The sequence below is a fragment of the Lepisosteus oculatus genome, chromosome 2, assembly GCF_040954835.1.
Source record: "Lepisosteus oculatus isolate fLepOcu1 chromosome 2, fLepOcu1.hap2, whole genome shotgun sequence".
In the NCBI taxonomy this organism is placed as follows: domain Eukaryota; kingdom Metazoa; phylum Chordata; class Actinopteri; order Semionotiformes; family Lepisosteidae; genus Lepisosteus; species Lepisosteus oculatus.
The window spans coordinates 74,999,266-75,494,468 of NC_090697.1; the positions used below are offsets into that span (position 1 = coordinate 74,999,266).

Genomic DNA, 495,203 nt, shown 5'->3' on the forward strand with positions numbered 1-495,203 from the left:
GTGAACGAAATCACATTGCTGTCACTCACAATGCTGGAAAGAGTAAGCACATGGACGGGTATCTAGTGTCATAGAAACAGGTTTATTCCATGCTGAAGGGAAAGGAAGAAAGACAAGCCAAAACATTGTCTCTCTTTTTCAGCCTGGAATAAACCTTTACCTGTTCCTTTGCATCTTACGCATGCTGACACATCTCCCTACTCAAACTTCTTCATCTAATGTCTTCGATGACCTTCATATACTGAAGACACAATGCATTTTTAATAATGGGACAAATAGGAATGCAGACATGACATGCAAAATAAAGGAGGACTGCTTAAACATTTGGGGTTTGTTACAGTATGTCGTATTCACACAGCACGCAACAGAGGCTGTAGGACAGTATTTTTTCTCCACCATGCTGTTTCACCAGGAAAGAAGTGGCTTGCGCTTAATTTAACATGCCAAAAGATGATAAAGATCTCAAGCACATTTCTGAGAAATGTCGAACTGCTAATGTTTTGCTCGGCTGAAATTTCCACTCATCTCTATGGCCCAATAAGAGATTGTGTGTGCACAAAGCTCACAGTGGACCCCGAGGTGCTCAAAGATATTTGCTCTCCATGGCGTATCCCCACCTCTCTCTCTCTCTCCCGAGTCTCCCTGCCCCCTCCCTCTCTGCCCCTCATTCATTCACACACACATCCCTGTCTGGAGGAACGAATGCGGTATGAGCCGTTAATAACCGTAATAAAAACAAAGCTGACACTGATTGCAGAGCAGGGTTGCCCTGTGTCACAGCGCTGTCACTTCACTTCTCTCTCTCTCTCTGGTTCTCTTACACACACGCACCCTCCATCGCTCCCATACACACTCAGACATGGATACTGGGAGAGCCGATGGATCACAGAGGTGTGCTGACCCACAGGCGCCGCGTGCTCAGAGACTCAGATTGACACAAGCCTGCACACACTCACAGCCCACAGCCCGCTGCCGGCTGAGGAGGGACTGTAGTTCTGTAACAGGATTACAAGTGCTCCTCTCCCAGGCTGGCTGCACTAAATGGGATCACAGGCAGATTTCTCCCATGTTAATAGCATTGCATTGAGCAGCCATTCCTATGCACATGCAAGTGTGTGCGTGAGAGAGAAGGCACAGCCTCCCGGCTCTGAGCCACACTGACTCCAGCCAGGCCTCAGGACAGCTCCAAAACCACATCACAGCACAACCCAAATAATACTACCTCCCCCACTGGGACGCGCACAAGCCGGAAAGAGTACTGGGACCTAAAAAGACAATACATACCACTGACCGGGATACTTATGAAGTACAGGCCTGGCTGCCCAGAGAGCACAGGCTCAGTGATCAGAGAAAGAAACTAGGAGACACAAGCAGACCTGGCTGTCCAGAGAGGACAGGCTCAGTGATCAGAGAAAGAAACTGGGCAACACAGGCAGACCTGGCTGTCCAGAGAGGACAGGCTCAGTGATCAGAGAAAGAAACTAGGAGACACAGGCAGACCTGGCTGTCCAGAGAGGACAGGCTCAGTGATCAGAGAAAGAAACTAGGAGACACAGGCAGACCTGGCTGCCCAGAGAGGACAGGCTCAGTGATCAGAGAAAGAAACTAGGAGACACAGGCAGACCTGGCTGCCCCGAGAGGACAGCTGGGAGAAGCAGAGACAGAGACGCACTTTCCGCTGCACTGTAAGAAATACTCGGGGGATTAGACAAACAGTCTTCCCCAAGATAACAAATCTAATCCCAGAATTCCCACCCCTGACAGAATCGGAACAGCTCCCCATCCTACTGGGGGAGGAAACTCAATAGAGCTGCAGCCCAGTGTATCACCTCCTGTCACAGCCCGAGGGACGGAGAGCGAGCCTCTAAAAAAATAGTATCTTATTGTTATAAATGTTTAGAAATATCTTTATAATTGTCATTGCTCTGGAAACATTCAACAAACCGATCCGTCACGCTAATAAACCCTTTAAATTTGCGCACATGCGTACTGTGTAATTGCAGATGGGAGCGGTGCAGTCTACGAGTCTGGGCGATTGTGTGTGTGTCTTCGCACGGGCATGCATGAGCGTGTGAGAGAGGAGAGCACGGGGACGTCTGAAAAAAATCTGACCTTGGCACGCACGTGCCAGGGGATTTCAGTAAACCGAGAGAGAAGGAACAAAAGAGAGAGAAACAGCAAAATGGGCTGGAGCTTTTGAAAAGCGGCCTGAGGTGATGAGAGAGAGAAGCCAGAGGAAGGTGGCGGTGGAGGAGGGGAGGAACACGGAGAAGGAGATGGGGATGAGATCTCTCCGTCCTTGCTATCCAAAATAATGAGTGAAAAAATAATGCATGAAGAGGCGGAGAATTGGAGGAGTGGATTCAGGGGGCTAGAGAGAAAAAGAATCACAGGAAGAGAAATGTGTAGGAAATGGAGCCCGGGTTCTCACAATATAACCAGTGACGCTCATTATTTATTTACAGCTCAGAAGAGAAGGAGAGCATAAATATCTGCAACTTGCGAGCATGTGGTGGCCGTGAGCTCTGCAATATCTGAACTGCTCCTACTGCACACCACACAGAGCGCAATACGACTCTGACACACCTGGCCAGAAGCTCAAGCGCGAGGCCTTCGACAGGGGGCATGTCTAAATCTCAGGTGTGCAGTCCAGAAGACGTATAAATACTGTATGTCACGTAGGCAGCTGCATCAGCGTGCGCAGGCTGCAAAGGAACAGGTTTATTCCCTGCTGAAAAGAGAAGAAAGGAAACACAACGTTTTCGGCTTTTTAGGCTTTTTCGGGGTCATACCCCATATGTAAAACAGTACAGACACATAAATATGTCTCAGGTATACGGTACAGACACATACTGTATAAATATGTCTCAGGTATACAGTACAGACACGTATAAATATGTCTCAGGTATAGAGCACAGACGCATACTGTATAAATATGTCTCAGATGTACAGACACGTATAAATATGTCTCAGGTATAGAGCACAGACACATACTGTATAAATATGTCTCAGGTATACAGTACAGACACGTATAAATATGTCTCAGGTATACAGTACAGACACATAGAAATATGTCTCAGGTATACAGTACAGACACATATAAATGTGTCTCAGGTAACAGTACAGACACATACTGTATAAATATGTCTCAGGTATAGAGCACAGACACATACTGTATAAATATGTCTCAGGTATACAGTACAGACACGTATAAATATGTCTCAGGTATACAGTACAGACACATATAAATATGTCTCAGGTATAGAGCACAGACACATATAAATATGTCTCAGGTATACAGTACAGACACATATAAATATGTCTCAGGTATAGAGCACAGACACATATAAATATGTCTCAGGTATAGAGCACAGACACATATAAATATGTCTCAGGTATACAGTACAGACACATATAAATATGTCTCAGGTATAGAGCGCAGACACATACTGTATAAATATGCCTCAGGTATACAGTACAGACACATATAAATATGTCTCAGGTATACAGTACAGACACATATTGTATAAATATGTCTCAGGTATACAGTACAGACACATATAAATATGTCTCAGGTATACAGTACAGACATACTGTATATAAATATGTCTCAGGTGCCAGTGCAGACACTGTAGAGACTACTGCCACAAACAGAATCTTTATGTGGGTTTAGACACTGTATACAGGTCACATGCTGCACGCCCCTGCAGAAGCCCTGGTTATTCATACGAGCCCTTCTGAGAACTTTTGAAACCATATACTGGCCTTATCGAGAAGCCCTGACCCTGTATAAAGCTCCGTGGGGAACCCCGTGTCAAAACAGGGGCTTGAGAAAACACACATTCTAAACACCGGAGGGAGGGGGGTGCACTGTAGCTCATGCAGCCGAACCCTCGTGCAATTCCGTACCGGTGCTGTATCTCGCACGGTATCGATTCTTAATCTGAACAGATCCTTATTGCAGAGTGGATCAATAGGAGCAGTAATGACAGCCTAGGGATAACCCTTTCCACTCAATAAAGCAATGAAAGAAAACTGCACTGCCTCATTATCAGCCACTGCGGCAGGGGAACTAGTGTGCTATCGGCTCTGCATCAGAGAGCCCTTGATGGGGAGGATGTCTGGGGGAAAAGAGCAGAGCTCATCTGGGCAGCTTGCTCCTGACTCCATAGGCCAGGGCAGACAGGAGAGCAGGGATGTCCGGCTCGTCTGGTGAAACGGAGCCAGTCAGCCGTGTTCCCTCCTGTGGCTGTAAGAGCCTGGCCATGAGGACCAGCAAGGATGTTGGGACAGAAAAAAAGGAGGAGATGTTGTTCATGAACACTCTTCCAAAAATCCATAGAGCTGAACCACAGGACATCAGTGATGCACGTACCCAGGAGGAGAAAGGAAGAAAGAGAAATACCCAGATCAGCAACCCAGCTGAAACTGCAGTAAATAAAATGCAATCTTGCATTAAAAGCTACAGTGAAAAGATCTTAAGACAGAATTACAAATGCCAAGTCTCTAATGGTCTTGGGCGACAGGTTCCACAGGTGTGGTGCTGCACATGAGATGACTAACAAAATTGTGTGGAGTCTGGTCTTCAGCAGAGTGAGAAGACTCTGTCACACTGTGTGGAGTCTGGTCTTCAGCACAGTGAAGAGGCTCTGTCACACTGTGTGGAGTCTGGTCTTCAGCACAATGAGAAGACTCTGTCACACTGTGTGGAGTCTGGTCCTCAGCACAGTGAGAAGACTCTGTCACACTGTGTGGAGTCTGGTCTTCAGCAGAGTGAGAAGACTCTGTCACACTGTGTGGAGTCTGGTCCTCAGCACAGTGAGAAGACTCTGTCACACTGTGTGGAGTCTGGTCTTCAGCAGAGTGAGAAGACTCTGTCACACTGTGTGGAGTCTGGTCTTCAGCAGAGTGAGAAGACTCTGTCACACTGTGTGGAGTCTGGTCTTCAGCAGAGTGAGAAGACTCTGTCACACTGTGTGGAGTCTGGTCTTCAGCAGAGTGAGAAGACTCTGTCACACTGTGTGGAGCCTGGTCTTCAGCAGAGTGAGAAGACTCTGTCACACTGTGTGGAGCCTGGTCTTCAGCAGAGTGAGAAGACTCTGTCACACTGTGTGGAGCCTGGTCTTCAGCAGAGTGAGAAGACTCTGTCACACTGTGTGGAGTCTGGTCTTCAGCACAGTGAGAAAACTCTGTCACACTGTATGGAGTCTGGTCTTCAGCACAGTGAGAAGACTCTGTCACACTGTGTGGAGTCTGGTCTTCAGCACAGTGAAGAGGCTCTGTCACACTGTGTGGAGCCTGGTGTACAGTCCCAGTCATCATGTACATTGTGAAGTTTGTCAGGTGGAACTTCAGGATGAATAAACTCAGCAATTTTAATATCTGTAGGTGATTTTTCTCCCGTTGAGGGGAAGAGGGGGAGAGAGAGAAAGAGCTGTAAATCTCTTTGTCCAGTCCACAGTCTGTGCCAGTCTCCTCACCACTGCGAACAGCAGCTGTCAGGTCCTGAATTCAGGGAATGAGGGCGAGCCCATTTACTCCCACTGAGAAGCCGTCTTCATTAGCAGCTGGCTGCTCACACCAGTGTAATTGGGTCTAACAGGAGCAGTGGAAAACGGTGGAGAATTAAACTCTCTGTCAGACGGAGCAGGAAAGAGAATCTTCAGCACGTCAGCCGGGAGAGAGAGAAAGAGAGTGGGAGGAAGGCAGGAGAGAGGGAGGTCCCTTCCACACTCTACAGGGTCCAGCTGCACAGAAGACATCTCTCACTCCCAGAGGTGTCGCACAGAGCAGCTCAGCACGCACTCCAGAGAGCAGGGATTCATGCGTCATGTTTAACGCAGGTGTGTTCTGCAGCCAGTCCCAGCAGGCACTGCTGTAGGAGGGAGGCACACTCAACACTGGGCTGTAAGTGCAGACACTCCTTCACACACCTGAACAGGGAGAGAGCAGAGAGAGAGGGAGGCACACTCAACACTGGGCTGTAAGTGCAGACACTCCTTCACACACCTGAACATGGAGAGAGCAGAGAGAGAGAGGGAGGCACACTCAACACTGGCCTGTAAGTGCAGACACTCCTTCACACACCTGAACAGTGAGAGAGCAGAGAGAAAGGGAGGCACACTCAACACTGGGCTGTAAGTGCAGACACTCCTTCACACACCTGAACAGGGAGAGAGCAGAGAGAGAGGGAGGCACACTCAACACTGGCCTGTAGGTGCAGACACTCCTTCACACACCTGAACATGGAGAGAGCAGAAAGAGAGAGGGAGGCACACTCAACACTGGGCTGTAAGTGCAGACACTCCTTCACACACCTGAACAGGGAGAGAGCAGAGAGAAAGGGAGGCACACTCAACACTGGCCTGTAGGTGCAGACACTCCTTCACACACCTGAACAGGGAGAGAGCAGAGAGAAAGGGAGGCACACTCAACACTGGCCTGTAGGTGCAGACACTCCTTCACACACCTGAACAGGGAGAGAGCAGAGAGAAAGGGAGGCACACTCAACACTGGCCTGTAGGTGTAGACACTCCTTCACACACCTGAACAGGGAGAGAGCAGAGAGAAAGGGAGGCACACTCAACACTGGGCTGTAAGTGCAGACACTCCTTCACACACCTGAACAGGGAGAGAGCAGAGAGAAAGGGAGGCACACTCAACACTGGCCTGTAGGTGCAGACACTCCTTCACACACCTGAACAGGGAGAGAGCAGAGAGAAAGGGAGGCACACTCAACACTGGCCTGTAGGTGCAGACACTCCTTCACACACCTGAACAGGGAGAGAGCAGAGAGAAAGGGAGGCACACTCAACACTGGCCTGTAGGTGCAGACACTCCTTCACACACCTGAACAGGGAGAGAGCAGAGAGAGAGGGAGGCACACTCAACACTGGCCTGTAGGTGCAGACACTCCTTCACACACCTGAACATGGAGAGAGCAGAGAGAGAGAGGGAGGCACACTCAACACTGGCCTGTAGGTGCAGACACTCCTTCACACACCTGAACAGGGAGAGAGCAGAGAGAGAGGGAGGCACACTCAACACTGGCCTGTAGGTGCAGACACTCCTTCACACACCTGAACATGGAGAGAGCAGAGAGAGCGAGGGAGGCACACTCAACACTGGGCTGTAAGTGCAGACACTCCTTCACACACCTGAACAGGGAGAGAGCAGAGAGAGAGAGGGAGGCACACTCAACACTGGGCTGTAAGTGCAGACACTCCTACCGCTGGATTATCAATCTTATTTAAGTGGTTGGTGCCACAAGCCAAGGACACTTCTACGGGGCTGCAAGGGGCAGAATGCGGTGGTTTGTGTAGAAGCGGGTTGTTACAGACACACACACCAGACTGTAGACTCTAACACGCAGACACAGAGATGCCTACACTGCCTCCCACACACACACGCTCACACACAGGGGGTGCAGCAGGGCCTGTTTGTGTTGGAGGTGCTGTGCCCCCAGGCAGTTGGAGATCAATACCTCATTAGACAGCCCTCATTTCCACACTGGCACCAAGCCCAGCTCAGCTGCAGTTAACCCCTTCCCTCCCTCCCTCTCTCTCTTCCTCTGTCCCCATCCCTCCTTCTCTCCATCTCCCTCCCTCTCGGTCTCTGCCTCCCTCTCTCCAGGAGGAAGTGAGAACAATCAGCAGGAAAGGGGGTCACTGCAGTCAAGGGAAGGAGAAAGATTGAGATCACAATAGAGGAGGAGGGAGACAGAGAGACGGAGAAGGACAGAGGGGGAAAGGAGAAACGGGGCAGGGAAAAGGGAGACGGAGAAAGGGGAAGAGAGCTGGGGGATGGGAGATGTGGTGAAATTAATTTGTAAGCCTGCTGTAGTGGCACAGCCCAGTGTTGCACAGAGCTGACAGACTAATGGAGCATCAAACAGCCCAGATCTCTCCCCACAACGCACACTGTACACAGACCCCACATGTAATACAAACAGGACATTAAAGCAGAGTGCTGCAGACAGAGGGGGCTCCCACGTGGCTCAACCTGTAAGTACAGAACACAGCTGTGGGCCCTAGAAGTCCAAAGTTCACTGGCCTGCATGTGGACTGCGCTGCTTGCTCTCTGCTCTCCAGGTGACGCAGGTGAGTGTGAGGCTGTAGGTGCAGACTTAAACAGATACTGATGGGCTGACAGTGTTTGTTTTAGAGAACATCTGTGGTTCATCTGTACAATGTGCGGAACATTAAGGGTAGCATGCAGGCACACTCAACGCTGTCCTCGAATGGAGGGGTTTCCTTGGCAACTGCAGCCAGCTGCCAAAATGACACTTCTAGACTCTCCCACACTCCTCACTGTTACCCCACACTACAGTACCGCTCTCCCACACTCCTGTTACCCCACACTACAGTACCGCTCTCCCACACTCCTCACTGTTACCCCACACTACAGTACCGCTCTCCCACACTCCTGTTACCCCACACTACAGTACCGCTCTCCCAGACTCCTCACTGTTACCCCACACTACAGTACCGCTCTCCCACACTCCTCACTGTTACCCCACACTACAGTACCGCTCTCCCACACTCCTGTTACCCCACACTACAGTACCGCTCTCCCACACTCCTCACTGTTACCCCACACTACAGTACCGCTCTCCCACACTCCTGTTACCCCACACTACAGTACCGCTCTCCCACACTCCTCACTGTTACCCCACACTACAGTACCGCTCTCCCACACTCCTCACTGTTACCCCACACTACAGTACCGCTCTCCCACACTCCTCACTGTTACCCCACACTACAGTACCGCTCTCCCACACTCCTCACTGTTACCCCACACTACAGTACCGCTCTCCCACACTCCTGTTACCCCACACTACAGTACCGCTCTCCCACACTCCTCACTGTTACCCCACACTACAGTACCGCTCTCCCACACTCCTCACTGTTACCCCACACTACAGTACCGCTCTCCCACACTCCTCACTGTTACCCCACACTACAGTACCGCTCTCCCACACTCCTCACTGTTACCCCACACTACAGTACCGCTCTCCCACACTCCTCACTGTTACCCCACACTACAGTACCGCTCTCCCAGACTCCTCACTGTTACCCCACACTACAGTACCGCTCTCCCACACTCCTCACTGTTACCCCACACTACAGTACCGCTCTCCCACACTCCTCACTGTTACCCCACACTACAGTACCGCTCTCCCACACTCCTCACTGTTACCCCACACTACAGTACCGCTCTCCCACACTCCTCACTGTTACCCCACACTACAGTACCGCTCTCCCACACTCCTCACTGTTACCCCACACTACAGTACAGCTCTCCCACACTCCTCACTGTTACCCCACACTACAGTACCGCTCTCCCACACTCCTGTTACCCCACACTACAGTACCGCTCTCCCACACTCCTCACTGTTACCCCACACTACAGTACCGCTCTCCCACACTCCTGTTACCCCACACTACAGTACCGCTCTCCCACACTCCTCACTGTTACCCCACACTACAGTACCGCTCTCCCACACTCCTGTTACCCCACACTACAGTACCGCTCTCCCACACTCCTGTTACCCCACACTACAGTACCGCTCTCCCACACTCCTCACTGTTACCCCACACTACAGTACCGCTCTCCCACACTCCTCACTGTTACCCCACACTACAGTACCGCTCTCCCAGACTCCTCACTGTTACCCCACACTACAGTACCGCTCTCCCACACTCCTGTTACCCCACACTACAGTACCGCTCTCCCACACTCCTCACTGTTACCCCACACTACAGTACCGCTCTCCCACACTCTTCACTGTTACCCCACACTACAGTACCGCTCTCCCACACTCCTCACTGTTACCCCACACTACAGTACCGCTCTCCCACACTCCTCACTGTTACCCCACACTACAGTACCGCTCTCCCACACTCTTCACTGTTACCCCACACTACAGTACCGCTCTCCCACACTCCTCACTGTTACCCCACACTACAGTACCGCTCTCCCACACTCCTCACTGTTACCCCACACTACAGTACCGCTCTCCCACACTCCTCACTGTTACCCCACACTACAGTACCGCTCTCCCACACTCCTGTTACCCCACACTACAGTACCGCTCTCCCACACTCCCCACTGTTACCCCACACTACAGTACCGCTCTCCCACACTCCTCACTGTTACCCCACACTACAGTACCGCTCTCCCACACTCCTCACTGTTACCCCACACTACAGTACCGCTCTCCCACACTCCTCACTGTTACCCCACACTACAGTACCGCTCTCCCAGACTCCTCACTGTTACCCCACACTACAGTACCGCTCTCCCACACTCCTGTTACCCCACACTACAGTACCGCTCTCCCACACTCCTCACTGTTACCCCACACTACAGTACCGCTCTCCCACACTCCTCACTGTTACCCCACACTACAGTACCGCTCTCCCACACTCCTGTTACCCCACACTACAGTACCGCTCTCCCACACTCCTCACTGTTACCCCACACTACAGTACCGCTCTCCCAGACTCCTCACTGTTACCCCACACTACAGTACCGCTCTCCCACACTCCTGTTACCCCACACTACAGTACCGCTCTCCCAGACTCCTCACTGTTACCCCACACTACAGTACCGCTCTCCCACACTCCTGTTACCCCACACTACAGTACCGCTCTCCCACACTCCTCACTGTTACCCCACACTACAGTACCGCTCTCCCACACTCTTCACTGTTACCCCACACTACAGTACCGCTCTCCCACACTCCTCACTGTTACCCCACACTACAGTACCGCTCTCCCACACTCCTCACTGTTACCCCACACTACAGTACCGCTCTCCCACACTCCTCACTGTTACCCCACACTACAGTACCGCTCTCCCACACTCCTCACTGTTACCCCACACTACAGTACCGCTCTCCCACACTCCTCACTGTTACCCCACACTACAGTACCGCTCTCCCACACTCCTGTTACCCCACACTACAGTACCGCTCTCCCACACTCCTCACTGTTACCCCACACTACAGTACCGCTCTCCCACACTCCTCACTGTTACCCCACACTACAGTACAGCTCTCCCACACTCCTCACTGTTACCCCACACTACAGTACCGCTCTCCCACACTCCTGTTACCCCACACTACAGTACCGCTCTCCCACACTCCTCACTGTTACCCCACACTACAGTACCGCTCTCCCACACTCCTCACTGTTACCCCACACTACAGTACCGCTCTCCCACACTCCTCACTGTTACCCCACACTACAGTACCGCTCTCCCACACTCCTCACTGTTACCCCACACTACAGTACCGCTCTCCCACACTCCTCACTGTTACCCCACACTACAGTACAGCTCTCCCACACTCCTCACTGTTACCCCACACTACAGTACCGCTCTCCCACACTCCTGTTACCCCACACTACAGTACCGCTCTCCCACACTCCTCACTGTTACCCCACACTACAGTACCGCTCTCCCACACTCCTGTTACCCCACACTACAGTACCGCTCTCCCACACTCCTCACTGTTACCCCACACTACAGTACCGCTCTCCCACACTCCTGTTACCCCACACTACAGTACCGCTCTCCCACACTCCTGTTACCCCACACTACAGTACCGCTCTCCCACACTCCTCACTGTTACCCCACACTACAGTACCGCTCTCCCACACTCCTCACTGTTACCCCACACTACAGTACCGCTCTCCCAGACTCCTCACTGTTACCCCACACTACAGTACCGCTCTCCCACACTCCTGTTACCCCACACTACAGTACCGCTCTCCCACACTCCTCACTGTTACCCCACACTACAGTACCGCTCTCCCACACTCTTCACTGTTACCCCACACTACAGTACCGCTCTCCCACACTCCTCACTGTTACCCCACACTACAGTACCGCTCTCCCACACTCCTCACTGTTACCCCACACTACAGTACCGCTCTCCCACACTCTTCACTGTTACCCCACACTACAGTACCGCTCTCCCACACTCCTCACTGTTACCCCACACTACAGTACCGCTCTCCCACACTCCTCACTGTTACCCCACACTACAGTACCGCTCTCCCACACTCCTCACTGTTACCCCACACTACAGTACCGCTCTCCCACACTCCTGTTACCCCACACTACAGTACCGCTCTCCCACACTCCCCACTGTTACCCCACACTACAGTACCGCTCTCCCACACTCCTCACTGTTACCCCACACTACAGTACCGCTCTCCCACACTCCTCACTGTTACCCCACACTACAGTACCGCTCTCCCACACTCCTCACTGTTACCCCACACTACAGTACCGCTCTCCCAGACTCCTCACTGTTACCCCACACTACAGTACCGCTCTCCCACACTCCTGTTACCCCACACTACAGTACCGCTCTCCCACACTCCTCACTGTTACCCCACACTACAGTACCGCTCTCCCACACTCCTCACTGTTACCCCACACTACAGTACCGCTCTCCCACACTCCTGTTACCCCACACTACAGTACCGCTCTCCCACACTCCTCACTGTTACCCCACACTACAGTACCGCTCTCCCAGACTCCTCACTGTTACCCCACACTACAGTACCGCTCTCCCACACTCCTGTTACCCCACACTACAGTACCGCTCTCCCAGACTCCTCACTGTTACCCCACACTACAGTACCGCTCTCCCACACTCCTGTTACCCCACACTACAGTACCGCTCTCCCACACTCCTCACTGTTACCCCACACTACAGTACCGCTCTCCCACACTCTTCACTGTTACCCCACACTACAGTACCGCTCTCCCACACTCCTCACTGTTACCCCACACTACAGTACCGCTCTCCCACACTCCTCACTGTTACCCCACACTACAGTACCGCTCTCCCACACTCCTCACTGTTACCCCACACTACAGTACCGCTCTCCCACACTCCTCACTGTTACCCCACACTACAGTACCGCTCTCCCACACTCCTCACTGTTACCCCACACTACAGTACCGCTCTCCCACACTCCTGTTACCCCACACTACAGTACCGCTCTCCCACACTCCTCACTGTTACCCCACACTACAGTACCGCTCTCCCACACTCCTCACTGTTACCCCACACTACAGTACAGCTCTCCCACACTCCTCACTGTTACCCCACACTACAGTACCGCTCTCCCACACTCCTGTTACCCCACACTACAGTACCGCTCTCCCACACTCCTCACTGTTACCCCACACTACAGTACCGCTCTCCCACACTCCTCACTGTTACCCCACACTACAGTACCGCTCTCCCACACTCTGACCCCAGACTACTACAGTGCTTTAATATTATCCCCACACTATAATGTTTTGCCATTTATGGGGTTCTATCTGCAGTTGTGGTCAACAATATAATACAAAGATGTAACATAAAGCAGGATCATATCCGTAATAAAGTGCACTGCCAGATGATATTCATTCCTAAGAGTCTGAGCAGCTCAAATTGTTTTAGCCCAGCACCCGATTTCCACGAACCTCTTGCGTCTGACCCGGCTGACCTCACCCATGCCCGTCAATCAGTAAAGACATCATCATGCCCTCTCTTCTTCTCTTCACACCACAGCTCTTTGTGGATCTTATAAACACATTACACCATGGCTTAATTACAGTGCTTGCTCGTCTCGTCTCGGACGATTCACACAACACGCACGTTTTGGGAGTCCTGCTTGAGTAAAAAACCTATTCTTAGGAAAACAAGAACGTGGCAAAACAATTCATCAGGGCGCTGCGCTACGACACGCACAGCAGATCCTCCGCACGTCCGCCGGCCTTCTTCATGCGAGATCGGAAGTGTGGCGTATCCACTGTGCGCCTGCACATCACAGCCGGCTTGCATGACCCCACAGGAGGCCCGGCCGCAGCGTGCTCTGCATGCTAATGAGCCGCGGCCCGCCCTGCAGATGCCTCCACACCACCGCATTCCTGAGCTCCGGCGGCAGCTGCCATCGCCCGCCACGACACCGCCAGCTGGCGCCGCGATCTCAGCGCCTTTCCGCAGGCTTTAACAGGGGGGAGCACCTACAGGGCCCGGTCTGCACCCCCATACCTTCCAAAAACTGTATTCGTTTAGAAAACGGAACAGAACCCCAAACAGCAGGAGCCCACAGTGGAAAACGAGAGGGGTCGGGGGGGTGGTTTGGTTGGTGCTCCGGTGCAGGAGGCTCTGCGAAGGTCTTGTACTCTCCCATCTGGTCGCTGTGTCACGGCAGGGCAGCCGTTGCTGTGACACTGATGTAATGAGTCTGTCGTCATGCTGTCAACACACTGCGGTGACAGCTCTCTCACTCCGGCAGGATCAATTATTCACTGCGCAGGGGGGCAGAGGCAGGCCAGCGCGGGTTCAGAAGGGTATCTGTCTCACTCAGACAGGCAGGGGAGGCAGGGATGGAGAGAGAGAGAGAGAGAGAGAGAGAGGAGAGAGGAGAGAGGAGAGAGAGAGAGAAGGTAGAGTCAGAGCACGACCTCCTATTTCGCCCCTTTTAAGGTCTGTGCAGAATGAAACAGGTCTCTTCTCCCGGTCACTGGCTGGTGACCTGCGGGGCCAGCCTCACTGTCTCACTGAGCCTGCCTGTGCATCAGCGAGTCACTATCAGCTCGCCTGCGTTTTGTAAATCTGTTTGACTGTCTGCCTCTGTCTTTCAGAATGAATTGCTATTGATCCTCCAACCCCACAGAAACCGGCACTGTTGAGGGGTGACTGCACAGCCTTCAGCAGTGATAGATGGAGCATGGCAGACTTCCTGCTTCCTATATTTCGAGGTTGTGTGTTAGTGCTTTAGATGGGCGGGTGAAAAATTACTTTTAACTTTTAACAGACTGTAGAGGAAATACCATTCATTACCTAACAAAGACCACAGCAAACACACCAATGTTACAGTACTGGCTATAGCTTCCCACCATGCATTATGTGGGGCCTGACACAGATGCTGTCTTCTATGCCAGAGATGCAGAAGTATTAATAGGCAGACTGGACAATTACATTAAGTCTTATCTTGAGAGTAACTAAGTTACTCTGCTTTTTGCTCCAGTTCTGAACCGTGAAACAGGGTTACTTTGCATTTTTTTTGGTTAAAGACAATTCTAAATTTCCCGCGCCGAGTTCTGCTGCAGACATCGCTGGCGGCGCCTTTCAGACTGGCACGTTATTAACGCACGTGCCTCAGAGACAGCAGGGAGTGAGCCTCGCACCTTCAGCACATCGCGGTGAATCTGAAGCAATATTTAAAAGGGACGCGTCTTCAGGAGGAAAAAAAAAAAGAAGTTCTAAACCGATGTGTCATTTCTGGTACAAAAACCCTGCAAACACAAACTGATAAAACGATTGTAGGTAGATAGGCGCAGGGGGGTCTGTTCTATATTTAGAGACTGGCTCATGCAGGAGAGTGAAACCAGCTCCTCTCTCTCTCGATCCTCCTCTGAGAGATGCAGTAATTAAAGGAGGGAAGCTGTGGACAGAGAATGAACACCTGTCTCCAGCAGAAAGACAAGAGGGAGATGGGGAGAAAGAGGAGAGGACAGAAGGAGGGCAAGAGGGGGGAGATCTATTATTGCCAGAGTGAGGTTCACCTCCAGCAGACAGAGTACAGGACCCGCAGACAGAGGAAGGTGGATCTGAACGGGGAGAGAGAGAGATTCGGGGGTCACGGGGAAGAGCTGCCACACCCTGACCGCCAGAGGAGCGCCAGACAGGGAAGCAGCCGGCGCGAGGGGAGGGAGAGGAGGGGCGAGAGAAGGGAAGGAGACAAAGGGTCACCTTGAAGCCTGGAGAATGAAAAGTAAAACAGAAGGAAAAGGCCATATGGAGGAGTGTCACCTTGGATACCGAGAGATGTTGGGAGAAGATGAAAGGGCCGACAGGAAACTGGGTGAGGGAGAATCTCGCTAGTCACCGCAACAAAAACAACAGAGACAGAAGCGTTCGCACTGCCATTACTTCAGTGCGCCGGTTTTTAAAATTCCTCATTTCTTTTTATTTTTAGCACGCACATTTTGCATGGATCAATCGGTTTTATTCCTCTTTGCTTTCTCGTGCTGTGCAATGTCTCGCACGAGGCTGCTTCCTGGGAGCCCAGCGGGTGGGTTTAGAGTGAAGCACCGCACTCGCACAGCAGGCCCACGATCCACAGCCACGAGCGCGGAGACGAGGTGAGCTGTGGCAGCACGGCCCGTTCCTACGGGGACAGGGACAGAGGGACCTTGATCTGGTGCCCCGCGGCTCACGCAGGGCGATGCCCACCAGACACACAGGCAGATGTGGGCCTTGAGCTGGAAACTGCTTTTCATAAGCCCCTTACCTGGCCAGAACAAGGCCACACCCTCTCATGCCCTTGTCTAGACGGCTGAATTTTATTCCCCAAGCTTGGGTACGGCTGAGCCATTCCTCGGCTTAAATCCTAATCAGTTTTGTAACCCAGTAGGGGAAAATGAAATGGCTTCAAACCGAACTCCTGCTGCACTTGTGTGCCTTGCATGATGATTTCTGATCGGCCCTTGAACAGCCACACAATCGCTGCAGGAATATTGGCAGAAGTACTGTAAGCAGTGAAAGCTGCTCGATTAGAAAAACATGGTGGCAATTAACAGAAAGTATCGCCGGTGATAACTGCCAACGCAGATCTGCCTTGGGTGGGCAAGGGGCAGTTACTAGTGCAATACTCGCCCTTGGAAACTGCTGCTCATTCCCTGCCAAACAGCTGCCTCCACTGCATTTGCACATTAATTGCTGACAATATGGCTGTAGGAATTTCAGGGCAATTCTGTTGGGTTTTTTTTAACTGAGAAAATCAGTAAATTGGCTGATTTTTCTCCCCTTACCCTTCTCAACAACAACAAAAAAAAAAGTACAGCCTGGACATCTCACAAACTTCCACGGCCACTCCGGGTCATTGGGCGGTGTGGCCAACGTCACCGCCCGCCGTCTGCGCCCAGAGAGCGGGCCTGCAGGCGGAATGTGCTGGAAAAAGAAGAAAAAAAACCAACCTCCCGACCAGCTCGGAAAGGGGGCCCGTGGCTTCTGCTGGAGGAGCAGGCCGACAGCAGAAGGCCTCTGCTGCCCGCGGGCGCCGGCCGTGCCCGAGGAGACGCACACACAGGCGAAGCAAAGAGCTCGCCCCAGCGGCACGTACTTCTGACTGCAGACGTGAGGAGGGAGCAAACCACAGCCCCCCCCCACTCTCCCCCTCTGCCCACGGACGTGAGCTGCAGTGTCAATAATGAATGTAAAACTCTGCAGCCCAAGCTTCTTAAATCTGAGTCCCCCAAGACACCACCTCCTCCCCTCTCCTCCCCGGACTCCCCCACCCCCCCTCCTTCCAGCAAGACATTAGGGAGACATTTCTCTCTAAATCAAAGCAGGCAGGCTCAGGAGTCAGGACGGGATTTTTGTACAACGTGGTTGAAATTACAAATCGCATGGAAAAAAAAAAACCTCAGCAGAAGGTGAGGCAGTGAAATTCAATCCAGGCAGATACAGGTTTGAGTCACAGGCGGGGAGCCGAACTGCCCAGGAGCTGTGCTCTTTCAGAGAGTAAGCATGGCTCTTGAATTTGGAGCAGCCCCATTCCTGAAGCCCGTCCCCTCGTCACTGGTCACATTTCTCATAAACACGACTCTTGGGAGATCCCCAGAGCTCGGCCGAACACCAACACATCCACTCCGCAGGCGCTGTAAAGACACCAGCCTGTGCACAAAGTCTTCCCATCGCGTCTCTGAACGTCTGGAAGATTAAAATTGGAAGACAGGTCTTATGATGAGAGCAGGCCACTCCGCCCATCACAGCTTTCCCACACTGCTCACTCTGACGGGGCCCAGTCAGGCTCCATCAGCTTCCACAGTCTCCCTGATCACTCTCGGTGCAGTACACTCCTCTCCCCCGGTTCGCCTGCACCTTGACTTATCTCAAGTGCAACAGAAAAGCAGGTAAACATGAGACACCATTGCTCCAAGGCAGTCTAATTCTTTTCAGCTCCATTTAGGGGGAAAAAAAAAACAGCAGGGACTTCGTATTCCCAACCCTTCTCCGTGTTTTGCGGTCTTTTCCCTTATCGATGGACATCGAGTTAAATGAACTTGAAACATTTCTGCTATGCTTTGCCCAAGAACATGCATCTCACGGTATTGAACAGGGCAATGGGACAGGGTGGGAGCCCAAGGCGTTTCCCTGGAAAGAAGTGAGCAAAACGCAGCACAGCACCCACCACTCTCTGCGTAAAGAAGCGCGTCCAGTCCATCGAGACATGCCAGTATGCCTGCAGTCAAACTCCACCCCTGGTTGTGGGGTCTCTGGCTTTCAACCCAACCAGGCTCCCAGCTCCTTGACTGACTTAACTGATCTAGTTATTGTCTCAGTTGCACACATTGGAAAAACAAATCTAACAATTACAAGGTCCTGTGCACGGTAGCGAATACAAAAAAAACTAAGATGCTCCTTGTTTTCGGGGATTTCCAGCTAGGAACCCAGTGTAAGGCCAGGAGAGTGAGGGGCGTGAAGTCTGAACAGTGGATGTATCTCCGCTCCTTCAGTGCCAGGCTGGACAGACCTGCAGTCCGGTCACTCAATGCACCTGGAGGAGCGTCGGTGTCCACTGGGGCTCAGCCCGCCCGCTGACCTTGCCAGGCCGATTGCGGTATTTAACCTCTCTGGACGACCGGACTAACCTGAAGGCGCAGGCGCCCGCCGTGGTAAGAAGCCCCCCGCACAGCTGCAGCGTCTCGCATCGAGCGCGGAAAGTCTGAAAAACCGGAGGACCCCTGGGACCCCGTCAAGCCTCGTCAGACCGATCCTCCCAGCTGGTGGGACACCCGAGGGCCCGGCCGGTCTCCTAGCTGTAGGCGAGGTGGTACACACTGTGACCCAGTTCTTACCCAGGGGGGCCTCAGTCCAGGCTTCACACCTTTATTCCTCCCCAAGACCTCAGACACAAACCAGGAGCTGGCCGCAGACGGGCGAGAGGAAGGCCGCCCCACCTCCGGGTCTTAGGGTCTTACTGATCCGCTCTCGCCAAGGGGTTTCTCCAGGAATCCCCAAGATCCGGCTCCTCCTGAAATGCCCCCCCCGCCGGCTGCAAAACCCTCTCCCGTCTGCAGTCTCCCGCCTCAGCGTGCAGCCCGAACCCTGATCGTGCATTCTGAGAGCGAGCAAGAGCTTCCCCGTCCTGACCCGCGCGCGGCTACGTCCACACCACAGGTCCTCATCAGTCCTCTGTATCCCCCCGCAAAAGTTCAATTAAAACAAAATATAACGGGATTATTTTCCCCCCCATTTACCGCCGTGCAGCTTGACATTTGTTTGGGTAACGATTGGATATTTGACATTTAATTTCCCGGACTCGGCCGTTCAAGGCTGGAGATGTACAGTCATGTAAGCCCTGCCAAGGAGCCGTCTTCTCTGGGCGGGGGGGGTTAACAGGAAGGAAATGAAGCCCCCCGTCACAGCTGCAGCCCCGTCTGATTGAAAACCGGGCCGCTGACGAACCGGGCTGCGTCCTCGGAGCCGGCGCTGGGCGGCCAGAGCTCGCGCAGATAAGGACCCCGCTGCCCGGCCGCGGCATACTCGCGCGCAGACGTCCCGGCAAGAATGCGTCATCTTTTAAACTGTACGTCTGTCCATTATTTAAGAATGTTAACTAAACCAACGAGCTTGAAAGATCAAGATGCCTGGTGAGTTATAAGAATACAGATCTGGATCTTACTGCTTTCCCATGAAGGCCTCATCCAGTTCTCCGCGCCGTCTTCCCTCAAGCGGAATATATTTACACAGCAATGAGGCGCCCAGCGTAGAAAAGTCCAGCAGCTTGGGCCGGCCTGTGGCTTCCTGCTCACGATAGAGCCCAGAACGCGCCGAGCTGTTGTGCATTGCAAGCCTTTCTTCTAGACCCGCGTGCCAGACAGCTGGGGAAAGAAATGGCACTTATTGACGATTGAGGGGCAGGCCAGTGGTATCGTAAGCTAATCCAAAGGTGTGGATACATGATTCAGTCATCCCCAGAACTAGGTGGGCTAGAACCCATTGGGGCTCAGTGCAGGAGACAGGCCTCTGAGCGTGCTCGCGGTGGCCGCAGACAGAGTTCGGGCTTCGGGAGGGCCCCCCCGGACAGCAGCCTGAGCCCCCCCAGCCACGGACGGAGCAGAGCAGACAGCAGACAACAGGCCGCACTGCCCGCAGCCAGCCCCTCCCCATGCCTCACGCAAGCCCCCCAGCCCCGCTGACGGCCTGACACACGCAGCAGCGGCGCTTGATCACTCACTCACTCCCTCCTAACGACAGCCAGGAGCTGTTCCTCCCACCAGGAGATCTCGGAGCACCGTATGTCACTTTACAAGCACCGAAGCAGACATGCACACGCATGAGTGATACAGGTGCGCTGGGAGGGTGGAGCGGAGATATGGAGTATTGTTTTTCCTGTCATAATTTTATGTATTTATTCCATTTTTATTTCCAAGATCCTGGGGCACTCAAAATTCACTTCCCCTTCATTACAGGGATAGCACAGTTCCCGCTGGCTTTGCCTCAGTGTGAGCAGACAGTGGTGAAGTGCCGTGTCCCTGGGCTAGACTTCATTAGCTGCGGGCAACAGCACAGTGCAGTGCCTATCAGCTAGAGCCAGGTGTCTGCAAGCAGCATGTGTCGGCTGGGCCTTTATAGCTACAACGAAAAAGACAAAGAACATCTGTTGATAGCAGCTCAAGACCAGTACAGTACCCACAGGCTATGTCACAGTAAATAGAAATTGGTACAGTCCCATTGGCAATATTGCCGCACCTATAGACATCAGGATAAAGGACATTAATATCTTAGTTCCTATAGCAACAGCACACTACAGTAATTTCTGCTTACATCTCAGTGCCTGCAGATGATAAAACAGTACCAGCTGGTTATACCTCAGCAGCTATGGATAACCGAGTGAAATAATTATTTCATGTGCCTCATGATAAGAGCTACTGGATACCTTAGTGCCTATAGGTAACAAAGGCAGCAAAGTATGATAGGAGAGATTAAAAACACGTCTGTCAGTACTTAATAACCAGGAGGATTGCAAAAGAATAATTCGGTTCTAATTTACCTTCATTTAAATGAACAAAATGGATCATTTATAGGGGTCAAGATTGAACACGACTGTGAAACCTGGACTGAGCCGGTCCAGGGATGGAGACTGTAGCTGTTGATAAAAGCACAGTAACACATTACCACTATAACACGGTACTTCTAGACAGTAACACACCACTGCAGCAGCTCTTCACTAGGATATGGCCTTCCAGGTTTTCAAGGTTAGTCCGCACCAGAACTGCTTGCTTTCAAGTGTCTCCTTCTCTCTAAAACAAACCGATCCACTAGAGAGATTGTCTCTGAAGAGCCTCTTCATTCTGTACAGAAGAAAGAGGAGTGACGGGCTCATTATTTTCTTGCAGAGTCCCTGCTATGCGTCGCCCGCTTGCCAGTGGAACACCAGCATTTTAAATCAGACACAATTAACACATCTGATTGTTCCTTGTCCATTCCAGCCATTTCCATCTGCCTACCCCAACAATGGGCGCGTCTCAGGAGAGAGGGTCTTTATCTTATTAGGAGCATTGTGTCGAGTGGGGCAGCACACTGATTACACCCTCCTAACAGCCAGCGTAACACCATCTCTCCCCTTTGAAGAACGCAGAGCAGATTTCAACACATTTCATCACCAGGTATCTGTAATTAAATTACGGAACGGAGGCGTTTTAACAAGGCTAATTAAACCTTTGAAGGGAGAGAGAAGGGGGTAGGAATAAACAGACACAGCCAGCTCTCGGCACTCCTCGGTACACCAGGCAGAAGAGAACTGATACACACAGTAAAATGCAGTGCAGACAGTAGTGGGGCTCCAAACACCTACAGTACATCGCAGGACACTCATTCAAGATTACCTTAAACTTGTGCCAGCAGCCTCCCCAGCTGGCAGCCCACTGGAGCTCAGCAGGAGCGAGCCTGGCCAGTAGCTGGACAGGAAATCTCCTGGTAAAGCTGAGGCTGCTGCTGGGAGGTGTTAGTGGGGCCAGTAGGGGGCACTGTGGTCTGTGTGGGTCCTAATGCCCCAGTACGGTGACGGGGACACTGCACTGTAAAAAGGCGCTATCCTTCAGATGAGACATAAAACCAAGGTCCTGACTCGGTGGTTATTAAAAATGGCCTACACACTAAGAGAACAGCACCTTAATGTCACTGGCGTGTTGGAGCCCAGTTCACTTCTGTGGTGACCATCCTGATGGACTCCAGTGAGACAGTGTGGCACAGACTGGCAGAACAGGACACTGGGGACAGCAGCCCAGTCCAGAGGGAGCTACAGGTGTGATGGACACCAGTGAGACTGACAGAACAGGACACTGGACACAGCAGCCCAGTCCAGAGGGAGCTCCAGCTCTGGTGGACACAGTGAGACTGTCAGAACAGGACACTGGACACAGCAGCCCAGTCCAGAGGGAGCTCCAGCTGTGGTGGACAGGCAGCAGTTGCTGGTGGCTACAGATCTCTGCCTGTAGGGACTGATGGGGTCCTTAGTGCTGGTGCTGCAGTGCTCAGGGACTGTGGGCTCCTCCTGCCCGTCCGCTCTGCTGCAGGACCACACTCATCCTCGTGCCCCTCGAGCAGCAGCAGCAGCTGTCCCGGCGGGCGATGGGGTGTCCTTGCCAGGCTCGAGCCCCTGTGAGCGCGTGTGGGCTGAGCCAGGGCAGTGAACAGGCACAGGCTGGTCCCGGCTGGGGGAGAGGAAGGGGACAGAACCCCACCAGCCAGCGGTCGCACCCCCGCTGCGGAGCAGGAGCCCCAGACGTGCGGCGTCACCGCGTCCGGCCGTGTCCACACCTGTTACTGACCCGGGACTCACAGCAGAGCCCCCGTAGACGAATATGAATCAGCGCGGTCCGCCCGCGTCAGGACTGCTCCTCAGCATGTCAGTTCGCCTGCGATACAGTGTGAAATTCTGAGGAGGTTATGAATCTTTTATTTTTAATAAGACGTCTCCGTGTGTCATCCCCAGCTGCGCCTGATCCGATTTTTACCAGTTTCTCCCGGGTCTCCCGCAGTAGCCGAGCGAAAACGAACCCCCGGTTTCGGAACACGGACGCGAAACCAGAACCTGGCTGACAGGCGGGACAGCGGGGCAGGTCCCGGCGCTCTCCGCCCCCCTCCGTCTCATCCACTGCGGCACTTCGGTACCGCGGCTTTAATTATTGGACCGAGTCAATTCATCATCAATTGGATAATTGGGGAGTGGGTTGGCGTGAAACTGCGCAATGGGGTATATGGGAGGGCCTGCAGGTTGTTATAATACAGCCCCCCATGCTACGCGCAGTCCACAGTATCGGATGATGCGTTTATGTGCCTTGATTCAATTTCCCCTCTGTTTTACAAGACTGTGGTGTACCGTACTGAGGCATAATCGCATTTCAACCTGCTCTGCTGACGACTATTTTTTTTTTTTTCCCGTGCGCCGCTGTTTAATTACTGCCGATGCGTACTGTAGGAGTCTGCGTGTCGATGTTGATAATCTCATCACGCGCCGCGGCGGGAGGGTACGGATTCCCGAGCTCGGGCCGGGCTCCCCGGCGCGCGAACGCCACAGCTGTGTCAGCAAACTGCACGCCTGCAACCCAATCCGATTGCACTGCCACACCGCGCATCGGCTCCTGCAGCCGCTCCGATCGTGCAGTGCGTTTGTGCTCAGCTATGCAACATATTGATTAGATTGTATGCCGCCGTTCCTCAGACCGGTCCCAATCAATATCATACTCTATAAACTTCCCTACACGTTTAGGTGAGAAATGACTTGCAGATAATGCAATTATCCTGGGCAAAGACATCAGCTGAATTAATTCGTTTCAACCCCAAAGTGCAAACAGTTTAATTCCAGACGCCCCGGGTCAGACTCGCGGGGCACTCCCGGGTGCCAGCGAGCTAAATTCACTTTCATTGCAACTCCGTTGGAAAAAAAAACGGACACTTCACCTTAAAACTGAGCTTGTTTTAAAAAAAAAATGCATCTACCTTGTCATGAGCTAGCTTTGGGAAAAGAGCAGGAACAGAGCCAGCGATCTGTGCGTGACTGTTACCCCAGGAAGGCTCGGAGAAAAGCACAGAGCTTTCTCCGGGTCCGGCGGAGGGGAGCTGCAGCCGGGCTCGACAGCGGGTCCCGGCCGGTGTTCGTTGTGAATGGACCGGCCCGTACAGACCCAGGCTGTTCCTTACAGCTCTAGCGATGCCGGTTCAAGTTCAGGAGGAATGACAAACACCCAAGATGAAAGCGTCGTGGAGCGAAATTGTGGCTTAACCCGCTTCGCATAGGGCTGACCTCCTGACCAGAGGGACAAGGAGACCAGGCCCCCCATGCAGGGTGACCAAGGGGCAGCTGCAGAGGTGGAGGTAGGATACACGAGACGTGCAAGAGAGAGAGAGTTGGGGATCTCCTAGATATTTATAGCGTTTGGGAGAGGAATGGATTGTCAGGAGCGATGCTCATTACTGACAGCTGAGTCTGATTGAGCTGGGCTGTTGTCATGCCTCCAGAACATTTGTTAAAAAACGCCATTTAATTGTTACTGTTAAAAGCCCTTAGCTGCTGGAATCTCTGTGCTTGAGCCCGCAGGCCTTGGAAAAGTCCACCACACACAGTATCACCTGAAGACAAGGGCCAATCGTTCGTGTCAGGATAATTTTTTCGTGTCGCTTCTCATATCAGGTGAACGGTCCTCAACATAAATAGCAAAACGGGTGGGTAGTGGGGTCAGCAGGGGTAGGCTGCAAAGGAACAAGTAACAGGTTTATCTCAGGCTGAAGAGAGAAGAAAGACAACACAACGTTTCGGCTGTGGAGCCTTCTTCGGGTGTTGTTTTTCTTCTCTTTACAGCCCTGAATAAACCTCTTGTTCCATAAATAGCAATTCCACGCCGAGACAGACCCCAGAAGAAGGCTCTACAGTAAACATGCTGTTTCTCCTTTATTGTTCGGTGTGGAATGAACCTATACTTGTTTCTTTGTAGCCAACGCATGCTCACACAGCTCCCTACCCGAACGTCGTCAATAGAAATGCCCTTGTCTGTGTTAAAACAGGATCTGTTAACCCTGAGCAAACCTGTGTTTCATTTTAACACCGACACTAGGGTGACACTTAAAGACAGTGTTGACAAGTGCGAAAGGAGGGATATTTCTGCCAGGAGAATGAGAGAAATGCCGAACAAATAGAGGGAGGACATCTTGGTCACTTGGGATGAGACGCCTTCGCTCACCTGCAGGTTTAGTACCAAAAAAGAGGAAAAAAATAAGAAGAATGGGAAAACATGTGTTACAGTGACACCTTGTGGCTGTAGCGAGTTTATCACCCTTTGGATGAAATCAAACCTGTGCATAGGAGAGCCTGGTTGTTTCGAGAGATCACTTTATTGGCCATATACAATTTCTTGTATTAGGAATTCATCTTTTTCACATACCCCAACTTGCTCTCCATGAGACACACAGACAGGGAGGGAAGCTTGGGGTCAGAGTGCAGGGTCACCCATTTATACAGCACCCCTGGAGCAGTTGGGGTGAAGGGTCTTGCTCAGGGGCCCAACGGAGTAGGATTCCTGTGCCAGCTAGCCACGGGATTCAAACTGGCAACCTCCCAGCCACAGGTGCAGATCCTCAGCCACAGAGCTGCTGCTCTACCCATGCGGTGTTTGTTTGTGTTTGTGTTTGTTTGCTTTTATCACAAAGACAGATAAGCAGGCAGGAGCAACTGTCAGCAGCTTACACCTCTTTGGCGACAGCTTGTCTCCCATGGTAACGACTCAGAAAGCTCCAAAGCTCGGACAGGGAGGCCCGGCACTAACCCAGCAGCCTGGTCAGTACCTGGATGGGAGACCTCCTGGGAGAAACTAAGACTGATGCTGGAAGAGGTGTTAGAGGGACCAGTAGGGGGCGCTCACCCTGCGGTCTGTGTGGGTCCTAATGCCCCAGTATAGTGACGGGGACACTAGACTGTTAACAGGCGCCGTCCTTCGGATGAGACGTAAAACTGAGGTCCTGACTCTCTGTGGTCATTAAAAATCCCAGGGCGTTTCTCAAAGAGTAGGGGTGTTACCCCAGTGTCCTGGCCAAATTCCCCCCCTGGCCTTTACCAATCATGGCCTCCTGATAACCCCCCCTCTCTGAACTGGCCTCATCACTCTGCTCTCCTCCCCACTGAGAGCTGGTGTGTGGGGAGAGGACTGGAGCATCATCCAGGTGGGGCTGCACACTGGTGGTGGTGGAGGGGACCCCCATTACCTGTACAGCGTTTTGAGTGGATATCCAGCAAAAGTGCTATATAAGTGTAGGGAATTGTTAATATTATTATTAACCCAGAACAGCGCCGCTGACCCCTGCAGGTCTGTGGTAAAGAAGCCCCAGCTGAAGTCTGAATGACAGGGGTGAAGCTGTCACAGCACAGGTGGGGTACAAGGGCAGGGCTGGCACCCCTCACCCCTACAGTGAGAAGACTCTGTCACACACTGTGTGGAGTCTGGTCTTCAGCAGAGTGAGAAGCCTCTGTCACACTGCGTGGAGTCTGGTCTTCAGCACAGTGAGAAGACTCTGTCACACTGTGTGGAGCCTGGTCTTCAGCAGAGTGAGAAGACTCTGTCACACTGTGTGGAGCCTGGTCTTCAGCAGAGTGAGAAGACTCTGTCACACTGTGTGGAGTCTGGTGTACAGCACAGTGAGAAGACTGTCATCCTGTGTGGAGTCTGGTCTTCAGCACAGTGAGAAGACTGTCACACTGTGTGGAGTCTGGTCTTCAGCACATAGGACTATACTGATGCATTAAGTCCTTAAAATAATGCAGAGTTTTATCTTTTAGGTGTTATACATTAGAAGATGTCCTTAAAACCCTCTCTAATAAAAGCAAAAAAAATAACATAACAAGGAGAGGAGTGAGAGAAGAGTCATTCAGGAAACTTTCGCATTTTATTTGCCTTTCAAGAAAAATGCCATTCCTCAGCTCACAGCTCCGGGCGTCACAACGAGCTATGTCACCGTCGTCCATGCAAACCGCTGCTGTCCAGGTGTACAAAAATAATCCCCCGTGCCCCACCCACCTCCCTCCTGGATCTGTCTTCGTTATTCTGCGTTTAAAATTCCCCACGAGTCATTCAAAACAAAAACAAAAAAAATCTTCAGAATCAAAACTGTACATGTGTATTTAGAACTATATACATGCACCGCACAGCCAGACAAATCCCATGTCACCTGTGCACTGCGCTCCGGGCCTTCAGGAGCCCGGCCCACACGGGCCACAGGCACAGCTGGTGAGCACAGCGCTCCGCTGAGAGGAGGGGAAGCACGTTCTGGCAGTCAGGGAGCCAGACACAAGGGACAGGGTCACCTCACACACAGCCTGAGCTCCGGCTGCACTGTCAGGGTGGTGAACCGAGCACCTCCCCATAACCAGACACTGAACAGCTGAAGTCTGCATTGCCCCTCCCAGCTGTACACCAAGTATAAATTCTCTAATATATTAAACTTGTCGACCTCTTCATTTATCTATATATATACACACACGGACAGGTGTAAAAGAGACTACATGGGTGCCTGAAGGAATCCAGTTGCTCCAGGCACTCCTCCTGCTTGAGCGAAAGAAGACGGATCAATCCTGAAACGTTCACGGGCCGGGGCTCCCAGCCCTGGGCTCGGACACGGCGGGGGGCAGGGCGGGCAGGTGATCGACAGGTGAGGCAGGTGTGCCCGGCGGGTAGCCGCGGACACGGGGGGCACCTGGAGCACGCTGCCCGACCAGCTGGGCAACGCGGACGTGCCTGGAGCCCGCTGGCCTCGCGCGCGAGCTCAGGTGCGAGGGCCTCACGCCACGCCGCCCCCTCCAGGCCCCTGACTGGAGTCCAGGGCCAGCAGGAGCTTCTCCTTGCTGGGCCTGAGCCAGGGCCCTGGCAGCAGGGTGCCCCTGGGCTTGAACCTGCCCTCCGACGGCCTGGCACCCTCCTCCCCCCACGCCCTCGCCCCGTCTGGCTCTGGAGCCTCCGGGGCCCGGGGCAGGAGGAAGGAGAAAGGCTCTCTCTCCGGGGCCTGGGGGCCGGTCTGCGCTGGGGCCGGAGACGGGGGGGAGCCCCTCTGCTCGGGCTCCGGCAGGGCCTGCGCGCTGGGCAGTCCCTCGGCGGGGATGGGGAGGCTGTGGCCTCTCCGCTTGCCCCTCTCCTCCCCCTCCCTCTTCCTCCCCTGCTCCTCTTCGCCCCTCTGTCCCCTCCTGCCCTCCCTGCCCTCGCTCCAGCTGCGCCCCCCTGCCCTCTCCCCCCTGCTCTCTCTCCCCCTGCCCCTCTCTGGCTCTGCACCCTCCTCATCCCGGGCCGGGATCCGAGCGCTGTCCCTAGATGGTGACCTCTGACCCCTGCGCCCTCCCTTCCCTTGGAGTGCGCCGTCCAGGGAGTCCGTCTCGGGGCACAGGGACCCCTCTTCCCGCCGCCTCCCGCCTCCCCTGTTCCCTCTCCGCCCGTGGCCCCCCGATGTCTTCTCCCCGTCCTCCTCCTGCTCCCCCTGCTCCTCCTTGACCTTCGACCTCCTGCTGGACCGGGGGCGGTCGGCGTCCCTTACTGCAGCCAGACCCTGCTCCTTGTGCAGCACTGCGGGGGAGGGCGACTGACCTCTGAACTCAGGGCCTGCGACAAGAGACAGAGGGGGAAAGGGGGAGTGGGGGGGGGGAGACAGTTAGGGTTCACACAAGGCCGCACATCCCTGCGCCTGCCTGTAGGAGGCGCTGAACGCGCTCTCGCCTGGAGATCTGTGACGATGAGGCTCATGGGAAGGATCTGAGGTGACTGCGTGCGGCCTGCTCTCGGCGCGCTGCGGTTGAAGGCTGCGTGTGTGTGTGTGAGTGTGAGAGAGTGTGTGTGTGTGTGTGCTGGGGGGGAGGCAGCTCAGTAAAGATGGGGCTCACTCCTCCAGCTCCAGGCCGGCCCTGAAGACACCGAGACAGATCACCCAGCCGGCGGCAGCATCCTCAGGGGCATAGCACAGGCAAGAACAACAGTTCCATGCTGTCAGGAATGCACGTGTCGTGCCTGCAGGCTCTCGCTGTGTCGGACAGCAAGTCCCTCTTCTCAAGCGCCTGGGCTCAGAGCTGCCCTGAGGGTGGGTCTGCCGCCGGGCCGCAGGGGCACAGGGGTGAGAGACCCCCCGAGGACCTAACAGGGCAGGGGACTCCTGCAGGGAGGACAAGAGCGGTCTGAGGGGCGCACACCGGCCTCTCCGGCAAGGCGCCAAGTGCATTATTCTACAGTAGGTGTCTTTCAAACCACTTTCTCAAAATACAAACGAATAAATGGAGGTACACCTGGAGCCCGGAGGAGGACGTGTGAGGTGGACAGTCAGCTGCCATCGGGGCTACAGGAGGCCTGGGGGAGTCAGACAGGTACAGCTCACATCACTGGCAGGGAGATCAGGAGCTGTGCAGCCACTGTCGGGACTGTAGCCCCTATTGTAACAGGACTGTTCTACTGTACTGGGACTGTAGCCCCTATTGTAACAGGACTGTTCTACTGTACTGGGACTGTAGCCCCTACTGTAACAGGACTGTTCTACTGTACTGGGACTGTAGCCCCTACTGTAACAGGACTGTTCTACTGTACTGGGACTGTAGCTCCTACTGTAACAGGACTGTTCTACTGTACTGGGACTGTAGCCCCTGTTGTAACAGACTGTTCTACTGTACTGGGACTGTAGCCCCTGTTGTAACAGGACTGTTCTACTGTACTAGGACTGTAGCTCCTATTGTAACAGGACTGTTCTACTGTACTGGGACTGTAGCTCCTATTGTAACAGGACTGTTCTACTGTACTGGGACTGTAGCCCCTATTGTAACAGGACTGTTCTACTGTACTGGGACTGTAGCTCCTATTGTAACAGACTGTTCTACTGTACTGGGACTGTAGCCCCTGTTGTAACAGGACTGTTCTACTGTACTAGGACTGTAGCCCCTATTGTAACAGGACTGTTCTACTGTACTGGGACTGTAGCCCCTATTGTAACAGGACTGTTCCACTGTACTGGGACTGTAGCCCCTATTGTAACAGGACTGTTCTACTGTACTGGGACTGTAGCCCCTATTGTTACAGGACTGTTCTACTGTACTGGGACTGTAGCTCCTATTGTAACAGGGCTGTTCTACTGTACTGGGACTGTAGCCCCTATTGTAACAGGGCTGTTCTACTGTACTGGGACTGTAGCCCCTATTGTAACAGGACTGTTCTTCTGTACTGGGACTGTAGCCCCTATTGTAACAGGGCTGTTCTACTGTACTGGGACTGTAGCCCCTATTGTAACAGGGCTGTTCTACTGTACTGGGACTGTAGCCCCTATTGTAACAGGACTGTTCTTCTGTACTGGGACTGTAGCCCCTATTGTAACAGGGCTGTTCTACTGTACTGGGACTGTAGCCCCTATTGTAACAGGACTGTTCCACTGTACTGGGACTGTAGCTCCTACTGTAACAGGACTGTTCTACTGTACTGGGATTGTAGCCCCTATTGTAACAGGACTGTTCTACTGTACTGGGACTGTAGCTCCTATTATAACTGGGCTGTTCTACTGTACTGGGACTGTAGCCCCTATTGTAACAGGACTGTTCTACTGTACTGGGACTGTAGCCCCTATTGTAACAGGACTGTTCTACTGTACTGGGACTGTAGCTCCTATTGTAACAGGACTGTTCTACTGTACTGGGACTGTAGCCCCTATTGTTACAGGACTGTTACACTACGGCCCATTGTGAAGCGTGTTTGCAGTCGGTGCACCACCAGGTAGCGGCGTTTCGATACAGTAATTCCTGAGGGGCTGATATGAAGGTGGTGCTGTGAGAAGAAAAAAGCAAAAGGAGAGCAATGAAAAGAGATGAAGAAAAAACAAAAAACAAACTAACAGGAACTATTACCAACCGCGTATTCTCAGTACGTCCAATCACATAGAAGCATGGCTCTCCCAGCTTAGAGTTGGTCATGCAGAGAGAGAGACTGGAGAGCTCCACTGCACACCACACAGAGAGGGAGAGAGGAGGAGGAGAGAGGGAGAGAGAGGAGGAGAGAGAGGAGGAGGAGAGAGGGAGAGAGGGAGAGAGAGGAGGAGAGAGGGAGAGAGGAGGAGGAGAGAGGGAAGAGAGGATAGAGAGGAGGAGGAGAGAGGAGGAGAGAGGGAGAGAGGAGGAGAGAGGGAGAGAGGGAGAGAGGGAGAGAGGAGGAGGAGAGAGGGAAGAGAGAGAGGAGAGAGGGAGAGAGAGGGAGAGAGAGGGAGAGAGAGGAGGAGGAGGAGAGAGAGAGAGAGGAGGAGAGAGAGGAGGAGGAGAGAGGGAGAGAGGGAGAGAGAGGAGGAGAGAGGGAGAGAGGAGGAGGAGAGAGGGAAGAGAGGATAGAGAGGAGGAGGAGAGAGGAGGAGAGAGGGAGAGAGGAGGAGGAGAGAGGAGGAGAGAGGGAGAGAGAGGAGGAGAGAGAGGAGGAGGAGAGAGGGAGAGAGAGGAGGAGAGAGGGAGAGAGGAGGAGGAGAGAGGGAAGAGAGGAGGATAGAGAGGAGGAGGAGAGAGGAGGAGAGAGGGAGAGAGGAGGAGGAGAGAGGGAAGAGAGAGGGAAGAGAGAGGAGGAGAGAGGGAGAGAGGGAGAGAGGAGGAGGAGAGAGGGAAGAGAGAGGGAAGAGAGGAGGAGAGAGGGAGAGAGAGGGAGAGAGAGGGAGAGAGAGGGAGAGGAGGAGGAGGAGAGAGAGGAGGAGGAGGAGAGAGAGAGAGAGGGGGCAGTGAGGACGGGAGAAGAGGGGGGAGCAGTGGGGAACAGTGGGGACAGGAGGGAGAGAGAGAGGGGGCAGTGGGGAGAGAGAGGACAGTGAGGACAGGGGGATGGGACGCAGAAGAGAGAGGGCACACAGACAGAGTGAGAGAGCAGCAAGGGTAGGGTGGGAGGAGAAAGGGATCACAGGAACAAAAAAAAGAAAGAGAAAACGAATAAAGAAGCAGAGAGGTTAGTGCACCAGCCGGAAGGAAAAACAAAAACAATCTACAGCACAAAAAGAGCCAGAGAACAACTGAACAGTGCACAGGACCGGGCAGCCCCAGGGAGAGAGAGGCTGCTGGACAGACCAGCCAGCTCTCACTGGGCCAAGGCCACACGAAAAGGCACATGCCTTGGACAGGCTCGCCTCCCTGACTAAGCAGAACAGTATTCAGAACAGGAGGCACCTCTTTACACAAAGAGTTGTGAGGTCTGGAGCACGTTGCCCAGCCAGGATTAATCAACTACAGAAGGAACCAGACAGGCTCTATCAGCCGAGCGACCTTCAGTTTCTTACAAGCAGTGCCACTGCTGCAGTGCCAGTCCCGTAAGCAGACAGCAGCAGACTGGCTGTGAGGCCCGCTGGATTGAATCCAGTATGCACAAAATTTCCCCCAGTTTCTGGGGAGCCCCTGGGCTGCCTCTGGGGACCCGGGGGTCTCGCACGGCTGGCTGAAGTGCTTCCCGGGCCGGACGGCTCCTCTCTGTAACTGCTCCCGCGTTCCTCCCGAGTGGAGGAGGGATATAGGAGAGCCTGGGCTGAGGACGGGACACCCGTCCAACACACACACACACACACACAAGGGCCGATTTTCCCAGAAGCCAATTAACCTTCCAGTATGTTTTTAGACGGTGGGAGAAAGCTGTCGCACCTGGAGGAAACTCACACAAATACAGGGAGAACATGACAGCTCCACACACACAGACAGCACCCCAGGTCCGGAACCGAACCCAGCGCCCCAGAACTGCGCCACCGTGCATCCGCTTCTGCACTCAGAGATGCCCAATATAATATTCCAACAGAGGAGGCATAATACTGCGGCTGTTGTCCTACTTTACCCAGAACCCCTCAGGCACGACGACAGTAACTCAGAACCCAGTCCGGCGCGCTCACCGTAATCGGGCACGTAGCCGTTGCCCCTCTTCAGCACCAGGTGGATGCGGCTGCCGCCCTGGCGGATCTGGTCCACCGCCTGGCTGTGGGTCATGCCCCCCGTGCTGTCGCCGTTGATCTCCACCAGCTGGTCGCTCACCTGCGGGAGGCACACAGGAGGGGTTGGACCTCTCTCTGAAACCCTGGCAGCCTGGGCGGGGGGAGGGGTAGGGGTCAGCCGCTGTCCAGCAGCAGTGGGTTCCTGGCACCACCCCTGTGCGCCGGGGCTGTGTGGGCCGCCTGTCGGCTGGTTACGCCACGGGCTCCACGCCACCTCACAGAGGAGCACTGAGCACTGAAGCACAGACACACGGCCGCCCAGACTCTGCAGGACCCCCACACGCAGACACACGGCCGCCCAGACTCTGCAGGACCCCCACACTCAGACACACGGCCGCCCAGACTCTGCAGGACCCCCACACTCAGACACACGGTCGCCCAGACTCTGCAGGACCCCCACACACAGGCACACGGCCGCCCAGACCCTGCAGGACCCCCACACTCAGACACACGGTCGCCCAGACTCTGCAGGACCCCCACACACAGGCACACGGTCGCCCAGACTCTGCAGGACCCCCACACACAGACACACGGTCGCCCAGACTCTGCAGGACCCCCACACACAGGCACACGGTCGCCCAGACTCTGCAGGACCCCCACACTCAGACACACGGCCGCCCAGACTCTGCAGGACCCCCACACTCAGACACACGGTCGCCCAGACCCTGCAGGACCCCCACACACAGACACACAATCGCCCAGACTCTGCAGGACCCCCACACGCAGACACACAATCGCCCAGACTCTGCAGGACCCCCACACGCAGACACACAATCGCCCAAACTCTGCAGGACCCCCACACGCAGACACACGGCCGCCCAGACTCTGCAGGACCCCCACACGCAGACACACGGCCGCCCAGACTCTGCAGGACCCCCACACTCAGACACACGGCCGCCCAGACTCTGCAGGACCCCCACACTCAGACACACGGTCGCCCAGACTCTGCAGGACCCCCACACACAGGCACACGGCCGCCCAGACCCTGCAGGACCCCCACACTCAGACACACGGTCGCCCAGACTCTGCAGGACCCCCACACACAGGCACACGGTCGCCCAGACTCTGCAGGACCCCCACACACAGACACACGGTCGCCCAGACTCTGCAGGACCCCCACACACAGGCACACGGTCGCCCAGACTCTGCAGGACCCCCACACTCAGACACACGGCCGCCCAGACTCTGCAGGACTCCCACACGCAGGCACACGGTCGCCCAGACTCTGCAGGACCCCCACACTCAGACACACGGTCGCCCAGACCCTGCAGGACCCCCACACACAGACACACAGTCGCCCAGACTCTGCAGGACCCCCACACACAGGCACACGGTCGCCCAGACTCTGCAGGACCCCCACACTCAGACACACGGTCGCCCAGACTCTGCAGGACCCCCACACGCAGGCACACGGTCGCCCAGACTCTGCAGGACCCCCACACTCAGACACACGGTCGCCCAGACCCTGCAGGACCCCCACACACAGACACACAGTCGCCCAGACTCTGCAGGACCCCCACACTCAGACACACGGTCGCCCAGACTCTGCAGGACCCCCACACTCAGACACACGGTCGCCCAGACCCTGCAGGACCCCCACACACAGACACACAGTCGCCCAGACTCTGCAGGACCCCCACACACAGACACACGGCCGCCCAGACTCTGCAGGACCCCCACACTCAGGCACATGGCCGCCCAGACTCTGCAGGACCCCCACACTCAGACACATGGTCGCCCAGACTCTGCAGGACCCCCACACGCAGGCACACGGCCGCCCAGACTCTGCAGGACCCCCACACTCAGGCACATGGCCGCCCAGACTCTGCAGGACCCCCACACTCAGACACATGGTCGCCCAGACTCTGCAAGACCCCCACGCGCAGGCACACGGCCGCCAGGACCCTGCAGGACCCCCACACACAGGCACACTGAGGGCCTGGCATCCAGCCACAGGGGAGAAAGGGACAGGAGGGAGGGGGGCCGGAGAAATCGTGGGGTGCCTTGCCTGTATCTTGTGGCTGCGTGAGGCGGGGCCCCCTTCCATCAGGCCCAGCACGTACAGGCCCATGTTGTACTCGCTGCCCCCTCGCAGGCTGAACCCGAAGCCGGTGGGACCCCTCTCCAGATCCACACTGTAGTACCGCGCGTCCTGCAGGGTCACAGAGGCCCCAGTTAGTGGGCTTTCGGGGAACATGTGTGCGTTAGGGCTGAGAACAGAGCACAGTCATAAACTAACGCAGGGGTTACGTTCCTGAGCCTCCTGAGTTCTTCCTATTTTTACAGTGTAGTATAAAGGGTTTCAATATGTACAGAGCCAAACACCTACAGTTACCCTATGCGTGCATTAAAGAAACGATTTGATGTGTTTATAATGTACTTTAATTACTATATTATCTAATACAGCACTATATTATTATCAGTTGCACTTTATAGGGAGTTAGTAACATGTGTAGCAATACAGTATGTAACTGAATAACCACCTGCACACATAAAGTACACACAAACTGAGGTGCTGTAATTAGCGGAGTTCCCCAAGGGTCTGTACTAGGACCTCTCTTCTTAATTTAAATCAATGATCTAGACTCAGGCATAGTTTGCAGCATGAAGTGAGAGAAAAGGGAGGGAGCAGAGAAAGAGGGAGAGAGTGAAGAACAACGGGATCAAAATCTTTGCTGAAGAGACAGATGTACAGAAAAACTCGCGTACCTTGTGCCGTGACCTGTGACCCTTCCTTACTCGGGACTCAGTGTCCACCTCTGTAGGCTCTGATAGGTTGGAGTCTGCAAAAGAAAGCCATGCTCTCAGATTCCTCTAGGTTCACAAACACTGCTGTAGGCTCAAGAACTCTCCTGTTTGCTCATGAACACTCCTGTAGGTTCATGAACACTGCTGTTGATGACTGAACACTCCTGTAGGTTCATGAACATTCATGAGGCTGAGAGGAGAGTGGGGGGAGAGTCGAGGCTGTGAGGACAGTGGGGGGGGGGGAGAGTCGAGGCTGTGAGGACAGTGGGGGGGGGGGAGTGTCGAGGCTGTGAGGACAGTGGGGGGAGAGTCGAGGCTGTGAGGACAGTGGGGGGAGAGTCGAGGCTGCGAGGACAGTGGGGGGGGGAGAGTCGAGGCTGCGAGGACAGTGAGAAGAGGAGGAGTCGAGGCTGCGAGGACAGTGAGAAGAGGAGGAGTCGAGGCTGTGAGGACAGTGAGAAGAGGAGGAGTCGAGGCTGTGAGGACAGTGAGAAGAGGAGGAGTCGAGGCTGCGAGGACAGTGAGAAGAGGAGGAGTCGAGGCTGTGAGGACAGTGAGAAGAGGAGGAGTCGAGGCTGTGAGGACAGTGAGAGGAGGAGGAGTCGAGGCTGTGAGGACAGTGAGAGGAGGAGGAGTCGAGGCTGTGAGGACAGTGAGAGGAGGAGGAGTCGAGGCTGCGAGGACAGTGGGGGGAGAGTCGAGGCTGTGAGGACAGTGAGAGGAGGAGGAGTCGAGGCTGTGAGGACAGTGAGAGGAGGAGGAGTCGAGGCTGCGAGGACAGTGAGAAGAGGAGGAGTCGAGGCTGTGAGGACAGTGAGAGGAGGAGGAGTCGAGGCTGTGAGGACAGTGAGAAGAGGAGGAGTCGAGGCTGCGAGGACAGTGAGAGGAGGAGGAGTCGAGGCTGTGAGGACAGTGGGGGAGAGGAGGAGTCGAGGCTGCGAGGACAGTGAGAGGAGGAGGAGTCGAGGCTGTGAGGACAGTGAGAGGAGGAGGAGTCGAGGCTGTGAGGACAGTGAGAGGAGGAGGAGTCGAGGCTGCGAGGACAGTGGAGGGCGCGAGCGGGCTGTCTCTCACTGGTGCTGCTGCGCGGGACGATCCGCAGCCGGATGGTGTTCCCGGCGCGGCGGAAGATCTCGGCCAGCTCGCGGTGCGGCAGGGAGAGCACAGACTGCCCGTTGATCCCCTCCAGCCGGTCTCCAGGGTGGATCCGCTCGCTGCGGTCCGCGGGGCTGCCTCGCCGGATCTGGATGAACTTGTGAGGCAGCAGGGAGGCGGCTAGTGTGAGGCAGGGAGAGGGAGGGGGACAGAGGAGGGGAGAAGGGGGAGAGGGATGCAGACAGAAAAGTAAGAGGGAGGAAAAGTGAGTACAGTCTCACTAGCTGTCTGACAGCATGGCTTAAATGGAACAGACAGTGCTGCTCCTGTGAGGAGTCCGGAGGAGCAGCTGCTGTCTCTGACGGCGCTGCGTCCAGAGAGGGGAAGATTACAGAGAGATTTTATCTTTGTTCTTCTTTTCAATTTGTCTTACTCTGAGAGATAAACGCACAGCGACACAGGGAACGACATGAAGTCATCAGAGTGAAGAGGCAGTTCAGAACAGCAGCTTCTGACACCAATCCCCCAGTGTGTTTGCACACTGATGCACACACACACTCATCCACACACACACTCATCCACACACACCGATCCCTACACACACTCATCCACACACACACTCATCCACACACAACGATCCCTACACACACACTGATGCACACACACCAATCCACACACACACTCATCCACACACACACTCATCCACACACACCAATCCCTACACACACACTGATGCACACACACCAATCCCTACACACACCGATCCCTACACACACACTGATGTACACACACGCAGATCCCTACACACACAGATCCCTACACACTCACTGATGCACACACACCAATCCCTACACACACTGATGTACACACACACACAGATCCCCACACACACAGATCCCTACACACACAGATCCCTACACACACAGATCTACACACAAACACACACATAGGGTCATGGATGTCAGAAGGAACAAGCCGTGGAATGGCAGGAGTGCGAAAAAAGACCCTATGCGTAGCGGCGTGATGGGGGTTAGCCCGGGTTTCTAAATGCCGTATAGAAACCTGTGTCCTCAGGCCACGGACAGGAGCGACCTGGTGCTAGGCAGGACTCAGGACATCCGAACAACAAGCGAGGGGCAGAGCAGACACAGGAAATAAATAGGCTACACAACAAGACATGAATAATCACAGGGAACTAGGAACAGGGCAGAGGAGCAGTGCCCTCTAGGTGTACTGGGCGTGACACACAGATCCCTACACACACCCCAATTCACCGCCCAGCCCCCTCCTCTCCTCCTCTTTTCCTCTATCCCCTCCTCTCCCCCTTTCTCTCCTCTTTTCCTCTTTATCTCCCCCCTTTTCTCCTCCTCTACTCCTCTTTCTCTACTTCTCCTCCTCTCCCCAGTTTTCTCCCCCTTTCTCTCCTCCACTCCTCTCTCTCCTCCTCTTTCTCTCCCCCTCTTTTTCTCCTCTTCTCCCTCTCTTTTTCTCCTCCTCTCCCCCTCTTTCTCCCCCCCCCCCTCCCCTCACTCCCCCTTGTCTCCTCCTCTCCTGGTGTGTCCTTGTGTTCCCCGATGTGCATCCCAGCAGCAGGATCAATATTAGCAGTTCCATTAGACCCCAGGGTTCAGCAGTACACTGGCCTGCTGTGACCTATTTACAGAGAGTGCGCACCAGTCAGGTATGTGTGGCTCTGTGTGCGCAAGCACACACACGCACACACACGGTCCATTTTCCCACTACCCTCCCTCCCCCGTGGTGTAAACATCATGTTTGCCCTCTACATGTGCATACCTGTGCCTATTCTGTATACCCATGTGTGCACAGATGTGTATCTGTGTATATATACTGTATGCACGTGCACACGTGTGTAACTGCAGAATGTCACAGTGAAATTAAATGAAAGATAAACCTCATTGATTCACATTATCCACGGCTGACGGTGCCCCAGAGCCCCAGTGTGCACGAGGCCTGGAACAGTTAGAATATTCTAACCACCTTTCAATTTATTTTCTTCTTTCTTTATTAGGGTGTAGACCTATGAAACCTTTAGGTTTACGAGGGTGTGGGGCTCCAGGCTGACCAGATTCTGTGATGACTGACCTCTGCAACACAAGCACACCCACAGCACACCTGGATCTGTGAGCCACAGCTGGAGTCGTCCAATCACAGCGGCCTCCTCGCAGGTCTATTATCTCTTGAGTTGAGCGTGCTCATTTTAATATGGCAGGGGCCCTGACAGAATCAACCAGTGCCATAGGTGAATGAGGTCTAGAAACAGCGTCTACCTGTCTGCCCGCCTACCTAACTACCTGTCTACAGGGAGAGTCGCGCAGGGTCATGGCGATTTCAAGAGGAAGCAGATGTTTACGTGATGTCAGAGGCTGAAGGTCAGTGGGGAATGACCTGCCATCCCCAGACACATGACCAACTGCAGGAACACTATTGGTCAGGTGACATTTTAGACCAGGAAGCAGAGGGAGATAGGAAAGAAAGGAGGGAACACTGGAAGGATGGACAAATGGACAGACGAGCTCAGGGACGTAAAGCACGAGTTTTTGGAAGAGCCTCTGAGGATTGTTCGGAGACGAGTGTCCAGGAGAGCCTTCATTATGAAAAGGACAAGCTGTTACGCAGCCTGGCGGTGTTGCTTGAGTAGGAGTCAAGAAAGTGCAGTCACTGCTCAGACGAGCTAGGCTTCCTTTTGGTTTACTGTGCTGATTTTTTACTTTGCTGGGTACTGGGCACTGAATTTGTTACCATACGGTGTGTTTGTTTCGATACATCCAGCTCCACACATTTCATAGCTGGTTGATCAGCGAAATCAATATGGCAATTAGCTGGCTGTATCAACATCCTGGAATGGAGCGGACTGGAAGGCCTGCAAGTTGAGTAGCACAGCACAACAGGTTAACTCCCCTCCACCAGTGAATTCTTTTTGGCTGACTGGAAGGACTGGGGTAAAGAATCTTGGTCAAGGATACTACAGGAACGTCCACACTGAGCACTTGAACCCACAACCACCTGCCACCAGGTAGAGGTTATCCCAGGATAAATCCCACACAGCATTCCCAGGGAGTCCCTCAGAAGGACAACCCTCTCAATAAGACCACAAGAGACTGGGACAGAGTTGGTCCAGGCTAGACAAAACCATTTACTCATTGTCCTTTACCCCGGGTAAGAGCTGGACTCCTGATGCACAGCAGTTAGATCCATGTGGATTAACTGTGCTGTAACATCACATTTATGAGTACTTCTGTTTGGGATAAAAGTAAGGAGCCTGTGGCTCATAGTAAAATACTGAATGGATCAAAACGCTGAGCAACGGGAGCCTGATCGCTCTTTTCCTGTCACCATCTCTTGCTTTTTCCCCGTAAACAAAGGATCAGAAGCACCTCGTCAACCCCAGGAAGCACATGAGAAACATCCCGCCAGTCCAAGCACACACAAAGTCTCTCCTGCGTGCTGCCCTCCACAAACTTGCCGCATTGCTGAACGGAGGTGGCCTGACTTGATCCACTAACAGGCTAAATAGAAGGGGTGTTACCCTGGCGTCCTGGCCAAATTTCTCCCTGGTCTTTACCAGTCATGGCCTCCTAATAACCCCCCTCTCTGAACTGGCTTCATCACTCTGCTCTCCTCCCCACTGAGGGCTGCTGTGTGGGGAGAGGACTGGAGCATCGTCCAGGTGGGGCTGCCCACTGGTGGGGGTGAGGGGACCCCCATGACCTGTAGAAGCGCTGGGAGTGGGGTCATTACGGTGACCAGTGAGCAGGAAGGGCTGCATCACGTCTCAGTTCGTGGGAACTTGAATGTTTGTTTGCGACAATATGGAGACTCATGGTACTTTCACAAAGCTCACGATTTTGTACTTAATTTGAAATTTGTAATTTGCTTCTGTAACGTCGATGAATTAATTTGCTACTGAGATTTCAATTGGGACTGCAGTTTCCCTTTAAAATCTCACCTCTCTCACATTCCTGCTCTGAACTCTGTTAGCCATTAACCACTGAACAAACCCACTGCAAATTCCACTACTGCAGATACTCTCAGACTACAGCACAACCCCACACTCCTCTCATCTGTCCCACACACACCTGCCCAAACCAAGGGGGGCTGACTGAGTTTCTGCACTCACTGCTGTCCCACTACAGACCCCATAAACCAGTCTGCACTCACTGCTGTCCCTGTACAGACTCTACAAACCAGTCTGCACTCACTGCTGTCCCAGTACAGACCCTGTAAGCCAGTCTGCACTCACTGCTGTCCCAGTACAGACTCTACAAACCAGTCTGCACTCACTGCTGTCCCAGTACACTGTACACTAGACCTGCACACCACACCAGACTGCACATAACTCATTCAACCAGAGAATTAAACACAACAGTAATTCCTGTGCTGCTACTGATTCACAGCACAAGACTGTCTGTAACAGTTACGGTTACAAAATGACAATAGTATATTCAGAAGAATATTACACAACCAAAACATGTATTGTAATATTCATAAAAACATTGTAATCACAGCGATACTGGTAAAAAGATGACAATAAACATATTGACAGTAATGATTATCTACTGAGGGGTAGTCAGGGCAAAGTCAACACACACAGACATTACACAACCGCAGGGACTCCAGGTGCTAGCTGTTCAGACACTGAACAAACTTCCCAACAAGCAAAGACCCCCAACACCAACACGAGCTGCAAGAGAGCAGTAAAATATACTTTCTCATCCTTTTTCTCCACAAGAGGACTGCAGCCCCCACAAAATCAGTTCACTGAACGCTCCACATTACAGGTGTCACAATGTAGCCCGCCATTAGGTACAAGATTCAGGTACTGTTTGGATTATCGACTGAACTCCTTCGTTTTGGCGATAATCACAAAGCAGAGCGCCCAACAGACATCCTTTCACAGGAGCTACTTGAAAAGAGAAAATCACACAAAGGTTTATGTAACTGGCACCAGCATGCAGAAGTGCAGCGTCGAGGGGAGAGAGAGAGACGAGGAGGTCAGCCTCACGACGTGGGCAGCGGTAATCCACACACACACACGCAGACAGGCTGACTCCGACACGCAACGCTCCATCACTTCACCGACCGACCGTCCTAACAGTGAGGCGCACGGCTGCCACAACACAGACTGAGCACTGAGCTCCGAGCGCGGAGAAGCGGTACGATAATTACGTCTGGAGTCCTTCACGGTCTTCAGGGCAGACTGCAGTTTCTCCAGCATGGCTCGGTGTGTGCGTTGTCCTGCGGGCTTGTGCGCGTGTGTGCAGTGTCCGGTTCCCCTCCCGTGCGGTCACTTTCAACCCCGAGTGTCGCGGAGATGACGAAGGGCTGGACTGGACTCTCTCTCAGACTCCCCCCCCCTCTCTCTCTCTCTCTCTCTGTCTCTCTCTCTCTCTCTCAATCGCCAGGATAGCAGGGCTCGGCGCCAGACCCGCTCCAGTGGCTGATGGGCTGAGAGAGCGCTGCCGGCACGTTAATCCACCCGCTGAGCCTGGGCGGCAGCGAGGGAGGGGAGAGAGAGAGAGGGGAGGGGGCTGAGCCCAGCTGAGAGAGAAAGATGGAGAGGGTATTGGGCAGGAGTGGGTGGGAGTCCGAGATGGTGATTGACCAGCACTGTGCTGGGATGTACAGCAGGCCAGTGTGTGAAAGCAGGCCAGTTAAGGGAGGTGTTTTCCGTGCTTGTATTCGTTTTCTAAACCGCTTCTCCCAGTTCAGGGTCGCGGGGGAGCGGGGGAGCGGGAGCCTGTCCCAGCAAGCAGCGGGCGCAAGGCGGGGTACACCCTGTACGGGCCGTCAGTCCATCACAGGGCGCCCACACAGACACAGACACAGATTCACACACACACACACACACACCTCCCTGCATGTCCCTGCAGAGCACCTGGAGAGAACCCACGCAAACTCCTCGCAGACAGCACCCCAGGAATTGAGCCCCAGGGCCCCAGTGCTCAGAAGCAGCAAGGCCAACTACTGCGCCGCTGTGCCGCCCAGGCAATATTTTAGGATGAATTATTGCTTCCTTGCTTAGAAGACCAATCCCCTTCCGTCTAGGGTATGACCCGTGTCAGGTGTCTAATGGTATTGCATTATTCTCATGAAATGTGAGGACAAGGAACAGTTGTGCAGGTATGGTGAGGTAAATCACTGAATAAAATCACAATAAGGTCAGCAACACTTTAACACAGGGGACAGAATGAGCCTGGAAAGTGACCTTTCTGTGTCTCGAGCTGCGCGCTATCCAGCCACACGTGAGCTGTCCCACCGCACACAGGGGCAATAAGACAGTGTCCTGCTGTTTTAGGAAGACTAATTAAGAGATCTGTTTTCAGTCTCACACTGCAGGTGTTTTGTATATCCAGAGTTTAACATAACTACCCCCCGCCCACAACGGTGCATCAACTACAGAGACCTGGTGTAGCAATCGAGACATCAGACTCTCGCTCCTGGTTTGGAAACAAACACCTGTAGCCCAGCGCAGAAGCTGGAAGGGGTGAATCTGCTGTGGAATGGGAGACTGATTTTATGTCTTCCTTGCAGCAAAAAACGCTATTAATCCTAGAGGCAGAGGGAGCCAGGTGAGGCTGGGCCGGAGCGCACAGGTCTGTGAGAATGTAGTTCAGGCGGGTGGCCGCGTCGGCACGCGTAGGCTGCAAAAGAACAAGTAAAGGTTTATTCCGTGCTGGAAAGAGAAGAAAGAAAACGCAACGTTTCGGCTGCGGAGCCTTCTTCAGGTGTCGCCACCTGAAACGTGGTGTTTTCTTTCTTCTCTTTTCAGCCTGGAATGAACCTTTACTTGGTCTGTGAGGACGCCTGCATAAATATTTCAGGAGGAGAGAGCGTGCGTGTCTGGGGCTGTCTGTGTGCAGCAAAGCGGAGAACAGCGTCTGACGGCTCGTTCCTCTCTCTCTCTCTCTCTCTCTCTCTCCTCGTCTCTGCGGCCGCCCTCTCGCCTCCCCTCCCCGCCCTGCCCTGTGCGGCTTCGCCCTCCACCCTCCTCCTCCTCTTCCCCCTACCTCGGCCGCTCTCCGCGTCCTGCGAGGCGATGACGAAGCCGAAGCCCTCGCCCGCCCTCCGGCGCAGCTCCACCTCCACGGTGCGGGACACCAGGGCGCCGTGCCAGTCCCCCTGCCCGCCCGCCGCCCCCCGGCCCCCCTCCTCGGGGCTCAGCCAGTCGCGGGGCTCCAGGGTGAGGGTGACGGGCACCGAGTCCAGGAAGCTGGTGCTCTGCACCAGGGAGGTCGGCGAGGGGATGAGGTCGGGGGTCGCGGCGGGGGCGAGGTCGGGGGCCCCACCCGTCGTGCCCGGCTGGGGGGCAGAGCCCTCGGGGGAGGGCAGCAACGCCGCGCCACCACCAGGGGGGGCACCGTTCTGGGGGGCGAGCGGCTGTAAGAGATGGGGGGTCCTTTTAGGTATCCCGGGAGACAGCGGGGATCGCAGGGACCCTAGGGTGGGGGGGGGGGGGAGAGAGAGAGAAAAGCTGGTAGATGATAACCAGTAGCTCTCACAGACCGAAGGACCCCATCGCGCAGATGTGAGGACGGAGCTCACCTCCCCTGTAGACCAGCAGGACCACCTCCCCCTGATGCGTGTGCTCCTGCAGGACCCTCTGCACCTGGGCGAAGCTCAGGCTCTGCACGTCGGCCCCGTTGATCTTCAGTATGGCGTCCCCCGGCTGCAGGGAGGGGCACTGCCGCCGGTCCCAAACCCTCTTCACCACCGCCAGCCGGCCCCCCTGGCCCCCCGCGGTCACGCTGAAGCCCATCCCCTGCTCGCTGCGCCCCACGGCCACCGGGACCAGCTCCCCCCCACCTCCTCCTCCTCCTCCTCCCGCGGCCCCCGGAGAGAGGCCGCCGCCAGTCCCCGCGCCCCCGCCGGGGCTGGCGCCGTTGGTGCTGATGCTGTTGCCGGGGCAACCGTCGAAGCCACACTGGGGCTGTGCCTGCTGCTGCTGCTGCTGGTCTCTGTAGCTCACTGCAGCCGGGGGGGGCAATAAGAGAGGGTTCGGGGGCTTCGCCAGCCTCGTGTTCGCCCCCCCCGCACCCCCTGCCCCCGTGGCGGCTGCTGCCCCTGACCCCCCCAGGTCAGCAGGCTTGGGCACAGGGTGTTTGCCCGCAGTGGGGGGTACGGCTGCCGACTGGGCTCCCCCCTCTAAGCCCTGACGGGGGGGCCCTCGCACGGAGTTGTTGTTCTGGTTGTGGATCATGGCCGCCCTGCGGAGAAGAGAGAGAGAGAGAGCGAGGGTGAGGGTGAGGCAGGGCTCTTGCCTCGCTCTTCCTCCCAACGCGCGCCTCCAGGCCCTGACCTCTGCTGGCCGTCGCTCTGCGAGGACGTGGTCCGCTCCGGGGGGGCGGGGGGGGGCTGACGGCCCGCGGCGGGGGGGGCGGCGGCGGCGGCAGGGGCGGGGGGGGCGGCGGCGTTCCCGTTGGCGTCCAGGCCCGGGCCGGGCGCGCCGCAGTAGGCGTTCCCGTTGAGGTGCGGCGGGATGCCGTGGTGGGGCAGGAGCGCGTCGGGGTCCTCGTCGGGGGGGGGCGGGGGGCCCGGCTGGGCGGGGAGGGGCGGGTCCACGCGCAGCTTGGGGCAGCCGTCCGGGTTGTACAGCATGGGGTACCCCCTGCGCAGGACCACGTCGACGCTCTGGCCCACCGGCACCGACTTCAGCATCTCCACCGCCTCCTTGTGGGACAGCCCCAGGACGCAGGCGTCGTTGATGAACACCAGGATGTCGGCTACGGACAGAGAGAGGGAGTCAGCAGCGGGAAAGGGGAAAGAGCAGAGGGAGGAAGAGGGGATCGTGGGAAAGGCAGACAGAGAGAGTGAAGGGAGAGAAGGAGAGAGGCAGAGAGACACATTAAGCTGATTGCCATCAATACGGCCGCTTACAGAAGTACAGGACCGCCGATACTTACAGCCCTGCTGCTACAGCCATGGCCATCCATCAGGCCGCTGGGACTGCAGCTATTATTCTGAACGACCTGACTGGGGGAGGCGGGGACACGCGCCGTCCCGCTGGAAAGGATTCTGACATTCATGACGTCGGCGGCCATCTTCAAAACCAGGACCCCAGCTCACGGGAGCACAGGAAAGGTCAGGGAGAGGTCAGATGCTGAAAAAAGTTGGGGGGGCCCAGCTGGGCGGGGAGGGGTGGGTCCACGCGCAGGTAGCCCATGCTGTACAAGCCGGTACAACCCAGAGCACGAGCCCTCAGGCTCGCGGGGGGGGGCGCGTGCCACCGATACCCAGATTACACCGCAAAGCCGCCAGGATCAGAGGGATTGGGAGATCCGCTTAATGGGGGATGGAGGCGGATTACTCCCGCCGGCTCCGCGGCCTCCGTGGGAGCGCGCAGGGGGAGAGGGCAGACGGAGCGAGCGAGACAGAGGGAGCGGGAGAGGAGGCCGGGGCAGACAGTCGCACCCCAGTACCCCGTGGTGCAGGAAGAGCCGAGTCCAGCTCATTGAAGCACAGAGAGGAAACGGCCAGCGGCTGTGTCCCCCTGCAGCTCCCAGCTGGCAGCCCACTGGAGCTCAGCAGTGTGAGCCTGGCCAGTACCTGGATGGGAGACCTCCTGGGAAAAACTAAGGTTGCTGGGGGGGCCAACAGGGAGCGCTCACCCTGTGGTCTGTGTGGGTCCTAATGCCCCAGTATAGTGACGGGGACACTACAATGTAAAAAGCCGCCCTCCTTCTGATGAGACGTAAAACTGAGGTCCTGACTCTCTGTGGTCATTAAAAATCCCAGGGTGTTTCTCAAAAAGAGTAGGGGTGTTACCCCAGTGTCCTGGCCAAATTCCCCCCCCTGGCCTTTACCAATCATGGCCTCCTAATACCCCCCCTCTCTGAACTGGCTTCATCACTCTGCTCTCCTCCCCACTGAGAGCTGCTGTGTGGGGAGAGGACTGGAGCATCATCCAGGTGGGGCTGCACACTGGTGGGGGTGTAGGGGATCCCCATTACCTGTACAGCACTTTGAGTAGAGTGTCCAGAAATGCAATATATAAGTGTTAGCAATTTTTATTATAATTATTATAACAGCATCTGGAAATGGCATGTTTAAAACCGCCAACTGCTGAAAACTACAGCAGAAGCACAGAAACACCCTGGCAAAGCTACACAAACACTCTGCCAGTGCAGTGTGCTCTCCTGCACAGTGGTGAGAGGTCTTGGGTTCGAATCCCAGGTGGGGCACAGCTGCTGGACTCTAGAGACTGTCCCAGGGAAGGGAAGGGCCCAACTGAGCCAGCGGGTCTCCAGGGCGTGCCTGCAGATCAGCGGCTGCTCTGCTTTGGCCCACCTGGGCAAATACAGGGTCAGGTGACTGGATTACTGAACAGCCCCCGGCGTCAGCTGCTCAGAGAGGGGCAGAGAAAAGCTCTCTGCATCGAAGAAACATCTTCCTCTCAGAACAGCCGTATGAAAGTCAGCCCCTCTCATCACAAAACTCCACACCGGTTTTCGGAGACTGCTTAACTGCAGGGTCACCTGAGTGTGGGAGGCTTGCGCCCCCTGGTGGTGATGGTAGACAGAGCGCTGGAGACTTTTGATGTGCATTAAAAAAAACTTTCAGAAAAGTTTTTGATGTATTCTGTTTTAACCCTTTTTTTTAAATAGCTTATAAAAAAACACTGTATACACAATTTCTCTGAGAACATAAGACAACTGTGACTCTACTGTAACGGGACTGTTCTACTGTACTGGGACTGTAGCTCCTATTGTAACAGGACTGTTCTACTGTACTGGGACTGTAGCTCCTATTGTAACAGACTGTTCTACTGTACTGGGACTATAGCTCCTATTGTAACAGGACTGTTCTACTGTACTGGGACTATAGCTCCTATTGTAACAGGACTGTTCTACTGTACTGGGACTGTAGCTCCTATTGTAACAGGACTGTTCTACTGTACTGGGACTGTAGCCCCTATTGTAACGGGACTGTTCTACTGTACTGGGACTGTAGCCCCTATTGTAACTGGACTGTTCTACTGTACTGGGACTATAGCTACTATTGTAACAGGACTGTTCTACTGTACTGGGACTGTAGCTCCTATTGTAACAGGACTGTTCTACTGTACTGGGACTGTAGCCCCTATTGTTACAGGACTGTTCTACTGTACTGGGACTGTAGCTCCTATAGTAACAGGACTGTTCTACTGTACTGGGACTGTAGCTCCTATTGTAACAGGACTGTTCTACTGTACTGGGACTGTACCCCTTGTTTTACCACAGCAGCACCCTGTTCAAACTGGGTGGGCTCTAAGTATAGATGAACCCCTCCCCAGCGCTGTGGTACCTGTGCGCAGTGCAGCTGGGCCCCCAGGGGTGACGCTGTACACTTGCAGGAACTCCCGCGGCCGGCTGCCTCCCACGATGTTGAAGCCGAATCCCCGCGGACCCTTGGAGAGGCGGGTGTGGATGGAGTAGCCCTTCAGCTGGCTGGGCTGGTCTGTGAACACCGGCGTCTCTGACAGGGGAGGGCAGGGAGGGACAGGGGGGGACGGGGGGGGGGCAGGGAGGACAGGGAGGGACAGGGAGGGACGGGGGGAGGCAGGGAGGACAGGGAGGGGACGTGGAGGCAGGGAGGGATGAGAGGAGAGATTGAGTGAGGAGAGGAGAGATGGAGGGGGAAGAGGATAGAGGGAGGAGAGGAGAGAAGAGATGGACGGAGGAGAGGAGAGATGGGAGAAAGGCAGGGAGGGAGGAGAGGAGAGATTGAGTGAGGAGAGGAGAGATGGAGGGGGAAGAGGATAGAGGGAGGAGTGGAGAGATGGACGGAGGAGAGGAGAGATGGGAGAAAGGCAGGAAAAGTGGGAGGAAAAGAATAATGATGAGGGTTGAGGGAAAGAGGGGAGAAGGAAGAGAGTTAGAGCCACGTTGAGACACACAGACTCATGTGACAGACAGACAAGTCAGTCTCAGAATAGCCCAGAGACAAAATACAAAACACAGGCCAGCGGGGCACAACAGGCCTGCAGACACACCGCCTGAGGGAGGAGAGGGAGAAAGAGAGAGGGATATTACATTAACAGTGTCAGGGCGGAACAGAGAGTTGTGTGGAGATCTTGAATTAAAAGTGTCAGACTGGAACAATCCCTAGTGCTGCTGATCAATCAATACTTATCAATTCCACAGAGAGAAAGGACCCCAGTGAAACCATCCCTAGTGATGGTCAGTCGGAAGCCAGTGCCCACACAGGGAGAATCCGGGACTGGGCCTGCCCCTGTCCCAGTGCTGTACGGGAAAGTGTGAGCCCTTCTCCCTGGAGACAGGAGGACTGAGGCCCCTGTCCCGAGAGACAGGAGGACTGACGCTCCACTTCTGCACTCATCAGCCCATCCTCAGTCCCTGCTCGCTTCCGAATTCCAGGCTGCCCCTATCGTTTTAGTGTGGGAAAACTGAGATCTGGTGGGCATCGAGGCCCGGCTCCATGGTTTGTAGGACAGTGCCTTCCGGAGTCGCCGTCTCTCTCCTCTGAGGGAGGAGTGGCGCGGGGAGCTCATGCATCTGAGTCCAGAATGTCATTAATCCCCAGAGACAGAGATGACAGGCCAGCAGCAGAGAGAGGAGAGAGAGAGACACAGATGTGCAGGCAGGACAGGCTGTGCTCCCGTGGTCGGCAGGGAGAAGCAAAGACGGAAATGCACTTTCTGCCGCGCTGTGAGAAATACTCTGGGGTTAGAGAAAGCTTCTTCCCTAGAATAACAAACCTCGTCCCAGAATTCCCACACCTGCTAGAACGGCTCCCAGTCCTAGAGGGGGGGGGGACTCAACAGAGCTGCTGCCGGTGTGTTATCTCCTGTCCCAGCCTGAGGAACAGGGACTGGGACTCTCAAATACTTCCTTCTGTAAGCGGGGCACCATGGGGAGACAGTGGTCAGCACTGCTGACTGGTCTGTTGTGGCCCTGGGGTGCTGTCTGTGTGGAGACTGTACGTTCTACATGTGTTCGCAATGGATTCCTCCAGGTGCTCTGGTTTCCACACACTTTCCAAAGACATGCTGGCGGGTGAATTGGCTTCTGGGAAAACTGGCCCTGGTGCGAGTGTGTGTGTGTGTTTGTGTCTGTGTGTGCCCGGTGATGGAGAGGCGCACCCTGCCTGCACCCATTGCTTTCTGGGATAGTCTCTGACTCCTCTGTGACCCTGAACTGTAAGAAGTAGTTAGAGAAGGGATGGATGTCTATCAACCTTGTGTTAACTGTATCTGCTTTGGCGAGGCTGTAATCCATCTGTCACGCCAATAAAGTTCTTGGATTCTGACGGGCAGAGAGGAGAGAGGAAGAGACAGCAGAGAGGGGCCTTCACATTTCAGCGGAGAGCACTGCATGTGCCTGTGTTTCACACTTCAGCACACAGGAGCAGGAGAGAGGGAGGGTGAGAGATGAAAGAGGACAGCAAGTCTTCCTGCTGAGCAAACTTCCAGAAAAAAACAGAGGGAGGAGAAGTAACTTAATAAAGAGAGAGAACAGAGAACAGGCACATTCTCGAGACATGACAGTGTTTCTCAGTCAGTGTGACTGCACCTTCTTCACAGATCTTACAGACATGTAAACGTACGTTACAGGTTATACGCAGGGCTTGTAAGAGTGAGTCAGAAAAGTGGACAATGTAAGGGGGAAGAGTCTGTGAGCAATGCAGGTAAGCGTTTTGCTCTTGCTCTGCAGCGGTTGTGAAGGCAGTGAGCGGTGCAGGCGCGCGGGTCAGAGGTCAGCGAGTCACACAGCCGGCGGCGGCCTCTCTTACTCTCAGGCTTGGGCACAGACTCCCTGTTCTGCGTTCGCGGATCCAGCCAGCTGGTCGTCCTGGAGGTGTGACTGCAGTGGAACGATAAGAAAGTCAGTTTGCGAGACGGTTCTCAAGAAGCTGCGTGCAGAGACCTGCAGGTACCTGCTGCTGCAGACCCAGCAGGACCTCAGTAAGACACCTCAAGCGTTCAAAGCTCAGGACCAGACACACTGGCTAAGTGCAGAGCCAAAACGTCCTGGGTAACAAGTTCTTTATCTTAACGCTAAATGGCCTTTGAACAGTTATATCTATAGTATCTCAGTTTACTATACTGCGCTGTACTGTGTGGAGCTGTACTCTGCTGTACTGTACCATATCTCAGTTTACTATAGTGCACTGTACTGTATGGAACTATACTCCACTGTTCTGTACTATATCTCAGTTTACTACAGTGCGCTGTACTGTGTTGAGCTATAGTCCGCTGTACTGTACCATATCTCAGTTTACTATAGTGCGCTGTACTGTATGGAGCTATACTCCGCTGTACTTTACTATATCACAGTTTACTACAGTGCGCTGTACTGTGTTGAGCTATAGTCCGCTGTACTGTACCATATCTCAGTTTACTATAGTGCGCTGTACTGTATGGAGCTATACTCCGCTGTACTTTATTATATCACAGTTTACTATAGTGCACTGTACTGTATGGAGCTCTACTCCGCTGTACTTTACTATATCACAGTTTACTATAGTGCACTGTACTGTATGGAGCTCTACTCCGCTGTACTTTACTATATCACAGTTTACTATAGTGCACTGTACTGTATGGAGCTCTACTCCGCTGTACTTTACTATATCACAGTTTACTACAGTGCGCAGTACTGTGTGGAGCTATAGTCCGCTGTACTGTACCGTATGGTAAGGTAACATACTGCACTGCAGTGCAGACAGCAAGGCCACACTCACTCAATGTAATAGGGTTCCCCACTGTCGCTGAAGGCCATCTCCCAGTTTTCGGGGAGACCTGCCCCCCCATTCTCCATGGTGCTGCCGTCGCCCCCGCTGGAGTCGCGCGACTGGCTGGGCGAGAGGCCGGGAGGAGCCCCGCTGCTCACCCCGAGAGAGCCTCCTGCGCAGACACAGGGAGCAGGCACGCGAGTCACTGGGATTGCATCTCCTCCCTCCCCCTGCTCTTCCTCACCCCCCTCTCCCTCTACATCCTCTACTCTTCCTCACTCCCCTCTCCCCCTACTTCCTCCTCTTCCTCTCCCTCCTCTTACTGACAATCCATCACCTCTCCTCCCTTTCCCTCCTCTTCCTCACTCCCCTCTCCCTCCCCTTCCTCAATATCCCCCTCGCTCCTCTTTCTCCCTTCCCTCTCTCCTCTTCCTCCTTATCTCTCCCCCTCTCCACTTCATCCTCCTTCCCTCCCCCCTCTTCCTCACTATCCCTCTCCCTCCTCTTCCTCCCTATCCCTCCCCCTCTCTCCTTCATCCTCCTTCCCTCCCTCCTCTTCCTCCCTCTCCCTCCTCTTCCTCCCTATCCCTCCCTCCTCTTCCTCACTATCCCTCTCCCTCCTCTTCCTCACTATCCCTCCCTCCCTCCTCTTCCTCACTATCCCTCTAATTCTTCCTCCCTATCCCTCCCCCTCTCCCCTTCATCCTCCTTCCCTCCCTCCTCTTCCTCCCTATCCCTCTCCCTCCTCTTCCTCACTCCCCTCTCCCTCCTCTTACTCCCTGTCCTACCTGACAGTCCCGAGTCCTCCTCGCTGTTCTCCCCCTCCTCTCCGGTCTTCTCCAGGTTGCTCAGCGACTTGCTCCGGGTGCGGAAGTTCCTCAGCAGGTTGCGGTGCTCCTGGTAGGTGATGGGGGGGCTCTCTGGGCCGATGTGCACAGGGCGGGGGGTCCCGTAATAATTCCCTGAGTGACACAGGGGAGACATAGACACGAGCCTGTAGGTTTGAGGACTGGACTGGACTGGACTGGGTTACTCTGGAATGGACTGGAGTTGACTGGAGAGGGCTGATCCAGACACGCAGGACACATGTGGTGACCAGGATTCTCCCAGCAACAGTCGGATTTCCTCGCCTGCTGGGGCACACTGGGGCAGCAGGGGGAGGGGGGGTTCATCGGTCAGCCCGAGTGATTAAAACTCTCCGACTGCAGGCGGCCGCGCGGACATGAGGGGTGTGTGGCGGGGAGCACGCTCGAGGGGACAGGTGCAGCCCTCCAGCTGTCCGTACATCTGTCTGAAACACCAGCAACGCGACTCACGGGGCTTCGCAGGCTTAGCAACGGCCAGAGATGAGGGTTCAGTCCCTGCTGACAGAAACTCCACTGCAATAGGGCTGAGGGACAAGGCTGAGCTACACAGGCCCTGTGGTTAAGTCAGCCATCGGCACACACACACACCTGCACTTTCACACACACTCACACACATTCACAAACACACACACACCTGCACTTTCACACACACCCACCCTTTCACACACATTCACACACACCTGCACTTACACACACACACCTGCACTTTCACACACATTCACACACACCTGTACTTACACACACACACCTGCACTTTCACACACACTCACACACACCTGCACTTTCACACAAACACATTCAAACACTCACACACACTTTCACACACTCACAAACACCTGCAATTTCACAAACACTCACACACATTCACACTCACATACACCTGCACTTTCACACTCACACACATTCACACTCACAAACACCTGCACTTTCACGCACACCTGCACTTTCACAAACACTCACACATACCTGCACTTTCACAGACACACATTCACATACTCGCACACACACTTGCATACACATTCACACACGTTCACACACATGCACATACACTCACATGCTCACACACAGTAAGTGTGGGCAGAAAAGCCCCTGTGGGGATTCTGGTTTTCATCTATTTTCGTGTTCCTTTCTGTAATTCCTGCTGTCGAACAAGAGACTCTAACCCCTGATCTCCAGGAGGACACAGGAGATTACTGAGAAAAGCAGCTTTTCTCCAGGAAATGAACCCAACAAGTAAAACACAAACAAGCACAACACACACAAGCACAACACAAGTAAAGCACAAACAAGCACAACACACACAAGCACAACACAAGTAAAGCACAAACAAGCACAAATCACACACAAAGCACAACACAAGTAAAGAACAAACAAGCACAACACAACAAGCAGAACAAGCGCAAGCACAACACTAACAAGCACAGCGCCACAAGCACAACACTAACAAGCACAGCACTAACAAGCACAGCACGAACAAGCACAACACTAACAAGCACAGCACTAACAAGCACAGCACTAACAAGCACAGCACTAACAAGCACAACACTAACAAGCACAACACTAACAAGCACAACACTAACAAGCACAGCACTAACAAGCACAGCACGGACAAGCACAACACTAACAAGCACAGCACGAACAAGCACAACACTAACAAGCACAGCACTAACAAGCACAGCACTAACAAGCACAGCTCAACAAGCACAGCACGAACAAGAACATGCAAACTCTCCCTGGGGGGCTCCCCGACACAGACTTCCTGTGTCACATCTTTCACAAAAACAGGCCTTATGGATGCTGATCTGCAGTGTCAGTATTCGGCCGTATGTAGGAGCGTCTGCATCAGGGCCTACAGAGTATGTCCACTGGAGGAACAAGATGGGAAGGCAACTCACATGCACTTGTGAAGCAAATGTCTTTACACCAACCTGAAATGTCAAGATTCCCAGGATGGGCTCTGGGCTACCGTGAAACTGAACTGGATAAGAGGTTAATGAAAGTGATGTGATAATGTGAAGATTTCTTTTCACATTTCTTTGTGTGTCTTTGTGTGTCTCTCTCTCACACACACACACACACATTTGATTTCCAAACTGTGTGAACGGGCTCTGTTCCCCGCCGTGGCTCTCACACCAGCACAAGGGCACTGCGACAACACGCACTGTCCACGCCATGTGTCTCCTACAGGACAGGGGAGGAGAGCAGCAGCTCTCAACACCGACACCGAGAGGCTGCCGGCCCCCAGCCGGCCACCAGGGGTCACTGCTGCCCAGCGCTCCGACCAGCCGACCCGACAGGCCGGCCCCTCCCTCGGCACACACGCGCTCTGTCCTCTAGGGGGAGTCCTGCTCCCCTCCGGGTAGGCACACTGGCCAGACCGAAACCCAGCAGTGAGGTCCAGCTCTGCCCTGCGCCCACCTTTGAACTTGCCGCTCTCCAGCAGGGCTCCGGACTCCTCCAGGGAGAAGAACTCCTCGACGGAGACGAAGTTGTAGTCCACGCCCGAGATCTCCCCGTCCCGCGGCAGCCGGGTCGTGCCTGCGGCCAGGAGAGGAGGAAACTTCAGCGCCGAGGCCGGCGGGGACACAGGCGCTCATCGGTGCGTGGGAGAGTGAGCACTGATTCGGCTCAGACCTGTCCTTGTAGACCTCCTGACTTCCCAGAGCCGTTAGTGAAAACAAAGAACACTCCACCCGGAGACATACCCAGAGGACATTTGACTGAGAGGACAGGACTGTCCACACCTGGACTGCGGCTCCAGAGAGGACAGGACTGCCCACACCTGGACTGCGGCTCCAGAGAGGACAGGACTGTCCACACCTGGATTGCGGCTCCAGAGAGGACAGGACTGTCCACACCTGGACTAGCTCTAGAAAGGACAAGACTGCCCACACCTGGGAGGGGGCTCCAGAGCAGACAGGACTGTCCACACCTGGACTAACTCCAGAGAGGACAGGACTGTCCACACCTGGGCAGTGGCTCCAGAGCAGACTGGACTGTCCACACCTGGACTGCGACTCCAGAGGGTCGGGGGAAACACAAACGACACAGTGGTGACATGGGATGTGATGTCACAAACAGGATATGATGTCACAAGCATCCCTACAGTATGTCAGAATGGCCACTGTGTGCCTCCCAGGTGGGGCTGCTGGTGCAGAATGACCGCTGTTTGTCTCCGAGGTGAGTCTGCTGGTGCAGAATGACTGCTGTGTGTCTCCCAGGTGGGGCTGCTGGTGCAAAATGGCCACTGTGTGCCTCCCAGGTGGGTCTGCACTTCAGTAAGGAATATCTACTGTTTGTGGAAAGCTCTTTAGATCCTTGAAGATAAAAAGCTTCATATAAATCCACAAAAGTTAACACTAGTTCTTCATTTCTTTTTTGCCTGTGTATTTCACTTGTTTACTTACTGTATTATTTATTTATCTCTGAAAATCAAAAACATGCCCACCAACTGCTTATTACATAATGTACTGCTTGGTTTTCAGCTCTGAAACTACTTTGGCAACAATGCAAATGTGAGGTTGTGCCAAAGAAGCAGATTTGAACAGGACTGACTTGGGTGAGACAGACTAAGAGTTACAGTCAACTAAACAACAGAACAGTTACAAAATTCCTGAGGCAGAATCAAATCCCAGAATAAAAATGAACGGCTCTCTTCAGTCTATTGCACTGTTTTTAAGCTTGATGGCCACACAGTGACCACTCTGACCAGTCTGTAGTCTCATACCCCAGTCTAAGAGCATCACAGTGACCACTCTGTACAGTCTGTAGTCTCCTGCTTCAGTCTGAGGGCCTCACAGTGACCACTCTGTCCTGTCCGTGGCTGCTGTCCTAGCCTGAGGGCCACACAGTGACAAAACTTTCTCCAGTTTGTAGTCTGCTCCAGTCTGGGGCCCTCACAGTGTCCACACTGACCAGTCTGTAGTCTCCTGCTCCAGTCTGAGGGCATCACAGTGACCACTCTGTCCAGTCTGTGCCTGCTCTCCCAGTCTGAGGGCCTCACAGTGACCACTCTGTCCAGTCTGTGGCTGCTCTCCCAGTCTGAGGGCTCCATAGGAGCTGAGCTGTGTTCTATAATTTACGTACTGTATTAATTACATATGCTCAACATTATTTTCCTGATTTTTATTATCGTATACTGCTGTTATTTTACCTTATTCATAATGTGTGATTTCAACTTTTGATTCTACCATGGTGCTGCTTTTCAGTCTGCCTTTAATGTATTTCTTTGATCACTTTGCAAGGAGCTACTCAGTGTGCTTGCTGGTCTGAAGAAACGGTCACGATGTTAACATGGAATGTGCTGTTGAGAGTATTGCATAACCACTCTGGCAACACAACTACAGCACATTATCCTGCCAGTAAAGGAGCGTTCAGGGAGAGTGGAGGGGAAGAGAGACTGGGGCCGAGGCAGTGAGAGAGCTGGAGAGAGAGGGGAGGAGGAGAAAGAGAGAGAGGCAGAGAGGCAGAGAGGTCGAGGGAGGTAGAGGGTGAGAGAGAGGAAGAGGGAGGGAGAGACAGCGGGATAAAGGGAGAGAGGGAGAGACAGTGAGGGAGAGAGAGAAGGATAGGGAGAAAGAGATGGGGAGAAGGAAAGACAGAGGGAGGGATGGAGGGAGAGAGAGACAGAGGGAGAGGGAGGGATGGAGGGAGAAAGGGAGAAGGAGAGACAGAGGGAGGGATAGAGGGAGAGATGAGGCAGAAGAAATAGAAGGAGAGAGGGAGGGTGGAGGGAGAGAGTGATAGAGGGAGAGGGAGAGATGGAGGGAGAAAGGGATGGGGAGAAGCAGAGATGGAGGGATAGAAGGAGAGATGAGGCAGGAGAGACAGAAGGAGAGAGGGAGGGTGGAGGGAGAGGGTGATAGAGGGAGAGGGAGAGATGGAGGGAGAAAGCTGCCACTCTCATTAAAAGAACAGCATGGTACACTAGTAGGTTGCTATGGAAACGGTCCAATGCATCCAGCCAAGAGCAGCTCCCTCTTCCAGCTGAACTTTCGACTTGTGAAGAGATCTGGTTTGGCTTACAGGCCAGGATGACGGATTGCTCTGTTTATGACCTCCCCTGTAACTCTGCTCACACCTTCAGCAAACAGACACACTCAGACACGCAGCTTCTCACGGGGCTGCACCTGACACAGAGCAGATCGCCAGAGCACTTGACTTTCCAGCCAACTGCACCTACAACCCCCTTTACTCTGCTAACAGCAGACGGTGCTGCACCCCCGCACAGGGTGACAGTATGTTCAGTGCCGATGGCTCTGTGGTACAGTTGGTCACTCACTGCCCTGCGCTGTCCACTCACATGGCACGGCCCGCAGGTACAGGTTCTCCCGGATGACTTGCTGGAGCTGGCTGTCCATGGACCCAGGGGTGAAGCACTTACTGAGGTACAGCCGCAGGTCCTTGCATAGAGTGGAGCCTGTAGGACACACGGACACAGGCAGGTATTACTTACACAGCACTGAGCACAGGGCAGAGAGAGTCTGGAGTCCAGCAACAGACATTACACACAGCACTGAGCACAGGGCAGAGAGAGTCTGGAGTCCAGCAACAGACTTTACACACAGCACTGAGCACAGGGCAGAGAGAGAGGGCAGGGCTACAATACACACAGAATGTCTGCTGCTGAATACACCTGGGCAGGCAGCTGTACCAGAGTCCAGTATCTTGGGCTACTTCAGCACAGACAGAGCTGGCAAGATCTTCTGTTAGATAGAGAGGACAACCATACAACTTCACAAGTCTAAAGAATAAACAACGAGGATACTTAATCTGAACCAGCCTGTGAATAAAGAGCAATGCAGATTGTGAGTAAAGTGAAAAAGAGAAGGAAGCACCAAAAAATGTGAAAACACTCCTAAGCCTAGATATAGATAAAGCACAAGACCCTACAATAAACAGACTGAAGCTCTTATAGTTTTTCAGAGACCTGGAAATAAACCTAGCCTCCCATCTGCCCACCTCCTTCTCAAGAAGACTGACACACAAGCTCTTTCTCTGAAGAGTAAAGTCCGTCACACCACTGCCTGGCACAGACACCCGCGTCTCGCCAGCTCCACACCTCTGCAGGGCCCGGTCTGCACAGTGAGGCCCACTTCCACCCGGTCCGGTCCTCCTTTTACCCAGCATGCCTCCCTGCTCCTCTGCCACCCTGTCTGTTGCTCCTTTTACCCAGCATGCCTCTCTGTTCCTCCGGCCATCCCTCTGCCACCCTGTCAGGTAACTCCTTTTACCCAGCATGCCTCCCTGTTCCTCTGCCACCCTGTCCGGTCCTCCTTTTACCCAGCATGCCTCCCTGTTCCTCTGCCACCCTGTCTGTTGCTCCTTTTACCCAGCATGCCTCCCTGTTCCTCTGCCACCCTGTCTGGTAACTCCTTTTACCCAGCATGCACCTGACTGCTCCCTGTTCCTCTGCCGTGCCACCTCCGCCTGGTACCCGCAGGCTCTGGCATAGCGATGACGCCAATGCTGCTCGTTAGCTGTCCCACAGAGCTCGGGACACAGCTGTCCTAGTGAGGGAATCCCACTGCAGCACAGTACAGAGTGCAGCGTGCGCACACACATGAGTACAGTTGTGCGAGGGCTCCACTGTAGGCCTAGGATCCTGCACTGCTTTTACCCAGCAGAATATTCTGAGCTTGAACTGCATTTCTTTTCCTGTTGCTGTTAACTGAAGTTACTTGGGGGAGCCCAAAGTTAATTGAATCCACGTGCAGCTTGTTAATGAACAGAGCACAAGCCCCGTTAATTAAGCCTCAACGTCAAGCACGCGAGGTTGGTGCTGGGAAGGCTGTCTGTGTTTGGAGACCAAAGAGTGCTGGTGAGTTTACAGTAGAGGGTTTCCAAGTTTTCTTTAGGTTTAATACTTGTCCTTTTTTAACGGACAGGCGACTCGGAATTCACAGTGAAGACAGAGGCCTCACAACCTGACATTTTGGTGAAAAATTCACCTTTGCTTAAAGGCACCTGTGTTGTTAGAGGGACAAGAGGGGATTTTCTTTTTTTCTTTTTTTGGGGGACAAGTCTCAGAAAGCCTGACGACTGTGGTGACCAGGCCTCCGAGGTGCCACGACACACGGACATGTACACACACCTGGGAGCTCTGGGCCCTGTGCAGCTGTTTCATCAGGATCATACTGACTGCTTCAACGTCCGATGCTGAGTGCCTGATTCATGCACTTATAACATCCAGGACAGCCTGCTCCTGGCCCCTCATTCCATCTGTATAAACTTGTCTGCTCTTGTTTGGTTTTTTTTCACTTGTCCTTTTTTGGGTCTTTTTCTTTAATGCTACTGTATGTACAGTGTCCCTGGGTTTGAAAAGGTGCTTTATAAATATGTCATCATTATGTGCACCGGGGTACTGGAGTACCGGGGCTCCCCGGCAGTTCCTCTTCTGCTCGGAGCCCCCAGAGAAAAAGGAGGTAGAGAAAGAGAGCTGATGTCTCTCTTTCTCCACCTGCTTCTGCTGAGCTCTGCAAACACCCAGCTGTCAGCCAGCTGCCAGACATGAGGTCATTCTGCAGAATGGACAACTGGACAGGCACACAACCAGACACAATACAATACAAAATCAAATTAATTCGCTTTTCTGTACCATTTCAGTTTTTTTGGAACCCATCGGATTAGCTTCCCTAGGTCTGTGTGCGGCACATTGCTGCCTTGCAGCACTGGGGGCCTGGGTTCGATTCCTGAGGTGCTGTCTGTGTGGAGTTTGCATGTTCTCCCTGTGTTTGTGTGGGTTTCCTCCCACAGTCCAAAGACATGCCTGTGTACCTATCAAATATCCCTCTCAGATGCTGCTGGTTAACCGAACAGTGTGAACTGCTGAAGCACTGCCTGGTTGTCTTCACAGGAGGTGACAGAATTACCTGGAGAGACAGTCTTGATGCGGATGGGGTGCGGACAGCTGTTAAGCACTCCTCGAACATCGCCCAGCGTCATCCCCAGCACAGGCGTCCCCCCAATCTCTAGGATTACGTCGCCCACGTTGGTCCCTCCTCCCTGCACGGACGTGACGAACGGGAACTCTCCGTAGTCAGCCCCTCCTCCTATGGACACGCCCAGCTCCCCCGAGGCCCCGCCCAGAGGAACGAAGCTCTCCTGCACCTTGGAGCGCCAGTGCAGCTTCTTCACCGCTGCCTTAGACATCGTCAGCAGGCTGGGAGACACAGGGGGAGAGAGAGGGAGGGGGCGACTCACACCACTGCACAGCCGCTCCGCACGGATGCAGAGAGACACAGAAAAGTGTGAGCAAGTGACTTCACAAATCTGCCTTACCATGACAGAGCTGACAGAGAGATCACTGCTCAGGCAGTATGGGGCAGGCTTTTTTTCTTTACAGTCACGTTTTGCGCTGCTCTGCGAAAAGCTCGGGTGATACTCAAGTCACAGAAATGAAGCAGCAGTAATAATTCCCTACACTTATATAGCACTTTTCTGGACACTCCACTCAAAGCGCTGTACGGGTAATGGGGATCCCCTCCACCCCCACCAGTGTGCAGCCCCACCTGGATGATGCTCCAGTCCTCTCCCCACACAGCGGCTCTCAGTGGGGAGGAGAGCAGAGTGATGAAGCCAGTTCAGAGAGGGGGATTCCGGCAGCTCTGTGGCTGAGGATCTGTGGCTGGAAGGTTGCTTGTTCGTATCCCGTGGCTGACAGAGGAATCCTACTCCGTTGGGCCCCCGAGCAAGGCCTTTCACCCCAACTGCTCCAGGGGTGCTGTATAAATGTCCGACCCCGTGCTCTGACCCCCAGCTTCTCTCTCACTGTCTGTGTGTCTCATGGAGAGCAAGCTGGGGTCTGTGAAAAGACAAATTCCTAATACAAGAAATTGTATATGGCCAATAAAGTGATCTTATTAAGAGGCCATGATTGGTAAAGACCAGAGTAAGACCAGACATTTGGCCAGGACACCAGGGGTATCCCCTCTGTTCTTTTTAAGAAACACCCTGGGATTTTTAATGACCACGGAGAGTCAAGACCTCGGTTTTACGTCTCATCCAAAGGACGGAGCCTTTATTACAGTACAGTGTCCTCATCCCTATACTGAGGCATTAGGACTCACACAGACCACAAGGTGAGCACCCCCTACTGGTCCCACTAACACCTCTTCCAGCAGCAACCTTAGTTAGAGGTCTCCCATCCAGGTACTGGCCAGGCTCACTCCTGCTGAGCTCCAGTGGGCGCCCGAAGTGACAAAGCAGCAGAAGAGGGGGAGTCGCACTGAATTTGGCCCCAGGCAGCTGGATGCCGGCCTCTTTCCCTACCTCCTTCTGCTGCAGCCTGTGCCTGTCTCTGTCCCTCTCTCTTCTTGTCCACCTCTCTCACCATCCATCCTCTAACCAATTCATCCAACTCAGGGTGGCGGGGGAGCCGGGCAACGAGTGCAAGGCAGGATACACCCTGGATGGGACGCCAGTCCACTGCAGAACCTCTCTCACCCCTTGTACTGTTTGTCTTCTCCTCCTTGGCCACTGCAGTCCCTGGCAGAGGGAGAAATGCACAGGGGCCCTTGGGCACTTCAACATAAGGAGAGGAAGGGACTGGCAGCACTGTACTGCACACTGAAAGCCAACAGGAAGAGTGAACCCCTCTCTCCCTTCCAATATGCGCACGCTTGTCTAAATCAGACTGATGACAGGATTCAAATTCTAAACGCCTCCCGGTTTTCAGAACAAAAGTTTCGCTGCAGCTGTAAATGAGGTGAGAAAACCTTGCACGGTCCAGGATACAAACCTCTATATTTCTTCTTCCCGGCGTGTTTCAAACTCCCTGCGTTATAAGCACGTCGTCCGACGCTCACCCGGAAACCTAATCATCTCTCCAGCTGCTGACGGGAGTCTCCTCAGGCCAGCTCACGCCTGGAACACACACACAGATTAGAGTTAGCCCCCTCAGCACAAACACCAGGCACACAAAGGAGCAGACTCCAACACCACTGTGGGCCCCACATGGACATTCCTCAGAAACAGAAACACAGTTAACTGTGTGTGTGTGTGGAGGCAAGTTATTAGTATGTGACAAGTGCTCTTTAATTAGAGTGAATCTTGTTTCTCATTTAAAAACTGTTCATAATTAGGATTTTTAATTAAACGTTTGCTATGGTGTGTCCTTTGGGGTTTTCTGTCAAGAGAGAACCCAGACTCCTGAAAGAAGTCCTGTTTAAACAGGTACAATGTGAGCCAGGGAAACAAAGAGGAGTCAAAATAAAATAGCTGTCTCTGTCTCTGGACCTGTCTGTCCAGAGAGGACACGTTGTGCTCCCATTGCCAGCGGAGAGCAACACAGTCGGAGATGCACCTTCTGCGGCACTGTGAGAAATACTCTGGGATTAGACAAACTTTTTTTTCCCCACAATAAGAAATCTAATCCCCAAATCCCCACACCTGTCGGAATGCAGCCCAGTATCCTGTCTCACAGTCGAGCTGTCTGTTTGATGTGATGTCTGTAAGTGTCTGTAAATGTTCATGTAAGAGTTGCCTGTATCTGCTTTGGCAACACTGTCATTCACCAATCATGCCAATAAAGCTCTTTGAAGCTGAATTTCAATACTGGAGACAGTGAGGGTGAAAGTGGGAGACAGAGGGAAAGTTAGAGAATGAAAGCAAGAGACAGGGAGTGAAAGTGTGAGATAGAGAGTGAAAGTGGGAGACAGAGAGAGTGAAAGTGGGAGAGTGAAAGTGGGAGACAGAGAGAGTGAAAGTGTGAGATAGAGAGTGAAAGTGGGAGACAGAGAGAGTGAAAGTGTGAGATAGAGAGTGAAAGTGGGAGACAGAGAGAGTGAAAGTGGGAGACAGAGAGAGTGAAAGTGGGAGAGTGAAAGTGGGAGATAGAGAGTGAAAGTGGGAGACAGAGAGAGTGAAAGTGGGAGACAGAATGAAAGTTAGAGAGTGAGAGTGAAAGTTAGGGAGAGATTGAGAGTGAAAGTGAGAGAGTGAAAGTGGAGAGTGAAAGTTAGGGAGAGGGTGAGTGTGAAAGTGGGGAACAGTGATTGAAAGAGGGAAAGAGAGAGAGAACAAGGAGGCCGAGGGAGAAAGTGTGTGAGAGACAGAGGGAGAGAAGCAGAGGAACACGTTTCACACAAGAGTACTAAGCACCAGCCTAGCGTATGGGACTTTTCAGAACATGAGGAAAGCACACACACACACACACAGCCCTCATCTCTGCTCCCTCTCTCATCCCTGCTCACCCTGGGGCTTTTCCACACCAGGGCGTGTCGGGCTGACACAGTACACTCCTGACACCCCCTGCTGAGCAGCGCTTGAGCACAAGACACACGGGTTCTGGTCGGGAAGAATATCCAGTAGGGGTGCAGCTGAGACATCAGACGGCACCAGGTCTGCGCACAGCTCCGTCACACTGGAGCACGGATTCATTTAACACGTACTCACATACTCACGCTGGAATCTACTGTCCCAGCCCCAGGGATGCTGGAAGCAAATAAAATGGCACAGCCTGACACCTGTAACACCAGGAATAGGAATCTTGAACGATCCTGCCTTGTGAATCTCTGTCACGGCCTACAGCACGGTGAATCCCTATCACACTGCAGCTTGCCGTCCCGCGGGCTCACAGGAACGTAGGTAAGACAGTAAGTAACTTTATTGCCCATATACAATTTCTTTTATTAGGCATTTGTCTTTTCACAGACCCCAGCTTGCTCTCCAGGAGACACACAGGCAGGGAGAGAAGCTCAGGGTCAGCCATTTATACAGCACCCCTGGAGCAGCAGGGGTGAAGGGCCTTGCTCAGGGGCCCAACGGAGTAGGATTCCTCTGCCGGCCGCGGGATTCGAACCGGCAACCTTCCAGCCACAGAGCCGCCGCTCCGCCCAGGAAGCTCTGAACTTCCTGGCCCGTCTCCCCCCCCTCCAGGCCAGAGGTGCTTCAGCCGCGGGGTGAAACGGGCGGGGTGGGGAACTCGGTGTGGGAGCACACGGCCGTGCCAGTCTGTGCCATGAAAAGAGCTGAGGGTGCAGTCTCAAGCCGGCTGCGGTTTCCCGTTTTCATGGATCAGCCCTTGTTTCCCACTTCTCCTCCTTCTGTAATTTCACACTGGGAGACGTGGGCAGAGGAGCACACTGTGGAGAGTGGGTATTTTTGCAGAGGTCAGTCCGATTAGAGGTCAGTTTCTACTGCCTCTGGTGACTGGAAATAGATCTGGGCTGCAAGGTCACTTTAAAAGTAGGATTACTTGGGCATCTTATTACCCCCTTCCTCCAAAAAAAAGGAACAACGCTGAAATTTCTGATCGGGTGGATTTCTATGGGACAGTCAAAGAGCTGCTGGGTGAGAATTCAAGGCCCTGACGAAAAGAGAATGCATAAGCGACACAACACCAGGCACAAAACACAGCAGACCCCAACACTGCAGTGCCTCTCACAGCTCGGTCTGACACATACCTGCATGCACAGGGAGCAGAATTCTCAGTGTGGGAAAACTGGAAAATCCTGTTTAGGTGCTACGGTCTACGCAGTGGGGTCAGATTTTCCCGGTGTACTAACTGTACACAAACCACTGTTCTAATTCATTGACCATGGGAAGGGGCAGTTAGCCCAGAGGGAAAATAAGGGCCCTTATCTCCAGAGCACACAGCGTGAGCACTTCTGTTTTCAGGTATCCAGAGAAGAGGTGGCACTCGGAACAGCACTGGACTGAGGTAATGTGGGCAACAGACACAGCCAGAGGAGAGGACACAGCCGTAGAGCAGCAACGCAGGATATGTAGGATTTGTAATATTGCACAAATAGGGAAATGTGTTAAGCACTGAGAACAGGAGCGGCCCCTTTACACAAAGGGTTGGCGGAGAATGGAACAAGCTTTCTTTCAGGAAGCAGCTGGATGAGATTAGCCTTGCCACCTTTCCAAGATGAAAGGGGGAAACAAAAAAGAGCTTTTCGCCACCCGCAGACAGGGTGTGCGCCCCGCCACGGTGTTGGGGTACCCGTGCCAGAACTACTACGGAGATGAGGGACCCCTCGCTTGTGTCGGGGCCTGCGCCCCACTTCTTTTAACAGTCGTTTTAGCACCTGCAACCAGCGGGGGCACGAAGCCAGCAGGCCGAGCAGCAACCCAGGACAAGCTCCTCGGGCCCCATCGCCACCCAAGACTTCTCCTGCTCAGAACCCGTCTCGTGTTCTGACGGAGCCCGGCTGGGCCCGGTGTGGGTGAGCTGCCTCTTCGCCTGCAGGCTTTCAGCAGCGGGTTGGCTGGAGAGCAAGGCAAGAGTGCTCTCGCTAAATCTTCACACGACACAACAGACACGTGGGACTCCGGCTGGGAGCTCGTCTACGGCTCCTCGTCGTCTCTGGGCCCTGGATATTTCAGTCTGGTACCCCCAATCTGAATGGGCGTGAGCAGACAGAGCCAATCGGCACAAAAGCCTGGGGTGGTCGGTTGTGTTTCGTTTCACAACAGACGCCGCAAGTTGTTTATAGGCCGAAACCTATAAAAATCGATTGTTTCATTCGCTGGGAATGGCAGCCCGTAGTCATTCACCACACGAGCGCGAAACGAACAGAGATGCAAGACGAGAGGGATTCTCAGTCACTTGAATTCATTCAGCCTCAAGATCCTGCCACAGTGGATCTGCTTTCATTATTTTTTCATTGATTGATGAATCTTGCAACGGCATTTCTGAACAGCTGGCTCTGTCTTCACAAAGGCCTGTAGTGAAACAGATCTGTATGTTCGGTACTCTGGAGCCCCTCCAAAACAACAGTAGAAACCTTCTAGTGAGAGAGCGGTACGACCATCCAATCACTCCATCATCACTGGTGGTTCAAATTCAATGTTTGATGGCCAGATCTTTCCAGGTTCAAGTAGGCTGGTCACTTTGCAAACGGCTAAGGCTCATTCAAGATTCGGGGTTCAGTCTGTAACCTCTGGACTGCAGGGATTCATCCTGGACTGGTACCCCCTGTGACCTCCAGTCTGCAGGAGCTCATTCTGGACTGGTACCCCCTGTGACCTCCAGTCTGCAGGGGATCATCCTGGACTTGTACCCCCTGTGACCTCCAGTCTGCAGGGGCTCATCCTGGACTGGTACCCCCTGTGACCTCCAGTCTGCAGGGGCTCATCCTGGACTGGTACCCCCTGTGATCTCCAGTCTGCAGGGGATCGTCCTGGACTGGACTGGAAACCAGTCCTGTAATGGATGATGAGGAGTCAGGCAGGGCCCCCTCTTCCCACTTCGCAGGAGAGACTCAGTGGAGCCAGGCTGTAATCTGAGCGTGCCGTATCCGGGGCTGTGCTGACACAGACAGGACGGGACAGCAAGGTGACCCGAACAGTGCAGAGTCCCGGTCTACACTCGATATCCCCCGATCCCATCCCCACCTTCAGGTTGATTCTGTGTCAAACACTGCCCACCTTCCAGATCCACGCTTTTTCTTCTTCTTCTTCTTCTTCTTCGTCTTATTATTATTATTATTATTATTATTATTATTATTATAGTGCAACACTGTACAAGCCTGGACACAGAAGCGACTATCTTCTTAACGGAGTTTTAAAGCAGCACAGCCAATGTTTCGAGCCAGTGTCCTCTTTGGTGTGAAAGGCACAGCGAGTGGCACCAGTGTGACATCCCGCTGAGACAATCGGATCGCTGTGAAGCCATCTGGAGGATAAAAACTTTCTCAGAGTCTTGTCTCCAGCAGCACCCCTGACAACACGGGTCTGCCACGAGCTCTGAGAGCTGACCAGCCCGAAGAGGCGAATCTCGCGCTCAACAAAAACCTTTTTTTGAAAAATATACAGTATATACTGTATATAAAAATAAAAACAGACACATATAAACACAGAGGGGAAAAAAAAGTTCCTCTGATGATGATGATGATTTTACACAAGTATATGTATGAAATTAAAAAATAAATGAATTGGTTTTGATTTCCGGTCCGGTCTGGCTAATGCAATGAGGCCCGGCTGAATTAAAATCAGATCCGTCTATTTTCTGACCACGTCTATTAATTCAGGGTCGCAGGGGAGCTGGGGCACAAGGCAGGGTACACCCTGGACGGGACGCCAGTCCATCACAGGGCAGACAGACATAGACACACACGCACTCTTACCAGCACCCATCAGCCAACCAGCATGTGTTTGGACTGTGGGAGGAAACCCACACAAACACGGGGAGAACATGCAGACTCCACACAGACAGCACCCCAGGTCTGAAATTGGACTCAGGGCCCGAGTGCTACAATGCAGCAAAGCTGACCCCTGCGCCACCGAATTAAAATTATTTTAAAGAAATACAATGAAATACTCTAGTACTGTTTCTAGTGCTACTGCCAGTGCAGAACCAATAAGAACACTGCAGAGTCCCCCAAAACAGGACAATTTAACCAGCTTTTCATAAATCACTTCCGCACCTCAGTGGTACAAATACAGCATCAGACATCTGCACGAGATCCTGCCAAACCTGCACAAGCCCAAGGTGCCCCAGGCAGCCCTGTGTCTGTGTCAGCTCCTCGTTGAGGCTGGTGCTGTGTATCAGTGGTACTGTCTCGGTATCAGGGCAGCGTGTTTAATGAAGGGGAGGACTCTGGGCGGTCTCCGATGATCCTGATGGAAGTGACAAGAGCTCAAAAAAGACAAACGTCAAGCGCCTGCCCCCCTTAAACCAGCAATAGCAGAGTCCCCCAGAGATCCGAGTCAAACCAATGTGGGTGCACTGCACCACACACACGTCCAGGAGACGCTACCCAATGGGCACAGCGAGCAGGCCATGGGTCTGGGATCAGGCGACCGCTGTCTGTCCTCATCACACACAGCCTCATTAGGGATCTGTGGGAGGCAGCGGGGCTGAGCTGGGGACAGTCAAAAAGAAAGGCTAGCAGCCAGTCCAGTTTTTTTTTTTCCCCATCAGGAAGAACACCACCATGTCGGGCGGTCATGAGTCAACCTGTATAAAGGGGGACACATGGGTTCCAATCTCCACATAAGTTTAGATCCCTGTCAGGAAAACACCGGGAACACCTCTGATCGACCCATCACTTGTCTGGAAGAACGACCTGCTTTCTCTTGGAAATCCTACTAGGCAACCCACTGAGCTAGAAACACGCTGAGCCTACCCCATGAGCACCTCGAAAAAGATCATTTTCAATGCTTAATAAACGTCACTTTCAGTTTTTCAGACTAGAGGATCGCTCTTCATTTACGCAGGTTTCTGTCCGTGGCAGTTAATGATTCAACATCCACCGTGTTGTAAAACCACCTCATAAAACACGGTATGGCTCTGGGTAATCGGTAATCGCAGATGCAACACTGTCTCCCTGTACTGTCAGGCAAACGGGCTCAGCTGTGGCTCGTTTAAATAGCTTTCAGGGTGGCCCGGCGGAAACAAAAGCATTATCCGGTCACCACGGACGGTAAATTAAAAACATATCGCAGTATAGGAGGTACCACACCTTGGTGTACCCCGATAAATACCGTTTTACTGACAGATGTGTACAGAGCTACACTCCCCTTTTCGTTAATGTGACAAACCCTAGTGCTGGTCTGTCTCCTTACTAGTAAATGAGCCGGGAAATCTGCGGAGTTAATTACAGTGTAGCTACCCCGTCCTTTTCCACGGTTTATTACGGCTAAATTGTGTTGTTGTTGTTTTTTTTCAACGCGGCATTGGTAACGAGCCCGGGTCCTCAGTTAAGGGAAGCAGTGAGATTTGACACACAGAAATACACCAATCGTCTTGACAGTAGAGGGTAGAAAAAAAAACGCCGAATGCTAATGACTTGGGATGTTTTTATTTTTTATCAGAGAATTTGAGATACGACGAATCTCCTCACAACCTCACACAGATCAGACGCCACACACACCAGATTGCGAAAAAAAAACATAATCGCTGCGTTCGTGAAAAAAAAAAATGAAACTGAACACGGTATTATTCTTCCAAACTGACTATTTCACACACTCCAGCGGACACACCGCATTACGTTATTAGCAAGACATCCTCGTAGACGTATACATGACAGATCCGTGTAGGAAATTTACTCATCCTTACGACACAGGCGTGTGAAATGCACGACCACATCGTGTATGTTGTATACGGCAAGCCGACAAAATCAAACACTTGCGTTAAAAAAACCCACTCCGCCTCGGCAACTGTCCTGGCCCGTCTCACACGTCGGACAGGCTTGTATAAGCGGTTTGGGCGCCCAAACGAAAGGCAGTTTATCCAAATAAATAAATAACACGTCCATATATTAATATTCTACTGTACATCGACCTGACCCGAGCGGTTGACCCCGATCAGTAACGCAGCGGGTCCCTATCGGGGATGAGACTAAATGGATTATTTTTAACCCCCCGTCCCTCTCTCCCTCTGTTTGTGTGTGTTGATTTATTTAAAAAAAAACACAGGCCGTGTATATAACAGTGGATTATTACTATATAATATTAATTTCACACTTGGAAGTCGCGGACAGCCGACGACCCGCTCTTTTCCCAACGGCGGAGCGCGAGACGCGTGACTGAATTTGGGGGGGGGGGGCGGTCGAAACAAACGCGTCCGTTTGACATAATTCGTTTAACAAATCGGTCCCCGTCCCCGTATAAAAAACAAAAACAAAACATCTTTATCGTCACCCCGCTATGAGAAAATGACAACAAATAATGTCGGTAAGAAGAAATCAAAAAATATCTTTAACAAAAAAAAAAACCTTACCTTCATCGTTCCTGCGCCTTCACAACCTATTCCCTCGTCTCGGTTCCGTACTTCTCCAGATATTACTTAAATATTCACATTCACATGCGGCTGTGATGCTCCTTAGCGCCGTTTTTGTATCATAATGATCATGCTCGGATTAGACACGGGCGGCGGTGCTACTGTTTTGAGAGAAAGGTGTTCACTCTCCTGCTCCTGCGGCAGGTCGCCATGCCTGAGACGGGCGATAGGACACAGGTCAGAAATTGCATTACATTTCATTACAGTCTACAATAAACAGCGGCGGCGATAATGAGAGAAACAGAAGAAGAGGAAAAAACGGAGACCCGCCTGTACGGGCAAGGGATTGGACGAGGCTGGTGTACTGTATGTGTGCTGGCTCTGTGTGTGTGTGTACAGATCTACAACCGCACCGCTTCGCTTTAAAATCTCTTGCCTCCAAACACGTCCAATTAATCCCCGTCCAGTGATAACGGTGGGCAGCGGGAGAGGGAACCAAGGAGCTCGGCTTTTAAATGAACACACACACACAAAAAAAACCCAAAACTTTTATTTTTTACAGTACAGAACAGCGATAAAACCGACACAATGAATGCGAGGGGGGGAACTGAAGGTCAAACGCGCTTGTAACGAAGAATAAATTCATACATTCAAGACAAACGACGCCAGTACGTGTTCTTGACCTGACCTACATAAAGCGATAATAAAAATATTATCCTCATTTGTATACCTACTAATTTCCGCCGCATGCCTTAGTGAATATTTTTTCGTACTCTGGCAAATTGGGGCCTGTTTTCTCTTTTAATTCATTAAATCAAACCTTCAAAATATAATAATGTGGGCATAGTTGAATTATTTCGGGTATTTCGCTTGTTATTCTATAAGCAGATGCGTTAAGCGACAGATAAAAAAAAACTGTGCTTCAAAAAGGCAACATGACTATGGAGCTGTGCGTTTATTTTCTAAATACAATATATGACAAAAATATATAATGACTGTAACTGTAATCGTTTTAAACTGAAACGATTCTGTTTCCAGTAGACTGGAAATAGTCAGCGCTAAGAAAAATCCAACAACCTGGTTAGTCTCCATAGTGATAGTCTGCTGTGACCTTGCGTGACCCGAAAAACTAAGGCTGCATTGTAGGAGTTGTAGTCCCTGGTGTCGATAACGTTCATTACCGTGCACGCCTGAGCAGGATGAAAAGGACTACATTCGCCAGGGGCACCCGCGAGCTGGCTGCCGGCTTGTCGCGGCTCGGGACCCGAGGAGGAAGAAATGGCGGACCCCGACAAACTACGAAGTGATGCCGGCGAGAAACACGGGGAAGTCGGAAATGGGAGCAAAAAAAGGGAGGCCGCCGCCGGCCCCGTGTCTTTTGGCTTCAGCAAAACCGTCAGCAAGTTCAGAGTTCAGAGCTCCGCCGAAAAAGTGGAGGAGAAAGACTACCTGACCGGTGTAGAAGGAAAGGAGTTAAAGAGGTATGGCCGAGAGTAGCGCTCTACATAGGGTACCGGGGTCTCAAAGACTTTCAAAACTTAACCTCGGGGTGCAAAATTTATTGTAGTGTTGAAGTGTAGTAATTTCGCTTTTTGTTTCTTTCTGGTTGTATGTCTTGCCTCTCTTGTGTTGACTTGATTCGGGGTGTTCTGGTGTCTTTTCCTGCCTGCTTTTGACTCTGCATCTCGGTGCGCTTGGGTTCGGGCGTGTCGTCTGCGCTTCTGCGTCCAGCACCAGACCAGCGGAGAAGCCCAAGGAGCTGGTCATCCCGCTGATCCACAAGAACCGGTGGTACAAGGGCGAAGGGGCCAGCAGGACGGCCAGCGAGACCTGTCCGCAGCCGCCCAGGGAGGAGGATGCTGTGGAGTCGCAGGCCGTCAAGGAGCTGATTGAGGGTACGTGCATCAGGCTCTCCCGGCGTAGCCCACTGGACCGTTTCGGGTTTCACCAGCTTCAAGGCTGTTGCGCGCGTAAACACAGCTGGGCGGCACGGTAGCAGTTCCGGGGTCCTGGGTTAATTCCTGCAGGCTGTCTGTGTGGAGTTTGCACGTTCTTCCACGTTCATGTGGGCTTCCTCTGGATGCTCCAGTTTTTGGAGTCCAGTTTTCTGGGAAAATTGGTCCTGGTGTGGGTGTGTGTGTACGGCAGTGTTTTTGTGCCCTGCCATGGACTGGCATGCCGTCCAGGGTGTAACCCACCGTGCGCCTGTTGCTTCCTGGGATGATACCCACCTCCCCCGGACTTGAATCGGACGAAACAGTTGGAAAATGGATTGATGGGTGAATGCTCTAGTTTGTGTTTCGGTGTTCATCCTGTTGAAGTCCACTGGGTTGACTCTGTCAATGCCTTTGAAGATTTTGAATACTTTAATAGGGTCCCCTGGTAGTCTCTGTTCAAGACTACAAGAAAAACTGCACTTCCTTTAACCTCTCAGTGTAGTAAGTTGGTACAATTCACTCCACCAGTAACCAGCCAGTGCACAAGAACCCACTGCTTGTTCGAAGACTGAAGTTGCTCCGTCAGCTGAGCACCAATCTTGTTTCTGTCCCCTGCTGTTCTTCGGGTTATTCTCCTCCCAGTTCTCCTGTTACACCCTGATCTTCTTCTTCCCTGACCGCTGCTAGAACTCCTCATTTGATGTTATCATTAAAGTGCTTTCTTTCCAAGGGGCATTGCTGGGAACTTAAAATGCATGGTAAACTGTCAGCCTAATTTTAATAGTCTGTTAATATATAAATGCGTGCATCTGGTAGCATTAACAGAAACCTGTTTAGAAGAGATTCAAAGAGGTTTCTTACAACCATTGTTTTAGTTTCTTTAATTACTCCTGTTGAATGGAAAAGCATTATGTGTCACTGTCTCACGGACACCATGTTTGTGAAGGGATGTGCTCTTCTTTAAATAAAATGACGCATCCAGGCTGTTATTGGAATCTTTTACTAAAATGTTTTTTTTTTATGGTGATTTATAAAAGCACTTTAATCCTGTAGCTGCCTGGGTCTCTCCAGAGTTACACCATTTTGCAGTTAGTGTAGGAATGGAAAGATTTCCACTGCACTGACGTTGGTCTGAGTTGCTAATCTGAGTTTTACGAGCTCCAGGCTCTGCTATGTAAACCAACACCAGCCAGCCTGGCCTGCACCTCCCCGGTCCTGAAACGAACGAGGCTCCTGTCCAGTGGGAGAGTCTTATTGTCTTATTTCCACCCCGTCTTATTGTCTCTCTCTCTCCTCAGAGTCCCAGCGGCAGCAGGAGTTGTGGAAAAATGGCGGAGCGGCTGACCTGAACCTGTCCATCCCGCTGCTGATGCAGAACAAGGCTCCCGAGGGCTACGAGGACGGAGACAAGATCCAAGTGGACCTGCGGCCCGAGTCTGTGAGTCGCCGCCCCAGCCCCTGCTTCACAGAGCAGAACCAACTAACTCAGCATTTGATAACCATTAAAAATATTGTCATTCCTGGGGACTGTCATTCTCTGAGTTTCCCACAAATTGATTTATCCTCTCCTGCGGCTGTAACAGTTAAATGCTTTCACTGTGCACTAGTGCAGTTTAATTTTCTGACCTTTTTTTTTTTGGTATTGATTAATTATTTTCCCCAGTGCCATTTTAATTAAGAGTTGGAAGGGACCGCCATTGTTAATGTAGGATTTTAGGCGCAATTAGGAGATTAAATGTGCTTTTCAGATCCTCTGGTGATTACGTGGCTGTATATGTTGCACCTAGTGCGTTTATATATATCCAGTAGGTAGAGGGAGATAATTGGGTAACTGGACAGGCATCTATTGCCTGTGCTCTTCATACTGTCTAAATGGCTGCACAGTTCATTAGCAGAATAAAAGAGCTGCCAGTTCTTCAGTGTCTTACGAGCACAGGCTCCTTGCTGCTGGAAAACTGTCCACAGTGTTCCTCGGTCTGTACAGAACATGGGTGCGCAGGCATGTGTGCGTCCATGATACGTGTGTGAATGTGTACTACATGTATTAATCTAGGGTTTGTTTCCCCTTTTTGTCCTCTTGTCTTGCCTGACGGGGTTCAGGATGAGATTCTCTGGCGCGGGGAGCACGCGTCTGGACAGGAGGGTGCAGAGATAGAGAGCTCACCCCACTGCTTGCGCTCGCCCTACTGTGTGAGTGGAGGTAGATGGACTGGTTGTCGAAGAGCCCCTTGCCCATGTTGTCCTGTTGTTCTGGCCCTGGGGGTGCAAGGGTTCTCACTGCCCTCACAGACCGATATCAAGCACCTTCGGGTGCTGCTTTTGTTCCGTCTGCCACCAAACCGAGACGAAAAAAACATGAAAATCCGGAAAACATCACACAGAGCAGCAAGGCAGTGAGCCTGAGGGTGCCCGACCGCAGCGGGGCGGTGCCGTGTGAACTCCTGCACCCCCCAGCCGGGCGGACTTGTTCGCTCCGGGGCGGGGGAGGGGGGGCTGCTGACATCGGCACGCGCTGGCAGCCAGGCAGGACTGCAGGGCTGCAGGCTGCTGCGGCTCTGGGCTCGGCCGAGCCATGGGGAGCCGGCGCACGTCCGCTCCCAGGATCCGCAGCACCGACAAGAGTTCTGCTCTGTTCTCGAGGTCGGAGAGCTACGGCCCTCATGCAGCGTCACAGAAACTCCTGAAGTTACATCCCTCCTCCGTTCTGCCCTAAATTGTTCCTTGGGTTTCTGGGTTTTGCCCACACCGAGCTGCTGTGCACATGGCCAACGCCCACTCTAAGAGATAAGAGACTTTTAACCCTCAAACTGTGAAATACCCAAGGCAGCTCCTGGGGCCATCCCCCGCCCTTCTCACTTTCTCTCCCAGCTGTTGTGCGAGTGCTGTAGCCTCTTAGACACAGATGCTGGCTCTTTCTGGGCAGAAGGGAACATGGCATTAGTTTTACGTCGGAGTTCCCTGTTCCACCAGACATTCAGTGTGCTGCTAAATCCCAGTCTTGCGCTGGTACACGAAACAGCTCCGAGAGACAAACAGCTGGTGTGCAGCAGGGTAAGCCACGTCAGGTTTTCAGCAGGTGATGCTCACTTTATTTGGAGCGAAAGTCTTGAAAAACCTGGAGCTGCAGGAATATTAAACGTGTTCACTGTTCGGCTGCGCCACTGCTGGGACGGTGATGCGTCGGCCGGATACAATGTTTTATTTTTTGGGTAGCTGCAGGAGCCTTCAGCGCACAGTAAATCCCAAAATGGCTGAGCACCGGGAGTCCTGACTTCTATTCCTGCATTATACACGCACATCCTTATGTAGAGAAGCAGGACTCAGTGCTTTTCAGCTGAAGATTTGATCAGTCCGGCACTAGTGCGGCAGGAGAATAATTTCCAGCTCGGTTGTGTGAATATGAACCGCGTTTGGGGGGCTTTCGCCTCAGAACTTTAGGGGGAGCTTCTGCAGACAGTCATACTCTTCAAGCTACAGCTGGATAGTGACATGAAAGTGGTTTGAGGTAAGAGGCAATAACAAGCCTGTTCTTGGGAGGTCGGCTTTAGGTTTTGTAAATTTGCTGCTAGCAAAACATTAATTGTAGCTTGTTTGTCTCACCACTGAGGTGGCTCAGCTGAGGGTATATGTTTTTGCTTATTATGTAAAGGAGGGCTGTTGCAACTTAAAAATGACTCGGCACTTCAGTTGTGATTATTCGTGAGGGTGATGCCCAGGAAGCAGGATACTTCATTCATCTGATAAAAGAGCAATTGCCACAACAAAGGTACCAGGGACAGGGGTGTTGTAGGTGGAAATCCCCTGGAGGTGTAGCCCTCCAGAAGCTGCTCAGGCCTCATTGTGCGGTGCCGAGGGAGTCACAAGGATCCCTGTGTGTGCTTTAGTCCACAGAGGCGGACTATGACAACGTCCCAGTGGAGGCCTATGGGATGGCCATGCTGAAAGGAATGGGCTGGAAGCAGGGACAAGGAATCGGCCGGACCTTCAAACAGTGAGTGTTGCCCACATCAGCTGGATTTTATGTTTCATGTTTTTGGCATTTCACGGACTTTCAGCCTCGTGCAGTTAGGATAATATTCGCTTGCCTGGGTTGGTAGTTTCAACGTGAACTTGAATGACTGGGTCGTCCCTTGCTCTGGCTGGGAGCTTCTCTGCTGTCCACTCATCGACGCCTCACGAATTCAGTTCTTTTACATCGACACCCTTATATAGAGCAACTTACATTTGTACCCTTTCATACAGCCGGGTCATTTTACTAAACCGATTTGAGAGAAGCAAGGTGATTGAGGGCTCGGAGCAGGAGTGCTCCAAACAGAATCTGAACCCGCAACCTTCCCAGTCACGAGTCCGATGCCCTGACGTCACCGCACAAGCTGCAGTGTGAGCTTCTAATAACGAGGTCTGCAGCCGGACAGACTCATTTTTGGCGTGACCGGGCCCCAGGCTGGCCTACGGTCCTGCCTCTCCTCCCAGCTCCACCTGGGAGAAGTTCGAGCCCGGATCAGCCTCAGGCGTGATGACGCGTGCCTGTGGCTTCTGCCCAGTGTGGTCCCTCTTGCCTGTGACTTCACGCCCCACTTCCCTGCTTGGAGGTACGGGCGCACAAGGCCGAGCCGTCCACATCCATTAAGAACACGAGACACGCTAGCTGCCTGTGACCGGGGTCCTCTGAGTGGTGGCTGTGACTGGTACCTCACTGCCAAGGCAGTGTGGGTGCCAGGCGACCAGGGTCCCATCAGCGGCTGGCAAAACAGGGACTCCTGTGTCAAGCTGGCCTCCTGGAGGCCTGCAGTGCCACTGGCGAGAGACGCATGGTCCTGCTGTGCTAACCCCATAGCGTAGGGCACACTGGGCATGTCGGGGAACCTGTCCTCCGGCCCTCTTTCTCTCCTGTGCTGTCCCGCAATCGCAGATTCAAACAATTGGCGTCACCGCATTTGGTGGGCACATAATAAAAGATCACATGAGTCTGTGAATGTGATGTCGTTCTCTGTACCAGTGTGCACCTAGTATAAACCCGTACTGTCACCAGATTGTACTGAGAGCTTTGGGATGGTGCTGGGTAAAGGCATTACAACGAATTAGAGTGCTGATTGATAGATGATTATTGATTGAGTGATGGGCTGCAGTCTTGTTACAGGTGAGTCAGCACAGATGTTTGTAACTGGATGTGTACGATAAGGTCCCACCATATTAAAGTGTGTAGTTTCCCCAAAACACACTAGATTACTGTGTTAATGTGCCCCCGTCTGGACGTCACAGAGATCTCTCTGTCGATTAAACAAGCCCTTGTCTCTCTCGTCTCTCCCCTGCCTGCGTCAGAGATGTGAAGCCTATCGAGCACCAGCTGCGCCCCAAGGGCCTGGGGCTGGGGGCAGACCGCTCGGCCATCAGCGACCTAGACCCCAGCCGCCCCACCCGGCCCCCGAAACCGGGCGAGGAGCGTGCCGACGAGGAGCCGCGGGAGCTGGTGACGGGGGCCTGTGTGCTGGTGGAGACGGGGCCCCACAAGGACCTTTATGGCAAGGTAGGCCGGTTGGGAGGGGGGAATAGGGCTGCTATTGCCTAGTGGTACGATCCATGTCATGCTCCATCCAGGCCAGGTTTTACCACTTACCGCCCACCCATGTACGAGTTCATTTACTTTCAAGAGAGTGTAACTGCCAAGCTCAACGATCGCTAGACGGGAGGAGGTTTCTTTGGTGTCTTACTTGGTGCGATTGCAGGTGGTGGTGGTCTCTCTGGCTGCCCGGGGAAAAGGAAAACAAACAACCGTTGATTTTAAATTATAAAGCGTGTCCCGTGTCTGTGCGCTTGAACTCGCGTTTCACGTCTCGTACAAGTTTCAGACGTCAAGCATGAAATATCCAGCAGCAGATGCACGAGAGCCTGCAGCCCGAAAAGACTGGGAGTGGCTCAAAGTGCTGTGCAGTGGGGGACTAACTGGAGGGCAGGACACGGCGAGAGAGTAGCGATTCTTCCTGTGTGCCCCATGCTGTGGCTCTCTCTGCTTCAGGTCGAGGGGGTGGACCCCGACAATGCACGGGTCATGGTGAAGCTCGCCATCGGTGGGAAGACCGTGACAATCAGCCAGTACTCCCTGCACCTGGTCGGCCGGAAAGAGTACGACAAGTACAGCAGGGACCTCAGTAAGTCTCGGCAGTTGGCTCCGCTCCGGTTTTCTTGTGAACGTGGTCGCTGCGTCGGTCTGGCGGTGTTTGCACTGGAAGGTTGATTCTTAGATTCCTTCCAACATACCAACCAGTATGTCTTTGGACTGTGGGAGGAAACCGGAGCACCCAGTGGAAACCCACACAAACATGGGGAGAACATAAACGCTCCACACAGACAGCACCCCAAGAACTGAACCCCATTGCCTGTAAAGCACTTTGAGTGGAGTGTCCAGAAATGGGCAATGTAAGTGTAAGAATTATTTTATAAATATAGTAATACCTAAACAGCTGCGAATAGTAAATGTCATTTACAAAGATGTGAAGACTCCATGCTCTTCTTCATGCTGTAGAAGCTGTACAAGAGGGAGCCTCCCCTACAGGTGATTATGCAGTTACAACTTGCAAGCGCAGTTTGAGCATCAGTGCAGTACTGAACTGGAAGCCAATACAGGGTGTGGAGGACAGGAGTGATCCTGCGTCCTGTGAGCAGTGTGTTCCCACGAGCACTCCGGCCAGTGGTCTTGGGTCCTAAGGGAGGAGCGGGGTTCGTCAGATCCGATGTGAGCGATCGAGTACTTAGTGTAACAGAGTAACAGGATCTGGCGTGTCAGTACAGGGGTTAAACCGCAGCGGCCTCCGGAGCAGCACGGGGTCACGCGCAGCCATCCCTCCGTAACGGCCTGCTCCCTCTGACCCAGGCCGCCTTGGCAAAGCCCACAAGGAGAAGGAGAGAGCGGAGGAGGCGGCCAGGCGGAGTAACGGGCAGGACGGCGCCGAGGGCAGGGGCACGGACAGGGAGAGCCGGGAACCGGAGGCCCGCGCGGGCAGGGAGCACGACCGCGGCAAAGACCGGGAGAAGGAGCAGCGCAAGAGGAAGCACCGCGACTCCAGCCGTGACAGGTGGGTCAGAGCCCGGGCTGCCCGGTTGGCTATTCCGATTGGCTCGCGAGCGGGAGCTCAGCGTGGTCGCCGGGGGGCCAGTGGGCGCATGGATGGTTCCTGCGCGTTGTTTGCCGTTATGATGGTGGATGGTAGGGGCTTTGTGTGAACCTCCCCTGCTGGCATGAAAATGAGACACACCTGGCCTCATGGGTTAATTCAGTGAGAAGATAATTCCACAACTGGGGGAAAAAAATGTGTTTGATTGGCCCTGTGGGTAATTCACCACTCCTGTGGGTTCATGTAGTTAGTATTACTAATAAATATAGTACTTATTAGGATCTTTGCCATGATCTTCTCCACTCCTGTGGGTTAAAAATGTAGTTAATATTGACGTGCAGCTGGCTGCCTGACTAGCCGAGGCCGAACCACAAACTACTCCCGAGCCACCTGAACACGTGTCCGTTTGAGTGTGTTCCGTCTTGCGGACAGCAACCCTCTGGGCTTCTGCTAAATATATTATGTATTATTAACTCCAAGACTCCATGTATTTTATAAGGACCCCAAAACAGCAGCTGGGCCCACCTCGTTCCTTCCTGAAGCCAGCGCACTGCTGCTCTGGCCCAGAGCCCACAGCTGGTTTCTGAGACTAATCCCCTCATGGGAAATACAGTCTCGAGTAAGGGGAAACTGAAGCTCGCCTGCCTTGAGTTTGCATGTAGCTCCGCTTGAAAGAAACAGCGGCCTCTTTTGTTTGGTAGCGCTTGACTTTTTTTTTTTCTGCAAGACGATTTAGATTCTGGAAGGCATCTCGGAGCAGGAAAAGAAAACTACATGTTTACATGTCAAATTAGAATCCAGCAAGTAAATCAGAGATTCAAATTAAAAGCAGAAATGAAACAATCCACAAGATGGTTTGAGGCGTGTGAACAGTGCTAGAAACAGGCGCTATTTCATGGGATGCAGGACAGAGCGTGTGGTGCTGTCCCTGATCGAGTCCTTTCCTCCCACAGAGAGAAGCCCCACCCGCCGCCCCCTGGTGCCCTCTCCTGGCTGCAGAGGGACCTGCGCGTCCGCTTCATCGACAAGAAGTTCAAGGAAGGGAAATACTATAACTCCAAGGTACACATGCCACCCCACCAGTCAGCACGGCCGTGTCATGGACTGGACTGGGGCTCCACATCAGTGTTTCCTAACCTTTTCTGCACCAGGGACTCGTTCCCTCAGCTGCACCTCGTACCAGGACTGCTTGGGCAGAGCGGCTGTAAGGGGGTGAGGGTGCAGTTCGGCCAGTAGAGGCACTAGGCCATAGACAGCACCGGGTCACCTCAGCAGTGCCCTGGACCGCCCGGACCGGCGCTTCCGTTACAGCTGATTGGCTCTTTCTCCTCCAGATGATCATCGAGGACGTCCTGACCCCCGAGTCCTGTGTGTGCCGGACGGACGAGGGCAGGCTGCTGGAGGGTGAGTCTTCGCAAGTCCCGCTCGTCCTGCTGGGGGGCGCTGTGCGGCACGGCGACACCCAGACCCGCCGAGACTGACGCCCGGTCCGCTCTGTCCATCTGTCCCTGTGCTCGGCACCTCTGACTCCAGCATGGGATTGGACGTCCTGCTAGAAAAGCGCCTCCTACTGACGCCCATTTTAATATTGCAGTAGACTGAGCTGTCGGTGTTGGTGGTTGACCTAAAAGCATGTGAGGTGCAGAGACTCGATTTGTAACGAGTTCGGTTTGCTGTGGAAAGGGAGTCTTTTTTTTTTCTTCCCCAGCGGTACACTAAATTACATCCCCAGTCGAACCCTGGGCTGCCTGCCCAACCCCGTGCAGAAGGGACAGTGGTGCCCAGACATATGTCCCCGTGGTTGGCCGCCGCGTGATTTATATTTTATAACTTCCAGATGTGAAGCAGACGATGCTGGAGACCATCGTCCCGAAGTCGGAGTCGGACTCCATCATGGTGGTGCTGGGGAAACACAGGGGACAGGTAAGGAGGAGGAGAGCAGCCGGCAGCAGACGGAGGAGCGTGTATGTGAGGTGCAGAGACTCGTTTTGTAACGAGTTCGGTTTGCTGTGGAAAGGGAGTCGGTTTAAAGCCCAGCGGCGTGCACGTGGCGCGGGTGTGCAGATGGAGCACTGGGAAGCTGCAGGTGTTGGTGTCCGGGCACGAGCGAGCAGGTCTGCTCTCCTGCTCCCAGCTTTGATTGCTGCCACCAGCTGGACCGTTCTTGAAACGTTCCTGACATCGTTCGCCACACCCCAGCAGCAGCTCTCATCCTGGGGGGCAGGGGGGCCTGGCTGTCCCCCTCCCTTTCTCATTGCAGCAGTCTCACTCTGTCTCACTCCGTCTCCAGGGGCACTCTGCAACACCCCCAGCTCCCGAGCAGAGGGCACCCGAGTCGTGGGCTACCTTGGCCATGTTGCCTTCTGCTAATAAACAGCTGGTTGAAGTCAGTCAGATACTAGCAACCCAGTGAGCAACATGAGCAGAAGAGCCTCTTCTCGTTTGTAACCCTTTCATGTTCTTGCTGCAGTGGTTTTGAGTGTTATTTGTAGAGTCAGCATTCAAACCGTTAATGGTATTTTGAGTCTGGTTTATGTACGTTCCTACTTGGAGCGCTGTGCTCCGAAGGGGGATCCCGAGGAGCGTGCTGGCCCGTTGTAATCTGTGGGGGGGGGGGGGGTGTGTCACAGGTGGGCCATATTCTCCAGCGGGACAAGGAGAAGTGCAGGGCGCTGGTTCAGCTGGAGAGGTACGAGGAGCAGGTCTTCAAGCTGGACTACGATGCCATCTGCCATTACGTGGGAGGAACGGATGTGTGACCTTGACATGACCAACCCCCTGCCCACACTTCCTCCGCCACCTCCTTCGCACCAGGGACCAGCGGGGTAGGGAGAGAGCAGGCAGGGGGGGGCGGAGCTGAGACTCTGCAAGAGTGAACTGACAGCAGACCTGCCATGTGGAGGAAGACTGGGGTGAGGCAGTGCTCACAGTGTGTTCCCCTGGTGGGTGTGCCGCTGGTGTAAAAGCCAGGCAGGCAGGCTCTGCAGGGAGACAGAGCACAGATCCTCGTGTACATAAAGTAGTCCAAGCCGCTCTGGACCTCACTGACTGGCCGGAACTGTTACGTTCACACTCACAGAGCTGAAAACTCTGCCCCAGGCTGCGTCATCACCTACGAGGGAGACGGATCACCCCACTGTGGGTGAGCTGCCCGAGTCTCTGGTAACTGACTGCAGGGTTACATCTGACACTCCCGGATTGCACCAGAAAGCCCTGGAACGTCGTTGGAGAGCTTACTGTGCAAGAGGACCTCGGGGAAGTGTCAGGTTTCAGGAGGGCGTACAAGGTGGATATAATGTACAGTTTGTTTTTAAAAGTTTTTTTTTTTAATGGTAACTTGTGAAAGTACATGTATCATACATATATAAACGAAGTCTTCAAGAATTAATCAAGCTTCCTGCGATTTTCCCTGACTATTGTGTTAACCCACCTGAGTAGTGGAGTGGGGGGGGGGATTTTCTAAAACAGGCAAAAGCTGGGAGAAAGAGAAGAGATGGACAGCATGACCGGCCGGCAACTTTAACATGGTGTTTTATTGGAAATCACGCAGAGCTGTGTTCCAGGGCAGAGTAAGACAGCTGGTAAGGTTTACAGTCACTATAAGAACTGTGAGAAGATAACGCCACACTCCTGAACCAATGATGTAGCCCAGGCTGACCCCTTCCCCACAGCTGGGCTCTTCACAACCCCAACTACTGATTGGCTACAGCGGAGGAGCTCTTGGGGTGCTGCCGATTTAAGGGGACGTGGAAACCCGGGGGCCTGTGGCTCTTCAGAACTGGAGCGGGGCTACGGGTGATGTAGACACTGTAGAAAAACAAATTCTCCCTCCTGCTGCAGGGAGTCTGGGTGACAGACTGAGCAGCTGTGTACAGGAGAGGACCCAGTGTCTTAACCTAGATGCAAGTACTGCCCACGGGAAGGGTACAGGATCTGGGATCAGAACCGAGCCTCCTTACTCATGTGTTGTTTTACACCTTCTCTTCAGACTGCAGGTGACCCTCTAGGAATGCAGAAGATATTATTATAGAAAAGATCAGTCTGCAGTTCGTTTTCAGTAAAAGAGGCTCTGTTAATATATTTATATATTACTGGTTGAAGAAATGGATTTTGCAGCTCCTGAGTATCCAATGTTTTAAAATAAAAAGTGTAATGTTTTAAACTTTTTAATTTGGACTTGTCCAATACTTTTTTTTTTTTACTCCTTAATTTCAAATGGCCACATAGAATTACCAATCTATTTTTTCAGTAGATAATGGAAACACTTATCTTGTGTATTTTACTGTAACCCTGTGTTCAAAGTGTTGTCTTCTGTGCGTGAGATGTGCTCATTACACACCTTGAGATGAGAGCTTTGCTGTTAAACGTTAGGAGAGCTTCTCCCTTTTCTGAAACGCACAAATTAAAGACACTGAGCATAAAAAATGTATAATTTAATCACGTGGCCAATCAATGTCTCATTTAGTGGCTATGCATATAGACACTGGCTATATCAGTCATGAATAATCATTTAATTAATAGGACACCAAAAATATTTAATCCGTATCCAAAATCTGAATACTTTATTTTTCTACAAAACAAACATAAATAAGCGATGTGTCTTCTGAAGTGTATATTCAACACACCTAACTCAGAGATTTGATCATTCTTTAAAAATTATCAAAATAGAAAAGAATATACAGCAAACAGTACAGGGTTTGTATCTTAAGCCGAGCCAATTGCATCCAAGTATAATTTGCGGATCACATTAAATTGCTAGTCACACATTTTAAGATGATACACGCATTTGGTTAGGGGGTGTTTAGCGTAAATCCTAGATTACCAGCCTGCTAACCAAGGGTGTCTCCTGGGACACAGATTCCCAGATCCTGCTTCTCATTTCTTCTTCCTAAATGAATCTTGCTCTAAGCAGGACTCATGTAGGGTGCAGACAGGATTCAGCTGCCCCCTTGATGAAGGTCCAGGGCCCAGCGGGGAGCCCCTCACACAGACGCAGACAAACCCGAGAGCATGCAGAGTACCCCACCGGGACACTCGCTCCTGACGGGCTGTGTGGCAAAGCTCTCCTGCAGGCAGGCAGGCTCCTGGATGCAGGGAGGCTCTGAAGGGGAGCTTTACCAGAGGCACCGTCCCGATTATCATCTTTGTTGTTACGACGGTATGGATGGGGTATTTTCAAAAACACACCAACGAGAAAACGGTGGACAGAATGACCAGCGGAGAGCCTGCATTCTGCAGAGCAGTGACAGCTGATCCAACGCTGTGTGGAATTAGTTCAGTTAACCAATAAAAAACCAGGAAGCAGAAACCCGGGCAGACGCACTCCCCGCGGGGTTGTCGCGGTGCAGGGCAGCTCACTCCTTGGCCCGGGTGGCCTCGGCGCAGGGCAGCTCACTCCTTGGCCCGGGTGGCCTCGGCGTTGGCGCGGAGCACGGCGCCCGGGCTGGGGTACGGCCTCTGCTGGAACAGGGGGCCGGCGGCCGTGGTGTCGGCCCCCGTCTTCGCCTCGTTCCGCTTGGGCAGGCCGGTCGACCACGTGCCCCTGCAGGAGAGAGACGGGGGGAGGTCCTGGTGAACGGGCAGTGAGGGAGGTACAGAGGGGGGTCCTGGTGAACGGGCAGTGAGGGAGGTACAGAGGGGGGTCCTGGTGAACGGGCAGTGAGGGAGGTGCAGGGGGGGAGGTCCTGGTGAACGGGCAGTGAGGGAGGTACAGAGGGGGGTCCTGGTGAACGGGCAGTGAGGGAGGTGCAGGGGGGGGTCCTGGTGAACGGGCAGTGAGGGAGGTGCAGGGGGGGGTCCTGGTGAACGGGCAGTGAGGGAGGTGCAGGGGGGGGTCCTGGTGAACGGGCAGTGAGGGAGGTGCAGGGGGGGGTCCTGGTGAACGGGCAGTGAGGGAGGTACAGGGGGGGGTCCTGGTGAATGGGCAGTGAGGGAGGTACAGAGGGGGAGTCCTGGTGAACGGGCAGTGAGGGAGGTGCAGGGGGGGAGAGAGGGGGAGGTCCTGGTGAATGGGCAGTGAGGGAGGTGCAGGGGGAGGAGGGAGGCGGGGTCACTCACCTGGGGGCATCTGAGTAAGCACTGGGGTCCATGGGATCCATCTCCTCGTCCTTCCGCTCTCTCCCTGCAGACACAGGAGAAACATCCTCTCAGATACAGTGGGAGGTGGGAGAGCTCCCCATTCCCACTCAACAGGTGCAGCTCTGGACTGTTACTCTCCACACTCCACACTCTCCCCACTGCCTGTGTGTCCGTACCTCTCTTCAACTTGCTGTAGGGGGCGATGTCCTCCCTGCGGTGCTGCCTCTTCTCTCTAACCTCCTCCCATTCCACCCTCTCCTCGACCTCTGCAGGGAACAACAGAACAGGATTTGGAGACATAGCGAGAGGCACCTGGCTCTCCACAGCCCCACCCTCCAGCCCAGGCCCCGCCCCTGGGGCCATGAGTGACACCTGGCTCTCCACAGCCCCACCCTCCAGCCCAGGCCCCACCCCTAGGGCCATGAGTGACACCTGGCTCTCCAGAGCCCCACCCTCCAGCCCAGGCCCCGCCCCTAGGGCCATGAGTGACACCTGGCTCTCCACAGCCCCGCCCTCCAGCCCAAGCCCCGCCCCTAGGGCCATGAGTGACACCTGGCTCTCCACAGCCCCGCCCTCCAGCCCAAGCCCCGCCCCTGGGGCCATGAGTGACACCTGGCTCTCCACAGCCCCACCCTCCAGCCCAAGCCCTGCCCCTGGGACCATGAGAGACAGCTGTCTCTCCACAGCCCCGCCCTCCAGCCCAAGCCCCGCCCCTGGAGCCATGAGAGACTGCTGGCTCTCCACAGCCCCGCCCTCCAGCCCAAGCCCCGCCCCTGGGGACATGAGAGACTGCTGGCTCTCCACAGCCTCGCCCTCCAGCAGGGGGCGACCCACTGGCGCTCCAGGCCAGCACCCGATCGATTCCTTTCACAGCTCTGCTGGTTAGTGGACACTAGCGAGGAAAAGAAGCCACACTGTAAAGAGTAAAGCACGACAGCAAACCCAACCCCCTCCCCCGGCGCGTGTGCGATGGGAGAGCAGGCCTGCGACTTGCTGTCTGACTGTAGCTCTGCGGCGGTACCTTTGAGCTTCTTGGCCGCTTTGGAGATGACGGCATTGGGGTCGTTGGGGGACAGCCAGGACACCAGGTCAGTTTCCACATTCCAGTAATACGGCAGACCGCTGCGGGGCGGCAGAGAAAGCGTTTCAAGAGATAATTACTACTGCTTGGGCTGACGCTCTTATCCAAGGTGGCCCACATGTGTACCCATGAGTCTTTGACCAGAGCAGTGTGGGTGAAGAGCCTTGCTCAAGGGCACAGCAGCCTGGGATTTGAACCCAGGACCCCGCCCCCGAACCCCAGGCTGAAGGCCCGACAGCGGAGGAAGAGAGGGAAGCAGAGGACTCTGGGAAGGACCGAGAGGCAGTAAGAGATGGAGACTGCTGGCTGGGGCAGGCAATTCCACTCCCTCCGGTTTTCACCCCAGGCCGGAACGTCCTTGCTTTACTGACTGAACTAAGTATTTGGCCTGTTTTGTTTTCCTTCAGTTTGCCGATTAAAAGAGCCTCTAAATCCCACAGGAGCCCAGATCCTCGAGGACTGGGATCGCGTATCCCCGCTGCGGGGGGTCCGGAAGAGAGAAGGTGACGGAGAAGAGGTTTCTACATCAGAAGGGATGTTGTGTTTTTACGTCTAGCCAGCCCAATCCGCAGCTGGGCTGGGCGAGGGCGGTGAACTGGTGACGAGGGGCGGACTCCTCACCAGGCAGGGTCGAACACCTTGTACCAGCTGGGCGGCAGGTTCTCCACGCGGGTGGCCTCGTAATCCACGTTGTTGTCGTCGTAGTCCTCGGCGATGATCTCCTCCTCGGCCTCTGGAGGGAAGACGACAGAGGACCGTGAGAAAGCAGGGAAACACCTGGCCGCACACCTGTCCACCTGGAATGTCAGCTCCTAGACAGCGCGCTTGTCCCGGCAGCATGTTCTTGGAGTGGGCTCGCCTACACAGGCTCTGCTTTCAATCTTTAATGATTAAAATATTAGCATCTGATAATTATACATCCGTGCCTGGACTAGCCAGTAGCACTGTAAAGCAGACTGTGCTGTATCGTACAAAGAACTGTGTGCTGGGCTGCGCTTTACTGTATAGCCATGTTCATATTCAGATATGCGATAAGATCCAAAATTTGCAGCGCTGTGTTAATATCCAGGCTGGGCTGGGCTGTGTTAATATCCAGGCTGGGCTGGGCTGGGCTGTGTTGGGCTGCGCTGGTCTGTGCTGTGTTGTATTGTGTTAATATCAATGCTGGGCTGGGCTGTGTTGTGTTAATATCCAGGCAGGCTGGGCTGCGCCAGGCTGTGTTAATATCTAGGTTGGGTTGTGTTGTGTTAATATCTAGGCTGGGCTGTGTTGGGTTGTGTTAATATCCAGGCAGGTTGTGCTGCGCTGGGCTGTGTTGGGTTTTGTTCATATCCAGACAGGTTGTGCTGCGCTGGGCTGTGTTGTATTAATATCCAGGCTGGGCTGGGAGACTCACCATGCTCCGTCTGTTTAAGAATTCCTCTCTTGGCCAGACGAGCCAGTAAGGCAGGAGGGAGGGGCATCCTTGATCCTGGGACATACAGGACACAATCAGCACACAGCACTGTACCGTATAATACTGTACCTAGAACTACACAGCCCTGTACTGTATAATACTGTACCCAGAACTACACAGTCCTGTACTGTATAATACTGTACCAAGAGAACTACACAGCCCTGTACCGTATAATACTGTACTGAGAGAACTACACAGCCCTGTACCGTATAATACTGTATTGAGAGAACTACACAGCCCTGTACTGTATAATACTGTATTGAGAGAACTACACAGCACTGCACTATATAATACTGTACTGAGAGAACACAGCCCTGTACCGTATAATACTGTATTGAGAGAACTACACAGCACTGCACTATATAATACTGTACCGAGAGAACTACACAGCCCCGTACCGTATAATACTGTACTGAGAGAACTACAGCACTGCACTATATAATACTGTACTGAGAGAACTACACAGCCCTGTACTGTATAATACTGTACTGAGAGAACTACACAGCCCTGTACTGTATAATACTGTACCGAGAACTACACAGCCCTGTACTGTATAATACTGTACCGAGAACTACACAGCCCTGTACCGTATAATACTGTATTGAGAGAACTACAGCACTGCACTATATAATACTGTACCGAGAGAACTACACAGCCCTGTACTGTATAATACTGTACCGAGAGAACTACACAGCCCTGTACTGTATAATACTGTACCGAGAGAACTACACAGCACTGCACTATATAACACTGTACTGAGAGAACTACAGTCTGCACACAGCACTGTACACCTCTACACAGAGAGAAAGACACTGTGCGAAGGAGCTGCCTAATTTCATCAAGGGTTACTCTGCTATAAGGCCTCAGAGGTGGTTTTCCCACTTTGAACACTGAAAGCACTTCTGCATCGTGTGCACAGAGAGCGGGTCGTGGGAGAGTGACTGCACAGCCATATTGCCGGACCCCAGCGCCGCGGCTCTTTCCGAGAGGCGGCTGGAGCGGTTAGCTGCTAGCCCCTGGAAGAGCTACAGGAGACGACCGCGTCCGCCCGTCACCTATATGGCGCGTCTGTCTAACAATCTGGATGTGCCGCTCACGACAGCAGCCTGCTTACCTTTGAGTACCGCGCACAAACCAGTCAGGCGGACCAGCGACACCACCTCTGAATCTCCAACCCCCTTTTTATCTCAAATATACAGCACACCTCCGTTTTCCGACTCGCGGTGCCCTCTTATCCAACACATGCGCTTCTAACCCGCACTGATGTTCACACAGGCTTGATTTTAATAATGTAATCTCCAATTTCTCGCCGCAAATTAAGACACCGGCCACAGGCAAGCGACGACAATGTCGCGTAAGTGACGTGTCACACAGACGCGCGCGCATACGCATTCACGTGACGAACGTTCAGTCGCCAAGGTGATAAAAAGGCACGAGAAGATTACGTCATTGAGGTTGTGTAGTCGGATCGCCATCTTAGTGGAGTGCAGAGAATACTTGATAGCATAACGAGTCTTTTCTTGAAAACCGTTTAAATCTTAAGCCATCAGCTGGTGTAATAAGGTTAAAACATTTTCTGATAAACTTTCTGTTATTAAAGGAACAAATAACAGGTTTATTCCATGCTGAAAAGAGAAGAGAGAAAACAACGTTTCGGCTGTGAAGCCTTCTGCAGATGTTAGTGATATTTGGTTTCTTGTGCTCATTATCTGCATTTACATCATATAAAGCATATTGATAGATGTCCACTCAAACAGATCAACCACCTGTCATATTAACGACAGGTTCGTGCAGTCTCCTCGCATTGCTGCTATTGCATAGTGGGCTGTATCCGTTTTATAGATTTTGATGTGTCTACTAAATAACACAAAGACAAGTTGTATATATAATGCATTCACCGCTACAGTGGTACATTAATATTGTACATGTTTTATATCCCAGCTCCTGAAATTCAGTTTATAAAATTTCTACAGACCCATATTGTTTCCTATGGAGCGTCTAGAACATTGCGCTGCGATTTCTACTTGCCTAACGAGGACTGAATTTCAAGCTCTACTAATATGGCCGCCTGCTGCGCATACAACTGAGCCAGACGTGGAAACGTTCTATATTTTCAACAATGAGGGGCTGTGCACTCCTGTCACATGACACGTGCTTTCTTCGCTTGCCCTTGCCGGCTTCGTACGTCATCAGCCCCCAGTGTTGTGTTTGTGTGGTTAAGATGGAGGAGTACGCTCGAGAGCCCTGGTAATGTACAGCCCAGTGGAGAGCTAGCTTTTAAAATGCTGCAGGAGATAATAAAAACGTTTTTAGCTTCGTGTTTTATGACCTTTTTAATACCGAGTCTATTTGGCTTTTAGCCACACGAAATGTTTGTTTTTACTCATGTCAAGTTGAGCTTGTTTAGTTATGTAACTGAACGATAGTCCTAATCTATATAATACCGATTTGGCTGCTTGGAAATATCAGGTCAAATCTCAAATAAACTTCAGTATTCTTCACGCAGGTTGTTTAAAAAATCGTTGACGTATTACGTGTTTCACGACCTTTTGTGAACAGTAATAGTTGCTGCGTTTCAAATGTTTTCCTTACAGTTTCTCTTCGACCTGTAGTATCAGGGTTTCGTCTGTGTTTTGAATACGCGGATAGGCTGTATACGTTATTGATCTTAATTTTATTAACAATTGTGCGGTGCGTACGTTTGCAAAACACAGTGCAGGATTGACAGTAGTGTATTTCAGTGTGATTTGCTTTTGGTTATTTTTAAACACTTCGCTGATGTGTTCTTACTGTAAAATATGTTGATTTTGTCGGTTGTGGTTTTCTGTGATTGACTAGTATTCCTTCCAGGATTTGTGTGTGTGTCCTGTGTTGGACTGGTGTCCTGTCCGGGGTGGGTGTGTCTCCTGTGAGGGACTGGTGTCCTGTCCGGGGTGTGTGTGTCTCCTGTGAGGGACTGGTGTCCTGTCCAGGGTGTAGTGTAGCCGAGCCCTATAGTTCTGGAATAGGCTCTGAGTTTCCATGGCCCCTACTAGGATTACGAGACTTTGGGATACTGGTTGGATGGGTTGTTAATAGCTCTTTTTTATTTCTCCCCATATTTCTCTCATCCTTTTCTTTCCTCCATCTCTTAATCTGTCCTTCGACTCTGCCCTTCTCCCTCTCCATCTCCCTCTCCCTGCCCTTCTCCCTCTCGTTCCCCTGCCCTCCCTCTCTTTCCGATCTCCCTTTTCCTTCCCAACGTTCCTCCTCTTCTCCCCTGGCCTTCCACTCCCTGTCCCTCTTCTTCCCTGTAACACTCCCTGATCCCCCCTCCGCCCCCTCTGTCTCCCTCTGCAGTCCGTGGAGGATAGTGGATGACTGTGGGGGGGCATTCACGATGGGGGCAATAGGAGGGGGCATCTTTCAGGCCGTCAAAGGCTTCCGCAACGCCCCTGTGGTGAGTAGAGGAAGACTCTCACCTGCTCTGCACGGTGGAGCTCATTTAACTGTTTAACAGCTGCTCCAGGAAAGAGCTTCAATTTAACTGTCTTCGGTTGTCAGGTAGGATTGCCGTTAACTCTCCAGGACCACAGCAGCCTGTTCTGGCTTTTCTCTGAGCGCTGCTGTTCATACTGCGTGCCAGTCCTTGTCCAGCACCTCAGCAGATAACCGCTGGGCGAGGAGAAAGTGCTGTACGAGCACTGCACTGCAGTCAGAGCTTCCACTGTTCTTGCGGTGCATATACACAGTGTTTCTGAGATCAAGGCCACGGGGGACTCCCAGTACGGTACCGTGTGGTCTTGTCTCTGAGGGGAAACCGCAGCTAACAGAGAGGCGTTTCTCTGTGCAGGGCATGCGACACAGGCTGAGGGGCAGCGCCAAAGCCGTCAGAATCCGGGCGCCCCAAATCGGAGGTGAGTGTCACCCCTCAGTCTGCTTTACGCAGCTGCGGTTAGGCTGTTTCTGGTTTCTGGTTTTTATAACACACTGTTATATGCAGAGATCTGGCACACTAAGAGCTGCAACACAGAGACACGATAAACACGCGCTGTCAACATTTGTGATGTATGCACCTTAAATTTCTAAATTCCTATTCATTAACTCAATATATTAATAAAAACCAAGCACGACAGTGCCCGTGTGTGTGTGACCATTGTGTATTGAGTAGCCTATCAAGATAGCTGGTGCTGTTTTGCAGACTTTAAAGACAGGACGTTTCTCACATCACTATGTCTCTACTATGGCCTGTAGTAACATAACTGTCCACAAGGGGTCCTCAGACCACAAGTTGTGAGCTGGTGCATTCAGGACTTTAGATCATGGGGTTTCAGGTCTGTATAGTACTGTATTTAATATTAATTGATTTGTAAATTACAAGGTGAGATGTTCACCTTCAGATACCAGAATATCCTGGTAAGATATTCAGTTTTTTTCTAGATTTTGTGCACAATTGTATAAAGTACGTACTTTTCAGGTCACGCACAGTGTAATACACAGTATTAAAGTTACGCTATGGTACAAAAAGTAGGCCATTCTCACACAAGTCTATAATACAACACAACGCAAAACATTATACAAAAAAGCGAAACAAATCACGATAAAGACAGTTCAAACAAATGAGATGCATTTTTGCAGTATAGCGAAGCAGGTTTATTGTGCTGTCTCTTTGCATGTGTGAAGCATGACAGAGCATATCAAACTCCAGTCTATCAGTGCACCTTTGCCCCCAGTTAAGGAAGACGTGCAGACTCCCCCGCCAGTGTCTGCTGTTGGCTTGCAATACGCTAGCCCCCTGTGAAACTTGAAGGTTTCCTGTGACCTGCTCAGTGAGCCGCTCCGGGGTGACGCCCTGCGGTGTGTGTGTGTGTGTGTGTGTCTTGCCAGGCAGCTTCGCGGTGTGGGGCGGGCTCTTCTCCACGATCGACTGCAGCCTGGTGAAGCTGCGGGGCAAGGAGGACCCCTGGAACTCCATCACCAGCGGCGCCATGACGGGGGCCGTGCTGGCCGCACGCAGTGAGTGACCGCGCCGCCGCGCCAGCAGCACGGGGACACCAGGCACCAGGCACCAGGCACCAGTCAGCCAGCTCGCCGGGAAAAGCAGTCGGCTAGCTCGCCGGGAAAAGCAGTCGGCTAGCTCGCCGGGAAAAGCAGTCGGCTAGCTCGCCGGGAAAAGCAGTCGGCTAGCTCGCCGGGAAAAGCAGTCGGCTAGCTCGCCGGGAAAGGCAGTCGGCTAGCTCGCCGGGAAAGGCAGTCGGCTAGCTCGCCGGGAAAGGCAGTCGGCTAGCTCGCCGGGAAAGGCAGTCGGCTAGCTCGCCGGGAAAGGCAGTCGGCTAGCTCGCCGGGAAAGGCAGTCGGCTAGCTCGCCGGGAAAGGCAGTCGGCTAGCTCGCCGGGAAAGGCAGTCGGCTAGCTCGCCGGGAAAGGCAGTCGGCTAGCTCGCCGGGAAAGGCAGTCGGCTAGCTCGCCGGGAAAGGCAGTCGGCTAGCTCGCCGGGAAAGGCAGTCGGCTAGCTCGCCGGGAAAGGCAGTCGGCTAGCTCGCCGGGAAAGGCAGTCGGCTAGCTCGCCGGGAAAAGCAGTCGGCTAGCTCGCCGGGAAAAGCAGTCGGCTAGCTCGCCGGGAAAAGCAGTCGGCTAGCTCGCCGGGAAAAGCAGTCGGCTAGCTCGCCGGGAAGACACTCCCCGGAACAACTAGTCAACTAGCTCACCATAAAATGCAAAAAAACAGTGCAGCTGGTAAACTAGGTCACCTTAAAACATTCACCAGGAAAATTAGTAAATTAGCTCGCCATAAAACACTCAGCAGGAAAAACAAGTTAACTAGGTTTGAGATCTTTTAAGTCCTTAGGTTCTTGAGCAGAATGTGCTCCAGAGGTCGAATCAGTGGCCAGTTAACCAGACACGTCTGTCTGTTTCATAAGGGGACGAGTTTCAGATCCACCCTGTCCCGCAGCCCGGTCACTATGCAGTGAGCCCCTGTGCCAGGCAGCAAGGCTGACATCTTTTTGTGTTTGTGTGTGTGTGTGTCCTCTCTCAGGCGGCCCGCTGGCCATGGTGGGCTCAGCCATGATGGGAGGGGTCCTTCTGGCTCTGATTGAGGGCTTCGGCATCCTGCTCACCAGATACACCGCCCAGCAGTTCCAGAACCGTGAGTACCCCCCCCCTGCCCAACTCCGCCTGCTCGCTCGCTCGCATCGAGAGTTTCCTGCTCGTCGTGGGAGAGCCGGTGCCATCTCACGCTCGGCGCTTGCCTGTGTGTCTCTCCTGCAGCGAGCCCGTTCGTCGAAGACCCAAGCCAGCTTCCCCCGAAGGACCCGAGCCAGCAGCAGGGGTACCGCGGGTTTGGACAGTACCAGTAGGGCCGAGAACCGGACCTTGGGCAGCAGGCACTCTCACTGTGACCCGGGTAGACAGACCAACAGGAGGAGAGAGGGAGAGACAGACGGCCAGGAAGCTGCTCTGGGACACTGGCAGGGCCTTCCCCCAGAGCACGCTGGGAGATTCCCTTTACAGGCCTGAAACAGTGTCGCACGCAGGGAGGGAATTTAGACTTGGAGCAGAACAAATCAGATTCGGATCGATCCCCGCTCTCTGAGAAACAAAAGACAAACTGTCAGGCTTCGCATCTCCATCGCTTAGATTCTGCGTTTCTATGCCTTTTGGATAAACTGCAAGTTGAAGAGGCCTGTCAGAGGGCCTGGAAAAGCTCGTTTTGGACTCTGGGAGTAAGAAAAATAACCGGAGCAGAACTCGATCCCGTTTGCACGCCCGGAGTTCGCTCTTCTGAGCGTGAACGCACCACTCGCGCGTAGCGAGAGTGCGCTGGCGTTTCGCCCGGCTGGCGCTGTTCCTACGCAGCGCTTGTGCCCCGCCGCAGCCCGCCGCAGCCCGTGAAGCGGTCCGGTCTGGTCCTGCACCGTGAGTCACGGGCCGTGAGGGGGCAGGACCAGCCGAACAAGCGGTCGGAGTGCGGTTGGTGCTGCAGGCCCGGGCCTGGAGGTTGAGCAGCCCTGCTTTTCAGCCTGCAGCCCACAGGTCCAGGTGCGTCGAACCCAGGACAGTCATTAATATCTACATATGTATGAAGAAGCACGTGTTAAATTGGTGCTACTGGGGGTTAATGAGAACCCCATACTGAAAGCGCAGTTCCTACTGTCAGTACTGCAACTCAGGGGTCATGTCAGATTTGGGACTGTTGATCCTGCTTTATTTTTCATACCTGCATGCACTTGTCCCAGCAGGCTGTACTGTCTCGCTCCTGATGGGCTGTTCTGAAAGTCTGTGCTCTCTCTCCTGATAGGTTTTCCCCACAGTCTGTGCTCTGTCTCCTGTCGATCTGTCCTGAGAGTCTCTGCTCTCTCTTTCTTCATGATCTGTCCCGACAGGCTCTGCTCTCTCTCTCTCTCTCTCGACAGGCTGTGCTCTCTCCCTCTCCCTCTCCCGATCCCGATCCCGACGGGCTGTCCCGACAGGCTCTGCTCTCTCTCTTTCTCTCTCTCTCTCCTGACGGGCTCTGCTCTCTCTCTCCCGACAGGCTGTGCTCTCTCTCTCCTGACGGGCTGTCCCAACAGGCTATGCTGTGTTCTCTCTCTGTCCTCCAGCTCTGCTGTTTACAGCCCACAGTGGACACAACACCAGTCACAAAGTGGCTGTGCCTCTGTGGCAGGAGGAGCAGTAGGGCTCTTTAACTGACAACCTTGAGACAGTAGCACTAACACATATGCAGCAGCAGAGGCTGTTTAAGCAGACAGTTTGGGAAACGGGATGAAAAATGGCATTTTTGCAGAATAAACAAAAATTGCAAATAGTTCACATGGGGTTTCAGGGGGATTTTTTTACCTTGTGGCGAAGTGATTCACAGCCCCATCTGCATCCTGGCACTGAGCTGCCTAGCAGGGAACTGATAAGGGTGGCGTTGACAGGCAGGCCCCTCGAGGCCCTGCGCTCCAGCTGAAACACTCGACACCCGCGTCATAGACAGGGACACGTCTGTCACTGCCTTCCCCACAGCTCCACAGAGAGGAGACGGTTTTTTATTTTTGCCTCTGCCGTGCAGCACCACGCGTACGAAGCTAGGCCGAGTGAGCCACCTCACGGTTGCAAGTGCTGGTCGGTGTTTTTTACAGGGATCAAAAGCCGTGTGTAAGCTAAGACCCGCCAGCAGGTGGAGCTGTAAGCCCCGATCTGCTTCCCTGGAGAGGACGGTGAGGATGGCGTTGCCCGGCCTGGTCCTCAGGAGCGCCTGGGTCTCTTCGTTTTCCGTTTTGAACCCAGCCCTTCAGCGGAGGGTCGAGACGGGAGACTGGAGGGGAAGTTCACATGGTGCATTTCTGAGGCACCACAGAGCTGGGGGTATCCTGGAGCACAGCTGGCCGTCTGGGACCTGCAGTTCACAGAGTCGGTGCTGTTTGTCCCCAATTTCCTGTCCCCTCCTTTATCCCCAAGGCTAGCGTGTAGCTCAGTTATAGGTGAGACAGGCGTGGAAAGGGAAACGGCGTTGATTTCACAGGACTGTGCTGCATTATGAAGCCTCCATTTTGAAAAGAATGTAATAGCTGCACTGAAAAGAGAGAGCATGACGTTTTGATTGATTAATCAATCAACTAAATACAGTTACAGCACTTGCAAGAAAGGACGTCCAGCATTGATGTTTTTTAAGCTCATTTCAATTAGCCGTTTATTGAAAATGCTGTTCTTAGACCATCATTTGTCACTATAGAGACTTGTAGTGCTTTTTAATTATACTGTTTAAGTGTTACTGCAAGGAGCCTCATTTTTATTTATAGTTGGCATTGAGCAGTGACAATTGATACTACAATGTGATGCTAATTTGTCGATGTAATGTCTTCGGCTTGTATCAAGACGGTGAGGGGGATCGTGGAATAAATATCACGTTATGATGTGGGATTGTGCATTCTTAAGCCAACCCAATATGTATTTTTTGTACTGCTCCCCAAAAATGGTATGAATCGTGCACCCTCAATTTAAATTCAGCACTGTTCTGTCGTACACCACCCCCCTCTCTCCCTCCTCATCTCCACCTTCTGTCTCTTGTAAAAAAGTGTTTGCATAAAAGGCGTTAGGGGGTTTGTAAACTTGTGTTTTTGTTTTTAGGGCTTAAAAATGGAAGCATAAAGACAATTCTTGTAGTTTTCTGAACAGATTTTATTTATAACGCTGAAAAAAGTTTTTAAATTTTTAAATAAAGTATTTTGTGGTTGAATCATACCGATGTTGCCTCACCGGTTGAAAAACATTTTGTTGGGGGGGACGTCTTTGTCAGCATCAGCAAACTGTTTCCACAGGGCTAATCTCAGGGTCTTGTACTACAAATGTCACCCCTGTTGTCCCATGAACAGCTGTAGAAGTAAAGCCTGGAGGCCTGTGCCCACTGTTGACAGCATTGTCATCGTCCGTCAGCAAAGCTGTGCTTTTCTGTTTCAGTGGGGGCCCGGCCCAGCCCAGTCCCGAGGCCCAGGATAAGTCTGATGTGTTAAGACCTCCTGTGTCACTTGACCTGCCTGATCTTTCATCATGCCAGTTCAGCAGGGAAGGAGTCTCTGGCGTGGAGTTCACCCTCTGACCCCCCGGCTGTCTTCCATAGTCCTCCCGAGAGCCCCGTCGCGTCTCCCAGATGATTTGTGCCAACATAACAGCCACCTTTGTTTCATATAGCGTCTTTCACGGCACTGTACAGGAAAACAACAGTGAGAGCTACACACGTCCAAGCACGTAAATTAAACAGAATGAAAAGCCGCGGTCTGTGAGTGATTTTGAGACGGGTTTTGAAAGTGCGGACTGACCGGGAGATCACTCCACAGTCCTGGAGCGACAGAACAGGAAGCCTGGTGTCGCAGGGTCTCCCAGGGTCCAGAGCCTCGTACTGGGAACTGAAAATGGAAAGCCTGTTGTCCCAGGGTCTCCACAGTCTCCCAGGGTCCGGAGCCTCATACTGGGAACTGAAAACGGGAAGCCTGGTGTCCCAGTTGCAGACGCCTTTGCTTTCTCTGTTCTTCGTGCTGCAGGAGCCTCGGGGACACCGAAGCGCTCAGTCGTTCGGATTGAGGGCTTGACTGTCAGAGACCAGGCCAGGGCCGGATCAGAACCAGCAGTCCAGCTGGCTCTCTCGCCGGAGGCTGGCACCTTGAGTGCTGCCTGGCTCCTCTCTGCCGGTGGTGTGGCTCACCCGCCTCCTGCTGCTCCCCTGCTGGCTGTATCGATCCGATAGTCCAGAGAGCAGCACAGGGCTCTGGATCCATATCCCACCCGAGACCTCTGCTGGTGTACTGCTGAGAGTGCCGTTTCCGACAAACTGGTCCAGTAACGTGGCCCAGAGTATAAATGGGTGGAAATGCGAGTTGTGTTGGACAGAACGTCTGCCCAGTGGGTCAGGAATGGCCAGCTGTGCGGTCAGGAGCACCTCCTGGGCCCGAAGGGCTATGTGTGTCCTGGTTTTCCACCAGGAAAGTTTCTAATCCTTCCAGATAATTGCTTTTAGAGAGATCGTTCAAACTGTCTTGGGCTGAATTGATTGGATCATCAGAAAGCCCTGTCTTGTCCAGGTCTCCAGGACCTCCTGCCTCCCACTTATTCTGGCTACAGGTTCTGGTTTTTTAGTCCCCTAAAATCTGTGGTGGCAGCAGATATGTCCTGGAGTCCTGGAGACTGGGGGCTCAGCGCCCCTGAAGCGCGACGATTATAACACTCCCCCAGGGCAATGCTGCCTCCACCTGCAGTTCCCCCTGCTCAGAGCACCCCACCCCCACCCCCCGTAGAGCCCCTCTCTGCCCTCTCGGTTCTGTCCACGCTCCGGGAATCCCAGGCAATCTCCAAGGGTCTCGACCCTCACTCCCCCCGCGGCGGGGAGCCCCAGGAACGCGGGAGAGAGCGGACCGGGACCTACCGGAACCTTTCAGAGCTGTGGGTGGATCTGTGCAAAACAGACAAACAGAGGAGCGTTACGAGCTGTCTAAAGCGATGAACCAGTGTGGGATCTAGGTGTGGAGACCTTACAGCCGTGGCTCCAGTTCCCTTTCACTGCTCCGGAGCTCATCGGTTCCTGAAGCACCTGAGCCAGGCAGCTGGGAAGGTTGTCCCGGACAGCTGCTCAGCAGTGGAATAAGGCGCCCCCTGTCTAAGCCCTCATTACGGCAGCATCCTCCTCTGCCTGCTGGGATCTGACACGAGGGCTTCCTCAGGCACCTGGAGCTTCCGAAATCAGTTTGCAGCCTCCGGATTCACCTGGTTCACCTCTCACGCCCCCTTTCCGGCTGGGAAAGCGGACGGCCAGCAGGAGCGTGCCGGATTGTCCCAGCGGGTGAGGGTGTGCCGGAGGGCTGTGAAGCCTGCCGGGCGAAAGTATCCAGGCTCCGGTAATAAGGGGGGGAGCTGGGATCGCTGGCGGCTCCCAGGCGCCAGGCTGGTCACTTGTGTGGTGTGTGTGTGTGTGTGTGTGTGTGTGTGTGTGGGTGGGGGGGCCAAACCCGGTAGCCCAGTAGGAGGCACTAGACCTCCTGTATCTGGATGGCGCTGCAGGGCCCAGTGGGCTGGAGGAGCCTGTCTGATCTTCCTCGTTCTCACTGCCACGAGCCGGGAGGTACAGACGCTCCTGGTGGATCCATCTGGAGCGGGAATGTGATCCCGGTTGGTTTTTCGGGAGGATCACATGCCCGGCCGAAAGGGCGGGGCGGGTCGGAGGAGCTCGGTCTGTCGTGAGACCGTCTGGGGCTGGGTGTGCGCTACAGGTAGACCCACCGCAGCAGGTGACGGCGGATGAGTCCGTGCACCGCGCTTGCAGGGAGAGGGAGGGCAGCTGTCACACGCGCAGGAGCGAAAGTGCCGTCTCCGACACCTCCGCAGCGGAAACGGGGAACGCGAACGAGCCCGAAGACAACGACACGTCCTTGCCCTCGAGACGCAGCCCGAGCTGCAGGCGTTGGGAACCGGTGGCGGCGAGGAGCCAGTCGGCACGCAAGGTGCTAACGAGATTGCCAATGCAGCGCTCAGAGAGGAAGGTGGCTGGAACTGGAACTGGGTCTCTCTCTTCTTTTGAAAGAGGAGCAATAATGCAACCCCACTTGCAGGCCTGTACTGCCCCCCGTTTCTGCTTAAAATGAGCACTGTGCACAGTCCATATGCGTCTGTGCTCTGCTTTCTGTGTTAAACCTCATGAACTAATGGGGGGTTCTGGGTAGGAGGATCTGAAACGCCTCTGCTGTCACTAGCGCTGTGTTTAAAAGGTCTTGGCTGCGTCACAGCTGTAAGGACTGCAGTGGGACTGCCGTATTGATGTGGCAAGTGCAATACATCCAATACATCTGTGGGCGTGCAATTAAATACATCTCTTCCCCCTGTGGCTCACCGGCTGGGCTCAGACAAAAAAACACATTGTGCATTTAAAAATCGATATGTCAAAATTCTGTGGGAGTCCCCAGCGCTCTTCCTGCGTCTCGGCACGCTCGTACGGCTCAGGAGAGATATGGGGGAGCCGCGCAGTGGGGTGCAGGGGACTGGCTGGGGGGGTAGGACACTGAGCGGTGGGGTGAGTGGGTTTGGGGTTTAAGGGAGTGCGTTACGAGATGAAGGGGAGCGGGGTAGGGGTGTAAGGGAGACGAATGGAGGGATTCAGCACTGGGGTGCAGGTTGGACAGAAATGGAATATGGGGTGCAGTTGAGTGGGAAGAGGGATAGGATAGTGGGGTGCTGTGTGTAAGACAGTGGGGTACAGGGTGTAGTTGAGAGCAGTGGCCAGCAGTGAGTAATGATGACAGTCAGACCTTGGTGGTTTTGATGCGATTGCCTGTGGAGCACATCCAGCCCGAATTATCAGGCAGGGTCTTGCACTCCTCGCCCTCCAGACACGGCTCCATCTCGCACCACCACTTCCCCGTCACGATGGAGGCTGGGGGAGAGAGAGAGGGGGGGTGAGGGGGTGAGGGGGTGAGGGGCTGGACTGGCCCGCCAGCTCCCACGTTCTCCTCCAGAACAGAGCGCATCCCAGCATGCCCACCCCTGCCAGGCCCAGGACCCCCTCCAGCCCCACGAGAACAGGGGCTCCGTACGCGATCCCCTGTCACAGCCTGAGGGGCTCTCCAATACCAACAGGGCTTTCTGCTGCAAGAGCCTCTGATTGCTTTGGCAACGCTGCCGCGGTCGGTCAGGGAGACAGCGTGTGTGAGAGTGTCTAATCAGATGTTTGTGTTGAGAACGTCTGTAAATGATTTTGCTCATTGTTATTACTTCGGGGACACTGTAATTCACTAATCACGGCAATAAAGCTCCTTGAATTTCAGTTTGGGAGAGAGTGAGGAATTTACAGGAAGGTGGGAGACTTCTCCCATAACATTTCCGTAGGCTGCTCCTTGTGCTAAAACGTGAGTATTATTTAGTATTTCTGTGCTCGCCAGCTCTGCCGGTTGCCGTGTTGTGTCTGTGTGTGTTGTCGCTGTGACAGCTGTTGCTCTCTGGAGTGGTGTGTGCCGGTTACCGTCGACGCAGGAGGGCCGGTTCCGTGTGGTGCCGGCCACTTTCCCCGGCAGACAGGAGCACTTGATGGTCTGGGAGCGCTCCTCGATCCGATTCCTGTTACAGCAGCGGTGAGCAGCGATGACCTCACACTTCCCCCCACCTGCAGACCGGAGAGAGGAGGAGGAGGAAGATTATATGGCACAGGGGTATAGTGAATGTAGCGCATGGAGTATAGTTAATACAGTGGAGAGAACACAGTTAATATAGCACAGAGAGAGTATTGACAATTCAGTACGGAGAGCACTGTTAATATAGCACAGAGAGTATAGTTAATACAGTGGAGAGAACACTGTTAATAAAGCACCGTGAGAGTATTGACAATTCAGTACGGAGAGCACTGTTAATATAGCACAGAGAGTATCTTAATACAGTGGAGAGAACAGTTAATATACCATAGAGAGTATCGTGATTACAGTGCAGAGAACACTGTTAATATAGCACAGGGGTTATAGTTAACATTATACAGAAATTATTGTTAATACGGTGGATAGAACACTGTTAATATAGCACATAGTGTACAGTTAATACAGTGGAGAGAGCAATATTGCACAGTTAATATTGCACAGAAGGTATAGTTAATATAGTAGAGAGAAGACTGTTAATATTACACAGAGAGAGCATCGACAATACAGTGTGGAGAGCAATGTCAGTGCAGCAAAGGGTACAGTTAATATGGTAGAGAGAGCAGTGTTTCTACAGCAAAAAGAGTATTGATAATACAACAAAGAGAACACTGTAATACAGCACAGATGTCATAGTTAATACAGTGGAGAGAACACAGTTAATATATTACAGAGGACATATTTAATACACAGTAGTGGAGAGAACACAGTTAATATAGCACAGATGGCATAGTTCATATAGTGGAGAGAGGACTATATTGCACAGAGACTATAGTTAATACAATGGAGAGAGAATTGTTAATATAGCTCTCTGTATGTTAAAATCTAAATGCACTTTATCCATTAGAGGCTCACAGGGGACCTGAGCCTATCCTGGCCAGCACTGGGCGTGAGTCCCCAGTCCACCGCAGGTCAGACACAGACTCAAACACACACGCCCTCACACCAGGGCCAATGAATCTACCAGCACAGGAGGAAACCCACACAAACCCCAGGCCTACAGACCCCCAGGGCCGGAGCCCAAGGCCCCAGTGCAGATTGTCTGGTTGAGGGTGTGCCGATAATGGCAGCGTGGGCAGAAAGGAGGGTGTCTTCTCAAGGCAGACTCCTGTGCTAGTGTGAAAGACCGTGCTCTGATCGGAGAGTGAGTCTGAAAGCTCAGGTATCCCCATGCTGAACGCCTATTCTCTCATTGGGGGGGTTGGAAAGCCAGATAATGGACTGCAGTCTCCAGGGAAATCCACCCAGACACGGGGAGAGAACAAAAGCACTTTAAAAGAAAAGAAAATGCAAAAAAAATGTTCAACTACTAAGCTACTGTCTGAAGAGCTTTTACACTCCCCCTTATTCCTCATCCCTTCACTGGCACGGCCGTTTGATAACTGTGTTGCCAAAGCAGTAAAATCCATAACCATTTCCAAACATTCAGGACAATGACATACTATTATTGTTGTTATTATTATTATTTTAGGGACTGTGCCTCAGGCTGTGACAGGAGATCACCGGGCTGCAGCTCTATTGAGTTTCCTCCCCCAGCAGGATCAGTAAGTGTTCTGATTCTGACGGGTGTGGAAATTCTAGGATTAGATTTGTTATTTTAGGGAAGCATGTTTTTCTAATCCCCCGAGTATTTCTCACCGTGCAGTAGGAAGTGCACCTCTGTCTTTGCTTCTCCCTGCTGGCAGTGGGAGCACAGACTGTCCTCTCTGGGCAGCCAGGTCTGCCTGTGTCCAGTTTCTATGTCCAGGCTGTGGTCACTGAGCCTGTCCTCTCTGGACAGCCAGGTCTGCCTGTGTCTCCTAGTTTCTTTCTCTGATCACTGAGCCTGTCCTCTCTGGACAGCCAGGTCTGCCTGTGTTGCCCAGTTTCTATGGCCAGGCTGTGATCACAGAGTGTCTCTCACCCTGGTCAGATACTTTGCTAGTGTGTATTGTCTGTTTACAGTCCTCTAGCTTTCCAGTTTGTGTTGTGTTTGTGTTCCAGTGGGTGAGGTAGTGTTGTTTGGGTTGTGTTTGTGTGTTTGTGTTCCAGTGGGTGAGGTAGTGTTGTTTGGGTTGTGCTGTGATTTGGTTGACTTTATTTCGTGTTGTTTCTGCTGTCCTGAGGCTGGTTGATGTTAGCTGGTCTCTCACCCTCCTCTCTCCTCCTTTCACCCTCTTCTCTCAGTCTCACTCTCACTCCCCTCTTCTGCCTCTCCTAATAATTCCTTACACTTCTATAGCGCTTTTCCTGACATCCCACTCAAAACGCTGTACAGGTCATGGGGATCCCCTCCACCCCCACCAGTGTGCAGCCCCACCTGGACGATGCACCAGTCCTCTCCCCACACTCCAGCTCTCAGTGGGGAGGAGTGCAGAGTGATGAGGCCAGTTCAGAGAGGGGGGTTATTAGGAGGCCAAGACTGGACTCTGGGGTAACACCCCTACACTTTTTGAGAAATGCCCTGGCATGTTTAATGACCACAGATTTTACATCTCATCCGAAGGATGGCGCCCTTTTACAGTACAATGTACTGGTCACAGTACTGGGGCATTAGAACCCCAGACTGTTGGGTGAGCGCCCCCTGCTGGTCACACTAACACCTCTTCCAGCAGCAGCCTTAGTTTTTCCCAGGAGGTCTCCCATCCAGGTACTGGCCAGGCTCCCACCTGCTGAGCTCCAGTGGGCTGCCTGCTGGGAGCTGCAGGGGGACACCGCTCGTCTGTCTCTCCTGCCTCCTGTCAGTGGGAGCCACACTGACAGCTGGAACAGCAGAGCACTCAGCTAGGCATTAAAAATCAATGAGCAGCACTGCGCTGTCATCCATTAGGGCTGCAGAGACAGGGGAGACAGAGAGATGGGGAGGGTATCCAGGGTAAGGAGACGAGCTGGGGAAGAGTGGGAGGGGGGCATCAGGGAGACAGAGGGGCCAGGAGAGAGGAAGAGATACAGAGAGAAGAGGGGTAACTCAGGCAGAGAGCCAAGACTCCTCCAAGGGATACAGTCAGTTTAGACACCTGCTGATTGCCTCCTGACTGGGTCTAACCACAGTGGTGGGAAACTTCTCGGCGCAAAGAGCCGTTGATTAATGAGCTCTTGGTGAATTTGTACATCTGTGCACGTGTTTTGTCAGGGGGGGTAAAAGTAAAGTTAAATCTGCCTCAAGTCAATTTAGTCACAGCTGAAGGGATGTGTCTCTTTAACTGTTGGAAAAACCGTAATTCATCTTCACTCATCCTTTAATTAATTCAGATCCATTCAGGAAGTGTGACGGCTGTGACCTGCAGTGCACAAATGCACACATACACAGTCAGATGCACAATTACACACACACTAATGTACACACATACAGAGCTGCGTGCACAAATGCACAAACTTGCACACGCACATTTCATCCATGCACACACACAGTGACATACAAATACACACAGGCACGTACACACACACGCACACACGAGCACCCACGCACACACTCCGGCTCTTATTTCTAGCTGAGTCCTTCCTCTCGAGCCGTTACTCTCGGCCTCTGTGTCTGGGCTGCGGTCTCAGGGCAGCCCCAGGGGTACCCCCAGCGCGGGCAGGCAGGTTGGCAATGCTGCCAGGATTTCAGGCAGCTCCCACTTGTCTCTGAGCTGAATAGACAGCCGGGAATATCTCTCTGTCCTCCAGAGTATGACATCATTTTCTATCAAGCTCTGAAAGACCTGTGCAACAGTAATAACAAACATCATTTTATTTCTGAAACAATCAAGAATACGGTGAATGTTGATGAGAGAAAACGGCTGATTGCTTTCTGGGTCTGGGTCTAAACCACAGTGGGGGCATGAGGGCCCTCAAGTTGTTGAGGGGTGACAGTCATCCACATGCTCACGGAGGAAGAAGTCAGCAACACGCCTCAGGATGAGGCAGACAGTTCATTATTAAGTAATAATAATAATAATAATAATAATAATAATAATAATAATAATAATAATAAGTAATAGGTTTATTCCCTGCTGAAAAGAGAAGAAAGAAAACAAAACGTTTCAGCCGTGGAGCGTTCTTCAGGTGTCAGGTCGAAACGTTGTGTTGTCTTTCTCCTCTTTTCAGCCTGGAATAAACCTTTACTTGTTCCTTTGCAGCCCACGCCTGCTGACGCAGCTCCCTACTTGAACTGCTATCATAATAATAGTACCAGCGTAGGAGAGGCAGCTGTGTTAGAGACACTGGAAACACTAGAAACAAATGCCCAGTGCCTGATGGAGCACGCGATGGCCCTTAAGAAAACACCTTATTCATGCACTGTGGACAAAACTCTTCCGAGACGGGAGGACTACCCACTGGGAGGCAGATTGCAAATGTTGCACCTATCCAGAAACAGGGTGACAAATCTGAGCCAAGCAGTTATAGAGCAGTAAGTCAGACTTCGATCTGTCTCATGGAAGGCTAATTGGAACAGGGGGATCATCTGTACAGCAGCAGAACTCTAGGAGGCGAGGGTTCAGAACAGGCAGATCTTGCTTGTTTCTCCTGTTGCAATTCTTTAAACAAGCAGCAGCTGTCATGGACAGGAACGGAGCCTATGACCAAGTATATTTATATTTAGGAAGATGTTTGATAAAGATAAAAGAACTTTATCAACAATATTTGAGAAAGTTTTATTCTTTAGGCAATTTGCATAATAGTTAATTACTTCTTTATAATCAACAATGAAAAGTACCAGAGGACAGGTGCTAAAACTATGGCAAAGTACAATTTAAACTGAAAACAGGAGGCACAGCTTTATACAAAGGGTGGTGGGAGTGGGGAACAAGCTGCCCAGCCTCATTGCTGAACCCGATACCCTATCTTCTTTCAAGAAACAGGTGGATGAGGTCGTCCTGTCGGGACAGGAGGCGCTTCTGTACACAAAGGGTGGTGGGGATGTGGAACAAGCTGTACAGATACGTTGTTGAAGCCGATACCCTGGCTTGTTTCAAGAAACAACGGGTTAAGATCCTGGGATCAACTACCTGCTGACGATCAAAGTCGCTAGACGGGCTGAGAGGCCTTGTCTCCTCTGGTGCTTCTGAGCCACTGGCCGGAGTGCTGTGTCTGTCGGGCCTGGCCATGCTCTGTAATTAAATTCTCACGGCCTCTGTGTTCAGCCTTCGCCTCCGACCCCCACAACAACGACATGCTCATCAGCTCACTCCGTTTTCCAGCTCCCTTTCCATGAAAACAAAGTGCTCTGGAATGACACATCCCTGGTGCTCCAGACAGGTCTGGGATCGTCGGCTCTCCATCGCCCCGCGGATTCCCTCCCTGCCAGCTGCCTCGGCTTCATGCCTCACACTGGAGGTATGGAGGAAACGTGGAGGCCGCCCTGCGGCCACCTCCGCGCCCTCGGCTCTCACAGCTGAGCCCAGGGCTCTGGTGCCCTCTGCCACAGGCTTGCAGGGACCTGGCTTCGCCATGGGGGGGCCCTGTTTGGCGGCTGTGCCAGGAAACCCTGGGCCAGCCACTCCAAGCAGACCCAAACCCAGCCTCGCTCGTCCCAGTAACCCGCTTAAAATTCACAGCGACCAGGCAAGAATCCGGCTCGGGACCATGGACAGCGGGAGAGGGAGGGGGGGAGGAGACAGCCTCTTGCCCTCTGACTCTGGGGCCTGGGGGAGGAAGGCGGGTCTCAGGTGCTTTATTCCAGTGGCGTCTGTCTGTTTCTTTCTTCGCTGAGCTCTTCTGCTTGCGGTCCTCTCCTGGCCTGGCCTCAGGGCCAGGCGGAGACTCTGCTGCCACGACAGTCTGTTTCACACCTCCGCCTGCTTCTTCTCTCCATCCCAGCCATCCAGAAAAGCGCTATATAAGTGTGAGGAATTATCCCTCCTTCCTTCTCTGTCTGCTCCACTGCCTGTCCTTCAGCCGGCTGTCTGCCAGCTCCCCTCTCTCCCACGGCCCTGCTCCAGCGAGCTCACTCCACAGGGTGTTATTGATGTGGGTACTTCTGCTCCTGTTAGTGCTGCTGCTGCTCTCTCGGGTCTGGGAGGGGTGCGATGTGAGACAGGGAGGCTGATGGGGGGGGGGGGTTGGGGATACAGAGAGAGGATTTGGGAATACAGGTAAGGGATTGGGGAGTACAGAGGGAGGGAGGGGTGAAAAACCATGTTCAAAGATTTTCCCTCGATGCTAATAGCATACCGCTCATACGCAGGTCCCATCGCTACCCAGTGCACTCAGCCGGCGTGTCTTGGGGTCATCAGCCTGACCCCCCAGTAACCTCAACACCTGCATGTAAGACAGGCCTGTTTAAAGGGGACCTGAAGTCCTGCTCTGCAGTTCCATAGGTCACTTCAAGTCCAATGAATACATCCAGGGCTGAGGCTGGCTGAAATCCAGTGAGCACTGTGACTTCACCACTGTGTGCCCATGACACGAGAATCAGACCCCTGGCAGCCTTACTGCCATGAGTTAATGCCCAAGGTGCGAACTGCTCCTTCGCTCGGTCGATACCGAGGCCTGAGCTCAAACCCCAGTTCTGGCCCAGACTGGGGCGACCCCACGCTCAGTGTCAGAGGATGTTTCTCTGATGTGTGTGCTGGGGGTGGGAGCCAGGTGGGTATTGTCGCCACGACTCCCTTCAGAAGAAGCCAGAGGACATGTTCGAGCTCTGCTCCATTTCTGCCCATTTCAAAGGCGGCAAGCCTGCAGGAAAAAGACTCTCGCTCTGCTCTACAGACGTGCCCGGGGATGAGGAACATGTTGAGTACTGCAGAAGTGCATGGCAGAGGAAGGATCTCCTGAAGCCCACCCTGGGGTTTCCTGGACGGAGAATTAGGAGCTCTCCTGTCCCGATCGCTGGAGCAAAGCAAGGCCAGACACAGCAGGCTCCAACAGCACAGGGGCAAAAGGAAGGTCGCAGGCGAGAGAGGGGGGGACTTGATTCGCTCCTGGCCCAGCATGCACCTCGGCGGAGCTATAGCTCCAGGTGGAGCTGGGCTAAAGGCTCAGGAGCGCCACCTGCAGGACACCGCCAGCTGCATCCTGTTACACACTGGAATAACTCTGGATTCAACAAGCTGACCTCCTGGGGGTGCTCTTCAGCAGCAAGAGAGAGCTGGGGGTCAGGGGCCTACAATAATACACCTCTCAGTGTACCCCTGGGGCTGGGGCAGCTCCTCCCCTTCTCAGTGTACCCCGGGGCATCTCCTCCCCCCTCTCAGTGTATCCCTGGGGCAGCTCCTCCCCTTCTCAGTGTACCCCTGGGGCATCTCCTCCCCCCTCTCAGTGTATCCCTGGGGCAGCTCCTCCCCCCTCTCAGAGTACCCCTGGGGTATCTGTGGTATTGCATGATCGCAGTTCAGAGAGGTGTCCTGACAGGTGACCTCCAGTCCAAGTCCCAGAGAGCCAAAACGCTTCAGACTTTATAGGACAAGCATCTTAATTAGCTGCTAAAGATAATCTTGCTAATCTTGTCCATGAGGCCAACAACTGATCCAGTTACACTTCTCGGATCTTGGCAGGAATGAAGGCCAGAGGAGCCCGTGTCCGTGCAGGAGCGAGGCAGGAGATCTCTGGTCTGGAACATCGCTCTCATCTTCGGGATTAATCTCCCTGACACTGAACTGTACCCCCTTTTCCACAGGCCCACTCATCTGTGACCCCGTCTCCCCTCTTCCTCTTTCTTGGTCCACCAGCCTCCTCTTCTTCAAGCTCCTCTCTTCATCGAACTGCTCTCTTCCTGTGACTCTCTCTCTCTCTCTCCGCTGGGCAGGTGGTCTCTCACGTCTCAGACCCCTTGCAGGTCAGTTAGAGAGGAGTAATACAGCCGCCCTCGTTCACTGCCTGCAATCCTGTGGCTGGGAGGGACGTCTCTTGGCTCTCAGAGAGGGGAAGCCCCACCTCTGAAAGTCTGGGCACTGATTCAGTCTTAAATAAGACTCCACTGGGATTGTCAAAAGTTGTCGTCTTGTTGTAGGCATCTGTTTGTGTGGGTTAACTACCTCTGTGAAGACTTTGTCTTTGAACGTAATAGAAATGCACACATCCTTACACACACGTACATTCACACAACAGATACACAAACATGCATAGCCATACTGACAGACACACACTCACAGACTAACACACACTCACAGACTAACACACACACACATGAAAGCCTCCGGGAGGTTTGCTCCCAGTCGGGGAGGAAGACGCCTGCAGCGTCTCAGCTGGGAGACAGGCCAGCTCTGCTGAAACAGAAGTACCTCCAGCGTGACCGGCTCGGGACGGGGGAGGGGGGGCGAGGGAGACGGAGATCTGGGCCGAGGAGGCAGAGAGCGGTCTGGAACGCGCCGCGGGAGAAAGGTGCCCAAGGGCGCGGCCAGCGGGTCAGCGGCGGACTGGTGCCATGGGGGCCGAGGTCCTAGCCCGGCCGATCGGGCTCAGGCAGGGAGAGACGCCGCAGTGCCGCAGGGCAGTTACGGCACAGGGAAGCACAGATCACGAGCTTCTGCAGGGCAGGAGACGCAGCGCGGTTTCGCCTGTTTCTGCTACAGCATAACGCCAAACCCCTTCGCTCCACAGGACAGAGCCCAGCTCTCTTTCTCTCGCCAGAGTTCAGAACATAAGAAAGCTGAGAGGTGAGAGGAGCCGTTCAGCCAGATTAAGCTCTTCGGCTGCTACAAGCCAATCGGTCCAAGGATCTCATCCAGCTGGTTCATGAAGGAAGTCAGGCTTCCCAGCTGGGCTTCTCGTTCCACACTCCCACCACCCTGTGCGTAAATGCATGGCCCTTTAGTTTAACAGTGCAGTCTGGCTAGAAACAGAGAGCAAGAGAAATGATGGGAGTTTGTCTCACTTCTGAAATCTAAGTTTAAAGTAAAAAGGATATATAGCAGGTGCCACAGCGCCAACAGCCAAGCTCAGGCTTCCAACAGAAGGCCTGACGCAGCTCTCTCTGACTGTAACACTGCTCTCAGTCAGCCACTGGGGGGCGCTGTTTGTTTGCCTAGTCTGCTTTTAAAATAACAAAAAGACGCTTTGAAAGACGGTTTGAAAAGACAGGTGTGGACACGGAACAAAATCAACCAGTTCTCAAACAGAACACGTCCCTTTCGAAGAAGAGGAGGGAGTTGTTTTTTTTTGCTGAAGACCGTAAAAGGAAAGAAACCCCACCTGTTCTGTGAGGTGTGATGTTTGTAGCTCACGGTGCGAACGTGCCCGGGTGTCTGTTCTCAGCTGCGTCATGCTTCAGGGGGGCTGTGTGTGTGTGTGAGAGAGTGTGTGTTCTGTCGGTGTAGCTCTCCTGTGCCAGGAGACAGAGTGCGAATCTCACTGCCTCGGGGTGACAGGTGATGCTGTGGTGTTAACGAGCCACCTTCCCCATCACACTGCCAAACAACAACTTCAGCTGCGAGCCACTTATCCCATGAGCCCTCTGTACCCCCATTTTATTCCCTCTCGCCCCTGTTTCTGTATCTTTCTACCTCCAGTATTGCTGCTCACCCTGCCTCTCTCTGTGTGTCTGTCCCTGCCTGAAGAGCTTCAGAAAGGACAGGAATGACAGAAGGCCACTCGGCCCCGAGCTCGCTGACCTCAGGGTCTCTTCCAGCCATTTCCCGAAAGACGCTGGCTGGGCAGCTCGTTCCAGACTCCCCCTCTGCCCAGAGAAAGGGCACCCAGACACATCCTGGGGCTGCGGCTTCTGTCCTACAGTGACAGGCTGGAGGAGCCAAACCTCCGCGGTCAGGAGGGGAAAAGACTACGAGGAGACCTGATTCAAGGACAAACTGCTCAGAGGCATCAACAGACGAGCGTCTTCGGAGACACATACCAACGGACACAAGAGGAACCCACGCAGGAGTCCCCTTAAAACGGAGAACAGAAGGCAGTTCTTTGCACAAAGAGCTGTGGGGGGCTGGAACAAGCTGCCCTGCCATGTTGTTTACACCCTGGCATCCTTCGAGGAATGCTGGGAGAGCCCAGTCCCAGCCCCCTCATGGGTGCCGTCCTGTTGACCGTCCTCTAGCTCCTGACCTGACGGCGCAGGCTCATCCCAGCAGCACCAGCGCTCACACTGAGGCGGCTGCCTTCTCCCCCTTGGCCCTCCTTGCCAGGAGGTCTCGCCAGGGCTGCACCGGGCCCACTGGTGTCCGGTCTGCAAGCCCCCGCCCGAGGCCCACAGTGGGGCCCCACAGCTGGCAGACGGCGTGGGCCAGGCTTGAGCCGGCAGCGCCAGGGCCACAGAAACCAGCTGGCGCTCCTGGTCTGCGTGCCAGCTCCCGGGCTGCAGGTAAGCCGAGTCGCGGCGCAATCAGGAGGAAGAGGAAGAGGAAGAAGAGGGCAGACTCACTGATGACGGGCACCACCCTCTCCGGGTGCTGGTAGTGGTGCTGGTGGTGGTGCCAGTGGGGGTGCAGGTACAGCTGGCTGGTGCAGGACTGCTGGCACAGCAGGGAGACACACAGCGTCAGGTACAGAGGGCGCAGGCCGGGCATGGCGACAGCACTGCACAGAGACAGGCAGCATGAGAGGGGGGGCACAGGGGTGACTGAGACTTCAACCCTCCCCTCGCCCCGACACGCGCACACAGATCCCGAAACATCTGAAGGTGTAGTCCGACCCCTGGAAGTGTGGGGTTCACTCACGCTCAGATCAGGGTGAAGCTCAACTGTGACAGACACCCCACAGGAGCCCTGCACAGGGAGTTCTGTACAATATTGGCTACACAGAGACCAGAGCTCCAACTACCACAAGGCCCTGCTGAGTAAAGCACAGCTACAACACACGAATCATAGTCAAACAAATCACAGCACAGACCAAGCAACTCTACCTCACCCACTGGAACACAAACACACAAACACAACACAAACTGGAATGCTAGAGGTCTCTAAACTGACAATGCACTCTAGCTGAATATCTGACCTGGGTGAGAGGCAGCAAAGAGGAGCAGACCCTGATGAAGGACAGGCTCAGTGACCACAGCCTGGCCATAGAGACTGGACACAGGCAGACCTGGCTGCCCAGAGAGGACAGGCTCAGTGACCACAGCCTGGCCATAGAGACTGGACACAGGCAGACCTGGCTGCCCAGAGAGGACAGGCTCAGTGACCACAGCCTGGCCATAGAGACTGGACACAGGCAGACCTGGCTGCCCAGAGACGACAGGCTCAGTGCCCACAGCCTGGCCATAGAGACTGGACACAGGCAGACCTGGCTGCCCAGAGAGGACAAGCTCAGTGACCACAGCCTGGCCATAGAGACTGGACACAGGCAGACCTGGCTGTCCAGAGAGGACAGGCTCAGTGACCACAGCCTGGCCATAGAGACTGGACACAGGCAGACCTGGCTGTCCAGAGAGGACAGGCTCAGTGTTAGGGTACCGATATGATGGGACAGGGAGGAAAATGGGTTTCCCAAGGACACACCTGAGAGAGAGTGCTCTTCTCTGACCGCGCTGCTGTCTCCTCCCAGGACAGGGCACTAGTGCTGTCCCCAAGGACACACCTGAGAGAGAGTGCTCTTCTCTGCCAGTGCTGCTGTCTCCTCCCAGGACAGAACACTAGTGCTGTCCCCAAGGACACACCCCACTCCCACTGGGGCAGGTGGACACCCAGGGGGTGTGTCACCTCTATGAGCAAGAAATGGCGCAACACTTCCCCAAGGTGCAGACCTATACACCGGCCACAGCCCTGCCACACAGAGAGACACATGCGTGCCTGGTGAGCCCCTCTGGGTGAAGTCACTCTGAACTAATAATCGGACCACAATCCTCTGGATGTGCCGTGGCAGGACGAGAACAAGAAAACACGCACCCTTTCATATCGCCCCCGCGGGGAAATCAAATCAGAAAAACAGTTCTTTTTGGAAAACGTGCGACTGCACTTCCCTATGTCAATCATTGCGGGCCGGTGCCAGGAACTGACAGAAATAAAGTCTGAAAAAATAACAATATCAAATTCTACCCACTTAGCGTAACAGAAGGGGAACGGGATGAATTACATCTCTGGGCTTAGTAATGAGACAGCATTATTCACTCACACACGAGCACACATACTGTACACACACTCCTCACGCACACAAGCCTACTCGTGCACACACACATTCACAGCGCACACTCGCACATACGTGCAGGCGTGCACACACACGTACACACACATTCACAGCACACACACGCACATACGTGAAAGGCATGCACACACACGTACACAAGCAGAAGTGCACAATCCCACACACGGGTATGCCTGCATCCATGCAGATATGCACACACTCATACTCGCACACTAACACACGTGTGCACAAGCGCACACTCACTCCCACACACACACACAGGCTCACACACACTCACACAGCTGCACCAGCGCTGGGCGGGCCGAGGTGTAAATCACAGGTCCAGTTGAATCTCGGAGGCTGGGACAGTGCCTCTATCTCAGAGGCTGGGACAGTGACTCTATCTCAGTTGAGGGACAGTGCCTCTAGCTCGGAGGCAGGGACAGTGACTCTATCTCAGTTGAGGGACAGTGTCTCTATCTCGGAGGCTGGGACAGTGACTCTATCTCAGTTGAGGGACAGTGCCTCTAGCTCAGAGGCAGGGACAGTGCCTCTATCTCGGAGGCTGGGACAGTGACTCTATCTCAGTTGAGGGACAGTGCCTCTAGCTCGGAGGCTGGGACAGTGACTCTATCTCAGTTGAGGGACAGTGCCTCTATCTCGGAGGCTGGGACAGTGACTCTATCTCAGTTGAGGGACAGTGCCTCTATCTCGGAGGCTGGGACAGTGACTCTATCTCAGTTGAGGGACAGTGCCTCTATCTCGGAGGCTGGGACAGTGACTCTATCTCAGTTGAGGGACAGTGCCTCTATCTCGGAGGCTGGGACAGTGACTCTATCTCAGTTGAGGGACAGTGCCTCTATCTCGGAGGCTGGGACAGTGCCTCTATCTCAGTTGAGGGACAGTGTCTCTAGCTCCGAGGCTGGGACAGTGTTCCTGGAAGACAGCCATTGGACGGAGCCACCATATCCCATTGCCTGTCCCTGTGGATCCCAGAGACTGAGGGCAATAACTTCCTTTGAGTGCCTGTGACCAGGGATAGATATCTGTGGGCAACATAGTAAAAACTCCTCTCAGGGGATCCAGAATAGTCTACTCTCCTTAAGTTCTCCCTAATGGTCAGATCTGCAGAGGGAACCCTTACTGCACACGGACAGACTGAATTACGAGAGCAGAGGAGCTGAACATGTGCGTGTGCGCTGGACTTCCCGTCCGCGACCGTCCCTCAGGACAGCAGAGGACAGCAGAGGACAGCACACGGAGTGGACAGTCCGTTACAGCAGGGGGCTCCAGTCAGCGCCCAACCAGAGCGAGAAACAGGTGGTAGCTGGTGTCAGGAGCGCAGGGGGCCGCACCCTGAGCTGTTATTAAGCCAAGTGGTCTGTGCTGTCATAGTAATTCATTTAAGATAAGATCACTTTCTTGGCCATATACTGTACAATTGTATCAGGAATCTGTCTTTTCACAGACCCCAGCTTGCTCTCCAGGAGACACACAGACAAGGAGAGAAGCTGGGGGTCAGAGCGCAGGGTCAGCCATTTATACGGCACCCCTGGAGCAGTTGGGGTGAAGGGCCTTGCTCAGTTTATCAATTTAGCAGTCGGGTTTAAAAAATACATTGAATACTTGTATACCTCTGGAGCAAAACCTTCGCTCGAGCTACAGCCCTGTCCTCACCGGGATGTGAGCCCCACAATCTTCCAGGCCTGGTGACCCCAGCTGTCACTCATCCACACCCACGTCCCCGAGCGAGCGAGCGAGCGCGCACTCCAGGACGGCGGCGCGCTGTGAGCGCGAGATGGGCGTGGCGGAGGGGGGGGGGATCGGTCGCTGAGATCGCTGCCGTGCTGAACACCTCCCTCCCCGATCCCTCGCGCAGCACCCAGCGCCTCGAGGACAGGTAACCGCGACGGGCACGAGCCGCGCGCGGTTATCCTCTGCGTCCACATGGCCGCGCGGTAACAATATCAGGACGCAGACAGAGCTCGGCCCGTCTTTGTGAAACAGCAGCCCACACTAGGTGCTGAACCCTGAACGTTGCCGAGACCAGTAAGAAACGTTTCTTTTCTCCCCTGGTAGGTTGGCTCTAAAGTGATAACTGAGTCACATGTTTCTGCTCGCCGGATCTCCGAGACCCGGGCTGATCTTGGAGATCCAGTCCCAGAACCGACCCACTTATCATTTAACGTCTCGGGGAGATCGCAACTACGGGCACGGAAAAATTGGAAAGATTTGGAAGATCCTTCTAAACAGAAAAGTTCAGCTGGGCCATTTGAACACGTCTTTCATTTATCAGTCCCGTTGCGACGTGCGGTTTGTATATGCGAGCGTCCCCGCCCCCCACCGCCCTCAGCGCTCCGAGCGGCGGGGAGAGTCGCCACTTACCTCCGGGGTAGGAACCGCCGACAGGGGGCTCCACTGTGTCGAAGCGTCGGAGTCCTGCTGTCCCGGGACGAGCGCGAGCTGGCCTTCTGCGTGCGGAGCGGAACGGTCCGGCCGGCTCGAGGACCGGAGCGAGAGAGCCCCCGTGCGCTCGGTCTGAAGCGGTCCAGCCGGCTCGAGGACCGGAGCGAGAGAGCCCCCGTGCGCTTCGGTGTGGAAGAGCCCAGCTGTCCCGAGCACAGGCACGAGCTAGCCTGCCCGTCCCCGCGCGCTGGAGAGCAGACCTGCCGCGCCTGTCACTTCACAGCCTTCACAATCAGTGGGCTTGCGGGTTTTTTCGAGCGTTTGTCGTTGTCAGGGCAAGAGCAAAGCAAAGCGCGCTAAAGCACAATCCGTTTGCAGGAGGAACTGTGTTAACGTTTTATTTTTTGATGTCCAACACAAGAGAAATACAGCCCCTCAAGAAAGTATCCTGGTGCGGCGCATCGCTCATGAAATGTCTCTCTCTGGCGGGGGAACCGCGCGCAGTTGGTGAGAAAAAGTCCCGGAGTCCGGTCCCCCTGGCGCGGCCACAGTGCGCCGTACCGTCCGGAGAGACGCGTCCCCACGCCGGCCCCTCCGCAGCGGAGCCGCTCTCCCAGCTGAGCCGCAGCACCGGCCCGGCCGCCCCCGGCTCTGCGGGGAGGCGGGTCCGAGGGGCGGAGCCGAGAGGGATCTGGCGGCGCGGGTGCTGGGAGCGGTCCGTGCAGCCGCCCGCTCGTGCTCACGGCTGCCTCGCTGCCGCTCCAGGCGGCTCCCTCTCCGGCTGCCTCTCCCCCGTCATGTCGGAAACCCCTTCCAGCGCCTCCCGCCGGACTCCCTCTCCCTCCTCCCGCCGGCCCTTCTGCACCCTCGCCGTCAGGCTCTCGGCTCCAGGTGCGGTGCTGTTCTCCTGATGCAACGTGTTCAGGTGCGAATGACAGAACAAACAAGCGACGCGCGCTTCCCTGTCGGGGAGTTCACGAGCCCCCCCCCCTCACACAGCCCTACCTGTGCTCCTCTCCTCTTCCTCCTCTCTCTCTCCTACTCCTCTCCCTCTCCCTCTCCCTGCTCCTCCTCTCTGTCCCTGTCTTCTCCTCTCAGATCCACATTGAGAGAGATCTGTCGGCCTGATCCATGAATCACAGTGTTGCCAAAGCAGGTGTAATTGCTGAAACACGGTAACATAGATTTACAATAAAAACATTATTCTTCGACATTTAGACCAAAAATCTAAGTCATTATCTGAGAGTCTCTCACGCTGCACCTCGGGCTGCGACAGGAGATCACCCACTGGGCTGCAGCTCTGCTGTTTCCTCCCCCAGTAGGACTGGGGGCTGTTCCGGTTTCTGGGATGAGATTCCTTATTTTATTCCTTGTTCTGCGTGTCTCTCTCTCTCTCTCTCTCTCTCCCTCTGCTCGGATAGCTCTCGTCTGAGGCTGGCTGAACTTGTGACGTCTGCTGCATTTTGACACGACCAGCCCGGAGGAGCCCAGACCAGGCTGGATTCTCGAGACGGAGCGTGGGATCCTGTAGAAGTGGCTGTTGCTCCTATCCGTGTATCCACCAGAGCACAGCACCCCTGGCACGCTGGCCAGGACTCCCGGTCAGCTCCCTGCTGGGGCTTGCCTGTCCCGTCAGTGCAGGCCAGTGTCCAGTCCACTGCAGCCCGCTCCTTAAGTGCTCCGTTGACAATCGGCATGGGCAGGGAAGGACTGCCGGACCAGGCATGTCGAAGTACTGGAGCAGACTGGAAGGGCTCCAATCCCAGCAGCCCTGCACTGGAGATGTCCCCTGCCTCTCGCCCTCCCCCCCGGAGGAGCCCCTGCCCCTCGCCCTCCCCCCCGGAGGAGCCCCTGCCCCTCCCCCCCCCCCCCGGAGGAGCAGTTGTCGAGCACAGGGAGTTCAGGGATCGCGATCTTTGCGTGGTTAATGAGTGCGTTTGAAGATGGTTTTCGCCTGCTGGGATGCGCTGCTTGTGTTGACAGGAGAGAGGCGGACTTTGTATTTTTTTCCTGTCCTGAATTTCTGCTCTACTTTTAGCCCCGCTGGTTAGAGTGGGGTGCCGGGTCGCTGGACTCGTCCGCGCGGGCAGGCGCGTGGAGGGACGTGTAGACACTGAGGGAGAGGGAATTTTAATTGGCTCGGGACAACTGAGTTCTAGATCTGGGATTGACATTCACATTCCCATAGTCCATAGTGACTGCTTACTCTGAAAAAGCACCATGACCCTAAAGGTGCTTCTGATTAGACAGAAATGCAGACAAGTGTCTAAAAAAGTGAAAACATGGACCTACGGACAGACAAATTAGACAGTCAGATTAGATAAGAAACAGACAGATTAGACAGTTAGGCAGATCACATAGGTAGACAGACAGAACTGCTGGTCTCTACCAGCAGAATCTGTGATTCCTTGGAACACTGGGATCTTGCGACCTGACAGTTCTCCAGAATCCCTGGACTGGGCTGCGGCCCGACAGCCCCTCCTCCTGCCACGAGCCGCAGTATTTTTATCCCTGATTACCTCCTTCCCAATTAGTGCGTCTTGTAACTGACACCCTTGCAGCTGTAGATTGCACAATTAACAGGGTCTCATACCTGAGAAGGCAGAAGAAGTGAACTGAGGCTCAGGGGGCTGAGGGGAAGTGTGCGTGTTACCTGTCATCACCTGCACTGCTCCGGTGGCACCAACTCAGCACAATCCACTCTGCTGGAGTTTGGGCAGGCTTGTCGGTTTGGAAACTCGGCTGTTTGTACTCGAGCAAACATCTCTTTAGAGACCCTCCGAGTGTGTCTGCTTTTGAAACGCCTTTGTATTAGAACCGAGCAGAAAGTTCTTTTAATCCAGAGTCACTCCCAGAACCCAGGGGCTGAACGCTGGCATCGTTGTGTCATCAAGAGCAGAGCCCTGGTCTGATGGCTCACCAGAAGGACAGAGCACAGGGTCAGTGTTTCTAGAACCCACAAGAGTGCACAGGCAGGCTCGGTCTCCCTGTGTTCTAGAACTCAAAGGAGTGCACAGGCTCTGTGCTCTAGAACCCACAAGAGCGCACAGGCAAGCTCAGCCCCCCGGTGTTCTAGAACCCACAAGAGTGCACAGGCAGGCTCGGTCTCCCTGTGTTCTAGAACTCAAAGGAGTGCACAGGCAGGCTCAGTCTCCCTTTGTTCTAGAACCCACAGGCGCGCGCGCAGGTGCTGTGTTCTAGAACCCACAGACGAGCACATGCTCTGTTCTAGAACCCACAGGAGTGCACATGCACTGTGTTCTAGAACCCACAAGAGCTCACAGACAGGCTCAGTCTCCCTGTGTTCTAGAACTCACAAGAGTGCACAGGCAGGCTCGGTCTCCCTGTGTCCTAGAACCCACAGGAGTGCACAGGCAGGCTCTGTCTCTCCCTGAGTTCTAGAGCTCAAAGCAGGTCAGTGAAACAAATCAGAAAGCTCAGGAACAGAGAACAAGAACCGAGCCAGCAGCTCGCAACAGATTCCCACACTGCTCCCTGCTCAGCAGTGAAATAGCAGGGACAGTGCTGGCCTCACCAGAGCGTGCATGGTAGCACTCAATCTGCATGTAGAGAATTACTGGCAGCGACAGAAGGACGAATTCGTGACAATCCCCCGGCTGCTTCCCTGTTTGCTGTATCTGAAAGCAGAGGAGGGGAAGAATCGCCTTCTCACATTAGCAAAGGAAACGTTTTTTTTATCCCCGGAAACATTAGCCAGGCAAGTATGATCGTGCCCAGGTGTGCCAGGAGAGTCCCCTCAAAGCAGTGCTGTGACCGCGGCCTGTCAGCTCCTGTCACGTGGAAGGAGTTGTGCTGATGAGGCAGGACCTCTGTACATCGGGCTGCTACAGGGACCTGAGCTACAGGCCGGGCGTCTGAGTCAGGCCCCCGCGTGCCTCACAGGGCGGAGCCGTGTTTGTGTCTGCTCCGCGTTGTGCCCGGTGCTGTGCCAGGGCTGCTGCTCTCGGGCGGGGCCAGCCGTCACCGGCCTCGGGGCTGCATGTCCAGAAACGCCGCAAAGCCGCAGGCCCGGTTCCAGTGAGGCCGGCCGGTGACACACGGTGACCAGGCCGCGAATCCCAAACCAGCTGAACGTTCGAAATCCTTTAATTCCTCTTGCTGGGGCTTGTCAGTGCTCCGCAGTTCCCTACATCATATTCTTATATTCTCAGCATGCGCAGGCAGGGTCACTGGTGCAGAAAGGCCACTGTGTGTCTCCCAGGTGGGGTTACTGGTGCAGAATGGCCGCTGTGTGTCTCCCAGGTGGACTGCTGGTGCAGAATGGCCACTGTGGCAGTGTATTGTGTCAGTGTCGTGTGTGCTAGTGTGTGTGTCAGTGCGTGTGTGTGTCAGTGTAGTGTGTTAGTACGTGTGTCAGTGCATTTGTGCCAGTGTGTCAGTGCGTGTGTCAGTGTAGTGTGTAAGTGTGAACCAGTGTGTGTGTCAGTGTGTGTCTGCTGTGATCAGTGCTCTCGGGGATGAAGCTGACTGGAAGAGATGGCCGGTGTCAGACTGAGAGTCTTTAACACAACAGACGCAGAGCTGCGCTTCCCAGCTGGCTGATAACATTAAACTCATTTAACTCCTCTCTCCCTCTCTCCCCTGCGCCTCTCTGTTTCTGTCTCTCATTTAAACTCTTAAACTCCCTTAACTCCTCTCTCCCTCTCTCCCCCCTCCCTCCTCCTCCTCCTCCTCCTCTCCTCGCTCTCTGCCTTCTCTCTTCCCTCCTTCCCTCCTGCCCCCTCCTCCTCTGCCTGCCCCTCTCTCAGACGGCCGCGGAGTGAGACAGTCTCCGAGTCTTTCTGCGCCTTCCCTCTTGTGGTCGGATTTCCAGTCGCGACGGGGGCTGGCGTCCGTGTGGAGGAGGAAAAGCCGGTTTGAGCCCCAGCCTGTTCACGGAAAAGCGCCTGATTAATAATGGACCGTACAGGATTTTTCCCCCCTCGCAGGGCCGTAATGAGGTTCTGAGAGGAACAGCCCACAGAGGTGGCGCTGTGCTCGGCGGGGCTGCGGGTGACGTGCTCCTTTCATATGCAAGAGCTCCCCCTGGGACCAGCGTGAGGCCTTCAGCTCCGCCAAATTAAAAGGCTTTTAAGCGGCGCTGGAGAAGTCGGGGCTGCCCGAGCCCCGTCACGCGGCCTGCCCGCTATTGTTCAAGGCGGCTGGCTTTCTGGGGCTGCTCCTGCCCTGCCCTGCTTGGGGGCGCACGAACCAGCGCTCGGGGAGACAGCCCAGCAGCTCGGGGGGCTCGGCGAAGTCGGTAGCGCAGTGGTTAGGGGTGCTGCCTCGCGGGGCTGGGGCCCTGTGTTCAGTCCCGGATGTGGGGTGCTCTCTCTGTGCAGTCTGTGTGTTCTCCCGGTGTCTGTGATTGGGGGGTCCACTGGGGGCTCTGGTTTCCTCCCACAGTCCAAAGACATGTTGGTTGGAGAATTAGCCTTTGGGAGAATCAGCCCTGGTGTGGGAGTGACTGCTGGTGGACTGGCCAGGGGCTGTCGCTTGCTGGGATAGGCACTGGTTCTGCCATGAGCCAGAACTGGAAGCCGCAGTTAGGGAGAGGAAGGGTGGATGGCGACACACTAGAAAGGTTCCAGAGGAGAGGAGGGCTCCCGGCTTCTTTTCTGGCGCACCCATTTGCTAAAAGCTGATTGATCCCAGGATCTCATCCAGCAGTTTCTCAGAACAAGCCTGAAAATTGGTTTCAACAAGAGCAAGGCTGACTCTCCTCCTGGAACTGGATTTCACTGACGGTGCCTCCTCTCCCAGCCCTGCGCTGTGTGGTCAGTGTGTCGTGTCCACCCTGTCCACCCTGTGTCTCTCAGGCTGTGTCCCTCTCTCGACCCTGCGCTGTGTGGTCAGTGTGTCGTGTCCACCCTGTGTCTCTCAGGCTGTGTCCCTCTCTCAGTCCTGCGCTGTGGTCAGTGTGTCGTGTCCCTCTCTCAGCCCTGCGCTGTGTGGTCAGTGTGTCGTGTCCACCCTGTGTCTCTCAGGCTGTGTCCCTCTCTCAGCCCTGTGCTGTGGTCAGTGTCGTGTCCCTCTGTCGACCCTGTGCTGTGTGGTCAGTGTGTGGTGTCCACCCTCTGTCTCTCACGCTGTGTCCCTCTCTCAGTCCTGCGCTGTGGTCAGTGTCGTGTCCCTCTCTCAGCCCTGCGCTGTGTGGTCAGTGTGTCGTGTCCACCCTGTGTCTCTCAGGCTGTGTCCCTCTCTCAGCCCTGTGCTGTGGTCAGTGTCGTGTCCCTCTGTCGACCCTGTGCTGTGTGGTCAGTGTGTGGTGTCCACCCTCTGTCTCTCAGGCTGTGTCCCTCTCTCAGTCCTGCGCTGTGGTCAGTGTCGTGTCCCTTTCTCAGCCCTGCGCTGTGGTCAGTGTGTCATGTCCACCCTGTGTCTCTCAGGCTGTGTCCCTCTCTCAGCCCTGTGCTGTGTGGTCAGTGTGACGTGTCCAACCCTTGTCTCTCAGGCTGTGTCCCTCTCTCAGCCCTGCGCTGTGGTCAGTGTGTTGTGTCTCAGCTCTGAGTATGTACTTCTCTCTCTCCCTCTCTGTTGGAGTGGAATTCTGTTCCCTGTCAGTAATACCTCTGCAGGTTTTCCATTAGCAGTTCTGTGACATGTTGCTGCATAGTAATTACTTTTTCATAATGTTTCATCAGGAGTGCCATTTAAAAAGTCTTCCATCTGCTCGTGATATTGATCAATGAGCCCTTTAACACAGGAAAAACAAAGCAAGCAAGCTCGATATCACAGCATGTCTCCACGGAGAGTCCTGGGGCCAAAATACATACAGCACCCTGAACATAATGTGGAATATGCTGTGTCTAAGATCACTTTATTGGCCATATACAGTTTCTTGCATTAGGAATTTGTCTTTTCACAGACCCCAGCTTGCTCTCCATGAGACACACAGACAAGGAGAGAAGCTTTGGGTCAGAACACAGGGTCAGCCATTTATACAGCACCCCTGGCGTAGCTGAGGTGAAGGGCCTTGCTCAGGGGCCCAACAGAGTAGGATTCCTCTGCCAGCTGTGGGATTTGAACTGGCAACCATCCAGCCACAGGCGCAGATCCTGAGCCACAGAGCCACCACTCCACCCCTGCAGCACTACACAGCACTGGGGTATATTCTGTAGTGTCCTACAACACTACACAGCACTGGGGTATATTCTGTAGTGTCCTACAGCACTACACAGCACTGGGGTATATTCTGTAGTGTCCTACAGCACTACACAGCACTGGGGTATATTCTGTAGTGTCCTATAGCACTACACTGTCCTGGGGTATATTCTGTAGTGTCCTACAGCACTACACAGCACTGGGGTATATTCTGTAGTGTCCTACAACACTACACAGCACTGGGGTATATTCTGTAGTGTCCTACAGCACTACACAGCACTGGGGTATATTCTGTAGTGTCCTACAGCACTACACAGCACTGGGGTATATTCTGTAGTGTCCTATAGCACTACACTGTCCTGGGGTATATTCTGTAGTGTCCTACAGCACTACACAGCACTGGGGTATATTCTGTAGTGTCCTACAACACTACACAGCACTGGGGTATATTCTGTAGTATCCTATAGCACTACACAGCACTGGGGTATATTCTGTAGTGTCCTACAGCACTACACAGCACTGGGGTATATTCTGTAGTGTCCTACAGCACTACACAGCACTGGGGTATATTCTGTAGTGTCCTATAGCACTACACTGTCCTGGGGTATATTCTGTAGTGTCCTACAGCACTACACTGTCCTGGGGTATATTCTGTAGTGTCCTACAGCACTACACAGCACTGGGGTATATTCTGTAGTGTCCTACAACACTACACAGCACTGGGGTATATTCTGTAGTGTCCTACAGCACTACACAGCACTGGGGTATATTCTGTAGTGTCCTACAGCACTACACAGCACTGGGGTATATTCTGTAGTGTCCTACAACACTACACAGCACTGGGGTATATTCTGTAGTGTCCTACAGCACTACACAGCACTGGGGTATATTCTGTAGTGTCCTACAGCACTACATAGCACTGGGGTATATTCTGTAGTGTCCTACAGCACTACACAGCACTGGGGTATATTCTGTAGTGTCCTACAACACTACACAGCACTGGGGTATATTCTGTAGTGTCCTACAGCACTACATAGCACTGGGGTATATTCTGTAGTGTCCTACAGCACTACATAGCACTGGGGTATATTCTGTAGTGTCCTACAGCACTACACTGACTACCACAATGCTGTAGCCTCAGTCGCTCCCCCAGTGCCCACAGCTCAGAGACCAGTGACTGGAGGAGCGATGCAGCTCTCTCTGACAGCGCTGACAGCAGTAGGTGGCTCTCTTGGCACAATTTTGGTGACTGGGGACAATGTTCTGTAGGAGGCTCTGTGATTTGGGTGAGGTGCTAATCTGAGCTCCGGACTGGATCGTAATCACAGATGCCAGGGCACTACTTGTATGAGTACTTCAGTGTCCTGGCACAAACCCTCTTTATGCTTGAGTGATCTTGTCTGCCTGAGGTCTCCCCCAATTTAACTGAGCGAGGGAACTGCTCAGTGCTCTCCTTGACCTGCTGTGCCAGGGGGCTTCGTGTCATACAGAGGGGGCTACACCCTCCTGTTTGGGAAGGCCTTTGCCTTTACTTAGGGATGAAATGTTTTAAATTTAAAAGACAAGGACTAACTGTTAGAATTTGCTGCCAGTTAATTCCGTGTCACGTGTCGTCGGCATGCTTGAAGATCTGGGCTTGAAGGTGAAGCGAGTATGTTTTACTCCACTGCAAAACCAAAACAGGTTTGGGCTCGACGTGCTGCAGGAACTTCGCAGCATGCGGCCGCACTAGTAAACTCATTGCGATTTCCTCCCAGCCCTGGGCTCTCTCTCTCTCTCTGGTGTCTGTCGTGTTAGTAGCACGCCTGCGTTTGTGTTAAAAGAGCCCAGAGAACTTCAGCTCCACATGAATGAGCACAGTGCAGCTAAATGCCATTCCTGTTTTCACCACGCATCTGCTCTCAGTGATTTCATAAGGGATAACAGCTGAGTTTACATCAGCTTCCATTAGATTATTCAATTAGTCCCTGGGACTGCTGGAGTGTGTCTGCACACCCCCCACTGTTCTCTCCCTCCCTCTCCCAGTGCCTCAGCTCTCACCACTAGCCCACACTGCCTCCCACCCTCTCTCTCCCAGTGCCTCAGCTCTCACCACTAGCCCACACTGCCTCCCTCTCTCTCTCCCAGTGCCTCAGCTCTCACCACTAGCCCACACTGCCTCCCACCCTCTCTCTCCCAGTGCCTCAACTCTAACCACTAGCCCACACTGCCTCCATCTCTCCCACCCAGTGCCTCAGCTCTCACCACTAGCCCACACTGCCTCCCACCCTCTCTCTCCCAGTGCCTCAGCTCTCACCACTAGCCCACACTGCCTCCCTCTCTCTCTCCCAGTGCCTCAGCTCTCACCACTAGCCCACACTGCCTCCATCTCTCCCACCCAGTGCCTCAGCTCTCACCACTAGCCCACACTGCCTCCCACCCTCTCTCCCAGTGCAGCTCTCACTGCTAGCCTGCGGGGGCATTAAGTGGTGTACTGTCAGTGATGCAAGTTCAGGGTCCTTCTGGTGCATCTTCAAGACTCCCGCCAGCGCCCAGTGAAAAAAAACAGGGAGAATTGACTAATTACCGATTCATTTGTCTTACACTTTTTTCCAAAGCTTCTTGCATTTGCATGCATTTGTAGAGCTGGGCACACGCGGACACACTGTGGGAGTGCACTTAAGACAGGACAGAAATGGAACTGATGTGAAAGAGAGTCCTTGCAGAACAAAAATCAGTTCAGTGAAGTGAGCCTTGGACTCAATAACGTGTCTCACAGAGGGACATTTCATTCATCTTGAACAAAAGATCTTAGATGACCCCTCTCGTCCACGCTTTTAAGAATATACTCCCCTGCCCTCTGAGAGGAGGTACCAGTCCCCTGTATAAGAGAGAATTTGCTTCCTTTCCACCTGAAAGCCCTCAACTGTTGAACAAGGACAAACATTGTTTGCAGCTGAGGATCTTATAATGTTGATTTAGACTCCTCACCAGCTAATTGTCTGTTTTCTTTGAGTCTTACTGAGAGAGCTCTGATTGAGCGATGTTGTTGAATGTTTCTGTGCATTACGGTATTGTAATGTTGTATTGTACTATCGTCGTGTATGTTACATGTTTCTGGGCTCTTGATGTGCAAGACAAGTTCCCTTCAGGGCAATAAAGGTTATTTCCAACGGGAGTGTGGGACAAGCTGCCCAGCCGCGTAGCTGAAGCTGGTACCCTGGCCTCTGTCAGAAGCAGCTGGGTGAGATCCTGGGATCAGTAAGCTTCCAAGCGCCAGAAGGTCTGTAACCTTTTCTTCGGTTCTTATGTTCTCTCGTTCTTATTCCAGCCCCTCTCCTGCTGCTTTCCTCTCCTCTCCTCTCCCTCTCTCTGCCTCTCTCCCCCGCCTGGGCCAACACCAGGCACACAGCAGAGCAGACACACCGACGTCATGCAGGGCCTGATGCAGACGCTCACGCGCGGAGGGAGCCGATATACCTGTCGCTGGCCTCACAGAGGCAGACGGGGCTGCTGTGACGATGGCATCTCCTGAAGATCCCCACAGGGCTGCTGGAGCTCATTGGCACGCTTGACATCTTGTTGGGGACGATTTTAGCACACAGCTGTGGCAGTGTTGGTAAAGCAGGACAATCCAATTATATTTAAAAACATTTATTTTAATATATATATTTCAAGCAGGCTTTTGTCTGGATGCCCTGGACTGTCTCCCTCTCTTGCTCTCTCTCTCCCTGTTTCTCTTTCATCTCTCCCAGTGTTAATCGCTGCTCTATAATTATAAAATGATCAACTTTTTTTCAGAATGACAATTTATTAACCAGGACTCATGCAAATGCATTCCAGCCCCCTCGTTCGCTTGGTCAGTGGTGATTAATTAAGCTCGTTGAATTACTCTGGCTTCTAATTAAAAGTGTGGGTCCTGGGTTCCTCGCAGTCAGACTTCATTACAGATAAGAGCACAGAGATGGAGGGATGAGAGAGAGCTGGGTGAGAGACAGGAGGAGGAGAGGGAATAGAGGAGGAGAGATGGAGGGAGGAGAAGAGCGAGGAAAAAGGGGTGACAGAAGGAGGGACTTGGAGAGAGAGAGGTGGATGGCGGGAGGGAGAAGGATGAGGAGTGAAGGAAGAAGAAAATGATCGAGAGATTGAAATAAGGTGGGAGAGAGAGAGAAAGAGCTCCCTTCTTCATCTGTTTAACACCAGGTTGACCACAGAACAAATCACACACACAGGCACATACATATACCTACACAGGGATACACACACAGGGAAACACAAATACACAGACACAGACATACAATGGCAAACACATACAGTACCTCACACAAGTATATACACAGGCTTGAACACACAGACATACACAAGCACATACACAGGGATACACACACCTACATGCAAATATATACACAGGCATGCACACGCATAACTACACACGCAGATACATACACAGGCACGCACAAACACCTACACACACATACACAGGCAGGCACACCTACACATGCACAGACAACTACACACACATACACACACCCACACCTACAGTACACACATGCACACACACCCACACACGCAGTGTGGCCTGTTGAGTACAGGCTGTATTAGGGGTGTCTTGGAGGAGGCTGCTTTGGGCCAGTCTGATCTGAACCAACTGGAGCCATCCCACACCTCGCTGAGCTCCTCAGACACAGAGCCCTTCCCTCCCTGTCCAGTTCAGGCACTGTGGACCCCTCAGCACACACTCTGCAGAGCACACAGTGGTACTCTGACAGGGTACACTGCTGGGGAGTGATTCCTGTCACCAGGAATACACTGCTTGTGAACGGTGTGTGAGTGTGGTACCAGAGAACAAGCTTGACAAAGGTGGATTAAGAGGATTGGAGAGTCATCTGAGCAATGAGCACACCCGTAACAGTTCACTGCATGGTTGAAACAGGTCAGAGCACAGGGAGACACAGGGCAGTCATTTTCCAGGACACTCAGTTCCAGCAATTTCATTTCAGAAGCGAAAGCGATTAGGTTCTGTGACGCCTGTGTGGTACTGTTACAATTCCATTTTAAAGGGCTGTAACATGATATAACAGCATTCACAGCCATTCTGTCAAAAGACATAACAAGACATTTTCACACATAAACACAGAGTCCCAGACCCACACAAACACAGCCATACACACACACATAGAGACCCAGACACCCAGACTGGACAGAGAGACAGATGCAGTAGAAACACTTTTATTTTCTGTGTCTGGTGTGCGTGATGGCAGCCCTGTCTCCCAGCCCCCCACACACAGCTCTTCTGACTGAACGCCGGCCAGGTCACCTCTCTCCCCGGTCCAGCCGGGCCAGGGCTGCGGTCCTGAGCAGTACCAGAATCCTCCTGCAGCCCTGGAGGGCTCTGAGTGATGCTGGTGCCTGCTGAGGGGCAGATGCAGGTGTGACACGCAGGTAACAGAAACACCAGCTATAAATACGACACGAGAAGCACGCAGCTTGAAGAGGCTGCTTCTGAGGTGTCTACGCTGACACGTCTTCACTTCCAGGCGCTGCAAGGAAGCAGCGCAGAGAATGTCAGGATACAGAGCATGAAAAATCAACGCCAATCAGGGGGTGTGATATCAAAACTGTTTAACACGCTTAAACAATGCTGAAACAGTTTAGAATAGTGTGTATTATTCTGGTCGCCACCTTATAGAAAAAGCAATTGCTGCTCTGGAATCAGACCAGAGAAGAGAATCTAGAGACATTTGAGAGGGAAAGGGAATATCCTTCACCGACAGCCTGAAGGAGCTGAGCCTTCTCAGCCTTGAACAGAGAAACTGTCAAGGGGACCCGATGCCAGTATTCACAATCCTCCCAGGCACTGACAGAGTCAGTGGAACACAGATCAGGGGACACCAGTGCGCACTACATCAAAGTGCATCTGAAACTGAGAACAGGCGGCCTTTCTTTACACAAAGGGGTGTGGGAGTGTGGAACAAGCTGCTCAGCCATGCTGTTGGACCAGGTTTCTTTGAGGAAGCAGCTGGGTGAGATCCGGAGATCCGTTCCTGCAGCGGCTAGCTATTAAGCAGGCCAGATGGGCCGATGGGCTCCTCTTGCCTGTCTCTGTCGTAGCGTTTTATGACTCCAGCTACAGGGAGAAGTGCAACAGGGCTCGTGCACAGAGCCACTCACAGGAGTGATGTCACCCCCTCTGAAAGCCACACAGTGTGAAACCGTGCCAGAGCCCTGGTGTTGCGGCTCAGCGGAATTCCCCATGGGCTAGAGTGTCACTGTGTGGCTCTGGGACCACCAGTGACTCTGATAAAATCCTGGCAGGAACAGGACCACCCTAGTTACTGGTGTCCAGCTGATTTCTCCTGTGGTGGACAAGTTGAGCCTGTCTAAGCAGCGGTGCTGGGTCACCTATCATATGGCCAGCAGCCATATCACCCTGCAGTTCCCAGCTGGCTGTCCACTGGAGCTCAGCAGGAGTGAGCCTGGCCGGTACCTGGAGGGGAGACCTCCTGGGAGAAACTAAGACTGCTGCTGGAAGAGGTGTTAGTGGGGCCAGTAGGGGGATTCACCCTGCGGTCTGTGTGGGTCCTAATGCCCCAGTATAGTGATGTGGATGCTATACTGTAAAAAAGGTGCTGTCCTTTGGATGAAATTTAAAACTGACGTCCTGACTCTCTGTGATTAAAAATTGTTATCAAAAAGAGTACAGGTGTTACACTGGTGTCCTGTCCAGATTTTGCATTGGCCTTTACCCATCATGACCTCCTAATAACCCCCCTCTCTGAAGTGGCTTCATCACTCTCCTCCCCACTGAGAGCTGGTGTGTGGGGTGAGCGTACTTGTGCACTCTGGCTGCTGTCACATCATCCAGGTGGGTGTGGAGGGGGAGTCCCCATTACCTGTGAAGTGCTTTGAGTGGAGTGTCCAGAAAGGCGCCATATATGTTTAAGCAATTATTATTATCATTATTATTAAATAAATCAGAGCGCGACCAGGATCGAATCCAGGCAGGAGCAGGGAGGACGAGCGCCATCCGAGGCTGAAATCCTTCTCTGTTAATTCTCTGGCGCCCCCTTGCGGACATAAGCGGCAATGTTATGTTACGTTATTACATGTTACTGTTATTGCTATTGTGTAACTGTCTATTGTCTTATCTTCTGTCCTATTTATATACTGCACCTGAGTGACTAATGAGAAACACTTTTCATTATACTATGCACCTGTGTAAGTTTAATGACAATAAAGTTGAATTGAATGGAATTGAATTGAATTGCACAGAACCCAATGTCTACAACTGGATCCGGAGAATCGCCACGGAGATTGAAAATATTTCAGTAAAAAAATAATAATTTATGTAGAAAGAAAGTGTATTTTTTATAACATATATATTATAAAATAATATATATTATTTAAATAATAAAACATTTCAAAATGAATACGTGAATGGATACATAAATATATAAATAATATGTAATTAAACATTTTATTTATTTGTTATATCCACATTCTTTCATTCCAGGATCTTAGTATCATTTTTACATGAGATATCCTCTGCAATAACTGCTAACACAGTGATGGTAACAGGAGAGGGGTTAACTCCGGACAACACCAGGGTTCAGTCTTCCTTCTACGTGGGCATCGCATTTAAAACCGAGAACAGGAGGCGCTTCTTTACACAGAGGGTGGTGGGGGTGTGGAACACGTTTGCCCGGCCATGGTGTTGAAGCCGATACCTTGGCTTCTTTCAAGAAACAGCTGGATGAGACTCAATTACCAGACTGGTCAGATGGACTGAAAGGCCTCCTCTCAGTTGCACTTTTATTTCACGTTCTCAGGTAGGTGTTTCATGAGAGAAACATTTCCTCCTTTCGGAACACCATTTACACTAAAACTCAGTCTTTCTCAGGTATATAATCGTGAGGCTTGTGCGGTGGTTCATTTAACATACTATAAAATACTACTGCTATGATGACAACAATTCTTAATTCTTTCCGTCATCTTTTGCACTACGGAGACGTACCACCATCACCGACAACCTGCATCCTCCGCTGAGTTCATCTTTTGTTAAGCAGCAGGAACCGTTGTGGACTCTGGGAAATGTAGTCCCGCAGGACGCCACTCTGCCCCTCCCTCGGGGTGCGCTCTGGGAGCTGTAGTCAGTTCCTCCCGACAGTCTCGCTGATCCAAGATGGCCGACGTTCAGCCTCCTCCTCTGCGGAGCCTGGATGATTTCATTTTGGGCTCGGCTCGGTTCGCGGTGCCGGATGTTAGGGACCTGCAGCGATGGAACAACCGCATCATCAACAACCTGCTATACTACCAGTCCAACTATTTCGTCTCTGCGTTGGTGGTTCTGTTCATCGTTGGGTAAGGAAACTGCATTCGTATACAGAATTTTGTACAGGGGTAGATTGCATCTACATGACAGCTCATATTAACCGCTAGACAAACACTGGTTCGCTGCCGTCATGCACGGGAAAACATACTTTCTGAAACCCCGTTAGAGGTAACGTTAAACGCTTGCTTGCTCCGATGCTGTAGGAATGCAGCTCGCTTGATCTCCCCTGTTCTCTCGCTGTTTCTAATGGCAGAAGCCTCGCCTCTGGTGCGTTCTGTCCGTGGGCCGGACAGCCCTGGGCGTGGGCGTGTGCGACGCATAAATAAGGCCAAGAGGCAGACCCTGCCTGGCGGTGCATCAGCACAAACCTTCCCCCTCTTCCCGTGCGATGGCGGCATCACAATGTCCACCCCACCCCACCCCACCCAAAAAAAAAAACAATGCAAAATGCGAAATATTGGGATTGTCCCGTTAACCCACATCCTGTGCTATAAATATGGACCCGCTGCACAATGGCTGATTTTCAGCCGCACCAGACGACGCAGTGTTGGGGTGTGCTCCGTTCTGTGCCTGGCATTGTGTTGCTGACCACGTTGGCGGTTCTTTCTGTGTGTAACTGTTAACACCGTGTGGCGAGTCAGCGGTGCAGGTCTGTGTGGGAGGGTGATTGTCATCGTACGTCTCTCTGCTCCTGCTCTGCAGACAGTCCGCGACTCGTCTGTCTCCTCTGTTTTGCCTGTAGTTATTTCCAACCCCTGCAGCTGCTGCTAGGGGGCGCTGTAGTGACCCTGGTTTTCCTGGGCTTCGTGTGGGCAGCTGAGAACCAGAGCGCCGTGCGGCGTTTCCGTAGGAACCACCCCTCGGTGGCTGTGATGGCCATCATGGGGGCCAGCTACTTCCTGCTGAGTGTGCTGGGTGGGGTTGCGGTGTTCCTCCTCGGCATCACCCTCCCCATCCTGGGTGAGGATCTCTCTCGCTGCGTCCCTCTGTCTCTGTCTCGCTGTCTCTCCCCCCCGTCTCTCTCTCCCCCCTCTGTCTCTGTCTCGCTGTCTCTCTCCCCCCGTCTCTCTCTTCCCCCTCTGTCTCTGTCTCGCTGTCTCAGTCTCTCCACCCTCTGTCTCTGTCTCAAATTCAAACAACTTTACTGGCATGACCAATGAATTGCAGTCTTGACAAAGCACATACAATCAACACAATGTCTACAGACATTAACAATACAGACACACCACTGGACTGTTACATACAACATATAACACATGGAGCATGATTGGGAGACAGGCTCACTGTTCCTCAGGCTGGGACAGGCGATCACATACCAGGCTGCCAGTTCAACTGAGCTCCCTCCTCCTTCCTCCCTCTCCCAGTAGGATTGGGACCTTTTGTGATTCTGGCAGGTGTGGGAATTCTGGGATTAGGTTTGTACATTTGGGGAAGAATGTTTCTCTAATCCCAGTGCAGCCTGTCCTCTCTGAACAGCCAGGTCTGCCTGTGTCCAGTCTCTATGGCCAGACTGTGGTCACTGAGCCTGTCCTCTCTGAACAGCCAGGTCTGCCTGTGTCCAGTGTCTATGGCCAGACTGTGGTCACTGAGTCTGTCCTTTCTGGACAGCCAGGTCTGCCCGTGTCCAGTGTCTATGGCCAGGCTGTGGTCACTGAGCCTGTCCTCTCTGGACAGCCAGGTCTGCCCGTGTCCAGTGTCTATGGCCAGGTTGTGGTCACTGAGCCTGTACTTCGTGAGCCTGTACGCTGTGTCTCTCTCCCTCTGTCTGTCTGGCTGAAACCAGACCCCTCTGTGTCCCCTTGCTCTGTCCCACAGTGGTCCTGATCCACGCCTCCCTGCGCCTGAGGAACCTCAAGAACAAGCTGGAGAACAAGATCGAGAGCATCGGGCTCAAGAGGACCCCCATGGGGCTGCTGCTGGAGGCACTGGGGCAGGAGCAGGAGGCAGGCTCCTAGACAGGGGGCAGGACGGAGGGGGGGAGGATGAAGAGGGCAGGATGGAGGGGGATGAAAACAGGGGGGAGGATGAAGAGGGCAGGAGCAGGAGGCAGGCTCCTGGACAGGGGGCAGGACAGAGTGGGGGGAGGATGAAGAGGGCAGGATGGAGGGGTATGAAGGCAGGACGGAGGGGGAGGAAAGGGGGGAGCAGAAGGGAGTGTTTGTGGCTCAGAGCAGGAGAGGAGATTTTCGCCCGACAGGCGGATGGGGAAAACTTCAAACTGACTGAATGGCATTCCAGCTGTCACCTGGCCAGTCCGTTTCCACACACCTGTGTTTGTCGTAGGCGTGTTTGCTGTTTCCCCACTATTATGTGCTGCTCCAAGCACGGAGGGCTGGTACCTCTTGTTTAGAGGTAAATGTCTGGGGGGCTGAGGGGGTGGGACACGATACTTCTGACATTTCGACACCCTAACAGACACAGCTGCAGGTGGCAGAACCGTCACGGCATCTAAAACAAGGCTGTTTTTTGCAATAAATATTGTTTATTAACCTCAGCTTTAGCCGCCCCTGGGATGATCGAACACGCCTTCGTTCAGGCAAATTGTCCTGTTGAGTTCATCCTTTGACGCCCCAGAATGCTAATACCTATTTCAGCTCCTGCATGTGGGGCCGGTTAAGGCCCGGACGCTTGTAAATTAAACAGCTAGCTGCAATTAAAAGGCCTGAAGAACGACCCTCAAAGCTTTTTCGCGCCAGGGCAGTGCTTTACAAAACTTTGCAGAGCCGTGCATCAGTCATGTTCAGACTGCCACTCTTTGAAAACCTCCCCGCTGTCACCAGTAAGGAGATACCCCTTTAAGAAGAGTGGGACAGAGCAATTACTCTGCCGGCCTGGGGCCTGCAGCCAGTTTTATTTTGCAAAGGTCCGTAATTGAAAATAAATTGTTACCTGTGAGAGTTACTGGACCTGTTCAAACAGCCACCGTGTGAAACCCGTGTCCTGCGGAGAGGGGAGCTTTGAGGAACTGGTTCTCACTGACCGATTTCCTTGTTTCGGGAACTAAGGTTAGGTTTAAGTGCATTCCAAAATCCTCAGAGAGCTTTAAACCAGACCAGACAGGGGAGGTGGGGGGGGTCGGGAGAGACCACACAGCGCAGGGTTAACGGTGCCGGACAGCATCTGAGTTTGCTCTCTGTCCTCCTTGACGTACACAACAGCTGCACGCGCGTGTGGGTGACACAAACTGCGCCTACGCCTCCCTGTCTGCGGTCCTGTGTCCAGCGTGACTTTCCCCCCCGCCTCTGGTGTTGTGGGCGAAGCTGGGGCTCTCTCCCATCATGCTCCGCTCCCGAGCGCCTGCTGCTCCAGGCCGGGATGCCCGCATATGGTGCCCTCTCCCTGAATTATGAGGACTCTGCCGTTTTGTTTTATTTTTATACCTTTGTTACTATTTTGTTCCTTGTTGCTGCGCGGCGCTGTACTGATGGAACGGGAGGGGGATCAGAACTCGGGGCGCCGCGGTTCCGGGCTGGGACCTCACTGTGCCGACGTTCCGAGCGGAGGAGCCCGGGACGCCTGGGGATCGACGAGGCGCTGCGGCCTTTGCGTTTAGCGGCCCTGTCGTCGGATCCGAGAGGCACACGCCGAGAGCTCGACGGACACTGCGCTCATATCCACGGGCACGTTGGAGAAACGTTGGAGAAACGTTCCCGTTTTCCCGTCCGAAGTCCGTCGCCGAAGTTAAAAGAAGTTTTCGTTTCGAGCGCAGGCACAGAGATGTGCGTTTTCCTCAGCGTGATTAAACTGGAACAGTCCTTTTCCATCGCACTTCCCCGTGCTGATCCGGCTGGCAGCATTCCAAGATCACGCTCATCTTCCTCCCCCCTATCTGCCTCTTAACACAACTTGTTCCTTTCGTAGTGTGTAATTCTATACCGTTCTACAGGAACGCACAGGAGCCCTTGTGTCCAGCATTCTCCCAATCCAGTGCTGCACATCCACCTTATAAAATACCGCAGCTTCAGCGGGAAAGGTCTGTACACGGTTCACAGAGACCCTCTCGACAGACCTTACCGCGCCAGTCCGCCGCGGTCCACACGCTGAAGCGTTGATGCGGACGTCACATCGTGCGCAGCCGAGTTGGAACGACTCTTCCTCCTGTGATTCCGCAGCAGGCAGCCGATCTGTCCGACCTCTTCCCTCTGACAGGGCGCCCCGAGCTCGGGGCGCAGCAGCAGCACCGCGAGTCTGCCCCAGGCCCACGGTGGAGGGCTGAAGGGGGATCTGCCCGCGGGCCCCACTCACTGCTGGAGCCTCGCGATCAGCTCATTTCAAAACCGCACCGCGCGTCACTGCAGAACGAACCAGAGGACTCGGGTGCAGGCTGTGTGGAAGTGCATTTCAGGCCGGGACAGGAGGCAACTCTTAACCCCAAGGGTGGTAGGAGTAGGGAACAGTCCGCCCAGCCGTGTCATTGAAGCCGATACCCTGCTTTCTGTCAAGAAACGCGTGGACGAGGTCCTGGGGTCAGTGCCGTATTCACAACCAAATGGGCTGAATGGCTCCTCTCGTTGGCAAACGTTTGGTGTGGTCTTGTCAAATCCTTCCTGCGCTGCTGGACGAAGTAGTGTTGGGAGCACTCTGCCGCCACCTGGTGGACATGCTGGTACAGGAAGTGGAAGAACAGCTGGCGTCGCACTGTAGGGAGCGGAGAGCGCCGCTGCAATGCCGCGGACGACCAGAGGAGGGCGCCGCTGGAAGGTGGTCGGCGTATCAAAGGCGAAAGCCGACGGTCAAGCCAGCCCCTCCCGTTTCCTCTCGCTCGTGTTCGGAGTCTGGTGTTCGAGCAAACCCCAGCAGGACTGGGTCCGGGGCACACTAGCCCAGATTAACCTGGAGCCCGTCTTCGTCCAGTGGTAGCGGAGCCATCGGCACAGTGAGGGCACCAGAACCGGGGCCTGATCAGGCAGTCACACCGGGCCACCCCCTCCCGGAGAGGGTGGGCAGAGAGTGAAATTGCTGAATTAAAAGCATGCGTTTCAGACATCAATAAAACTGCCGTCCTGAAAATCAGAAGTGTCTGTCATCAGTTACCTGTCTGGTAGTCTTACTATCCAGCTGTCTGTCTTTCTGTCCATCACTACTAATATTCACATGTTCATCATAGGGCAGTACGTGGAGTTTTAGGTGTAGTTACACACGTCTACCACTAGATGGGAGAGAAACATCTGACTTATCAGCTCCTCAGGGTGTTTTGACCTGGCAGTGAAGGCACTGAGGAAGAGGGCACTACGCAATACGAAAGAGGCTATTCAGCATCAAGCCTCCCACAGGAAACTGAATATTTGCAAGATATTTGCAAATATCCATAAGAAAGTGAATATTTGCAAGTGTAATCCAACCCTTTGCCCTATACAGCAGTGAAAAACAATGTATGCAGGGCTGAATTAGACCAATATTCACTGCTGTTCAACATATGTCTGAAACATACAGAAAACAGTAATATAGAATTGGCTACATGTAAAAAGCAACGAGCAAAACTCCTATCAACATAAGACCCTGCTTAGCCCAGAGAAGAGCCCTCTGAGCCAGCTGGTCCTGAGGCTCACTGGCCTGAGCCACACTGACACCAGCCAGCCTCTAGACAGCACTGCTAGAGCACCACAACACAGTCATAGAAATCATATTCTGCACTGGGCTTGTGTGTCACCATTAATCGGACCAGTTAAATAGTTTCTCTCAGCTCTTCTAAAAGATGCTTAACCTGGAGACACACTGATTCTCCTGGACCAGACTGGACCCCCTGCAGACACGCACTGACCCTGCGGGACCAGACTGGACCCCCTGCAGACACACACTGACCGATTTCCTGGACCAGACTGGACCCCCTGCAGACACACTGACCCTGCGGGACCAGACTGGACCCCCTGCAGACACACACTGACCCTACAGAACTAGACTGAACCCCCTGCAGACACACACTGACCCTACAGAACTAGACTGGACCTCCTGCAGACACACACTGACCCTGCAGGACCAGACTGGACCCCCTGCAGACACACACTGACCCTGGGGGACCAGACTGGACACCCCTGCAAACACACCGACCCTACCGAACTAGAAAACTGAAGACTGCTTAACGTATCTGTGTATGACCGCTGGAATGAGCGACAGAAACGACACCTTTGACGCTTCTGCTACAAACTGTGTCCGAGTCGGTGCCAGGGTGTGTCCTGCCTCGCGCCTGTGGCTTGCTGGGAAAGGCCCCGGCTGCCTCGCGACCCCGTGCTGGATACAGAGGTTGGAAAAACAGACGGAGGGATATCTCCAGCCAGAAGTGACTGCCGATGGGTGCATCGCACGTCAAAGTCAAAGGTTAAGAGTTGCTTTTGAGAGATTATCGCAATAATATTCAGGGGGGCGTTCTTGTAGCATAATTCCCGTTAATCATCGGGTAGGTCAGGTGTGCAGGGCTGCACTGAGCCTCTCCAGAAAATTCCGTCGAAGGAATATCTCCTTTAATGCCTCTCTGCCCCTTTAATAAAGTCCCGGGTTGACATCCCCTTTAAGCGAATCAATTTGTCTCTAATCCCGAGTTGAGTGTTTAGCGGCCGAGGCGCACTGACGGCGTTACAGAGAAAGAGGGAAGGAAAGGTTGTTTCATTTAAAAGGGGGGAAAACACATATCTGCGTGATGCTCTGCTAACAAGGAACTCTCGATTATTATCATTAAGATTTAATTGAAAGCAATTATGTTAATGAAGCAAGTAATAACTACCCCTTAAGTTCAACGAGAGATCGCCAACGCTCACGGCCGCTCTGAAAGCGCCATCAGGAACAGGTTTAACGTTCTGGACTGAAACGACGATGAGCGTCCGGGAAGGATGGTCTAACTCTGCTCGGAGCCTCGGGTGACAGGACTCGAGTTTTAAAAATACCCGGGGCGACACGAGCAAAAAAAAAAAAAATGTCTTCGTGAGGGAGAGCCGTCGGACCGAACTGCGACATGCACCAGGAGAACGGCGGAGGTAAGCGACCCGCTTGCGCCGGGGCTGGTGCCGACGGGGGTGCCGGCCGGGGGGGACTGGCGCCCTCCCCGGGGTCACCTGCCCTGCACGCGAGAGAGCGCTGGCCGTCTCACCTGCCGTCGGACCCGGCTCCGCGGGAGCGCAGTCCGGCAGTGACCTGCTTTCAATTATTTGTCTTTTATTCCCCTTTATTCCAGCGGCTTCGGACAGATGTTGTTTCACGAGTCCCTGCGTAATTTCCCTCCCCCCTAATTAGCTGATTTAATTAAGGAGTTAACGAGATAAGGCAGCCGGCTTGCGCCGAAATGTGCAAAGTATTTTAATTTGACCGGAAGCGAGCTCGTCGCGGCGCTGGTCTTTCAAGTTTCAAGGTTTTAGTTCAATTCATCACTAATACTCGAGGTACGCGAGTGCCGATAACGTTTCTAATTAAATCGAAGAAATGAACTGTGAAAATGTGCTTTACTGTGGCGTGGAACTACAGTTCGTACATCCGACTTCTTTGAACTGTGCTTTTATGTCTTATAAGCATGTCATGGGGGGGGGCAGGTTCCGGGGGGTCTGGGATGGAGCCGCGCACTTTCACCTCAGCCTCGTGCGCTCTTGCGTCTGGGCAGGGGTCGCAGGTGACGGGGGGGCGCCATTCACCCCAAACAGCGGCGTGGCAGGGGCTGATAGCTGGAGCCCCGCTTTTAGTGCCCAATCGCCTCTATGTTCCAGTCGCAGGGTGACTTTTCAGCGAGGCGCTGTCCTGCCTGGGCAGCGAGCCTCTGTAATGAAGGAGCTCCCGTGTCTCCGGGTGTAGAGTGGCGGGGGGTGGTCGGAGACTGATCATATAGCCAGTGGTCTGCAGCTCCGAGCCGCTAAGGGGGTTTAGTACAGTTTTCTCGCTGACTCTTACCGGTCACGCCAAGACCCCAAGAAGAGATTCTGGCCCGTAGAGAAGAAGTTCTGTCGAGCCCAGATGCGAGAACGTTACCGTGCAAATCGACCCGGAGGTTTAAACGAGTATTTTCCACCGTGGAAAGTAGTGTCATCCAGCCTGTCGCACCCCCACTCCACGCGCGGTCGACGCGCATCTCGCGGCCAAATCACGACCCGCGCGGCTTTTCACACGTGTCGCTCCTCCGTGGGGCGCTTGACTCGCATCGTCATCGCGCGAAAGACTTCACCGGTTACCGGGATCATTCACTCGCAAGCGCTGGGATACTAGAGGACTGAGGATAACGGCATCTGAGCGACATCCCATTGTGCTCATTTAACTCTTACTGTCTTGGTGTTCATGTGCACTTTAAACGCAGCAGACTGCCTTTGTTTTGTAAGGTATTTTTGTAAGGAATATTTTTTTGCAAAGTTAAATGTAAAGTGGCTGTAAGTACGGACTCTGTGCTCTGACCTCTGACCTCTGAACTCAGCCTCTCCCAAGCTGCCTACCCGGGCTGCATGTGCACGTGGGGGCAGGGGCTGGGGTACAGTACAAACACGCCCACACCCCCAAAAACAAGCCCCAGAGACATGCCTATACACTGCACCCCACAAACATGCCCCAGACACACGACTACACACCCCACACCCCCGTGTGCTTCTAGCCAGGCTGCAGCGATGGAGCGCACCCCAAACCCCAAACCCCACCCTCCCTCTACCCCCTCTTCCTGGAAAACCCGGTTGGAGCCTCCTGGGCCGGCGCTGTCCGGAGTCCGGACCGCTGCCGTAGGCCGGCCACACAGCGCCCCGTCCCAGAGATTCCTGAGCGGACGGGGGTTTTTCTTCACCCCGTGTCCTTGACCCCCCTCGGCCCGGGCTGGGGGGTCACCTGGGCTCGTTGTCTCCCCCCCTCCCCCCCGCCGCAGGTGATGGGCCGGAGCAGTTCCCGGCGGGCGGCGAGGACGGGCCGCCCTGGCAGGACCCGGACGGGCCGGAGGGGCTGGAGGGGCCGGGCGGCGGGGGGCCGAGGAGCGGCACGGACACGCTGAACTCCACCGCCAGCTCCGCGGGCGCGCACCGCAAGAAGCCGCAGTACGGCAAGAACAAGGCCCAGGGCAGCACCGCCGCCAATCGCGCCCCTCGCGCCCTCTTCTGCCTGCGCCTCAACAACCCCATCCGCCGCGCCGCCGTCTCCATCGTCGAGTGGAAGTATCCTTCTGGTCGCCGGACTGGGGGACCCCCCCAGCGGATTGAAGGGGACCCCCTGTCTCGGCTGGCGTTGAGATTTCCCTCCCCAGGGCTCACTACTGTCTCTCTCTGGACTCTGGGACTGGAGCCCCTTGTCTGCGCTGTCAGCACACAGGCCTGTACCCCGCCTCTGTGCCCCCCGTTTCTAACCCGGCGGCCCCCCAGCGGGGCGTCGGTCAGGCCCTGCAGGTGAGATTTCTGGGCAACACACCTGAGTGAGACTCAGACAGGGTTCATACCCATCGCAACTCCCAGTGGGCTTTTCAGGAGCTGCACGCCAGTTTAAAACTGAAATCACTCGGCCTGTGAGGAGGAACTCAGGTGGGGTACAACCCAGCTGTGACAGGGGTCCCCCAGGGACCAGGGCTGGGAACCCCTGTGCTGTAGGACAGGTGGCCCTGCGCCTGAGGGTTTCAGCACCTGGTTCTGGATCCTCTGCACAGGGAGACACACACAGTTCCCTGTGGGGTGGTGTACAATGTTGGGGCTCCCTGTAGCTCTGGGGTTTGGTGTCGTTTCTGGCAGGCTTGGAGTTTTGAGCGTGTGGCGTCGTCAGACGCGCAGTAGAGGAGACTGGCCGTGAGCTGTGACGCCCTCTTCTGGAAACACGGGGGAAGTATTTCTGTGGGTTAGGGGAAGTGTGTGTGTGTGTGTGTGTGTGTGTGTGTGTGTGGTGGCGGGGGGGGGGGGAACGCCATCCCGCTGCTTTTCCTTCACCCCGCCGCCCGCAGGCCCTTCGACGTGTTCATCCTGCTGGCCATCTTCGCCAACTGCGTGGCCCTGGGGGTCTCCATCCCCTTCCCGGAGGACGACTCCAACTCCACCAACCACGACCTGGTGAGTGTGTCCACCCACGCCCCCACCCCCACCCCTGTGCCTCGCGCTTCCTCTCCTGCCCTGGAGCCTCCCTCCAGCAGGGGGCGCTGTGCACGCACCCAAGCCCCTTGGCCCCCGCTTGGTCATGTCTCCCAGTTGCACTGTGGGAAGGAAAAGCAAAAAGCCCAAATCTGATAACACCTGACTGAACAGGCTTCTGATCTGAAGGGCCAGTGTATTATTATTATTATTATTATTATTATTATTATTATTGTCCTTGATTGCCAGCCAATGGTTTCACCCTGGCAAAGGTATTTTTATATAGCGCTTTTCTAACACCTCTAACCTGGAAGAGGTGTTAGTGGGGCCAGCAGGGGGCGCTCACCCTGTGGTCCATGTGGGTCCTAATGCCCCAGTATAGTGACGGGGAGACGTCAAACCGAGGTCCTGACTCTGTGGTCATTAAAAATCCCAGGGCGTTTCTCGAAAAGAGTAGGGGTGTAACCCCGGCGTCCTGGCCAAATTTCCCATTGGCCCTCACCAATCATGGCCTCCTAATAATCCCCCTCTCTGAACTGGCTTCATTACTCTGCTCTCCTCCCCACTGAGAGCTGGTGTGTGGTGAGCGTTCTGGTGCACTATGGCTGCCGTCGCATCATCCAGGTGGGGCTGCACATTGGTGGTGGTGGAGGGGATCCCCATTACCTGTAAAGCGCTTTGAGTGGAATGTCCAGAAAAGCGCTGTACAAGTGTAAGTAATTATTATTTACAAAAAATGCAGCGTATTGTAATTCCAGTTACAATATTGACCATCTTTGCTTCAATGAACCTTTGAAGATTAGCAGTTGAAACGCAGAAAGTTTTATTTTCAGGCCTCTCTGCTAGGCCCAGGGTCTTATGCCTGCACCCAGAATGTGAAACAGAGCCCGGTTAATGAGAAACATGAACCTGGTAAGGTTTTCGTATTCGCTGCATTCAAGAGTCTGATGTGAATTGCACTGCACAGCCAAAGGGCCTGTTTTCTAGCCCTGTGGTCAGTGCCCAGTTCATCTTCGGTCAAGGCAGTGTGCAGAGGGCGGACACTCAGTGCAGGACTGGTTTTGTCCACTTCATTTTTCCAATTCTCAGCCTTGTGCAAACTACTTGGTGAATAGCGCAGAAGAAAAAGCAGTTATTTTTAACATCTTGCAGGGAATTGCATTTAAACAGTGAGAATAGGAGAAACCTCTTTTACACGAAGAGTGGTTGGAGTCTGCAACAATTCGCACAGTCGCTTTGTTGAAGCCGTTACCCCTACTTCCTTCAAGAAAGAGCAGGATGAGATCCTCGGATTCATGGCCTCCTCTTGATTTGTAACTGTATTTACATTTCTTATATTGTCAAATATTTGGTAGCTCTTTTCAGAATGTGGCTTTCATGTCAAACTCATGGGGGACAGAAGTTCATGTGAATAGCTTGTGGATGTGAGCCTGGCCAGTACCTGGATGGGAGACCTCCTGGGGAAAAACTAAGGCTGCTGCTGGGAGAGGTGTTAGTGGGGCCAGCAGGGGACGCTCACCCTGGGGTCCATGTGGGTCCTAATGCCCCAGTATAGTGACAGTTTGTTTGCCTGAGAACTAAAACCAAGGTCCTGACTCTCCGTGGTCATTAAAATTTCCAGGGTGTCTCTCGAAAAGAGTAAGAGATCGCTATTAGCCATATATGATTTCTTGCATTAGGAATTCGGGTGTTATCCTGGCGTCCAGGCCAAATTTCCTCCTGTCCTTTACCAATCATGGCCTCCTAATAACCCCCCTCTCTGAACTGGCTTCATCACTCTGCTCTCCTCCCCACTGAGAGCTGCTGTGTGGGGAGAGGACTGGTGCATCATCCAGGTGGGGCTGCACACTGGTGGGGGTGGAGGGGACCCCCATGACTTGTACAGAGCTTTGAGGAGAGTGTCCAGCAAAAGTGCTATATAAGTGTAAGGAATGATATTCCTTTACTCTATTAAAATATGGACTTGGACTGCCAAGCGCTGCCAGTGCTGGAGGTCGAAGGTCAGAGTTCAGAGGTCAGGGTAAAGGAACCCACAGCGGGCTGCCCTGTGCGGGGAGCCCAGTAGGCCGACCTGGCAGGAAGCGCACAGCGGCTCCCTGCTCCGGGTTGGGAACTTACGGAAGCCAGCGGGAAGAGTCTCTTCGTATCCGAAGAGGTGTTGGCAAACAAGTGCTTTGAGGACCCCCCCTCTGGTCCCCCAGGTCTTCCTGCATCCCAGTTTGCAATCTTGTCCACTTGTTCGTCTCTGGACCCTGTAACCCGTCTTTGGAAAAGATGGAGGAGGGAGGGAGCAGGTGGCAGAGAGAGGGAGAAGATGCACGTCTGTGTTTCCCCCCCGATGCTCTTCCAAGTTGCTGTCCCGGAGAGAATAGGATGGAGGGAGCGGTCCAGCCCGGCTCAGTCCAGACACCGGGTAACAGCAGCAGGCCTGCCGGGCTCAGCTGTGCTGTAAGGGGCTTATTCCACATCCCCTGATTAGCACTAATCCCCCGCTTGGCCGAGTGAACTCCGCTCGGGCCTGTGCACGGCGGAAAGGGCTGGGTTCCCACGCACAGCGCTTTCAATCCGTTTCGGGTTCCATCGGTGAATAGCACTGGGAGAAAAGTGTGCTAGAAACGCAAGGAATTATCAGTACACTACACAGGCCTCTTTATTTGACCCCATGATTCCTTAATTTGGTCATTTTGCTCATTCCGAACTCACCTGAATGACCAGCGAACAGCTGTGGCCTGAGGGTCCCAGCCGATCGTGTCCACACCCCCGGGGGAGAGCGGAGAGGGTTCTTTCGGCAGCCGTGTCTGCTGCTGTGGTTACGGAGTGTGGAGGGTGGACGCTGGTGGACGGCCTTCGTGGTTTTCAGCTTCGCAGGCCGTCAGCCGAGTTGCCTTTCTCCAGACCTGCTCCTTCAGGTCAGCGGGTCCTGAGTCTGCCCCTCTGCTCTCCTGCTGTATTCTAAACCCTGATTGTAACTGTGTCCTTCTGCTCTCTCCCTTCATTATGTGCTTTTTTTGTATTCTTTTTAAGGTGCTGTAAAGCGCCTTGAGAAGCCACTTTTAATGGTGCTATGTAAAAAAAAATGTAAACATTCTCATGCCCCTCCCCGGCACCTTGAATCTTCTAACTTAACGTCTCCAGTCCTGATTCTAGATGCTCTCCCCTGTGCCCCTCGTATCTCCCAAGTGTCTCCTCCGACTTACACCACCACAGCCAAATCGGGGAGCTGTAGCTGTAGGGTCCATAGGGGTGACCCCACATGCACTCCCTGGGGGGTCCATGCCCACTGATGCCCCCGCCCCTGTTCCGTCTCCCATCGCGCCAGCGGGAGCCCTGGACCGATCTGCATCGGGATTCTCCCGGAGGAATCCCGTCTGTGCCAGTGGGCAGCTGCCCAAGGAGGGCAGGGGCTTGGTACGGGATAGGGCCCATGGCTGCACTGATCACGCAGGGAGGGCCTCTCTCGGCTCAGCCCCGGCGTGGCTGTGGCGTGTGTGCTGGCTCGCGCGCTGGGGTCAGCGACGGACGGGCTCCCCTTGAGCCTGTGTCGAAGGCAGGGCTCCTGTGCTGCAGCTCGTCTTCAATGACCAGGGTCGCGTGCAGCACCTGGGCTCATCAAACAATTAAGGTCCAGTCCAGGGCCCAGGGATTGACCAGTCCTGGTCTGAGAGGCTCCCCAGTGCCCGGTGTTGAAGCACCAGCAGTGGCTTCTGCTGGGTTGGGGGCCAGTTAGCGCTTGATTAACAAAGCGTGGTGGCTCAGAGGGCAAGGGCGCCTAGCTCCTGACCGGAAGGTCCAGGGTTCAATCCTAGGTAGGGGACAGCGATGGGGCTTCCTCTTATTCCCTCTGGACGGCTCTCAGGTCCACTCAGCCTGAGCTCTAAGTGAGTACCGGGGGTTAATCCTTCTGGGGGTGATAGACCACATCACCTCCACCTCCGGTGTTGGATGGTCAAGAAAAATGGTGTCCCTTTCCCCCCTTTCCCCATGGGCCTTGATGGCCTGAGAAGGGACCTCCCTACCTTTCCAGCATGTCCTCCCGCGCCTATGGGCAGTTTGAAGGTATTCCTGTGCTCGTCTTGGTGTGCTTTTTGGGTCGAGACGTGGAGAGGAGGCCTGGGAGCTGGGGGAGGGGGGGATACTTAAAGTCCTGTTGATGTTCTTGCGGAAACAAGAATGAAGGAGCGTCTCTGCTGCTGGTGCTTTATGAATACGGCCGTGCAGGTAGGGGGGGCAGGGAAGGGACAGGCGGAGAGAGGGGTACAGGAGCAGTGGGGGGTTGGAGTGCATAGGTTGTAGCTGTTGGATCATTCTTCTGCTGTAAAAGCTCTGTCCTTGATAAGCGGCTTATCTCCTCCTCTCTCTCTCACACACACACACACACGCTCTAACGCGGAGAGAGTGTCTGTGTGTGTCGGGGGGGGCAGGGGGGAGGGGAGGCAGCTGGGGCGTCTGTGCCGATCTGGAGGGACAGACAGCGGAGAGAAAGGGATGATTCCAGACGCGTAATCCTGTGAAAGGCTGGCGAATTCCCTTTGCCGGTTTGAACTCTGCGGTGTCCTGCTAATGGAGGGGAGGGGGTGTTGTTGGTGGGGGCCGCAGAGCAGTCACAGCACTGACCCCACCCCCCCCAGGGCTGTGCTGCTTCTCTGGGCAAACTTGGGGTGCCAGGGGTCCCCACTGTGAGAGACCAACCCGGCTCTAGTGGCCCGTACCCATGTCCGGAGTTTTCTTCCTAATGAGTGTCTGTCCTGGGCCGGACCCACCCGGCCACCCCTCCCTCTGCCCGCAGGAGCAAGTGGAGTACGTGTTCCTCATCATCTTCACCATCGAGACCTTCCTCAAGATCCTGGCCTACGGGCTGGTGATGCACCCGAGCTCCTACATCCGCAACGGCTGGAACCTGCTGGACTTCGTCATCGTCATCGTGGGGTAGATCTCTCCGCGCCTCCTGCAATCCCGCTGCCGTGTCTCCGGAGCGATCCGCTGCTTCTCCTGGGGGGTCTTGTCAGGAGAGCTGGACTGAGTCTGGATACAGTATGGGCTCCAGGTGTAAAATAAAAAGAGGGATTTGAAAGGTTCAGGAGGGGAAAGCTGGGATATTCCAGAATTTTTTTAGTTATTCTGGGAGTTCTGCGTGGTTTCCTCCCTCTTGGACTACGGTGGCTCTGCTCACTGGCTCCTCCTGTCTCTGTGCTGAAGTATCCTGAGGATCTGCGGCACAGGCTCTGCTCCGTCTCCACTCCCTCCTCCCTTCTGTGACCAGCAGCTGTATCGCCCTGCAGCTCCCAGCTGGCAGCCCATTAAAACAAAGCAGGAGTGAGCCTGGCCAGTACCTGGATGGGAGACCTCCTGGGAAAGCTCAGGCTGCTGCTGGAAGAGGTGTTAGTGGGGCCAGTAGGGGGTGCTCACCCTGCGGTGTGTGTGGGTCCCAATGCCCCAGTATAGGGACGGGGACACTAGACTGTAAAAAGGCGCCGTCCTAAAAATCCAGGGCGTTTCTCAAAAAGAGTAGGGGTGTTACCCCAGTGTCCTGGCCAAATTTCCCCCCTGGCCTTTACCAATCATGGCCTCCTGATAACTCCCCTCTCTGAACTGGCTTCATCACTCTGCTCTCCTCCCCACTGAGAGCTGGTGTGTGGGGAGAGGACTGGTGCATCATCCAGGTGGGGCTGCACACTGGTAGGGGTGAAGGGGAGTTAATAGTGTGAGGATATTATTGTTAATTTTTATTCCCCTGGCATAAATCTGGCTCTGGTGCTGCTGGCCCTCTGGCGGCCTGACCCGGACCCCCTGGCTCGGTCTCGGTCTCCTCCTCCCTGCTGCCCCGAGACTCCCGGGCCCAGTGGAGGAGAAGCCCGGCTCTCCCTTGTCCTCTGCACAGAGCGGCCCGGCCCGCTTCCCCAGGTGCTGGGAGAGGGGGGCAGTGTTCCCCTGTTCCTGGCGGGGATACCCGTGGGGGGGCTGTAGTGAGATTTACAGCCGGGCAGCAGCAGATGATGATGAGGAGGATGATGATGATGAGGCAGATGTGGCGCTGCACACCTGGAGACTGGGCTTCCTGCAGAGCCCTGCCATATTAAAATGAGCACCACACCACCCCCCTGACGTGCATTACAGCAGCCCAGTCCACACACGGAGCCTGCCCCAGTCTGGTTCAGGGTTTTGTAGTTCACTTTAGGGTTGGGGGTAGACAGTGTTGAGTCTGTTAGAGGTTTCCTGTTTAAGTGCGTCTGAAGAACCTCCAGTCGTTCAGCATGGGGGCCGGGGGGCTGCTGGTGTGTGTCCCAGCGCGGCTCTTGACTTAATGGATCGCTTAATTGAGCTCACAGATTTCTTTTCCTGTGTGAAAGTTGGAGATTTTAAGCCTCTTACGAAACACAATACATAAAAGGCAGCGTGATTAAGAGCTGGAAACACTGAGAGAGCTCGCATTAATCCTTTTATTAGGTCCACTGAGGGTGGGGGGGTGTAACCGAGAGCTCTGCAGGAACGATGCCCCCCCAACAGGTGTGCGATGACCACGGAGATCGGCAGGACGATGACCACGTCGCTGTCCTGCTCCAAAGTTGCTGCGCTCTTGTCCCCTGGTCCTGGTCCCCCTGGTGGGGAGGGAGGGAGGGAGTTTGGGGGGGGGTCCAGTGGTGTTTTGGGGGAGAAGCTGGGGCTCGGGCCCTGACCCCCGTGTCTGTGTCCCCCCCGCAGGCTGTTCAGTGTGGTCCTGGAGCAGGTGACCCACAAGCCCGGCGAGGTCCACCACATGGGCGGCAAGCCAGGAGGCCTGGACGTCAAGGCCCTGCGAGCCTTCAGGGTGCTGCGGCCCCTGCGGCTGGTGTCCGGAGTGCCCAGTGAGTCCGCAGGCCCCCCCGTTATCGGACTCTGACTGTCCTGAGTGCGCCCGTCTCTCTGACCCTGTCCCTCTGACCCTGTCCCTCTGACTCTGGCCTGAGTGCGCCTGTCCCTCTGACCCTGTCCCTCTGACTCTGGCCTGAGTGCGCCCGTCCCTCTGACCCTGTCCCTCTGACTCTGGCCTGAGTGCGCCCGTCCCTCTGACTCTGTCCCTCTGACTCTGGCCTGAGTGCGCCCGTCCCTCTGACTCTGTCCCTCTGACTCTGGCCTGAGTGCGCCCGTCCCTCTGACCCTGTCCCTCTGACCCTGTCCCTCTGACTCTGGCCTGAGTGCGCCTGTCCCTCTGACTCTGGCCTGAGTGTGCCCGTCCCTCTGACCCTGTCCCTCTGACCCTGTCCCTCTGACCCTGTCCCTCTGACTCTGGCCTGAGTGCGCCTGTCCCTCTGACTCTGGCCTGAGTGTGCCCGTCCCTCTGACCCTGTCCCTCTGACTCTGTCCCTCTGACTCTGGCCTGAGTGCGCCTGTCTCTCTGGCTCTGTCCCAAATATGCCTGTCTCTCCGATTCTCTCTCTGACTCTGTCCTGAGCATGCCTGTCTCTCTAAATCTGCCCCTCTGACTCTGTCCTGAGCATGCCTGTCTCTCTGTCTGTCCCGAGTGTGGGTCTGTGTGCCAGACTCTGCCCTGTTGTGTGTGTCTGACCCTGCTCTCTGTGTCCAGGCCTACAGATTGTGCTGAACTCCATTATGAAGGCCATGGTGCCCCTCCTCCACATTGCCCTGCTGGTCCTCTTCGTCATCATCATCTACGCCATCATCGGCCTGGAGCTCTTTATCGGCAAGATGCACAAAACCTGTTTCTACGTTGGCACCGGTCAGCACTAAGCCTCCTCACTCCCCCTTGTCAGGGTTTACCGTGGTGGATTATAGTATTACCACGGTATAGTATAGTACAGCACGTCAGGGACATGTGAAGGCAGAATCAGGCCTCCTGATTGAGTGTGTCTGTTGTTTGGAGCTTGAGCCCTGCCCCTGCAGGTTAGACAGCTGGGTCTCCTTAGAGAAACGGATATGGGGAGTGGCTGCAGGACGGAGGAGAATCTTTGTGCCCCTGAGTCTGTGTGTGGATGGCCGTGTCGCATGGCTGTGTGCCCCCTTATATTCAGTTTCTGTATTCAGATTACATTGGGTTCCCACCTCTGGAGCAAGGCCGTTCTGTTTTTCTGTGCTCATCTGGGTGGCTTTGCGTGTGTGTGTGCACGTGCCAGCGCGTGTGTGCACATGGCAGTGCATGTCGGTGTCTGTGTGTGTCTGCCCACATCGGTGTCTGTGTGTGTCTGCGCACGTCGGTGTCTGCGCACGTTGATGTCTGCATGTGTCTGCACATCGGTGTCTGCGCACGTCGGTGTCTGCGCATTGCTGCGCACATCGGTGTCTGCGCACGTCGGTGTCTGCGCATTGCTGCGCACATCGGTGTCTGCGCGCATTGCTGCGCACATCGGTGTCTGCGCGCATTGCTGCGCACATCGGTGTCTGCGCGCATTGCTGCGCACATCGGTGTCTGCGCATTGCTGCGCACATCAGTGTCTGCGCGCATTGCTGCGCACATCGGTGTCTGCGCGCATTGCTGCGCACATCGGTGTCTGCGCGCATTGCTGCGCACATCGGTGTCTGCGCGCATCGGTGTCTGCGCACTGCTGCACGTGTCGGTGTCTGCGTGTGTCTGCGCACATCGGTGTCTGCGTGTGTCTGCGCATTGCTGCACCTGTCGGTGTCTGCGTGTGTCTGCGCATTGCTGCGCACGTCGGTGTCTGTGCACATCAGTGTCTGCGCAGCAGTGTGCGTGCGTGTGCGTGACGCGGTCTCGCCCGGTGCTCACGCCCTGCCCCGCTCCCTCCCGCTGGCCAGACATCAACGTGGAGGACGACCCCGCCCCCTGCGCCTTCGCGGGCCACGGCCGGCAGTGCCTGCTCAACGGGACCGAGTGCCGCGGCAGGTGGGACGGGCCCAACGGCGGCATCACCAACTTCGACAACTTCTTCTTCGCCATGCTGACGGTGTTCCAGTGCATCACCATGGAGGGCTGGACCGACGTGCTGTACTGGGTGAGGCTCCGACCGCGCCGGGTCTGCAGACGGCGCGTTCGGGTTTGTGAATCCCAGGACCTCGCCGGGGTCTCGGCTGCAGTGGGCTGGCGGGCTGGCTCGTCCCCCCCCCCTCACAGCCCCTCGGTGAAGAAGCGCCTCCGCTTGCCGGTGTTCAGCGGCACCGTGACCTTCCCTCGGCTCCCTCTTCCCCTGCCTCTCTGCGCTGCTGGCCCAGTTTTTAAAATAAGCCCGCCGCGGCGCAGGGTGGACTCCTCCAAGGGCGGCGTGCGGAATGTGGGACAGTTCCGCGTTCCAGAAAGCTGCGGCAGGAACGTGGCTCCTTGCACCTGCGGCGTGAGGCGTGTGGGGGTTTTAAACGGGGGAAGGATGCTCCCGAGGAGAGAGGAGCACAGAGGAGGCACTGGGGTGGCTTGTGGTTTCCCTGGCAACAAGAGAGGGTGCTCCATTGCCAGGGAAACCTCCAGCCTGAAGCCCGGCCTCGTCCCTCCTCCCTGCTGTGGCACGGGGCCGGGAGAGCCCTGGATCGGCAGGGTTCGTGGCTCACCTCTGTGACCCTTTAAGTGGCCCTTTAAGCTTTTCGGCAAGTGAAATTTCAGACGGGGGGGGGAGTGGGCAAGCTAATCAGTCAAGGTGATTTTCGAGATGACTTGGAAGTAAAATCTGACTGCCTCACTCTCACTGCCTCACTCTCACACGCCCGCTCCCCTCGCTGCCTCCCTGCCTCGCTCTGACTGCCTCACTCTCACACCCCCGCTCCCCTCGCTGCCTCCCTGCCTCGCTCTGACTGCCTCACTCTCACACGCCCGCTCCCCTCGCTGCCTCCCTGCCTCGCTCTGACTGCCTCGCTCTCACACCCCCGCTCCCCTCGCTGCCTCCCTGCCTCCCTCTGACTGCCTCACTCTCACACCCCCGCTCCCCTCGCTGCCTCCCTGCCTCGCTCTGACTGCCTCACTCTCACACCCCCGCTCCCCTCGCCGCCTCCCTGCCTCGCTCTGACTGCCTCACTCTCACACCCCCGCTCCCCTCGCCGCCTCCCTGCCTCGCTCTGACTGCCTCACTCTCACACCCCCGCTCCCCTCGCCGCCTCCCTGCCTCGCTCTGACTGCCTCACTCTCACACCCCCGCTCCCCTCGCCGCCTCCCTGCCTCGCTCTGACTGCCTCACTCTCGCACCCCCGCTCCCCTCGCCGCCTCCCTGCCTCGCTCTGACTGCCTCACTCTCGCACCCCCGCTCCCCTCGCCGCCTCCCTGCCTCGCTCTGACTGCCTCACTCTCGCACCCCCGCTCCCCTCGCCGCCTCCCTGCCTCGCTCTGACTGCCTCACTCTCAAACCCCCGCTCCCCTCGCCGCCTCCCTGCCTCGCTCTCACTGCCTCACTCTCAAACCCCCGCTCCCCTCGCCGCCTCCCTGCCTCGCTCTCACTGCCTCACTCTCACACCCCCGCTCCCCTCGCCGCCTCCCTGCCTCGCTCTGACTGCCTCACTCTCGCACCCCCGCTCCCCTCGCTGCCTCCCTGCCTCGCTCTCACTGCCTCACTCTCACCCCCCCGCTCCCCTCGCTGCCTCCCTGCCTCGCTCTGACTGCCTCACTCTCACACCCCCGCTCCCCTCGCTGCCTCCCTGCCTCGCTCTGACTGCCTCACTCTCACCCCCCCGCTCCCCTCGCTGCCTCCCTGCCTCGCTCTCACTGCCTCACTCTCACACGCCCGCTCCCCTCGCTGCCTCCCTGCCTCGCTCTGACTGCCTCGCTCTCACCCCCCCGCTCCCCTCGCTGCCTCCCTGCCTCGCTCTCACTGCCTCACTCTCACACGCCCGCTCCCCTCGCTGCCTCCCTGCCTCGCTCTGACTGCCTCGCTCTCACACCCCCGCTCCCCTCGCTGCCTCCCTGCCTCGCTCTCACTGCCTCACTCTCACACGCCCGCTCCCCTCGCTGCCTCCCTGCCTCGCTCTGACTGCCTCGCTCTCACACCCCCGCTCCCCTCGCTGCCTCCCTGCCTCGCTCTGACTGCCTCGCTCTCACACCCCCGCTCCCCTCGCTGCCTCCCTGCCTCGCTCTGACTGCCTCACTCTCACACCCCCGCTCCCCTCGCGGCCTCCCTGCCTCGCTCTGACTGCCTCTCTCTGTGTGTCCCTGTCTGTGCAGATGAACGATGCCATGGGCTACGAGCTGCCCTGGGTTTACTTCGTCAGCCTCGTCATCTTCGGGTCCTTCTTCGTCCTCAACCTCGTCTTGGGTGTCCTGAGTGGGTCGGTGTCCCCCCTTCTCAGTGCTTCCTGTGTGTCTGAGAGACTGAGCCTCAGAGTTTCTGGGTCTTTCAGGCCATTTGCTTGAGTTTGTTTGATGTTTTCCTGCTTTATCCTGTCCTCTTCGTCTCTCACCTTTCCCTGTCTCTCTGATCTCCTATCGCCATCTCTCTCTCTCTGATCTCCTCTCTCTCACACCTTTCCCTGTCTCTCTCTCTGATCTCCTCTCTCACCTTTCCCTGTCTCTCTCTCTGATCTCCTATCCCCATCTCTCTCTCACCGATCTCCTCTCTCTCTCCCTTTTCCCCTTCTCTCTCTCACCTCTCCCTGTCTCTCTCCAATCTCCTCTCCCTGTCTGGCCTCGTGTGGGTGTGCCCCTGCACCCTAACCCCCTGCCCTCTCCCCTCTGCCCCCAGAGAGTTCTCCAAGGAGCGAGAGAAGGCCAAGGCGCGGGGCGACTTCCAGAAGCTCCGGGAGAAGCAGCAGATGGAGGAGGACCTGACGGGCTACATGGACTGGATCACGCAGGCCGAGGACATCGACCCGGAGGACGAGGAGGACGGGGACGGCCACAGGCGTGAGCGCGGCTTCTTCGTCCTCGCCTCCCCCTCCGGGCTGGTCCGGAAGGGGAAACTCCATCATGCCGGTTTTTCATAAACGCCCAGAGGCGCCAGTCTCTCCCTGCGCTCTCTGGTGCGCTGAGAGAAGCACACCAGACAGGGCTGACGGGACTCTCTCCAGTCAGTCTCCTTGGGCAGGACCCATGTTTTATATTCCCAGCATGCATCAGCCACCTACAGTTAGCAGCTTGAGGTGGAGAGGAGGACACAGCTGGGGTGAGCATTGAGGTGTGTGGAGCGAGGTTTTGATTTTGAGCCCCGGCTCTGCTGCCTGAGTGCAGGCAGATCGCAGTGACATCAGCAGCCAGTGACCACACCAAGCTCCAGGCTCAGCAGGAAGAGGCACAGGTGTAGCCTGGCAGTGTGCCGCTTGCAGGGCCTGATGCAGACGCTCACGCAGGAGCCTAGGCACATGTGGAGGTAAAGTGGGCAATGGCACGGCATCTGACCACAGTCCGGGTGTGCGTTTGTACAAGGCAAAGCTGGGTTTAAAAACTGTAGCCTTTCCGTCGTTTTAAGGAAGCTGGGTGTCCTGTCAGGGGAGTTGACTGTGGTCATTCTTCATGAATTTGACCTCCTTCTCTCTCTCTCTCTGTCCGTGCTCTGCGGGGGCGAGCAGGCGTCACGCTGGCCGATCTCTCGGACAAGAAGAGAGGGAAGCACGGCTGGTTCAGTCACTCCAACGAGACTCACGGTACCGCTGCGCGTCCGCTGTTCTCCCTGTCCATCGCACCGCGCGGCTCTGTGTCTCTGTGTCTCTGCTGCACAGCTGGGCTTTCCGCAAACAAATTAAAACTCAGTTCAAACCTTTGCTGAACCGCTGTCCTGCACGCAAGTGTCTGGTCATTACGGTCCGTGCCCTTCCAAAAACAAACTCTCCCCCCCCTCTCCCTCCCTCGTCCATCGCCTGTCCTGGTCCAGGAGGGGCTGGCGTGTCTCTGAGTTTTCCTTCCAGCTCGGCTCCTGGCTGTTTTAAAGAGGTCTAGAAAACCTCACTGAACTCACAGACCCTCTATGACCACGACTGAGCACACATAACTTATATGGAACTCTGGTTAAACAAAATAACTTTCTGTCAGGATCGAGATTTCACCTCGCTTTTGTGCCAGTTCCCAACCGCTGTGGCGGTGCTGTGGCCTGTACAGTACTTACGCGCACGGACACTTGGGGCACAGCCAGGGCATGAAGCACTTCCGGGTCACGAGCGGTCTGCCCGGTCCAGGAGTGTTAAATCTCTTCCAGAGCGCTGGGTGACCTCTGCGCAGCACAGTAAATTTCAATCACAACTAACCCGGAGCACACGTGGGATTCTGCTTCCAAAAGATTCGGATTCGGCCGATTCATCGTTTCTTGGCCTAGCCTCTTCACATTTCCCCACAGTAGTTTTTGTGTCCAGTTTGCATTTCTGCGTGTTTTTTTGCGCCCAGCTGGTGAGCGGGTGGCAAAGCGCAGTGAAGTCATGGTGAAACGGCGCAGGGCCACGCAGTGGTGGAGGACAGCCACAGTCTCGCAGAGCTGTGCACTGTGTGTGTGGTGTTAGTGTGGCAGGACTGGGGGAAGAGTCCTGTGGAGCTTCAGGGTGTGTCTTCTCTGTCCCAGCGAGCCTCCCGGCCAGCGAGACGGCTTCCGAGAACACGGAGAACATCGAGGAGGAGCACGCGGACTGCTGCGCTCTGTGCATGTAAGTCTGAGGCCACTGCTAGGGCTCACTGTCAGAGACACTATCAGATTTCACTACCAGGGCTCACTGCAGGAGACACTGCCAGAGGCACTATCAGAGCACACTGCCAGGGCTCAATGCCAGAGCACACTGCCAGAGCACACTGCCAGGGCTCACTGTCAGAGCACACTGCCAGGGCTCAATGTCAGAGCACACTGTCAGAGCACACTGCCAGGGCTCGCTGTCAGAGCACACTGTCAGAGCACACTGCCAGGGCTCGCTGTCAGAGCACACTGCCAGGGCTCAATGTCAGAGCACACTGTCAGAGCACACTGTCAGAGCACACTGTCAGGGCTCACTGTCAGGGCTCACTGTCAGGGCTCAATGTCAGAGCACACTGTCAGAGCACACTGTCAGAGCACACTGTCAGAGCACACTGTCAGGGCTCAATGTCAGGGCTCAATGTCAGAGCACACTGTCAGAGCACACTGTCAGAGCGCACTGCCAGGGCTCGCTGTCAGAGCGCACTGCCAGGGCTCGCTGTCTGACACTGCACTTCTGTCTATTTTAGATAAAGATTTTTGCTAACTGCTTATAGCCTGATTCCTGTGAATATCCCTGCAATCCTCCCTCCCAGGACTCGGGGCCAGGGAAGGACTGCAGGCTGCTCTCTGCCTGCGGCGTGTGTAGAGCAGCCAGACTGCAGACACCTGACTGAGCTCCCGACCTTTGAACTGTCTGCCTTCTTTTCTTTTCCGACAGGGCTCAGATGATGAAGAACAAAACCTGGTAAGGCCACTACGCCTCCCTCGTCTTTCACTTAGCATGGCATCGCCTGGCACTGCCCCGTATTTGCAGTTTCTGTAGGCGCGGTCTGCCGGCATTTTATTCCTGCTGCCCTACTCGGAGTGAAGCCTCTCCTGCATTGTGTTTCTCACCCCCCCCACCCCCCCGCCGCCAGCCGGGCCTTCCGGCGCTGGAACCGGGCTTGCCGCCGGAGGTGCCGTGTGGCGGTGAAGTCGGTGACGTTCTATTGGCTGGTGCTGCTCCTGGTCTTCCTGAACACCCTGACCATCGCCTCCGAGCACTACAACCAGCCCGACTGGCTCACCCAGGTGCAGGGTACGAGGCCCCGTTCGTGGGGTGGGGGGGTGTTTCTGTGAGGGTGTGCTGGTGTTGCTCTTGTAGCTCTGTCCAGCTGTGTGTGTCCGTCAGCCTGTCCTTGTGCCCCTGTGTGTTAGGGGGAGGGAAGAGGTTGTTGTGAGGGTGTGCTGGTGCTGGTCTTGTAGCTCTGTCCAGCTGTGTGTGTCCATCAGCCTGTCCTTGTGCCCCTGTGTGTTAGGGGGAGGGAAGAGGTTGTTGTGAGGGTGTGCTGGTGCTGCTCTTGTAGCTCTGTCCAGCTGTGTGTGTCCGTCAGCCTGTCCTTGTGCCCCTGTGTGTTGGGGGGGGAGCGGAGATTGTTGTGAGAGTGTGCTGGTGCTGCTCTTGTACTGTAGCTCTGTCGAGCTCTGTCGGTCCGTCAGCCTGTCCCGTCAGCGGCTGTGTGTTTGTCCGCTGTGTGTTGGTCCAAAGTTGAATCGGGCCTCATCGGGCCCTGTGCCCCATATTCTGTCTATCATTTGTTTTTGCTACATGCATGTCAGATTAATCAACATTAAACATCATCTGCCAGGAGTTTGCCCAATCTTGAATTTATCTAAATCTTTTTGAATTTTATTTGCTGTTTTTGCTCATGCTCCTATTAAGTTATTATTTGCAGACATAACTAGTTTATTAGCTGTACTAGAATCTTAGATGGCTGACCTAAATGAAGAAGTGCAGTGTCCTCATCTTGGAAGTAGAGGTCTGGGAAAGGGGAAAGTAACGGCCTCGTTCTCTCGATCTTTTTAACCCCTCTTTCCCCAGACATCGCGAACAAGGTCCTCCTGTCCCTGTTCACCCTGGAGATGCTGCTCAAGATGTACAGCCTGGGCCTGCAGGGCTACTTCGTGGCGTTCTTCAACCGCTTCGACTGCTTCGTGGTGTGTGGGGGCATCATGGAGACCATCCTGGTGGAGTTCGGCATCATGCCGCCCCTGGGCATCTCCGTGCTGCGCTGTGTCCGCCTGCTCCGCATCTTCAAGGTCACCCGGTACCCCTCCTCTTCTTGTCCACCGAGCTGGCGCTGCGGCCCCCGGTCTGTGGGATTACCCCCCTGGCACTGACGCCGGGCACGCTGCGCTGCCTGCCTCAGTCAGGCTGATCTCTCTCCCGCAGGCACTGGACAGCCCTGTCCAACCTGGTGGCGTCTCTGCTGAACTCCATGAAGTCCATCGCCTCCCTGCTGCTGCTGCTCTTCCTCTTCATCATCATCTTCGCCCTGCTGGGGATGCAGCTGTTCGGCGGGAAGTTCAACTTCGACGAAACGCAGACGAAGAGGAGCACCTTCGACACCTTCCCCCAGGCCCTGCTCACTGTCTTCCAGGTCTCTCACTCTCTCATTCTCTCATTCTCTCATTCTCTCATTCTCTCACGCCCTCACGCCCTCACGCCCTCACTCTCTCACTCTCTCACTCCCTCACTCCCTCACTCCCTCACTCCCTCACTCCCTCACTCTCTCACTCTCTCACTCTCTCACTCTCTCTCACTCTCTCTCACTCTCTCTCACTCTCTCTCACTCTCTCTCACTCTCTCACTCTCTCACCCCCTCCCTGCTGCCCTCCAGCACTCATGGACTTGCTTCCTCGTGCGATGCTGCAGTAACGGTGCTCCCTCTCTCTCCCGGGCTCAGATCCTGACGGGAGAGGACTGGAATGCGGTAATGTACGACGGGATCATGGCGTTCGGAGGACCCTACTTCCCTGGCATGATTGTCTGCATCTACTTCATCATCCTCTTCATCTGCGGAAACTGTATCCTGCCCGTCTCTGCTCCCAGAGCTCCTTTCTGGTTCTTCCTGACGTGCCTTCTCTGCTTGGCTCTGGCTGTGTTCTGGGGGAAGGGGGGTGACACGGTGTGTTTGCTTCTTAACCTCCCTCCCCCCTCAGACATCCTGCTGAACGTGTTCTTGGCCATCGCCGTGGACAACCTGGCCGACGCCGACACTGTCAACTCCGACAAGAAGGGCAAAGGGTGATGGTCCCTGTTTCTTCTTCTGACCCCTCTGGTCGAACCCCGACAGCTCACCTGACCCCTCTGCTCTCTCTCGAACCCCGACAGCTCACCTGACCCCTCTGTTCTCTCTCTCGAACCCCGACAGCTCACCTGACCCCTCTGTTCTCTCTCTCGAACCCCGACAGCTCACCTGACCCCTCTGTTCTCTCTCTCTCGAACCCCGACAGCTCACCTGACTCCTCTGTTCTCTCTCTCGAACCCCGACAGCTCACCTGACCCCTCTGTTCTCTCTCTCGAACCCTGACAGCTCACCTGACCCCTCTGCTCTCTCTCTCGAACCCCGACAGCTCACCTGACCCCTCTGTTCTCTCTCTCGAACCCCGACAGCTCACCTGACCCCTCTGTTCTCTCTCTCGAACCCCGACAGCTCACCTGACCCCTCTGTTCTCTCTCTCGAACCCCGACAGCTCACCTGACCCCTCTGTTCTCTCTCTCGAACCCCGACAGCTCACCTGACCCCTCTGTTCTCTCTCTCGAACCCCGACAGCTCACCTGACCCCTCTGTTCTCTCTCTCGAACCCCGACAGCTCACCTGACCCCTCTGTTCTCTCTCTTGAACCCCGACAGCTCACCTGACCCCTCTGTTCTCTCTCTCTCGAACCCCGACAGCTCACCTGACCCCTCTGTTCTCTCTCTCGAACCCCGACAGCTCACCTGACCCCTCTGTTCTCTCTCTCGAACCCCGACAGCTCACCTGACCCCTCTGTTCGAACCCCGACAGCTCACCTGACCCCTCTGTTCTCTCTCTCGAACCCCGACAGCTCACCTGACCCCTCTGTTCTCTCTCTCTCGAACCCCGACAGCTCACCTGACCCCTCTGTTCTCTCTCTCGAACCCCGACAGCTCACCTGACCCCTCTGTTCTCTCTCTCGAACCCCGACAGCTCACCTGACCCCTCTGTTCTCTCTCTCAAACCCCGACAGCTCACCTGACTCCTCTGTTCTCTCTCTCTCGAACCCCGACAGCTCACCTGACCCCTCTGTTCTCTCTCTCGAACCCCGACAGCTCACCTGACCCCTCTGTTCTCTCTCTTGAACCCCGACAGCTCACCTGACTCCTCTGTTCTCTCTCTCTCGAACCCCGACAGCTCACCTGACCCCTCTGTTCTCTCTCTCTCGAACCCCGACAGCTCACCTGACCCCTCTGTTCTCTCTCTCGAACCCCGACAGCTCACCTGACTCCTCTGTTCTCTCTCTCGAACCCCGACAGCTCACCTGACCCCTCTGTTCTCTCTCTCGAACCCTGACAGCTCACCTGACCCCTCTGTTCTCTCTCTCGAACCCCGACAGCTCACCTGACCCCTCTGTTCTCTCTCTCGAACCCTGACAGCTCAGCTGGTTGCTGTGTGGTCAATGGAGCAGCACAGGGAGGTCAATGAGACTCTTGATGCTGTTGCACTCCTATTGAATAGCTGTTCGGCCCGTGCCGGGTTTTGCTGCGAGCTGTACCTGCCCAGAATATTTAACTTGCAGCGAGTCCGATGTGCAGTCGTGGGGAGGGCCGATCGAGTGGTCTTAAGAATCTGTTCCGGTGCCGTGCTCCGGCACTGAGACGGAGGGGTGCAGGATGTGTGCTGCTGCAGTTGCTAACCAGCGCTTCCTCCTCCTGTCTCTTCCAGAGAAGGGAAGGAAGAGGCGAAACAGGAAGGAGAGAACGGAGATGTGAAGGTGAGACCATCCGGAGAAATGCTTCCAGTTAAGGGAGAAACTGCTGCATCTCCTTGTCTGTCCCTCTCTCTTCCTTTCTCTCTGGGCTTCTGTTTCTCTTGCTCTCCCTGCTTTCTGTTCTTACCTCCGTTCTCTCCCCCTTCATCCTTCTGTATTCCTGTCTCTCGCAGTAAAGTCCAGTGTACGTCCGCTCCTATTCTGACCCTCCCCTGCCTCTCTCTGTCGCCCCCTGCAGGTCAACATGGATGACTATGAGGAGGAGGAGGAAGGGAGCGATGGAGGTGGTGAGCAAGCCCCCCTCGTTGAGACAAGCACACAAGCTTTGTCTAAAAAGAGACAGGGTTGACGTATGCGCTGTCAATGGAGCTCAGAAGCCTCGCTGGAGGGTAGTGTGGTCATTTCCAGGATTTTGTTCAATCTGTGCTTCTTCCCTCGAGTTCCGTTCATTTCAGATTTGCTATGAAACTTGGCAGCGTATTTCTGCCATCGTTATCGACTCATGATGCAGCGTGCTGTGGGTTGATGACGTCAGAATGTCTTGTCGTTCGTGAGGGGTGACGTCAAGATCGTCAAGTTAGAGCTCTGACCTTCACACAGCTAAAACAGACCTGCTGTGTGGCAGCTCTTCGCACTGGGTGGTTAACATGGCCTGGGGCTCCTCTGTCTTAGTTCGTTGGCTGTATTTCCTGTTGTGTGTAATGGTCTCCCATCCCAGATTCCTTTGAGAAAATATAAGAGGGTTTAGCAGGTGCATAAAATGAAATCCGGAGTGGAATTAATCCCTCCTCCCTTCCTCTCCCCCTGTACTGCTCCATGTCCCCGTCGCTGGTGAAGAGGACGCAGTTTCGGAGACCCAGTCCAGCTCCAACATCGACAAGCTGGCCGACTTCACCCCCAAGGAGAAAGTGGTCCCCATTCCCGAGGGCAGCGCCTTCTTCTGCCTGAGCAGCACCAACCCGTGAGCTGGGCGTTCTCTGCCTGCGCCCCCCGTCCCTGACTGCCTGCGCCCCCCGTCCCTGACTGCCTGCGCCCCCCGTCCCTGGCTGACTGGTCCCCCGTCCCTGGCTGCCTGCGCCCCTGTCTCTGTCTGAGCCCCCGTCTCTGGCCGACTGGCCTGCCACAGAACGCTCCCCCTGTCTCTTCCTGTCTGCCTGCAGGTTGAGAGTGGCCTGCCACAAGCTGATCCACCATCACATCTTCACCAACCTCATCCTCGTCTTCATCATCCTCAGCAGCATTTCCCTGGCCGCCGAGGACCCGATCAGGGCGCACTCCTTCAGGAACACCGTGAGTGTCGATCGCTGTGAAGGGCCGATTCCGGAGTGCTTCCTGACTGGGAATGGCCTGGCCGCGCACCCAGTGTGTGTGGTATACATCACTCCGTGGGTGGGCGTGGTCGTCCCATCCGGAGCCTTTGTTTGGTATCGTATGTGTGTCAGTCACCGGGAGGCGGGCCTATCTCAAGCTAATGACCTATCAGATTGCACAGAACAGGTGTGTTAGCCGCTGGAGGGGGAGGGGTTATCATGGGAAAGCAGCAAATCGCAGTGAGAGCTGCAGGGTGAATTCTGTCTCTGGCCTTCAGGTCCTGGGGTACGCTGACTACGCCTTCACCTCCATCTTCACCGTGGAAATCCTGCTCAAGGTATTTCTCCACCTGTCGTGTGTACGTGTGTGTGTCTGTCTGCCTGGCTCTGTGTGTAGAGGTGCGTCTGTGTAGTCATCCCTCTCTGCACACTGGGAATTCAGTCGCTTCCGGGCCCTGTTCCTGACCCTGTGCTGTCCAGCCCCTTTCTAGTGTGAAATCCCAGCTCTCATTCATTTGTCTGTGCTGTGCTCCTGTCCCCGCTGTCTCGCTCGGGTGTCCGTGCTGTGCTCCTGTCCCCACTGTCTCGCTCAGGTGTCCGTGCTGTGCTCCTGTCCCCTCTGTCTCGCTCAGGTGTCTGCGCTGTGCCCCTGTCCCCGCTGTCTCGCTCAGGTGTCTGTGCTGTGCTCCTGTCCCCGCTGTCTCGCTCAGGTGTCTGTGCTGTTTTCCAGATGACGGTTCACGGCGCTTTCCTCCACAAGGGCTCCTTCTGCCGCAACTGGTTCAACCTGCTGGACCTGCTGGTGGTCAGCGTGTCGCTCATCTCCTTTGGGATCCAGTGAGTTGGGGTCCTCTGCTTCCCCCCTGAGCAGCAGTGCTGTTCCCAGATTGGGAAGGCCGGATGTTGTCTTTTTTTCCATCTGCTGGTCGAACACGTAGTGGCTGAACAGTGCTCCAAAGACCGGTCCGTGCTTTTGTGTCGGGTCCAGCAGGGAAAAGGTGATTCCAGTGGTGGAACTATGTCTGCAGATAAGATCTCTCATACAGAGCCCCTGGAGTTCTGTCTTTAAATAATCTCTCCCAGGCAGGACAATAGAGTACGGCGTTAGGAAAAGATGTACAGTATATTGTGCCCTTCGTGCTCAGCTGTCCCTGAACAGCATGTGACTGAACTCAAACCAGCTGAGCCCCAGGCATGAGACGCCAGCCGCGTGGAAGTGCGTTCAGCAGGATCGGCTTCCCGCGGACCTGAAGGGTTAATGCCGCCGCTGGCAGGGAGGGGTGGCACCGCGCCCTGCGACCCAGGGACACGCTCGCGCTGATCCGGGGCGACGCTGCCCTGCCCGCTGGGAGCGAAGCCTCCCTGTGGCGCTCTCCCAGAGTCTGCCTGCCCGCCCGTCTGTCCGATCTGGCCATTGATCGGCGTCCGTCCAGAGCGGACGTGCTCCTGGCTGAGATCATCCCCGTCGGTCACACAGAGGAGGACGACGGACCTTTCAGCCCATCAGAAGTGCCTCTGCTCCTGCGTGCTGAGGGAGCCTCTGCAGAAATAATCCAGGTTGCCCTCGGCAGGACCCTGGGTTACCGTTCCCGAAGCCCCCTGCAGCTGGGAAGGCAGTGGATCTGTGGGAAGCTGGGGGGAAGGGGAGGAGTCTCTTAGGCCCAAACACGCAGGTGGATTGCAGTATACAGAAGCCATCAAATAGGTTGCAATTAAATCATCGCAGCACAAACGACAGAATAGGAGTATGATCACAGAATATAGAGAAGAGCGCACATAAGAGAGGGCTGAGGTCCCGCGCGCGTGCTCCTGTGGACGCAGGCGTGAGAGGGGAGACGCTGTGGCACGGGAGGTAGACGAGACGACAACGCGGGAGCGTGAGGTGGTGGGGAGGCCGGGGGGGGGTTTAAAAGTCTCTGAGGGCAGGAGCGTGCACCTGCAAGGGCGTCCCACAGCAGGGAGGGCAGTGGGCCTTTCACAGGTTGAGCGACGGGCAGGGACTGGAGCAGAGGCACACAGGGATATACTGCCCTCTGCTGGGCTGACTGGAGCAGAGGCACACAAGGGGATATACTGCCCTCTGCTGGGCTGACTGGAGCAGAGGCACACAGGGATATACTGCCCTCTGCTGGGCTGACTGGAGCAGAGGCACACAGGGATATACTGCCCTCTGCTGGGCTGACTGGAGCAGAGGCACACAAGGGGATATACTGCCCTCTGCTGGGCTGACTGGAGCAGAGGCTCACAAGGGGATATACTGCCCTCTGCTGGGCTGACTGGAGCAGAGGCACACAGGGATATAATGCCCTCTGCTGGGCTGACTGGAGCAGAGGCACACAGGGATATACTGCCCTCTGCTGGGCTGACTGGAGCAGAGGCACACAGGGATATACTGCCCTCTGCTGGGCTGACTGGAGCAGAGGCACACAGGGATATACTGCCCTCTGCTGGGCTGACTGGAGCAGAGGCACACAGGGATATACTGCCCTCTGCTGGGCTGACTGGAGCAGAGGCTCACAAGGGGATATACTGCCCTCTGCTGGGCTGACTGGAGCAGAGGCTCACAAGGGGATATACTGCCCTCTGCTGGGCTGACTGGAGCAGAGGCTCACAAGGGGATATACTGCCCTCTGCTGGGCTGACTGGAGCAGAGGCTCACAAGGGGATATACTGCCCTCTGCTGGGCTGACTGGAGCAGAGGCTCACAAGGGGATATACTGCCCTCTGCTGGGCTGACTGGAGCAGAGGCACACAGGGATATACTGCCCTCTGCTGGGCTGACTGGAGCAGAGGCACACAGGGATATACTGCCCTCTGCTGGGCTGACTGGAGCAGAGGCACACAAGGGGATATACTGCCCTCTGCTGGGCTGACTGGAGCAGAGGCTCACAAGGGGATATACTGCCCTCTGCTGGGCTGACTGGAGCAGAGGCACACAGGGATATAATGCCCTCTGCTGGGCTGACTGGAGCAGAGGCACACAGGGATATACTGCCCTCTGCTGGGCTGACTGGAGCAGAGGCACACAGGGATATACTGCCCTCTGCTGGGCTGACTGGAGCAGAGGCACACAGGGATATACTGCCCTCTGCTGGGCTGACTGGAGCAGAGGCACACAAAGGGATATACTGCCCTCTGCTGGGCTGACTGGAGCAGAGGCTCACAAAGGGATATACTGCCCTCTGCTGGGCTGACTGGAGCAGAGGCTCACAAAGGGATATACTGCCCTCTGCTGGGCTGACTGGAGCAGAGGCTCACAAAGGGATATACTGCCCTCTGCTGGGCTGATGGGCAGGAACTGCAGCAGAGGCTCACAAAGGGCAATACTGCCCTCTGCTGGGCTGACAGGCAGGGACTGGATTAGAGGTGCACACAGGAATATACTGCCCTCTGCTGGGCTGAGGAGAACAGTGCAGTGGTCCCCAATCCTGGTTCCAGTGACCCCCACACCTGCTGGTTTTCACTCCAGCCCCCCTTTAATTAGACAGCTGAGGCCTTAATGGATGTAAGCGGTTTGAGATTTAATTTATTATGTAAAGCAAAATGATTTAAAAGAGCTGGGAGCAAACAGTTCAAATAAATCTTAGTATTCTTATTAAGTCCCTGAAGGGTTTGAGGGTGTAACTGAAGGCCTGGCTGCAACACAAACCAGCAGGGGTGTGTGGGCCCCCAGGGCCAGCGCTGGGAACCACTGCGGTAGGCAGGACTGTGAACAAGCGCACTGCAGCTGTGTCATGGGCCTACAGCCCACTGGGGGACAGGGCTGCAGTGTCAGTGTAGGTGCTGGGGTTGTGTCTGACTGTGCAGCCCCTGTGACTGTGTGTGTGACTCCCCACAGCTCCAGCGCCATCTCCGTGGTGAAGATCCTCAGGGTGCTCCGTGTGCTGAGACCCCTCAGGGCCATCAACAGAGCCAAGGGGCTCAAGGTACACACAGGTCCTCTGTCTGTCTGTCTCCATGTCTCGCTCTCTGTGTCTCTGTACTCTCTCTCTCACTCTCTCTCCTTGTTTGTCTGTTCTCTCTAGCTGTCTCCATGTCTCTCTCTGTCCCTGTGTCTCTCTGTCCCTGACTCTGTCTCTCTGTCTGTCTCACTCTCTGTCCCATTGTCTCTGTCCTCTTTGTCTTTGTCCCTGGTCTCTGTGTCCTCTGTCTCTCTCTCTGGGCCCGTGTCCCTGCGCTCCTCTGACGCTGCGTGTCTCTGTCCGTGTGCACCGGCAGCACGTGGTCCAGTGTGTGTTCGTGGCCATCAGGACCATTGGGAACATCATGATCGTCACCACGCTGCTGCAGTTCATGTTCGCCTGCATCGGGGTGCAGCTCTTCAAGGTACCTGCGCCGCTGGGGGCTCGCTCCGGCTCCTTCCGACACGATGGATCCCGTGATCCGGGTGGGCTCCAGGCTGGCTAGCAGCACTGCGGCTAACCCCTCATTCTGTTACCACTCAGGGCAAGTTCTACAGCTGCACGGACGAGGCCAAGCACACGCCAGAGCAGTGCAAGTGAGTGCCCCTCCCTGTGTGGTCTGCAGAGCGGCGCGAGAGTCAGTGCTGTGTGTAAAAATACCCTGGTAGCAGCGTGGTATTATCCCAGTGCTGTTCAGTAACGTTCAGTACAGTCTATGTGTGACAAAGCTGTGGGAGGCGCAGCTGTGCTGTGCTTTTACCCAGATCTCACTGGCTTTTACTGCAGTGTACTGTGATTTATTTAATCGTGACGTTGCTGAACTTTGCTGAGCTGTACTGTGATTTTAGTCTGATTTTTCTGAAGTTAACTATGCTTTTACCCTGATCCCTATGGGCTTTAGTGCACTGTACTGCGGTTTCGTACTGTGTACTGTGCTGTGACCCCTGATCTCGCTGGGCTTTACTGGGCTGTACTGTGATTTACTGCTCTGTTCTGTGCTTTTACCCTGATCCCCCCTGGCTTTAGTGCACTGTTCTGTGATTTTGTACGCCGTACTGTGCTGTGACCCCTGATCTCGCTGGGCTCTATTGTGCCTCTTGCCCTGCTGTACTGCAGCGGGCTCTGATTAGGGGTGCTGTTGCTGTGTGGCAGGGGCACCTTCATCGTGTACAAGGACGGAGACGTGAGTCACCCCATGGTGAGGGAGAGGATCTGGCACAACAGCGACTTTAACTTCGACAACGTGCTGGGCGGCATGATGGCCCTCTTCACCGTGTCCACCTTCGAGGGCTGGCCTGCGTACGTCCGCCCCCTGTCCGCCCCCTGTCCGCCCCCTGTCCGCCCCCTGTCCGCCCCCTGTCCGCCCCCTGTCCGCCCCCTGTCCGCCCCCTGTCCGCCCCGTGTCCTCCCGTGTCTGTACATGTATCTAAGTTCAATTCAAATTTAAAGAATTTTATTGGCATGGATGATTAATTCCAGTGCTGCTTAAGCTGATGCACAGCGCGTCTGTATCTGAGTCTCTCTCTCTCTCTCGGGCCATTTCCCTGTCCCCCTCTCTCCCCATTTTCTCCTCCGTCGCTCTGTCCTTCCCTCAGGCTGCTGTACAAGGCTATAGACGCCAACGCGGAGAACGAGGGCCCCATCTACAACTACCGCGTGGAGATCTCCATCTTCTTCATCGTCTACATCATCATCATCGCCTTCTTCATGATGAACATCTTCGTCGGCTTTGTCATCATCACCTTCCGTGAGCAGGGGGAGCAGGAGTACAAGAACTGCGAGCTGGACAAGAACCAGGTATCTGTGCACAACACACTGTGGACACCCTCCCTGAGGCAGCAGCCTGGGGCTCTGTCTCAGAAACACCGCGTGTTGATAAGGAACTGAATCTCCCTTTCTCACCCCATCTCCACCTCCATCTCCTGCTCCTCCAACCCTCCTTTCCTTCTCCCATCTCCCTCCTTCTCCTTCTGTCTCCCTCCCTCTCTCTCTGTCCTCCCCCTGATCAGAGGCAGTGTGTGGAGTACGCCCTGAAGGCACAGCCCTTACGCCTCTACATCCCCAAGAACAAGCTGCAGTACAAGTTCTGGGCCACGGTGAACTCCACAGCTTTCGAGTACATCATGTTCGTGCTCATCTTGCTCAACACCATCACCCTGGCCATGCAGGTGAGGGCTCTGATGCTCAGTGACATCACCCTGGCCATGCAGGTGAGGACTCTGATGCTCAGTGACATCACCCTGGCCTACAGGTGAGGGCTCTGATGCTCAGTGACATCACCCTGGCCATGCAGGTGAGGGCTCTGATGCTCAGTGACATCACCCTGGCCATGCAGGTGAGGGCTCTGATGCTCAGTGACATCACCCTGGCCATGCAGGTGAGGGCTCTGATGCTCAGTGACATCACCCTGGCCATCCAGGTGAGGGCTCTGATGCTCCGGTATTCAGTGATGTCACCCTGGCCATGCAGGTGAGGGTGAAGGCTCCGGTATTCAGTGATATCACCCTGGCCTACAGGTGGGGGCTCTGATACTCATTGACTCTGATGCTGATGGCCATGTAGATGAGGGCCCCGACAGTCAATTATATCACAATGGTTGTGTAGGTGAGGGCACTGCTACTTAATTTCACCTCCACTCAAAGCGCTTTACAGATAATGGGGATGTGACAGCAGCCAGAGTACGCCAGTACGCCCCCCCACACACCAGCTCTCAGTGGGGAGGAGAGCAGAGTGATGAAGCCAGTTCAGAGAGGGGGGGTATTAGGAGGCCATGAGGGGTAAAGCGGAAATTTGGCCTGGATGTTTCAAGAAACGCCCTGGGATTTTTAAAATGAATGGTCCTGAGTCAGGACCTCAATTTTACGTCACATCCGAAGGACGGTGCCTTTTTTACAGTATTGTGTCCCCGTCACTATACTGGAGCAGTAGGACCCACACAAACCGCAGGGTGAGCGCCCCCTACTGGCCCCACTAACACCTCTTCCAGCAGCAGCCTGAGCTTTCCCAGGAGGTCTCCCATCCAGGTACTGACCAGGCTCACACCTGCTGAGCTTCAGTGGGGCTGCCAGCTGGGAGCTGCAGGGTGATATAGCTGCTGGCATTTCTCGACAAAGCTGTGCAAGAGAGCAAAGAATTAACGTGCCCCTAACTATACGCTCAGATACATTCTTGCAGAGGTCACTGACAAATTGGGAGGTTATGAATATTTATTTTATTATTGACTAATCCACTCGGTCAATTCCTGCTTATTTAATATTATATCAAACCGCTCTGTTTTCGTACCCCCCCACCCCCATTTGTAACAATCCGCAGGTCAGTAAGTCTCATTCTTTGCTGTGCAACAGAAGGTGAAAAATAGCCTTTGATGTTAATTACATTTCAATCAAATTAATTGGATTCCGTCTCTGTCCCCCACCACTCTGCTTGCCTGCAGCACTACGAGCAGTCGAAGCCCTTTAACTACGCCATGGACATCCTCAACATGGTGTTCACTGGGCTCTTCACCGTGGAGATGGTGCTCAAGATCCTGGCCTTCAAGCCCAAGGTGAGACTGGCCTCGCTCCGCCCTGAGCTCCGAAGCCACGTGATTATCCCCGATGTCTGGAGGTTTCACTCCAGATGAGTACTGCGTTCGAGAACTGGGCCCTGCAGTGAGTTATCAGGCTTAGTGATCACCCTTGCCATAGCTTTCAGATTGTGCAAAGCAGACCAGGTTTTTAAAGGTAACTTGGGAGTGTGCAACACATCAAGAGCAGAAGGCAGTTAGAAGGGTTGAAGGAGAAATGGAGCCGTTTAATTCGTTAGTGGTTTCAAGTGAGTGAGGTCGCAGCTGGAAGGTAACCCAGCAGGGACGAGGAGATGCTCAGCCAGCTGGAGCGCGGCTCTGCGCAGAACACTCCACCATCACGCCTGCAGGGGGCGCTCTCGCGCGTAGCCCCCGCTCTGCTCCGCCCGTCGTGCTGACATCGCTGATGGGCGCGCAGCTCGGCAGTGCAGGACCCCTGTGGTCCATGATCGTTAATGCCAGTTAATACAGTCCATGTGCTTTTTCTCCTGAACGCTTCTAACCGATGCAGCACTACTTCTGCGACGCCTGGAACTCCTTTGATGCCCTGATCGTGGTGGGCAGCGTGGTGGACATCGTGGTGACGGAGTTTAACGTGAGTGTTGCCCTTCACGCTCCAGCAGAGAGTGTCTGGTCAGTCTTGTCAGACCTCCCCAGTGCCTTGCCCTGCACCATACCAAGGGCTGTGCACCAGCAGCTTTAGCTTGAGGAGGCTGGCAGACAGCCTTGTAGCTCGGACCATGTTGGCGCTGCCATGGCTGAGCTCTGGGGTGGTCGCTGCCCGGTGCATTGTGGGAATTATTCCCAGGGCAGACAGAGAGGAGAGGACGTGCACGACAGTGGGGCACTGCTCAAGGGGTTGTGCTTTTTGAGAGTTTTATTCTTCCTATTGGTTTGAAAACTCATAGCTAAAGTAACAGCTTGGACCGTGCATCAGTCAGATTGATTGACAGCCCACGAAGGTTGTGTGTGTTGGTATTCTGACCAGGTTACAGCACTGAATCTCCCAGAGGCAAACACCCCCAAATTATTAAAGACGCATCCAGAATTTAAGAAGGTTGAAAGTGTTGATTTGTAAGGCACAAAGCAATTATCAGCATTGATCATCAGGATCCAAGTGATCAAGTCACCTACAGTATGTAGATTGCCTCGTTACGACCCCTGATTGATCACTTTGCGAGCGGATTGATTGACGGTGTGATGGAAAAGCTATTTAGGAAAGTCCATGAGGGATTATGGGAACGCTGACGTCAGAAATGAACACATGCTGTAGATTCGGTGCGGTGCAAGGTTAATTGTGTCGTGTCAATATTAATAATAAACTACTTTGTTTCCCTGCTCCTTGACCATGTGTGCGCTGGTGTCACTCTCTGATCGTTTCATCTGCTCATGCTTCAACCCTCCATCATCGCCATCGCCATCATCATCATCGTCGTCTTCTTTTCACCTTGTCAGAACGGAGGTCATGTAGGAGAGGTAAAGACAAGTGCCCGCGTTTCCCCAACTCTCTTTACTCTTCCTGTGAGTAGTGGAAACCAGTCAGAGCTGGCTGTGTCTTGCTGCTGAGCCGTAACAAGGACGCAGTTCCAGGGCCGGGACAGGGAGAAAGGGCACGGACAACAGCCAGGAGGAGGGCTTGGGCATCCTCTTTCAGTGTGCAAATCATGCCCCAGCGTCCCCTTGCTCAGACTGATCAGAGACAATCACCCTTTTTAAGAACGTCTGTAATATAGTAGAGATTGCGTGGCTTTTGAATGTGTGTGTACTTATCGTAAGATGTTTATTGTGGGGAAAAAATGTTATTGTGATAGAAACAAACAAGGACAAAACAGCTGTGCCTGGCTTCCGGCTTTGACTGTGTACCCACAGTGAGTGGAATTAGAAGGTTTTTAGGTGGTAGAAAAGGGGCAAAGAAATCTTTATGCTTAATACTCATGACAGATGCCTTGGTCTGCAGTTTCCTTTGCATGTGTGGGAAGTGAGCTCAAAGTGCTCTGTCTCCGCCCTTGTCCCCTCCCTCTCCCAGAGCTCAGAGGACAGCTCCAGGATCTCCATCACCTTCTTCCGCCTCTTCCGGGTGATGCGGCTGGTCAAGCTGCTCAGCAAGGGGGAGGGCATCCGGACGCTGCTCTGGACCTTCATCAAGTCCTTCCAGGTCGGAATGGGAGGTCAGGGGGTCGCGCGCGGGGGTCGCGCGCGGGGGTCGCGCCGGAGGCTGGTTGAGAAGACCTCGGCTGAGGCCAGCATGAAGACCAGTGGCTGGGGTTGTGGTTCTCCCTGCTTCTCCCTGAAGGGGGGCTGCTGGGAATAGCTTCGGCTCGGCACGCGACAGCATGGCGAAACCGGCTTTCTTGACACTCTCTCTCTCTGTCTCTCTCTCTGTCTCTCTCTCTGTCTCTCTCTCTGTCTCTCTCTCTGTCTCTCTCTCTGTCTCTCTCTCCTCTCTCCTCTCTCCTCTCTCCTCTCTCCTCTCTCCTCTCTCCTCTCTCCTCTCTCCTCTCTCCCTCTCCAGGCTCTGCCGTATGTCGCCCTGCTCATCGCCATGATCTTCTTCATCTACGCCGTCATCGGCATGCAGGTGACTGTCTCTCTCTCTCTCCCCGCGCCACTCTTCACCTGCGCACTGCCTCTCTCTCTCTCTCAATTCAATTCAATTCAATTCAAGCTGCTTTATTAGCATGACCGATGGGTACAATCAGTGTTGCCAAAGCAAATAAAAATTCACATGAAACAAAACAGAAAATAAAAGTAAAATAAAACCTACAGACATATTACAGACATTTACAACAAAGACATATCATCAAATATTTGCATATACTGTAGACATATGGAGAATTACTGGGAGACAGGCTCACTGTTCCTCAGGCTGTGACAGGAGATCACATACTGGGCTGCCAGATCAACTGAGTTCCCTGCTCCCTCTCCCAGTCGGATTGGGACCCGCTGTGACTCTGGCAGGTGTGGGAACTCTCTCTCTCAATCTCTCCTTCCAGCCACTTAACCGATTTAACCCGAGGGGCTCCCAGGAGGCAGCAGTCCCAGTTCGCGTGTTCTAGGAGGAGGGAAAATCAGGACATGGCGTACCGTTAGCAAATCTCTTTTATCAGCTGAGCTTATGCGTTGCGCTCCGTACTGGGCATCAGTGAATAGCACTCATGGCAGGAGACTGAGGAGGCCAGCAGTGACTGTCTTGTCTCTGCACGTGGTCTTCCAGTTTGACGACTGTGAATACACAGGTCTTATACAGGCTTATACTGGGATTGTCCAGCGGTGTGGTGTGTCGCCTGGCCCGGCCACCCTGACCCGTGCTCCTGTGCGTCCCCTGTGTGTCTCAGACCTTCGGCAAGATCGCCATGAAGGACCACACTCAGATCAACCGGAACAACAACTTCCAGACCTTCCCTCAGGCCGTGCTGCTGCTCTTCAGGTGAGAGGCGCCCGGGAGGCGGCGGGCGAGCGGGGAGGGGAACGCAGACGCGTGGACTAACGCCCCCCCCCCCCCAGGTGCGCGACGGGGGAGGCGTGGCAGGAGATCATGCTGGCCAGTCTCCCCGGGAAGCGTTGTGACCCCGAGTCGGACTACGAGCCTGGGGAGGAGTTCTCCTGCGGAAGCAACTTCGCCATCGTCTACTTCATCAGCTTCTTCATGCTCTGTGCCTTCCTGGTGAGAGGGCAGTGCCCGGACGCTGTTGGACCGGGGTCAGGAGGGCATTGCAGTTGTAGACATCCTCACAGGGCTGGTACAGTGACGCGTGCACCCCCACAGGGCTGGTACAGTGACACGTGCACCCCCACAGGGCTGGTACAGTGACACGTGCACCCCCACAGGGCTGGTACAGTGACACGTGCACCCCCACAGGGCTGGTACAGTGACGCGTGCACCCCCACAGGGCTGGTACAGTGACACGTGCACCCCCACAGGGCTGGTACAGTGACACGTGCACCCCCACAGGGCTGGTACAGTGACGCGTGCACCCCCACAGGGCTGGTACAGTGACGTGTGTACCCCCACAGGCTGGTACAGTGACAGGTGCACCCCCACAGGCTGGTACAGTGACGCGTGCACCCCCACAGGGCTGGTACAGTGACGTGTGTACCCCCACAGGCTGGTACAGTGACAGGTGCACCCCCACAGGCTGGTACAGTGACGCGTGCACCCCCACAGGGCTGGTACAGTGACGTGTGTACCCCCACAGGGCTGGTACAGTGACGTGTGTACCCCCACAGGCTGGTACAGTGACAGGTGCACCCCCACAGGCTGGTACAGTGACGCGTGCACCCCCACAGGGCTGGTACAGTGACGCGTGTACCCCCACACAGGGCTGGTACAGTGACACGTGCACCCCCACATAGGGCTGGTACAGTGATGGGTGCACCCCCACAGGACTGGTACAGTGACGCGTGTACCCCCCCCACAGGGGTGGTACAGTGACAGGTGCACCCCCACAGGGCTGGTACAGTGACGTGTGCACCCCTACACAGGGCTGGTACAGTGACGTGTGAACCCCCACATAGGGCTGATACAGTGACGCGTGTACCCCCACAGGGCTGATACAGTGACGCGTGTACCCCCACATAGGGCTGGTACAGTGACGCGTGTACCCCCACAGGGCTGATACAGTGACGCGTGTACCCCCACAGGGCTGGTACAGTGACACGTGTACCCCCACAGGGGTGGTACAGTGACGCGTGTACCCCCACAGGGCTGATACAGTGACGCGTGCACCCCCACATAGGGCTGGTACAGTGACGCGTGTACCCCCACAGGGCTGATACAGTGACGCGTGCACCCCCACAGGCTGGTACAGTGACGCGTGCACCCCCACAGGGCTGGTACAGTGACGCGTGTACCCCCACAGGGCTGATACAGTGACGCGTGCACCCCCACAGGGCTGATACAGTGACGCGTGTACCCCCACAGGGCTGATACAGTGACGCGTGCACCCCCACAGGGCTGATACAGTGACGCGTGCACCCCCACAGGGCTGATACAGTGACGCGTGCACCCCCACAGGGCTGGTACAGTTACGCGTGTACCCCCACAGGGCTGGTACAGTGACGCGTGCACCCCCACAGGGCTGGTACAGTGACACGTGCACCCCCACAGGCTGGTACAGTGACGTGTGTACCCCCACAGGGCTGGTACAGTGACGTGTGTACCCCCACAGGCTGGTACAGTGACAGGTGCACCCCCACAGGCTGGTACAGTGACACGTGCACCCCCACAGGCTGGTACAGTGACGTGTGTACCCCCACAGGCTGGTACAGTGACACGTGCACCCCCACAGGCTGGTACAGTGACGTGTGTACCCCCACAGGGCTGGTACAGTGACGCGTGTACCCCCACACAGGGCTGGTATAGTGACAGGTGCACCCCCACAGGGCTGGTACAGTGACAGGTGCACCCCCACAGGGCTGGTACAGTGACACGTGTACCCCCACACAGGGCTGGTACAGTGACAGGTGCACCCCCACAGGGCTGGTACAGTGACAGGTGCACCCCCACAGGGCTGGTACAGTGACGCGTGTACCCCCACACAGAGCTGGTACAGTGACAGGTGCACCCCCACAGGGCTGGTACAGTGACGCGTGTACCCCCACAGGGCTGGTACAGTGACGCGTGTACCCCCACATAGGGCTGGTATAGTGACAGGTGCACCCCCACAGGGCTGGTACAGTGACGCGTGTACCCCCACACAGGGCTGGTATAGTGACAGGTGCACCCCCACAGGGCTGGTACAGTGACAGGTGCACCCCCACAGGGCTGGTACAGTGACACGTGTACCCGCACAGGGCTGGTACAGTGACGCGTGTACCCCCACATAGGGCTGGTACAGTGACGCGTGTACCCCCACATAGGGCTGGTACAGTGACACATGCACCCCCACAGGGCTGGTACAGTGACGCGTGTACCCCCACAGGGCTGGTACAGTGACGCGTGTACCCCCACATAGGGCTGGTACAGTGACACATGCACCCCCACAGGGCTGGTACAGTGACGCGTGCACCCCCACAGGGCTGGTACAGTGACATGTGTACCCCCACACAGGACTGGTACAGTGACGCGTGTACCCCCACAGGCCTGGTACAGTGACATGTGTACCCCCACACAGGACTGGTACAGTGATGCGTGTACCCCCACACAGGACTGGTACAGTGATGCGTGTACCCCCACAGGACTGGTACAGTGACACGTGCACCCCCAGTACAGTGAGGCGTGTACCCCCACAGGGCTGGTACAGTGAGGCGTGTACCCCCACAGGGCTGGTACAGTGACACTCACCCTGGCCTTGTTCGTTACAGGTCCTGTAGCTGTGTAGCCGTGTGCAGATGAACACAATCCCAGGGGAGCCCTTGTTCCCTGAACAAGCTGGGGATCGGGGGGACAGGCGGGGGTGCGGACACACGGTGGGGGGGTCTGTGTTGGTGAGACTGTGTGACAGGCGCTGTAGCGCGAGGAGGGCTGGCAGCTGAGAGAGAGAGTCGTGGTGTTCAATAAGACATCATGAGGATCAGGAGAGAGTCAGGGCAGGGTCCCATTTAATGAAAAGATTCACCTCCAGGACAAATGTGAGGACATGAAGAAGGGAAGTAGATTTGCAGTGGATCACTTAAACGTGGTCACTGGAAGAGACTCACGTTTGGTCCGTCCTCGTCTCAGATCATCAACTTGTTTGTGGCCGTCATCATGGACAACTTTGACTACCTGACTCGCGACTGGTCCATCCTGGGGCCTCATCACCTGGACGAGTTCAAGAGGATCTGGTCTGAGTACGACCCCGAGGCCAAGTGAGAGAGGCGCTCAGTCGCATCAGCGGGAGGCCATCACGTCCTGCCCCGCTGTCCATCTCCCTGTCCTGCCCCGCTGTCCGTTCTGTCCGTCCTGCCCCACTGTCCGTCCTGTCCCACTGTCCGTCCTGCCCGTCCTGCCCCACTGCCCGTCCTGCCCCACTGCCCGTCCTGCCCGTCCTGCCCCACTGTCCGTCCTGCCCATCCTGCCCCACTGCCCGTCCTGCCCGTCCTGCCCCACTGCCCGTCCTGTCCGTCCTGCCCCGCTGTCCGTCCTGCCCATCCTGCCCGTCCTGCCCCTCTGTCTGTCTCCCCGTCCTGCCCCACTGCCCGTCCTGCCCCTCTGTCTGTCTCCCCGTCCTGCCCCGCTGTCCGTCCTGCCCGTCCTGCCCCACTGTCCGTCTCCCCGTCCTGCCCCGCTGTCCGTCCTGCCCCACTGTCCGTCTCCCCGTCCTGCCCGTCCTGTCCCACTGTCCGTCTGTCCGTCCTGTCCCACTGTCTGTCTCCCCGTCCTGCCCCACTGTGTCCTATGTCTTGCTGCCTCTGTCTGTCTGTCTTACTGATTGGCATTTGGTGTTGAGAGCGATGAGTTGTCCAGCTTGTTGAGAGTCGTATTGTATTTCAGGGGTCGAATTAAACACCTGGATGTGGTGGCTCTGCTGCGGAGGATCCAGCCCCCTCTGGGCTTCGGGAAACTGTGTCCACACCGTGTGGCCTGCAAGGTACCTGCCTCCCCAGCCTCACTGCAGCCTCACTGCCCCTCCCCCAGCCTCTCTGCAGCCTCCCCCAGCCTCTCTGTAATAATTAATAATTGCTTACACTTATATAGCGCTTTTCTGGACACTCCACTCAAAGCGCTTTACAGGTAATGGGGATCCCCTCCACCACCACCAGTGTGCAGCCCCACCTGGATGATGCGACGGCAGCCATAGTGCGCCAGAACGCTCACCACACATCAGCTATCAGTGGGGAGGAGAGCAGAGAGTAATGAAGCCAATTCACAGAGGGGGATTATTAGGAGGCCATGATTGGTAAGGGCCAATGGGAAATTTGGCCAGGACGCTGGGGTTACACCCCTACTCTTTTCGAGAAACACCCTGGGATTTTTAATGACCACAGAGAGTCAGGACCTCGGTTTTACGTCTCATCCGAAGGACGGCACCTGTTTACAGTATAGTGTCCCCATCACTATACTGGAGCAGTAGGACCCACACAGACCGCAGGGTGAGCGCCCCCTGCTGGCCCCACTAACACCTCTTCCAGCAGCAACCTTAGTTTTCCCCAGGAGGTCTCCCATCCAGGTACTGACCAGGCTCACACCTGCTGAGCTTCAGTGGGCAGCCAGTTGTGAGTTGCAGGGTGATATGGCTGCTGTACCGCCCCCAGCCTCACTGCCTCTCCCCAGCCTCACTGCCTCTCCCCAGCCTCACTGTAACCCCCCCAACCTCTCTGCTTCCTCACTGCAGCTTCACTGCACCTGCTGCCAGCTGAATTCTGAAGACTTTGTCTGTTGATCTTGGCTCTCTAACTCTCCCTCTCTGTGTCTCTCTGTCCCCATGCCCTTGGTCCCCCTGTGTGCCAGAGGCTGGTGGCGATGAACATGCCCCTGAACAGCGACGGCACGGTCACCTTCAACGCCACGCTCTTCGCGCTGGTCAGGACGGCTCTGAAGATCAAGACCGAAGGTCCGGGCTCGGAGCGGCGCCACACTGCTTTCGCTCGACTCCTTTCGCGGTCGCGTTCCCAAACGAGCGCGGGGCAGCCGGTCCGTTGCGATCGCGCGCCCGCGCAACGCAGAGTCGGGGGGCGTTTCGGCCTTGGCCTTGCGGCTGCCTGTCCTCTTCCCACATGTGCTGTGCACCTCAGCGCCCGGGCGGGGAGCTCCACTGCGCAGCGCAGGAGCCTGGGCCCAGGCTGGAGGCCCTGACCTGGTCGTTCTCCTGCCCGTAGGGTACTGCCTCTTGGGGTGCTGGCGGCTAGCAAGGGGACCCAGGCTCCAACCCGCATCGAGAAACCGGGCTGCACTGGCTCAGCTGTGTCATGACTGGTCATTGGCAGGGTCCTGGGCATCTCTGACTGCTGGTCATGCAGGTCGTAGCTCCTGCGATGCTCCGTCTTGCAAGAGCTCAGTGTGAAAGTTCGTTCAGCGCTGTGCAGGCCGTGCAAACTCCCCCCACCACCACCACCACACCCCCGTCAGTTAGACGAAGAGCTCGATCCGAAGAACCGCCAGGCGCCGCGAGAGAGTCACGTGCACGTTTCGCTCTCTCTCACCTGCCCAGGTAACCCTGACCAGGCCAACGAGGAGCTGAGGATTGTCATCAGGAAGATCTGGAAGAGAATGAAGCCCAAAATCCTCGATGAGGTCATCCCTCCCCCCGAGGGTAAGAGATGGGGGGCAGCTGTTGTTCTAGAAGGAGGGGCGAGGGACAGATGGGGCTGGACGAGGGGCTGATTGCCAGTACTTTTAATATGGGTGACTGTGATGGGCCACACATGCGATTGTTTTAAAATGACAGCGGGACGGGATCTGTTCAAGCCTGGTCTCAGTCGTCTTCATACAGCAGAGGGAACTCCGGATCAGCAAGAGCTAGCAGTGCGTTTTAGCAGACAGTAGAGTATTTCAGTTGGTTGTTATTATTTATTATTATCTATCTTATTTATTATGCTATTATGATTTCTATTTAGTATTTGCTATTTGTTGTGTACTGTTCTGTTATGCCCTCTCTACGTTGTGTGGGACAGCGTCGTCTGTTGTACGTTGTACGCCCTGAGAGATGGGCGCCCATAAGAATTCCAGCGTGCACGTTGCTGTGGCAATTCACTCCTCTTCCTCCCTCTGTAAACCGCCAGGCCCTGAGCTCTGCTGCGTGTTGGGCCTGCAGGTTGAGTGTCAGTATTCACCCTCTGCCTCGTGCTCTCTCTCAGAGGAGGAGGTGACAGTGGGGAAGTTCTACGCCACCTTCCTGATCCAGGACTACTTCAGGAAGTTCCGGAAGAGGAAGGAGAAGGGAATGCTTGGAGAGCCGGAGTCCAATAACTCCTCAGCCCTGCAGGTGAGCGATGGCTGGAGGGGGTTGGGGGGGTCTGTTCCAAGCTCCTCCAGGCGGTGCTGCCACCGTCCTGTCAATGTTGGGGGGCTCGCGGGGTTAAAGGTCGACTGGCACCTTTTAAGGGGCGCAGCTCGGGGATATGGACAAGCGCCGTCTGCATAGACAGTCGTCACCCCCTCTGTGCTGGTAAATCCAGACTGGGAGGAAATAGTTCTTAGTGATTTTATTTTTAAAAAAGGCAAAAGTAAATCCTAAAACCTTTATGGGAAGGAGGAGTCTGGGGTTTATACTGAGGATACTTATCCTGGGGTTTGTACGGTTTCCTGAATTAGCCTCCTGAGAATCTGAGCTGGTGTTGACACTCCCTGTGACTTCTCTCTAAGAGCCATTGCTGTAAACGTGGAGCTGTTGAATGTGTTCTGTGTAACACACCAGTTACAGGTTCTGTCCAAGCTGTGGGGACACTGGGGTCTGACACAGGGCGGCTGTGCTGGGGCTGAGGTCTGTCTGACATGTAATAATAATAATAATAATTGCTTACACTTATATAGCGCTTTTCTGGACACTCCACTCAAAGCGCTTTTACAGGTAATGGGGATCCCCTCCACCACCACCAGTGTGCAGCCCCACCTGGATGATGCGACGGCAGCCATAGTGCGCCAGAACGCTCCCCACACATCAGCTATCAGTGGGGAGGAGAGCAGAGTGATGTAGCCAATTCATAGATGGGGATTATTAGGAGGCCATGATTGGTAAGGGCCAATGGGAAATTTGGCCAGGACGCCGGGTTACACCCCTACTCTTTTCGAGAAACACCCCGGGATTTTTAATGACCACAGAGAGTCAGGACCTCGGTTTTACATCTCATCCGAAGGACAGCGCCTGTTTACAGTATAGTGTCCCTGTCACTATACTGGGGCATTAGGACCCACATGGACCGCAGGGTGAGCACCCCCTATTGGCCCCACTAACACCTCTTCCAGCAGCAACCTTAGTTTTTCCCAGGAGGTCTCCCATCCAGGTACTGACCAGGCTCACACCTGCTGAGCTTCAGTGGGCTGCCAGTTGTGAGTTGCAGGGTGATATGGCTGCTGGCCTAATGTACCCTGTACCCTGTCTCTCAGAGGAGGAGGTGACAGTGGGGACACTGGGGTCTGACACAGGGCTGCTGTGCTGGGGCTGAGGTCCGTGTGCTTGTCTGTGTGTCAGGCTGGCCTGCGGACCCTGCAGGACCTGGGTCCCGAGATTCGCTTGGCCATGTCGTGTGACCTGGAGGAAGAGGAGGAGGAGGAGGAGGAGGAGGAGGAAGAGGATGGCCTGGAGGAGGAGCCGGAGGAGGGCGATGCCGGTTACAAGGTCGGCGGTGAAGTCGTGAGCTGGGGGTTTCTGTGGGTTCTCTGGGTACCCCGGTCCGAGCCGCCAGCGTTTTAAATTCCCGAGGGCAGGGCGCCGCGTCGGCACCACCTGGCCAGCGTGGACTCATTGTCCTTCCCTCGTCTCTGCTCTGAAACGCCAGACGAGATCAGGGCTGCTGGGGGGCGTGAGAGTCGTTCCCCTGGCGCACTGGACAGGTTCCAGTGACAGCGCACTGGTGCCCAGTCATAGGACATGTTTTTACTGCTCTTCACTGGTCCCAGTCTGTTGCCCTGTCTTTTCATCTTCTGTGCCGAAGAGAAAGATTGTACTTCTGCCACTTGTAGACTTGCTGTGAGTTCCATTGTGCAAACACAGCGTCTACAGTTAGACATACATACAGTATGATTGATCCTGATGTTGTGTTGGAAGTTGCACTACAAAACACAACTTACCAAGTTACGACTGTAGCTCATATACTTTTCACCTTAACAGCTTTTCTTCTATTGATTGATTTCTGGCCTCAGTCTATTCATCGTTCCTGTTTCCCCAGAATGAGGGTGTGTTCTCGGCGCATGGTGACCACGCCCCCTCAGGCCGGCGTGCCTCGGTGGCCCACTCGACTCACTCTGCCCACTCGGCGGGCAGTGCCAGCGGCCCCTCGGCCCCGGGGGGAGTGGGAGAGACCATCTCCAACGGCGGGGTGGGGCACCGGCGCTTGTCGATCGCCAGCCTCTCCAAATCGCAGCTGCCCAATGGGGGGGCCGCCACCGAGCAGAGCGATACGGGCGGGGCTGAGGATGAAGCTCCCGCCCACCATCACCCTCACCCCCACCATCTTAGCCACCCCTCGGCCAAGAGTGCAGTGGAACGGCCCCCCAAGGCCATCTCCAATAGGTCAGTGCAGTTCTGCCATCCAGTGCTGCAGCGCAGGGCCTACCTGCTGGGGTTTCCTGCTCAAATAATTTAAGAGTTTTACGCTGAGTGGATTCATGTCCTCCCATTCATGTCCTTTAAAACATTTTGATTGGTCCGCGTGTCAGGATTGCGGTTTTCCTCGTGAAAAGATGTCTCAGTGGACAAGAGCGCTGCTCTCACTCGTTCGTAAAAAACGTACATTTGTTGCAATTGGCCGCGTCTTCAAGCGTCTTTAAAGCAGAGTTTCGGAAGGGGCCTCTGAAAAGGTGCCACGTGTTTTTTTTCAAGTGTTATTTTTGAGTTATTTTTGAGTTTCTGACTAGCTCTTCTCTCTCCCTTGCTTGCAATGCAGTAGATCGCGCTGCTATGATCGTTACCTCAGGTAAGGGCGTGGCGGCAGCGTTGGTGGGCTCATCGTCCTGTTCTCATGTGCGCCACGTCCCCGTGGGTGGGCTCGTTCCATTCACAGGGACTCTTTCTCCCGTCTTTGCTCCTCGCATGCCCATCCCGGAATGCTGGGGTCTTGCCACCCCCCGCCACCACCCCCCACCCCCCCACAGCGCTGCATTGTGATGTGCTGCCCCGCTCGTGACACGGGACACGAGGTCCAGCGGTCATCCCACGTGCTCCAGTGCTCATCTCACCCCGCCTGTCGTTGCACGAGCTCCGCTGGTCTGCAGAGCCTGGCTCCGGTTGAGATACACTGAGCCTGGCTCCGGTTGAGATACACTGAGCCTGGCTCCGGTTGAGATACACTGAGCCTGGCTCCGGTTGAGATACACTGAGCCTGGCTCCGGTTGAGATACGCGGAGCCTGGCTCCGGTTGAGATACGCGGAGCCTGGCTCCGGTTGAGATACGCGGAGCCTGGCTCCGGTTGAGATACGCGGAGCCTGGCTCCGGTTGAGATACGTGGAGCCTGGCTCCGGTTGAGATACACTGAGCCTGGCTCCAGTTGAGATATGCAGAGCCTGGCTCCGGTTGAGATACACTGAGCCTGGCTCCAGTTGAGATACGCAGAGCCTGGCTCCAGTTGAGATACGCAGAGCCTGGCTCCAGTTGAGATACGCAGAGCCTGGCTCCGGTTGAGATACGCAGAGCCTGGCTCCGGTTGAGATACGCAGAGCCTGGCTCCGGTTGAGATACACTGAGCCTGGCTCCGGTTGAGATACGCAGAGCCTGGCTCCGGTTGAGATACGCGGAGCCTGGCTCCGGTTCAGTGCCGAGGCGGCCTGAGCTGAGCTCCAACTCCGCTCATTTAAAACAAATCAGTTGCAAATGTTTTTTGCGGTCGCGAGGCAGGTCTGGACGGTCACAGCCTGGCCCGCAGGCGTACATTGGCGTGAGGGGCGTTTGCTCTCGGCTCAGGAATCGTCCTGTTTTCCTTGTTTGCTCTCACTCATCCCTCTTTATTTCCTTCTCTACCCCCCCGAACGACCCCCCTTTCTCCTCCCGCCCCTCTCCGGCCCTCCTCCGTTCCCCCGGCTCTCGCTTCCTGTTCTTCCACCTTTCTCTCTCCCTCTCTTCTCACTTTTCCACTCCCCCCGCTTCCCGGCCTTCTTCGGGCCCCTTCACCCCCTCCAGGAGGGACTCCGGCGAGGGGTACCCCCCTTCCGGTCGCAGGGAGGAGGGGGTGCTGGAGGAGGTGGGGGAGGAGACCTACTCTGGGGAGCAGGGTTACTACAGCCGAGAGGAGGACACGGAGAGCACAGCCTCCAGAGACAGGTACTCTGACAGAGGAGAGAGAGAGAGACAGGTACTCTGACAGAGGAGAGAGAGAGAGAGACAGGTACTCTGACAGAGGAGAGAGAGAGAGAGAGACAGGTACTCTGACAGGAGAGAGAGAGAGAGAGACAGGTACTCTGACAGAGGAGAGAGAGAGAGAGACAGGTACTCTGACAGAGGAGAGAGACAGGTACTCTGACAGGAGAGAGAGAGAGACAGGTACTCTGACAGAGGAGAGAGAGAGAGAGAGAGAGAGACAGGTACTCTGACAGATGAGAGATACAAGTACGCTGATAGAGGGGAGAGAGACCGATAGAGGAGTGAGAGAGAGACAGGTACGCTGGCAGGAGAGAGAGAGACGGGAACGCTGATAGAGGAGAGAGAGAGACAGGTACTCTGACAGAGGAGAGAGAGAGAGAGAGACAGGTACTCTGACAGAGGAGAGATACAGGTACGCTGATAGAGGGGAGAGAGAGAGACCGATAGAGGAGTGAGAGAGAGAACGATAGAGGAGTGAGAGAGAGACAGGTATGCTGGCAGGAGAGAGAGATACAGGTACGCTGATAGAGGAGTGAGAGAGACGGGTACGCTGATAGAGGGGAGAAAGAGACAGGTATGCTGACAGGAGAGAGAGAGATACACGTACGCTGATAGAAGAGAGAGAGAGAGATACGCTGATAGAGGAGAGATACAGGTACGCTGATAGAGGAGTGAGAGAGAGAGAGAGAGAGAGACAGGTACTCTGACAGAGGAGAGAGAGAGAGAGACAGGTACTCTGACAGAGGAGAGAGAGAGAGAGAGAGAGACAGGTACTCTGACAGGAGAGAGAGAGAGACAGGTACTCTGACAGAGGAGAGAGAGAGAGAGACAGGTACTCTGACAGATGAGAGATACAAGTACGCTGATAGAGGGGAGAGAGAGACCGATAGAGGAGTGAGAGAGAGACAGGTAAGCTGGCAGGAGAGAGAGAGACGGGAACGCTGATAGAGGAGAGAGAGAGACAGGTACTCTGACAGAGGAGAGAGAGAGACAGGTACTCTGACAGAGGAGAGATACAGGTACGCTGATAGAGGGGAGAGAGAGAGATACGCTGATAGAGGAGAGATACAGGTACGCTGATAGAGGAGTGAGAGAGACAGGTACACTAACAAAGGAGAGAGAGACGGGTACGCTGACAGAGGACAGAAAGAGATAGGTGCACTCACAGGGGACAGAGAGACGGGTATGCTGACAGAGGAGTGAGAGAGAAGTGAAGAGGCACACTTGACGTCAGTGATGAATGTGCTGTCTTTGTCATTGAGATTCAATCAATTAAGCATCCTGTCCCTCAACCTTATTTCCTTCTCTTGCCTTAGTGCTGGCATTCGAGATCTTATTCTGCCTCACTGTACGTACTCTGTCTGTCCCAGGGCACCGTACCCCGACGATCCCCCGGTGTACCCCGGACACAGGGAGCACATGTACGATGGCCACCCCCCCGGCCACGCCCCCTACGGCCCTCACTATGGCAACGGCTACAGAGAGGGATGCCGCACGGCTCGGAGACGCCTGCTTCCGGCCACGCCCACTGGTGAGGATGCATCTCCATGGCAACCGTTGTTGGGCTGGTGGGAGGCGTGACTTTGTCTGGACTGACACCAGTACTGTTGTAACAGCCAGCAGAGGATCTAAGAGAATCTTTTTTCCCCCTTCATTTTCTCTCTGCCTCCTCGCCGTCCTCTCTGCTCTCCTCTCCTTCCTCACTTGCTCGGTCTCCCCCTCTCTCTCAGGTCGGAAGCCGGCTTTCAATATCCAGTGTCTGCGACGGCAGGGCAGCAGTGATGACATCCCCATCCCGGGCACCTACCACCAGAACTCCCCGCCCTGCAGGGCGCGCACTCAGGTATCACAGCAGCACTCAGACTCACACTCACACACAGGAACACTCAGACTCACACTCACACACAGGAACACTCAGACTCACACACCTGGGCACACCCACACAGGAACACTCAGACTCACACACCTGGGCACACCCACACAGGAACACTCAGACTCACACACCTGGGCACACTCACACAGGAACACTCAGACTCACACTCACACACAGGAACACTCAGACTCACACACCTGGGCACACCCTCACAGGAACACTCAGACTCACACACCTGGGCACACCCACACAGGAACACTCAGACTCACACACCTGGGCACACCCACACAGGAACACTCAGACTCACACACCTGGGCACACCCACACAGGAACACTCAGACTCACACACCTGGGCACACCCACACAGGAACACTCAGACTCACACACCTGGGCACACAGGAACACTCAGACTCACACACCTGGGCACACCCTCACAGGAACACTCAGACTCACACACCTGGGCACACCACACAGGAACACTCAGACTCACACACCTGGGCACACCCACACAGGAACACTCAGACTCACACACCTGGGCACACCCACACAGGAACACTCAGACTCACACACCTGGGCACACCCACACAGGAACACTCAGACTCACACTCACTCACAGGAACACTCAGACTCACACACCTGGGCACACTCACACAGGAACACTCAGACTCACACACCTGGGCACACCCACACAGGAACACTCAGACTCACACTCACTCACAGGAACACTCAGACTCACACACCTGGGCACACCCACACAGGAACACTCAGACTCACACACCTGGGCACACCCACACAGGAAGACTCAGACTCACACACCTGGGCACACCCTCACAGGAACACTCAGACTCACACTCACTCACAGGAACACTCAGACTCACACACCTGGGCACACCCTCACAGGAACACTCAGACTCACACACCTGGGCACACCCACACAGGAACACTCAGACTCACACACCTGGGCACACCCACACAGGAACACTCAGACTCACACACCTGGGCACACTCACACAGGAACACTCAGACTCACACACCTGGGCACACTCACACAGGAACACTCAGACTCACACACCTGGGCACACCCACACAGCAGCACTCAGACTCACACACCTGGGCACACCCACACAGGAACACTCAGACTCACACTCACTCACAGGAACACTCAGACTCACACACCTGGGCACACTCACACAGGAACACTCAGACTCACACACCTGGGCACACCCACACAGGAACACTCAGACTCACACTCACACACAGGAACACTCAGACTCACACACCTGGGCACACCCACACAGGAACACTCAGACTCACACACCTGGGCACACCCACACAGGAACACTCAGACTCACACACCTGAGCACACTCACACAGGAACACTCAGACTCACACACCTGGGCACACCCTCACAGGAACACTCAGACTCACACACCTGGGCACACCCACACAGGAACACTCAGACTCACACACCTGAGCACACTCACACAGGAACACTCAGACTCACACACCTGGGCACACCCACACAGGAACACTCAGACTCACACTCACACACAGGAACACTCAGACTCACACACCTGGGCACACTCACACAGGAACACTCAGACTCACACACCTGGGCACACCCTCACAGGAACACTCAGACTCACACACCTGGGCACACCCACACAGGAACACTCAGACTCACACACCTGGGCACACTCACACAGGAACACTCAGACTCACAGACCTGGGCACACCCTCACAGCAGCACTCAGACTCACACTCACACACAGGAACACTCAGACTCACACACCTGGGCACACCCACACAGGAACACTCAGACTCACACACCCACACAGGAACACTCAGACTCACACACCTGGGCACACCCACACAGGAACACTCAGACTCACACACCCACACAGGAACACTCAGACTCACACACCTGGGCACACACACGCACACATGGAGAGAACAGTCCCGAGTCGAGTTACAGTGGCCTATTTAAAGCAGATGTTGTTGGGCTCATGAGTGCGCGGTGTCCGTCCTGTCAGAACCGGGGGTCCAGGCCCGCGGGGCCTCACTGCTGTGGGCAGGTGGCAGTGCGGGAGACAGTGGCGCCCCCTGTCTCCTGTCCTGTTGCTCGTGACTACGGCTCTGGTCTCTGGACCCCACTGGCAAGGCCCCGGATGCTAGCAGCGCGATGACAGGCGATTCACAGTGTCCTCGTCTTCCTCCTCCTCCTCCTCCTCTTCCTCGCGCAGACCTACGGCAGCTACGACTCCCGGCGCAGCAGCAGCCGCTCCTCCACGGGCTCCTCGGCCTCGTGGGCGACGCCGGGCCCCCGCCGGGGCCGCCTGCTGTACGCCCCGCTCATCCTGGTGGAGGAGGATGGGGGAGCCCTGTGGGGCGACAAGAAGGGGGGCAGCGCCAGCCTGCCGGCCTCCTCGCGGCCGGGCTGGTACGCGGGCGGCGCGGGCGGCACCGGGCACCAGCCCTGCAGGGCCTACGCCACGCTGAGGGTGCCCAGCCTCCAGCCGCGCTACAGCGACAAGAGGGGCAGCGCGGACAGCCTGGTGGAGGCGGTGAGGCTCTGGGCCCCTCCTGCTGCCGGAGGACATCGTGTCTCAGCACGGCGCTCCTCCCCTGCTCTGCTGTCTCTGTCTGCCGCCTCCTCTCACTCTCACACTCTGTACTCTCTCTCTCTCCCTCCTCCTCTCACTCTCACACTCTGTACTCTCACACTCTCCCTCCTCCTCTCACTCTCACACTCTCACTCCCTCCCTCTGTACTCTCTCTCTCCCTCCTCCTCTCACTCCCTCCCTCCCTCTGTACTCTCTCTCTCCCTCCTCCTCTCACTCCCTCCCTCTGTACTCTCTCTCTCCCTCCTCCTCTCACTCCCTCCCTCTGTACTCTCTCTCTCCCTCCTCCTCTCACTCTCACACTCTCCCTCCTCCTCTCACTCTCACACTCTCACTCCTGCTCTCACTCTCACACTCTCACTCCCCCTCCCTCTGTACTCTCTCTCTCCCTCCCTCTCTCTCTCTGTACTCTCACTCTCACACTCTCCCTCCTCCTCTCACTCTCACACTCTCCCTCCCCCTCCCTCTGTAGTCTCACTCTCACACTCTCACTCCCTCCCTCTCTCACTCTCACACTCACTCCCCCTCCCTCTGTGCTCTCTCTCTCCCTCCTCCTCTCACTCTCACACTCTCCCTCCCTCTCTCTCTCTGTACTCTCACTCCGTCTCTCCCTCTCCCTCTCTCTCTCTTCAATTCTTTATTGGCATGGCCAGTCTTGCCAAAGCATAAACAATTAACATAAAATCTACAGACATTTACAATACAGACACATCATAAGAAATTTACAGCACATGGAGTGTTATTGAGAGACAGGCTCACTGTTCCTCAGGCTGGGACAGGAGATCACACACTGTATTATTATTATTGAGAGACAGGCTCACTGTTCCTCAGGCTGGGACAGGAGATCACACACTGTATTATTATTATTGAGAGACAGGCTCACTGTTCCTCAGGTTGGGACAGGAGATCGCACACTGTATTATTATTATTGAGAGACAGGCTCACTGTCTGTTCCTCAGGCTGGGACAGGAGATCACACACTGGATTATTATTATTGAGAGACAGGCTCACTGTTCCTCAGGCTGTGACAGGAGATCCCACACTGTATTATTATTATTGAGAGACAGGCTCACTGTCTGTTCCTCAGGCTGGGACAGGAGATCACACACTGTATTATTATTATTGAGAGACAGGCTCACTGTCTGTTCCTCAGGCTGGGACAGGAGATCACACACTGTATTATTATTATTGAGAGACAGGCTCACTGTTCCTCAGGCTGGGACAGGAGATCACAGACTGGGCACATTCTCTCACTCTCTCACTCTCTCACTCTCTCACTCTCTCACCCAGGTGCTGATCTCAGAGGGCCTGGGCCTGTATGCCAAGGACCCGAAATTCGTCGCGTTTGCAAAGCGGGAGATTGCGGACGCGTGTCACATGACCATCGACGAGATGGAAAGTGCCGCCAGCGACCTGCTGAGCCGCGGCGTGCCGGGCGGGGGCCCCGGCGGAGGCGGCGCCGGGGGCAGCTTCCTGTCGCACGGGGACGTGGGGCCGCTCTACAGCGACGAGGAGCCAATCAGGAGCCGGGATGAGGAGGACCTGGCCGACGAGATGACCTGTGTCACCTCCTTCTGAGCGTCCCATTGGCGGGAGCGAGGGGGGAGGGAGGGACAGAGTGAGAAGACGTGGGGGGCAGAGGATCAGGTGGCAGGAGGGGAGGAAGAGAGAAGGAGAGGGAGGGGGAGTACGGGACAGAGAGCGAAGTAGGACGATGGACAATCATCCGTGGGAACACAAGGGACATCCCTGTGGGACCAGGACAGGACGGGCGAGTCCTCAGTCAGACGGTGTGCCCGTGGTGCCCTGCTCCTCCCAGGACCTGCAGGAGGCACAGGGGCTGCGGCCACCAGGGCGGCAGCAGAGACAAGCCGGAGCTTTTGTCCAGGGTGCCAGCGGCCCAGAAGCTTTGCCAGAGGGGGCTGGCGGCCTCACGGTGGGCCGGTGATCGTCGGACACACTCCTCCAGGAAGCACACACAGAAATCGGGGGGCGTCAGAACATGCTGGAGGTCTGGAGGTCCATCATGCGGACACCTGTCAGCCCCTGAGGGCGGGACATGGGCACTGGGCTTTCAGCGCTGTGCTAGTCCCTTGTGGATGTACAGTGTGGGCTGTGGGGATAGCGTCCCTCCTAATGAAACAGAAAGCATTTTTCAGTTTTTGCAATCAGCGCAGTCTGGAATTGAACAGCAGAGGAGTCTGATATCCTGTCAGTCTGAGAGCGTTCAGCTGGCGGCGGGGGGAGGGCAGTAGGGATGTCTGCTACGTGTTGTAGCAGAGTATTCGGACCCATTATGGTGTCCTATTTTGTGAAATTGCACACTGATGCAAACCCGTTCCTTTAAATGTAATATTTCAGTCAGCACCTGAATATCCAAGCTGCACTCTTCTCAGAATGTAATAAGTAAATGTCAGGAAAATCTCCAGAGAAAAACGGTGAAGTGTGTTGATTGTGTCAGTGTTCAGACCCGAGAGTTTCCACCAGCTCTGCACACCCATTCTTCGTGACAGGTGTGCTGAGGTGTGCTCAGGCTTGCTTGGGGACCTCCACATTACTCTGAATTCACGTGAACCACTCTTGCTGCACCCAGACAGAGGGCACTCTGCTGATTGTCTCATTAAGGTAATTCCGTGTACCTCGATGAAGGTACAAAAAACATAATTTTGCCACGGCAAAAGGTTTAAATTCTTAGATGCTTTATTGTCCACTACTGTGGAAAGTTGTCTCTGGTTTCTCCCATCCAAGTACAAAATACAGAAGCAAAACATAGAAGTCACATAAAATCACATAAAGTACGTGAAACTACAGCAACAGCATAAAATACATAAAAAATGGATAGATAAATAAATAGGTTACATACCTTCATTGTGCAGTTTATACAGTGCTATTTTTCTTTTTCTTTCACATTATCTCTTTCCTTCTTTGTTTTTGCCTCATGCTTTGAATGGGCGGAGAGGGCTGTGTGTACAGTATGACAAACATTACCTGCCGTTTCAAACTGTCGTGACGGCAAAATTTAAAGCAACAAAATGTGAAAACTGTGCATGGGTCTGGATACGTTTTGCGTGTGCAGTCCAAAAAGCCAGGACGAATCCACACGTGGATGAAGAAAATAATCGGAAATCAAGCCGGAAAACAACCACTGCTACAGCTTGACAACAGTGAGGCCTCAGGATGCAGCACTGCTGGAGGGAATTGGCGTCTCGTCAGCTGAAAGGACAGGCGGAGGTCTGTAGTGGACACAGATCGCAGTGTTGAGCTCTTACTGAAATGATGAAGTGGATTTATTGTCTATAAATGTATTTTTATCTACAGTGCGGATAGTGGTAATGACAGCACCCAGGGCAGTAAGAACAGCAGCAAAGACTTTTCTAGAACGAAAAGATGTGCGGTCGTTTCATTTCAGGCTTCATCTGCGCTAAAACTCCAGGTGGGGTCGCCCCCCGGAGGCGAAATCGTTCCGGACAACGAGACGGGCCGGTCCGAACCTTCAGCCGAGCTGTGCGGGCCCTTCGGGTTCCTGTTCGGGGGGGCGCAGCTGGAGAGGTGGTGGTTGTGGGCAGTGTGGGAGCAGGACGGGGGCTGGGAACAGGGGTCAGGAGAGAGGCAGGAGCGGTCAGTCGTTCTCGGAGCTGATTGGAGGACGGCCCGGGCTGGAGATGAACTCTGACCCTTGGTGAGCAACTCGTACAGTCCGCCCAGTATCTCCTTTTCTCTTGAACTGTATCTCTAATGAAACACGTCATGCCTGAATTTAGACTCACAGGAATTGTATCGCAGTCAGAGGAGGATTCACACAGGAGCCTGCCAAGTGCTGGAGATGTTTTCAGGGCTCACCATTAAGAACTGACCTTGATAAGGGACTTCTACTATATCACCTAGCAGACAGGCTGCTCAGAGACAAGAGCCCCTCGGGCATTGCAGTGCAGCCAAGCTTTGTGCAATGCTCTCCTGTGCCCTTGCAATGGCCAGGGAGAGGAACAAGTCCAGGTTTATTCCAGGCTGAAAAGAGAAGAAAAGAAACAACTTCTCAGCTGTGGAGCTGTTTTCAGGCTCCACAGGCGAAATGTTGTTTCTTCTTGTCTCTTTTCCGCCTGGAATAAACCTGGACTTGTTCCTTTGCAGCCCACGCCTGCTGACACGGCTCCCTACTTGAACAGGATCCCACTTTGCCAGTTCGCACAATCCTGGGGCTTTTCCGGCCTGGGTCACTGCGCGATACCCACCGGTGAACAGCCGATAACGGATTAATAGAATCGAGCAGGACCCTCTCTTTCTTCATGAAAGGTTAAAACAAACGTGTTTGGGGTGCGGATGGCACTGCCCTTTTACAGACAGTGAGATGAGGAGTGTTGAGCAGTACACAGTCTTCATTTGGGACGTGCCCAGGGAACTTCGGGTGCGGCTGAGCGCTCTTCCGAGCTGTGCCTCTTCCGGGCAGCAGTGGGCGCTGTAGAGCCGAGTCCGGGAGCTCAGGCCCCTCCCACTGCCTCCTGACAGGAAGCTCCATGACATGTGTCTGCAGGGGCTCGGATTCCTTTGGCTTACTCCAGCCCGTTGGTGTCTGTTCCTTGGGTTGGCGCCTGTGTCTTTTCTGACTTGTATTCTCTGACTCTCGGGAAGAGAGGGAGGTTGATCCTGCAGAGAGCTGTTTAATTGCAATAAAGGTATCGAGGTGCTCTCTATCCAATGGGTAGAGTTGCTGGGTTTTTTTTGGGAGGCGGAGCTGGGGACACCTGCTCCTGGATCGGGAACGCTGTTGTTTCTGATCCGATGCCCTTGTCTGTGTCAGTGGGAGGTACGGAGGGCTGCAGCTCTGTGAGTGGGGTCTGAATGGCACCAGCTTGACGGCCAAGAGGATTGGAGCTGTGCCACTCGTCCTGTGGGCGTGGGACACGTGACCCCAACGTGGGCTGACCGCAGCACCCCCTCGCTGTTCCCCCAGTTTACCCCCAGGGCCGATTTCTGCTCCATCCCTCTTCCTCTTCCTCTTCCGTGTGCGGACCTTTCGATATTTTCTCAGAGAGAGGAGAAACGGGCGCAGGGGAGGGGAGGCCCGATGGACAAGAAGACAAGGTGGCTATAACGAACAACTCTCTCGTTGACAACTGCCGCCTGTCCTTTCAGACGTGGGCAGGTGATGGAGGGCAACAGCTCGTCTCCCACAGCATTATGGGAAGTGTGGTTCAGGCAAGGAACTCCATCTTGTCCTGCTCCTTCTTCCCTCCAGCCAATTCCACCCCTCACTGTAGCGGTTCCCTATCCTGCTCCTGGTGCCCCAGAGATCATCGGATTCATCATTCAGACGAACGGAGCTTTAACCATAGTATTTTGCGAGTGGAATAAAATCCCCAACTTTTTGTGACTAGAAAACAAAAAAAAAATATTCAATTGAAGCAACTTCTTACATGAATTAAGGCTTCGATTGTCTAATTAAAGGGGGTCTGGAGTGAAAACCAGCAGGTGTGGGGGTCACCGGGAACAGGCTTGGGGGACCCCTGCCTACAGGTGTTGCCGGCGAAGGTCAGGGTGGCCTGGAGCCTCTCTCGGCGTCACTGGGAGCAGGGCGAGCTAAACCCTTCATGGGATACCCATCCATGACATGATGTTAGGATCTTGTCTCCAGAACACAGGAAAACAAGCGAAATGTTTTCCAGAGGCAATCCGATTTTGTTTCCAGCCGCTGGCAGGTGTGATTAATCTTGGATTACCTGCTTATGCAACGCGCAGGGCCATAACCCTGAATTCTCCTTTAAACCGACAGCCGGAATATCGCCAGCGCGTGATTTTTCGGATAAGGGCTCGTCCTGTCTGGGAGAGGAGAACCGGGATGTGTCTGGCCAGTCGCGTCCCTGAGCCCCTTTCCCCACAGAGCTCCTGACCAGCCCTTCCCTTCGGACCAACCTGCATGGCAGATCCCAGAAATCATAAAGCCGTGGACGCCGGAGGGCTAGCCAGAGCCCAGGGCTCGGTGGCCAGATGTGAGCGGTCTTGACCAGACAGGAAGTGTCCCCCGGTGTTACGCCCGGGTCGGGCCACACGGGAGTACAGCTCTGTCTGACCCGGTCACTCGATCCTCGGACAGCGCCTGGCTCGCCCAGGCCAGAAGGCCTGGTGCAGCCCATCCCTCCACCGTCTAGGTATCAGAGGAGGGTGAGGTCACTGCGGTAGCTCGCTCAACACCCTGAGCCCCGTTTACGCGAGGGTGCTCCACGCATGGTTTTCTATTTGCACCCGCAGAGCTCCGTGACCCGACCCGTCTTACCGCAGACGGCTCTTGCGCCCTGCGTATCGCAGGTCTGCAGCGCTCCTCTGTGTGAAACGGGGCTCGGCGCGCGGAGTGAGGTCGCTGGAGGGGAACCGCCCCGCCCTGCGGTCTAGACGCCGTAGATGTCACGAGCAGTTCTTTCCGGGCCCTATGCGGACGACACGATCCAGAATAGTGAAGACACGAGGGGAAAAACGGTCATGCAGGTAAAGGGTCTGGAGACGGGGGGCGTGTCCATGCAGTGCAGGTGTCCAGGGGAAGTGAATCCAGGGGAACAATCCATGTAGGAAATCCAAACGGGAAATCAGAAACAAGGGCTGAAGGCCATAACCAGGCGATCCATCCGGTTGGGGGGGAACAGGAACCGGGTCGGAACCGGCGAGGGAAACAGGAACTAGGAACTTGGAAGATAAAAGCATAACGGTGCCAGACGCAGCACGACCCCGAGCTCTCACGGAAATACGGAAATCAATGAGGAACCAGGAGTAAGGTCCGCGTCTGGCTTTTAAGGAGGAACGGGATTAGAGACCAGGTGCAGACAATGGGGCGGGACAAGGAAGGGCTGGAGCGCCCTTAAGAGGAGGGGTTAGTGATCGTGACAGCAGAGCCCTGCTGGGGCGGAGGAGCCGGTCTGTGCGCGGGGTGGGGTGACCCGCTGCCCCGGCAGCGAGGCCATGCCGGTCGAACCCCAGCGGAGGCAGGGGGGGCTGCTCTCATCGCCCGAATCACATGAAATAGCTCGAGCGAGAAAGTCTCGGGGTGAGAGAGCCCCGTTTTTCCTGCACCCGAGCACAGACATTCTTCTGCTGGGCGAAGCTGGGAGGGAGGGAGATCCATCCATCTGTTTTCTGACTGCTCCGTTCGGGATCGGGGTCGCGACGGAGCCAGGACCTATCCCAGCAGGCACCGGACACACACACACATGCGCGTGCGCCCACCAGGGCCAATTACCCAGAAGCCAACGAACCCACCAGCATGTCTGTGGACTGTGGGAGGGAACCAGAGCCCCCAAGGGAAACCCATGTGAACACGGGGGAGAACATGCAGACTCCCCACAGACAGCACCCCAGGGCCGGAACTGGACCCGGGGCCCCAGCGCGGTGAGGCAGCAATGCTGACCGCTGGCGGGCAGGAGGGAGGGCCCGGCCTAACCTCCCGCGAAAGGGGGTGTCACGATGGAGACTGCCATTACCGTGAAGATGATGCCTGGCAGTTTTCGGCTCTGGGCGAGATCGGTAAAGGAGAAGACGAGGAACAGATTCCGGCGATCTGCGAGTACTTATTACAGCGTTAATTAGACTCAAACGAGCCATGTGGTAGCGGGGGGGTGGGGTTGCAGGGGCTGTGTCACCAATGTGTGCTGCAGACCCAGAGCAGATGGACTGAGGTCCTGACGCCCCCCCTCCCCTGATTCTCCTCCATTATCATTGCAAACAACTCTTAACTGACTAATTCCCTCTAATCTGATCTTTACTCAAAATAATATCCCTGGGACACGCTGGAGCTTGTTTCCAGACCTGCCTTTGTCACAAAGACAAAATGTCTCTCCCAAAAAACAAAAACAGCAGCATTACCGACTGATTGCCGAACCTTGGCACGCAGTGCACGGGATCGAACAATTTGTCTGGCGATGGCATTTTGTAAGAGCCCTCCACCCCCCCCACCGTTGCCAGTACCTAAAATGGCGCACAGTTGGGGATTAAGGCTTCACCGGGCTGTGCCGTGCCCACACTAGGAGCTTGTGACGCCAATAGGAGCTGTTCTACGCTCTGTCCCTCCCTCCCCCTGCTGCCTCTCACTCCCTCCCTCCACTCTGCTGATCTCCTTATCTCCGAGAAAGCCGCAAAGATGGATATTGTGAACCAGGTAACGGCTCTCCAGAACCGATAGATGATGATGCATTTTAAAATGTTGTTTTTTTTTCTCTGTTTTAATTCTTCTTCCTTCTCCTCGCCGCTGCGGTGATCCTTTATTTTTTTCGGAGCGGCGGTCCGGGGAGAAAAAGGAGAGGCTCGATTTCGGGAGCGCCTGGGCGGTCGGGGGACGGGCGCTGCGGGCTGCGCTGCCTTGTTTGTGCGGCGCAGCTGAGATGCGGCTCCTCTGACGGAGCAGCCGGTCCCGCAGCGTCCAGGGCGGAGAGAAGACAAGATGAAAACAGCCGCGACAGCGTTTAGCGCAATAGGCAAATCCCGGTCCAGCGAGGGCTGCGGCTCCCCCAGTCGCGGGGAGCCCGGGGTGCGTGTGATTGTGCGCGGCTGCTGCTCCTGGTGTCTTGCCCGGTGATGTAGCCCGGGTGCGCGCCGGTACCCCGGGGCTGTACCCCGGGGGGCGGATAGACGGGTCCCGGGGCACAGACAGACGCCACTCGGTTTATTCATTCCTGCTCGCTGGGACGCCCAGTCATCTCACGGTTTGCTCTGCGCTGCGCGTCCGTTTTCTCCTGGCCGGTCTGTTTTCTTTTTTTTTTTCATCTGTTTTCACCGCGGCTGTGAAGGGGAGGGAGACCTCCGCCGGGGGGGGGGGGGTGAGGAGAGAATACCCCCCCATCCCTCCTCCATTACCCCACCCCACCTCCCCAGAGGAGGAACACGCTCCCCGCGATGGGGCAGGTGGCAGGTGTGGGGACAAACACGACCCGCCCCGTCGTCGCCACCCGCGGCGCCCGTCCCGTCGCGCATTCCCCCAGCGCGAGCCGGCTGCGTCGACGTCCCGCCAGCCCCGAGCGCCTCCTCGAGCCTGGAGCCGCGCGCGGCTGCGGGGCGGTGAAACAGCCGGGCCCGGCGGGGCAATTAAAGACTGACCCTCCCCCCCCACCACCACCATCACCACCACCATCACCTCACAGCCCCACGCCTGCCGGAGCTCCAGGTGCAGTGGGGTGAAGGAGCTGGGGGGGGGCATGTCGGTCCTCTCGGCGAAGAGGAAGCCGCCGGCGCTCGCGGAGGTGCCGCCCCCACGCGCAGCCGAGGCCCGCTGCGGGGAGGCTCGCGCAGGAGACGGGGATGGAGACGGTGATGAAGACAGGGATGAAGACGGTGATGAAGACGGTGATGGAGACGGTGACGGAGACAGCACCGCTTTTCCTCCGCGGCCCGCCGGTCCCGAGCCTGTCGGCTCTGCGGGAGCAGGGGCCCGGCACCGTTCCAGGACAAGATCCCCCGCATATTCCCCTTCTTCCTCTCATTAGTATTGTTATTCACCTCCAGCGCGGCCCTGGACGTTTTTCGCGCGCGGCACTGATCACCGCGCTGTACTTACTGGTTTGTTTCCTTGCAGCTCGTTGCCAGTGGGCAGTTCAAGATTGCCAAAGAGCCCCTGGGGTTTATCAAGATACTGGAATGGGTGAGTAGCTCTTGACTTACTCTCATATCCTGAACTCCTGAGAAGAACGGATGAATATTCGTGGACAGGGGATACGAAGATGTTAGTATGTACCGCACATGTGCCCCCTTAATATTATCAGCAGTTTTATTGCTGCTGAAACCGGGTGAGCACGCGGGGGGGTTGTGTCCTTTCGTTCACATCTGGAGGTCACAGCGCGTGACGGCGACGCGGCCCGCGTTCGCGCGCGCGAGCCGTGGCAGCTGGAGGCGCTCGCTCCAGCTGTGCGGGAGCACCGCGCGCCCGCCGCTGTGGACACGGGCGAGAGCCCGCGCTGCTGCTGCGCGGATGTGCTTTTAATTATCTTTATTTTCGTTGGGGAAAAAAAAAAAAAGAATTTGAAATCAACCATTATTCAAAATATGATTACAGAATGAACGAAAAGTGAGATACAAAAATACCGATCTTGTTTATTATAGTGGCTATTTTGAACCTGCTGCAAGCAGCTCAGAGCAGGATTTAGGATGTTCCCAGAACCGAGGTTCCGCTCCTCGCCGCCTCCCTGCTCCTGTTTCTACACTGGGGGGCTCCCCAGGACTAAGGAAAGGAGGGTTTTCGCAGAAGAAAGAAAATATGACGCTCTTTATTTCTGGGTCTTGCGGCAGAGGAAACGCACCTCTGCGCTCCGCGAAAGCGATCCTCTTGTTCACGTTTAGCCAACAAACCTCCGATATTTTACCGCCGCCTGGCCTGAGAACAGCATCCCTCTCGTGAGCGGCTCGCCCGCAGGCCCTCCCCCCACTCCTGACGCTGAGAGGTCCCGATTCCTCGGCTCAGCCCCCTGCGGTAACGGAGAGAGAGCCATTCCGTTCTGGCTCCGCTCCACGTATTGTCAGTGTCCGCGGCCCGCCAGTGACGTCATGGCCGAGCGGAAGTGGGGCCAGGGGGCGGGGCGATATCAGCGTTACACACCAGATAGATTTATCAAGCGCTGTGTTGTACATTCTCCCTCTGTGGTGCCAAGGTCTACTCATTGCGCTAAATCAGCTTTCTGCAGCTTCGCAGACTCAATGAACAGAGACGCAGAAGGCATGTGAACTCTACTAATTGAGCAGCTGATTAAGGGTAGTTATTTTAATCCCGGCTCGAAGGAAAACCTGGAGCTGCCTTCAGTCTGGACACCTCTGTGTTCAATTAAGCCCCTTTATTTTTTTCAGTCTACATGTTTTCACCATTGCACCTGTTTCCAGCTCAGAATAGCCTCCCAGCACAACATCCGGACGTGAAGCATGCTGGGGTTCCACTACAATAACGCGTAGCTCGTTCGTTCGGTCATTAACGCTTCCTGCAGTTATGGAGCAGAATTACTTTAGATCATGGACCACATGGCCTCTTCTCCTTCGGAAGGTTTCCTAAATGAAAAACAGGCCCCAGAGATTTTGTAGCAGAGGGCTGGTGCGTCTGTCATCGTTGTGGGTTGACCAGTGCTGGAGAAGGAAGGGCCTGGGGTGCACCACTTCATTTCTTCCTCCACTCCCTTCCTGGCAACTGAGCCCTTTCCTGCTGCAGTACTCCATCAGCCTGGTCCAGGGCTTTTACCATGCTGTCTCTTTAATAGGGATGTATACTCCCTAGGGATTGTATACATGACTGCAGGTCTGCATAAGGCTTGCATGCAGAGTCAGGATTCTCTACAGGGCTTGTATACAGAGCCAGGATTCTCTATAGTGTTTGTATACAGAGTCAGGATTCTCTACTGGGCTTGTATACAGAGCCAGGATTCTCTATAGTGTTTGTATACAGAGTCAGGATTCTCTATAGGGCTTGTATACAGAGCCAGGATTCTCTACAGGGCTTGTATACAGAGTCAGGATTCTCTACAGGGCTTGTATACAGAGTCAGGATTCTCTATAGGGCTTGTATACAGAGTCAGGATTCTCTATAGGGCTTGTATACAGAGTCAGGATTCTCTATAGTGTTTGTATACAGAGTCAGGATTATCTAGAGGGCTTGTATACAGAGTCAGGATTCTCTATAGTGTTTGTATACAGAGTCAGGATTCTCTATAGTGTTTGTATACAGAGTCAGGATTCTCTACTGGGCTTGTATACAGAGCCAGGATTCTCTATAGGGCTTGTATACAGAGTCAGGATTCTCTATAGGGCTTGTATACAGAGTCAGGATTCTCTATAGTGTTTGTATACAGAGTCAGGATTCTCTACAGGTCTTGTAAACAGAGTCAGGATTCTCAGTATTCTCAGAGTCACAGGTCTCTGTAGGGCTTTTATATGGTAGCATGAGTCACTATAGGGCCTGTGTCAGAGTCCGGCTTCTCTAAGAGGCTTGTGTATAGTATCACAAGTATCTATATAGTCTATATCTATGTAGTCAGGGTTCATAGTCATAAGTGTGCAGAGTCAGGGTTCTCTATGGGGCTTTTATACAGTATCACAAGTCTCTATAGGGTCTGTGTCAGAGTCAGGATTCTCTATGAGGCTTTATACAGTATCACAAGTCTCTATAGGGCCTGTGTCAGAGGCAGGATTCTCTATGAGGCTTTATACAGTATCATAAGTCTCCATAGGGTCTGTGACAGAGTCAGGGTGCTGCAGTATATACAGTCAGGATAGGCTTGAGTGTGTCCCAGGAGGGATTGTTCAGCTGTAGCTGGATGTACTTGGGTGTTTGCTCAGGTGGGCAGGCTGACAGGGACTGGGCGAGTATGGGCAGCCCATGCGCATTCCTGCAGCTCCTTGTTCTGCTTCCTCTGCTCGAACCTGATGAATTATGCAGCGAAAGCCGCTGTTCAGCTGGCACCCAGCTCTGCGATGAGGAGGCTGCCACGCAGGGCGCGATGTGGCAGAGAGAGAGGCTCTGCACAGGGCAGCATTGTGCACAGGGCAGCTTCTCTGCTTGGAAACGAGAGTGTGGGCGCCCGGAGGAAGAGAACAAGAAGCGTATGGGGCATCTCTGGGGTTTTACCCTCCAGTGAGGGCAGAGACCAGAGGGTTCTCCAGGGGTTCATCCTCCTGCGAGGGCAGCATGGTGTGATGCTCTCCTGAGCCCCCAGAGTCGGGCTCTGAAGGACAGGTTGACCAGCCCAACAGTCTCACTTTTGGCTTCATCATCTCCTCAGAGGGAGCACTATGACATCACCTTCTTACTCAGACAGCAATGTGACATCACCTTCTTACTCAGACAGCACTGTGACATCACCTCTCCTCACTCAGACCACGCTATGATATCACCTTCATATTGTGGCATTATCTTCAGACTCAGACAGCACTGTGATATAATCTTCTTACACAAACCACGCTGTGATATCATCTTACTTAGAGAGCACTGTGACATCACTTCTACTTACACAGTGCTAGACAGTGCTGTCACATCACCTTCTTACACAGACCACACTGTGACATCACCTTCCTACTCAGACCACACTGTGACATCACCTTCTTACTCAGACCACACTGTAATTTCATCTTCTTACACAGAGAGCACTGTGAGATCACATCTTCTTACACAGTGCTAGGCAGCACTGTGACATCATCTTCTCACTCAGACAGCACTGTGACGTCAACTTCTCACTCAGACAGCACTGTGACGTCATCTTCTCACTCAGACAGCACTGCCATCAGTGACTCACAACCCCTCCTATATCACTGCAGTGAGATGGTATCATCCAGGGCTGAGTCAGGGCCGAGACAGAGACAGCACAGATATGCAGCATGCCTGTGAACTCAGCGCTATGAACAAGAGGTGAAAGTCAGCAGTGGCATTAGAGGTGGCTACAGGTGGGGATTGCAAATAATTGTATACTTTAATACTTTAATAATTGTACATTGTAAATATTGTACACTGAAGTTTTGAGCAAATCTGTGAGGTAACTATGAGAAGTAACTAAACTCTGAATACTAACCAGGGCTTTTCAGCAGTTATGTCTTTACTGTCAGTCAGGCAGTGTTATTGTTCTGACCATCGTTGCACTGTACTGGTCTGCTGCTAATGTCTGGTTATTACGACTGTCAGTTCTAGAGCTACAGCTTCTGGTAAGATCAGGGAAAAGTAGGGATGGATACATGTAAGAGGAGGCCATTCATCTTATTACTCCACACACCCACAACCTTTTGTGTAAAGAAGTTATGGAAGTTATTTATTGACGTTTGGGAGAGTTAACAACAAGTTGATCACACCCCATCATTTACAAAACCCAGCTCTACAGTATATATGTATACACCGACTCAAACACGTTCGTCTCCAGCCTCCCTGCTGCGCCCAGTCTCCACCCTGCGGCTGACCCTTGGCTCCTGCTGTCCGACTGGGGTTCGAGTCGCCTCGTCTTGTGGTCAGAGGGCTGTCCGTTAACCAAGCGGGTTCAGCCATGCTTATCTGGCCAAGGACTCCTAACGTCCACAGAGCCTTCAGTTCTTGTGTGTTGTTGTTTTCCCTGGTGAACACACTTTTAAATGCACCTCCATGTAGCTTCCTCCTGCGTCCTCCAGTTTGTGTTGGTCCTGATGAAGTCCAGTGGGTTCACTTTGTCTGTGTCTTTGAAGATATAAAATACTAGAGTTAAATCGGGTTCCCTCGTAGTTTTCTATGCGCAAGACTAAAGAGATTTAGATAATCAGGCTTTGTCGGTATATGAAATCTCTTTAAACCCGAGGATGTATCTTCCTCTAGCAGTATATTTTTTTGTATGGTGTGGACCAAAACTGTACAAGCATTTATAAATGAGGCTTCACCAGTGCATAGTACAATTATAATATATCACTTGATTTAGTTTCTGTGCTTATAGCTTAACATTCTGTTTGCAATTTTAATCGAGTCTCCTCCTTGTTGGATGAAAAGGATATGTTATCCACACAAGTCATGTAAGTCTCGTAGATCGCTAATTCAAGCTTCCTGTTTCACAATTTCTGTTTTCTTGGTTGGGGTCGCGCTACCTGACAATGGTGTTACCACTTTGTAGTTTGATCTCATCAGGTCTCAGGAGCGCAGGCAGGCTGGGTCGGGTCAGTCCTGGGATAGGAGGCTTCTGATGAAACACCAGGTGGCTGCTGTAATTAGTTTTAATTGTACCAGTAGGTGGTGCTCTTCCCTCTTACCAGACCAGTATCCCTGATTGGTAACATGGAGCACCGCTGTACGGTGAGATGTTAAACTGAGGTTGTGTCTGCTTGGTTATTAAAGAACCCATGTCTGTATGTAACGGTAGGAGTATTAACTATACTGTCCTGACTGCTTAGTTATTAAAGAACCCATGACTCCTGTGTGCAGGAGTGTTCCTGGCCTGTCTCTGTGTGCAGGTGTGCTCTTGGCCTGTCTTCCTGAGCAGGAGTGTTCCTGGCCTGTCTCTGTGTGCAGGTGTGTTCCTGGCCTCTGTCTGTGTGCAGGAGTGTTCCTGGCCTGTGTCTGTGTGCAGGAGTGTTCCTGGCCTGTGTCTGTGTGCAGGAGTGTTCCTGGCCTGTCTCTGTGTACAGGTGTGCTATTGGCCTGTCTCTGTGTGCAGGTGTGCTCTTGGCCTATCTCTGTGTGCAGGTGTGCTCTTGGCCTATCTCTGTGTGCAGGTGTGCTCTTGGCCTGTCTTTGTGTGCAGGAGTGTTCCTGGCCTGTGTCTGTGTGCAGGAGTGTTCCTGGCCTGTGTCTGTGTGCAGGTGTGCTCTTGGCCTTTCTCTGTGTGCAGGTGTGCTCTTGGCCTTTCTCTGTGTGCAGGTGTGCTCTTGGCCTGTCTCTGTGTGCAGGTGTGCTCTTGGCCTATCTCTGTGTGCAGGTGTGCTCTTGGCCTGTCTTTGTGTGCAGGAGTGTTTCTGGCCTGTCTCTGCGTGCAGGTGTATTCCTGGCCAGTCTCTGTGTGCAGGTGTGCTCTTGGCCTATCTCTGTGTGCAGGTGTGCTCTTGGCCTGTCTCTGTGTACAGGTGTGCTATTGGCCTGTCTTCCTGAGCAGGAGTGTTCCTGTCCTGTCTTCCAGGCCGCTGCCTGCTGGTAGCTACAGCTCACCTGTACAATCTCCTAGTGTGCTAAATGAAAACCTGCACAGTACCCTCTTGCAGCTCTTCAGAACCCCACCCTGAGCAGTCCTTGTTAATATCACCTGGCATCAGTGGTTTAATGAGTCTGAGTGATGAGTGGTCTCTTGGCCTGCGGTGTGCGGTGTTTACACAGGGGCGTATTCCGCTGTTAACAAAGCAAAGAGGTTTGCCAGCCTCTCCACACACTGTGGCCCCGGATGCTGTTGACAGCCAGAGCCGGAGAACCGCTTCCCTGACGCAGGCCGGGAGCTGACGGGCTTCAGAGCACCAGCTGGGTTTCCCAGCACAGCTCTCTGGACAGACGGGAGGCCTCTCGACATTTTTAGGCAGAAGTGTTAGCGCGGAGAGGTCCCAGCGGGGCCAGCCAGCAGACAGAAGCGCGTCGGGCTCAGAGCCAGGGCTGGATGGCAGAGGGCCGGGGTCCGTCTCTCCCTGGGCGGTGGGAAGGGCACTGCGGCGCTGGACGGAGCCGGCTGGGCTGGAATTATTGAGCACTGCGGATCGGAGGCAGGGGAGCTGCCCTTCCTCGGCACTCCTGCCCCTGGCAGGGATGATGAACCCCGTCATCACGCTGGGTGTGTAATAGACACAAACAGCAGACCGACTGCGAGTCTGCCAGCTGAGCTGAGTTATTGGCTTTGGTGCTTTAAATGTTTGTTCCTGCCTTAATCCATCTTGCTAATGGCTGCATTTTTAATAGCTCGTTCTGACATGCTGTGGGGAGGCTGTAAATCTCCCGTCGCCTGCTCTGTACCTGCTCGGGGACAGATGGCTGGGGAGAGGCAGGGGCATTCGTAGGTGGTTAGGCCAGTAGGATGCTGGACCGTGTGGGCAAGAGATAGAGATTTGTGCCTCAAAGTGTGTTTGAGTGAGTGCTTCCAGGCCCACCTTGTGTGACATTAGTAAGCGTGTGTGTGATATATTGAGTTTCAGTCAGGCTCGTGTGTGCCTGTGTGTTCTTGGCCCGACTTCTGCTTCTCGGGTGACTCACTGTCCGGTGTTGCTTCTGCCCCCTAGTGGCCGTACACCAGATGACCCCCCTCCTCCCCCCTGTCCTCTCAGACGTTTTGACTTTTCTCTGTCCTTGGGGAACCCCCCCAGTGAGAAGCACAGTGGAACGTCCGCAGAAGCATGTGTGCGCTGGCCTGAGTGTCGGCCTGTGTGTGTGTCCGTGGGGTCAGTGTGGAAAAGGGGATTAAGGAGCTTATTTCAGGGAAGAAAGGTGGAAGGGCGGGGGGGTGACGGCAGCAGGTGAGGTTTTTCAGGATGATTTTGGAGAGGGAAATTAATCAATGCTAACAAGCAGACTGATATTGCTGTCTGTCCTCTGTAGAGTTTCCATTAGTGCTCGATGTTTTTTTAATTCTTCAGAGCTGCAATTTCATTATGGAGCCCCTCTGTGGAAACACAACAGTATTAATCCTCTTATAGCAAGAGGGCTGTAGAATAGTACAGTAGAACAGTCCTGTTACAATAGGAGCTACAGTCCCAGTACAGTAGAACAGTTCTGTTACAATAGGAGCTACAGTCCCAGTACAGTAGAACAGTCCTGTTACAATAGGAGCTACAGTCCCAGTACAGTAGAACAGTCCTGTTACAGTAGGAGCTACAGTCCCAGTACAGTAGAACAGTCCTGTTACAGTAGGAGCTACAGTCCCAGTACAGTAGAACAGTCCTGTTACAATAGGAGCTACAGTCCCAGTACAGTAGAACAGTCCTGTTACAGTAGGAGCTACAGTCCCAGTACAGTAGAACAGTCCTGTTACAATAGGGGCTACAGTCCCAGTACAGTAGAACAGTCCTGTTACAGTAGGAGCTACAGTCCCAGTACAGTAGAACAGTCCTGTTACAATAGGGGCTACAGTCCCAGTACAGTAGAACAGTCCTGTTACAACAGGAGCTACAGTCCCAGTACAGTAGAACAGTCTGTTACAATAGGAGCTACAGTCCCAGTACAGTAGAACAGTCTGTTACAATAGGAGCTACAGTCCCAGTACAGTAGAACAGTCCTGTTACAATAGGGGCTACAGTCCCAGTACAGTAGAACAGTCCTGTTACAATAGGAGCTACAGTCCCAGTACAGTAGAACAGTCCTGTTACAATAGGGGCTACAGTCCCAGTACAGTAGAACAGTCCTGTTACAATAGGAGCTACAGTCCCAGTACAGTAGAACAGTCCTGTTACAGTAGGGGCTACAGTCCCAGTACAGTAGAACAGTCCTGTCACAGTAGTCTGTGCTAGTGTGCGCAGCCCCTAGTCTTGTCTTTGTTACCAGCAAGAGGAGAGCAGGTACTGTATACACACAGCCAGAGGATGTTTTTGTCAATCAAGGCACCCAGATTGGAAACGAGGTCTCTCTAACGAACGGCAGCTCAGCAGTTTGAGCTGTAAGTGTGTGTGTTGTGTGTGTGTGTGTGTGAGCGGGTGCGCTCTCCTGCTGCTGCAGCAGATGAAAGGCTGGCCAGCACAGTCTCGGGGCCAGACTGTCATCGCGGCTCAGGTACGGAACATCTCCGGTCTCCGTGGAAACCGTGATGTCAGCCTCCTCCACCGCCGCGGCCCCACCTGCTTTCCCCGCTCAGGTCCCGTTGCCGTGGCAACCGGCCTGCGCAGCCTCCCTGTCCGCTCTCCAGTGTGCTGTGAATGAAGGTGGGGGTGGAGGAGGCAGTGAGTCAGCCGCTCGGTGAATCACTGAATCACTCATTGTCAGAAAGTATTCTTGCTGGCGGCCCGCCGCAGTATTTATTCCAGTCTTGCTTCCGTTGTTTTTCCCCGTCTCTAAAGGGCATGGTGCCACTCCCCTGTCTCTCTGCCTGGTGAAGAATCTCTCCCCACTGGTGCGCTTGCACTGCAGGCTGAGCTCTGTAGACCCATGGCTGCGGCGAGCCGGCTCTGACCGGACGGTCAGGGAGTGGCCAGGCAGGTGGACCGGAGCTGGCAGGGTCACCCTGAGCCTGCCACGCAGGCCAGACCAGGCGGTACAGCCCTGGCGCCCAGTTAACAGCAGCCTGGCGGTTCCGAACACACACAGGAAGAGGCGGGCGGCGCTGGACGCAATGAGCCCGGTGTCCGGGGACGCCCGGGGACAACTCCCGTGTCCCGTGGGGACTGCAGCCCGCAGTGGCCTGGCTCGTGGTACCGAACCGTCTCGAGAGAGAGGGTCGTGCCTCTCCCCGAAGGGGCAACTTGTTGTACAGCGGCAGGACACGAACAAACAAGACGCGTATCTGTGCGTAAATCCCAGGGCGTTTCTCGAAAAGAGTAGGGGTGTAACCCCAGTGTCCTGGCCAAATTCCCATTGGTTCTTACCCATCATGACCTCCTAATAACTCCCCTCTCTGAACTGGCTTCATCACTCTGCTCTCCTCCCCACTGAGAGCTGCTGTGTGGGGAGAGGATCCAGGTGGGGCTGCACACTGGTGGTGGTGGAGGGGATCCCCATTACCTGTACAGCGCTTTGAGTGGAGTGTCCAGAAAAGCGCTATATAAGTGTGAGGAGTTCTTATTATTATTATTATAAAAGAGTCAACTGTTGGTCAAGGTTACGGCTGCAGGTAGAAATGAGATATTTGAACCTGTTTGTTTTTAAACTGGGAAAGCTGTACTGTATCTGCGCTCTGAGGGGAGTCATTGGAATTTTGGGTGAAGGTCCTCTAGGATGGAATGTGCTTTAGGCAAGACTTCCGAGTGATACACCTGGGATCGGGCTGAAAGATCAGCGCCAGTGATCTGTCAGACAAGACTCCCCCAGTTTGTTCTTAGTCCTCAGATTCAGATCCAAAACCGGCAGATCAGGGCAAAAGATGAAGAAGATTTGCTAAAAGACTAATAAAACATGATCAACTGCAATTTATCAACCTTAAAATGCTTAAACGTTCTTAAGAAAAATTTATGCTTTTTTGAAAATCGAGCCTTTTTTGAGTCGAGATTTGCATTAAAATTTAACTTGCAGTCCAGAACAGACCCTAAACACTTATATTCCTCAGCCATTTCAACAGATTCTCTCCTGAAACAGGTTTAAGGGGGGGGCTGTCCTCACATCTGCTGTCTGCAGGCAGAGACTCTGTGTTTAACACTCATATAGATTACAGGACAGCTCTGAGCGCCTGTAAGCACCATGTGCTGTTTGTATTAAATATCCCTTCCTTCCTCGTCTTGCCTGAAGTCCCACCTGCTGACTCTGACACTGGGCAGTTGAGTGTCTCGCTGCCCCAGGTGCTCTCTGTCCATGGCGCATTGCACGGTGGGACAGGATAGGGGCAGCCGTGCCGGTTGGCCTGAATTTCCAGGTCACGTCCGTTTCTCGTGTCGGCTCTGCGATGGCATTCTGGGTACTGTGTTCCTGTCCTCCACGTCTGGGCATTTTAACTTCCTTCTGCAGGAGGAGATTCTGAAACTGATCTCACATAGTTAGGTACAGAGCTAACAGGTGGAACAGGCAGACATTATGTTCCACTCCTTTATTTCTCAGAATACCGCACCTTCTGCTCTCCAAAGAGATGATTTTTTTCCTTCCACACGCATTTCATTATCGCCTCTACTTCTCAGTGTCAAACATGAAAATTGCCTCTCATTTTTCTCTCCATATCTCTCTACTGTGCATTTATGATCAGCTCCTTAATGAGCTGTGAGGGAGGAAGGCAAGGAAGTAGGTGTGGGTATATCTGTGTAACACTGTTGTGCGTTGTGTGTGTCTGCGCTGGACTGTGTGACCCTGTCATGGGGCAGGTGGGTATATATCGAGACAGGAAGTGTGGCAGGTGTGGGTATATATCGAGACAGGAAGTGGGGTAGATGGTGGTATATCGAGACAGGAAGTGGGGTAGATGTGGGTATATCTGAAACAGGCAGATGTGCCAGGTGCTGTAGTCTGTTGTATCTGGCATGTAGTGTATATGTGTACCTGCTGCTGTGTGTGTGTGTGTGTGTGTGTGTGTGTGCGTGCGCGCGCCAGGTGCTGTTGTGTGAGTGTGTGAGTGTGTTTGTGTGTGTGAGTGTGTGTGTGTGTGTGTGTGTGAGAGTGTGTGTGTGTGTGTGCGCGCGCGCGCACGCGCGCGCCAGGTGTTGTTGTGTGCCTGGTGCTAATGTGTGTGTGTACCAGGTGCTGTTGTGTGTGTGTGTACCAGGTGCTGTTGTGTGTCTGTGTGTACCAGGTGCTGTTGTGTGTGTGTGTGCCTGGTGCTAATGTGTGTGTGTGCCAGGTGCTGTGGTGTGTGTGTGTGTGTGTGTGTGCCAGGTGCTGTGGTGTGTGTGTGTGTGCGTGCCAGGTGCTGTGTTGTACTGTATGTGCCTGGTGCTAAAGTGTGTGTGTACCAGGTGCTGTGGCGTGTGTGCCTGGTGCTAATGTGTGTGCCTGGTACTGTTGTGTGTGTGTGCCAGGTGCTGTGCTGTGTGTGTGCCGGGTGCTGTAGTGTGTGTGCCAGGTGCTGTTGTGTGTGTGTGTGTGCGTCAGGTGTTGTTATGTGTAGCTCTCTTCTCTTGGAGATGAAGGTTGTCTGACAGATGGTGCTCCAGTGAAATGGATTAATATCAGGATTCTCAGTTCAATCCGATCTGTGGCACAATGGTAAAAATAGCCTTCCTTAATCTGCAGTGCAGCATGTGTGTGTGATAGTGTGCTCTCAGGCTTTGTTTTTTATTTTTAAAAAAAGGACAAGAGCATCAGTTTTTCTTTCTTGAATAATATAAAAATCAGGAGCAGTCAGGTCTCCTGCACCTCCGTTCCAGGAGTATTATTGTATGTGTCTGTAACAGTGGTTGAAAAGCCAGCAGTAACAGACAGCCTGTCCTCAATAAGACACCGTTTGAGCAGGGAGCTGCGTCAGCATGCGTAGGCTGCAAAGGAACAGGTATAGACTGATTTAAAGGTAAAGGTGTCACACCTGAAGAAGGCTCCAAGGCCAAAACGCAGTGTTTATCTTCTCTTTGCCTTCACCTTTCAGAGCAGAATGAAATGAACCTTAACCTTTCCTCAATAAGGAAAGATCATTTACAGTGACAGGGCACCCCCACACCACACTGGGGTGCGCTGGGTGGTCCCCCAGAAAATGCACATAGGAAAGCTGTTTCACCCCAAGAACAGTGGGGTAGCCCTGACACTGTCAAGCCTGTGTGTGCCCCCCTGAGTCTGTGCCCTGACGAGGATTACAGCAGATCCACAGACGGCAGTTTGGATCGGTTCAGATTGCTTCCAACAGAATTCGCGTCACCATTTCATCGTAGACTTCGTTTGGGGTTTTGGGGGGTTGATTATTGGGAGGGGTAGTTTAGATAAAGAAACTAGCCTTGTGGGATGAAGACAGCCTTGGAAATATGATTAATAGGATTCTGCCCCCATAAACTCCCAGTTAAACTCCCTGCTAACCTATAGAAACCCACTTGAAAGCCAGAGCTGCCTCTGCCAGTCTGCTTTCTCTCCCCTCCCCCCTCCTCCACAGGAGCACATCTTTCAGGACTTTTTGTACAATGATCTCCAGTAAATAGACAGCAGGATGAAACATCACGACCCAGAGCCTGCACAGTTATGAGCTGGACGTCTGTTCCCTGTTCCCCTTGGGACAGCCCACAGAAAGAGGAACAGCAAGGACAGGAGACAGGAGAGCTGGAGATTCGATGTTAATTGTATTTGTATTTATTTTGGCAGCACAGATGTATTCATTGGTCGTGCCAATAAAGCATCCTGAATTGAATTGAATAGGAGATACAAATACATATGTGATGCATAAGAATAGTTTCAGAACAAATGCTGTGATAAAGTGCTCCCCATTGTGACTCCCGTTGCACAGCAGTCTGAGCCGTTCCAGGGTTTACTGCTGGCTGGCAGGCACCTGAGCTCTAGTAATAATAATTAATAATTGCTTACACTTATATAGCGCTTTTCTGGACACTCCACTCAAAGCGCTTTACAGGTAATGGGGACTCCCCTCCACCACCACCAATGTGCAGCATCCACCTGGATGATGCGACGGCAGCCATAGTGCGCCAGAACGCTCACCACACATCAGCTATCAGTGGGGAGGAGAGCAGAGTAATGTAGCCAATTCATAGAAGGGGATTATTAGGAGGCCATGATTGGTAAGGGCCAATTGGAAATTTGGCCAGGACACCGGGGTTACACCCCTACTCTTTTCGAGAAGCGCCCTGGGATTTTTAATGACCACAGAGAGTCAGGACCTCGGTTTTACGTCTCATCCGAAGGACGGCGCCTGTTTACAGTATAGTGTCCCCATCACTATACTGGGGCATTAGGACCCACATGGACCACAGGGTGAGTGCCCCCTGCTGGCCCCACTAACACCTCTTCCAGCAGCAACCTTAGTGAACAGCAGGGGCTGGGCAGTCAGTGACTCTGAACAGGCCGGCGTGCGTGGTGGACCCAAGACCAAGCACAGACACACAGACGTTTTCTCTGCTTGGTCAGGCAGGGGTCTGCAAGAGCATGCAGGGGGTCAAGCCTGCAGTGGGGGTCTGGTAGGCACCCCTGGCAGCCGTGTTCCTTTGCAGAGAGCTAGTCACGCTGTACAGAGCTGCTCTGTTCCATACGGGCTTGCTAAGACAGCTGGGTCAGATTTCTGCAGACAGCTTCACCTCCAGTGCAGTCTGTTTTGCTGTGTTGAGATTGGCGGCACTGCGGTAGCCAGAGACAGTTGCTCCTTCTTCCTTCCCCAGGGGGAGGGGTGCTGGAGCGCCCCCTGCAGCCCCCCTGAAGAAGTGCACTGCCACACACCAGCCCACAGCGCCCCTCGCTCGGGGCCAGAGCACCGTGCCTGTGAGTAAACCCCCTCTATTTGCCCCCAGGTGTTCGCCATCTTCGCGTTCGCCACGTGTGGCAGCTACTCGGGCGAGTTCAAGATGAGCGTGGAGTGCCAGGTGCGCAACGAGAGCGACCTGAGCATCGAGGTGGAGTTCGAGTATCCCTTCAGGTACACACCGCCCCCTGCTGGCAGGGCTGTGTCTCTGTGTGTCAGGCTGGGTGACTGTCGTTCTCTGTGTGTTTCTGTGCTGGAGAGTGTGACACTGTTGTTCTCTCTGTGTGTCTGTCTCTGTGTCACACTGTCATTCTCTCTGTGACACTGCTGTTCTGTGTGTATCTGTCTCTGTGTGACACTGTTGTTCTCTCTGTGACACTGTCAGTCTGTGTGTGTCTGTCTCTGTGTCACACTGTCATTCTGTGTGTGTCTTTCTCTGTGTGACACAGTCTTTCTCTGTGTGTGCTCTGGACAGTGTGACAATGTCATTCTGTGTGTGTCTGTCTCTGTGTGACACAGTCGTTCTCTGTGTGTGTCTGCTCTGGACAGTGTGACACTGTCATTCTGTGTGTGTCTGTCTCTGTGACACAGTCGTTCTCTGTGTGTGTCTGCTCTGGACAGTGTGACACTGTTGTTCCGTATTTCTGGAGATGATAACTCTCTCCTCTCCCTGTCCCTCTCTCACCCTGATCTATCCCTCCACCCCCATCTCTCTGCTGTCCCCCACTGCCCCCCAGGCTGCACCAGGTGTATTTCGACGCCCCCACCTGCAGTAAGGGTGGCACAGAGAGGCTGTTCCTGCTGGGCGATTACTCCTCCTCAGCACAGTTCTTCGTCACCATCGGAGTCTTCTCCTTCCTGTACTCGCTGGGGGCCCTCGTCGTCTACTTCTTCTTCCAGGAGCGCTACCGCGAGAACAACAAGGGGCCCATGATTGTGAGTCACTGCCTCCGCTTGTCTGAGTCCTGCTCTTCCTGTGTCTCTTTCTCTTTCTCCCAGTGTCTCCTAGTGTTTCTCTGCATCTCCCTGCGTGTCCCAGCATCTTCCTATGTCTCCTAGCATCTTCCTACGTCTCCCAGTGTCTCCCGGTTTCTCTCTGTAGCTATCTGCGTCTCCCAGCGTCTCCCAGCGTCTCCCAGCTTCTCCCAGCGTCTCCCTGCGTCTCCCTGCGTCTCTCAGGCTATGTCCCTCTCTCAGCCCTGTGCTGTGCTCCCCTCCCCACTCTCCTCTCCTACCCTCTCTCTCTCTCTCCTCCCCTGTGTGGTCAGTGTGACATGTCCACTCTGTGTCTCTCAGGCTATGTCCCTCTCTCTGCCCTGCGCTGTGTGGTCAGTGTGTTCTGTCCATCCTGTCCACCCTCTCTCAGGCTATGTCCCTCTCTCGGCCCTACGCTGTGTGGTCAGTGTGTTGTGTCCATCCTGTCCACCCTCTCTCAGGCTATGTCCCTCTCTCGGCCCTGCGCTGTGTGGTCAGTGTGTCGTGTCCGCCCTCTCTCTGGCCCGTGTCCCCCGCTGACGCGTGTCCCTGTGTTGCAGGACTTCGTGGTGACGTGCGTGTTCGCGTTCATGTGGCTGGTGAGCTCGGCCGCCTGGGCCAAGGGGCTGTCGGACGTGAAGACGGCCACGGACCCCGAGCGGGTCATCACCCTGATCAAGGCGTGCGAGGAGCCGGGGAACCGCTGCAAGGAGCTGCACGATCCTGTCACGTCCGGCCTCAACACCTCGGTGGTAAGACAGCGCCCTCCGGGGGCCGGGGCTCTGGGGTACACTGGCAGCGCGGAGACTGGCTGACGCCCCGTCTTCTGCCCCTCCCACCTCTGTCCCTCCCCTTCTCCCCTGCCTTAATCCCCTCTGTTCCCCTCTCCCATCCCCCTGTGCTCTCTACCCCCCTCCCTCTCTCTTCTCTCTCCTCTCCCTCTCTCCTCTCTCCATCTCCTCTTCCTCTGTCCTCTCTCTCCCCTCTCTGCCCCTTCTCTTCTCTCCCCCCTCTCTCTCTCCCCTCTCTCTCTTATCTCCTCCCTCTCTCCCCTCTCTCTCCTCTCCCTCCCACCTCCCTCTCTCCTCTCTCGGTCTCCTCTCCCTCCCCCCTCCCTCTCTCTTCTCTCTCCTCTCCCTCTCTCCTCTCTCCATCTCCTCTTCCTCTGTCCTCTCTCTCCCCTCTCTGCCCCTTCTCTTCTCTCCTCCCTCTCTCCCCCCTCTCTCTCTCCCCCCTCTCTCCTCTCCCTCCCACCTCCCTCTCTCCTCTCTCGGTCTCCTCTCCCTCTCTCCTCTCTCCATCTCCTCTTCCTCTGTCCTCTCTCTCCCCTCTCTGCCCCTTCTCTTCTCTCCCCCCTCTCTCTCTCCCCCCTCTCTCCTCTCCCTCCCACCTCTCTCTCTCCCCCCTCTCTCCTCCCCCTCCCTCCTCTCTCTCTCCTCTCCCCCCCTCCCTCTCTCCTCTCAGGTCTTCGGCTTCCTGAACCTCATCCTGTGGGCAGGGAACCTGTGGTTTGTGTTCAAGGAGACAGGCTGGAGCGCCCCCTTCATGCGCTACCCCCCACCCTCACAGGAGAAGCAGCCCGCCCCCGAGTCCTTCAGCCAGCCAGGGGGCGGCTACGGCCCGGAGGGGGGCTACGGCCAGGCCGACCCCTACGCCAGCTCACAGGGGGGGTACCAGCCCGAGTATGGCCAGCAAGGGGGCTACAACCAAGGAGGCGACTACAGTCAGGGAGGGTACGGCCAGCCCGTGGCGCCCACCTCCTTCTCCAACCAGATGTGAGCGGAGAGCAGTGGGCTGGTGAGTGAGTCTCGTTAACACTGCGCCCTGAACCTCGGGGGATACTGCGTGCTGAAGCTAAAGAGACAAAGGCACAGCCGCGTGTAAGATTGGTATGAGCACGTTTTTCTTAGAATTGCCAATTATTTTTGATGTACCCTGAAAAGTTTGGAAACATTCGCCAATTGTCTTTTTCACATTTTCTAAGAGCTTTTCCTCTCCCTCCACCCTCTCTTCCTCCTGCCTCTCCCCCTTCTCCTTCCTCTCCTCCCCCCCTCCTTCCCTCCTCTCTCTCTCCTCCCACTCTCTTCTCCCCCCTCTCTCCCTTCCCCTCCCTTCTCCCCTATCTCTCCCCCCCTCTCCTCCTCTCTCCCATCTCTCCTCTCTACTCTCCTCCCCTCTCTCTTTCCTCGTCTCCTCTCCCCTCTCTCTCTCCTCCCCCCTTCCACCCTCCTCTCTCTCTTCCCACCCCTCTCTTCCCACCCCTCTCTCTCCTCCCCTCTCTCTCCTCTTCTCTCTCCCCTGTCTCTCTGCAGAAGGAGGGTGTAGCTTGATAGCAGAAGGCTGTGTGTGAACTGAAGACCCCTCTGCGCTCCTGTCAGTCTGTCTGTCTGTTTGTCTGTCTGTGAGCAGAAAGAGGGGAGGAGGTTGGGTTGGAAAGGGGGGGGGGGGCATTAAGGCACAATATGGGGTGGGGGGGCGCTTAAAATCTCTCAATGTTCTATCCCTGTAACGTTCCTAAAGGTGATGAATTTCTATTTAACCGTAAAGGAAATGGGTGAACTACTACATAAATAAATGCATAACAGAACTTGAAAGCAACACAGAACCAAAACTGATCTAGTTTTAAAACAAAAAAACAACACAACAATAATAAACTTGAGAGAATGTAATTGTTTGTGATGTGTAAATATTAATATGAATACATATATATATGAATATATGTTATTGAATTATTCTACTTCAGTAATGCTAGGAGATTAGCTAGTGATTAAAATAAAGACTCAGCCCACATCGGTAGTTACACAGCTGCAAGGTACTATTCTGATGTGAATTTTATTTGATTTTATTGTATTGCTTTCTTAAGTTCTATAGTTTTCTGTCTCCTTCCTCCTGCTTTTCCACGTTTCTATAATTGTTTTTTTAAGGAACAATTTTTGAATCAATGTTTTTTAAGTCTTAAAACAGACGCGCAGAGTTTTAAGATGCTCGGAGTGGAGAGAGAGAGGGGGGCGGGGAGGAGGACAGGGGTGGGTGAAGGAGGTGAGGGGGGCGCGGGCTGGGAGCAGATCCTTCTAGATCCCCCTCGCCGTGGGGCTGGCCGGCCGCAGGGCAGGCTCCCCAACACTCCCAGCAGCCGGTTTCTTTCACAAAACAACCCGAACTGCTCCTGTGTCTGAGCCCTCTGACACACACACACACACACAACTGCACACAGAGAGGTTCTGGGTCTCTTTCCCTCATGCTGTCACACACCAACCGCAGTCAGCTCGAAAATACCCAACATCCCCTTCACACCCGAGTCTCACCTGGGGTACCGCCACTGCTACCAACTACCTGTGTTACACAGGCACCTGTGTTGTACTTCCATAGCCTATACATTACTGACTTAGAGACTTCTGGGGAAAAGCAGGTTGCTACTGCAAGTGGTGTTGGTGGCCCAGTAGGGGGAGCCCTTTGCTCTGCACCATTGTTTCCAAATCAGTGCGCCAGTATGGTGACCAGGGACGCTGTCCTGAAGGACGTAACGTCGTCTGGGTGAAGCTTTAAACTGAGGTCCTGACGACTTGGTGGTTGAAGATCCCTGTGGCCCTGTGTAGGAGGGGTGTTGACCTCAGTCTCCTGGCTTCCTCCCACTCTGAGTCTGAGCTCTCTGACCAATCTGGCCTCCCTCATGTTCCCCCAGTTCAAGTGGTGCAGTTGTTTCTTACTCTTCTCACTGATCTGTGGGGCTGCTGGTGCAGAATGGCCACTGTGTGTCTCCCAGATGGGGCTGCTGGTGCAGACTGGCTGCTGTGCGTCTCCCAGGTGGGGCTGCTGGTGCAGAATGGCCACTGTGTGCCTCCCAGGAGACTTGGACCTACAAAGACCCACACTCACATACACTTGAGCACACAAGGACAAAGACACACACTCAGAGGCACTCAGACACACAAAGACACACACTCAGAGGCACTCAGACACACACTCAGAGGCACTCAGACACACAAAGGCACATACTGTAGAACACATTGACAAAATGTCTTGATAGCAGCAGTCAGGTACATTAGTCCTTCAGGCGGTTGTTATGATGGTGTCTGATCTCACCCTGTGTTCCCATGGTGCTCTCCCACATGCAGTCTCAGACCACTCCTCCAGAGGGCAGTGTAGGGACAGGAGAGGCACCAGCTGAGCAAATTACACTTCACTGCTTTCCCATGCTAAAGGGAGGCGTACTTCTTATTGAATAAGCAGAGGAAAATAAAGCTACTTAATACGAATTATTAGTACAAACGTAAGAACAACATACATTTGCTGTCCTTCCTCTCTGCAGAAAAGTCGCCTGACTATTGCATCTCCATCACTATGACTAAGTTTAGGTTTGCAGGTGTTTTGCGGCTCACAGGAGTTTTGTTTCTGAGCTCCCTCTGGCGGCAGACTGGTGTAACTGCAGGCGCCCTATTCGGCTCCACGCTCCAGTGAGGCGGTACCCCGGCATTGGTTGTGGCCATGACTCCCCGGCACAGCGCCATCGACTCTCCTCCCCCAGAAATATAAGCACGGACTTCACAGGTCAACAAACATGCCGGATCTCTTGGGTTAGCTAGTTTCCTTTCTTTGATTCTGTTATTTCTGAATGCAGTTGAGCAGTCAAAGTACAGCTGTGTGGAAATGGGGATGTCTTATTGGGGAGCTCAGGTGCCCGGTTAAGCTGGGATGATCTGGACTAGCAGTCAGTCTGGAGCGAGACTAATTGCAGTCATCCGTGAGACTAGGGTTCCATATTATACTGGACATCCCAGATTTTCACTGCAGAAATAAGATGTCCCACATGAATCAGCATGGAGGACTTTAGTCCGGTCTGTGGCTGTGAGGTGTGACGCTGGCAGTCCTGGGCAGGACTGGTGTTGTGGACAGCTGTTCTGTCTAGTGGCCTGTGTAAGAACAGGGATCGCAGGTCCTGGTCCTGCTGGGCTGGTCAGTCTGCAGGCTTTCTGTCCAGCTGGGCTCTGCAAGTACTGCTGCTTTAAAGAGACCTGGAACACCTCCAGACACACTGACTGACCCTGCAGGACCAGGACTGGACATCACTGCAGACACACTGACTGACCCTGCAGGACCAGGACTGGACATCACTGCAGACACACTGACTGACCCTGCAGGACCAGGACTGGACATCACTGCAGAGACACTGACTGATCCTCCAGGACCAGGACTGGACACCACTGCAGACACACTGACTGATCCTCCAGGACCAGGACTGGACACCACTGCAGACACACTGACTGACCCTGCAGGACCAGGACTGGACATCACTGCAGACACACTGACCGGCTCTGCAGGAACAGGACTGGACATCACTGCAGACACACTGACTGATCCTCCAGGACCAGGACTGGACATCACTGCAGACACACTGACTGACCCTGCAGGACCAGGACTGGACACCACTGCAGACACACTGACCGACCCTGCAGGACCAGGACTGGACATCACTGCAGACACACTGACTGATCCTCCAGGACCAGGACTGGACACCACTCCAGACACACTGACCGACCCTGCAGGACCAGGACTGGACACCACTGCAGACACACTGACCGGCCCTCTCTAGCATGAAGTAGGGGCATAGATGAAACCATAATTATTACATTTCTCAGACTGGCAGATAACCTTACTTCGGAGTGCTAATACTTTCATCGGCAGCTGTTTGTTTTATAAATCATCACCTGAATAATTTGGGATCTATCCGTTTACTGAGCCTGTTCTCTGTTCCCAGATTATTCCTGGAATACTGTTTATGCACAACTGATTCTGATTTAACTTAGTTTCTGATCTTGAAAGATATTTCAGTTCCTCTGCTTATCATTTACCCACATTTTATGGTGTAACACTGTCATTCGTATGTCTCTTATTGTGTTTCTTGTTCCCCCCCAGTCATTGCACTACCATTATCTGCAGCAAATCTGTGAAATCGAGGCAACAGAAATGTTAAAATGACCCAGCTTGGGGACATTTGATTTGCTACTTGTGGTAACAGTGCAACTGAGAGGAACAGGGTAAAATGAAGTATAATAGTGCAATACTGGGACGACAAGGAAAAAGTGAAACTCGGCTTTATTTTCTATGTGCTATTTTTTTATTTCTGTTTTCGAAGTCTCCTGTGCAGGCTGAGAACCTTGGTTTGTTAAAATACTTTCTTGTCACCTGTTCAGAATACTATTTTGCCCTCAACACTACAAACACTAAAATCAGGACTCTGATCAGAGCTGAATTCACCAGCACACACACTGGGGACTCCTGATTGTACTAAACATATGTGCCATCACAGTGACCCCGTCCTTTCACAATCCGGTCTGAATTTACCAGTGTGCACACACACTGGGGATTCCTGATTGTACTACACACATGGGTCATGCCATCACAGTGACCCTGTCCTTTCACGATCGGGGTCGAATTCACCAGCACACGCTCTGTGCTCATCTGCCTGAGCTGCCGTCTGGTCGGACCTGACCGCACTAATCTGTAAACACTGTATCTCAGCTGTTTGCACTGAATTCACCAGGACTGTGCCCGGTGCACTGCATAGTACAGTGATCCTCTGTGCCTGGTGCAGTGCCTGGTAGAGTGCCCCTAGGACAGTCCTCTGTGTCCAGCACAGGGCACGGTAGGACGCCACTCTGTGCCCAGAGCATGGTATGATGCCACTATGTCCAGCACAGGGCAAGGTACGACGCCACTCTGTGCCCAGAGCATGGTATGATGTCACTATGTCCAGCACAGGGCACGGTAGGACGTCACTCTGTGCCCAGAGCATGGTATGATGTCACTATGTCCAGCACAGGGCACGGTAGGACGCCACTCTGTGCCCAGAGCATGGTATGATGTCACTATGTCCAGCACAGGGCACGGTAGGACGTCACTCTGTGCCCAGAGCATGGTATGATGTCACTATGTCCAGCACAGGGCACGGTAGGACGCCACTCTGTGCCCAGAGTATGGTATGATGTCACTATGTCCAGCACAGGGCACGGTAGGACGCCACTCTGTGCCCAGAGCATGGTATGATGCCACTATGTCCAGCACAGGGCACGGTAGGACGCCACTCTGTGCCCAGAGCATGGTATGATGCCACTATGTCCAGCACAGGGCACAGTAGGACGCCACTCTGTGTCTCCTGCAGTGCACAGTCTTTTCTCATTTCTCACCACATCAGCAACAGAATAGAGGCCAGCAAGCCCAGACTGACTCTTTGTATGATCACTTAGAGCAGAGAGAAAGTGAGTGATGCTCCTGTCCTGTTCGTTTTTGGAATCAAAACTCTCTGACTTATCATAATCTGTCTCTCCTCTTTCTACCTCTTCTGCTCCCTCTCTAGGTCTCCCTCTCTCTCTCTGTCTCTCTTCTAAAAATACGCTATATAAATACTCTATTGTAAGTTGTAACTGGTGTGTCTGTGATTCGCGATGCCTCTCGGTTTGTGTTGTGTTACTGTGTATGATGTATATTTAATATTAACCTACTGGTAACGAAGCAGAAAAAAAATTCTGAGAAACTTACAAATTCTGTTCTGTTCTATATTCTGTGGACTCCGCGTGAAAAAAAATAAAATTGAAGTTATACTGAAGAGTTTAATACTCTGTGTCTTTCGCCTCATTTTGTACTCTAATCTTGGTCTGTAGGTCTGTGTTTCTCTCCGTCTCTGTTGATCAGCTGTATGTGTGAATTGGCAGAATGTGGTCCTCTTCTGTCAAATTGAAAGGCGAACTTTAAAGGTGCAGATGTATTGGAACCATTCTAAACCAGGCACACAAAAAAGGCGCCATCCTTCGGATGAGACGCAAAAACCGAGGTCCCGACTCTCTGTGGTCATTAAGTATCCTATGGCATTTCTAGAAAAGAGTAGGGGTCTTAACCCAGTGTCCTGGCCAGATTTCCCCCTGGCCTTTACCAATCATGGCTTCCTAATAACCCCCCTCTCTGAACTGGCTTCATCACTCTGCTCTCCTCCCCACTGAGAGCTGGAGTGTGGGGAGAGTACTGGTGCACTCTGGCTGCCGTCACATCATCCAGGTGGGGCTGCACACTGGTGGTGGTGGAGGGGATCCCCATTACCTTTAAAGCACTTTGAGTGGAGTGTCCAGAAAAACGCTATATAAGTTTAAGCAATTATTTATTATCATTACTTCTTACTGTAAGTGCAGTTCTTAACTTGAGCAACAGAGGGCGACGTTCTTGCTTCCTGTAATGGTGATGTCACTCCAGGAGACAGCAGGACCCCAACAGGAAGCTGCAGGGTGCTGTGGTTTGGAGCCAAGACCACCTGTGATACATAAGACCACTGTGCTTGTGAGTGCTTGCGGGGGTATTAGAGCTGGGCCTGAAGGCAGTAACGTTTCCCCTCTCACAGAGCCTGCCAGGGGCAACACACTAGCGCCCTCTCCAGGCACTGGACACTTTAACATTTCCTTATTACTGTGGTCCTTAACATGATAAAGCCAACAGGCAGCATAAGATGTTAATACACGTTATATACATGTAGTAACAATACATTTATATCTATATCTACATCTATATTTATATTCATATGTGCAATATGATTTTTCTGTGTACTAGTTTGTTCTGTGTGTGTTCTGGACTGTGTGTAACTCTTTTAGTGCACCCCTCACTGTACTGATTGTATTGTATTATTATTAGTATTGTATCATTCGTTACACTGTGGGTGTGTTGTCTGTGTTAAGCTGCTGTTCCACTGCAATTTCCCTCACAGGATCAATAAAGTATCTATCTATGTTGTCAATAGGCAGATCTTTATAATGGAACAAGTAACAGGTTTATTCCAGGCTGAAAAGAGAAGAGAGAAAACACAACGTTTCGGCTGTGAAGCCCTCTCTTCGTTGCAGCTGCCCACCTGAAGATCTTTATCATATTTAGTATGTAGTGAAACAGGCACTTGCTAATTAGCAAGAATGATAAGAATCAGTGTAAAACACAACTCTGCAATAACAAGATTTCATTTTGTTGGTGGTAATACAATTATATTTTTAACGGAAAAACTGCCCAAAAATATATGTGCTTGTTGGTGACTTTGCACAAGTCTTTATCTGTTCACAGGGCCAGGCCAAATATCTGTCACTCTGTCTGTCCTGACAATCCGTTTGCAGCAGATCTGCTTCAGGCTGCAGTTTCCCTGTGTAACAGGAAGAACACTGACAGCCAGCCAGGCAATTCTCCCCCCAGATCGAGCTGCTCTCCTCCTTGTCCTTATCTGCTTCTGGACGAGGGGGGTGTGGAAACTTTCTCTGAAGGAAGAGGAAAGGCCAAAGACGCCTGAAATAACAGACTGATAGTCCCTCAATCCCAGTCACCACAGGGCTGGGATCACAGAGTCTTTACTGAGAGACCCGTCCTGTGAGAGTCTGACACAGGGCTGGGATCACAGAGTCTTTACTGAGAGACCCGTCCTGTGAGAGTCTGACACAGGGCTGGGATCACAGAGTCTTTACTGGGAGACCCGTCCTGTGAGAGTCTGACACAGGGCTGGGATCACAGAGTCTTTACTGGGAGACCCGTCCTGTGAGAGTCTGACACACAGCTGGTTACAAAATGGATGGATGTTTTTATGCGTTTCTACGTGTACGATGTTTGGACGTGACTGTAGTTCAGACAAACAACCACAAGAGGGAGACAGTTGTCAACAATCTCCATGGTGCTCTAACAGGTCCAGTGACAACAGCATCAGCACAGCAGGATGCAAGCATACACATTTCAACATTTTGAAAACACACACACATTTCTGCACTCTTACAACCCTGCACACATTTAAATATTCGTACAACCAACATGATTTAAAATGATAACTAAAAACGTTTCCTAAAACAGCAAGTATAACAAATGTGTAAAGTGATACATTAGGATCTACAGTCCCAGTACAGTAGAACAGTCCTGATACAATAGGGGCTACAGTCCCAGTACAGTAGAACAGTCCTGTTACAATAGGGGCTACAGTCCCAGTACAGTAGAACAGTCCTGTTACAACAGGGGCTACAGTCACAGTACAGTAGAACAGTCCTGTTACAGTAGGAACTAAAGTTAAATAAAATGTCCATGTTTTACAATAGGCACAGTCTAGTAATCAACAAGTGGTAACAATGAATTACAGGAAGCTGGGTTATCTTAGATAAGGGAGTCTATTCACTGCACATTAAAGTCTTGGCTGAGTCTTTCCTGGAAAAGTCTGAAAGCTGAAGGCAGTGGTGCCAGACGGGCAGACACAGCTGACAGGGCAGCCAGACCTTGTGCCCCAGGACTGCCAGGCTGAGAGGGTGGTTTAGGCATTAACCACGAGCAACCAGGATAAACAGTACTGGAGTTCTGCAGGGTGGGTTGTGACATACTGTGGAAGTGATATTTAACAGCTTTGCTTTTAGATTTTATGATGCAATTATATGATAAACTGTAGTGCTGGGTAATTATCAAAGCATAATTATTTTACAAGGCAGGGATGTAGAAACCATGTGTAGTGTTTTATGTCCTGTCATGCCCTGTAACAGTAACAGCAGCAGTGACTTTGAATGAGAATCACCTTCTGTCCTGACAGCAGGACTGTGTTGTGGACAGATGCTTTGTTCTGATGCAACAGGACACCATTGAAGAAACCGAGTGTTTCTGTATCTTTGTGACTTGGGGGGGTGTCCTGTATCTGTGCAAGCTTGTGTCTCTCCCAATCTCCTTCTGTCTTCCAGTTAAAATCAGCTTTCAAACGGTTCTTATAGGCGTGGTGTGGTACACTTTTATTGAGTAAAGCATTTGTGCACACCAGAGCACTGCTTCACAATATTAGTACGATATTAATGGTCAATTGTAGTAACAAGCACTATATTAATATTGGAAGTGCACACAATATAATACAGTGTGCCTTTTTTACACAAAGAGTGGTGGAGGTCAGGAACAAGCTACCCAGCAATGTTGTTGAATTTGGTATCCCAGCTCTTAGAGTGTGTGTGGTGTGTGTGATTGCTCAGCACAGGGAGTGTGTGTTGTGTGTGATTGCTCAGTGCAGGGAGTGTGTGTGTGTTGTGTGTGATTGTCCAGCTCAGGGAGTGTGTGTGTGTTGTGTGTGATTGCCCAGTGCAGGGAGTGTGTGTGATTGTCCAGCTCAGGGAGTGTGTGTGTGTTGTGTGTGATTGCCCAGTGCAGGGAGTGTGTGTGATTGTCCAGCTCAGGGAGTGTGTGTGGTGTGTGTGTGATTGCTCAGCACAGGTGTGTGTGTGTGTGTGTGTGTGTGTGTGAGAGAGAGAGATTGCCCAGTGCAGGGAGTGTGTGTGTGTTGTGTGTGATTGTCCAGCTCAGGGAGTGTGTGTGTGTGTGATTGTCCAGCTCAGGGAGTGTGTGTGTGTTGTGTGTGATTGTCCAGCTCAGGGAGTGTGTGTGTGTGTGATTGCCCAGCGCAGGGAGTGTGTGTGTGTGTGATTGTCCAGCTCAGGGAGTGTGTGTGTGTTGTGTGTGATTGTCCAGCTCAGGGAGTGTGTGTGTGTGTGTGATTGCCCAGCGCAGGGAGTGTGTGTGTGTGTGATTGTCCAGCTCAGGGAGTGTGTGTGTGTGTGTGTGTGTGTGTGTGTGTGATTGTCCAGCTCAGGGAGTGTGTGTGTGTGTGATTGCCCAGCGCAGGGAGTGTGTGTGTGTGTGTGTGGAATGCTGAAGATAAGAGGGACGGTGCACCAGGGTTGCTGGGAGACCTTGACCGAGCTGGGAGCAGGGCAGACTCTCGGCAGTGGCGTCCCCTCCAGGGTGTACCCCGCCTTGTGCCCGCTCCTTGCCACGACAGGCTCCGGCTCCCCCGCGACCCCGCGCGCTGGACAAGTGGCCGGTCTTGTCCGTGGCGTGGGGCCAGACGCAGATGCTCGTGCGCGAGGTTAGCGTGCAGTCGCTCAGGGCTCGGCGGGGGTCCCGAGCGCTCAGACAAGGTGGGCCGATCCTGCACAGGTCGTCTGCAGACCAGCAGAGGTAAAAAAGAAACAGTGCAGCAGACGAACCTGCGCACCTACACGCGTGATCTCCCCGGAGCGGCCGAGCTTTCCGAACAGGAGTTTCGCACTCTCCTGGGGACAGAGGCGAGGAAAAGCGGGGGGTTGTACCTTTAAGAGGGGCAGCTCCTCCTACAAGGTTAGTTCACGCCAGCAAAGCTCGGCAGCGGAGCGACTCGTCCGCGGGACAGGCAGAGCGCTGGAGTTCTCTCTCTGTCGCCCCCCTTCTTTTAAAACCAAAAATAAAAACAAAACATTTCCGAGGCTCCGACGGGGACGGGCTATGCTGGCATACTCTCGTTAACGCGAAGACGGACCGTCCGCGCCGCTCATGAGTGTGTTCAGGAGTTAGCAGCGGGCTTCTCGACTGAGTCATGTTCACCCGCGGCTCGAAAAAGCGCAGATCCAACCGGACGGTAAGTTTGTGTCTGACGCGCCGGGCTGAGTTTTTGAATGTTGACCCCCCTATCCCGCTCCCCTGCCAAACTTGCATCTTTGTAAGAGTATGTGAGCGACAGTTTATTTGTGTCCCTCCCCCGAAACTGTGCAGGAGTCGTCCCCCATTCCTCCCCCCCCGGAATCGGAGTTGGGAGCTCGTCTCGCTTTCTCGCCCTTCCGAACAGCGATTTTCACTTGAGCGACGACGGCTTGGTCTTGGACGCCGGGGGAAGCCCAGCGGGAGGGCTCTTCAGTCGCAGTTATATCTCTTAGTAAAGCTACAAAGTACAGCTCCTGTAGCGCTCGCCTAGGGATCTCCTTTCATGGCGGTGTCGAGTCCTGCTCTGTGTACGGGTTGTATTCAAAGTGCTTTTTCTCGTCGAGCGCAGCTCGGTCTTCAACTTTGTGTGCCGGTGGTGCCGACACGTTTTTCACACGGTGCGGGGAAACACCTCAGTTTTAGTTTACAGTCGGGACGTCTCAGTGTTGTGAGTGGGACTCCGGTTGAGAGGTGATGTGGGGGGGGAGGGGCGCCACCCTACCTGACTCAGGTAGCGCCGACGTCATCGCACCGGGCTCGGCCGGCCGTGACGTCAGGGCGAAAGCTGGATCAGAGCCCGGCTGTTTCACCTCGTGTTCCGTCACCCGTTTTTTCTTAAACGGAACGGGTCTCGTTCTCCGGGGGAATGTGGATATTAGTTAAGTGCTCAGATCCAAGCCTCGTTCGTCTTCGCAGTTCGGCCGTAGAATGAAGAAGGAGCTTCACAGTGCGGGCTGATCTCTGGATGCGCTGTGAAACAGGGTTGATTAAAAATCAAGCGTGTAGGACTGCAGGACCGAAGGGTCAGGGGTTCGAGTCCTGGGTGCGAGATTCTGATGGACCCTCGAGCAAGCTGCTTTGCTCAGATTGCCCCAGTATCTACCCCAGTAACTGCCCCCACTGCGCAGACAGGTCTCCGGGCTGTCGTTGTAAAGGAGTTTGTTCGGAATCTTCTCAATCCAAAGGAGCTGTTAAAAAAATAATGATAAATGGAGACCTGAGCATAATGTTTCTGGGGCAGAAATAGTTGAGCTGATTCCCCAGGTGAAAGTGCAGCAGGGTGCCTGTGGAGATGGTGGTGAAGCCCAGTCTGCTGACCTGTTGCGGTTCAGACAGGTGGACAAACTGTCCCCAGGGTGCTGGACACTCTGCGCCCGCTTGCCTGCCAGGGAGGGTAAACTGGTTCGAGGGCAACTGCTGTTAAAGCCCGCTGCCCAGATCGACCCCTGACCCCTGACCCCTGACCTGGCCTGTCACGACAAGGTGCTCCGCCTGCCCGCAGGATGAAGAGCGATACCAGTGCAGCGCTGTGAATGAGGCAGTAGAGCTAGGGGGCGCTCCTGTGGGCCACTCTGCCCTTGCCCAGTGAACGGGTCAGCGGACGAGCCCGGCTCTGGCCGGTGAGCTGGTCCAGGTGGCTGGGAGTCCAGCTGACCTGAAGGTCTGCAGACACGCTGGCGCTCCGGGACTAGGAGGGGAGATCCACGTGTTTCATGGCTCTCCTCCGGCTAGGCTGGAGCTGGGGTTGGAGAACCAGAGCAGGAGGTTTGACTGAATGAGATCGGTTACGATAGAATTACAGACTCGTGGGTTAATTGTTTCCTTAAGTACAGAGAGAGAGGGGGGGAGAAAGAGCTGTTTTGTGATTGTATGAAGGTCAAACTGAAATAACAGCTCCACTGTTTTTTTTCTTGAGAGCACTTCCAAAAATGCCTTTGAGAATTCTCCTCAGTAAAGCTCTGCTTTCACGGTCGCCCATCCAGCCCAAATGATAGTAAAACAATTGATCCCAGGATTTCATCCTGCTGCTTCTTGGAAGCAGCCAGACGTATCGAATCCAGCAACTTGTTCCACACTCCCACAACCTTTTGTGTAAAGAAGTGCTTCACGGTTGGTTCTGAAGCAGTGCGCTGGGGGGACGTTGTCACAGCCCTTGAGGCAGCTGGGTTTTCCTGTCCGGGGGTCTCTCTCCAGTCTCGGGGTGCACCTGATAGCTCTCCACAGCTCGTTGCAGCTGATTGGTTCCTCGTCGGGCCGCTGCTGCTCATTCCAGCTCGCTGGCAGGTCGGAGCAGTGGTGCCGCCCTGCTGGGCGCTGCATGACGGTGGCATGTGCAGAGAGCAGGGGCTGCTGGGAGATCGTCTGTCTGCGGTATCCCACAATGCCAAGGAAGGTCGGGGTCACCAAGAGGCCCTGTGATCTGTTTTCTTTTCTCTCTTTCCGCTGACTCGTGCTTCTCCTTGTGTTTTTTTTAATTCCCCCTCTGTCAAGCTCCTATTTTTCCCCCCGATCTGTCTGTGCTGTGTGTCCTGGCAGCCTGGCCTCGCCTGCGTGTCCTGGTTACTGCTGACATGCCCCTTCGTCCACGTCTGGCCCTGCACTGGAGCCCCCCGCCCCACCCCCCCCGTCGTGCAGTTCACTCGTCCTTGTTCTGTCCCAGCATTCTTCCTCGGAGGCACCCAGAATGCACCTGGATCAGCTTGGCAACGACCTTTCCTTAACCTCCTGCGCTCTGACGGGCCGAGCGGAGAGGAATAGGATAAGACAGGGCTGTGGCTCTCATCCTGTTTCTCTTCTCTGTCTGGGGTGTGATTAACGTTCGGCTGAGTGCTTGTTGACATTCACCCAAGTGCTCGTGAGGCCGCTGCCTTCAGCAGCATGCCTGTCCAGCCTGCGCTGTGGCTCTGCAAAGCCCACGATCGCACTGAGCTCTGGCCATCCGTGTGGAACAGGGGCACAGTGCATGTTGTTTGATCCCTCCATGGGACGTCCGGTAGCCATGCAGAAATCTAAGCAGGCATGACGCTGCCTGAGCCGAGCCCCCGGCTCTGAGCTGCAGGAGCAGCCTTTCACCTGCGGGACCGACGCAACCTCGGAGAACCCTCTGATTTCCAGCCGGGATCCGAGAGTATTTGAGACATCTTTGACACTGACTGAACTGGCATGACAGAGTCCCTTATAGAGCCTCTGTTAACCCCTGTTGCAAGCAGTTAGAAAGTGCCTCTTCCATTGCAGAAGAGGATTGACTGTTTTAAAACATTAATACATTTTCTTGCTGCTTGCAACTCTCCGTCTGCTATGTCACTTCCTTCAGCTGGTGCTTGTGCTTGAGCTACAGCCCAGGCGTTAAAACTGCACGCGCCTCGGAGAGGTTTCTGTCTGCTCTGCAGTTCGGCTGCGATTAGCGTGCGTCAGGCCTGGTCGTCAGTTGTTTGCTCAAGTCATGAGCCCGGGCAGAAGGAAACAAAACCTCCTCTCCCTGTGTTCAAATGATCCGCCTTGTGAATGAGAGTCTTTGCTCAAGGCCTGACTCAGCAGATTGTGCTGCCTTGAGTCTGTTTGAGTTTGTTTTCTTGGGGATTACTTTAGGATCAGCAGTGAAAGGAGAACTCAAGGGCACAGCTGGAAGGTCAGTGCATGTGCAACCTGGAACAGAAGGTACTTCTTTACACAAAGGGTGGTTGGGGTCTGGAACAAGCTGCACACAGCCATGCTGTTGGAGCTGATATCCTGGCTTCCTTCAGGAAGTGGCTGGGTGAGATGCTGGGATCAATTGGCTGCTAATCACCGAGCAAGGTAGACGGCCTCAAGGCTGCCTCTCGTGTGTGTGGCCGGCCTCACGATCTCCTGTTGCCCCTGGTCGGTTCACTGTGGCTGGGCTCTGTGGCGCTGCTTGTTCCCTGGGGAGAGGTCTCTCGCCCTCCTCTGCCCATGTGCCAGGTGGCACAGCGGGTGGTGCAGCCCGGCATCGGGTGCCGGTGTGTAATTACAGCGCCTGGCTTCTTCAATCAAGCAGCTTTGTTCCTGTCTGCCCCTCCCCCCTCCCGCCTCCTCCCGCCTGCTTTACTCCCTCCCTCCTCTCCCACTCTTTGCTGAATTGTTGGATTCTAGAAGACTGTGTTGCCTTGTCGATTGTGTGCTTATCGGAAGGGCTGCCTACATTGATGCCTTCTTGGGCATGAAGAGATGAATGTCTACAGTAACGCAAGAAACAAGTAACGGTAATGAACCTCAGGGGCGTCTCTGGGCAGAACACAGAACAATTATTCTGTGGCTCTCAGTCTGTCAGGGTGAACCCCAGGGGTACCCAGGTGTGTAGGGTCCTCACTGTCACAGTGTCACAGTTTCTGTGGCCAGGCTGTGGTCACTGACCCTCTGCTTCATCAGGGTCTGTTCTTCCTTGTTGTCTCTCAGCCCGGTCAGATGCGTGGCCAGTGTGTGTCCCAGCGGGTGAGGCTCTCAGCCTGGTCAGATCCGTGGCCAGTGTGTGTCCCAGAGGGTGAGGCTCTCAGCCCAGTCAGATCCGTGGCCGGTGTGTGTCCCAGCGGGTGAGGCTCTCGGCCAGGTCAGATCCGTGGCCAGTGTGTGTCCCAGCGGGTGAGGCTCTCGGCCAGGTCAGATCCGTGGCCAGTGTGTGTCCCAGCGGGTGAGGCTCTCTCTGCTGCGGTGTGGTGTTGTGCTTCAGTAGCTGCTCAGCAGAGTGGCGGGCAGGTCGCCCTGGTTACTAAGTGCCAGGCTGGGCAGCGCATTGCGTTGCACAAGTCTGGGAGCGGCGAGCTGTGAAGGTCAGCGCCCAGCCCGTTTGTTTGAGCACACGTGTTGCCAGGGCTGCGAGCTCTTCGTCTGCTCGGCCCCGTTACCCAGGAGCGATCGGAGGGCACGGCCAGCTCTGCTGCAAACACCCGTGTTAAATTAAGAACATAAGAGAGATTAACAGCCCAGAGACCAGGCCCCGCGGCCTTTGATGCTCATCCAGCTCCTCGTGGCTTATTGATCCGCGAACCTGGGGAGATTAGAGGGTTTGTGCAACACTGCAGCAGAAAACTTTCGACCTGGCCCTGCTTCTCTGTCACTGTTTCACATGTCAAAGATCCCTTGTATGTTCTGGGATCCCCGCTGTTTTACGCCACATCAGTGATAAAATGAATCCTTATGAAACGCAGATTCATCAAATGTTCATGAACACAGATTCAGATTCATGAACCAGAGGACACTAGTGGCCATTATGTGGAAATTAAGTGTAGTTAAAACTGAGAACAGGAAGCACTTCTTTACTGAAAGGGTGGTAGGGGGTTTGAACAAGCCATGTTGTTGTTGTTGTTTCCAGGCTTCTTCCAGGAAGCAGCTGGATGAGATCCTGGGATCAATTAACTGCTAACGACCTAAGAGCCCAGATGAGCTGAACGGCCTCTCGTTTGTCACCTTTCTTATGAATGAGTGTGAAAGGAGTAAACAGACCTCCTCTTGTGTGAGCCCAGTCGGAGCAGGAGTGTGATAAATGCTGGGTTTCTGGCCTGAAGAAAGACGAGAGGGTTTGGCGCCGGTCTCCGTGTTTACAGCCTGGTGTTCACACGCAGTTCAGAGCCTGGGATTGCTCCAAAACTGGTTCCCACAGCCTGTGGCCATTCACCCTGCTAACGTGCAGATTGCATGTCAATAATTAACCTGCAGAGCTTGCACTGGCCTGATAAGTCAGTGCTGTGTGTGTGGAATGGTTCTTGTGAATAACAAGGCAGGTGTGTGTGTGTGTGTGTGTGTGTGTGTGTGTGTGTGTGTGTGTGTGTGTGACCAGAAAAAGCTGTGCACCAGCACGTTCGTGCACAGCCAGGAACCCAGAAATCGGATTCATTTTCAAATCGGCAGATTTCTTTCCTTTCTGCATTTGCCATCTCCTGAGGTGGTTTGGTTTTGTTTTCCCCTCTCTCACACATCATTAGCAGCCCTGCGGCTCTCTCTGCCTGTGCTGTCTGCTCCGGCCGCGCTGAGGGACTAGCAGGAACAGCAGGGGGCGCTTCTAGGGTTTTGTGAAGGGGCTGGAGGGGTTGGAGAAAGCCGTTTGCCTGGTGCGGACCTCCCGGTCAGAACTCTGTCTCCGATCCGAGCCTTGCAAGAGTGGTGCTGTCGGAACAAGCTCTGACCCGCTGGCGCGAGTACGCAGTTTGGGTGTGCTTAGGGTCGCTGGCAAGGGGCACAGCCAGGTGGCATCTGTCTCACCCCGAGCAAGAGAGAGGTGTCACGCACAGTACCAGATGGGGTCCGGGCACCCAGGGCACCCAGGAAGCGATCAGGAGTCTCTGCTGTGCAGCAGGCTGGGACCCCAGGCCAGCTCCCAGCCCGCTCGCCCTCCCCGGGGCGGAGCTCAGCCGGTCCCTGGGGGGTCCCAGCGGCCCGCCCCCTTCCTGTCCTCCCTGTTGGACTCGGGGAGCTGGTCTGCAGCGCCTGCGTTTGTTTTCGTCCCGTCGTCGCCCTGCGGCTACGTCTCGGGGCGCCACCCCCCCCCCCCCCCCGCCCCGCCTTGGCAGCCGCAGCCCTGTAATTATTTTCCAGGGCCTGTCTGACGTGCGCGGACACGCCGGGGCGCTGCGGATCGTGGCCCCACGCAGGTGAAGCCGGCGTCTCACAAGCCCGCTGAGCTGCAGGTCTGCGCCCTGCAGTATGTGCTTGAGACTGGTGAGGCTCTCCCTCTCCCTGCCTCTCCGTCTTCAGAGGAGACGCACCGTTGGGATGCTCCCAAGGTGCCAGCAGATGACGAGGCTCTGTCGCCCGGGCTTGGAGAATCTATCAGTCATGGAGACGTGAGACGGTGTTGGCAGACACGCTTCCTCCTCGATCATCACAGGGATGGAAATGGGCACAACAAACATGCCTCTGTGTTCTTGCTCTGTATACGTACTGGTGGAGTGGCAGGTAGCACTGTTGCCTCACTGTGCTTGGGTCCTGGGTTCGATTCTGACCTGGTGCACCTTCTGTGTGGAGCTTGCATGTTCCCCTCCTCGTCCACGTGGGTTTTCTTCGGGTGCTCTGCATTCTTCCTGGTTCCTAAAGGCACGCTGGGAAGGGTCGCCGTGTCTGCTGGCTCCGGGCTGCCGCGTGCTTCCTGATGGTGGGTGGAGAGGTGTGCGTGGGCGGACCTTCCTGGGAGAAGGGCGGCCTTGTGCTCGACGTCTTCGCGCCAAGCTGCTCTGATGGACACCCTTGGCCTGCCCTGGCGCCGGCACTCTTCCCAGAGTGCCTTTCAGTTCCGTTACTCGTTCTGTTCCGGGATGGGGCTTGCGCTGACGAGCTGCAGCCTGCTCGGCGGGCGCTGTCGTGAGAGGGAGCGTGAGAGAGAGGAGTCGGGGGTCATAAATCACCGAGCGCCACCGGGGAGGGGAGGAGGGGGTGGAGCTGCGCTCGGCGGCAGTCGTTACGCCCCTGGCGGTGGAGTCCGCGCTGCTGCGGTCGGGTTCGCCCAAGGAGACGGGTTCGAACACACCCGTGCCTGCCTGCCTGCCGCAGTCCTTCAGCTCCTTAATCAGGCAGCTGGGCTGCGCACAGCCTCCCTCAGCCCTGTCCAAGACCCCAGCCCAGAGAGCTCTGCTGGCGCGATCAGTGAGGTACAGTGTTGCACATCTTTCTGGATCTCTTTGGATCAAAACTCCTCTCATTCTCCTTTGTTCTAGAGAGAATTGGCTTCCCCTCACCTGTCCACACACAGCGGTGCTCCGAGACCAGGATTCATTCTTGTTGTTCTTTCCAAGGCTGTAGCATCGCGTTGTTGCTGTATTGACCAAAGCTGGACCTGGCAGCTTGTGTGAGATCTTACTAGTTTCACGACTTCCCAGGGGTCCGATTCCACACGGCACTCTTGGTTTTTTATTGCTCCCTCATGCACGAGGGGGATCTGGGTATTTACCTTCCCACAGCCCTGAAACGGGTGAGGAGCGCCTTGCACTGATCAGTTTGGAATTTGAAAAAGAAGTCCTCCCCTGCGCTGCACTGCGCTGCGCGGGGAGGAGACTCGGTGCAGAGCTGTGGGTCCTGTCTGTGGACGCTGACATCGCTCTGTAGCTCTGTAGCCCAGGACAGGACTGGGACAAGGGGCTTCTCCTGGTGCAGGCGTAGACAGGTGACAGAGATTTAAGGGGGGGCTGTGATGTCTCAGGACTTCCCAGTCCTGGTATAAATAAATCTTTGCACTTATATAGCGCTTTTCTGGATACCCCAGGAATGGGGACTCTCCCCTCCACCACCAGTGTGCAGCCTCAACTGGATGATGCACCAGTCCTCTCCCCACACACCAGCTCAATTCGGGGAGGAGAGCAGAGTGATGAAGTCAGTTCAGAGAGGGGGGTTATTAGGAGGCCATGATTGGTAAAGGCCAGGGGGAAATTTAGCAAGGACACTAGGAGTAACACCCCTATTCTTTTTCTATTTTTAATGACCACAGAGGGTCAGGACCTTGGTTTTATGTCTCATCTGAAGGACGGTGCCTTTTTACAGTATAGTGTCCCCGTCACTATACTGGGGGATTAGGACCCACACAGACCGCAGGGTGAGCGCCCCCTACTGGTCCCACTAACACCTCTTCCAGCAGCAGCCTTAGTTTCTCCCAGGAGGTCTCCCATCCAGGCACTGGCCAGGCTCCCACCTGCTGAGCTCCAGTGGGCTGCCTGCTGGGAGCTGCAGGGGGACACAGCTGCTGGTCTGTGTTTTTTCTCACATGACAGGGGTAGCTGGTGGGTTGAGGCCAGAGGGAACCGGCGGCGCCTCGGAGGAAGGCGGCCCCTCCCCTCTCAGCGAACTCTTCTGGGGAGCGGCTGTATGTCTGTGCTTGCATTCCCCTCCGGTCTGCGGCGGCCAGCACATTTTTCTCATAGCATCCCGAGAGAGTGGTTTGAATTAAAATGTCTTAAACCTGGAATCTTGGCTTTCTCAAGCCACTCTCACACCTCCTGCAGACTAGATCCAGAAGCAGAGCCCCGCTGCAGCACCTCCCCGCCTGCGCGGGCAGAGAGGCGGGGGACTGGACAGGATCTGCCCCTCCCCCCCCCTTCTCGGCCAGCGTCTACGTCCGGCCCTGCACGGCGTCGGCGCTCTGTCGCCACCCTGCCGTTCTGGCCTGCGTCCGCTCCGGTTCGGTGGGCTGGGTTGAGGTCAGGGGGTGTCGGGGGGCGAGCGAGGCGGTCAGTGCGGCCGCGGAGAAAGGCCTCGTCCTGTTGTCCTGCTGACCGGGAGGCGGGAAGGCGAGTGGCTGTCTTCCTGTAGGAGCTGGAATCTCATCCCCGCCCCGGGAACCCTGCCCAGGGCCCGTTTCTGGAGCCTCGTCCTGTGGGACAGAGTTACCAGTCTGTCGCGTGTGTCCAGGCGCCCGGGGAGGCCTCTGTGTGTGATCGTGGGGCCGGCGATCCCGCTGTTGGTGTTTTTTCACAAGACTTCACGTCCTGCAGGATGCCGGCGATGGCAGCGGTGTGAGTCGGTGGGGGGGGGCAGGAGTTCTGTGGATCTGTCCTGAGAGTGCAGGAGGGGCTGTCGGCAGTTCCCAGCACGCGCCCCTGGGGTACTCCCAGTGGGGGGGGCTCCGCTCTGCCCTGCGCTCTGGCGCGTTGACCCCGTGTCCTTCCTGCGCCGCCCAGTGCCCGTGCCTGTGCCCAGCAGCTCTAACTGGACTGTTGTTCCCTCAGCAGGGGGAGTGCCAGGACCCGGATCATGGGCAGCCCTGCAACCGCTGCGGAGAGCAGTGTCCCGGTTTCCGGATGCACGGATGGAGGTACGCTTGCCGTGATGATCGATCGATCGATCGATCAGTGAATTTGTCAATCCATCAGTTAGGTGGCTGGAGCTGAGTTTTTAAGGGGAACTGCTACACTATTTTATATTTTGGGGTTGGTAAGAATTGGCGTTGAGGAGAGGATTTCCAACCACAGTGACAGTGAAATGTACACAGTAACGTGTAAGACCTCCAAATTTCATCACAAAACAGCCGTGATTTCCAGGTCTGCGCAGCGATTCAGAAGGAGGCGATGAAACCTCCAGTGAGGTGAAGCTATTACAGTATAAACAAGCAGGCTTGTGAATACATCTCTTTTAATCCCTTGGGAATGTTGCTTTCGATTGCGAGACGGCTTTGCAGACAAATACTACTGACTTACTGAGCCTGCAGATCACGCTGGAAGATTTCTGCACTGAACCTGTCCTTATTCACTCGTACATCACATCAGTCAATGGAGGAGACTAGGTGACTAGTGAGCAGGAAGGGCCGCTTCACCTCACAATTCGTCCAAACTCTTGCTCTCACCCGTGGCGAGACGGGGATTTGTGACATCATGACATTTACTGTCACAAAGTTCCTGATTTTGTCAAATTTTGTGATACAATTAATACATTTTGTTCATTAGAAACTGGGACCGCAGTTCCCCTTTAAATGCTCAAAGTTAATAGCGACAGTGCATAATATGCATAATATATACTGTATACAGTGTGGACCAGGGCTCACAGTAACAGTGTGTAATGTGGATATATACAGTGTGGACCAGGGCTCACAGTAACAGTGTGTAATGTGGATATATACAGTGTGGACCAGTGCTCATAGTGACAGTGTATAATGTGGATATATACGGTGTGGAACTGCTCACGGTAACAGTGTATAATGTGGATATATACAGTATATAATAGCACTCACAGTAACAGTGTATAATGTGGATATATACAGTATATAATAGCACTCACAGTAACAGTGTATAATGTGGATATATACGGTGTGGAACTGCTCACGGTAACAGTGTATAATGTGGATATATACAGTATATAATAGCACTCACAGTAACAGTGTATAATGTGGATATATACAGTGTGGACCAGTGCTCACAGTAACAGTGTGTAATGTGGCTATATACAGTGTGGAACTGCTCACAGTAACAGTGGACCAGTGCTCACACTGACAGTATATAATGTGGATGTATACAGTGTGGACCAGTGCTCACACTGACGGTATACAATAGCACTCGTGGTGACAGTGCAGTGACTCTGAGATGTTTAGCATGAGAGCTGCTGGCAGTTCCTGTGCAGAAGCAGGTCCAGGTTAAAGCTGAATGAGGTCTTGAACCGAGATGGAGCTCTTCTGAAGAACACACAAGGCACCGATCTGTCAACCAAGGGAAGAGACTTTCGCTCAGCCCTATGATCGTCCGAGTGGGTGTCTGTGGCTCTTGAAGCCGACACGCTGGCCTCTTTCAAGAAACAGCTGGATGGGATCCTGAGATCTCAAGGCTCCTCTCGTCTGTACCTGTTCTTCTGACACCTGGGCAATCGGGAGGCAGTCAGTGACGGTTGAGAAGCCTGGTTTCAAGCAACTATGCATCGAGACGCTGTTTTTGCAACATCCCTGGAGCTTTTCAGAGGATGCCCTAGATATCCAAAATTCACCGCACGTACGCAGTGGCCGCAGGCTGGGATATTGCGTTAGCAGCAACAGCAATATCATCCTAGTTTAATATCGCCCTGCAATCCACAACTGGCACCCGCTGAAGCTCAGCAGGTGGGAGCCTGGCCAGTGCCTGGATGTGAGACCTCCTGGGAAAGCTCAGGCTGCTGCTGGAAGAGGTGTTAGAGGGACCAGTAGGGGGCGCTCACCCTGCGGTGTGTGTGGGTCCTAATGCCCCAGTATAGTGAAGGAGAGACTATACTGTAAAAAGGCTCCATCCTTCAGATGAGACATAAAACTGAGGTCCTGACTCTCTGTGGACATTAAAAATCCCAGGGCGTTTCTTAAAAAGAGTAGGGGTGTTACCCCAGTGTCCTGGCCAAATTCCCCCCCTGGCCTTTACCAGTCATGGCCTCCTAATACCCCCCTCTCTGAACTGGCTTCATCACTCTGCTCTCCTCCCCACTGGGAGCTGGTGTGTGGGGAGAGGACTGGTGCATCATCCAGGTGGGGCTGCACACTGGTGGGGGTGGAGGGGATCCCCATTACCTGTACAGCACTTTGAATGGAGTGTCCAGAAAAGCGCTTTAAAAGTGTAGGGAATTTTTTCATTAATCATGTTGTCAATGGAGCGTCAGGCTGCTCTGTTGCTGTGCTGCTTTGATCTGTCCTGTTGCACGTGGAGACTCCCGCCGGTCGGCTAAGAAAAGGGTCTGTTCAAGGGTCTGAACCTCCTGCAGCTCTGACATCTTCTCTGTTCAAAGCCTTTTTTCATAAAGGGCCTCAGAGAAACATTGTTTTTTTTATATATATATACTGAGCATCCCAATGGCGATGTGAAGTTTCAGTTCTTATCCAGTAACAGACTGGTTGCGCTGCTGCTTGAGGAAGGGGTCGTATAAACGTAAACCTGACTCCGGATAAAATAAAAAAATGTCTCCAATAGCCCACACTGTGCCATACTGCCCACTTAGGTTTCGTCGGAGTTCCTAGGTGCGTATTTCAAAGGAAGAGACACTGAAAATGAGCTCAATCTTGTTTTGATGGGGGGAGGCAGTTTATGAAAGTCATCAGGGTTGTAAACGGCAGATCTCCAGCTGCAGATGATGAGGAGGTGTGCTCCTGTTGACTGTAATTGGACTGACGCCCCGCCCTCTCGAACGCCCTGATCCCCGCTGTCACGCTAACGCGATTAGCCCTGAGCCCCTGCTGCCGGTGGAGACGCCAGCCTCCCTCTCCGCTGCTGCGGTCTCTCTCTCCCGGGAATTCCCCAAGTTTCCCAGTTTCCCCCCCGTCCTCTTCCTCCTCCCCTGAACAGGGGTTCGGGGACCAGCTCTTGCCTTCACTCTTTTTTTACCCGTTTTTCCTCCTCCACTTCCCCGTCCCGTCTCCGAGTGAGTTGTTGTTGGTTTGGCCTGTAGGCTGCAGTGCGATGTCTTATCCCTGCTTCCGGGGTTCGGAATGGAAGTACCAGCCCTTTCCTGCAGATCGGAGCGCAACAGGATCGGAGCCGCAGACTATATAGGTCCAGCCTGTCAGAAGTCAACAGACCGGCAGGTTGCGGTGGCAGAGAGCCAGCGAGATCAGGTTCGAGTTCGAAGCCGTGTGAAGATCCGACCGGATATCCTGAGCAGGAGCTGCCACTGGCCTCCGGTCACTGCGGGCTGGCCTGAGCTCGTTACAGGGCTCTCCGCAGGAATCCCAAACCGAGGCTGAGAAAAAGGCCGTTTGATCTGGGCTTTTTTTCCCCCCCGAAATAAAGCACCTCACGTCGCCTTTTTCCTGAGCTGCGGAGTTTCAAGCACTACGGCACCAGACAGGACAGCAGGCCAGGCTGCTCGGGGTCTCTTCCCGTGCTGTTCCTGCCCCCCGGGTCCCCCGGAATAAAGGCTGCAGTCTGGCGTGTTCATAGAGGGTTTAAAAACGCACACAGGAGCAGTGGTGAGGGGAGACCCTGTCCCTGCCCAGCTCTGACCACTGACCACATGCCTGCCCAGCACTGACCACTGACCCTGTCCATTCCCAGCTCTGACCCTGTCCCTGCTCAGCTCTAACCACTGACCACATGCCTGCCCAGCACTGACCACTGACCCTGTCCATGCCCAGCTCTGACCCTGTCCCTGCTCAGCTCTAACCACTGACCACATGCCTGCCCAGCACTGACCACTGACCGTGTCCATTCCCAGCTCTGACCCTGTCCCTGCTCAGCACTGACCGCTGACTACATGCCTACCCAACACTGACCATGTCCCTGCCCAGCACTGACCACTGGCCGCCCGGCGATGACCCTGTGTCCTGGCCCTGCGGGGCCCGTCTCGCGCTGGAGCTCTCGCCCTCCTCCGGCACCTCTTCCCCCGAAGGGGTTTGTCAGGATCAGTGACTCATGGAGATGAGCCTCAGTGGGGCTGACACATGCGGCCGTGCGGAAGCGATTTATTGTATTAAGACACGGCCTGGGGGGGGGGGGGCGGGGGGAGATGGTCGCTAGCTGAGCTTAATGTTTAACCCCTTCATGGCTGGGGCGGCACGTCTGTGGGACTGGTGGTATTTGAGAGAGCGTGTCGCCTCCGTCTCTCCACATGCAGGAGTGCTGTTATTCTGCAGCGCACAGGTCTGCCGCACCCAGCTCTGCGGTCCCAGTCTGCAAGGTGGGACTGCCCCCAACCCCCCCCTCCGTGGCCTGTACGGTCTGCACTGGGCTGTGGAAGGCGAGGGGGGCTCGGTCTCGGGTGCGACAGGTGTGGAGCCCTCAGTCCTGGCACCAGAAGCTATGAAGCTATGTCTGTTGTGTGAGCTTGCAGAGTGGATTCTGACTCTGGAACCCGCATGTTGGGAAGTGGTGATGATAGTTTCTTTACCCAGAGGGAGGTGGGAGTGTGGAACAAGCTGCCCCACCATGTGGCTGTAACTGATACCCCGGCTTCTTTCAAGACAGAGCTGGACAAGATCCTGGGAACAATTGACTAGAAAAACGAACAATACTTCTTCACACAAAGAGAGGTGGGGGTGTGGAACAAGCTGCCCAGCCATGGTGTTGAAGCTGATACCTTGGCTTCTTTCAAGAAACAGCTGGATGAGATTGTGGGATCAATTGACTGCTAGCTCGTAAATGATCTAGATGGGAATACTCTCATTTGTAACTATTCTAGTGTCTTAACTACACTTTTCTGTGGAGCAGCAGCGAGGGCTCTAGAAATCTGGAAGTTTTGGATCCCAGGTGTGATTCTGCCAAGCCGGGCTGTGCTGGAGAGGGGTGGCGCAGCCCGTCTCCGACGTCCGCTCCTGAGCTTTTGCCAAAGTGCCCAGGTGTGTGGGTTTGCACACCTGTAAGCTGAAAGTGTGCAAGTCGAGTGCCGGCGCCGAGCGCGACAGGTCTCCCTTGCGGGGCCAGCTCAGCCAGGCCCTGAAAGGCCCTGGGTCTCGTACTGGTGTGAGGCCCGACCCAAGCCAGGCAGACCGCAGGCAGCTGGGAGTTACAGGCAGGTGCAGAGGAGCTCAGGAGCTAGCGCTGGCCAGACCTGGAGCCCGGGTGCAGGCTGTGTGGCTGTCTCTGCTGGGACGCTGTGTAAATGATGATGGGAGGGGATATTATTGTGCTCCTCGCCAGTACCCTGGGACCTCAGCACCTGTCTGTCACCCCTCTAGCCCAGAGCAGGCAGCACCTCTTCGTGTCAGATCGCGACTTTCTCAGGAGAGAGCCTGTCCTGCGCGGCACAGCACACGTAGCCCACTAAAAACATTTTAATTACATGTTTCGCAAGCAGTGATTTACAGTACTTTGTTGTGTGTCATATTACCCCTCCCTCCCTCTCCACTCCCCAGTGAGACAGACAACAAGAACAACAAAGATGCTCCTGTTTCAGTGGAGAGAAACTATGTGGGGGAGGTACATTTCTAACACAACAGGACAAGAATGACTTTACACAAAGAGTGGTGGGAGTGTGGAACGAGCTGCCCAGCCACTATGTTGAAGCTGATATTCTGGCATCTTTGAGGAAATGGCTGGGTGAGATCCTGGGGTCAAATAACTGCTAATTACCAAACAAGTGAGTGGGTGTCGGGCAAAACGAGCAGAAACAGGTGTGCTTGCACCATGAAGCGCATGTGCACACACACGAAACTCTGCAGTATTTCTGGGACTGGTTTGGGAACAGGTAACAGGTGACGCTGGAACGTTCCGAGTGTTGGGTCTTGAGAGAAGCTAGTCCAGTCCTGCTTCGTGTCTCTTCATCTGCTGTAGTGCCCTCCAGTGGTTTCTCTGATGTTTGTCTCCTCTTACTTTCTCTGTACCTCCCCCATCAGATTTAAAGTCAACAAGCTTTTAATGACATGACTGGTGAATTGCAGTGTTGCCAACGCAATAACAATTAGTAAACATTTACAACAAATACATCCACGTATTTGGAACACATAATAACGGTGTACAAACTGTTATTATGTTTATTAAAATAACGTGTTATTTTAGGGAAGAGATCACACACTGGGCTGCAGCTCTGTTGGGTTTCCTCCCCCAGCAGGTTTGGGAGTTGTCCTGATTCTGGCAGGTGTGGGAATTCTGGGATTAGGTTTGTCAATTTGGAGAAGACTGTTTATCTAATCCCAGGGTATTTCTCACAGTGCAGTAGGAAGTGCACCTCTGTCTCTGCTTCTCCCCGCTGGCAGTGGGTGTGCAGCCTGTCCTCTCTGGACAGCCATGTCTGCCTGTGTCCAGTCTCTGTGGCCAGGCTGTGGTGACTGAGCCTGTCCTCTCTGGACAGCCAGGGCTGCCTGTGTCCAGTTTCTATGGCCAGGCTGTGGTCACTGAGCCTGTCCTCTCTGGACAGCCAGGGCTGCCTGTGTCCAGTCTCTATGGCCAGGCTGTGGTCACTGAGCCTGTCCTCTCTGGACAGCCAGGGCTGCCTGTGTCTAGTCTCTATGGCCAGGCTGTGGTTGCTGAGCCTGTCCTCTCTGGACAGCCAGGGCTGCCTGTGTCTAGTCTCTATGGCCAGGCTGTGGTCGCTGAGTCTGCACTTGGTCAGGTTCTGTTTCCTCTTGTTGTCTCTCACCCTTGTCATATTCTCGACGGGTGGGTGCTGTCTGTTCAGGGGCTGGTAGCATTCCAGTTTGTTTGGATTCTGCTGTCATGTGGTTGTCTGTGATTGATGCTGCTGTAGCAGTGCTGTCCTGAGGGCTGGCTGCTGCCTGTGTGAGCCGGTGCTGTGGGCTTCAAAACCAGCTGGCTGAGGGGGCTCGTCTCGGGGCTCCTACGGGCCTCCTGCTGGTAGGCGTTACTGCTGTATTCTGTATATTGATTAGCAGTGGTTATTGGCTCAATTCGGACCTACACATATTGATAGGTGTTTTTTCTCTGCACGTGCACACTGTTTTTTTACAGAGCTACAGTGTGTGTACAAGACTTCTCTCTCCCGGTTCCTCCTCTCTCTCTCTCTGCATCAAATCCTCTCTCCCTGTTCCTCCTCTCCCTCTCACTGCAGTTAAAGCCCCAGGCGGGCCGAGGGTAGAGGGCTGAGTGTTATTTTTGTGGCAGCTATTTTCCAAGCCGTTTTATTTCGGATATCCTGTGGGGAATCTCGCTCACACTCCCGTTCTCTCTTTCCGATCTGTTTTGGCCGTGTGCCTGGTGTCCCTCTACGCTCTCGGCCTCCTCTGTCTGTTAATTAAAAAGCCCTTCCTGTGTCCACAAACACACCTCATCAATCTTCTCCCATTGAGGGAGGAGGGGGGCGGGCTGTGTCAATGGACCAGTTGCCCCGGCTGTTCCCCTGCTGCTGTGGGCCCCCAATCCGGTTAGCATTAACCCCACTGCTCCCCGAGGGGCACCCCTGACATGGCGAAACAAAAGGGTGATTAGGTGGCTTTAAAGACAGGGGGCCAAACGCATTAGTGCTCATTTCTCTCTCCATCAGCAGCTACTGACACACGACAAGCAGGGCCCATCTGTGTCCCTGTCCCGCCCTGCCCTCTCCCCACTGTGTGCTGGTAACTGGTAACGGTAACGGCTGGTAACTGGTAACGGCTCGGCTGCGCGGAGCTGGTGGGGTGCTCTCTGAGAGCCCCAGAAACGCAGAGTCCGCTCCGCACCTCTCAGGAGCGGCCTTACAGCTCTGCGGTGTCCGATACAGGGGTTCAGTCCTGGCCGAGCTCTCGGTTACACAGCCGAACCCATCCATGACCGGATAACAGGATTAGTTTGAGCTCTTTAATTGCTTTGTTTGTTTCTGCGGGTTTTCGCACAGGCTGGCCTTCTATTCGCGGCTGTGGGTAAGCTATTTAAGATCTCCAGCTGCTGAGCAGTAAACAAATGATGCAACGGGTCCGATCAAGCAGCTCGTTAGCCTAATTGAGGAGTCGCTTAAGGAAAGAGCGTGGCAGGAACGAAGCTCAGGAGGTGTGGGGTTTTCCAGGAGCACAGCTGGGGAAACCTCTGCATGATAGCTGTCCGGCCTTTTGTGACCCGAGGTCGCCTTTTTAAAAAATCCTGAAAAAAACTTCTTTCATCCTTGTCAGGGACGTGAAATGATCCCTGAGAATTCCCACTCCAGCTGCTGCACGCCCAGCAGAGCTTCACTGTCGTGGTCGAGTTCATGTTTCACAACGGGGCGTCCTAAATCCAGGCTTATGTCCTAAATCCTGAGGTTGGCCCTCACAGGGGATGAATGGATTCCTGCTAATGCACAGATGGGCAAATGAGAAGAGGCATTGCTACCTAACGCGCTTGGGGCACTTGTGTGGAGTTTGCATGTTCTCCCTGGGTTTGTGTTTTTTCTGATTTACCCTGGCTTGCTCCACTGAAATACTAGACAATAATATTCTGTAACTTCTTATTCTTGACTGGCTCAGCCCCAATTGTTAATGTACTGTGTGGAGTCAAGGAGCTGGGGGTAATAAATGGACTTAGGGAGCCTTCACCCCTGCAGTGTGGCCCATAGACAATGCTACGCTCTCGCCCTCACTGTGTCCAGCCTGAGAGCACCAGGGGCTGACCTCTGACCTCTCGACCTGCAAAGGGTTCTGAGATCTGAGCAGGATCAGCCCACACAGCACGAACAACACAGGGCCTCAGGTCAGGCTGCACAGGAAGAACACAAGAGCGTTTGCAGACAAGAAGAGGCCATTCTGCCCCTGCGGGTAGTTAGTAGTCGATTTGATTCCAGCATCTCATCCAGATGATTCCGGATATCGGCTTCAAAGACGCAGCTGGGCAGCTTGTTCCCCACTCCCACACCCCTTTGTGTAAAGAAGTGCCTCCTGTTCTTGGTTTTAGATGCTCTTCTGTGTTGTTTCCACTGGTATCCCCTGGTTGGCTCTGCTGATGCCTTCGAGGAGTTCGAACACCCCTCGTCTTCTCTGATCGAGACTGAAGCTGTAGAGCTGTCAGTGTACCTGGTCGCTCTTCTCAGGATTGTCCTTTCCATAACGTAGTGACCACAATATACACAGTATTCTAAACGTGACCTAACGGGCCCGTTACTCCATATTCATATCCCATCCCTCGGTTTAAATTCTGCACCTTTAGCCCGGTCTCCCAGCGCCGTGTCTGTGCTGCAGTGACTTTCCTCGTCGTGTCAGGTCCGTCTCCTAGCTGGACGCTCGCTGGTTTGCGTTTCTGCGGCCTGTGTGCAGACCCCAAGCCTTGCCGGGCTGGGAGTCGGGGGGCCGAGGGCGTACTCCGGCGTGTGTCCCCCCTCCCAGCCGGTGACCGCTGCCGGGGGCAGTGACGGACGGGCCGCGTGGACAATAGGGTCTTTGTTCAGGGTGTGTGACGGACAGCTCGTCGGGGGGTATGGGGGGAGAGTGTTGTGAGGTTCGACAATGAGAGAGACCTGCAAGGAAAGAGAGGATGTGAAGGCCTGTCCCAGACTCCCGTCTGCTCGCTCGCTTCGGCCACCGGGGGGGGCTGCTCCCTGTGCCGAGTGGCCTCCGGAACGACGAGAGCCACTCGAACCCGGACACTGGCCCGGGGGAGGCCCCTTCTTCCTGCTGACTCTGCTCCACCTCCCGTTTCCAGCTGTGAAATAATGCAGCCACCCCCCCGTACCCCCAGTTCCATCCCCGGGCGGGCTGGGCAAGTCGCCCATCGGATCGGGATTTTGTGTGCAAGGATAAAAAGTAGGAATCCGGAAGCTGTTTGGGAAAGAAATGGGATTTCTGCCAGCTTGTTTGTGTTTCCCTTCAATAGACTGTTTACTTTCCAGGTGGATGAGTGGGTGACTGAGGCTGTCAGGGTCTGAGTACAGTACATGTTCTGACTGTGATACGCTAAGCAGTAATTTGCTTGGTGTGTGATTTTCTCCAAAGCGATTTTACCCAGCAGGATGTGTGCAAATGCATTTATCTCGAGGAGTCTGAGAGGGTTAACTTGCTGATGGGTACACGGGGATTTGAGCCCGCAACCTTCCTAAAACGAGACCAGGGCTTGAACCACTGCTTCCAATTTATAGCACTGGCTGGGACTCGAACCCGGAACTCCCAGAGGCACAGCGGGCACTATCTCCAATGCCTTACAGAGAGCAGAATAAAATATAAAATCTCCTAGAAAATAGTTTTCTCTGTATTCCAGCCTGCCCGTCTCTGTAGGGCCTGTGAATTGGATCCGGGATTCGGCTCCTGTGCCCAGATCACACCTGTGGGTGTTTCAGGCAGAACAATTTAGGGGACTCGGTGCTAAAACACTGCTCTCCCCACCCCCCTCCTGCATTCTTGCAATTCGCACCCTCAACAGTCTAGTTCGACACAATGGAAGAGACGCCTGTAACCTGGGCTTCACGATGACGACTGGGAGAGCTCTTGCCCTCCGAGAACTGCCCCCGGGGAGTCACTGTGTGTCAGGGGGCACACTGCGCCTGAGTGCCTATTCTGCAGCCAGCCCAGGCCCTCGTCTGCAGCGCTGGGGAGGGGTGAGAGTGGGAGGCACGGAGGAGGGCTGGGGGGGTGTGTCCGGTCCATTGTGTGTGCCGACAGCGCTGGCTGCAGAGAAAAAGAGCTGTCCCACAGAGCTCTGAAAAGGGACAGGGCCATTTTGATAAGGACACAATGAGCGTCGTCCCGCAGAGCCGCCACATCACAGCGCTGTGCTTCCCCACTGCTGCCGGGGCCAAGAGCCAGTGAACCGGTTCAGTTACTGGCCGGCGAGAACAACAAGTCTTCCTCTCGGTCCTGGATTGCAAGAGTAGCAGCCTGGGTTTCTGTTTCCGGACGGGCCATGTTTGAAAGGCAGAATGGATACCTGTTGGAGTTGGAGCAGAGGTAAAGAGGGGGAGTTTCTCATTGTCTCTTGCCTGTGTGTGAAGTTGCTGTGTCATTATAGTTCTCTGGTTTAATGTGGTTTCCTTTGGTAAAAGGTATAAGACGGCCAGGTTTGCTCTGCAGTCCTGTTCTATATAGCGCCTTTACAGGTTGAGTCCCAGAAATGCTTGGGATGGGCAGAGGTCAGCAGTAAGAAAGAGTGGCTGAATTGTGCTGGATTGTCATCGCATAACTCCCCTGGGCAGTACTGATCACTCACTTGTTTAGAGCACAAACCCTAGTAGTTCATGTTGACAGAAAAGTTTTCATATGAATTCTGGTATTAAGCCTTGCCTGAGCTGGAGAGTCTTCATCATCTGCCAGTTTCTTTTAATGTAGGACTGTTGTCTTCATCGTTTCTGCGGCGTAATGTTTTAAGAGTGCAGTTTTGGAATCTTGGGCGGAAAAAAACTAAATCTTGGACTCCCACCTAATTCACAGAGGTGTAAGTCAGACGTGTTTCTATGATGTACCAAAACAAGACACCCTGGGTTCTGTTCCAGACCTGGGGTGCTGTCTGTGTGGAGTTTGCATGTTCTCCCTGTTTGTGTGGGTTTCCTCCAGGTGCTGCCGTTTCCTCCCACAGGTCCAAAGACATGCTGGTGGGTTAATTGGCTTCTGGGCAGACTAGCCCTGGTGTGAGTGTGTCTGTCCTGCGCTGGACTGGCGTCTCATCTGGAGTGAGCCCTCCCTTGTGTTCATTGTTCATTGGTTAGAAAATGGATGGGTGCAAAAATAAGATGCTTTTCAGCCCCTCGCTGGGGTCTGCATTACAGGGGAACCCAACTATGTGTGACTTTCACTAGTGTGCTAACAGCTCCTGAAGTGCTGTGGACTGGGTGCAATTTGCACCTTTTTTGTGTCGACTACACATGGGGGCCGTTGCTGGCATTGTGTGGATAAGGTACCCCCCCCCCCCCCCGCTGAAGAAATCTAATCAAAGTTTATTTATCAAAGGCACAACAATACGGCGTGCAGCAGTAGTTGCTGGCAATGAAATGTCTTGACTGATAAACCCCTCTGATCTCTGATGAAGAGGAGCTGCTGCTGAGCTGAGGCTGAGGCAGATAGGAGACTGATAAACCCCTCTGATCTCTGATGAAGAGGAGCTGCTGCTGAGCTGAGGCTGAGGCAGATAGGGGACTGATAAACCCCTCTGATGCCCACAGCAGCTCGCAGGATTGGGAATTCCGGCTGATGTCTTTCCCTGGCCTGGTATGGGGTATGAAAGAGCACGTGTTCTTAAAACTGTTTCTGGGCTGCTGGGTGGGATGTAGGCAGCTCCAGGTTTTACGACTATGGTTTTCTTCGAGATTAGTCCTGATTTTTCACCCTTCACCCGAGCAAACAGGTTTGTCTTTGAGTTATTTGTTTCTGTCTATCGCTTTTCCATCTACGGAGAGCACATTACAATTATGAGATTAAAAAAAACAGAAGCCAAACTGTCTTAAAACCATCAAACTGGAGTTCCTGCGCCTGGGAGACGTCTACAATCTGATCGATACGGGTGGGCACAGAGTGCTGTAAAGGATCATACACCCTAAGACTGCCTCATCTTATTGTGAAGCTGAGACCTGGGTGGCTCAGTGTTGCAGGATTTCATCTTCATAATCTTCATAATCCATCTCCCCCTGGAAATATGGGAGGGCTGGAACTTCTGACCGATTAAGGGAGTAATTAGCTTGTTAGCTCAGGAAGGTGAGAGTTAGAGGTAACAGTTCCCAGTTCTGCCCCTGCAGAAGAGGCTAGGTCAGCTTCATCAGCAGGGCATGAGAAAACGCAGTAGCGGTCTTAACCAGACCTTTTACAAACAAGTGTTTTATTCAAAATGGATTACTGCACTGCAGCCCCTCTGAAATCGTGCAGCGAGGGATGCAAGTCTCTCAGATACTATGTTCAGGTTAAGAGTCAATGAATTCAAGTCCCCTGTCAGTGTTCTGCAGTTCTGGAAGTAGCTGATGGACTGTAGAAGGACTGTGCAACCTGATCACAAGGCAGCATTCGTACAGCTGGCGTGCAGAATATCTTCTGGCTGTCAGTGCTGATGCAGAGACGAGCTCATGCCTCAATGTAGAAACATTGTGTTGTAACTGTCCTGTCTTTTCCAGACCCTGAGAGGTTTGTTTGGTTCTGTCTTGCCTTGGCCTTGAGTGCGCTGTCGTCAGGGGCAGAGCACGATCATGATCCGTCCCTTTCCCAGTCCTTTGGTGAACTGGTCCATACTGGGCCCACGTTAATGTTCAGTGAAGTCAATGCCCTGGCTCTGGAGCCACAGTGGGCTGAGGTAATGTGGCTTATATTGAAAAGTGCTTTTTACCTTGTGCTTTTCAGATCCAGGTGCTGCTGGGTCTTCTGGTTGTCATGCTGTGTTATAATAACATTCTGATTCTTCTGGGAGTAATACTGTGTGCTACACAATACTGAGCACAAAAAGGACCAGACACAAACCCAGCAGTTGGGATCTAGCTTGTCTTTGTCCAGCAGTGCAGGGCCTCACACAGATGCTCATGCACAATGCTGACGTTTGAGTCACAGGGCCTGGGATGTCTCTGATGAAGGACCACATGTGTTTGGGTGTGTTTGTTAGGTTTGTCACTTTTGTCCGGGGTTAAAGCTGCTCTTGCGCAGCAGTGTTGACGTCCTGTAGCCTGACCTGCTCTGGTCTCGGAAGCTCCGCGAGGCTGGGCCTGGTCAGTGCGGGGTGGGAGACCTCCAGGGAAAATCGGGTCCCTCCTGACAGTGGTGTTAATGGGCCAGGTGGTGGATCACCAGATGACCCACTGCTGGATGAAGAGGGACCCTTGCTGTGGGCCAAGTGCTTTGTGATCCATTGGGATGGACAGGAAGTATAATTGTTACTTGTCTGGTGGGGAGAGGGGCATTGGGCCAGTTACCTGGGCGACTCTAGACCAGTTAAGGGACTGGAATGCCCTGTGAAGGAGTACAGGCAGCAGGCTGTGTAAGCTGACTTGATTCACCCCCCTGGTCTTCCTCCTGTGAGCTCTGTTGGCTCTGGAGGTGTGGGTTTGTTTGGAGCTCCTATCCTGAGCAACTGCAGTGCTGGGTTTCCTGAATTACCCCCCTGAAAGTGAAGGGAGAGATGTCCTAGTCCATGGTGGTCAGTGATGCCCATCTTCCCTCTCCCTGCTGGAATTCTGAATGGAGCTCCCAGTCTGCATCCAGCCTGGTGGGCGGGGGGCGGGGGGGCATGGTGTTGGCATTCACCCCCACATCAGGTCTGGGATTGATTCGTTCCCTAAGTGACGCAGCATCCCCCTGGCCAATGAGAAGACACTCACTGGCCTCCTGCTGTGTGCTGAGGTCATGTGGCGAACGGCTTACCTGGACCGTCCCTTCAGCTCCAGGGCTGTGGGTATACACTGCGACTGTGCAGTGAGTTCAGATTAAGACTGTCCCACTCCAGGCTAAAATAATCTAAAGGTTAGTATAAAAGGTTAAAATAACCTTCTTTTAGGTGAAATCGCGATGTACAGAATGAACAGTGGCACGCCGGACAGAGGGAGCCAGGTGCCAGGTGGAAACCGGAGCCAAGTAAGCAGGATTGTCCAGGCTGGGGCGCTGGGATACAGCCGGGCTTTCCTCTCCCAGCTGTGGCCAGTGAAATACACTCGAGTCTCGCTGGCTCGTCGTGCAGCTCCTGTCTTCCCCGAGGCGAGTCACTGTCTGGAGCGGGGCTGTCCGAGGGGTGCAGGATTGTAGCAGGCACGCTTTGCCTTTAAAGACGCAACGGGCTCCCTGCTGTGAAAGGATGCCTGTTCTCTTCAGCACTGGCACCACCCATAGAGGCATTCCCATTGGAGATAAAAGAGGTGGCTGATAACATTCTCCTGCCGTTAACATTCCTGTCCTGTAATGTTTCTTTATTCGTTGCCTTCCTGTTTAAGGCCTTGCCTATTGTTAACTTTTTAAAGACCTTTCATAGTCTGTTGCGGAATCCAATCAATGCTTTCCCCCCCCCCAGTGATCATGAACTGTTTCCCTGCTGGCCAAAGTCTGCCTGGTCCCTTGAAAATCCAATACTAGCCCTATAGATTCTGTAGAGCCCTATATGTAAAGTCTCTGTGGTTGATCTTGGCACAGCTGGCTTGTTCATTGTTTGACATATTGATCATTCATCCGGCTTTGCAGTATAACCAAGCTAACTGCTAATGCGGGGCCTGGTGCCTGGTATCTGACCGTCCCTGGACCGAGTGTGTTCATGCAGGTGCCTGGGGCATTAGGAAGTTTCCTGCCTGAGCTGTTCAGGGGCTGTGACTTTGATCACAAGAGCAGTGACCTGAGTTGAGGAGTTCTCAGCTGCTCAGCTCCCACCCCTGGCTCAGGAGAGCGTAATCCCTTGATCCCTTGCATGAGAAACCATCCCAGACTGCTCCTCAACTACCCCCCCGCCCCTCTTCCCGGGAGTGAGACTTTTGACCTGACTTAAATCAAGCTTAACACCCGATTATGTGAAGTGGCAGGGGTCTCTTAATTAGGAGCCGAGCTGTCAGGAGTCATTATTCTGCTTAACCCAAATAACTGTGTCTCTAAGCCCGAGTCACACAGGGTGCAGTATTCTTGCCTCTGTAGCTGCTCGTCTCTGGCTGGGCCTCCTCTCTTCCCCTGCGTGTGGGCACCCCTGGGGTGACTCTGCCTGGACTCTGTCTGTACGGCTGCCTGTGGTGTCTGGATACCCTCTGTAAGTCAGCTCTGAATATTTTCTGTGTCGATCTCGCCGTGGTAGATCTGCGAGCCGTCTGTCCTCCGTTGTCTTTGTATGAAATTCGATCGCGCCGGGGTGATGCGGAGGAATTTGGCCGAGTTAAAAACACGCTTTCCCGTCCGAAAGGCGTGGGTGTCCGTTTTCTCAAGGTGGGGGGCGGGTAAGCTCCCCTGGCGTGGCTCCCCGAGACGGGGATCCGACAGAGCTGGCACCCTGTCAGACTGGGACATCGCCCGAGCCGAGCCCTGCCCCAGTTACAAGCTCTAACCCCGTCGTTTTAATTGTCCTGCTCCGGTCCTTGTAAGAGGGACCGCGTACAGAGGCTGGGGGAGCAGCGAAGGAACTGCTATAATCTCCTTCCCTGCTCCACCCTCTCTCCCCTTTAAAATTGCTGGTAACCCTGTATAATAAGAGCCTGTAATTCCAGAGTAATTAAAGATGAAGCAACATAGTGTTTCCTACATTTAATGTAATGCGGATGAAGTCAGTGCTCCTGACACGTATTCTAACACTTTCTTACATTCATGTAGCTGTTCGTCATACAGGATCTTCCAAATCAATACGTACAGTGAACGCAGGGAATTTTCTGTATCTGTTTTATCCTGACTTGTGAGAGGTGTGATATATAATCAGCGGCTGCAGAAAGTATTCGTACACAAACAGGTTTAATCCCGCCGTAATGATGAGAGCAGTCCTGCCTTAACGAGGCTGTGGTGGGAAAAGACCGAGCACAAACGGGAGCAGACACATCCCTGTGGGGAAGTGTTTCTCCGGGCAGGGCTCGGGTTCTCTGTCGAGGGGGAAAAAAATAGCGAATTTGATGTCGTGCGTGTGAAACCAGTGAGCTGTCGTTGAAAGGTCTGGTTTGGGTGACCTCTGCGCCCCGTGTGTGAGTACAGGGGCTGCTCGTGGCACTGCTGTCCTGATTAGGTGTTTAACCCCAGGAGGGAGAGAGAGGGAAGGAGGGCTTAAGATCCAAAGGGATGAAGAGGAAAGCTGCTTGGTCCATCTGCTCCCGGGCACAGACGTCTTTCCCGGAGGAGCTCAGTGGGAAAATAAAATCGGGCGGCGGATGTTCTGAGCAGAGCAGGCAGGGGAGAAGATGGCTGGGCACCAATGTGGTGAGAAAGGATGGAAAGAAAGAAGGAAAAGTCCTAAGACTTGTTTTCCTTGAGGAGACGGCGGAGACGGAGTGCTCTGCGTCTTGGGCAGGGGGCTCAGGGTTTTGCCTTCTGGGGGTCCGGTCCTCGGGCGGCCACGCCCCCCTAGTTTAGGGAGCGGTGTCTCTGCTCTGTCCTTGGACGGGAATATGGCCTCGTGCTGAAAGGTGCTGCGATGGCACTCTGATGATCAGGCTTGTCCAAGTGCACTTGTGCTCCTGCGCTTTTGTGTTTCGTGACCGTTGTTGCTCTGTGGTGTGTAGCGAGTGTGTGTGTGTGGCTGCTGTGTTTCAGAGCTCTAGGAAACGCAGTGTCTGCCGTCAGGGTGCTGCGCAGTGCCTTGTCCCGAGTCAGCCTGCTGCTTCCTGGTTTGTCTCTGCACCTGGGGAGTTCTGCTGATGAAGACCTCGTGTTTCAGAAACGAAAGCGTCTCCGCGGTTTGCAGACGGCGCGGCCCTTTTACGTTTTGTAGACTTGAAGAAATGCATCGACAGATTCCAAAACCCCATCTGTGGCTTTGATCCGTTTCAGGTTTTACTGCGCGCTCGTGCACAGCGGTCAGCGCCAAGAGCTGTTCGTCTGGGGCTTTTCTGTTTTCGCCTTCTTCTCTAAGTGCTGCTGTCCCACAGCATGGATTAGAGCCCTGGTCACCTTGTGTGTGGAGTTTGCACGTGCCGTTTCTGGGAGCTCCAGGTTCCTGATATGCAGTTGGGGTTAACAGCCCCCTTGTGTGCTGCCCCGGGTGTGGCCCTGACCTGGCCTGCCCTGCGCTGTGCTCCCGCAGAGGGGACAGCGGGTAGGCAAGCCGGGCAGGCGCCCTCTGTGGTGTGGGCGGGGCGCTGTGGGTGGGCGGGGCCGGTGCAGGTAGCGCTAACAGCTCTGTGTGTCTCCAGGAAGATCTGCCTGCACTGTAAGTGTGCCCGGGAGGACCACGCGGTGAGGGCCGTGCCGGGGGACCTGGAGAAGATGATGCTGAAGCTGGTGTCCGACTTCCAGCGCCACTCCATCTCCGACGACGACTCGGGCTGCGCCTCCGAGGAGTACGCCTGGGTGCCCCCTGGGCTCAAGCCCGAGCAGGTCAGAGGGCAGGGGGGCGCACTGGGGAACACTGGGGTGCGGGGGGGGGGTACAGGGAGAGGAGGCATACTGGAGACCGGAGGTGCACAGAGTGCAGTGGGTGCAGAGTTGGGGGGGCATAGTGGGGGGAACAGAGTGGGGGGGCGGAGATACAGAGTGGGGGTCCAGAACGGGCAGCTGATTGGGTGGGCACAGTAGGGGGGCGCAGGGGCGGAGATGCAGAGGGGAAGATGCAGATTGGGGAACAGAGCGCAGGGCTCAGTGGGCACCCAGCTCTGAGGAGCAGACATGTTCACAAGGAAACGCAGAGCACACCCCACTTCAGCCACACAAAGGAAGTCCAGCGTTTTCCTGTATAATTAATAAATGGCTTTAATTATTTAACTGTCGAGCTGTGTGCACCTTCAATGAATCTGTCTCTCCACAGGCTGGAGTTACACCATCAGAAGTGTGGAAAAATGTGATGCTCACTTATTAACAGGGTATCAAGCAAGATGTTAAAACTTGTGCAGCCCACATGTTGCCAACCAGTAAACCTGAGCATCGTTACTGTGGAACAGCAATCAAATATTAATGTGTGCTTTGGGGGTTAGTTGTCCTTTTCATTGTTAGAGCCCACACCCTCCCCATCTTGCACAGCTGTGCTGTGATCCCTGCAGTGGGAGACTGTCTCTCTTCATAATCACAAGAGCTGGTAATGTCCCAGAGGTAGTAACGCCCTGTGGGCACCAGGGCGGCGCTGTACTGGAGCCATCAGGCTTGCAGAAAAACAAAACAGACAGGGAATCTCGGCCTTGGAACACAGCCTTATGGGACTCTCCTTAAAATCAAGAGGGGAATCTGGAATATCTGTTTGCTTTAAATCAATACCCTAAGCCTGACACTTTCTACCCTGATCAAGATGCGTTACTGATGGGAACGAGAATGTGAGAATGTAATGGATAACCTCAGGGAGTGTGTTAAATGTTTTGGGTTTATTTAGCCTCGTTCCTAGTCCACTATTGGGACTTCCTCCAGCAAGGTATTCTGGGATATGGTCCCACAGTGTTGGGTTCCTTGTGGCAGATCTGTAAACACACTTGGGGGTCAATCATTCCAGCTCCCTGGGTCCACTCTTGGCATTGTCGTGGCCCGGTGGGACAGAGTTGTGCTCATCGGCCGTCAGTCGCACTGCTGCATCAGAGGAAGAGCCATTTCAGTTCACTCAGCTCTTATTTGCTCATTAGCTCGTTTGGTCCTAAACCTGGTTACCGTACCTGTGGTCAGGCTGGACATATCATAGTAAGACTGATACCGGGGATCTTCCCCATGGGTTTAGTACAAACTGGACCAGATGGAGCAGAAAGCAAGTGTCTTAAACCATGTTATACTCCCTCTTCTCTGTCTCCACATATCCACTCACTGTAAGGTTCCGCACTAGAAAGATTCATCTCCTGGTGTTGGCAGGAGTTACATTTGGGGGCTGAAATGCATGAAGTACTCTGGGCAGCTGTGACCTGTGAACCTCATTGTGTGTCTGCAGGTGTATCAGTATTTCAGCTGTATCCCTGAGGACAGGGTGCCCTATGTCAACAGCCCTGGGGAGAGACACCGCATCAAACAACTGCTACACCAGCTTCCAGCCCACGACAGCGAGGTAATGCACAGTGGTACATGCACACGTACAGCATCATGACTGAGGGCTGCTACAGCATCATGACTGAGGTAACACACACCCACTCCACCCCTGAGCAGAGCACAGAGCTGCTACAGCATCATCACTGAGGTAACACACACCCAGTAGTTAATACAGGACAGACGCGTCTTTTTTTTTTATTCTAACGTGTCGAGACCCTGGTGCTCTGACTTCCCCGGGCTCTGCACCAGAGGTGCCCGCCAGTTGTCTCGTCAGATTTGATTGAGAAATAGTGCCCTCTTGAGACCAGACACAGCACTCCCGGGCAAATCCCAGAACTCCGCTTCAAACCCTCATGGGCTGGCCGAGCGGGTCAGCGGGGGACGAACTCGCGCACGCCCGCTGCTTGGCGCCGCCCCTCCCCTCGCGGGCGCTGCCCTCTGACCTGGGTGCTCTCTCCCTCAGCCACAGTACTGCAACTCCCTGGACGAGGACGAGCAGAGGGAGCTGAGGCTGTTCAGCCAGCAGAGGAAGAGGGAGAATCTGGGCAGGGGGGTGGTCAGGCTCTTCCCCGTCACCATGACGGGGGCCATCTGTCAACAGGTACAGATCGGGGGGCAGGGAGAGGGGGTACAGGTAGAGAGAGGAGGAGGAGGAGGAGGGGTAGAGGGGGTACAGGTAGAGAGAGAGAGGAGGGGTAGAGGGGCAGAGAGAGGGGGTACAGGTAGAGAGAGGAGGAGGAGGGGTAGAGGGGCAGACAGGGGGTACAGGTAGAGGGGCAGAGAGAGGGGGTACAGGTAGAGAGAGGAGGAGGGGTAGAGGGGGTACAGGTAGAGAGAGAGGAAGGGGAGGAGGGGTAGAGGGCAGAGAGAGGGGGTACTGGTAGAGAGAGAGAGGAGGAGGAGGGGTAAAGGGCCAGACAGGGGGTACAGGTAGAGAGAGAGGAAGGGGAGGAGGGGTAGAGGGGCAGAGAGAGGGGGTACAGGTAGAGAGAGAGGAGGAGGAGGAGGAAGGTAGAGGGGCAGGGAGAGGGGGGGTGACTCCGGCGAGCAGATCGGCCTGTGTCCAGCGTCCGGCTAGGCGGAGCGCCGATCTTGACGGCTTCTCTGTTTCTCCTCGCCTTTGCCCTCCCTCCAGTGCGGCAAGCAGATCCGGGGTGGCGACATCGCGGTGTTCGCCAGCCGGGCGGGGCACGGGGCCTGCTGGCACCCGCAGTGCTTCCAGTGCGCCACCTGCAGCGAGCTGCTGGTGGACCTCATCTACTTCTACCAGGACGGCAAGATCTACTGCGGCCGGCACCACGCTGAGAGCCTCAAGCCGCGCTGCCAGGCCTGCGACGAGGTGAGCGCCCCTCCCTTCCTGCCGCGGTCTCCCCGTCCCCCATCGGCGCCGCGCCCCTCCCTTCCTGCTCCGGTGTCCCCCGTCCCCCATCGGCGCCGCGCCCCTCCCTTCCTGCTGCGGTCTCCCCCGTCCCCCATCGGCGCCGCGCCCCTCCCTTCCTGCTGCGGTGTCCCCCGTCCCCCATCGGCGCCCCTCCCTTCCTGCTGCGGTGTCCCCGTCCCCCATCGGCGCCGCGCCCCTCCCTTCCTGCCGCGGTCTCCCCCGTCCCCCATCGGCGCCCCTCCCTTCCTGCTCCAGTGTCCCCCGTCCCCCATCGGCGCCGCGCCCCTCCCTTCCTGCTGCGGTGTCCCCGTCCCCCATCGGCGCCGCGCCCCTCCCTTCCTGCTCCAGTGTCCCCCGTCCCCCATCGGCGCCGCGCCCCTCCCTTCCTGCTCCAGTGTCCCCCGTCCCCCATCGGCGCCCCTCCCTTCCTGCTGCGGTGTCCCCCGTCCCCCATCGGCGTCGCGCCCCTCCCTTCCTGCTGCGGTCTCCCCCGTCCCCCATCGGCGCCGCGCCCCTCCCTTCCTGCTCCAGTGTCCCCCGTCCCCCATCGCGCCGCGCCCCTCCCTTCCTGCTGCGGTGTCCCCCGTCCCCCATCGGCGCCCCTCCCTTCCTGCTGCGGTGTCCCCCGTCCCCCATCGGCGTCGCGCCCCTCCCTTCCTGCTGCGGTCTCCCCCGTCCCCCATCGGCGCCGCGCCCCTCCCTTCCTGCTCCAGTGTCCCCCGTCCCCCATCGGTGCCGCGCCCCTCCCTTCCTGCTGCGGTCTCCCCCGTCCCCATCTCGCCGCGCCCCGGTCGTTGCTGGTGAGGACTCCCCCGGGCCTGAGTACACCCTACTCTGCTGTGCCACCGTGACACCCTCCCCGCCCGCGGGGCTCCCGAGTCCGAACGTTTCGCCGAGCGTGGCCCGCTCTCTCCCGGAGGCAGGCCTTTCCAGGACAGCTGCCAGGCTTTGGTTTTGGAAACCAGCCTCCTTGATCCATCTGTTTCCAGTTCAGGTCGCGGAAAAGCTGGAGTCTATCCCAGCAAGCAGAAAGGCTGGATACACCCGGGACAGGACGCCAGTCCATCACGGGCCAGACACACACACACACACACACACACACACACACACACACACACACACACACACACACAGGGCCAGTTTTCCCAGAAGCCAGTTGGCCCACCAGCATGTCTTTGGACTGTGGGAGGAAGCCCATGCAAGCCTAGGGAGAACATGCAGACTCCACACAGACTGTGCCCCAGGAAACAAACCCAGGGCCCCAGCGCTGCTCCACTGTGCCGCCCAGCATCATTCATCTCTGAACGAAGTTAAAGATGTTGGCCATAGACCTTTCTCTCCATCTGCGATGACCCTCGTGAGCACTTAGCTAGTGGTTGGGATTGAAGAGCTGGACTGGGGCCGCGGTGAGGGGTCTCCTGGTTCGGATTCGCTGTCCCGCTGTCCGACACGCTGTTTCTCTCCCCCCCCCGGAGCAGATCATCCTGGCGGACGAGTGCACGGAGGCCGAGGGCCGCCACTGGCACATGAAGCACTTCTGCTGCTTCGAGTGCGAGACGGCGCTGGGCGGCCAGCGCTACATCATGAGGGAGAGCCGGCCCTACTGCTGCGCCTGCTACGAGGCTCTGTACGCGGAGTACTGCGACACCTGCGGCGAGCACATAGGTACAGCGCCGCCCTGTCCCGAGACAGAGACCCCCCCGGCTCCTGAGCCGTCCCTGTCCCGAGACAGAGACCCCCCCGGCTCCTGAGCCGTCCCTGTCCCGAGACAGAGACCCCCCCGGCTCCCTCTCTGTCCGTGTCTGAGACCCCCCCGGCTCCTGAGCCGTCCCTGTCCGAGACAGAGGTCCCCCCCCCCCCCCCCCCATCCCTCACTCCGTCCGTGTCCGAGACCCCCACCCGGCGCCTGCGCCATCCCTGTTCGAGACCCCCCTGGCTCCTGAGCCGTCCCTGTCCCGAGACCGAGCCCCCCCCTGGCTCCGTCCCTGACCGAGACTCCCCCCCCCCCCCCCCTGCGCACCATCTGAGCCATCTGTGTGCTTTGTTGCAAAAGGTAGGTCTATTCTTGCTCTGTGAGTGGTTAACATCACATCACTTGATTGGCCCTGTACAATTTCTTGCATTAGGAGTTTGTCATTTCACAGACCCAGGTTAGAGTGCAGGGTCAGCCATTGTATAGCACCCCTGGAGCAGTTGGGGTGAAGGGGCCCAACAGAGTAGGATTCCTCTGCCGGCCGCGGGGTTTGAACTGGCAGCCTCCCAGCCACAGGCGCTGTGCCACCACACCACCCCAAGGATTAGGGTTAAGGAAGAGGATGTCTCAGCCTGGTCTCGGTTTACTACGGGAACATTCGAAACGTCCTTCACAGGAGGCGGATGTGAGGCCAAGCCGGTGATCTGGGACTGGAGGGCACGTGGTGTTTTAATCCAGTAAAATAGTGAGACGAAGTCTGGGGATCAATGAACTGGCCGTGTCGAGTGGCCCCCCTCTCGTAAGTGGTCTTGTGTCCTGTGTGTTACCGTTCACACATGGACATGGCAGGCGTCACGATTTTAATAGTGATGTTAATAGCCCCTGCTTCTCTTCCTCCTGCCTCCCTCTCCTCTCCCCTCTTCCTCCTGCCTCCCTCTCCTCTCCCCTCTTCCTCCTGCCTCCCTCTCCTCTCCCCTCTTCCTCCTGCCTCCCCCTCCTCTACCTTGAACTCCTCTTCCTCCTGCCCCCCCCTCCTCTCCCTTGAACTCCTCTTCCTCCTGCCTCCCCCTCCTCTCCCCTCTTCCTCCTGCCTCCCCCTCCTCTCCCTTGAACTCCTCTCCCTTGAACTCCTCTTCCTCCTGCTCCTCCTGCCTCCTCTTCCTCCCCCCGCCCCCTCAGGCATTGACCACGGCCAGATGACCTACGAGGGGCAGCACTGGCACGCCACCGAGTCCTGCTTCTGCTGCGCCCGCTGCCGCCTGCCGCTGCTTGGCCGCCCCTTCCTGCCCAAGCAGGGCCTGATCTTCTGCTCGCGGGCCTGCAGCCTGGGCGACGATCCCGACGCCTCCGACTCCTGCGACTCCGCCTTCCAGGGCGGACGCACGCCGCACTGCCAGCGCCGCGCCAAGGCCCACAGCGCCCCCTGCCGGCCGGAGGACCGCACTGCGGGCCGCAAGGAGAGCGCAGGTCGGGCTCCTCGGCGTCTGGCTTTGCTCATTTCGTTGAGATTCCGTCTTTTCAGGAGTTTTTCTTGTGCGTTTTCTCTCCTGACTTTCAGTTCTGTGCAGTACAGGGCTCTGGGATGCCAGAGGCGTAAACGTTTTTGTGTTGGACCGTGAAACTGACCGTGACGAGATTGCAAAACGGGAGATGCAAAAATAAATAGGGGCTTCTGCATTCTTAAATTGAGGGTAGCGATCCCTGTAGAATCAGTAACTTGTTCATTCAGTGTCTCTTCTCTTCATCCAGCGCAGCACATATGCCGTCTGCAGAGCTTGTGGTTGTCATGGCGACGCCACGGTGGTTTTTTTTATCTGACTGTGCGCTGCGTGACAAGCTCCTGACATTTTGTTGTTTCCCCTTCCTTCCTGACTCTGCAGCTCAGACAGCTAAGCCCTCTGTTCCGAACGGGGTACCCCTGGCCAACGGGCACCCCCCCAGAACGTCGCCTACCCAGCAAGATCTGCTCCCCAACGGCCTGGGTCCCGCTCCAGCAACAGAGCAATCCCAGAGCACCCTGGGGCTCGCTCACCCCACCCCCAAGCCTGACCGTCCAATCAGCTGTCTCGAGTTCGAAGGGGAACAGCCCCCTCTCTTTGACCACTCCCCTCCCAGGTACACCTCTCGTGGAACGTCAACCACAAGGGATTCTGGGACCACAGCAGACCAGACAGCTTCTGGTGAGTTGCTGGGGTGGAGGGGGGGCGCTGTGGCGTGTTGTCTTGTCACTACTGGCTCCGAGTCTACTTTTAATGTCCTGGTTCTGACCCGGTTCGGTGCATCTTTCTGTGGCTTCTGACAGAATGTGTGCAGCCTTGTCAGCCCTCTGGTCGGGGTCTGCTTCTAGATATTTACCACATCGATCATGGATCAGAACCTGTGATTCTTAAAATCCTGCCGCACAGATACCAGAAGACAACTGGCCGAGCGCGGCTTCACTACGGACAGAGAAAACTGTGTTCTGTCACCATCTCTCATCCTGCGTTTCCTTCCTGCGTCTCTCCTCCCCTTGTCTCCCCCCTGTGGTCTTCCGTACCCACCCCCTTATCCCTGAGCTCTCTCCTTTCTTCCTGTACTGCTCTGCATCTCTGAAGAACCGTGCCTTTCTCTCTCCGAGCACTGAGCCTCTAACCCAGACGTGTACAACAGAGAAAATATGCTCTCTTATTGGACATGTACAGACATCACATGAAAGGGGGTCTTTCCTGTCAGGCTGGACAGGGGATCACACACACGGCTGCAGCTCTATTGAGTTTCCTCCCCCTGTAGGACTGGGGGCCGTTCTGGTTCTGGCAGGAGTGGGAATTCTGGGATTAGATTTGTTATTTTGGGGAAGAATGTTTGTCTATTCCCCCGAGTGCTGCTCTGTGAGAAATAGAAAGTGCGTCTCTGTCTCTCGGGGCAGCCAGGTCTGCCTGTGTCTCCTAGTTTCTTTCTCTGATCACTGAGCCTGTCCTCTCTGGACAGCCAGGTCTGCCTGTGTCCAGTCTCTATGTCCAGGCTGTGGTCACTGAGCCAGTCCTCTCTGGACAGCCAGGTCTGCCTGTGTCCAGTCTCTATGGCCAGGCTGTGGTCACTGAGCCTGTCCTCTCTGGACACCCAGGTCTGCCTGTGTCCAGTGTCTATGGCCAGGCTGTGGTCACTGAGCCTGTCCTCTCTGGGCAGCCAGGGCTGCTTGTATCCAGTGTCTATGGCCAGGCTGTGGTCACTGAGCCTGTACTTCATCAGGGATTGTTTTTCCCTGTGGTTTCTCACCCTGATCAGATACGCGGCTAGTATGTCTTCTTTTTAGATCTCCTGATTTTAGTGTCTGTCTCTCTCTCTCTCTGACTTTAGTGGCAGAGCGGGACAAAGCCCCACGGTCTCAGCGTTACTCCATGCCAAACCTGGGGAACCACCTATGTCCAGCAGAGATCTGCCCCAGCCCCCCTCCCTCTGTGGAGCCCCCCAGCTCTGTGCTGAGACCCCAGCACACGCCCAGGACAGAGCCCCTCCCCCCAGCCCCTGCCGGCCAATTGTCTCGCAGCACCACCGCCCGCGTCAGCTTCCGCGAGCCAATCAGCAGCAGCTTCCTGGTGGAAGAGGACGACGAGGAGGAAGAGGAAGGGGAGGACCCAGAGCTCGAGCAGGAAGTGGTGGTGGATTTCCGAAAAGAGGGAGAGAGAAGCGAGGAGGCTGATGCACTTTCTGGCAGGAGGAATCGGCACCATTTCCAGCGGCAACCATTCCGGTCAGGAATGCCACCCCAGATGGAGCTCCTGGGTGAGTGTCCCGAGCGTCCGGCTGCTCGGTTTCTTTTCCCTGGGAGGAACTTTGGGGACGGTTTGCATTTCTCTGCTGTTCTATATAGATATTTAACATTCTCCTAAAAGTTTACTTTTTTGACACCTGGGCTTTGTTGTGTTCCTGTGTTCCCATGTTGGGAACAGGGAGAGAGGGGCACTGGGAAACACCAGGATGGGAACAGGGAGAGAGGGGAACTGGGAAAACACCAGGATGGGAACAGGGAGAGAGGGGAACTGGGAAAAGACCAGGATGGGAACAGGGAGAGGGGAAAAGACCAGGATGGGAACTGGGAGAGAGGGGAACAGGGAAAAGACCAGGATGGGAACTGGGAAAAGACCAGGATGGGAACAGAGAGAGAGGGGAACTGGGAAAGACCAGGATGGGAACAGGGACAGGGAACTGGGAAAAGACCAGGATGGGAACAGGAGAGAGAGGGGAACTGGAAAAGACCAGGATGGGAACAGGGACAGGGAACTGGGAAAAGACCAGGATGGGAACAGGAGAGAGAGGAACTGGGAAAAGACCAGGATGGGAACAGGAGAGAGGGGAACCAGGAAAGACCAGGATGGGGAAAGGGACAGGGAACTGGGAAAAGACCAGGATGGGAACAGGAACAGGAGAGAGGGGAACCGGGAAAGACCAGGATGGGGACAGGGAACTGGGAGACCAGGCAGTGAATTCTGCGCCTGGTGAAGTTCCTCGGGGGTCCCCGCACCCCCTGACCCCCTGACCCCCTGACCCCCTGACCCCCCGCTCCTCTCTCTGCAGCTGTGGACGGGCCGTACCAGCACCGCAGCTTCCGGCGCGGGGGGCGGGCCCGGCCGGGCTCGGGGTCCGCCCTGCACCTGGCCACGGAGCGCCGCTTCCGGCAGCCGCGCAGCGAGAGGCCGCGGCTGGACGCGCTGGACTGGCGCGGGGAGAGGCCGCCGGCCGCCGCCCGCCGCTCGCCGCCGCCCCCCCTCACCCTGCGGCCCGCCCGCCGGCGCCACGAGGACTCCTGCTCCACCTGCTCCTCCTCCTCCGACTCCGAGGAAGAGGGCTTCTTCCTGGGGCAGCCCATCCCCCTGCCCCCCCAGCTGCGGGACGCCCAGGCCCGCCGCGGCTCCGCAGCCTCCGGGGACCGGGATCGGGATCGGGATCGGGATCGGGACCGGGAGGGGGAGGGGGACAGGGGGGGCAGCCTGCGCTCCAGCCTGAGGAGGAGGGGGAGGGCGAACAGCCTGAGCCAGGACAAGGACAAGAGCTGTGTGGTGTCCTAACCCCACCACCTGCACCGCGGGGAAGAGTCTCAGCCCGACCGGTCGCCCGCCGGAACGCCAGGAAAGCTTCCGGACGAAAAAACGGGAGCGAACGGATGCCTTGTTCCACACTCCCACCACCCTTTGTGTAAAGAGGTGCCTCCTGGTTGCCACCTTCGAGCGCGACCACCTGGGCAGCTGGTTCCCTGACTCCCAGCGGAGCTCGAAATGGCCATTTCCGTTTCGATCTCTGTGGGGTTTCCTGTTGGCGTGTCACACCCTGCTGCTCCCCGGCCTGTGCTGTGAATCAGACTGGGGACAGAGGCGTTGGCCCTGAGCAAGGACAGGATTCTCCACGGCGCAGTCGGCATCCTGGGCCTCTGGAAGGACTGAGCAGCATTTCCATTCCTCCTCCGAGCGCTTGGAGCCGCTGGCAATTCAGGGACACCATCTACAGACACAGTGTACCCCAGAGCAGGGATTCTTTTTGTCTTCGTGTTGCAGAGACGGAGACAGAGGGGGATTCAAAAAGTCAAATCTGACCTCGAACCCACCAGGACCAGGACTGGACACCACTGCAGACACACTGACCGGCCCTGCAGGCCCAGGACTGGACACCACTGCAGACACACTGACCGGCCCTGAGGTACTGGACACCACTGCAGGCATGCTGACCGGCCCTGCAAGACCAGGACTGGACATCACTGCAGGCATGCTGACCGGCCCTCCAGGACCAGGACTGGACACCACTGCAGACACTATGATCCAACATGGAACACTTATCGGTGATAAATTAGTTTCAAGTGCTGTTTTAGTACCGTTTGTCTAGTATAAAGTTCTTTTTGTTGGATTTAGATTTGGTTCTGAGACTGTTTTAGAAGATGCTTTACATTGGCTCCACTCCAATGCATACATGTGCTCTATACAAGATGTGTCTGTACATACATCAGGCAGACTTAGTATATATTCATAAAGGAAGACAGTGTTCCAGAATACTGATGCACAAGCAAGTGTACACACACACACCTCCTGCTGTGCTGCTGTGAGCTCTACCACTGCTGGTGCACACACACACACACCTCCTGCTGTGCTGCTGTGAGCTCTGTCACTGCTGGTGCACACACACACACCTCCTGCTGTGCTGCTGTGAGCTCTGTCACTGCTGGTGCACACACACACACACACACACACACACACACACACACACACACACACACACCTTCTCCTGCTGTGAGCTCTACCACTGCTGGTGCACACACACACACACCTTCTCCTGCTTTGATCGCTGTCACTGCTGGTGCACACACACACACACACACCTTCTCCTCAGATGTGTCTCTGCTGATACACACAAGGTGCTCTTCTGTTCATAAGTTCCTTTCTGTTTTCACCAGACCTGACATTCAGCAGCTTAAATCACCTCCTGCCCAGTCCTCTCCCATCCACTCGAGTGTGTCAAGATCAGCCATGAATGAGAAGTTCACCCAAGTCCAGATGAAAATAACTAATATCCAAAAATCCACTTTTGTTTTCTAAAACACACCTGCACAAATGGAGTGGTGATTTTGTAAGGGAATTAATTTAGGAACGCAAGCTACAGATGAGAAGAGCCGTTCAGTCTAACTGCCTCTCGTTAGCTCCTTAGTAGTTAAGCTGTTTTTTTTTTTAAAAGACGCCAGGGCGTCGTCTTGTTCCACACTCCCGCAGCTCTGTGGATAAAGACGTGGTTCCCTTCCTGCGTTTTAAATTTCAAAGTTGATGTTCAGTGTTGCCGCGACAATGGCGCAGAATGCATTTAACTTCTGTTTTTCCAGTTGGTCTCCTGACTGCTGTGTGCTAGTTCTCCCGGGCTGGTGTGGCCGTGGATGTCCGAGGAGGAGAGATTTTTTATGGAGATGGCTGTCTGAAAGTGAAGAGCATCAAAGGTTTTCCTGGGTCCTTAGAAATGTCACTGAACAGTCTATGCTATAAATTCAGACAGGCTAACGGCGTATTACACTTAAAACATTTTTAGACCTATTGTTCTGAGCGTTTGTCTGCTTTCGTTCCAGATCCTCTCTCGCTGCTCGGTCGCTGTCAGTCTCTACCTATATAAGCGAACCCCTATTTTTAACTCCGCTTCAGGACCGTGCTAGTGGCGTTTCAGGCGGCTGATTCGACCTGGAGAGCAGCAGTCCCACTTGCGGCACGTATCCACAAGGGGGAGACTAAACTCTTTTTCAAAAATGTGATATTGGGGGAATGGATGAGTCGTGAATCGCGGAGTACAGGGAAACCCCAATCTCTGTAATAGGGCGGTTTCACATTCGTTAATCGGGTGTTGCTTGAAGGAAAAGCGGCGTTTTGACGATGCTTTGATCGGCGCCTCTATGCCCGAGCCAGCTCGCTTCCCCGTTCAGCGTGTTCTGAGCTGAAGAAAAACGCCTTTTATATCGTGAGTGGAACTGTTGCTGTGTAAATAATGTGAAGACCAAAATGTACAAAGTTAACGTTACAGAGAACGGAGCTCGTCAGTTCCAGTGTTAAAACTGATTTTATACAGTTAAATTATTTTATATAGGCCGTCGATTCCTATTCTTCCAGTTATTATTGGTGTTTTTTTGTAACCCGTGTTGTCAAGTGTTTTGTTTTAAAACGGTGCGATACTTCAGAAAGTGGGTCACAGGTAAAGCATTCTAGTACAGTGTGTGTGTGTCCAGATGGCAGGATATTGTATGTCTGATTTCACTGTCTGTCTTCACGTTGAAAACATCTTTCATTTAAAAAAAAAAAACTTTAGACCTTGCGAGAACGCTAGAGTACTAGAGGGGATTATGACCCACCACTTTTTTTAAAAAAAAGTTTTGTATTTGTCATATTTTTTTTCTTTTACGTTCACAAAAAAAAATAAAATGCTTATCTGCTCCAGTTGTCACCTGGTGATCTGTCTGTATTGTACCGGAAACGGGACTAGTTTGATTTCTATGTGGGGCTGCACACTGGTGGGGGTGGAGGGGATCCCCATTACCTGTAAAGCCCAAACGAAGCGTTACGTGCAGAGACCTCATTCGTCATGTCTGCCTTGAAACTCACCACAGGACTTTGGTCTGTTTCTGTTCGTTGACCCGGAATTTTATTTTAAAACTGGAGCTTGAGTGGCATCTTTGCAGAAGATGCGGTTGGGTTTGGAACAGGTCGCGACCCCTCGTGTGTGCGCGCGTTCCCGCCCGTGGGTTCTCGCCCGCGCGGCTGCAGGGGCGGCGAGGGCAGCTCGGGCCATATATGGCAGGAGCGGCCGGCTTGTGGAGATGACGTCAGCCCTTACGGCTGGATCGCTTCTGTCTGCAGCGTCTCAGCCGTCCCAGCAGCTGCAGGGACGGCCCCTCTCCCCCAGAAAGCACGCATTCTTGAGGGTTGGGTTTTCTGCCTCACCTGCTTCCTACACCTCCCGACAGTCAGGGGTGCCCCTGGCAGAAAGGGGATCATGGGGCGCGCCTGCCCGGGGGGTCCCCACAAGCACCTATAACATCATCCCCAGACGGGCTGGGGGGAGGGGGCGAAGGGCAACTACTCTCTAAACGGCACCCGTCCTGCAGCGATGGTCTTGTCCGGTGTCCTGGTCCACTTCGGCCCGCAGGGCTAACAGATGACACTGAGTCACACATCCCTCAGGACCTTTTAATAACAGTTCTCCCCGACCTGGTCATACACTTCTTTTTATCAAAAACACAGTTAATCCGAAGCATGTTCAGCGGGATGACACTTCTGTTAGGCTCCTGAAACTCGGGGGGCACTATTCTTCTGTGACACAGGGGGAAACACAGCTGGTGAAAAACACTACAGAGCAGAAGACAGATGCCTGGAAATGCAGGGAGAGAAGTCCAGAGAGCTGTGAGCCGGGCTGCAGCTGACGCACGCAGAAGCTCTTTAACAGTGAGCAGGAGCCCAGCTGAGCGGAGTGAGGCTGAAGCACAGGAGGGACTGAGGGGAGAGAGGAGGAAGGGAGAGAGAAAGAGGGGATGGAGAGGAGGAAGGGACAGGGTTAGAGATGAGAGGTGAGTGGTGGAGAGGAGGAAGAGGGATGGAGAGGAGGAAGGGAGAGAGTTAGAGATGAGAGGGAGAGAGAGGAGAGAGAGACTGGTGGAGAGGGGGTGGAGAGAGGAGAGAGAGAAGAGAGGGGTGGCAGTGAAGGAAGTTCTTGAGCTGGCCCTGAACCACACTCCTCTCGTCTCGTCCTGGTTTCTGCAACACGCAGAGCCCTGCTGCCATGACCACTCTGCGATGAGCGCTGAGCGCTGGGCACTGGCCACCCCCCTTCCCTGGCCAGTACCGCCCACTGACCGTCGCCCCCTCCCCCCCGCGCCGCGCCGCGAGTCCACCCTGGCTCTTCTTCCAGCTCCCTGTCCCCCGGCGCTCCCTGGCCCGCCTCTCTTCCCCGCGGAGACATCCGGGAGCGAGGGCGCGGATCAGGCCTCATCCTCGGGTCCTGCAGGGCAGAGAGGAGACGGCCTCAGGCTCTGAGCAGGAGCATGCAGCAGGGCCCCCTGGCGATCTGAGCCCCCGACTTTCCAGGGACGTGTCCCCAGCCCTGTCCCACTAGCCAGAGCTGAGACACAACCTGCCCGCATGCTCCAGCGCAGGAATCCCATGAGCCCCAGTTAGATCACTTTATTGGCCATATACAATTTCTTGCATTAGGAATTTGTCTTTTCACAGACCCCAGCTTGCTCTCCAGGAGACACACAGACGGGGAGAGAAGCTGGGGGTCAGAGCGCAGGGTCAGCCATTTATACGGCGCCCCTGGAGCAGTTGGGGTGAAGGGTCTTGCTCGGGGGCCCAACGGAGTAGAATTCCTCTGCCGGCCGCGGGATTCGAACCGGCGACCTCCCAGCCACAGGCGCAGACCCTTGGCCACAGAGCCAGTTTTATGCTGAATTCCGTAACTTGGGGGGCTCAGCAGGCGCCAGCAGGAGCGGGGAGCCCCCCGAGCCGCATCTGTGCGCGTCGGTCTTACCGGTGGAGGCCGCAGTGTGCTGCCGCGACGCCCTCAGGGACAGGAAGCTGAGATAGGAGTCGTAGGAGTACAGGATCCCTGCTACCAGTCCGAAAACCTGGAGCGCAGCGAGGGAGAGGGAGACAGATACCTTACTGAGCCCGGGAGGGAAACCGCAGAGCAACAGCAGCTCAGCACAGTGTAAGGAAATGATACAATAAGACAACAATACAATACAGTCAGTACAGTCAGAGAGAAGTGCAGTGAAAGTAAAACATGCTTTATACAGAGTTGCTCACAGCACCAAATATACAAAAACAGACCTGAAAGTACAATACACAAAAAGATGTATTGCACATTATAAATATATTGCACAAAAAAACAGTTGTAAACAGGAAAAAACCAGATGTAAGCAGAGTTTTATGTTAAGTTAAAAAACAGGTCAATGTTGCCCCTGCCCAGACACACAGTGGATGTGTTGTACAGTCTTAGGGCAGAAGGCAAGAATGACCTTCTGTAGCGACCCCCCGTCGCACCTGTTGCCCAGAGGGAGACTGGAATGAGCTGCAGCTGGTGGTCGTTAGAATGTTAAAACCATAGAACAGCACCCGGCACATGAATGCAGAGCTTAGTGTTAAGAGTCGCTTGGCTTTCCAGACGCTTCTTGAACAGCTACAGAGCGTGGTTTTCTCAAGGAAGCGTGGAGTCAGTCCATCCATCCGTTATCTCTCTGCTTCTCCCAGAACAGAGTCGCAGGGGAGCCGGAGTCTATCCCAGCAAGCAATGGGCGCAAGGCAGGGTACACCCTGACCAGGACGCCAGTCCATCACGCACAGAAACAAACACACACACACACCAGCGCCAGTTTTCCCAGAACCCACCAGCATGTCTTTGGACTGTGGGAGGAAGCTCACACGAACACGGGGAGAACGTGCAAACTCCTCACAGACAGCACCCTAGAGATTGAACCCGGGGCCCCAGCACTGTGAGGCAGCAGTGCTGATCACTGCGCCACCGTGCCGCCCAGGAAACAGGGAGTCTCGGGAGGGAAATGCCGGGGAACTCACCCCCCCCGCGGTGCGGGCGCCGTCTCCTGTGCTAATGACGCAGATCAGCGACGTGATGAGGTACAGCGCCGCGCCGATGACGGCCCGGAAGAAATCCTGTTGGCGGAAAGGAAGCGACAACGTGAGGGCACAGCATGAGCGTGAGTGTGTAGGAGCAGGCTTGTACTAGTGTGAGTGTGTATGAGCAGGCTTGTACTAGTGTGAGTGTGAGCTTGTGTGCGTGAGTGTGTAAGAGCATGCTTGTGCGAGTGTGAGTGTGAGACGGTGTGTGTAGGAGCAGGCTTGTACTAATGCGAGTGTGAGCTTGTGTGTGTGTGAGTGTGTATGAGCAGGCTTGTACTAGTGTGAGTGTGCGCTTGTGTGCGTGAGTGTGTAGGAGCAGGCTTGTACTAATGCAAGTGTGAGCTTGTGTGTGTGTGTGTATGAGCAGGCTTGTAATAGTGTGAATGTGAGCTTGTGTGTGTGAGTGTGTAAGAGCATGCTTGTGTAAGTGTGTGAGCAGGTGTAAGTGTGTAGGAGCAGGCTTGTACTAGTGTGAGTGTGAGCTTGTGTGTGTCAGTGTGTATGAGCAGGCTTGTACTAGTGTTAATGTGAGCTTGTGTGTGTGAGTCTGTATCAGCAGGCTTGTGCGAGTGTGAGCTTGTGTGTGTAAGTGCGTATGAGCATGCTTGTGCGAGTGTGAGTGTATGAACAGGCTTGTGTGAGTGTGAGCATGCTTGTACGAGTGTGTGACTGTGTATTAGCATGCTTGTACAAGTATGCATGTTTTTGTGTTTGTGTGTATGAGTGCTTGACCGAGCATGCATTTGTGTTGTCTGAGTGTGTGTGTGAGTATCCTTGTACGAGTATGCATGTGTGTTTGTGTCCATGTGTGTGTGTACAGTATGTGTGTGTATTACACTATGTGTCTCCCAGTCTTTCACTGCTGCCCATGTGTCTGTACACAAAATGAGGATGACATCTGAGAAAATGTCCAAAGACTGTAACACCTGACAAACCAACAATGAGGATGTGCTTTCACCTCATGTTGGAATCCTGGTAGATCAAAGCCTAATGGTGGACACGTGTGCGTGTGTGTGTGTCACTCACGGTCCAGGGCCAGTGCAGGACTGTGAACTGCTTGTCCAGGTCCATCATGAAGATGACGAAGAAGATGATGGCGAAGACCATCTCGCAGATGGCCACGGCGGTGTAGCCCCCGTACCTGGAGGCTGCGTAGCAGATCAGGATGATCAAGCCGAGGAACTGTTGGGACACAAAACAGCTGTCAGCTCCCTCAGGTGTCTGCTGGGTCCGACTACCCCAGTACACTACAGCTGATGAAAATAAATATATAACTACTGAATGATAATAATAAACTTCATTTTATATGGCACCTTTAAAGGCAGCTTCTCACAAACACTTTACAGAACGACAACAACAACAACAATAAAAGAATACACAATGAGAGGAGACAGTAGATGGGGGTACTGGATACAGTAGGAGCAGTGGGGTGAAGAACAGAACCAGTCAAGGAAAGGATCTTCTATAGAAGAAGGTTTTGAGTCTGGATTTGATGGGAGTTTAGATCCTTGGGGATCTGACAGATCCTTGCTCTGACAGAATGCTGAGTTTAGATCCTTGGGGATCTGATAGAATGTTTACACCTGTGACACTGACTGCGCCTGGGCAGCTGGGACAGGCTGTTCCTTCAGTCCAGTGTGAGCCAGAAGAGCAGTGAGTCAGACAGACGTTCGTTTCGTTTGCCCTTATAAGAGCACGTCTGCGTTTTTTTTAAACGTGCTCTCTGGACACGCAATCTGGCAAAGCCATCACTCTTGATAAGGGAGGGCAATTTCCTGCTTGCATTTCTGGTGCGGCAGAGCACCTCCCTAGAGAGGCAGGAAGGCTCTGGGATTTAGGTCACGATTCCGTGCCTTTCTGTTCTGGATACATTCCCACTACACGTATACGGTGATTAAGTCGGGGGAAAGCTATAGGACATGTCTGTCCCATCCACATCCTGGGACAGCTCTGTATTTGCATATTTTTTGCTCCCACTCATTTCTTAACCAGAGCATCCTGCAGTAGTCTACATGAACACAAGAAGAACATGCAGGCTCCACACAGACAGCCAGGCTCCATTTGTGAGGGGCTTGTGAAGCCGCTCGCCATCTAACGGCAGTGTTTTTGGACAGGGCTTATGAGCACACCACACGTGCTCATCACACGTGCTGACAGGCCCGGACAGGCGTATTTATCAGAGGAGAGGAGCGCTGATTTCATTATGGATGAACCTGTTCAGCCCCGAGCAGTGTGCCCAATTCTCTTTATTTGTTCTAACCCAAATTAAAGTCAGACTTACATGCACGAATGCTCACTGCAGGTTTGGAAACCAGCCCTTCCTGATTTTTCTCATGAGCTCTGACGCCTATACCGTGATGCTGTGCAGCACCACACACTAGCACAGACCCTTCAGAGACGCTAACGTGGACGCTTCTAAAATTACCCAGCATCCCCCCCACACAGTGCTCGGGCAGCAGCCTCAAAGGTGGCCAAGCAACTTCCAGTGCAGCTGGACGGACTCTGAAGAAGACAGAATCTGAAACGTTGCCGGGGACCGCTTTCAGCTTTCTGCCCCACGGACCCTCCCCTCACACACACACACAGTCCTGCGATCATCACTTGTGCACCAGCCTGGGGAGGGCACAGTTGAAGAGAGGAGCAGGACTGAGTTTCTAAGTAAGTTATTAGGTTCTGTAAGGTTAGATCCTAATCTGACCTCCTTCCTCTTTCCTGTGTATGAATATATATCTCGCCTTGTGGACTTCCCTCTGCTCGTTTCTCTCGCATTCTCTCATCCGCCCCCCCAGCTACTTATGTGCAACAGCTTCCTGGCTCATTCCTCAGGAAAGTTTGTGTCTGTGTGTGTGTGGGGGGGGTTTGCACCACTCTCAGTTAACGCTAAACAACCCCTAACACATTCGTCCCTCTGTCGCATTCATAGGGATCGAACCCAACCACAGAAAGAGACACCTCTTGGCCCTGCAGGTTTCTGTAAGCTCTGAACACCAATTTTTCCCATCCGTCTGTCGGCCGGGAAGGAGAGGCCCTGGGTGAGACTGCGGCGCGGTCTGGCCTGCACCACGTGACGCGCAGCGGTCGCGCGGCCATGTTATCGCCAGCGTGATCTCACAGCAGCGGTGTGCAGGGCGCCCCGACATCGATACACACCCAGAGCTGCGCACCCGGACGTCAGTCAGTGCTGTGCAAGCCGCGGGCAGGTGTCAGCCCCAGCAGTCACCTACAGAACCTCAGACCACAAACCTCATGCCGCAAGGCTGAGGCTGAGCTCCGACGGAGGACTGTGCTTGCAGCGTGCAGCACAACAGGCCCCTGCTGGCGCCCGGTCAAATCTGCAGCCTGACAGCTTGCTCTACAGCTGTGTTCGGAAAGTCGGCGTCAGTGTACAAGCACTTAACATAAATCACGCTGCGCTGGCAGAACGGAGGAGACTCCAGGAGCCCAGCTGTCTCACACGCTTCGGGCTTTGTTGAGCTCCAAGCTCTTATCCACACTGTCCTCCAGAAGTGAAAGGGAAACTGCATTTCTGCGACCTCTCATGCATTTCCCTCCAGATAAAGTAACAGGTGTGAAGTCCCCACAATCTGAGGCAGCTCAGAACTGCTGTGCAAGCCGCACACTCTCTGGACCGGGAAAGGAGGCAGAGGGACAGCAACCCGAAAACCAGACTCTACCTCCCTGCAAGGTACGCCAGCGCCGGTGGGTTCAGGGCTGGGGACGGCAAGGGCAGCGCTGACCCCACCCTGTGTGTGGCTGTCCTCAGTCTGTCTGCAGACGCCGAGGGCTGTCGGGATCGGGTGAGGAAACATCTCGTCAGCGAGGTGTGAGTCCGGCTCCAGCGTGCAGCGGCCGAGCGGAGGTGGGGGGGGTCACTGCTCCGGCCCGGTCGGGCTGCGGCGCCGGTACAAGGGCTCATTATTCCACAGAAAGAGAGACTGGCACAGGCAGGCTCTGTACACAAGCCCCACAATGAAGCGCTGTTCAGGTCCGGCGCCTCGGAGCGTGGGGAGAGTTTGGGAAAAAGCCCAACTCTGTTTTAACCCTCTGTGACCTCGATCTGCCAGCGGGCGCCTAGAGGACATTGCGAGTCTCCAACACCGGCCAGCGGCCACCTCCACTGACCACTCCCTTCGCTCCTGGCTATTCCTGCAAATGCTGCAGGGCTTGGACGGAGATGAGGGAATTTTTATGGATTCCTGGCTGCCAGGCATCCTCCAGGATCCGAATATTCCTACAATCCTCCTTCCTGTGGGAGCTCTGCTAGATGCCAGCCGGACCCTAAGACCTTCCAGGAACTCCTGGGCAGAACCACGGCGTGATTTTTCTTTTCAGTGCACAAGTGGAGCCCGTAATTCAATTAGATTAATTATTATAACGCTTATCGTGAGGTTCAGCGCTCATTAGCGCGATTGCCACTAATTATCTTCACCCACAAACGGCTCGGGGCAGCAGGAGGCCAGGATGACCTCCGCTTCCCGGACCCGGAGTCATGGAGGCGATCCTTATTCCCCGGAAACCAGGGGTCTCAGTCGCAATTCCCGCAGGGCCAGTGTCTTTGGGTCTTCTTCTGCCAACATTCTGAATACTCAGCTGGACTAATTACTTTACTAATTACTTATTACTTAATTATCTGCAAAAGTGTAATACTTCTAACCAGGCTCCGAGGCGAAAACACTATACTAATCTAATTTAGCAAATACTGAGGTTAATTGTTTAATTGACTTCTCAAGGTGGAACAGGACCTGAGTTTGCAGGCCTGTGGCTCTGTGACAGAGGATCACATCCTTCAACAGGCAGTCAGGGAGCCCCTATCTCCCGGGAACAAGGAGAGCTCTCTTTCTATTTCGAGGAGAGCTGCAGAGGTCAGGCACGGGGGCAGGGCAGAGGAGTTTTAGTACAAGCTGTTGAGGAGCAGAGAAGGCTCACTCTACCATCCACAAAAACAGAATTAAAAACAAAAACAAAAACGGATACACAAGATCTTTCCACGGGACTGGCACTGAGCTCTGTGTTTAACTACAAAACATTGCCCCCGCCAGCACAGCCACTGGAGAGACTAGAGACGAGGGCATTCAGCCAGATCCGGCTGCCTGTCGGTGAGTCACCTGCGAGCACAGGGCTACAGCACGCAACAGGGACGTGTGTGTCCCGTCACCCGCCCACTTCTTAAAGGGGACCTGCAACACTAGTTTTATAGCTCACTGTTAGAAAGAGCCGGCCTTGATGAGTGCCTTTCCAACCACAATGGAAGTGAAATGTACACAGTAGCTTGTAAATCCTCCAATTTACATCGCAAGTTGCCATATTCTGAGAATGAGAACGAGACTTCCGGTGATGCGTTATGGCCCTGTGACATTGCAATCAAGCAGGCTGGTGAACACACCTCTTTTAATCCAACAGAAATATTGCTTTTGGTTTCATGGTGGTTTTGCTAACTCTGCATGCTGAATGTCTCTGCGGTGAAATGTCTGCTGCACAACCTGCCCTTACTCGCTCGTCCCTCACATCACATCTGACATGACATTACAGAGAGGTCACGACCCCCGCGCCCCACGAGCGACCCCCTGCGTTCCCCTTTTGGAGCCTGAGGACAGGCCGGGCAGTTCCAGAATGGGCTGGAAGAAGAGCTCCCAGTTCCACCCGGCACCTGGGCTGGGAATGTGAAGCATTCACCCAGCCGAGGTCACGAACCTTGACCCCACCGGCTCTGGACTCCAGGCTGGCGCAGGAGAAATGTGCCAAGGGGAGCCGTATATCCCGATCGCACCTCTGGGACTTCCCTCTCAAAACACTTCAGGCGGCTCAGGCGGACGGGACCGAGCAAAACAATGGAAAGAACTGCTGACACTACAGAACCCGAGTGGTTTCCATGTCTTTCATGATGAGCGCAAGGCAGCCCCCGGGTTTCGCTCCGCACCGGGGTACCTTCTGCGCGGAGCTTGCGTGTTCCCCCACAGGTGCCATTTGCCCGTGCCTTACATCCCGCGCTCTTGCGAATCCTGAAACGCTCCTGCGAAGGGGGGCTGTGAGGCCAGTTTCTTTCATTCCCTGTCGGAGTGCAGTTCCTGACGGACACTCTGGGGCTTCTACTGCTCTCTGAATATCGGGATCTATGAATACACACCTAGAAGGCCCCCCTGCTCCGACGGCGGTCTGGGGGGCACCCGTGCGAGTCCAGTCTGCGATCGCTGGGGAGCGTATGTATACATGACGTGCAATTCCCTGTATGGCCTGGAATGTCCTCTTCTAAAATAGTTTCTCAACCCTTCAGGGATTCGCAGAGGTCTAAATATACAGGCGGCGAGTCAGGCGGCCTCGTGGGAGATGTGCTTTTCCACAGGCGGAGCGCGGCGGCCGCAGGGAAGGAGGCACTTGTCCCGGGTTTTCCACTGCTCGTCTGCCTCCTCCCGTTCCCGGTGCGGCTGGTTTTAAACGGAGCCGCCGCCGGCCTGGCAGGGAGGGGAAACTCTGCGCCGCCGATCCCTGCTGGGAAAGCCCTTCCTGTGGGCGGAGCCAGCCGCCACTTCCTCCCCACCCCGGAAGCGAGGCTGACGTCCCTCTGCAGGGACAAGGGAGCTGGAAGGGACTGTGGGAACTGTACAGGGACTAAGGAGGAAAAACCGTGTTCCTTTGGGCTCCTGCAAAAGACTGGGAGGATCGCAGTTTCAGAGCTGGGACAGGGAGAGAGGCACAGACAACAGCAAGGGGTAGGGTTTCACTGTGCAGACGCAGCCCCAGCGTCCCCTTGCTCTGACTGATAAAGCACAATGACCCTGCAGGAGAAGGCTCTGACAGTGTCGTACTGTAGAGATTGTCTGGATTGTTAGAGTGTGAGATGTTTACTGTGAGATAAAGTGAGGGAGTGACGGAGAGACAGGAGAGAGAGAGAGAAGAAGGAGGCTCTTCAACATCAACCCACCAACAAGAATCTGGCTCCAAATATTTGAAAGTGTAATCCAACCCATTGCCCTATACGGCAGTGAAGTTTGGGGTCCCCTCACAGACCAGGATTACACCCAATGGGACAAACACCCCACAGAAACTCTGCACATGGAGATCTGTAGAATCATCCTCCGTGTGCAGAGAAAAACTCCTAACAACGGGTGCAGGGCCGAATTAGGCCAGTACCCACTATTGATAAACATACAGAAAAGAATATTAAAGTATTGGCTACACCTAAAAAACAGCGACCAAAATTCCTACCACCACAAAGCCCTGCTGAGCCAAGAGCTGAGCCCAAAACAGAGCCCCCTGAGCCAGCTGGTCCTGAGGCTCACCGACCTGAGCCACACCAACACTAACCAGCCTCAGGACAGCACTGCTAGAGCACCACAACCCAGACTCAACCACATCACAGCACAGATCAAACAGCAATATCTCACACACTGGGACACACACACACAAACACAACATAAACTGGAATGCTACAGAACCTTAAACAGACAATACACACTAGCTGAATATTTGACCAAAATAAAAAATAACAAACAGAAACAGACCCTGACGAAGTACAGGCTCAGTGACCACAACCTGGCCATAGAAACTGGGCGACACAGGCAGACCTGGCTGCCCAGAGAGGACAGGCTGTGCTCCCACTGCCAGCAGGGAGAAATAGAGACAGAGGTGCACTTCCTACTGCACTGTGACAGATACTCTGGGATTAGAGAAACATTCTTCCCGAAATTCAGAAATCTAATCCCAGAGTTCCCACACCTGCCAAAACCACAACAGGTCCCAATCCTACTGGGAGAGGGAGGAGGGAACTCAGTTGATCTGGCAGCCCAGTATGTGATCTCCTGTCACAGCCTGAGGAACAGTGAGTCCGTCTCCCAATAATGCTCCAGCTGCCTACAGTATGTCAATATTATATAATATGTCTTTGTTGTAAATGTCTGTAACATGTCTGTAGATTTTATTTTACTTCTATTTTTTGTTTTGTTCTATGTTAATTTTATTATTTTTATTTGCTTTGGCAACACTGATTGTACCCATCGGTCATGCTAATAAAGCACCTTGAATTGAATTGAATTGAGAGAAGAGAGAGAGGAGAGAGGAGAGAGGAGAGAGAGAGAGAAGTGAGTGAGAGACAGGAGGAGAGAGAGGAGAGAAGAGAGAAGAGAGAGGAGTGAGGGAGAGACAGGAGAGAGAGAGGAGTGAGGGAGAGACAGGAGAGAGAGAGGAGTGAGGGAGAGACAGGAGAGAGGAGTGAGGGAGAGACAGGAGAGAGAGAGGAGTGAGGGAGAGACAGGAGAGAGAGGGACAGGAGGAGAGAGAAGAGAGAGGAGTGAGGGAGAGGAGAGAGGAGGTGATAATAATGAGATAAAGTTAATTTTGTTAAAAAGAGCCGGTGGACTTCCTCTCTGCCAGAGCCCTAGCAGCAGCTTGCAGTGGGCTGTCTGACAGTGGGGCCTGGTGGTTAAGGCCAGCAGTTAGTCACAGTCGGCCCACACAACTTCACACTCCCTCCTCACAGCCAACTGTGAAAACAGCCCCAGGGCTGCCCCCGCCCCCCGCTGTCACACAGGAGCTCGGCTGCCGGACGGTAGCGATCCCAGGGCTGCCTGGGACAGCAGCAGGATCAGTCCCGGTGTCCCGACTGAATCCCACTCGGGTCTGAACGATCCGGCCTCCCTGAGCTTCTCCCTTCATTCAGCTGATGAAGTCATTTCTCTTTCGTCACTGTTCTGCTGGGGCAGATCGGCCTCTGTGCGTCTCCCAGCTGGGGTGAATGAACTGGGTCCTCCTTCTATATGTACGTAAAGCACTCTGGGATGCTGGAGAACTCTAATGCTGAATAAACGCAATGCAAAACACAAAACCTTCGAACAAATCGAATGGAATCAAACACTCGTGCTCAAGAATCAGCTCGACCGGGAGCAGATTACAGAAATGTTTTTCGCCTCCGGAATCCGTCTGCGTATTTACAGAAACAGGTTTAAGCTACAGCAGCCCACACACACACAGAGGAGTCACTCTCTCTCTCACACACACACACAGAGGAGTCTCTCTCTCTCTCACACACACACACAGAGGAGTCTCTCTCTCTCTCAATTCAATTCAAGGTGCTTTATTAGCATGACCGATGGGTACAATCAGTGTTGCCAAAGCAAATACAAATAATAAAAATAACATGGAACAAAACAAAAAATAGAAGTAATTCTATTTAGAAGTAATTCTCTTAATATAGATTAAGTAATATAGAAGTAATTCTATATTAGAATTACTCTTAGTAATATAGAATTCTCTCTCTCTCACACACACACAGAGGAGTCTCTCTCTCTCTCTCAATTAAATTCAAGGTGCTTTAATAGCATGACCGATGGGTACAATCACTGTTGCCAAAGCAAATAAAAATAATAAAATTAACATGGAACAAAACAAAAAATAGAATTCTATTTAGAAGTAATTCTCTTACTTCTAACACACACACACACACACACACCTCTCGCCTTCTGCTTGACATCAGATCCAGCACGGACACACCCCGCCCCCAGACTTCGGATGCCCGCAGCAGGGCACACACCCCCACACTGCTCTCCCTTTCCAAAAACACAACGCCCACAGAGCACAGGGAAACACCCGGACAGTGGGACTTTTCCAGACCCAAATCCCAACATAACCAGAGGAGTCATTTCACTGGTCACACCCCGCCCAGAGCAGATTCCCCGTCAGTCGAGAGGGCTGGGGTGTCTTGGGGTTCCTTTGCCCCCCAAACCGCTGGAATCCCCAACCCTGCTCTTGGGGAGCCCCTGTTCAGCAGCTGTTTTTTTTTTTTATAACCAGCCATGAAATCAACAGTTTGTAAAGACCTGGACCAACTGAACTTCAACTCCGTATTTTCACTAGATCACTAGAAACAAAGGCCCGCAGACACTTCCCGGGGACATATTTCTCTGCATTCAACGGCAGACGTGATTCGCTGATCGGGAACCCGCAAGTCTTCCTGGTCTTTAGGACACAGGGGACCCGGGGTGCCCTGCAAGACGAGCTGTGCTGGGGCTCTCCGCAGCGGGGGACCCCTGGACTGGTGCCGGCGAACAGACCTCCTTCTGGAAATATTTACCAGGTTAGACGTTCCGGCACATTTCTTTTTTATTGACCTTTTCGGTCGCTGGTGAGGGTCTGAACGCGGCTGCGTCTCCCGTGTCACCATTTTGAAGCCTTCACCCTCCCTAGAGTTTGAGCCCCGGAGTTAACACAAGTCTGTCTTGCACAAATCTGTTGCTTTAAAAAACAAAGGTGTAAAATATTCACCCCTTTTTGATTACTAACTAATCGCTGCGTCTGTTCCAATATCAGCGACGCCTGGAGCTCAGAACGTGCCGGTAGGGGGGAAAAAGGGAGTTAAGTGTTCATTTTGATTTCCACAGCTTTTCCACTATCGAAATTTCTGATATACAGAACAAAATGTCGAATCCCAGCAGCCCAAGATCTCGGCCTGGATGATAACGTCGCCAGAAAGTGACACGCGAGTTCGGGACGTCTCTCCAGACGAGAATCTGCAGATCTTACACAATGGAAATATGTAAAAAGCGTAATTTTCAGCTTTCATAACTGTGAATTCCTCTGGCTGCGAAGTGTCTATTTCTGTATCTGTTTCCGTATTTTGTCACCTTTTTTGCATTCATGATGTTCGAATCAAAACTTTAAAAAACTATAATTAAAAGGAGTATCTGCTGTCAACGAACGTCATTCCTGATACAGAGAGCAACAGCATTAGTTCAAACAGAGAAAGCGCACCATGATCAGCCACAGCCTGCTTTATAGTTTATAGTATATAAACTATAAAGCTATATAGTTATAGTACTTTAAGTACGTTATAGCGCCTGTTCAGCAAAGGCCCTGGGTAAGAGGAGGGGCGGGTGGGATAACAGATACCGAGGGGCGTCAGTCCTGTCTCAAGAAACTGTTTCAGCTCAGCGCTGGGCCGAACCCCGGTCCTCGCACGCGGAAAGCGCAAGCCTCGCTCCCGCGGCGCGAGCAGGCAGAAGGAAGCCCACGAGCGCTCCAGGAAATTCGAAGTCGCTTCGGAAGGAGCGGCGGCTGTTTCGGCAGTTTCCGGAAAACACCGTCTGTCGAACTGTTTTGTTAAAAGTGCGCGGCTCCGCTCTGCAGGACATTCTGTCATTCATCACGGCGCCGAAGTAGAACACTCGACACGTCTGCAGTTATATGCTGCAGTTATAACATCTAAAAAAACACCCAGGAGCGGGTACACGCGAAAGTGAAAGTGTGCCGTTTAAGGGTTTTGAGGGTAATGACCGATTTTATTTGTGGACTTCTGCGCTGCCGGCGAAAGTGGTTTCCGGGCAAATCTGCGCCGAGCTCTCTGCGTGTGTGCACAGCTCCCACGCAGCAGACCCGCCCCTCCTGTCCGCGCTGCCGGTGCTGTCGGCGCTCAAGCCCGGACGCGTCCGTGAAAACGAGCCCGTCGCCAGCGCGAGGGCCCCGAGAGCAGCCCCTCTGCCGCGCGTGTTTCCCACGGCGACCGCGGGCTCTCCCCGAGCGAGACTGCCGCGCGGCGGGTTTTGGTGCGTGCACCCGCCACGCGCCGCCTTCCGCCCAGGTGCCAGAGGAAAGCCGAAGGGGCGCTGGGGGCAATCTTCGGCGCCGGGTCTTTTAAGACACTTGTTGGCGTTTTTAGAACATGCCTCAGCCCTCACCCTCCCGACACGTCGCGAGTTTCAGCGCAGGGGCTCGCGTGCGCTCCTCCAGCCGCGTCTCCACGCGCGTCAGCACTCCGCACCGCACACAGCGGACCCGAGAGCAGAGAAAAAACCCAACTTACAATTTCTGCCGCCAGAATGGTTCCTTTGCGGGTCCGAATGTACGCTCTCAGCCTCGCCACGGCGCTCCCGGCCGGGCTCCCAGCCTCCGTGTCTGCCATTCCGACCGACTTCCCGCAGACTCGAATGAGAGCGGTGTGGATCAGCAAGTGCAAAACTTTTCAAACAGAGCGGCAGATGTCAGCACGGACAGTGTTCGAAAGCAGCGAGAAGCCGTCTGCTAACTGTTCCTCCTCTTACGTCCTGGGTCGAAACTCGAAAAAAATGCTGTTGTCGTTTTTTTTTGCTTGAGTACAATCCTCTACGTAGCTCCGAGCGAAAGGTCACACTTCCATGTGAAGAGATCTGTGTGTGTGTGTATATGTCAACTGTAGCTGGTTCTGCAGCTGCGTCGGGTCTCCTCGGCGGAGCGCGCGGACACGGGCGCTGGCAGGACTCGGAGCGCGCGCCCTGCGGTCAGGTAGCGGGGCTCTGCTGGAGCCGAGCTCGAGACGGAAGGGTGGGGCGCGCCGGGCGGCTCGCTCTTCCTCTCGCGCGCGCCCTCCCTCGAAAGAGAGAGAGAGAGGGGGAGTGCCGCGCGCCGCGCTGCTCGGTTTAGCGGCGGAGGGAGGAAATGGAATTTGTGGGAATGAAGAAATGGAATTTGTGGGAATGAAGCGGGCAGCCCCGGGTTGCGTCCAGTAATGATGCTTTTTGCGAGACTGGCGGCAGTCTGGGTTTTGTGTTCGAGCTCACTGACCCCAGCGAGTAGCAGTCTAGAGTTAGAGAATTCGAGTGCAAGACTAGATGAGCCTTCAGGTGGGGAGCTGCGTCAGCATGCGTAGGCTGCAAAGGAACAAGTAATAGGTTTATTCCATGCTGAAAAAAAGAAGAAGAAGAGAAGAAGAAGAAAAGAAGAGTGTCCTAGATAAGACTTCACCGAGCAATGAATACCCGCGTCCTCGTACGGTCTACGAGTTCTCCGCCGCCTGAGGCTCGTCTGAAACCTGACTCCTACTCGTCAGCAGGAGTCGTTGCTCGTACCAGCCGGAGAGAACAGATTTCTACAACTCGTTTCATAAATCTCGCCAATACAGCTCGTTCTCCCCCAGCCTGGTTCACTACAAATACACACGAAAAAAGTAATAATTCATCAGAATACGCTGCATTTAACGGCTTTTTGACGATTTACCGACTGTAAGTAACGGGGGGAGAAATCCCTCGACAGAAACGCCAGGGAAACCGCGGCCGGGGCGGGGGAGAGCATCACGAGGCCGTGTCGCGCGAGCCCGCAGCGCTGGGCTCGTGCCGCCTCGAGCCCTTCGCCTCGCAGACCCCGGGCTGCGAACTGCGTGCGTGCGTGTAGCGCGAGGCTGCACCTGGCGTTCTCGGAGCGGAATAATAATAATAATAAGAAGAAGTAATTCTGTTATATTGCTGCCGTTTACTGTAATGCAATACATGCAAACTGTAACTAATGCCAATAAAGCTCTTAGATTTCAATTTAATGATATTGTAATACATACAGTACACCTCCTCCTCCACACTCTGGGCCTCCCGTCTGCGTGGGACAGGCTGAGGAGGGACTCATCCGTGAGGAGGACCCGACACCACTGCTGACCGGTCCAGCGCAGCCCCTGTCCAGTGGGGTGTGACGTCTAGGAGGTGTGAGCAGAGGGTCCGGCAGCGTGGAGCCTCTCTGTCCTGTCACTGAGGGGGCACTGTGTCTGCTGGTTCAGCAGCAGTGCGGGTGGCAGATCTGAAACGAGCTCTCAGGTGGACCGGTCCGATGTGTCGGTCCTGCTCTGGTGTGGTCACTCGAGGGCGGCCGGATCATCTGTCCCGCCGGTCTGCTGGAACCTTCTCTGCAGTCGGGACACAGTGGAGCGGCTCACTCCATAGCGTCTGGCTCCGCTGGCACATGACAGGCCTGCCTGCAGCATGCCAGTGGCCCTCTCTCTGGCTCCTGGTGACATCCGAGGCATTATGGGATGCACAGAAAACTGACTGAGTGTGGCCTTTTTCTTGCAGTGACCTAAGCTGTGAATTAAGGCCTTTTTAAAGATGACCTGATCAGGCACTGTTCCACCTGGACCTCGTTGGGTACAAGTGCACCTAACGAGCTCTCCTGTGATTGGCAAGTTGCAATGCCTCAGTGCACCAGCTGTGTTGCTGGTCAGTGGGGTTAAAGCACATCGACGTCTGTTCTGTGAAAGTACATAAGCTATAACTCTCGTATTCTCATTCCAGAAGATGTTGCGGCTCTTTTTTCCATCAGTATATTTTGTTTTCGGCGAAATGCTGAAAAACGAGTGCTTCTCCCCGCCAGCTGCGAGGCCCTGAGTCCCCAGTGTTCAGAGGTGACGAGGGGGTGACTAGGCTCAGGGGTGGGGTCTCCCAGATACTTAAGGATGCTGTCTGTGTGGTCGCTAAAACTATCGGCGCGCTTCCTGAGGGGTTTAAAATGGGAAAGGAGTAAATGTGGGAGGGGCAGTGTCCTGTTGCTCTCCGTCCCGCGAGTCCGCGCGTCTTTGAGAGGAGACCGGAGCCCCCGGTCGGAACCCACACCAACACGGGGGCTCACGTGCAGACTCCACACAGACAGAGGCCTGCAGCCAGGATCGAACCCAGGACTGCTGAGCAAGTACTGGTTACCTGGGAAACTGTCTGTGTGGAGTTCGCATGTTCTCCACAGTTTTCATGGATTTCCTGGGGGTGCTCCAGTGAATATTATTGGCAGGTATAGGGGAGCTATGGGGTGTGTTATTGGCAGGTATGGGGGAGTTATGGAGTGTATTATCAGTAGGTATTGGGGAGAAATGGGGTGTATTATCAGCAGGTAGGGGGAGGTATGGGCTGTTGTCAGCAGGTATTGGGGAGAGTGGTAGGGTGCTCTCATCTGTGCAGACTGTGGCCTGTGTATCATGGTGCGGTATTATTGTGTATGATTGTGTATCATGGTGCGGTATGATTGTGCATGATTGTGTATGATTGTGTGGTATGATTGTGTATCATGGTGCGGTATCATTGTGTATCATGGTGCGGTATGATTGTGCATGATTGTGTATGATTGTGTGGTATGATTGTGTATCATGGTGCGGTATCATTGTGTATCATGGTGCAGTATGATTGTGTATCATGGTGCGGTATCATTGTGTATCATGGTGCAGTATGATTGTGCGGTATCATTGTGTATCATGGTGTGGTATGATTGTATATGATTGCGCAGTATCATTGTGTATCATGGTGCGGTATGATTGTGTATGATTGTGCGGTATGATTGTGTATGATTGTGCGGTATGATTGTGTGTCATGGTGCAGTATGATGGCGTGGCCGGAGGGAAAGGCGCCCCGCCGCGAACGCGTGGGACGCGTCTTTGCTGTGGCGACGGCCGGCGTGGCCATGGCAACAGGCGCTGTTGCTGCTCGGGCGGCTGCCGCCGACGCGTCCCCACCGCCTGGCTTCCTGTCGCAAACGGCTAACGGCTTCCGCCTTGTGTCTGGGCGTCACTCCTCGCTAGTTTCACCCCTGGTGTCGCACTTCCTGTCTGCACTGGCCTCCGTCCCTTAGCCATGGGCGCACAACCGCAGCTACACACCAGAGCAGCCCCTTGCCCCAGCTGGCTAGCTCATTAGCGAGCGATTGATGGATCCCCGGATCTCATCCAGACCTTTACTGAAAGATACCAGGGTATCAGCTTCAGCAACCTGGCCGGGCGGCTTGCTCCACCCCCCTACCACCTTCTGGGCACAGGCATGCCACAACCTCCACCTGTGTCCCCCTGCTTCGCGTGTCACTGATCGTTCTGAAGAAGTGCCTCTGTGTCGGCGTTGTCAGTGCCTTTGAGGACAGAATACCTCCATCATCGGTTCAATACTCGACACCCGAAGGAGGCTCCTCACCCGAAACGTTGTGTCCCTTTTCTTTTCTGCCTGGGATAAACCTTTACTCGTTCCTTTGCAGGAACTTAAAATATTCCAGTCACGTCCCCCCCCGTAGGCTTCTGGGCTCAAGACTAAAGGGGCTGAGTTCCTTCAGCCTGTCGGTGCGGGACATTCCTCCAGGTCCTTGAATGTGTCCTTGCTGCTCTCCTCCGGACCAGTTCCAGAGCAGCAATATTTTATCAATAACATGGAGACCAAACCTGTACCCATCATTCTAGTGCATTGCATTTGAGCTTGAGGTCCATTCCAGGCTTTTAACTAGAAGATCATGACATTCAATTCGACTTTTTTATTGCCTCCACCAATGGTCTAGGAGGTGCAAACGTTGTATCAACATAAACGCCTCAATCCTTTTTTCATAACAGTGGAAGCAGAAGCTCGGTTTTTGGACAATCCGCAGCAGGATGCGATATGATTGTGTATCATGGTGCAGTATCATTGTGTATCATGGTGCGGTATCATTGTGTATGATTGTGTATCATTGCACGTTGCCCCCTGGCGACGCAGTGGCCGAGCAGGGTGCGAGGCTGGATTCGGATCCCATGGCCGAGGTGAATCAGGATCAGGATCTCTGCAGCGGACTGAGAGACGCAGCTGGTGCTGTCTCAGCAGGCAGCCCCGCCCTGTCATTGGAGATTCTACACCGGATCAAAATGGATCCAGTCCCCACTGTCGATAAAATCAGGCGCCTGACGCCAGGTGCTGTTTTCCCATTTCCATCCATCTTCTTTCCACTTCATCCACTTTAGGGCCGTGGGAGAGCCGGAGCCTATCCCAGCAATCAACGAGCACGAGGCAGGGTACCCCCCGGACAGGACGCCAGTCCACCACACACTCACTCCCGGGCCAGTTTCCCCCAAAACCGATCACCCTGCCCGTACGTCTTTGGACCGCGCAAGAAAACCAGAGAACCACGAGGAACCCCATCCGAACAAGGGGAGAACATGCAAACTCCACACAGACAGCACACAAGGAATGGATCTCGGAGCCTCGGAAATGCGAGGCAGAGGTCCCAACCGCCATCCCCCCTGCTCTTGTTTCCATTCTTGGATGCAGTGAAAGTAAGGATTCAGTGCCACTTGCTGCAGACTGCCAGTCCTGCAGGAGCCCAGACTGCTCTGCTGATGCTTGGATCCAAAGCCCCTGAACAACTTTACCATTTCCTCTCTCCACTCCGGGGAGATCCATGTGGAGATCCCTGCTGAAGGGCACCACAGCAGCCCCCCAAACCAGGATTCGAACCCGCAACCTTGTAGTTCCCAGTGCTAGAGCCCCTGTCCACTGCGCCGGCCTACCTCCACCATGTGAGCTGACGAGTACATTGCAGACGAAGGAGAAAAAGCTTCTTTTTTTTTTAATTAACCCTGACAAAGAAAGAGCTCCTTGCACAAGGCAGGTCAAAGAGCGCGTGAGAGTGAGATTGTGGGCCCTGCCCTCTCTCTCTGAGGCGGCCAGAGGCATCTTAGGCAGCAGGTGTCAAAAGCAAGCCCCACAGTACCCAGCCCCCGGCTTTAAATTCACACCGCAGTGCTGAAAGGACAGGAATAGCTGTGCTGCTCTGGCAGAATATTCTTTTAATTCCTCCGCACTCTTGGGCCAGAGAACACTCTGCTTTGGCCTCAGCAAGACTGTACAAAATCTAGAAGTTCTAAGAGCTGTACTGGCCTGACCAGTGATTCATAGAGTTGCAGGGTTGCCAAAGAAGTCTTAATAAATAAGGCCAACATTCAGCACAGTGACTTCATTACTTTTTGAGAGCCTTTCTCTCGGTCTCCGTCTCTCGTGCTGAGACAGGAGCTGACACACTGGGCTGCGGCTCTGCTGAGTTTCCTCCCCCAGTAGGATCGGGAGCTGTTCTGATTCCGGCAGGTGTGGGAATTCTGGGATTCGATTTCTTATTTAAGGGAGGTGTGGTGACTTCCAACAAGCACACAGGAATGAACTTCAGCAGGCTTTACTGTAATTTAACGATTTTACATCATTTACATATTTTTACAGTTAGCGACACGTTCTCAGTTGCTTGCTGTCTCTCACCTCCCCAGCCCGACAGGCAGACAACCAGCAGATCTGGTCCCGATGCCAAACAACACTTACCCTTCAGGCAACAGGAAGAATGTTTGTTTTTGCGGTTGCTCCTACCGTTATTGCACACGCCCCTGGAGCCCGTGGGTTCGCAGACTCTTGATCTTGTGTTCATCTGCAACCTCACTGCGAGACCTGGGCCGGAGGTGACAAACTGGCTTTGACTGGGAATAACAGCATCCAAGAATTTAGCATGCTGGAAGGATTATGGACTGTTTTAGTCACAACACAATTTGTCTCAGCCCGCTTGGCTGAGGGCTGACATCCTGGGCAGAGGACAAGGAGGCTGGGACCCCCCTGCAGATTGGGGAGTGACCCAGGGGCAGCTGCAGAGGGGGGAGGGGGGCAGAAAGACATGCATGAGGGAGAGAAGGGGGTCCCGTACAGTATTTATAGTGTTTTAGGAGAGGAAATGACGTCAGGAGTCATTGCATCTTACAGACAGCTGAGGCTGATCGAAGTGGGCTGTGGACATCCCTCCCGAACTCTCTTCAGAAACCCCATTTCTCAGCCTCCTGTGACTGTGGGCCCGAGGTCTCCTGGCCGGTGAGTGGTGTCCGGGCACTGCTGTTGCCAGTAGGCACACTGCTGACGGAGCACCTGTGGGCGCCAGGCATTAGGGCTTCCCTGCCAGCGTCTCGGTGGAACCCTGGTCGTCGCTTGTGTGACGCAGCCGAAGAATCTTACTTGTCTTTCTACTGCTCACCACTAGAGGGCCCCAGAGCCGCCTCATGCAGCCCTCCGGCTCCCCCCTGACAGCCTCTCATTTGCAGCGCTATATTGAATTCTCAGGCGAGGGCTTGTTCCTTCGTCTCCGAACCATGAAAACAGATTTCCATCTGAGGCGCAAATCTACGTGGTGCCTTGCTTCATTTTTTAAGTTCTATGCAATGCTGTAGATCTTAAACTAGCAATCCGTAACACTGGCGGTTAACTCCGTTAACTCCTCTCTCTGTGAGGAGGCCTGAGCTCCTAGTCCCGGAGCCACGAAGCCGGTCCTCAGCCAATTCGAGTGGAGCCCAAACGTCTTAAAATGCCCGCCTTCTCACATCCACACTCCTGACTGCATTGCTCATGGGATGTTGCCATTACTCTTCAGTCATCTCCGGGAATTAAGACAGAAACACCCTGCGCTTCTAACAGCGACTGCGCTCTAAAGAGCTTTAGGAGAGCCGGACCCTTCAATTAAAGGGGACGCTTTATGAAACCTGTTACCGTAGCGTATTAAAACGAAACTGAACAAATTAAATCATTAAGAATTTAATTTTAACTTTTAAAAAATGGCTGCATCTATCTCTGTAAATTACGCGCACTACGAATTTGATCATACATTTCACCCGTCTCGTATCAATGGAACGGCAGAGTTAGTTGCAACGGGTTTTCTAAACGTTTTCATAACTCATTGACTGTTACCACTTAATATACATTTCTCCGTTTAAATAGCCCGCCCCCTGCGAAAGAGATCGGTGAGTGATTGATCGAGCCTTTTCTCGGGCTCCCTCTGATTGGCTCTCTTCACAGCCAATGAGGACAAGCTCCGCGAGGGCGGTGTTTCAGTAGATGGGTGAACGAGGCGGGCCAGCGAGGTGCACGAGCTGTGCTGTTCTGCAGTGTATTTTAATTTTCAATTATACACACGTTTTGCTCTTTTAATTAGTCCCTCAGTTATAACAAGAAAAGCCAAATGACGCCAAATAACCTCGGCTCATTGACACTCTTAGAAATGCTATCTGTAAAGAATGTTAAACCAGTATAGGGATGTACAGTACGGGCACTATTCTTGAGTGTTAACAATCATGACTAATGAAACGGGAGCATTAAACGATGGTATTCTAGGACTGTGTGTCTCATGGAGAGCAGGCTGGGGTCTGCGAAAAAGATGAATTCCTAATGCAAGAAATTTTATATGGCCAATAAAGTGATCTGATCTTTAATCCCGATCCAAGACGATTCCTGGCATCGACTAAGCTGAGACCGGCAAAAGAGGATGTTTGCCAAGTATTCAGGCCCATAGAAACTTGGCTGCACCCACTCTGGGCCGGGGGCCGAGGAGGTTGGGACCCCCCCTGCAGAGTGACGAGAGACACAAGGGGGCGCTGCAGAGGTGGGGGGAAATGGGTTTGCGTGAGGCGACAGGAGAGAAGAAGAGGGGTTTTGCGTGCGATACCTGTACACAGCTTTGAGAAACCACGTGGGCAGTGATTGTGATGTAGAACAGCTGTCCTCTCTCCCCAAACCTTACCCCAGGATCTTTCCGGAAAAGAGTAGGTGTGTTCATTCAGCGTAACGTTGTTTTGACGTGGATCACCATTGGAAGACAGAACAGGAGTTGCAGACAAGCTCCGATTCCTTGCCTCCAGATCACCACCATCCAAGCAGGACCAGGGTGGGTGATTTCCCAATGGGCCGTAAGTCAGGGGGCGTGGCCTGGGCCTGCCCCTCTCAACTGCAGATCCTACTTACAGTGTTTAGGAACAGGAAAGTGGTCATTTCATTTTAACGTGAAGGTTCATAATCAGCTCAACGGCCATAAAGGGATTTTTAACTGCAGCCTGCAATTGCTTAAATTGTGTACTATTGATTTTTACATTAGGTATCTGCTGCAGGGTTAATAATGTATTGGGAGGCATTAAAGAGGCAATAAATGTTATTGGTTCCAAAACTCATCAGTTGCATTTTTAATGCCTCTGTTGTTGTTGGCAAGGCATTGCTTGCAGGGATAGGCTCCAGCTCCCCCACAGCCCTGAACTGGATGAACTGGTTAGAAAATGGATGGATGGAATGGGTTACAATAAACATTACTGGATATTTTCATAAAGAGGGGTTTTGGTATCTCTGGGGTACAGATCTCAACCATGGCGTTAGTACTGTATGTGCTTTAATGACAGTGGCCACTAGGTGGCACCACAGACACTCTGTCAGTGGTGCACTGAAAAGCAGCAGTGCTATTCTTCACAGGATCAGCACTAGCGGTCATTTGTTTTCAGCGCTGTGTGTTGCTGACTGTTGCCAGCTGTGAGCACTTGTGATGCAAGCCTGCAGTCCCACCCTGGGGCCGACAGAGTGGGCTTCCAGACTCACACAGACCGCTGGCCAATAACAGCAAGACGGCTTTTTCCTGTGGTGTGACAGGCGGCCTCCTTGTCGTGCCTTCAGCCACGATCCCGGCCCTGGCTGTGGCTGTATTTCTGTCTGAACCCACACCTCTGCTGTCCCTCCCCCTCCTGCATCTCTCACGAGCTGACATCACTCCCCTGTCGTCCCCCCCTCCTCCTCCCTCAGCTCCTCCCTCTCTCCATCTTCCTCTCCTGCCTCCTCACATCACACCTCGAGCACATCCTTAAACCCCTCCTCCCCCCCCCTCCCTCCCACCCCAGCCTGTATCCCAGTCTCCATCTCTCCCAGCCTCAGTCCTTCTCTCAGAAACACACGGGCAGCCTCATTCTCCTGGCCAGGATGTCGGGCCCTCTGAGCAGCACAGCCTTCCTCCTGCTCTCATCCACACTCCTCCTCACCTCCCTGCCGCCGCTGCCTGCCAAGGTAAGGGCCGAGGGGGACGGAAAGGGTGGGGGGCGGGGTGCGTCCGTGTGTCCGTCTGAGAGGGCGCGGGCGGCCGAGCGCTCCAGAGTCTCTGTATCCCACCCGTATCCCGCTGCCCGGCAGCATCTGAGACCGGGGGGGGGGGGGGGGAGAGAGGGGCAGGGAGGGGGCGAGGAGAGGGACTGGGGGGCAGTGAGGAAACGGGGGAGGTGTGTGCGCTCGTTCGGAGCACCGTGAGAGAGAGGCAGGGCAGCTCTGTGTGTGTCTGTGTGTGTGTGTGTGTGTGTGAGGAAGAGGAGAGCCGAGAGGCAGGTTGAAACCCGGGAAGGGTACGGGTGTTTGGGGCATTCGCCGTGGCAGTGTCTGGCAGCGCCGGAGGAGAAATGGAGCGGAGTGCAGGTGCAGAGTCAGCCGCTGTGTGTGTGTGTGTGTGTGTGTGTGTGTGTGTGTGTGTGTGTGTGTGTGTGACATGACGCAGAGATACAGGCTGTTTGCAAGGAGAGACTGCGTTTCCATCTTCTGTCACCTGGCAACACTGCTAGAGAGAGGAGCAGAGCCAGGTGACAGAGACACACAGAAAACACACTGAAAACACAGAGAGACACACAGAGACACAGAGAGAGACACAGAAACACACTGAAAACACACAGAGAGACACACAGAAACATACAGAGACACAGAAAACACAGAGAGACACAGAGACAAAAAGAGACACAGAGAGAGACACAGAAAACACCCAGAGACACAGAAATACACAGAGATGCTACAGAGACATAGAGAGAAAAACAGAAACACACAGAAATATGCAGAGACGCACAGAATTACACAGGGACAGACAGAAATACAGAGACACACAGAGATGCACAGAGACGTGCTCTGTATGCTCATCTCACGCTTCATCGCTGGAGCTCTGCTCCCATTTCCACCGCCTGAATCTGCCTCACTGGGGGCTGCTGCCCCGGTGTCCCTGTCTGCCGATACTGTCTTCTCTCTCTCTGCGCGGGATTCTGATGGCCATTTCACCCTCCACGCAGGTCTCTGGCTCCCTCCACACGTGTGCAGTGTGCAGGTCCTGCTGTCTCTGTCCCTCCCTCTGACTGTGGTGCTCCGGCCTGTGTCTGAGAAGGGAGACAGGGGAGGCGTAGGTCCATGTCAGTGTTAATTCAGTCATTCTGGCCTGATGCACGGACCCACGGGTGCTCTGATCACCCCTGAGTTTCTGTGAGGTGCTTGTTTGTGCTGTGGGACTGCACTGGGCTCGCGAGAGATGAAGGTAGAGGGGAGACCGGAGGAAATGGAGGCAGGGAGGCTGGAGAAACGAGGGGGAAAAGGGAGAGAGGAATCAGGGAGAATCCAGACAGGGAGGCAGGGAGAAACAGGAGCCCAGAAGGAGGGAGAGACGCTGGAGAAACCCGGGAGTGAGGAACGAGAAGGGGTGGGAGGGGGAGAGAGGAAGAAATGAGAAAAGAGAGAGAGAGGGCGGGGCCAGAGAAACTCCCACACGCAGGTGTGAACCGGCAGAGGGTGGTGCCTTCCCTGGCTCCACCCATCTCCTCTGCCTTGTACTTTAAAAACATCCCTCCACCCACCTCCTCTGCCTTGTACTTTAAAAACATCCCTCCACCCAGCTCCTCTGCCTTGCTGTTCTTAAACAGGGCTTATTGACTCACAGATTTTTTTACACTGTACCTGGATTCCGATGCTCTGGCCCAGCAGAAGGGCCTCCAGCGTCAGCTGTGCACTTTCTGCAGAAGGAGCAGCAGTGATCAGCGGTGATGTACAGCTGCTTGTGAGACGCGTGAGTTGAGGTGCCCGTGCTGTAGGGCGCCAGTGGCTGGGCATCACTGGGATTACGCCTCATTGTCCTCCCCTCAGTGCTATAGCGAACTCGGGCACATTCCTGCTCTCCCTGCTGCTGTGTGTGCTCTCCCCCCTGGCGCTGGCACGAGAGAGAATACATCTGAAAACCACACCGTTCCAGGGCTTTCTGGGATTGCTGCCAGTCACCGGAATGGGCACTTTAACTGTCCGTTCCGTTCGTTAATGGCTCCGTCCATCCATTTCCGAACCCAGTTGTCCAATATGTGGTCAGCAGGAGCCGGAGTCTATCCTGGCAAACCACAGGCACAAGGCAGGGTACACCCTGGATGGGACACCAGTCCATCGCAGGGCACACACACAGACACACCCACCCACTCACTCACGCACACGCGCACACACACCTAGGGCCGATTTCCCTAGAAGTCAATTCACTTAGGAGGGAACTGGTGCACCTGCAGGAAACCCAGGCCGAAATGGTGAGAACATAGAGTCTCTCTGCAGATAGTGCTCCTGGAATCGAGCCCAGGGCTGTCGCACTGTAAGGCAGCAATGCTGGCCACTGTGACTCCGCGCTGCCTTCATCAGGAGTTATGGCTGCTAAATAATTTTTCATTGGCTAGTTGTACCAAAGACCTACGCAGAGAGGATCAGGAGATCAGCTCTCCTCACAATGATGCTCCTTCCTTTCCCAGAGAGCCGCAGTTTCATGACACATATGTACAGAGCAACACTGATGGAGCCTCAGTCAATTTCCAGATAATCTGGTTCCAGACGTCGGTGGCCAATATGAACGTCTGCAGCAGAGCAGAAGAGAAAGGGACAGCTTGGGTTGTTTATGAGCTCCCAGGCGGCGCAGACTCAGATGAGCTCCTGCAAGTGTTTGCACTCTCTGCCCTGGACGGAGAGGAAGGAACAGAGCGTACAGCAGAAATCAATAATGAACAGATGCAATCCAATTAGGTAAACACATGCCTGCGTGCCGGGGAGCCGGGCGGAGGGAGGCGGGAATTGCAGAGAAAGGCACGTCGTCAGGGCAACCGTGTCCCAGAAAACCCAGGGCAGAATTGTCACGGAGACGGTGATGAAACAGACACACTGCAACAAAATGGAAGCAGACAAGCACCAGGGGCTTGTGCACACACGCACCACACAACACACACCACACACACCCGCACACCACACACCACATACCACACACACATGCGCACACACCCACACACGCGGGCAGACACACCGCACACCGCACACCGCACACCGCACACCGCACACCGCACACACACACACACACACACACACACACACACACACACACACACACACACACACACACACACACACACACACACACTGCGTTCTGCGCGCGTCAGCCGGGGATGTATCATCGAGGAGATGGGGAGAGACGCCAGGAGGAAAATCAGACAGGGACGGGCACGGAGGAACACAGAGCAAGTGCTTAAAAGAATAATCAGCTCATTAATTAGCTAACGAGTGACAGGGTGGGAGACAAATGGAAGGTGAGGGAGGACAAGGCTGGGGGGGAGAGGAGACGGACAAGAACAGTCGGAGAAACACAAGAAGGATAGGCATGGAGACAAGTGGGACATGGAATGGAAAGGCTAGAACAGAAGGACAGAACAAGACATAACCACAGCTGTGGCGGTATAGGCGCTCGTTTAATATCCCTGTTAGTGTCCTAGGGCCTCCTGTCTACTTGGACAAAGCCTGGCAAGTCGATCCAAGAAGCTAGAGAGAACCTCGGTTCCCCCGATTTGAAACAGAGGACTGACTGTCCCAAGAGTCTGGCTCATCCAAGCTCCCATTTGATCCGCCATCCCAGATGTCTTAGATCTTATTTGCTTCTTGAGGCTTGGATGCCAACATTCCTCTGCCTTTGCCTTTCTCAGATTTCTCAGAAAGAAAAAATGATCAAACCGGGTGTTTGAATAATTCAAGGATGTAATGCACACATTACCCATCTTCAGGTTTATAGATGTTTTTGGAGATGCTGCTAGCATGGTGTAATGCACATGAGCAACAAAGGCGTTGCACTGAGCAACACAGCACTGAGGCAGGTGCTCTTTGTGACACCAGTGAGCTCTGATGTGCACGTTTATCCCCAGTGACATTATAGAGCCACATCAAGACAGTGCAGGGTATCTGAAAGGCCCTCATTTCTGAGAACTGGGGCCAGCGGGCTCCTTTTCTTCCTGAACTACCCTCTGTTCAGAATTTCACAAGGTTTAGAGTCCTCCATCTCACCCCCCTCTGCTGGGCTGCTGCTAGATGACCCTCGCTAACCCAGTTCCCCCAGCAGAGAGCCCTAATTAGGCAGCGGGTCTGGATTTTTCAGAGGTAACGAATGCCTGACTCACTGCATGTCTCTGTGCGTGCGAATCTCACCTGCTCTCCCACCGGCAAAGGACTCCAGCTCCTTGACGAGGGCGACAGTGCTGCACCCAGCGTTAAGGAATAGCACAGTGATGGCCGATAAGCCCCAGGTGGACACACTTCCTCAGACTGGGAGTGGTGTTAAAGAGAGGCGGGTGAGATCGGCAGGGATCAGGCGGCGCGGTGACAGCACAGCGCCGACGCCAGAGTCTGGCAACGTCACTCGCCCTGCATCAGCGTGAGTCAGCCCCTCTCTGACTCACACGGGCCCTGGAGGAGACCTGCGTCACAGGCTTTTCCTCAAGAACCAGGCAGCGTCTGCTCTGCAGGCTGACCCAGGGGTATCTGCTCACACACACACAGAGACAGGCACAGATACAGGGAGTAAGGAGAGAATCCCTGCTCCCTGAGCTCCTGCCGCGGGCTGGACAACCGCAGTGTCAGGGCCGGGACAGAGAGAGAGGCACGGACAACAGCAAGGGGTAGGGTCTGCGGGGGACTCTTTCATTGTGCAAATCCAGCCCCAGCATCCCCTTGCTCAGATTGATAAGGGACAAGCACCCGATTGAGAAGGCGTTCAAGGGATTAGAGTTTAATGTTTTGTTCGAACGTGTTGTGAGATGTTTTTTGATGAAATAAAGTTTACTTTGATCGAATTTTTAAAAAGTCTGCTCCCACAGAGGCCACGGAGCAGGCGGTATCAGCGTGGCGCGTGAGAGGGGGGTGCAGGGCGGTCTGTCACCCCCCGTCAGTGCCCAAGGTCACGGGCCCTGATCCGGCCCCCTCGTGTCGCTCAGTGTTAGTGAATCGGAAACTGCATTATGCAAAGCAAGACATCAGGGAGAATCCACTAGAAATCTGCGAGTGGGGGGTGAAACTGCACTGCAGTCTGATCCGTCTGAGGTCTCATACAAACTCTACAGATAAGATCATGAGCTGGGTTACAAAAGGACAGGAGGCCATTCGACTCACCTGGCCCGTGGCAGTTTAGGAGTTAATCGATCAGTTATTCCGAGCTTCTCTTCCAGCCAGCTCTCGAAAGAAACCAGGATAGGTCTCGGCTTCAACAGCATGGCTGGGCAGCTTGTTCCAGACTCCCACAACCCCTTGTGTAAATCACAGACTCCTGTTCCGAGTTTTTAAATGGACGTTGACGCAGTTCCCACCTGTGTCCTCTGGTTTGTGTCTCACTGGTCTGACTGGGTTGACTTTGTCAGTGCCTTCCAGGGGTTTGAATACTTTGAGGATTATTAATATCTGATCCCCTCATTGTCTTCTCTGTTCAAGACAACAAGGTTCAGTTTCTTCAATCAGTCAATCAGTCCCTCAGGCTCCAGTGTGTCTTCTCTGGACGTGTTCTAGAGCTGTAATATCTTTCCTATAACCTGGTGACTAAAATTGCACATAATATTCTAAGTGAAGCTTAACTTGTGGGTAATACAATTTTAACATGACATCCTTTTATTTAAATTTTATGCTCTTCATTTTATTTCCTCCCATTGTCTAAAAAATATAAACGATGCGTCAATATAAACACTTAAGACCGTATCATAAGTAGCTTCTTCTAGCTCAGTGTTTCCCATGTTGTTTTTACCATTTGAATTTTAACTCTCTGCGTGCAAAACCCTGCTCCTGTTCCAGCGAGAGCTGTGTCTGTGTGTGGCTGCAAAGCATCGAGTAAATGTTCCTTCCATGCCTGAAGAGGTTGTGTCCTTTTCTATTTTTCAGCATGGAATTAAACTTTACTCGCACCCTGCACCTGACTAATCGGATATCATGTGCCAGGTGTTTGCTCAGTTATGAATTTGATCTGAATGTTACTGCTGCTGCAATGCTGGGTCATCCAATTGATCTGGTATCATCTGCAAACCTGACAGGTTTTTCTGTCTGTGCTGAAATGTAGGTCATTGGTGTAAATTAAGAAGAGCCGTGGTTCTAGTACAGACCCCTGCGGTACTCCGCTAATTACATCACTCGAAAACAGAAAAGGGCAATGAGGGACTTGCACTGGCTTATTGGTACAAACAAAGCCTCCAGTTGGTCTGAAATCCTGGGACGGCCTTGACTGCTGTGAATCTGGAGTCTACATTCCCACTGCAATAAAATAAACAGGGGCAGAGGTCACCATTGGAGCTGTGAGGCAAGGACCAGCGGCACAAAGAACTGACAAGGGCCAGTGCAATCAGTGAATGAGCACACGGGAGATTCAGGGCGGAGAGAAACGAAAGGACTGAGTGACTGGTGTCTTGTGCCCGCAGAGGGGCAACGCCCTGCTGTAGCTGGACCAGACCTGGTGGCGCAGGGCTGTCTGTCCTTGTGTCATGGCCGGAGACCTCACCCTCACTTGTGCACCGCACACCAGGCCAGTAGAAACAGAGCTAAGGGGGTATCGTCACGAAGAGGGCAGCCTAATGAAGTCAAACGAGGCTGTCAGAGTAATCGCTTCGCTGGATATTGATCTCCCTGCTTTCATCTACACCCTCCCCCCAGGCCCTGTCTCTACCCATGGGGTCATTATTCCCCCTCTGTGTCCTTCATCTCTCCTGCCTCGCTTTTCCTTCGTCTTTGCACATCTTCTCTTCCTTTCTTTCCCTCTTTCCTCCATCCCTCCGTCGTCCTCTCTCATTCCACCTCTCCGTGTTCATATCCGTCTTGTTCTCCCCTCTTCTGTCCACTGTGCTCGGGACCCCCTGCTGACCGCTCCACCGGGCACCAGGCCACCCCTCCTCCCTCCTCCCTCTCCCTCTGTCTCTCTCCACCCGTCTCGGCATGGAGCGTCCTGCAAGAGCTTGGGCTCTGGGCTCCGGGATCCGGACCGAAGGGTTGCGAGTTCGAAGCCCAGATGGGCCACAGCTGTGTCACCCCTGAGCCCTGGATCGCCCACGGCGGGGCCCGGCTTTATTAAGCGAGCCCCCAGGTCATCACTGTAGAGGAGATCTTGCTCTCGATCAGCGTGACAGGTAAAGACACCACCTCCTCCCTATCTCCCCTCCATCACTCCCTTCCTCCCTCTCTCAGCCCCTGCTTCTCAACACGATGACTCAACGCTATCCCCAGGGCGGAGGTGATAATGTCACCGAAAGGTGTAAATGAAACCTGTGGAGATCAAAATCAAGCCAGCAGCAGGAAGAGCCGAGCCCTGTTGCTTAAGCCTGGTTTCCAAGGTAACTGGTACTCCAAGGTAACCTAGCAACCTGGTGTGGGCGGAAACAGCTGTGCCAACACCTGGCTGTGCTATGACTAGGTTTTTTATATATTAACACACAGTAAAGCTTTTTATAGGAAGGTGAACTGCAGTGAACACATAACCAAACAAGAAAAGGACGTTTTTATGCTGTAAGCACAAAACGGTTAAAACTGGATAAAGTTTTACATTCTCTAAACAGTCCTGAAGAAGGCCTCTTGTCTGAAACATCCTGAAAAAAATGATTTTTAATCCCTTAATCCCTGGTTGCATGCAACATAAATTCCGTTTCCAGTGCAAGTAGCACCCCCTGACCAGTCCTCCCTTCCTGGCCGGATTGCTGCAGGGGATGTTCACCCCGACTTCCGCAAGCCCTCCTGGTCAGGAGCCCCACAGCCCTGCCAGCTTCCTCCTGGATTCATGAGGGTTGAAAACCCACAGTCTGTGTGCACTCGTCAGGAATGAAGGTCTTTCGGGCTGTCACTGTATTGTGAGTCTGGCGTCGTGCCCTTGTGTCCTGAGGACTCTGTGTTGGACACCGTGATGTTAGACACTCTGACTGTGTCACTCTGAAGTGTTAGACACTTTGGTTATTCACTGATTGCATTGGCCCTTTTCAGTTCTGTTTGTTGCTGGTCCTTGCCTCGGAGGTAATGGTGACAGCCCAGTCAGCCCAGCCCAGTCCAGCCCAGTCCAGCCCAGCCCAGTCCAGGCCAGTGCAGCCCAGTCCAGCCCAGCCCAGGCCAGGCCAGGCCAGGCCAGCAGCTTGTGTGTTCTGAAGGGCCTGAGTTTGGTCAGTCTGCTCAGACCTTCTGTCAGGTGTCAGGAGTTGTTCCGGGTCTGCTCTCCCCCCGTGTAGGGAATACTACATCAAAAGAGAACAAGAATCTCAGGGCTGTCCCTGCAGAGACAGGAACACAACCCTGTGTGGGGTGTGTCTGAGGGTGTGCAGAGTGAGAGCTGTGTGTCTGAGGGTGCACACAGTGAGAGCTGTGTGTCTGAGGGTGTGCAGAGTGAGAGCTGTGTGTCTGAGGGTGTGCAGAGTGAGAGCTGTGTGTCTGAGGGTGTGCAGAGTGAGATATGTGTGTGTGAGGGTGTGCAGAGTGAGATCTGTGTGTCTGAGGGTGCACACAGTGAGAGCTGTGTGTCTGAGGGTGTGCAGAGTGAGAGCCGTGTGTCTGAGGGTGTGCAGAGTGAGAGCTGTGTGTCTGAGGGTGCACACAGTGAGAGCTGTGTGTCTGAGGGTGTGCAGAGTGAGAGCTGTATGTCTGAGGGTGTGCAGAGTGAGAGCTGCGTGTCTGAGGGTGCACAGAGTGAGAGCTGCGTGTCTGAGGGTGCACAGAGTGAGAGCCGTGTGTCTGAGGGTGTGCAGAGTGAGAGCCGTGTGTCTGAGGGTGTGCAGAGTGAGAGCCGTGTGTCTGAGGGTGTGCAGAGTGAGAGCCGTGTGTCTGAGGGTGTGCAGAGTGAGAGCTGTGTGTCTGAGGGTGCGCAGAGTGAGAGCTGTGTGTCTGAGGGTGTGCAGAGTGAGATCTGTGTGTCTGAGGGTGTGCAGAGTGAGAGGTGTGTGTCTGAGGGTGTGCAGAGTGAGAGCTGTGTGTCTGAGGGTGTGCAGAGTGAGAGGTGTGTGTCTGAGGGTGTGCAGAGTGAGATATGTGTGTGTGAGGGTGTGCAGAGTGAGAGCTGTGTGTCTGAGGGTGTGCAGAGTGAGATCTGTGTGTCTGAGGGTGTGCAGAGTGAGAGGTGTGTGTCTGAGGGTGTGCAGAGTGAGAGCCGTGTGTCTGAGGGTGTGCAGAGTGAGAGCTGTGTGTCTGAGGGTGCGCAGAGTGAGAGCTGTGTGTCTGAGGGTGTGCAGAGTGAGATCTGTGTGTCTGAGGGTGTGCAGAGTGAGAGGTGTGTGTCTGAGGGTGTGCAGAGTGAGAGCTGTGTGTCTGAGGGTGTGCAGAGTGAGAGCTGTGTGTCTGAGGGTGTGCAGAGTGAGAGCTGTGTGTCTGAGGGTGTGCAGAGTGAGATATGTGTGTGTGAGGGTGTGCAGAGTGAGATCTGTGTGTCTGAGGGTGCACACAGTGAGAGCTGTGTGTCTGAGGGTGTGCAGAGTGAGAGCCGTGTGTCTGAGGGTGTGCAGAGTGAGAGCTGTGTGTCTGAGGGTGCACACAGTGAGAGCTGTGTGTCTGAGGGTGTGCAGAGTGAGAGCTGTATGTCTGAGGGTGTGCAGAGTGAGAGCTGCGTGTCTGAGGGTGCACAGAGTGAGAGCTGCGTGTCTGAGGGTGCACAGAGTGAGAGCCGTGTGTCTGAGGGTGTGCAGAGTGAGAGCCGTGTGTCTGAGGGTGTGCAGAGTGAGAGCCGTGTGTCTGAGGGTGTGCAGAGTGAGAGCCGTGTGTCTGAGGGTGTGCAGAGTGAGAGCTGTGTGTCTGAGGGTGCGCAGAGTGAGAGCTGTGTGTCTGAGGGTGTGCAGAGTGAGATATGTGTGTGTGAGGGTGTGCAGAGTGAGAGCTGTGTGTCTGAGGGTGTGCAGAGTGAGATCTGTGTGTCTGAGGGTGTGCAGAGTGAGAGGTGTGTGTCTGAGGGTGTGCAGAGTGAGAGCCGTGTGTCTGAGGGTGTGCAGAGTGAGAGCTGTGTGTCTGAGGGTGTGCAGAGTGAGAGGTGTGTGTCTGAGGGTGTGCAGAGTGAGATATGTGTGTCTGAGGGTGTGCAGAGTGAGAGCTGTGTGTCTGAGGGTGTGCAGAGTGAGAGGTGTGTGTGTGAGGGTGTGCAGAGTGAGATATGTGTGTGTGAGGGTGTGCAGAGTGAGAGCTGTGTGTCTGAGGGTGTGCAGAGTGAGATCTGTGTGTCTGAGGGTGTGCAGAGTGAGAGGTGTGTGTCTGAGGGTGTGCAGAGTGAGAGCCGTGTGTCTGAGGGTGCGCAGAGTGAGAGCCGTGTGTCTGAGGGTGCGCAGAGTGAGAGGTGTGTGTCTGAGGGTGTGCAGAGTGAGAGCTGTGTGTCTGAGGGTGTGCAGAGTGAGAGGTGTGTGTCTGAGGGTGTGCAGAGTGAGAGCTGTGTGTGTGAGATGCACTCAGGGTGAGATCTCTTACTACCCCAGACCTCTGGAGAGGGAGCAGGGGGGGTGAAAGAAGCAGCTCTCTTCCATTATTAATGCAGTGTTTGAGTCAAAGTGTAGGAAATGTGTACAGTTCTGCCTCGCTTTCAATCTATTCTCAGAAAATCCTATTAATACCGAGAAGCACAGGACAGTGAAACATGCAGTAAAACACACTAAGCCTTGCCTTTCTGACTAAATTCTGAGGACAGTAACCTTGAAACCAGACCTAACCTATTTCAGCCCTGAGGCAAGGTGGTCAGAGATGGAAAGACAATGAACAGAATACAGTTAGCTGTCCATGCCTGTCTCCTGCTCTAATAAAACCCCCCATCAAAGCCAGGCTGGGACTGTCCAAGACGAGCTCTGACCGCTGGACACAGGTACCTCTACAGCCCGGTTTGGGAATGAGGCGGGAGAGAGAGTGCAGTACGACCAGGGGGCTATCCTGAATCCCCTCTGGTGCATAGAGAAAGTGTGCAAAAGGATTGTTCCCAGTCACCGTGCAAAGACATGTTTCACGATACAATTTAACACATGCAGATTCCTTCAGATAACGACAACACTAGGTATTTGAACCAGAAGTTTAACAGCCACCACATGTTAGACTGCAGGGTTTATTTAGAGGAATAGCTACTGGGAGGTGAGTCTTCACAGCTGGGAGTGGCTGGTCCTGCGTGTGAACGAACCGGTGAAAAGGACAGGGAGGATTGATCTGGGGCGAGCAGGGTTCTGGAAGGGCATAAACCTACACCTACACCCTGGCTTGGCTCCTGCTCACAGCTCAAACCGCCTGCAGAAGCCTTTAACAACAGAGCCGAGTTTGCAGAGGGAGCGGGAACGCGATGCAGCGCGGCAGGGTGGGACAGGGCACTGGGGAAGAAGACTGTGACAGCAGAACGAGATCCGTTTCAAAAGCAGGACAGTTACCGAAGCGCCGGCTGTTGCTGTCTTTTAGGTGACTGTCCATTAGCTTGTGACGCACTGGCGTCCTGTCCAGGGCGCGCCCTGCCTTGCGCCCATTGCTTGCTGGGATAGACTCTGGCTCCCCCTGCCAGACCCTGTACTGGGTGAAGTGGTTGGAATGTGGTTGGATGGGTGTCCATTGTCAATGCTGTTTATGACTACTACCTGAGCAATCAGCCCTGCTGAATCAGTCAGGGTGGACACCCGTCTGAGCTCTGACTGGCCCCGACCGGCACGGTCTTCCTTCAGGTCCAAGTCCCTCATTAAGTGACTCCGCACGAGTGTGTGCCAGCCCACGGTAAAAATGCATGTTGTCTTTTCTGCCTCTGCATTGTCTCTTACATTCCTTTAGAGACTCATTTTTTGGGGAGTAAAAAGTCTTCAAACAAATTTTGAGGAGCATAAATTCTATCTGGAGCTGAATAAATAAATAAGGTTCCCCCATTCTCTCCCTCTCTCAGCCATTGTCCAGTGGCGGCCCTCGCAGTGGGTGGGGCACGGAGGAAGTGGGCGGAGCCGGGCGGATGCGGAGGGACCTACGCGATTCGCTCCCCTATGAGGCCCAGATGGTGATGTCATACCCTCCTCCAGGGGCGGGCCTGGGGAGCGAGGGGCGGAACAACGAGATCTTCTACCAACCGGGCACCGGACTGGAGGGCTGGAAGGGGCGTGGCGTAGGAGAGGCGTTGCAGCAATTGGTCGATGACGACAGGAGGCGGGACCAAGAGGCCATCTACCTTGCCGGATTGCTCCGCCTCCTCAGTGAGAGCTACGGAGCCCCCCAGAAGCTGGGGTTGGAGGAGACTGGAGACTTTCAGGGCCCTTACCCCCCCGATTACGACGAGACGGAGCAGGGGCTCAGCATGGACAAGCCCCAGGCCGCCTGGCAGGGCCTTCTGGACCCCCAGCTGACCCAGGCTCTGCTGAACCGCTACAGGCAGGAGAGGCTGAGGCAGGCCAGTCTGCCCCCCACCAGCAGACTGCTGACCGCGGACAGCCGCAGCGGGGGGCCGGGCGGCGAGGAGGGGGAGGAGGAGGTGCTGAGGTGAGTGCAGGCCAGCCCGCAAGCCAGAGGGAGGGGTGGAGGGAGTGAGACTGACCCCTGGGGGCAAGAGAGGTGTACTGGTTCTGTGCTGTGTATACAGACAACGAGGTGGGCTGCCTCCTACGACTACTACTAATAATTATAATTGCTTACACTTACATAGCGCTTTTCTGGACACTCCACTCACAGCGCTTTACAGGAAATGGGGATCCCCTCCACCCCCACCAGTGGGCAGCCCCACCTGGATGATGCGCCAGTCCTCTCCCCACACAGCAGCTCTCAGTGGGGAGGAGAGCAGAGTGATGAAGCCAGTTCAGAGAGGGGGGTTAGTAGGAGCCCATGAGAAGGCCAGGGGGAAATCTGGCCAGGACTCTGGGGTAACACCCCTACTCTTTTCGAGAAACACCCCAGAATGTTTAATGACCACACAGAGTCAGGACCTTGGTTTAAGTGTCCCCATCGCTAAGCGCCCCCTACTGGTCCCACTAACACCCCTTTCACCTGTGCAGCTGAGCTGCAGAGACCAGAGGAGTGATGCTCTCTCACCTTCTGCCCCTGCAGGTACCTGGTGGGGCGGGTCCTATCCAGCCTGGCGTCGGAGACCCCCCAGCAGACCCCCTCTCGCCTGGCCAAGAGGGACCTGGCGGCGGCCGGCGACCGCCCCACTCCCCCCCTGAAGAGGCCCCGCCGCTCGCTGGACGACGGGGCTCCCCCGTCCCCCAGGGTCGAGCCGTCGCTGCTGCGCGTGAAGCGGCTGGGGGACGAGGAGGAGGAGGAGGAAGAGGAGAGGGCGGCGGCGGCGGGGGGCGCGCGCGCCGGGCTGCAGAGGATGAAGCGCATCGACAGCGAGCTGCAGGGAGGCGGGAGGCCGGCCCGCAAGAGGCGAGCCGTGACCTATGACCCCGACCTCCTCGCACAGCGGATCCTACAGTACCTGCCCGAGTAACATGGGGGGGGTGGGGGGGGGGAGGGGAAGAAACAGCTCAGATTAACACAACACACACGCATGTACGCACGCGCAGGGGCAACTCCGGCGTGACTGACGTTACACCCGGGGCAGGGACAGCCAGTGCAGGTAACTCCAGTCACCCGGAGCTGCCACCTCACACCCAATACTAACTCACAGGGGGACTGGTAGAAAGATTCTTCTCCTCCAGAGCGTCATCAGCCATCCCCTGATCTTCTGAAAAATGCACACAGAAGGCAGGGACGCCATGTAGGTTTGTCAGAGAGACTTCTTTTCTTTCGCTTTCAATGTAACCTGGAAAATAAGCAGTGAGTTTTGTTTTGTTTTTTTAATTCGTTAAACTATGTAGAGTAAATTGTGGCGCTGGAGAAAAAAAAACAAAACAGCAAAGTTACTTTCGCAAAGTCACCCTGTTGTTCCTCAAGCCCCTGGCTCCATACATCAGTTCAGCAGTGTAGTTCTGTTCCAATCCATCCCTTGCAGAAAACACAGGGCAGGAGACATGCATTTAACAGAGTCATCTCCTGCTGCACACAACACTCCAACAGTCAGATACCAGGTGCCCAGCAGGGAACTAGTGGCCCATTTGTAAAATACAACTGCAATAAAGTCTGTTTTTATATGGTGTTCCTCCTCCAAACATTTGCTGGCACTTCATAATAAAAAATAGACCGGCCAGTCACCCAGAATAAACTGTTGCACATGGAGTAATGCATGTAGAGCACTGCTCTTCAGCTGTGCGGCTGGAGGGGGGTGTGTTTCTAAAGGTTCCATTCCACTCGACCTTAACGAGGCAATTAACCAATTACCACCTAATTGGTCCTGTTAGCCTCTGTCTCCGGATCTAAAGCAGGTACTAAAGTACAGCGGGACATTAAAAGCTGAGGAACACGGACACAGACAGGCCAGCCTCCCTGCTAGAATATTGCCCCTGATGCTGCATACTGGTGCGACAGTCGCCACAGCTGCCTGCCTGGAGACCGTCCATCTTGGCTCATCCAGGCTTCTCGTGATATAAAATACCCACCTTCAGTTCCCTGTATACTGGGGCCAGAGCCCCAGCCCGTACTGCAGAGGGAAGATGAGTCTGGTCTAGTTGGACAGGTTACTCTCGTGCTTTCTGGAAGGGACGGAAAAAATAGGATTACGAGCGGAAAACCTCTCAGTCCACACCCGTCCCCTCCTCCTGCCTCTCTTCAGTCACAGTATCCCAGTGTATCCAGTCGCAGCACCGACAGCACAGCGCCGCAGTGCACACTCTGAGACAGCGGGGGCAGTCCTGTTGGCGATCCGCTCCTGGCCCTGTTAGCTCTTCGCTGTCCTCTCCCCAGCTCTGCAGGGGAGCCCTACGTGTCAGTGATAATCAGGCCAATGAATGTCCTGCACGTGACTGAACCACTTTTCACCTCCTAGGTCCCCCATCTCTCTCTCTCTCTCTCTCTCGCTCTCACTCTCTCTATTCTGTGACTTTGTGGACAAAAGAAAACTCTGTGGTTGAGATTCTTGTGGCTTTTCCGATACCTGTGCATTCTCTAAGATCTTGTACAAAATATATTTTGCTCGCTGATGTGATCAACAAGATATTCTAATAAATGATTATGTGGAAGATGAGCCGTTGTTGTCTGTTACTGGTGACTAGAAAACGACCTTATCCGTTTGGTCCAAATGTTTTCAACATCTTTATAAGCAACCCCCCCCACCCCCGCCCCATCATTTTTAGGTTCTCTTAAACAAGTGGTCACTCATGTTGTAGGAAGATGTGCTGTTTGAAAATGTGAGGACATTTGTAGGGGGGAGGCACAGTTTAATTATCCTGGACACACATCAGCCTGAACCCTGAGCCAGGTGCACCCAGGCACACGTATGGCCTCTGTCCTGCCAGTAATACCAAGAATCTCAATACTGAATGCATTTAGCAACACTTTATTCTGTCCTGATAACAAGAGGGAAATCCTCACACAGATACAATGTATACCCGATCACGTGGAATTTGTTTCAATGCCTACTTTCCTCCTTGACAAGATAAATCACATACACAGTAGGGGCTACAGCAGTACATGCTTTACAATTCTAAACTCAACTGGCTGTACCTGAGGAAGCACATGCGTTGCTCCATTCAGAACTGCAGGACTTGTCCTCTACTTGCAGAATTGGGATCCACAGAGTTTAGGCAGAAATGTCACTCAGCCTGGAGACCTCCTGTTCCTACCATAGCCTATCGTTATGTTCATCAAGCTAACCAGCTTAACTAGTTAAGGAGGTGGCTGGGGGGAGATTCTGGAGTGGATGGGCACAGTATGAGCTCTGAAGGTCAGTCTTCGCTGGGGACCCAGAGCACAGCTGTGGAGCCACTGGCCCTTCTGATTCCTGCGTTCTCCCGGTCTTTAAAGCTGGACTTCCCAATCCTGACCCGAAACCTGAAGTTCTGACTCAGCAGAACTCTAGATTATTTAACTGAGCCCCCCCATACAACGAAGGGGCGGACATTGCTATCGGTAAATACTTGCAACTCGAACATGGCATCGGTAAAACAGTTTAAGAGGCCTCCTGAAACTCGGAGTTCAACCGAAGCTCCTGCTGAGCACGGAGATGCCCTGTGGACCTCAAGCCAGCCAGCGCTGGGCACAGAGAGGCCAGGTTTGGGATCAACATGAGGCTCTGTGGATCGTCACCCTCCATCACCGGGACGGAAGCAGTCTGGTCCAGCAGGGTGTCCTTGACTTGAGACCACAGGGATTGAGAAAGGGCCACGACCGGCCGGCTCCCTGGGTCCAGACTGCAGCGCTGGAGGTGTACAGCAGGGCGTCAGACTCCTCTAGAACATCTAGGTGTCTTCTAGGTCTGCTCCACCCAAATGCTCAGCGACACAGTTGATCGAATTGTTTAATTCACGACAAAACTGTTAATACCTCCAACCAGGCGTGATGGTGTTTTACAACCTAGGTACCTGTATGTTTCCTGGAGTGCATTTTATTAGTAACCAATTGTAAAATCCTTTACCTGTGGAATTAAGAATATTCTTAGGCGAACTGTGTTTAATCGTGTTATTGACTACTCAGGTTGCACCACAAACCCGGAGGAGCTAGATCTTCCAGGAATGGAGTTTGACTCCTCTAGTTTATGAGGAGATCCCACTGGTCGGTGAGCAGAGATCTGAGAGAGGTTGCTCCGCATGGGAGTTTGGACCTTGGCTGGACTTTAAACCAGAGGACCCCCCTCCAGAGGTTCCTCTGGGAGCAGGGCCACAGCATCCTGCTCCGGTCCGACAGGATGAAAACTCCCTCAGGACCAGGAGAGACGAGAGATGTGTCTTCCCCCCCATCGCTCAGTCCTCCTCTGCCCCTGCTGTCTGAAGAGAGGCTGACGTCTTGAAAGAGGCAAGAGACTACTGAGAGGTGGAGGGAAATATACTAAACCACTCCTCCAGAACAGCAGTATAACTTCACCCATGAAGATTCGGTTCTCTCCTTAGCTGCAAAACATTACATCATCACTGCAGTGCTAACCATCTCTCACCAGTGCTTATCCCAGTCTTATTTAAATGCCTTTTGCACAGTTTACAATATTTATTCTTCTCTTCCATCTCACTCACTGTATAAATTGTTCAGGTTGTCCTCAAGTTTGTATCAGTGCAGTGTTGAAGTGCTGTAGTGTCCAGTCAGCGTGGTCTGTATCAGTGCAGTAGTGTCCAGTCAGCGTGGTCTGTATCAGTGCAGTGTTGAAGGGCTGTAGTGTCCAGTCAGCCCACATATCGGCATTATCAACCCCCTCCCTATCTGTCTCATGTCTGATAATGTACAGAACAGATTGTCTTCATTTACCTCCATCTGTTCTCTATTAGGCTCAGTGTACTGACAGTGGACTAGGGTTTAGTATGCTTGTATCACACGGCTCTTTCTCCCTAAATCAGTAGCCATGCAGAGCATCACAGCACAGAATAGTGCCAAAAATAAAAAGTCCTCATTGCTCAGCACATAAAGGCAATTTTCTTTGCAGGGCTGCAGTTGCCAGGTGACGGTTGCTATGCCGATGGAGTGAGTTATGTAATCAGGAGATGCTGTTGAAAGGAGGGAGGCAGTGTTCTTGATGTTACTGCTGCTTATCTCCTGAACAGGAGGGTGGGGGCAGCAGTGATGAATCACATGAGCAGAGAGCACCAGAACACCCTGAAACAGAGAGGGGAGGGAAGACAAGGGTTATAAAAACAGAGCTGCAGAGAGAGCGAGGCATGATGGGAAACACGAGTGACAAGGACGAGGGAGTGAGGTGCAGCCAAGACACAAAGACAGATGAAGGAAAAGTAAAAAGTCAGTCAGGAGGAGGAGAGAGAAAAAAGATTGGAAGAGAAGGATGTGGTGACGTGAGGACAGTGAGACACAGGACAAGAGAGAGAAACAAGGGTTCGAGATAGAGGGAGAAACTGAGCTGAGAGGTTTGTTCTTTGAAGTAACAAGATACACCTGGCAGGAGGTTCTGCAAATACGAGTTCACAGCACAATTCATTCACAATCACACACGTGCTTATTCACAATCACAAGCATGCACTCATTCACAATCACAAGCACATGCTGATTCACAATCACAAGCATGCACTCATTCGCAATCACAAGCACATGCTGATTCACAATCACAAGCATGCACTCATTCACAATCACAAGCACATGCTGATTCACAATCACAAGCATGCACTCATTCGCAATCACAAGCACATGCTGATTCACAATCACAAGCATGCACTGATTCACAATCACAAGCACCAGCTCATTCACAATCACAAGCATGCACTGATTCACAATCACTAGCACATGCTGATTCACAATCACAAGTTCCAGCTCATTCACAATCACACACTCATTCCCAACCACACACACACAGTCATTCACAAGCCAGCGAAGAGAGTAGTCTTATACAGTATAAGAGAGTGCACTACAGAGTTCTTTAAAACAGTACAGTGCCCTGTGAATCAGTGTCTTACCTTTCCCCAGTCTTCCTTTCCATCCAGAGTCTCTAGGAAGCCAGGTGAAGACCAGGCCCTGTGAGAGAGGAGCAGGACTGTGTCAGATGTTTGTGTGTGAATACAATATGTGGTGTCCTTGTCCTGAAGGTGATGTTCATGCTACCTCAGGGGCTGTGCCTATTTCTAAAATGCCCTGAGAGGCACCTACAGTATCTTTCGGAGAAGAATAGGGCCAAGACGCATTAAAATTGGTGCTTTTTTCTCTGGGCAGATTCCCGACATTAACATGCTTCAGAACAGCACTGAGCTGCATTATTAAGAACAGGCAAGGCATCGTTGGCAAACAGTAAGTGCTCAGGTAACTTCCAAATGGCCCTCACCCTGCTTGCTGTCCTGAGGCAGGAGGGCGTCCTGCCTGTTGCCCAGGACGAAGGCCAGCGTGGCCAGGATAGCGGCGTCCAGCACGCCCAGCATGGCCAGCACGAAGGCCCAGTGCACGGAGCAGCGGCCCGGGGAGAAGCTGCTGACGCCCTCGCCGCACAGCGCCCGCATGTCCTCGCTGTCCCAGGAGTCCGGAAACAGCACACAGGCCAGGGCCAGGCAGAAGCCTGACGGAGAGGGGCCAGAGACACCCCCACACTGATCACACCCCTCTGTACACAGACACCCCCACACTGATCACACCCCTCTGTACACAGACACCCCCACACTGATCACCCTCCCCTCTGTACACAGACACCCCCACACTGATCACACCCCTCTGTACACAGACACCCCCACACTGATCACCCTCCCCTCTGTACACAGACACCCCCACACTGATCACACCCCTCTGTACACAGACACCCCCACACTGATCACCCTCCCCTCTGTACACAGACACCCCCACACTGATCACACCCCTCTGTACACAGACACCCCCACACTGATCACACCCTCCCCTCTGTACACAGACACCCCCACACTGATCACATCCCCCTCTGTACACAGACACCCCCACACTGATCACACCCCTCTGTACACAGACACCCCCACACTGATCACACCCCTCTGTACACAGACACCCCCACACTGATCACCCTCCCCTCTGTACACAGACACCCCCACACTGATCACACCCCTCTGTACACAGACACCCCCACACTGATCACACCCCTCTGTACACAGACACCCCCACACTGATCACCCTCCCCTCTGTACACAGACACCCCCACACTGATCACACCCCTCTGTACACAGACACCCCCACACTGATCACCCTCCCCTCTGTACACAGACACCCCCACACTGATCACACCCCTCTGTACACAGACACCCCCACACTGATCACACCCTCCCCTCTGTACACAGACACCCCCACACTGATCACATCCCCCTCTGTACACAGACACCCCCACACTGATCACACCCCTCTGTACACAGACACCCCCACACTGATCACACCCCTCTGTACACAGACACCCCCACACTGATCACCCTCCCCTCTGTACACAGACACCCCCACACTGATCACACCCCTCTGTACACAGACACCCCCACACTGATCACACCCTCCCCTCTGTACACAGACACCCCCACACTGATCACATCCCCCTCTGTACACAGACACCCCCACACTGATCACACCCCTCTGTACACAGACACCCCCACACTGATCACACCCCTCTGTACACAGACACCCCCACACTGACCACCCTCCCCTCTGTACACAGACACCCCCACACTGACCACCCTCCCCTCTGTACACAGACACCCCCACACTGATCACATCCCCCTCTGTACACAGACACCCCCACACTGATCACCCTCCCCTCTGTACACAGACACCCCCACACTGATCACCCTCCCCTCTGTACACAGACACCCCCACACTGATCACCCTCCCCTCTGTACACAGACACCCCCACACTGATCACACCCCTCTGTACACAGACACCCCCACACTGATCACCCTCCCCTCTGTACACAGACACCCCCACACTGATCACACCCCTCTGTACACAGACACCCCCACACTGACCACCCTCCCCTCTGTACACAGACACCCCCACACTGACCACCCTCCCCTCTGTACACAGACACCCCCACACTGATCACACCCCTCTGTACACAGACACCCCCACACTGATCACCCTCCCCTCTGTACACAGACACCCCCACACTGATCACACCCCTCTGTACACAGACACCCCCACACTGACCACCCTCCCCTCTGTACACAGACACCCCCACACTGACCACCCTCCCCTCTGTACACAGACACCCCCACACTGATCACCCTCCCCTCTGTACACAGACACCCCCACACTGATCACATCCCCCTCTGTACACAGACACCCCCACACTGATCACCCTCCCCTCTGTACACAGACACCCCCACACTGATCACCCTCCCCTCTGTACACAGACACCCCCACACTGATCACCCTCCCCTCTGTACACAGACACCCCCACACTGATCACCCTCCCCTCTGTACACAGACACCCCCACACTGATCACATCCCCCTCTGTACACAGACACCCCCACACTGATCACACCCCTCTGTACACAGACACCCCCACACTGATCACCCTCCCCTCTGTACACAGACACCCCCACACTGATCACATCCCCCTCTGTACACAGACACCCCCACACTGATCACACCCCTCTGTACACAGACACCCCCACACTGATCACATCCCCCTCTGTACACAGACACCCCCACACTGACCACCCTCCCCTCTGTACACAGACACCCCCACACTGATCACATCCCCCTCTGTACACAGACACCCCCACACTGATCACCCTCCCCTCTGTACACAGACACCCCCACACTGATCACACCCCTCTGTACACAGACACCCCCACACTGATCACACCCCTCTGTGCACAGACACCCCCACACTGATCACACCCCCCTCTGTACACAGACACCCCCACACTGATCACCCTCCCCTCTGTACACAGACACCCCCACACTGATCACATCCCCCTCTGTACACAGACACCCCCACACTGATCACACCCCTCTGTACACAGACACCCCCACACTGATCACACCCCTCTGTACACAGACACCCCCACACTGATCACACCCCTCTGTACACAGACACCCCCACACTGACCACCCTCCCCTCTGTACACAGACACCCCCACACTGATCACACCCCTCTGTACACAGACACCCCCACACTGATCACACCCTCCCCTCTGTACACAGACACCCCCACACTGATCACATCCCCCTCTGTACACAGACACCCCCACACTGATCACACCCCTCTGTACACAGACACCCCCACACTGATCACACCCCTCTGTACACAGACACCCCCACACTGATCACACCCCTCTGTACACAGACACCCCCACACTGATCACACCCCTCTGTACACAGACACCCCCACACTGATCACACCCCTCTGTACACAGACACCCCCACACTGATCACACCCTCCCCTCTGTACACAGACACCCCCACACTGATCACATCCCCCTCTGTACACAGACACCCCCACACTGATCACACCCCTCTGTACACAGACACCCCCACACTGATCACACCCCTCTGTACACAGACACCCCCACACTGACCACCCTCCCCTCTGTACACAGACACCCCCACACTGATCACCCTCCCCTCTGTACACAGACACCCCCACACTGATCACACCCCTCTGTACACAGACACCCCCACACTGATCACACCCCTCTGTACACAGACACCCCCACACTGATCACACCCTCCCCTCTGTACACAGACACCCCCACACTGATCACCCTCCCCTCTGTACACAGACACCCCCACACTGATCACATCCCCCTCTGTACACAGACACCCCCACACTGATCACACCCTCCCCTCTGTACACAGACACCCCCACACTGATCACCCTCCCCTCTGTACACAGACACCCCCACACTGATCACACCCCTCTGTACACAGACACCCCCACACTGATCACCCTCCCCTCTGTACACAGACACCCCCACACTGATCACCCTCCCCTCTGTACACAGACACCCCCACACTGATCACCCTCCCCTCTGTACACAGACACCCCCACACTGATCACCCTCCCCTCTGTACACAGACACCCCCACACTGATCACACCCCTCTGTACACAGACACCCCCACACTGATCACCCTCCCCTCTGTACACAGACACCCCCACACTGATCACATCCCCCTCTGTACACAGACACCCCCACACTGATCACATCCCCCTCTGTACACAGACACCCCCACACTGATCACATCCCCCTCTGTGCACAGACACCCCCACACTGATCACACCCCTCTGTGCACAGACACCCCCACACTGATCACACCCCTCTGTACACAGACACCCCCACACTGACCACCCTCCCCTCTGTACACAGACACCCCCACACTGATCACCCTCCCCTCTGTACACAGACACCCCCACACTGATCACATCCCCCTCTGTACACAGACACCCCCACACTGATCACCCTCCCCTCTGTACACAGACACCCCCACACTGATCACACCCCTCTGTACACAGACACCCCCACACTGATCACCCTCCCCTCTGTACACAGACACCCCCACACTGATCACATCCCCCTCTGTACACAGACACCCCCACACTGACCACCCTCCCCTCTGTACACAGACACCCCCACACTGATCACCCTCCCCTCTGTACACAGACACCCCCACACTGATCACATCCCCCTCTGTACACAGACACCCCCACACTGATCACCCTCCCCTCTGTACACAGACACCCCCACACTGATCACCCTCCCCTCTGTACACAGACACCCCCACACTGACCACCCTCCCCTCTGTACACAGACACCCCCACACTGCCCACACAGGCAGCACACCTACGGGTCACATCACAGAGAGTGACCTGACTCCCACTGCACAGCAGTTCGACCCGTTCCGGATATTACAGCCCGTCCAGGCTCTCCAGCCACGTGCTCTCAGCAGGTTCCGGAGCCCGGGAGCGGAGCAGGCCGCTGCGCAGTGGGAGCCCGCCCCCCGCCGGCCCGGCGCCCTCACCGGCGGAGAGCTGCAGCCAGGCGCAGATCTTGTAGACGGTGGCGGCGTTGCAGAATCGGAAGAGCGCCAGGCAGCCCACGCTGGCCCACACCAGCGCCAGCGACATGCACACCAGCACCGCGGGCGTCTGGAAGGAGGGCAGGGGCGTCAGGGTGCCCAGCGAGCCCCGGCACTCGGGCACCAGCCAGTCGGTGTCCAGGCACACCTCGAACAGCCCCAGGGAGCCGGCCAGCGGGGGCGCCCCCCCCTGGCCGGGCCGGTATCGCACCTCCCCGGTGCCCACCCAGGAGGGCTGGATGAGGATGACCACTTCGATGACGGCAAAGCACAGGGTGCACACCGCCCAGAGGGCGCCCACCGCCCGCGCGCTCCGGATGAACTCGGTCTGGTACAGCCGGGCCACCTCCAGAGTGTGGGGCTGCATGGCACAGCACAGCTCGGCTCGGCTCGGCTCGGCTCAGCTCAGCACAGGACTGGACAAGACAAGACAAGACAAGACAATAAGAGATAAGACTACTCAGCACATCACAGCACAGGGCTGGAAAAGACAAGACAGGACAATAAGAGATAAGACTAAGCACATCACAGCACAGGGCTGGAAAAGACAGGACAACTCAGGACAGGACAGCAGGGCACAAGCTCAGGACAAGGGCGCAGCGCAGACGCAGCCCAGGGTGCGAAATCAGAGCACTGCGCCGAACGGAGCAGCAGCAGCAGCTTCTGCAAAGCCACTGCCAAAAAAGGACAGCAGCACCGACGACTGAGAAGCCCATTCAAAGAAAGAAAGGACGTCGAGGATGCAGAAAGCGAGCAGGAGCAGTCCAGGAGGAGAGAGTCCAGGCTGCGGCAGGGTCACGGAGGCTGAAGACAGGCCACAGGGGAGAAAGGGGGTTTGGCTGAAACGATATCAAGGCATGAGAGAGGCGGAAATAACGAAGGATAAAGAATGAGAGGAGGCCGAAGTGTACACACAAGAAAAACAACACACAAGGACAATCACACCAACCGCTGGATCGAGGGAGAGAGAGGAGGACAAATTCTTCCTACTCGGCCTCTGTCCGTCTGCGGCCGATGGAGGCTCTTCACACACGAGTGGAAGGGAGGAGCAGGCCTGGAGGGGAGTGGGCGGGGGGGGAGTGAGATGATGGAAGAAATGGATGGGTGGAAAAAAAAAGATTGAGCTTTCTCCCCCCAACGCGGAATGACAGCTGCATCTGAAAATACTGCCGGGCCCAGAGTCGAGACGCCTGCAGAGAGAACGACAGCACAGCGAGGGGGAGAGAGAGAGAGAGGGGAGGGACTCGGAGCTCACAGCTGACTGCAGAGCTGCACCGATGCGGAATGCAAGAGACTGATTGCGGGGGGGGCGGGGAGGGGGGAGAGAGGCCGGCGGGGAGAGGCAGAGACGGAGATGCAGTTTCTGAGAAACACTCTGGGCTTAGAGAAACCTTCTTCCCCAGAATAACAAACCTCATCCAGGAATTCCCCACACCTACCAGAATTAGAGCACCTCACAATCCTCCAGGGATTGTTGGGGAAACTCAACAGAGCTGCAGCCCAGCGTGTGATCTCCTGTCGCAGCCCGAGGGACAGAGAGTGATATTCCCAGATCATAAGGTGCGCACCGTAAGTGTCTGTAAATGCTGTGTTGATTGTACCTGTTTCATCAATTGGTCGTGCCGATGAAGCTCTGAATTGGAGTGAGCGAGGGAGAGGGGGAGTAAGAGAGAAACAGCTGTCAGTGCAGAAAGAGCGAATGCAGAGGCTGGGCAGGCAGACTGAGCGAGAGCGAGAGGAAGCAGGGGCTGATGGGAAGGGGGTCGAAAGATGGACCGACGCCCCCCCCTTCCCTGTGCTGCCAGCTCCGGGCCGGTACTTCACCCCTCAATGTCACGCCATGCAGGAAAAGAGCCCGGCAGTAGGAAGACGAGCAGATTCCCGGATTCCCATCCCTGGGAACCACGGACTCTTCCCACACCTCCGCTCCCTGCTTTGGGAAGCATAGCTCCAGCAGCGCTGCTCCCGGTGCGAAGCCGCCCATCGAATTCCACCGCGGCCCTTTTAACGTGGTGGGAGGGGGCCTTAAACTTCGGGGGGCGCTTTGAGCTTGGGGGCTCACTGCGTGACTGGTCAGTTTCTACGTCCCCTCTGTGCAGAGAAGAACCTCCCTTCCCCTCGGCCCCCCTGCGTTTTCACTTCCCATCGGTCTCCCCGCTTTGGCAAAGCGCCCCCCAGGTCGGACTCTGGGACACGTGGGCCGAGACCGCAGCCGCGGGGGCAGGGGTACCGACCCAGTTGGAGGTCCTTCTGGGCCGTGCGCTGTGATCAGGAAACTGAGGGGGTGACAGAGCCTTCTGTCACAGACTGCAGAAAGTGCACGCTGTAGAAGTAACGGCAACTGGTTAAAATGGAATGGAAACGAATTTGGAACTGCTCCCAGCCCTGTACAGCCCACCCCATCATCCCACCAGTCAAGACATTCTTATGTTTACAGTACTCAACAACAGACTTCAGTCTCCTGCCCTGACGGGCTTGATCCGAGCTCACAAGAACGTCCTACAGCAAACTGCTGAGCTAAGAGAAAAAGGTCTGGTTCACGTATTCAAACACCACAAGGTCAACCCAGTGGACTTCTTCAGAGCCAGCAGTGAAGCATGAACCAGGCGACACGTGGAAACTGCAGGGAAGTGCATTTGAAACCAACGACAGAAGGCATTTTACACAAAGGGTGGTGGGGGTGTGGAACAAGCTGCCTGTCCATGTTGTTTGAAGGCGATATCCAGGTTATCTTTCAAGAAAAAGCTGGATAAGATCCTCCAGTAGTAACAGAGGGCACTACTTTACACAAAGGGTGGTGGGAGTGTGGAACAAGGTGCAGTTGTAGAGCCACAACCCTGTTTCTTTTCAATAAATAGCTGGATGAGATGACAATTGACACCAGAGGTGGTGGCAGGATTTTGAAGCACTGCAGCTGAAATGGACACGTTTCAACGTACAAATCATTCCAGTACTTAAAACAAAAACTATGTACTCAGCATTTGGGGCAGGGAAAAAAAAAAACAAGATCAAAATCAGAATAAGGTCAACCTCCTTTTTAATACTGGGTGAACCACAGTGACATAAATCAGCACCTCAACAGGCGTGTGGTACAAAGGTTATACCTCCCATTACAAAATCGGCACCTAGCTTACACAGTGATTTTCTTTTCATAAACGACAGCAAATAAAAAAAGACCCCGAGACCCCGTGTGGGACAGTTAACGCTTGGCGAGGTAGGCAGACTAATCCGAGGCACTGCTGTTGGTCTTCAGCTGTGGTCCGGGTCTCTTTCGGGAAGATAACAGGAAGAAAAACAAGCTCCCTGCTCTAACGAGGCTGTGTCTGTAAATACCAGAGCTTGACCGAACACTGGCCGCGCGCCCCGGGAAACACACAGGCCCGTCTCGGTCTCCTGCTGCGATTTGTTCAGTCGGTAGATAACCAGTGTCGGAGACAGGCGGCTCCCAGTTTTAAAGGCAGGAACGCTAGCCGGTAGGAGCCACAGGAAATGAAGAGTCCACAGTCTGTCTGCTGGTGGTGGACGACACCCCCAAAGCCTGGGTCCCGTATTTCCCCCAGCGGGAGGGGATGGGTGGTGGAGGGGGCAAGGGGGGTGCCGCTATGTTCCCACACTCCCCCGCGCCACACCGAGGAGTTCCAGCGCGATTCACAGGACAGACTGCCCCCACTGGACCCACGAACGGCTTCCCAGCAGCTCTCAACAGGAAAATAGAAAAAGTGCGAGTCCCCAGCCCACACACCACAGCAGGGGGGGGCTGTTTAAGCAGCGACACCGAGAGGGGAACAAAATCAAAGCTGCACATCGGCCGGAAGTGGAAAAGGAAGATCTGTTGTGTTCGGTTTGGGAGGGATCCAGGAAATTAATTAGCGGTCATTCAGTACACACGACATTATAATAGGATTTATAATTATAGCAATAACATTAAAAACACTGATAATTCCACGACCCCAGTCTCTGCATAGAGTAGGCGCCACTCACTCATTCACACCAGAAGAAACTCACTGCTTAAAACCAGATAAAATCAGCGCTGGTGCTGCAGGCACCTCGGTGACTGTGGTGGGGCTGACGTGTGCACAGCCCCTCCTGGATTGAATTAAAAACAAGGCAGGGTCTGTCCAGCTGTCCCACAGCCCTCCCAGAAACACGGCTGCCTTTCTACACGAGCAGCTGCAGCAGGTCCACCAACACGGCGTGTTGGAGCATGCTGGGTTTGGTGCTTGGTGTTGTGCCTCTGGGGCGATGGCTCTGTGTCGGGGCAGTTCCGTTCCCCCTGTTTCGACCCAGGCTTCGGGTCTGGGTGCAGCTGCCCCAGCAAAGGGCAGGCAGTGCAGCTGGACACACTCCATGGGGGAACGAGACAGCTGGTGCAGACGGAGGTTCACGCAGTAACTCGTCTCCTCTCACTCACGATCGCTCAGTCACCCCCCACTCTCACACTCTCTCTCGGCCCCCTCCCCGTCCACCCGCCGCCGTCCCGCCAGGATTCACTCCGTCCGGGGAATTCCCTCGCCGAACTTGGCGCAGTGAGCCGCGTTCCGGGCCTCGTGCAGCACCTGGGGGAGACAGCAGGGGGCGTGAGAGAGCCGGGGGGGCCACGCTGCGGCGTCGGCCGACTGGCGAGCTTCGGGCCCGAGGGACAGCCTGACCGAGGCTGGGCACGGGGTGCAAGAGAAGACGGGGAATCCCGAGGATCTGGCTGTGCAGACCCCACACCTAAACCTGAACAACACCTAAACCAGAAGCTTTTAACACGCCAACCATCTAGAAGATTGCACGAGGAAAACAGAGGGAGTGAGATGGCGAAGAGAGGACAGCATGCGCTTGACCGGGCTTGTGAGATGGTGACAGCCGAAAACAGAACAGCCTTCTGCAAGATGGACAGCTTGGGAGACACAAACGAGGTGCTCCTTCTCCGGGCGTCTCCTGCCCTGCAGGGGGACAAGCTGGCTCCTGCTCTCAAGGCTGGGGCGTCAGGTGTGGATTCTCACCGCGCGCCAGTGTGTTAATGATTGTACCGCCGCTGTGTGTCTAGAGCGCTGGGGTGTGAAGATGTGCTGGGCGGGTGCTGTCTATCCTTGGCTCTCTGCTGTACGCTGCCCTCGCCCAGAGTATGAGCTCACCAAGCCCCAGTTCACGCAGCTCGGTGGCACGGCAGTGAAGTACTGACTGAGTAACTGGTTGGCTGAATGAATGAAGTAACGAACGAAGGAAAGGAGGAAGGATGGAACGAAGGAACGCTGAGACAGAGGTCGAAATCTCTTTCATTTCTCAGCCGGACACGAAATGCCAGCCCCTCTGCCCCCGCGCCAGCCCAAGAGCAGCCCACCCCCCCCGGACGGCCCCCTACCTCGTTGTGCACATAGGCCTCGCAGTTGTAGCACCAGACGGACAGGTCGGCGAAGCTCAGCACCAGCGCGTGCCCCGATGCCAGCCCGTGCGCCACCATGTGCCCGCTGACGTATCGGCCGCAGAGCACCTGTCGCGGGGGGCAGGGGGAGACAGCACCTGAGCGCCGCGCACGGGCCGACCCCCTCGGCTCCCGGCGCCGCTCGCGCGCGGCTTCAAACCGCCACAGGGGGCGCCAGCGCGCAGGCAGGTATGCAGACACCCTTCCGGGAGCCTCTGTCTGCTCCCGCCCCCCCCCCCTCCTGACCAAGGCCTGCTCTGCGCCTGCAGCAGCTCCTGACGGACAGACACCTCGCACCCTGGTCGCTGCAGGTCTCGTGGGATAGAAGCGTCAGCTCGCGGTCGCGGGATTGTTATTGCTACGGGCCCCTCGGACCCGGGCTTAAGGGTTAAGGGGGCTGTAACAGTGTAACAGGGGGAGGAGCCGCGGCGAACAGGGGTAAGAGTCGAAGCCGGGAGGCACCAGTGGGAGGATGGCGAAAACCGAAAGAAAGTCTCACGGGCTCCAGTCTGGAGGAAGAGAACAACCTGCCTCACACTCGCTCCACACTCCCCTCCGGGACTGTCGCCGGAAGGGTCTCCCCCTGCGGGGTCGCTCGCCCCTCCGGGGACGTGCTTGGTGCGTCTTAAAGGGCCCTCACATCCTGAATCAGCCGGGACAGCCGTGGTTGCCAAGGCAACGCGTCGCCTTTAATCCCCCGTGTTCTGGCCCAGGGTCTCACACAAGCCCGGCGGCGGGGGGGGGGGCTTCGTACCTGGTGGCAGGTGAGGCAGAGCCAGTTCTCGATCCCGGCGCCGCAGTCCTCACAGGGCCGCAGCACGTCGATGCCCCCCGCAGGGAGGGGCCGCACCCCCTCCAGGTGGGGGCACCAGGGCAGGGGCTCCACCACGAACATCGAGGCCTGAAGGCAAGAGCACGCAGGAGAGTCAGGCCTCAGGAGCAGGCCACTCCTGGGAGGCAGCAGAGCACAATACTGTCCCCGTCCCCCTATATCTGACACCCCAGTCCCCCCAAACTCTACACCCCAGTCCCCCTATATCTGACACCCCAGTCCCCCTATATCTGACACTCCAGTCCCCCCAAACTCTACACACCCATCCCCCTATATCTGACACCCCAGTCCCCCCAAACTCTACACCCCCGTCCCCCTATATCTGACACCCCAGCACCCCCAAACTCTACACACCCATCCCCCTATATCTGACACCCCAGTCCCCCCAAACTCTACACCCCCGTCCCCCTATATCTGACACCCCAGCACCCCTAAACTCTACACCCCAGTCCCCCCATATCTGACACCCCAGTCCCCCAAACTCTACACCCCAGTCCCCCCAAACTCTACACCCCAGTCCCCCTATATCTGACACCCCAGTCCCCCCAAACTCTACACACCCGTCCCCCTATACCCGACACCCCAGCACCCCTAAACTTTACATACCACTCGCCCTGTATCCAATACCCCAGTCCCCTGACAGCCCATTACACCCCGAACCCCAGAACTCCTACACCCCGAACCCTAGTCCCCCGACACCTATGGTCGGACGTCCTACCCCTGCGACGCCCTGATCCGGGCAGAAGACCTCGCAGACCACCTGACTCGACCCGCCACAGGCCCCCTCCAGCCCCGCCTCCTGGTCACCCTCGGCAACGGGCCCGGGGGGGAGCCGGGTGGCCCCCTGGAACAGAAAGGAGACGGAGAGAGAGGGCTTATACCAGGCAACACTCACCACAAACTGCTTTTTCAAAGTCAGAGCCAAGGACCACCCAAGGAAAACCCACTCAGATCCTTGTTAATGCTCGAGTCAAGAACAGAACTGGGACCTGAACTCCAGTCACGCTCAAGGTTTGCTTAAGAGAGCATCGTGGGTAAGGACACAAGACAAGGCATGTAAACCGTTTAAACCAGAGCCTGTAATATCATTCAACCAAAAACAGCAAAAAGCATGTATTTGAAGGAACAGCAGTGAATATACAGAAAGGAACGCATCTATCTGGCTTAGGCAGGCAATCTGTTGATTTTTAACGTGGATGTTACAAAACAAAGGATTTATTTTAACCCAGACTCGCTGAAATAGGGATCAATTAACTAGAATAAAGCACCACCTTTGCTAGCACTGTACTGAGATTTCCTCCAGATTAAGTGTTGTTACTCCAAGTTCGATTACAAAGGCAGACATGGCATTTAAACTATGTTTTTGGTCTTCGTCACTATGATTTATACAACAGTGCGACGCTAAAACAAATCTGTGACAGATCAAACCAGCCTTCAATGGGAGCCTGCTTTGTATCAAGCAGATATTTTCTACAGGGTACGGTAAGCTTGAAGCAAAATATGCCTGATGAGTGTCACATTCCCTCTCAGACCCACCTCCACTTCACACGTTTCCACCTTCAGGACCAGATCCCCACTCTCTCTTCCTTCAGTCGGCTCTAGGGTGGGCTGGGGTGCAGCGTCTGACCTTTCACCTCCAGCACCGATGACATCACTGCTCTCTAGGGGGGCGGGCTTCGCCTTCCTCCTGGCCCCACCCACAGGCAGGGAGGCTGGGCTCGGATTGGCTGGGGAGGAGGAGGGCGTGTCCAGGTCCAGCATCAGCAGACCCTGTGTGATGTCCTGCACCCCTCTGCCCTTCTCCTCACTTCCTCGCTCAGGGGGCGACACGGGCGCAGCACCCTGCTCCGGGGTGGCAGGCTGTGACCCCAGGCGTGGACTCCTGCGAGGAGTCGCTGCCTGTCCCGGCGACCTCTTGCCCTTCTGCTCTGCAGAGCGGCGACTCTGCTGTTTCAGGGAGGGCAGAGAAGCTCGCAGGGTCTCTGGGACTGTAGGGAAAAGCCGAGCAGGGAATCAACTCCGTGGGCATTTTGCTGGCAGCTCTCTGAACATCTTGAATGTTTAACGGTGCTGAGCGTTTCATTAAAGGTTATTCATTGCGCCGTGCACTGGGAGGCTGGCCATTACAACCAATTAAAATCAAATCGAATTCAATAAAACTGAATTAAATATCGTTTCACGGTCTCCCAGGTGCGAGCGACCTCTGATTTTCTATGGGTTTCCAAACGGGTCGGCTCCGATCCGGCGCGGAGCGAGCCAGCGGGGACTTACGCTGTATTTTCAGGCCGCTCCAGTAGGGGGCGTGAGCGCGCAGCACGCGGTTGATGGTCCTGGCCGCGCTGGGGTGCGGGGGTGGCAGGCCGGCCAGCGGCGGGAGGCCGTCCCCCAGGAGGGCACTCGTGCACGAGGCCATGGACTCGGAGATGGAGTTCAGGTTGTAGCCGCCCTGAGAGGGACGGGAAGAGACAGCTGGGTAAGGAGCTGCCCTGCGGATCCGACGTCATCCAGGGCCAGAGGGAGAACTGTGGCAGCACGGGTGGGGGGGGGGGTCGGGCCTTATAAGTCGCCCTGATATCTGTTTGCTGCCCCACACTGACTTTGTGAAGATACTGGGGACGGATCGTTCAACGTTCCCCGAGTTCGAGGACGTCGTTGTCGTCTCTGGAACTCTCTCCCCAAGGATATCAGAGAGTCACCTTCTCTGAACTCCTTCAAATCCAGACTCCAAACCTTCTTCAGAAGAAGAACCTTTACTGAACTGGCTCTGTTCTTTACCCCTCTGCTCCTATTATTATTATAAATAAATGTATATTATTATAAATATTCCTAAAAAACAAAAAAAGTGTCGTTTCGCTCGGCTCGATGTGCATTACAATGATTTTCAGAAAAGACTGGCGTCGCCCCAGCCCGCTGCCCACACTCCTGGGACAGGCTCTGGTTGCCACAATCCCTACCAGGTCTGCTGAAAACGGGCGGATGGAGATCAGAAAACTGGCGACCAATTCTGCCCCTGCTAGTGGCAGAAGGCGGGGCTCGAACCCAGAGCCAGCTCTCACGATCAAGAGTCGGTGTGTGGCCCTCACCTCCAGGATGACCAGCACCCTCCCGCCCGCCAGGCTCATCAGCAGGTGGGTCATGTGGGCGTAGCACTCAGGGGTCACCTGGTACCCCCCCAGGGGATCACCCCGCGCTGCATCAAACCCGGCTGACACCAGGACCAGTTCCGGGTCGAACTGAGCGCGGAGAGAGAGAGAGAAAAACACAGTTACCAACGGAAACAGATCACCACTACTGCACTGTGAAGCACAAACACACACATGTTCCCACCTCTGCAGAGTAGAAGCCACTTTTCAAATGAGCTTTATTTGATAGGACTTTTTTAAAAAAAAACCAAACACACACAATGAACTTCTTAACTGCATCTGAATCTGCTGGGTCAGCCTTTACACTACAGCAGGAGTGATATTTCAGAAGCTGTTTTCCAAAGGAGAGACTAGAGGGCAAACTTGTGGAACTGACACAGAGTCCGAAGGCGTCCAGCAGAGCAGAGCCTTCAGTAGTGAAGACGGCACTGCAAAGTTAGTACAGAACAAGCCCCTGCCTGAAACGAGGGCAGCAGCAGAAGAGGAGAGCTCCCTTCTGAGATTGAGACAAACACCAAGAAAATCTACTGGGGATTCAGGTCGTTGGCCAGAATGCTGACTAATCCGAGGCAAATCCTTCATCTCCCCCTGTGTGCCGTCTCCGGCATCGTACCCCCTGGAAAAACACACAACCGGCTTAAAAGAGGAGGTGACTAGACTAAATTCATACTGAAAAAATCTCATCTTGTTTTTTGGCTGAGCCCCCCTTACTCAAGCCCCACGGGTGTGTTAAAATCCACCAGAAGCTAGGCTTTAGGTTTTGAATTAAAAAAAAAAAAAGGGGGCGAGGCGGTGGCTCTGTGGCTAAGGATCTGCGCCTGTGACTGGAAGGTTGCTGGTTCGTATCCTGTGGCCGGCAGAGGAATCCTACTCTGTTGGGCCCCTGAGCAAGGCCCTTCACCCCAGCTGCTCCAGGGGCGCCGTACAATGGCAGACCCTGCGCTCTGACCCCAAGCTTCTCCCTGTCTGTGTGTCTGTGTCTCCATGGAGAAAAGCTGGGGTATGCGAAAAGATGAATTCCTAATGCAAGAAATTGTACAGGGCTAATAAAGAAACATTATTATTATTACATTATTATAAAAGGAAAGATTCAGAGGGGATTCAGAGGCTGCCAGTCTCCCAAGCCCTCAAAAAAACATTTTTCATCGCAATACATCCGGGTGGGGGGGGGAGGGCTAAACAAGGGGTATGAGCATCCTGAATCTTCACAATCGTCCAAAAGCCCGATAGCGCGGGCGGCACTCGGACTCGTGCGCGTGGCGGGGGGTCGGGGTCGGGGTCGTGCTGCATGTGTCTGTCTGACTGACCTGCCGAGCGATGGGCATGACGACCCAGTGGAAGGCTGCAAGGTACTCTGGGTCTCCCATCTTGGCCCCGCCCCCGCTCCAGGGGATGTTGACGTTGTAGCCCCGCCCAGGCCCCAGGCCCACCCGGTCGCAGTCCGCGTCCTCCGAGGAGGGGAAGAACAGCCCGTCGTCGTAGCGATGCAGGGAGATGTACAGGACGCTGGGCGAGACGTGGAGGGGTAGAAGGGAGGAAGAGGAGGAAAAAGGGTGGAAATCAGACACCGGCGACAACAGACGACGGAGAGAGAGAGAACGAAACACCCTGCTAAAAATATTGGGGATGAGCGCAATCTGGTCTGTTTCTTTTGTTACATAAATTTGGAATCTCCAAACGTTTTCGTTATTACCACCCATTTGGAGCCATCAGCGGTGTGTTTTTCACTCAGCCACCACCCCCGAGACCTATCGCAGGGGAGACTGAGGAAGCGTTAACGAGGGAGCTCCAGGATTAGAGGCCGACTCCTCTGTCCCGCCCACCTTCCAGCCTCTCTTCTGTGAGCACATCACAGGCGGCTCCACCCCCCGCTGGCGGATCAGCTCTGATTGGAGGAGAGGTGTGTCCCCGACAGCACCGCCTCCTGCATGAAGAATCAGCTCTGATTGGAGGAGAGGCGTGTCCCCGACAGCACCGCCTCTCTAATGAAGACTCGCCAGCAGCTATATCACCCTGCAACTCATAACTGGCAACTGACTAAAGCTCAGCAGGTAATTGTGACATCCTGTCTAAATTTCCCCCCTGGCCTTTACCAATCATGGCCTCCTAATAACCCCCCTCTCTGAACTGGGTTCATCACTCTGCTCTCCTCCCCACTGAGAGCTGGTGTGTGGAGAGAGTACTGGTGCATCATCCAGGTGGGGCTGCACACTGGTGGTGAAGGGGATCCCCATTACCTGTATGGTTGGTTTGAGTGGAGTTTCCAGAAAAGCGCTATATACTATAAGTATAAGGAATTAAATAATAATAATATTAATATGGTGGGTTAAATGGTGAGTGTGTTTGCGTCTGTCTGCTCTGTGATGGACTAGAGTCCTGTCCAGGGCGTTCCCTGCCTTGCCCCTGTTGCATGCTGGGATAGACTTGGGCTGCCCCGGGACCCTGAGCTGGAAGAAGGATAAGAAAACGGATGGATGGACGGATGATTGTGATGGGTAAACAGGGAGTCTGCCCCTCAGAGTGGCAGAAACTAGAAACTAAAGGCTGCAACACCCCATCTGATGTAGAGCTCCCCTCTACAATACCTGCGATCCTCCTCGAAGATGTGCTGGGTCCCGTTGCCGTGGTGAACGTCCCAGTCCAGTATGAGCACCCTGTGGGTGACAAGGGAACAGGGGGTGATTTCACATTTGGGGAAAAATCCTGCCTGCACACTACTGCACAGCTGCATTTAAGATCAGATCACTTTATTGGCCCTATACAATTTCTTGCATTAGGAATTCGTCTTTCGCAGACCCCAGCTTGCTCTGCAGGAGACACACAGACACACAGACAGGGAGAGAAGCTGGGGGTCAGAGGGCAGGGTCAGCTATCGTACAGCGGCCCTGGAGCAGTTGGGGATAAGGGCCTTGCTCAGGGGCCCAACGGAGTAGGACAGCTATACCCCTAAGTTCTCACTGATCTACTGTATCTGTGTGCTGTGTCTCCTGGCGCAGTGATGTTGACCCACTGTGCTGTGTCTCCCGGTGCAGTGATGTACTGTGCTGTGCCTCCTGGCGCAGTGATGTTGACCCACTGTGCTGTGCCTCCTGGTGCAGTGATGTACTGTGCTGTGCCTCCTGGTGCAGTGATGTTGACCCACTGTGCTGTGTCTCCTGGTGCAGTGATGTACTGTGCTGTGCCTCCTGGCGCAGTGATGTACTGTGCTGTGCCTCCTGGGGCAGTGATGTTGAGCCACTGTACTGTGTCTCCTGGTGCAGTGATGTTGACCCACTGTACTGTGTCTCCTGGTGCAGTGATGTACTGTTCTGTGTCTCCTGGTGCAGTGATGTACTGTGCTGTGCCTCCTGGCGCAGTGATGTTGACCCACTGTGCTGTGCCTCCTGGCGCAGTGATGTACTGTGCTGTGCCTCCTGGTGCAGTGATGTTGACCCACTGTGCTGTGCCTCCTGGTGCAGTGATGTTGACCCACTGTGCTGTGCCTCCTGGTGCAGTGATGTTGACCCACTGTGCTGTGCCTCCTGGCGCAGTGATGTACTGTGCTGTGCCTCCTGGCGCAGTGATGTTGACCCACTGTGCTGTGCCTCCTGGCGCAGTGATGTACTGTGCTGTGCCTCCAGGTGCAGTGATGTACTGTGCTGTGTCTCCTGGTGCAGTGATGTACTGTGCTGTGCCTCCTGGTGCAGTGATGTTGACCCACTGTGCTGTGCCTCCTGGTGCAGTGATGTACTGTGCTGTGCCTCCTGGTGCAGTGATGTTGACCCACTGTGCTGTGTCTCCTGGTGCAGTGATGTACTGTGCTGTGCCTCCTGGTGCAGTGATGTACTGTGCTGTGTCTCCTGGTGCAGTGATGTACTGTGCTGTGCCTCCTGGCGCAGTGATGTTGACCCACTGTGCTGTGCCTCCTGGTGCAGTGATGTACTGTGCTGTGCCTCCTGGTGCAGTGATGTTGACCCACTGTGCTGTGCCTCCTGGTGCAGTGATGTACTGTGCTGTGCCTCCAGGTGCAGTGATGTACTGTGCTGTGCCTTCTGGTGCAGTGATGTTGACCCACTGTGCTGTGCCTCCTGGTGCAGTGATGTACTGTGCTGTGCCTCCTGGTGCAGTGATGTTGACCCACTGTGCTGTGCCTCCTGGTGCAGTGATGTTGACCCACTGTGCTGTGCCTCCTGGTGCAGTGATGTTGACCCACTGTGCTGTGTCTCCTGGTGCAGTGATGTACTGTGCTGTGTCTCCTGGTGCAGTGATGTACTGTGCTGTGCCTTCTGGTGCAGTGATGTTGACCCACTGTGCTGTGCCTCCTGGTGCAGTGATGTACTGTGCTGTGTCTCCTGGTGCAGTGATGTACTGTGCTGTGTCTCCTGGTGCAGTGATGTACTGTGCTGTGCCTCCTGGTGCAGTGATGTTGACCCACTGTGCTGTGCCTCCTGGTGCAGTGATGTACTGTGCTGTGTCTCCTGGTGCAGTGATGTACTGTGCTGTGCCTCCTGGTGCAGTGATGTACTGTGCTGTGCCTCCTGGTGCAGTGATGTACTGTGCTGTGTCTCCTGGTGCAGTGATGTTGACCCACTGTGCTGTGCCTCCTGGTGCAGTGATGTACTGTGCTGTGCCTCCTGGTGCAGTGATGTTGACACACTGTGCTGTGCCTCCTGGTGCAGTGATGTGCAGTGATGTACTGTGCTGTGCCTCCTGGTGCAGTGATGTACTGTGCTGTGCCTCCTGGTGCAGTGATGTACTGTGCTGTGCCTCCTGGTGCAGTGATGTACTGTGCTGTGCCTCCTGGTGCAGTGATGTTGACCCACTGTGCTGTGCCTCCTGGTGCAGTGATGTACTGTGCTGTGCCTCCTGGTGCAGTGATGTTGACCCACTGTGCTGTGTCTCCTGGTGCAGTGATGTACTGTGCTGTGCCTCCTGGTGCAGTGATGTACTGTGCTGTGCCTCCTGGCGCAGTGATGTTGACCCACTGTGCTGTGCCTCCTGGTGCAGTGATGTACTGTGCTGTGCCTCCAGGTGCAGTGATGTACTGTGCTGTGTCTCCTGGTGCAGTGATGTACTGTGCTGTGCCTCCTGGTGCAGTGATGTTGACCCACTGTGCTGTGCCTCCTGGTGCAGTGATGTTGACCCACTGTGCTGTGCCTCCTGGTGCAGTGATGTTGACCCACTGTGCTGTGTCTCCTGGTGCAGTGATGTACTGTGCTGTGTCTCCTGGTGCAGTGATGTACTGTGCTGTGCCTCCTGGTGCAGTGATGTTGACCCACTGTGCTGTGCCTCCTGGTGCAGTGATGTACTGTGCTGTGTCTCCTGGTGCAGTGATGTACTGTGCTGTGCCTCCTGGTGCAGTGATGTTGACCCACTGTGCTGTGCCTCCTGGTGCAGTGATGTACTGTGCTGTGCCTCCTGGTGCAGTGATGTACTGTGCTGTGTCTCCTGGTGCAGTGATGTACTGTGCTGTGCCTCCTGGTGCAGTGATGTTGACCCACTGTGCTGTGCCTCCTGGTGCAGTGATGTACTGTGCTGTGTCTCCTGGTGCAGTGATGTACTGTGCTGTGCCTCCTGGTGCAGTGATGTTGACCCACTGTGCTGTGCCTCCTGGTGCAGTGATGTACTGTGCTGTGCCTCCTGGTGCAGTGATGTACTGTGCTGTGTCTCCTGGTGCAGTGATGTACTGTGCTGTGCCTCCTGGTGCAGTGATGTTGACCCACTGTGCTGTGCCTCCTGGTGCAGTGATGTACTGTGCTGTGTCTCCTGGTGCAGTGATGTACTGTGCTGTGCCTCCTGGTGCAGTGATGTACTGTGCTGTGCCTCCTGGCGCAGTGATGTACTGTGCTGTGTCTCCTGGCGCAGTGATGTACTGTGCTGTGTCTCCTGGCGCAGTGATGTTGACCCACTGTGCCCCCTGCCCCGCGCCCCAGGGGACCCACCTGAGCGGCCTGCCGGAGAGCTTCTGGGCGAATCGAGCCGTCAGCGCGGCGTTGTTGAAGAAGCAGAACCCGCAGGCAGAGCCCCTCTCCGCGTGGTGCCCGGGGGGGCGGACTATGGCCACCGCGTTCCTCACCTGACAGACACACACGCACACACACACCGGTGAAACCCGCGGACACACAGGAAGGACGCGGCGCACGCGCGCGGGGCCCGGCGCGCTCACCTGCCCGGCCAGGACGGCCTGCGCGGCGCTGAAGCTCGCCCCCGCGGCCAGCCGCGCGCTGCCCCAGCTCTCGGCGCTGATGTAGATGGAGTTGTACTCCGCCCCCAGCCGGTGCAGCTCCCGCGGCTTCATGCCCTGCGTCGACCTGATGGTGGCGATGTGCTTCGAGCTGGCGAGACCGCGACAACAGGGACAAGCGATTATACGCGTTTGGGCCGAACAAAAGGACAGGGGCAGCAGAAGAAAGTGGGAACGGGCCGGCCTTGTACGGGAAGAGACACTGCAGGCAAGGCTTCGGAGAGACACCTTCAGCCTCTGTGGTCTCAGCCTGTCTCCCCCCGTCAGCCTGACCTGATGGTTTGTTCCAGTACAACCCTCTCCCCCCCCCGTACCTGTGACACATGGCGAGTTCCTCCTCGGTGGCATGGCGGGCTGGTATCCGATGGCAACGGGACAGCAGCCCCAGGTCCTGGTGACGGGAGAAGATCCGGAATATCCTCTGGGGGAGCTCCGGGTGGTGGCTGGGAGCACGCGGACATCCACACCCCAACCGCAGCATGGAACAACAAAGCCACACATAAGGAGCTCATAAAGAAAATTAAAAAAAAAAAAACAACAGATCATCGAGCATCCTTCGTGAAAGAAAATACGCAGAAACAGCACTGATCGATCCTGGGAAATATTATGGATTTGTAAAGAAAACATGAAAAAACAACATTGTACAGCCCAAGAAGCCTTGTTTCTTAATAATATGCACGCGTTCAACAAGTATTAATTCTCACAGATGGCCAAACAGCCATTAGAAGAAGAGGCAGAGGAACAGGTAAAGGTTTATTCCACAAACGTTTCGGCTATGGAGCCTTCTTCGGGTGTGTACACAGCTGAAACGTTGCGTTTCCTTTCTTCTCTTTCCAGCCTGGAATAAACCTTTACCTGTTCCTCTGCGCCTGCCCACGCAGCTGCCCACCTGGACTGCATCAGAAGAGGATGTTAAACCGGTCCAGCTGAGCCTGTGATCGGCTCGTTTCGCTCGTTAAGCTCTGAGGTGGAATGAAGCCCTGCAGGCACAGTGGCCGCCCAGGACCAGGAGCCCCCTCCAGGGGAAGACTTGAAGGCTCAGAAACACAAGTCGTTGATCTACGTGTTAAGTGGAAGCCGGTGGATTGAAAATGACTGAAAACAGGCAGGGTCCGGATGTGCTTTCACATGGCATCGCCCTTCACTGAGGTGGACATCCCAAGAACACACCGACAATACTGATTATCCGTCTTGCAGGACTCAAGACATATAAACGAATATGAAGGAGTCCATCTGGCCCAGTTACCTCGTTTGGCTACTCTCAGCTTATTGAACTGAGGATCTCGACCAGACATTTCTTGAAAGAATCCAGGGAATCGGCTTCAAAAACGTGGGCTGGGCGGCTTGCTCCACACTCCCACACCTCTTAGCGTAAAGAAGCACCTGCTAGCTGTCCCAAACGTTTCGCACCCAGTCAAAAGCGTTGGGCACTTATGGGCTGACGATCTCTCGAAACCCTAGAGGCTCTCCAAAGCAGAAGAGGTCGGGAACAAGGGGCTGACCTGTCCCACATGTTGTGATGCTCCATCATCCTCTCGTCGTACACCAGCCCCGTGACCATCGGGGGGCGCTCTTCCCCCTCCTGGCCCACACTGGCCTCTGGCGGCACAGACGGGGCATCGGGATCGCCCGCCGGAATGGGCCCGCCCTCTGAGCAAACACAGAATTAGCCCCGGGCCACATGCAGCCTGGCAGGCGATCAACTAGTCAAATAAAGGAAGCCAGCATCAAATATGAAAGCAAAACACCGAGCACTGAGAAGGGAGTGGAAAGGGTTAACAAGACAGGCTTGTTCATTTTAAAGGCCGGGAATTTGGAAAAAGAGCCTTTATTTCACTCGGCTAAAGAAAAACATGAGGCGATGTTTCAAAGGCAGCTATCGGTGTTATTGACAGGTTTTCACCAAATCCAGCACACGTTCACAAAGGGCAGCCACCAACGTTCTGTCATTCTGACTGGACAGTCCATGAACACCACTGGCTAAGTTTTCACTTCCTCGTGCAGCTGTGCTGCTGGAATCGTGCAGCTCGAGGGGACGAGTCTCAGCTCCTGGGACCAGTCCCCAGAAAAGCCCAGCGGCGCCCGAGCGACTGGCCCTGCGAGCGGCTCGGCGGAACTCAGACGCATTCGACAATTTAAATACCAAATCCCTTCATTTATATCCCGCGCTTTTAACGGCACATCCCGATATTCCGTTTGCCTTCTTTATTGCCTCCCCCACAGCGCCTGGAAGATGCAAACGGCGTGTCGACATCAAGACCCCAGTCATCCCCATCAGCACCTTCTTTAGGGTCAGTGCTTCCCGGTTTATGTCTTGGTTTCCTACCTGAAACTAACACACTGCACCCGTCTACACTAAATATCATCGGCCAGCTGGCCGCCCAGTTCTAAATTCAGTGTAAATGTCAGAACGTCTTTTGCAGCTTCCACAGTGCTTGTGCTAACCCTCTTGGCTGGTGAGCTGCAACTTCAGAATCCACAGCAGATGACGGATATCAATTTGGGAAGAGCAATACTCCAATTACAGATCTCTGCAATACACCAATAATTACATCAAAAAATTACGCATTTACTGCTTATCTGTTCCCTGTTTCCTGTCTATGAACCAATTCTTAAACCCAATAACTGTATTACGGTGAATATCTATCTTTTATGATAAAAGACTTCTGATATCTAAACATTATATACTCTGTCGGAGCCACTGAACTCTAACAATTTACTAAAGCAAGACCTGCCTTTTCTAAACCCAAACTGACTATCCGTGCATCTTCCAAAACAGTGACTTCAACACCGGTGTCTTGCAGAATTTCCCCAGCCTCTGGTCGGAACCAATCAAGCAGTTAGAAGGTACTGCTGGTGGATCTAGCAGAACAAGCTTTCAACAGCCACTGCGGTGGGACCCTCCCTGCAGCAGCAAGGAAAGCAGAGCTGTAGTTTCTGCCTGAGGGGTGGCAGTGGGACCCCTTGAGGGCTAGCCATGAAACTTAGAAAATTTTAAACATCTTTTTACATGGCATCTTCTCAAAGCCCTTTATAGGGAAATTTAAAAAAAAGTTTTAACCATGGAAACAGTAACAAAGACTGGAGGTGACAAAATTTGCACAAAGGAACAGAAGGGTTTAGAAGGACAATAAAAGTCCTTCGGAGGAGAAAGGCTTTGAGTGCAGAAGAAACAGGAAAAAGAAAGCACCCTGCCGAGCTCCAGGAAGAGAGGGCGAGAGACCCTGGCGCACTCACCCAGGACCTGCAGGCAGCTCCAGGACGGGTAATGCACAGCGATGGTCTGGGAGAGGGACCGCAGGGCGCTGGAACACACAGAGAACACGCTACAGACACAGCCAGCACACACAGGCACACGGGGGGCGCTGCACACCCTCAACGGCGTGCACGAAACCGTCGTCTCCACGTTTGTCCGCTGAAACCCACCCTCCCCCCGTGCGGAGTGCTACAGCACGATACTGGGACCAGTGCTGGAGTAGCACACGAGTCTCTGGAGGCGGGCAGGTGGCCGAAGCCCTACTCTCACCCCGGAGCCGGAAACGGAAGAGACAGAGATGGAGATATTATCCTTCTTCCGAGGGGTGAGCTGCGAGATTCCGCCATGCAACGCTTTTAGCTGCTACTAAGAAAACTCTCTCGAGAAAATGGTTCACTGAAGAACTCCCAACATCGGGACACTGGATCAATGTTGCGAAGGAGATTTATATGAAGGAAAAGATCACCTTTCCTCTTAGGTTACAAGCAGAAAGGTTTAGCAAATGCTGACAAGCCTGGACTGGGGACGTGGCCCCACTGAGACCTCATTTTGTTCTGTGAAAGTGGACCAAACAGAGTACTGGCTAGATTGTTGGTTATCTCTTGCGTTTTTGCTGATTATATTTCTAGATGTAACCCCCCATCCATGCTGGCGTAATGTTGATAGTTAATCATATAAAAAAATAATACAAGCAAAAAATGAAAGATCAAAGTTGTAAATGATTTGACTTTGCACAGTACGGTTTACGTTGTGTTTGTGAATTATTTCGTCATTAAATACAAAGTTTAAAAAAAAAAAGATTCCACCACCTCGAGCCATAGAGGATGACCTCGCCTGATCTCAGACCCCTTACCTGTCACAGGGGGCTCCAGGAGGGGCCAGTCTGGGACAGGGGTCTCCAAGGAGACTGCGCAGACACGCACACGCGCCCTCCGCTGTGGACTGCAGGTTATAACCCCCCTGAGCAACACAGAAGCAGGGTGGAAATGCTCAGGACCATCAGGAACGGGTGAGAGATTATAGGGGTGAACAGAAAAACAACATCTGTAACATCTGTAAACCCCCCCACAATCCCTAGACGCAAAAACACACCTGAACACCTTTGCATGACTACTTGCGTGCAAATTTTCAGGTCTCTTTTTGCACAAAAATGCAAACAAGAAAAGGACAAGGGTGCCAAAACTTGCCCCCAGGTGCTACATTCAAAATTCATCATTTGCAATTTTCACCACTGTTTAATGGCTGGAACAGCCGCCCCCCCCCCCCGACGATGGCTCCCAGAGACAAGCCCCACAGTTTCTGGATTCCTGGGGGCCGGTCTGTGTTCTCTCTCACCTCCAGGGCCAGCAGCACCCTGCCCTGGGCCAGCCCCTGCAGCAGGTGAGTCAGCACGGAGAAGCACTGAGGGCTGGCTGCCATCCCGCCCTGAAACACAGAGCACCCGTCAGAGCACAGCGCTGCGGGGCACCGGGCGGCACCCTGCTACCTGGGCACGCAGCCGGAGAGCTGGAGCAGACCAGAACTGGGGAGCGTTGAGAGGGAACATTATAAAGTACCGAAGAGCTTCAGTCACGCAGGGATTTTGGAAGAGATACTCAAAGCAGAGATGTCAATAGACATGTTAACTTGCAGCTAAGCAAACTGTCGGCCCAGATATTCTTCCCAGTTGAACAGGACAAGCTAAGGAACAAATTAAGATGAGGCTTATCTCAGACTTCATGCTAGCAGCGCATCTGGTAAGCAGGTTTCGGAATTGCAAACCATCAACTGCTTTCACTCAGAACCTTTCTTAGGGGAACACAGAGCCCATTAAAAGCAGAGGAAAGCAGTTCTTTATTCTTCAGTTTGTCACAGGGAGTGTCGCTTACCTTGGGATCCCCGATCACAGCGTCGAACCCAGCTGCGACCAGCACAAGCTGTGGCTGGAACTGCACACAAAGCAAAGGGCTGTTAGGGACCGTCTGCAAAGTACTGCACAAACTTTAGTTAGAAAAAGAAAAACCCATGCAGAAGGACTTCAGAGACCACAGTCACTGTGTGGTTTGAGCCACACCAGGATGTTGGAGGTGCCGGTCTGGCCTTCCCCGTTCCTGCTTTCAAATAGTCTAGGTGTAAAGTCTGGTGATGCATTAATTCCATTCATTCTGAGTCAGCCAGGCAACTGGATCCTGTAGCTTGGAACCTGCTGGCCTGTTCTGCGGTACAAACCCTCATTTGATCCATCTATTTGTTTTCTAACCTCTTTATCTAATACAGAGTCGCAATCCCAGAAGACAACACGCACAAGGGCAGGGCACACCTTGGACAGGACGCCCGGTCCATCGCGGGGCGCACACACACACACAGACAGACACACACACTCGCACCAGGAGCCCATGAACCTCCTAGCATGTCTGGGGACTGCGGGAGGAAACCCACGCAAACACTGGTAGGACGCGCGATCTCCATGCCGACAGCAACCCGGCAAACGAGCCCGGACCCCCCCGTGCTGTGAAGAAGCAACGCTATCCTCTGCACCACCTTGCCACCCCCCCCATCTAACTCCTCCCCCGTCACGGGGGGGGAAAGGCATGCAGACGAAAGGGAGGCGCACTTACCTCGTAGGCCACAGGCAGCAGCAGCTGCTGGAAGGCGGCGATGTAATCGGCATCTTTCATCCCCACCTAGGGAGGAAAGGGCGAGAGGGGACTGTCACGAGAACACGGCTAACCTCTCTGCCAACCGGAGGCCACTGTATAAAATTCACCCCCGTGTCGCGGGCACTGGGGGCTACCGGCCCTGCCCACAAGGGGGCGCTCACCTGGTTCCAGGACACGTTGATGTTGTACCCTCGCCCCGCCCCCGTCCCCGCGGCAGTACCGCCCGAGTCCACCAGGTGGGGCCAGAAGCGCCCGTCTTCATAGCGATGCACTGAGAAATACAGCACACTGTAGGGCAGGCACAGAAAAAAGACGGGGGTTACAGAAGACACCCACAGAATGCTATCTGCTCCAGGGAGGCCCAAGAGGCCCGAGACCTACAACAACGACACAGACACAGCAATGACGCAGTCAGGTATGCTTACCGAATGGCTTAACTTCTCAATCTCCCCCATAGCACAGAGCTCCGGCCAAGCTCCACCATTCCTTAATCCTCTTATTAATGCCATGTGCAGCCCCTCACCTGAAACGGCTCACCTGGCCAGAATGATCCAGTACCCGACACTCCAGCCTCAAGCCCGTGAACCTTCCCCTCACCCCGGGATCCCAGTGCGTGCTCACAAACCTGGGATCCTCCTGGAATATGTACTGGATTCCCTGGCCGTGGTGCACATCCCAGTCCACGATCAGGATGCTGTGAGAGAGAGAGAGAGAGAGGATGTTTTAAATGCAGCTATTAGTCTTGAGGTCTCCCGGGCTCCAGCAGGTGTGCAGGGCTGATGGTGAGGGACACACCCCTCCTCCGTTCAGAACTGATTGCTCATCAGGGGGTGGTGCTGGTGGTGAGGGACACACCCCTCCTCCAATCAGAGCTGATTACCCAGCAGGGGGTGGTGCTGTTGACGAGGGACCCGCCCCTCCTCCAATCAGAGCTGATTATCCAGCAGGGGGTGGTGCTGTTGACGAGGGACCCGCCCCTCCTCCAATCAGAGCTGAGCCTCCAGCAGGGAGAATTACTGCCCATGATACGTTAAAAGACTGGCTGGAAGGTGGGAGGGTCACTCCACCAGGAGTCGGCCCACAGTTACTTATTCTCCCATATGTGAGACTACGGGGTTTCCAGCCATACGTAACACACAGCTCGCGACTGCAGCTCGGCTGGGTGCAAGACAAGCTGTTTATACCAACTCCATGTGCTGTCCCGCGCCGCCTCGCACTCCGACGCTGCCAATCACTCGCATTCCCACCCGCGGGGCTGGGCCGTGCCCCTGGGGTCAGCGGCGACAAGGGTGCCGGGGCAGGCAGAGCGAGCACGCGCGCCAACACACCCGGGCCCAAGCGCACAGACCAGCGCTCAGCAAACCAAAACACCCCCCCCACCCCCCCCGGGGGGGGGCGTCCGTGTCCGAGCCCTTACCGCTCCAGCCCGTGCCTCTCCCGGGCGTACCGGGCCGCGATCGCCACGCTGTTGAACATAGAGTAGCCGTTCATCCTGTCCACGTGCGCGTGGTGCCCCGGAGGTCTAGGAGAAAACCCCAAATCAAAACTAGCAGAACTCACGCCACACCAAATAAAAAGAGAGAAAGAAAAAGAACGGATGACAAAGGAACAGGTAGGCACGCGCAGCGCAGCTTGTCTATGGCATAGTTTATCAGCATGTATGCAGTGTGTGGTTTGTATGGTAAATCAGCTATTAGTGCAGTTATATAGCTTTCAGCCACAGCGGGTGATGTTTTGCACCTTTCTGCCAGTAAAATCTACTCGTGCCCCTCGTCTCAGAACAAAGCTCCCCACAAGCCCGCAAACAACCCAATTTAATATCACCTCCTGGTCAGGGGCTACAGTTTAATGTCACTTCCTGGTCAGGGGTTACCTGGCAACAGAGAATCCATTCCTGAGCCGCGACGCCATCACCTCGTCGACGAGCTGCAGCAGCGACCCCGCCGCCAGCTGGGCGCAGCGGAACGACTCCTGCGGACAGACAGGGCGGCGCCGTCAGGGGAGGAACAGACCCAGAAGGGCTCAGCCCAGGGCCTCCCTGGTCCCAGAGAGCCTCAGGTTATAGGGCACCGCCCAATCCAATCAGGCCTTGAGCAAGTCAGCAGTTTAACTGGAGACTCGTTCAATTCATTTACAGATCACGTGGAACAAGAATCTTGAAGACTCTTCGGCACTGAACTGAACAAACTACTTGTTTGACTGATTCGTAACGGCTAAGTCTTCCTAATCTTCAAACGCCAGGTGCTTTTATCGTATTTCCTGAAGTCCTATATGTGAAACGTGAGAGTGCTTCGCAGGGTTGAAATTCGCCCAGTTTAGCTGCTATCGGTCTCTCCAGGTCCACCACAGCCCCCGATACAGTCTCCTGCAGTATCCTAGACAGCTCTGTCCCTTTCCCATCATTCCACAGTGCTCCAGAAACTGTCCTTGAGGTTATCCCATCTGGGAGTCTCCCAGATCACTCAGCCAAGTCCGTTACAAACCGCCTTCAGTGTACAGCCCTTTGGCGAGGTTGTTTTCCCTGAAAGGTGCTATTTAAAATCAAAATTTGTTTGACGGAGGATAAGATCACTTCATTGGCCCTATACAATTTCTTGCATGAGGAATTTGTCTTTTCGCAAATGGCTGATTCTGCGCTCCTCAGCTTCTCTCCCAGTCTGTGTGTCTCATGGAGAGCAAGCTGGGGAGCGCAGAATCAGCCATTTGTACAGCGCCCCTGGAGCAGCTGGGGTGAAGGGCCTTGCTCAGGGGCCCAACGGAGTAGGATTCCTCTGCTCGCCACAGGATTTGAACCAGCAACCTACCAGCCACAGGCACAGATTCTTAGCCACAGTGCCAAACTAACACTGGTGAACTACTTGTTAAGCCTCCGAAGAGCAACAGCAAAGCCTTTTCCTTCCCAAATACTCTAGGATGTTAGAGCCGGAGACTGGGCTGTTCCCGAGCCCAGCAGAGAGCAAACAGGAGCCCCTTCTCTAGGCCGGACTCACGGGGTGAATGTAGACGGAGTCGTAGGTGTCGGACAGCGTCTTCAGCTCCTCCTGGCTCATCGTCTGGGTGGACTTCATCAGCTCCACGTACTCCTTACTGCACAGGGAACACACCCACGGGTGATCGCACGGTATCCACACTATGACAGGTACTGCCACAGACAGAGACAGCACTACCGCTGGACTCCACCTGAAACACTGTTTGTCAGGACAGGGGGGTCTCAAGGGTTCGGTGCAGAGAAGCACCACGAGCAGCCAAACACCCCTACAGCCACGTCTAGGCCTATACCGTCGCACAACCCATAAGCCTTACACGATCACTACAGTACTAATGCACTGATTTTAAGGTAATTAAAATAACATTAACCAAGTGCAACAAACAGTGATCATAACCTTTGTCCAGCAGGCTGCCTGCCTGTCTGCCTGTCTGCCTGCCTGCCTGTCTGCCTGTCTGCCTGTCTGCCTGTCTGCCTGTCTGTCTGCCTGCCTGCTATAATCAGGCCCCACTGCAGTGAAACGGGCAATAAATCTGCCTGTAAGCCTGTAAGGTCGTGTCCAGCCCGTCGTGCCCTCTCCTCCCACACGGGAGCGAGTGGCTCTTTCATGGCCTTTGGCTCAGTTCCATCCCTCCCCGCTCTATTTCTGTACGAGACCCCCCCACCCCACCCCACCCCCCAGGCCCGACCCAATCGCGAGTAAGCGAACATGTGAATTTCACATCCGCCCATGCCAAGACCCTGCTGTACACGGCGGGGAGGCAGGCGAGGAACTGCAGGACCGGCCAGTAAGAGTCCGAGACCAGAGTCCAGTGCTTCCCTGCCACCCCGTCTGTCAGAGTCCTGCCTCCAGCACAGACAGGAATTCCTCCCATCAGTATTACTGACAATAATCTACAGCCGGCACAACCCTGGTTGATATCTGACCGAGGTTCCGGCCACATCCTTCCTCAGGTGGCAACACTTGGGCAGAGTATCAACCCCCCCCACACTAAACACTCCGGCTCGCTGCTCCCCTCCAGCGAACATGGACGAGGAGGTGTCGGAGTCCAGCGGGGCGGCGGGAAAGAGGCGGGCCTCACGCGTGCACCAGCAGGAGCTCCTGGTCCGTGGCGGCCCGCGGCTGCAAGAGAGGGACAGGGTGAGAATCCCAGCTCCGGCACCGCCCCCATCCCGGCGCGGATCATAGGAACGAGGGCTGATCGTCTTTGGGTTCGGGTGTAGATTGGAGGGGGGGGGGGGCGGCGCCGTGGAGCGGCGGTTCGTACTCCTGATCCGCTGCACTGTGGTCCCGGGTTCGACTCCTGGGTCAATACCTGTGTGGGGTTTGTATGTTCTCCCTTCCGCCCCACCGTCCCAAAACATTTTAATAGATGAATTAGCTTCAGGTGGGAGTGTGTGTCTGAACCCTCACGTCTATGCTTCCCCTGTGTGGACCAGTCGTTACATTTCTCTCTGTAACGACTGCGGTACAGCACGCGCAGCGACCGCATAGCGAACAAAGAGCCGCAGATTCCCTGGGCAGATCTCTGGGGCCCCAAACCCGAAGCCCTGGCGGCATTCTGCTGTCGGAGGACCGCGCCCTGCGTGGTTTGTCCCTCACCTCGACCCGTACACAGCGGGACACCAGCCCTTCCTGCTGGGCCTTCTCCATGATGGTGCTCACTCTCGCAGGACACTCCACGTGACTGCAAACAGCGGGAGATTTATAGAAAAAGAAAATGACAAATTTCACAATTCAGATGTGCTTGTCCTAAATGGGTTTTTTTTGTATGATAACCTGCCCCCCCACCACCTGCTGAATTCAGTCCAGAAACGGTGTGCCTTTAGCCCAATTGTGTTTGACACAAGCAAGCAGAGTGTCTACCGATACACAGGCAAGCAGACAGACACCCAGGAACAGAAGAGAAACTGCAAAGCAGGGACAACCAGAAAGCAAGACAGAGAGACACACACACACACAGCTGGCAGATACAGCATGTGAAGGAAAGGACACAGAAAGACAGACGGGGAACTGAACTCTCCTCCAGACAACAGGACAGTGAGAGCAGACACAGAGACAGAGGGACACAGAAAGACAGACAGGGAACTGAACTCTCCTCCAGACAACAGGACAGTGAGAGCACACACAGAGACAGAGGGACACAGAAAGACAGACAGAGACAGTCGGGCAAGCAGCTTGTCAGACGGTCGGGTCGCTGTGGTGCCTGACCTGCTGTCCCAGAGGCAGTTGTACTGCGTGAAGATCTCGGTGAAGGCCAGGCCTGTCCCAGAGGGTCCCAGCTTGCTGCCCAGGTCCTGCGGAGACAAGTGAGCACTCTCTGCACCGACAGCAACACATGGACACACTCACTCCAGCCTCAGAGGGCCAGAGAGCTTCAGGGACTCCTGGAAAGCCTGTGGTCTGTAATCAAATCTGCCCCCGATGTACTGGGTCTCATTTACCCTCGTGTTTAAACCTCCCCGTGTTTAAACTCTGATGATCTTGGGTTCTCTAGAAATACTGCCGGGCCACAGCTCTCCAGGATGAGAGAAGATCAGTTTTACCCCATCAGGGAGGGGGTGTGATCCAGACTCCCACTGCACAGCTCCCTGAACCAGGCCCCGCTCCAGAATCGACTCAAACTGAGGTGACACACAAACGACTCCCCGCCTAGTTTTGGCTCATTGTAGACACAAAAGCCTGCAGGTCGCAGTAGAACCCGGAACAGCTCAAAGTGCCTGGCAGAAGGAGCCCACAGGATGGAAAAAAGGACAGGACGATACTGACTCCTTGCAGTAAGCTTCTCGTACCAGGTTTCTGAGCTGAGCGGTCATCTCCTCTTCTCCTCGGCTTCTGTCCATCCTTCCCTTCCTCCGCGCCTCCTGCAGAGCGGTCCTCTTACCCTGGGGCTGGCCAGACGGCTTGGAGCTCTTCTTCTGAGGGAACGAGAGACCACGAGCGGTCAGAGAGATAGCCAATCACCCCAGTAAGGGTGTATCCCCGAGCTGTCCAGTCACAGCCTGACAGGGCCAAGCTGGACCGTCCTGTGGGCCGGCCAGCGCTTCAGACAAGCCAGGATGAGACTCTCTGTGCTCAGCTAGCTCTTATCTGTCCCTAAGGACAAACCCCTTAACCCCTTGCACAAGCCATTAATCGTTGACATTTTATTAATACCAAACCACAGGACACATAATGTGACTGAGCTCGGACAGACACGGCGCAGTCTTCTTTATTATTCCGATCTTCTGTTTCACGCCTTCCGCACACGAGATCGGCTGCTGGCACCCAGACAGAATTAAAAGAGCGACAGGTAATTGCACCCAGACAAGATTAATAGACCGACAGGTAAATGGATACACAGATGAACAGAATGAGCACTGAACTAAATGTATCGAAATAAAAAAAACAAGCAGGAAAAATGAAAGGGGAAAAAAGTCAAATGAAGCTGAAAAAATGCAAAGAAAAAGAAAAGACTGAACAGAGTTGGATGGCTGACCGAAGTGCAGGGCTGGTATCTCCGCTGGTCCGCAGGCGGTACAGGGCGAGAGCAGAGTGTGGAGTGTGGAGCCAGATCACAGCGTCTTTAAACAGCTCCGTCTCAGACACACACCTGAGCTACACGCCCCTGCCCCTCCGGCTTAGTGCACCACAGCCAAATGACATTTAAAAATTAACACAGCTACAGCGCCGAGGGCTATGACTGGCACCGTGCCCAGTGACGCACTGGTGCTCTGGTGCAGCTGGTGCAGGGCTGGACCTGGCCTCAGCTCCACCCTCAGTGCAGTGCTGCCACTGCAGGAGAGGATCAGAGAGGTCACAAAGTCCGGTCCCACATTAGCAATACGGACAAGCAGTCTGCCCCACGATCTCCTCTCTGTGTCCAAGAGAAACCCGCTCCTGCTCTCAGTGCCTGAATCTCCTGCTCAAGTACGCTGGGGTCGAAGTGGAAACCTCACCCCATCAAAGAGCCCTGATATAATGTAATTACAACGTAAAATGTAACTGACATGACATAAACACATCAACTTTAGGTGCATTACTTGCCTTTACCAAAGGAGAGAAATGAGGAGGAATGCCGGCGTTACTGTGTCCGGTTACTAATTGATCCCAGGATCTCATCCAGCTGTTCTCTAAAAGAACCCACAGTATCGGCTTCAACCACACGGCACGCGAGAAAGCGCACTGGAGCCCTTCTCGTGCAGAAGCCCGAAAGCTATTTTTACATGACTAGACCACTGTGCCGTCTTTTTTCAACCGTGGAGCATCCCCACGGAACACTGTTCTTTCTAAACGCAAACACCAGCCCTCGTGTGTCCCCTACAGAAACTATGAAACCATGGCATAGGTATCAGATAGCCTGGGGGGGAGAAAGACGTCACTGGATCCAAGCGACAAACACAATCTGACAAGATACTGTATTCATTATTGTAAACCTATACGTTATGAGATTGTAGGAAACGATTTCTACAAGGGTAGAAACCAGGAGATTCTCTAGCATTTCCAAATTCTGGGAAAAAGGCAAGTCCGGCACCTGTGTCAGCGAGAAACAGCATTCAATCCTTAAATCTTTCTCAGGGGCTTTGCGTGGAAAGGGGTCAAGCTCTCAGCCACCTGTACTTTGTGCAGCCTTCATTCCTGGGCCTCGTGCACCCCCTGCCCTCTCCACCTGCTCCGCCTTCACACACTCCCTCTCCGGCAGAGCTCCGTCCTGGAGTTACCTGGGCCTGCCTCCCGGGCCAGACGTGGCTCGGCCACCAGGTCTCGGGGCAGAGTGCCTCTACAGCAGCGGAGCGTTTAATGAGCAAGCGTCTGGAAGGGCAGAGCTATCCATCAGCCAGGGTCGGGCAGGGGCACAGGGGAGAGCCAATGAGAGGGGCTCACACAGACACGCCCCCACACAGTCCCCTGCTAGCCACCTCCCTCAGTTTGACCTTCACATTCTAATTGTCATCGGAATTAATTAGTAACTGTGCACTCTACACAGCCCTGTCTCACCACAATGAGAAACTGCAGAGTAGCCGTTACATGATCAAGCACAAAACTCCCCATCCATGACGGGAACACTATACTGTAAAAAGGCGCTGTCCTTCGGATGAGACGTAAAGCCGAGGTCCTGAGTTTTTTTGGTTATTAAAAATCCCAGGACGTTTCTTGAAGAGATCGGGTGTAAACCTGGCGTCCTGGCCAAATTTCCCCCTGGCCTTTACCAATCATGGCCTTCTAATAACCCCCCTCTCTGAACTGGCTTCATCACTCTGCTCTCCTCCCCTCTGAGAGCTGCTGTGTGGGGAGTGGACTGGCGCACTGGTGGGGGTGGAAGGGATCCCCATTACCTGTAAAGCTCTTTGAGTGAAGTGTCAAGAAAAGCGCTATATAAACACTGTGTGAGAAATTATTAAGAGAATGATGGGCTCCCCTGAGTTACACCTCTTCCTCAGACTGTGCCACGCCCACCTACCTTGGATGAGGAGCCTGGTGACTTGGGGGAGTGGGAGGAGCCTCGACGAGACCCCGCCTCCTCGGGATTGGGTATGGAATCCATGCTGGGACAAACTTCCTCAGGCACTGGTTAAAGACTGCAGAGCATTTAAAAGTATTTATACAGGGTTTTCATTCAGCAGCTCACGTACTGACACTGATGACTCATAGGGGGTCATTTCTGCGTGGGTTGTATAACAGTTTGTAGTTTGTAGTTTCTAGTTTCTGAGGCAAAGCATGGATTTCCTTTCCTATAGTTGCATGACAGTCTGTGAGTTTAGCTAAAAAACAAAAACTTATTTATTATTTCAACATTACGCTCCCACCAGAAAATAAACATTCTGAAAGATTCCCAGAGTTTGAATTACACTGTCTGGCCACGTTACAAAAGAACCGAACATAAAGTTCACTCAACGGCAGCACAAGTGACTCTTCCTACTGAATTAATAACTTGAATATGTCTGTAGAATTCTTCTCAAATTCGTTACTGTAAGGCGGAACACAAAAGCGCTCGATCTTAAACAGTCCAGTCCGGGGTGTTACTGCTGTACTCATTTACTACTGTAGCCAAAGCCACACGAGTTTTAAAATAATTAAAAATAGATTGAAATTGCGGCTAATAGCCACATATTTACGTGCATGTTGTAACCCAAATAAAGACAATCATCAATAACAGTATTCGAAAAGAAACTGTAACGGCTAAGTGGGAAGTTAATTAAGCTACTTCAAGTGGACCTTTTCTGAACTGACTGCACATTTTAGTTCTCGATTTGTCGCCAAGAGAGACATTTTCTATTACGCTCCTACGGAAAAGCCGAAACAGTGTACTGTTTTATAGTTTGAATTGCTTACAGGTGTGCTTTCTTCAAATCGCAGATGAACTGTCGAGATGCTTCAATCTTCATTCAAAAGTCGCTGCGCTCAGCCGCTCTCCATCCTCAGACAGACACCCACCGGGGCGCAGGCTGATGACGTCACACCACCCACCTTCGCAATGCTACCGTTTTCCTCGGTATTTGGAGACGCGGATCACGGTGTCACATAACTGGGAAGGGGGGCAGCTTTTATTACTGTTACAAAATAAACGATAGGGTGTTGTCACATTCAGTTTTGCGAATGTGAAGCTTTTGGCGGGATTTTTTTTCGTCAAGCCAATAAAAACAGGTCCGAATCAAATTGTAATTGGCTCCGCTAACGGTCGGTAGATGTCGCCCAAACTACATCCTGCAACTCTGCAGCAGAATTCGCCACAAGCCTTAATCACCAATCTAGTGGCTACAGTCTGTTGTGTATTAATCGTAACAATGCCAGAAATGTCCCTCTACACTGCAGGGGCCTATAAACATGCTTTTCATCAGGATAGAGCAATGGAGAGCCCATCCTGGTGCAAAGTTAGGGCAGAGCAGACCTCATGATGATGGGCAGCACCCCCACTCCCCCTCCCAAACTCTAATGCCTCCTACCAGCAGTAACTGTTACACAACAGCAGCCCATGAGAGGCAGGGAGTCTGAGAACAGGCCGGGACTGCGATGGAAGAGATAGCCAGGCTTTGAAGGGAGAGCAGAGAGCAGCCGGCCCTGCGTGGTGATAAGGCCTGGGGGGTCGGGTAGGCCAGCAGTGGGCGTGAGGAAGCTGGGGGGGTGGGTATGAGCTCATACTAGAGCTTGGGGACTGGACTGGCAGGCCACAGTCCCTCCACACAAAGGCCCTTGTTCCCTTATAAGCACACAAAAGTACCAGACAGCTCTATATCTGATGCAATAGAGGTCTGTTCGGAAAAATAGAGGAAAAGAAAATATGCCCTTCTCCCTTCTGCATTTTCGTGTTCTTCTTCTCTATTATTTGTTTAGAGGAGACATTTAAGAACTTGAATACCATATTGGTCTTTGGAAATTTTCCTCCTTTCAAGAACATTTCATGCTCTTGAACTGTTAATTCTTCCCCTTCCCCTCCCTCCTGGACGTGTCCGTGCATTTGAACTGGATATTGCCCACAGACAGAAAAATCCTGGCCCAGATCCTACATCGAAGCAGAATGCTTTTAAAAGTCATCTTATGCCCAGTCAGAACAAAACCCACGAGAGCCAGCGACTCTGTCCGCAGAGAGACTTGGCCACCCTGACCCTTGAACCTTGACCTCTGGCCTGCAGGGGTCATCCAGAAGACCCTCACACAGGGACATTGATGCATCAGCTTCGCATCAACATCCCCTTTGCTTATTTTCAGCCACCATTAATCCTGCAAATAGTTCCCTGATGGAATTCCAGCTACTTCCAGCTAAAAACATGACACCTTTTTTTTTTCCAGCGGTGGTTGTACAGTAGCTGCTAAGTTGTTTTGGGCCCTTTTAGACATATTATACCCCCCTGTCCCAGAGTCTAATGGGCTTGGACCCTCTTGTCCCCTCTTTGGCTCTCTGCAAGGAGAGGCGAGAGCCACACCACACTGCGGCCTCCTCCTGGCGCAGCGGGGGCCAGACAAGACCCCCAGCTGTTTCCAGCCCGGCGGGGCGGGGGCTCTGGGTGTAGAGCACTCTGGAGGAGAGAGAGAGACGGAGTCACTGCGTCCGCTGGGGGAGGGGGTGTAGGAAGGGATGGAGCGGGGGCCATGAGCGCACAGCAACTGTAACAGACAGCGGGAGAGGGAGAGACGGATTCAGGCTCCAACGGATGGGCCCGTGTGTCCGCTGGGCCCGGGGCTGTGGTTGCTAATCTCTCGCCCTCATTCGCTGCCGCTTCCCGAGCCCCGCGAGATAACCCTGTCCGCAGGGCAGAATTTCTTTTTTTCAAAAACCCCGACCCGTCTGCCGTGCTGATAAACGAATAAACCAAACCACCGCCCCCCTCCACGCGCACACACAACGGTGCCTCAGCGTGCCTGCGTGGCCTTTTTTTCATGAAGGTCCGGAAAACCAGAAGCCTGCTGCGTTGCACAATGGGGCTCCAGCCAAGGCGTCAAACCGGAGAGCATGTGGTCAGCAGCTGTCAGGGCGCTGGAGAGAAACAGGCCTCTTTTTCCAGCCTCCAGCTGCACAGATGGCGGGAGAGAAGAGACAGAGGAAGGCAGCAGGGCTCCAGTGGGCAACCAGGCAATGCCATTGCAGGCCAGACTGGATTCCCTCACCCCCCACAGCTCCCCAGTTTACTGGGGCACCCCGATTTCCTTCACTGCAGTCCCTCATATTCACTCCCTCCTGTGCAGACCCATCATGCTGCTTTCTCACATTCTGGAGTGTCTTGGTGATGTTCAGATGAGCAATGCACAGCTTGATTCCAGTGACTGCCACCAACTCTTCCCAGGACTGTCTTCTCACCCCCAAGAGCACCCAAACCCTGGAAGATGCTGCACCTTAGTCCGGAGCACTAGTGATGTCATTTACTGTGGCCAGACTGGGGCACAACCGGAAGACAGCCTGCGACACTACGATATCTGCTGAGGGCGCACTGGGATCCGTTACGGGCCGGCAGCAGTTTCTGGACTGGCTCGAGGGTGACTCTGAAGTGAAGAGGAGGGAGCAGTCTGAGAGAGGGGTCTGGAAGCTGGGAGACTAGCTCTAGGCAGCGGAGAGCTGACAAGCACGCATAGGGGTCCTTAGCTCAGCAGGTGCGGTCACAGAGGCGTCCAGCGGGAATGCCGGATGCATTGGAAAGCTATCAATCCTCTCTCCTTGGGCTTTCATTCTAGTTGCACCTGGCATAGCTAAAAGACTACTGCTTTCTAGGTCAATACACACCAGACTCCAGAAATGACACAAAATGACCTCAAATGATCTCAAATTCCCCTACGCCTCTACCAGCACAGGGGCTCCAGTGCTTTGCTCTCAGCAATTAATTAATTAACTTAGAGCTCATCTGGAATTAATATCAAGACATCCATCAGCCTTCAAAGGACAGTGTGCCCTTCATGCAAACATCACTCACTTAGTTGATCAGTGGCTGAAACACATGTTCCTCATCTTCAAATAACAGGAGAATCCGGGTGACCAGTAAGAATAACTGGATTGGGGATCTGCAGGACCTGGGTTGGGGACCCCTGCTTCAGAGTGTGAATTTGTCCACCGTGCTCCAGCAGGGAGACTGTCCTCAGAGCCTGGAGGCCATTTCTGTGTTTGTGGGGGCAGTGGAGGAGCTGGCCAGCTGTTTCTCTCTCTGTTTGACACATCGGTTTTCAGGGGTTGAAGCAGAAGCCTGAAATAGAGCCATCACAACCCACAGCCCTCGTCCCCTCCCTCGCTGACCCTGTGCTGTGTGGGACTCATGTCAACCGAACTATGCAAATCATTTTTTATTTCTGTTTTTCAGTCTATTTTTCGTTTGTAGATTTATTTTTAAAGGTGTTTTTTTTTCACTGCCCAACAACATCTGGCTGTCTCAAAACGTTTTCTCGCAGAAAGAGTTAATAAGAAAATAAGAAGGTGCTTAGAGATAGCCCTGCAATGAATAAGAACACTGCTGTGTTGGACAGAGAGTACATCAGAACACATTGTTTTAGAATTTAAATCAAGAGATATATGTTAGAATTGTATAACACACCAGGAAGACTTCATTTAGATAACCGCAGACAATTCTGGTCACCAGGTTGTAGAAAAGGTATCTGGAGTCAGTCCAGAGAAGAGAATCCAGAAACATTCAAGGGCTTGAAGGGAAAGTCCTGCACTGACAGGCTGAAGGAACCCAGCCTTTGTCGATTTGCACCATGAACCTAATATTCACAATCCTCAGAGGCACCGACAGAGTCAAAGCCAGTGGTTTTCTCCAGAATAAGCAGAGAGGCACGCACCAGGAGTTCACACCAGTGGAAACTCCATGGAAGGGCATCCAAAGCTGAGAACAGGAGGCACTTCTTTTCACAAAGGGTGGTGGGAGTGTGGAACAAGCTGCCCAACCCATGCTGTTGGGTCTGATACTCTCGTTGCTTTCAGGAATGGGCTGGATGAGATCAGTTCTGAACAAAGGAGCCAAACAGGCTGTATGATCTTCTCTCGTCTCTAGCTCCTCTGTTTGTATTTCTCAGTAAACTAAGGGCCCCAGGGGCTGAGGCAGTGGTTCCCAGTCCCTGCCCCGGTGACCCACACTCCTGCTGGTTTGTGTTCTAGACGAACCCACAGATACACCATCAAACCCTTCACTGACTTAGCACTAATCAGATGAATCTGAGATGTTTGTTCCCAGCTCTTCAACGTCGTAGTTTGTTAGTGCAACAAAACCCCAAACTTGTGACTAGGAACAAAACGCAGGTACTCAAACGAAGCAGCTTCTCAGATCAAGGAAGGCTTCAGCTGTCTAATTGAAGGGGCGCTGGAGTGAAAACCAGCAGGTTTGTGGGGCTCACCGGGACCACGCTTGGGGACCACTGGGTTAAGGCAAGGAAAAGAGACCAGGAGGCTCACAGACTGAGCCTGTATCTCACTCCTCTTCTTTTGGGAGAAAAGTCAGACTGGATTTCTGTTGACAGTGACTCTGCCTGCCTTCCTCTTCTTAGGCTCTGTAGGGTGCTTTCATAAAGGTGTCTGCTCAAATCCTGGTCCTGCGGGGGGCAGTCGGGGTGCCTGCAGGGGGGCAATCGGGGTACCTGCCGGCTCCCTGTGGGAAGTGTCTGCTGTGCCTGCTGTCTCCTGTGGGAACCTGAACCCCAGTCCTGCACCCACCACCCGTCTCCACTCTCCCCACCCCTGTACCGCGCACCCCATCTCTCACCCCCAGAAGAAGGCTGAACCCCAGATCCCTGTGCCCCTGTGTGCACTTTCACATCCATACCCTGGCATTGTCTGCCTCTTTAGCCAACTCAGGGGTAACCGGAGCCTATCCCAGCAGGCAACAGGCACAAGGCACGGTACGCCCTGGACAGGACGCCAGTCCATTGCAGGACACACACAAACTCACACCAGGCCCAGCTCTCCCAGAAGCCAATTAACCTCCCAGCATGTCTTTGGACTGCGGTAAAGCCATGTGAACATGTGGAGAACATGCAAACTCCCCAGACAGCACCCAGGTACTGAGCCCAGGGACCCAGTGCTGCGAGGCAGCAATGCTGACCACTGAGTCACTGTGCTGCCCTATATTATTATTATTATTAATATTGTCGTTGTTGTTACTACTACTACTAATAATAATAATGTGGTGCGCTGGCTCTGTGGCTCAGGATCTGAGCCTGTGGCTGGAAGGTTGCAGGTTCATATCCCTTGGCCGGCAGAGGAATCCTACTCTGTTGGGCCCCTGAGCAAGGTTCTTCGCCCCAACTGCTCCAGGGGTGCCGTATAAATGGCTGACCCTGCGCTCTGACCCCCAGCTTCTCTCCCTGTCTGTGTGTCTCCTGGAGAGCAAGCTGGGGTCTGTGAAAAGACAAATTCCTAATGCAAGAAGTTGTACAGGGCCAAGAAAGAGACCTTAATCAAGTAAGGAGCTACGTCCGCATGTCTAGGCTGCAAAGGGACAGGTCAAGGTTTATTCCAGGCTGAAAAAGGACAGTGCGTTTCGGGTCTCATAATCAGCAATAAAAGTCGGCAGGAGACCGAGCGCCCTCTGCCCGGGTGTGTGCGCGCGCCTGTGTGTGACGGGGGTGGACGGCCGGCTGGGGCGACACTGATAAGCTATCTGCCTCCCAGCAGCTGAGAGTCTTCACCCCCCCTCCCTCCGCACTCCGGTTCAGTAACAGAAAGAAAGAGAAGAAACCGAAAACAGAACACTGTGCCTCCGTGGGTGAACCCATCGGGTGATGAGCTCCCCGGAAGGGGGGGCGGTGTGTGTGTGTGTGGGGGGGGGGGGTAGTTGGAGGCAGCAGACACACCGCTGCTCGTGCCGAGCCCCCCTCGGATGCGCCTCGCGCGCGCTCTCACCTCTTACCTGCTCTGACGTCGCGCGAGCGCGGCTTCGGAAAGAGACGGATCGTCAGTGCGTCCGAGCACGGCCTGTCTTATTATTAAAATTATTATTATAGCGTCGCAAATAGGTATTCCTGCACACATTACGCAGCAGACCAGTTACAAAATCAGGAATGAGTTTCTGCACACCGTCACTAAATTTTGATTTACATGTAATCCTGCATTAATTACTGCCTTCACAGGCAACAAGCGCAGGGCCCCTGGTCCAGAATCCCCACCCGAATCCAGCTGGTCCTGTTGGACACCCAGAGGCGCCTGTAAACTGCTGATCACCTGAGAAAGTGACTCCGGCAATTTCCGAGCGGAAAGGCCGTCAGAGTTCCACTCGAAGTGATTTCTAAATCACTTATTTCATCCAAAGAAAAACTCTCCTTCTGATCACAGTTCAAATTGTTCCGCGTCTTCCGATGTTGCCGCTTGGATGGCGATCTATAGATCCTGCCGGGGAAGCCCCGCCAGCTCCCCTGTCACTGTAGACAGGAAGACAATTTCCTCACATCCCAACACATCTTGGGAACACGGACGTAAATGGGTAGATTCACTCTCTATATATAGTTTGGCACAACCGTATCTGAAATGGAAGTTGCTAACTGCAGTTCGGTGGGGGGGGGTGATGACGGCGAATCACTCACACTCGGCTGTGCCGAACCACCATCTTTTACAAAACCAGTATCACGCATACGGCCATCAGGGTGTGTAAGAGCCGGCTTACCAGAGCGGTGACGTCGCCGCCCTTCCCTGTGATAGCAGGACTACAGCTACGGGGCTGTAGAGAGATCTCTCTTTAGCTCACCGGGCTGGGTCCCTGTTGAGTGACGCGGGAGTCCCGGGTTCGAGCCCCCGACAGTGCGGGGCCGAGCTGATGCGACAAGGGCGCCCGCCCGAGCCTATTGTTGCGTTACAATATATATACCGAGCTCAGACCCCTTTCATTAACCCCTGCAGCTGGGCTCGGGTCGCCTCGTCCTGTGTCACCCAAGCGGGTCCCGCCCGACTCATCTCCCCGAGCGCTGCAGACGGTCACAGAGCACGAAAGTGTTTTTAGGAGGGGAAGGGGATTGGATCCGATTTCTCGAATCCACTTTTCTTCTCGGACCGGCTTTTAAATGTCTAATTTTGGGCACACAGATTTCCGGAAAGTAAATCACTTTTTTTTTTTGTCAGGTTAGGCAGGAGAACTTTAATGAAATTCTGGAGACTTCTGGAGAAAAACACTTACACACACCAGGCGAGATAAAAATCCAAAACGCTGCAACTGCTAGCATTCAAATAGCTCGGCGCGCTTCTGTGGAAAATCTCCAATAATAATGGCATTTATATACATATATGGGTAAGAGCCAAGCGTGACACTTTAGTTAAATGCTTGTCCGATTCCCGGAGCGGTATGGAAAGCGCACGATTTGCATTTTTAATTTTCCCAAAGTGCTCTCAGCGAGCGAGGTGTGGAGCCCGGCGCAGCAGACAAAGGCGCGATTATAGGCCGCTCGCTGGCTTCACAATGCCGCTACAGTCCGGCTGCAGACCGCAGGCTTACCCGGGACTGCGAATTTAAATACCACTTACACACCGGCAGACACCTGCCTTTGTGGCTCCTAACCCCGTCATTTGTATAAAAAGAACTGCGCTCCGTTGTTGCGCTTTGCAAATGTTATTTTAACCCCCCTCACACACACACACAGCTCTGTGACTGCCAGCGGGTCATCGGGAAACGCTCCAGCTCTCCTTTTGACTGGACCGCCACCGTAACAACTGCTAATGGCAGGAAATCCTGAAGAATTTTAAAAAGACAAATCGCACGATTTGTGCAACTAAGACCTGGGTTAAATCGTAGAAAAGTGGTTAATGTGTTTCATCTGTGTGTGTCCACTCTGACCCCTTCCTGTGTCCACTCTCTCTCTCTGTCCCCTGTGTGTGTCCCTCCTGTGTCCACTCTCTCTCTCTGTCCCCTGTGTGTGTCCATTCTCACCCCTTCCTGAGGTCACTCTCTCCCCTGTGTGTGTCCCTCCTGTGTCCACTCTCTCTCTCTGTCCCCTGTGTGTGTCCATTCTCACCCCTTCCTGAGGTCACTCTCTCCCCTGTGTGTGTCCCTCCTGTGGTCACTCTCTCACCCTCTCCCCTGTGTGTGTCCCTCCTGTGGTCACTCTCTCACCCTCTCCCCTGTGTGTGTCCCTCCTGTGGTCACTCTCTCTCTCTCCCCTGTGTGTGTCATTCCTGTGGTCACTCTCTCTCTCTCCCCTGTGTGTCCCTCCTGTGGTCACTCTCTCTCTCTCCCCTGTGTGTGTCCCTCCTGTGGTCACTCTCTCTCTCTCCCCTGTGTGTGTCCCTCCTGTGGTCACTCTCTCTCTCTCCCCTGTGTGTGTCCCTCCTGTGGTCACTCTCTCTCTCTCTCCCCTGTCTGTGTCCCTCCTGTGGTCACTCTCTCTTTAAGAACAACTTAAAATCATCAGTATTATTTTATGATCAATCATTTAGATTGTTACTGTCTGGAGTTCGTGCCAGTTGACCACTTGGTTCTCTTCAGTCACTGTGGAGATTGACATGTCTGGAGATCTGCAGAAATCACGACAACTTGCAGATACAGCTCATTCCAGCCCCAGGGATCCCCAGTGAAGAGAGAGTCAGCACTGCTAATAAAATAGAGACCAATAAGAGAGCCCCCTGGGTGCTGAGAAATGTCCCGAGTCATGGTTTTCACACACAAGGGTGGTGTGGAAAGTCCTGAGTCATGATGGCTTTAAGATCAGATCACTTTATTGGTCATATCCAATTTCTTTTAGTAGGAATGTCTTTTCACAGACCCCAACTTGCTCTCCAGGAGACACACAGGCAGGGAGAGAAGCTCAGGGTTAGAGTGCAGGGTCCCTGGAGCAGTTGCGGTGAAGGGCCTTGCTCAGGGGCCCAACGGAGTAGGATTCCTCTGCTAGCCGCAGGATTTGAACCAGCAACCTTCCAGCCACAGGCACAGACCCTTGTCCACAGAGCCACCACGCTGCCCCTTTACAGACCTGAGTGGAGCAGAGAGGAGACACAGGGACAGGGCTGTCCTGGCTACTAGACCTGTGGTCCCCAGGGTGCTCAGATAGCCGAGCCATGATATTCCAGACTGCCTACTTCCTGTTTGTTTTCTGCACGTAGTTGGCAAAGTTTGTCTCTCCCAGTTTCTTAACAGACTCCGGGATCCCACTCCTCATCCTTATTCCAACTGCACCTGGACATGGCTGTAGCCACTTTGTAGCTCCAGGGTGGCTTAGCACTGTAAAGATTTTGCCTTGTTCTAAGAAAGAAGTTGTCCATCGTGTATGTAATTCCGGTAGTTCAAGCAGGGTAATGACCCTGACTTGAGGACAGTTTCACCTGTATGCAGGTCTGAATTGGAATACAGCCACAGCTGCTGCTGAAAAATTGGAAAGCGTACACTTCAAATCATCAGGTATCGTGCAACCATCAGGGCGTGGCTCCAGACACCTGAAACTCACGCCCAGCATGCCCACCAGAATATTCGCCACAGTGGAGGTTAATGAAGAGCAGTGAACTGTAGACCCTTATAATTTACCCTGCATGCTTCCTGTAACACCTACCAGGACTCAAATACACTTCGTCACCATCAGAGTCGGGCGCAAGGTCCAATACTCTTAAAGTCCATTACATTTGTGAAGTACAGCGCCAGTGCGTATCCCAGTCCGGACTGTAGACAGAGCCCAGTATTTACTCCCTCCAGCACTGAGGCAGTCCGAGGGTGCTGAGGTCGCCTGAGTCGAGTCCTCGCCCCCCCCACCCGCAGTGAACGTGGAAAATAAAACTCGCGTCACCTCCACACTGGCCCCGACCCCCCCACGTGCGTGGGTCGAGTTTTATTGCAGCGTCTGTTTATTCAAATGCGCCACGGAGAGAATTTGCTTAAAAAAGATCAGTTAGCCGGTGTTGAAACGGACAGGAATTGCTGTGCACTTGGGAAGGAGCTGGGGTGAGGCTCAGAGGAATTGCATCTGAAAAAAAAAAAACAGAACCTGTCAATCAAGCAGCTAGCGTGCAGGCCAGCCTGAACTGCTATTTTCAAGGTCAATATTGCTGTTGCTGAATTCACTTGAAACCCATTGGATGCTCCACTTGCAATCTTAGTGCTGCCCATATACATACCGTTTTGTAGGGCACATCAAAACACTTCTTAAATGTTTCTAACAAGGTCAAACAAAATCCAAGAACTGAATGCTTTGTGACCGTTTGGGATAGCTGGTGAGAGAAGTTTGGTGAAGGGGCAACCTCCTGGCCACAGAGAGAGGAGACTCGAACCCCAGTCAGACGGGTGGAGATGAGCTCGGTATATACAGTACTAATTCGTAGCAGTATTAGTATATTTGTATTCATGCATATATGTGAATGGGGCGCCCAGGGGCACAAGCGCGTGCACAGGTGTTGGTCTGGGAGCGCGAGGAGCCTCGCTCCGCGCCCCGTGCTGCGCTGTGACGTCCTTTTACGATGCCTTTTAATCTGTTCGTATTGCGACACATGAACCAAAGCAACAGATAAAGCCAAGATTATTTTTATTTTTTGTCAGACCTGGGGAGAGGGGTGGGGAGAATCGTGCAGTTTTGTTTAACCACTTGCAACAACAACAAAGCTGAGCTAATCTCCCATCTGCCAGCAAGGGACGTGTTTACGAAACAGAAACCACAGAAGAGACGATTGTTCAATCGGTTGGTCGTGAAACTGTTAGTTCTAATATTAGGACTCTCACCGCGATTTTCTGAAGGGAGTCGCTCCCCGACACCTTGGTCCGCCCCAGCCTCGGTGCGTGTGACTGCGGAGGATCTGTCTCTGCTCGTCAGCCCACGGTAGTGACCTTTGCCGGCTTTTAACGACTTTCTGCCGCGCTCTTATCTCCGCCGGAGTTTTGCATTCGATCTTCTTTGGAAGAGTGCGCGTGTCAGCCAGCGGAGATCCCACGCGCTGGTGTGCACCCTCCTGGGAAGCCAATCAGCATCTTAGGAGATGACATTTCCAGCAACGTTTCTTTTAAAAATAAACACGGTATCTCTATATATATATATTTTGGAATTAGTCCAAGTAGGTAGCTCACACCCGAAGAAGCCATTGCTGCCGAAACGTTGTTTTTTTCTTCTCTTTTCAGCCTGGGATAAACCCTGACTTGTTCCTGTTCTGGGATTAGTCAGCAGCGGGTGGCAGGGTGGTGCAGTGGTCAGCGGTCAGCGGTCAGCATTCAGCATTCAGCATTGCTGCCTCACAGCACTGGGGCTCCGGGTTCAATTCTCAACCTTGGGTGCTGTCTGTGCAGAGTTTGTATGTTCTCCCTAGGTTTGCTTGGGATTCCATGGGTGCCCCAGTTTCCTCCCACAGTCCAAAGACATGCTGGTGGGTTAATTGGCTTTTGGGGAAAATTGGCCCTGGTGTGAGTGTGTGTACCCTGCGATGGACTGGTGTCCCGTCCAGGGCGTACCCTGCCTTGTGCCTGTTGCCTGCTGGGATAGGCTCCAGCTCCCCCACAAGCCTGCAATGGAAGAAGCCGTTAGAAGATGGACAGATGGTTGGTCAGGAGTACTGGCAGCCCAGTGGAAGTGTGTCTCCTGGGCCACATAGCGGTCATTCTGCACAGCTAACTGGACTGTGTGTGTGTGGGGGGGGGAGAGAAACTGCTGCTTTTATTCAGTTAGGGGGAAATCGGGGGGGGGGTGACCAGAGAGGAGTTTTGCATGGACACCCCAGATACCACCCATCACAAATAGGGCCATAGCAATAAGGGACCAGTCATCAGGAATTCAGCTTAGTGTCTCATCCCAAGGACAGATCACAGGACACAGTGTCCCTGGTCAACATACAGGGGGGAATTATGGTCCGGAGTGAGGAGGATCGCCCCCTACTGGTCCACCAGCACCACTGACAGCTCCAACTGGCGAGAGGACTCCATTCCCGGCGCTGACCAGGCCCGGCCCGGCTCCCCTTCCGAGATCTGAGCAGGTCTGACCGCAGGTTGTGTCCGAAGTGCGCCTCAGAGCCGGCGTGGGCGTCGCCTGCCGCGGTGTCCGGCGCTCGTGTGGAAGGTCTCCCACAGGCGCTCCCAGACCGCAGGGCGCTGTGCTGGAGCTGTGCGCGGCCGAGGCTCCTCCCCCAGGAGTGCAGCAGCAGCAGCGCCTCGCCTGGGCTTGAAACCGGCCCCTGGCCCCCGGCCCCCGGCCCCCCGCCGCCGCGCCACACCGCTGCCAGGCTGCAGACGCAGCTCTGTCGACACGCAGCTGTGGTTAGAGACGGAGAAGTGTCACAAGCCCCTCAACCACGGCTGTCTGGCCTCGGGGTCAAAGGCACACGACCCCCTCTGACGCAGACGAGTCCAACCGCTCCAGGGGCGCAGCGATCAGACGGCGCTCTTCCCTGGCGCGCCGTTACTGGACGAGGTCATGGGCGCGTGTGCGCGTGTGTGCGTGTGAGACAGAGCTGTAGACTCACCCAGACACAGCTCAGCAGCAGCTCCAGACACCAGCAGCCAGAGCCGGAGGCTGGTGTGTAATGGAGACGCAGGACTGTTTTCCCAAATCGCATCTATATTTCCGATGCATTTAAACGCTCCGGTCGGGATCTCACTGCGCTGACCTGTCTCACATTTACATTTCTATGTTGTGTGAATATTGCACTCAATAATAATAATTATCGTCATCATCATTATTAGAATAAAGGGGGTGGCACAGTGCTTTGCATTGCTGCCTCACAGTGCTGGGGCCCTGGGTTCAATTCCTGGGGTGCTGTCTGTGTGGAGTTTGCATGTTCTGTGTTCGCCTGGGTTAACTCCAGGTGCTGCAGTTTACTCCCAGAGTCCACAGACTTGCTGGTGGGTTAACTGGCTCCTGGGGGGAAACTGGCGTGAGTGTGTCTGCCCTGGGATGGACTGGGGTCCCGTTAAGGGTGTACCCCGCCTCGTGCCCGTTGCTTCCTGGGATAGACTCCGGCTCCCCCTCCGCCCCGGACCGGACCGGCGATGATTGGAAGCGATGGGCAGTAACGACGATCCAAATGCAAAGCTGAGGGGAGGAAAAGAGGTCCGCGGCCGGTGCTCAATGCTCTGTGAACGTTTGCAGTACTTGGCGAATTACTTCAAGTCGGGCTGAGCCCGCTTGGTCCAGGGGCAGCCCCCCCCGGCCACAGGACGAGGCGACTCGAACCCCAGTCAGATGGAGTGAGCCCCAAAGCGCAGGGGCGGAGGAGGGAGGCTGGAGACGAAAGCGAAGAGGCACAGTGCACAGTTTGAGTCCGGTGGATATAAACTGTAGAGCTGGTCTTATGAATGATGGCGGTCCGGCACAGCCGAGCGCGACTTGCCGTTGTCATCCCTCCCGAACTGCAGTTAATAACTTCCCTTTTATCTCATTTCTGAAGGCAGACGGCGTTGCGCAGAAGATGTGGCGGAGACGGCCGCCATTCCGGCCCGACCGCACAGCCGCGCGGCTGCCGGAACAGCGTCTGGCTCTGCGCGCGCCCTCCCCCCCCCACGGAGGCCCCGAGCCAGCGGGACGTGCCTGTGCACCTCCGTGTTTTTCACGGGGATGTTTCCTGCTGTCTGCGCGCGTCCCTGCCCAGGTTTGGAACACGGCACAGATTAAGACATCAAACCTCAGCGAAAAAAAAAAAGAAGCTTAAAATAAATATTAAGGCCAATTAATTAGGCGACCAGTCACTGTTACTTGCGTTTTATAGGTGACGTGGCTCAAAGCTCTGAAATTCTAACCCCAAACGTATCAGAGAGTCACCTTCCTGAGCGCTTTCACATCGAGACTGAACACCCGCTTCTTCAGAAGGGCTCGTGTTTGATTGATTTCTGTTCTGCCCTTTTGCGACTGCAAATAATAATAATAATAATAATAATAATAATAATAATTCAAACCTGGGCACAGATGTCAGACTAAAGCACCGTTCCTTTTGCAACAGTGTAATTCGCTTTCTTATTATGAGTCACAAACACTGTTGAGACAACAGTGCAAAAACGTCTCTTTGCAGCTTCACAGAGAGAATGGATCTGCAGCATCGACAGCCCGCCGTTCAGTGCCTTTAAGTGGTCTGGTAATCGGCTGTATGAAGTATGAAGACTGTTTCACGGCAGATCATAACATACATCGTTTTGTTGAAGAGAAAAGCGTTCACGCGGATTCAGGACTAAAACTCAAGGGCAAATTAAGACTGACGGAAAAATACTTTTTTTTAAAAGAAAAAATCTCACTTCTTATGTGATGGTCACAAATGGTATTTATTAATGTTCTTTTACTTCAGGATGTTGAAAAGACAAAAAAAAACCCAACAGGATCAGATCACAACAGATTAAATAGTTCTTACAAATCTGCCCCACCCATTCAAAAAATAGGGAAAATATTTAAAATTATATCTACAACCTTTGTCATTTCGGAGGGAAATTAAAAGGAATTGGTAGAAAATCGTTCTTCAGAGTCGTGTTGTCTGTCGTCCGGGGCGTTGGGGCTGTAGAAGGTGTCACCCTGGCCCTGAGTATCCCTGCGTGACCTCTGACCTCTGACCTCTGTGGCCCAGGGGTGTCCCACGAGGACTGGGGGAGGGCGGGTGTCCCCCTGCCCCCCTGCCCCCCCCCTGGAGGATGACGCTCACCCCCTGGTGACCGGACCCCTAACTGAGAGGTCAGTTTGGAGACAGAGTTTGGGGGACCCCACCCCCCTGCGCAGCTCGCTCCTGCCCAGCGCACACGCCGAGACAGTGACACCCCTCCTGTCTCCGCGTCTCGGGGCGCTGGAGCCGCAGCGTGTGGCGGTGAGGGCCGAGGCGGCACGGCGGGGGGGGGGGGGGCGCCCCCGTCCGAGGGGGGCTGGTGTCCCTGACGGGAGGTGTACCCCTCGTGCCGGTGTGCCGGGGCGCTGGGGGACGGGGGGGGTCTTTGCTGTGAACCGGGGACGCAGCCGAGCGTGAGAGAGCCTGCGTCCGTGGGTGGGCACTGCTGCGCCTGTGCGCCCCTACACCAGGGTGGGCACCATGCCGGAGGAGGGGTGGTGGGAGTAGGAAAGCGTGGCGGAGGGGTGCAGGGCGGAGGGAGGGGGCAGCAGGTGGGGGGGGTGGCCGAAGGGCAGCAGGGGGCCGGAGAGCGACCCGGGCCCCAGCGAGAAGGGCCCCCCCTGCTCCTCCAGCCCCAGGCCCCGGGACAGCTCTGAGTAGGAGGCCTCGGCCCCCTTCTTGCCCTTCTTGTTCTTGCTGGAGACCTTGCGGTTGCGGGTCTGGATGCCATCTTTCTTCATGGTGAGGGGCCTGTTCACCTGCGGGCAGCGAGAGCGACACCGGGGTCAGAGGTCAGGCCGGCCCGACAGCGCAGAGGCCCACACCGGCGCTGGGGACACCGGCACTACCCCCCCCCCCAAATATGGCTTTGCCACCCCATTTTAGATGTTACCAAACACCCCGTATTGTCTTTAGTTTACCGCCAAAAGCAGGTAACACAGGAGACCATTCCGACGCCTCTGAAATGATTCACTAGGAGCGCGCGTGTCGCCTGTACTAGCTGGGCAGTGCAGGCGCATGAGGGGCAGGCCGGTGCAGACCGATCCCCGCGCAGGTCAGTGAACGCGGCACACGGCCCCGGAGCCAGTGTGGGACAGGGGTCACCAGTGTGGGACAGGGGTCACCAGTGTGGGACAGGGGTCACCAGTGTCCCTGGTGCAGGGGAGAACAGCAGGGAGCCTTGTAGTTGCACCTCCCGTGTCAGAAGGAAAATAGTATCGTTTTACAAAGCCACCCCCCCACTGGTGTCCCTGCCACCCCCAGTACACAGTCCTGGCTACGCCGCTGAACGGGACAGCTGCTGTCCGAAGCCCGGAGAGGGCCTGTGAATGAAAAGGCGTGGAGAGGGGCCGGGTGTGCGGGCCGGCGGTGCCCGGCGAGCGGCACTCACGTTGTGCAGCTTGAAGTAGAGTCCGCAGGCGTTGCACACGGGCTCCCCGCTGGCGTTGCGTCTCCACAGGGTGGTGGTGCTCGTGTGGCAGTTGGCGCACTGGGTGCCCGCTCTCTTGCTGACGATCTGCAGGGCAGGGGAGAACGGGAGTATAGCTTGAGGAAGGGTGCGCCAAGCGAAAGGTCAGAGGTCAGCGGACCGATGACCAGGCAGCAGTGCGGTGAAGTACGAGCTCAAGTCCAGGAGAAAGCTCAGGAGGCAGGGACCTTTCATCTCAACAAGCACGTTTAATTGTCAGTAACTTGGTGATGCAGGAATGAAAAATATCTATTGAAGGACCTGTTTTTGATGAGTCAGATACTGTACTATCTCCAGATTGCACCAGGAAGCCTCGCTATATACTTTATATATACTGCATGTTCCCTTGTGGATATGTAGTGTAAGTTCCTGGAACTACTTCCTGTGTGGATCACTCTGCACTTAACAAGGGTCGGGTATTTTGTCTAAGTCTCTTGCCAGTATTTCTGAGCTTCCCACATTTTTGTACCATGTGAAAATTTAACTAGTTAGTACCAGAATCTAATTAGCTGAATCAGATCAAGAAGAGCGAAGGGCCTAAAAGGTACCCCTGTGGCACACCACTACTCACATGGTTGTGCCCTGTGAGGTGAGGCAATGTCTCCTGTTCATTAACCAGCTCAAAGTACTCATTACTGTGAATTCCCATGGATTTTAATTTGAGAATCAAGCTTTAATGAGGCACCATATCTCAAGCTTCCTTGAAGTGTAAATGTGTCTTCTTGTATATTTTATCAACTGTCCTTAATGCTTTATTTGAAGAATCACAGCCAGCAATAAAACAAGTTATTTCCTTTCTAAATCTACATTGGTTGTCTCCTGAATCACCCCTGTATTCTCCCAGTTTAAATCTATCATTTTCATAGCTTTAGCAATAGCAGAATTAAGACCGGTCTGGTCCAGTTACAAGTGATTCTCCTGCCTGTGGGTACAGCACTCATTCTAAGAAAGGACGGAATATCTCAGTTAGGAGTCTATAAATACCACTGGGTGTTATTGCCTTAAGTGAATCTGGGTGATTATAGGTTTTTCTATGAGTTTTATAAGTTTTGAATCATGCACGTCCTTGCAGAACCTCAGGGCCAGTTACATGTTTTATAAACCCCCAAACTACTGCTTCGGCTTTTATAGCTCTTCTGCTGTTGCACTACTAAAAAAAAAAAGGTTTGCATCTGTTTTTGGCTCTGTTGCAGTATTCGTCTGTTCTCTCTTGGTGATTCTAATTTCCCTTTTTTTCAGCTCTGGGTTCGCGGCTCGGCGTGCTCCCTTCCTGCCTCTGGGTCTCGGGCACCGAGGCAACACAGTCTGAAGAGTACACTTGAATACACTTGTTCCTCAGATATTTCCTTCCTGCGTTCAACTATCGATTTTCCTGTTTTATTCTTTGCGTTTTCCTAGATGGGGATCTGCTTGGCTCAGAAGGTGTATTTGTTTTCAGTTCTAACTAGCATGTTTTGGATCATTTATCTTCTACCGACTCGGAGCACTCAGCTCCCTGCCTGTAACGGATGACCTTTTATCCATCCGTTCTCGAGCTGCTTTATCCCACACAGGGCCGCGGAGGAGCCAGGGCCTATCCCAGCAAGCAACAGGCTACACCCTGGACACGACGCCAATGACTTTTTATAATATTCCTGTATGACGTAGGGTTTCTCTCTCATGTCGGTTCTGCCCTTTCTGTCCTGCTTTTGTGAAACGACTCAGTCAGTGAGAACGGGAAGTAGGAAGTTATCCTTCTTTTCCAGAGCACAGCGGAAAGCGGCGGAAAGCCGTTCAGTATTGTGGTATCGGACGCCCGCTCTTTCCAGCGGAGTTATTCCGAGTGGGTGGAGCCGGTATTGGAAGCGGGCCGTACGTACCAGTCTCTTCTTGGGCCGGATGAGGGGCCGGTTCTGCCCGTTCATCTTGTGGTACAGCCCGCAGGCGTTGCACAGGTAGTGGCCCGTCCCGTCCCGGCGCCAGAGGGGCGTGTTGGTGGCGCCGCAGTTCACGCACTCCCGGGCCTCTGCCAGCCGTGGGAGAGAGACGACAGGATTAGGGTCCCGGGGGCCGCGGGCACCGCTCACGAGTCCGACCGCCAACCCGGCTTCACGGGCCGCGGGGGGGGGCTCTGACAGCACCGGCGGCGCAGGAACGCTGCACTATCTTGATACGCCCAGCAGCCATATCACCCTGCAGCTCCCAGCTGGCCGCCCACTGGAGCTCAGCAGGAGTGAGCCTGGCCAGTACCTGGAGGGGAGACCTCCTGGGAAACTCCTAAGGCTGCTGCTGGAAGAGGTGTTAGTGGGGCCAGTAGGGGGCGCTCACCCTGCGGTGTGTGTGGGTCCTAATGCCCCAGTATAGTGAAGGAGAGACTATACTGTAAAAAGGCTCTGTCCTTCTGATGAGACGTGAAACCGAGGTCCTGACTCTCTGTGGTCATTAAAAATCCCAGGGTGTTTCTCGAAAAGAGTAGGGGTGTTACCCCAGTGTCCTGGCCAAATTCCCCCCCTGGCCTTTACCAATCATGGCCTCCTAATACCCCCCCTCTCTGAACTGGCTTCATCACTCTGCTCTCCTCCCCACTGAGAGCTGCTGTGTGGGGAGAGGACTGGAGCATCATCCAGGTGGGGCTGCACACTGGTGGGGGTGGAGGGGATCCCCATTACCCGTACAGCACTTTGAGAGGAGTGTCCAGAAAAGTGCTATATAAGTTTAGGGAATGATTATAAATTATTATTACTATCTTTAACAGTAAGCAGGCTGGTGGATCGCGTTTGCACCGGGGGGGCTCAATGTTCGGGGCAGAGCACAGCGCGTACACATCAAGGGACCCAGCGCACGAGGTAACGACAAATGTCAAGGAATCAAGGCTGCACGGGCGACAATTAAAGCCATTATCATCACAACAATGATCGCAGGTTGAAGGAGCGTCTATCAAGCCGCCCAAGCAAGTTGCTGAAGCGGATATTGTAACTTATCTCAAGGAACGTCTGGGTAAGATCCTTGGATCAAGCAACAAACACAAGTCAGATGGATGGTTTCCTATTTTATGCTCCTAACACAGTTCAATGAAGAACGTTTACTGACGATTTCTTTTTCCTTACCTGAAGGGGACAGTCTCATCTTGTTGCGCAGCTTGGGGGAGTACGAAGAAGGGGATACCAGCCCCCCAGGCGTAGGGTACAGCCCACCCGTGCTGTAATCCTGTGGGGAGGCCATGTAGGGGCTATAGGGTCCCAGCCCGTGCGTGTGGGCGTGTGTGTAGGAGTGGGAGTGTGTGTGGGCCACCCCCGCGCCCGAGCCCAGGTTCAGGAAAGTGCCACCCCCCATGCCGCTGCTGGGGCTGAGGCGCTCGGCCTTCAAGGCCTCCTGGAGCCTGGGGCTCGCCTTGTCGTCCCGGCCCGGCGAAGGCAGGCCTTCCTTGGGGGAGGTGAAAGAGGAGGAGGTGGGGTAGAGGGAGAGGGAGCCCCCCGGGGAGGACAGCGGCGTCTTGCCGAAGGGGCCGACGGACCAGGAGGGGTGCGGAGGGGGGTTGTACGGAGAGTTCAGGGAGTGGGCCGTCCCGTCGAGCCACTGCAGGTTGTTGAGGAGAGAGGAGGAGGAGTAGACCTGGCGCACTGGGGGAAAACCAGAGAGACAGAGAGAGGGAAGGGTGTTTAAAATCACACGGAGAGCAAGAGGGGAAAAAAAGATCATTAAAGAGGGAGATGACGGAGAGAGACGTGTTCTGCCTCTGTTACACCCTGAAATATCCGTTTTGCAGGGTAAAGCTGATCAAGACACAGGGAGGGGGAGGTGAGGGGTTTGCAATTGTTCAAATATAACGTTATTATGCAGATATATTTCTATATACATTAGTAGGATACATTTGCGAGAGAGAAGCATCTTACATTGTGCAACACAGGTCTTAAGAAACATTGCAGGAAAAGAGATAGGTGCCCAGCGCACACAAATCTGATCAAGATTTTACGCACTGCAGGCTCTTGTACAAACTGCCCTGATAAAGCAGGAACGAAATAGATTTAATGCGATTTACCTTCACACGTTTGCCTGTGAGGTTTTGTACAAAACAAGCCAGCAAGGTAACAAGGTTTTAATATCCAGGGCCTGCTGCTGGCCGCTCATACAGACGCCCGGGGCTCACGGTAAAGGCCGACATGGATCGGGCTGCTATGGAACAGGAACCAGCCTGCGTGCGATGGGCCTGATCTCCGGCTGCCCGCTGTGGGAAGCAAGGCGCTGGGGGCGAGCCTGACCTGGGGAATGCCGGTAGGCCGGGGCGGCTCGGCTGTGAGCCGGGCTGGAGAAGTAGGAGGGCAGGGTGGTGAAGTCCGAATCGACGCTGGAGTAGAACGACTCGGGCTCCTCCGCCGTCTGGATCAGGCCCTGCTCGGAGGGGAAGCCGGAAAGCGGGTCGGGCCCAATGAGGACCGGGGAGACCCAGCGTGTCTCTGCAGAATCCTCCATCATCGGGGGGGGGGGACGGGAGGAAGGGCCGGGGCACCCTTTTGGTGGGCTCGCAGGGCCGTGGGCGGTGTGGGGTTCAGGGGTTCACGGTGAAGGTACCTCCTGAAGCAGTGTGTGTGTGTTGGCCACCTCTGCAAGCATAAAAACACACAAGAGTCGACCCCCGTGGAACAGGTGTGGCGCGATTCCAGAGAAAACCGACAGCACAGTCTTTCACAACAGCATTTGAATTCTCTGCTCCGTTAAAGTCTATCAGCAAACGTCTGAGCAAAGAGCAGACAGAGCAGAACCTAAACAAAGACAGCAGGTCACAGCTGGGGGCAGAACCGCCGGGACAGGTATCCCAGGACTTCACAGGGCTTCAAGAAAACAAAGATCTGAAATAAAACAAAGCCCTGTGATTTTTCGTGCGTATCTGAGTGCCGTTACGCTGCATTTTGTTTTTCAAACTGCCAGCAACCGGGGGCATTTTTCATCAATTCATCCGGATTGAGTTTTCACACCCAGTGCAGGAACGGTCACTCCGAGCACGGGCCTGAAAAGAATCTCGACAGTGTTCGAAAGTGTGCGACCACCTCCTTTCTTTCACAGTCCAAAACCTGTGTCAACGATCCTGGACATTCAGCCTGAAGGTGTGGTGGGACACCTTTGTGTTTCTCAAGAGTGAGGTTTGACACAGGCGTGGCTGATGGGCTGTCACACTTTTCTCCCTCACTGAGATTCAAGGGAAAACACTTCGTGAGAACAGGGTGCTGCTGGTAGCGCTCTCCCTGGCGTGCTGCCCGTGTCTGTCGCACGAGCCCTGCTCCCAGACTCCCTGCACCTGCCGGGGAGACCCGGCTGGTGTGAGAGAGAGGCGGGTCTGGGCTGATGTCATGGACGTGCGGGTCTGTAACATCCTGCCCAGGGGGCGAGCTGGAAGGTCCAGGCGGCGTCGGCACGTGAGACACGTTCTGTCTCAGGAAACGGAAATGCATTCCAGTATTAACCTGAAGCTGCCCTGGGAATGGCATAACTAGACAAATATTAATTACCCACAGACTCTGCCATTCAGGACATCCATCCAACACCGTAGCCAATTCTGGGGTCTCAGTGGAGCTGGAGCCTGTCCCGGGGAGAGACGGGCACGGGATATATCCTGGACAGGATGCCAGCCCATCACAGGGCACACACACACACACACACACACACACACACACACACACACACACACACACACACACCAGAGACAGTTTTCCCAGAAGCTAATGAACCTACCAGCATGTCTTTGGACTGTGGGAGGAAACCCACATGAACACAGGGAGAACATGCAAGCTCCACACAGACAGCACCCCAGGAAGAGGCCCCAGGGCCCCTGCTCTGTGAGGCAGCAGTGCTGACCAGCCCACCACCGCGCCGCCCGTGCTGGAACAGAGGCATCACTATACCTCCTGTGAGAGGCATAAGGTGAATGAGAGTGTGCAGTTATCAGCTTTTAATAAACTAAAGAGCCCCGATCCAAAGAGGAATCACAAACACCTGCTGGGAACAATCCCCCGATGGCAGCCAGGTGCTTGGCCTTTATCACAAGGTCTACCTGCGACAGGTGAGGCCCCTGATCACAGCTCTCCACCAGCTGCTGCTCATGCTGAAACCATGGGGAAGTTATCCGAAGGTATTGTGTGATTTGAAAGCTATTCTCATATTAATTCCATCAGAAATACTTACATAGATGTAACACTGCGGCCTGGGACAGAGCACTTACAGGGGTCAAGGCAAGATGCAATACTGCCAGTGTGTTGTCTGCGTACATTGTTCCACAGGCAGCTGCAGCAGCTCTGCTCCGAGAAGGCTCAGAGCAACAGACGCACAGCATTGTGGGGCACCAGTGAGCAACTTCCAGGACGGCGAGGGGCAGGAGCAGATCGCTGGGTCTCAGAATCCGCTCTGAGCAGCGAGGGTCCGAGGAGGACGTACAGAGCCCAGAAACACAGAGCCCAGGAAAAGGCACCATCGGCGCCCAAGAAACGGCACAAACTCAACTGATTTTTAAATCGGCAATTTAATTGACGATTTGAGTTCAAAAACTTCAACTGACGAACCGCGGGGGAAGCTGTGGCGATTTGCATGTTGTTTCTAAAAAAAAACACCTTTTCCCTTTTATCGCAGGAGAAGCTGCGGGTGACTTTCCAGACACAGACGCTATTCTTTGCCCGGCGGACTTCCTTTCGAAGAGCCCTGCTTTCAAAACCTCCCCTTTTCAATGTGGTTGAAAGTGAGCCTTGAGAGAAAGAAAAAAAAAATACCAAAGACCCAGCAACTAAAATTTGACTTCAAAGAAAGTGGGTGGCCTTTGGTGACCTGCGGCGTGTGCACAGCCCCAGCGGGTCCTGCGCTTGCGCGCTACACAAGGGAAGCACTGCGAGTAAGCGCCCATCTCGGCTGCAGCTTTCTCCAGGAGGACGTGTTCACCCCAATGCCAAGGAGTTGAAAAGGAGAAAAGTGTTAAAATATTTTTTTTTCAAAAAAGGGAAACTCTGTCTAAATGAAAAAATCTTTGGACCTGTTGGTGTTACTTGATGACTCCTGCTGCTGGCACCCTCTCTGTCCCGCCAGAAAACCGCTAGTGTTTGACACCAGGGATAGGATTTCTCCCATCTTTAAGCCGTCATAAAAGCTTGGGAGCTGATTCAAGACATTTCAACTAATATTCTGAATCAAAAGCTGATGCTTCGTACACTGTTTAACAGGAAAAAGCCATAAGAGTGTAAAGAGCAGAGAAAAACAGTGAAACTGAAGAGTCTGCACACAGCACAGAGCACCAACCAAATTGCGACAGAGGAGCTGGGCTTTGCTTTCCACAGGCTTCTTCAGATGACCAGTAACGTTTCAGTCATTTCAGACAATCCATTTGCAAGGTCAACTCACTGTCGGTAGCTCTAAATACCCAACCTGGCTCAATGACAGTCACAGCCTTAGACACGTCACACTATTTCAGCTACGCCGAGTTGACCGTGCCGACACACACCCTGTCACCCCAACACGAGCACAAAAGCACCTCCTTGCACACACAGACACACACAAACACGCGGGCTGAACGCACACACACACGCAGCGTGACAAAGCAGTTGTGCTCTTATGGAAACAATCTAGATCGCATGCCCGATATCTTCTCTCTGCAACAATGTATAAAGAGCGAGGGCACAGATAAGGTTTGTGAGAATCTGATAAGGTCGACTATTATCATAATAAAGTTACACAGCACAAAATGGAGGGTTAGAGAGGGAAACCGAGTCAATCTCATCTGATTAACAGCAGAGCCTTGTTATGAATTAAGATGAACATATGAGTCAGCTGAAGGGAATTAAAACATTACTGAGAAATGTAAGCACAGGTTCCACAGGAAGCCCCAAATCAGTCATGCAGAAATTCTGCACCTTCTTAAAAATGTGATATCAGTTGAGTTGCAAAACCCATACCATTAAGTTAAATGTCTAGCAAACAGGCAAGAAAGTGGCTGTCCCTGACTGCACAATGAAGACAATGCCGTTATGTTGCTTATGTAAAATTAGGGTTTTTTGCGGAACACAGGAAGAGGATGGACAGCTCATCGTCCACTGCGGGACACGGCTGGAGAGCACTGCCTTGGGCACAAGTCGAGGAGCGCTCATTTTAATCCGGCAGGGCGCTGGCTGCCCGCCCATGCGCTCTCATTCCCATTTCCCGCACACACACACACACACAGGAAAAAAAGGCGCCGAACGGGGCCCAACAGAATTCACCCTGCGGCTGCGGTCCGGGCTGTAAACACGCAGATAACTTGTGCAAGGCGATGTTGAGAGAGAGCTTGCCTTTTGCACAAACAGGCAGCGGTCGTGCTGCTTCCTCACCCGGGGCTCTGCAATGAGCAGGGCTCGGAGCGAGCGCGGCCCGGCGCCTCTCGGGTCACAGGGCTGCGCGTTTGGAGAAGTGGCTTGGGCCGCGCGCTGGCTCCAGGGACAGTGGGGAGGCCGACTTCTCCAAAAGCTCTCTCCGGCCCCACTGCGGCGCTTATTAATAAACACGCTGGGCTCTTATTATTGGAGACCATGCACAATGCACGCGCAAACCACCATGCCTTTTTAAATTCTGTTTGCAGATGTCCACTCCGGATGCCACACCCAGTGGCTGCAGTATCGGCAAGCTCCTCTCCCAGCACCCCTCTCCGAGCGCAGTGCTCAAGCTAACAGCTCCCTTGATCCTCTGGACAATATCCCGGCTCCATGAGGCCACAGTGGCAACATCAAGGAAGACTGTTGAACTGTCCTGCAGGATTGTGACTCCTGTCAGACCTCAGCAGTGAAACGCAGCCTGTCGTTCTAACAGGGCTGCAAAGGGTTAGAGTTTTAATATAATGTAACTCACCATAAACTGCGACAGTTACTGGAAAACACTTTTCCATCTTTAACTTTTCCCACTGCCTGAACGGATCCGGTTTCAGGATTCGGACGCTGAGCGATAATAATAATAATAATTGATGACACTTATATAGCACTTTTCTGGACACTCCACTCAAAGTGCTTTACAGGTAATGGAGATCCCCTCCACCCCCACCAGTGTGCAGCCCCACCTGGATGATGCTCCAGTCCTCTCCCCACACACCAGCTCTCAGTGGGGAGGAGAGCAGAGTGATGGAGCCAGTTCAGAGAGGGAGGCTATCAGGAGGCCATGATTGGTAAGGACCAATGGGAAAACTTTGGCCAGGCCTCCAGGGTAACACCCCTTCTCTTTTCAAGAAACACCCCGGGATTTTTAATGACCACGGTGAGTCAGGACCTCAGTTTTACGTCTCATCAGAAGGACAGCACCTTTTTTACAGCATGGTGTCCCCGTCACTATACTGGGGTATTAGAACCCACACAGACCGCAGGGTGAGCGCTCCCTGCTGGCCCTACTTACACCTCTTCCAGCAGCGGCCTTAGTTTTTCCCAGGAGTCTCCCATCCAGGTACTGGCCAGGCTCCCACCTGCTGAGCTCCAGTGGGCGGCCAGCTGGGAGCTGCAGGGGGACACAGCCGATGGATATTTACTGTATCTGTATAAGACACTTGCACCTCACACACACCCAATAAATTGTATGTCGGGCTGCTTGAATGGGATGATGCACAGAGCATAGCACAGGGGTTCAGAATGCCTGTAGCCCTGCTCCACACCAGCCTTTTTGAGAAAGATCACCTCCAGCTGAGGCTGTGATGAAGATCATGGCGATGGGAAATGAGTTGAACTTTCCTGCTCTGTCGCCTGTGCTGACAACAGTATCGAGATCTGGCAACTGTATAGAGATGTTTATATTCCCCTCTCACCATCCCCCAACTCATTTCCTAGAAATGATCTTTAGTATTTATAAACGAAGGTGAAAAGAAATGACACTGATGCGCATCTTCTTCAAAGACGAACGCAGCCGTTTTCGCAGTTACGGCTGCACTCAGGTTTCGACAACGTCTCTGAGAGACTAAGGGGCAGAATGATCGTCTTCTAGTCTAGGCAGTGCGAGTGGATTTTCGGGCGCCGCGGCCCGGCCTGTGCCTGCCGCTCCCGCAGTTGACGAGGGTGGTGGGCGTGAGTTTGCACTGCGTCGCACAATGAAGAAATGAATCTTTTCCGCTGAGGTGGACCGAGAGCGGTGACCGGTCAAGAGGAAAGCGCGCCCACGAGAGCGGAGGCCCCACCCCAGACGCGAAAGTGGCGGGGTGTGGACGGGGCAGGGCGCGCTGTTCTCAAACTGGCCCGTTATCGCGGGGCCATGCACGAAAAGGAAAAAAAAACAACAACAACAATAACAACAGAGTTTTCGTTTTTGCTCATCTGCTGCGGCAGTAGACACCCCGAGATCACAGGATCACAGGAGAATTACTGGTCAGTTCAGGAGCGAACGCCCGTGACGCTGCGGGCACGCCAGTACAATTGCCTGATAACGTGCACAGCAGCGCGCCAGAACTCCACACCGAGCAGATCCCACGGCCACCCTGAAGGGACAGACCCGTAGCGCAGGGTTAGGCTGTTTCCGCGCTCTGTCCTCAGTCAGATGTCAGAAAGAACCTGCTGCAGGTGCAGCGTTGGCAGAGACGCTTAGGAAGCAGGGATCAAGTCACCCGCCGCCCTTTTTTCTGACGGCACAACAAAAAACTAATTAATTCATTAACTAGGCATCAATTCGTGATCTCCAGATAAAGGAGGGAATGATTCTGTATCAACTCTTCCACCTGAAAATGCTCCCCTGTCCCCCGCAGGAGTCCTGACGCTTACTGTGCACACCTGCGTGATTTGAAGGGTTCAGGACTGATGCGGATTATTGAGCCCATCCCACGTGGTAAAAGCCGAAAAAGATATTCATCAGCCGCGAGCCCCTGAGCCTCATTGACGCGCAGCCCAGATGGACGAAAGCCGGAAGTCAGGTTGACACGCGGGGCCAGGAGTTGTGGGTTCTGACAGAACCAGAACCGGGAGGGTCTGCTCTGTGTCACTGTGTGGGCCCAGTATGACGAGCTGTCCGGGGGACGAAAGAGGTTATTTGGTGTCTCTGTTTGTTAGACACCTGCGCGGCCGCCATAGAAGATGCGCATTTTTCGCACTTTTACAGAAACGCCCCAGAAGCAGATTTTTACCTTTTTAATTTTTGCAGCTTTATTAAAAAGCTCCTGCGACTGTAGAGAGAGAATTTCGCCGCGTGGGGAAAAAAAAAGGAGCTCGCGATTAACGAAGAGGCTTCCGAAATGCGGAGACCGAGCTGGGTTTTCGACAGTTGTGCGCCACGGTCAACGTCTTGCGGACCTCCTGGGGACGGGGCGAGGAGGGAATCGTTTGAGACGAAGAACCCTCTCCTTCGCCTACAGCCTCGCTTCTGATAACACCTCGGACATGACACGTGTCCAGTACAGCCAGCTCACGGCTGATTCAGGACATTAAAAGCAGCTCTGGAATGCAAACACGATCAGTCCTCCAGAACCAGACTGGACCTCCTGCAGACACGCACTGACCCTGCAGGACCAGACTGGACCTCCTGCAGACACACACTGACCCTACAGAACTAGACTGGACCTCCTGCAGACACGCACTGACCCTGCAGGACCAGACTGGACCTCCTGCAGACACGCACTGACCCTGCAGGACCAGACTGGACCTCCTGCAGACACACTGACCCTACAGAACTAGACTGGACCCCCTGCAGACACACACTGACCCTACAGAACTAGACTGGATCTCCTGCAGACACACACTGACCCTACAGAACTAGACTGGACCTCCTGCAGACACGCACTGACCCTGCAGGACCAGACTGGACCTCCTGCAGACACACACTGACCCTGCGGGACCAGACTGGACCACCTGCAGACACACACTGACCCTATGGGACCAGACTGGACCCCCTGCAGACACACACTGACCCTACGGGACCAGACTGGACCCCCTGCAGACACACACTGACCCTGCGGGACTAGACTGGACCCCCTGCAGACACACACTGACCCTACAGGACCAGGACTGGACCTCCTGCAGACACACTGACCCTGCGGGACCAGGACTAGAGACCCCCGCTCTAGAACACACTGAGCTGGCTGAGGGAGGGTACCTCACACACACCTCCAGCTGCCTCTGCTGTGTCCTTCAGCATCAGGCACTTTCTCTCATGGAGACACCTGCTGCCCACAGCGAAACGCCTGCAGACAGCTGGTCACAGAAGGCTGGCCTGGCCTCTCCAGAGTCCCTCTGCCACGCCTGTCTCTCGAGCCCTCGGCTGTCCCTGGGCCTCGCACCCTCTGCAGCCCTGCCTTCCCGAGCCCCTGGGGCCTGAGCACACTCCCCCGTGAGAGCACTGTACTTCACCACACGCGTGTTACGCCACGGGCAGCTTTCACCACGGGCGGGCGCAAGCAGAAAGACACCAGCGCGTGTGCACGCCACGACCAGGACATGCCAGCGCGCCCGCCCGCGCACGCCGGTCGGAACATATTTTGAGTTGCACGCCCCAGGAAAACCAGCACGCGCAGATAAGTCAGGCCCCGGAGAAAGTGCCCCGCCAGCGCCCGGCCAGCTCCGCGCTGCGGGAGCTGTTATCTGGGCGGCTGTATCTCCCGCCCTGTCGCAGTGCGGCCATGTGATGAAACCTGGATCAGATGATACTGAGCCCCGCTCAGCCCTCAGGAAGGGAGATTACAGACCACGGCCTCAGATCAGGCCCCCACATCTCTCCGTCTGTCACCGGAGTCGAGCTGCAGGCTCCGCTCCGCACACGTACGGCGGCTGTCCCCTGCAGGAGCGCCCTCAATCACCTCGCCCTCCTCGCCCTCGCCCTCGCCCGGCTCCGGACTGCACTGCCCACGACAGCGCCAGGCTGGGATGACATGACCATAAAGCACACAGTCACGCAGGAGAGCCTGTCTGGCCAAACCCGGCTCGTTGGGGGGCTTGGCGTCTTAATGATCCACAGGCCTCACTGAGCTTCGGTTTTGAGGGGATCACAGAAATTCAGCTGCACTGTGATTTGGGCAGACTGTTCCAGCCACCCACAACTCTTGGTGTAAATTATCGCCTCCTACATTCTGTCCTAAATCAGGCTATTAAAGACACACAAACCTCCCTCTCTGTCAAAGCCCTGTGGTCCTGATTTGCTTGCAGAGCCTGCTCTGCGAGCTGAGTGCATTTTTTGATTGAAGACAGGTCTTTGAATCCAGTTATCAAGCAAAGCAAAAATGACTTGCTGAATGACCACGCCGCGCTTGTCCAGTTGTTTGGCAGCACAGCTGACCACTACCTTTCGATCGCTCGATCCACCCAGCCACAGCTGCAAGCCGTGCAGGTGATCAGGGAAGGGATCTGGGCCCAGGAGAGATGAACAGCATCTCGGCTCAGTGCCCCAGGAGGACCATACAGAAGGTCTGACACTTGCTGAATGCAGGGCCTGCTATCTCCCGAGCTCGGGCCTGCGTGCGCTGACCGGCCAGGCGTGATTGGGAATTTCTCAAGGGTGCCGCACTACTGGCTCCGCCCCACAGGGGGCAGCACTGTGGTTTGTCAGCCGGGTTGGGGGGGGTTCGGCGAGAGAGATTCGGCGCTCGGTCGCCGGTCAGGACAAGAGGGGCTCGTTATCGGACGAGAACGCGTTGCAGCACGGAGGAGCTGAACCAAAACCCAGGCGGAAGAAATGGGAAAAAAATCCAAAAGTGAGTTAAAACAGCTCACAGGGAGGGGAGGACGACAGAGGTCCCTGAAGCTGTCCAGGCTTGGTGGCAAACTGCGTGTTGCTGTGCCCTACACTCAGAGGCATGGGAATGCTACAGTACCTATCAAAAGTATTCACCCCCCCCCTTGGATACAATGCAGAATCATAATGCATTTAGCATTAAATCATCACTTATTTTCTGCTCGCTATTTATAATTAATTTAGGAGGTCTGTAGAATTTTGTGTTCACTTAGACATCATAGAGTGTTTTCCGCCAATCCAGGGCAAAAAATCCCAAATAAATAGGTTGTGATTCTAAATTCACTACATTTAACCAAATACTCGTTTGCCACTCTACCGTTCACCAGACAAGTCAGCGACGCCGGCTGGGTCCTCACAGGTAGGGGTGAGATCGGGGCCGGGGTCCAGCACTCACGGACACAAGCAGGCAGGTCCGAGCACTCGGGGCGGTGTTGCTCCCTCGTGATGCTTCGTGTTTTACCCACCGGCCATGGAAGTGCTCTGGGTGAACGAGGGGCAGGTCCCTGCCTGGGCTGTCAGGACCCCGTCCTCCAGGGCTGGAGGGGGGGGGCGCCTTCGAAACAGCTCCCATTTTATCACAGCTCTTTCTTTTTCCAGATAAAGAGCATTTATCAGCCGCTGGCTTATCTCGCAGTGAAGAACAGGGTATAAAAATTGGCCGTGAACGCGGCGTGGAGCTAACTGCACACAGGCCCTGTCCCCTGAAGAGCCCAGCTGCGCGATGGGAGTGTGTCGGCCCGCGCCACGGAGCAGCGCTCCGGGACGCCGACTGGCAGAATGCAAAACTCAGGATCGTCTCCGGCCACTACCCCAGCTCAGGTACGTCCTTCCAGGCCTCCACACGCCCGACGTGCTCCGATCCGCGGGGAGACCATGCCGGTTTCACCTCGCCTGCGGCCCAGCTTTTGTTTCTCTCGCCTCCTGAACGTGCACTGGAGGTTCACGCCAAATAATTCCTGTAATTTAAACCCAGCAGTGCGTACTGGTGTCTCCCAGCCGTGGGGACCTGGGATCAGTAACTGCCTTCTGTGTGGAGTGTGTATGTTCCTGGCATGTTTGCGTTGGTTTTCTTCAGGTGCTCCTGTTTACTCTCACCTGAACTGTGTGTGGACAGTGGAATGTGAGTAGACAGGGGACAGTGGACAGTGGAATGTGAGTGGACAAAGGACTGTGTACAAACAAGAGATTGTGTGTGGACAGTGGAGTGTGTGAGGACAGGGGACAGTGGACAGTGTGTAAGACAGGGAAGTGTGTGTGGAGAGGGGACAGTGGACATTGTGAGGACTGTGGACTGCTCCTGTAGGTGCTAATGGTTCAACAAGACAAGCATGAGCAACTGACAATTTTAACAACAACAATCTCTCATGAGAAAAAAAACATAAAGAGTTCTCGTGATTGAGACCGATATGCACAAGCTACAGAGTGAGGTTTAAATTGCAAGGTTCACTTAAAAGCAGGACAAGTTTGTTTGGAAAGTGGAAAAAGAAAATAGTGTTCGCCAAGTTCAGCAGCACCCCTCAGTACCAACCCTGGAGACAAAGCATGTGTTTTACTGATCGCAGTCTAGGAGGTTTAAATAACGAGCGTCACAGTCGCATGACCTGACCCACTGAGAGGCCGAGCAGAGTCCGGAGCACAGAGACGTCAGTGGAGCAGAGCTGGCAGCGAGTTGAGGAGGGAGAGCAGGGGGCTCATCCTCACACTCGGGGACAAACTGCCCCGTCATGCTGTGAGTGCCGAGTCACCGTGGATAGGAGGGGACAGTCACCCAGCTTGTGACAGCTCTACTAGTTCAGCTTCGAGCAACCCGGAGAACTGTCGTTGTACGCACAAGCAATCTGCTATATGACTGTAATATGTCACACAACGCAATAAAAGTTGAATGAAAAAAACAGGAAGATGTGAAGATAACCAGTACAGCGCATAACCTTATTTTTCCAGGAGCTCCGGGTTCGAGAGGAGGACAGGGAAACTGGGACAGCGCTACAGCAGGCCCGTTCATCAATCAAGACTCCGTGCTTGTTCATCAATCAAGACTTTGTACTTATTTATCAATCAAGACTTCATGCTTGTTAATCAATCAAAACTTCATGCTTGTTTATCAATCAAGACTTCATGCTTGTTAATCAATCAAGACTTCATGCTTGTTTATCAATTAAGACTTCATGCTTGTTTATCAATTAAGACTTCATGCTTGTTTATCAATCAAGACTTCATGCTTGTTTATCAATCAAGACTTCATGCTTGTTTATCAATCAAGACTTCATGCTTGTTTATCAATCAAGACTTCATGCTTGTTAATCAATCAAGACTTCATGCTTGTTAATCAATCAAGACTTCATGCTTGTTAATCAATCAAGACTTCATGCTTGTCATTTTGCTGGATGGAACCACAGTGTAAAGACACCCCCCCCCCTCTCCCTGCTCACACTCCTGGCTATGAAGATCAGAAAAGTGAGACCTGACAACACGACAGCTGCATTGAAACACACAAATAAAGCTCGGAGCCCATGGGCTGCAGGCATGAGACGCGCCTGAAGCCCAGTGTTGCAAAACCACAAATAATCAATTAGTGAATTAGTGCCCTGCAGCCCTGCCGCTGGAGAATCACTCTGCTCACAGCTTCTGCTAGAGGACAGCTGTCTGGGACCAGGGCTGCAGAAGGCCAGCATGGACTCTGAGCACCGTCTCAGAACGTCTCCTCAGTGTCAGCCGGGCCTCACGGCCACGAACCTCCTTCACAGCAGAAGCCGTTGTCTCCAGGACAGCAGCCTCACCGGCGTCCGCGCTGTCAGACGCCCCCGGCTGCACTGTCCGTGCGGATTTTTCAACGGACGGTACGTCCTCGCCGCAACATCGCAACATCGCCGCCGAGCCCTGCCTGCACAGGAGCGCGGCCGAGAGCTGCAGGACGCGAGGGGGCAGACGACGGGGGCTCGTGCAAATCGGGACTCAAGGGAGACCCCATAAGGGGGGCTCTGAGCAAGTTGTGTACAGTGTTAAAAAAAAACCCAAACCCTCTGATTAGCTAACTGATATATTGTCTCCACCCACACAGTCGCAAATCCAGCGTGACAGAATTACGAAGATAAAAAGAAATGCGAACATCCCTCCGTGTTGTGTGGACGAGGATGTGTGTGCTCTGGGAGAGTTTAGATGGCTGCTGTGCGCGTGCAGGAGGCTCTCTGTGTGGCTCTCCCAGGGCAGGCACATTGGGTCACCCAGGCAGTGATGACACTGCTCCAGCCACAGAGCTTCCCCTGCAATCCGACACACTCCGAAACCGCTCCAGAACACAGCCTGGCCCCCCCATCTGAGCTCCACTGGACAGGCGTCGGGGTGCTCAGGCAGGGGCCAGTACCCCCAACGTCCATTTTGTTTTTAACAGCTAGAGCACAGGCCTGCGGAGGTAGTCAGAGCTGATGGAGAGGCAGTTTTGCAGCGAAGCAGAAGGGTTTGACAGTCATCCTGCTACATTTACAAAGGATGTGATCTACTACTGCGCTGCAACACAGCAAGGAGCTGCGCTGTGAAACAATCAGGGAGCAGTTGTCACTAGAATTAATAACAGTCGTTTCTAAAACAATGTATAAATTTAATAACAGGGTGACTTTCAAAGCATTTCTCTTTGGTGCAAAATCCGTCTAACGCCCTCAGAAAGCTAGTGCGTGCACGCACCTCGTCTCTGGTTTTGACCCCTGGCTTGCTCACAAGACACCCCCAAAAAACAGGGGCGCAAGTCCGGAGTCCGGAGTCTGCAGCGGAGGTTAGGAAGGAAAGGAAAGGCTCTGAGCAGCACGCCGCCTGGATAGAGATGCAGAGGGAAAGGTCACCCACCTGTTGGTCCACAGTGTAATGGTGCTGGCTTCAGCGGTCCAGTTTCGGGGCGTCCAGCCCGGGTCCCTCTCAGACAGGGGGCGAGTTGGGTCGGGTCGGGGCGGCGGGACGGATCTGAGCTCGAGTGTGTGCGCGGGAGAGAGAGCGCGAGAGTCGGCCGGAGTGGGGTGCTGCTCAACAGGACTGAAGAGTTTCTGGCAGAGTGGCTGATAACTGAGGTTAGAGGGAGGAGGGGGGAGGCGGGTTCAGGCAGGCCAGGGGGTGGGGTAGTGACGCCGGGAGGTGTGTGGGTGTGTATGTGGTGGGGGGGGGGGTTGTTTAGTGTAGAAGACAAGAAGCCTTTTTTTTGGGTGGAAGAGCCACACCTCCTCTTGCATGTGCCTGTCTCCCCGCTGGCCTGCCCTGCTCTGCCGGGGCCTGAGCTGTCAGACAGTACCGTGTGGACCTGCGGCCATCAGATGGACCGAGCCTGAAGCCTCACATCGGCCGGCGATTAAGTGCAATGTCAATGAGAAGTGCGCCCCACGGAGGTCTATTAAACTCGATTGATCTTATTCTGGGTGGATAAGCGATAATGCAATATTGTAGCCCTACTGAGTGACCAGACTGGGGCCATTGTAACATAAGCAAATCATGTTGGTCATCAACACGTACAACATTTACTGTATGTTGTACACTTACTCTCTGTGGTACCAGACAAAAAATCTAAATCTATAAAGTAAAAAAGACATAAAAATGACTTTACACATTTATTTCATTATCTTTAAATAAGAGAACTGACATTCAGCCCATCTGGTCCATTTAGGTTCTAGTACAGCAACTCATCCAGGCATTTAGTCAGAGGAGCCAGGAATTCAGTTTCACCATGTGGCTGGGCAGCCAGTTCCACACCCCCACTGCTCTTTGTGTAAAGCAGTGCCTCCTGTCCTGATCCCAGGATCTCCTCCAGCTGTTTCCCAAACGCAACCAGGGTATCAGCTTCAGCAACATAGCTGGGCGAGCTTGTTCCACGCTCCCACAGCCCTTTGTGTAAAGCAGTCTATCCTGTCCTTGGCAGATCACATTTCATTTCGGTCCAGACCGAAGCTCTGTGTCTCTGGGTTACTGAAACCTACAGTATAAGAGGTCTTCTGATGATGGATGAAGGCCACGTCATTGGTCTTCAGTGTAAACTTTCTATTATATACTATAAGCATCTATAAATCCAGTCTCTTCATAGTGGTTGCAACATGTATTTGTCCAGGAGGTGAACGGGTATCTACTGGAAATCCCTATAAATCCCTATAAGTGGAGACACAAGGGACCACAGCATGCAGCCGACACACTGTGGAAATAACCGCTTGATAGACAGCATGTACCTTCACAGTACACTGTATCCACACGGCACAGTGTACCCACACAGCACAGTGTACCCACGCAGTACACTGTATACAGACAGTACACTACATCCTCAAGTCAGAAACCAATTATAGAGGCACGCAAGCAAGGCCAATGCGAGATCCTACAGACCCGCAGTCCAGGTCTTAAATGTCACTCCAGATTAACGAACTAAAGTGGGAACAACGGAGAGGTCATGGCCAATTCAGTCAGCACAATGTTTGGTAAGGTGACATTCAGACACAAGACTGACAAGATAACACCTTTCACTGGAGGTTTTTCTCCATTAACAGATTGTTAATTTCTGCAAACAGTCCAGCCAGAACAAACTCGGTCACACACACGCACGCTTTCGTACATTCTTACACTCTCTCACACACACACACACACGACCCAGATGCAAAAAAGGAAAAGTGTCTGAACAAAGCAAATAAAAATGCAAAAATGAACTTAAGAGCTTTCACTGTGCTACACTATAGCTGAACAGTAATGCAAATTATTAAAACGCAGCAATCAGGTTGAGATATCTCTCTGGTAACCCGAGAGTTCAGACAGTGCACATCTTGTCAGACTCACGGTGACTCATTTGTTAAGCAAAGTTCAGTGCCAAATGTCTTCCTGGTTCCTTTGTTCATTTAGCGTTTTCAGGGAAATTAGAAAGGGACACAACACAGGACCCAGCGTGGCCCCAAATCCACCACCGGCCCACAGTTACACAGATCATGTGCCTGAGACATAACACCAGGCACAACAGGGGAGCAGACAAACACCTCAGGCGCTGGGCCAGGCTGGCCTCACGCTGCAGGAGAGACTCACTGGGTACTCAGCCTCTCCTAAAATGACAGTGATCAGCAGGCCACAGTACATCTGCGGTGGAATCAGAGGGTTCTGGTTGTGATCAGAATGAGACGGATCAGGCTGATGCTGGTTCTGCTCAAAGCCAAAACTAGGTGCTGTGTATTTCAACCTGACTTCACGTCAAATTAAAGTGACATCAACAGCGACATTAAATATTTTGCTATTTTTATTGTGCTTTGTCTTTCCAACTTAACAAGCAGACACGTCTCATAAAACCCAAAATGGGTCGGACTGCTGTGTGACGGGACCAGAACCAGCAGGATCCTGAATCAGTGGCACACAGAACCAGCAAGACCCAGAGCCAGCGGGACCCAGAACCACTGGGAACCATGAACTGGTAGGACCAGGATCCAGTGGGATACAGAAGCAGTGTTATCTGGAGCCAACAGGACCAGAACCCGGACCCCCCCCCCAGCCAGCCATGCTCAGCCTGCACTGTACCGGGGGGGGCTCAACACGCCAAGCCGTGAGGACACCCCGTTACAGAAATAACCCTCCCGTTTCACTGTCAGGGCTGGAGAGGGACCGCGAGCCCACGGTTACCCAGGAGCCCCAGCGGCGTGGGGTTAGACAGCAGTCACGCTCCCAGCAGCTCCGAGCTCTGCCCAGCAAGGACAGCAGTCTGCTCCGAGAGAACAGAGCTCAGAGAGGGCGAGGGCGAGGGTGAGGAAGAGGGTGAGAGAGGGTGAGAGCGAGGAAGAGAGCAAGAATGAGGGCGAGGATGAGGATAAGGGTGAGGAAGAGGGCGAGGGCGAGAGGGGGTGAGGGCAACAAAGAATGCGAGAATGAAGGCATGGATGAGGGTGAGAATGAGGGCGAGGGTGAGAGCGAGGAAGAGGGTGAGGGTGAGGAAGAGGGCAAGAGCGAAACTGAGGGTGAGGGGGAGGGAGAGGGAGAGGGAGGGAGGGCAGTGCAGGGACAGGCACAGGCTGCCGCTGGGGATGTGGCTGGTGGCTGCTCTCTGCTGGCTGCTCTCTCTTGATAAGGGGTTATCAGATGAAACACTGGAGCAGAGGGGCTGAGGGGCTGGCACTGTCACCCCCCGGACACAGCGGAACACCAACACCCTCCCTGGCTCCCTGACACACACACACACACTGACAGCAGCCACACACGACACACACATTCGGGTGCACGGCAGCAGAACACAAACACACCGCGGTACAGAAACAGGCTGCGCAGACACGCATGCACACGCAGCGGAGCGACCCCCCCACGCAAGCGCAGGCACATGGACACGGGAAGACACGGACACCACTGCGAGGGGCGGCCACGACCGCCAGCAGGGGTCCGGGAGTGAGCTCGCAGTCTGCGTCTACAACAGGCTGGCAGGCAGCTTGCAGGACACCACGAGGGCGAGGACAACGACAACCCATGGGTGGAACTCACACAGCTGTGCCGTTTCTTCAGGATCGAGCTCCCCTGTGCAGCCGTTTCTCAGAATGCTCACTTTCATTCCTAGGCAAATCCCCTGGCCCGCGCGGGCCATGTTCCTGCTGATCGCGAACTCTGATAGGACGACTGATTTCAAAGCTTCAAACTCGATAGCAAAATGTGCTCCCTGTTTTCTACAGGGGTCATTTACAATGCAAAAGCTGCAGTTCTAGCAAGAAACTCTCACACACACACACGTATGTAGTTAAACACAGTTTGAGAGCAAAGTTTCGCCCATCTCGCTTCACAGAGATCAGCTGACTGACAGGCCCATTAACGGCTCAGTGACTGGCCACACAGCTCCAGCGTCTCCACGTGGGGAGCGATCACCCACTATCGGGGTAACCCTTACTGGGAAGACAGGGCTCCCAGTGAGTAACCTGCTCCTGCAGCCGGGCGCTGCGCCCCCGAACCCTGAAGCTCTTTCACAAAAGTACAAAAAAGCCAAACCACAGACACGGGGGGTTGTAACACCTCTGACTTTGCAGGGTGTGCTGGGATTGGCCTGAGAGCCCCAGGCCCGAATGTAGCCGAAGCACGGCCACGTGGGACGGACTAGGACGACTGGACGCACCCCAGACCCGTTCAGCCTGCGCGGGCCGGCCAGGACGCTGACCCCACTGCGCGCCTGCCCGCTGCACCGCAGAGCGCGACAGCCCCGGTCCTGCCACTCAGCTGACCGCGCAGACTGCTTCCCCCCGAGGGCTGCCCCTTTGGTTTTTACGTGGTTCCAGACTCTCTGGTTCGGTCAGAGCTGTCTGACGTGTCTCTGAGAGAAAAGAGAAGCTGAAGAAACAGGCCTGATGCGCGGCTTCCTTTCCACAGGCGCAGAGAGAGAGCCAGCGAGCCAGAGAGGGGTGTGATTCGCGCAGAGCTCTGGGCCTCTGCTTCCCTAGAAGGTGGCGTCTGTGAATTTCCGTGAAACAGGGATGCCTTATCTCCGCGTCGCACACCAGCTGCTGAGCAATACTGAGACACCAGTACACCCGGGACCAGCGCAGCCCGCTGCCCATTCTCACTCCCCCACCCTCCTCCTCCTCAGGTCTCTGCCCGCGTCCTCCTTCAGCGCTCCAGGAGGAAGAAACGCACAAGGTCGGGGCGGAGCTCAGCAGGCAGGCAGGAAGAGCTTCCCGCTGGCGCTGCCTCACGCTGCAAGGCCAGGGAAGAACATTCCATCTGGACGCACTAAACGACGAGCAGGGGCTGTGCTTTCCCCTGGGCTCAAGCACCTAAACTAGTGAGCAACTCCTCTCCGTGTGTCTGAGTTTCAGCCTCGGTCTTCTTTCCGGGACTGGGGGACGGGGGGTTCCCAAGACTTCCGACTGATGGACCCCTTTTCAAGTCCCTGCTTCCACCCAGCACCCCCTTATTTACAGCAGCCCCAAGCAGCTCTTGTCTGTGTTCTGACCCAAGACGGGCTGTGATTGACTTAATATCCAAACCTGGAAAGACTGAATAGCACGACCTTTAACTGTCATGGACTACAACCTCGTGGGCTTCTGCTGGCAGCTTGTGATTCAGTGGAAAGTTCACTGCGACCGAAAGGGACAGTGTCAGCGCTGTGGGGACAGTCATGGCTGCCCTGAGGCTCCAGAGGAATCAACGCCAACAGGCTGCCAGCAGGTTTCGAGCAGCCCTTGTTGCAGGAGTCTCTCTGGGGCTGTGTCCCAGGGAGGTGGAGACGTCCCCGAGGCCTGGAGGGTGCAGGAGCAGGGGACAGCGGGGTTCTTACCCCTCTCTGGACACGCAGGCGGAGCCAGGAGACAGCTGCTCCTCGGACACAAGGGGGGTCCCCCATGTCCACGAGGGGCCAGCTGGCCCTCCAGCCCAAGACAGGGCACCAGAGTGGACCGGCAGCTCGCGTCCTGCCCGCTGGCCCACTCGACCGTGCCTGCCCAGGCCTGAAGTGACCACAGGGCGCCGATCCTCTCTCTCTCTCTCTCTCCGCGGGACAGCTCAGCTGTAATACACCCCCCACCGGCCAGACGTCAGCGCTGACCGGCTGGCAGAAAACAAGGACGCGGGCAGATCCAGCCCTCTCACCCCGCTGCTGCCCTGGTGAAACACGGGCTCTGCAGGCTGGAAATACCCAGCTCTGGGGTACAGGGGGGATCTCATGTTCTAATAATAATAATAATAATATCCTTATATAGCTTTTTTCTGGACACTCCACTCAAAGTGCTTCACAGGTAATGGGGATCCCCTCCACCCCCACCAGTGTGCAGCCCCAACCTGGATGATGCGCCAGTACGCTCCCCCCACACCAGCTCTCAGTGCCTATCCCAGCAAGCAACGGCCACAAGACACGGTTCACCCCGCACAGGATCCCTGGCCACCGTGGGGCAGACGACCACGAACGTGCACTCACACCAGGGCCAGTGTTCCCAGAAGCCAGTTAACCCACCAGCGTGTCTTTGGACTGTGGGACGAAAGCCATGTGAACGTGTGGAGAACATGCAAGCTCCACACAGACAGTGCCCCGGGGCTGAAACTGAACCCAGGGCCCCAGCACTGCGCGGCAGCAGGCTGACCTCTGCACCTCTGTGCCGCTCGGAGTGTTTACTGTCCTTAAAATCATCTCAAACTGCAGAGAAACAAAAGCACAAGAGCAGGAAGAGCTCCCCCTCCCCCGTGATGCTGTGACCCTCGGGACAGAGCGGCTTCGGTTCCTCTGGGCCAGGAGCTGTGGGCAGGTCCCTGCAGACACCGGCGCTTTAAATGGCAGGATCCTATTTAACCCTGAGGCCCCGCTGGAGGAAGAGGAGGCCCAGCCCGCACTGCGCTCGGCCCAGGAGGCTGCCCGCATGCTCCCGCACACATGCCGATAAATAAAGACGCAGAGTGTGTGTGTGTGTGCTCGCTGCGACAGCAGGCAGTGTGCATGTCGATGCTGCATGTGTGCATGGAGTCATTACCTGCTTACAGATTTTAAAAGGTTTCAGTGTGGAAGCACAGGTACAAAGACCTTTAGTCATGTAATCACGAGCTCTTGGGTTATTCCAGCTATGGAGTGGAAAGACAAATTCAGATTTCACTTTAAAAGAAAAGGTTTCCCTGTCTGATTAGGACCAACAAGCAGAGACGCTGAAAACTTGGGGATGGGGATGCAGAATTCCTTCCCTCTCAGATTATAATTCACCCAGGTTTCTCGGGAGGAAGGCGGCTTTCTCCATGCTGCCGACATCCACGAGTGCCGATCAATCAGTACCGGGTCTGGATCCGACCTGCAATGGAACTCACGACATCCTTCCCCACTCCCAGACAATCCCGCTCCGTGCCGGACTCGTGTCGTAGCGCCCTCGGGCACGGGCGTGTGTATGCGTGTTTTGTCACACGTGTGCTTGTCTGGGGCTTGAGTGCACTGGATGTCTGCATGTGTGAACTGGGCAACAGCTCAGTGCATGTCCCTGCTGCACCCCTCCATTTCCCAGCTCAGCTACAGATATAGGAAACACAGAGGATGCCTTGTGGAAGTATTTCTTTCAAAGTGTCCCTCAATCTGGAGCCCTATAGGAAATATACCATTGATTGCTGGCTAAGACAAGAGTATGGAGATTTATTAAAAAATAATCTCTAGCATTTGCCTATTGAATGTACCTTGATTATACACTTTGTACTCTCCTCATGGCCTTAGTGTTTGAGCAAGGAGCGTTCCTCTGTCCCTCAGGCTGCGCCGAGACAGAAGGGGCGATTTCTACAGAGGAAGAACTAGGTTTCACAAGCTCTAAATAAGAGGATCTCTCTATAACCTCAATACCACAGCAACACAGCCAATGCAGGTACACAGACATATCTTAGATTAAAAATAAATGCAACACAGCTTTTTCAGTCAAGATACTTCGGGCTGGAGGGCTCAGAAATGTCATCCCATGCCAGCTCTCAGAAGGCCAACAGCTCCTAACCTAGCATCGACCCAAGATGTCCATGCCCCAATGTCTGCTTTCCAGGAACTCACCTCTCTCTGCCTGCTCACCCTGTAATGTCAGATCTTGGAATACTGAAGCTGATTGTTCCCCGAAGCTCGGTTTCCAAGTCACCGCGCAGTGACTCCCGTAAAGCCAGGCTCTGCCCGGATGCAGGCTGCCAGCGCCTGGGCCGAGCTCCTTCTCCTGGTCCAGGACGCTTCCTCAACCGCTGCTGGGCAGAGCTCATGGGGGAGGAAGGTGGCAAGACCGATGGAAAGGGTACAGCGCCCTGATGCCAGGAGATTCTAGGCTCTTGTTGTTTCAGAGTCTGAACCCCTTTGAGCTCCAGACTCTGAAAACGGACTCAGACTCGGCAAGGGTCAGTCGTTGCAAACAATCACTGGCTCAGGGCTGAAAAAATAACTACAAAGAGCCGTGGCTCTTGTGGCTACGCAGTGAGGCGGCAGAGTGCAAAAATTTCATCCTCCAAGTGCAAGAAAACCAGCTGGCAAAAACAAGAATTCACAGTACCAAGTTAGGAAACAAAGATCTCAGAGCTTCTTTTTATCCTGGGAAAACATTAGGCACGCGATTAGGCTAGACAGGCCAAACAGTTGTCTGTGCAAGAGGGAAGAATATTATGGGAAGGTGACATGACAATGACGAAGGGGAAAAAAAGGATCGGACTCTTGCATTTAGTTTTTGCTCACCCCGGAAAAGCCCAGGGTCCTGTTTATTGTCTGTTCCCACTGTATCTGTGACACAAGATTCCCGGCTAGATCACAGCTCTGCACTCTCAGAGCAAACTCATGCAATAACTTGGACAGATGTGCTAGTAAGAGGTGGGGTTACCTTTCAGAAAGGTCTGCCCAGGGGCTTCAATTATCTACCTGTCTTGTTCAGATACCCTGCTTGGTGATAATCAGTCACAACGTCTTATCCATTTTCTAACCACTTCTTCCAGTCCAGCCCAGCGCAGCTCACACACACACACACAAGCACCAGGGCCCATTTTCCCACAAGCCAGTTAACCTCCCTGCATGCCTTTGGCCTGCATAAATGTATATAAATTTATATACCATAAATGTTCTCTAAGAGTTTCTCTGGGGTGTCCCAACATGTCACAACCAGGAAATAAACAGCAAAAAAAACCCAACAAAAAGCCGGTTTTACACGTTCAATGTTAATATAAGAGAGCCCTCTTGTGGTGGGCCCATGCAACTACACCCAGATAACTGGGGAGACAGCCTTTCCAGTCATTTTTCATTTCCGTAGGAAATCGATTTGAATTCAAACCCAATCTTAAAAATAACATCTGTTTGTCAGTCTGTGTTCTGCATTATTAATTTGTCTTCAAATGACGTGCAAGATCCTCAGCAGTCTCCATCGCCTCTATGCTGGTGCAAGGGTAGGGCTGTCTGTACTTTAGGAGATCAGACTGTCCAGCGGCCCCGCTCGGAGGGGGAGACGCAGTGGATTCTGGTTCGCCCAGAAAGAGGGGAGCCCCTGCCGCCCTGTGCTGGGAGGGGCGGGGGGGGACCGGCTCAGAAACACCCCCAGGCCTGTCCGGAGACCAGGCGCGGGTCCACCAGGCTCTCCTCCAGGGGCCTGTCCACCGAGAACTCGCAGGGGTGCGGCAGGCGCTGCCGGGTCCGCTTGCCCCCCCGCTGGGGGATGGGCAGCTCCGAGTGGTGGGCGGGGAGGGGCGCCGTGAAGAAGTAGGGGTGTAGCAGAGCCTGGGGGGGGGATACGAACAGGGTGAGCGATGGACTGCAGGGCGCCGCCCCGCTCATGTGACACAGGGTCACGGGGAGTGCAGCCCTCACTCTCGGTCTCAGAGCCCCGCTCACAGCCCACAGCCTCACAGCAGTCTCTCTGACCTGTCCTCTGTGCTGCTGGACAGTGTCCTCACAGTCTCTCTCTCACCTGTCTGACCTGTCCTCTGTGCTGCTGGACAGTGTCCTCACAGTCTCTCTCTCACCTGTCTGACCTGTCCTCTGCGCTGCTGGACAGTGGTGTGGGACACAGTCTCTCTCACCTGTCTGACCTGTCCTCTGTGCTGCTGGACAGTGTCCTCACAGTCTCTCTCACCTGTCTGACCTGTCCTCTGCGCTGCTGGACAGTGTCTTCACAGTCTCTCTCTCACCTGTCTGACCTGTCCTCTGCGCTGCTGGACAGTGTCCTCACAGTCTCTCTCTCACCTGTCTGACCTGTCCTCTGTGCTGCTGGACAGTGGTGTGGGACACAGTCTCTCTCTCACCTGTCTGACCTGTCCTCTGCGCTGCTGGACAGTGGTGTGGGACACAGTCTCTCTCTCTCACCTGGCTGGCGGTAATCCTCTGTTTGGATGGGTACACCAGGAACCGCTTCAGCAGGTCCACAGCCTGGTCAGAGGCGTCCGGAACAATCTGCTCCAGAGGGATCGGCGGATTCTCCTTGAAGGTGATCTTGTTGTAATCCGGCAGCTCCGTGATCTCCTGGAGAAAGACAGGAGGTGGGGGAGGACAGAAGCACATTGAGAGAGAGAATGAGAGCTTGGAACGGAGAAGGGGAGGCTGTAACAGAGAGAGAAGGAAATGATGCCGACGAGAGGCAGCAAACTGGAGAGGGAGGCCTGGAGATTTTAGCAAAGCCAGCACGTTCCTTTCAGAGCTGATCAACAGCACACCTGCTCGAAGTGCACATGTGCTAGGGTTCTACACTTCACAAGATCACACCTCGCTTTTCCTATGGATCACACCTGGTAGTGAAAGTAAAGTGATCGACAGGAGACGAAAGAAAAGACAAGAGATCTCACCTTGTATGCAGCAGGTAACAGTTACTCCTCTGCTAAAACGGTATCCAGTAGTCTGCAGTGCGTTTACAAGGATGGAAATCTGGAAAGTCCTTTATCCTGAAGGCTGTGCCCTATATGATGCCACTAATGTATGACCATTCCTGTATGTGAGAGAGTATCTACCTACCTGCACGTTCCAGTGTATGTTTGAGCATGTCTGGCGTGTGTGAGCGCATGTTGCGTGTGCGAGAGCCTGTGTGAGCGTGTTGCATGTTTGAGCATGTGTTGCGTGTGTGAGAGCCTGTGTGAGCGTGTGTTGCGTGTGTGAGCATTTGTTGCTTGTGAGAGACTGTGTGAGCGTGTGTTGTGTGTGTGAGCATATGTTGCATGTGCAAGAGCCTGTGTGAGCGTGTTGGATGTTTGAGCATGTGTTGCGTGTGTGTGAGCCTGTGTGAGCATGTGTTGCGTGTGTGAGCATGTGTTGCGTGTGTGTGAGCCTGTGTGAGCGTGCGTTGCGTGTGTGAGCGTGCGTCTTACCGGCCACACTTTCTCGTTGGGGGTGCCCAGGACCCGCAGCACGCAGCACAGCTGCTCGATGTCGTTCTCCCCAGGAAACAGAGGGGAGTTATTGAGCAGCTCCCCAAATATACACCCCACCGCCCTGCCACACACAACACAGAAAGGGAGAGAGGCAGGGATGTTGCACACAAGCAGACACAGCTCACACCATCCAGGCTAGTTCTGATTCAGAAGTCTTAGGCTGTTTGAGACTCGAGCTGACCTGACGAGCTGCACGGTTACAAACCGCATACATGCACAATCACGAACTCTGCCTCAGGCCTCCAGGAGGCGACCTTGTGATGCGTTTGTAAAACGAACAAAGTTTCCAATGGTCAACTTTTTAACAATCCTTGACAGGGAATCCCCATTTGTTCATCTGAAAACTGACCGGCAGTGCTCATGCAATTGTGTGCTGCCCCTCTAGACAGGGCCTAGACACGGCTACAGCACGCAGCCCCTGCAGGGTCGAGGTAGAGGAGCTTACTGCCATATGTACGTGCACATTGGAATTCTTATTCACATTGATCTCTCAGGACACATAGTACATCAGACAACACCACACACTGTAGACGGAACATTACAGACCTAATAAACAGAAATAACAACACGTTGTTTTGGAGAACACATTGTCCGTACTGTAATACTGCGGTACCGCTTGCCAGAGTGCAGGGGCGAGAACAGTTTGAAGTCGGGATCAGAGCAGGGCTACTAACACACGCTACTGCAGTGATCGGCAGATCACCTGACCACTCAGGGACACAACTACAACCTGGAGCACAACAGAGGGTCTCATACGCACCAGAGATCTACTCCTTCGTCATATTTACGGGCCCCGTACAGAAGTTCTGGCGCTCGGTACCACCTGTAATAGTGAAACGCAGATGAAGAAAGGTATGCTCTGTATCTTGAGTACTTCTCTTTCGACAAGGAAAAAAAGGAGCCTGAGAAACTTTACAAATGCAAGGAGCCTGCTCAGCACACCTGTGCCCCTTGCTTCAGCTATCGGTGCTGCCAAAGCAATACAAATACAATTAACATCAAATCTACAGACATTTACAACACAAGACACATCATAATACATTTACATTCAAACAGATGGAGCATTACTGGGAGACAGGCACACTGTTCCTCAGGCTGGGACAGGCAGTCACATACCAGGCTGCCAGTTCAACTGAGCTCCCTCCTCCCTCCTCCCTCTCCCAGTAGGATTGGGACCTGTTGTGATTCCGGCAGGTGTGGGAGTTCTGGGATTAGGTTTGTAAATTTGGGGAAGAATGTTTGTCTAATCCCAGCATATTTCTCACAGTGCAGTAGGAAGTGCACCTCTGTCTCTGCTTCTCCCAGCTGGCAGTGGGGCAACTCTCTGTGTAGGGAGGTGCCTCCTGTATACAGTGTTAAGTGCACCTGCTCTTCATGGGTGCTTGGGGCCTGGGGTGCTCGCTTCACCTCTAAGCCTGACCTTTAGCCTGCCTCTGTCCAGGCCTTACTGAACTGAATTATGCAATTAATACATTTTGGAAGGACGAGACGGAAACAACAGATTGAGAGGGGGACCCGGAGGCTTTCCTGGCAAGCAATGGGCACAAGGCAGGGTACACCCTGGGTGGGATGTCAGTCGATCTCACACACAGATACACACGCAGACACAGAGGAAAAACAGCCACACCACGGCCTGTTTTCCCAGAAGCCAGTTAACCCAAGAGTAAGCTTTTGGACTGGGGCAGGAAACCGGAGCACCTGGAGGAAACCCACACAAACCCAGGGAGAACATGCAGAATCCACGCAGACAGCACCTGAACCCGGGGGCCCCAGCAATGCGTGGCAGCAATGCTCACTTAAAAACACGTCCGTCTCAAGCTTTTATAAAACAAAAGCACAAGAGCAGGAAGAGCTTCCCCTCCCCGTGATGCTGTGACCCTCGGGACAGAGCGGCTTCGGTTCCTCTGGGCCAGGAGCTGTGGGCAGGTCCCTGCAGACACCGGCGCTTTAAATGGCAGGATCCTATTTAACCCTGAGGCCCCGCTGGAGGAAGAGGAGAAGGCCCAGCGCTGCCACGCGGCAACGCTAACCACTGCCCCATCCTGTAAAGTACTACATAAATGCAAGGAATCTCATTTTTCAAGAACAGCACCTGTGAATATTTCTCATAGCAACCTCCCAACATGCAACATAGTGACAGACTTGAATACCACGGCCTTGGCGACGATCCCTATGCAAGAGCCTGCGGCAGCGTTGCTCTGGGAGTCTGATGTGTTTGGCCCCACCTGGTGGCCACCTGGTGACTGTACAGCCGGTCGCCCTCGCTGGAGAAGAGCCGGGCCAGCCCGAAGTCGGCGATCTTCAGGTGCCCCGTGGAGCTGATGAGCAGGTTGGCCGGCTTCAGGTCCTGCAAGGGGAGAACCAGCACTAGAAGAGGGAGGAAAGTGGGGGTACGGGGGAGGGCCCCGAAACGGGACCGTGGTTTCGCTCATTACAATGTGGCTGAAATGCTAAAAATCAGAAGTTACTGCAAGGATGTAACTAAAGAGGGGAAAGGAAGGGCTATGATTTCCACACTGACACCGTCTCTGCTCTGTCCTAACCCCAGCATGACACCCAACCCAGGCCACCTGCCGGGACCAATGACCCCTAACAGGCCAGGGCGATCCTTGAAATACGAGAGGCGTATTTCCAAGACTCTTTTCTGGGGAAACAAAAGCCAGAAGTATTTGTTCCAAACGCCATTCTAATCCTCAGTCGAACCCCCGGCCTCAGCCCCCGGAGCGGGACTCACGCGGTGCATGATGGAGTTCTCGTGGCAGAAGGCCACGCCCTTCAGCAGCATCATCATGTAACCCTTGACCTGCGACTCCGTCAGGGGCCGCTGGGAGTTGCGGATGACCTCCGACAGGTCGGACAGCATGTACTCGAACACCAGCACGAAGCCGGTGCCGTGAGGAAACACATTCTTCAGCTTCACCACCTGAGGCAGGGAGGGACAGGTGGAAGAGGGGGGGAGGGAGAGAGAGAAAGAGAAGGGGGGAGATGGGGGTGCAGGGGGAAAGGGAGAAAGGTGAGAGAGGGGGAGAGATGGGGGCGCAGGGGGAAAGGGAGACAGGTGAGAGAGGGGGAGAGATCGGGGTGCAGGAGGAAAGGGAGACAGGTGAGAGAGGGAGAGATGGGGGCGCAGGGGGAAAGGGAGACAGGTGGAAGAGGCAGAGAATTTTTATTATTAAAGGCAAACGAACACGTGAGTAAGACAGGGCCCTCCAGCTCGCCCACACTTTGAGCCGCTCTGTCTCTAGATGGGCAGCAGGGGGAGCCCCTGGGACGGGGGGGGGGGCGCATCGCTCGCCAATGGCACTGCAAGCCTGCGGGCAGCCAGGGCGCGCTGGGAGATGGCCTGCTGAGCCCTGGGTGACTAATCCTGGCCCCCTTTTTGGGCAGAGTCAGTCACAGCTTTCGGGCAACAGGACCCAGGCTTGAGCCTACGATCTTTGAGCCATGAGGCTCCACCTGCCCGGTCTGACCTTGAATCAGGCTGAAGGGAGGAGAAGAGCCGGGCAGGAGCTGAAGAAGCCCAGCAGCTCCCCAGGACGAGGGCTGGGGGGCGCCTGGCAAGGGAGGGCCGAAAGCCTTATGGCAGAGAGGGTACAAGCTGAAGAGAATGGCTTTAATTGCCAGGTGATCTGTTGCCAAAATCGCACACTCACACACACAGAGCTTCCTGTCTGCAAGCATGTCTGCAACACACGTCAATGAGGTTCGGCCGGCAGCCCTGAGAACGCAGGAACGTTCCCAGGCCGTTCTCCCGGCCTCGGCGGCTGGGTTTCTTCCCGAGTGGATCCCAGGAGATCCATCCCGGGGGGAAAAAGGGATGCAAGAAAGGGAAAAGGCAACTCACATAGGGGTTGTCCTCGATCTCCTGCAGCGCCTTGATTTCGCGGAGCGCCTGGCTGGGGATCCCGTCTTCCAGCTTCCGGAGAGCGACCTTCTTCAGGGCCACCGTCTCTCCCGTCTGTGCCGGAGACAAGAGAGCCCTCTGTGAGCCCCACGCGCAGATGACAGAGCCCCCACCCCCGCACTGCGTCCTGGGACTCCTCGGCTCACGCGCCGCGGGGATTCGGAACAGTCGCCAGCAGCTTCCGCACAACGGGAGTCTGTCCTGCAAACTGGCTCGCAGCTCTGCTCCGAAACCGCAGGACACTGGCCGGCGTGATCGCGGAAACGGGTCCTGTCGAACTCAGGTTGCCGGTAAAGACTCTTCAGTTATTTACCACAGCGTTTTCAAACTCAGTTCCTGCAGGGCTGCAGTACCTTGTGACTCGTGTTAATCCCAAGCTCTCCATTACATGTTTGGTCTAATTCATTCAAGGCTTAATTGCTACACTTCTATCATACTCCAGGGTGGAATCCAGGGTGTACAGGCAATTGTACCATTAATGAACAATACGAATAAGAATAAGAATTATAATCTTTACACTTATATAGCGCTTTTCTGGACCACCAGTGTGCAGCCCCACCTGGATGATGCCCCAGTCCTCTCCCCACACACCAGCTCTCAGTGGGGAGGAGAGCAGAGTGATGAAGCCAGTTCAGAGAGGGGGGTTATTAGGAGGCCATGACTGGTCAAGAGTCAGAACCTCGGTTTTATCTCTCATCGGAAGGACAGACTTTTTTTTTTTACAGTATAGTATCCCATCACTATACTGGGGCAGTAGGACCCACACAGACTACAGGGTGAGCGCTCCCTGCTGGCCCCACTAACACCTCTTCCAGCAGCAGCCTCAGTTTTTCCCAGGAGGTCTCCCAATCCAGGTACTGACCAGGCGCACTCCTGCTGAGCTCCAGTGGGCAGCCAGCTGTCAGCTGCAGGGGGACACAGCTGCTGGCCAAGAAGGGAATGTTTTGAATAATCAGCTACAATGCTTTATAACCTTCAGATGAAATACCCATTGCATGACTGAGAAAATACCTAGGTCAACCATCCGATTGCCTGCTCAGGTAGGAGCACCGAACAGAAGACACTGTGACTCTCCAGGAACTGAGTCTGAGACCCCGGTTTAGGAATCTGGGAATTCGAATCCGTTAACAGCGCGCAAAGCCAGTGTCCCGCAGGAACTTCCAGACGTGTGAGGCACCAGCCTGGGAGCAGTGTGTGAAACAAGGGAGGAACTCCACCTAAATAACAGGAGATGTGTGCAGTTCAATGATGCCCACAGAGCACATTCTGACCGCTTTCGAGGAGCACCTGGGGCTCCTGAGAGCTACAGGCTGGTGGGACTTGAGCTTCAGGTGCCCTCTTAGCTGCTTCACAGGTCCAGACAAATCGCTCAGGGTTGCGGAAACTGATGATTTTTAAAGGACACCCAGAAAACCGGCTGGACTGTGGCTCTCTGTCCCGGCCACAGAACACGCAGATGAATTGAGGAGAGGAAACAGGTTTCAGCACTTCTCGCATCTGAACTGTTGCCAGTTCTAAGGGCGTTAGCGTCAGAGCAGGCACTTTTATTCAAAATGACTCATTAACAACCGTTGTATCGAGGGAGTTAAATAAAAGAATAAAGACGACAACACAAACTTAAAATGCATTGAAGAATTAAAAAAAAAACTTTCAACAGTAATACTCTTACCTAATGGTTTTGAACATAGTTTAGAAGATATTTATACGTATAAAAACAATCTCAACCAGTGCATCGCTCGATGGTTTTATGTTTCTCGGTTATCTGATCGAATGGCATTCCTACGCCGTTTGCTCCCAAAACCTTTAAAAAGAAAATTAAATGGCAAAAATGTAAATAATCAGACGAATGAATGATACCTCAATATGCTTGGCTTTAAAAACGATGCCGTGGGCTCCTTCCCCGATCCTGCCCAGTATGCTGTACTGATCCATCGGGCACAACCGCAGGAAACACCGGGGATCGGAGACGCCTGGAAGGCCGCGCCTCACCTGGCGTTTAGAAAACTATTACAAACGGTCATAAGCCGAACCTCTTTTGATCAGCTACGGCGGTGTCGATCCAGTTTTGTAAGGGGAAACTCGGTTTCTGTCCCATGGCGTTCAGCTGGGACTGGAAACAAGCAGTAGCTCTCCGCAGCCTTGGAGAGGTTTCCATAGTTACCGCGGGCCAGCGGGAAGGCGCGGCATGGCCGCCAGGGGGCGCATTTCTCTGGCTTCTGTAGCCAGGTAGCTTTTTATTCTGATGACACATCATAACACGGGATTTTACCGCTGTCCCTTCGCTCGCAGTATTCGTTACAATATTCGTATAATACATTATCATAGAACTATTACTATTATCTGCGTTTGCGTCGAGGTGCAGTTCCCGAACTTCTTAACTAAAGACCACGAAATTTAAGACACTTTTCACTCCTCCCAAAACACCCTAATGAACAAACACATGATTTCAAAAAGGGGGTTTCTGTTGTGGCACGAAATACACTTGACACTGGCAAAAACAGGTCACTACAGCATTATACCTGCGTGTTCTAACCTCTTTCTTCAACACAGGGCCAGCAGGAAGGTGCCAATATCATCGCATCGAGACCCTTAGCCAGCAAGCAGGCGGTGAAGCGCTGTATCAAAATATATATATATATTTACAGGGGTTTCAACTTATTTTCCCCGACAGCGCGGTCGGAAACGGGTGAGACAACCCCGGAGCTCAGCAACCGAGAAGACAACCTCGGATTCGGTGTCGCTTGTTTGCCTCTGAGGGCACGGTGTTTACTCTGTGCTACAGCTTCACAGATAAAGCCGTTAAACATTAAATTTCCCCACATGAACCCAGGGCCTCCAGCGCTGTGAGGCAGCAATTCCGCCAAACTGGGAGACACACAGCGGTCATTCTGCACCAGTAACCCCACCTGGGAGACACACAGTGGCCATTCTGCACCAGCAGCCCCACCTGGGAGACACACAGCGGCCATTCTGCACCAGCGACCCCACCTGGGAGACACACAGTGGTCATTCTGCACCAGCGACCCCACCTGGGAGACACACAGTGGCCTTTCTGCACCAGTAACCCCACCTGGGAGACACACAGTGGTCATTCTGCACCAGTAACCCCACCTGGGAGACACACAGCGGTCATTCTGCACCAGCGACCCCACCTGGGAGACACACAGCGGTCATTCTGCACCAGCGACCCCACCTGGGAGACACACAGTGGTCATTCTGCACCAGCGACCCCACCTGGGAGACACACAGCGGTCATTCTGCACCAGCGACCCCACCTGGGAGACACACAGCAGTCATTCTGCACCAGCAGCCCCACCTGGGAGACACACAGTGGTCATTCTGCACCAGCGACCCCACCTGGGAGACACACAGTGGTCATTCTGCACCAGCGACCCCACCTGGGAGACACACAGTGGCCTTTCTGCACCAGTAACCCCACCTGGGAGACACACAGTGGTCATTCTGCACCAGCAACCCCACCTGGGAGACACACAGCGGTCATTCTGCACCAGCGACCCCACCTGGGAGACACACAGTGGTCATTCTGCACCAGTGACCCCACCTGGGAGACACACAGTGGTCATTCTGCACCAGTAACCCCACCTGGGAGACACACAGCGGTCATTCTGCACCAGTGACCCCACCTCGGAGACACACAGTGGTCATTCAAGACACTGCAGATCAAGGGGAGGAGAGAGAGACTGATCTAAGGGGCCAGAGAGTGCAAACCCAGAATGTACTTTAGCACAGTTAACACCCCAACTCCCCGACCAAGCAGTCAGGACTCAGGGTGGCGTCTCGTCCAGTCCCAAGGACAGCTCCTCCTGCAGCACCAGCACCAAAAGTGTGCCTGGTCGCCACACTGGGGGCACCGGCTTGGAGACTGGGGGTCCGGTAGGAAAGATCGCCCCCTACTGGTCCACCAGCAACACGACTTACAGCAGACACCTGGTGTTTCTTCCGAGGTCTTCCATCCCAGCCCCGACCAGGCCTTGAGCTCCGATGAGATCGGGCTGCTGCTAGTCTTCTTAATACCCGTCTGCCTCCGCACACTGATTAGCACGCCCGTCGACGCTCATTTAAAAACGCGCTCGCCTCCGTTCTGCCATCACTGCCGTGTAAAACCTTAAGATCACGTCGTTCACTTGACAAGCGACAAACGTATTTTATTCGGGGGGGGGGGGATAAGAGCTCTTTATTTTATGTAAACGAAAGCGGGAGGGAGGGAGAACACCCGTCCCGCTCCTCCGCCCCGCAGACGGACAGCGGACGCGGTCGCCTGACGCCAACATCCGCCAGCGGCTCGAGATAAGACGCCGCCGGGCGCGGCCGCTCTCGCGGACGGACGGACGGACGGCACCCGCGGCATGTCTCACGCGCAGAAGCCGCATCTCAAGGTGATCCTGCTCGGGAATTCGGGGTGAGTTTCTGCCACAGCTGGTCCGAGAGCTGCTCCGACCGGCTGTCGAGCTGTGTCGCGGTGCTGCTCCGTGAGACCGGGGATGCCTATTAATGCTGTCATTAAGCGCACTTTCTGGCGAGGGCCTTGGCTTCCCTCCTTGGCTACCGGTGTGGTTTCTGGGTGTAGTTTTGTATCTCAGGTGAGACGGAATGTGTGGCCTGATTCACCATTACCTCTCCAGCTGGGATCTTAATGAACGACGTCGGAACTCGTTTCCCCGTGCTTACTCGTCGATTCCAGCCCCACCTCCCCTTAATTAAGTTTATATCGTACGTTTCTGGGGTTTTAGGGCAAAAATGCAAAACTCTCCTGTTACAGAATTAATTTCCAACTCGACAGCCTTACGTACCGAGCTGTTCCTCTCGCGGCAGAGAAGGATCTGTCCGATACAGAAGTTGCCCTGAGAAAGTGACACCGTGGCACCGGTCGTTAGAAAAGTAAATTAAGCTTAATTACGTCTAAAAAAAAGAAGTAATACATTTTCTTTAGCACGGCTGTATTGTAGGTGATAAGCCATGTTCACCAAGATAATAGCGCGCTTTTCAGCTTGAAGTTCAGCAATCCGAGCGACAGGCGCTGAGCTTCAAGTTTAAGACTTGCGTACCTGCGCGCAGAAATAACTCTTTTGCAACGGATCTGTAACTCTTTAGCTCCGCCTTGCGGACACAGGTGGAACTACAGAAGTGCTCATGACGACGGATCTGAAATTTTAAACGAGTTCAGAACCTCTGAAAACAAGTTCAGTGCGTTATTGTATCATTATTGACCACTTCTGAGGCGTATAGGGTCTGGTCCTGGGAACAGGAGAACTCCGGAAGGGGGAAATCCAGGTTGCTGCTTAAAAACGCGCTGTCCTTGAGATGCAACGTACAACCAGGGTCCCGAGTCTCCATGGTCATTAAAAATCATTACAAATCCCAGGATGTTTCTCGATAAGAGTAGGGGTGTTACCCTGGCGCCCTGGCCAAAGTTCCCCCTGGCCTTTACCCATCATGGCCTCCTTATAACCCCCCTCTCTGAACTGGCTTCATCACTCTGTTCTCCTCCCCACTGAGAGCTGCTGTGTGGGGAGTGGACTGGAGCATCATCCAGGTGGGTACTGATCCCCATTACCTGTAAAGCGCTATGAGGAGAGTGTCCAGAAAAGTGCTATGTAAGTGTAAGGAACTATTGAAATGGTGTCAGTGGACCAGTAGGGGGCGCTCTTCCCCCCCAGTCAAGAATTCCCAAGCCATTGCCCCAGGGCCGCAGGGAGTGCTGCCTTTTGCAGGAGATGATAATCTGACGACCCACATACGTAATCAGTGCTTCTCCTCTTAAAAGGAAGAGCATTGATCAGCGCGTCCTGGATCGTTTTCCCGTGGGTTAGAACTGTCTGGTGTCTCCAGAGCCCCCCTTCGCTCAGCCAGGGGAGCGGTGCGTCTCTGGGTGTCGCCCCGGTGGGGGTGGAGGGGGTCCCATGGGGGAAGGTGTAGCAGTCTGACCCCTGACCCCTGACCCGGCTTGTGTGAGTTTTAAACAGACACCTGGTGCTGTACGTGACCCCTCAGGGATAACAGGATCAGGAATAGCCCTGGGGCAGAAGTGGCAGCACTGTGGTAATGGTCCCTCCAACACCCATTCATGGTCAGAACGTAGGGTGACCAGAGCCGAACTCAGACTATAAAACACTCTGTAACACTGCTGTAATTCGGGGCAGTGTGGGAGAGAGCATCCTTCACTGGACTGCACTGTGACTCCTTGCATCCCTACAAAGGTCTGTCGATCGGGGTTGTGAGACTCCAGGCCTGTGCGGGAGGGTCTGTGGTCAGGGGTTCGAATCCCATGAGCAGCACTACTTCAGGGGTGCTGCTTCAGGACGAGCTCTGGTGCACACGTGGGTCTCGGTGAGAATCCTGTAGAACTGACCTACCGGGGGGGTAAGAGACGGATCGATAAAGGAATCATGGATTTAGTGCTTTCGCACGACGAACGCTCACAGGAGCTGGGGGGAAAGCAAACCTGCGGGGCCGTGGGCGTGGCGGAGGGCGCCCGCCTGCAGGCGGCGATGGCGAGAGCGTCGCTGACGGGGGCTCCTTCTCTGTGCAGGGCGGGGAAGTCCTCCTTCATGAACCAGTATGTGAACCGGCGCTTCACCAACCTGTACCGGGCCACGATCGGGGCGGACTTCTTCACCAAGGACATCACGGTGGACGACAGGCCGGTTAGCCTGCAGGTACGCGTGGCGTTCGGGCGATCGGCCCCTGCTCTCCCTCCGGGGATCCCTACCCCAGTCTCGGGAGACCCCCACACCAGATGCACTCTCACTTCCTTAGGGCGCCTTCACGGACTAAGTGAAGCTTTGTCTGGGGTTCAGAGGTGCCCGTTTTTGGGGCGCAACAGTGACATGGTGGTTAGACTGGGACCAAGCACCGCTGGGGCCTTGGGGTGCTGTCTGTGTGGAGCTTGTATGTTCTCCCCACAGTCCGCAGACACACGGGTGAGTTAATGGGCTTCCGGGGAAAACTGACCCTGGTGTGAGTGTGAATGCGTACGTCTGTGTCCTGCGACGGACTGGTGTCCCATCCAGGTGGTAACCTGCCTTCTGCAGAACGCTAACGGACCGTGCGTGTCTGATGGGCACAGCCAACCCCCGGCCTTAACGCACAAAGTCTCCTTCTGTAAACTCAGAAACGCTGGCCGTGCCCCGCCACAGTGGGGAAACCCACGGCTTCAGATTCAGGAGTATCTGCGGGGCCCTGTGGCGGGGAGGTCGGGTGTTTTCAGTGGGTGTGGTTGGCATTTAGTCAGCTTCAGCAAACTTGAAACAATATGTTCACGACACTTGAAATAAAGAGCTGGTGCACTTAGGAAGACAGAGGCAAAGGGACAACTTTCCTCGACTGTGCTGATGGTAGCTGTTATAAAGAATAAGTACAAAAATCCAGAACGCACATGTATATTCCTCACATCACGCGGTTTTGGGGGCTGAGAGGAGATGACTGGCAGTTTACCGGAATTTCGGTGATGATGGACACCTCCCCCCCCATCAGTGTGTTGGACAGAGGGTGCCCCGCGTGTATTGGGTGCCGTGTGACAGCGTGCCCCAGTCGTGTGTTCGTTTCCAGATCTGGGACACGGCCGGGACCGAGCGATTCCAGTCGCTAGGGGGCGCCCTGTACCGCGGTGCCCACTGCTGCCTCCTGGTGTTCGACGTCACCTCCGCGGCCTCCTTCGCCGCCCTGGACTCCTGGAGGCGCGAGTTCATGGTGCAGGCCGACCCCCCCGACCCCCAGCGCTTCCCTTTCGTCGTCGTGGGCAACAAGACCGACCTGGACAACCGAGAGGTCAGCGTCGCGCCCGCGCACACACCCACACCTGCTGCGACCCTGAATAAAACTGCATCTGCTTTCAAAGAAGGTAGAGAGACCAGATTTAGAATATTGTGTTCAGTTGTGGTCAAAAATGGTATTACACCATTAGAGAGTTCATAGAAAATTATCAAGGCTATTTCCTGGTCGTATGTCCACATTCATGTATGGTCACGTTAAAGGAACTGAGTCTCTTCGGTCTAGAACAAAGATAACTGAGTGGAGGGTTGATACAAGTCTATATACTTCTTAGGGGTACAGATAATGCACAATTTACCACTCGGTTATTACACAAAACACACCCTTACACAAAGAGTGGCGGGTGTTTGGAACATGCTTCAAATTTAAGGTTTGTTGGCAGCCTGGGAGGGGGTTTTGGTGCTGATGAGGGTGCCGGAGGGGGTGATGGGTGATGGAGCTGTTGAGGGTGCCGGAGGGGGTGATGGGTGATGGAGCTGTTGAGGGTACCAGACAGTCGGTGATGTTGGAAATGACGACAGCGCTCTGTCTTTTTGGACGCAGGTGACGGGAAAGCGCGCGCAGGACTGGTGCGCGGAGTTGGGGGCGGAGTACTTTGAAGTCAGCGCCAAGGAGGACATCGACGTGGACAAGCCGTTCCTGAGCGCCGTCAGAGCTGCGCTGCACTATGTGAGTCCCACCCAGACCGGCTTATGTTTTACGTGTGATCTGCAGAACCACTTCATCCTCACTGGGGTCGTGTCCAGTCTGAGCCTCTCCCTTCCTGGGACCACCCCAGAATCCGTCCGGAGAAGAGCGACCAGGCACCATCCAGGGCTTCAGGGAGTGATCTGTCCCGACAGGCTGAAGGAACCGAACCTCTTTATTATCGACTACAAGGAGACCTGATCCAGGCGTTCACACTGCTCAAAGGCATCAACAGAGTCAAACTGCGGGTTTCTTGAGAACCGGCAGTGAAACCCGAACCAGCAGACGCAAGTGGAAACTACGAGCGAGTGCATCTAAAACTGAGAACAGGAGGCTCTTCTTGAGACAAATAAGTGGTGTATCAGGCGGCTCTTCTCGAGCCCGGTTCCAGAGCCGCGCTCTCCTTGCGGCAGGGTGGAATATCACACACGCCTGCTCGCACCAGTTCCTGCCACACCTGCGCCGACGAGTTGTATCGGAGCTGCCGGCACCGTGCTTTAGTGCGAGGGTGCGGGCGTACGCCCGGTACAGATGTCGCTCGGGTGTCGTTAGCTGACGATGGAAGCTGTAAAAAGAGACGACTGCTGCGTTTGAGTTGAGAGTCGAGCACAAAAGACCACGGGGCTCTCAGAGTAATTACCAGTGAAAGACGGTCTCTCGTGCTGGCCCCAGATACAACTTCAACTGGCCGCATAAAAGTGCATTCACTCTTACCCGTGTTACTGTCTCTTGCAGTTCAAGGACTACAGCTCTGAGACCCCTGGGGACTATTTCCAGCTTGCCTCCAGAACGCCAGAGGAGAAACCGGAGGGCCGGTGCGTCTGCTGACAACGCTGCCCCCTGGCGGACTGGAGGTGCTACAGCTTTCTCGCAGGACGGCAGTCTGGGGCTGAAGCTCGTGGAACTGCTGCCCACTGAATGATGGACGTTAATTAAATCCTTGAAAAAAGAAGCCCTCAAGCGTTTCACCTGGAAGCAGCTTCTCTCTGTTCCTCCACTTCTCCATTTATTTGTATTAAGTTCCTCTATTTTCTGATGCCTTTCCCATATTCATTTCAAGGTTTCTATATACTAAGTTAGTTGTAGGACTAACGAGTGCCTCCACATAACTCTAGGATTTAACCAGTTTGGCTTTCTGGAGAATAGAGATAAAAAATGCATTAGTCACATAGGAGGTAGTTAATATTAATTGACCATGCTGCACTGCCACATGTCAAAATAGGTTTTCATTACAATGGATGGAAATATGTTCATTTCTGCATTGTGATAGCTGAAATGTTTAAATGTGTTCCAACATAGTGATATATACCTAGCATGCAGACTTTTCCATTCAGACTTTAGATTTACCTGAACATGTCATCTAAGTCCTGCTGTTTAAGCCTAAACTTTCAAATTAAACTTTTTTCTCGACCCACTTTGCTTACTAACTTGCTGTTGCAAATACTGCAATTCCATAAGGGTTATTATCAGTAAAGTTAAAATATTATCCCTTCAGAGGATGAACCTCAAGGGTATTTTGGAAGAAATCAAGCACCTCTGTCAATTGTATTCAAATATCATAGTGCGTCACCTCGCAACTCTCGAAAGATATGTCAATGACAAAATTGGGATGCTCATCTGGGATCCTGAAGAGGCCATGGTTCAGCAGTTTAATAAGTCATTCGAAAAGCAGATTGGCTGAAAAAGTCACATTTTAAGCTTTAGAGGTAATTCTAAATTCTAAGCACCTTCGTAACCTTCATACCCGGATCTCATCAGATAGACTGAGCCAAGCCTGGCTATTACAGGGATGGGAGACAACGATAAAAATTATGGATGCTGCTGTCCACGGTGGTGGTGGACCAGTAAGGGGGGGCTGCTCTTTCCTTTGAATAAGAATGACCAAGCCACTGCCCCAGTGTGACAGAACCCCGTCCTGCAGGAGGTTCTGTCTTCTGCCCGAGAGATTAAACCGAGCACCTGATGCCTCCATCATGAAAGATCTCCAGGCTAAGTGCCACTCTGGGCTTGAACAATCTGGCCTCTCTATGGTTCCCCCTGAAACCAGCTGGTGAAGCAGTTTCCATACATCACTCAGTTGAATTGGAGCCCCCCTCCCCCCCATTAATCACTATGGGAGACACAAGCAATCATCGCTACATCGCTATAGCCAGCAGCTTTTATCACCCTGCAACTCACAACCAGCAACCCACAGGTCAGCAGGTATGAGCCTAGCCAGTATCCCAGCGTCCTGACCAAACGTCCACCTGCCCTTGACCAGTCATGGCCTCCTAATAACCCCCCTCTCTGAACTGGCTTCATCACTCTGCTCTCCTCCCCACTGAGAGCTGGTGTGTGGGGAGAGGACTGGTGCACGCTGGCTGTAGTCACATCATCCAGGTGGGGCTGCACACTGGTGGTGATGGAGGGGATCCCCATTACCAGTAATGTGCTTTGAGTGGAGTGGAGTGTTAAAGAAGCACTATATCCCTGTAAGGAATTACTTGCCATCATAAGCTCCCTCAGACACACAGGCCCCTTCCGATGTTCAGAATAAACCTTTTCCTAAAAACAAATATGATTTCTAGCCCCACCCCCTTGTACAGTTTTCTGTGCTTGAATTTGAAGCATGTGGCACAACCATCCCAGGAATACAAATCTCTCAGTGCAGAGGCCCACAGCACCGGCAACCACTGGGCAAGTACAGGACTCCTTCAGTTCAAGAAGTTCTAAAAGGCCAAGTACCAGTTTTCAAAAACAAAACCACTGCCCCTTGCTACCACAAATTTCTGTGCCCAATACCAAAGACCTGCGATTCAAAGTCATATTTAGACTTGGGCATTACTTTTGTTTTAAAAAAAGTGAGCCCTTCCCCCCCCTTATCCACTATTCAAAGCCATTTGTCGAACATACTGCTTCACTCCAGTTGCTGAAGAAGCAGGACATCCATTTTTTATTTTTTTTTGCTCCTGGTGCACAATTTTCCCAGCTTTCTCCATCTTTGAAATGATCTTCAAAGACTGGCTCTTGTAAATACTGCATACTGAAGTAAATGCACACATCTGGTGTAGAAAGTGCTGCCCCGTAACTCCCCCTGTAGAGATATCCTGATCCCTGTAACTCGGACTTGACCAGACTGTGACCCCCATTACCCACTGCATCTGTCCAGTTTCCAACTGCTTCTTCCAATTCGGTGGCACGGGGGAGCCAGAGCCTGTCCCAGCATGCAGTGGGCATGAGGCAGGGTACACCCTGGATGGGACACCAGTCCATCATTAGGCACACGCACACACGGACACAAGCACAAACACGTGCAACCACTCACAGCAAGGCCAATTTTCCCCCCAAAGGAAAAATAACCCACCCGTACGTCTTTGGACTGGAGGAGGAAACCAGAGCCATCAGAGGAAACCCACGCCAACACCGGGAGAACACAGAAACTCCACCCAGCCAGACACCAGGGCCTCCCTACTGCGAAGCAGCAATGCCATCCCTTTGCCACCATGCTCCCCCAACCACCGGAGTGGACCTTGGCGAGCAAGTACCACTTGGACACACGTGAACGACCGTTTCCTTAGCACTGCACCCTCTGTTGCCCCCAGGAGATTATAAGCTCTCTTATGCGTGATGCTGGCGGGGGGGGGGGGGGGGGGGGTAGGCGTGCTCAGGTGCTCAGTCCTCATATTTCCCTGTGTGGACTGCAAGTTCAGCTGACTGACCACAGGCAATGGAAGAAAACCACAGACTCACACCTTTTAAAAAAGGTGACTACAGGTACAGCAGGCGGAAAGGGGATTGAGAATTAACCTTGGAAGATCAATCCCACATTGCAGACATAAGAAAATAGATCTTTGATGACAGGCTGCAGGAGTATTCTTTTACAAATAAAGCATTTCCACTATTAAAAATGTCCCGCCACCCGGACCCCGCCCTTAAAAAAAAAAGACATCAGAGTCCGCTAAGAAATACATCACTCCAAGAAGTAAGACAGTAGATATTTCTTTTTGTTTTATATGTCAAGACACAAAAAGGCAATCAAGAGATGACCAACATGTAAAAACTTTGTTACAGGTAATTTATATAAAAAAGGCCAAGATCTTTTTCTTCTTCTTGCTATATGAAGGATCTAATGTACAATTGAGCCTGAACTTTGGCTAGGCCAATGCCCCTTGTAACCCCCCGCCCAAAAAAAACATATCCCTCCCCTCCAGTCAGAAACACGTACACAAGGTGCCCCCGAAACATTCTCAGTCACATGACGATGCACAAGACCCACCCCTTTCCCCCTTTTATTCCTGTAAAATACAGAACCAAAAAAAAAACTAAAGTAAATACAGTTTTATTGTTTTTCCATCCAATTTTCTCTCTCGACAGCTTCCGCCAATCCAGGGAAAAAAAAAAAATCCTACTGATTTGTTTTGCAGCGTCTCTAAAACGGGTTAGAAAAAAAAACACCTTCCCCTCGACAATGTTTGCGAAGGCAGGCGGCGAGCAGAGCGATACTGGAAGAGGCAGGGAGCGGACGTCCTGTCAGCTGCTGTCCTGCCCTGTCCCACGCTGCTAACAGGCTGAGCGTCCTCAAGGAAAAGCAGCAAATCACGGTGCGCAAATCTTCTGCTCCCCCCATCCCCAAAGTTTTTCAGTCCTGCTCTTCTTCTGCTATTTATCATATTTGCTTTCCGACCAAAAACCTTCTACTTTCAATAAAAACAATGAGCAAAAACGCATCAGCATTTAGTAAAGACGTCTTGATAAGAAGAGCTCCTGTACTGTGCTGTGTCCCCACCCCCCCACTCTCTCATCCCCCAAACATGGAAACAACAGGGAAATGAATCAACAGTTAAGGACCAAAAATAATAATAACATGAGGTTTAAAAAATACAGGTGTGCGGAAGCGCATACACCTCATCCACACGCACACGAGGGCAGAAGCTATTAAAAAATTAATACAAAAATAAACTAAATGGAAAACGTCTGCTGTACAGCTTGTTTATTTTTTTCGGGAAGGCATCGCGAGATTTTAACGTGGCACCAAGAGAGCCACGCCCATCTAAGTCCCTCTGCTTCAGGAGACCCTTCCCCTCCTCTGCAGTGTCCTTCCAGCTCCCCCTGAAGCGGGCGCACAGTGATGACATCACACCGGGAGACAGCACCATTAGCTCAGTCCACACCATCCCACCAAAAGCGTCTCTCTCAGAAATCAGCTGATTCTCCCAAGTTCCTCCTCTTCTGTTTCGTAGCAAGTGCTTTTAAACTCCCAAATAAAAATCCTCCCCCCCCCTACTTTTGCCTTTTCCATTTTTGAAAGTTTAAATCCCACTCCTGGCCCATCACGCACACCTGTTCTTGTCTCCTTCTTCGGGGCACCCCCAACACCCCTCAGAAAACACACACACCTCAAAACTGACAAAAAAAAAAAAAACACGATCTCCTGAAGCGAAATTCACAGCTAAAGTTTTTTTTTCCTTCTTTTCCCCGTTTTCCCTGCATTGAAAGGGGGGGCACGCGCACACCCCCCCCTCCCCCCTCCCCACGGAGAAGGCGCAGGCAGAGGGAGGCAGAGAAGAAAAAAAAATGTACAAAAAATATATTAACAAAAAAAAAAGGAGCTCGCAACGCTGCCATGAAGAAGAAAGGAAAGCACGAGGAATCCTTATTGCGTGACGTGAGTCCCCCGAGGCGGCGGCAGAGGAAAACGTCTGCCGTTTTGGTTTCCAACACGAAAAAGCTCAACGAAAACAAAAAATGTGCTTCTCGTTTGTCTTGCTCAAGGAGTAGAACTACTAGTAGTAATAATAATAATACAACAATAAAAATAAAAATACAAGTTGCGATAAGGCGTCCATGGCACCTATATAAACCTTCGGCTGGGGTCCACCCCCTTCTTGTCCCGGTGCTTCCTCCTCCTCCTCCTCCTCCTCAGGGCACGGGGCGCCCAGGCAGCCGCACAGAGCCGGACACTGCCGCTGTGCGGTGAGAGTGGCAGGGGGCGGCAGCAGTAGGGACCAGGGTCATGTTTGGGGGGTCGGGGGCAGAGTTCTTTGGGGGCGAGGGCGGGGTTGTTGGCAGGGGTGTGGATGTGGAGGTGGGGGTCAGCAAATGTCTGAGTCAGGAAGAAGGGGGAGGGGGTGCGTGTTGAGGATGTCCCGTCACTGGCCGTCCGATTTTGCCTTCTTTGGACCAGTGGCTTTCCTGCAGGCAGAGAGGGAGAAGGCAAAAAAGGAAGAGTCAATAACGGCCGACGATCGTGGTGTGAAACGGCCCTACCAAAAAACAACAGGCCGGACTGCCCGGGACCACATTCGCTGAAAACACCCAAGGGTTAAACTGAAGTCGACCCAGGTTCACTGAAGCGGAGTTAACACTTTCACGTGGCCAGACTGAAGCTCGCAGTTTGGTTTTTGTGGGAGCAGGTCAACCAAGCGTGAGAAGTTGAAGGGGTTGTAAAAAATAAATAAATACTGAGGCTACGGCAGCTGTCTGCGACCGTCGGGTCCGTGGGACTTGTAGGGACGACCCTGCTGGGTCACGTCCCCTGAGGCATCATCGACATGCCTTCATTGTGCCAACCATCTAATTTCCCCATGTATAAAACTGAATGTAATAAAAACACACAGTGATTTTTCACCCACTTCTGAGCTGTTAACGTGTCAACATTTGCAGTCTTTTTCTGTGGTCTTACAGGATGGATCAGTATCGTGTAATTGCAGGCATCTATAGAACAGCCACCTGCTACAACTAAATTACAGCTAAATGCCTTATATGCAAATAAGTAAAAATGGAGAAGCAGGCTAGCGAGCGACAAGAGTGAAGACTCTCCATACAAAATAACTACGTGGCACACCAGGAGCCTAAAGGTTTACTGCACCTTGATCTCCGATTCAGTACTGATAACTAGTTCTCTTTATGTACGCTTCTGATGTTAAATAAGATCAACCTTATTATTTGTGCCCTGTTATCCCAAAAGCCTTATTAATAACCCTGAGAATTTAAGATAAACAGTTAAATTAATTACCTTGACAGAAGCCATTGCAAAAATAATAGGGTTAGGAGATGCCTTAAAGGGCCAGGGTATTTTAGGTGAACGAGTTTGCCAAAACTCTTCAGACAGCTTTTAGATTGTATTATCTTGGTGAGACCCGACCACCACACCTCAAACCAACGTCCCTTCGGCTCGGTTAGGAATCACTGCCCACATTCCTCTCCGCCTTTGACGTTTGGTACTGGTCGATGACAACAAGAACGGAGTTCAAGTGCAGGCAGACGTGGACTCGGGAGCACGTATGCGAGAGCCCGGTGGCAGGTTTGGGGTTTTTCGGGAGAGCAGGTCAGTGCCGACCGCTCTGCAGCGGAAGAGCTACGGATGAGGCACATGGATACTCACACTTCGGGAGAAGAGACGGGTCTCTTTGTGGCGGGCTTCGCTGATGAGCCATCTTTACTGGACTCTGCCGAGACAGAGAGAACGCACTCAGAACAATCTTGCTGTACAGCCAGGATGGCATAACAGGCAAGAGCATTGGCTAACAACAACTCACAGTCCAATACACTTTCTCACCCTTTCTAACGCAAGCCCTTGTAGGTTCTGTTCACCTGTTCAATACACACCCACCAAATTATCGCACCGGGTCCAGGAGACCGAAGAGAGTAAAGAGCAGATCCGCCAGGGCGGCGCCGCGCTCGTACCTTGCAGCCACCTGACTTGCGTGGCAGGGCCGTAGCCCTTCTCGTTACGGGCGGCGATGCGGAAGATGATGGCGGGCTTGGTGGTGTAGTCGATGTGGGCGTTGGACAGGCTGGAGGACTGGACCAGGCAGGACGGGCTGGGCCCGCAGTACACCCGCATGAAGGCCAGCTGGGCCGGCGCCGACGCCTTGGGCTCGCCGGCCTGGGCGCTCTGGATGGCCAGGTACACCGAGTACTCCACGATCTTCCCCGACGTCATCGAGGGGGGCTCCCACGTCAGGTGAGCGCCGTCCGGGCTCTGGCGGAAGGCGAGAGAGAGAGAAATTCAACAGATTAGCCAACGAGTGAGAGGTAACAGGCTGATGGGCAGTCTGAGCTTTACCTTATATGTTCTTGTTTATCTTGTAGATTGCCAAAATCCACATCACCCTGCTACTCACAATTGACAACCCACTGAAGCTCAGCAGGTGGGAGCCTGGCCATAACCTGGAGGGGAGACCTCCTGGGAAAAACTAAGGCCGCTGCTGGGAGAGGTGTTAGTGGGACCAGTAGGGGGCGCTCACCCTGCGGTCTGTGTGGGTCCTAATGCCCCAGTATAGTGACAGGGACACCGTCCTTCAGATGAGACATAAAACCCAGGTCCTGACTTTGGTCATTAAAAATCCTAAAGTGTTTCTCGAAAAGAGAAGGGGTATTACCCCCTTCCTGGCCAAATTTTACCCTGGCCTTCACCAATTATGGCCTCCTAATAACCCCCCTCTCTGAACTGGCTTCATCATTCTGCTCTCCTCCCCACTGAGAGCTGATGTGTGGAGAGCATACTGGCACACTATGGCTGCAGTCACACCACCCAGGTGGGGCTACACACTGGTGGGGGTGGAGGGGATCCCCATTACCTGTGAAGCGCTTTGAGTGGAGTGTCCAGAAAAGCGCTATAGAAGTGTAAGGAATTATTACTATGATATCGTTCCACCAAGATGTGGTGGTCTGACATACCGAGAATGAAGAACGAGAGAATGAGGAAGGATAAGATGGATAAGATCAGTACATTGCTAGGGTTTTGATTCGGCCTCTTTGCGTATGAAGTGGGGGTTTCCGAGACCGCGCGACGGCGAGGTGGGGGAGTCGCGTGAAAGACCGCGTGCAGAGCGCGCGGTGGTGTACCTTGCTGATCTTGATGGCGCACGGCGCACCGGGGAATCCGGGCAGGCAGGTCTTGAAGGCGGAGATCTCGGAGAAGGGGCCGCGGCCGCAGGCGTTGATCCCCGCCACGCGGAACTTGTAGGCCGTGCCGGGCTGGAGCTCCACCTTCTTCATCTGGTTGTAGTCGGGGACGGCGCCCGAGTCGTCCTGCGGAACACAGACGGATCAGGTCGTTGCCCCGCTCCGGTGTTCCCTCTTACGGGGGGGAACTGAAAACCCTGGTGGGGACGTGCATGCCCATGACTGTAAAGGCTCGCTGCTAGGCTGCGAGATGAGCAGAGCGCAGCGACAGGCCCAGTGGGGGAGTGCGGACAACACATTTGAGAGACAGTGCACGCACGGTTGTGGAACCGAAACAAGCCAACGTTTTCCTATGCAAGACATCTTGTTGGCCTTCCACACTGCTAGGACACGGTGCCCTGTAGTGCTCCACACTCCCATCATTCTCGGACCGATTATCAATGCCGGATCGATAAGCATACAAGAGGAGAACAACTTGGGGACGTAACGTGCACCTGGGACAAACTTAATTAAACCCGTAAGAGCTCGTGTCACTTTTTCTGGAAAAGCTTCGCGACACTCGTGAGAAAGGCGAGGAGGTAACGCGAGAGGACTCACTTCAGTCGAGGGAGCGTCGTCTGGCGGCAGGAAGTAGTGAGTGACGACCATGTTGGTGACCTTCACGACGCCAACGTCAAACCACTGGTTCTCCTTCTTCACCGGAGCCTTGACGGGGGCCGGAGCAGGGTCCTGCTTCTGCGCCGCCGGGATGGGGGAGAGGAGAGGAGACAGCAGGCGGGTTAACACGCGTGCAAGGAAAACAGCTGCACGGCGAGCCGGCTGGCGGCCGAGAACTAGCAGGGTCACACAGCTCTGTCACGCTTTCATGGCACGACCGATGAAGTACAGTGTTGCCAAAAGGAGAAAATTAAGAGGACATTTATAGAGGTATAATAAGATTGTTGTGAGACAGGCACACTGTCTGTTCCTCAGGCTGGGACAGGAAATCACACACTGTATTATTATTGAGAGACAGGCTCACTGTCTGTTCCTCAGGCTGGGACAGGAGATCACACACTGGATTATTATTATTGAGAGACAGGCTCACTGTTCCTCAGGCTGGGACAGGAGATCGCACACTGTATTATTATTATTATTGAGAGACAGGCTCACTGTCTGTTCCTCAGGCTGGGATAGGAGATCACACACTGGATTATTATTATTGAGAGACAGGCTCACTGTTCCTCAGGCTGGGACAGGAGATCACTCTGAGCTGCAGATCTATTAAGTTTCCTCCACCAGTAGGATCAGTAGCTGTCCCGATTCAATTCCGACGAGGAAGAATGTTTGTCTAATCCCAGAGTACTTCTGACAGCGCGGCAGAGAGTGCCCCGCTGTCTCTGCTGCTCCCCGCAGGCGAGCGGAAGCACGGCCTGTCCTTCCCAGCGCGTCCGTACGAAGACTCACCCCAGCTGCCGTCTCGATCCCGTTGGCCACCTCTGCCAGGGCGGCGGCGGCCTGCATCTTGGCGGGACTTGCCGCCACCACCACCATGGGCTGGGGGGGCGCGAAAGTGCTGGAGGGGGCCAGGGCTGGAGCAGAGAGAGGAACAGGTCAGTGCCGGTCACCTCACGCAGGCCAAAACCGCATTTTAAAAAAAGAGCTCAGGCCACACTGAAAACGCCCCCGAGAAGAGGGCAGACAAACCGACTTGCACACAGAAGCCGTTAGAAGTGGCGCCAGTTTGTTCCGCCCATCGCCCATCGGAAACCAGGACGTCCCCTATTAGGGGCATGAAGCGCGGCTCTGGGAGAACGAGGCGCAGGCGGACACTCACTCTCGGCTGAGGTGCGAGGGAGGAGCCCCACAGCCGCCGCCGCGCTGGCGACGCCGGTCGCGAGCTCGTTGTGCCCGTTGCTCTCGGAGGACGGGTCGTTGAGGCTGTCGGCGGGCGCCAGGCCCTCGGTGGGCAGCGCGGGAGGGGGCTGCACCGGCGGGGGCAGGTGCTGGGCGGCGGCCTGCTGGTGGTGCTGGTGCTGCTGCTGCTGCTGGGAGGCGGCGGCGGCGGCGGCAGCGGCCGCAGCAGCGGCCTGGGCCTGGGCCTGGGCCTCCTGGAGCTGCTGCTGCTGGTGCACCAGCGCGGCCAGCTCCTGCTGGGTCAGCACGATGGGGATGGTGGTGGGCTGCCCACCGTCCTGCCCGGGGTCACCCTCGTTCGCACCTGGAGGGGGGGGACAGACACAGGGCGGGGGGGTGAGGGGATATGCCACTTGCCCCCAGATCCCCCCCCGAGAACAGACGGCACTTCTTTACAGCACGGAAGCTGCAAGGGGTCACAGGGACGCTCAGGGAAGGTCTGGAACACTACGGAAGACGCACACGGTGTCTCCTCCATGGCACCCTGGAGCCAGGCAGTTTCGCAGGACATTTTACAGCTCGAGTACAAACCTGGTCACCCTCCGTTAAGACGCTGAATGGGTGCTGAGAAGTGCCTACCGCATATGTCAAAACCTGCACAAAACATTTCCACACCTGGCCAAAAGGGCCATCTCCGATAACCATATCTGCGCCTTTCGGGCGTTTCTGAAATGTTTTTGGAAATGTTACAACACCCCGGTCCGCAGATCACAAAGGTTCAGGTAGCTCTGAACGATGTTTTATTTAGGATTTCTTTACTGACAAAGCCCCCCCCCCCCACATCGGCTAGTATTAAAACCAGGATGAAGGCGACACAGAAACGTTCTGGCGGCAGCGCACTCACTCATGACAGCCTGCTGGGCGGCCTGCAGCACAGCCTGGATGGCCAGCGCCTGGGCCTCCTCGTTGGCCACCGCTTGGGCCGCGGCCTCCGCGGCGGCCGTCACGGCCAGCTCCTCGGGGGACAGGCCCGTGACCATCAGGGTGGCGGCCTGCCCCTCCGACATCAGCTCCTGGGGCAGCGACAGGGGTTCGGGGTCCTGGGACGGCGGGGCAGCCGGGGCGACTGAACCATCCCCTCCTTCCATCTGCGGGAAGGACAGGAAGACATGTCGCGAGGTTAGCAGCCAGCGAGAGCAACGCCTAGGAATGCCCGAACAGGAATGAACTATTTCCGCGTACATGACGTTTCACCCAGCATCCCCCCGTAAGGAAAGCCGGTCATCGCCTGAGGTCTCCCGGGGAAGCACCCTTTTCACAAAGCAGGCGTAACGCCACGCACCCCGAGAACAGAAGAAACATTTGGAACAGCGGAGGAGTTCCTGCTAGACAAACCCGCTCTTCAGTTGTGGGCAAATCGTGTAACGTCAGGATGGGCAACCCGCCGGTCCACTTTCCCGCGGCCCCGAAAGCGGACGACATTGGCGGCGGCACAGAGCGTGCGGGCGACAAGGCAATATCATGGCTTCGGCGATAAACGTCAAGTCAGACGCCACGGCCTCTTCCAGGCTCACTCCGGGCCCCGGTGACCCCCGGGGGTACACGCACCTCGGCCCCGTGCTCCTCCTGGCTGGGCTGCGCCTCCATGGCGGCAGGCAGCTGCTCCACTTGCGCGTGCAGGACGGCGGCGGCCTCGGCCTCCCCCACCCCCGCGACCTCCACGCCCTCCTCCATGGGCACCACCCCCACCGCGGCCTCGGCGGCCAGCTCGGCGTGGGGCTCGGTCTGCATCGGCTCCCCCTCCGGCGCCCCTTCCTCCTCCTCCTCCTCCTGGGGGGCCGCCGAGGACTCGGGCGGCAGGGCCTGCTCGGCCAGGGGCTCCATCTCGGCGTGTGGGGGGTCCTCGGGGGGCGGCAGAGGCGGGGCCTCCTGGGTGATCTCCGTGGGGACCTCCTCGACACCCGCCGCGGCCGAGGAAGACTCGGCGATCGACGAGATCGTCTGAGGAGAGACGATGCGAGGAGAGGAGGAGGATGAAGTAAAAGGAAAAAAAGAAAACAGACGCAGAACCTAAGCAGCAAGTGGACTTAAGCGGGAACAAAAGAAAAAATGAAGACACCCACAGCTCGATCCAGCCCACACCTCATTGTGCCTTTGAATGTCTTTACAGGGGACGGCCAGTCGTGGTCCAGTCCAGAGTCACTGTTAAATTCGCCGTGTGTGTGGAGACTTTTGAGCAATTTAGTGAACTGATTAAAATAACTCAGGAAGGGTCAAGTTTGCTGCTTGAGAGCTACACAGCATTGGGATTCTCCATCCAAGGGACCTTTGAACACTATGCACTGTATTTGTATTTTTAATAGCTTATTTAAGCTTATTTAAGAATAATAAAAAAACGTGCACATTCCACGTTCAGCACAGATACAAACGATGATCGGACGCTGTCGTGATTAAAAGCCCGACGGAAGAGGAGCGTCAGGACTGGGTTGAGAATCCGCGACGGACACTCACCGGCACCGCCGGCCCCGGGGCGGGCGTGGCCTGCGTCACCGTGGTGATGGCCCGGCTCTGCGTCGCCGCGGGCATGGCCGTGCAGGTGGAGGGGGCGGGAGGGGGCGGCACCTCCGTGGTCGTCGTCGCCGCCTCTCCCTGTGCCGTCTCGCCACTTTGCTGGGCTGTGGGCGCAAAGATTCACTGATGCATGATCGATGAGAAAGGAGGACTGGGACACTGATGTCACAGAGACAGTGCTCGAGCAATGAGGTAATGGCACACCTATTGCATTAAAGACAAGTACTGGGATAATGAAGTGGTGTCAAATCCTGGTCCTGGTGACACATTCTGCTGGTTTTTGTTCCAGACGAACCCGTAGTTAAACCATCATGCTCTTCACCGATTTAATAATAAGAAATGGGAACCACTCGTTCCCAGCTCTCGAACGCGCTGTAACTTCTCGTATTTTGTAAGCGAAACAAAATCGCTAACTCGGGACTAGGACTAGGAACAAAAAGCAAATATGCAACCGAACCACCTCTTTGCCCGATTAAGGCTTCAATTGTCTAATTAAGGTGCCTAATCAAGAAAACCAGTGGGTGTGCGGGTCAGCAGGACACGCCTTGGGGTCTGTTACTCATGACGTGTTATTGACATCATGTGCTGCTGGACCAAAGAGGCAATGCCTTGGGGCTACGCGCAAGACGATGGGTGAGGAGGTTACTGATGAGGTGATGGGACAGGGCGATGACAGCGTGGAGCTCTGGTCCAGCACGAGCAGGACAGAGCCGCCATACCTGCGCTCTCCCCAGTTTCCATGCTGCAGGTGGCAGTGGTGGCCGTGTTGGTGGTGCCGGTCTCGTGCGTCTCGCAGGGCGGGTTCGAGCAGACCCTCTGCACCGCTGTGCCCTGGCTCACGCCCATGCTGGAGGAAGCTGTGGACGGCGTGTTGGTGGTGCCAGTCTCATGCGTCTCACAGGGCGGGTTCGAGCAGACCCTCTGCACCGCTGTGCCCTGGCTCACGCCCATGCTGGAGGAAGCTGTGGACGGCGTGTTGGTGGTGCCGGTCTCGTGCGTCTCACAGGGCGGGTTCGAGCAGACCCTCTGCACCGCTGTGCCCTGGCTCACGCCCATGCTGGAGGAAGCTGTGGACGGCGTGTTGGTGGTGCCGGTCTCGTGCGTCTCGCAGGGCGGGTTCGAGCAGACCTTCTGCACCGCTGTGCCCTGGCTCACGCCCATGCTGGAGGAAGCTGTGGACGGCGTGCTGGTGGTGCCGGTCTCGTGCGTCTCGCAGGGCGGGTTCGAGCAGACCTTCTGCACTGCTGTGCCCTGGCTCACCCCCATGCTGGAGGAAGCTGTGGACGGCGTGCTGGTGGTGCCGGTCTCGTGCGTCTCGCAGGGCGGGTCCGAGCAGACCTTCTGCACTGCTGTGCCCTGGCTCACCCCCATGCTGGAGGAAGCTGTGGACGGCGTGCTGGTGGTGCCAGTCTCGTGCGTCTCGCAGGGCGGGTCCGAGCAGGCACTCTGCACTGTCCCCTCGATGTTGGCGGAGGTGGTAGTGGTGGAGGTGTCGGTCTCGTGCTTCTCGCAGGGCGGGTCTGAGGAAGCCACCGGGTCACCCGTCCCCAGCGGGGCGGGCGCAGGCTTCTGGGAAATGGGGCATGTGACGCTGCAAGCCTTCCTGCCTTCCTGGTTGGACTGGGAGCTCTGCACGGTGCCCGTCTGGTCAGAACCCATGTTGGAGCGGGCTGTGGTGGGGGTGTACGTGGTGCCAGTCCGCAGGTTCTCCTGGCGCAGAACCCCCGGTGCTGGGGTGGGCACAGAGGAGGAAGAGGAAGCGACAGAGGAGGAGGAGGGAGGGGGTGAGGTCCCACCGACGGACCGGGAAGTGCCGCTCTGCACTGTGCCCATCTGGTCAGAGCCCATGTTGGAGCGGGCAGTGGTGGAGGTGTTGGTGGTGCCGGTCTCGTGCGTCTCTGAGGGCGGGTTCGAGCAGACGTGCTGCACCGCCCCCCCCATGTTGGCGGACGCAGTGGTGGAGGTGTTGGTGGTGCCGGTCTCGTGCGTCTCGCAGGGCGGGTTCGAGCAGACGCGCTGCACCGCCCCCCCCATGTTGGCCGACGCAGTGGTGGAGGTGTTGGTGGTGCCGGTCTCGTGCGTCTCGCAGGGCGGGTTCGAGCAAACGCGCTGTACCGTCCCCCCCATGTTGGCGGACGCGGTGGTGGCCGTGTTGGTGGTGCCGGTCTCGTGCGTCTCGCAGGGCGGGTTCGAGCAGACCAGGGTGACGGTCCCAGGGGGGTCCCCGGACTCGGCCACGGTGACCGTGGCACTGGGCTGCTCGGAGGTGGGCGAAGCCAGGATCGAGACAGGCAGGTCCTGCACAGGCTGGGCCTCCACCCCGCTGGGTGTGGTGATCAGGGTCACCTGGGTGGGCTGGTTCACCGACTGCAAGGGGGAGAAAAGAATCCAGGGTTTCAGAACAGGAAAACGCCCAGCTCCCATTCGGGGCAACACCAAAATTGATTTAAGGAAAAAAGCGTAACGTTTCAAAGCATGGGCATAACACGCAAAATGTAGCTATCCAGCAAGAGTTCAATTACCATGTATACCCCTTTCATTTTGTCTGTATAAAACAAATACTCCGTCCCTTTACACAACCCGAATTCTATGCAAGCCAGAAGTGACCCCGATTTTAGCTGCCTGAACACACACGGAGAGCTACAATTCCTGATTAGTGGTGATCCGCCCTTATTTTCCCTATCTCTGCTGGGGAAGAGGGACAGGGGGCAGAACTGTAGGCTCACCGGGACTTAACCTCCTGTGACGGCTAACTGGTGCGCGTGCCGATCATGGAGGAGTGTTGAGAGCCAGAGACAGTGTAGGGCAGACCAGGAAGTACAGGGAATGGAAACATCCCCCGTTTAATTAGGGGCAGAGAAAACAAAGAAAAATGAGTGTGGAGGGTAAAAAAAAGCCTTCTGAAATCCAACAACTAGAATAATGTGCTGCATCAACTTTAAAGACGAACACTAAAATAAAACATGGAAAAGAATTATTCTAAACGAAATGGTGTGTATTTTACCGCCCTACACTGCACTGTCCAGTAAATGCACGGTAAAGATAAAATAAATTGGGTGCGTCCCTGACATGATCGCCGTGTCACAACCTTCAGCGACACAGAGCAAGATGGTGTGCAGCTGTGCAAAAACAGAGTGAAACGAAGTAAAGGGAGCCCGAACGGTGACCCGCTCGTCACGTGTCCAGCGTGATGTTAAGGAAAAGTCACAAGTTACAAGTTTACGGCGTGACCCTTGGGAGGGTCTTCTGCCGAGCTGAATTTGTGTATGCCAAGCCTTCGCGGAGGCCGGGGAGAGGGTACGTACAGGAAGATGTAAGACAGGATACACACAGCGACACGCAAGGCGTGCAATTCACCCAAACGTTGTCGCTGGGCCGGCACAGTGACTCAGTAGTTAGCATTGCTGCTGCGCTGCGTTGGGGGCCCTGGGTTCGATAAGGAACCTAGGGTGCTGTCTGTGTGGAGCTTATATGGTTGCCCCTATTCATGTGGGTTTCCTCCCACAGACCAAAGACATTCTGGTGGGTTGATTGGCTTCTGGGAAGAATTGTTCATTCCTGGTGTGAATGGGTGTGTGACTCTGTGTGTGTGCCCTGCTGTGGACTGACGTCCTGTCCAGGGACTACACTGCCTCGTGCCCACGGCTTGCCGGATAGGCTCCGGCTCTCCCCTTGACCCTGAATTGGAAGAAGCATTTAGCAAATGGAAAAGTGGGGTGGACGGTCGTCGTGGACAGATGTTTGCGCTGTGTGGACTTTAACTGCACGGCATTGCTCAGGGTGGGGAGTATCAAGACATCCATCAAACTAAAGAAGACTTCAAACAAACTGCAGCCTCGTTGCTAGTGTTCACAAACCCCGGTGCTGCGTGCGCGGCGAAACGAGACGCACCAGCAGCGCCCGCCGACCAGAGGGCTCCCCTACCTGCATGGTGATGGTGGGCGTGGGCAGAGGCGAGGCCGCGGTCAGGCTGGTCTGCGCCGCGGACACAGTGATGGCGGCAGGGTTGATGACCTGGCTGGAGAGCGTGGCGATGGTGCCCAGGGTGGTGATGGGGGTGGCCAGGGAGGCGTTGGCGCTGGCCACGCTGCCCCCTGCCAGGCTGGTGGACACGGTGCCCGTCACCGTCCCCAACGTCGTCACCCCTGAGCCCAAGAGAAGACGCGCAGGTGAGCGACAGGGCACGACCAAAGGAACAAATACTCGGGCGTGAACCGTTCCGAGACCTACGTGCCTTATAAGCAGGTCTAAAAGAGGTGCAAGACAGGAAGACTGTCAAAGCCCCTAAACACCACTTTATCTCTACATACGTGTATTTAAAGACAATCTTACTTACAAATAATGAAACACTTGAAAAAAGCTCTCTAAAGCCACTAAGGCATATTTTTCTCAGCCTGTAATAATTCAGCAGGTGCACAGCCGGGCTTTGTTCGCCTGCTACTGGATACCCCCCTCACCTGTTGTTCCCTTGACAACCAGGGTCGTGACCGTCGGCTTGACAGCAGATACGGTTACCGGGGTGACCAGACGGACCCCGCCCATGGGCACAGTGCGAAGGATGGTGCCTGGCTGTCCCGGGGCCCCCTTGAGCACCACCTGCGGGGAGAGCAGCAGAAAAGGCAACAGACGCTTTAACTCCTTGTAGAGGAGAAGACGAAGGCAGGAGGGGCCTTCTCACACAGAGCTGGGGGCGCCTGAGCAACCTGCCCACTGAAGCGACCCTTCCCCCTATACTCTCTGGCATCCTTCACTAAACGACTGGAGGACATTCAAGGACCAACCCCATGCAACCATAACAAATAAAAACAAAACAGGAGGAATGCTCCCATCTCTGGAGCTACTCTTCTTGCTTGTGTACTCCACTCCCTGACTGATTTGGAAAGACACCCAGCTTTCACCCCGGCAGATGTATAAACGCCTGCAGCACGGGCCGGTACGCCGGTCTCAGGTGCCATTTCAGCGTGCTTGTATCCAGATACGCAGCCGGTTTGCCACTGATTGACCAGACACTTCCAGCCTTTCGGGGTTAAATCAGGTTTGTATTAAAGCGACAGCTACATTCCCTGAAGCTACAGCCCCACCCCCAACTCAAAGGCACAGCTTCAAATCCCACAGACGGGTCTTGCCAACATATTTCATATTTCAGTAGCAAGAACTGAAGGGGATCTAAGTCCTCTCTGTTCTTTTATCAGTTTGGCCCCGTGCTGAGATTATTCAAAACAAAACTCTTATCTAGGGTTAGGGTTTTCCTATACCTACATGAATAAAAAAAAAAAAAAAAAAACTTACCACAATTAACAATTCCTGTCCATTCTTTCCAATCAGACCATCAATAATAATAATAATAATAATAGAAACATCCACCTTTCAGGGTTTAATCATTATTGTGTTCAATGCATTTCTTCAAGGAAGCAACAGCCGCTAATGAAGACACTCTCTACTGTTCTTTGTGCGATCTCCTTGGACTCAAAGGACAGTTTGCAATGGTTACTCATAGTGGAGAGGGGGAGGGGTGCGAGGCGTCTGGCCATGCTGACCTGTGTGACCCCTTGCTGTCCGGGCCCGGCCCCCAGCTTGGGCACCGCGGTGATGATCTTGCCAGGGGTGCCCGTACCCGACGTCATCATCTTGGTGGTGATGATGGTGATGGGGGATTTGATGCCGGGGCTGCTGGTGACTCCTGGACAGACAACACACGTAGAAGCAGCAGCTCAGCACAAGCTTTCTTATGAAAAAGATTATTTTAGGTATCAGCCGCAGACTTTTTTTTTTTAACCACAAGTCCAGTCTCCACGCCCTTTCTAAAAGATTACTTCTACATGGATGCTAGCTGACCTGGCTGAACCTATCCTGCATGGCCCGATGCAGACACTCATTTAAAAGGATCCTGTTGACACAAGAGCACCAGGCAGCGAGACCTGGAGCACACGTTACAGGGGGTCGTCACTGTAACGGGACCTACATACTCAAAACATGCCTGTTCGTATAACTAAGCGCTGCAGGCTGACTGCGTTTCCCCAACTGCTCCTCCAGACCCCTCTGTCGGGGTCCCCCTCCCTCCTACCTGTGGCGCCAGGCTGGGTCATGATGGCGGACATGGGGATGGTCTTGATGATGGTGGTGGTGCCGGGCTTGGTGGTGGTGGTCGGGGAGACACTGCTGATGCCCAGGATGGTGGGCTTGTTACCCGTGCCGCCCGCCTGGGTGGTGGTGATGATCGTGGTGGGCTTGCCGTCTGCGGAGGTCACCAGCTTCAGAATGGTGCCTGCGGGGAGGGGTCCCTTTGTCTGCGGAGGGGGGGGGTGGGAGGAAGAGGAGGGAAGAGGCGTTACCTTCTCAGTTTTTAACCTGGGTATTAGAACCCCCCAGTTCCTTTGGATTATTGGGACAAAACAACCCGGCCATAAGCACAGCTCCTCTTACCCTCAACCCATTGTCCCCTGCTGCTCGACTGCTGATCCCCCAGGAGACAAAAGCCCGTCAACCCCCTCCAGCCTCCTCCAACATTCACTGCCGTGACCACCGTAGTATCAAACCCCGCAAGATCCCCCTGTATTCCTGTTCGGAAACCCTTTTATCCCCCCAGAGCTCAGGGGATCCCCGGAAGAGTGCGATGCTCGAGGACACACCTGTATGATCTGGGTGACGGGGTTGGTTGACGCCTGTCCCGTGACTGCAGAGGTCTGAACCGGTTTCGTCTGAACCACAGACATCACTTTCCCCAGGTTGGAAATCTGTGCACAGCGAGAGAACCATTAGGGTGATTGACCCACCCCGACTGTTGACAGGCTTCTCCGATGCCAACCACGCGAGTTCGTTACAAAGTGAAAACGAAGGACACCATGATGTTTGAAAGGAATAGGAGATGGTTCAGGATCAAGGACCTGAGGATTTTGCTACTATACTGAAGGCAATTTATTCCACTAATTATAGACGTTACAAAAAAAACGTTACCAACCTAAACTGAAACACCTATGAAACATTTTAGAACTTGTCCCACAAGGTGAGGTGTTAATATCAAGACTATATTTATACTAGGAGTTATGGGGATATTAGCGCTACTGTCCCAGTGGCATGTCTACACTGGGAGCTATGGGGTATTAATGCCACCAGTAGCACGTCTACACTGGGAGCTATGTTGTCCCAGTGGCACGTCTACACTGGGAGCTGTGGGCTAATCAGCGCTGGTGTCCCAGTGGCACGTCTACACTGGGAGCTGTGGGCTTATTAGCGCCGGTGTCCCAGTGCACATCTGCACTGGGAGCTGTGGGTTTATCAGCGCCGGTGTCTTACCAGCGCGCTGCCCCCTGGCATGGTGATGGGGCTCTTGACGAGCGTGATGGTCTTGGTGACGCCGCCCACCACGGTGGTGACGACCTGGGCCTGCTGCGCCACGGTGACGGTGCCGGACTTGTGCACGGTGATGATGGGCCGCGTGGGCGTGTTGGGGGTGGAGGCGGCCGAGGTGCCCACCTGCGCCGCCGCCGTCTTCAGCATCCGAGTCGCGGGGTTACTCACCTGGGGGCGGAAGAGTGAGGGGGGGGGGGGATTAGAACGCGCATACAACCACAGCCGCCACTTCTCACTCCAGGCAGTGGAGCAAGAGTCACTGACTGAGTGGACTCGGCCTTTCTTTCCGCGACTTAACTAAGCAATCCCAGGGAAACAGGATTGCCAAAACTTCTCGGCCAAAAAGAAGAGCAGCGTGCGCCTACGGCAGGGGCCTCCAAACCTGGTCCTGAGGACGCTTAAAGCTCACCTGTGGATAAAGACTGGTCACACCTCAGCTGCCGCCGATCTGAGCAAGTAATCCGCTCAATTTTTATAACTCTGGTTCTTGAGGGCTGAAGTGTACTAAAAGTTTAGCTCTAGGTGGTGTCGCTGCCCTTTGCTCTGAGCCTCTGGGCAAGCCGCTCCTGGCATTTACCATCACTGGTGATGCCACCTTGACGGTGGCAGGCAGGGAGGTCGACCCGGGGGTCATGGCCATCGTCTTCACGATGGTGGCCCCAGCTGGGACGTTCAGCATAGTGGGCGTCGACGAGGGCGGGATCTTCTGCGTGGCGGCGGCAGCGGCGGCCAGTGCCGCCATCCCACTCATCTGAGGGCTGCTCCCCATTGGCTGGAGGAGGAGGACAGGGGGCGTCAACAGGCGTTTGTACCCGCGGAACATGACAGAGCAACAAGACCTAGCAACTTAAGACGACAAAGCACGGGAAAACAGTCCTCGTTTGCATTTAAAGTGGCTCTGAGAGCCGTGGATTTACTAAATTCTTACACATAAAATCAGTATCATGTCTCTTAAACTAAGCAGTTTAGACACAAAACTACTAGATGCTGTGGAATCCCACTGCAACATTTACACAAATCTGCACGTCCTTTGTAAACAGCAAATCATCACATCTGTAACTGACACATGCATATCGAACTTCCTTTTTTCATGACAGCACAGAGACAAAGATCTAACCACTCACAGACAGGAGCAAAAAATCAAATCCTAATTACTCAAGGAAGCCTACCGTTCCTTGGGTGCTCTGTGCAGGAACCACCATGCGGACCCCAGCAGGAAGTGATGTCACAGTGACGGGGGATTTCCCCACCTGGTTAGCCTGGCGCACAGTGACGATGGAGGTGCCAGTGTTGGACTGTGGTGCTGCCACCTTCAGGATGGCTGAGGGAACAACGAGACACCAGTCAAGACGACACAATCCTTGACATCCCACTGTAACTCAGGATATTGAAACACACACACACGCACGTGAGATGTACTGCACCGGTTGTTCCTCAATCTACATGGCAGGTGACTTCCAGAAAAATGATCAAAACTCAAAATTTAAAAATAAAAACCAATTTTCCACAAGAGGGGGCATGTAAACCACGGGGTGAAATGCCGTCACCCAGCAACAGCTAAACTGTAGAACATGGCTGTATTTCAAGATCTTGAGAACCGGGTTACAGCGATTAAAAGACACATTTGACTGCGAGAATCTTACTCATCACCTATAATCCATCCATGTTTAAATAACACAGCAAGAAAGAAACCATAGGCGAGAGGAAATAAAAAACAGACAATACTTCCAGGCTGAGAGCCGTCACCCTGCAACAGCTCCACTTACCACCAGACTCCTCAGCAGCTTCAACCACAAGCTGAGCGACTGGCGAACACACTTGGTGTAGGTGTGGTCCGAGGTGCATGGCCATCTACCTCCCTGTTATATTATTTTATTTATTGCACATCTGCAGTCAAGGTTTACGTGTCTGCATTGTTTACTTGTATATTTTCTAGATGCACTGCCTGCACTTTGTTGATTGTTTATTTTATTTATTTTTTTACAAATCGAGAGACTTTCTGCAAGTGTAAGTAAGAATTCCATTGTACCAGTACATGTTCCGGCTACATATGGCAGTAATGGTCCAAGTTCTGCACTTCAGAACCTCACGCAGGCGCAGCGCAGACGCGTTCGGACCGGCGCAGGCCCAGGAGAGAGGAAGAGGAAGAGGAAGGAAAGACTCTCACCTGGCCCCCGAGCCGTGGCGGCGGCCAGCGGGCTCCCTGGCATGTTGGGCAGGACGGGCAGGCCGGACGTGGGCGAGGGCGAGGCCGCCTGGGGCAGCAGTGTGATGCCGCCGTGGGGCAGGCCCTGGGCCGCGGGGGCGGGCGCGGCCGCCGCGGGGGCCGGGCTCTTCGGGGGGTTGACGGGCAGAGAGGGCGTGGGGTTCAGGGCGGGCGAGGTGGCGGCCGTGGCGGCGGGGATGTCGTACTTCTGCAGCTGCAGGAGGTAGCTGTCGGCCGTGGGCACGGCGCCCCAGCTCACCTCCAGCGAGTTGGTGTTGGCGCGGACCAGCTGCACCCGCGAAGGGGCGGGGGGCTTCTCTGCGAGGAGGAGGAGGAGGAAGAAGAAGAAGAAACGGCCGGTCAAACAACCGGTCGGCGCATCACTCTCGCACCGACCCCACATTGCAGAGGGTGGACGTAACACTTGGAGGACTAAACAGTAACATGTGTATTTATTCCTATTCCTATTTTTTAAATAGCACCTTGAAAAGTGTGTTTTCAAAGCGCTGTACAGAACAGCGGCAGCAACAAAAAGAAAATCCACACTGAAAGGACACAGCAGATCGGGGTATTGACAACAGTAAGAAAGCCCAGGTGCAGACAGGGAGACACAGAACCAGATAAATAAGAAGAACCAACACACCCTAATGCTCCCCCACAGCTCGAGCCTGCGGGCCCCGCGCACTGGGACGAGCGAGCGACCCACCTGTCTCCAGGTACCACAGGTCCTTGCAGCACACCTGGTTGTTCCAGGCCTTGCGGTACCCGTCCCGGCCGCTCCAGACGTACAGGCGGGAGTTGATGGCGACGGAGCAGTGGCCGGCCCGAGCGCGCGGGATGTTGTCCTCCAGGGTGTCCATGAGCACGGGCTCCCACGCCATGGTGTCTGGGGGGAGGGGGAGAAAGGACGTCACTCCGGGAACGCTGCACGAAGAGGAGGGAAGGGCGAGTCGGGGAGGCGGCGGGGGCAGGGGCAGGAGTAGGGGCGCAGGACAGGAGAGGGCGCGGGCGGGGAGGAACGCGTGTGTGTGTGCGTGCGTGCGTGCTGACCCAGGTTGAGGCAGGCCAGCGTGTTGGTGCACTTCCACTCCTTCTCGTGTGTGGCCACCTTGACATCATCCATCACCAGGGGCACCCAGCCGCCAAACACGTACATCCTGCAGAGCGCGGGAGAGAAACCAGGTTAGTGCTCCTTTTTCTCAACCCGACGATGAGGCGGTTTTACATCAACATCCACAGCATGCATCTTGTTTCAAACAGATGGACAGGAAGCAAAATTACCACCACCGTACTAAAATGCCGGCAGCATAAAACACCTATCAGCTTAACTATTATTATTTGCATTGACACCATCGTTATAATTATTAATCACATTGATAGATTTAATCCCAAATCTTTGCCTTTATATACTAGGGGACCCCACCTACACTGCAAACAATCTGTATGAATATGGGGATCCCCTTCGCTTTGATTCTTCAATTTCTGACTATTGCCCGACTCTGACCAGAGTAGAATTTAATCATAACATGGGGGTTCACACCCTGACTCTTATAAGCAGACCTGGGATTTTTAATGACCAGGTTGTCCCAGCCTGTTTCACATCTCGGTGCCTTAGGAATTCTGGCCTGGGTGCAGGGAGGGAGGGGGGAGGAGGGCGTGGAGAGAGCACCCCCTACTGGTCCACTAGTTCAGCAGGAACCTGGCGCTTCCTCAGTAGCCTCCCAATACCGAGAGCGACCCGGTCCAGTCTGGCATCGAGATCTGATGAGACGAGACTACAAGATGCAACACTGCTACTGCTGCTGCTGCTGCTTATGGGCTGGGGGATGACCTTGCCTTATTAGACTTGGGACCTATGGACAAGGATTCTGCGATACTCTTCCCCTAAAGATTGTCTTACAAACTAGCTGGATCGCCAGCTTGTTAAAGCATGGCTAGGCACTAACAGGACATATGGGAAACGACACCTCCGTGTTCCCGAGGGATGGGGCAAACTATGCGGCACAAACTTTGAGGACTGGCCACTCCTGAGGATCAACACCCTCAACACAGCCGGACCAGAAGCTATCGCTTGGGTCAGGGAGCTTGCAATCGCTACATACGACAGAACTGCCCCGCTCAATCCTGAGTTTATGAGTCATACTACAACCCCAGTACTGATATTTCGCTGGAAGGCACGTGAGCCATGCTCCCCGCTCCGGGGGGGGGGGGGGGGGAGAGAGTCGAGAGGGGAAAGGCGTCGGGGGAGGCCCGGGGGACACTCACTTGTTGCCGATGGTGGTGGCGGAGTGCAGGCTGCGGGGCAGGGGGGCCGTGCCGCTCACCGTGGGCTTGTTCCACGTCAGGGTGTCTGTGAACAGGGCAGCAAGCAGAAAGGTCACAACACGTCACAGGCGCGCCCCGGCATGCCTACAGCGCGCGCACGGCTCGGCCTCCCCAGACCGCCCGGAGCTCCTCCACACTCCCGTCTCTGCCCCCAGCGCGCAAGGCCAGGTCGCGGGCTAACAGCGACCCGACGCGGCGGCTCTGGCTTCTTCTAAACCTCGTGGGGATGAAGTTAATCTCGAGAATTAACCTGAAAAAAAGACGTGCGCCGCAAGAGCGAGAAAGCAGAGATCTGTAAAGCCAGAGAACGCCAGGCCCCAGGCCCCGGTTCCGGAGAGCCACAAACACAGCGGTCAGGGTTCTGGCTCGAGCGACTGCCGTCGCCCCAGGCACGTTGGCCAGCGGGCGGCAGCGGCGGTGCCCCCACAGTCCCGAGGAGCAAGAAGCGCTAGACCTAAACCACGACCTCCCCCCCGCCCCTCGGCCCCCCCGCCCGCTCACCAATGTCCAGCGTCCAGAGGTCTCCGAGCCGGCAGCCGCTCATGCCCCCGTAGATGACGAGCCGCGACTTCTTGCTCTCCTTCTCGGTGTAGACCACGGCCGTGTGGCTCTCGCGGGGGGGCGGCAGGACCCCGTAGGTGATGGGGATGTCCCACCCCACCACGCTGGAGCCCGCGCGCAGCTCCAGGATGTACAGGTCGTTGAGGTACCTTGGCACAAACACGGCACGGGGCCCGGTTAGCCTCAGCCCAGCTCAGAGCTGCTCTACGGCTCTCCTCTCTCTCTCCTTTCCCTACATCTGATCTTCTCTAAACCCCCCCGTTTTATCTCTACAACCTTCCCATCTCCCACCTCCCATGTGCCTGGGGCCTGAGACCACCCCTCTCCTTCTGCCCTCCCTTCTCCTCCAGCTCCCCTTCCTACTGCTCCTCTCCTCCTGCTGCTGCTCCCTCCCTCTGTTCTCAATCTCTCCACCCATCCCTCTCCCCCGTACCTGGGAATGTTATTCTTGGGGTCCTCGCTGTCGTTGGCCAGCCCCCCGAACAGGTAGCACTTGTTCCCCACCAGGGAGAAGCTGTGTCCGAGCCGGGGGCAGGGCGGGGGGCCGTTCTTCGGGGCTTTGGGCTTGAGTCTCTTCCACTCCCAGCGGCTCGCCTGAGTTGGGAGCACAGACCTCAGTGTCAGGGACTGGGGTGGGCGTGATGCCCAGCCGCACGGGACAGCCTCTAGCAACAGCTCCCCTTTCGGCTTCCTGCTCGAGGCCCGAGCCAGCCCACACACCGGGGGCCGGCGCCAGAATTAAAACGGAACCGTCTCCACGTGTCGCGGGATGATTCAAGGCGCCTCCAAAAATAGACTCCTACAGCACGGGAGATATCTGCCACACCGACAGCCCCAGACATTCAACACGGGCTCGGCTTTTAAAAACGTCAGCTAGAAGGAGCCTTAAAAGACTGAGCTTTTAAAGCAAAGCCAGAAGGTCAGCGCTCCCCCTGAAGGGCTGAACTAAACGAAACAGAGCTCTAACAGCTGTGGAGGCTGTAGTGCTCGGTCACCACCGGGGCCCGTACAGCGGCAGAACGCAGATCAGGTCAGCCCCGCCAACAGCTCTAGGACCTGCATTGCTTTAGCAAACTGGACTAGCGCGGCAGAAAGCTCTCACTGGGTTTATGTTGGAACACACAAGCCCTGTGTGGTTCAATGCAGATTTATCTGCAAACGAAGATGCCCTTTGCACGACGTACGAGGCGTCACCGTGTGGACGAAAGGCCGGCAGAGCTGAAGGGCCGAGAGCACACCGACATCATCGGCCTCCCTGAGGCAGCCGACTGGGGCGCAGACACCCCGCCTCCGAGGACAGGTCTCGCCCAGCGCGGCACACCCCCCCCCCCCCTTACCTGCAGCTCGTAGAGGTCGTTGCTGTATTTTCCGTACTCCACCATCCCCCCGAAGACCAGCAGCCTAGTGCCGTCGCACACAAAGCCGTAGGCCGCGCAGCCGGGCGGGATGTCTCCCCGGACCGCCGGGATGAACCACTGGTTGGTGGCTAGAGAGAACCGGGAGGGAGGGAGGGAGGAGGGGGGAAAAAACAAAAAGAGGCGTCAGTGTGGAGCGGGCCGGGGAGGAAGAGCGAGGAGGAGTCAGGGGCGTCGGCGTGGAGCGGGCCGGGGAGGAAGAGCGAGGAGGATGAGGGGCGCCGGCGTGGAGCGGGCCGGGGAGGAAGAGCGAGGAGGAGTCAGGGGCGTCGGCGTGGAGCGGGCCGGGGAGGAAGAGCGAGGAGGACGAGGGGGGTCGGCGTGGAGCGGGCAGGGGAGGAAGAGTCAGGAGCACGAAAAACACTTCCACTCAAAATGCCACGGTTGTAATGACAGCATGAACAAATCTGTCGTCAGTCTTCCAGGAGTATATTTTTTATTATAAAATCACAGAACATACGAGCCCGTCTGAGTGAGCAGCTCTCAGGTTCCAGCTGAACGCTTGCAGAGCGATGCTGGGTCACAGTCCTCCTAACTGCAGCTGCGAGACTCGCTGCTGCTCCTGTGTGGAGCATTTCAGTATTACAGACCTTCAACTTATTCAACTGCCTGCTTGAGCCACAAGCGGCATCCCCGAGACATATTTCAAACAGAGGGCGAACGAGGGCATTTTGATCAAAAGGTAACCTGTTCAAAATCGCTCCACCACGAAAAAACGAGCAGGTCCTGCGCTGTCTAGGGTACAAGGGGTCGACGAGACTCCCAAACAGGATCAGCCTACCGAGCCCTGTATCATCCGCTCGGGCCGTCACGGCCGATTAATTCGGACTGCAGATTTATGCGGACACGCTCACCGGTGGGAAGCCAGCTACGCAAACGGGAAAGAAAAAGTAACTCGGGGCAAGTGGTCACAGAGAGAGATTTCAAACTGAACTTTGTGACTCGGTGCACCCGTCACAGAACTGGCAGCGGCCGAATCTTTAACAAACACACAGCCGACTGGTCCGCCACAACCCCAGGGGTGACGCCAGAGCCAGGGGGGGGGTGGACGGGCGAGAGAGCGAAGCCCACTCTCCGCTACCCCCCAAGAAGCCGGCCCACGCTCCACTCAAGCTCCGTTAACGCTAACACGGGAGGGGGGGGGGGGGGGGTCCACATACACCTGCACCGAGGACATTATGCACTCACTGTGGTTAAGGGTTTACTTTCAAACAAAAACAAAGAGGCGGCCAATTAAAACGGGGATTCGCTAAGCCCTGCCCCGACGGAACAGATAGCGACGCCGCCGGCACTGCACAAGTTTCCTGTCTGAAACCGCACAGGGAGGGAGGGAGGGAGGGAGGGAGGGAGGGAGGGAGACACAGGGAGCGAGAGAGAGGAGAGAGAGAGAGAGCGAGCAGGACAGCTGCACAGCGAGGCTCTCCTCCTCATTCGCTCGTCTCTTCTCTTCTCTTTCCGTTTTTTGCTGCTTTATCTCGAGCCCGCGAGACGCCGGTCTAGGTGCCAGAGGAGAGCGGCGCGGCGCTGTTCCCCAGCCCCTCTGCAGAGACCGGGAGAGGCGGCGCCCCCCCCCTCTAGCAGCTTCACCGGGAGGACACCAAGGTGCCCCGACTGGCCGCAGACCAGCACAGAAACCTCAGAGAAGCCCACGTGGAGGGCAGGGCAGGCAGGCAGCAAAAGCACCTGCGACACGTTCTAATGGGCATCGATAGACGGAGACCCTGGAGCTCGCGATGAATGAATTAAGAGCGCAGGAGCACAAAGACAAGAGAGAGTCGCGTGCTTCCCCCCACCTCCACCCCCACCCCGCAACATTCGCCGCTTTCAGTGCGTCGTTATTTTTTCAGTTTCTTTTTTCAAAGTTATTTCTGCAGCAGCACAGCTGCGCGATAAGGTTCCCGAAACAAAACGCAACCGAGCGGCAGGTGTGTCCAACGCGCACACACACCAAAACCCCCACGTCCCCCACCCCCCTCGAGGAGGCAGTGCAACCGCTGCCCCCGAGCTGGGAGCGCAGCCCCCCTGCCTGGCCGCCTCGCGGGTCCTCTCTCCTCCACCCCGAGGTGAAATGGCCACAGCTCCCCGGCGTGCAGTTCACAAATTCTCTTCTGGAACAGCTAAAGGTTTATTCCATGCTAGGAGGAAGGGTGTCGAGATGTGAAAACGACATGTTTCTTATATTTGGCTGGATGAGATCAGATTGATAAACAACTAAATCAATGCCTTACAGATAATAGGGACACCCTCCCCCCTCCACCATGATATATGTGCAGCCCCACCTGGACAGCAGCCATAGTGCACTAGTCCACTCCCCACACAGCAGCTCTCAGTGGGGAGGAGAGCAGAGTGATGAAGCCAGTTCAGAGAGGGAGGTTATTAGGAGATCATGATGGGTAAAGGCCAGGGAGAAATTTGGCCAGGACGCCAGGGTAACACCCCTACTCTTATCGAGAAACACCCTGGGATTAACAACCACAGAGAGTCAGGACCTTATTTTTTTATATCATTCAAAGGTCGGCGCCTGGCTTGCAGTATAGTGTCCCCATCCCTATACTGAGACATTAGGGACCCACACAGACTGCAGGGTGAGCGCCCTCTGCTGGCCCCACTAACACCTCTTCCAGCAGCAACCTTAGTCTTTCCCAGGAGGTCTCCCATCCAGGTACTGTCCAGCCTTCCACCTGCTGAACTCCAGTGGGCTGCAAGTAGTGAATTGCAGGGCCATACAGCTGCTGGCTATAAATTTATAAAAATAGCACCATCTCACAGTCCTCTCACATTTGTAGCTTTTATGTTCTTGAGACTTCTAAAGCCTTAGAGAAGCGGACAGGAGTGCGAGGCCAAACTCTTCACAAAGGAGAAAAATAATCTGCACACATGCACACGCGTGCCCTTCTGCATATATACACGGACTGTACAGTGGACAGGCAGACAGAGAAACGTTTTTTTTGTAACATACATGCATAAAGCAACACCAGGTGTAAAGCACTCGGAACTAACACTAAATAAAGGTACACAGACCGCAGACCTCCACAGCCAGGGTATATTTTGAATAGCATAACTAAAAGGTCTGCAACAGACAAGTGTCCCAGGAGCAAGGCAAGACTATTTCCTGTATTTCTGGGATAGACGCCGGAGCACCGTGACCCTCACCAGGTATAAGTGGATTCCTGATAACCAATGGGAAATTGGAAAGCACAGAATACTTCACCCCCAGACAAATACCTTAGTGTCTTCAGCACAGCAAGTTTTAGCTTATGTGCTAAACGAATTGCAATACTCACTTGCTATGAAAATCGAGACTGTTAATATTTATATTATATATTTCACAGGGGTAGAAAACATAACAGGAAAATATTCTGCGAAAGAGATGAGCGCAACAATGCACCGTAAGGGACACACAGCATAAAGCATATTCAGCTTTCAGTGGAAGGAACAAGCACAGAAAATTATAAATAAAAAAGAGCAGGTGCACACACATCTTTCTAGCTCAACACCTGAAACTCCGGCACTGCAATCTGCAGCCAGCTCCTGTTTTTTTTTTAAAAGATGTGCGGCAGTGGCTCACTTTCACGAGCTCCGGGACGGTGAAAAGCTGAGGCACGTAAACCGACGGTCAGGCGTGCAGTTCTTGCAAAGCACTGCAGCACACAGAAGGGCGTCATGCCCACCGAGCGCCGTGCCTGGACAGTACCTGGATGGGAGACCTCCTGGGAAAGCCAAGGCTGCTGCTGGAAGAGGTGTTAGTGGGGCCAGCAGAGGGCGCTCACCCTGCAGTCTGTGTGGGTCCCTAATGTCTCAGTATAGGGATGGGGACACTAGACTGCAAACCAGGCGCCGTGCCGCGACAGGTACGCGGCTCGGTACAGAACAGCAGGGGGGAGCAACGGGTTCCAGCTGTGTCCGCACAAACAGGCGAGCTCAGCCCGTACCAGCAAGGGTACAGCCGGAGAGAAGGAACCAGGCCCGCGTCCTCTCAGCTGCCGTGACCACAAAACTGGTCGAGCCAGCAGCTGTATCACCCTGCGACTCACAGCTGGCCGCCCACTGGAGCTCAGCAGGTGGGAGCCTGGCCAGTACCTGGATGGGAGACTCCTGGGAAACCCCTAAGGCTGCTGCTGGGAGAGGTGTTAGTGGGACCAGTAGGGGGCGCTCACCCTGCGGTCAGTGTGGGTTCTAATGCCCCGGTATAGTGATGGGGACACTATTCAACAAAAAGGCACCTACATTTTAAAAAAGCATATCCTTCAAACATACAAAAGAAACATTCCTTATACGTGCAGCATAAAAACTGGAAACTGTTAAAAACTGCAGGGTTGTGGGAGTCTAGAACAGGCTCTGGCTTCACTCAAGAAATGGCTGGAAGAGATCCTGGAGCCAAATCACTACAAACTATTTTCTAACCACTTCTTTCAAGTCAGGGCCACAGGGGGACACCCTGGACAGGGCACTAGTCCATCATGGAGCACGCACACACACCAGGGACAGTTTCCCCTGAAGCCAATTAACCCATCAGCATGTCTTCGGACTGCAGGAGGAAACCCAGTCAAACATAGGGAGAACATGCCCACTCCACGCAGACAGCACCCCAGGTCCAGCACTGCGAGGCAGCAACACGGGCTGCTGCCCCACTATGCCGCCCACGACAAACACCCAAATCACAGCCGAGAATGTCCTCCCATCGTTTGCGGGCTCGTTTTTTTGCTGCGGGACAAATTCTCATTAAACAATGGCAACCCGCAGACCCCCTCCAGCGCAGTGCCTCTCACCCCTGGACTGTAGCATCTCAGCTAGGATTGAAACCCGTGAGCCTCCCGTCTAGGGCGCAAATTCAATACAGCGCTCCGAGCTGCTGCTGCCCGACTCCTCCTACCTACACCCTAGATTTGTGAGTGCGTGTGGGCACAATCGCCACCGAGAATGATTTTTATCGCAAATTCAAGTGCCTGCAGCATACATGCACAATTAAGATGCATGCCACCAACCACAGGTCCCGGCTAGCGCCGCGCATCTCAATGAGCGGCCTATTGTTGCAGGAAGACAATGGCAGACGCATCGCTGCGCTCGGCGGTCTGCATGACACAGCGCTGTCATTCCGGCCTCTGACAGCGCCACTGTCACCGATTTTGGCGCCAAAACGGGTCTAATTAAAATTTTTTATTTTTTTAATACACAAAACGAACATTTTTTTTGGGGGGGGGGGGAGGAAAACCGCACCCCCAAATTCCCGGAGGTTGAAAATGAGATTCCGCCAAAACGGGGGTGTGTGTGTTTGTGTGTTGGGGGGAGACTGCACCGCAGGAAAACACCGTCTGAGACGTACACGGCTATAGGCGAAAAATACGACTTAAAAGAGATTTCAATTTATATTTAAAAAAAAAACACGAATATTCTTAACGCCGAGGGGAAATTCAGACAAACGTCAAATTAAAAAAAAAGACGGCGTAACCGGCATCATGTAACTATGTGCGAAAAATTAAGGGAGAATCAAACGCGTTATAAATGATGATAGTACAGTAATAAAGAAATCTTATCGGTTGTGTTGTAAAATACTCTTTAATACGTTGTTCTTCTGAAAATGATTTATTTTAAGGTAGATGCCTAGGGCAGTGACATTTCTAAATTGGCGCTACGGGCTAATCTGGAAGTGGGAGAGAGAGAGATGCCGGGACAAAGACCCGTAAATAGCGCCTCCGGGCCCACACACAGGGAAGCCAGAACCGTAAATAACACCGGGAGGGAGAGCAGGGCAGCCGTGAGTGCCGGTACCGCTCAGATTCGGGGCCTGTATGAACCGACCATGCCAAACCTCCCCCCGCCTCCCGCCTCCCGGCACCTTAGTCACGGTTTTCCAAAATGGCGCCGCCCGCGATAAACTACAGGAACCCGAAATAGCGGGGGTATCGCTCACACGCCCAGCACAAAGCCCACGGAACTGGAGTCGCGGTGGCTCCCTTCCGACTAATAAGCTTTTTAATTTTAATCAGAAATGATCCAAACCACCGGGCCGGTAAAAACCGAGGGAGAAAAATTTAAAATGATAAGGCACCGCCGAATGCACCTCGGACCACGGTAACCATGGTGTCGCCCATTTTACTTTTAACCCGCCATTTTTCTTAGGGCATTTTCTTCCCAGCCCGGCTGCTGCCGCGGTTGAACCTAACGACTCTTTTTTTTTAAATCAACGTTTTAAAATACATCTCAAGCTACTACAGATACCTATCCAGACCAAAACGTTCACTACTAAAACCCACTGCCAACTCAAGCCTTTATTTTTTTAACTAAGGTTGGTAGGAAAAATTGGTCGTCCACTCGCTGCTATCTGACTAGACCGAAACGATTCAGTCCACAGTACAATGTGGACTCTTTCTGCAATCGCTTCCAAAATCCACCTTTACAGTTACGTGCAGAGACCTGTCCCGAAATATTGAAAAGTATATGAAAATAAAATATTTCTCAGACCTGTCTGACTTACAGAGTTTTTTTTAAACTAGGCGTGCACGGTCACAGTACCATGTATTTTCCTACACGGCTATCTAGGCCAACAACAAATCTACTACACCGGCTATACCAGGAAAAACGTTAATGCAGAAGCACTGGTAATACCAGTAATCAAGTCCTAAATATTTCACATACAGATAAAGAAATGCGTACGAACAAGCTTGCAACCAAGCCTGAACACTATTGCAGCCCTGTCTGCAAAAATGACTACAGTTACTAGGTAGGTCAGCTCAACCGCGTCTCCGTCCGTGTTGATAAATAATGTCCGCAGTGTAACTGCTCTCACCTGTGTTATAGACGTGCAGCTCGTCCACGATGCCTTCATTGCCTCCTCCGAAGACCACCATCAGCTCCTTAATCGCCACGGCTCGGTGCCCATGGCGCGGCCTCGGAACCGGGCCGGACCAACCGAGAACCCGCTTCCAGCGCGGCTGGAGAACGAAGCCCGATCCAGTGGTCCCAGATCCCACGGAACCAGAAGAAGACATTTCTTTAAAAAACAGACAAAAAAATCCCCCGGAATTGTTTGTTTAATCCCAGCAAAAAAATGATACGATACCGTAAAGTCTACCGAAACCAATAAAACTCGGAAACTAAGTTATCAAAGGGAAAAAAGAAAAAGCGCATCTCATGTGGAAAAAAATCGGAAATATTTCGAATGCTGTAACCCCCTTCCTCGCTGGGCTTTACAGCACACATTAAACTCAGTTTCCAGAATGTTTATTTTTGCGGTTTAATATTCAGGAAGATGCAAGTCCATGGGTGCCGCCATTTTACAAAACAGCGGCAGATGCTTTGCAAGAGATCTGGAAAAAAAGCCGGCTTGTCTGTAACCCAGCCGCTGCACAACCGGCGCTCAAAATCCTGGGCACTGAACGCCACAGTCCCTCAGACAATTTGTGATCCTCTTTCCCCCCTCGAAAAACGCATTTATTCGCCCCGTCCCCGCAGTTAAATCCCTCCAGTTGAAAAGCAGTGCCACTCCATGGGAGCCGCCATCTTGTAGCAGCCAAACAAACCTGCCTTCCTTTCGCCAGTCTAAAAAATGGCGAACGCGAGAAAAAAAATAATGAAAAAATAAAAAAGCGAAACCAAGCGAGGGTAAAAAAAAAACACACACACGCGAAAATATCAGAAGTTAAAAACAGCAACAAAAGTAATGACCACCCAAGCGCTTTTTAATAATCGGGAGCTGCAATGTGTTATGCCTGAACAGAAGCGTTAGTGTGTGACGGCAGTTTTATTTACTGCAGAAAGGCTATTTTCATGCTTCCCTGGGAGCTGCCATCTTGTTCACTAACCCAACAATCCCCTCCTCTCTCTCTCTCCAGCCTGAATGGAGCGCCGAGAGATTTACCAGGGGGGCGGGATGCGCTGCTTCATAAACAATATTTTCTTTTTCGTCCACCTCTGCCACTTCCAGACACGAAACAATTCTTTCCCGCTACGAGCCCATTCAATTTTATTTGACGACCCGGGTCTTATTTTAAGGCACCTTGCAGCCCGCTAGTGCAAGGTTCACATTAAACCATCATCTCTACAGTCCCCTGCAGAAACAAAATTCCGCTTTGCACCTCTCTTGCTAAGTTCCCTCCCGAAATCTTTTCCGTTATTTCGTGTTATCTTAGCATGTCATTTTTACAACAACAAAAAAAACAACCAATGCGTATTTATCAGGCCACGGATGGATAAAATAACTTGATTTATTTATTTTTTCTTTTCACGTTTCTCAGGTGGAAGCCGCCATCTTGTCGACAAAAACAGCCCCATTCTTGCCTCCCTCAAGAAAAATGGCGGAGGCGCTAGCCATAACAAAATAAAACGGCCCAAACAAAATGACACGCGTGGTTTTTTCCCCCCAACCCAAAGCACTTACTTTCGTCACGTCGCGAATTTCAACAGAATGACTCGAAGACCGGACTTGGTGCAAATAACCCGGGTAACGTCGGTTTGTGAAGAAGTATCTTCTCTCATGCCTGCCTGGGAGCCGCCATCTTCTTGACAACCAAACAACAAGACAGACAGCTCCCTACACCCACAACAAAAATGGCGGACAGCTATGAAGTTAACTTTTTTTTAATAAAACAACACAACATGCCGCTTTAAAACCCCCGCTTGGATGGATTTTTATCAGACATCGTCACCTTCCTTTAACAACACTCGTCTACTGTTCAAAAGTTAAGTTATTTAGCAATTAGTTTTTTTTCCACAATGTAATGGGAGTTGCCGTGCAGTAAACAAAGGAAATCCACATGCCCTTACTCAAGATGGCGATGACAACTTTACTCAACATGGCGGGCGGGAAACCGGTACTGGCACTAAGCAATAATTTACAGAAAGAGTGGGCTTATTTCTTGTCAGTGCCGCGTTTATTTATATCGAAGTTCGATTGACCGGTGGTACAGTGCGTTTTGTTCATATTTTATGAAGATTAAAACAATTGCACACCGACGCAGAAGCAACCGAACCCGTCCCCGCCTCCCCCTTTTACAGTAAAATATACAGCAAAAGGAAATGGAATCGGCTTAATGGGGTGGACAAAATATCGTGTAGTTATTTGTGTGCCTCTGATGTTTTCCCGAAGCGCGATTCAAACAGATGCGACGCTTTCCACCATTTCGTAAAAGCAGATTTGAATTTGTGTTTTCTTCCTAGTGTAGGACCGCCATTTTGTCAAAAGAAACCCTCTCCCGGCCAACTCCCCGCCTCCGTCTCCGTTTACAGCAGGGGTCCTGTCAATGGGTTTCTTCTGAGGTAAAACGCAATGACTGCCGTGAAGCAAGACGCAGCAGGAATCCGACCTTAACGTTCAAAGAAGCTAAACTGTGCCAGCACCGTGTCTGTTATGCGCCACATATATAAATAATGACATCACATTTTAAATAACAGATTAGTGCATTTCAAGGTGATCTGGACAAATGAGAGATTTTTTTTGTAATCTGTAGTTTTTATCTGGAAAAAATTATTAACTTTTTTAACACAAAATCCATTATTATGATCTCAGGGCATTATAAAAGTGAGACGGTTTACACACAGCAGAATATCATTTGGCTCATCTTCCTTGTTTGTTAGAAGCTTGTTGTCCAAAGACTTAATCTTTCGAGGACTTAAAGCTTTTAAGTACGCAAGTGATTCTGCATTGATATGTATAGGTAGGTTGTTCCAGGCATCCACAACTCTTTGTGTGAGGAACTATCTCCTGCTTTTCATTCTAAGCGCACAACAGCCTCTTGACTTTCACATGTCAATGACTTTCTTGTGCCACTACGGGTCCCAAAACAGCACTCTGGTGATGGCTCGCAGGATTTAAAATATTTCCATGACTTTTCCCTGTTGTGTCCATGGATTAAGACTAAAAATTCTCAGTTCCACTCCTTCAACCCTATGATCTTATTCAGAATCTACAGTGACACAGGAACCAAAGGATGCAAGTGGAATCTACAGGGAAGAGCATTTAAAACTGAGAATAGGAGGTGCACCTTTGCACAAAGGGTAGTAGGAGTGTGGAACAAGTCGAACAATTACATTATTGAAGCCAATTCTCTGGCTTCTTTCAGGAAGCAGGTGAACAAGATCTTTGGATCAGTTAGTGAGATAAGAGATAAGATCAGACTTTATTCATCCCGAAGGGAAATTAAGGCGTTACAGCAGCCCAGCACAAAACAGACATTGAGATAGGCTCAAATTTAAAAAAAATAGTAGCTAATTACCAAAGGAGCTTGATAACTCAAATGACCCTCTTCTCATTTTTAATCATTACAGTATGTTCTTACATTGTGATTGTACTCCATTTACATCTATATCCTGTAGTCCAGTTCCCAGTCCTGGTACTGGTGACCCACCCAGCTGCTAATTTGTGGTCCGGCCCACCTTAATTACTTAACTATTGAAGCTTAAGTGATTTAAGAAGTTGCTTCATTAAAATGTTTGCATTTTGTTTCTAGTGACAAGCTTGGGGTTTTATGTTACACGATACAATGTTCAAAGCTCCAACATGTTTAAGAGCTGGGAACAAACAGTCCGAATTAACCTTATTATTATCAAGTCTATGGAGGATTTGATTGTGTAACTCGGGGAACAGCTGAAAAAAAACAACAGCTGTGTGGGTCACCATACCAGAATTTGGATCCACCGCGTAGTCTGTCTTAGAAATACAAAGGCCTATCCACCACCACCCTCTACCATAACAAAATGTGCAAACTCCTGAGTATTACTAGAATGTATTTTCACCACAATAATACTGAGCCCTGTGGCTAAATATTAAATTTCGGCATCCTTCAGAACTGTATCCAAGTCGAAGCATTATTTACAGGGCAAAGCTGCCAAACAGTGCAGTGATCCAGAGCCTATCCCAGCAAGCAACAGGCACAAGGCAGGGTACAGCCTGGACAATACGCCAGTCCAGAGCAGAGCACACACAGAAACAAACATTCATTCTGGGACCGATTTCCCCAGAAGCTAATTCACCCATTAGCCCATCAGTGTGTCTTCGGATTGTGAGACGAAACACGGGGAGAACATGCAAACTCCACACAGACAGCAACCCAGGAATCGCACCCAGGTCCCCGGCGCTGCGAGGCAGCGAAGTCACCATTCTCCCATATTTTACATATTTCAATCAAAATAAATGCCCTTGTAAACTCCCCTCGTTACTGCAAAAGAGATTAAGTTCCCTTGATCTGATGGTAATATTCTATTAAGGCTGGAAATTAAAGTGTGGTGGAGCAGTCACTGCAGACAGAGGCAGCGAGAGTAAAATACATTTCTGACACAGTTTCCCAGGGCTGTGGTCCTGCACTACAGCAGAGTCATCTTCCTGTTCTTGGTTCCAACATAAAGTGTTGTTGAGTTGTGGGTTTTTGTCATTTTTAAATGTCCCGCTCACTTATAAAACAAGGTTTGCAGGCAAGACAGGGACTCCATGTCTCCTTGAATCTTTCTTATTGGCTTTCCTCCAGCAAAACACAACAAACAAATAACAATCCCCCCCCCCCGCTACACACAAAACCTCCTCATTCTTCCCTTCTCCCCCTCAATGGTCCTCACTTCCAAGATCCAACCTGAGGATCCTTAAAAATACAAACAGCTACAGTGGAGCCCACCTGCAAGAAGGCCCTGACTGTGACAACTGCTGTTGTCCTTACCTCCCACATCCCACACTATCCCACTCCTACACCCATATATCCCTATATATCCATCCATATCCATACATCTATATCTCCATCCACATCCCACACTATCCCACTTCCTTATCCATATATATATATATTCATCCATGCATATATGCATATATAGTTCAGGTGGGGAGCTGCGTCAGCATGCGTAGGCTGCAAAGGAACAAGTAATAGGTTTATTCCATGCTGAAAAAAAGAAGAAAGAAAACACAACCGAAACTTTTTTTCAGCATGGAATAAACCTATTACTTGTTCCTTTATATGCATATCCTGTATGCATCCCACATGCATATATCCATACGATATAATTTAAATTTAATTGCTTACACTTACTGTATATAGTTCTTTTCTGGACACTCCACTCAAAGCGCTTTACAGGTAATGGGGATCCCCTCCACCCCCACCAGTGTGCAGCCCCACCTGGATGATGCAACGGCAGCCTTAGTGCCCCAGAACGCTCACCACACGTCAGCTATCACTGGGGAGGAGAACATAATATATATATATATGCCCTGTCCTGTTTAAAGTTGTTAACAGTCTTCTTCTGATGGCTTCTGATTCTGGTTCTTTCTATCCTCATTCTCTTTGACCAAATGCTGCTTTTGAAACTGTTGACCTTGACATCTTATTTTCTCATCTTGAGATTATGTTGGGAGTTTTTCACTGCTCTTAAGTGGTTCAAGTCTTTACTGATCTGCCAGCACTTTCTCTCTCTTCAGGGTGTCAGTGCTGAAGTTGGACTCGTTAAGTCTGGTGTTCCTCAGGGTTCAATACTTGGCCCCTTACTATTAAGCATTTACATGTTCCCACTTGGTCAGCTATTAAGATCACAGAGTCTAAATGATCAGTTGTACACTGATGATACTCAAATCTATGTCCATACTAAATCTGTGACTGTAGTGTGACTGTGGCCATCTCTGCTCTAATTGCATCTCTGACATAAAAACATGGAAGACTCAAAATTCCCTTAAAGTGTGACAAGACTGAAGTCATGCTTCGAGGCACCTCCCATCAACTTTGTAAAGGCAGTACAGTAACCCTATCTGGGGGTGGCACTGTACTTGAATTTCAATCTAAATTAAACAACCTGGGGGTGATTTTTGATCCAGGCTTGAAAGTTGATCCACCCACCACCACCCCGTGTGCGTCATATTGTAAAAACATCTTTTTTCCCACCTTAGAAATATCACCAGACTATGTTGTTGCTAACTGTCACTGAAAAGCCGGTCAACACTTTTGCCTTTTCTCAAATTGACTACTGAAACGCTCTACTCACTGGGGTACCTAAATCCACACCCTTATCCATATAGGCTGGAGTCCTGGCACTGGCTTCCCATCAGGTTTTGTGTCGACTTCAAAATCATGCTCACCTATAAGGCTCTGCATAGCTTGACACCTCAGCACCCCTCTGAGTAACTATCACCCCACAACCCACCTCGCAACCTCTATTCATCAAACTCTCCTGTCCGTCCCCCCAAGCCTGTCTACATTTTATGGGTGACAGGACCCCGAAGCTCTGGAATGATATCCCGAAGGATAGCAGAGACTCCCTTTCCCCGAGCTCCTTCAAATCAAGACTCAAAACCTTCTCCTTCAGAAGGGCTTGGATTTGACTGGTTCTGTGTCTGCTGGCCCTTTGCTTTCCTACTGTATTCCAAACCCTCACTGAAATTGTGCAATTCTGCTCTAAATGTGTACCTTTTTTCTTACTTTGCATAGTCACTTTTAAAGGCGCTATACAAATAATGGATAATTATTATTATTACCCATTCAATTCCACACCGTGCACTGGGATTCCCAGCAGCCACAAGTCCAGGCCAGGACCCAGTGTCACCAGCAGAGGGAGTGTGGTGGCTCTGCACACGGCGCCACAGAGTTTTAGCCAGGACTGGCCTCCCATCTCTTTCTTCCTCTGCGAGAGAGAGGCCTGGCTGGCTGCAGGGACAGAGCGCACAGGGAACGGCTCTGCCAGAATCCTGAGGTTTCCTTGGTGATGGGAATCACCTGTCGTCAGGGAAACCGCTGGGTTAGAGAGCAGCACTGCAGTCTGCACCTGCCACTACACTGCACATCCTCACGGCCGCCCTCCCTCCCTCCCTGGGGACGTAGATTCAGTTCTACTTAATAGATTCCCAAAATCACACGACTCTATTCACTAACACGAATCGAGCTGCCCCACTCCAGCAACGACACCAAGTTGTGAATTTACCCCAGGTGTTTATTCTGCGACCGACCGGGCAGGTCCAAAGGAGGCCGGGGGAGGGGGGAGGGATCTCCGCAAACAGCCAATGGAAGCCCCGCTGCCACCCAAGTCTGTGTTACTATTGGGCAGTGGTACTTGGAACAGAGCGCGCTTCAGCCAATGGGAGGGTAGGAACTACCCCGACCACGCCCATTTGGCAAGACAAAAAAAAGTCCCCGGAAGAACAAGCGATCGCTTCAGAGCAACAACCCGGCTGCCGATGAGCTAACCGCAAAACAAACAAATACCTAAAGCAACATCTACTACCGAGGCTTTTAAAGACCTGGTTACAGCGGTGCACGTACCGGTTTGCAGAGTTTTTTTTTAAAAAAGGGGTAGAAATTAAACAGAGCCAGCGGCAGCATTGGCCTGTGGTTGCCGATACCGTGCAACCCCGCTCGCAAAGCAGCAGGACGGACGCAGCGGCTGCCGGGCCGTCGGCAGCCCGAGAGCTCCAGGCATGAAGGCGGCGCTGCTACACGTGTCGCTCCCCGCCGCCCTCTGCCTCGCCGTGGCGGCCAGCGGCCTCTTCGACTCGGTGGCGGTGGAGCTCGGCTACGAGCACTACGCGGAGACCCCCGTGCCGGGGCTGCCGGCCTGGCTGGCCATGCCGTGCAACTCGCTGGTCAACGTGGGCTACATCGCGCTGGGGCTCTTCTGGCTGCGGGCGGAGCGGACGAGCGAGGGGGCGGCCTACATGAAGGACGTCTTCGCTTCCATGGCCATCGCCTACGGCCCCGTGCAGTGGGCCCGCCTCGCCACGTTCGCCCGCCTGCCCGCCGTGCTGGACCAGTGGTTCACCCTCCCCATCTTCGCCTGGGTGCCCGTGTGGTGCCGCTACATCACCCACGGGTGGCAGCCGCGCCTCTGCCTGGCGGCGGAGCTGTGCTCCCTGGGCAGCTTCGCCCTGGCGCTGCTCCACGACCGCGGGTTCGAGGCGGCCCTGGGCCTCCACATCGCCCTCGCCGCCGGCCAGGGGCTGCGCGTCCAGCGGCGGCAGGGAGACGCGCTGTCCCGGCGCTACCTGTGCCTGGCCCTGCTGTCGTGCGCCGGGTTCGTGGCGCTGAAGCTGCTCGACCTGCCCCTGGCCCGCTACCGGGGCTTCCGCCGCCTGTCCGGCCACTTCTGGTCCAAAGTGTGCGACGTCCTGCAGTTCCACTACAGTTTCCGCTTCCTGACCCATCTGACCCGAGCCGCAGAGAGACGGGCGGCCAGGGCGGACTGACTCTCTGCGGACCGTCCAGACCCGTCAGCCTCCCCGGAGCACCGCCGAGCTTTAGCGCCGGAGTCCGGTTCTCTCCAATCTCTCCAAGATTTTCTGTCTGGGATGGCCGGCTTTCTTCGTTTTAAACGCCCCCCCGCAATGGAAACATACATTTTAAAGAATATGGGGATTTTTAGAATGCAGTATTCTTATATCCGTTTTAGAGCAGACCTGCAGATCGCTCGAATAAATTGTAGCGTAGTGGTTGAAGTTGTGTGGTACGTCGCTAAGGTCATCGGTCTTTGTTCAGAAATGTTCTGATTTTATTTCCCTGATGAAGGTATACATCTTAAAATACCGTTCAATACGTGAGAAGAGGACGCATGTTACGTAAGTTATTCCTGGGGGACAACAGCGAATCACGGCCGGCCGCCCCTAGCAGGAGTGATAGAAGCACCTCGGTCTCTGCCTCCGCGCGATTGTTTACACCTGTAAAGTTTCCCGCAAACGGCAGACCTATTTCTGCCAACACAAGAGCGGCCTCTTGTGGCCTCATTGTGCCTAGTGTTCTTGTGCCTAGAACCGGTTTCAAAAAGACAGAGGCAGTGACCCAGGGGTGAGCGATCCTGGTCTTGCAGGACACCACTGCAGACACACTGACCAGCCCTGGTCATTTAGGGTCAGTGTGTCTGCTGTGATGTCCTGGAGGGCTGGTCAGTGTGTCTGCAGTGATGTCCTGGAGGGCTGGTCAGTGTGTCTGCAGTGATGTCCAGCCCTGGTCCTGTAGGGTCAGTGTGTCTGCAGTGATGTCCTGTCCTGATTCTGCAGGGCTGGTCAGTGTGTCTGCAGTGATGTCCAGTCTGGTCCTACAGGGTCAGTGTGTCTGCAGTGATGTCCTGTCCTGGAGGGCTGGTCAGTGTGTCTGCGGTTGTGTCCAGTCCTGGTCCTGCAGGGCTGGTCAGTGTGTCTGCAGTTGTCCAGTCTGGTCCTGCAGGGTCAGTGTGTCTGCAGTGGTGTCCAGTCCTGGTCCTGCAGGGTCAGTCAGTGTGTCTGCAGTTGTGTCCAGTCCTGGTCCTGCAGGGTCAGTCAGTGTGTCTGCAGTTGTCCAGTCCTGGTCCTGCAGGGTCAGTCAGTGTGTCTGCAGTTGTCCAGTCCTGTCCCCTGCTGTCCTGAGCTCAGTGAGAGCCCAGTTTAAATGGAAACTCGTGGACACACAGCCCAACCCTGATATTGTAACTGACTGATTCGTAAAGGCCATCAGACAAAAACCTGTTATGCTCTCAAAGACGCCTGTTGTGTAAACCTCATTTGAAGTGACGCTATCGTCCACAGATCTAACGTCAGGTTAAGCTGAAAATCTCACAGTTCAGATACTCCATAAAAAGTCAGACCCAAATAAGAGAGAACAGCAGACCCCCCCCCCCCAGATAAGAGCCCCAAAGTGTGTCAGAGACATTGTATCTTCATGGAAATAAAGATTTTCCTATGTGCTAAGTAGTGGAATGGAAGACGTTTCTGTCCCTGAACTCAAAGCTCTTTGCACACAGGGAGATGGGGCTCCCCAGCCCCGCTCACAGACCTGGGGGAGCTTCAGGAGGGTGAGGGTGTCCTGTTTCAGAGAGGAATTTCGCCGGGACACCAGGATGAACACCGCTGCTCTCACAAGCGCACAGGGGCTCTCTAACGGCCGAGTCGGCGAGACCTGGACTTAACGTCTCATCCAGAGGACAGCATGCTGCGTCCCGGTCACCACACTGAGGCACTGGTTTGGAAATCATGGTCCAGTGGGCAAAGCGCCACCTACTGGTCCACCACCACACCCCACACTTCCCACAGCTGGAACCCAGACAGGCTGGATGAGCTGCTGAGATCGGACACAGTCAGGCTGCAGGGTGGTCCCCCTTATACAGCCAGAGACTGTGAGAAGTCTGGGGCTGTTTTTATAAGATCAGCACTCTTAGGTTTTATGTTCGCACTGTAACGACACTGATAATAAACAACAATAACTGTGCTCACTCCCATCCAGAAAATCTACCAGGTTCAGAAGCGTCACCTTACTCACTGGGATATAGAGATTCATACAACCTGTGCTCTGCTTACCGCATTCCCACTGGAACAGCTCCTGCAAACTTCAGAGGCATTTTTATATCAGTGTCCCCGGGACTCTCCAGATTCTGTGCAAGTTGTGCGTCCGCCGGCGTGTTTGCGGTCCGGCTGTGCGCCGTGCGTTGCGTGCTGCGTGTTTTGTATTTGCCGAAGCGCGTGACGTCCCGTCCCGTGCCCTCCCCTGCTCGTGCTTGTAGGCAGCACACCGCCTCCACGTGCCAGCCTGCTCTTCATCAGCTGAGAGAGACACTGACAACAGGCAGCGCACGCGAGAGCTGCGGGCCCTCCAATCAGCGGGCCGCCCGGGCGCCTGCGCCGGCGCGAGCTCGGCCGTCGCCCGCTGCCCCGAGCCTCGGCCCGCGAGCTGCAGGTTCCGCCGTCTCGAGGAGCGGCGCGCGGAGCCTGGTGCGTTGCGCTGTTTTGAGGATTTCTGAAGGAAAAAGCAGCATCGTTTACAATCAGCGGGCCGGAGCTGGGAAAGGCCTCGCCGTGGAGTGCACGTAAACAGAAGTGCCACTTCACAACCTCGGAGTTTCAGAGCTCAAGAGGAGTGCAGCCCGGCGGATACACCACTCAGTTCTGAAGCCAAAGACAACGCTTTAATACAGAAATGTTTAAACTGCCTGGCTACCGAGACGGCGTCTACTACCTGGGATGAAAGTGGTTTTGAACGTCACCTCGGCTGACAACGTGCCAAACTCGTCGTGCGCTAAAGTCACGTGCTCTCGGTCTTTCCGGGAGACCCGACTCGCCGCTGGAGAGGATCCCAGTTAGACCGCATTCCTAACGAGCCCTGCCGCGGGACTCCGGGCTCCGGGATCGAGTTGTGCAGCCGCTGGCGAGCATGCACACTTGAGAGCTTGCTTGTGTGTCCGTGTGCATCTGCTGTGCCTGTGTGTGTATGTTTACCTGTGCTTACGTGCTGTGTGTGTACATGTCTACCTGTGAGTGTGTAGACACCCCCCTCACTCCAACAGCTCACCCTGTCAGAGTTCTCTTCATTAGGGCTCCCAACGCCCCAGTGAAGACATGAGCACTACCTGTGACACACCTGTGTCTGCAAAAGTGTCTCCAGTAAGACTCTGTACTCCAGGTGTGTGTGTGTACAGTGACTCCAGTAAGAGTCTGTACTCCAGGTGTGTGTGTGTGTACAGTGACTCCAGTAAGAGTCTGTACTCCAGGTGTGTGTGTGTACAGTGACTCCAAAAAGAATCAGAAAAACAATTAACAAAGAACTTGATATGTTTTATAATTCCAATGAATTTCAGCAGAAACAAAATTCCATAGAAAATAATACAATTTTCATTTGTTTACAAAACCTAATTTATACCCAACAAAAGATGTGTAGTGAACAAGGTACTTGAGAACTTCATTACAGCATTTTTAAAATCCTTGCAAATACAGGGATGACAGTGATCAATAAAATCTGTAAAATAAAACACACAATTTCAACCAAATCCACCCAACTGCTCTGTTAAATAAATATTAAATAAAATCGGAGGGGCTGACTGAACTATACACATCTGGGAATCAGGACGCTGATCCCAGACAGCTTTGCATTGTCTATTAAGATGGGAAAATGAAAGAAAAAAGACGCAAACTTTATCTGGTGCAAGGCATGCTTTAATGGAGGGCAGGAGTTGAAGATTTTTAATCGCAGGGCCCCAAATCAAAGATACGCAAGTACATAGCGATCTAAAGAATATTTCTCACCCCCCTTCGCCCACGGGGTGGGTAAGATTCTCAACGGGTTTGTTAAACGCCGCGGTCGTGCAGAAGACTGGGGCGGCCATCTGGCACCGCGCTAAGGTTAGGGTTAGACAGCGAGAGCAACACACCGCGGCGCCGTGGCAACACACGACAACAACACAGGGCGGGGGAGCGAACCGACGCCCCTGGGCGAACCTGCCGGTACTCTCCTCATCCGCCACCCCGTCTCGCCCCGCCTCCGTGACCAACGGCCTGACGCCGCGCCCCTTCGCCAGAGAGACGAAGGGAGCGGCGCTGACTGGGGATTGAAGCGGAACTTCGGGCCTTGAAGCCACGTCTGTTTCCGCTACTATGGCAGTTCCTGGGCAGTGCAGGGGTCAGCACTGCTGCCTCCCAGCCAGGGGCCCTGGGGTGCTGTGTGTGTGTGTGTGTGGAGTCTGCATGTTCTCCCTGTGCTCGTGTGGCATTCCTCCAGGTGCTCTGGTGTCTTCCGCAGTTCAAAGAGATTCAGGTGTGTTCTGGGGAAACTGGCCCAGGCGTGAGTGTGTGTCTGTGTCTGTGTCTGTGTGTGTCCTGCGATGGACTTGTGTCCCATCCCGAGAGTACCCTGCCTTGCTCCCGCTGCTTGCTGGGATAGGCTCCTGGTGCCCCTCCATCCTGTACCGGAAGGGGTGGTGAGGTCATGGACAGATGACAGTTTGTTCCTTAATGCTACAGATGCCCTTCTGATGGGATGGGAAAGGGAACGGGTGTTTGAGAGAGGGGTCGGGGCAGAAGTTGTTTCAAGGAGATGAAGACGCAGGTTTGTGGGTTTATGATCATAACAACCTGTATTTACAGTGCAGGTCGCGACAGTACACATAGTGCCACAAATACCCTGCCCTCCCTACCCCCCGTTCATGGGTAATGGAACAGTCCAGGGTCAACGAAAGGTCACTGCCCACTTATGTTTGGGAGGGGAGAGGGCAATTTTAATTTAAAGAAAGCAAATCTTCAAAACTCTGAATGGATTCAAATAAAAAAAAAATCAGCACTAGAAGAAATCATTACTAACATTAAATAAAAGGGGATAAGTTTTTTAAAATCTCCGATTCCAGGATTCGGTGATAAAAGAGCGTTGCTGGTCATGGCAACCTCCCCCAGTGTGTCCCCGGAGTGACGGCGATACATCTATCCCTGGTATCAAGCCGTCCCTCATAAGTCATGCTTATTGGTACCCCCCATCAACTTCGTAAAGCCAGTCCTGTAACCCTGTCTGTAGATGGCTCTGTACTTGAGCTTCAATCAAAATCGAAAAACCTTGGGGTTATATTCGATTCTGGCTTAACATTCGACCCACATGTACAGCATACTGTCAAAACATCTTTTTTTCACCTTAGAAATATCGCAAGACTCCGCCCTATGCTATCATTAACTGTGGCTGAAAAGCTGATCAACATATTTGTATTCCCCAAGGATATTAGAGAGTCACCTTCTCTACACTCCTTCAAATCCAGACTCAAAACCTTCTTCTTCAGAAAAGCCTTTACTGAACTGGTTCCATTCTTCACCCCTCTGCTCTTCTTAGTACCACCTTCCACGGTCTCCACTATTGTTATTGTTGTATTGTTGTAATTATAATTGTGTCCTATCTTGTGAAATCTTCTTATTTATTGTTGTAGTCTTCTTATTTATTGTTATTGTCATCCTGTAAAGCGCTTTGAGAAGCCACCTTTAAAGGCGCTATATAAAATAAAGTTTATTATTAATTATTATTATTATTATTATTATCCCTACTTCCAGATTTCCCAGAGGCACAGCACTCCACTTCCAGTCTTCCCGGCCAGAGGGCCCAGCAGGAGGAGTGGAGAAGCCTCTCTGGTACCGTTGTGCTATTTCCTCCCGTTTACAGTGGTTCCACAGTGCCAGTGGAAATATGACTGTCAATGAGAACACCCATCGGGCAGCGGTGAGCACTTCCACACTCTGTAACGCTTGTGTGGCAGCAGCCGTCCTGCGGGGTGACCCTCGGCGCAGGGGTCAGTACGGGGCAGGCAGCACGTCTGACCGGGCGTGCCGATGGGCGTGGGGCGGGGGGGGGGGGCGCGCGTGGACACTGCCCTGGGCCCGAGAGCCGTTCGCTCGGCCTAGCGGGACCAGAGAGTTCGAACAGCAGCGTGGTCCGGGTCTGTCCCAACACCTACCCCTCGGGGCAGAGACCTTTCTCCCGGGTGTTCCCCTGGACACTGCTCCGCGCTCCTCTTCTCCCGGGGGGGCGGCAGGGCTGGACATAGTGTTCAAGATGAATACAGCAGCACCTCCCCCCTCAGAGCCCCCCGCCTGACACCACTCCAGACTGGCCAGGCTGGAGATCTGCACAAATGCTGGGGGGGGATTCTGAATCAACGCCGATGCTGGTTCTCCCAGGAGGCGTGATCGAGGCCATCGTGCTCCAGGAACACGGAACTTCTTCCCAGCTTGTCCTTCCCACCAACGGCACAGCGTCGCGCACGGAAATACCGCCGTCTTTCTGCTCCCGGTCTGCGATTCCATTCCCTCTGTGGGGATGAGCTCCTTCCAGTGTGAGCCCAGTACTCCGTGGCCAATTCTGCACCGCGCCGCGTCGTCCGAGGGCTTGCGAGCCGGACTCAGCACGGAGAGGAACCTGCAGCAGCTCGGCGCTCCGCCAGCGTGTCAGAGGGGTCGGGGAGTCCCCGTGACTCTCCAGAAGTACCAGGTGACGTGCGCGCGGCACAGCCGGCCTACACACAGGCGCGGACGGCGAGAAACGGGCAGAACCAGAGCTGAACGCCAAGATTCGAAGTCTTCATCAAAATCTGGATTTCGAGTCCCGTCGTCCATCTTTCTGTGCCACACACCCACACGCTGCCCTGCGTACCGGCGGGCGGGTGGGCGGGTGGGTGGGCGTGGGGTCCGAGAGACAAGCACACACAGGCCCGGGCTCCTCCCGCCGTCAGCAGTCAAACTCGTCGCTCTCCTCCGGCCGCCTGAGCTCGCCGCCGCTGTCCGCTGTGGAGAGAAGACGCCACGTCAGACTCGGCCAAGGGCCCCCTGGGAGCTCCGATGGCAGACGGTTCCCCCTGGGAAGGAACGGGCACGGGTTCACCGCACCCTGAAAGGAGAAGAGGCGCCGGAGACAGCGCCTGCGGGAAACGTCGCGTCTCTGTTCTTGTCCTTTCGGCGTGGGTCAAGCCAGCGCCTGTTCCTTCGCAGGTCACGCGGGGGCCCCGGCTCGGGGGAGGGGGTTGTGGGGGCGCAGAAACAGGGGAGGGGAGGGGGGATGGAGCGATGGCTGACCGGAGGAGGAGAGCAGCTCGGCGCTGGGGATCCTCCCTTCTTCGTACAGGGCCAGCTTGTGGAAGAACCTCTCCTTGGCTGGATTCATCACGATCCCCTGCCGCGGCCCGGACGCCCCTGGGGGGGGGGAGAGAGAGAGGGGGCTTTCATCCTGTCGAGTTTGCACGACGGAAGCCGAACTGCGAAGCGAGGGGTCACCCAACTGGGGGATCTGGGAGAGGAGGCGCACCTATCGCCGCGGCCAAGCGCCCAGGAGCAGGGGTTCCACACCAGAGGAAGAGGAAGAGGAGAGCTCCGAGGGAGGAGGAGCGGAAGGGCGAACAGGAGAAAAAAGCCAGGAAGGAGGTCGGGGACAAAGAGCAAAGCTGGAGACGGCGAGCCGCCCTCTCCTCCCGGCCCGCTGTCCGAGGCGGTCGTGTTCGGGGGCCCCTTCTCACCCACCTGCCTGGCAGCTGGCCAGAGCCGGGGCGCCACCCAGGCCCACCGGGGAGCCGAGCCTCGAACCCGGGCTCCCCTGAGGGCTGGATCCGTAGAGTCCGTTCCTGCCGCAGGACGAGAGGGAGGAGGAGGAGGAGTCGGGCTCCCCGGGGCCGGACACCAGGTACTGGGAGAACCCCTGGCTCTCGTCCGACTCGCACGGCACCCGAGAGAGGGAGGCGCAGCGGAGGCCGTCCTGGGACGTCAGCGCCCCCGGCGGGGGGTGCAGGTTGGGGGGGCAGTGGAAGGTGTCCTCCTGCGGGCCCAGCCTGGAGAAGCGGTCAGCCAGGGAGTCCACGGGGGCCGAGGGCGGGGGGGCCGGGGGGAGAGGCGGGGGGGCCGGGGGGGCCGGGCTGCTGCTGTCCAGACGCTGCTGCACTTCCTGGAGGAGTCTGAACACCTGAGGCCGCAGGCGGGGGGGCAAGCAGACCAGCGGCACGGTGAGGCCCTCACGGTCACGGGGCTCCACCTCACTACTGGAATTAAAACTGATCTTCTCCCGGCTCTCCGCCTGCACTGCCTCCTCCCCCTTCACTGCTCACCTGCTCTTCTCCCTCCTCCCATGGCGTTCCTGCTCTCCTCCTCTCTCCTCCCCCTCTCTCTGCTCCTCCCCCTCCCCCTGTGCCTCCCTCTCTCTCTCCTCCTCCCCCTCCCCCCGTGCCTCCCTCTCTCTCCTCCTCCCCCTCCCTCTGTACCTCCCTGTCTCTCCTCCTCCCCCTCCCTCTCTCCTCCCCCTCCCTCTGCTCCTCCCTCTCTCTCTCCTCCCCCTCTCTCTCTCCTCCCCCTCCCTCTGCTCCTCCCTCTCTCTCTCCTCCCTCTCTCTCTCCTCCCTCTCACCTCTTTCATGCGGGGTCTCCTTTTCCTGCGGTCCAAGCAGCGGCAGGCCAGCTTGCAGAGCTCCTGGGAGCCGGGGGAGAACTGGGAGCGCAGCTGGGGATCCAGATGTTTCTTCCAGATGTGGGCAGCAGCCTGACTTATCCTCTCCTCCTGGGAGACACGGGCGCTCTTCCCCGCTCCTCCTCTTCCTCTCTCTTCGTCAGCCTCTTCCTCGCTCTCCCTCACCAGGTCTTTCTGCGGAGACAGAAGGGACCACGTATATAAAACCCCTCGTCAGACTCAACACAGGCCTGTCTGTCCCTTTGGCCTTCTCCCTCGTCTTCAAACAAGGATTCGTTTAGTTTTGCATTTCAGCTATTGCAAATAGTGTTTTCCTTACAGTACAGAGGTCAGTCCAGTGTACTATACTACGGTACAATGCAGTGTACTACAGCGCAGTGCAGTCTACTCCAGTGTACTACAGCACCGTGCAGTGTACTCCAGTGTACTACAGTACAGCACAGTCCAGGAGTACTACAGCACAGTGTAGAGTACTCCAGTGTACTACAGCACAGTGCAGTGTACTCCAGTGTACTACAGCACCGTGCAGTGTACTCCAGTGTACTACAGCACCGTGCAGTGTACTCCAGTGTACTACAGTACAGCACAGTCCAGGAGTACTACAGCACAGTGTAGTGTACTCCAGTGTACTACAGCACTGTGCAGTGTACTCCAGTGTACTACAGTACAGCACAGTCCAGGAGTACTACAGCACCGTGCAGTGTACTCCAGTGTACTACAGCACCGTGCAGTGTACTCCAGTGTACTACAGCACCGTGCAGTGTACTCCAGTGTACTACAGTACAGCACAGTCCAGGAGTACTACAGCACAGTGTAGTGTACTCCAGTGTACTACAGCACAGTGCAGTGTACTCCAGTGTACTACAGCACCATGCAGTGTACTCCAGTGTACTACAGTACAGCACAGTCCAGGAGTACTACAGCACAGTGCAGTGTAGTCCAGTGTACTACAGCACAGCGCAGGGCAGTCAGCTCTCACCAGGTATCTGGTCCGCGAGGTGCCGTCAGTCTCCAGTGCTCTCCGCCCTGTGAGCAGCTCCAGCAGCACCTGAGAAGAACAACACGCAGTCAGGCTGCCAGGTTCACACAGCACTCCTAGGCACCAGACCGACGTGTGTCACCTGCACCGCCACCTGCTCCTCTTCCTAGCCAGCATGCTGTAGTGGGAGATACGTCATCAGCAGGGTTGTGCTCGGTTTCAGTCTTTATGGAGCGCAGTAAGTACAGAAACACGCCCTCCTCTTTTTGATAAACACCCTGGGATTTCTAATGACCACAGGGAGTCAGGACCTCAGTTTTATACCTCATCCAAAGGACGGCGCCTTTTTCACAGTAGAGTGTCCTCCTCAGTATACTGGGGGCACTGTGACCCACACAGACCGCAGGGTGAGTGCCCCCTGCTGGCCCCGCTAACACCTCTTCCAGCAGCAGCCTGAGCTTTCCCAGGAGGTCTCCCATCCAGGTGCTGGCCAGTGCCGAGCTTCACTGGGTACTGCTTCGTGGCACACAGGACTACCAACACAGCTGTCTGAATTAACAAGCTACCTAATTATAATTAATATAGACCCTGTCCACGAAACCAGCACCCCCCATTTCATGCCACTGCCTGTTCCACGAGTACACTCCCCTAGACATGCCCGTGCCCTTCCTTGCCAGCCCTGGGGAGGAACGCTCCCTCACCACTCCGAAGCTGTAGGTGTCGATCTCCACGCCCAGCTCTCCGGTCAGGATGTACTCCTCGGGCAGGTAGGCCAGCGTGCCGCGCACCTTCTGCGTCCGGACCACCGAGCTGGTGGCGGCCCCGCGGACCGGGGGGGCCCGGCAGAGGCGGGCCAGCCCGAAGTCGCCCAGCTTCGGCTCCAGGCCCTCGGCCAGCAGGATGTTGGAGCTTGGGCAGGGAGAGAAACACCGGCAATCAGGAAGAAAGCGCAGCCAGAACAGGGCGAAGAGATGGAGGGCGGGACAGGGGGACCAGGATTGCACTACAAGGGACAAACATCCCATAGAATCTCTGCACACAGAGATCTCCAAAAATCCTCGATGCGCAGAGAAAAACGCCTAGAAACGCATGCGTGCAGGGCTGAATTAGGCCAATACCCATCTCTTATCGGCATACAGAAGAGAGCAATCAAGTACTGGGCACTCCTGAGAAACAGCGACCAGAATTCGTACAATCACAAGGCCCTGCTGAGCCCGGAGAAGAGCCCCCTCAGCCAGCTGGTCCTGAAACTCACTGACGCCAACCAGCCTCAGGACAGCACAGCTGAATCCACTCGAATCACAACACAAACCAAACAACACTACCTCACCCACTGGGACACACAAACAATACAGACTGGAATGCCACAGAACCCTAAACGGACAATACACACTAGCTGAATATCTGACCAGGGTAAGAAACAGCAAGAAGAAACAGACCCTGCTGAAGTACAGGCTCAGTGACCACAGCCTGGCCATAGACACTGGACACAGGCAAACCTGCCTGTCCAGAGAGGACAGGCTGTGCTCCCACTGCCAGCAGGGAGAAGCAAAGACAGATATGCACTTCCTACTGCACTGTGGTGAATATTCTGGGATTAGACAAAGATTCTTCCCCCAAAATGACAAATCAAATCCCAGAATTCCCACACCAGAATCACAGGATTACAACAGCTCCCGATCCTACTGGCAGAGCAGGGAGAGGGAACTCTGTTGAGCTGGCAGCCCGTGATCTCCTGTCACAGCCTGAGCAACAGTGAGCCTGTCTCTCTACAATGCTCTATGTGTTATACTGTATGTTGTATGTAAATGTCTGTAGATGTTATATCGATTGTATGTGCTTTGGCCACACTGTAATTTACCGCCCATGCCAGTAAAGCTGTTTGAATTGGAATTTGAGATTTTAGAGGAGGTAATTGAGACAGAGCGACTGGGGTGGGGAATTGTGAGGAGGGAGGAAAGCAGAGAGAGAGAGAAAGACACAAGGGACAGAAATCAGAGACAGAGTCAGATCAAGGTAAAGAGTCAGAGCAGCTCTCTCTGCATTGTCACCTCTTGTGAGTCAACACAGGGCAGGCTCAAGGCTTTCCTCCCTGGTTCTGGCAGAACCAGCCTGTGACCTACATTTTCAGAGCCCGTCTGTGTCTGCTTTCAGCCTCCCCACCTGCGCGTTTCCGAGTCTCGCGCCCTCGACCGCCCCCCTGTCTGGCTGACTCGCTCACAAGTAAAAAACGGCAGATTTCCAAAGCCACCACACGACTAAAATTCACTTCAAATTCACACTTCCCTTTCTCGCCTTAAATTCACTTCAGCATCCCTGGAGGCCTCACTGTCCCTTTCTCCCACGGGCCCCGCGCAGCTCGACACGTAACCGAATCTTGGCGATACACTCCTTGGTCCTGTCGGGGTTCGGGATTCGGGGGTCGGGGGTCACGTGAATGTGCTCGGCACAATCGTGCTGCTTCGCATGTCTGCCTTAAACGGTATCTGAGGGAGGCATGTCAATTTCGTCCCACTTCAGACGGACCTGTGTGGGCCACACCACGAACGCCAGGCGCCAATCTGGGGCGAATGCAGCACGTCGCGTAACAAACGCTGGAGGGGCGTTCGCGATCTCCCCCGTCTCGACGACAGAGATAGAGAGGGAGACCCCAGAGAGCTGCTGGTAGCAGCACTGCAAGCAGCGACATGACGTTTACTCACCGCCTCTCTGGACCACAGACCCCGCCAGCAGAGGGCGCGTAGCCTTGGACCCACGGCTTCCCATCAGGCCTGGCATCAGCCCGGGGCCGTTTCACTGCTCGACCCCCAGCTCGCCGGCGGCACCTTCTGATCTTTTCCACATCTCTCGCCCAGGAAGAGGCCCCAGGCGCTTGGCGGAACGCGACAAGCTGAGCGTGCCAGAGCCGCGCCCGGACATTGCTCGGTTTCCGGGGTGTACGAGAGACGCGCCCACCTTGTCCGGCACCCGGAGCTCCGGCAGCAACGGTGTCCGGCGCCGTGACCCCTCTCTGACCCCGATGGGCGCCACGGCAACGGCTTTAAGTCTCACAAACATCAAATGTTCCTACGTCCTTTTAAAATGGATCAAATCACCCCATTTAAACAGCGAAGAACTGGAGTAACCCAGATGCGCGGCGCCCTGCTCACCTCTTGACGTCGCCGTGGATGAGCGCCGGCGTGCTCTCGTGCAGGAACTGGATGGCCTTGGCCGAGCCCAGCAGGACGCGGACGCGCTGCTGCCAGGAAAGGGCGCCGCCGGTCTGGGGAGGGGAGTGAGACACACACACACACACAGCGCCGGGATCATTACACGCCATTAAAGAAGAAGCAGGAGAAAGCCGGCGTGAGTCTCGTGTCTTTCCACCGTCGCTGTGCGCGGCCTGGCGCCGGCCGCGGGACGTGTCCGCAGGCTCACACAGGCGTGTGAAGTAAGCGTGAGGAGAGCTGTGTCGCCTGTATGAGCGTGACTTCCGCTGCATGCTCCGACACCGCCAGTCACGACACTCGTCCTAATGGGGCGCAGCGTCTGCTGGACTTCTCTGTGGCTACTTGAGCCCCAGGACACAAGACAACGAAAGACTGAAAGAAGACCATGGTCCCAAAGCGACAATATTTCCAAATATCGGAATTTCCCTCCACCTCCACCCCCCCCCCCCTCCCCAGCGTGAGGCTTGTTTAGCTGTTATCTCTTTATCTCATCATTCACTCAGAGAGCAGCTTAGGAATCTTTGAGATAAGGTCTGTCTGACGATCCAGATCCGTTCCTAGATGTACAAAAACACAAAGTTCTTCCGCCTTCTGCACTGCTTCCAGCCCCAGTCCCAGCTTTTCACTTTTCACGCAGGGTGAGGACAGGGGGAGCTGATCCCTCGGAGTTTAGCCTGTGCAGGTCAGCAGGTGAAAGGTCACACAAGAGACGAGCCCATTCTGCCCATCTGCCTGTCCCACACTCCCACAACCCTAAGCCTATGGGCACGGTCAGGGTGTTTTGTTACATCAATCCAATCTTTAAAAGCTGGTTATCACCACACTGGTGTCATTTCATAGACTTCGTGGGTGAATCACTAATAAACTGCATTTGTAGCCCCTGATCTAAATGGGGCTGGTTTAATCTAACCCTTTACTGCAGTGTCCTTGAGCGTCACGCAACACTCCAGGGCAGCGCTAAGCACAGTGCATGATGGGCCGACTGCTGACCGAATGGCGGAAGAGTGTCACGCACACAGGCGCCGCAGCTCTCAGCGCGCGAGGGAGGGGGATTCCTGGCCTCACCCACCTGACCCGACACAGGGCAGCAGGAAAGAACGCACTGGGGGTGGAAGGGACTTACCCTGCAGCCTGTGAATCTGCTGCAGTTTCACAAACACACGAAAATAATGTCCCCCCTTTGAAAACCACATTTATTAGAAGAACGTCACGCCGAACGTCATCATCCCCTCAGGACTCAGCCCCTTGGCTAGTTTTCGTCCTTTCCTGTCCCTTCCGAAAATCAGTCTCTTTGAATAATCATGCCCGCGATACTACCGGATGATGATTCGATTTGGAAAAAACACTTCTTTCTTGTGGAAATGAGTTCACAACCGCCGAAAAACAAGATCCATCAGTTAACGGAAGGATGCTCATTCCAGGAAAGGAGCGCAGCAACCTGGAGGTGCTCCCAGGAGCACACGGGGGAAGGCAGGACTCCACCCTGTGCTCCGGTCCACCACAGGACACCCACGCGAACACACGCGCACAAGGGTACACGCGCGTACACACACACACAAGAACACGCAAGTACAGGCACATGCTCGTGGAGTTCATGTCGAGATGGCAGCTACCCTTAACGCCAGGCCTTGCGGAAGGAAATTACCTCCAGCAAAGGCCACACGGAGAACATGCAAACTCCGTGCAGAAGGTTCCCCAAGTCTAAACCTACCCCTGGACCCAAGAACAGCTGTGCCTGGCACCTCATTGTGCTGCCCGTTTTAGAAAAAAATCCTTTTTAATTTTAAGAGCTACTTCTGCAACGGGATATTCTGGTTATAAGATCTAACAGCAAGTCAAGTTTCTTACTTCCAAGACAGAAGGAGAAGAATATGGGAAGTAGCAGGAATTTTGCCAACAGTCAACAAAAACTCTCACATCACTGAATTAATGAAGCAGTTGGCAACTTTATTTATTGCTGGGTGCCGTTTATTACTGGGTCCCGGGTCCTGGTATCATTCTCTTCCCGTCCCTGGGAGCACACTGAGATCGGAAGTCCGATCTCAGTGCTGACAGTTACCGACTCATGCTCCACCTACAGGCCTGACACTCGAACCGCGGCCTTCCTGTCCCAACAACTCGCAGTCTGAGGGCGAGGGAAATTTCGTAGAAGGAAAACCAGCCGACCTAACTGCACACTTCCCCAATTCTTTCAGATCACACGTCACCAGCCAGGTGAAAAAGTCAACAGTTACACTCCGGTGATCTGAAGGCGATCTGAAGACGTCCACAACGCGCCTCATTCCAGCTGAACCTGAGAACTGTTAGATGCCTCCCACTCGTGACACTACAGACGCCACCTCTCTGCGCAGGACGTCAAACTGCAGCACCGCTGCTCGCTGGGGCGTTTCGGCTCAGCCCTGCGGTCCAAGGCTGTGGACAGCTCAGTGCTGTGGTCGCAGCCAGACTGGACACTACAAACCAGTCCGGCCACAGACGACCGGCGCCAGGCTCACCTTGCTCTGCAGCCAGTCCTCCAGCGACCCGTTGGGCATGAACACATACACCAGGCAGTAGACCCCTCGCTCCATGCAGTACCCCCCGAAATCCACGATGTTGGGGTGTCGGTATCTGCAGGGGACACAAGGCACCAGGGACAGAAGTCAGAACGCAGAGCTGCAGGCGTGCTGATGTGGTACAAAACCATACGTTTTCTTCATCAACATCTGAAGTGGATGTCTGGCCAGGTTAATTTCCAGCAAATTCAAGGCAGGCCGACACAGCTATCACGATGAAGACCGGAGAACCCCAACCCGACCTGGAAACAGCAGGCACCCGGGCAGTAAGAGAGAGAGCCAGCGCCAGCGAGTCACGGGCTCTCGAACCCGAGGCTCTCGCGGGGAGCGAGGGAAGAAAGCGCAGGCAGAGCAACTCCGCCCCAGCTTTCTGAAACGTCTCGACACGGCCCCTACCAGTCAGGCCGCGCATTTGGCGTAACTATAATTTGCATATCTAGAAGGGTATCTTCCGCAAATCCGAGGGCATTTGAAGACAGGATTCTCTCCTGGCCCTACTGACCGGCTTCGCCCCCTGTTCTCACACGAATCGCAGGGAAGGAGCGGGTGAGGGTTAAAGGTCAAAAGGTCTTACTGGGTGAGCTTCTCCACTTCTGTCCTGAAGCTCTGCTTCACCAGACTCCAGTCCATCTCCGAGTCCTGGGGAGGGAAGAAGGGACCAGTACACGGTCAGTACACCAGGGAAGCAGGGGCCCAGCCTGTGGGGCTGCAGGAGAACCCCCCACCCACAGCTTCCCCCAGGGGGTTACAGAGCCCCCCGCAGTGAAGGAGCCCCAGCCCAAGCTGCAGACGCTTCACCCTGGCTAACCAGCCTGGGAAGCTGTACGCAGAGACTTCAAAAAACAGCAAAAAGAGACAGATTCTTATTCCTCTTGCGATCTGAAAAACCGGGGGTTCCTAATACCGGGGTCCCTCACACCGGATGGGTTTTGTTCACCCAGAGCACTCAGTTATCGAAGGTTTCTTTTGAGCTGTTTTATTTTTTACAACTAAACTACTAAACGTACAGAAGATCATCTTTTACCGACTGTGTTTCTTAATCAGCTTAAAATCTCCCAGCTTTGAGTAGAAAAACAAAACTTGTGAAGTTTCTATCCAAGCAACCTGCTGGTTCAGTTAAGGATTAATTTAACTATGGAGCTACAATGAAGACCAGCACTGGGAACCCCTGACTTACACAACCCCTTCGTTATTTTCTTAACATGTTACGTCCAAAAACAATAAAAGTTTTGGTTTCCCTGCAAATCGCAGCATTTTCTGTACACTAACCCTCCAGTATAGTAAACATGACCAATGGCTGTGCTACTTCAGGCAAAACTCCCATTGCAGAGCTGTGTGAGCCACTCCAGGCTTTACTGTCTGACTGTGAGCGACTGTTGAGCGGCCTGCTGCAGATCAGACAGAACCAGACTGAGCTCTACCAGGCACACAAGAGTGCATTCTCCTTGACCCCCGACCCCCGACCCCCACACCTGACCTCTTTGAGCTTCTTCACGGCGTAGTCCGTGTTCCTCATGGTGGCGCGGAACACGTGGCCGAAGCCCCCCTCGCCGATGCACAGCCGCTTGGAGAAATTCTCCGTCCCGCGCAGCACCTCCTCCAGCGGCCAGCAGAGGGCGCTGTGCACCAGCTGGGTGTCACAGCTGGGATCACTGGTGGGGGGCTGGAAGAGGGAAAAAAAGCCTGAAAATTAAGCGGCACCGCTTGTTTGTGCAACCCCTGCTCCCAAAGAACCAGGAACCAGAACATCTGATGAGTTTCACACTTGAGGAGGTCATTTCCCATGTGGCACGGTGGTGCCACACAGCACTGGAGCCCTGGGTTCAATTCCTGGGCTGCTATCTGTGTGGAGTCTGCATGTTCTCTCCAGGTGCTCTGGTTTCCTCCCACCGCACAAAGACATGCTGGTGTGTTAACTGGCTTAACTGGAAAAACTGGCACTGGCGTGAGTGTGTCTGCGTGTGCCCTGTGACGGACTGGTGTCCCATCCAGGGTGTGCCCTGCCTTGCACCCGGTGCTTGCTGGGATAGGCTCCAGCTCCCCAGCGACTGTACCGGATGAAGGGGTCAGAAAATGGATGGATGTTTGTGTGTGCCCGTCTTCCCCGGACCCCGATATCCCTTCTCCTACCCCTCCCACCCCGGTGGGCCACTCCGGGGGTCTGGGCGGACTGTCCAGGTCTTCCAGCCGCTTCTCTCCGTCCGTCCTGAGAGCAGAAGGCGGGGGCCCAGGTCTGGGCAGAGGCCTTGGCACTGGAGGGACAGGAAAGCAAACAGGTCAGGCCTTGAACCAGCAGAGCACCAGAAAACAGACTCCAAAGACAAACGAGTGCCTCGGCGGGCACAGCGAGGGGTTAACCCTGTCAGCCGACGCACCCCGCACCCTCCCGCGCACCCCCATCCCCCTCTGCATCATGGGCAGTACCTGGTGGTGTCAGAGGGCGGGTCTCCATGTTACTCTGGGGTTTCTGGTGCTGGTCCTTCAGAGGGGGGCTGAACAGCTGGTCGGAAAAACTGGGCTTGGGGGGCGGCTGTGGCCACGGTGTGGGGGCTGGTCGGTCACTGGGGGGCACCGGGCTCCCTAGAATTAAAAATATGTCAATCCGGGAGTCCCCCGTCGGGCTAAGGACCCATCGTCATGATATGGGGGGGACAGAGGACGGTTTCACACAGAGAGCTTTTTAAAATAATTTTCTCTTTCCGTCACATGTGAAAGAAAAAAATCTGACCCCGTCGTTTGGCACGGTGTGCAAGGAAGCACAGAAAGCAACCGCAGACACTACGAGCCGAAACGGTATTCATAGAAATACCTGAAAAAAACCCCACAGAGCAACCATGTGACTCAAACACCAACACCTCTTGGCTGAACTGGCTGCCAAGCGCTTGCAGTGTGCTTGTGGGTGTGGGTGCGTGCGTGCAGGTGTGTGTGTGTCTGTGTCCGTGTGTGCGTGCGTGCGTGTGTGCATGCACGCGTGTGCGGGCGCAAGGTTTTCGGCGTGTCCTGTGATCTCCTGGAGCCAGGGCGCTTGATGAGACAGGGCCCAGGGACAGAAAGGCAAACCACAGTGCTTTCAGCAGGAAGAGTTCATCTCTGCATTTAGCTACAGTCCTGCAGCACCAACGAACATCATCAGGGTCTTTACTCTTCTGCCAATAACCAGTCGCTCTTTAATTACTTCAGGATGCCTCTTGGCCTCAAACTACCTCGGGGTCACCTGGGATCAAACCTGCTTCCAGGCTTCAAGGAAACAAACTTGTCCCCAGGAGGCCGCCTGTTGTAAGCTGACTCCGTGCTACTGCACAGTGGAGAACTCTGCGCCAGAACAGACCCAAACACAGCAGGGGGCCGCAGGAGCTGACGTGGTGGACCGGGAGTCTGTTAACTGCGGGTGAATCACAGCAGGTCCCAGTCCACAGCCCGACACAGACTCGAGGAAAACCTACTGCTTCGGGCTTTAAGGATAAAGTGTTTTTCTTTGTTTCAGTGTGCATCTGCTCTCTGGATTCCAGCAGTCCGCCGATGTGTACAGCGGCTCAAAACAAGATTAGTTCTGCCTGAAAGATGCAGCTGCCGAGGCCGGATTGCATGTAGCGATTATTTACATCTTTGTTTAGCAGATACCCTTATCCAGGGGCAAATGTGTGAGAGCAGAGACCCTCGCTCCCGGTCCCAGAGAGCTCCAGCCCTGACAGCCTCTGCACTGGCATCCATTCCTCAGAGGGGTAATTATTCACGCCAGCGAAGTCCACGAACTCCGCACTCGCGACCGACTCACAGCGCAGGATGATGTCTCGGGCGCGCAGCAGCTTGAGGTCGTTGAGCACGTGCAGCAGCTCCCCCACGGTGCCGTTCTGCACCCCCCAGCGGTGCAGCACGCAGTCCGTCGGCCTCTCGCTGCGCTCCGCCAGGCGCAGGTCCACCTGGTCGTGCAGCACCCTGGAGGCTGGAGAGCAGAGCAGGGTGAGAGAGGAGCAGGAGGTCAGGGAGGAGGACAGGAGGGTGAGAGAGGAGGACAGGAGGGTGAGAGAGGAGGACAGGAGGTCAGGGAAGAGGACAGGAGGTCAGGGAGGAGGACAGGAGGGTGAGAGAGGAGCACAGGAGGTCAGGGAGGAGAACAGGAGGGTGAGAGAGGAGCACAGGAGGTCAGGGAGGAGGCTGGAGGGTGGAGAGGAGCACAGGAGGTCAGGGAGGAGGACAGGAGGTCAGGGAGGAGGACAGGAGGTCAGGGAGGAGGACAGGAGGGTGAGATAGGAGCACAGGAGGTCAGGGAGGAGGACAGGAGGGTGAGAGAGGAGCACAGGAGGTCAGGGAGGAGGACAGGAGGGTGAGAGAGGAGGACAGGAGGTCAGGGACGAGGACAGGAGGTCAGGGACGAGGACAGGAGGGTGAGAGAGGAGCACAGGAGGTCAGGGAGGAGGACAGGAGGGTGAGAGAGGAGCACAGGAGGTCAGGGAGGAGAACAGGAGGGTGAGAGAGGAGCACAGGAGGTCAGGGAGGAGGCTGGAGGGTGGAGAGAAGCACAGGAGGTCAGGGAGGAGGCTGGAGGGTGGAGAGGAGCACAGGAGGTCAGGGAGGAGGACAGGAGGGTGAGAGAGGAGGACAGGAGGGTGAGAGAGGAGGACAGGAGGGTGAGAGAGGAGGACAGGAGGTCAGGGAGGAGGACAGGAGGGTGAGAGAGGAGCACAGGAAGTCAGGGAGGAGAACAGGAGGGTGAGAGAGGAGGCTGGAGGGTGGAAAGGAGCACAGGAGGTCAGGGAGGAGGACAGGAGGGTGAGAGAGGAGCACAGGAGGTCAGGGAGGAGGCTGGAGGGTGGAGAGGAGCACAGGAGGTCAGGGAGGAGGACAGGAGGGTGAGAGAGGAGCACAGGAGGTCAGGGAGGAGAACAGGAGGGTGAGAGAGGAGCACAGGAGGTCAGGGAGGAGGCTGGAGGCTGGAGAGGAGGACAGGAGGATGAGAGAGGAGCACAGGAGGTCAGGGAGGAGGCTGGAGAGGAGGACAGCAGGGTAAGAGAGGAGCACAGGTCAGGGAGGAGGCTGGAGAGGAGGACAGGAGGGTGAGAGAGGAGCACAGGAGGTCAGGGAGGAGGGTGAGAGAGGAGCACAGGAGGCTGGAGAGGAGGACAGGAGGGTGAGAGAGGAGCACAGGAGGTCAGGGAGGAGGGTGAGAGAGGAGCACAGGAGGTCAGGGAGGAGGCTGGAGGGTGAGAGAGGAGCACAGGAGGTCAGGGAGGAGGGTGAGAGAGGAGCACAGGAGGTCAGGGAGGAGGCTGGAGGCGGTAGAGGAGCACAGGAGGTCAGGCTCCAGCCCTGAACCCTGCTCCTCCTCCAGGTCCGGCACTCATCGCACTCTTGAAATTAGTTGTAAGTGAAGGGTTAATGCAAACCGTAAATATTCAGTAAAGGGATTTACAGGCAGGCATTAATGAATCCTGGCAGAGCTCTAGTCCCAGATTCTCACCACCTATCTAATCCTCAGAGGGCGTCCCACCCTGCTCACTCATTATTTCCTTGAACAGGACCTACAGAAAACTAGAGCTCGTTTTCTAACTATCGGCCACTTCCAGAGGGCTGAGAGAAGATCCTATCCTCACACACTGCGCTCAGGCACATTGACGCTTTTGTTTACAATGGATTGCTTGTAAAGGGGATTTTTTAAAGGAGTTTCTTCAGGAAACCAATTTATTTTGCTCTTTTTCTTGAAAGTTTCTGCTTTGGGAGTATATAAGGATACAAACCGAAGAGAATTTTCGAACATGGCAGGCGCAGAAGGATGTCGTCAAATCATCCGATTACAGCGAGCAGGAGCTGAATAAAACTGGCCGGGAATTTTCCAGGAAACTACAAGCGGCTTTTGGGAAGGCGGGGTGGTCCGAGTCGGGAAAGGAGGAGGGACGGAGCAGCCCAGGATTTAGAGAAAGGCTCTTTCCGGGAACGTGTGAAAGTGCAGGCGCCGTGAATCAGCCGCTGCGTCAGCCTGGTCGCCTTGCTCAGGGCACAAACCACCGCCAGGGGCTCGCAGCCGTGTGTGAGGAGGGGCAGGCAGGGCGCCGTCTGTGCTCCCAGAGAAGCTACATGCTGACTTAAGAACATGAGCACTGGGGCCCCGAGTTCAATTCTGGCCCTGGGGTGCTGTCTGTGAGGAGTCTGCGTGTTCTCCCTGTGTTCACATGGGTTTCCTCCCAGGTGCTCATGTTTCCTCCCCCAGGTCCAAAGACATGCTGGTGGGTTAAATGTCTTCGGTGAAATCTGTCCCTGGTGTGTGTGTGTGTGTGTGTGTGTGGTGTTGTGTGATGGGACTGGCGGCCTGTCCAGGGCGTTTCCTGCCTTGTGCCTGTTGCTTGCTGGGATAGGCTCTGGCTCCCCTGAATTGGTAGAAACGGTTTGAAAACAGATGGATGGGAGACAAACGAGAGGAGCTAGCTATCGCGCCCATCTGGCCTGTGTGGTAGATCTTATCCTTAAGATCTTATGGCCTGGGGATCTTATCCAGCTGCTTCTTGAAAGAATCCGGGGTACTGGCTCCGACAGGATGGCCAGGTAGCTCGTTCCAGACTCCCACAACTCTCTGTGCCAAGAAGTGCCGCTGATTTGCGGTCTGATGTGGGACCACTTGTGGTCTCCATCCACTTGCCATCTCATGCCACACATCGCATCCGCGTTTCTTACACACCACTCCTTTCTTCAGAGGAAGTAGAACCGCCAAGATTTTTTTTTGTTGTTGTGACCACATTTGCCATCATCAGCTGAGTGTGTTCTTCATATCAGAGATTCACACTTCCTCCCGCTGGGGATAAAAACACATAACAGGCCCACTAAAGCTTAACACCCACGGAAGACATCAGAAAAGTCCCCCATCTGATAAATAGAGTCCAGGATAGAGCCCACATCACACCTGGTACACGCACACTTTCCAGGTACTGGCTTCCACACCAGCAGGAAGTGCATAATAATACTAGAATATAATAGTAACTGTCTGAAGTTCAATTCCTGGTCTTTACTGCAGTGCTGTCTCTCCAAGGCCTCAACTGCCTTATTCTGGTCTCTGTCCCAGACGAGGTCTGAGAGATGAGATCACTTGGATGACATCGTCACTCCAATCACGTGGTGAATCTGCTCACTCGAGAGCTCACGAGAGCTCAGTGGGAAAGGAAAGCGGAAGGGACCGCGAGCCCTGAGGAGCCCAGAGCCTTCTGGGGAATGGTGCCGACCGAGACTCTCTGCAGCGCCGGGTGACCAACAGATCCACACCTCTCCGAGAACAGACGCTTCCGATCCAGGGCTTTCCTAAAGCGCTGGGCAGCATGGACGTGGACAGGAGCTCCTGCACGCTCACGCCGTCTGCCCTCCACCCCGCAGAGCAGCCCACAGCGACCAGCCAACTGCACTGTCCAGTCTGTACCTGCCTGCTGGACAAGGCACTGCTGTGCCACTGAAAGACCCTGGTGCTCAGTATCATTACCCCACGACCTCCTTCTACATCATCAGAGTAATAATAATAATAAATAATAAATTAGTAGTAGTAATAATATCTAAATATATAATACTATTACCGATATCATGATTTATAATAATACTTATTCTTAATAAAATATTCATATCATTGATATATTATTTATTTCTATGGTTTATATATTTAGATATTATGACTATGATATTCTTCTTCTTCTTCATAATAATAATAATAATAATAATAATAATAATATTACAGCAGATACTAATGCTACTACACTATCACATTGCTGTGACTGGAAGGGGGGTATCTGTGGGTGAGGAGGAAGTAAACACGGAGGACAACAGATGATCAAAGGGTATTCTGATGATTTGCTCTGGTTAATTAACTGCATGGTAAATCATTAAGACTGCCAAGAATAAACATTCAACAGTTCCCTTCCCCTTTATTAGTCTGGCTTCCATTGGAAAGAGATGACGGAAGCAAAGAAGGGATATCATCATCATCCTCCTCCTCATCCGCCCCCTCCTCCGGTTCTGACGAAGCTGAGGCTGGTCTACGTAATCAGGACACCATCATAAAAGAGCCCGCCATCTTTTTTATTAAAGGAAACTCTGAATTCCTTTGTTGTGGAATCCTCCGTCTGGAAGAGTTCTCTCCTAGGTCAGTAGGGCGGAGAGGTGGCTCTGTGGCTAAGGATCTGCGTCTGTGACTGGAAGGTTGCCGGTTCAAATCCCGCGGCCGGCAGAGGAATCCTACTCCGTTGGGATTTAATCCTACGTTGGGATTTAACCCTTAACCCTAACTACTCCAGGGGTGCCGTACAATGTGCTCTGACACCAAGCTTCTCCCTGTCTGTGTGTCTGTGTCTCCATGGAGAAAAGCTGGGGTATGCGAAAAGACAAATTCCTAATGCAAGAAATTGTATAGGGCCAATAAAGAAACATTAACATTAGTAATGCACTGCCCTGTGGGCTTCAGTGCTGTAGAGAGGGAGGAAAAGTCCTGGGTGCGATCTGTTTTTTTTTGACTTGGGGAACAGGTTTCCTCTGCTTGCCCTGTTAAACTGTTATTAGGGTGTGCTAAAGATTACAGGACCAGAATTCTCTCATTTTCTAGGTCTACAGCAAGCAGGACTCTTAACCCACTGTACATATCTGCCTGCATTTAGCTAGTGTATTATTCAGGATTATCAAATATGTATTCTGTTGGGCCATATTATTGCCCTGTCAGCAGCATGGGGCCAGAGAACAAAACAACACTGTTTTAAGTAACAATATCGATAAGCCTCCAATCCTCACGAAACGGAAGGATTAGCCTAAAAGGGATGTATTAAATCACAGGACAGGAAAGACATTTGACAAAGTACTTCCACCCCTAGTACACAAGTTCCCACTGGACAGATCTTCCATCTCTCCGGTTCGCGGATTCTCCCACACTCCTCAGCTCCACCTCCGCATGGCCGTGGAGGGGGGGGGAGGGGAGGGACACAGCACTCCTCTGTCCAGCTGTTCCCATCTTTCTTCTCTGGACGCTGATCAGCTGCACTTAATGGACACGAGCTCCGGGCTCTGCAGGGTCTTGCCGTTCCCACCCCAGTGTCACGGAGATCAGCCGGGCTACGCTTCTGATACGTCCGATGTTACTTGTTTCAGCTCTGAAGGAGAAAGACGCACTGGGCTCTGGGTACTGCACAGCAGGGACCCAGCCCTGGTGGTCAGTGAGGGGCAGGCACGGAGCCCGACAGCCCTCCTGGCGTGGGCGCGGAGCAGACCGAGGCAGCAGTGCCCGTTACAGAAGACCCCCGGCCGTAGATCTCGGGACAGCAGGCTGGCGCTGTGCTGGTCTGCTCTGCCCACCCTGGACGGGACGGGATCCAGTCAAGAGAAGGTCCGACGGGATTCGTCTTGATTTCAGCCTTTGCATCAACGAAAGCTGAACTCTCCAATAAGGGTGCGCAGGCTTTTGACAGTTCCAGGGAAATCGCTTCATCTGAAAAAGCCCAACCCCTGTATCTCTGACCGCTGCAGCTGCTACAGGCTTGCATCAGACCAGCAGCAGACAGAGAGGAAACCTGCCCCTTGTTTCACCCCTGATCTCCAGCAGATCGCTGGCCTCATGCAGGTTCTGTGTGCTTGATTTTAGCAGTTCTCTCACCGTGTTCAGCGCTACAGGTACCAAGGAAAGAAAAAGAGAAGCACATACTCTTCTCCTCTTCCTCCTCCAGTTACCCGAGCCCCTGGAGCAGGATGTCGGAGGAGCCTTCGGAAAAGGAGGGATTGGTCCGAGAGAAGGCTTTTCGGGGGACAGCGCACCCCTGAAATCGGCCCCCTTCTTCCAGCGACCCCAGGGACCCCGTTCCACACAGGAGCCCCGGGGGCTCAAGGAGTTCTCCCCCTGCGCCTCGACAGCCCCGCGCCCCCGTGCTAGACTGCTCTCTCAGCCCCAACAGCTTCACACCCTCCATCTCGGCCGGGACCACAGGGGAAGCAACACCTGAAGCCCCCCTGGGGGAGGCCGGGGGTCACCGCAGCCCGGCCCCCCCACGCACGCACGCACAGCCCAGCACGATCGCTGCAGCTGCTGAGTCTGAGTCCTGAAACACAGCTGAACGCCGGTTAAGACACGGGAGGACTCAGATCAGCCCGGATTTTAAAACCTGACCTTTCCGGTTCGGGCTGTGACACTCCGATTGAAACCCCTGAGTGTGGCGGAGCAGCGGCTCTGTGGCTCAGGAACCGCGCCTGTGGCTGGAAGGTTGCCGGTTCAAATCCCATGGCCGGCAGAGGATTGGGCCCCTGAGCAAGGCCCTTAACTCCAACTGCCGTATACATGGCTGACCCTGCGCTCTGACCCCCAGCTTCTCTCCCTGTCTGTGTGTCTCCTGGAGAGCAGGGTCAGCAATTCCTAATGTAAGACATTGTCTGTGGTGATCTTATCTTATCTATGTGTGCGTGAGGGGGGGGTACATGGAGGGGGGGAGTGAGAGGGGAGATGTTGAAGCCCTCATCAGTGGCGCTGCGACATTTATTCTCAATCTGCTACAGGAGACATACAGCTTACAAAGTAATATACGTTGTTCTACCAGCCCAATGCAAGATAAACATAGGATCCAGACAAATATCACTGCGTTTATACTGAATTTACACAGCTAGCTCCTCGCAACACTATGGGATGTGGAGGAAAAAGTGTCGTTATGCCTGAGCAAAAGGAATAAAAATAGTCAAACTTTCCCCTAAGGCACAGCCAGGTCCTCTCTCAGGGGCACACAGCACTGACATCACTGCTCCTGAGACAGCGCAGCCACCTGTGTGTTAAAACCAGTCAGCTGACTGCGTGTGAGCCAGTCAGGGGTTCCCCATCCTCGTTCAGAGGACCCCAACACCTGTTTTTGACCAAAGTCAAGATGGAACAAAGCCCACAGACAAACCAGTCCAACAGGACCAGAACTGGACCCCCTGCAGACACACACTGACCCTGCAGAACCAGACTGGACCCCCTGCAGACACACACCGACCTGCAGGACCAGGACTGGACCCCCTGCAGACACACACCGACCTGCAGGACCAGGACTGGACCCCCTGCAGACACACACTGACCCTACAGAACCAGACCGGACCCCCTGCAGACACACACTGACCCTACAGAACCAGACCGGACCCCCTGCAGACACACACTGACCCTACAGAACCAGACCGGACCCCCTGCAGACACACACCGACCCTGCAGGACCAGGACTGGACCCCCTGCAGACACACACTGACCCTACAGAACCAGGACTGGACCCCCTGCAGACACACACTGACCCTACAGAACCAGACTGGACCCCCTGCAGACACACACTGACCCTACAGAACCAGACTGGACCCCCTGCAGACACACACTGACCCTGCAGGACCAGGACTGGACACACCCGCCCTTAATCCTACTCTGGGCTCAGAGCTCACCAGGTCCTCCTGGATGTGTCCACAGGACTGAGAACTGATCAGGGTCACTGACAGGGAAGTGGAAGCCTGCACTGCAACTCCTATCAGGGGCAAAGTGGCAACACCGGGCCTAAAAGAAGACTGCCGCTGCCTCACCCAGACCCCTACGCACTGCTGAACCGTGAGACAGAGCACCAGGGGTGCTGAAGGGCACACTTCCCCTTTCTACCATGTTCAACACCCCGTGTTCATGTCTCGAAACACGGCACCCTGTGACCAGTTCTGCTTCCAGCTCTCTGGGGTGGGGGGAGTGGTCAGCCCTCTCCTCTTTGACCCCGGCAGCCAGGAGCAGGCCTGACTGCAGGAACTGACCTGCAGCTTGTCCATCTCTGCTCAGCCACGGTCATGTAGCCGGGAGGGGACCACTGGCCACAGTGAACATGGACCGGACCGGACTGGACTGGACCAGACCGGAGTGGGATGGATGAGGTGTGGGGGGGGATCTCCACGCAGGCTCCGTGGAATGCGCCACGCTCGGAATGCCAAGAATTCGCGTGGGGAGGGAGGCGAGATGAGCCGGGCCGATGTGGACGGGGCCGGAGCCGGACCCGTCCCGGCCTCAGGGGGAACCGAAGTTCCCTGTAGTGCCACGGGACCGGGGCGCCGGCGAGACGGCAGTTCAGGCCGTGGAGCACCACGCAGTGCCCGGATCGCAAGTGAAAATCAAGGCATGTCACCGGCGCAGCGCTGCAGAGCGCAGAAAGCGCCGCTTCTGACCCGGAGCAGCGCTCTGTAACACACTTGCGCAACCCCTCTAGTCGGGATCTTCAAGTCCCCCAGCCTGAGCTCCGCAGCGCCACGGAAGCTCCCATAACAACAACAACAACAACAACGCGACATCGTATTTTAACATAATTTCTTGTAACTCGGCAATCAATCCGATTTTGCTGCCTTTGAATGCGAGTTTAAGAATGGAAAGTCCACCATACACACTGTACAGACCCCGGTCCTGTTTAACCTGCTGCCCCCCCCCCCCATGATCACTGCAACGGGACCGCCTGGTGTCGTGGACCTGTCCGAAACGGAGCGGTTCGGTTCGGTTCCGTCCCGCCCAGCCCAGCCCAGCCCAGCCCAGCCCGCCACTCTGTCTCACTCCGTGCGCCGCAAGAGCGCACAGCTCAGCCCGGGGGGAAGCCGATTAGACACCGGCCGCTAGCCGGCTAGTCCCGGGACGGACCAACCCCCGCCGGTCCCGCACCGGGACCGCCAGTTCGGACGGGGGCTAACTCACCGAAACGCAGCCAGTCCGATCTGTCGAGGCTGTCCATAACCTTGCAGAACTCGGTCGTGATGTGCGCAGGCAGGCGGTACAGGTACTGCCCCTCGATACTCCCGGCGGACATTTTCGTCTGCTTCGGCTCCGGGCGGTTTCCGGGAGAAGTGGCCAGCGCCTTCCTCGGACTTACAACGGTCCCGTCCAAAACCATCGCTCCGCTGGCGGAGGCGGCGACTCCATCTGCGAGGTTCCACGCTACTGACTCACTTCCCCTTTAAGACTCAGAAGGACTTTTTTTTCTTTCGAAGGGGTTGGTTGGGCTCCGAGGAGGCGGGGAGGACTCCGGAAACGCGCTTCGGAAACCATGGAAACCTGGTCCTGGCCGGAAACGCCATCTTGAGTGTGGCGCACCGGGCACAGGGATACGCGACATCTCAAGGCGCTGCGTTCCCGTCTCGGTCGGTCCTCTCGCAGCTCAATCCCAACCATGACATGTTTACAAACGTACCGCTCTCTCACCCTCAAAAAAATAAAATATATATAGAGAGAGAATCATAGCGGAGAGATTACTAATAATAATGCTGATTTTGAGGCGTGTTCCAGTGGGAAGACATTCGACGTAACACAGTGCTCTCAGGCCCACTGGAATCGTGTTGTGGATTGAAACTGGTGTCGTAAAATACGGAGAACTGCCGCAGACAGATGGGCACCCTGTGCTGTGAAATATCAGTGTTCATTTCAAATATCCGCTTCAGCCTCCACATAGTGTCTGGGTGTGTTGTAACTGTCACCAGCGACCATTTTTGTCACAGGTAATAGTCCAAGTACAACAGTGAGTTAAAATGCCGGTTAAGACTCCAAACTGGGCATGAGATGTATTTCTGCAGGAAGAAACACCAAATTTCCAATTGATCCATCACAAGCTACCTGTTATTATAAAGTGACTCCCATTTCCGAATAACATATATGTCCATTTATTCGGTCTTCTGAGGTGGGGTGGCTTGAACTAGAAATAGCATTTATGTTTTTATTTTTACTCATATTTATGAATATGCTGTAATGCTCCAAAGATTTTATTGTCATTGGAAAAACCACACCTAAAGATAACAACAGTGATATAGCCAGCAGCCATATCACCCTGCAACTCACAACTGGCAACCCACTGAAGCTCAGCAGGTGTGAGCCTGGCCAGTACCTGGATGGGAGACCTCCTGCGAAAAACTAAGGTTGCTGCTGGAAGAGGTGTTAGTGGGGCCAGTAGGGGGCGCTCACCCTAATGCCCCAGTACAGTGATGGGGACACTATACTGTAAACAGGCGCCATCCTTCGGATGAGATGTAAAACCGAGGTCCTGACTCTCTGTGGTCATTAAAAATCCCAGGGTGTTTCTCGAAAAGAGTAAGGGTGTACCCCGGCATCCTGGCCAAATTCCCCCATCGGCCTTTATCAATCATGGCCTCCTAACAATCCCCCTCTATGAACTGGTTTCATTACTATGCTCTCCTCCCCACTGAGAGCTGGTGTGTGGGGAGCGTTCTGGCGCACTATGGCTGCTGTTGCATCATCCAGGTGGGGCTGCACATTGGTGGTGGTGGAGGGGATCCCCATTACCTGTAAAAGCGCTTTGAGTGGAGTGTCCAGAAAAGCGCTATATAAGTGTAAGCAATTATTATTATTATTATAACAAGCTCTCTCGCGCCCCAGAACCATCCACAGAAATGCCGTGATTGATTGATTTGATTTCAGCAAACACTAATTAAATGTTGCAGAGAGTCAAAATATTTGTGAGGTCTCACAGATCATGTCCATACAGATGCCGTCTGTAAAGCAGAAACCATTTTTAGCTCTCAAATCAATTTGTGTTAAGAAACGTTTCATTTAACATCTTTGGAGTGAATTCCACCCCTAAATGCTTTTAAGGAGCAATCAATGGCAATTAGTAATCAGACAGCACAGAAATTCCATTGAGGTCCAGGAATTGGGAATCGGAGACATCAGGAGGGGTACAGCAAAGTAGCTGAGAGTGGAGGAGTAGTAAGGGTTGTGGGTTCGAATCTCATGTGTCTGTCGACGTCAAAGAGCTGTTAACCCCTGGAGAGGAAAACAGAGCAGAAGAAGCAGTGAAGCCGACACAGTCCCCCGGACAGCAGAGCTGACAGGAAATGAAAAATGGCAGAATTCACTTTCAAGTGTGGAGACTCTGCCTCTCATGCTGTACACTGAATCTCCAATACCGAGAACTCCGCAGTACCCCCAGCTTATCATTCTGTTTCTGCTGTTTATGGCAACGTGCACCTTGGACTGTGAAGAGAGCTGATCACGTGCTAAACGTGATACGAGAAAAAAAAAAGAGTGAAGGAATAGCTGGTGGTCCTGTCTGTCATCCGATTTTGGCTGGAAAAACAAATGGGAGAGTCCAGACTGAACTGCGCAGCTGGAGAAGACATGTGGGGGTGCAGCACCTCTGCTTCCGGCCCGACTGCGCTCTGAAGCATGCTGCCAGGGGTGCAAAGAGCTGTTTCCGTGACACAGGGAGAAATGCAGATTTGAGATTAATGCTCTGGCCTCAATCCCATCAAAGCAATCTAGGAATACAGAAGGACGAGCATAGGGAGGGGGTTCAGAAACGGGGATGAGCTGTTTAGGTACCTTGTCCTATAATCATCAGCATTTTCTTCACCCACTTTATATCCAATTCAGGTCGCAATCCGGAGCCTATCCCGGCAGGCAGGTGGCGAAGGCAGGATACACCCTGGATGGGAAGCCAGTTAATTGCTGGGCACACACAGGCACAGACACTCACACCAGGACCTGTTTTCCCAGAAGCCAATTAACCCACCAGCATGTCCCTGGGCTGTGGGAGGACACCAGAGCGCCCGGGGGAAATCCACGCTAACACAGGGAGAACATGCAAACTCCACGCAGACAGCAACCCAAAAATTGAACCCGGAGCCCCAGAGCCGTAGGCAGTAATAACTGCTGTGCCACCATGCCAGCCTCCATGATCACCCATCAATAAAATAATAGACAGGCAGGCTGTCAAAAAAATCCAGGAGCACACGTGCAAAATATGAACCCAACTTCCTATTACATTTAGTCAACACTTTTTGGCGAAACGCGCTTTGCCTTTTCATGATCTCTCTCGCTGTACTGCACTCCAGACCTTTTACCGGCGGGATCCATATATTTTTCATTTATTGATGTACAATGATGCTAAATTAATACAGAGCTAGAAACAACCCAGGATGCAAACCGCATGCTGAAACGGGGTGAGCTCACTGCCAGCCGTGAAGACAGGCAGGGCACAGCACAGAGGGCAGATCGTTACTGCTGTTGCTATTATTACAGCCACGCAGTGTAAAGGCTCATAAGAGAGCATGCTCTTCTGAGAGCGCGAGAGGAACCGCGCAGGGCCTCTGTGCAGCAGAGCTTTCTAAGAAACGGGGATGTAAACTGTCATCCGAGCCGTGTGGGCCGCCTGGAAGCGACCTGAATAGCGGCGCGCTGACAGAGGGGGAGACCGAGCCCCCCCCCTCCCCCCCGCCTCTCTCTCTCCCACCCACTTGAATGGTGTGCTTGTTCTTGCTGCAGCAGCGGCAGCAGTTGAGTCATGCTGAGTGCATCCCGCGCGAACTGCCAAAAGAGCTCGGCGACCCCCCCCGCGCTCTTCGTCACAGGCGCGCTCCGCGGTCTGCAGCAGGAGGGAGGTGGTTGCGTCGTGTGTCGTCCTGACGGTCCTAGGATGTGTCTGTGTGTCAGTGTTGTGAATGTCCGCAGATGTTGCACTGACTCTATCGGCTCCGGCATTTTCTGTCATGGACCGGTCGTGCCAATAAAGCTGTTGCGATTTGAATTTTGCTGCCAGAGTGGCGTGGCGCTGTTTGCGTGCTCTGCCTCGCCCTGTCGAGCAGAAGGGCTGGAGAACGAACCTGAGAACAGGGGTTCGACCCGACTGGCTCACTTGCGGGCCAGCAGTTCATCAATCCGACTCCCCAAAGCAACCAGAAAACTGAAACTGACCCCAGGCTCCTCCCCGCCACCCTGTATTGGATAAGGAGGTCAGAAAATGGAAGGATGGATCTGTAACCTGGTGAAAAATTCCACACAGTGTTCTCAAAGCAGTCTCACTAGTGCCTTGCAAAGGTTTAACGTGACACCTCTCGAGCGTCCCCACATTGCCTAGAAGAAATAAATGATAAGTCAACGTAAATACCCAAGTCTTTCTCATCAGCTTTTTACACGGTTGACCGTGACATCTTACTTCCTCGTCTTGAGACTGTGCTGGGAGTTTCTGACGCTGCTCTCAAAAGGTTCAGGTCTTACCTCACTGATCGCTGTCCCTTTGTCTCTCTTAATGGGCGTAGGTCTGAAATTGGTCTTGTCAAGTCTGGTGTTCCTCAGGGCTCAATACTGGGCCCCTTGCTCTTCAGCATTTACATGTTTCCACTTAGTCAGCTTCTAAGATCACATGGCCTCAGCTTTCATTTCTATGCTGATGATACTCAAATATACATCCATACCACACCTGACACTGATGTGGCTGTCTCTATTCTATCTAATTGCATCTCTGGCATAACAACTTGGATGACTCAAAATTTCCTTCATCTTAACTGTGACAAAACAGAAGTCATGCTTATTGGTACCCCCCATCGACTTCGTAAAGCCAGTCCTGTAACCCTGTCTGTAGATGGCTCTGTACTTGAGCTTCAGTCTAAACTGAAAAACCTTGGGGTGATATTTGATTGTGGTTTAAGATTTGACCCACATGTGCAGCATATTGTCAAAACATATTTTTTCACCTCAGAAATATCACTTGACTACGCCCTATGTTATCACTAACTGTGGCTGAAAAGCTGATGCTCTACTCGCAGGGGTATCAAAATCTACTCTGAGCAAATTTCTGGGCAGCCTGAATCCTGACAAGGTCTAGTGCAAGCGATCACATTACTCCTGTCCTGGAGTCCTTGCACTGGTTTCCCGTCAAAATCTGTGGAGCCTTCTTCTGGCTCAGCGAGTCCTGTTTCGTGTGTAGAGTTTTTTTTTATGCCCTCATGCAGACTTTGCACTTGTCCGCAATAAAAGACTAAGCAATAAATAATACAAGTGTAAGCAATTAATTAAGTTACAGCACCGACAACGACCACTCGGCAGGTCCGCTTCCACACGGCAGCCGTCCACCCACCCACAGGCCGGGGACAGCACGGGCTCTGAGGGCTGAGTCCGCCCGCTTTGCCTGCAGAGCTAGAGGAGAGGTCGCGAAAGACCCGTGTTTTCATGTCCCTTCGCACAGCGGTGAAGTCAGTGGCGAGCCGGCCGAGCCTGAGGGTGACTCCATGCCGGAGTCGAGGGGCTGTGACGTCATCGGGGTCTTCGCCAGCAGGCGGTATCTGTTCTGTTCTGCGTGCGGACGGACTTGCACAACTTCATGGTTCAGCTTTGAAATGTGGACGCTACGCTAAAGGAGCTTGATATGATGTTAAACCTCGCAACGGGTAATAAGGTTAGAGAATCTTTAGATGGGATTAACCGGTCCGTAATACTGGGTAGGTATCATATTCGCAAAATAAAACAAAATGGTGTACAGTACGTAAATGTGTAATTTATTGTGTGGCATAGGACTGTGTGGTGTATTTTTGTTCATTTGTCTTCTTTACCTTTTGCCCTTTTGGCTGGATTTTGTTATGTTAAAAGTTTGGGGGAAAAATCGCCTGAATTCGAGTCCACACTCCCACAGAGCCGTTATTCCCGACATCGGGGTTTCCCGTGCACACGCGTGGGCTGGACAGAGTATTTTCTGTGTGTGCTGTTTTGCTGACTTCTTGGCTTTTGTTCCCCATTCGACCAGTGAATTTTCCGATGACGGAAGCGCCGTCACGCCGCTCCGACAGAAGCCCGGGTCGGTGCTGCGCTCCGAGCGGCTCGTAGGCTCGGTGTGATTTCTGTGGCTCAGATACTCCTCCTGCAATGCTGTGGGAATCCCGACAGATGCGCAGCTGTGCAAAGGCGCCTTCTTTAACGCCTTTTTAGAAACGTCCAGGCTGGAGAGCGCGGTTGCCTCTCTCTCCCCACCCTCGGAACTCCAGCAGGGGAAGCGTCTGTGTGTCTGTGTTACGTCGAATGTCTAATCGAACTAATCTGCAAACCCATTCAGTGACAAAAACAAAACAAACACTCCACTTTCTGCGTCAGGTCGCTCCGGCACGAGGCGAAGGTTTAGCGAACGGAGTAGTGTTGGTGCGGGCTCCCTTTCGTGCTTGGCGTTGTGCTGCCCGGTTGGTAGCGTGGGGACGGCTGTAATGCCGCGGGACTTGTGTGTGTGTGTGTCTTCAATCCTGAAAGCTTGTGCCCCCTCTTACCTGACACCATCGGCTCACAGGTGTACCGCACAGATACAGGGTCGACCCCGAAGGCACCGTATGACCGAACAGCACCAGGGTACCGCGCCGAGAAATAAGCACACCGACACTTGTACGAAGACAGGTTACGTCATGGAATTCTGAGGGGCCGTAGTGAGTGAAATATCATCCGTCTGACGTCACGCCCCCCAACCCGGGTAAAGCCGTTTAAAGTTAGGAATATTTACTCCTCTGTTAAAAGAGTGACATCAGCACCCATTTAACAAAAACATGAAACATTTTAACTGGTGAAAACGAAACTTGTTATAAAAAGAATGAGGTGTTGCATTTCGGAAATCCTCTTAAGATGTCAAAGTGTAATTTCAGGTTTCTTCACGATTCAGTTGTAAAAAGCTGTGGGATGTTTTTTTTAATCATCACGCAGCTTCAATCGCTGTGATAAAATCACAGTTCTGTAATTATGCCGCCCCAATGACACTGCGGAGCAGGCTGACTCAATGTTTGTGTGCGCCGTGGTTTTGTTTGTGTTGTGATAAGAAAAAAGAGAGAGAGAGAAGAAAGCAAAGAAAATAAAACCTTCCTTTATTCCACTAAACAGCTCATTGAGAGACACAGCACAGATCAGAAGTTCAAGGATAATGAGAGGGAGGGAGAGAGAGGAAAGATTGAACAGAACTCGGCATTCACTGAATAACAGTCCTCGGATATTTGGTCTTAAGAGAAATCACTACCGTTGGTTTGTAAGCAAAGAACATTTTTTTATTAATACGTGATAATCAAGTTAGCCGAAGGAGGAAGAAGACAAGAGTACAGACCCATGACAAGGAGATTAGAAAGTGAAACACACAGAAGCGAGCAAGACTTGTTCTTCGTGTGTAATTTAGGGGGATAATTTGAAAACTTTCCCAATTCGTGTGATTATGCTCACACACTAGACGAGGTCACAACGTCATTGGAAAATTGATGGCTGAAAAGTACTGAGAGCTGCCTTCTATAATGCTGAGAAAGAACAATTCTGAAAAAAAGCTTCATTTAAGAGTCTGTGCGCAAATATGGCCCGAGTGCTGCCTGGAACAAAATACTGTGGATATTTATAAGAGAGTGCAGGCAGCATACCTCTTTGCAAATCAGGAGTTGAAACTAATTAAATGACCACCAATTCACCAGCTCACAACAATTATTAATTATACCACTGTAATGAAGTGACAAATCTAGAGACGCGAAGAGACAGCGTTTTAAACAGAAATGGGACAGAAAACCGCAGGTTTCTTGTTCTGAAGACGACCTATAAACCTCTGCCCACAAGTGCATGCGGGGACAAAAAGATACAGATAAAGTGATAAAGATAAAGGTATTTAGGCTTTATTTTATTCACAAGAAACAGAACAAAGACCTCCTTATTTTTAGAGGAAACCGAAAAAAAACGTTTTCCACAGTCGTGTGCTAAGACGAGTCCGATGCAATGAGAACAGCAGATTTGGCCCGCGGTGGTTGAGCGGGAGCTATAAACTCCTGGTTCTGGAGCTTCAGGGGGAAGTTTCTACTCGTTTCAGTTTTGATTCTGTTCTTCAGACACAAGCCCTGCCACGGAGCCATCGGTGTGACCTCGGGCAACTGTTTGCTCTCTTCGTAAAGGTCAGCTTTGGCTAAAATGCAGGTAGTATTTGTATCACGTTTTTTATTACAGTAGCACTGCGGTTTTGCTCATGAACACCAAAGCAGGGGGATGCTGTAGAAAGAGAACACGTCTTGTCCAGTGCAATTAAAATCAAAACAGCCCAAAGCTGTCTTCATTAGCTGTTTGGTAGAAGGACCATTTCAGAGTACAGAGAAAGAAATATGCCAGATTACACCACCTTGTCATGGGTCCAGGGATATTTATCACCAGATGCAGAGAGCACTGAAACCAGTTTAAGTCTGTTCATGATGGATCTATTGTACAGGTTGAAGAGTCAAAAGTCAAGCAAAATCTATCAGGCTTGTTGGAAAAACCCCACAGATAGGCTACGGACCACTAGGTGCTACTGTTGCAACGAAGTTTTTTAAACAGATATAAAGGCAAAAAGCAAGAGTTTCCACCGCTATTGAATATATATAGAATGAGATTATATATCATTATGTAAAAAAAAATATTACATATATATGTGTGCGTATATATATATACGGTATAAAAAATTAAACTGGTTTAACTATTCGGTGCATTGAAAAAAACACATTTCTTTTTAAAAAAGGAACATCATATTTCATATACAGGTTAATTGAATATATATATATATGCTTTTTTAATTAACCAGGAAGATAAAGTTCACCAACTTCACAGAAAAAACATCATTAAAGAACCTACCACCGAACAAGAAGTCTAACCTACACCTCAGATTTTTATACCTCCAAAGCACTTAGTGGACAAGTCATGTATCAGCAGTGGGCGGGCAGGAAAAGGCCAGCTCTCAGTCAGTCACCCCTGACCCCACGTGCTCTCACGCACACAGGAAGTTGAAAACACTGGCTTTGACAAGGTCTGATGTTAAAAACAATTACCGCTAATAATTACATTGCAAAGCATAAACACGTGGTAAAGATAGGAGAACCTCAAAAAAAGGAAGGAAGAAAGAAACAAAACAAAGTTGAGGATATTTAAAAAAAACCCAACAAACACGAAGAGTCCGGGTGCCCACCCACATGCACATTTGCACTTAACAACCCAACGTGTGCTCCAGGGGGAGGCAGGTTTGCAGTGGAAGTGCTGGGAGGAGAGACTGAAAGGCTTCCCCTGAGGAAGCAGGGAGTGCTGGGAGCAGAAACGCCAGCGCCGCTGGGGTCCGGGAGCTGTGGCGCCGGGACCACGTGGTGGCTTGGGCGGGCCGGTTCTGGGACACGCTCTGGAAAGGATTCACTCCAGGAATCGAACTCCGCCTGCAGGGGCACGCACCCCACCCCCGGCACTCTGAGTGTAAAGGTGTTCTGTACCCCCTGCCACAGGCCCCCCTTGGTAAAACAGAACGAGAGGAAAAAAACAGCTTTTGAATCTGCTCTTTGTCTGATGGCGCTGGTATACCACTGTTTCTGTAGCTGCTAACTGGCTTTTCCGATTAAAATTCCCATGAGCTGGCGAGACTGACCAGCGGCAGCTAATTTAATTGGCTGTGGAGCTGGTTCCAGAGAACTCTTGAATACAGTATGTAACACTTGTGGATATCTTTTGATCCTATTTACCGTAACACTGTCTTCTCCTCACCTGTAAAAGCCTAAAACGTCAGGGAATACTTGACAAGGAACCCAAGGGGCAATTTAACTCTGGGGGTTTGATGTTGCTTGCTGAAGCCTGTCATTAAATCTCAGGCACCGACTCATGCCTAGAAAATGTATTGAAATTCCCAGCAATTTATTCATGGCACTGATCTCAGTACGACTTTGAAAGAAAAGCGGACTCTCTGATCTCGGTTTACCCAGAGAAGAGCAAGAGGCAACGTAATCCCTTTTTTTTTCTACAGGGAAACCTCTGACAGGCTTACAAAAAACAGCCGAAATAATAACCCAGAGAGGTGGGATCCCCTTGTAGTTGGCGTCTTCCCTGCCTTTAAGCTCAGGCCTGTCAGCAGATTTTACTCACTGCTACAGAAAAAAAGGGAAGTGAGATTTGCATCTGCGCGGTCTCTGGTAATGAGATAAAGGCCGTCGCTCACAGCCAGGAAGGCCAGCAGCATCTCAGAACAGGAAGTGCTGGCAATGGGCGGAGCCTCGCGCCTTGATGTGGTGACCTCACTTCCTCCAGGCTTCCATGCTGGTCTGCCGCCTCGGACTGAGCGTGTGTCATGTTGGGCGGTTGGAAAGTCTCTTTAGGACACTTGCTTCTCAAAGGGATGATTCTCTTTTTTTGGTGAAGACCTTTCCTACTGCCTTATGGAATGGATGCATGTGCGTGGCAGTAATGGGTTTTTGAAATACAGGTTCACTGCTTTGCCACCCAAGGCGACCACACTGCTGCTGATCTGCCCCAGCACTCGTGTCTTTAACAGCTCACAGCTGAAGAGTGCCAAGAGCTCTCCAAGCCAAGGCTAGCAGGAGGCAAGAGCAAGAAAACCTCATGGCATTCGAAGAGCGCTGCAGAAAAGCTCCCTGAAGGAGGGAAAAAAGAAAAGATTTGTTTCCGAGATGAAGTAGCATCCCAGCTCCCCCTCGCACTTTGACCGCTTTTCGCCATACGCCTCACAATTCCGAGATTCCCCGTCAGAGCGCTGATCTACCTGCTCCTCCCTGAGCGCCCCGGAGCGCCGGGAAAGGGGAATAGAGCTGGAAGGACTGAGGAGGCAACAGGTTTCATCCTCTACAGTGTGCAGCAGCCCTGTCCCCTCCCCTGAGCTGGACAAGTGCAGAGAGACACACTGAGAGGGAGAGAGGACACGTGGCTGGAACCCCCCAGTCCTGCCTGCCCCCCTCCATCATCTCTCACCAGACTGGTGCCGGCAGCCTCCCACTCACATTCCCGGGAGCATGGCGATCAGCACCGCTGCCCGATCCCGAAGCTCAGCCTCACCGGCGGGCCGGCGGTGACCCCAGCGCTCTCCGAAGCGAGCAGGACCAGGAGTCAAGGCTACGCATTGACAGGACAATCCACCTTTTCTTTTTTGTAAAGCAAAGAATCAATGTGGCAACAAGCACTGCCTCACGGGACCGGCAAATTCTCGGAGCGGACTAAATTTAGGTCAGGTTTTTTTTTCCAGCTATTCTGCTTCTAACGACAGTATAATGATTTCAATCAGCTCTTGGGTGACGACATCAGAACTGAGCTCTTGCACTAAATGGATTAAAGCATACACACACACGCATATATATATACAGGTATTGTATATATACACTATATATTCTACCTGTTTGTTCATCAGGTCAGTCACATTAGAAAAGGGTTTGACTGGGTCCTAGAAATTGTTTTAAGACAAGAGGGAACTGTACTGTCGCTCAGTCTGTCGCAGATGAAGCCCAGGCTGTTAGCGTGCTCTTGCAGGCTGGCCATGTTGTACAGTATGTTCCTGTCATGATGATACTGGGTCATGAAGCGTAAAACACAACACAGTCCTTCACAGCATCCTCAACTGACTGCTCGGTTACCCTGGGTTCCTAAGCAGAACGCGTCGATCCAGATACCCGCAAAACCCGGAAGTCCTATTTCTTCTCCTCAGGAGGAAGGGCTAGCAGGATTTTGTGTTCACCACACAGGTTTTCACAACAGGCCGCCAGGCCAGGCACCCGAGAGGCTTTGTCCTTCGGCTGCTTTCACACACAGCAACGTGGCGAAACCGCCGCGGACCCAGGCGCCCGGCAGCCACGGGTAACCTGGGCTTTCCAGCTTCAACAAACAAGCACATTTCCATCTGTGATCTCCCGATAGCGCGCAACGCAACAGGCAACTAAAGCCAGAGCAGAAGGGTTCTGAAATCTGAAGGGCCTGATCTGCCCCTTTGGACAAACAGCCCACCTAATCCCTGGGCTCCGGACCAGGCAGTTCACCCACAATGACCACAGGGCCCACTGTGATACACATCCCACCCCGTCACCGCAGACTCTTCGGTTCCACCCCTACAAAATTTCCTTTCAGGTTTCACATCCTGCCAGTTTTTAAAAGTTCTGGGCGCGGCGCGAGCGGTTTTCAATCCGTCAGCTTCCGCACGGTGTGTCAGGGCATGCCACAGGCGGCCCCCACCTTTCCCAGCCTTCCCCGGTTTCTCCAGGCCCAGTCCCACACGCCGCACGGCGGCGCGGGACAGAAACTCGCTCCTGGGGCTCCACAGCCCTGCCCTTCCAGCTTGGGCATTCAAAACGTGTTCAACGAACAGGAAAAGAAAAAGATAAAAAGTTATTTCAATTGTGCTAACTGGAGATGTACAGTATAACAGCATCTTTCAGAATCCTTCTGCTTATCTCTTTAACACAAACAACTCGCAAACACAGAGGGAAATTAAAACGACTTGATCAGCTAAGAAACAGAACTGATATTGATTCCCATAGCAAAGATAACAGCGAACAAATGTTTCTACATACTATATGCTCAGTATTTATTGCATGTTGTTTTACTCCATCTTTCCTAAAACACTTTAAAAATATATATATATAATCACAGTTCATCAAGTTCATTGCTTGCAGTGAATATTTAGCACAGTAATGGTAACAAAACATTAAACATGGAACAGTAAATTAAAGGGCGAATAATGCCTTGGCTTCTACAAAGCAATGGAGTTTGTCATCGCAAAGACTTGGCAAGAGTACTGTTATATCTTTGATTTTGTTCATAGAGAATAGCTTGCTGCACTTTATTTTGGCTAATTCACTCATCTGTTTATTTAGCTATGTAAATAACATGCCGAACAAGGAAAGCTGAAACAGACCTGTCAGACTTGGGGGTCTTTGGTCGCAAAGCTTATTCCTTTGTAAAAAAAAAAAACAGTGCAGTGTAACTTCATACCACAACATGGGCTGAAACAATAAGGAATATCTACATACTGGAATGGAGCACAGCCCAGAAGCTACAGCGATGAGCCAGTGCTTCACACTGCGTGCACAGTGAAGAGGAGGCAGCGTTTCGGGCTCAGCCACACTCCCGCGAGGAAGGATCAGATGAAGGTGCTGTCGCGAGGGTGCAGCTTCACAATCCACAGCCGCCTGGCAGGCAGGGCCTGCTCCAGCGCAGCCAAAGCTGGGCAATTAAATCTGTTCAGCTGAGCGGACGCAGACGCAGGCGAGGAAGGAATCTAAAGCTGATTGTTTTATAAAGGTGTGTGTGTGTGATGGGGGGGGGGGGCCTGGGGCAGGGGGCTTTATTTTTTATTGTCTTTTCCCAAGGCGTTAATGTACCTGGGGGGCAGTCAGGAGGGGGAAGCACTTCAGTGGTGGATCTCTTCCCAGTATGTCATGTGCTCTGGGATCTTTTGGGATGTAAATGCAATAGCTTATGACTGTGACCTCACTAATCACACTATGTTCATGCAGAATGAATCACAGTTTTCTTTCTACAGTGCAAACACAGTAGTATACCACTAGTCCTAGAACATACTAGCGCCACACTACACTAACTACACTAAAGATGTCCATCCATTTCTAATCACTTTTTCCAATTCAGGGTCGAGGGGGAGCCTGAGCTTAAACCAGCAAGCAACGGGCGCAAGGCAGGGTACACCCTGGACGGGACGCCAGTCCATCACAAGGCACACACGGACACTCATACCAGGGCCAATCTTCCCAGCAGCCAGATACACTACCAGCATGTCTTTGGACTGTGGGAGAAAACTGGAACACCTGGGGGAAACTGACATGAACATGCAAACTCCACACAGACAGCACCTCCGGCATTGAACCCAGGGCCCCAGAACTGTGAGGCGGCAGTGCCAACTACTGCACCACTGCCCCTCCATAACTTTAAAATCAGAAAAACTACCGTGTTCATTATCTACAGCGCAGGACAAAAACAGTATTGGGCCCAACCTACTGTACTGTACATGTCTTAAACTCCTCACTGTGAATATTCCTTTTTGTAAAACTGCAGAGAAAACCTTCTTTCAAGAAAAACAATGCGCAGCCTGCATGAAGGAAGCCACTCCAGGCAGCTCTCTCGCCCGTCTCCCTACGTAGTTCACATTTCCGTTTCTGAAATAATTAAAGGAAAGATGAGACTCTCCAGTACACGGAGAGAGAGGGGCAGAGAGAGCAGGAGAGAGGCAGGAACAGAAATCAGTTAGTCTGGATCAACATATTGCTACAGCCTTGGAACTCTCAAAGCCATTTACTGCCAGGCACTTGCACACTGCCGGCCAATTGGGTCCATGCTGTTGGCAGCAGAGCTGGCACCACGCTGCTACAGCAGTGCCAGACAGCGAGCATGGAAGACAGGAATACTGTGCCATTGGAGATCAGAAAAGTGACATGAAACTGTATTCTGAAATCTGGAAGGTAACTACGTCATTGTTTTTTTAAAAAGAATAAAGCCAAACCCAATGGTAACAGACTCAAATAAAAGAATCCTGAGACAAGCTGATAGTACAGTAGGAGGCTCCAGAATACAGATTGTTACAACTTTAAGGTTTTTAAAAAATGAGGTTGTGTTACTTTTAATAAAGTCATACCACATTTTACATTCTTTTTTAGCTGATGATAATCAATAATGATGATCCATTTATTAATAGAAAGGCATTTATTCCCAGTGAGGGCCAACCTGGAGCCTGTCCTGGAGGCTTAGAGCACAAGGCTGGATTACACCCTGGATAGGACACACACCCACCCCGGACAGGACAGCAGTCCATCACAGGACACACACCCACCCTGGACAGGACCCCAGTCCATCACAGCACGCACACCTTGGATGGGACACTAGTTCATCACAGGACACACATATCCACCAAGGACAGGACACCAGTCCATCACAGGACACACACACACACCCTGGACAGGACAGCAGTCTATCACAGGAAACACCATGGACATAAAGCCAGTTTGTCACAGGGCACAAACACACACATCAGAGACACCAGCGAACACAGCCAGTCTGCCTTTAGCAGGTGAGAGGAAACTGAAGCACTAGGTAAAAGCTCACACAGAGAACATGCACACTGCGCACAGAAGCTGCCCCATGCACCTAACCATGCCACCCATATTAGTATAGCTAAATTTACATTATGATTTAAATTAATATTGTACTGTGAAGATTAATATATGTCGGTCATATTCTCAATTATGGATTTTTGTAATATCTGGGAAACTGAAAAAAACTTCTGACCTGTTTCTTAAAGGACTTTTTAATGGTGATCAACCATTTGATTTTTTTTACTTTGTTAATGGAAAACGTCCATCTCAGATTCTACTTTAAGAGCCAGGCTGCTGGAACACAGAAGTTCAATGCCCCTGTCATGTGGTTTCTGGGGTGTTCCTCTGGGAGGCGCAGTCCTGGCTGACATTATTTATCTATTTTCACTTTCCATTTATACCTTTTTGTGTCGGTGTGTTTTTCAGTTTTCAGCTATGTCTAAAAAATGTCTGTAATACAACAGATCTCCTGCAAATATCAGAGCTGACTGCGGTCTTGAGAGCTCTGCATGAACTGGGGATCCTTAAAGACAGAGGCTCACATCTATATATTCACACATTAGTGATCAACACTTGTTAAAACATACTGAAGGCACTGTTTCTAAGAATGGGCCTGAAATATGTCTACAAAAGCCTTTAAAATATTTATTCAAGACACCTTTAGATTTTAATTTACAGGATTTTGCACACATAAAATGCACTTTTATTACATGAATTCTATAATTTTACACTTACATGTAAGCAACTGAAAATTAAAAAAATAGCTAGTTTGAAATATTCTTTTGTATACATGTAGAACATACACCTTTGGCATCAATAAGAAAAACGGTGTGTTTTTGGCATTGTCTGTCTACATTTTCAAATCTGTGGCACACTTCAAGTCTATTTAAAAAAAAAATTCAGCAAGGTATCTCAAGCTGCTACTAAGACATCCCATGCGTCTTACCATAGATATGTGTTTTTTATTCATGTTTGAAATGAACTGCATGCCAGTTTATTACAGTCAACAATAAAACTTCTGTTGTGACAATCTTCCGTGATTTTCAGATGCGCTGATCTGATTTTATCTGCACAAAACATCTAAACCACAGAAGCTTTGCACTACTGTCGGACTTCTGAAAACTAAGGAGCAAAGGAAAGACACTGTTATAACCCGACACGCACAGAACCCTTCGGGATTGCTGTTTCAGAGCGTGTCAGTTTCCTTCCTCTAACAACATTGCCCACGTTATGGACCTGTGCAGTTCTTGCAGACTTGAGGAAGGCCAAAGCAAAGAACAGTAAGAAAACTGCCATTTTGAAATACAAATTCTGATCTGTGGATTATTTTGACTGCTTTGTCTGTAAAACCCCAAACAGTGACGTTCGCCATTTGTTCACGAATGCCACACAGCTTTCTGGTAAGAGCAAAACAGTCTATACCTCCCTCAGTCAGAACGGTTGACTACATCACTGCCTCTGGAATGAGGATGCACTGGGTATTACATAGAGACTGAGTCTGTGATGCTGTAACGAAGCATTTGCATTAAAAGGGTACTGGTGAAAAAAAAACACAGGCCTCAGAGCAATAGATTCGCTCGTCATGGAGCTGCCTAGTCTCATTAAAGTTTAGAAAATAGAGAAAGAGCGCAAAAGTCAAACTGTGTTTTTGGGTCACTTTTTAAACAACACAAAACCAATCAGATTTGGGAGAGAATTCCGTTAAAGGTGGATACCCAGGTGAAAAAGAGCCTTGTGATAGCCCTGGTACTAAAGTAGTTATTAAGGAAGTATCACCCACCAGTATACCACAGTATTGTGGCTGACAACATTATCATGGTATTTACCAAGGTTGGTGCTATAATAATCACCATAATGTCATAGGCAACATGTTACGACTTAATGCAATGAGATTTATGTGGATTAAACTATAGAATACAGTTCCTTAGTTGGACACATTTGTACTTTATTATGGTGATATTTTTTAAATTTGGTAGATTCTTCAAAAGAACAGAAATAGTGCAAAGCCCTTCCCTTCCCTTCCTTAGAGATTACGTACAATATGTGATAAAGAAGCACTGCAGCATTCCCTGAATGGAGAAATAAATTGTCTTTCCCAGACGTTTATAAAAGGAGGTATGAGTAATGCACTATTTTTTTATTTTTTTTTTAAATTGCTTTACAATCAGAATCTTCAGCCAAAAGTAAGTGCAGCAAGAACGAACTCTTCAGGAAGTCTTGGTACACCAATTCAATATGAAAACCAATAACTTTCCCTCCCCTGCTTCTTCAGTCTGTAGTAACATGATCTAAAAATATCTATGTATACAATGTGTTACTATATATATACACATATATATGTGTATATATATGTGTATTTAATGGAGACACTGTAAACACTAAACTACATGATAAATGACATTCACTGAAAAGTTAAAATAAAACTAAGACATTCATACACATTTTCTTTTCTGAAAAAGGTGCACATATTCTACGAAACTGCAAGGCAAAAAAGGGATTTCCTAAACTAAAGATAATGTACATAAGAACGAAGAGTATGTATGTATTTACAGCCAGTGGATGCTGCTGCTTTTCGTTTTTGAACAAGGAGGCTGGGTGAACTGCCACGCCACATCTAAGCGAGCCAGCTGGCAGACCGGCACGACGCGACAGGCCAGGCTGTAGCCTGACACAACATCCACAACTTGCAAGAAAAAGCAAAAACTACTAATTTGCATACGCTGTTATAGAGATTCAAACTGGTTATGACACAGAAAAGCAATATTTTCAAGTTTTTTTTTTTTTTTTAAAGAGGGGGGTTGAGGGATCAGCAAGCTAAGTTTCTTTCAGCATCACTTAAACCGGGGTTAAAATGCCTTTAGTTCTCAATTCCGGATTCTGTGGGAATGACCAACATCTCAAAAGCCCCTCCGGAGAGTGACTGAGACGCACTTCACCCAGCCTCCAAAAGAGCAGGACAGGAGCTGCGCGAGAGGCTTTCTGACAGCCCCGCATGGCTGCGCCTCCACACCGTCCTTGCAGCTCCGGTTCAGATTGAGTTGACAAAAAACAAGAACAGGTGACACGCACTCGGAGTCAGGCCGGGGACAAAGTTTCATACTGTACATTACGTAACACACCACCCGAATGCCAGGAAAAGGAGTGGAGAGGATAGCTGTCTGCGACTTCACACACACAGAAAGCTACAGGGGCTCTGTCCTCATTTCTCATGCTCAGACTGACCACTGAGGGGGGCAGAGGGAGGGGAGGTTACACATCCACACACAGGGGTTCCCACCAATCAAATCCTCTTCAGATAACCAAGAGTAACAAGCAAAAAAAAAAAAAAAAAAAACCGACTGGGAAACATTGTTAATAAGGACTGAAGTATCAACCTCAAATCGCTATGTATGTACAGAAGACTCTTACCAGAACATTTTTAAGTCTATCATCAGTTCACAATCATCACATACTACTTGTTTAGTTAAACACACTAAAAAACATTGTAAAATAATCCTTTTTTATCTTGCAAAAGAAAAAAACCACATTAAGCAGTTACTGTGACCCTCTGAACCTCCCCTTACAACCTGCCTTTGTTGCTTAAGCATGGTGCCAAGTAACCAGGTCAGGAGGAGGAATCTCGCAGACCAGAGAAGAATACAAAGTCCGGTCTTCAGCAAGAGGAAAACTAATCTTCTGTTTCTCTTATAGATGCTTCAAAGGCCGCTTAAGATGAATCTATGCTGTAGATGCATCAGTGCTGGACTGCGCCCATCGGGCTAAGTGAGCGCCAGACTCAAAGACAGAAGCCGTCAATTTTTATATTCCCAGCAACGCAGGCGATTCTCCCGGACGTGGCACACAGAGGGCAGCTGCAGCAAACGCTCAAAGACGCAAATGTGAGGAAAACTAGCTCCTGACAACTGAGGCATCCCTTAGCCATCCACTGTCACAACAGAGTTCGTGCACAGCACACTGCAGCCAGAAGCCCTTCCACTCCCCCTTCCAAAACAGAACACAGACCTACAGAAGTTCAGGAGCACAAGGTTTTGGACAAAAGTAAAAAAAAAAAAGATGTCTCCATTCACTGGTCAGATTCCTTGAAGATTTTACTCTTGGCTTTTATGCAAAAGAGGAGCATCTTTTTTTGTCCCTATCCCCTCCCCCCTTCCTATTCACACAACACACACACACACACGTGACATAGGTAAGGCCGGATGACTGAGGAGCTACATCGTGAGCGTTTCTGCACTTGAGCACGGCTACATGCGTGCTCCCTGCTCCTACAGAGGCTGTCAGCCTTTCTTGAAGCTCAGATGGGACTCAAAAGATTAGTTTTCCTCTTTGCCTTTATAAAATAAATATTTTACAGTGGAAGAAACAGCAGGCGAGTTTTTAGCTTGTAAAGTTTAAAACCATTCATATTTACTCTTCCTTAGTTTCGTTTGTTTTTAAGGGCAAACTGAATAAATGACAGATTATCATAAAAGCAGTCAGACACTGCAGGAGTTTCAGTATCAGGAAGGCAAGGATTTGGCTGGGTTACAAACAAGTGACCTTTGAGATGGAGATTGTTGTTATTTTTTTTTGCAATTAAGTTGGACTACCCACCTCTTTATTTATTTCACAAATTAAAACAAAGTCATACAAAAAATAAAAATAAACATGTTGGAAGTCGGTGAAATAGACAAAAAGAGATGTGGGCATCCAACAGGCAACATATCTTTATAAAGTGCAGATTTTTTTTTCAGAACTGGCCAAGACAAAACATTCATTTATTTCAAATATTGAAAAGGTGGAGATGCAAAGGCAAAGACAGGGCTAACAAAGACCAAGTGCTGATCTGAAGAAGGAATGTAAGAGGAATACTATACAACTGTTTCTGTTCAATTTTACAGCAATAAATCAAAGATCTAGGCTGAAATAATGGGAAATCGCAAAGTCTCTTTTGCCTTCACCATCATTTGCTTATTGAAGTTAGTCACTAAACAACAACATTTCAACCATGCTAAGCATATTCTGTCTAGGCTCCTAACAGCAGTTGATCAATTACAACCATAAAGACACTTCTGAGACCTATCACTCCTATAAAGAGACTGACATTAGAAAGCAGGCTTATGGGGGAACTGTAAATTTTAATTACCACTTAGTGACTTCAATGATGTTGCCCCATGAAAAAGATCCTTTTGGACTGAACCTTAGTTTTGTGTAACTAAATGATTCTACACACAGTATGCTTGCAGATGGTACTTGAGTCGCTGTGGATCTAATTGAAACTCTCGACTAAAGTGGGATGGAACACAGTGTTCTCTTCCTTTGGTCCCAGGAACCTATGACAGACTGTTGTTATCAACGATTTAGCATGCTCTATTTAAAAGGCAAGTCCCTTTCTTAAATACGTACAGAATGACTTTATAATTAAGGGTAATTTATCATTGTGGTATAAGAGATTTAACATTTTAAATAGGTTTTATTTTTTGGATTAATCAGTGAGGTGAATTTGTTCTTCCTGTTAATTTATGTGCTCGTATCATACCATACTGTACAGGAAGGAAATACAGAATTTAAAAAAACACTAGATCTACACATTTGTAATCATATACTCTACTGTAGCACAAACCGCTGAGAATATTAAGCTTAACAAATCCCAACTGCCTGAGATGTCTACACACGAAAGGAACATCACTTAACAGAGACACTGTAACAGTATGCACAACAGGGACGTCATATCCTTTTGGGTCCTTTTCAAAGTGTGTCAAAACCATTTTTATGTAACATTTTACAGTGCAAAAATGTCTCTCAATGCCAAACTTCTTGGAAAGTAACAAGAAACCAACAAAACAGCTCTAAAGGAAATGGAGTATGAATTTGTTTTTGCAAGGAACTCTTTGATGGTTCCAAGAAATCTTTGATGGTTAATTCAGCTAAAAAAGACGTTCCAGTTCCTGTTCCTGTTCTCGGCCATCAGGTGACACCAAGAAGTGTAACCGGCCAATGTTTTTCTGGCACAAGTAGTGGAAGGTTTTACCTCATGTTTAAAATACGGTCGTCACTAAGCTTCTCTGGTATAAACCAATGTTAACTCAGTGCAGCCAGGAATGGAAGCAGTAGTGTAAGAGAGTGACTCTTCACCGTTCACACACACAGGATGGGAAAGCTGGAGATGCTTTCTGTCAATGCATTGGCAGTATCTGTTGAACGCCTGTGAACAGAAAAGCAGTCTTTTGCTCTCTCCAAGAGGAACAATAGGCCAGTGTGCCGAGTCTCTGGCAGAGACACTGACCCAAGGGAAATCTGGCTCAACCCCAGACTGACTGCATCTGATCTCACTGGCACAGGGACAGAGGCACCATTTTTGCTACAGACAGAAGAAGACACAAAAACATACCTCCCAACATGGCTCCGTAATTCTGAGAAACCACAAACAATGCGGTGTTTATAGACTGGGAGGAAAGCAATATTTAACACACTATAAACCTGCTTAATTACCAGAGCTTTGGAGACCATTTGAAATTTCAGATTTCCTACACGAAAATAGGCAGTGCCCTTTTTTCAGTTTTCTGCTGTCTCGTTGACATAATTTTCAAATCAAAACTGCTTTTGCTCAGTGTGGCGCTCACTTACAGTTGGAAGTAATGCTCATCGATGTGGAAGTACAAATAAAAGATGGAAAATTGGAAGATAACCGCAATTAACACTTAATACTGTACTGTAAACGTCTCTTTTGAAAACACTAGCTCTGATGTGTCCTGGAAGGCGACCGCACTGAAGTACACACATTCATAGGAGGGGGTTCCACAATGTACTAATCAGAGAACCTTGAAGACATTTACAGCAAACCTGAAACAAGGAACTAGGCACCACCCTTACAATCTTATAACAACTGAAAAGATAACCACCATGCAATCAAAGAAAACCACGATACAAACAAAGAACACGCAGAATGGAGCACTGCAAGACTACATTTTTTCAATGAGTTACTTTAATCCTATGTTACCCCAGCTGCACTAGATCACGTTTAAACTCAAATAAAACCTCTTTAAGACTCCTTTAAACAAAACAAAAATCTGTCTCTGTGCAGTTGTTCTGCAAATGACTGCTGTGCATATCGTACTTTATTGACTAGACCCAATCTTGAAAATTTTTTCAACGGAAAATCTCTGTTCTTAATTCCAGTAATACAACATCAACGGTAAGCATCAATGCAATGTGCTTGAAAATCAAGTCATATTAGCCCGTCTTAGCCTTTTTTTTTTAAATAGTTTAAAAGTTTTTATATTTTTGATCAAAGGCCACTTCTATCACCCAAGTCCATCTCCAATGCAAGGCACTATCCCTTCTGTTGCAGCCAGGCTGTCTCGGTACTTTTCATAGAGGGGGTTTCATCAGTTGCTTGAAGTCAGTGCATATAGCACAGATACCACAAAACTACGTTAGCAAGACTTCATGCCGCCAGGAGGTTTGGTTTTTAAATGTCTTTTATTCTTAAATTCTCTGTTTAGCATGGACACCAACCTAAAAGGGCTGATGCTGTTTTTTTTTTCCCCAAAAGGCTCTTCCCCAGACAACTTAGAAGTTTCTTTTGAGTTCTGCTTTCCACCTTGGGCTTCCCTTGCGCAATTTTCCGTGGCAGATACCTCCTCCCAGCCAGCGTGACGGGGAACAGGCATCTGGGGTGAGTGAGTGCTCAGAATCGTGCATTGGCGTAGCCCCGTGGTCTATGGAGTCAAGGGGCCACACAAAACGAAAACCTTTGAGACGTGTAAACAAACTTCAAACACAGCTGTGCCTCGATTATGCTTTACTTACAGGTCAGATAGGTTGAAGTGTATTTTTTGTGTGTGCCTTGAAGTTATTACATAGCCCTTTGTCGAGCAAGGATGCTCATATCCTTAGAAGCCCTGTCCCACATGTTGGGGTCCAGGTTAAAGGGAAGCAAGCCAAGGAGGAAAACAGCCCAGGACTACCTAGGTTTTCCAAACAAATATGTGGAAAACTGTGCCCTCAGATCAGCCAGGGCTTCATCTAGGAACTTCAAGTTGCTCCTTCTACGAGTTCCCACCCCATGAGGCACAGAGCTGGATTACTGGCCGAACTGTAGCTGTACTGCAGTTCAAGCCACTGCCATCCATTTCCAGTACAACCTTTTCAGGGTTGGTGCTGTGTGCAGGAGTACAAGTTGAAATCTGCTCTTCACGGTCCCCTGCGCAGTGCATATCATAGGGGAGTAAGAGGGATATTAGCGGTGTTACTTATTAGAGAATTGGGCTAATCAGGAAAAAAAACTATGAAATCGGGAAATGTTTACAAACATTTCTGTGCTTCTTTGAACACTCACGATATAACTAGCGGTACTAACCTGGGAGGCTGGGAGACTACTGCACATATGGTCACTTCAATAATTATTGCATACACATACTTCTCAATTCCTTTACGTAATAATGTTGGTGTAATTATTTTTATATATAAATGCAGACAAGTGCAAATTTCATGATGGTAACACTTTTGCTGGAAATGGAGTGTGGCATCAACAAAGCAGTATTAAAATTGTAGCATGCTTGATTAACGTTTTGCTACATAGTTGCGGACTGGAATCACAACTCAAAAATGAAACCATCTTGCCTTTATAACCATCTTTACAATCCAACTGAGAGGTACTTTTCATTTAAAATAGAAACAATTTCTTCTAGTGCATGCAAACAGAGAGTACTAAAACATTATGTAGGTCTCAACCTCCAGGCATTAACTGAAACCATGGAGTGTAACTGTAGATAAACTAACAGCCTGTGTGCCGAAAACAGGAGAGGGCCTAATTATTATTGTTAGTAGCAGTATTTCAATTATATGTATTTTTATATGGTTTCTGTTTTAGATAAGGTGCTTTCTCACATGAAAAAGAGAACAATTGAAATAAACCTTTGTAAACACAAATATATTTGAAAGTATTTAAAAAACGCAAACCACAGAGATAAGAACTTCCCAGAGTGGACTTTGGCCACTCAGAATCGTGCCTTTTGGTTAACGTCTTCGGTACCAACAAGGATCCGATTCACATTCCTGATAACACAGATATCACTTTTGTCTGTGACAGACACACATTTGATAAGAGTGGAAAAAGCATACTTATTGATTTGACAATGATCATCATAACATGGAGGTTAAAATCTATTAAAAAATATCACTGTATTATCTTATCACCACTTAAAATAAATAATGTAATAAAAATATATTCTTTTTAAAACCTCAATAAGTATTCTTATTCTAAAAAATGTAAAAGGAATTACTGTTTATAGACTGCGAAGGTTATTTGATTCATATCTAAATTTTTACCCAGTTCTCTTGATCCCACTATAATGCATTAACAGATATGATCAGCTCCTGTTATTTTGTGAAATAAGTACCCAAAAACCTGCATTTATTGTCAGTTTTGGGGTGTTTTAACAATTTAACTTAAAAGTCAGCTGGGAGTCTTGAGTCATTCTCTGCAAACAGGAAGCCTGTTTGCACAAGTTAGCTTATACATAACCGACTACACAAGCAGATATGTAGACTGTACTTCAGTTTTGAATTTATAGCACAAGAACAATTCTGCATGAGTGCTTTATTAAGTAAACTGAATTGTAAACTACAGTGCTTACTTACATGACACCAAAGTCTCCAAAATCTATATTCAGTAATACAAGTATAAAGGGACCGATACCCTTTGTTTCATAACTGGACTGTGCAGGGGCACCACCATGCTGTCCCTGGAGGGACAACAAACAAGTTCTGAGAAAAACCTTAATCTCTCCCACCTGTTTGGAAACCTAAGCAGGGTTTGTGTGTGTGCAGTCAGTGCTGAAGTATGCTCTAAATGGAAGATCGAGTTTTCACTTTCTTTTCTAAAAAGCCCTGACTTAACCCCTAGCCAATCAGTAGGAAGTTCTTATCACACTGTGGTAAACCTTGTTTTTTCTTCGAAGCTTCAAAGGAATGGGGAGCACCAGACTTCTGCTATCACTCCAGCCTCTGAATCTTTGGCAGGCTTGAAGCTACAGGCAGGGATGAGAGTCAGGACTTCCAGCCCTACAGAGCATGAATGAGGGTTTGGAAAAAAAAACAGCACTAGGCTTCCACTTGTGGTGCTGCTGCAGCTGTTCAAGTAACATGTTTCTTCTCAAAGTCAACACCCAGATAACTTCGTCAAATTACTATTCTAATTCATTAAGAAGTCTCTTTCACCTTGTTCTTACCTTCTTTTCACTAAAGGGTGTAAATGACATGCTGCTCTGGGGTACCTCAGCTTTTCATTGCCCTCCGACATCATGGGTCATTACTGTCAGTGGTCTGAGCAGAACTAAGAGACCAGAGCACTTTTCTAAAGTCATTCTTTACGAGTCAGTCAAAGGGCGGAGTACAAAGAGGACAGGGCGAAAAGGGGGTGAGGTGGGCTTCAATCTTCACATCTTTTCTCTACTAAGAAAAGTTTATGGGATTATGAAATCCCTGCCACTTCTCCAAAAAAAGACAAGGGAAAATTTTGAACAGCTGAACACAAACTGATTTGAAATCTCGGCCTTCTGATTCTTGCTTAAAATTCTTGCTAAAAAAAGTTTTTTTTTTTAAACAATCACAGCCAGAAATACTTCCTTTTTTATTTTTGGCAAAAAGCTCCTACCTAGTTAAGAAGCCCGTAGACCTGCTGAGTAAGATGCTCAAAGCTCTCTAGGGCTGGGCAGAAGGAAGATGAAAAGTGTCAGAAGGTTAATGGACAGCCTGCACAACAATATCGGTTCCACAACTGCAATTTCACATCAGCTTTCAATGTCCCAGCCATAGCAGCAGATCTGAACACCAAGGGCTACAGTGTGTCTGCTGTGTTATCAGACTAAACTCGCTATTCATCCTTTGCAGGTTTAATTTCTTCTTTGCCCCCCCCAACTGGTTTCAGGCCACATAAAGTATAACGGATAGCTCTGTGTGCAGCAGTAAGTACAGGTCCTCGTAAGTAGCTTGGATACGAAATATATCCATG

The 495,203-nt window shown here is 53.7% G+C and overlaps 19 protein-coding genes and 3 long non-coding RNA genes across 40 annotated transcripts; 10 read left to right on the forward strand and 12 right to left on the reverse strand.

Annotated features, from left to right (window-relative positions):
* Positions 1 to 20,268: 20,268 nt before the first annotated feature.
* Positions 20,269 to 24,408, reverse strand: LOC107078687 (uncharacterized). Its single transcript, XR_001479639.2, has 3 exons — positions 24,026 to 24,408; positions 21,075 to 21,170; positions 20,269 to 20,656 (listed from the first exon to the last, which is right to left on the reverse strand). It is a non-coding gene; the product is annotated as an uncharacterized lncRNA (long non-coding RNA).
* Positions 24,409 to 26,940: 2,532 nt separating this feature from the next.
* On the reverse strand, positions 26,941 to 70,397 carry LOC102684244 (membrane-associated guanylate kinase, WW and PDZ domain-containing protein 2-like). 7 transcript variants are annotated; one of them, XM_069183548.1, is made up of 19 exons: positions 70,088 to 70,397; positions 62,159 to 62,283; positions 61,690 to 61,905; positions 60,291 to 60,580; positions 57,722 to 57,838; positions 54,838 to 54,957; positions 52,342 to 52,515; positions 51,563 to 51,725; positions 50,615 to 50,685; positions 48,167 to 48,337; positions 45,183 to 45,606; positions 44,429 to 45,090; positions 43,894 to 44,322; positions 36,845 to 37,045; positions 35,732 to 35,805; positions 35,031 to 35,174; positions 32,924 to 33,062; positions 30,918 to 31,021; positions 28,504 to 28,659 (listed from the first exon to the last, which is right to left on the reverse strand). In XM_069183548.1, exons 3-19 carry the CDS (start codon positions 61,755 to 61,757, stop codon positions 28,591 to 28,593), a joined length of 3,420 nt encoding a protein of 1,139 aa, XP_069039649.1. In that variant the 5' UTR covers positions 61,758 to 61,905; positions 62,159 to 62,283; positions 70,088 to 70,397; the 3' UTR covers positions 28,504 to 28,590. The 7 variants fall into 7 exon arrangements, 6 of the variants coding, with proteins under 6 accessions (XP_069039644.1, XP_069039647.1, XP_069039648.1 ...); XM_069183552.1 differs by having other exon boundaries at positions 30,930 to 31,021; positions 70,088 to 70,396; XM_069183560.1 differs by having other exon boundaries at positions 28,566 to 28,659; positions 30,934 to 31,021; positions 70,088 to 70,396.
* Positions 70,398 to 70,574: 177 nt separating this feature from the next.
* Positions 70,575 to 83,302, forward strand: gpkow (G patch domain and KOW motifs). Of its 2 annotated transcripts, XM_015364145.2 has the most exons (12): positions 70,575 to 71,568; positions 71,819 to 71,982; positions 73,323 to 73,462; positions 74,125 to 74,214; positions 75,909 to 76,015; positions 77,347 to 77,551; positions 78,041 to 78,173; positions 78,896 to 79,097; positions 80,090 to 80,198; positions 80,471 to 80,540; positions 80,974 to 81,059; positions 81,767 to 83,302. In XM_015364145.2, exons 1-12 carry the CDS (start codon positions 71,366 to 71,368, stop codon positions 81,893 to 81,895), a joined length of 1,638 nt encoding a protein of 545 aa, XP_015219631.1. In that variant the 5' UTR covers positions 70,575 to 71,365; the 3' UTR covers positions 81,896 to 83,302. The 2 variants fall into 2 exon arrangements, with proteins under 2 accessions (XP_015219631.1, XP_006625509.1); XM_006625446.3 differs by lacking the exon at positions 74,125 to 74,214 and having other exon boundaries at positions 71,001 to 71,568.
* Positions 83,303 to 84,104: 802 nt separating this feature from the next.
* Positions 84,105 to 89,122, reverse strand: pqbp1 (polyglutamine binding protein 1). Of its 2 annotated transcripts, XM_069183612.1 has the most exons (8): positions 88,866 to 89,122; positions 87,692 to 87,766; positions 86,917 to 87,028; positions 86,236 to 86,336; positions 85,391 to 85,480; positions 85,194 to 85,257; positions 84,549 to 84,678; positions 84,105 to 84,511 (listed from the first exon to the last, which is right to left on the reverse strand). In XM_069183612.1, exons 2-8 carry the CDS (start codon positions 87,756 to 87,758, stop codon positions 84,491 to 84,493), a joined length of 585 nt encoding a protein of 194 aa, XP_069039713.1. In that variant the 5' UTR covers positions 87,759 to 87,766; positions 88,866 to 89,122; the 3' UTR covers positions 84,105 to 84,490. The 2 variants fall into 2 exon arrangements, with proteins under 2 accessions (XP_069039713.1, XP_069039707.1); XM_069183606.1 differs by having other exon boundaries at positions 84,511 to 84,678.
* Positions 89,123 to 89,915: 793 nt separating this feature from the next.
* On the forward strand, positions 89,916 to 96,957 carry timm17b (translocase of inner mitochondrial membrane 17 homolog B (yeast)). Its single transcript, XM_006625294.3, has 6 exons — positions 89,916 to 89,998; positions 91,091 to 91,190; positions 91,584 to 91,647; positions 92,618 to 92,746; positions 93,767 to 93,877; positions 94,000 to 96,957. Exons 1-6 carry the CDS (start codon positions 89,973 to 89,975, stop codon positions 94,086 to 94,088), a joined length of 519 nt encoding a protein of 172 aa, XP_006625357.1. The 5' UTR covers positions 89,916 to 89,972; the 3' UTR covers positions 94,089 to 96,957.
* LOC102683632 (uncharacterized) lies at positions 96,880 to 116,550 on the reverse strand. Its single transcript, XM_015353154.2, has 7 exons — positions 116,495 to 116,550; positions 116,252 to 116,402; positions 115,731 to 115,954; positions 111,649 to 111,803; positions 101,216 to 101,356; positions 100,506 to 100,630; positions 96,880 to 98,659 (listed from the first exon to the last, which is right to left on the reverse strand). Exons 1-7 carry the CDS (start codon positions 116,548 to 116,550, stop codon positions 98,642 to 98,644), a joined length of 870 nt encoding a protein of 289 aa, XP_015208640.2. The 3' UTR covers positions 96,880 to 98,641.
* Positions 116,551 to 130,297: 13,747 nt separating this feature from the next.
* On the reverse strand, positions 130,298 to 131,464 carry LOC138225040 (uncharacterized). The gene is made up of 2 exons (XR_011183588.1): positions 131,315 to 131,464; positions 130,298 to 131,103 (listed from the first exon to the last, which is right to left on the reverse strand). It is a non-coding gene; the product is annotated as an uncharacterized lncRNA (long non-coding RNA).
* On the forward strand, positions 131,017 to 136,176 carry praf2 (PRA1 domain family, member 2). The gene is made up of 3 exons (XM_069183736.1): positions 131,017 to 131,195; positions 131,909 to 132,126; positions 132,982 to 136,176. Exons 1-3 carry the CDS (start codon positions 131,017 to 131,019, stop codon positions 133,119 to 133,121), a joined length of 537 nt encoding a protein of 178 aa, XP_069039837.1. The 3' UTR covers positions 133,122 to 136,176.
* A 3,806-nt stretch (positions 136,177 to 139,982) lies between these two features.
* On the forward strand, positions 139,983 to 189,189 carry cacna1fa (calcium channel, voltage-dependent, L type, alpha 1F subunit a). 3 transcript variants are annotated; one of them, XM_069183636.1, is made up of 48 exons: positions 139,983 to 140,267; positions 141,038 to 141,143; positions 145,948 to 146,087; positions 147,861 to 148,003; positions 148,723 to 148,875; positions 149,910 to 150,106; positions 152,251 to 152,354; positions 152,768 to 152,928; positions 153,591 to 153,665; positions 154,571 to 154,652; positions 155,394 to 155,420; positions 155,593 to 155,753; positions 156,537 to 156,762; positions 156,888 to 157,095; positions 157,402 to 157,522; positions 157,658 to 157,742; positions 159,403 to 159,451; positions 159,687 to 159,735; positions 160,286 to 160,409; positions 160,609 to 160,738; positions 161,037 to 161,096; positions 161,489 to 161,595; positions 164,597 to 164,684; positions 164,977 to 165,084; positions 165,204 to 165,256; positions 165,813 to 165,959; positions 166,256 to 166,457; positions 166,670 to 166,828; positions 168,094 to 168,204; positions 168,737 to 168,820; positions 169,681 to 169,701; positions 170,252 to 170,380; positions 170,738 to 170,803; positions 171,561 to 171,652; positions 171,730 to 171,889; positions 174,887 to 175,014; positions 175,640 to 175,736; positions 176,597 to 176,699; positions 177,297 to 177,398; positions 177,943 to 178,070; positions 179,277 to 179,423; positions 179,974 to 180,317; positions 180,691 to 180,720; positions 181,921 to 182,061; positions 183,471 to 183,631; positions 183,831 to 183,943; positions 186,217 to 186,537; positions 187,885 to 189,189. In XM_069183636.1, the coding sequence occupies exons 3-48, from the start codon at positions 146,023 to 146,025 to the stop codon at positions 188,170 to 188,172; spliced, it is 5,850 nt and encodes a 1,949-aa protein (XP_069039737.1). In that variant the 5' UTR covers positions 139,983 to 140,267; positions 141,038 to 141,143; positions 145,948 to 146,022; the 3' UTR covers positions 188,173 to 189,189. The 3 variants fall into 3 exon arrangements, with proteins under 3 accessions (XP_069039737.1, XP_069039745.1, XP_069039733.1); XM_069183644.1 differs by lacking the exon at positions 169,681 to 169,701; XM_069183632.1 differs by lacking the exons at positions 139,983 to 140,267; positions 180,691 to 180,720 and having other exon boundaries at positions 141,059 to 141,143.
* Positions 189,190 to 194,622: 5,433 nt separating this feature from the next.
* On the forward strand, positions 194,623 to 218,552 carry sypa (synaptophysin a). 2 transcript variants are annotated; one of them, XM_069183711.1, is made up of 7 exons: positions 194,623 to 194,731; positions 196,142 to 196,207; positions 210,016 to 210,140; positions 210,704 to 210,902; positions 211,502 to 211,693; positions 212,406 to 212,738; positions 213,254 to 218,552. In XM_069183711.1, exons 1-6 carry the CDS (start codon positions 194,714 to 194,716, stop codon positions 212,718 to 212,720), a joined length of 915 nt encoding a protein of 304 aa, XP_069039812.1. In that variant the 5' UTR covers positions 194,623 to 194,713; the 3' UTR covers positions 212,721 to 212,738; positions 213,254 to 218,552. The 2 variants fall into 2 exon arrangements, with proteins under 2 accessions (XP_069039812.1, XP_015196937.1); XM_015341451.2 differs by lacking the exons at positions 194,623 to 194,731; positions 196,142 to 196,207 and adding an exon at positions 199,882 to 199,980.
* A 4,143-nt stretch (positions 218,553 to 222,695) lies between these two features.
* On the forward strand, positions 222,696 to 263,466 carry prickle3 (prickle homolog 3). Of its 4 annotated transcripts, none has more exons than XM_069183661.1 (11): positions 222,696 to 223,359; positions 232,868 to 232,950; positions 250,665 to 250,848; positions 252,371 to 252,484; positions 252,929 to 253,066; positions 253,601 to 253,804; positions 255,325 to 255,511; positions 256,719 to 257,006; positions 257,420 to 257,719; positions 258,876 to 259,301; positions 260,094 to 263,466. In XM_069183661.1, exons 1-11 carry the CDS (start codon positions 223,318 to 223,320, stop codon positions 260,582 to 260,584), a joined length of 2,457 nt encoding a protein of 818 aa, XP_069039762.1. In that variant the 5' UTR covers positions 222,696 to 223,317; the 3' UTR covers positions 260,585 to 263,466. The 4 variants fall into 4 exon arrangements, with proteins under 4 accessions (XP_069039762.1, XP_069039754.1, XP_069039782.1 ...); XM_069183653.1 differs by having other exon boundaries at positions 222,697 to 223,359; positions 232,865 to 232,950; XM_069183681.1 differs by lacking the exons at positions 222,696 to 223,359; positions 232,868 to 232,950 and adding an exon at positions 248,517 to 248,587.
* A 740-nt stretch (positions 263,467 to 264,206) lies between these two features.
* plp2b (proteolipid protein 2b) lies at positions 264,207 to 278,967 on the reverse strand. The gene is made up of 5 exons (XM_006625441.3): positions 278,454 to 278,967; positions 267,692 to 267,847; positions 266,603 to 266,698; positions 265,557 to 265,653; positions 264,207 to 265,028 (listed from the first exon to the last, which is right to left on the reverse strand). Exons 1-5 carry the CDS (start codon positions 278,550 to 278,552, stop codon positions 265,009 to 265,011), a joined length of 468 nt encoding a protein of 155 aa, XP_006625504.1. The 5' UTR covers positions 278,553 to 278,967; the 3' UTR covers positions 264,207 to 265,008.
* LOC138225041 (uncharacterized) lies at positions 276,104 to 277,348 on the forward strand. Its single transcript, XR_011183589.1, has 2 exons — positions 276,104 to 276,731; positions 277,036 to 277,348. It is a non-coding gene; the product is annotated as an uncharacterized lncRNA (long non-coding RNA).
* An 8,872-nt stretch (positions 278,968 to 287,839) lies between the features above and the next one.
* On the forward strand, positions 287,840 to 303,052 carry pcsk1nl (proprotein convertase subtilisin/kexin type 1 inhibitor, like). The gene is made up of 3 exons (XM_069183701.1): positions 287,840 to 287,997; positions 299,891 to 300,474; positions 301,036 to 303,052. The coding sequence occupies exons 1-3, from the start codon at positions 287,914 to 287,916 to the stop codon at positions 301,418 to 301,420; spliced, it is 1,053 nt and encodes a 350-aa protein (XP_069039802.1). The 5' UTR covers positions 287,840 to 287,913; the 3' UTR covers positions 301,421 to 303,052.
* A 296-nt stretch (positions 303,053 to 303,348) lies between these two features.
* Positions 303,349 to 312,698, reverse strand: lhfpl4b (LHFPL tetraspan subfamily member 4b). Of its 2 annotated transcripts, none has more exons than XM_069183720.1 (5): positions 312,428 to 312,698; positions 311,422 to 311,894; positions 306,779 to 307,006; positions 306,417 to 306,474; positions 303,349 to 305,607 (listed from the first exon to the last, which is right to left on the reverse strand). In XM_069183720.1, the coding sequence occupies exons 2-4, from the start codon at positions 311,843 to 311,845 to the stop codon at positions 306,449 to 306,451; spliced, it is 678 nt and encodes a 225-aa protein (XP_069039821.1). In that variant the 5' UTR covers positions 311,846 to 311,894; positions 312,428 to 312,698; the 3' UTR covers positions 303,349 to 305,607; positions 306,417 to 306,448. The 2 variants fall into 2 exon arrangements, with proteins under 2 accessions (XP_069039821.1, XP_069039825.1); XM_069183724.1 differs by having other exon boundaries at positions 311,422 to 312,317.
* Positions 312,699 to 314,498: 1,800 nt separating this feature from the next.
* Positions 314,499 to 342,396, reverse strand: hdac6 (histone deacetylase 6). Its single transcript, XM_069183645.1, has 29 exons — positions 342,281 to 342,396; positions 341,409 to 341,526; positions 338,761 to 338,886; positions 338,180 to 338,265; positions 337,571 to 337,655; positions 337,050 to 337,090; positions 335,972 to 336,068; positions 334,855 to 334,952; positions 334,399 to 334,503; positions 333,607 to 333,675; positions 333,143 to 333,269; positions 332,940 to 333,005; positions 332,211 to 332,270; positions 331,678 to 331,767; positions 331,196 to 331,302; positions 330,324 to 330,391; positions 328,589 to 328,736; positions 327,401 to 327,529; positions 327,009 to 327,177; positions 326,785 to 326,918; positions 323,449 to 323,517; positions 322,171 to 322,369; positions 320,804 to 320,953; positions 319,992 to 320,166; positions 319,257 to 319,708; positions 318,439 to 318,564; positions 317,643 to 317,789; positions 316,829 to 316,957; positions 314,499 to 316,034 (listed from the first exon to the last, which is right to left on the reverse strand). Exons 2-29 carry the CDS (start codon positions 341,490 to 341,492, stop codon positions 315,966 to 315,968), a joined length of 3,405 nt encoding a protein of 1,134 aa, XP_069039746.1. The 5' UTR covers positions 341,493 to 341,526; positions 342,281 to 342,396; the 3' UTR covers positions 314,499 to 315,965.
* Positions 342,397 to 356,538: 14,142 nt separating this feature from the next.
* On the reverse strand, positions 356,539 to 375,991 carry gata1b (GATA binding protein 1b). 2 transcript variants are annotated; one of them, XM_015341490.2, is made up of 7 exons: positions 375,799 to 375,991; positions 367,126 to 367,211; positions 362,532 to 362,873; positions 361,380 to 361,892; positions 360,153 to 360,298; positions 358,216 to 358,341; positions 356,539 to 357,583 (listed from the first exon to the last, which is right to left on the reverse strand). In XM_015341490.2, the coding sequence occupies exons 3-7, from the start codon at positions 362,743 to 362,745 to the stop codon at positions 357,287 to 357,289; spliced, it is 1,296 nt and encodes a 431-aa protein (XP_015196976.1). In that variant the 5' UTR covers positions 362,746 to 362,873; positions 367,126 to 367,211; positions 375,799 to 375,991; the 3' UTR covers positions 356,539 to 357,286. The 2 variants fall into 2 exon arrangements, with proteins under 2 accessions (XP_015196976.1, XP_006625356.2); XM_006625293.3 differs by lacking the exon at positions 367,126 to 367,211.
* An 8,075-nt stretch (positions 375,992 to 384,066) lies between these two features.
* On the reverse strand, positions 384,067 to 392,851 carry cdk20 (cyclin dependent kinase 20). The gene is made up of 8 exons (XM_006625436.3): positions 392,510 to 392,851; positions 390,593 to 390,706; positions 389,483 to 389,671; positions 388,974 to 389,095; positions 387,509 to 387,571; positions 386,686 to 386,809; positions 385,694 to 385,849; positions 384,067 to 385,108 (listed from the first exon to the last, which is right to left on the reverse strand). Exons 1-8 carry the CDS (start codon positions 392,582 to 392,584, stop codon positions 384,917 to 384,919), a joined length of 1,035 nt encoding a protein of 344 aa, XP_006625499.1. The 5' UTR covers positions 392,585 to 392,851; the 3' UTR covers positions 384,067 to 384,916.
* A 1,778-nt stretch (positions 392,852 to 394,629) lies between these two features.
* Positions 394,630 to 400,540, forward strand: LOC102698928 (ras-related protein rab7). Its single transcript, XM_015348702.2, has 5 exons — positions 394,630 to 395,072; positions 397,203 to 397,329; positions 398,222 to 398,440; positions 398,987 to 399,112; positions 399,866 to 400,540. Exons 1-5 carry the CDS (start codon positions 395,020 to 395,022, stop codon positions 399,956 to 399,958), a joined length of 618 nt encoding a protein of 205 aa, XP_015204188.1. The 5' UTR covers positions 394,630 to 395,019; the 3' UTR covers positions 399,959 to 400,540.
* A 2,552-nt stretch (positions 400,541 to 403,092) lies between these two features.
* Positions 403,093 to 443,745, reverse strand: hcfc1b (host cell factor C1b). Of its 2 annotated transcripts, none has more exons than XM_069183622.1 (28): positions 443,505 to 443,745; positions 433,071 to 433,274; positions 426,206 to 426,354; positions 425,302 to 425,462; positions 424,809 to 425,017; positions 424,248 to 424,332; positions 423,033 to 423,139; positions 422,689 to 422,868; positions 421,944 to 422,300; positions 420,946 to 421,097; positions 420,354 to 420,548; positions 419,720 to 419,944; positions 419,056 to 419,160; positions 418,491 to 418,713; positions 417,964 to 418,106; positions 416,884 to 417,022; positions 416,351 to 416,571; positions 413,146 to 414,793; positions 412,367 to 412,530; positions 411,464 to 411,856; positions 410,760 to 411,003; positions 409,836 to 410,219; positions 409,466 to 409,590; positions 408,617 to 408,754; positions 407,960 to 408,145; positions 406,796 to 407,093; positions 406,494 to 406,557; positions 403,093 to 405,301 (listed from the first exon to the last, which is right to left on the reverse strand). In XM_069183622.1, exons 2-28 carry the CDS (start codon positions 433,270 to 433,272, stop codon positions 405,259 to 405,261), a joined length of 6,540 nt encoding a protein of 2,179 aa, XP_069039723.1. In that variant the 5' UTR covers positions 433,273 to 433,274; positions 443,505 to 443,745; the 3' UTR covers positions 403,093 to 405,258. The 2 variants fall into 2 exon arrangements, with proteins under 2 accessions (XP_069039723.1, XP_069039718.1); XM_069183617.1 differs by lacking the exon at positions 443,505 to 443,745 and adding an exon at positions 434,661 to 435,460.
* Positions 440,362 to 442,898, forward strand: tmem187 (transmembrane protein 187). Its single transcript, XM_015367623.2, has one exon. The coding sequence runs from the start codon at positions 440,661 to 440,663 to the stop codon at positions 441,423 to 441,425; it is 765 nt and encodes a 254-aa protein (XP_015223109.1). The 5' UTR covers positions 440,362 to 440,660; the 3' UTR covers positions 441,426 to 442,898.
* A 989-nt stretch (positions 443,746 to 444,734) lies between the features above and the next one.
* On the reverse strand, positions 444,735 to 469,634 carry irak1 (interleukin-1 receptor-associated kinase 1). 2 transcript variants are annotated; one of them, XM_069183692.1, is made up of 15 exons: positions 469,302 to 469,634; positions 460,410 to 460,577; positions 459,059 to 459,214; positions 458,765 to 458,886; positions 458,112 to 458,297; positions 457,209 to 457,273; positions 456,575 to 456,689; positions 454,020 to 454,132; positions 451,572 to 451,779; positions 450,871 to 450,939; positions 449,832 to 450,065; positions 449,332 to 449,394; positions 448,959 to 449,301; positions 448,518 to 448,634; positions 444,735 to 448,229 (listed from the first exon to the last, which is right to left on the reverse strand). In XM_069183692.1, the coding sequence occupies exons 1-15, from the start codon at positions 469,495 to 469,497 to the stop codon at positions 448,174 to 448,176; spliced, it is 2,211 nt and encodes a 736-aa protein (XP_069039793.1). In that variant the 5' UTR covers positions 469,498 to 469,634; the 3' UTR covers positions 444,735 to 448,173. The 2 variants fall into 2 exon arrangements, with proteins under 2 accessions (XP_069039793.1, XP_069039786.1); XM_069183685.1 differs by having other exon boundaries at positions 448,959 to 449,394.
* Positions 469,635 to 495,203: the final 25,569 nt, after the last annotated feature.

Bases quoted from the DNA above. Each gene is read 5' to 3' on its own strand.
- prickle3 (XM_069183653.1), top strand. From the start codon at position 223,318: ATGTTCACCCGCGGCTCGAAAAAGCGCAGATCCAACCGGACG. The intron at 255,512-256,718 runs GTACAGCGCCGC...CCGCCCCCTCAG, and splicing joins CACCTGCGGCGAGCACATAG to GCATTGACCACGGCCAGATG. The intron at 257,007-257,419 runs GTCGGGCTCCTC...CTGACTCTGCAG, and splicing joins GGGCCGCAAGGAGAGCGCAG to CTCAGACAGCTAAGCCCTCT.
- cacna1fa (XM_069183636.1), top strand. From the start codon at position 146,023: ATGCACCCGAGCTCCTACATCCGCAACGGCTGGAACCTGCTGGACTTC. The intron at 150,107-152,250 runs GTGAGGCTCCGA...CTGTCTGTGCAG, and splicing joins GGACCGACGTGCTGTACTGG to ATGAACGATGCCATGGGCTA. The intron at 157,743-159,402 runs GTGATGGTCCCT...TGTCTCTTCCAG, and splicing joins TCCGACAAGAAGGGCAAAGG to AGAAGGGAAGGAAGAGGCGA.
- tmem187 (XM_015367623.2), top strand. From the start codon at position 440,661: ATGAAGGCGGCGCTGCTACACGTGTCGCTCCCCGCCGCCCTCTGCCTC.
- timm17b (XM_006625294.3), top strand. From the start codon at position 89,973: ATGGAGGAGTACGCTCGAGAGCCCTG. The intron at 89,999-91,090 runs GTAATGTACAGC...CTCCCTCTGCAG, and splicing joins GAGTACGCTCGAGAGCCCTG to TCCGTGGAGGATAGTGGATG. The intron at 91,191-91,583 runs GTGAGTAGAGGA...TTCTCTGTGCAG, and splicing joins GCTTCCGCAACGCCCCTGTG to GGCATGCGACACAGGCTGAG.
- hdac6 (XM_069183645.1), bottom strand. From the start codon at position 341,492: ATGGATTCCATACCCAATCCCGAGGAGGCGGGGTCTCGTCGAGGCTCC. The intron at 331,768-332,210 runs GTAAGCGACACT...TCTGTGTTTCAG, and splicing joins CTGTGATCGGGGATCCCAAG to GGCGGGATGGCAGCCAGCCC. The intron at 330,392-331,195 runs GTAAGGGGTCTG...TGTGTGTTCCAG, and splicing joins CCTGGAGCCCCCTGTGACAG to CGCCCTGCGGTCCCTCTCCC.
- LOC102683632 (XM_015353154.2), bottom strand. From the start codon at position 116,550: ATGACGGGGGAGAGGCAGCCGGAGAGGGAGCCGCCTGGAGCGGCAGCG. The intron at 115,955-116,251 runs GCGCGGTTCCCC...TGCTCGGGACAG, and splicing joins GACTTTTTCTCACCAACTGC to CTGGGCTCTTCCACACCGAA. The intron at 100,631-101,215 runs GTAACCGGCACA...TCTCTCCCCCAG, and splicing joins CCGGCCCTCCTGCGTCGACG to CCTCCATCGTGACGGGGAAG.
- plp2b (XM_006625441.3), bottom strand. From the start codon at position 278,552: ATGGCAGACACGGAGGCTGGGAGCCCGGCCGGGAGCGCCGTGGCGAGG. The intron at 265,654-266,602 runs GTGAGTTCCCCG...GCTGCGCTCCAG, and splicing joins GCGCCCGCACCGCGGGGGGG to GTTTTCGGACTGGTAGCAGG. The intron at 265,029-265,556 runs GTAAGACCGACG...TCTGCCCTGCAG, and splicing joins GCACACTGCGGCCTCCACCG to GACCCGAGGATGAGGCCTGA.
- pcsk1nl (XM_069183701.1), top strand. From the start codon at position 287,914: ATGTCGGGCCCTCTGAGCAGCACAGCCTTCCTCCTGCTCTCATCCACA. The intron at 287,998-299,890 runs GTAAGGGCCGAG...TCCCTCTCTCAG, and splicing joins TGCCGCCGCTGCCTGCCAAG to CCATTGTCCAGTGGCGGCCC. The intron at 300,475-301,035 runs GTGAGTGCAGGC...CTGCCCCTGCAG, and splicing joins GGGGAGGAGGAGGTGCTGAG to GTACCTGGTGGGGCGGGTCC.
- cdk20 (XM_006625436.3), bottom strand. From the start codon at position 392,584: ATGGATCAGTACAGCATACTGGGCAGGATCGGGGAAGGAGCCCACGGC. The intron at 390,707-392,509 runs GTATCATTCATT...TCTCCGGCACAG, and splicing joins TTAAAGCCAAGCATATTGAG to ACGGGAGAGACGGTGGCCCT. The intron at 389,096-389,482 runs GTGAGTCCCGCT...CTCCCCTTGCAG, and splicing joins AGAACTCCATCATGCACCGC to GACCTGAAGCCGGCCAACCT.
- hcfc1b (XM_069183622.1), bottom strand. From the start codon at position 433,272: ATGTCTTCTTCTGGTTCCGTGGGATCTGGGACCACTGGATCGGGCTTC. The intron at 423,140-424,247 runs GTGAGTGTCCCC...CGCGCTCTGCAG, and splicing joins GCCACCACCATCGGCAACAA to GATGTACGTGTTTGGCGGCT. The intron at 411,857-412,366 runs GTGAGTGTCCGT...GTCTCTCCTCAG, and splicing joins CCCCGGGGCCGGCGGTGCCG to ACGATCTCGTCGATCGCCGA.
- LOC102684244 (XM_069183543.1), bottom strand. From the start codon at position 61,757: ATGGATGGTGAGAGAGGTGGACAAGAAGAGAGAGGGACAGAGACAGGC. The intron at 45,607-48,166 runs GTACCACAGCGC...CTCTGTCCGTAG, and splicing joins CCCAGCTGCACTGCGCACAG to CCGACATCCTGGTGTTCATC. The intron at 28,660-32,923 runs GTGAGCGCGCCG...CTCTTGTCGCAG, and splicing joins CGGCTACGTGCCCGATTACG to GCCCTGAGTTCAGAGGTCAG.
- irak1 (XM_069183685.1), bottom strand. From the start codon at position 469,497: ATGGTTTTGGACGGGACCGTTGTAAGTCCGAGGAAGGCGCTGGCCACT. The intron at 457,274-458,111 runs GTCAGGTGTGGG...TTCCCTCCCCAG, and splicing joins CCGTGAAGAAGCTCAAAGAG to GACTCGGAGATGGACTGGAG. The intron at 448,635-448,958 runs GTGGGTGAGAAG...CCCCCCCCCCAG, and splicing joins TCTGGCCAGCTGCCAGGCAG to GGGCGTCCGGGCCGCGGCAG.
- LOC102698928 (XM_015348702.2), top strand. From the start codon at position 395,020: ATGTCTCACGCGCAGAAGCCGCATCTCAAGGTGATCCTGCTCGGGAAT. The intron at 398,441-398,986 runs GTCAGCGTCGCG...TTTTGGACGCAG, and splicing joins CCGACCTGGACAACCGAGAG to GTGACGGGAAAGCGCGCGCA. The intron at 399,113-399,865 runs GTGAGTCCCACC...TGTCTCTTGCAG, and splicing joins TCAGAGCTGCGCTGCACTAT to TTCAAGGACTACAGCTCTGA.
- gpkow (XM_015364145.2), top strand. From the start codon at position 71,366: ATGGCGGACCCCGACAAACTACGAAGTGATGCCGGCGAGAAACACGGG. The intron at 74,215-75,908 runs GTGAGTGGAGGT...TGTGTGCTTTAG, and splicing joins GCTTGCGCTCGCCCTACTGT to TCCACAGAGGCGGACTATGA. The intron at 78,174-78,895 runs GTAAGTCTCGGC...CCTCTGACCCAG, and splicing joins CAAGTACAGCAGGGACCTCA to GCCGCCTTGGCAAAGCCCAC.
- lhfpl4b (XM_069183720.1), bottom strand. From the start codon at position 311,845: ATGCAGCCCCACACTCTGGAGGTGGCCCGGCTGTACCAGACCGAGTTC. The intron at 307,007-311,421 runs GTGAGGGCGCCG...CCTCTCCGTCAG, and splicing joins CTGGCTGCAGCTCTCCGCCG to GCTTCTGCCTGGCCCTGGCC. The intron at 306,475-306,778 runs GTGAGGGCCATT...CCTCTCTCACAG, and splicing joins GCCTCAGGACAGCAAGCAGG to GGCCTGGTCTTCACCTGGCT.
- pqbp1 (XM_069183612.1), bottom strand. From the start codon at position 87,758: ATGCCCCTCCCTCCTGCCTTACTGGCTCGTCTGGCCAAGAGAGGAATT. The intron at 86,337-86,916 runs GTGAGGAGTCCG...GCCGCCCCGCAG, and splicing joins AAGGTGTTCGACCCTGCCTG to CGGTCTGCCGTATTACTGGA. The intron at 84,512-84,548 runs GCCACCCGGGCC...CCCTGCGCCGAG, and splicing joins TGCTCCGCGCCAACGCCGAG to GCCACCCGGGCCAAGGAGTG.
- sypa (XM_069183711.1), top strand. The intron at 196,208-210,015 runs GTGAGTAGCTCT...ATTTGCCCCCAG, and splicing joins TTATCAAGATACTGGAATGG to GTGTTCGCCATCTTCGCGTT. The intron at 210,141-210,703 runs GTACACACCGCC...ACTGCCCCCCAG, and splicing joins GAGTTCGAGTATCCCTTCAG to GCTGCACCAGGTGTATTTCG.
- praf2 (XM_069183736.1), top strand. From the start codon at position 131,017: ATGGCCGACGTTCAGCCTCCTCCTCTGCGGAGCCTGGATGATTTCATT. The intron at 131,196-131,908 runs GTAAGGAAACTG...TTTTGCCTGTAG, and splicing joins GTGGTTCTGTTCATCGTTGG to TTATTTCCAACCCCTGCAGC. The intron at 132,127-132,981 runs GTGAGGATCTCT...TCTGTCCCACAG, and splicing joins CATCACCCTCCCCATCCTGG to TGGTCCTGATCCACGCCTCC.
- gata1b (XM_006625293.3), bottom strand. From the start codon at position 362,745: ATGATGGAGGATTCTGCAGAGACACGCTGGGTCTCCCCGGTCCTCATT. The intron at 361,893-362,531 runs GTCAGGCTCGCC...GTTTTCCCCCAG, and splicing joins GGCCTACCGGCATTCCCCAG to TGCGCCAGGTCTACTCCTCC. The intron at 357,584-358,215 runs GTGAGTGCCGCT...CGCTGCCCGCAG, and splicing joins TCTACTTCAAGCTGCACAAC to GTGAACAGGCCCCTCACCAT.